The following is a 483,030-nucleotide window of genomic DNA, read 5'->3' on the forward strand; positions in this document are numbered from 1 at the left end:
GCACCTCCAGGTTCAGGAACAGCTGCTTCCCTTCCACCATCAGACTCCTCAACAACAAACTCAATCAGGGACTCCTTTAAGGACTCTTATTTTTGCACTCTACTGTTTTTTTCTCTCTCCGTATTGCAGTCAGTTTGTTTACATTTCCTTATTTGTTTAGATGTGCATGTTGAGTTTCTTTTGCACTGCTAATAAGTGGTAATTCTGCCTCACCCACAGGAAAAGGAATCTCAGGGTTGTATGTGTTGTATGTACTCTGACAATAAATCTGAAATCTAAATTAGATGCATGAATCTATGCCCTTGGAAATGACTGCATTTAATCACAAACTGTTGGGGGCTGCATCCCTTTACCAAGGCTGGTTCAAAGAAGTAGGGAAGCCAGTATAAATTGGACAGGGTGCGACCCCATATGGGATGGGTGAAGCAGGAAGAAGTGAAGTGTGACTGACAGAGGCAGGGGATTGGCAGGAGCTAGATGCCAATCAGAGAGGCAAGGTAAAAAAGGGGTCAGGTCGAGGAAGATGAGTCACACAAGGTGGAGTGGGTGATTTGAAGACAAAGACTGCAAATAGGAGAATCTGCTGCAATGAGAATGGTGGTCTAAAGATCAGAGGGAAAAGGGGATGTGGAGAGAAGGGGAAGTGGAAAAATCCAGTGGGAAGATAGGAGTGGAGTGGGATGAAATCAAGGAAGAGGGGCAAGCTGGGAGAGGAAGGGACATAAAGTGGGAAGAGAAAAAGAGGGGGACCCATTACCTGAAATTAGAAAATTCTATATCCGTAACATTGGGCTTAGACTGTCAAGGTGGAATATGGGGTGTTGTACCTCTTGTTGGGCTTCTCTCTGTCAGTGGAGACGCCCCAGGATGGACAGATTGGTGTAAGAATGGGATGGGGAGTTGAAATGGAATATAACAGGGAGGTCATGGGCATATGGGGACGCTTTGGTTAAGTGGGGGCAGAGGGGTTGATTTGCCCAAAATTTTACATGGGGCCCGCACTGCCTTACATCTCACCTCCAGGCCTGGACACAGGCCGCTGCCTCCTCTGTGAACCAGCTGCTGGTTCTGGTCACCAGGCACAGGAGGGCCATCCCCTACTGCTCTGAACTCGCTCTGTCCGAGGCTGAGACTCACATCTATCCCCAGGCCCGGGCCGCTTCCTGTTGCTGTGGGAATGACGCTGGGTGACACTAGACAGACCCTCTGATGTCATCACGCAGAGATACAAGAAGTTCATAGCAAGTTGTTCCATATGTCAGCAGCAGTCCTGCACCTGGGCTGTGGCCACCCTGTCACCTGATGGCCAGCCCCAGCGTATGCGTGCTGATGTCACGGGGCCCGAACACTGACCCAGCAATGAGCTGGTTCCCGGAGGAGGCCGCGGCCCATGTCCAGACTTGGGTTGGAGGTGAAGGTTCCCAGGGCCAGGACGTGGTGAAGCGGGGCCACCATTATTGTGGATTTGTTTATCTTTTTGCTTTCTCTGGCCGATTTATCTTTCTTCTTACTTTGACTGAATTTTCCCCACTGTTTTGACTGAATTTGAGAGGGCAGTTTCCCCCCCACCCACCACTCCCCAGGTCATATGCCTATGAGGGAGGTCAGGGTGCCTATTGTGGACAGGCCATTGATGCTCTCTGAAACAATCCCCAAGTCTACCAATGTACAGGCAGTTACACTGGGAGTACTGAATTGAGAAGATGAAGTTAAAGGAGGTGCATATGAATCTTTGCCTTACGTGAAAGAGATGTTTGGGACCCTGGATGATGATGCGGGAGCAGGTATAAGAGCAAGTGTTACACTTCCTACAGTTTCAGGAGAAAGTACTGGGGGCTCATGGAGAGGTGGGTAGGGAGGGACCATTATTTTCCTCTCTTCGATTTAAAGCACTTCATAAATGCCCAGTTAATTCTATTTAATTACTTAACATAATAAACATGCAATAAAAAATGTAAAATAGAAGCATATCCAATTATTTTATTTTAATCCTCCTTATGCAATTCTTTGATGATTTAAATCAGTGGTTCTCAATCTTTTCCTTTCTACTCATGTCCCACTTTAAGTAATCCCTATGCCATTGGTGCTCTGTGATTAGTAAGGGATTGCTTAAGGTGGTATGTGAGTAGGAAGGGAAGGTTTGAGAACCAGTGCTCTAGACCCAATTGTTAATGAAGTATTTTGCTTGAGAAAAATTGTCATTGGTCCACTTCCTTTGGAGTTATGAAACCATGCATATAAGGAGTCAATTAGGTATGATTTAAATAGTGGTTTTCAAACTTTTTCTTTTCATCTACATACCACCTTAAGCAATCCCTTACTAATCACAGAGCAACTGTGGCATAGGGAATACTTAAAGTGGTATGTGAGTGGAAAGAAAAAGGTATGAGAAAAAAAAGCAGACAGGCACTTGACTAAAAAGGTGAGGGAAGGAGGGAAGAACAGGCAGAGAGAGGAGCACAGGCCGACAGGCAAGAGGTCATAGGTAGATACAGATGGGAGGGTAGCTGAGAAGTGATTGGGGAGAGTGTTGAGGGTCACCCTCTGACAGGAAGAGAAAGGGAACAGGATGGGAAGATTGAGGAAAGGAACAGATGGAGAGGGAAAGAGAGGGACTCGGGCAAGAGGATAAATGGAAATTGGAGAAGCCGATGTTAATGCCGTCCGGTTGGAGACTGCCCGGTCAGAATGCAAGGTGCTGCACGACCTGCTGAGATTCTCCAGCACTTTTGTGAATTGCACCTCAACTGATTCACTCTTCGTAGTTGCTGCCTGTTCAGCGTTGAGTTCTTCCAACACTTTGCATTGTTGTTTCAAATTTCAGCGCCTGCAGTTTCTGATGTTCATTAAATGAACTCTGGTAGGTCCTGCGTACTTACTTTTAACTGATATCATAATCTTGTTACAAGCCCAGAGGACCCCAAAACCCAGCAGCAACAGAAATTCACCAAGACAAATGTTTACTTAAATAAAAGTTGCTTTTAATTATCTTTAAACATGAAAATAGAATCAAACTTTAACTTATCTCTATTGACTTACTTAACTTAACTGAACCCCCTTCTAATTCTAAGAACATGTGTGTGTAATGTGTGTGCAAGTTCAGAAAAGTTCTTTGGTTCACAGTCCAATCTCTCTTTTCATTCCTCAAAGTTCACTGGTTGCAGGCAAATCTTATTCTTTGCATAGAATTTAACATTTATAAAGTTCACCAGGTTTTGGTGCTCAAAAAGTAAATTGTTACCACTCAGGAAGGTTCTTGTAGGTTTTCAGGGAGAGATATGTGTTGTTCCAGGACATCCACAACTGATTTACTTCCATCAGTCACCTCAATGTCTTGCTGACAAAGCTTGGCCCTTCAGGGATCTGCAGATGATAACCTCTTTCTTTCAGGTCATCACAGAGTTCCTTTCTGTTTCCCTTATTCCAAGTGAAACATTAGACAGCCAGTCCTCTCTTCTTGCATGAACCACAAGGGCTTCGACCAGGCTGTCTTCCAAAACCTTGCCAGCTTGTCCTGTTTTAGTCCCAGCGACTTCTGCTGGCTGATATTTTCTAATGATCTCTGCTTTTCTTTCTCTCTCTCTCTCTCTCTCTCACACACACACACACACACACACACACACACACACACACACACACACACACACAGACACTGAGACTGAGAGAAAGCCTGATTGACTCTCTCTGCCTGCAAAACCACATGACCCCCTTACAACAGCAAAACTCCTGCAGACAATAGTGGCTCCAGCCTCCTCTTTCATCTGTTGTCATTGATAAACAATAATCCATTAGTGACATCTCTGGAGCACTCTTCAAAGTTCTTGCAAAAAGGTGTGAGAAGCCACTATGTCTCCAGCATTTCAAATAAGATCTGTTTTAAATGTTTCCATGTGACCTACTCGAACAAACCTTTCCCAATTTATCTCCCAAAAACATTTCTATATTCTCTTGTCACAATCTCAACACTGATGCAATTTAAGAGAAAAGAAATTGGGTCATAAATTGAATTAGTTACTGATGTTAAAATATATGTAAAATCTGTTTCTTTTTCCCTAAAGTGGGGCCTCTTTGATCTGAAAGTACTGATTTATTTTTTTGTGACCATTTCAATTGGACTGGAAGGGAATGAAATGCATCTCCCAAACAGATTATGTGCAATAGATGCTTTTATCTGTCTTCACAGCAATAGTCGTTTCGTAGCCTGTGCTATCACAACCCTCCATTATCTCCACATTCTGAATCTCCATGGTCATCTCTTCAGACATTGCGGGTTTACTTATCTTCAGCCTCCACTGGCTGCATTATGCGAAGCTCGATATTCCAAGCAGGTGCCAAAGAGGCATAGATAAGAAGGTAGAAAACTTGTGCCAGCTAAGTCTGTGGGCCGCTGGCCATTTTCATCACCAGTGCATGTTTATGAGTTCATATGTGGACATGAGCATGTGTGAATGTATGCATTTCTGCATGTGTGTTTACATATTTCATTTCAGGTTTAATAGCAAGATTAATACATTGAGAAGACAACACAACAAATTGTCGAGCAACAGCATAAGCTTGCAACTGTTGGTGAATTATTTAATAGCAACATTACATTTTCATCCCCACTATAAAACTTATGACACCACAAGCATTTATATATAATACTCCTCATGTGGCCTGGCTGTTTTCTTCCTCGTCTGCTCTCAACTGAGGGCTATATATTGTTCCATCTGTTGGCTCTTTCTTTGTCATTTTGATTGCTGGTTAGCCCATAACCGAAAAGCTTGCCAGATTTCCTCTGTGTAACTTCCAAAGCAGTAAATACTATCTGACACTAACTATTTCTCTCTCTTTTACAAGGCAGCATTAAGGATTAAGTTAGTCTTTTGAAACTGCTCAAACTGGACTCTCTGTCTTATGAACGTTGACACACCAACGCATGGTGCTGCAGTGTGCTGGACGTAATTACTGAACGAATGTAGCACTGCAACAGAAGGCGAAGCAGGAAGCACCACAAGTGAACGCAGCTCTCAAAGATCAGCCATCCTGGTGTGGCTATGTTCAGACTCAATTATCTGCTTAATGCTATTTTCAGGATCTTTGAAGAGAGATTTTTTTTTAAATTAACATTATTCTGTTTAATTCCAACAGAAAGCTTTCCGTGACACAAAAATATGGGATAGGCTGTGTGCTGTTTCACTGCTACCGACTAAACAACAGTTCCTTAATCAGAGCATTACTACAGACTTGTGCATCGTCTGATAGACCAAAATTCAGCCCTGATGCAGGGCTCAACCTGAAATGCTGACCATCTCTTTTTCCCCCCATAGATACTGCCTGAACCACCGAGATTCTCCAACAGTTTATATTTTTTCCCTCCAGATTCCAGCATCTGGAGTCTCGAGTCTCTATTTTACTGCTATTTATCATTCTACTATTAAATAATGATAAATTGTGGCCCCAGCTCCCAATGAAAATTAGTGCATGTTAGCATTTTGTGAAGTGGACACGATCGTCTGATAATAGTTGAAGATGATGAAGCTTCAGTTCTTTTGCAACATTGCAGAGAAAGGATTGCACTATTAGAGCCGAACAATGAATACAAATGAGATTCAGCTTCTGCAGATGTTACAATGTTAAAGGCAATTTTTTTCTGGTTGACTGCTACCAATTCTACCATAAACCTAATGTCTCCATGTCCCAGTTCAAATCAATTTACAACAGTCAAGGATAGCCTTATGAACCAAAAATAACAGTATGAATATTAATTGTTACAGAAATCTTCATATTATGTTACTAAATTAAACAGATATTTATTTAAATTTAGACCCATAGCACAGGAACAGGCCCTTCCACCCAAATATGCCAATCAACCTACCAACCCTGCATGTTATTGGAGGGTGGGAGGAAGCTTGAACACCCAGAAGAAACCCAGGCAGACATGAAGAAAACATACAAACTCCTTCGAGACGGAATTAAAACCTGAGTCGTGCCGCTGTAATACCACTGTGCTAAACATGCCGATTGTTTTATGCAAATAGCATAAGAAAAATTATTTAATGTTGAATACAGTAAAATCTCTATTAGTCAGTCATCAACTGGAAACTCAAACAACCAGCAAAATTTTTTTAAAAACCGAGGAAATAAATAAATTATTTAAAAAATAATATTTAAGAATATATATGGTTTTAAATAAAAGTTTAAAGTAAATGTTCTCCGAAACCACGCACAACCCTTGGTAAAAACACATTCAGTTGGTTGTGCCGCCTGCCCACAGAAGCTGTTTGAACAAAGTTGCAATGAAGTTGCGTTTGAATAAAATGGCGGTGCTCAGGATGGAGAGCTGGCCGCTCGCTGCTGGGGCAACTCTCTGAAAGTGACTCCCTATCCCTGCCTAGTAAATAGTCTTTATCTTTACTTGTATATTATTAACTACATTAATAAGGCTTTATCTGTAAATGGGAGAGAGGGGTTAATTATGACAGTAGCACAGTTAGCGTTGTGGCTAGTGCCAATGACAACGACAGGGGTTCGAATTTAAAGGAAAGGGCGCTGAAGGCCTGACCAGGGCACTGGTGTGGAGGTTAGTCACATTGTGCCAAGATCCAGACCAGGACACTAGTGAGTGTGGTATTTCTTTTATTGTAATAAAGAAACTTGGGTTCTTTTAAAACAAATATACTTTGTTAGCTAAAGAACTCACTCAGTACCATGTGGAGGCATCCATCTTGAAGCCATCTGAAGCTGCAAACTAGTCTCTGGCTCCCTCTAGTGCTCAGCAGGATCACTAGCACTCTATCATTACACCCCCTTTCCTTGAGAGGTTTAATCTAACAACATGACACACTAATGCAGTATTAATTTTGATTTAGTTCAACACAAACGTAAACACAACATCAGCAGCACAAGCTTTTTAAGTGTGCAGTTCTTTTTCTTTGAGACATTTAGACTGTCAGGTGCTTTGATAACGTGTGTGGATCATCTGAACACAGGTGCTCGTGTTGGCTCTGCTGGTTCACCACTGTCTAGCACTGGTGGTGTTTCCTCTGTTGCTGTGCAGGCTGGATCTTCTACATTTGCCTGTTCCTACAGTGACTCATGCATTTTCAGCAGGCTCTTTTGATTCCTCCTCAGTATTTGACCGTCCTCTGTTCTGACATTATAGGATCTTGGATTTACCTTCTCCAGAACAGTAGCCTTTTTGTCTCAAGTGTTGGAATCTCTGAGTTTCACTGTGTCATGTTGTGACCATGGCCCTCAGCTTCTTGCTGAGTGGTCATAGTTGGCTTTTTGTCTCCTTTGCAGATGCTTTTGCTTCCGTTTGACGTCTTCGACATCTTGTTTGGGTCTGGAGAGTAGGGAAGTGTGGTGCATAGTCTATGTCCCGTCAGAAGCTCAGTGGGTGACATGCCATGTTGAAGTGGTGAAGCTCTGTCACTCAATAGAGCAACTGCCTTGTGCTTTCTTCAGCAATTGTTTAACTATGTGAACTCCTTTATCTGCTCTACCGTTTGAATGTGGATGCAGTGGACTTGAAGTCACATATCAAAAATCATACACATTTGCAAAGTTCTGGAATTTTCTACAGCTGTTGCATGGTCCATTATCACAGTAGACGATTTGAGGAATTCCACGACTTGCAAAGATCGATTTCATATATATGAAATCAGCAGACAGGTTAGGAAGCAGCGCAATCTCCAGATAGTTCAATAGATAGTAATTATTATCATCCATGTGGAACAGATCAGTCTCAATTTTCTGCTATGATTCTGCTTATGTCAGTTATTATTATGGGTTCCTTTATCTTCTTTGCATGATGCTTCAAACAAGTTTCCTGTCTGGAAACTGTCCTGTCAATATCAGCATTTATCTCTGGCATAAAAAGCAGCAGATCTGGCCCCTCTCTTGCATTTTCCATTCCAAGGTGCCCCTCGTGCACCCTTTTCAGCATCTCATCACAGTGATTGAGGAATGATCATTCTGCTCTATCTCAGTAGAACTCCATTGACAATACTCAGCTCAGCTCTGATATTGTAGTATGGCTGACATTCACCTCTAGGCCATCCTTCATTCAGATTCCTGATGACCTTCTGTAGAACTGTGTCCTTTTCTGCTTCAGCTGTGATCTGCTTGGTTCATGTCAGATACAGAAAGTGATTCTGGAATCAGGTTTACGTGGAGATTCACATCTGTCTCTGTGGAACTCTCATTGTGTGCTTCAATGTGCATTGTTGCCCTGGATAACACATCAGCTAACACAATGTTTCCCTGGTGTGTCCACCAATTCAAAGTCATAATGTTGTAGCTTCATCATTAGTCTTTGGATTCATGGCAACATCTCACTGAGATTTTTTCTTGATTATGGCTATTAATGGCTTGTGGTCTGTCTCTGCCATGAATTTTGGTAGACCAGAAACATAACGGTGTAATTTCTTGAGTCAAGAGAAAAGACCTAGACACTCTTTCTCTATCCATGTATATCAATATTCAGATGTTGTCATCATCCTTGATACGTATGATACTGGCCTCCAATGTTCTCCCACAGCCTGAAGTAATACTATTTTGAAGCGTCCGTGGATATTTTCGTCCTTCTGGTTGCATCAAAGAACGTTAAGAGCACTAGTTCTGTAGTTAGTATGATCTTCAGTCATCCCCATTCCTCCTCGTGGTTGTCTGTCCACTTGAATTCACATTTGTCCTGTAACAACTTCCTTAGGTATATTGATTTGGAAGACAGGTTTGATGTGAATTTACCAATAAAATTGATAAATCCCAGAACTCTCAATATGCCTTTTTTGTCTGTGATTCTGGGCATCTCTAGAATTGCTTTCACCTTACCAGAAGGGTGATTTCTTTCACACCAAACTGACATTTTTCCCTGTTTAACTTTAATCCATACTTCTGGATGCATTGTAACACTTTGATGATCCTCTCGTTATGTTGTTCTTGTGTGGATCCCCAGAGGATGTACACACATACCCCATTAATGCCTTCTATGATGTGCTCCATTGTCCTGTGGAACACTTCCGGAGCTGAGGAAATACCAAAAGGCATCCTCAGACAGGAGTATTGGCCAAATAGTGTATTAAATCTATTGCATTTTGTCCTATCTTCATGCAATTTTATTTGCCAGAAGCCCTGGGATGCATCCAATTTAGTGAAAAACCTTTCACTGGCCATCTCACTTGTAATTTCATCCCTAGTTGGAATCTAATAATGTTCCCTCTTTATTTTGTCATTCATATCTTTTGAGGCCACGCACACACGTAGGTCACCGTTCTTCTTTCTGACACACACCATTGAATTCACCCATTCTGTGGACTCCTCCACTTTCTTTATGACCCCCCGCTGCCATCATTCAGTCAAGTTCCTGCTTGAGATTTTCTTTTGGTGGTGCTGGAACCCACCTCGGGACATGCACTACTGGCTGTGCGCCCTCCTTTAACTGTAAATTACAGGTGAAAGGTAGAACTCCAAACCCTTTGAAGATGTCTGGAAATTGATTCAGTATTTCCCTACACTGTTTCGTGCATTGGTGCTGTTAATGTGGCACTCCCTCTTGACTAGGCTTAAGTTTTCACTTGTTTTGACACCAAGCAGTGATATATGTCCATCTGGGACTACTGAAAACCTGAGGTGGTGCTCTTTATCTTTAACTTTCACCTTGAGTTTATATGTACCTTTTGTGTCGATGTCCATTGTCAGCTTTGAGCTGTACAGGATTTGGATGGATGGATGGCTAGTTTACAACTCCTTCTAGTGGTCAGGAGTATTACTAAAACTCTATTGTTTCAGCGTGGAGATGAGTCGGGATGTACCAAGGGCTTGACCATAGCACTGGTGTGGAGGTGAGTTGGGTCATGCTGAGGGCCTGACTGGGACACTGGCATGGAGGTGAGTTGGGTTGCACTTGGGAGTCTGACTAGGACACCTGAATGAAGTGTTGGCCAATGCCGCTCACCGCTAGGGCAACTCTCCCGAAGTGTCTCCCTATCCCTGTTCGGTAAGAGTCTGTATCTTTATTAGTATTAGGTATATTAGTAAGGCTTTATCTGTAAACTTGGGGAAGGGGGTTAATTATGATGGTGGGACAGTTAGCATGGAGGTTAGCACAATACTGTTACAGTACCAGCAACCGGGGTTCGAATTTAAATTTAAATCTTGTAAGTTATGGGAATTACTTGATTAAAGTGAACTTTATCTAATTAAAGGCTACAATATTTTTTTTCCAAATTACATTTTGCTCTGTTTTGTCGTTTAAACAGTGTATTCTTTATGCAGATGTATTGTAAGTGAGTCTCAGTCAGCCAAAAAATTCGCATAACCCACATCCTTGATCCTAGTAGGTACCAGATAATGGAGATTTTACGGTATTCTTTAACTATAAAATTTCTGGTGTGAGTTTATGTGACGCTTGGATGATTTGCCAACTATCTAGCACAGATACCACTGGCCACCGTGACAGAGGTGCACCAAAGAAGAGGTACAAGGACTGCCTAAAGAAATCTCTTGGTGCCTGCCACATTGACCACCGCCAGTGGGCTGATATCGCCTCAAACCGTGCATCTTGGCGCCTCACAGTTCGACGGGCAGCAACCTCCTTTGAAGAAGACCGCAGAGCCCACCTCACTGACAAAAGACAAAGGAGGAAAAACCCGACACCCAACCCCAACCAACCAATTTTCCCCTGCAACTGCTGCAACCGTGTCTGCCTGTCCCGCATCGGACTTGTCAGCCACATACGAGCCTGCAGCTGACGTGGACATTTACCCTTCCATAAATCTTCGTTTGCGAAGCCAAGCCAAAGAAAAAAGAAAGAAAGGAAACCAAAGTAAACAAATGCTCAATCTGATTTTAGACTTTTTCACAGTTATATTGGTGAAAGTGGTGGTGAGGGTGTGGGAATTGCTACAAGTAAGAGTTTATGTTTACAAGAGGGTGGCATGGTTGGTGTAGCAGTTAGTGCAGTGTCTTTACAGCGATTGGAACTGGGGTTCGAATCCTCTGCTGCCTGTAAGGAGCTTGAACGTTCTCCCACATCTGCATGGGTTTTCCTGGGGGGGGGGCCTCTGGTTTCCTCCCACTATTTGAAACATACTGAGGGTTTTAGGTTAATTGGGTGTAAATTGACAGCACGGACTCGTGGGCCAAAATGGCCTGTTACAGAACTGTAAGTCTAAATTCAAGTATTGGAGCAGTCATTTTCAAAGGATTGTTGAGAATTATATTTCTCCAAATCAGCTTGAGTAGAAGCCATGATATGGGATTCCATGCTCCTTTAAAATGTCCATGCTCATCCTTTAGGTCAGTGGTTTTCAAACTTTTTCTTTCTCCTCACCTACCACCTTAATAATCCCTCCACCATAGGTGCTCTGTGATTAGTAAGGGATTACTTAAGGTGGTAGGTGAGGGGAAAGATAAAGTTTGAAAACCACTGTTTTAATCGTGCCGAATTGACTCGTTATGTGCATGGTTTCATAACTCTGAAGGAAATGGGCCAATGACAATTTTTCTCAAACAAAATATTTCAATAACAATTTGGTCTAGAGCACTGGTTCTCAACCTTCCCTTTCCACCCACATACCACCTTAAGCAATCCCTTACTAATCGCAGAGCACCTATGGCATAGGGATTACTTAAAGTGGCATGTGAGTGGAAAGAAAAAGTTTGAAAACCACTGCAAGTTTAAGTTATGACTATTAGTTCTCCTGTACTGGGCATGTTTCCAAGCACTTTTAGTTCCATCGCACATGCACAGACATTGTCTAAATCACGTATTCTCTCTCACAATCAAGAGTGAGGACCCATCCAGTGGGGTGCCCCTTATTTCTCCATTCTCGTAAAAAAATTTCCATCGTCTCTGGGTTAATGGCCAATCATATAACCATGTCAAAACATTGCAGTACACAAGGTATGCTTGAGGAAAAACTGAGGGCCAAAACATGGGTTACCCTTTACAGGTGCTACTGAGTTTCTCCACCACATTTGTGTATTGCACTTGACCCTAGCGTCTGCAGTTTCCTGTTTAACTTGTGTCAAAACATTGTTCCTTTAACCAATTCAGTCAGAGAAAAGGATATAATAAGTTCCATCATCATCTGTCAAGGCCACTAACCCAATTCCCTACAAATACTCAGCACAAATGTGTTTTGGAAATTTGAATTTGATGGTTTTAGCAGTTTCAGGATTAACAATTTCACGGAATGTGGTTCAACTCCCAGCCCAGTCGGCAAACCAAGGAAATCATTAGCCCTTTTCACATTGGCCGTCCAATGAACTGGTTAAAGAAGCCATTTTTGCCGTTCACATTAGACCATTGTTAATCAGTTCTCTGCATCCTTTCACACTTACCACCAGGCAACCTCAGGGAGAGGGGTGTCTATCTTCCATCGGTGATATCTGAGTGACACATTGAGCTATGGTGGACCTGCCCTCTCAGAATTCCATGCAGCAGGGAAACCCCTCCAAGAGTGTTCCGTACATTCAGCCCTTTCTCTGCCGCATGAAATTCTGGGAGGACAAGTCTGCCATCGTGCGCTCCCTCTCTCATCCTCACTGATTTTCTCACAGACTTTATAAATTGTGTGCCTATATGTTTTATTGCCACTACCTCTTTCCCACAGTCCCTTATAAATTTATAAAGGTTTATAGAGGTCGGCACAACAACAGAGACTGAAGGGCACATATTGTGCTGTACATAATGCTTAATTATATTATAATTAGGCATGATTAATTTTGTTTAAATACAGGATCATAATTCATTGATCAGAATTTAGTAAATTTAATACAAAGTTTATACCTTTTTAATCTTTTTTTCCTTCACGTTCCTGCACTCAGGCAAAAACATCATCAACATGTCATTACTTTGTCCCTGGATAGTTCGTGTCCCTTTCACTCTGGGTAATCAGTACGCAGGCTTCAGATGACCCCAGAGATGATACACACTACCTAGGCACTCAATCCCTAGGGTGATATGACGCCTGCATGCCGATTCGCGAGGATTCACACTGGCCCTTTTAACCGGTATATTGGCCGTTAATTACTGGGATAAGGTGCCAGTGTAAAAGGGGATAGTAATACTTGGAAACCACAATGTAGGTAATTAGCTGAACATAGTGATTAATAATTCATAAGGAACATTCTTCCAAACTTTTCCACTGACGGACATCAATTATAGCTTATACTTATGGATAAGCTTCAACATGGAGTTGAAGGATGGCTCACAAAGTGTAAAATAATTGATACTGTAAGGGAGAGTGACCAATGTGCCGATCATGGAGGTGACTTAAAGAAATTTAAGAGGAAAGGTAGTTAAAAAGTATTAGATGAGGCAAAAGGGGATATTTTTCTTGAATCAGTACTCAAATGCAAACATTGGGGTAGATCACAAACCAAGTCAATATTCTGCTCAAATTGTTAGGCTGACTGGGTAGGTGATTGATGTGGTGACTTATCTGTGAGCAGAAAATTCATATTAACTTCATCCCTTCCCAGAATTCTGTGAATATTATAAATATCAGTGAGAATCACTCCGAAAATGAAATACAACAATCAAGCAACAAAAATAATAAAAACACAAAGTTGGAGAAACTCAGCTGGTCAAGCAGTGTCCTGTATATAACCATCTAAACACAACTGTTTACGGCGCAGAAACAGGCCATGTCGGCCCTTCAAGTCCACATCGGTTCACTTGAACAACTCCACTAGCACAACTCACCCGCTCTCCGCCCATAACCCTCCAACCCCCTCACCTCCTGTACACATCCAATCTTCTCTTAAATGACAGAAGGGACCCTGCCTCAACTATCTCTTCTGGAAGATCATTCCATTCTGCCACCACTTGCTGAGTGAAAAAGCATCCTCTAATATTTCTCCTAAAGTTTTGTCCCCTTACCCTTAACTCATGCCCTCTTGTTCCAACCTCCCCTACCCTCAAGGGAAAGAGTCTGATTATGTCTAGTCTATCTATTCCTTTCATAATTTTAAATACCTCTATCAAATCCCCTCTCAGTCATCTATGTTCCAATGAATAAAGTCCCAGTCTCCTTAATCTCTCCCTGTAATCTAGATGCTGTAAGACAGGCAACATCCTTGTAAACCTTTTCTGCACCCTCTCCACCTGATCTATATCCTTTTTATAATTAGGAGACCAGAACTGAGCACAGTACTCCAAACCTGGCCTCACCAATGCCTCAAACAGCCGTAGCATCACTTCCCAGCTCCTATATTCTACACTATGATTTATGAAAGCCAGCATACCTTATGCCTTCTTAACCACCCTGTTTACATAGGAATTCACCTTCAGTGAACTCTGTACCATATCCCCCAGGTCCCTCTGCTCCTCTGCGTGCCTCAATGCCCTCCCCTTAACTGCATATGTCCTATTCTGGTTATTTTTACCGAAATGCAGCACCTCTCACTTATCTACATTGAATTCCATCTGCCATCTTTCAGCCCACTCTTCCAAACAAACCAAATCCTTCTGTAATCCAAGAAAATCTACCTCACTATCCACCACTCCCCCTATTTTCATAACATCCACATATTTGCTTACCCAGTTAACCACACCCTCCTCTAAATCATTAATATAAATGATAAGCAACAAGTGACTCAGCACCGATCCCTGAGGCACCCTGCTTGTCACAGGCCTCCAACCTGACAGACAGTTGTCCACCATGACTCTCTGCTGTCTATCTTCCAGCCACCTCTGAACCCATGTCACAATCTCTCTACTAATTCCTAGTAACTGAAGCTTCTTTATTAACCTTCCATGCAGAACCTTATCAAAAGCCTTACTAAAATCCAAATAGATCGCATCCACCGCTCTACCTTCAACCACCTTTTTTGTCACTTCCCCAAAAACTCAACAAGGTTCGTCAAACATGATTTTCCTTTTACAAACCCATGCTGGGTGCCCCTAATCAATCCCTGCCTATCCAGAAATGCGTGTACACTATCTCGAAGAATACCCTCCATAACCTTCCCACCACCGAAGTCAAACTCACTGGCCGATAATTACTTGGCCAACACCTAATGCTTTTTTTAAACAATGGAACAAGATTCGCAACCCTCCAACCCCATGGTACCACCCCCTCCTCCAGTGATCTTTGAAAAATCACTGTCAGTGCCCCCACTATTAGCTCCCTGACCTCCCTTAAAGTCCTGGGAAAAATCCCATCAGGACCAGGAGACTTATCCACCTTTATTGACCCTAGAAGCTCCAGAGCCTTTGCTTTACTAATCCTCTCCATAACTAAGCCCTTTGCCTCACTTATCTCATATAAGCCCAATGTCCCTTTCCCTCGTGAATATGGACGAAAAAAAAATTGTTCAATATTTCTCCCATCTCTTTGGTTCCTTACATAGTTCACCGGTCCCATCATCCGGTGGACCTATACTATCTTAACCCTCCTTTTACTGTTTATGTATCTGTAAAAACCCTTAGGATTCACCTTCGCCTTATTAGCTATGGACACTTCATACCTTCTTTTTGCCTTTCTAATTTCCCTCTTAAGGTTCTTCCTGCAATCTAAGTATCGATCATACATCTCCTCAATCCCCTGCTTTTTTATATTTAGTATAGGCCTCCCTCTTGTCCCGAACCAACTTCTTAATTTTACCAGAAAACCACGGCTCCCTCGAACCTTTGGTCTTCCCTTTCGGCCTGACTGGAACATAAAGATCCTGAACTCTCAAAATCTCACCCCTAAATGGTATCCGAATTTCTTCTACATCCTTTCCGGCAAAAAGATCAGCCCACACAAATCTCTGCAAATCCCTTCTCATTTCTCCAAATCTGGCCTTCCACCACTCAAAGACCTTCAACCTTGGACCCAACCTATCCTTTTCCATCATTAAGTTAAGCTAAAGCTAATGGACCCGTGATCACTGGATTTCTCCAGCGCTCACCTCCATCACCTGCCCTTTCATTCCCAAACAACAGATCTAACACTGCTCCCCCTCTAGTGGGCGTCTCAACATATTGCTGCAAAAAGCAATCCTGAACACAATGCATAAATACTAAGCCATCCTACCCTCTTGCTGACTGTGTTTCCCAATCTATGTTTGGAAAATTGAAATCCCCAAGCAACACCATCCTATTTCTATTGCACATCTCATCTATTTCTTTGCACATTTGCTCTTCTAGTTCCCTTTCCCCATTTGGAGGCCTATAATATAGCCTCATAATCGTAACCTCACCCTTCTTATTTTTCAGTTCTACCCACACTGTCTCCCTCGATGAGCCCTTCAATCTATCTTGCCTCAGCACCGCTGTAATATCCTCCCTGACAAGTAATGCCACACCTCCCCCTCTTACTCCACCAACTCTGTCACATCTAAATCAGCGAAATCCTGGAATATTTAACTGCCAGTCACAAACTTCCTTCAACCACGTCTCACTAATGGCCACAACATCATAATGCCATGTGTCAATCCATACCTTTAGCTCATCCAACTTCTTTACTACACTTCTCGCATTAAAATAAATACATCTCAGGGATCACCCGCATCCTACCTTCTGCCTATTCTCCTTTCTACCATTCTCACAATTGTCACTACATCTTTTTATTACTTCCTGCTGTTCCTCCCTCAAATTATTTAAACATGCCTCTTTCCTTAGCCTACAAACCCTCTCCCTGCTATCCTGACTAACTTGAAACACTGTCCCCAACCATACTAGTTTAAACCCACCCCGTGACAGCCCTAGCAAATGCCCCTGCCAGGAGACTGGACCCCGTGGGATTAAGATGTAACCCATCATTACAGTATAGGCCCCATCTCCCCAAAATAAAGTCCCAGTGGTCCAAGAACTTGAAATCCTGGTTCTTACTCCACCCTTTTACCCATGTGTTTAACCTCCACCTGATTCTATTTCTGCCCTCACTGTCATGTGGCACAGGAAGCAATCCAGACATTACACCCTTAACAGTCCTCCTTTTAAGCTCCCTACCCAACTGCCTATACTCATTCTGCAGGACCACTTCCTCCTTCCTTCCAACATCATTGGTACCAACATGTACCATAACCTCAGGCTCCTTACTCTCCCCTTTGAGGATGTTCTGAACGCGCATAGTCATATCCCGGACCCTGGCACCAGGGAGGCAAACCACCATCCAGTTTTCCTTATCGCGTCCACAAAAACTTCTGTCTGTCCTCCTAACCATTGAATCCCCTATGACTATCACCCTTTTCTTTTTATCCCTACCTTTCTGGGCCACAGAGGTTGACACCACACCTCTGCCCACCATAGTCTGACTATTCCCCTCCTTAGTACTCAAGCTGGAGTACCGATTTCTGAGGATTTGAGACTCAGGTGCTTGCACATGAACCCGACCCCTCCCTTTCCTCCTCCTAATGGTAACCCACTCCCCCTCCACCTGTGGTCCCTGTGCGACCACCTGCCTGTAGCTCCTGCCTACAATAGCCTCATTCTCCCTAACCAGAGTGAGGTAATTGAGCTGCAGTTCAAGTTCCCTGACTCGGTCCCTTAGACGCTGCAGCTCAGCCCACTTTATGCACATGTGGACGTCCGGGAGACGTGAAGATGCCACGACTTCCCACATGTGACACTGAGCAGAAAACTGCCCTCACGCTCATTCTGCCTCTTTCTCCTCACAGCTTATTAAATTAACTGTGAATGTAGTTTTGTTGTTTAAAAAAGGCACGAGGTGTTGGCCAAATAATTATAGGCTGACAAGCTTGACTTCAGTGGTAGGGAAAGTTATGGAGGGTATTCTTAGAGATGGTGTGTATAAATATCTGGATAGGCTGGGATTGATCAGGAGCACCCAGCATGGGTTTGTGAAGGGGAAGTCATGTTTGACGAACCTTGTTGTGTTTTTCGAAGAAGTGACAAGAAAGGTGGATTAAGGTAGGGCAGTTGATGTAGTCCATCTGGATTTTAGCAAAGCTTTTGATAAGGTTCCACATGAAAGTTCAGTCACTAGGGATTAATAGAGAAATAGTAAGATGGGTTCAGAGGTGGCTGAAGGAGAGACAGCAGAGGGTCATGGTGGACAACTATCTGTCAGGATGAAAGCCTGTGACGAGCAGCGTGCCTCAAGGATCGGTGCTAGGTCCCCTGTTGTTCATAATTTATATTAATGATTTGGATGATGGGGTGGTTAACTGGGTAAGTAAATATGCAGACGTTACAAAAATTGGGGGAGTGGAAGATAGCAAGGAAGGTTTTCAGGGATTACAGAGGGATTTGGTTTGTCTGGAAAATTGGGCTGAAAGATAGCAGATGGAATTTGATATAGAGAAGTGTGAGGTGCTTCATTTCATAAAAAATAATCAAAATAGGACATATGTAGTGAAGGGGAGGACATTGGGGAATGCACAAGGACAAAGAGATCTTGGAGCTATAGTACAGCGTTCCTTGAAGGAGGATTCCCATGTTGACAGGGTGGTTAAGAAGGCATTTGGTATGTTAGCCTTCATAAATCATAGCATAGAGTATAGAAGCTGGGAAGTGAAGCTGCGACTGTTTAAGGCATTGGTGAGGCCAGGTTTGGAGTATTGTGTTCAGTTCTGGTCTCCAAATTATAGGAAGGATATAGATAAGGTTGAGAAGGTGCAGAGAAGATTTACCAGGATGTTGCCTGGCTTAAAATACCTAGAGTACAGAGAAAGATTGAAGAGGTGAGGACTTCATTCATTGGAACGTAGACAGTTGAGAGGGGATTTGATAGAGGTGTTTAAAATTATGAAGGGAATAGATAGACTAGATGCAAGTAGACTCTTTCCCCCTGAGAGCAGGGGAGATTGAAACAAGAGGACACAAGTTGAGGGTAAGAGGGCAAAATTTTAGGAGAAACATTAGAGGATGCTTCTTCACTCAAGGAGTGGTGGGTGAATGGAATCATATTCCAGAGGAAATAGTTGAGGCAGAGTCAATTCTTTCATTGAAGAGGAGGCTGAATATATACAAGGATATGAGGGGGTTGGACGGAGAATAGGCGGGGGGATCTAGCGGAGTTGTTTGAGTGAACTGGCGTGGACTTGAAGGGCCAAGATGGCCTGTTTCCATGCCATAAACTGATATATGGACCCACTTCTTCACTGTGCCACTCACTCGCTGGGCCACTCCTCGCTGGGCCACTCCTTTGCCTTACCCACCTTTTGTTGCCCCTGACCAATTAACCCCGTGGCCTCTCGTAGCTCCTCCTCTTCTCTGTCGATCGCCCAAGCACAGAATCTCCGCCTCCTTCAATTCCTCGTCTGAACCTGTAGGCTGAAAGCCCGGTAAGCAAAGTTTTTATACCTTTGCCTTCCAACGGCCTCTTGTAGCTCCTCCTCCTCTCTGTCGATCGCCCAAGCACAGAAAAGATAAAGATATAACAAAAGTAAAGATGCATAACCAACATTTCGGGCTAGAGCTCTTCATCAAGGTATGGGAAAATGTCAGCAGGCGTCTGGACAAACGAGGTGGGGGAGGTAGGTGTCACAAAGGCAGGAGGTGATAGGTGTAGACGGGAGGGAGGGGACAGCAGTGATCAAGGGGAGGAGGGATAGCTAGATGAATAGAAGGGGAAGGGAGGGAGAACTGGAAAAGGGAAGGGAAGGGGGAGGGGAGAGGGGAGCAGGTTAGCAGAAACCAGAAAAGTCTATGTTAATGCCATTTGGCTGGAGAGTGCCCAGACAGAAAATCAGGTGTTGTTCCTCCATTTTGTGGGTAGTCTTGGTGGGATAGTACACAAGGCCATGGACGGACACGCGAGTGTGGGAGTGTGACACAGAGCTGAAATGGTTGGCTACCAGGAGGTCTCTGTCAATGGTGACTCAGCGAAGTGATCTCTCAGTCTGCGCCCAGTCTCTCTGAGGTAGGGAAGGCCACAAAGGTAACACCACAAAGGGAGCACCGGCTGCAGTAGATCAGTCCTGTGAATACATAAAATGAAGCGATGCTTCACTTGAAAGGCCTGTTTGGGGGCCCCAGACCATGGAGAGGGAGGAGGTGTGGGCACAAGTGTGGCACCTCCTGCAGCCACAGGGGAAGTTGCTGGGGGGGTGCAAATGGTGGGGAGGGATGAGTGTACGAGGGAGACACAGAGGGAGTGGTCCCTAGAGAAGGCAGAAAGGGAGGCGAGGGGAAAGTGTGTCTGGTAGTGGGGTCCTGATGTAAGTGCTGGAAATTTTCTCCGAAGCAAGCTACAAATATACATTATTTTAATTTTCTTCCAATTCAGAGGCAAGCTTCTCTCCATTCAAGATTTAGGTGCTAATTTACTTTGCCCTTTGTGTCACTGTGGGTTTGTTGCTGAGGTTGCCCTCAAGTGATGGAGGTTGTGAGGTCAGTGGAAGGAAGTCTTACTGCCATTCACAGGCTGGCTCTCCAGTCCCTACTGTTGTCGCCTGTTTCATATGTCAGCAGTTACCTTCTTGCTGACAGAGGTGATTAACCCAGACTCCCACCCCTACCTCTGAGCCCAGACATTACATCTTAAGTTCCCAGGCACTCCGACGTTTTATCAAGCCCATCCCCCACCCCGCTATACCCCCCGCACCACCCCCCCACCCCACCCAAGTTCATCCAGCACAGCCCTGTGCAAGATCTGTCCTGCAAAATAATTGCCCGGTTAACTCGCAAAACAGAACACTTCACCTCAGCCAAAAAACTATTTGTCTTCATGAGATAAACAAAAATAAAACACCTCAGGTATATGAGAAAGACCTCTCTTATTTTTTTTTCCTTTTGTTCCTGAAGTGCCAGTTCATGAAGAAATCGAAGGCTGTGTCGTTAACCAGGAATCATGGCTTTTATTAGTAGAAACTCAGTCATACAATAATGAATGATACTGGGTGCGTACACATTTATACCCACAAGGGGAGTGTCTTCAGTGGTAAAGATAATACACGTCCAATATCAGTAGAGCAGACTAAGCACAGCGAAAGACTGACAGGATGACACAGATTCATCACAGTTCCACCCAAGGAGATCAGAAACCAGCCCTGCAGATATTTCAGGTTGGGATCAGAGTGTGAAGCCATTTTTTGAGCTGCCCCTGCCAATGTGCATCCATTTCAATGCCACGTTGATCATCTTCTGAATCTCTTACAGTTAATTCCAAAACCTATATTCCTCTAAAATGCAATCCTGACTCTTTTGATTGATCTTGATAACGAACACCCCTTATTCTTGGTGAATTTAGCCTTCACTACACCTTTAACTGCATCAATAACATCCAGCACGTGAGAGAACCAAAACTGAGCATGACTGCCCAGGGGAAGCATGACCAAGTGTTTTTTTCAAACAAGGGTAAAGTAGTCTGTCTGGTCTAAAAATTCAATTCTCCACTTATTTGGTCTACTTATTTTGTTCAGAACACCCAAATCTTTCATTCTTCATTTCCTCCAAGGTTCTGAAAACACGCACTTGCATTTCCAGCGAATGCCATTGACTCTAGAAAGCTTAACGCACTAGTTTAATTCGAAGTAGAGATTCATTTCTTTGGTGGGGCCCACAGGGGAAGGCAGAATGTGACCTGGTCCCCTTGGCTTCTTGGCATCCCAGCTGATGTAACTTAGGTAGATGGATAAAATTCCCTAATTAAGGGAAAAATGCCATTTGGCTAACTATTCAGAAGATAGATTTGATTTCCCAGGATTGCGAGATAATTGAAACTCACTTGCAGGGCATTATGTATAAAAGAGTCTGTTTTTGCGTGTGGATATGAAATCTGCCCAGATGGTGCAGTGACTAGAAATGTTAATGACATTAGTTTTACTCAATGTCACCAATTAATAATGAAGGTTTATTCTATTGCCGCAGCCTACTTCGGTTTCTGTGCTTTTCATTAGTTGGAACCAAGAATGTTGTTGGCAGAGAATCAATCTCATCACTTAAGCCACTTTAATGATGTGGAAACGCTCTCTCCGGAGGTTAGAATTCTAAAAGCATAGAACAATGCAGCATCAATGAGCATATGCACTCAGTTACTTGGAGGAATTAAATGATAATATTCATCCAGAAACACTCTGCCATAGATATCTCTTGTGTTGAAATGAGGGCTGAGGCTGACAGATATTTAAACAGAATAAGCTGGTTTGCCAAATGTAATTTGAACAGAATAGAAAATTACTGTTATCAATCTGGTACCAGAGGAGTGACATAAATTGAAGCCTGTACCAAAATAAGCTTGTTTGTGTTAATTTGAAAGATGCAAAAAGCAATAGATATCTGGAAAAGTTAAACTAATTTGTTATAAGACAATAAACCTCCAACTAAAGTCAACATTTCCAGTACAATGCAGTTGATGATTCTTCTCTGCAAGATTTGGCAGGAACCTACTATACATTTTCATGAATATTGACTGATTCAGGAGGAAGACGGGTCTGGATAAAGGGATAGGTGCTGGTGCCTATTCACAGCAAAAAGAAAAGTCGACGGCAAAAAGGATTACCGGTGAGTTTGGTGATGTACACAGCTTGTCAATGACAATTCCAAAGTCTTTAGAAATTAGCTATGGTATGTATCCATTTGAGACATCTCCATCAATGCTAGAACACATGGACACCAGCGTTAGAAACCAAATTCTGCTTTGTTGCAGTAAATTCTGTCTCTTTGCTTAGATTTCAGATATCACCCAAGCTATATCCAGACAACTGAATGGGCTGAATTCCCCTTCCATTGATATGAATGGTTTGTTGCAGTAAATTCTGTCTCTTTGCTTAGATTTCAGATATCACCCAAGCTATATCCAGACAACTGAATGGGCTGAATTTCCCTTCCATTGATATGAATGGTGATCACATCAGTAATCTTTTCTCTCCCTTGGCAAAAGAGTCCTTGATGCTGTGTGATAAAGTCAAAGAACCACAGAACTAAGATCACATGGTACCAATGTTGTCTTTACTCCAAAGGTAACACAGATTGTTGACAATTCGCAATGTGAGTTGGGCTTGCATGTTTGCTCCAATTTCTCTTGCCCCAGGGTCATTAGATTGCATTATCCCAGAAGAACTCACTGTCAGGCAGTCCCAGCACAATTGGGGCTTACTAGAGTTTCATCAGAATAAGGTAAACAAGAAGTCCAGCAGATGCTGGAGACTGGTCCAATACATAGAAATGCTGGTGGAAGTCAGCAGGTCACACAACATCAATGGAGATCTTTGGCAGTCAACGTTTTGGGCAAGAGCCCTTCACCAGGAATTATGTTTCCTCCAAAATAAATTCAATTTACTTCCTTGATACCAGCCCCTCCTTAACTATATGGTTCCATTCTCCTACTGACCTCCAAAGCTTCCTATTTACCCAGGTTCTGACATTCCTCACCCCATGTGCTAATGACTGAATTCCAGTCTTAAGACTCAACCCTGATCAATGAACCCTAATCCCCTCACTGCAGATCCAATCCTCTTTACTAACTAGACACAGCCTCCCGCAGTCACCTCCAAATCTTGATCATGACCATTGACTACACTCTCAGGTTCAGTCCTGTGTGCAGATAGGACTCAATCCACACCAAGTGGCTCTCACATCTACTGTGATTAAATGCTTTGAGAGGTTGGTCATGGCCAGAATTAGCTCATACCTAAGATCTAGACCCTACAGCAATTAACCTACCACCACAATTGCTGCACAACAGAAGCAATCTTACTGGCTCTCCACTCAGCCCTGGATCATCATCTAGACAACAGCAATACATACATCAGGCTGCTTTTCATCGACTACAGCTCAGTTTTCAACACTATCATATCTTGAGTGCTTGTTGACCAGCTCCAAAACCTGGGCCTCTGCACCTCCCTCTGCAATTAGATCCTTGACTCCCTCATCAGAAGACCAGTCAGTGCGAATCGGTAACAACATCTCCCCCTCACTGACAACCACCTCAAGGACACGTGCTTAGCCCACTGCTCTACTCTCTCTAACCCCGTGACTGTGTGGCCAGGCCCAAATCAAATGCCGCCTGCCAATGTGCCGACCACGGTTGTCAGTAGAATCACAGACGGCAACAAGGAAGCATACAGGAGGGAGATAACAGTTGAGTGCTGTCACAACTTAACGTTATCAAAACTAAGGAACTGATTGTGGACATCAGGAAGGAAAAACCAGAAAAACACAAACCAGTCCCCATCGAAGGGGTCAGCAGCGTAAAGGGTGAAAGCATCTCTTAAGATCTATCCTGGGGCCACCATGTTGGTGCAATCATGAAGAACTATCGTCAGTGGCTATACTTCGTGGGGAGTTTGAGGAGATTTGGTATGTCACCACAGACACTTGCAACTTCCCCCAGGCGTGCGGTGGAGAGCATTCTAACTGGTTCCATCGCTGTCTGATATGGTGCCAATTCACAGGGCAGGAAGAGGTTACAGAGAGTTGTGAACTCGGCCTGCGCTACTATGGGCATCAGCCTTCACTTCATTAAGGACATTTACAAGAAAGCAGCCTCTATCGAGGACCCTCCCACCCAGGCCATGCCCTCTTCTCACTGCTACCATCAGGAAGGAGGTACAGGAGCCTGTAGAGAGAAAAAAGCAGCTTCTTCCCCTCTGCCATCAGATTTATCAATGGACACCTCACTTATTCTCTTCTACTAATTTATTTTTAAAATGTAACTTCTATCAATTTTTGCACTAAGATGCTGCTGCAAAACAACAAATTTCATGATGTGTTTATGACGATAAATTCTGATTCTGAGGCATCCTTCCCCCAGACCAGAGTAGCAGCTAGACTCCACTCCAGGTTTAGAACCTGCCACTTTCAAGCCACTCTGTAAATGTACCTGTACCACTGTGGCATATTTCTGTTACCTGTGCAATGAGTGAATTGTCTAGATTTGGACACTAGTTGGTTCACCTTTGACCATTTTTGATTTTTCCACAGAATGGTTGAAGACTTTTGTCTTTAATCAAATCATTTTCCACTTTGCCAGATATTTCTGACCTTTAATATTTTCTCTGTAAAATGGATAAATGGATTTTGCCAAAAAATACTTAATCTCAGTGTGTAATCAGTCACCTTCCCTTGTTGCTCAAATGGTTAATGCCCTACTTACCTTGGAACCCTTCCTCTGATATTCTTTCTTTTCTGTATCAGCGAGTTTAGAGCAACCACCCCAATCCACCCCATTTCTCATTCCCCTAACCCAGTAGTTTCCAAACTACCCCTCCCCAAACCCATATTCACCCTTAAGTAAATCCCTATTCTAGAAAGGCTCTGTGATTAGTCGGGGAGTGCTTAAGGTTGTATGTGGGTGGAAAGAAAAAGGTTTAATCGTTATGTGCATGGTTTCATAATTCCAAAGGAAATGGGCCAATGACAATTTTTCTCAAGCAAAATATTGCAGTAACTTTTGGGTCTAGAGCAGTAATTCTCAACCTTCCAATCCCACTCACATCCCTTACTAATCTCAGAGCACCGATGATTACTTATCGTGGGATGTGAGTTGGGGGAGGGCATTGTGAAAACCACTGTCCTAACCCATCCTTTAGACCTCACTACACTAGTTTATTCCTGATGAACTGCAGGTACTACATCTATACAAACTCCAAACACAGGTGTTACACCATTTCCCAAAGAGCTCTCAGTAAATGTACCACCGTGGCATATTTCGGCTACCTGTGCAATGACAGCAATGATGAATTGTCTAGATTTGGAGACTATTTGGATCACCTTTGAACATTTTTGATTTTTCCACACAATGGTTGAAGACTTTTGTCATCGATAGAATCATTTTCCACTTTGCCAGATATTTCTGAACTTCAGTATTTTCTCTGTAAGATCTATCTTCCAATGAGCAGAATTTCAGATATGGAGTCAGGAGGAGAATAATGGAGAGGGACAACTGAGGAGAGAGAATCATTTCTGCAAGGAATGGACAATCCAACCACTTAATTTTATGGTTGACCATTCTGTGAATGCCCAATATTTGGAAATATTAAGGTATATTTTTACAAAAACCTCTACACTAGTTACAGTTAAAAGGAATGTTTCTTCATAAAATATATTGATGATTCTGCTGCAGGCTCTGCAAAAAAAGAATCGATCTATCTCTCTCTGATCAGTGATTCCACTGGTAGCAATGAGTTCTAATTCAAACCATTATCATTCTGACTAAGAATAATAGATTTTTTAAATCACAATAGCACGAGTCCCAGGCAACAGGAGATAAAGCAAGATCAGAGATTGTTCCTTCCAGTAATGAGCCAAAAAAGATTAATTGATTCACTTGCAAAAAGAAGTTGCTAAAATGTCTTCAAAATCTTGCGATCATTATTATTATTGATCTTCATGATGAATGGATTTCACAAAGAACTTAATCTAAATTTATAGATCATTGTCACTTTCCCTTGTTGCTTAAAGGGAAAATACATCTTCCTTCGATATTCTTTCTCTTCTGCAAAGGCATATTAAGTTCCCCTAAGCTTATGGGGGAGAGGCAAACACATCTTTCTTATAACTGCTAGCTAGAAAATGCAATTGTATCTCTGTCATTCATGCATTAGATTAAAACAAAAATTGGAAAAAAAAACATCTGAAACACCCAGCAGGTCAAGGAGCATCCAGACAAAGAAATGGGAGTTAATATTTCAAGTCAATTACTTTTCATTTAGAACGAGAGTACATTTTAGATTTTTTGGACTGGGTTTCCATTTCTACATAAATAACGAACACTAGAAATACATTTTTAGAGGCTTTCGGGCATCCACCCAGATATCAATGACTGGTATAAATTTAATAATAAGTATGTACAACTATGCTTGGTTATCTTGCCCTTCACTCACCAGTACCGTCCAACAATCAGATTTCAGGGAAGAGGTCAGACCAGAGGCAGCTCCTAGTTTGTTAAAAGAGATTACGAGCAAATTTGCTGAAATGGCATCTGTAATGGGTGGCGTGTATTAAATTACAATTTTTATTCATGATGTATTGTGCATAACAGTGCAGTGAGGTGTACTGGACTAGTGACAGATCATAATGATCTCTACTGATGCAGTGAGATCACTGAGCTGTTCCCATTTGAAACTTATCCCAGGTGCTGCACCAACAGATAAAATACAGGGGGTGCAGCAGTGACTGGTGCTTTTGCCACCTCAGTTGCTGTCTTTGTGGATCTTGTACACTCTCTCTGTGACCACGTAGCTTCTCCCCAGGTTCTCTGATTTCCTCCCATATCCAAAAGACTGGTCAGATAATTGTCCGCTCTAAACGACCGCTGTTATAGGTGAGAGTCCGTCTTGTTCTAAACTTACTAAAAATTGTGTGGCCAGTTATTTGTGATACAGTTATAGGTGAAGTTCTGCAGTAGCTAGCTGGCTGCATCCAGAGAGCCGTCACATCAGCAAGGTGGCTTCAAGCTGCTGTCGGGCCTCGCTGCAGGCAGCTGCCGAGAGTCCAGATCCAGAGATCCATTCTGCACCCTTAGAAATGTGTACGGACACTCCCTCTGATCACATATTGCACATGCAGGCCCTTCAGTGAAATTCAACAGATACCTAAGCCACGGAGTCCACATGAAACTGCAGAAAATATTAACAAATATCATAATAAATACTTTAGATAAAGATTTTATTTCCTATTTCTATGATCCTTAAATGGTCAAGAGTGGCAATGTTTTAACCCTTTGAGGGTTATTAAGGCAGAATAAACTTTCATCTGACAGCAAGTCTCAAGTTCCAACATTATAAAGAAGTAAAATTGTAAACATTATTTAGTGTTTAGATTTAATGTACATTTCAGGTAAATATCAGCTGTGTCTAAGAAAGTAGAAAATAATGGCTGTGAAAAATAGCATCATAAAAATGATTATTTTATAAAGTTAGAGTCGGTAAAACAAAAGAGAACATATTCCTTCCTGTTTATATTGTCGTTGAAGCTTTCTGATATCATAAAAAATATTATTCTCTCACTAATCATTTCATTCAATATCTCAACTTGTGATTTGCAATATGGTAAGATAGAAATGGCCTTGAGGGCAAGAAATCTATTATAAAGTTAGCATTGTCTAGAATATTTTTTAAAATGACACTACTGAAGGAAATCTATCTAGTCAACAGAGATGAGGCATTCAGAAAATCCATATTAACACATCCCAATTGCATGATCCACTTGAAGAAGCAATGGATGATAAAGCAAAGTATATTTTTAACATTATTCTCAAGATCATGGGCAAAGGTTGAGATTACTCTCTGCTTAGAAGTACCTTCAAACTGAGTGTCTTGCTGGAGCACTCCAAAGGTACTTGTCTCAATGTCAAGTCAGTGGGGCATTTGCATTAGCATCAGATTTCTTTCCCCTGAACGATACGAATTTTTTTTATGACAGTCTGCTAGCTCCACAGATTCTTATAATGATACCAGCTTTTATTCCATATTTATTTAATTAACAAAATTTTAAAGCCCCAGGTGTTAAGATGGGAGTTTATCTCACCCCTCAGGATAATTTGTCCAAACCGCAGAATGTTTGGAGTTCTAAGCCTATTTCCTCCAATTTGCACTTCCTACCAAAGATAAATTTATATCAGTTTGCTCTGTTTACAAATTTATACCAGTTTGTGCCTTTTGCTCATTTCTTATCAGGTAGATGGAAGAGTCACTTGGATTTAATTTGCCATGATAACTTCCCATATTTCAATATGATTAACATCACTCTGAAGTGTGTGCAAAACAACTGAAATTCCTCTTAAATGAAATGCATTTTCATGAAGGCAGAGTGCACCGATCTGCTTAGTCTTCGTAACTTTTAAAAAATTTGCATCCTTCAGTATTTATCTTGATGAAATGTTGAAAATGAATATAAATGCAAGACTGTAATACTATTAAGTGATTTGTCTCGTATTCCATTACTGGAAAATATCCTTTAATAATGTGATTCAGATAGACTGAGTTCCAAATACATGGAGCTCAGTGTAATGAAGTTACTTTGCAAATATCAGTCTATACCCTGGTGGCAACAGATGAGAGATACGGTGAATACAATTCTTAAGGTGACATAGGGAAACATTTTGATCATGGGTTAAAATATTATACAGGTGATATTTGTTCAGCTGGCTGGGGTTTCATTTCTATTGACTCAAGTCAAAAGACCATCCTTTACCCTGCACGCTGTTAAGTCGACTGGTCTTGTGAATATGCTAATGTCAAGCCTTCAAAAAGATAGTTAAATCCGATACAACGGCTACAGTGTTCGCTTTAGAAAGGATGAGCTGTAACAAACACATAAATCTTAGCCAGAAAAGAAGTGAACGTTCCTTGGCGCCAGAGCTTCATTTCAACATCCAGCAAAAAATCTTTGGACTCCATAAACTGCCGTTGCACGTAGACTATTCCAGTGTGACCATTCAGTTTCCGTGTGCTGAAGTAGTTTTCATTATTCCCTTTAATAATGGTCAACACAATGTTATCTCCCACATAGGCCGGTGAAGGTGCAATGCGGAAAATGGTGCTTGGAACCTGGACATTGGTTGGAAGGGTCAACTGATAATAGGTAATTCTAATTGGTATGTTCTGACAATCCATGAAATTGGGACACATTATGCGTTCACAGTACCTGAGAAGCAAAGAATGATTTATTCACCATTGGATAATAAACAAATGAAAACTTGCATCATTAAGGAAAAAGGCCACATCTTTAGGATAACATGTTAAGCCGCTGACAATGCCTTGGAAAATCAGTGGTGTTGTACAGCAACACAAAATATAACCGTATGAAATAAAGTCTGGCTTATCACAAAAATAATGATATTGATAAAAATAAATTTGAACTAAATGTAATTAATCGGTCCAATTGTTCTGTGTGAACAACTTTATTTTATCAGAATATTTGTGAATGTAGTGAGAAATGATCAGAAAATTCCTTCTGGATGTACTGATTAATAGAGCTCTGGAAGTGAGCAAGGACACCAGAGACTTTGCAAAACATGAGGATGTTCCGACCACTGGTTCCTTATACCCTACAGAACTATAAATCTTAGCTGTTAAAATTTTTATCCATTTCCATTTTGAAAGATACGATTGAATCCAATTAAACGTATTCTCAAGGCAATGCATTCCAGGTTAAAGCTACTCACTGGGTAAAAATAATTCTCCTCATCGCTGCACTAATATTTTAATCAAAATATTTTTATTGCTTGCTAACTCTCCTATTAATGGAATCAGGCCCTCCCCATCCCCTCTATCACGACCTTTCGTCATTTTGAATGCTTCTATTAAGTCTCTTGTTGACATTCTCTGCTCGAAGTTGATCTTTATCCAGAGTGACCCGCAAGTTTATTTTTGTGAACTTCACATTCTGGCTTCTCCCACCGATCAATTTGCATATTTGAAGGGTAATGGCTGTTTCAGCAGGTACATATAGCACATCAGGTCATTTGGCAGAATTTCACTGTAGTTTGATGGGACTGTTTGCATGGAATTTCCATCCTCAGACCCTTGACCTCATCCAAATGGAAACAGCCAGGGAAAGGAGAGATTGGATTGCCAGGGGCTGCACTGGGATCTATGCTTTGGATTCCAATCAGAAGACATGAGTACTTCAAATAATCACTGAGCTGATGTATTTGTAGAATAACCAAGGTTGAAGTGACCATAATTTTCATTCTCTTTGTAACAAGTTTTATTACAAAACATGAGGAGGTAACCATATTACCCAATTGCATTCTCACTTTCCACTTGTTGAATCTACTGCAACAAGAATACCATCATCAACCAAACTGTATATTTCTGCATTTTGATATCAGTTGCAACACTCAATTTTCCATTTGCACGAATTCCATGCTCCATAATTGGAAGCAATGGAGCACTTACATGTCAGATACTTTTCTGTAGTTGGGTGGACAATCCACCGATGGACATCTGAATCCGCCTTGGATGTTGAAGCAGGTTTCAGATGATGTACAATTGTGTGTCCCAATGGCACACTCATCAATGTCTGAGGAAAATTATGCACAATACTCAGGCCATTTGCCTTAAAGACCATGAGAAAACAAGCTATTTTATAACAAGAATATGCAAAGAAAAATGTTTCTCTTCAAATTGTAACTATGGGTGAACTATACTAACACAGGTTAGATAGCGACATTGATGCAGTAAATAATTAACATCACTATAATTACACCAAATTTTTGAGATGAAGTTTTAAGCATTGCTTAAAACTTGCAGTTACTCTTTTGTGGGATGTTGAGGGAGAACTCCAGTGATCCCAATTAGCCAGTTTTAACATTGGGTTCGCCAAGGACAGCTCGGTAAAGTCAACACTGAAGCACATTCACTGGAGAGAATTTTCAGGTGCATGTGTTGCAAATGTAATGGATGGTAACCTCAACCAATTTATGAGTGAATGGAAAAATCGTCTACAGTAATATTCCTCACAAGGGCATACTTTATATGACAAATCTCTTCTTGAAGGGAGAGTGTATTCCAGCTGCCTGTTTCTGTCTGGAAACAGGAAAGCAAGTCCCCTGCTCCTCCCCAAAAATCCTGTTGGTGGAAACAAGGGAGAAGAAGTGTCCACTTCAGCAATTAGCCTCTCATACATGGTGTGCATCAGCTGTGTTAAGTTTGTAAACTCCAAGGAGTATAAATTCCTCATTGGTCATTGTTGATAGTCATACTCACTTGAAACAATATGCTACATTGACGTCAAACTGTTCTAATTTCCTCCCTTTCAATATATAAATATACATTTAAGTCCTTCACACTCCTTCTCCCAGAACTTTGACTTAATCTGAGTTAACCGCTTTTACACAGAGCTTGAAAGCCGGGTTTTATCCACCTTTCGAGCGCTGTGTGAAAGAATCGCAAGGTGGATTGGGGAGGTCTAGACGTACCTGTCTTCAATCCACTGGGATAGCAGCGGAGCATATTTGACTCTTGGAGCCAGCTTTTCTCGGTTCTGTGTGAACATGCAAGCCGGTTTCCTAGGATGGGTCATGTCTACAGGAATGCCACAGCTTTGCAGTATAAAAGGGGCTTCTGATGCACTAAGCATCTCTCCCTTTTCATTTCCAGAGACACCCTGTGCCCATTCATTCTCAGTCCTAACATCTTCCTTACTACTTCCACCATGGAAACCTTGTAAAATAATCAACTTCCTTTATTGCTCATTCCACTGCTCTCCTTGCTTTCCCTGTAACTTCTCTCTCTCCTGCTATCACCATTCTGTACAGGAAACGCACTCAGATTCCAATTAACACTTAACGGAACTGAGCATCAGTGTGTGGCCAGGACAATTTTTGGGAAAGCATTGGGTTTTATTCTGGTTAAAAGAATGCACCTCAGAAAATTGCTAGACAACTCCTTTACTGCATGGAGATTTCCTTCATGGCTCCCAAAGTCTGGTGAAAGTGGGAAAGATAATTAACAAAACTGATGGCAAGCATTAGTTCAACGCAGAGCACCGTGAATCTCCACTCTTGACCACACTTGGTTCTATTCTCATTAATAACAAGATTTCAAAAAGTTACACTGCCATTGCTGTGGCTTGCAATGTTTCTGTCCTGGAAAAGAGGGCAATACATTCAAGGGTGAATCTAGCAGGTGTAATTTATCAAAATCCATAATTGTATTATTGAGAGAGTTTCTCATCACCTTTCCCTTCCATTAATTCATGCCTGTTCCCTCCAACAATCATACACGCCCCGATGCTCTATATCTCACCAGGATTGAAAATGACTTCCTTTCTCACACAGCAAGTGTTATTTTACTGACTGTGCCAGAATATTTGCCAACATACAAAAAAGAAAATTATTCATTTATTAATTAATTTTGTAAGTGGTGAGTGATTGGCTTGAGAAGATTTAACACCAAGCATTGACTGCAGAGAAGAAGAAAGACGTACTGTAATATTTCAAATATTTGAAGACTGCTCATTTATGGATCATGTTAATTATTTCCCTTGTTTTGGGGTTTCACCATTATGATTTTTCATATTGCAAGATGCAAGAGGCTGAATATCACCTCATTAGTTTTCTACGTAGGAAATTTAAAAGATACACAAGGCAAGGGACAGAGCAGAATATCTCATCAGCCATTCTATCCGCCATCTCTCCTTTCCTATTCCAATAAATGTAGGTCCTTGTGAACAGTGAGTTAGAGACAATCTGCCCTGTACAAGGTATTGCCCTTGATTTTTAGTGAACTCTAGCCCAGTAGATGTCAGACCTGCAAAAGTTTCACCTTTTTTAATGGATCCTATTACTTTCTGGAAATCTTAGCATCAAGCATGACATATTTTCTTTCCAGTCCTGGGGTCTCAAGGAAAACTGATCAGGCAAACTCTGCTACAGATTTCAAGGAGTAAATGATCCTTGCACCATTTACACCGAGCTTCCTGCATGGTGTTGGCGTTTTCAGTGCTACCCAAATCCCCTTCCTCCCCTTTGTTTAGTCATGGACCATATATTTCCAGGTGTTGGCGGGATATTCTAAGTTTTCATGAAATACTTGATACTATGCTTGAATTATTTTCTCTGTTCTTCTCAGAACCTATTCCCATGACAGATTTTAGAATAGATTCCCTCTTTCAGGAATCCGGTGTCAGACATGTGAGTGACATTGGCTGCGCAAAAGAACTGACAAAGAGTAATTATGGCCTCAGTTCCATAGGTATTGCTCTGGGAAAGAATGTAGACATCAATTCACTTAATCCTTTTCATGGGTTTGGAGGATTTTGCAAAGAGGGGTGGTTCTCTTGAGTCACCTGCTGTTTAACGTTCAGTAGCACACAGGAGGGTAGTGATCATCTTGCCTGAAAAATCATCAGTGCGAAGTTTCGGGTCTTGATTTTGACATTGCAGCAGGAAGTGTTTTATTAAAGAGGACATGGACTTTACTTCTGTGGAGCCCCATGACTTGGAGACTTCCATTTGGAATATCATTCCTTATCAATTGCCAGGCCAATTTGTCGGTCATTTATTTATGTTATCAGGCTATTATCTTATTTAAAACTTTTAAAAGCAAATCCTTAGTTATTGCCTTTCAAATTACTTGCAAGTTGTATCACTGCCACTTTAATTGATTTTGCAAGGAATTCCAGTGGTTTACATGCAGCTCAGTCTATTAGTTCCAGAACCATGATGGTTCTTCATCCTCATGTTATTCAGGGGGTTTTCTCTCTTCTAATGTGTTGTCCTGTATTATGTGTGTTATGTACAAATAAAACTCTCACTGCATCTTGCGTACATGACAATAAACTTCATTCATTCATTTGCCTCCATCATTTCAGATGATGAATTTTGGACTGATGAGTTTAAAAAATTACAGTAAGGGATTCCATCGACTGCAGAGACCTCCTGACATTTTCAGTTGAGGTTTGGCCTTTTCAAATTTTTTTGAGGCCAGCCAGGTGTGGGAACATGGTTGAGCCAAACAGGTCGCTGTCAGATGGAGTCCAGGACAGAGTGGCAGTAGAGGAGGTGTTTGAAGTGCAGGCCAGATCTGTAGGTACTAGACAAGCAGAAGGTTGCCCAACAAATGATACCAATTCAGCTCACAATTCCTTCCCAGATAAGTTGAACAATCGTAATAAATGCATATAAAAACAGTGACCAACTGAGGACTTCAAATCTAGCTGATCAAACTGGCAATCAATCATATTTTCTAGTTTTAATATTTGTTCGAGTATATACAGTGATACATAATATACAGCGACGTGGAAATTAGTTGCCAGCTTTATAGCATTTATGAATCTCAACAATTTTTCCATTCACTTTGAAATTGTTTACAAGTTTCCCATCAACAGCAAATAGAATTCTATTTTCTGAATCATTTAGCAAGAGAAGCATAAACTCGAAGTGGGATTCTGCAAGTTTTAAAACAGAAATTGGGTTTTGGATCTGAGAACTGATAACAAACACCGAGAAAAAGTGATGGTAATCCGTAAAAAGTCGATACCAACAAATTGGGATCAAAAATCAAAACCCTCCATTCAAACTTCCTTCCATTTATCACCAAATAAAAAGTTGAGCAATATCAGATTTTATTTGCTGATCATGAATACATAACACAATTACAGAGCAGAGGTAAAAGGAGTAAATTGCACAAAAGTTTAAGTTTAAGCCATAGTGCAACCATCAGCTTCCACGCATTGCTGAGCTGACACTTGTTTCACAGCAGTGGACCAGTGGACATCCAAACCTAGTGACGGGGAGATTGTTGCTTCAGGGTGGATTGGGCACTGTGATACTGCTGCAGTATATTTGGGTACAAATGCAACCTTAGTTCCAACAAGAAAATCCCACACAAGTCATGGCCAACACTTCTGGATTCCAGAACATAATCCCTTGAGACCCACAAAATTCTGAAATCCATATAACAGCTTACGGCATGGAAACAGGCCATCTCAGCCCTTCAAGTCCATGCTTGTTCACTCAAACAACTCCGCTAGATCCCCCCCCCTATTCTCCGCCCATAACCCTCCAACCCCCTCCTATCCATGTATATATTCAGCCTCCTCTTCAATGAAGAATTGACTCTGCCTCAACTATTTCCTCCGGAAGATTATTCCATTCAGCCACCACTCCTTGAGTGAAGAAGCATCCTCTAATGTTTCTCCTAAAATTTTGCCCTCTTACCCTCAACTTGTGTCCTCTTGTTTCAATCTCCCCTGCTCTCAGGGGGAAAGAGTCTACTTGCATCTAGTCTATCTATTCCCTTCATAATTTTAAACACCTCTATCAAATCCCCTCTCAACCATCTACGTTCCAATGAATAAAGTCCTCACCTCTTCAATCTTTCTCTGTACTCTAGGTATTTTAAGCCAGGCAACATCCTGGTAAATCTTCTCTGCACCTTCTCAACCTTATCTATATCCTTCCTATAATTTGGAGCCCAGATCTGAACACAATACTCCAAACCTGGCCTCACCAATGCCTTAAATAGTCGCAGCATCACTTCCCAGCTCCTATACTCCATGCTATGATTTATGAAGGCTAACATACCAAATGCCTTCTTAACCACCCTGTCAACATGGGAATCCTCCTTCAAGGAACGCTGTACCATAGCTCCAAGATCTCTTTGTCCTTGTGCATTCCCCAATGTCCTCCCCTTCACTACATATGTCCTATTTTGATTATTTTTTATGAAATGAAGCACCTCACACTTCTCTACATTAAATTCTTTCAGCCCAATTTTCCAGACAAACCGTCTGTAATCCCTGAAAACCTTCCTTGTTATCTTCCACTCCCCCAATTTTTGTATCGTCTGCGTATTTACTTACCCAGTTAACCACCCCATCATCCAAATCATTAATATAAATTATGAACAACAGGGGACCTAGCACCGATCCTTGAGGCACGCTGCTCGTCACAGACTTTCATCCTGACTGATAGTTGTCCACCATGACCCTCTGCTGTCTCTCCTCCAGCCACCTCTGAACCCATCTTACTATTTCTCTATTAATCCCTAGTGACTGAACTTTCCTTACTAACCTTTCATGTGGAATCTTATCAAAAGCTTTGCTAAAATCCAGATAGACTACATCAACTGCCCTACCTTCATCCACCTTTCTTGTCATTTCTTCGAAAAACACAACAAGGTTCGTCAAACATGACTTCCCCTTCACAAACCCATGCTGGGTGCTCCTGATCAATCCCAGTCTATCCAGATATTTATACACACCATCTCTAAGAATACCCTCCATAACTTTCCCTACCACCGAAGTCAAGCTTACCAGCCTATAGTTACTTGGCCGACACCTCGTGCCTTTTTTAAAACAATGGAACTACATTAGCAACCCACCAGTCCCGCGGCACCACACCCTCCTCCAGTGATCGTTGAAAAATCACTGTCAGTGCCTCTGCTATTTGCTCCCTGACCTCCCTTAATGTCCTGGGGAAAATCCCATCAGGACTAGGAGTCTTATCCACTTTTACTGACCCTAGAAGCTCCAAAACCCTCTCTTTACTAATCCATATCTTTTCCATAACTAAGCCATTTGCATCACTTATCTCACATAGTCCAATGTCCTTTTCCTTCGTGAACACAGATGAGAAAAAATCATTTAATATCTCTCGCATCTGATACGGTTCCTCGCACAGTTCACCACTCTCATTTTCCAGCGGTCCTATTCTATCCTTAACCCTCCTTTTAGTATTCACGTATCTATAAAAACCCTTCGGATTCACTAATTTCCTTCTTAAGGTTTTTCTGCAATCTACATAATAATCATACATCTTATCCATTTTTTGCTTCTTAAATTTAGTATATGCCCCTCTCTTATCCTAAACCAACTTCCCAATCTTTCCCGAAATCCACAGTTCCCTTGAACTTTTGGCTTTGCCTTTTGATCTGACTGGCACATAAAGATCCTGTACTCTCAATATCTCTTCTTTAAATACCTTCCAAATCTCCTCTACATCCTTTCCAGAAAAAAGATCAGCCCATACAATTTTCTGCAAATCCCTTCTCATTTCTTCAAATCTAGCCTTCCCCTACTCAAAGACCTTCAACCTCAGAACTGACCTATCCCTTTTCATATTTAAGTTGAAGCTAATGGACCCATGATCACTGGATCCAAAGTTCTCACCAACGCACACTTCTGTCACCTGCCCTATTCCATTCCCTAACAATATATCTAACACTGCCTCCCCTCTAGTAGGGACCTCAACATACTGCTGTAAAAAAGCAATCCTGAACATACTGTACAAAGTCTAAGTCATCCTGCCCCCTGACTGATTATGTTTCCCAATCAATATTAGAAAAATTGAAATCCCCAACTATCACAACCCTATTTCTACTACACATCTCAGCTATTTCCCTGCACATTTGCTCTTCCAATCTAATAAAAAGGAATTTATCTTATTCAGTCACATTGAAGTCTTCACCATCTATTATTTATCAACCCTGTGTTTGTCAGTATGCACCTTCTTTGGAGGGTACGGCAGTTTGACCACAATTTATGATTGGAACATACATTCATTGGGAAGAATCAAGCCTTGATGAGATCAGATACTAATGATACATTATAAGCAATTTTACTTGACTTTCTTAATTGAAACTAAACTATCCAATTATTGCTGTTTCCTGGATTATTCCCTGCATAGAAATCTACAGCACAGTATAGGTCCTTTGGACTGCAGTGTTGTGCCAACCTAATAATTTACCCTAATAACTGACTAGAATTTCCCTACTGCAGAACGCTCCATTTTTCTCAGTTGCATGTCCCTATCTAATGGGCTGTTAAAAACTTTTATCATTCCTGCCTCCACCATCATTGCCGGCAGCACATCCGCCACTCTCTCCCTGCGAAGAACATACATTCACCCTATACTTACCTCCAAGCACCCTACAACTAGGCTCCCTTGTGGTAACCTTTTCAGCCTTAGTAACAAGCTCTGGCCATCCACACGCTCAATGCCTCACATCATCTTGTGCACCTCTATCCCCATTCTCTGTCGCTCTGAGGAGAAATGACCAACTTCACCCAGCCTACCCTCAAAAGGCATGCTCTGCAATCGAGGCAACATCTTTGTGAATCTCATTTGCACTCTCTCATCCACATCTTTCCTGTCATGAGGTGACCAGAAATGAAAGCAACATTGCAATTGTGGTCTCGCCAAGAGCTTATATAGCTGCAACATTACCTCATGGCACTTGTAAATATCTTTTCAAACTGAAGTCACAGAGTTGTATATCATAGAAACACCCTCTTTGGCCATGATGTCTTGACCCATAATCATGTGTGTCTATACTAATCTCATTGTCTGCATTAATTCTACATACTTTAATGCCCTGCTCATTATTCCTGTGCAGGTGCCTGTTCTAGGTTGTTACTGTACGTGCCTCCACCCTTCCTCTGGTAGCACATTCCAGATACTAACTACCTCTGTGTGAAAAATGGGCCCCTCCAAATATCCTCTTTAAAACCTCCCTATCATCCTAAACCAATATCATCAGGTTTTAGGTCCTTCAAAGAACCTCCCCACCTCTGATGTAAGGCTCTGCATCTGATAGTTCCCTGGCTTATCCCTGCTGTTCTTCTTAAATAAAAGCACAACATTAGCCATTGTCCAGTGTTCCAGTGCTTCATGTGTACCTAATGAATATACACACGTCTCTGCCAATGCCCCAGCAATCATTGCCCTGGCTTCCATTGATATCCTAGGATATACCTGGTCTCACCCTGGAGTGAAACCACCTTTATGTGTTTCAATACCTCTGACTATTCACCCCCTCACCCCCGTTTTCTTCGTGACAGTGATATGCTCCCTCTCCTGAACTCATCAGCTTTCATGTCCTTCCCTGTGGTAAATACAGACGAGAAGAATTCATTTAAAATCCTGATCATTTCTTATGGCTTCACACATAGATTACCAATCTGACGCTGAAGGGGACCTACTCTCTCACTAGCCACCCTTTTCCTCTTAATGTTCTTGGAGAGTATTACCTCATCTGTCAGGCTATCTCATGCCTTCTTTTTGTCCATCTAATTTTTCTTTCTTAAATGTACTCTATATATCTTGTATTTGTCAAGGCCTGGGAGTGATGGGTAGCCTTTTTATTTTTAATTTAGACATACAGCGTGGTAACAGGCCATTTCAGCCCATGAGTATGTACCTGGGGAGTAGGTTAATTGGGCAGCACGGAGATGTGGGTTGAAATTCCGTGCTCTGTGCCTGAATTAAAAATAAAAAAGTTGCCCATCCCTGGAAGGGCCTCACTTGCTCTGAGTAGTTTATAGCTGACATAAGCCTCCCTCTTTTTTTCCTGTTGGGGCCCTGTTTCTCTGGCTGGCAATCAGTACTGAACAGAGTGCCTCTAGGATTGGTGCTGAGCCTATAATTGATTATCAAAGGCCTGGAAGCGGGGACCACACACCACGTATCAGTTTGCTGATGACGTTAAATTGAGCGGGCAAGCAAATTGTGCGGAGGATGCGGAGAATCTGCAGGTTGAGTGGGCAAGGTTTAGGCAGATGCAGTATAATTCTGGTAAATATGAGGACATCAATTTTGGAAGGAAAAATAGGCCAGATTAAATGATGAAAGACTGTGGCCTGCTGTTGTGCAAAGGAAACTGAGAGTACTTGTGTGTGAATCATAAAAGGTTGATTTGCCGGTGCAGTAGATAATTTATAAAAAACAAATGGAACTTTGCCATTCAGCTCTTGAGGGGTTGAATTTAAGAGCAAGGATGTTTGCTGCAACTGTATTGGAGTTCTACACATCTGGAATACTGCATACAATTCTGGCCTCCATACTTGCAAAAATATAGACTGGCTTTGGAGGCCATGCAGAGGAGGTTTTCCGGATTGATTCCAAAGATAAGGGCGTTAGCCAAGAAGAAGAGATGGAGCCGCTTGAGACTATGCTTGCTGGAATTGAGAAACATAAGAGGGGATCTCACAGAATCGCATAAAATTATGAAAAGGATCGATAAGATAAAGGCAGGAAAGTCATTTCCACTGAAGCAGGGAGGATGTATCCACTGGCAGGTGATACAGGAATTAAGGACAGAGTCTCACAATTCAGGGGAGTAGATTTAGGATGGAGGTAAGGAGGAAATGCTTTTCCCAGAGAGTGGATTTTTCTCGGTCCAAGGAAGCAGTGGAGGCTTCCTCCTAAAATACATTTAAGAAACATTTAGATAGATTTTTGCACTGTAGGAAGATTAAGGATGATGGAGAAAAAAGCAGGTTGATGGCACTGAGTCCACGGCCAGATCAGCGATGGTCTTACTGAACGGTAGAGTAGGCTCAGTGAGCCAGATGGCCAACTCCTGCTCCTATTTCTAGGTTCTTATGAGTGGGATAAGATCGGAAGCACAGATTCAAAATGGGGAAATGAATGGTGTGGTGGCAGGAGAAACCTTTTAAACTGCTTAGTCATGATCAAGTACACTACCTATAAAGATGATGAAAACAAAATTAAGCGAGGCTTTCCAATGCAAATTGGTTAGGCGCTCGAGGGAAAATAATTTGCAGGTCACCAAAGAGGGACATCAAGTGTTATGCGACGGAATAGTTTTGTCTACATAGAGCCTCAGTGTCACGGATGGTACGAAGGATGATTTATTGGGTGACACTGATGATGAAGCCAAAGTCGACTCAGCAGATCCAGACTGGGACCCATATGATGACAGTTTGGATGTGCTTGCCGTGTTCTTCCCCTCAGCGATTTTTAAGAACTTTTAATGTGTGCGGCATTTTAAAAATTTTTACAATTCTTTTATGAGTTTGGGTTTTTTAAAATACCTCGGAAGTTTAAAAGTTTGTTATAGGATGGGGTCCAGGTGGGTTATGGAACCAATCAAGTGGTATTTTGACTGATTTGAGTCGAGAAATTATCAGACGTCGACGTGTGTTTAATTCAGCCAAGGATGGGCTGTGGCGGAAAGGATATAAATTTGCTTTTCGATATCCTGCAGTGTTGAAGGTTTTTTATGGCAATTATCAGTCTCAATTTTTTGAGAATGATCACGATGCATTGGTTTTCGCTAATTCGTTACCGGGTTTACGTGATCAGGGAAGAATTTCACCGTCGTCACCTAAAAGAAGGGCCAATGGACATGGAAATGGACAGAATGGGAAGAATGGGAAAGATGGGAAGAAGGAGGCTTTGACACACAGTCCTAGTGATGTTGAGGATTCGAATTGATCTTTGGGACTGGGGTCCCACCAGGGCTGAATATATTAATGATGTTGAATTACATTATTATATATATTGTATTTCTGGCTGGGGGGGAGGAGGATGGCACTGATATCTTTGATAGTCATCTGCCACTGGTGGGGTGTTCCACACTCAGTTTTTTAGGGAATTACTACCTTTGGGTGTTTTTTTTTCATTTTTTGGGGGAATTAATTGTATTCTTTTTTATATTAATTTCTTTATAACATTAGGGGAGGGAGAGTAGATTTTGTTCATTAACAGGAGAGCATTTTTTTTATATTATGTGCTTATATTGATAGTTTATTAAAATGTCTGGTTTGAAATTTGTAACTTTTAATGTTCAGGTATTAAATAATCCATTAAGCGAAAGAGAGTTTTAGCTTATATTAAGAAAATGAAAATTGATATTGCTTTTTTACAAGAAACACATTTGTCTGAAAAAGAACATTTGAAATTGAAAAGAGATTGGGTTGGACATGTTTTTTTTCCTTCATTTAACTCTAAGGCAAAACGATTTTAGTTCATAAGAATTTATCTTTTGAATTACAGACAGTAGAGGGGAATCCTGGGAGGGTTTTAAAAGTGGACTGTAAAATTTTTAATGAACTTTGGACGTTACTTAATATTTATGCATCTAATGTAGATGATGAATGTTTTATTTCAGATTCTTTTTTTGTTATTAAGTCAAGCTAATTAAAATATTCTAGTTGGGGGAGATTTTAATTGTGTTTTGGATCCATTAATGGATAAATCCACAAAATGTATCAGAAAATCAAAGATGGTGATACAAATTGGGGCTTTAATGAAAGACTTAAATTTGGTAGATATTTGGAGAAGGATTAATCCTACAGAGAAAGATTTTTCTTTTTATTCTTCTAGGCATGATTCCTTTTCTAGAATAGATTTTTTTTAATATCGGCACATTTATAGGGAAAGGTATTGCAGGCAGATTATAAAAGTAGAGTAATATCTGATCATTCTTTATTATTTTTTTCTTATGAAAGTTCAGAGGTGTTACGTCCATCTTATAGATGTTGTTGAAAAAACCTGAGTTTGTTGCTTTTGTTAAGAAACAGATTATTTTTTTCTTATCGGAAAATGTTAACTCTGTTCAAAGTAGATTTGTAGTATGGGATGCATTAAAGGCTTATTTAAGAGGACAAATACATTAGTTACGCTACTAAAGTTAAGAAAGGGTATATGGGTGAAATTATTAAATTAGAAAAACAGATTGATGAATTGGAGAAGGAATTTCAGAAGGGAGTAACATAAGATCAGAAGATAGCTTTGACTAGATTGAAATTGCGATATAATATGTTACAGACTTATCAATTTGAATGTTTACTTAATCGAACCAAACAACGATATTATGAGTGGGGTGAGAAGGCGCATAAAGTACTTGCATGGCAATTAAAGAAGGAGCAGACCTCAAGGGTTATTAATGCTGTTAAAAAGAATTCAACAGTTACCTATAAAGTTCAGGAAATCAATGAACAGTTTTATTCATTTTATAAAAAAATATATACTTCTGAGGGGAAACAGGATAATGGATCTATTGATTTCTTTTTATCTACATTAAAGTTACTGGCATTAGATGAAGAAGATATTATAGAATTGGAAGCTCCGTTCACAGATCTAAAATTAAGACCGCTATGATGGAAATGCCTAATGGTAAGTCACCAGGAGATGACAGGTTTTTGGTGGAATTTTATAAAGTTTGTTATGAAGATTTATCTTCAATATTTGGGGAGGTAATACAACAAGTGACTCAACATTATGAGTTACCAGAATCTTGTTCTAGTACTTTAATTACTGTAATTCTAAAGAAAGTTAGAGATCCATTAAAGGTGTCTTCATACAGATCAATTTCTTTATTGAATGTGGACTATAAAATAATAGCTAAATTGTTAGCAAATCGGCTTGCTAAATATTTACTTAAATTAATACATGTAGATCAAACAGGTTTTATTAAAAATAGACATGCTTCGGATAATATTCTTCGACTAATTAGTTTTACCGATGCATATTGACAGCAGCCCAACCATCCAATGGTGGTTGCACTTGATGCGGAAAAAGCTTTCGATAGGGTCGAATGGAATTTTTTATTTAGTCTTGGAAAAGTTTAAATTTGGCCCATTGATTATTGGCTGAGTTAAAGCTTTATATACAAACCCGACTGCTACGGTGGTGACAAATGGACAGATTTCATTGTCATTTAAATAAACACATTCTACTCGACAGGGTTGCCCATTGTCACCAGCCCTATTTGCATTGGTCATTGAACTGTTAGCTCAATTAGAACAGCAAAATGAGCAGATACAAGGATGAGAGTTTTGGATGAAGAGTATAAGATTAATTTATTTGCAGATGACGTTTTGATATACTTAATAAATCCGGAACAATCTTTGCCGCATTTACGGGAATTTTTATTACAGTATGGATCATTATCTGGGTAATTAGGATAAAAGTTAAATGTTACTGGTAGGTGAAGGAGATTATTCAGTTTATAAAAATGTTATTAATTCAAAATGGACAGATAAAATTAAATATTTAGGAATAATTGTGAATACTGAGTATCAATCTTTATATAAATTAAATTTTGTTCCATTGTTGAAAAAGATAAAATCAGACTTAATTAAGTGGAAGGACCTTCCATTAACTTTAATTGGCCGAGTTAATTGTATTAAAATGAATATTTTTCCACGAATTCAATATTTGTTTCAATCAATACCATGTTTTCTTACAAGGAACTTTTTCCAGGATTTAATTAAGCTACTAGGGAATTTTTATGGAAAGGTAAATTACCAAGGGTAGCATTAAATAAGCTTACTTGGAAGTACACATTAGGTGGATTGCAATTACCTCATTTTCAGAATTATTATGAGGCAGCCCAACTTAAATTTATTAGTGGTTTGATGGATTTGGATCAATCCCCAAATTGGGCTAAAGTTGAGCTGGCATGTATTTCTGAAACTGCAGTACATCAATTTATATTTTGGTGTAATATAGATTTATTATAGGAGTATAATGTGCCGATATTAAAACATCTATTGATGTTATGGACAAAAAAAGAATAAGACTATAGGATCAAAAGGTAAATTATCTATGTTAATGCCATTATTTAATAATCAGCTTATTCCTTTTTCATTGTTTAATAGTCATTTAAAGAATTGGGATTTTAAGGGTATAAAAATATTACAGGATTGTTTTATAGATGGTCAATTTCTTTCTTTTACTCAATTGAAATAGCATTTTGATATTGCTGAAGCTTCTTCATTTGTTTATTATCAACTTCGGTCGCTGGTAAAAAAAATGTATAGTAGAGAGATGGTTTTACCTCTATTGTCGGAGTTTTTAGTTTTTGATTTCTTCTATGCCTAAAAAGGGTTATATTTCTGTTATGTATCAAGTATTACAAGATAATATGGATGTCAGAATGGGAGAAATCTAAGTTTAAATGGGAAAATGATTTAATTTTTGTTTTTCCTGAAGATTACTGGATGGATACATGTCACGATAGTGTTACTAGATTGACAAATGTATGATATGGAATGGTTAATTATAATGTTTTGCATCAGTTATATTTAACTCCTGAGAAATTGAAAAAATATGGCTTTAGTAATTCAGATTCTTGTTTTAGATGTGGTACGTGTGTTGGAAAATTTTTACATGCTGTTTGGTCTTTGGGAATTGTATAAGATTAAGTTACCATTAGATCCAACTATTTTTTTACTGGGTTATGTGATTCCTTTAAAGGGATTGGGGTTGGATAAATTTCAAATTGCATTTGTATATTTAGCATTGTCCGTAGCTCGAAAATGTATAGCAAGTACATGGAAGGATAAGACAGTGATTAGTATAATGCGATGGCATAATGAAATGAAAGTTTGTATTGTTATGGATAAAAGTACCTATGTTTTGCATGATAATTTTTTTTTGTTAATAAGTGGTCATTATATTTGGAATATATGCATTTAGAGGTACTTTGATATATTTTATTCTTTTATAGTTTTTTTTTCATATATATTTCTTTGGCTCTCCTTAAGAGAGCTGGCTGAAGGGGTGGGAGGGGGTCGGGTTTCTTTTTTTTCTCTTTATTTTCACATATATATAAAAATTTTGTTGTGAAGTGTATTTTGTATGTTTACCAATAATTTTTCAATAAATAAAGTTTGGAGAAAAAAAAGTGGTATTTTGAGTAGAATTTTACAGTCAGTGGTTTTGTATCTAGCGTATTGGACGTTTTTTGTGGGTGCATTTTGGGAGCTTCAAGTGTCGCTGAAATATGCCGCATCTTTAACAAAAAAAGACAGGATTTTTAAAAAGGTTGATGATTTGGACCAAAGAATGAAAGAAACATGAATGACGTTTTCAAGGAAAATGGATATCATGTAAGCAAAACACATTTAAAAAAAAACAACTAAATCTTCATGTTGAAAAACATTTTCAAAAGTATCAAGTGGGAACTTGATTTATAATCACAAATGAAAGGGACCTGCTAAAAATATATGTAACAATCAAGGTTCCAAGAATCAGTTCACGAATTTACTACCAAAACAAAACAAAAAGCTGTCTATGGCACTGACTACAGCATGCCATTATCAGAACAAGATGAATTATCCACCTGAATATTTTTTGTAAAAGCATATCACTCTGGTGTGCACAAATTAAAATATAAAAGTCCCATTAATAAAATGGAACCTTATCATATGAATTACATATAGGAAACATTTAATTCAGAGACATAGAAGATTCAAGTGAATGACAGTAAGGAAAATTCCTACCTCTACAGGTTCTTCCATTAGGTGACATCACATAACCAACCTCAGGACAGGCACAGTTATAACTGCCAGGTAGATTCAAGCAGCGGAATGTACAGACGGTGCCTCCACTTTGAGCACACTCATCAATATCTGAAATGAAAATTTGCTTCAGTAAACACAATAAAGTATTCAGGGGCATTCTACCTCTAACTGGCTACAGCATAAATTCTTGATCCACATCGAATATATCTACTGTTGTTTCATAAAATTAAATTAACGAGTATAGTTCACGGCTCCTCGTAAAAATAACACCCTAATTTCTGGAATCAACAGTGAACTTGCATAAGTGGTTTACATTTGGTCAAAATTCTGAAGGATTTCCCTTTTTTTAAATAATTTTCTTGCAATAAAATGATTTCTTGAACATTTAGAAATAATACTCCCCTGTTTGAAACATTAGTTCAAGGATAATCAAAAACTTTCAATTGTTCAGAATGTATGTAGCCTGTTTTTTAAAAAAAATCTCCATTATCAAACTAATATACCAAAGATAAAATTAATTAAATTTAGCATTTGCTTTATTAATGACATATTCATTATGGTCTTCAACAGAATAGGAACTGAACAATCAGATCAATTCCATGTATATTGATTAATCATACCAATATTTACTGCCAAACTGAAAATCAATGAGACTGATTTAATTTTCTACTGGTTTATGATTTATATTCAGTGGAAAGGCACTTATAAATACCGATTACAGATTGCTGTATGCATTTTATATCACTGAACACCTGATAAATGCTTTAATATTGTAGTACAATGATGCTGAACCAAGCCATGAAAGACCCCAACAATGAAGACGCTGTTTACATCCGGTACCGCACGGATGGCAGTCTCTTCAATCTGAGGCGCCTGCAAGCTCACACCAAGACACAAGAGAAACTTGTCCGTGAACTACTCTTTGCAGATGATGCCGCTTTAGTTGCCCATTCAGAGCCAGCTCTTCAGCGCTTGACGTCCTGCTTTGCGGAAACTGCCAAAATGTTTGGCCTGGAAGTCAGCCTGAAGAAAACTGAGGTCCTCCATCAGCCAGCTCCCCACCATGACTACCAGCCCCCCCACATCTCCATCGGGCACACAAAACTCAAAACGGTCAACCAGTTTACCTATCTCGGCTGCACCATTTCATCAGATGCAAGGATCGACAATGAGATAGACAACAGACTCGCCAAGGCAAATAGCGCCTTTGGAAGACTACACAAAAGAGTCTGGAAAAACAACCAACTGAAAAACCTCACAAAGATAAGCGTATACAGAGCCGTTGTCATACCCACACTCCTGTTCGGCTCCGAATCATGGGTCCTCTACCGGCACCACCTACGGCTCCTAGAACGCTTCCACCAGCGTTGTCTCCGCTCCATCCTCAACATCCATTGGAGCGCTCACACCCCTAACGTCGAGGTACTCGAGATGGCAGAGGTCGACAGCATCGAGTCCACGCTGCTGAAGATCCAGCTGCGCTGGATGGGTCACGTCTCCAGAATGGAGGACCATCGCCTTCCCAAGATCGTATTATATGGTGAGCTCTCCACTGGCCACCGTGACAGAGGTGCACCAAAGAAAAGGTACAAGGACTGCCTAAAGAAATCTCTTGGTGCCTGCCACATTGACCACCGCCAGTGGGCTGATAACGCCTCAAACCGTGCATCTTGGCGCCTCACAGTTTGGCGGGCAGCAGCCTCCTTTGAAGAAGACCGCAGAGCCTACCTCACTGACAAAAGGCAAAGGAGGAAAAACCCAACACCCAACCCCAACCAACCAATTTTCCCTTGCAACCGCTGCAATCGTGTCTGCCTGTCCCGCATCGGACTGGTCAGCCACAAACGAGCCTGCAGCTGACGTGGACTTTTTACCCCTCCATAAATCTTCGTCCGCGAAGCCAAGCCAAAGAAAGAAAACAATGAACTGGAGCTCACTTATACACCAGTAATAATACCAAAATTACATTTATCAAAAACATTATGAAACTGAGGCACCATTTTGATTACAATAGACTTCAAAAATTAAAGTCATACCATCTAGTTCAACTTCACTTATTTTATGAGATAATTTTAAACCAAAACCACCTATCAAATTAATCAGAAACCAATTCACTACAGTGAAACTTTTTTTAGAAGTATAACCAATTTATGTTTCTTTTTAAGGAGGTTGTTTTCCTCCATTGTGTCGCCCCTACCAGTTACTGTATATATGAAGCTGGCCCATCTAATGACTCATCCCCTAAGTCTCCTCCCCTTTTGCCCTGGCCATAAAGGTCGCATTACCTCCCCCTTTCCGGCAGTCCTGTACCTGGATCCGGGCCAGCCAAAGTCTTGCATGCATTAAAGCCTATTGTTCCTGCAGCCCATGACTCTGTGGTTATTGATAGAGCCTATCAGAGGTGAATGATGAATTTTGTGCTTCACAAGGTAATAGATATGGGAAATGATTTCCCCCTCTTTTATAACACTGACTCTGCAAAAATTTACTCTCCAAGTTGAGAGGAAGCAAAGTGAAGCTCACCGTGCTTTTCAGCAAAGTACATTCAACTAAAAGGAATAATCTGTTTGTACTCTGTTTTGCCTTAACTATTATGCATCCTCTACATTGATTGTCTACAAAGAAATATCAACCGATGAGGTCATTGCTGAGTGGACGATACCAGCAGCTTAGTGTTTATGGCAAATGGAAAGATAATCCTTTACACCAATATTAGTAGAAGAACATTAGCCTTTGAAATTTTCTCCACAATGGAAGAAGTGCTAATACTTTATGTCTGCGCCTGGAGTTTTAGTCCTTGTTGAGGAAAGGATTGCTAATTAGGTCATTTTCTGGGATTTCCTCATGAGCAAAGGTTGAACAAGTTGAGCCGAAAAACTTTGGAGTTTAGAAGAACGGAAGGCTGGCTCTTGCGATAACATTGGATTTGGTAGGTGCTGAGAGGATATTTTCTCTTGTGAGAGGCAGAGGTTCAGAATAAGGGGTCACCCTTTTGAAAGTTGGAGATACGGAGTAACCTACTCTCAGAGATTGTGAATTTGCTTCTCCAGAAGAGATAGTCATTCGAGGCCAAGTCTATTGGATGGTCAAGCATTATAAGTGGGGTTGAGACTGCTTCTCATGCTCTTAATCATCTACTACCACTGCGGTGCTTGTAGAACTTCTACTTCACAGATTGAGCACCCTGAGTTCCATCCTGATTTCTTCTACTGCCAGTGTAGAGTTTGCACATTCTCCCCTTGACAGTCTGGGTTTCCTCTGGGTGCTCTGGTTTTCTCCCACAGAAATTTCCCCTTGTGCATAGGTGTTTTGTAGAAGCTGGCAAGAGCCGATAGGAACATGGGGAGAACAAAATCAGGTTAGTGTAGGATTAGTGTAAATGATTACTTGATGGCAGAAGGACCTGTTTCCAGTTGTATGATTCTTTTACCCATTTGGAACTATCATGTCCTGAGGCTATTGGTCATCACAAAGGACAAAGTATTATTTTATGGAATTTGCAGGATCAATCCGCAGGACCATAAGAGTGGCAGAGAGGATCACTGGAGTCTCCCTTCTCCCCCATCAACGTGACCTATTGGGATCATTGTTTAGAGGATGTGCAAAATCATTGAGGACCCCTTCCACCCTGCACAGAGCTTCTTTCAGCTGTTCCCATCAGGAAAGAGATACAGAAGTATTAGAGCCAGCACCACCAGGCTGAGGAACAGCTTCTTCACACGGGCAGTGAGCATGCTGAACGACCAAAGGAACTGCTCAAACTGACCATCCCAGACTCTCATATGCACAAAACAATATTTATTTATTTGTATATATATGAATACTTGACCTGCATAAGTATTGTTTGTCTGCACGAGTGTTATGTCTTGCTGTGTGTGTGCGTGTTTTGCACCGTGGACCGGAGAACATCGTTTCATCAGGTTGTACTTGTGCAATCAGATGACAATAAACTTGATTTGATGTTGCGGGAGTAACCTTGATGTTGGGGAGATGGAAGGTAACTACTATACAGTCCTCAACCAAGTGGGTGAAGTGTTCAATGAACAATCAGATTGGATTCAAACAGAGAAAAACACAATGACTGAAAGAAGTGGAATAGGTATCGAGTAATAATCATGAACAAAGACAAGGTATTCAGGACAGGTCTTGCAGAGAGGAAAGATCATGAAAATCACAAATACTTCCACATTATTTATAGCTTGTTCACTAAATTGTTGGTGGCATGAGACTGACTGCATATGTTGAAGGTACAAAAGAATTAATTGTTTTATGCGAAGCATCTCTTCAGCCCATAGGTATTAACATTGATGGAAAATCTGCCCATGAAGCTTTCATTAACCTAAAATGAGAGATGAAAGAAAGCAATGGGTCAAATCTGTTTTCTGGCCCTGCGACATCTATATTGCCTGAGGAATATGGGGAAGTGCTTTAGCCAATAACCATTTACATGGTAATTTTGAGTTAAGCTGAAACTCATACAGATCTCCAGATAAAACTCAAATATAAAAATCTAATTAAGGTTGTCATCCAAGCAATATCTCTTGTTTGAAGCTAAATGCCTCAGTAACATAGCTAAACTTTATCTGGGCAGTTCAGTGAAGCTTTTGTCATTGTTTTCGGACATATCATTTTAATAGAATGTTTGCACCACAGGCAGGGTCACAAACTGACTTGCTTGTTCAGCGTTTTCTGATAAAACTTCAGTTTTAATCACATTGATGTGGTATTAGAGTCACATATGGACCAGAGAGGGTCAGTGTAGAAGCTTTCCTTTCCCCAGCAGAGTTGATGAATGACCATTATTTATCCTAGGTTTTTAATTCCAGATTAATTGAATTGATAAACCAAATTCGAGTTTCCCAGCTGCAATGACTTGATTTAAAGTTCCTGTCTCCTGATCATTAATTCAGGTCCTTGATCATTTGTCCATGACAATACAACTAATCCACTGTGCCCATAACACAATAAAAAATAATGTGAATTGTTCTTTAGAATATTATAGAAGAGAATGGATTTGCATCAATGACCATTGATGCAAAAGTAAATAGTTTTCTTAATCTGGTTCGCCTTACCCTCACAGGAATGGCTATCTTGTTCACTGAGTTGGTACCCTTGTCTGCAATAGCACTGGTAGGAGCCATAGATGTTGGCACATTCCTGACCACAGACGTTGCTCTCACATTCATTTATATCTACAGAGAAATAAATATCGAAAGGTAAAACAACCAAAGCCTCTTCTGTGGGCTATTATTTTTCTTACTGCTTCAACACCATTTCAAAATCTGATTCGAGTCTTCAACATCTTGTGATGGTTGTGGAATCAAATTCCTCAAAACTCTTAGATTCAGAGTAGCAGGTTTTAGAATGACTATTAACGCTTTATGAAATAAATCTAACTTTAGCATCAAAACAGTTATGTATATGTGCATGGATTCCACCTGACACCATTCGTCAAGGCTCACTACCTGAATAATTAATACATGAGCAAATCACCAAAGTGATTGGCAAGTGTGGAACTGTAACCCCAGCAAATAATCAGCGATTTTACAAGGAGAATCTTAGGAAATGAGAATGAAATAGTCTTTTATGCCTTTGGAACAAACCCCCGACTGTGAAATCCAATACAAGTAACAATTTGCATCATTAAAAATCTCCTCAGGCAGAGGAAAGTTGTTTATTTATGTCGAGATTCTGTTTTTAGGAATCTGGTCCCAGGAGGAGATTTTGGGGCTTCCACTCACCTGGCACTGGATTTGCTAATGGACCAACTATGTCAGAGGTGGAGAACCTACAGCCCAGATCCAGATCCAAATTTATGCAGCCCACAACCCAATGTTTTCATCCGATCACGCTCAGCTGCTCCAACATTCACCGTTCGTTGCGCTAAACTGTCAGCCTTCGTCATTGGTGGCCCCAGGGACTGTTACCGTGGATTAAACATCCCTCAGCAAAGGAAATACTTTGTGGCTATATAAATGCTGCTCATTCCTTCGAGGTCATGAACCGGACAGCAAAATGGCTATGTTCATGCGGAATATTCACTGAAGAATCTCCACATTGTTATAACCAGGAATTGATCATCAACTGCATCATTTTTTGCCCCTGGAAAAATAACACCCTCCCACTCTTGGGAACACACTTCACCCTCAAGATGGGCCTGAGACAAGCTGTGCATCAGTGGCTGCTGTCCCGATCTTGGTCCCAGGCCACTTGCCCACCGGTGAATGTGGAGCTGGTCAAACAACAGAGCTAACCTTTCGGAGTGACCCCTCCCCTACCCTCCCCTGAACCGCCGCTGCCACCCACACCCTCTCCCCTGAGCCATCTCCTCAGTCGCCTGAGAGCCCCCTCTCTCCACTCCCCCTGCCCCCCTGAGCTGTTGAAAAAGGCACAAAGCCAGATGCCCGTGTATGGGACGCTGCAATGTTCCTTCATCTGAATCCGGCTGCAAGCAAAACTTATTTAGCACAAAGAAAATTTCATTCACCTGGAAAAAGGATTTACCCCACTTACTCATAGTTCAAAACACACCTTTGAGTGCAGAGAAATTAAATAAAAGCAGGTGATCTGGATCAAGGGCAGAAGTTGAAAGGAATACACAATTGCTTCTGCAGAGAAAGATTCAAGATGCTGTATTCGACAAATTTATTTATGTCCACAGTTTGGCAACATAAATAATTGTGACTGATTATTTTTAAAACTCCTGAACTATTTGAAGAATTATTTAAAAGCAACCAAGTTTAAATGACAGTTTGCAGCACTCCAGACACCTATCTAAAATATTTATATCCACCAAGGGATGATTTTATCACTCCTGCTAAGTAGTTTGTTCTACCGGTGTAAGATTGATGTTTTGTTCTTGGCATCAACAACTATGTCACCCAATATCAAAATGCTTTCGAACAGCAAACAAACTCAAGTTTCCCACTGATTGAGCTGCTGTCTGTTTTAGGGTTAGTTATTTTGTTTTCATTGTGTCTCATTTTTCTCCTTTTTGACTTTTACGGTTTTTTTTAATTGTGTCATTTTAATGACTAACTCATGAATTTGGTGCATTTCCAGATTTGAAGGTGGCTTATTTGATCTGAAATGCATCATCTTAGTTTTTTGGAAGGAATACGGTTTATCTCGTGGCTCGAAATTTTTCTGTGGATTGATATTTGATAAATTATCACCAGTTATGTTTATACATTGTACATTATGTATTTAAAGCAGAGACGATCGGAAACTTAAATCACGTAATATCTGTGCTTCAGTATTTATTTCATTTAGGGTAGCATCAGTGCAGACTGCCGTTCAACCACTGACACACCATCCGGCCCGTACATGGTAAAAGGATGCCCACTCTGATCTATGTGATGGAAGCAAGGGCACAGCTTACCTACTGAGGAAATGTGAAGGTCATGAGAAACTGTAAAATGCAAGAATGTGGCCCATCTTAGACAAAGTAAAACACAAGAGACTGCAGACACCATGGTTGAAGTCAAAGCACAAAGCTGGAGAAACTCAGCAGGTCAAACAGTGTCCTTTATATAGCAAAGATAAAAAGACATTTCAGGCTTGAGTCCTTCATCAATCATAGGTGAAGATGGTTTGAATACAAGCAAGGTCCGAATACAAGCAAGGTCCCATGTTTCTTGTATTTTGTGTTCTGAAGTGAGGAGATGAAGTGAATGTTCAAGCGAATACATAAGAAGACAAGTTTGGAGTTGTTTCTGAATTAAACAGGAGTAGAAGTTAGATTTAGTCAGTGAGATGTCAAGGATGGGATTAGTGGGTGGGGCATTTTGGTCAGCATGGTAAAGTTAGGTGGTCAAGCCTGTTTCCATTACTTTAAGTAATGAGGTGGAAGTGAGACAAGGCATTGAGAGCTCAAAGTGGGAGACTTTGGAAGAAAATTCGCTTAACATTTTCTAATTTAAGGCAAGGATGTAGGGTTGAGATACATTTCAGGATCTATAAAAGGCACTGCCTTGGAAGGTTGGGATGTAATAGAAAGACCACCATATATGTTAGAGTCATCTTAAAGAGATGGGTGAAAGCAAAGTTAGAAAGGGTATTGAGGTGGCAGCATGAAGATATCACTTCATTGTCTGAATGAGACACGAGAAAATGGTCTCCAATCACTGGTTAATATCCACTTTGCCAATGGTAGTGATCAAGAAAATCTGAAATTACGTGGAAGGATAAGAACGGAAGGGTATAATTAATGTACTGATATGGAAACATTTGGTTTGGAACCACTACAAAGACAGTATGTCCTGAATATCCTCAAACACCAATGGAGAAGTGTCATATTAGAGTTTAAAATCCTCAAAATATCTATGAATTTATGTTATAGTTAGGGACTTGCTGGCTGTAACCAAGTAAAGATAGGCCTCCATAGGTAAAAGAGATGAAAATGTCCATGGCAGATTATATAATGCAATTATGCAATGAGGTATCAAAAGTGTATCAATTACACCGGGCACCAAGATTTTGCTTCCTGAACACTTCTGCATGATCATATAAATCACCTTAAAATTTTCCTACCATGTACCTTTTTTTTTAAGATATAACCTATTATTGTGATTTCCTGTCATATTTTGTCTACGTACATTGCCCAAAAAGCAAGTCGTTTTGGTCAGTGCAAGCACGCCTGGGCATGCACAGTGCAGGTGCTAAGCAAATGTTGTCTTAGGCCTGGGCTTGCTTCATCAGGATAGATGCAGACAGGCTATAAAAGCAGCTCACATATATAGATGCTGTGCATTGACTGCATTGATTATAGATTGAACGCCCGTTAATGCACACGCTCTTCATAACAAATAGTATTTATTGTCTTCATAAATATTTGATACAGCAGAAATGTCTCATCAACGTGGAAACGGCTGAGATATCTGTGACATCTGTGGCAAATATCCACTTAATGCTAAATTCGATAAAAGTTAATGTTTCTCCAACTTCCTACGTGATACAGCAAATCTGAAATGGTCTGTTTAAAGGTGTGTATTGTAATCCCCAATTTTCTTTCAGGAAGCAAACCTTTTTGAAAAATAAATGATTGCCCAGTGTTATAGGACATAATCTGATCAAGTACATTTTAAACTAGGTATTGTATTTTTCACCTTGCACATTCTCTGCCAATCCTATTTTAATACAAAATATACATGATACTCAAGCTGACTTAAATTTTTTATAGTTATTGCTATTATCAAGGACCAACATTGTGATTAAAATACCTTCACAGTTCTTGCCATCAAGCAGTAGTTTGAATCCAGTGCTGCAGGTACAGTAATACGACCCTGGAGTATTCTCACAAGTATGTGCACAGAGCCGCCCAGGGTAGCGCCAACATTCATTAATATCTGCCAGAAGCAAGATTCAATGACAGAATAAAAATTAGATATCGTAAAAGCAGAAATTAACCAATCCAGCCCAATAACGATGTCTTTCATAATCCATTTCTAGTCCTAGCATCCAGATCTCCGGGAAATGTGAATCCATCTGGATTCAGCGAAGTTGATGACATTAAGATTAAATGCCTGTACCCCTTAAGGTTCATTAAGCATTTTAGCTGTTACAAAGATGGTCACAAAATAGAAATCAGAGTGGGGGGGGAGGCAAACATTCATTTGGTAAGAACATGTTGCATTGCCATCAATAAAATATTATTTATCTTCAACTGGGTCTTGCACTGAACTTGTTTTTGTGCTGTTGCTTTCATTTACAACTTGTGAGCAAATGTCAAGTGCAAATGTTTGGAATAACTCATGTGTGGCAAAAATGTTTTAAAAAAAACTTGTTTGTTAACCTTTGTGTGGTATCAATCAACTCTTCTGCGCGAAACTGAAACTGCTTTGTTCAAAACACATTTTGCATAAATGTCACTTCGCAGAGTTTGCATTTCACTCTAAAGATAAATTATTTAATACTGTAATTCAAAAGAATAATTTTGCCTCTAATAAATTACCGTGTCTTGCACGTGGGGCACAATGTAAATGCAAAGGAAAAGTACAGTTGAATGGTTAGATGTTGAACAGGATCTAATAGTTTGAAACACAAGGAACAGAATGATAACTTATGAGGTCCATGATCTGAATAGAATATGGACAACTTTCTATTGGAATTACACTTGGTAAAAAAAAAATTGTTGGTTTATCAAGATTCAAGGAATGAAATTATATCACTACTAGAAAATAAGCTGCGGGTGGTAGAAGCTGAAACAAAAACAGAAACTGTGGCAGAACTCAGCCAGTCACACAGCATCTGTGGAAAAAGAAACTCCTTATGATTTCTGATTAATGATCCTTCCTTAGGGGAAAGGATGGAAGATGGCCAGTTTTCAAAGCAGAGTTGGGGGGGGGGGGAGTGAGGTGTAGGACAAAAAGAGGTTAAGACAGATCAGGTGATAGCAAGTATGCGCTGTGACTCTTTGTGAGTCATTCAAAAGAAAGAGAGTAAAAAGATTGAGCAGGATAATGGGAAGCAATTTACCTGAAGTTGGAAATTTCCATATCCATTCCAGAAAAGTGTGCAGAGCCAGATAAGATGTTGTTCATCTAGGACTCACCATGGCAGAAGAGGAGGCAGCAGATAGAAAAATGGGAATGGAAATGAGATTGAATTTGGGAATGATGCACCCAACCTATATTTAAAATTTTTACCTTGAAGTTGAATAAGGTTCTCCAGAACTTGTAAAATGCTGGAAAATATACAAATATGTCTCTCGAATCTAATGACCAAGGAGGAGCTTACCTATACTCTTTTGAGTTTAGAAGAATGCGAGATCACCTTATTGAAGGATATGTGACTTGACAGGTTATATGTTGGGATGTTGCTTCCTTTAGTAGGAGTGCTTCCAATCACAGACTTCTAAGCAAGGGCAGCCCTTCAAGATAGAGTTGAGAAGAAATCTCTTCACGCAGAAGGTAAAGAATCTTTAAAATTCTCCATCCAGGCAGACTATGGAGATTCCACCACTGAATATATTCAGAGTCTGCAAGATTTTTCTATGGCTTTCCATAGATGTTGCCTGACCTTCTCCAGCATTTTATGTGTTGGAATTTTTTTTGTTATTGAGTCAAGTGGCATTAAGGTACAGGGACACAATCCTTTATCCGGAAACCTTGGGAGACAGTGTGCTCCGAATTTTGGATTTTTCCAGATTTCAGAATAAAATCCAGCTGCCCCAGATTTAAGTCCACCAGAATTGTGCTGCCGCATCCACCACCTTCCAGTCGCGCTGGCGTCTCCCTCCCCCCCTGCCCACCCGAGTCATGCTGCTTTCTCTCCCCTCCCGCCTGAGTCGCGCTGCCGTCTCTCTCCCCGCCACCCCCCCCCCACCCGCCTGAGTCACGCTGCCATTCTCTCTCTCTCTCCCTCCGCTGTATCAGCACCAGGAAAAAAATTCTGATTTTTGGAGCTTTCCGGATTTTAGATGTCTGGATAAAGGATTGTGTACCTGTGAAAGATAACGCCATTTTGTTAGTGAATAGGCAAGTTGGCCCATGAGCTGAGGATCCTACTCCTTTCCTGTTTCTGAGATTCTTAATGAATTCCAAAATCTGTGATACTGAATTTTGTCATCACCCTTCCCTTTAATTACAGGTGCATGCAAATACCCTTGGTTTCCACTTGAAAACTGACTCTCTGTTTTTGTAAGGGACACACAAGAGACTGAAGAGGCTGGAATCTGGAATATTGACCATTGCTTTCCTCCCCCTGAAGCCTGCTTGTCCCATTGAGCTCCTCAGTGAGTTGTTTTGGCTCTCCATTTTTCCATCCTTTTTATTGGGGAAGAAATGTCCACTCTCAGCCTGCTTTGGATTTTCTGAATTAGAAGTTAAGCTTGCCTCCTTATTGCAACTTTAATTCATTGTCTAAGCCCATATTAAAACTTGGTGCCACCCCACTGTACAGACCCCGGTGCTCAAATGACTGTTCTTTTCTCATTAGCCGCTTTCAGGTGGGCAGAATATCCAACTCTCAAGCCGTCTATTCTACCCTAATGTGGCTGTCAGGTGGCCACCTGAAAGTGGAGAAGCCAGCCCCAAGGAGCATTTACCTAACCCTCCTCGGGTAGGTATATTCTCCAGCTCGGAGCATCCCCCGTTGCACCTGAATGCAGCATCATGAATGCAGCCCAAGACACAATCCTTCTAAGATATTTAATATAAGATTTAATATCCTATTAAATATTGTTTCTCTCGCCATTAGGTAGGTCTTCTTTGGCTTGGCTTCGCGGACGAAGATTTATGGAGGGGGTAAAAGTCCACATCAGCTGCAGGCTCGATTGTGGCTGACAAGTCCGATGCGGGACAGGCAGACACGGTTGCAGCGGTTGTAGGGGAAAATTGGTTGGTTGGGGTTGGGTGTTGGGTTTTTCCTCCTTTGTCTTTTGTCAGTGAGGTGGGCTCTGCAGTCTTCTTCAAAGGAGGTTGCTGCCCGCCGAACTGTGAGGCGCCAAGATGCACGGTTTGAACCGATATCAGCCCACTGGTGGTGGTCAATGTGGCAGGCACCAAGAGATTTCTTTAGGCAGTCCTTGTACCTCTTCTTTGGTGCACCTCTGTCACGGTGGCCAGTGGAGAGCTCGCCATATAACACGATCTTGGGAAGGCGATGTTCCTCCATTCTGGAGACGTGACCCACCCAGCGCAGCTGGATCTTCAGCAGCGTGGACTCGATGCTGTCGGCCTCTGCCATCTCGAGTACTTCGATGTTAGGGATGAAGTCGCTCCAATGAATTTTGAGGATGGAGCGGAGACAACGCTGGTGTAAGCGTTCTAGGAGCTGTAGATGATGCCGGTAGAGGACCCATGATTCGGAGCCGAACAGGAGTGTGGGTATGACAACGGCTCTGTATACGCTAATCTTTGTGAGGTTTTTCAGTTGGTTGTTTTTCCAGACTCTTTTGTGTAGTCTTCCAAAGGCGCTATTTGCCTTGGAGAGTCTGTTGTCTATCTCGTTGTCGATCCTTGCATCTGATGAAATGGTGCAGCCGAGATAGGTAAACTGGTTGACCGTTTTGAGTTTCGTGTGCCCGATGGAGATGTGGGGGGGCTGGTAGTCATGGTGGGGAGCTGGCTGATGGAGGACCTCCGTTTTCTTCAGGCTGACTTCCAGACCAAACATTTTGGCAGTTTCCGCAAAACAGGACGTCAAGCGCTGAAGAGCTGGCTCTGAATGGGCAACTAAAGCGGCATCGTCTGCAAAGAGTAGTTCACGGACAAGTTTCTCTTGTGTCTTGGTGTGAGCTTGCAGGCGCCTCAGATTGAAGAGACTGCCATCCGTGCGGTACCACACGGATTAGGGAGGTAACAATTTAACAACAGCGCCTTGCGTTTAGTTAGTGACTTTAACGTCGCAAAGCGTTTATTCAGTTTTTTTAAAAACTACTTTGGGGCATTAGATTACATAATCAAAAATTCGGTAAAAAATAGTACATTGCTTCCAAAACTCAGAATCTTTACAGCTGAAAGCAGGGCTGCCAAAGTTGGCACAATTAAATGCTGACATAAATAAGAGGTCAAAATTAAAGGTCTGAAGATATCTCAAAAGAGATACAGGGCTTGGAGAGGGGATGGGAACACAGCCACAGTCCACAGGAGCCGGCGTTCACTCGGATGCGGCTCTCCTTCAGCCGACATGTTCAGGTGACAGAAAGGCGTCTTGTCCACAGCCACCTGAACGTCCCAGCTGCGCTCCCCCAGCTGCGTCTGCCAGCGTGGTATCTGCGTCCAAGCACCTGAAAGCGGCTCTTGATATACCACAGTCAAAGGACTTTCAGCAGCTTGCATTGCAAACATTAAACAAAATATCTCTGGACCACTGACGCTAACTCATAACCAGTGGGGTCCAGCTTGCGACAGGTAATACTGATGGTGGGACTGTGCCGGGTGTGACTCAAAGCAGGAGAGCACATTTCAACATAATACACAGCAGAAGTTATTTTGACAGATGATTCTAGAGGTGCACGTACTACAGTTAATTGAATGGCATCGGCAGGTTGGAGGAAACAGACCAGACACAGAACGCTGCAAGCAATGCAAGGAGAGCTGCTTTATTAGCAGCTGGTTACAGAGCAGTTTAACTGGATAAGCAAGTTTTCTTGAGGTCTGTGGGAGCTTCAGGAATTTTCAAAAATCAGAGAAATTTGCTAGATGCCCTGAAAACATATTTTGCATTCTGCAAGGATGCTCTGATATCCATGAAGGTGTTACTTGCCATACTGTAAAAAGCTGTCTCTTTCATTTTAGCCAGGCTTCTTTTTTTTTCTGGCTCTCCATCCCATTGGATGATGATGGTTCCTTTCAGCCAGTTTGTGGGGATTGGAGTATAGGAGCAGAGATGCCCTCCTACAGTTGTACAGGGCCCTGGTGAGACCTGACCTAGAATATTGCATCCAGTTCCGGCCCCCAAATTTGAGGAAGGACATACTCGCTATAGAGGGAATGCAGCGCAGATTTATAAGGTTAGTTCCCGGGATGGCAGGATGACATACCCTAAATGGTTAGAAAGACTGGGCTTATATGCGATGGAGTTTAGAAAGATGAGGGGAGACATGATTGAGGTATATAAGATTATCAAGGGGCTAGACAGGGTGAAATTGGATTACATGCTCCCAATATTGGGAGAGACTAGGACCAGAGGGCATAGTTTAAGAATACAGGGAATGCCCTTTAGGTCAGGGATGAGGAGAATTTTTTTACCCAGAGAAATGTGGATCTGTGGAATGCTTTGCCGCAGAGGGTGGTAGGGGCAGATTCGCTGGATATGTTCAAAAGTGAGTTAGATAAGGCTCTTGTGGATAGGGGAGTTAATGGAGATAAGGCAAGGAATGGGTACTGATGATCAGCCATGATCTGAAAAATGGTGGTGCTGGCTCGATGCGCCAATTGGTCAACTCCAGCACCTACTGTCTATTGTCTATTGATACTCCACTCCTCAGAAAGGGTGCAAATGGATTTAGGTGAGTAGGGTGTTGCACAGGTCGAGGCTCACCCACTCGACATCCCCTTCTGGATCCAGCAACGTTGTGACGTCCAAGACAGCTGGGGGAAGTTCTGTTGCAGTGAATGGTCAGACCAAGCTTTGATTCAAGGGATGCCCTTTCCACGCTTCACGGCACGTGCTTGCTGGATGGCCTTTGATCCTACAAGAGGGTTCGTCCGCCCTAGCGAGACTTATTGAGTGTTAGTAAACAGATATTATATATGACGAGGATTCCAAGCTGAAATCAGCATATGGTCTTCAAAGGGAAGTGAAGTGGACACAAACAGACTCTGTACATTTTGGGGACAAATAGAATTTTTTGCACACTGCTGTTGCGTTTGGAAGAAACTTGGGATTGCTTTAGAGTAAGTAATGCAATCATTGATGTGAACAAGATGGGGTGGTAGAAAAGAAGAAGAATCCGACAGGACAAGTCATGCAGAAGATCAGATAAAGCAATCCAAAGGAGAAGCCCATCTTAGAGAATTCGCATGGACATGTTTAACAACAAGCAATCAGTTATCATCCACACCTTCTTCAAGTTATGCATGGCTGCTGGTGGTTCAAGACATAACTTCCTACAAGACCTTTTTGAAGACAAAATTATAGAGCATGAATCAAAATGATCATTCTCACCATGGCATGACCTCAGTAGGACATTCCAATATTTCTACTCATTTGCAGGTATTTAAGATCCCTCTATAATTCTTTTGAATAAAAAAGCTATAATATATTGAAATGGTTTTTTTTTTAACTGCCTGCTGAAGCACAATTGACTCGAAACCATCTATTTGTTTTCTGCCATTAAAATTCATATGATTTTGGTGTTTCAGCAATAAATACTTGGCTTCATACGAAATCTAATTTTTTTGGCATTAATCTAACTCAATTAACCAGTCAATCAATCTAACTATATAAAAGAATGTTCTAAAAGCAATTATCTGTCCCAAATCTGTATTTTAAATGGTTGTCCATGGTTTCTAACTGGATTTTGATTGGCAACATGCAGAAAAATAAGAACAGGAACATGAGAGGAAAATAACTACATTAGCAAGATGGAAACAACAGCATTTGGGATGAAACACGTCACTGCCACATCCTTATCTGAACTATATGCATTGGTCAGAAATAAAGGCAGACAATTGAGTAATGTATTACTGAAACTCAATTATACTTCCATGTCCCAGCAGGGTGTCAAGTTATTACATCACAGGGCTAAAATCCTGTATTGTAGTGTCTACACCCAAGCACAGTAAAAACCCCATCATCCGGAATTCAAGCGACCAGCAGCCAGCAAAAAAAATCGTAGAAAATAAATAGGTAAAAAAAAATGAAAGTTTATAATTGGCGTCCCAAGTGATCAGTTCATGCTACAAACAGTCTCAAGCAAATGGTAAATTCATTTATCCAGCATCTACCAATTAAGGTGGCCATTCCAAAGGAGGACATGGTCATAGGTTTACATATATATTACTATATATACACACAATGTTTAAAAAAAATGTTTTAATAGGATTTAAAAGGTATTGTAAAAACAGCAAAAGCAATCCATGTCCTCCTTTGGAACGGCCACCCTCCCAGAGGTGCCTGATACCAGGGGTTTTACTGCATGTTCTATGCCCTATTATAAATAAACATCACTATCCAGTCAATGCAAAAGCTGGTGCAGTAGCCACCCTGCTTAAGCTTTCTTTTGTTAAGGGTTCTTCCACCATGTTATACTGCAGTACTGGCATTCTCCCAAAAGAGGCAAACAGTAGAAGCCACTATTTTGTTTTATTTTCTTGTCGAAATAGTTTCTGTAATTCCAGATTCCTAATAGTAGATCACAGCTCAGGTTTATAGAAGTTCCCTCAACAATAGAAAAGTATATTATTATTTGAAATTGTTGCTATTTATGAATAGAATATCAAATTCGTGCATGGTCCTATGGAATTGAGCTACCTTTCTTAATTCTTAGTATATTTGTGGAATGTTAACATAGATGTTTTTACATACCAGTGCATGTTCTGCTGAGAGAGTTGTACTGATAGCCACTTTTACAATCACAGCGATAGCTCCCAGGTATGTTCTGACAGACCTGTCCCTCGCCACAATGATGTACTCCATTCTGACATTCATCAATGTCTGTGCAAACAAAAGATTAGCGGGTTCACTGAAGTGGAAACACTAATTGCAACCCCCACCCCCCCATCCCTCCCTCGGATCAGCATGTTCATTTTTTTAAAGCAGTTTGTCTATACATTGAAATGGAATTTTATAGTTCTAAAGTGAAAATTACATCGGCTTAGATTGACGGTTTTATGAAATGTTCTTACCAATACATTGAGTGCCATCAGTATTAGCATGAAAACCTCTTCCACAACTGATGAAATTTCTTTGGCAGGTGTAAGATCCAACAGTGTTAATGCAATTGAACCCAAGCTTGCAGGCCTGGGTTAATGTTGTACATTCATTAATGTCTGAAATATAAATTCATAAAAATAATTAATCTTTTTGTCCCGAAATACTTCCTCCTTAAATACAAAAAACAGGTCATTCACCTTTAAATTTGGTCAGTGAAAGATTGAGCAACAACTAAATAAATGCCCAGATACAAACAATATCTTTTTTAAAAGAAATTACAAGTCCTGCTTTTCTTACAAATTGCAATGTGCATGCATTTCTTTACTCCTCTATTATGATTTTTTTAAAATTAAGCATTTTATTTTAGTTTCAGCTCTTTGAGTTTCAGGTAGCTAATCAATGTGCCCAAGAGGCAACCAACATTCACAATCAGTATTATGCTCAAGGCAGGATGATGCAATACAAGAGGTCATGGCTTAAAACCCCTGGTTAGGAGAGGAAATACCTGGCAAGCCAACACTTGGGTCTTGTGCAAGGATCTGCCAGATTCTATTGTGTATAACATCCAAGCCATTGTGCTCAATAAAACAACCTTTGTCCACTCAACTCCAAGACCTTTACTCCAGCATGGGTACTCTTCTGTTCATTGCCAATATAATGTTCAACCCTGGCATAAGGTGGTGCACTTAAATGTTGTGTCGCACGATAGATCTCCTCGGCTCACTGACAATTAATTATTTTTGGAAATGTGTAATAGAATGGACCTCTTTTATGTGTTACTATTGTAATTTGAATATGGACAAAATGTGTCCATAGGGTCTGCCCGCCATTTATTGTGAGGGCATGCAGCTTCTATCAATCATGTGAATCTTTGATGATGGTTAGAACAATCGCAGCATGAATTAAATCTATTGTCACGACATAAGGTAACATCACCTGTTGGCATGCAACGAATGACAATTATTCATCTCAATCTATTTCTTTCTCCACAAATGCTGAGAGAAAGTCATTATGCAGAAAGTGCCTGGAAAAGCCATCAAAGCTCTCGGATCTCTAGTTTATTCTGCAAAGTTCGCTTAAATTGATACTTCAACTGATCAACAGTTGATTTCCATATCATGGCCTCGAGAATGGCCTGATATTAAACCAGCCAAGCAATGGAAATCAAAAGGCAGAACAGAGCTTCAAAGCTGCAGCATTCTCTAGTTCTTCAACTACCAAACCAAATCCGCGATCCTTCCCTCTCAATTAACACGTGCAAATATTATTTGCTTCCACAGAATGGGCCCACAGTTGTGAAATGAAAATAAGCTGAACAATGCTCATAAATTTACTAGACGTTGACAAACTCAGCGGAGTTCCTTTCATTTATGTCACTAATATTATTTCCCATCTGTTAAGGGAATTTGTTTTAAACATTAATATTTTTTTTTCTCTGAAATTAATTCACACACTACATGGCAAACATGAAACAAATAATGTGAATTAAAAGGAATCATCTACCCAAATGTAGCATCAAAATCATCCATCTATTGTTAAAAATCATCTATAAAAGCTTTTACTTATTCCTATAATAAGTCACAAATGTAACGGTGAAGAAGACAGTCAAGTTATCATTTCTGCAGTTTAATAGCACTGGGAGTTTGTTTCCCAACCATAATGCATGCACTTTAAGAGAAAATGATTAAAATGTGATGTCCTGGATAGTCCAATAGTTAAATCTGCACGTGAGGAGAATATCTACTTGCAACCTTTCGATCCAAAACACTGAGGTTCAACTCAGATTAGACTTAAAATGTTAAGTGTTAATATTCTGCAAAAAAGGAACTGCAAAGTGAAGCTAAAAATATGAAATGTAAATGAGTGCTATGAAATCATGGAATTGGCATCCCTCCAAAGTCCTGCTTCAGTGTTAGTTCCCAATTCAATTTTTAAGAAGGCAAAGCTTCAGAAATTGCACATGAGGGGTTAACAGAGCAGAGCTTCATCTCCGGGAATTAAGCTTACAAAGCTACAGTATTTAGATGTTCAGGCCCCAATATATTAAACAAGATTAAGTTTTTTTTAATTAATTTTGTTCCTTCGCAATATTCTTTTTAAAAGCTGATATTCAGAATGTCAATTACCCTGGCAGTTGCCTTGTGAGTTCTGCAGAAATCCCTCAGAGCAAAGCACTTTTGGAAGACAACGGAATGACCCTGGAGTGTTCTGACATTCATAATTTACTGCACAATTGTGATTGCCCTGTTCGCATTCATTGATATCTGAAAATGGGGGAAAAAAAAGAGCGCGTCAGCATCTCCTGCCCTGCACCATGCTGATCACGAAGAGCAGCGCCACATTATCTTGTTCATCAGGCGGAGGGATACAAGCTGGAGGGTTACTCCAGCCTCTCGGAGAATGTCCTTCCTCTGACACACAATCACGAAAAGTAGCACAGAAGCAAATTTTTTTTAAGCAAAAGCCATATGTTACAATGGATTTTTACAGGTGAAAGTTCTCTGAGTTCATTTCTTCTCTTGAATATTAATAATCAGTATTAGTTCATTGATATTTTCTGTGCTGTACATTTCTGCAAGGAGCATATATAGGGAACAATACAGCAAATTGGCCACTTAACTGGCAACATATTTAGTAATGGTTTATTTTGTGAGAAGACTTTCCTCGTGGTCTTTTTCTACCATGGTTATCAACTGTGAAGGGCATCCAACCACAAGGAGGAGTAAGTAACCCACTTTGAAAGTAAATGTGGCTGCAGGACACTGCTGGAGTAACCACTGAAAGTGCAATTGGGATACTGATTTAAATAAAATCATTAAATGTGTTTCAAGCTGATTATGCAGTGTGGAATGTAAGTGACCAAATTAGGGAATTTAATATACTGCAACAGCTTCATTCCTGTACAATATATTTGTGGGTTTATGGCATACAAGAAAATGTTTCTGTGTGATCTAGGTTAAAAGTATTACATATAGTTACATTTTATTTTTACTGTCAACTTCAATAATGTTAAGCTGCCCACTATTACGTCAGTCCTTGGTTGCCATAGAGACAAACCCTGGAAATTAACCAAACTTTGTTATCATGTGTGAAAAATGTTCACTTCCCCTGCGGAGCAGAAATGAAGCAGTAAGCAGTTAAAAACTAGGCAGTACCATTCCCGACAGTTCATGGTTTTATCACCACTGATAAACCCATCAGTTGACAATGCCCCACTGGAATTCTGCTTGGATCCTGCACAGGGAAGCTTCTTCTGTCAGGCTGATGCAGGCTATAAGGGCTTGACAAACACTAATATTCAAGCTAATTGTTGGCCAGAGGAGAAAGAAGACTTTCAGAGAAGCAGAGAAATTATTTCTGCAGCCTAGAGCCATGCCTCCTCTAGAAGAATTGGCCTCTTGTCATCACAAACATATTTTCCACAATTAATGGGAGGTTCTTAACCTGAAACGTTAACTGCGTTCCTCCCCTCCACAGATGCTGTATGATGTGTTGAATATCTCTAACCTTTTCCATTTTTATTTCACATTTTCATGGTGCTCCGTATGATTTCAGGACACAGAGAGTATCTTGCAAGTTGTAGCACGTCAAATGACTCAAAGACTTGTTCACTCAAACCAAGGCTTTTATTAGCAAATGACTGGAGCGTAGTACATTGAGGTCCACCAGTCCAGACTGACCTGGGTCTGGTTGGGAGCAGCCCTTTATGACCTGCCAGTAGACGTGGCTACAGCTCTCAGCCAATCACTATTACCATATGTAAATATATACATATATATACATTGGTGATAGTATCCTGTACTATCGCACAAGTATTCTTTTTGACAAGTTTTATCAAGATTCCACCACTTAACTGATTTGTTGACTATGGCAGAAATTTTAAGGGTTGAATTTCCTTTTTGTGGAGAGGATGCGCTGAGAACATTATTGGGGAAAAATATCAATATTATAAGTGAAAAAAACATCAAAACTAAACAAAATATCACCTTGATGAAGGGTCAAGCCCGAAACATTGGTTATGTGTCTTTATCTTTGCTATTTTAAGTATACTGTCTGACCTGCTGAGTTTCTCCAGCATTGTGTTTTTACTTTAATCACGGTGCCTGCAGACTTCTGTGTTTTACTAATGTTATAAGCGATCTGAGGTGGATGAGCTGGCATGGGGCAGGTTCTGAAGATGCAACTAAGTTGTTCTGACAACCAAGAGATTTGAGCTGTGCTCAGTACTTCCAGCCTTTGCTCAATGTCGTTGGGAAAGCATGGACAATTATGCTGGTGAGGGGCTTGCGGGTATCATGAGCTTGGCGCTTGGGTAGAAAAGATTTGCTTATTTTCTGCTTTGATCTGCAATTGTTGAAGTAGGGTGTTCAAGGTCTCTCCTCTTCCTGTTATGTTCCAATCACAGCTAAAATACTCGGTTGTGGAACTTTGTTTTTATCTGTTTGTTTTGGAATTGATAAGTTCCCGTCTCAGAATGGTCCTGCTGTTGAAATTGATGCAAATGGAGATTCACCAGGATGGCATCTCATTTTCAATTATGACCATTGTTGTTCCCTTTATGTTTCTCTGCATCAAAAAAACAGAAATTGGTTTGATGACAACACAGGAATAATGGGATTTTGTCAGGAGGTTACAGGTTGTGGTGAAAAGCACAGCTTTGAGCTGCTTGATTTGAAGCAGCAGGAGACTGCTCCATTAAAAGAGAGGACGTGTTCTGCTTGAGACTATAGGGGCTGCCCCAACCAGTGCTGGCACAGATGGACATTGGCGGCTGCCATCCAGCAGCTGTGGTTTTGGTCCGCTCAGTCAAGTTACTCTTGGTGATGGCTTCAGTGCTTCCTCCTAATAGAACCACGGTCAATGTGGCCATAAGATAATAATTCAGTTTTGAGTTATTGCCTAATAGGATTCACCTTGAATTTTTAAAAACTATTTATTTTAGGCCTCAGGATTAATAATTCAATCACGCAGCTAACCTGCACAGGAAATATGTACTCAGACAGAACGTGCAAAGTTACTAGATCAAGAAAATTATGTTATCAATGTACTTCAGATATATTTCAAACCTTGACAGTAATCATCCATTTTTTCAAAGCCTGGACCACAAGTAATCATCTTCTGACATACAAAGGAGCCAACTGTGTTCACGCATTTTTCTCCACGCTTGCATGCCTGGGAGATCGTTAGACACTCATTTATATCTGCAAGAAAATATTATAATAGATGAATGAAACACTGCTAAGAATAAACAGGAAATTTGCCAAACAAAAGTATCTACTGATTTATTAAAATTAGGGGTAAAATAGCAAAATACCAAATCCACTTGGGTAAAAAGGCTGCAACTTTCATGTGAATCAGAATCTAATCCAAAAGACAGCAACTCTGTTTCTCTCCTCATAGGCGCTACCAGACTTGCCGAGAATTTCCAGAATTATTAAAGAATATAAAATGGAATCACAGCGTGAGAAAACTGGGAAACAGATGGTCATTGAATTTCCTGAAATCCTCGCTAATGATATTAGCATATGTCTTATCAAACCACATCCCTGAAACTTTACTGAAATTTAATTGTGCAGCATAATAATCCTGCTGAGTGTTGAATTCTTTCAGCATTTGCAAGTTTGTTAACCACCAAAGATGACTATTACAAGCTAACCATGATCTTCTGGATGAACTCGGCAGCATCTGTGGGAGAGAAAAATGGTCACCCTTTCGAGTCAAAGCGCTTCATCAGGACCGGTTAAATGTCATAGTGAAGCTAGTGTAAAGAGAACAGGGTGGGAGGGTGACTCAGGGGCCCGACATGAGATTAAGGAGTTAGAGGTTGGATGGTGAGGGGGAGAGGAGAGAGTGGAAGAATCTAGTGGGGGTGGAAAGGGACGGAACAATACGGGGGTGGGGGGTGAGAATTCTTTTTCTCCCACTGATAAAACCTATTAGACTGAACTGGACATTTAACTGTTTTGAACCTCAGCTTTAAATAAGAAATATTCTTGAGCAATAAATTGGGGGTTAATGTGTTGCAGCTTCAGCTGACAAGCACTCGACAAACTATTTCCGAGTGCTGTGCATTATCTAATGCAGTGGTTCTCAACCTTTTTCTTTCCACTCACATCCCATTTTAAGTATTCCCTATGCCATAGGTGCTCTGTGATTAGTAAGGGATTGCTTAAGGTGGGATGTGGGTGGAAAGAAAAAGTTTGAAAGCCACTGTTTTAATCGTCCCTAATTGACTCGTTATGTTAACGGTTTCATAACTCCAAAGGAAATGGACCAATTACATTTTTTCTCAATCAAAATATTTCAGTAACAATTGGGTCTAGAGCAGTGATTCTCAACCTTCCTTTCCCACTCAGATCCTACCTTAGGCAATCCCTTAATAATCACAGAGCACTGATAGCATAGGGATTACTTAAAGTGTTACGTGAGTGGAAAGAAAAAGGTTGAGAACCACTGATTTAATGTATGAGAAGAAATAAACTCTACAGTTGGGGGGGTGGGGGGGGGGAAGAAGTCAAAATTCATTTATCTATTGACTCTGAAACATTTTCTTCACAGTGTCAAACTTTGTGCTCAGTAGTAAAGCAGTGAACTGTTGGAAAGACCTTAGCTGAACAGGCAGTATCCCCAGAGGACTGACGCATCTAACATTATTTCTACTTCTCTTTCCACAGAGGTTGCATGAGTTACTGTGTCTTTCCAATATTTCCTGAATTTTTTTTATTTCAGATTCCCAGCTTGAGCAGGTTTTTGTATTTCAGGTCCTACGTGGCAAACTCAATTTCTCCCTTTATCTAAATGATGAGCATCCTCCATTTAAACAATACCGTTCCAAATCCAAGATGCAATAGAGAAAATATATCGGGGTTGCGGTGAACAGCACTGGAAAGTGAGTTCTGAACATGCAACCAGTTGGTGCTTTAGGTCCACACAATGTGTAGTGATAGAGAGGAGCTTCAGGGAGACAGCCAACCCCAAATATCAGGAGGCAGGTTGTGGGTTACTGCTAGGAGAGGGAAGGGGAATAGGCAGACAATGCAGAGTACCCCTGTGGCTGTTCCCCTCAACAATATGTATACTGCTTTGGATACTGTTGGTGGGGTGGGGGGGGGGGAATGATCTACCAAGGTCAGATGCTGGCCCCTCTGCTCAGAAGGGAGAGCTATGGTGATTGGGCTCATTAGTTAAGCAAGTGGATAGGAGGTTCTATGAGCTTAATCAAGGCTCCATGATTGTACGTTGCCTTCCAGGTGTCAGGGTCAGGGATGTCTCTGATCAAGTTCACAGCATTCTGAAGGGGGAGAGTGAGCAGCCAGATGTCGTGGTCCATGTGGGGACCAATGACATAGATAGGTATAGTGATGAAGTCCTGAAGGGGGAGTATAGGGAGTTAGGAAAGAAGGGTGGTAATCTTGGGATTGCTTCTGGTACCAAGTGCCAGAAAGAGTAGGAGCAGGAAGTTGTAGCAAATGAATGCGTGGCTGAAGAGTTGGTGCAGGGGACAGGGATTCAGATTTTTGGATCTTTGGGATCTCTTCTGGGAAAGGTCTGGCCTGTACAAAAAGGACGGGCTGCACCTGAACTGGAAAGGAACCAATATCCTGGTGGGCAGGTTTGCTGGAGCTGTTGGGGACGGTTTAAACTATTTTGGCAGGAGGGTGGGAACCAGAATATGAATGCAGAAGGTCAAAAGCATAATGCTATCTGTTCTGAGTTTGTGAGGAAGGAATGGGCATAAATGTAGCCAGTTAGAGGGGTTGAAATGTGTCTATTTCAACAGTAGTCAATTAACAAGAGTATGGATCAGTACGTGGAACTACAATGTTGTGGTCGTTACTGAAACTTGGCTGGAGGAAGGGCAAGAGTGGTTGGTGCAGGTACCGGAGTTTAGGTGTTTTAAAATGAATAGGATGGGAGGTAAGGTGGGAACGGGCAGAGAGAAGTAGCAATAGTGGTCAGGGACAATATCACGGCCATAGAAAGGGAGAACGCTGCAGAGGGAGTGTTTACTGTGATGGTGAGGGTATAAGTCAGAAATAGGAAGGGGGCAATAACTGTACTAAGGTTCCCAAATAGCCCTCAGGACACCGAGGAGCAGATAAGATGGTGGAATGGTGCAGGAAATACACGGTTGTCGTTATGAGTGATTTCAACTTCCCTAATATTGACTGGCACCTACTGACTGCAAGAGGGATAGATGGGGCTGAATTTGTCAAGTGAGTTCAAGAAGGATTCCTGATGCAGTGTATGCACTGGTTGACGAGAGGAGAGGCCATACTGGATCTAATTCTGGGAAATGAACCTGGTCAGGTGTCGGACCTCTCAACAAGGAAGCATTTCGATGAGAGTGACCACAACTCCCTAAGCTATGGATAAAATTTTTAAAAAACATATAAAATGGAAAGTGTTTAATTGGGGATGAACTAATTATGAAGGGATGAGGCATGAACTGGCGAGAGAAAATTTGAAAAAGATGTTCTTGTGTAAAAGCACAGAAGTAATGTGGAAGGAAGTTTAGGGAGCACTTGTGCTGGGTTCAGGATTGGTTGGTCCCACTGGGACAGGGAAAAGTTGTTAGGAAAAAGGAACTGTGGTTGACGAAGCAGGTGAGGCATCTATTCAAGAGGAAGAAGGAAGTGTACATTGGATACAGGAAACAGGAAGGGCTCATGAGAAATGTATGGCAGCCATGAAGGAGCTTAAGAAAGGACTTAGGAGTGATTAAAGGGGGCATGAGAAGGCCTTGGCATATAGCATTAAGGAGAACCCCATGGTATTCTACACCTCTGTGAAGAACAGAAAGGTGATGAGAATGAAGGTGGGGCCACTAAAGAATAAAAGAAACAACTTGTGCCTGGAAACATAGAAGGTTGGGGAGATCCTAAATGAATACTTTGTTGGAAAGAACTTGAATCAGGATGAGATCAAAATAGAACAGGCTTGTGTTCTGGACAATGTGGAGATGAAGGAAGAGGAAATGTTGGATCTTCTTAAAAACCTCAAGATTGATAGATGTCCAAGAGAGGCCGTGATATACTGCAGGCTGACATTGGAAGAGAGGGAAGAGATAGCTAGAGATTGGCTATGGTCTTTGAGTCCTTCTTGGCCATAGGGAAGATGCTGGAGGATTGGAGAATGGCAAATGTAGTCCCCTTGTTTAAAATAGGTCAGAGGAATTATAGACCGTTGAGTCTTACGCCAATGGTGTGCAAACTATTGGAGAAGATTCTGAAGGATAGGATCTATGAGCATTTGCTGAAGTGAGTCAGCATGGCTTTGTGAAGGGAAGATCATGCCTCACAAGTCTAATTGAGTTTTTTGAAGAGGTAACAAAAGAAATTGATGAAGGTAGGGCAGTCCTTGTGGTCTATATGGATTTTAGTAAGGCATTTGACAAGTCGCCCGTGAGAAACTCATCCAAAAGTCATGAGGCATGGGATCCATGGGGCTCTGGTTGTGTGGATAAAAAATGGGCTTGCAGGTGGAAAGCAGAGAGTAGTAGTGGAAGGAAAGTATTCGGCCTGGAGGGCAGTGACTGGAGGAGGACCCCTGATCTTTGTGATTTTTATAAATGACCTGGATGAAGAGGTGGAAGGATGGGTAAATAAGTTTGAAGTTGATATGAAGGTTGGAGGAGTTATGAATGGAACAGAAAGTTGCCAAAAGTTACTAGAGGATGCAAAGTTGGGCAGAAAAGTGGCAGATGGAGTTCAATCCAGCTAAGTGTGAGGTGATACATTTTGGAAGGACAAAGCAGAAGGCTGAGAAAAGTGTGAATGGTCAGTTACTTAAGAGTGTGGATGAACAGAGGGACTATGGGTCGAAATCCATACATTCCTCAAAGTCGCTGCACAGGTTGATAGGATAGTTAAAAAGGCTTAATGGATGCTGGACTTCATTAATATGGGATTGAGTTCAGGAGTAGAGAAACTCTACAAATCTCTGGTGAGACCACATTCAGAGTATTGTATTCAGTTTTAGCCCCCTCATTATAGGAAGGATGTGGAAGCTATGGAGAGGGTACAGAGGAGATTTACCAGGATGTTACTTTTATGCGGCAAGATTAGCAGAGCTGAAACTTTCCTTTTTGGAACGTAGAAGGACGAGAGGAGACTTGTTAGAGGTCTACAAGATCATGAGAGGCAGAGATAGGGTGGACAACCAGTGCCTGTTTCCCATGACAGGAATAGAAAACACCAGAGGACATGTGTACAAAGTGAAGGGAGGGAAGCTTAGGGGAGACACCAGGGGTAGGTTTTTTTTAATGCAGGGTGTGTGGGTGCCTGGAATGCCTTGCCAGGGGGTGGTAGTGGAGGCTGAAACATTAGGGGCATTTAAGGGACTCTTAGACTGGATGGGTCACGTCTCCAGAATGGAGGACCATCGCCTTCCCAAGATCGTATTATATGGCGAGCTCTCCACTGGCCACCGTGACAGAGGTGCACCAAAGAAAAGGTACAAGGACTGCCTAAAGAAATCTCTTGGTGCCTGCCACATTGACCACCGCCAGTGGGCTGATAACGCCTCAAACCGTGCATCTTGGCGCCTCACAGTTTGGCGGGCAGCAGCCTCCTTTGAAGAAGACCGCAGAGCCCACCTCACTGACAAAAGGCAAAGGAGGAAAAACCCAACACCCAACCCCAACCAACCAATTTTCCCTTGCAACCGCTGCAATCGTGTCTGCCTGTCCCGCATCGGACTGGTCAGCCACAAACGAGCCTGCAGCTGACGTGGACTTTTTACCCCCTCCATAAATCTTCGTCCGCGAAGCCAAGCCAAAGAAAGAAGACAGGCACATGGATGAAAGAAAAATAGAGGGTTATGGGATAGGGACTTTTTTTAAGGAATATATGAGTTGGCACAACATCGAGGGCCAAAGGGTCTGTACTGTGCTATAATGTTCCATGATGCCCTGCTATGCCTCACAAGTGCATATATTTCTGGGTGCATGCTCATGGAAACAATGCTTCAGCAGCTCTCATAACCAACATAGTAGATTCCATCAAAGGTAAGCTGAGATAGCTGAGGAAGGAATGCAATGTTTTTAAATGCATTTATTTCTGAATCTGAAGAATGCAGCAGACAGTGTGGACTCAGTCAGTAGCCATCTGGTATGAAAATCTCTTTGGGCTGTTTTTAGAGTGACTTCAAATCATACAATGATAATGAGCTTGGGAGCAGAATGGACTGCAAATTCAGGGTCATTTTAAAAAGAGAAAAGCAGAAAATGTTCTATGTTCATGAAAACATGTTTTCAAATGAGTCAAGCATCATACACATTTAATTCTTGTCCAATAATTTGTCAAATAAAGAAATGCTGGTGCCAGTTTTCCATTTGGCTGACATCAAATGTTTGGTTCGGAGAAGAACTTTCTGTTATGCCTTGCTTGTTTTTTTTTTAATGGCCTTGTGCTGTATTATTTAATAGAACCACTATGTTAACAAAAGGGGCACAAATTCTTCATTCTCCAGCTAAAACGACTGTGAAAGTGGGATTTGCATTGGAGCTTAACTCATCCTAGGAACAAGAAAATGTTTGTAGCTTGCCATTGTTGAACTGAACTGAGACGAATTTAGAATGCAAAGGCGCATGAATCCCTTCTCAGTTCCTTTCTGTAAATGATTTTGCAAGTCTGCTGCAATGTCAAGTTGATTAAAACCAGATGGGTGGCCAGAGTATGTCATTCCCGCGCCACTGAGGTTACAGCTATTCCTCCACATGAACTAGAACTCGGATAAACTCCTCGCTCTCGCAAATTAAGTTTATGCATTTCATTGAAACTAACTCTTAACATTTTCCTATTGTGTGTAAAACCCCACAACATAACGTTTCCACCACAATATGCAAACCCAAACCTTAAAATTGTCAAAAGCCACACACAGTGTTTGAATTCCATATTCAGGTTCATATTACATTGGATTCCTGTTTAGTAATGGGTGAAATAATTATTCTTTGGTCCTGGTTCTCTGTATGCCTGACATTTCTGAACACTCATCTGGTATTAATCAACCCTGAGTTATGGCAATATTAAAAATTCATTTTTGCACATGCACTCGTGAGAAATATTAATGAACATTACCTGTGTGCTTATTTCATTGGGTTAGCTATGCTGCAATTCAAGAACTACTATAGGAATGAATCAGTGTGGGTGGAGGCCAGAAACAGCAAGGGAGCAATAATTCTATTGGAGGTCGTCTATAGGCCCTCGAATCGATGTCAGGATATTGAGGAACAGATAAGTCGGCAGATTTTGGAAAGGGGCAAAGATAACAGGGCTGTTGTTATGGGAGACTTCAACTTCCCAAATATTGGCTGGCGCCACCTTACTGGAAGAGGGATCTAGTACTGGGTAATGAATTTGGTCAGGTGACAGACCTCCCAACAGGGGAGCATTTCGGCGACAGTGACCACAACTTTCGGACGTTTAGCGTATCTATGGACAAGGATGGGAGTAGAAAAAATGATAAAGTGTTTAATTGGCGAACGGCTAATTACAAAAGGATGAGGCGGGAATTAGGGGAGAGTAAATTGGGGACAGATGTTCTCAGGGAAAAACACCGAAGTAATGTGGAAGATTACTCTCCCCAGTTTTGTGGCTTTCTCTACATCAGAGAGACTGAGGGGAGAAAGTGAGATGGCTTCAAGGAGCACCTTCGATCTGTCCACTCAGAGACAGGGATCTCGAAGTGGGCAACCATTTCCCATACTCACATGTCTGCCCATGGCATCATTTACCATCCCACCAAGACCACCCATAAAATGGAGGAACAATGTTTGATTTTCTGTCTGGCCCTCTCCAACTGGATGACATTAACATCGACTTCTTCGGTTTCTGCTCACCTACTCTCCCTTCCCCCTCCTCCCTTCACTTTCCTTGTCTTCTTTCCCTCAGCTCTCCACCCCCTTCCCTCTCCATTCACAGAGCCATCCCTCCAACCCCCCACTTGCTACTCTGTACTCCCTCCCTTATCCACCTATTACCTCCTGCCTTTGGGGCCATGCTCCTCTCCCTAACTCTCCCCCTACTTGTTTGGGCACTTGCCGACATTTTTCCAGACCTTGATGAAAGGATCAAGCCCGAAACATTGGTTATGCATTTTTATCCTTGCTGTATAAAGATTAATTCAGAGAAGAAAAATGCGTGGTCTCATAATGATTTGTCAAACCACAGTGGTCCCCCCTTATCCATGGTCTCAGTTACTTGTGGTCAGCCGTGGTCTGAAACTGATCTGACTGCCCTGTTCTCTTCCCACAGCCCCGTGTCAGTCCCCACACTGATCCCACTGCTCTTCTCTCTCCCCACAGTCCCATGTTGGTCCCCACACTGATCTCACCGTCCCGGTCTCTCCCCACAGCTGCATGTCGCACCCCACACTGATCCCACCACCCCGCTCTCTCCTCACAGCCCTGAGTCGGTCTCCACACTAATCCCACAACTCTGCACTCTCCCCCCAACCCTGTGTCAGCCCCCACATTGAATACTACTCACAATAAAAAGTTTACAGGTACACTACAGTATCCCATACAGCTTTGCGAAGTACAGTATATAATATGGTGTTCGCAAAACATGGACATCACATAAAGCCCAATTTCACAGAAGGTATTGTGGACGTTAAGCAGTTCATATCCTACATAGGGTTTGGTACTATCTGCGGTTTCAGGAATCCGCTGAGGGTCTTGGAAAATATCTCCCGAGATTAAAGGGGGAACAACTGTATTAGATTAATTTTTGTGACAAGATTGACTGACAGTGCTAAGTTACAAGTTTTTATTTCTGAGGCAATCCATATTAATTAATGGGTCAAACAATTTTCAGTTGTTTAGCCAAAGCATTCATGGGAATGATTTTTTTAGAAAGTTTAAAATGTGTATTTTAGAAAGCAAAAGTGTGTGTGTGTGTGTGTGTGTGTGTGTGTGTGTGTGTGTGTGTGTGTGTGTGTGTGTGTGTGTGTGTGTGTGTGTGTACGTGCGTGGGTGTGTGTGTGTGAACGTGCGTGGGAGTGTGTGTGTGTAGGTGCGTGGGAGTGTGAGGGAGTGCATGTGTGGGAGTGTGTGGTTGTATGTGAGTGCGTGGGAGTGTGTGTTTGTATGTGTGTGCATAGGAGTGTGTGTGTATGTATACATGCGTGGGAGTGTGTGTGTGGGTGTGTGTATTTGTGGGAGTGTGTGGTTGTATGTGTGTGTGCGTGGGAGTGTGTGTGTGTGTGTGTGTGTGTGTGAGAGTGTGTTTGTATGTGTGTACATGCGTGGGAGTGTGTGGGAGTGTGTGTGTGTGTGAGAGTGTGTGGGAGTCTGTGTGTGTGTATGTGGGAGTGTGTGGTTGTATGTGTGTGCATGGGAGTGTGTGGGGAGTGTGTGGTTGTATGTATGTGCGTGGGAGTGTGTGTGTGTGTGAGGGAGTGTGTGTGTGGGAGTGAGTGTGTGTGAGAGTGTGTTTGTATGTGTGTACATGCGTGGGAGTATGTGGGAGTGTGTGTGTGTGAGAGTGTGTGGGAGTCTGTGTGTGTGTATGTGGGAGTGTGTGGTTGTATGTGTATGCATGGGAGTGTGTGGGGAATGTGTGGTTGTATGTATGTGCGTGGGAGTGTGTGCGTGTGTGAGGGAGTGTGTGTGTGGGAGTGAGTGTGTGTGAGAGTGTGTGTGGGAATCTGTGCGTGTATGTGTGTGTACGTGAGTGGGAGTGTGTGTGTGAGTATGTGCGAGTGTGTGGTTGTATGAGTGTGCATGTGTGGGATTGTGTGTGTGTGTACGTGTGTGGGAGTGTGTGGTTGTATGTGTGTGCATGGGAGTGTGAGGGAGTGTGTGTATGTGTGTGTGTGTGGGAATGTGTGGTTGTATGTGTGTGTGTGTGGGAGTGTGTGTGTGTACATGCGTGGGAGTGTGTGTGTGTGGGAGTGTGTGGTTGTATGTGTGTGTGGGAGTGTGTGTGTGTGTGTGAGAGAGTGTGTGTGTTTGTATGTATGTGCGTGGGAGTGTGTGTGTGTGTGTGTGTGTATGTGCTAGTGTGTGGTTGTATGTGTGTGCGTGTGTGTACGTGTGTGGGAGTGTGTGGTTGTATGTGTGTGCATGGGAGTGTGAGGGAGTGTGTGTGTGTGTGTGGGAGTGTGTGCTTGTATGTGTGTGTGTGGGAGTGTGTGTGTGGGAGTGTGTGGTTGTATGTGTGTGCATGGGAGTGTGAGGGAGTGTATGTGTGTGTGTGGGAGTGTGTGGTTGTATGTGTGTGCATGGGAGTGTGAGGGAGTGTGTGTGTGTGTGTGGGAGTGTGTGCTTGTATGTGTGTGTGTGGGAGTGTGTGTGTGGGAGTGTGTGTGTGTGAGAGAGAGTGTGTTTGTATGTATATGCGTGGGAGTGTGTGTGTGTGTGTGTGTGTGTGTGTGTGTGTGTGTGTGTGTGTGTGTGTGTGTGTGGTGGGGGGGAAGTTTTGGGGGATCAAGGATTACAGACATGCAAATTTTCAGATTGACTGAGACTCACTTGACCAATGCCTGAGCCTTACTCTACCAATGGACTGAGACTCACTCTACCAATGCTCGAGACTCACTCTACCAATGCCTGAGACTTACTTGACCAATGCCTGAGACTCACCAAACCAATGCCTGAGACTCACTCTACCAATGACGGAGGCTCACTCTACCAATGCCCGAGGCTCACTCTATCAATGCCTGAGACTCACTCTACCAATGCCCGAGGCACACTCTATCAATGCCTGAGACTCACTCTACCAATGCCTGACACTCACTCAATCAATGCCCAAGGTTCACTCTACCAATGCTGAGACTCATTCTACCAATGCCCGAAACTCACTCTACCAAAGCCCGAGACTCACTAAACCAATGCCCAATACTCACTCTACCAATGCCCGAGACTCACTAAACCAATGCCCGATACTCACTCTACCAATGCCCGAGACTCACTAAACCAATGCCCAATACTCACTCTACCAAAGCCCGAGACTCACTAAACCAATGCCCAATACTCACTCTACCAATGCCCGTGACTCACTAAACCAATGCCCGATACTCACTCTACCAATGCCCGAGGCTCACTCTATCAATGCCTGAGACTCACTCGACCAATGCCTGAGGCTCACTCTACCAATGACTGAGTTTCACTCGACCAATGCCCGAGGCTCACCCTACCAATGCCTGAGAATCACTCTACCAGTGCCTGAGGCTCACTCTATCAATGCCTGACTAATACACCAGCATTAGGAAAACAGCATTTAAAAGATAACTGACAGGGCAAAATGTGAAGCAATTTGAAAATAAACAGCATTGTAGTGTTTAATTGTATTAAGTTCACATTAATCAAGTAATTCTCGTAACAGTGTTATGCTATCTGCTGCACTAATGGTATAGCCGTCATAATTAATGCCCCACTCCTCCCCCATGTTCACAGGTAAAGCCTTACTTAATACAAATAAAGACTTTGAGTCGGCAGGGATAGGGAGGCACGTTGGGAGAGCAGCCTCAGTGCACTGCTCTCATCAGAGGGGTGCGGACCACACCGGGTGACATCTTTAGAGGAGGTGACGTCAAAATGACTGCCTAGAAAATTTTGTGCTGTGTTTCAGAAGAAATGTATTATTTGTTTATAAAAATATTCCTGTAGTTAGTTATAACAACTATTTGTTTTGTTACCTGTATCAGTATATATGCTAATTTAATTTTTGAAGCTTCAATAAGAGCTCCCCCGCCCCCCGATCAGAGCCGCCGCCTCTCCACATCCCCAGTTCAGCGATGACGCCTCTCCCCCGCTCAGTGCCACTGCTGCCACCCCTCACTCTCAGCACCGCTACCCTGAACTACAAGGAACATAAACCTGTTCTTCTATGCTCGGTACTCTCGGTCCATGTGGGTGGGACACCATACCAGGGGACACCAACCCCACTGACGCCACTGCCCCGGCGGTGAAGGCATCAGCCGGCTCTTCATCCTGGGTGGCGCCATTTCACTTCAACGCAACTTTATTGAAACTTTATTCAAACAGCTGCTGTGGGCAGGGGTATGACTGGAGGGCTCTGCCAGCTCAAAGTCTCAATGCTACTGCCATCTTCCCCTCCCTCTCCAGATCTTATCTGCACCCTGCCAGCTCCAACTCAAGTGCCCCAGTCAGGCACCTTACTCACACTGACAACCCTGCTCATCTCCATACAACTGTCCTGATCAGGCCGTTGGTTCACCTTCCTTGTCCCGACAACCCGACTCATCTCCACACAACTGTCCTGGTCAGGCCCTGGGTTCACCTTCCTCACACTGACAACCCGGCTCATCTCCACACAACTGTCCTGGACAGGCCCTGGGTTCACCTTCCTCGCCCCAACAACCCAGCTCATCTCCACACAACTGTCCTGGTCAGGCCCTGGGTTCACCTTCCTCACCCCGACAACCCAGCTCATCTCCACACAACTGTCCTGGTCAGGCCGTTGGTTCACCTTCCTCGTCCCGACAACTCGGCTCATCTCCACACAACTGTCCTGGTCAGGCCCTTGGTCCACCTTCCTCACACTGACAACCCGGTATTAAGATAATGTTTAATTCCCACCAAAAAAATGCTGGCCACCACCAATCACTAACATCTTCCCACTGAGGCCACACTCGTTCCAGGACCCCAAGGGTCCCGCTCTTGACCGAGAGCTTGAGGTCCCCACTGCCACCAGGAGCCAAGGTCCACTGCTGCCGGCACTGGGAGCCTAAGGTCCTCGGTCAGTTCGGCTCAGAAAAAATTTCAGACAAATGAGAGAGAGAGAGAGAGAGAGAGAGAGAGAGAGAGAGAGAGAGAATGGATAAAGAAATCTTTTTTTTCTTTATTTTTCTCTGTGATCCACAGTTTTATATTTGTAATCAAATAATTCAAATGATTAAAGGGCACATTCCAGATTTTATTAAAGGGTATTTGTGTACATTTTCATTGGACCATGTGGAAAAACAGCACTTTTTATACATCATTTCCTCATTTAAGGGCAACATAATATTTGGGACATAGCAATGGTTTGTCTATTAGTCATGTTTAGTACTTTGTCATGTGTCCTTTGGATGTGATGACTGCTTGGAGTCTGTGATTCATCGACATCACCAGGTGCTGAGTATCATCTCTGGTGATGCTCTGGCAGGCCTCTACTGCAGCCATCTTCAACTCCTGCTTGTTTCAGGGGCTTGTTCTCTTAAATTTTCCCTTCAGCAGATGGAAGGCACGTTCAATTGGATTTAGATCAGGTAACTAATTTGGCCATTCAAGGATTTTTCAGTTTTAAGCTTTGAAAAACTCCTTTGTTGTTGTTAAAGGGTGAAGCACCATCCAATGAGTTTGAAGCCATTTGCTTGAACTTGAGCAGATAAGATGTTTCTATGCACCTCAGAATTCATTTTGTTACTCCTGCCATCAGCAGATACATCATCAATAAAGATAAGTGCACCAGTACCTGTGGCAGCCATACATGCCCAGGCTGCAACACCCCCACCACCATGTTTCATAGACAAGGTGGTATGATTTGGATCTTGGGCAATTCCTTTATGCCTCCACACTTTGCTCTTGCCATCGCTCTGATACAGGTTAGTCTTGGTCTCTGCTGTCCACAAATCACTTTTCCAGAATTCTGCAGGCTCTTTTAAATACTTCTTAGCAAACTGTAATCTGGCCATCCTGTTTCTGTGGCTAACGAGTGGTTTGCAGTGTAGCCTCTGTATTTCTGTTCATGAAGTCTCCTGTGGGCCATAGTCATCGAAACATCCAAACGTGTCTCCTGAAGAGTGTTTCTGATCTGTCAGACAGGGGTTTGGGAATTTTACTTCATTATGATGAGCATTGTTCTGTCATCAGGAGTGGAGGTCCTTCTTCCTTGCCCTTCCAGTCCCTTTGCGACTCTTGAGCTCACCAGTACATTCTTTCTTCTTATTGATGTTCCAAACTATTGATTTTGGTAATCCTAAAGTTTGTCAGAATTTATTGTCATGAACAAGTCATAAACTTTGGTGTTTTGTGGCAACATCATAGAGCAAACATTCATATTATAACCATCTTATAACATTACTATAAAACGTAAAAATAATAGTGTATGAAAAGTAAGGAAGTGTCTTTGGTTCATTAATTATTCAGGAATCTGATAGCAGTGGGGAAGAAGCTATCCTTTAGGCTCTTGTACCTTTACCCGATGGTAGCAGAGTGAAAAGGCATGTCCTGGGTGGAGGGGTCTCTTAGAGGATAGAGGCTGCTTTTTTAAGATACTGCCTCATGTAGATGTCCTGAATGGAGTGAAGTCAAGTGCCTGTGATGTCTCAGGCTGAGTTAACAACCCTCAGAAGTTGATTCTTGTTCTGAGATTTGGCACCTCCATACTAGGCAGTGATGCAAGCAGCCAGAAGGCCAGAGAGTCTTCAGAAACATATTGAATCTCCTCAGACACCTCACAAAGTATGGCCTCTGGTGAGCCTTCTTTGCGATTGCTCCAGGACAGATCCTCGGAGATGTTGACACCCAGGAATTTGAAGTTCTTGACCCTCTCCACTATGAGCTCTCGATGAGGACTGGGTTGTGTTCCGATAACTCTCTCCTGAGGTCCACAATCATCTCCTTGGTTTTGCTGATGTTGAGCGAAAGATTGTTGTTGATGCACCATTCAACGAGCTGATCTATCTCCCTCCTGTACATTTCCTCATTGACATTTGTGATTCTGTCAACAACTGTGGTGTCATCGGCAAACATGTAGACGGCATTGGAATGGTGTCTGGCCACACAGTCATGGGTGTATAATATTAGTGGGCTAATATGCATCCTTGGGGCGCGCCTGTGTTGATGATCAGTGAGGAGGAGATGTTGCTTCCAATTCATACTGACTGTGGTCTTCTGATAAGAAGGTCAAGGATCTAGTTGCAGAGGAGGGTACAGAGGCCTAGAGTTTGTAGCTTCTTGACCAGCACTGAAGGAACAATAGTTTTGAAAGCTGAGTTGTGGTCAATGAAGAACAACCGCATGTGTAATGTCTCTTACTGTTTTGTTCACATTTTTCTAGAATAAGAGATTGCTGGGGCATCAGCAATGATCTTTGTATCCTTTCTGGCCATGGGAGGTTCTGCAGGATTGGAGAATGGGAAATGTAGTCTTGTAATCTTTGTTTACATGTTTTATGCTGGGTACAGTTTATTTTTGGCATAACCAATTAGTGGTAATTCTGCCGCACCCGCAGGTAAATGGAATCTTAGGTTGTATGTGATGCCATATATATACTCTCAAAATAAATCTGATAATCTAATAGTTTCTTTGATTTCATTGGCACAACTCTGGAAAAATGGCAACTACAGATTCAAAATGTGATCACAAGATTAGAAGCAAGCCTAGCTCTCTTATACCTGCACCAATGAAGCAATTAAACCAACCTGAGTAATCACAAACACCTGTGAACCCAAATGACCCAAACATTATGGTGCCCTGAAATGGGGGAACTATGTTTAAAAAGTGCTTTAATTTCTACAAGGTCAAACCAAAATGTGCACAAATAACCTTGAATAAAATCTGGAATGTGCACTTTAATCACATGTGAATTGTTTGATCACAAATTTAAAACTGTGGAGCACAGGGGCAAATAAAGGAAGAAAATGTCTTTGTCCCCAAACATTATGGAGGGCCATGTATGTGTATCTTTGGCTTGGCTTCGCGGACGAAGATTTATGGAGGGGGTAAAAAGTCCACGTCAGCTGCAGGCTCGTTTGTGGCTGACAAGTCCGATGCGGGACAGGCAGACACGGTTGCAGCGGTTGCAGGGGAAAATTGGTTAGTTGGGGTTGGGTGTTGGGTTTTTCCTCCTTTGCCTTTTGTCAGTGAGGTGGGCTCTGCAGTCTTCTTCAAAGGAGGTTGCTGCCCGCCAAACTGTGAGGCGCCAAGATGCACGGTTTGAGGCGTTATCAGTCCACTGGCGGTGGTCAATGTGGCAGGCACCAAGAGATTTCTTTAGGCAGTCCTTGTACCTTTTCTTTGGTGCACCTCTTGTCACGGTGGCCAGTGGAGAGCTCGCCATATAACACGATCTTGGGAAGGCGATGGTCCTCCATTCTGGAGACGTGACCCATCCTGCGCAGCTGAATCTTCAGCAGCGTGGACTTGATGCTGTCGACCTCTGCCATCTCGAGTACTTCGATGTTAGGGATGAAAGCGCTCCAATGGATGTTGAGGATGGAGCGGAGACAACGCTGGTGGAAGCGTTCTAGGAGCCGTAGGTGGTGCCGGTAGAGGACCCATGATTCGGAGTCGAACAGGAGTGTGGGTATGACAACGGCTCTGTATACGCTTATCTTTGTGAGGTTTTTCAGTTGGTTGTTTTTCCAGACTCTTTTGTGTAGTCTTCCAAAGGCGCTATTTGCCTTGGCGAGTCTGTTGTCTATCTCATTGTCGATCCTTGCATCTGATGAAATGGTGCAGCCGAGATAGGTAAACTGGTTGACCGTTTTGAGTTTTGTGTGCCCGATGGAGATGTGGGGGGGCTGGTAGTCATGGTGGGGAGCTGGCTGATGGAGGGCCTCAGTTTTCTTCAGGCTGACTTCCAGGCCAAACATTTTGGCAGTTTCCGCAAAGCAGGACAATATACAATTAATATATATACATACATGTACACACATATATACACACATACATACACACACACACACACACACACACACACACACACACACACACACACCTGGGGAAGACTTGTAAAGTATTCACAGTCAATAGAAGTTGATACTTCTGAAGTAGGTCTTATATTTGGGGTGATATATGGTAATACCAGGTTTCACAGGCCAGAAATGTCTAAGAATTTGCTTGTATATGTGAAGAGTTTATCAGAGTAAAACATTCATGATACTGGAATCAAAAATGGAATCAATATAAATCCTTTAGCTGGAATGAGGAGTGGAGGTCGCCAGTAAAAATATCAAGAAGTAACTCACAAGCATCGTACTTTAGAATATTAAACTATAATTACACTGAAGAAACTGCCTGGGAAGCTCAACACAGCATTCTAAATCGGCACAAGATGAGTCCAGCGGTGGACGGTGAGACTTCAGGATCATCATTAGCCATTGAACAGAGCTGAGGATAAATTTCTTTCTGCAGGCTTGTAAATCTTTGTGATAGGGGTTGTACATTTATGGCTGAAATGGTTGGTTAGTGGAAAGTGGGGGACTCAGAGGATGAAAGGATGAGGTGGGAAAGTGGAGCAGGGACAGGATCAGCTACAATGGGGGTGACTTGGGGAGGAGTATGAGTTACTGACCTGTCCTCTTATCATCTCTCATCTGAGCTACCAGTTAAAAAGGAGCAGGGCAGCATGGTTAGCAGAGAACGACGCTGTTACAGCGCCAGCAACCCGGGTTCAAAAACGCTGTTGTCTGTAAGGAGTTTGCACGTTCTCCCCGTGGTTTTTATGGGTTTCCCCCAAGTGTTCCAGTCTCCTCCTACCCTCCAAAACATAAAGGGTTGGATGGGTGTAATTGGGCAGCCCATGTTCCAATGGCCAGAGATGTCTTCTACCGTACAGTAAATAATATTTTTCTTAAAATATGACATTTATAACATTTAAAAGGAGTGATCCAAGTACCAGAATGAGTAATTACATAACAATGTGAAGACATTTTAAATGTTTCACGTCCACAGAAGTTCTTCTCAATATGTTGCCCGTCATCATATTGTTGGGAGTCCTATCCATTAACACAATAATTTGTTGTCATTTCATGAGCAATAAAAGATTTGGACAACTCCTGCAGAAATTCCACACAGCTTGATCCGACGATACATCTGATTCAATGGGAAACAACAGCTCTCGACTTTCATCTGATAATTAAATGAGGAGCAGACAACATTTCAATGGACGAATGCACAAGAGGTTTCTGGTCTTACCGACACATTTGTTGTATGCATTCGGGACAAATCCATTCAGACAAGTTATTACAGGGTTACACTGGAATGATCCTTGTGTATTCACACATGAGTCTCCTCTTGAACAGTTGTGTGTGCCCAGGACACACTCATTCATATCTGTAGAGTAAATCATGGAGAGATGTTTATAAAAATCAATGATTACAAAGTAAACTGCATTTTCATATTGCAGTGAAGCCCTCTCGTATCCTGTTCTCATGGGCACTGGTAGATGTCTGGATAAGTGAGTGTTCCAGTTGCTTGAGGCTGCCAGTTGCGTGAATGGAGAACTAACGAGTTTTTTATCCATTTATTTTCCACGATTGTTTCGCCGGTTGCTTGAATTCCAGATAACAGGGATTTTACTGTAGTTTTTATGTATAATACATAATCTGCCTTTGGAACCTCCATGAGAAGCCCCAGCAGTTTGATATGCATCATGTGTGAACCGCATTCTACATTGCACAGTACATTCATGAACATTACTGCTTAGTGACCAAACATGAAAGGAGTTATTAAAGCAACAGCCCCTTGAATCTTGGAACAGATGACCTTTTGAGTGTCAATGGTGGGTATTTAAGCAAGCCTGAGCTGAAGCCTGTTCCATTACTTGAGTCCCTGTCATTCATAAATGACCCGCATACATGAAAAAGTTATGCAAGTGACATTAATTATTTGTTCCTCTTTGCAGTTATCTCATGGCACCATGGAAATGGAATGCAACTTACTTGATGTAAGTCACTAGGTCTTCATTAAAATAGCATCATGAAACATTGACATGCATTGCTCTCAAAGAACTTCAAGGTCAGTCGCTGTCATCAAACAAACTAAAATTATCATATTCTTTTACATTAAACAGACAGTAAACAAGCAGGTACCTTCACATGAGGTCTGATCTTCCATCAGACTATAACCAGAGAAACAGGAACAAATAATATCCCTTCCAGCTTGAGCACAAAAGTGCATGCACGGGTTTTCATCTGCAGAAAGAAGCTTCATTTTAACACAAAACCAAACACTCAAAACATCTAAAATAATCATTATTACGATTCCTCAAAGGTCAAATTTCTTCAGTTAGGATTGAACACATAAAAGTGCTGGAGAAACTCAGAGGTCCCTCAGTGTCCAGAGGAGGTAATATATATAAAACCAACTTTTTGGGCCTGAGCCTTTCATACCTTAACAAATATTTCAGGCACTTTCATGCATTTACTACAATCACAGCATCTGCAAATTTTCTTGTTTTACTCAGGAGTAATGTATTGTGACAATAATTATGTCTTACAGATGAATGACCTCGGATGAGGCACAACATGTGAGGATATAAATTAGTGTCTCAGAGCAAATCTAAGCCAAGATTTTAACTTATAGTGGGAGTTTGATGTAGGGATTCCACATTGGACATTAAAACTCATGTGAAGCTTTTGACAAGTAGCAAAGCCTTTCATAATGTCCCACGTGGGAGGTTAGTTCAGAAGGTTAAGACACTAGGTACCCATGGAGAGGTTGTAAACTGGATTGGAAATTGGCCCTGCTGGAGAAGACGGAAGGTGGCAGTGGATGGTTGCTTCTGAGACTGGAGGCCTGTGACTAGTGGTGTGCCTCAGGGATCTGTGTTGGGATCATTGTTGTTTGTTGTCTATATGAATGATCTGGGTTATAACATGATAAACTGGATCAGCAATTTTGCTGATGACACAAAGATAGGAGGTGTTGTGGACTTCAAGGAAGGTTTTCAAAGCTTGCAGCGGGATCTGGACCAACTGGGAGGCTGGGCCAAAAAATGGCAGATGGAGTTTAATGCAGAGAAGTGTGAGCTGAAGCATTTTGGAAGAGCTAACCAAGGTAGGACATACACAGTAAATGGTAGGGCACTGAGGAGTGCAGAGGAGCAGAGAGATCTGGGAATAGAGATATATTGTTCCCTGAAGGTGGTGTTGCAGGTGGACAGGGGTGTAAAGAAAGCTTTTGGCATCTTAGCCTTTATAAATTGAAGCATTGAGTACAGGAGTTGGGATTTTATGTTGAAATTGTTAAAGACATTGTGAGGTCAAATTTGCAATATTATGATTCCTAACTGATTACACGTAGTCCTCAACTTACGACTCTAATGGGGACCAAAGGATTGGTTGTAACTCAGGTTGGTCGTAAATCAGGGAATAAGGACCTTGGACTGCCAGGGGGAACAGGGACCATAGGCTCCCCTGCGGAATGGGGACCTTGGGTTGCCACTGAGTAAAGGGACCTTGGGCTGCCAGGGGGAACAGGGACCACAGGCTCCCCTGCGGAATGGGGACCTTGGGTTGCCACTGAGTAAAGGGACCTCGGGCTGCCAGGGGGAACAGGGACCATAGGCAGCTGCATGGAACGGGGACCTTGGGCTGCCGGCAGGGGGAGGGGGGGGTGGTAATGGGAACTTCGGGTTGCCATGTGGAATGGGGACCTTGGGCTGCTGGGGGGGAATGGGGTCCTTGGGTTGCAGGGGGTGGGGGGCAGTAGAGGAACGAGGACCTCGGGTTGCCGCCAAAGAACGGGGATGTCAGGCTGCCGCAGGGAGTGGAGACCACTGTATACAGCACTTTTAATACAAAATATGTAATAAAGATTTTGTTTTTAAATTTTGGTCATATGTGCAGGTGGATGTAACTCGCATAGGTTGGAAGTTGAAGACCACCTTTATATAATTCAATTCAATTCATAGTATATACATAAATACAGAATATAAACCATAATTATCAGGTAATATATCATGCTCAAAACCTCAGATTCTGGTATTAAAAAGAATATAATAAGATAAAATTAAGAATCCCATAAAGGGACGATAAATCTTCACCTTATTCTATAAGTGATCATTACCAATTTTCTACTCTAGCCTGGTTTTCTCTAGAAATAAAAAAAAATGAAAAAAAAAGAAAAAGCACCCCTCCCACTAAACAAGATGAACCTGGATATAGTGAGTGGATATGAGTCGAATCACGACTCTCGGACATCAGACAGGGAATACTCAGAGCATTCACACAACTAAATCTTCAAGTCATGATCGTCATCCATGAATGGGCCCCACATCTTGTCTAATTCAACCTTGAAATCTTTAATATCTAATTTTCTCTGAACATAAGTAAGATATAATATCATGCAACCATTGCATATGAGTAGGTAAAGAATTATCTTTCCATTTCATATCAACGAGGTAAAAGCTAGGATTCTTTTTTGGGTTGAAGACAAGGTGTAACTTCTTGAGAGAAACCAATGCAATTAAGAATCATTGATAAAGTTTGGAAAAATTCTTCCAAAAATTTCTTTAATTTGGGGCAGTCCCAAAACATGAATCAGTGAAGCTTCAAAAATTTTACATTTATTCCCTAATGGATAAAAATTAGATAATTTAACTTTAGACATGTGTATTCTATGCACCCCCTTAAATTGTAACAGACAATGTCGTGCACAAAATGAAGATTCATTATTCAAATTAAGAGTGGTAACCTAGTCCTCATCTGAAAATGATATTGTGGTGGCCCGCTGCTGCCACGGAGATTGAGCCGGTGCTCCGAGCGGTGAGCGCAACCAAAGGCCAGCAGCCCGCACAGCGGCACTGGCCCCAACAAGCAAATCGGTGGGTGAATGGCAAGGCCTGCGACACGAAAATGGCACTGGTCTTGCTGTGCAGCCAACAGACAAGGACAGCATGCAAAGAAGATGGGCATTGTTATGCAGGAAAGAACCCGCACGTGGGAAACCCCCTTTTATTATGCATATGGCGATGTCACCCAAGGGGCACACAGCGGGAACAGTGCAAGTAGAAAAGTCAGGCCTCTGCCCTAATAAAACTTAAGAGCTTAACCTGACTACACTAGGTGTGTGTGTCTTCTTTCAAGTAGCGCGCGGCTACAATTGGTGACCCCAACAGTTTACTCGGTATCTAAACCTAGCAATTGATGAACAGGCAGCTGTAAACGTGGTCGCTCTCAAGCTGCCGACCTTCTGGACGAAGCAACCATACGTGTGGTTTGACCAGGCTGAGGCACAGTTCCAGATCCAGCAGATCACAGCAGAATCCACCTGGTGCTACCACATGGTGAGCGCTCTGGACCAGGTCACAGCAGGCTGGGTGGCCAACTTCATCCAGGAGTCCCCATCGGAATGTGCGTACATCGCCTTCAAGAACTTGCTGATTGAGACCTTCGAGCTCTCACGGCATGAGAGAGGGGCACGTCTGCTCCACCTGGACAGGCTAGGGGACAGGTCCATGCCAGCCCTCATGAATGAGATGCTGGCCCCTCCTGGGCAAATTTGAGCCCTTCATCATGTTTGAGCAGGCCTTCCTAGGGCAACTGCCCGAGGACATCCAACTGCTCCTGGCTGATGCAGATTTCAACGACCACCAAAAAGTCACAGTAAGAACAGACATTCTGTGGAAACAGAAGAGAGAGTGCTCGGCGTCCAAGGGGCTCATCACTAAACCCTGCAGCCAGACCCGGGCAGAGCCACTGAGAGAACAGCAACGCCCCAGATAACCAGTGGTGTTTCTACCACCAGAGATGGGGCACCAGAGCCCACCGGTACAGACTACCATGCACATTTCAGGGAAATGCTGGGGCTAGCCGTTGCTGACAGTCACGACGGCTGGCCACCAAGAGAGCCTCCTGTACGTTTGGGACCGCCAGTCCAGACAACACTTCCTCGTGGCCACAGGAGCAGAGTTCAGCGTCCTGCCTCCGTCAGGAAAGGACACCAGGAACAGGCAGTCAGGGCCGAAAATGAGGGCTACCAACAACAGCATGATCCAGACCTACATTACCCGCAAGGCCCAACTGCAGTTGGGAGGCAGCCTTTTCTTGTGGGTGTTCACGCTGGCTGCAATGGAACAGCCATGCCTCGGGGCAGACTTCCTGCTAGTAGACCTCAAGGAAAGGAGATTGGTCCATGCCAAGACTTTTCAAACCTTCCCCCCAAAGCACTGGACTCCATTCAGAGATCGGACAAGGAGTACGCCTGGGTCCTGGCTGAGTTCCCTGCAGCGCCATCACAATTCACCACGGCGATGGCCTGACATGAAGTACAGCACCACATCCTGACCCAGGGCCTGCTGCTCCACACAAGGGCAAGACTGCTTCCTCTGGAGAAGCTCCAGCTGGCAAAGGAAGAATTCAGGAAGTTGGAGAAGCTTGGCATTATACGGCAGTTGGACAGTCCATGGGCTTCTCCCTGCATCTGGTACCCAAAGCATCTGGGGGCTGGAGACCATGCAGCGATTATCGCTGGTTCAACGAGGCCACAACACCAGATCAGTACCCCGTGCCCCATATCCATGACTTCGTGGCAAACCTGCATGGGGAAAGGATCTTCTCCTCTGTGTTTTGTTTTTGAAAATGTAATTTTTTTTCCATATGCATCAATTACAAACAAACATTTCTTCATCTGATACATAATACATGATACATATCTAACTTTATCCCCATCCCTCCCCCTCCCCCAAAAAGAAAGCACACCTGAATAGTTTCACATCATTGATCATTTATATTTTCTAAAATATTAATCCTATCTTGAACATATTAATTGGGAGGAGTGGGTGTAACGGACAATATGGATGGATATTTATCAACAAAATCCATAAATGATTTCCAAATGCTATAAATTTTTTCTGGTTGGTTCCTAAAGTTATAAGTATTTTTTTCTAATGGTATACAATTTTGTATTTCCACACGCCATCATTCAACCCTACGAAATTGTCCGACTTCCACGTTACTGCCATACACTTCTTAGCCACTGCTATTGCTACCCTCTGAAACTTTCATTGATACTGGTCCAGCTTCAATTTCGTATCTGTTTCGTATAATTCACCTAGCAAAAATATTCTAAGATCTATTGATATTTGTATCAATTCGTGTTTGTAATTCATCCCAATAATACACACAAATCTTCCCAAAACTTTCCAACTTTTGCACAAAACCAAACTGCATGTAGTAAGGTACGTATTTCCTTGTTACATCTGAAACACTTGTCGGAGCAATATGAATGAAGTCCATGTAATTTATATGGGTATAGTAGAGCTGGTGCAAAAAGTTATACAGGTACACTATCCTTTATCCATACATCTAAAATCCGGAAAGTTCCAAAATCCAGCAAGTGGGGAGAGAGACGGCAGTGCGAGTCAGGCAGGCGAGTGGGGAGAGACCGGAAGCGCGATTTGGGCAGGTGACTGAGAGAGACCGGCAGCGCGAGTCTGGTGGCTGAGGGGGAGGAGACTGGCAGCGCGAGTCGGGCGGCCAAGGGTGGGGGGGGGGGAGACCGGCAGCGTGAGTTGTGGGGGGGGAGTCAGGCGGGCAAGGTGGAGGGGGTGAAGACAGCAGCGTGACTGGAAGGGGGTGGGAGTGGATACCGCAGCACAATTCGGGTGGGCTTAAATCTGGCTTTCCGAAATCCAGAAAATTCCGAAATTCAGGACACACTGTCCCCCAAGGGTTCTGGATAAAGGATTGTGTACCTGTATTGTACCATTTGATATCTAACATTAATTATATTAGATACACTCTCTTGACATATTTTTGACAACACCTCTTCTTGAATTTGTATATTTAAATATTTTTCCCACCTTTCTTTGGACTTGTATCATTCCTTTTTTTGCATTGGGTCTTATAATTGATCTTCTCCAAGGTGGAATTTGTGTGGGGATATCATCAGATCCCGGTACACCCCGATGATATCTCCAAGACTGACATCAGCATCCCGTTCGGCCTCTTTAAATTCCTCCAAATGTCATTCGGGCTGAAGAACGCCACACAGACCTTGACTCATGGATGCAGTGAGTCAAGACCAAGAAGGCACCTTCATGTATCTGGATGACATCCTGGTGGCGAGCAGAAACCAACAGGAACATATGGTGCACCTCTGAAACCTCTACACCCGATTAAGCAAGTTCATCAGCCTGACAATCAATCCAGCCAAATGCCAGTTCGGATTGGAGGCCATCGACTTCCGGGGTCACAGGATTACCAAGGAAGGTGCCACACCGTTACCCAGTAAAGTGGAGGCAATCCGGAAGTTCCCTAGACCCAATATGACCAAGGGACTGCAGGACTTCATGGGGATGATCAATTTCAATCATAGGTTCATCCTCTCAGTTGCCCGGATCATGTAGCCCTTGTTCGCCCATATGGGAGGCAAGGCGAAGGACATCACCTGGGATGAGGAGTCAGCGGAAACCTTTGTGAAGGCCAAGGAAGCCCTGGCAGATGCCGCTCTCCTGGCACATCCTAGGTCAGATGCTTCAACAGCCCTGACAGTGGATGCCTCAGGAACGGCGATGGCGGTGTTCTGGAGCAATAGATCAAAGGAAGTTGGCGGCCACTGGCTTTCTTCAGCAAACATCCGCAGCCTGCAGAACTGAAGTACAGAGCTTTCATCAGAGAGCTACTAGCACTGTACTTGGCTATCCACCACTTCAGGTACTTTCTGAAGGGCATGGCTTTCACAGATCACAAGCCCCTGGCTTTCACCTTGGTTAAAATCCAAGACCCCCCTAGTCGGCCCAACAGCAATGACACCTGTCTTACATCTTGGAGTACACTATGTCTCAGCAAGGACAATGAGGTGGCCAATGCACTGTCAAGACAAAGAATCCACCCGCTATCAAGGGGAGTTGACTTCAAGGCACTGGTGGAGGCGCAGCAGAGCGACGAGGAGATGCCCCAAAGCAAGACTGCCATATTGGGATTGTAGCTCCGAGACATCCCAGATGACACAAGTAACACCACCCTTCTGTGCGATGTGGCCACCGGTCAAGTCAGACTCATCGTCCTGACGGCTTGGAGATGACAGGTTTTCAATTCCATCCATGGATTGGCTCACCCATCCATCAGGACCACGGTCCAGCTGGTGACCAGCAAATACATGTGACATGGATTGCGGAAACAGGTCAGCGGTTGGGCGAAGGTGTCCATGCAGTGCCAAACAACCAAGGTACAGCGGCATACCAGCATACCAAGACCTCACCTCAGCACTTCGAGCCGGCAGAACAAAGGTTCGACCATATCCACATGGGTATTATAGGACCATTACCAGTATCCCAGGTTTTCCGCTATCTGTTCACGATGATCAATCGCTTCACCAGGAGGCCAGAAGCAGTCCCACTGGCAAACACGCCCACAACCTCATGCACCAGGGCCCTTATCTCATCCTGGGTGGCATGGTTCAGGTTACCGTCCCACATCACATCCAACAGAGGGGCACAGTCTGACCTCGCCAGCCTTTGGGGTGCCCAGCTGCACCGCGCAACATCCTACCACCCAGGAAATGGGTCATGCCATGTTGAAATTACACCTGAGGCTTGATTTTAACACACAGTAGCTGCCAGTTAATAGGGGTGACAGATGAACATGACACCAAAGTGATGGAGCATCGTCTTAGATGCAAGGATAATAGTTTACCTGCCCACATTCTCATCAGATGAAAAGGTGTTAAAATAAAAGTTCTTCACTGACATGCTCCCCCTGGCAAGCATTTCAAATTTGTTTTAATTGTTTTCTTCTATTGTAAGAGCTGCATTATTAATTAACAGTTTAATAACTAACAGTGGTGTTGGGCTGCCAAGATGGTGGGGAGATGAAGTGATAGACGGCAGTCCATAAAAATTATTCTCTTATTTACATTTTTCAATATCAAATTGAAACTTCAAGCCTTTTCTACACCCACCAAAGTACACAAGACACCATCCAAATGCTCACTGTCCTGCCCATTGCTTGACTTAAGGACCCCTTCCCCGAATGGCAGAGATAATGGGTCACAAATCCTCTTAATTTTGAATCGATGATAAAAGTGAGCTTCCCAAAAGGGAAGGAAAAGAATGATCCAATTTTGTGTTCTATTCTCAATCATAACATTAAAAAACTACCTTGTTTCTTCTCTGTTAATGTTTAACAAACCCCCATTCCTCCTGCAACCCGCATGTGACTAATATCTGAAACAAAAGCCTTCTCTACTAAAGTACTCCAGAGTATTTCTTTGGCTGCAGTTTTGCATCTTAAGAGTTAATTTTCAAAGAAAAAAAAAACCATGCCTTCACAGCGATCCACTTCATCAGCGATTAGGGTCTGTGTTGCCTCAGAATTCTGGACCTCCTTGTAACTTCTCTCTTCCTCCTCGTATTCTGTTTCAAGGTACAGAGTAAAATGTCAGCTCCCATCAAGTTACTATATACACCAGGTACAAACATCTAAAGACGTTCAATTATCAGCAAAACAAAACATTCTATCAAATCTGGGATTTGAGGGTAGATTTTTAAGTGAGTGGGATATGTTTGGTGGAATTTTTTTTGGAGGCTTGGAGGAATTTTAAGCTTTAAATTTAAACATACGGCCCTTCCGACCAATGAGCCCGCTCCAGCCAAATATCCCAATTAACCTACAACCACCTTACGATTTTGAAGGGTGGGAGGAAACCAGAGCACTCGGAGGAAACCCACGCAGGCACGGGGAGAACATACAAACTCCTTAAAGGCAGCTGTGCATTTGAACCAGGTCGCTGGCGGTGTAACAGCGCTGTGCTATCCGCTTTGCTGACCGGGCCATCTGCTAGAGCTGAAAACCACTTGTTGCAATCTGTACTTATAAAGATAAATCCCAGTTAGATTGAGACGGGTGCCTTTGACATGTTTCTACAACATCAAATGACAATGGTTCAATGGCAAGATCCAGGAAGGACCCTGGTCAGTGGAATGAAAATCACCCTCAGAAGATCGCTTATATCAGATTGGCAATTAAAAAAATATTTCATATGAAAAACTGTCTTCATATTATTGTAAAGGGTACATAAATTGTCGTGCACTTTAAAAAGATTTGCTGCCCAATGTTAAAGCAAAGAACGCAAATATTCTGACTTTTTGAAAAACAGATGGAAATCACTTAGAAAATGAGTCATTGTTACAATTGTTTCAGAATCAAGAATAACATCCCTCAATGGATGATTTCTTCCAGATGAATAAGAAGGAAAATTGCAAATTAGACCAAGACTAGATATTGTAAGGACTTGTGAAAGTTCATGCACTCAGTGCTCTAATGTGGGACCCTGCGAGATGATTAGATTTCTTAATTATTAATCAAACTGGTTTCACATTTTCCCTTTTCTACCAGCACAAGGATTCTTAGTTGATCACCAGCTAATTAGGCACAAGGAAGACCTTTCACTACACCCAGACCACCCCAAACCCCTGCCACCACCTTATAGCAGCTTGCGATTGTTTCTTCAATGAGTTCATTGTTGGTAATACCACCATTCTGTCTGGGAATACATTCCAGTTATTGCTGGTCATTTTTTGAATTGAGAAGAATTTCCTAACAGTCTGAAGGTGATCTTTTGCCAGTTTGAGCCTATTCCATAAAATCATTTAAACAAAAAATTATGACACAGAGGAGACAATCAGACCATCCTGTTCACACCAATAATAGACTGTGTGGTTACTCTAAACTCCCATTTCCTGGTCTAAAACCTTGAAGTTTAAGGTCTTCAAGTTGCCATTAGGAGCTTTTTGAACATTTCTGCCCGCATCACCCTTTCAGGCAATGCTGGAAAGTTAATTAAATTTGGGAGGCTGAGCCCGAGTGAACTCTGTGCCACTTGCAGATCATCAGCGCTTGGGGGAAGAGAAGGTTTCAGTTCCTGTAAGTTCCAATGACATGAAAGTGCTCTAAAACTTGATAACCACTGCCAAGCAAGGAGAGGAATCCCAACCTACGCAGATTATGTTCAAAGCTATGACAGAGAGAGAGGTTTGACTTTATGATGCACTCTGTTGACATTCTAAAGGTATCTCTTTCTCATGTGTTCTATTGTGTTCGAGCTCTTAACTGCATCTTGAGCTCTTTCCTGCATTATCTGGCTTGACAATTTGCAGTTGGCAAAACAACCACAAACAATGGGCAGATCTTCCAAGCACTTTGGCATCATACGGGGAAGGGGTGAAACTCATATTTTCAATTGTTACCATCTGTCCGGCAACAATACAGACTTCAGTTCTCGTGGACAGCCGCTTAGTGCATAATCTAAATCTTGGGGAGGTCACGTTAATTTAACTCGTATTAACTCGCATTAAGCTTACAGCATCACCTCCAATTATGGGAAGGCAGAAAATGGGAGTTGCCAGATTTTCACCCTTTTTTTTCCCCTCCTGCAATTTTCCAACAGGATTTAAGTAAAGTATAATTAATACCACTGGTATCCATTCCCATCATTACATTTCATTAGGCATTGACAAAAATCGGGCAGTAGAAGGCGAGTGTCGGATCCGGCCTCCACATAAGGTTCTGCTTGTCACAAGGACATGCTATGAAAGTTACACTTCCTGAAGGAAGTCATATGGAATTTTGTCAGATCCTTGGATTTGATCCACGACTCACCTCTTCCATATGCTCTTTACAGCACTCCATTGACTGGAGCCTTCCCCATCATATCCAGTTTATGAATTAGCCAAGAGGATAATATTTGGCACAACTATACTTTGACATATAACATTTTTAAAAATCCAGAAGATCATGGAAGTCATGAGAGGTTTGTGGAAAAAGACACCGAGTCAATGTTTCAGATCAATGATCCTCAGAACCACTGATCCAAGGAGTCACAGAAGGCACCTACATGATAAATGACATCAACGCCATCACCTGATTATACAGTCCCACCAGAGGTATTGGAGCACACATTGGATAGGGTAGGTATGTTCAAAATGCCTGGTAAAGCCATTGAACTTTATGAGACACTGAAAATATGATGTGTTCTGATTCACTACTGCTGTTAAGTGTCCTGGTCATCTTCCCATGCTAAACACCTTGCTACTCACTATAAGATAGAGGAGTGGAATAAGGTCATTTGGCCCATTGAATACACTTCACCATTCCATCATGGCAGATTTACTATCCTTTCAAACCCCTTTCTCCTCTCCATAACCCTTGATGCCTTCCTGATCAACAACAAATCCACTTTAAATCTGTCCTCTGACTTGGCCTCCACAGTTGCCCGCTGAAACAAATTTCACAAATTCACCACCCTCTTTGTAAACAAATTCCCTCTCATTTCTGTTCTAGAGGGTCCTTTCTCTATTCCGAGGCTGTATCCTCTGGTCCCAGACTCCCCCACCATCGAAACGTACTCTCCATCCAAGCCTTTCAGTATTCAATATATTTCAATGAGATCTCCCCCCATTCTTCTAAACCCCAGCAAGTACAATCCCAGAGCTGCCAAATGCTCTTCACATGAAACCCCTTTGACTCCAGGGATCAACCTTGGAAAGTTCCTCTGGACCCTCTCCAATGCCAACACATCCTTCATTAGATATGGAGCCCAAAACTGCTCACCAAGTGTGGTCTGACCAATGCCCTATAAATCATCAACATCAAATCCTTGCTTTTATATTCTCTCCCTCTCAAAATGCCTTCCTTTCCGCTGCTTTTACATGTAAGTTGCCCTTTAGGGAGTTTTGCACAAGTCTCTCTGCACCTTTAATTTCTTAACTCCTTGTCTGTTTAGAAAATATTCTGCACCTTCATTCCTTCCACCAAAGTGCATGATTACATACTGTACTCCATCTGCCATTTCCTTGCCCCATTTCCTAATCTAAGTCCTTCTGCAGACTCGGTGCTTCCTCAACACATCATCCACAAATTTGGCCTCGAAACTATCGAATCCATCATCCAAATTATTGATACATATTGTGAAAAAGAAGTGACCCCCAGCACTGAGACTTCTGGATACCGGCCGCCAACCAGAAAAGGCCTCTTTTATCCCCACTCTTTTCCTCTGACCAATCAATCTTCCACCCATGATAGTATCTTTCCCATAACACCATGGATTCTCATCTTGCTTCGCAGTCTGATGTGCGGCACCTTGACAAGGGCCTTTAGAAAATCAAGGTGAACCATGTCTGCTGACTCTCCTTTATCTGTCCTTCCTGTCATTTTCTCAAAGAATTCCAACAGACTTGTTAGGAAAGATTTCCCTTTCAGGAAACCATGCCGACTTTGACCTATTTTACCGTGTGCCTATAAGTACAGTGAAACCTCATCTTTAATAATAGATTCTTAACGACAACTGAAGTCAGGCCAACCTACCTATAATTCCCTGATTTCTGCCTCTTTCTTTTCTTAAAGAGTTGAGAGACATTTTTACAAGTTCCCAATCCTCTGGAAATATTCCAGAATGTAGTGATTCCTGAAAGACCATGACCAATGCCTCCACAGTTTCTTCAGCTACCTCTTTCAAAACCCTGGGCTGTAGTTGATCAGGTCCAGATGATTTATCCACCTTCGGTCCCTTCAACTTTCTCCTTGGGCTTGGATCACCCCTGACCAAATTGTGCAGCCTGTCTCAGCTCAACCTTGAAACAAACCAAAGCACATCTACTGATAATAAAGGTTCTCAACAAAATGACCTGAGGTGAGGCAAGAGGATGGAATTTCAGGCAGAAAAATGTGAGATCATCCATTTTGGTTCACAAAACCAAAAGGCAACACATTATTTTTAAATGGTGAGAGACTGGGAAATGTTCATGTTCAAAGGGACATTTTTGTCCTTGTGCATATCACTGAAAGTGATATACAAAGAAGTTCAAATGGTGTGTTGGCTATTATTAAGAGCACATCTGAGTAATATCCACTTTAAATATCCCCTAAGACTTGGCCTCCACAGCTGCCCACTGCGACTAATTCACCATCCTCTTGGTAAAGTAAATTCTTCTCATCTCCGTTCTTATGGGATCTTTTTCTTTTCTGTGTCCTCTGATCCCAGGTTCCCCCACCATGGAATGTTTGAGAGAGCACATAAAAATTCATTAGTTTGATTCGGGAAGAGAGTGAATGGGTAGAGTATGTATTGTGGAGTTTAGAAGAACGAGAGATGATCTAAAGTTGAAACTTTAGAAAAACTTCAAGGCTCAATAGGATGGATGGTTCACCTGGCTTAGGAATCTAGAACCAGCCTCAATTTAAGAGCCAGGCCATTTAGGAGAGAGATGGGGAGAAATTTCTTCACATAGAGAGGGGGTAATCTTTGGAATTTCTTCCCCAAAGGACAAAGTTCATTCAAAAGCAAGAATCTGATTTCTAAATTATTAAGAGAATCAAGGGATATGGAGCAGTGCACAAAAGTACCACTGAGGTAGACGATCAGCCAGAGATCTTGATTGAAGACAAACGGGTGTGAAGAGCCAGGTGGCTTCCAACTACTGTTCTCCTATTAGAGTCCATCCCTCCAGCAAATGGTCAAGAGACTAAATCAATGTTAGGAGCTAAAGCAACCTTTGCTGATGTGGCTCTGTTAACCTGAAGTGCAGGTGTTTGAATGCAGCAGCGATACAGAGAGGCTACAACAGAGCCGTGTTGATTGTGGAACAGGTCAGCCCACCTCATTTCCAGTCCATTGAACTGCATTCTGCTGCTGAAGGGTTCACTTCAGAGCACCTATCCATTATAGGCACGTCTCGTCTTTGTGGCCTAATACTTATTCCCTTTTGAACTAGTGCAGGCCATCTGAAATTAAACACACAGCAATACTGGGGAGGAAGACCGAATGATGATGAAGGAATGGTTATGTTTTCCTCATGTATTTACCTGGTCCATTAATCCACAGCCAAATAGCTGGAGACCAACTGATCGAGCATAATAAACATGGAAGAAAGTGGCAGATGTTTGTTCAATAATTTTCACTTACACAGTACATTCTTAAAGACAGCTAAAAGCTTGGGTTTGATGGTCAAATGAGAAGATCATTTGGAGATCAGTTATTTCCTCTCACCTGATTTGCAGCTGTGCCCATCTGCTTGCAATGTATATCCAGGGAAACATGAACACTTGTAGGATTCCAAAGTTTTGATGCAGTAATGCTGGCACAACTGTCCGTGATATATTGAACATCCATTTAATTCATTGTCTGTTAGGAAATTAAAATCAGCCTCTGCTTCACTCAACGAGTGAGCTTCCTTAAGACTTTCTGTTTCTGAAACTAGAGAAAAAAGATGCATATTCAATTATTTATTCCAGAATCTTCATCCAGAAATGTGGGAGAACTTTAAACAAAATGACTGGTGAAACTAATACTGCAGCAAAAAGAAAAGCACCTGACAGCATTTCAGGAAAATTACCTTCATATATGTTTACATAAACACTGCCAACGCCCAGTTAGCAGGTAGTGAAAGGTGGAGATTATAAATTAGACCTAGTCAGCAAATGTTGAAAAGCATGATTCAGGAAGGCAACAGTGAGACAAATTAATGATTCTCATTTTTCTATTCAGCCTGCATCTTAACATTAGGCACCTCTGTTTAATCCTGAAGCAAGCACCAGTGCGACATTTTCCACTCTGTGCGCCAGTTATCCAACAGCCCGAGAATATTACTAGCAATTTAATTCTACTGACTGTGACATCCCTGTCGGTATTTTTTTTTTGCTTTGGAAAAAGGGGAGAAAGAAATTTTAACTCTCTCCAGGTGGTTGACACAAAATGAGTGTATAGTTAAAACGCAACTCTTTTATTTCCTACTGTGACCGCTGATCGTTTCATCATAGATAGATGAAGCACCCTCAGATTCAGGCATGGAATCCAAAAGCAATGCTGTGGCGATAATGGGTTGGCAATTACACTCTATGAAGGCTTCAACCATGTCAGGCTGAAGCATATTAGTAGAATATATTCTCCAGTAAACTGAAAGAATTCTCTTTATGAATCTAAGTTATTCCTCCAGTATCCCAACCCTGACATCCACAAAAAACTCGTCTGCATTGAGACAGCCTAATACACTGAGACTACTGAGATTTGTTTCAACCTTCTAGCTAAAGATGTAGGTGCCTTGTAATCCATCAGCCTATGCAGCCATACCTCAACCTATGCCCGATCGAGTAACATCTGATCGCAGATACATCTGAGGTCACCATAAGAGCTTAATAAAAAACATTTAAATTTACACCAGGACCAATGCTGGTGGGCATTAGCAGATATTACGTCATGGATCACGCATTTGACACATGGGCTCAAAAGCCAAAACAAAGTGATTGTGCTGCCAGCTGTATAATGGTATACATTATACACCTTATAGTACAGTACATGTATGTAATTGAAATCTATAATATATGTATGTTCTTACATTAATGTGTACTCTCTCTATTTACTACACAAAAAGGTAACTGTACTGTTTAACATTTTTATTGTCTCGATAGCATATCAATACCCGGCATCAAATCACATTCCGTGCAGTCTCTTGTTTCTGTGTTATCTCGTTGGCTAAATTTTATCTGAAAATGCCCCGAAAGTAAGCCTCTAGCAGAATCAAAGAAGAAAAGGCATCCCATCAGTTTGGAAGAGAAGCTAAAAGTGATAAAGCAATATGAAGAGGTAAAACTCTAAATGTTATACCACTTCACTCGGGATGGTCTCACTCAACTGTAAGAATCAAACTAAAATTACCCAGGCTGTTAAAGGAGCTGCACCCATGAAATCGACAACAATAAACCAAGCAGCTGATATGGAGAAGTTACTTGTATCGTGAATTGAAGAGCAGAATCAAAAGCGTATTCCCCTGAGCCAGATGACGACCACAGCAAAGGCCCGTGTCTTGTTTGAGATGCTGAAAGCAAAAGCAGGCCCTGTGTGTTTTAAACAGCATTATTCTTTGCATAGTGTTAAGGTCAGTGGTGAGACTGCAAATGCTGTTGTGAAGGCAGCGGAAGCTTTTGTGGAGGAATTAGACAAACTAATTGTAGAGGGAGGCTATTTACCTTAACAAATATTTAACATGGATGAGACGTCATTACTTTGGAAAAAATGCCATATAGAGGTTTCGGTGAATATGTATTTATGGGTGTCATGGTGTCTTTTGTTGTATAGTACAAAAACAAAGGCGAGAAATCAGACTGCTCAAACTACAGGGGAATCACGCTGCTCTCCATTGCAGGCAAAATCTTCGCTAGGATTCTCCTAAATAGAATAATACCTAGTGTCGCCAAGAATATTCTCCCAGAATCACAGTGCGGCTTTCGCGCAAACAGAGGAACTACTGACATGGTCTTTGCCCTCAGAGAACAAAACAAAGGACTCTACATCACCTTTGTTGACCTCACCAAAGCCTTCGACACCGTGAGCAGGAAAGGGCTTTGGCAAATACTAGAGTGCATCGGATGCCCCCGAAAGTTCCTCAACATGGTTATCCAACTGCACGTAAATCAACAAGGTCGGGTCAGATACAGCAGTGAGCTCTCTGAACCCTTCTCCATTAACAATTGCGTGAAGCAAGGCTGTGTTCTCGCACCAACCCTCTTTTCAATCTTCTTCAGCATGATGCTGAACCAAGCCATGAAAGACCTCAACAATGAAGACGCTGTTTACATCCAGTAAACATCGGCTGCACCATTTCATCAGATGCAAGGATCGACAACGAGATAGACACAGACTCGCCAAGGCAAATAGCGCCTTTGGAAGACTACACAAAAGAGTCTGGAAAAACAACCAACTGAAAAACCTCACAAAGATAAGCGTATACAGAGCCGTTGTCATACCCACACTCCTGTTCGGCTCCGAATCATGGGTCCTCTACCGGCATCACCTACGGCTCCGAGAACGCTTCCACCAGCGTTGTCTCCGCTCCATCCTCAACATTCATTGGAGCGCCTTCATCCCTAACATCGAAGTACTCGAGATGGCAGAGGCCGACAGCATCGAGTCCACGCTGCTGAAGATCCAGCTGCGCTGGGTGGGTCACGTCTCCAGAATGGAGGACCATCGCCTTCCCAAGATCGTGTTATATGGCGAGCTCTCCACTGGCCACCGTGACAGAGGTGCACCAAAGAAGAGGTACAAGGACTGCCTAAAGAAATCTCTTGGTGCCTGCCACATTGACCACCGCCAGTGGGCTGATATCGCCTCAAACCGTGCATCTTGGCGCCTCACAGTTTGGCGGGCAGCAACCTCCTTTGAAGAAGACCGCAGAGCCCACCTCACTGACAAAAGACAAAGGAGGAAAAACCCAACATCCAACCCCAACCAACCAATTTTCCCCTGCAACCGCTGCAACCGTGTCTGCCTGTCCCGCATCGGACTTGTCAGCCACAAACGAGCCTGCAGCTGACGTGGACTTTTACCCCCTCCATAAATCTTCGTCCGCGAAGCCAAGCCAAAGATATTTCATCTATCACAAAATCACAGCAGGCCATTTGGTCCATCGAGTCTGCTCCGTGAACTCCCTGAGCTAAACTGTTCTCGCATCTAGTTCCAAGCTCCTGCCTTGTTCCCATATCCCACAATACCCTGAGTAATTAGATACCTATCAATTTCCTCTTTAAATTTCTCCAATGATCCTGCCTCCACAGCTGCATGTGGCCACAAATCCACCTCATCAATGTTGTAAATTGGTACTTTTTAATTCTAAGATTGTTCCCTCTTGTTCTGGAATCATCCAACAGGGAAAATGTCTTATTTGCATCTACTCTGTCCAAACCATGCATTACTCGAAATGTTTCCATGAGATCCCCTCTCATTCTTCTATGTTCTAATGGATAGAGTGTAAGAGCCGCTAAGTGTCCCTCATGTGTTGGCCTTCTCATTCCTGGAATCATTCTGGTAGACCTTCTCTGTACCCTCTCCAACCTTTCTAAGATATGGGGCCCAAAACTCCCCACAGTACTGCAAATGAGGTCTCACCAGTGCCCCATAGAGTCTCATCAACACTTCTTTATTCTTATACACAATCCCCTTTGAAATGAATGCCAACATGGCATTCACCTTCTTAACCGCCGATCCAACCTGGCGGTCAAGTTTCAGGTTATTCTACACGAGAAGTTTTGTTTTTTGTTCAGTACGTTTTGCTTATTGTACGCTTCACGATAATAAACCAAGCAGCTGATATGGAGTTTATTTCTGAGGTTTGAATTTTTTTCCCCACCCAAATAATAATCCAACTGTTTATTTCCTCGACTAAAATGCACAATCGTACATTTTTCAACATTATATCTCATCTGCCATTTCTTTGCCCATTCTCTGAAGCTGTCCAAGTCTCTCTGCAAGTTTTCGATTTCTTCTATACTTTGTACTCTACCAACTATCTTCATGCCATCTGCAAACTTTCCACGAAACCATTTAATCCACAATCTAAATCATCAATATACATTGTTAAAAGAAGCAGCCCCAACACCGACCCTTGCGGAACACCAGTAGTAACAGGCAACCAACCAGAACAGAATCCCTTTATTTCCACTCTTTGCTTCCTGTCTATCAGCCAATGCTCTACCCAATCTATTATTTTTCCAGTAATTCCATGGGCTCTCTTCCTATTAAGCAGCCCCTTATGCGGCACCTTATCGAAGGCCTTTTGAAAATTCAAATGCACAACATCCACAGCTTCTCCCTTGTCCATCCTACTTGAGATTTCCTCAAAGAATTCCATTTGGTTGGTCAGGCAGGATCTTCCCTTCATGAACCCATGCTGGCTTGGACCTTTCATGCCGTGAACCTCGAAGTATTCCATAACCTTGTCCTTGAGGATCGATTCCAATATCTTTCTGCCTCCCTCCTTTCTTAAACAGTGGAACTACATTTGCAACCTTCCAATCCTCGGGAGACTATTGATTTCAGGAAAATCAATTCGAATACCTCTACAATCTCCAAAGCCACCTCCTTCAGAACCCGTGGGTGAACCTCATCCAGTCCCGGAGACTTACCTACTTTTAGACCATTCAGGTAACTAAGCACCATTCTTGTAATCCTGACTGTACTTAATTCTATTCCTGGAGACCTCTGAATATCAGGTATATTGCAAATGTCCTCCACGGTGAAGACCAACGCAAAATATCCATTTAGTTCCACTGTCACCCATTATAATTTCCCCAGCCTCATTTTCAGTCGGCCCTATATCTACCCTTGACTTTCTTTTACTTTTTATATATTTGAAGAAACTCTTAGTATCATTTTGTATGTTATTTGCCAATTTCCTTTCATAATTAATCTTTTCTTTCCTAATTACTTTCTTTGTCACTCTCTCTGCAAGTTTATCAAATTCCCAGTCCTCCGCTTTTCCAGTGATTTTTGACACCCTGTTGGCCCTCCCTTTTACCATTCACAATTTTCCTTTTCTTTGGACTATATCTACCCTGTGCTTTCTTCATTTCTTGTAGAAATATCAACCAATTCTGTCCTGCCTAATAATGATTGACTTACGCCCAAATCGATTTGCGTCCCCACTTCCAGATCGTAACCCAATTCATGGCTGTTCTGGATAAATTCTCGAGGGATGGAATAGTAACTGACTCACTGTATCATCCCATGTGCGAATGGTGTCATCTTGGTCACCATTGCTAAAGCTCTCATTTGCACTCTGATAGATTCAGTGGAACTGATCGTGAAAGTAAAACAATAAGCAAAACATACTGAACAAAAAACAAAACTTCTGAAGTAACTCTCTGAGCCAGGCAGCATCCGTGGAGGGAAATGGTCCATCGATATTTTGAGTCAAAACATTGCTTCAGCATTGAGAAAGGGGAGGGAAGATAGGTGGTATTAATGGAGAGGGGGCAGTCTGATGAGGGCTTGAAGGATGTCAGATCAATGGGTCCAGGAGGGGGAATGGGATATGGTGGAACTGGGAGAGAGACAGGAAATTGATCGGTGGAAGCAGGAAAAAGGAAGAAGAAAATGGCAGTTGGAGCCAGGGGTGGGGTGGGGTGGGGGGGGGGGGGGTTATGTGACTGTGGAGACAGCTTCTGAAGCAAAGGATGATAGTCATTTGGGAACACCAGGGTGAGGATATGATGGAAGGGGTGTTGGATGTTGGACGAAGAGAAGAGGGGGAAGGGATAAGGAAATGGCTAACAGGGAGCCCGGGGCCGGTGGGGGGGGGGGGGGGGGGGGTTACGTCAAAAGAGAGTGAGTGACAGGATCTGTGGATGAGAAGGAGAGAAGAAGGGATTAAAGGAAGCAGATGACTTGAAATTGGAGAAAGTGTGGTAAACACTGAGGTGGAATAAAAGATGTTGTTCTGCAAATTTGTGCTTGATTTCACTCTGGCAATGGAGAAGGTTGAGGATAGACAGGCTGCGCTTGTTCTCACTCTATCACTGGAGCCTATCTACCCTATCTAACCCCCACCCCCTCCGATCCATTGAATTATAAAATAATGAAGGACATAGATGGTCACAGATTTTTTTCCCGTTTTCTAAAATTAGTGGACATAGGTTGAAGATAATAGGAGAAATATTTAAAAGTGATGAGAGGGATCTGAGGGACACATTTTTCAAACAGAAGGTGGTGGCCTCCGGTTTCCTCCCACCCTTGAATACACTAATGGGGTTAATAGGTTAATGGGGTGTAAATTGGGTGGCACAGACTCATAGGGCCAAAATTTACCTGTTTCAGTGCTGTATGTCTAATTTTGTTTCAATTCTTAAAAAGGAACAGGCCATTTCAGCCCACGAGTCAACGCTACCCAATTGACCTTTAACTCCTGGTACATTTTGAATGGTGGGAGGAAACCAGAGCCCCCATGGAAAACCCACTCAGACACAGGAAGGACAGATTCGAACCCCAGTCCTGGTCGCTGGGGTTGTAACAGCGTTGGGCTAACCACTGTACTAATTGTGCTGCCTTTATCATCCTTTTTTAGCCAACACCACTTCTGTGTCATTGAACCTCGGCTGGTCTCCACCCGACCACGGATCTTCACCATTCCTCTCCACTTTCTCTGAAACTTAATACTTGCTTTAAAGGTTTCTAACTTTTCCCAATTCTGATGAATGGTTGTTGGCCTACTCCTCCATTTCTCTAACCAGATGCTGCTGGAGTTTTTTCCAGCAATATTTCAAACCAATGTTTATTGCCCAAAAGTGGATGCAGTTTGAAAGGAGTTTTATTCAGTTCTTTGTTACCTTAAAATGTATTTTATCAGCAATTGACATTGCTTCTCAACCTACTCCTGTGTCATTCTTTAGGTTACATTTAATATTAAGCCATAAGCAGTATTTTCAATTTCTTTTTTATTTATTGAAAAATCTTATCAACAATGGTATCTTTAGAAGCATTATATCTTCAACTTGGTTCCCGCATTAATGAAAGAAATCCTTCTCAAAATTAATGCGATTACTCAGTAAATTATTCATTTTCACAATATAGGGTGCATTTATATCTTTTTTTTTACAGACTTTGAATGTTGTCCCTTTGTTTATTGTATAGTAACTGCAGGAATTAATGTAAACTGCAGCCTACTTTCTACTGCTGAATATAATCTGATAGAAGATCCTGGCAAAATGTCAAAATTTGCACTTCTTTTCATTAGGTTCTACCTAAAATCGGAGCCAATGTATTGTTTCCAATACATATTTTCCTGGCATCCAAACAAGGGCCATCTACTTATACCACCAATTTAACAGCATAAACAGCAGAGTTAATGGCACTAATTAAAATTACAATCCCATTTTTTTTCTCCTTGTACAGATAAACTGGAAAATTCTATTTTCAGTCTTGTTTGCAGGAGGTACTTCCTTTATGAGATTCAGCAAACGTTGATTTCAGAAGCAGGGCTTATAATAAATTTAATATTTGCAAGGGAGGATAAGCTTCTTTTCCTTTCTTTTTCTGGAGTTCTCCACCTCAGATGGTTGCAGAGGCTAAATTATTGAAAGTACCTAATGAGGAGGGAGATACATTTTTAAAAGATTGTGGAACTCAGGACAATGGGGAACTGGCAGAGAAGAGGGGCTAAGGCCCGGGAACATCAGCCAAGACCATTTTGGATGGCAGGAAGAACTTGAGGGGCCCAGCGGATGAAAGCAACATGTGGAAATAATTTTCATCTTTGCTGCACTGATGGAATACCAGCTAACAACCATGGTCCCTCTGGTTTAACACCGACTCATTGAAATTGTTGCACACTTAACAGCGCAAGTTAGATCATTCTCACATTATCTGCAGATGGAAGCCAATTTTTCCACAAGTCACGTTCTATTTCAAAGAGCATTGTGCTTATTTTTTTTTGCGATAGGCACAGAAAGCTACAGCTGGGTAGAATTACCCCCTGGGTTACTCTGCTTTAAACATCAATGTACTGGAGACCAACCCTGCACACAGAATCTGCCATGCTTCCAGGAGCATTTAATGGGCATTTAAATGGCCTCTTTGTAGACTGGCAAGACTTCTCCAATGACCTTGGAGAAGTTTCTGGCACAGGAAGTCATCAAAGCAACTTTTGAGTATTCATAAATATTTGAAAAATAAGAAATTGAGCAGGGAACAAAAATGAAATTGGTTAAAGGGCCTGTATAATTTTCAAAATTAAGTACAGCTGGGTAAAATCAAGCTGTTCCCATGAACGAGACTAAATTTTTGGGATAAACCACAAATCAGATGGATTATTAAAACAACCATTCCTAAATGGATCAAAGAACACACAATGAAGGTATAATAAGGAAACAATTGCACCTTAAAGGGTGTCTCTGCATTTCTGATTATTCAGATTGTCCGTTGCAAGCTCAAAGGGTTAATTTTCTTAATTTAGAGATGGAGCAGAGTAACAAACCCCTTCCCGTCCACAAGCCTGCACGGCCCAAACAGATCCATATGACCAATTAAACTACCAACCCAGTTATGCCTTTGGAATTTGGGAGGAAACCTCACACAGACACAGTGACAAATTACAAACTCTTTACTGACTTAAAGAGATCAACCAAGCACAACATCCTTCATGTCCTATTTCATTATCTTTTCATGGTGAGATCTACACATTGAACAAAGAGTTTATCTTTGAGCTATTAATCTGGAGGTATCAGTATTGGGCATTATTTTTAAAGAGGGTAATTATATAATCCAAAGATTTTCTGGAAGATAGAAATATTGTGGTGGACTTCCAATGATGTCATGAAAGCAGCAGCTGTGTAGTCAACTTGCTCATCGAAAAACCCTCTTTAAAGCAGCGATTTTTAAAATAAAAGCCAAAACCATATAACCATATAACCACTTACAGCACAGAACAGGCCAGTTCGGCCCTACTAGTCCATGCCGTAACAAATCCCCACCCTCCTAGTCCCACTGACCAGCACCCAGTTCATACCCCTCCAGTCCTCTCCTATCCATGTAACTATCCAGTCTTTCCTTAAATGTAACCAATGATCCCGCCTCAACCACGTCTGTCGGAAGCTCATTCCACATCCCTACCACCCTTTGCGTAAAGAAATTTCCCCTCATGTTCCCCTTATAATTTTCCCCCTTCAATCTTGAACCATGCCCTCTAGTTTGAATCTCCCCCACTCTTAATTGAAAAAGCCTATCCACATTTACTCTGTCTGTCCCTTTTAAAATCTTAAACACCTCTATCAAGTCCCCTCTCAATCTTCTACGCTCCAGAGAAAAAAGCCCCAGTCTGCACAACCTTTCCCTGTAACTCAAACCTTGAAATCCTGTCAACATTCTCGTGAACCTTCTCTGTACTCTCTCTATTTTGTTTATATCTTTCCTATAATTTGGTGACCAAAACTGTACAAACATATGCTATAATTCAAGTATTACTGATTAATTGAGTGTGATGAGCCAACGTAATGTTAATGAGCATGGAGGAAAGGGAGGGAGTGACGAACGAGGACAGATGGAGGAGGCACCCCACCAACACCCACATGATGACAGTGAGTCTGATCAGGGAGAATCATTTATTCTCTCTGAGATCCACAGACTGAGAAAACAACACAAAGTGGCCTCAGAAGATACTAAACAGCGTCTAGGGAGAGCAATGGATAATATGAAAGATTCAACTGCTCAAATTGGAAAGCTGAGGGGGAAACTGAGGAAATGGAGGACAGAGGAATGCGACTTGAGAGGATTATCAAATACTGAATTTTTACACATATAAAGCGTGTGTTATATGTGCATTTTACAAACCAGGAACCCCCTCATGTTATAGGCATGTGCACGCTATATGAGAATATTTTTTACATATTGATAGGACACGCACAATTAAGAGCAGGCGTAGGAAAGTCGAATCAGCAATTTATAGTTGGTGTGGCAATATAATAGTGGCATTGAAAGAACGCACACAATTTATAACAGCCGTGGGAAAGAAGTGCCAGCAATTTATAGCGAGCGCTGGAATGTTATAGCGAGTATGACAATATAATAGAGGCAATGAAAGAACGTGTACAATTTATAGTGGCCGTGGGAATGAGCAATTTAGAGCAAGTGTGGGAATGTTATAGCAAGTATGAGAATATAATAGATGCAATGAAAGAACGCGCACAATTTATAGTGGCTGTGGGAAAGATGCAATTTATAGTGAGCATGGGAATGTTATAGTGAACATGAAAATGTAATAACGGCAAGGAAGGAATGTGCACAATTTTTAGTAGGCATGGAAAATTTTGATCTTGAGAATATCTCTTTGTACTGAACGACATGGTGTTCCTATAGACAAGACACTCTGGCTCAGCCACTGCACTTTATCAATGTTAACTGCCCAGACCCAACCCTGAGGGAGGAGATTAACATTTCACTGCCTCTAATTTGAGACAACATTTAAAATCCTTCTTAACTCTGAAGCCTGTCTTCGATCTATTTAATTGATTCCTCTCCAAAGCTTGTTAATGTGTTGGAGCAGGATATCATCGGTATAATGGGTGACTGACACCTCTGGGGGAAATTGGTTGAATGCTAATTGTGGGAGATTAACTGTGGCAGATACTGGTATGTGCTTTGTCTCATGTCCTATTTAAATGCAAATTACTTTAGCCAGTCGGAATTTAGAATACTACACCCATGCTGTACATATTATACAAAAATATTTTTACACAATTTATGATGTTCTTGCACACTATATGCGTGTATATATTATAGGCATGTGTGTGTGTGTTATATGAGTGAAAATAGAGGGGCTAAACTGGCCGAGAAATATTCAAACCAGGCGTAAAAACCTGTGGATTTACGGAGTTGCAGAGGGAAAAGAAAAAAATGACATGAGATGTTATGTGACTGAACTCTCATAGAAATTGCTAGAATTGCCAGAAGACCTAAATATCTGTATAGAAAGAGCACGTAGGTTCCTTTCAGACAAACCGTGAGTGAAGCAAGCCTCGCCATGATCTATCATAGTCAGATTTTTAGACTATTACACAAAAAATGTCATGTTGCAGCAAGCTTAGAAAAAGCAGCAGAGAACATATGAGGGGGACAGAATGTATTGTGACCAAGACTACTCTCCAGAAATTCCAAGAAAGTGCAAGGAGGTACGACAGGTGATTAAACAACTGTGGGAGAAAAACATCAAAGCCAAGTTTCCATTTCCAGAGCACGTCAGGATTTCTCTAGACTCTGAAGTTAAGACTTTCAAGACAATGACTGAACCATTGCCCATACTGGAAAAGATGGGATTCTTATCAGAACAGATCCCAGAGAGAAACTGAACAGAGAACTGCAACAGGATCACTGGTTCAGCTGTTAAGAGACAGAGAGGATCATAAATCCCATTAGAAGAAGATCTTTGCATTTTCCTTGGGTCCTTAGAAGAACTATAGACAGGTTTGAAACAAATACAGAAATGAAGGTCAAATGAAAAATGAAAACAAACAGCTATTGTCATTATTGAACAGACAAGAAAAAACATTATGTATGTTGTTTTAAAGTACGTTTACTAGGCGATGTTTAACAATATGTACTGAGACTAGTTATGTATTTTATTTCTGTATTTCACATAAATAACATCTGAGAGAGGGACTGGAGAGGGTTTTCTTTATAACTGTTAGGATTCCCAAAGAAGGGTTTTGAGAAACTTCATTTAGTTGCCACAACACAAAAAGTGGGCTCACCCAGGATAGATCTAGTCACATCTTCTCTGAACAAGAAGTTGGCACACCAGTTTGTTCTGGGTGTCCGATTGGGTGGGTTCGGTAGGAAATGCCCTTTTTTTTTCTTGTATTAGCTTATTTTGAAAATGTTTTTCTCATACCTGGAGCAGATTTACAGTAACACAGTTCTATACATTTTGTCTGCAGTATCGCAATCATATGCAGGCCAACCAAAACATGAAGCATAAAAGTTAATTTTAGAATAAATAATGTTGAAAAATGACTATTTAGGAACAGTAAGCTATAATGTTCATGGACTAAACCACCCAATAAAGAGGAGAAAATTCTTGGCCAACTTAAAAAAAAACCTTGGATGTGGAGTGGCAATGATACAGGAAACCCATATGGTGGACATTGAGCATAAAAAGCTCAGGAGAGAGTAGGTGAGTCAGGTATTTAGTGCCTCCTACAGAAAAAGAAGAGGGATGACCATCTTCTCTGCAGAAAAAGTGATCCAAGACACACTGGGGAGATATGTCATCGTAATCGGTGCAATAAGTGGGAAAGATACATTGATACTGAATATTTATGGTCCAGCAGAAAACGATTCCTCTTTCTTTGGAGACATTGTAAATATAATTGCAAATAATGCTAAAGGTATGATAACCTTTGGTGGAGACTTTAATGCTGTTCTGGATGGGAGGGCTGGATAGATCACTGATCGTACACAAGCATTCAAAAAGATCTAAACCATTGAATGATACGTTAGGAGAGCTGGGGTTAGTAGACCCATGGAGACATAGAAACCTAAAAGGGAGGGAGTTTAGTTTCTTCTCAAGCCTACATGGGAGTTATTCACGCATAGATTTTTTAATGTGTTCCTAAACAATCTAAGATTGTAAAATAGACTCAATAACAATTAGTGACCATGCACCTATAACCCTAACCCTGGATTTAGACATTGAAAAGTGTTTTAAATATTGGAGAGCAAATATTTCTCCATTGATTGACCCTTTACTGATTCAGGAAATTAAACAGTGTAGGGAGGAGTATTTTGATAATCAATGATAATGTGAGGTTACACCATCAATCTTGTGGGATGCCACTAAAGATATAATAAGGGGTAAAATGATTGAAATATCAAGTAGAATAAGAAAGAACAGGTTGAAGAAGCAATCAGCCCTGGAAAGTAAAGGAAAGGTAGCAGAGTCCGTACATAAAAATAACAATAAAAACAAAGAACTCCTAACTGAATTAAGGAAAAAAAAGACATGAATTCGAGGAGCGCTTGACATTCAAAGCTAAAGGAGCCCTGATATTTTTGAATCAAAAATATTATGAGAAGGGAAACCGAGTTGGTCACCTCTTGGCATTTCAGCTGTGTAAGGTGCAAGCTAATCGAATGGTTTCCAAAATCTTTCACTTTGCCTCAAGGAAGTTAGTTTTACAACCAAGAGAAAAAGCAGAAGCATTTTCATCCTTTTCTGAAGAACTATCTGACTGTCCTGAAATAATCATAGACTAAGAGGGGAAGACAAGAACCTTCTTTTCTAGATTAAATCTACCCTCTCTTTCCCAAGAAGAAGCGATTAAAAATGAAAGCATGTGTATAAGAACAGGAAATAAAGGAAGCCATTAATAAACCAAGGAATAATAAGTCCCTGAGGATCGATGGGATTCTGGGAGAATTCTACCAATGTTATAGGGATGAGTTCTCCACAATTCTGGCTGAGGCTGATAATTACATCCTATAGGAAGGAAATCCTCCCCTATTTTCTTCAGTGCCTTGCACGGTGCAAGGTTTAAAAGAATATGAAGAAATATCTGGTTATAAAATAAATGACTCAAAATCGGAAGCAATGATACTATGGTAAGGTATGTGGCCATCGCAATTAGATAACCATGTCAGGTTTCATTTGGTCTAAAGATACCGAGGTGTTATTATTCCCTCCATCTTAAACTGTATGAAGCCAATTATGGAAAGCTATTGAAGGAGGTGAAGGCAGATATGCTCAGATGGGAGATTCTCCCCTTATCGTTAATTGGTAGAATTGAAACTGTCCGAATGAATGTTTTTGCTCAGACTTCTTTTTTTATTCCAATCTTTGCTGATAGGACTTCCTAAGATAACATTTAAAGCTCTTGCCAAATTGATATCAAGGTTCATATGGCAAAATTTAAAAAAAACCTAGAGTTAGACTTTGGACTTTGTTATTGTCAAAACAAAAGGAGGGCTTTAATTTGCCCATCATTAAATCTTACTACTGGGCAACACAGCTGAGGGCCATGATAACATGGATAACAAATGATATGGAAACAGGCTGGGTGAGCATATAACAAATTTCATGCCCCAGTATTTCTCTGGAAAGGCAACCATTCCTAAACCAAGCAAACCAGAAGAAATTAAAGATAGATAATGAATGGTATAAATTCACAATGAAAACTTGGTTAGTTATTAGAAAACAACTCAACCTTTTTAACTCTATATCCAGAGTATTAAAAAATAGTAGCTGTCCCAGAATTCCAACCTGGAAAAGTAGTTAACGGCTTTAGAAAATGTTGGGGGGGGGGGGTGGGGGGGGAGGTGAACTACTGTGAATCAGGTTTTTTTGTGGAGAAGCTGTGAAATCATATGAACATCTTCAGAAAGAATTTGGTTTGCCAGGGATGGATTTTTTTTCAGATTCGTTCAAGTGCGGCACTACTTACAGATACATGCAGATTTGTAAAAAAATCATCTACACTAGAAAAGATTTTTATGCTGTCAATGGAGAGAGTGATAAAGTAGAACCTGATAGCTCATTTATACAGATGACTTCAAGATAACAACAGAAAATACCATGGAAATAAAAGAGAAATTGAATTAGAAATGAATATTCATATTACAGATGAAATCTGGGAAAAGATGTGCCTTGATGATCATAAGTTAAGAGGTAGCCCTACCTGGAGGGAGTTTGAATGGAAAATTAAATTGAAAGTATTTAAGACTCCTCAAGGGTTGGTGAGATACAGCAGCACCTCAGAATTATGCTGGAGAGAATGTGGGAAGATTGACAATCATACCCATACTTTTTGGGACTGTCCCAAACTATATCAATATTGCAAAGTATTCAGGTGGAAATTAAGCAAATCCTGGGGGAAGACCTACCTTTGAAGCCAGTATGGTTTATATTGGGAGAGACTTCAGAGGATATAGATTCCAAACACTAAGCATGGCTACTTGGGTTTTGCTGTGAATTGCAAAGAAGATGATAACAGTATTATGGAGAAATGCAAACCACCAACTATCCAACAGCGGAGGGAAAGATTAAGTGTATATTTGATGGAGAGTATAACAGCTAAACTTGATGATTTCAACATCAAGTGGTCACTAGTAATACTAAAGTCACCAAGATATAACCTCCCCATAACCTCAGAGGTGGGGAGGAGTTCGACTGGTGCACTCTGCATGTAATTAGAGCAATGTATACAGATGAGGTTGTGATGGTATACGAGTACATATATTGTGATGACACGGGGATAAATTCAATAAGATTTACTCTGACCCTCTCCTATTTAAGCTCGTAAGTGTCACAATGGGCATATGAAGAATTGAGTTAAATATAGAGGTGACTCCATGTTCTTTAGAATAAGGTTAATTGGTTGCACAAATCTGTGATGCTTCGAATAAGATAGATTGATGCACTGTATACATCTGCTATGTGATCTATGTATTTTATTTGTATGTTGACTATAAAAAAGAGGAAAACTGCAGTATTTAATGATAGCTATTTCATTTGCATCAGCTAACCAATATATTTAATGTGTGTACCGTCCTTGTAATTAGATATTTCTAATTAGGAGCTCCATTCAAAGGGAATGACCATTTATCATTTGCAGCCTTCTCTCCAATTTCTACTTCTTTTACATGCACCTCACTGCTGAGAGAGTGGAAAGGCTACATTTGCTCTTTTTATGTTGTGGAATTTCATTTTTTTCCAGATTCAAATTTATTTTAAAGCTTCAGTATGTTCCACATCTCAAATATTACAGCTGGCAGTGGGTTTTGTGCTAGCTCTCAATTTTCTTTCTATTTCCATTTGCTTCCAGTTCGTTATTTCAGCGTTGTATTTTCCTGTGTAACATTCACTCTCATTTTGCTGAATACATTCCTGGAATTTCCCGGACATGGTGCTATAAAAATGAGGTGGCGCCAGATTCTTGCAACTAACGGAGGCAATCCATTTCTAACCTTCGTGTTGTTTGAGATTTTGCCCACTTCCAATCTTATATCAACATTTTCACCACCAAAGAATTGCCCAAAAATAAATCTTTGCAGCATGATTCAAGGCCACCTAATTATCAACATAACTGACTTCTCTGGAATTTAAATTTTCCCCCTTTTTTTATAATGGGACCTAAAGTAGTTTGGTAGATATTTTGCTGAAAGGACCGTGGAATCCGGCTTCACGAAAGCTGCATTTACATCAGTAACATATAAAAGGTTTTTTTAAGTATTGCAACATCCAAAATCATATGTTACATCATTTTGTGACTGTGCAGAACACACAGGTGACTGCAAAAGCCCGAAAATTATATTCTTGGAACAATGTTCAAAAGATCTAAAATGTCTACACCAACGAGTGGGTGAGTAGTATTACCAAGGAAATCTTTCTGTCCTTGCAACTAGGACCCAAGCACATCCTTTTTTTTTCCAAAAATATACTTTATCCACAATAAATTAATTACTAAACAAGAAAAGACTTATTATATTTTATATTGCCAATCGTATTGATACATACTGATCATTGTACATTTTATATTCTTCTCTTAATACTGTCACCTGCACTGTGGCGCCTTGTTATTTTTACTACTGACCCCCACCCCCCGACCTATCGGTTGAGGAACTTCCACTCAGTGTCAGCTCCTCAGTGCCTGGAAATGGAAGGGCTCCAGACCATGGTCCTTCCCCACAGTGCCCTCACGTTGGCTGCATCCAGTTTCAGTGCATCCCTCAGCGCATACTCCCGTAGCCTGGAAGGTGCCAGCCGGCAGCCTTCCCACACCGACGTCTCAGTGGGCTGAAAGACCAACAGGTTTCAGGCAGACCAGAGAGTGTCTTTCACTGAGTTATGATCTTCCAGCAGTTTTGGACATTGGACTGAGAGTCTGTGTCCCCAGGAACAGTACGTAGATCAGAGAGTCTTCTGTCATCTGTCATGTAGCCTAGTGGTGATGAACTGCGACAAAGCCCCAAGTTAGATTCTCCAAGTACTCGTTGCAAATCTGCGTTGTGAACCCTAGCAATGAGGCATTCCGCCAGATGACTTGGACAGTCTGCTCAAGAAACTGTCCTATCGGATCCATTGAGTCCTCATCTCTCAGTCTCTGCAGGACGTTCCGTGGCGATGAAGGATAGGTGGCGTGGCAAAGTCCAGCTGACTGCGACTTGCCGCAGCAATGAGACCAAGCCTATCCTTTGCAACACCTGGGAGAGTTAGAACCTCGGCACACAGCAGCACTTGGTCCCTTCATATTTTAGTTCTGCACAAAGCTTGATGGAGCCACATAAGGTGGTCATCAGGATGAGCTGCACATTGGGTTCGCCCTTGCCACCGTTTTCTGGTGCTACTTCAGACCCTAGCAATTTTGGGCCCCCAAATGAATCTGAACACTGCTCTGGTAACTGCCAAGGCGGAGGTGTGGGAGATGGGCCACACCTGTGCCACGTATAGCAGCACCGAGAGCACCTCGCTCCTGATGACCAGGTTCTTTCTTGACATCAAGAGGGAGCGCCATGCCCCCAGTCTCAATGTTTGGTGAACCTTTGCAATCCACTCCAACCAATTCCTGTTGCACTCCTCAGCCCCTCCAAACCAGATCCCCAGCACCTCCAGTAGTCAGATCTGACTGTAATGGGGATGGTGGACCGACCGGTTGGACCAGTTACCGAAGACCGTTGCCTCGTTCTTCTCCTGGTTTACCCTGGTGCCTGATGCAGACTCAAATTACCTGTACATGCTGGTCAGACTTCAGACCAATCGTATGTCTGAACAGAAGATGGTGAAATCCTTCATATGCAGGGAAGCATTGACCTGGGCACCTCCACTACATGGTACATCACTCCCCTTATGCCCTCATCCTTCCTGATGGATTCAGCAAAGGGCTCTATACTGCACACAGTAAGACAGGAGAGAGCCCAGCAGTCTTGCATAACACTAGGTTTGATGGAGAAGCTCTCTGTTTCCCACCCATTGATTTGGACTGCACTAGAGATGTCCATGTAGAGCAGTTTAATCCAATTCCAGATTCTCTCCCCAAAGCCCATTTTGGAGAGCACATCTATCACAGGCCTTCTGATCTAAGCTGACCAGGCAGGTGTCTGTCGTACCCTACCCCTCCAACCCCCCACCATGTCCTCCACATAAGCAATGGTATCCCTGAGCAGCGCAAGGCTGAAAGAGATCCTCCTGCCGGAATCTTGCATGGCTGGACTGGGTGGATCACCTGCCTCAGGGCAGACTTGACTCAATTGGCGATGGCCTTGGCCAGGATTTGTAGTCCACATTTAGCAATGAAATGGGTCTCCAGTTCCTGATGTCCTCCTTCTCCCCCTTTTTTTTGAAGCTGAGGATGAAGATGACCTTCCTCATGGGGTATGACATGCTTCCTGCCACGAGCATAGCATGATATACATTGTATACTTCCAGCAGGACTGGACCCACTCAGTCCAGCAGAGCTGTGTACAACTCAGCCAGCAGGCAATCGCTTCCGGGAGTCTTACTCGACCCAAAGAATGGATGGAGTCTGTCAGCTCTCCCAGGGTAATTGGCTGATCCAGACATTCTCTCTTGCTGTCGTCCAAGACCTCTGTGTTAGAGGACAGAAAGATCAGGGAGGCCATTTGGTCTGTAGCCTTAGTGACATAAAAGCATCTGCCAATCCTCTAAATGCCCATCTGCAAGGATATGACTGAGCCATCCTCTTCCTTGAGGCTATGGATCACAAAGCTCCCTTTGTGAACCTTTTGGAAAAAGAAACATGAGCACATGAGTCCACTGTGTGGACTCTGGATCGGAGTTCCTCCCTCACGTCCACCCTTCTCGACTGCAGAAGGAAGAGTCTGCAGTTGGCTCAGTTCCTACTGTCTCTGTCTAGCTCTCTGAACACCTTGGAAGATTTAAAAAAACCTCTTGATATTCTCCTTGGTCGCTTCCCACCAGTTCACTGGGGAGTCAAACAAGGACTTCACAGTTCTCCAACCTTCTTTCGCTCCTCTATATTCTCTGGGCTCAGTGACTTCATGTTCAGGTTCCACATTCCCCTGCCTGCCTTCTGGACCTCCTGTAGGTGGCAAGAGGTGAAAAGGAGGCAATGGTCAGAAAAGATCACTGGGTAGCGTCAGTGGTTCTGACTGAGACAGCCTTCGACACAAAGACGAAGTCTATCTAGGACTGGGTTGAGCCGTCCAATTGACCAGGTGGTCTGCGGTTATATTCTGCTGAAGGTGTCACACAGCTGTGCATCCTTTCAAGTCTCCATCAGGAGTCTGAAGTAGCTATCCAGTCCGCCATTGGCACTGCTGGATTGTCTAGCCACATTCATGCAACGGTTGAAGTTACCGGCCAGACCGGCCGGCCTGGACGTCGCTAGCAATAATAGGAGCTACGACAAGACAGACAGCATCTCAATCTGCACAAGCGAGGCATACACGTTGATTAGCCAGAGCGGAGTGTCGTGGTACTTCAGGTCCACCACGAAAAGATGTCCCCAACTACCTCCTTAACCTCAGCGATTGCAAAGTTGCTTCCCTACAGCAAGATTCCCGGACCGGGTGAACGACAATCGTTTCCACCACCCCCCCCCCCCCGCCCCCCACCGACCCAGACCACACAGACAACCCATCGCAAACACCTCCAATAGTTTTGGAAATGTGCAACCCACACTCCTGTTGGAAAATAACATTAGCTTTTACTTCACCAAGTTTACCAAGGTATTATAAAGCCTTAATAAAGCATTAATACATCGTGGCGTGCATTTAACACCGCGCACGTTTAGTGTTGCAAATTTAATTTCCATTTTTTGTTCATAAGAGTCCACAGTTCATAATCCTTAAAGTCCAGTCAGTGTCCATCAGCCTGAGCCCACGTGCCCACTGCTTTGGTGAACATCAGTACTGATTGCGGCATTAGGAGCAGGATGTGATCTTCCTCTGGGAGCCGAGACTCCTCGGACAACTCTGGTGGTGTCACTGGGAAGAGATCCAGCCGCGCTCCTGCTCCTCCATCTCTTGGCTGCTTTGGATTTTGCTTCTTGTAGGTGGGGAGCCACGGTGTCTGGACGGCACCCAGCCTCCCTGAGCTGGGGGAGCGGCCTCTCAACTGCTCCCAGACTAGGGGCCACTGGCTTGCTCACGGCCTCCCAAGGCTGGGGGGTGGTGGGGGGTGGGGGGTCACTGGGTGCTGTAATTCCCACTGCCAGGCTAAATTATAATCCGTTTTCTTTCATTCTTTCCTCTCTGTCCTTGAACTTCCTCTGCCTGCGTCCGGCGTTTGTGCCAGTTTCCACCTCAGATGCTGGGAGATTGCTGGCTCCCGTTTGTGCCTTGATCCTTTTCTTCCCCACCCCCACCCAACTTGTGGTGTCCATTGCTTTCTCAGGCTTCTTGCATTTTCTTTTGTCTGCCATTTTCCCTCCATCGCCTCTGCCTCCTCAGGAGGTTGGGGTTTGAGGGTTGGATGTGCTTGGGGATCCCCTCTCTACCCCTCATCTCGGTTTCTGTCACAGTTTGTGAAATTCTGTGAGTCTCGGCCACAGCTGAGGTTGAGTGAGGGGATGTTGACCTTGCTGGGGGTGGTGTTGGCCATTCAGCCCATTGTTGCCTGTGTGTAGGTGGCTGAGTATTTAAGGCAGGCCCTATAGAAGTGACCTCCTTCCCCAAACCGGTTGCAGCCGTTGCTCTCTCCACAGTTCTTGGCCTGGTGACCTTCCTTTTTGCAGTTTTTTGCCAAAAACTGGGCTGTCATGCGTCCCAGTTTGTTGCAATTTCTGCATACTCTGGGCTGTCCCACACAGATCAGGCACCCATGGTTCCCTCAAATGGAAAATACCGAGGAGGGGCGGATGATGGCCCATTTGCTGTCCTCTCTCAGTTTCACCTTCACTTGTTGTTTGCTCGTCCAGATTCCAAATGGGTCTTGGCTTCTATGCAGGTCCCCGTCCCTTCAAAATAGCACCCAAGGAAAGTGAGCACATCGACGACTGGCATATGTGGATTAAAAATGTGTACTGTTACCATTCGTTATAAGATTGAAGAGTGGTTACCTTGAGAAGCGAGAATGGAGCCATGTTCCCCTTCTCCTGGAACTGCTGAAGCAGCCTCTGCCATCCAGTCAGGCTCTTGAATGTCAGAGCGAAGTGACTATTGTCCTTGACATCCTGGAGGCTGTAGATGTCCTTCGCCTCAAATTTGAAGCACTCCATCGGGGCCTTGCGCACGACGATATCCTGGGAAAATGGCAATCCCTCACGCAGGTCCTTCACAGCCACCCTGACAGGGTAGTGGATTCTGAGCGCTGCTGAAGAAGGGTCTCCTGTTGCAACATTTCTCACGGAGTTGGTGTATGCAGGCTTACAGCTGGAAAGGGTGTTAGATTGGCCCTCCAATCTGCATGGATCCACCCCTGTGTCAGCTCGCACCACACACTCTCCTGCTTCCAAATGTCCTCTCAGATGTTTTCTCTTCTCTCTTCTTCCATGCTGCCGTTATAGCTCCTCACTTCTCACAGATCCAGTTCATCAGTTCTTATTAAAGAACTACACTTGATCTTAGCCAACAGGCCCAAGCACATGCATTTTTCTTGAAGTAATGTGTGGCATCAATTGTCAGAGATCGAATCTGTGGCATCTTATTTCTGAAGTTCACTAAGGTTACTGCATGAACTTCCATGAAATAGAACTGAGAATCAAAAGTATCAGTTTTGTTCTGTGAGACCTCCAGCAAAGTGGGTTCAACCCTGATTTGCCCATTTGCTCTGTGACTGTGTGGGTTTCCCTTGGGTGCTCTGATTACCTCCCACATATCAAAAACATCTAATTGGTAGTTTAATTTGTAACTGGTAATTATCCCTCATGTAGTTGAGTCACAGGAGAGTGATGTTTCTTCTGCTCCTGGTATCATGTAATATTTCTTTTCTTGTAATAAAGAAACTTGGGTTCCTTTAAGACAACTATACTATATTAGCTAAAGTATACACACACACTGTGTGGAGGCATCCATCTTGAAATTAGCCCAAGCTGTAAACAAACTAATCTCTGACTCCCTCTAGAGATCAGGAGAATCTCTAGCACTCTATCATTACATCCCCTTTCCTTGAGATGTTTAATCTAACAACATGACACACTAATACAGTACTCATTTCCATTTAAAGTTCAACACAAAGGTAAACACAACATCAGCAGCACAAGCTTTTTAAGTGTGGAGTTCTTTTTCTTTTAGAGATTCAGTCAGTCAGGTGCCTTGATAATGAGTGTGGATCTTCTTAACACAGGCTCTGCTGGTCCACCACTGTCTAGCAGTGGTGGTGTTTCCTATGTTGCTGAGCAGGTTGGATCTTCTGCATTTGTCTGTTCCTGCAATATCTCTAGTGGTCAGGAGGATCTCTAGCACTCTACCATTATAAGGAGGTAACCATTTACCTTTCAAGCACCAAAGCCTAGTGAACTTCATAAATGTTAAATTCTGTGCACAGTATAAGAATTGCCTGCAACCAGTGAACTTGGAGGAATGAGAAGTGAGATTGGACTGTGAATCAAAGAACTTTTCTGAACTTACACACATATTACATACATATGTTTAAAATTAGAAGGGGGTTAAATTAGGTTAAGTTAATTCAATCGTGATAAGTTAAAGTTTGATTCTATTTTCATGTTTAAAAATAATTAAAAGCAACTTTTGTTTAAGTAACCATTTGTCTTGGTGAATATCTATTGCTGCTGGGTTTTGGGGACCTCTGAGCTCGTAACAAAAGCAACTAAAGAAATTACAGTAACTCCTCCATAGACCATTGGTTTTTATTTAGAGCGTTGGTGCCATTTTGCAGCTTTCTGATAGTGAAAACGGAGAATATTCAACCCACTGAGACTATGTCAGTAGATCAGTTACATTTTCCTCATTCTCAGAGCCATGCAAATGGTGAGCTCTCAAGTGCCTATCCAATTCAATTTCAAGGGCACTGGTTGCTTCTTTTTCCAAAATGCAAAGGCTTCTAGATCATTTCTGCATTAAAAAAAACCTTTTCCTCAGTTCCTTATTAGACTAAAAATTCACAGTATCCAGAATTCATGCACCAACAACCCAGGCAATCAGCAAAAAAAAGAGGAAATAAATTTTAAAAATTTGAAATAAAAGTGAAGGAAATGTTCTCCAAAGCAGCACACAACCCCTTGGTGAAGGTGAGAGCAAGTGTTCAGCTAGTGGAGCCCCCAACCCCCACCCCATCCCGGTCATGCCCCACCTTCAGCAACTGTTTCAATAAAGTTGTGTCTGAATAAAATGGCATTGCCCTGGATGAAGAGCTGGCTGACGCCGCTCGCTGCTGGGCCAACTCTCTGGAAGTATTTCCCTATCCTTGCCTAGTAGAGTCTTTATCTTTATTGGTATTGAATAAGGCTTTATATGTAAACTTGGGAGGAGGGGAGGTTAATTATGATGGCGGCATGGTTGTTATGGCACCAGTGACCAAGGTTCGCATTTAAATCTACTGTATATCCTGTATTTACAAGAATTCCCTGATTAAAGTGGAAGTTTACATCATTAAGGACGACAATACTGTTAATTTTCAAATTGCTTTACACAGTCCTTTGTCTTTTCCACTATTTGTTCTTAATGTAGGTGTATTAGTTAGGCATTGTATGGGTGAATCTCACAAAAAAACGGAAAATTTGCATATCTAGCTTCCGTAATACTTGTAGGTGCCAGATACTGAGGGTTTTATTCTACGTCTGTTGCCCAAAATTGTATATCTATGTGGCTAAATCTTGGCATCCCATCAAATCAGCTCTTTGCTCTAGGTGAACAATCCCAACTTTTATTGTCTAATATTACAGATGAAATCTTTCATCACTTGAACCATTCTTGTGAATTCATTCTGTGCTTTCTTTTAGACACCTGGGAAGAGAAAACTTGTCAGTTACCCTTTTCACTGGATGCTGAAATCGAGACTGTTATGGGAAGATAAACAACCTGATTTGCATGTTTCAATAGCACATTTAAAGTCCTGATACATGGTGTAAGAGTCTCAATGAATTTTCCACTACCCATTTTGATTTTTTTTCTGCCAAGAAGCAGGCAGATGTTGGCACTCAAAGGCCTCCCTCAAAGAAATTTTGATTTGGTGACTTATTCATGTTTGCGACAAGTGACACAATATTTTTCATTGACTCCTTCTAAAATGATGCAGTACCTTGTTCAGGAATGGAGGTTGTCTCCAGCGGTGGTTTCAACTTGAGCCAATGTCTCACAGGAAAATGGCCAAGATCTTCAGCGCCCTCACAACAGTTTAAAAATGCCTGGCTGCAGGGGTAGCCCAGACTTGGCTTTTTTTCACACCCTTTGTGCTGACTCCAAAATATAATTCCTAATGTACAGCAGTCGCAACATTTCTGAAAGGAGAAGCAAATTAAAACAATTTTTTTAAAAGAAGTACATGACCAATACTTGAGAGAAAATATTTCATTTGTATTCAGATGAAGCCATTCAATCTCCAATTTAATGCTGTTCATGATCGTGACTACAAGCAGAAAATTATACACACAGGGCCAAGCCATCCAGCTCCTTAACCCAAATGTGCAAAGTATGCCTTTTGATGATGGTTTCCCACTCCATTTTCTTGAACGTAGTGAGTGAGTTTGGCCTGAACGTAGTGAGTGAGTTTGGCCTGAACGTAGTGAGTGAGCTTAGCCTGAACGTACTGAGTGAGTTTGGCCTGAACGTAGTGAGTGAGTTTGGGCTGAACGTACTGAGTGAGCTTGGCCTGAACATACTGAGTGAGTTTGGTCTGAACGTAGTGAGTGAGTTTGTTCTAAAAGGACAGCTTCACTATCAAGAGTCACTTGGCTGTCAGTACCATCATCTGGTTCCTGTCAGTGTAGCTCGACATGCAGAGTTTTGTAAATTACTCAACATTTAACTGTTGTTTGTATTTATACAGAATCATTAACATCCCAGAAACCTTTAAAAATTGACATAAACCCTCAGTGGAATATGTTCAGCAACCAACTGATCGCTGACGTAGGTTTAGAGAAGCATCTTAATTGAGGAAAGACGGTGAAGTTTTATTCATTTTAGGGATCCGTGTGTCACTCACACCACCATCTTTTCTGATTGCCCTTGAGATGAGGTGGTGCTCGGCCTTCTTGAACCATTGAAATCTTTCTGGGACAGCATTCTCAGAGAGCCGTTGAGGAGGGAGCTCCAGGACCTCACCTCAGTGACAACGACGATCCATCAAGATGGTGATGATGAGCATGGGGGCGATGGCATTCCCAATGCAGCTGTTGCCCCTGTCCTCTAGGTGGTAAAAGGTGTGAGCTTTGAAGATCCTGTCAGAGTAGCCTGGGCAAGTAACTGCAGAAATCTGTGGTTGGCCATGATCTTGCCGGGACTAACTTTGCAAGATCTCCAACCACGGCGATTAGACACGCGAAGAAGAATTGTAAGTATGACAGAGGAAAGACATGCTCAGTCTCATTAGATAAGCTGAGGGTGAGTGTAAGAAGGGAACAAAACGAGAAACATGCAAAAGATGGGAGAAATTCCCACGGTTCTACCATCATGAGGTCACATGAGAAGTGTTGAAGGATAGGGTTAGGGTTACCTTTTATTATTATTATTTGGAATGCTGCCATAAAATCATCTGACCAATTATTTGAGAGTAAAAACACAATGTTGGAGAAACAGAGCATTCAAATAATGTACTTCATGGACACCTGCCCACATTTAGTCCAGACCTTGATGAAGGGCTCAAGCCCAAAACATTAGTTCTGTCTCTTTATATTTGCTCTATAAAGGACACTGTTTGACTTGCTGAGTTTCTCCAGCGTTGTGTTTTTACTTCAACCACGGGGTCTGCAGACTTTCAAATTTTACAATTATTTGAGAGCACAGGATAACCATCCCCACCCCCCCACACCTTTTAAATTTGCTGCAAACTCCTCTAAAGGTGGATGACTTTCCTAATATTTTTTAAATTCAAATAAATTGTGATGCAGCATCTTGGCTCTATGCCCGCTAGGAAGAAAGTTAATCTCCAGATTTATCTTTCCAAAATAAGGGACAAATCCCAGAAAGCAAAAAAAAAATGTTTTTTTAAACTTTATTTATTCGTTCAAAAAACAAATAATATATGACATATACAGCAATAAAACATGAACATGAACATTTTTATATATATATAAAAAGAAGAAAAAAAATCCCCCCCTTCAGCCAACTCTCCTAAGGAGAGCCATAAAAAAATAAAAAAAGAAAGGATATTAAAAAAAAGTTCAATATACATATTAAATTCTAATCAATATAAATTGAAATGTAAATATTCCGAGTATAACAGCCACTTATTCATAAAAAAATTATAATTATCATGCGAAACATATGTAATTTTTCCATTATTAAACAATATTTCATCTCATTATGCCATCTTTTAATATCAATCATATTTGTATCTTTCCACGTACTAGCAATACATTTTCTCACTACAGATAAAGCTAAATATACAAAAGCAAATTGAAACTTATCTAATCCCAAACCTTTCAAAGGTTGCAAACTACCCAATAAAAATACAGTTGGATCTAAAACTATTTTAATCTTATACAGATATTCTAAAAATGATTGAATTTTCTTCCAAAAAGATTGTATATGTTTACATGACCAAACAGCATGAGAAAAAGTTCCAACCGTATCACCACATCTAAAACACAAATCTGATTCATTAAAACCATATTTTTTTAATTTTTCAGGCAAAAATTAAACTCTTTGTACTACAAATTGAATGTGGCCTCTAAACTCTTTTTAGTTTGTTTGTTTGGATCTGTTTTGTCAACATAATCTAACTGGAGCAAATTTTATAATGTAAAGCATCACTTTAGAGGATCAGTCATGCACAATCCTTTCCAAGTTCAATCAAAGTGATTCTAGCTGCTCACCAAAGCAACTTTTCTGCTTGAACTCTGGAGTTGGGTCAATGATTTGAGCTGTGGAAGACACTCCCCCACGTCTCAACTTCACTTTACATAGCACATCGAGGTGAGATGTTCAATCCAGTATTGACTTTTGTTGCCTACTCTAGAAATAAAATTCTGTCTGCCTACTCCATATATGCCTCTCATAATTTTAAATCACTTCATTCTCCAACACTCAAGAGTAAACAATCCAAGTTTGTCCAACCACTCCATATAGTTCATACCTTCTGATCCAGGCAACATCCTGAAAAATATTTTTTTTCCTCCCACAAAAGGAAAATGGTGAGACAAGTTATTTTTCACAGTGACACAGCTATTGGGGTAGTGAGTGAAGTTGTTAAGATAGTACTATTTAAGAGGCTTAAGACAGACAGGAAGTAGAGAGTTAAGGATCAATATGCAAGCAGCAAAGTTTCAGTTCAATTTGGGCATCATGTTTGATGCAGATTTTGTAGGCCAAAGTACCTTTTTCCTGTACTCCACTGTTCCCCGGTAAAAGTCCGAAAATCCAGACTGCTCGGCGATTGGGTCGGTCTGGATTTTTAGAATATTCTCAGGTAGTACTTTTAAAATTTAAGGAGGAAAAATGAAGAGTTTATTCATTGGCTAATACAGCATTCTCCATTTATCAAAGCAAGCAGTTTTAAAGAAATATAAAGTGGTCGCCTGTCACTGCTGCATGTCTGCGGGGCACTGATGAATGCACACAAAGGTCCGCTAAATTTTAAACGTTTGAGAGTTTCTAGATTCTCAGGTGGTCCGGATTTCTGGATGTCTACCGTATGATCTATCATGTTGCAGTTGGTCTTCATGGAAGCAAACATAAATTGTTAAAATACGTAGTGAGTAAGATTTGAGTTTTTGCCCAGTACTTGCCTTGTATATATCGGCTCCGCAGACATCACTGGGGTTCGCGTAGCAGTCTTCACTTTCTTTCGCAAAGTTTATACCCACTAAACAGCTTTGCTCCTCCAGGTATGAGATGCAGCACTGTTTCTGAGCAATTCTGTTACAAAATACGGGCAGATTAAAGTCAGAGCAGTGTTTTAAGTACACAATGTTAATGAAGTTATCATACCCATCAAGTTATTGAGTAAATATTCATGACTAGAAGTTTCAAATATTTTCGACCGATTTATTCAAGTAGGATCAGATCTGCCTTCTCACTTTGTCCAATTACATCTAACCTCTGGAATTTTTCCACAGGATTAAATTATCAAAGAGGCAAAATAAAAATCTGAAAAAAAGTAAAACACCACTTTGGGCATGACCAAGAATGAAAATAGGTGGAAATTCACTTCTGGTTGAGAAAGAGTTTCATAACATTTTTCCTGAATTCTCCTTCGCATTACTGGCCTCTAAATTGGCCCTCTTACATCAAAGCCAATATAAGCTCAGGGAGCACCATATCATTTTTGGACCCTACCTCCACTTGTTTTAACCACTCCACAGAAGCGACCTAACCTATTGAGAATTTTCTGTTGATCTCTTCCATTTCAGCTGAAATACTGCCTGCCTAACAGCTGCAGGAATTGTTTTCTCTCTTGTCCTCATTCGTTTTTGTTTCCACTTACAAATCCTCTGGTCATTAATAAGACCTTCCTTCAGCCAACATATCTCCATTATGTCTTCACCTTATTCCTTCCTTCTCTCCAGCCTCCCCGCTCGCTGAAACCTGCATGATTCTGAGATCTGAGATCTTCAACGACCTCCAGAGATGCTCTGACCTTCTGAAAATTTACAGCATTTTATCTTTTGACTTTATATTTCCTCCTTCTGCACTTTAAAAAAAATCTTTTTATACCATGATGTTAAAGTAAAATCAACCAACTCACCTTGAACTTAAGCCAGAAAATGGGCAGAATAATAGAAATGCTTGTCCCCAGAAAACTACCACCAGGAGTTGGGGACCATCAATGAATCAGATCAAGAGAGCACCGGGGATTGTGATTAAGCCCTGACAGGATGATAAAGGAGCCAAGGACTGTGATTGGGCATTGTATCACCAGGGATTTGTCCCAGTCTCCTCGACAGGAGTGGCAGGCATATTTATTACCCCCAAAAAATATTCAAGTGATTTATTGGAATAAAAATGTTTTTAAAAGGGTGCACAATTCAGAAATTTTGTCAGAATGTTTCATCCAGCACATTTACAGTCTGTGCCAGCCAAGAAGCTCAAGTTTATATCAATCCCATTTTATTCTCTCCACATCCCCTCAACTCCCACAGATTAACATCATATGAGAAGCGTTTGAAGGCTCTTGATCTGTATACGTTGGAATTTAGGAGAATGAGGGTGGATCTCGTTGAAACATTTTGAAAGGCATGGAAGAGTAGATGTAGAAAGGTTGTTTCCCATGGTGGGAGACTCTTGGACAAGAGGGCGCAACTTCAGGATTGAAGGACGTCTACTTATAAGAGAGATGCTGAGGAATTTCTTTAGCCAGAGAGAGGTGGCTTTGTTGCCATCGGTAATTGTGGAGGTCAGGTCATTGGCTCTATTTATAGCAGAGATTGATAGGTTCTTGATTTGACGGGGCAACAAGGGATGTGGGGAGAAGGCTAGTCAGTGGGGCTCAGTGGGAAAATGGATCAGTTCATGATTGAATGGTGGGGCAGTAGGCCTATTTCTGCTCCTCTGTCATATGGTCACATGGTCTTATATTATACCATACACCTAGACACTACGGGCAATTTACAGTGGCCAACTATCTGACCAATCTAGGAGGTGAGAAAAACACCCAGACATCAGAATTGAATCTGGGTCATTGGAGTTTCGAGGCAGCAGTTCTGCTCTCTCTACCACTGCACCATCTTGAACACTCTACCAATGACACAGGTGAATCAAGTTGCATGGATAAATCATGGCCTTTTGATTCTCTTTAAGGTTTAAGAAGTGGTGCAAGGGACTAAATTCACAATTAAAACAGTGAAAACCCATACAATCCACTTCCCCATTATTTTGAATCTCCACGCTGCAAATACTGAAAATTGCATATTTACTACTAGTAACACTTAAATAAGGAAGACAAATTGATTTTTTCTGATCAGTTTTTGGAGTCTATACTGTCTGCAGCTCAGCATCAGTCAAAGATGGGTACCATCTTGTCAATGCAGAATTCTTGAACCACCAAAGAAAAACAAGTTATCTTTTGGACAAAGTCAAGTCCAAAGCACCATTTCTTTTCACTGTTTCCAAAACAGTGCAGCTTATTAGTCATTCAATTGTACAAAAATGAACATAGGAAGGAAAAGGATGTGAAAGTAAGTACTTATTTCCTCAGATTCATTCCATTTCCCAGCTCAAAACAATAGTATTTTTTCCCCACTGAGAAAAATGATTCAAAATTTGGAAGGTGACCATTTCTACATCATACTTTCATTGTGTTTTTCCTGTACATGGTTCTCAGGGTGTACTCATGCCCATTCCTAGTGAAAGGAATTGTGTGCGATGTAGTAGACGGGGTTTGGTGAGAAAAGTGAAGAGAGCAGCAGTCAGTGCAGGTACTTGAGGTCCCTGTGTGGGCCAAACTGGGAGCTGGAAGCCATGGGGCCCAATATGTCGGGGGTAAAACACAGGTTTCTGTGGACACCACGGTTAAGTGAAAAATCACAAATGCTGGAGAAACTCAGCAGGTCAAACAGTGCCTTTATGTAGCAAAGGTTAAGATACATCACCAACGTTTCGTGCTTGAGTATTTGTGTGTTTTCTCAGCCACAATATGTTATGCAGTGCATTTCGCGCATGCGCAGTCGTCGGGAGTGCTACTGGTACCATGTAACCCAGTACTGCCTGTAGCACGGTCAGGTGGTCGGTAACTAAACCAGTTCCCCCCACCCAGGTTTGCCTGGTGCAGAGGGTGACCAGACACACTGCAGGATGAAAAAAAAGACCTGATAAAGGGCGGACGACCCCTCTCATAGGGTCAGCAGTCATCTAGTAAACTCGTGCTATGAAGCTGGAAAAGGATCCCTCGCATCAAAGCTTGGTCTGGCCCTTCACTGCCATAGAACTTCCTCCAGTCGTCTTGAACCTCACCATGCTGCTGGATCTGGGAGGGGAGGTCGATAGGGTGGGTCTGGACCTGTGCAACCCCCAACTCACCTAAATCCATTCAGGCACACACTGTTCCTTTCTCATATCAAACCCCACAAACTGACTGAAAGGAACCATCATCATCCTGTGGGATGGATGACCAGATAGTGTAGCGCATGTTATACAGTGCATTTCATTACTTCTGGACCAAAGTACTTTTTCTGGATCGTTAACTCATTTTAAGCTATGAGTGATGGAGGTGGGCAATGAAAATCCTCTGTTTCTGAAGGTAAACTCAATGGTAAAAGGGCAATATTCAAAACAAGAGTTTTTCATGATTGAAACGTTATTGTTAAATTTCATAAAAACGTGGCTCAAAATGCAGAATCAGTGTTCTCCATTGCCATGATACACATCAAAGTTTATTATCTGGAAATTAAAAATTGATTAAATACTGTAATGCTGTTCAGAAACAGACAACACAAGCATCTGTTATCATCAAAAACCAGACAGAATTGTACTTCATTTTTAGAAGGGGGATCACTGACCCTTGGTAAGTGGGGCTTGCTCCTTGGCAGAAAAACTTCTAGAGATATGACACAAAAAAGCACCTAAGAGCTGATTCTAGGTGACTGAACTCTAGATTAGCCTTTAACGATGGCCATCCAAATTCTGTCCAATGGTTTTTTTCTTTGGCTTGGCTTCGCAGACGAAGATTTATGGAGGGGGTAAATGTCCACGTCAGCTGCAGGCTCGTTTGTGGCTGACAAGTCCGATGCGGGACAGGCAGACACGGTTGCAGCGGTTGCAGGGGAAAATTGGTTGGTTGGGGTTGGGTGTTGGGTTTTTCCTCCTTTGCCTTTTGTCAGTGAGGTCAGACACGTCTATCATGCAGAGTGGATGTGCTGTACAAGGGATTAGAAACACCAGCAGAACCTATCATCAGACGAGGAATGGAAGCTAGCTCAGCAAAGAACAAAAGGTTTCCTTTCTTAATAGGAGAGTTTAGTGAAAGAGTTGAGTTTAACTGAAGCAGATGTTTCCACTTTAATCTCACCCTGCCATCATGAGGTTTTGCGACTCATTTTCTGGGTTATCGTTTCCTATTTAACGAAAACCTCTTTAATCCGGCAATGTTGGGACTTGGCCTCTTGGTCTCTTGAATCACATCCTGACGGGCTAAAATACAGCTGAATATAAGAAATTAACAGGACTGTATCACCAATACACTTTGTTCCAGTGTACAGAGAGATTTTGGCACATCAGCTCTGCTAATGGCTCTGCCTTTGGTGGCAGATCCACAAACTAATGATAGCAGATTCAAAATGTGCCAGACCACAGGAGTTGCTGGACCACAGAGCGCTGTATTAGGGAGGAGAACCTGTATTTGGGCTTACGTTACAGGGCAGAGACTACAGAAACTATACATCTCCATCGAGAAAATCTCAGTTTCTTAAAATGGCATCAAGGAAAAGCAGTCAATTATTATTTTTTCTTGGATGGCACGGTCTTGTGGGCTGAAGTGGCCCGTTACCGTGCTGTATGTCTGAGTGATTCTGAATATGAGGCGTTTTTCAATAGATTGAAGGGATCTGCAATAAACGCTGGGAAGATCTAACGTGAGTACTTAACAACCAGGCTCGGGACAGGCATTTATCCCATTCAGCCAACTCCTTCCACCATTTCTGCAGGAATGTAAGCGAATAGAAGCAGAAATTGACCATGTGATCTCTGCTCTGCCATGGCTGATCTTAACTTTGACCTCATGTCCATTTTCATGCCCAACTTCCATTGTCCTTGATCCCCCTGTACCTCCATGCACACATCCATTGTCCAGAGTGAACAACTAATTTTGAATTTCTAGTTTAGATCAAAGTTGATTAGATTACATGAACGCAATAGACTTCCTTAAATGTCTGCATCTAATAAAGAAATATAATCTTACGAAAGCCAACCTTTCCTATTAAAGTGCTAACTGACAATATTTGCATTCAAAATATTCCTTGGTATTAATTTCATGTTGTTATTCTTGCCATCTCCAGTGAACTCTCTGGATTTTTAATTACATTGTTAACATGGTAAAAAAAACAATCTGCATTTAATTTAGTCAAATTACTCCTTTGGAGACCTATATTTAATGTAACCTACAATATGTAAAGTACTTTGAAAATTCCATTGCTGTAAAAATGTCTGAATATGCTTTGAATTAATTATGCAATTAAGATTTTCAGGTTTAAAATTATTCATTAAAAATTTTTGCCTATATATAAATTAATAAAAATGCAGCTGGTTTGATGGTATTGGCAATCTTACTCCAGGTTATTTATCCAATCTATTAATCTGTTTTAATTATTTAACTGCATAAAATGTTCTGCTGTTCTTAATACAGTGCCTTGATAAAAATATCTAATAAATTGCTCATTCATGAAAAAAAGACAATTTATCAGTGAATGTCACATCATACTGTGCAAACTTTTGTTGCTAAGAATACTTTTGCTTTCTTCTCAACTTCAAAGAAAGCAGCACAAGTCATCTGTTTAATATAATTGACACAGTCCAGGAATACACTTACCTGCAGGTGGGAGAGTCAAAACCACTGACAGAAATCTCGAAGCACTGACCGTTGTCTGCAGCCCATTGTTGTCCAGAAGTGCAACAGCTTTCAATCTCATCTGGAGAAGCTGAAGGGAGAAATGGGTTTGATTCAGAAGTTTAACCACATACATGTATATCTATCAATTCTAGGACAACAGATTTCATGATGTTTTTGGTTTGCTATCTAAGTCGTGCTGTTTCTTGATTGATATGCTATTCCTAAGACATTGCTGAAGAAATATTTCAACCGATTTTAAACAGGAGTGCAAATTAATCCATCTTCAAATCCCTTTAGCCTCCTCTCCCTCTGAGAATGCACCTGGTCTCTACTTCCTGCCTCTCCAGATGGACAACAAAGTCCTCAGTTACATACTATTGAAAAATCTCACGTTTCAGAGTAGAGGCATTGAGAAGGCGCTAGGGGGAGGGGAGTTTCCAGAGATGCAAAAGCAAGAGTTTCAATTGAATAAATGTTTCCACATACCCAGAAATAGATACAGTAGTTTGGCAACTTGTAGGAGCTTGTTCGACCATGGGAGGTCACAGCTGGGGTGGGGGGTGGGGGGTCCAATGAAAAGTGAATCACTGCTGTTAAGATTACTGTTTGCGGGAACATAAGTGTTCAGTATTGGAATTTAGAGTTACAGCATTTTAACTCTTCTCTCCGCCCCCCCCCCCGCCCCCCCACTATTCTTTAAAGGATTAGTGAGAGAAAGTGAGGAATTAAAATCAAGTCTTAGTTTCCTGAGACTCGAGTGAATCACTTGAATGATTTTTTAAACTAGTATCTTCACCATTTAAATCCAGTTGACTTGGAACTTAAAACAACAATTTACCACTCAAGTAACACTCTAGTTCAGGGCTGTACAAGAAGGCAAGATCACCAGAAGTGATGCTTACAAGTAAGCTTCAATAGCTCACTCTGCACTCCACATGTGCCCAAAAAGTAATTTCTCTGTAAGGGTTCATTTTCTGCAACCAGTTTTCACAAGATTAACCTTCAGAAGTCACATTTCTTCTTTTTGCAATTAAACAGTTTTCTATGGGGTAATAGACAAACAGTGAGGGGCCAAATTCAAGATTATTTTATTGTCATGTAATAAATAAAATGCAAAAGGTGATATTACACAAAATTCCATTTAGACAAAGATTTGTTATCTTCATGTGGGATCAGAAGCTATAAGAGTTCAACCCAAACCCCTAAATGGGAGTTGGTGCCATGTGAAAATTAAGACACACTGGCCCATTCTATTGCACTTATCACAGCCATGCAGTCTCTTAAAATTACAAGAATATCATCACAGCTCACAATACCTGGAACACTGAAAAGGTTGCAGAAAGCCCAAATAAATGTTACGGCATTGGAATAGTCCATTTCTCCTCTAAGTTAGGATTTTAAAATCCAAACATCAAGGAAAGAAAATAATGGCAATAGTCTTTTTAACGTCAGTCGCAGAATTCCTGTCCCTAGCAACTTTTGTTTTGAAAAGCTGCGTTTTCTGTCACGGACCATGCACCACTTCCACTGACTGCACTGCAGTTCTCACGGGGAAAAGTCGCAATGCACTCATGAAAATGAAAGCTGCATTAACAACTACACCACTGATGACGACTCATTAGGGCCCACCACGGGGGGGGGGGGGGGGGAACAGAAGTTCAAAAATATCTTTCATCTCATCCTGGATTCTTGCAAAAAATAAGATGCCACTCAATAATATTTTAATAAATCAGATCATTTCTGGTTACTAGTTACTAGTAAGAGAAAAGTATAAAATTCTCCACTTGGATTTACTTTATTTGTTTGAGAAAACATTCCAATAGCTGGAAGATTGCTTTTCTGCTGTGGCAATAGTTTTGGAAATAAATTGGCTTCATTTTACCGTTGGCTGAAGATCTAGGGCTCGGAATTTCTATAGCGAACCCATTCCAGAGTAAAAATCTGACAACAAATTGCACTATTACCACTGGATCAAGCGACATGCGGCCAGTTGTATCTCTTAGCTGCTGGTTGGAAAATTATGCTGAATAGAAATTATTTTAAACCTTAATTTCCAAAAAGCAATCAATTGTGGATTAATTTGTCAAGCAATTACAAAGTAAAGCCAGCACTATGGATATTCTTAAACAAAGCAGGCAAGGGCATATCTCATGGCCAATGCCTCACCACTAGAAAGGAAAAGTGTATCAGTTGTTGGCATAAACACCCATCAAGAATTAATGCCCTTGATCCGGGAGCTGCATATCTCTTCGTGGGATACCCAAATTTCTGATTTATTTTGCATGTTATTCAAAATATCCAAGACTTCCTGAACAAGGATGTTTCCTGTTCCATTAGTTAAGATCGGATCCTGTTGCCAAAAGAGGAAGAGCAAAGTGTTGAATTGCTGGATCATGTGTGCCCCCCGATGTTGTTTACTTCTGGAAGGATCCTTACAATCTCTATCATTGTCAGGTCTTACAGAAGCATATATTTAGCACGAGTTTAACCTGTTGCCTGGGGTCTAAATTTTGCAGCATTCTGAAGCTCTACGTGCTTATGAAATTCAGTGTCGGTGGCATACTATCAAACAATTTGTAATTGAACTTGGGTTTGTTTTATTGCCTTTAGAAGCTTTATATTAATACACATTTGAAACATAAAGTTTGAACCTTAATTCAAAATAAATGTAAGGCAGAATCACAAACGGAAATGAGGAAGCGAACCAGAGGGAGATAGATCTGCTCGTTGAATGGTGTAATGACAATAACCTTGCGCTCAATCTCAGCAAAACCAAGGAGATGATCGTGAGCTTCAGGAAGAAGTCAGGGTAACACAACCCAGTTCTCGTCGAGGCCTCGGGTTGTGGAGAGCGTCAATGGCTTCAAATTCCTGGATGTCAACATCTACAAGGATCCGTCCTGGAGTTTCCACGTTGATGCAATTACAACACAGCCCATCGAGGGCTCAGTAGTGGAGAGCATCAGTGGCTTCAAATTCCTGGATGTCAACATCTACGAGGATCCGTCCTGGAGTTCCCACGTTGATGCAATTACAAAGAAGGTTATACTTTGTGAGGTGTCTGAGGAGATTTGGTCTGTCATCGAAGACTCTTGTAAACTTGTAACGTGGAGAACATTCTGGCTGGATGCATCAATGCCTGGTATGGAGGCGCAAACTACAGAGGATTGTTAACTCAGCCTGTGACACCACAGACACCAGACTTCACTCCATCGAGGACATCGACATGAGGTGGTGTCTTTAAAAACCAGCCTCTATCCTTAAAGACCCCCACCACCCAGGCCATGCCCTCTTCACTCTGCTACCATCGAGAAAAAGGTACAGGAGCCTAAACATGAGCACTCAATGGCACAAGGACAGCTTCCTCCCCGCTGCCATCAGATTCCTGAATAATCAGTGAACCAAAGGCACGACTTTACTTTTGTGCATTATTTATTTTTACTTTTTTTAATGTTGTAAGATGGTTATAATATGAATATTTGCACGATGACACTGCCGCAAAACACTGAATTTCATGACTTGTTCATGACAATCTGGTTCTAATTCTGCCTGGTATGGAGGCACTAAAGCTCAGGACAAGAATAAACTCCAGAGGGTTGTTAACTCGGCCTGCGACATCACAGGCACCAGACTCCACTCCATTGAGGACATCGACAAGAGGCGGAGTCTTAAAAATGTAGCCTCTATCCTCAAAGACCCCCACCACCTCGCCCCTGCCCTCTTCACTCTGCTACCTCAGGAAAAAGGTACAAGAGCTTAAAGACGAGCACTCAGAAGCACAAGGCCAGATTCTTCCCCGCTGCCATCAGCCTAATGAACCAAAGGCACTGACTTACCTTGGCTTTTTCTTGCATTATTTTTATTTTCTTTGTAGGGTGTTTTAAATAAATGTTTGCACTGTGATGTTGCCAGAACAAATCGTGAGACATGCTCATGACAATAAATTCTGATCCTGATTCTGAAACTTCACGCAACGAGTGTTGAAGTCCAAATGAGGCCATCTAAGAGCATGCACATGTGTGTCTGGCTGATGCAGCTGTTCCTCTGATCTGGGCTGCCTTGAAGTACAGTTCTTCATTACACATGCAGGATTAATGTCTTTATTTTTGTAGCTTTATGCCTTCTGGCAATTTTAGAAATACATAATTAAACGTAAAATTTGCATAGTTGTCCTTTAGTACAGTATTTTGTTATAATTTCAAAATTTTACATACGGTACTTTAATCAGAAGAAAATATAAAACACGAAATGTTATCATTCAAAGATCTCCATCAAATACTGTTCACTGATGCAGTGCCATTTATTGACTCATTTAGTTCCATCTGAATACATTTTTAATGATGCCTAATAAGCAGGAAAAATGGAGTTGAAAAGAAGACTTGAATTAATATGATGCCTTTTGTGATCTCGAGTTGAACCAGTGCTAATGAAGTTGTTCTTGAAGTGGAACCAGTGTAATGAAGGATAATGTAGCTAATCTAATGCAGCACAGCTACCTCCAGCCAACAGAAAGCAGATAAGGATTACAAAAACTGTTTTGGTGATGCTAATTTGAGCAAATATTGGACCAGAGACATTCAAATTGAACCCTGAAGTGTAATGTAGAAAGTGTTTTGGCCAGCTTTTCATTCCCATTTCGTAATTGTATCCTGGTGTGTTGACTAGATTTCCTTGTGCCAGACCTTTCAGTTACATATTCCCAAGTGCCATGTTTTGTTCACAACCTTGGGCAGGGAAGCACCATAATTCATCCCAGCTCTGCATCATCTGATATCCAAGCACTTGCCTGTTCCAGCAGGAACTTGTGATTAGCAATCATTAGTGAGAGCCTTCCCCCCCACCCCCACCCCGCTCATTTTCCTTTCCCAAGGTCAGCTAAACCAAGGTCACATTGGTTCTGTGAATGATATAAGTGACACAGCAAAGAAAATAACTGAAACCAAGGACCTTCAAAGCATTACTTGGACACTGATGCAGCAGTCAACGCTCGCCACTGGACTCAAAGTTGCTGGGATAGATCTCCATGGCATGTGTTTTGTCTTTCACAAGATTAGGGGCGGCACAGTTGGCGTAGCGATTAGCGCAACGCTGGTGCAGTGCCAGCGACCTGGGTTCGAATCCCATGTTGTCTATATGGAGTTTGTATGTTCTTCCCATGTCTGTTTCCTCTAGGTGCTCTGGTTTCCTCCCACCGTTCAAAAGCCTACCAGGGGTTGTAGGTCAATTGGGTGTAATTGGGCAGTAACCTGCTCATGGGCCAAAAGGTGCTGTTACCTTGCAATATGTCTAAATTTTAAAAATTTAATGTATTTCCAATGTAAGGAATCTCTGCCATTTGGCAACAATGACTTTATGAAGCTAATGAACCTGAAGAATCATCAAAAACTGCAAGAGGAGGAGTCACGTGATGGAGTAGTGGCCGGACGGTGAACTCCAGCCCTCTCCAGAAAAGTCGGGAAAAACAAGAAAAAACACAAAGGCACAGAAATAAAAGTTACAGAAAAGTGAGTATAAAGGTGGAAAGAAGATGGCGACAAAAAAAGAAAAGTCGAAAGCAACGGTAAGAAGAGAGGAAGAGAAGACAAAGGAGGAAAAAGGTGAAGGCCTTACCTGTCCGAAGAGGCCCGCTGCGGAGAGAGAAACCCGCTCCCTCAGGTCGGTAAATAATGGACTACAAAAATGGCTCGCAGAGCCGAGTAAAAGTGCGCAACCGCGCATGCGCGAAATTTCGCGCATGCGCGATGCGAATGAAAAAAAACACACCGACGGGAGGGGGGACCAGCTGGGGAGTCGATCTCCACAGCCGGCAACGACAGCTGCAGAACACCTGCAGCAAGAAGAGACCACAGAAGACAACAGAAACAAGAAAGAAGAGGAGGAAAGGGCAACAAAGAAACAACAGATGGCCAACCCAGAGGAAGAAGAAGAGGAAGAGTATGGTGAAATAGAAGAAGAAAAGAGAGGCAAGGTAAAGGATATACTTGCTCTTATTAGAGGATACATGGAATCATTTAAAGAATGGCAAACACAGGAATTTAAGGATTTAAGAAAAAGAATAAACAACACAGAAGAGAAAATAAATAAAATGGAGATGACCTTAACAGAAATGGGAAAGAAAATGGACAAGATGGAAGAGCGGGCAGTAGCAGCAGAAATGGAGGTAGAAGACTTAAAAAAGAAATTGGAGGAATCTAATAAAAAAACTAAAGAGACACAAGAACTACTAGCTCAAAAAATAGATACAATGGAAAACCATAACAGAAGAAATAACATAAAGATAGTGGGCCTTAAGGAAGATGAAGAAGGCAAGAATATGAGGGAGTTTATAAAAGAGTGGATCCCTAAGACCCTAGGATGTCCAGAACTACAGCAAGAAATGGAAATAGAAAGGGCACATAGAGTATTGGCCTCTAAACCACAACCACAACAAAAACCAAGATCTATTGTAGTAAAATTCCTAAGATATACTACAAGAGAAAAGGTACTGGAGAAGACAATGGAAAAAGTAAGAGAGGGCAACAAACCACTGGAGTATAAAGGGCAAAAAATCTTCATTTATCCAGATATAAGTTTTGAACTCCTAAAGAAGAGAAAAGAGTTCAATACAGCAAAGGCGATTTTATGGAAGAAAGGGTATAAATTTATACTAAAGCATCCAGCGGTATTGAAAATATTTATTCCAGGACAACAAAACAGACTATTCTCGGATCCAGAAGAAGCACGAAAATTTGCAGAACAATTACAAAAATAGACTGAGGGAGGAAGACGGGTAATGAGAGTTAAGATGATCACAATTGATATGTATGTGGGTAAAGACAAAAATAGACTGAGGGATGAAGACAGGTAATGAGAGTAAAAATGATCACGATTGATATGTATGCGGGTAAAGAGGTATAAGAGTGAATAGAGACAAGGAGCATACGTGAATGTATCTGTACTTAGAGGAAAATATAGATAGTATAGACAAGAATTAATAAGGGAAGGTAATGGAATAGAGAGAATAAGGAGGGAATTAAAAGAGTGACCTTTGTGACATATGAAAAGTGAAATCTTTTCTGGGGGAGGCGGGGTGGGGGGAAATAGCGGTCACTGCAAAATCAGTTGACGCTTGCGAGTGGATTCGCAAATCCAAATGGAGAGGGGAAATGTGGTTGTCCGACAAGGGATAAAGGACAACTCAGGAGGTGAATGGGAGATTGGGAATAAATAAGATAGAAATAGGAGAATAAGGAAAATGTTGGATGTTGTAGGAATGTTGTCTTATAAAGAGTTGAAAATAAGAAAACAGAAATGGAAAAGGAGGAAAGGTAATGATGGAAAAACGGAAAGAGAAGATAAACAAAATATAAAAGGGCTACGCTGAACTATATGTCTTTAAATATTAATGGAATACATAACCAAATTAAAAGGAATAAACTACCAAATTTAAATGAATAAATGTATTCCATTAGAAAAAATAACATATTGGTTAAGAAATAATATTGAAATATTCGAACAAGTATAGGAGCCTTACATTAAATACAATAGCGAAAACCTACCGGGGACAAACATTACCTAAGTTGATGGAAGGAGAAGGAAAGAAAAGAATGGACTCAGTAGAATTTCTGGTGTAATTTTGTTGAATGACAACATTGTCTGACGGGATTAATGCAACCTAGATTGTATACCTAAAATGGATGAGAGGGGGGGTGGGGGGGTGGTTTGGGAGGAAAGGGGGGGGGGGAGAAAAAGTCACTGTATATGTGTGAAAAAGAAATTGTGTATATCATGGCTAATGTGATTTATGGTGTGAAAAATAAAAAAAATTAAAAAAAAAAAAAAAAAAAACTGCAAGCAATAAGTTTGAATGATTCATTGACATCACGATTAGCAATGCCTTTACAGCGCTCGCGATTGGGACCGGGATTTGAATCCCACAGTCTGTGAAGAATTTGTACATTCTCTCCATGTCTACATGGGGTTTCCCTGAGGGCTCCAGTTTCCACCCACTTTTTGAAAAATACCGGGGGTGTAGGTTAATTGGGTGTAAATTGAGCAGCATGGACTCATGGCCAAAATGGCCTGTTACCATGCTGTAGGTATGTCTAAAATTTTAAACATTTCAAGAACAGATAATAAATACTACATCATGTGTGTGTGTGTGTGTGTCTCTCTCTCTCATATATATTATATATATATATATATATATATATATAATATATATGTATATTATATATATTGTAATGGATAAATATATAAATATTGGGAGGAATTTGGTAAGATTAGTGGGTTACATATGTACACACATTTTAAAACAGATCTTATTTGAAACACTGAAGAATTAATATTCAGGAACATTGCAAAAACAATGGAGAATGCTATGCACATTTCACAAGTAGGTGCTAATTGAAATGACGTCATGAAATTAATAGACCATTGTTTGGATGAGACAAACTGGCTGTTTAAAAGTACCTACTGTGTGCTCCCAGAAAGGTCACTTTCAGGTGGTCAAAATACCGGATTGTAAAGTTGCATATTATGCCAATGTGCGGCTGTCAGGAGGCCACTTGAAAGCGCAGGAGCAGCCTGGGAGACGAACTTTGTAACCCTCCTCCAGGAGGGATAATCGCTGGACCACTGAGGTTCCTCCCCCACCCCCATCCCCCCCCACCCCCCCCCCTGCACATGAATGCAGCCACCTGAGAGTGGCTGCTAAGGGGATGACAGTCAGCTGGCGAGCACCTGACAGCTCATCTTCCAGCTGCCCCTGCACTCCCCCCCTCTGATGCGGGACGTCAGGGCAGGGGCAGCCGGCGCGGGCCGCCAGTGCGGAGATATCCCCGCACTGATACCGCTGCCCAGCTCTCCCGGCCCGCTCTCCCGGCGGCCCAACATGGGTTCCCACACTGTGGGGAGGCTGGCGCAGGCTTTCGGTGTGGGGACGTCCCCGCGGTGTGGGGGCTCAAGTCGGGCTGTTGTGGGAGCGGGTGTGGGGGCTCATGTCAGGCTGTTGGGGGAGCGGGTGTGGGGGCTCATGTTGGTCTGTTTGGAGAGTGGGGCAACGATGTCAATATGGGGATGTCCCCACGCTGATAGCCTGTGCCGGCTGTCCCAGCTCTGACTGCCAGCCATTCCATACCTGACAGCCCAAAGGGACAGGAGCCAGAGTGCACTCAGAGGAGCATCCGGTGCAGTTGTCCCTTCAGGTGGCCAGCACTGTGCTTTTAGTGCTGCCACCTGAACGGCAATTCAAAAGCCACTTCTGCTTCTACAGATGCATTCTTGCCAGAGAATGCACCTAAAGAAGCCTTTAGACAACAAATGGGAGCAGAAAGATAACTCCTGTTGTTTGATGAAGAAGGTGGGGGTTTTTGCAAGTGAGAGATTCACATGGGCTTCCTGACAGTTGGCAGTTGGAGGGAATGAGAGAGAAGACAAGTTCAACAAGCTCTCTCAGCTAGTGTGAGTGACACTGAAAGCAGCTGAACGGAACAAGCCAGGAAACTTGTTGAAACAGAAAGCTCCAGAGCAGTGGATGGCTGGAAGTGCTATCCGTCTGATATTTTTCTTGGAATAAGTGGAACAGAAAGGAACTCTGTAGTAGCCTGAAAGAAAGAGGTTACCATATGGAGAACCCTGATGGGGCAAATTTTATCAGCAAGACTTTGAGGTGACTAATGGTGATACCTCAGTTGTGGAAATCCTGGAAAACAAATCTCTCTCCGCAAACTCTACAAGAACCTTCCTGAGCGGTAAACATTTACCTTTCGAACACGAAAGTGAACTTTATACATGTTAAATTCTGTATAAGAATTGCTTGCATCCAGTGAACTTGGAAGAAGGAGAAATGAGATTGAACTGTGAACCAAAGAACTTTTCTTAAATTTACACACACATTATATACACGTGCGCTTAGAATTAGAAGGGCGTTAATTTGGGTTAGTTAAGTATAGAGCTGTTGGATTCTATTTTCATGTTGAAAATTAATTAAAAACAACTTTAGTTTAAATAACTACTTGTCTTGGTAAATGTCTATTGCTGCTGGGTTTTGGGGTCCTTTGGGCTCGTAACATTTTATATATATATTAAAATATATACGCACATAAAGCTAAAACATATATGTCTATAAAGTGTATATGTATATATATTGTACATATTGTGCATGAAATTTGGAAAAGGAATATGAAATAATGAAATATTACATTCCTAAAATGACAGTCATTATTAAAATGTGACATAATTGGCTGAAGTGTTAAAATTCAAATACTGTAAGTGAGTTATCTTGTGGCAGTGTTCAATAAGCATTCATTGAACAAGATATTGTATGAGAGGGATCACTCAGTTGCAGTTGTGACAGAGTATATAGAGGCGTTTGGGAGATAAATTGGGAAAGGTTTGTTAGAGCAGGTCACACATAAACACTTTAAAACACAGAATATTTGCAGGAGTTTTGCAGATTCCTCACAGACTCATGATGGAGTGCTGCTTGCAAAAGGCAACAATGTAGCGGCATACAGCAGCAGCTTCTCTGAAAAACAGTTTGCTATCTGATCTTTGCAAGGAGAGGCAGGACAGCTTTGCTCTCAGAGTGGAAGGGAGCGAGAGAGAGAGAGGAGAGACAGAGACTTCAGTTCCAGAGGGACGAGCTGGCAGGCTTTGGAAGACTGACTAGTCAAAGGAGAGGGCTGGCTGTCTGGTGTTTGCCTTGAAATAGGAGAAACAGAAAGGAACTCTGTGGTGACCTGAAGGAAAGAGGTCATCATCTGGAGAACCCTGAAAGGGGGCAAGTTTCGTCAGCAAGACACTGGAGTGGCTGTCCTGGAACGAGAAAACTCTCTCTCTGAAAGCAAAGCTGTTCTGCCTTTGCCTCTCTATATACTCTGTGACACAGTTAAAATCATGGATTAATGTATCATTAAAAACACCTCATGCTTTCACCTCATGGAACAAAACACAACTTCAGAGGTTTTTTTAAAAGGAACGTTGTTCATCAATATCCGACGTTCTTGTCAATTCACTTATTTATGAAGATTACACTCAACAAGCTACAAAACTGTAGAAGAAATAAGAAATCGTGACAGCGCTCATGACTTTACACATCTTTCCATGTTTTCATAGACTCGGAGGCCCAACATTCTAATGTTGGGGCTACCTTGAGATGAGATCAAGTGGTATATATGGTTGGAAAACCTAAAGGGCTGAGGAACTCTTGAACACATAGGTGCCAGCCTTTGACAAGGTATCAATACGTTCCAATCCAAGCATGGATCCAAACCTGTTGGCATTTTTTCCACTGAAATTCGATGGAGGGACTGCCTTCTCATCCACGTCATCACAAATAGCGTGAATGCAAATTTGAAAGGTTGGGGAAAATGCCCTTTCAAAATATCTTTTCAACCAGCAGAAATAACGGTGCTGGAAAGCAACCCAGGCCTAATATTCTGTCCGTGCACCTTCCAATTTCTGTTCCATGGACCAACAGCGTCATTTAAGGCTCTTCTTGAAATTGGCTGGCTTCAGAAATCCTTCTGCCTACCACTCTCTCCAAGGCTTGATGCGAATCACCATCAACTTCCTGAAGAGTCCTGATATCCATCTTGGGTATCATTGTAAATGTATCCACAGAAGCAATCTTGTTCACTCCTGAACTAGGGCTCGATGAGAACTAGAGCAACTTATTGGATGACTGGACTAAGCATAATGGATAAGGTGGACTATCTTGGACGATCATTCCTGGACCCAACACACTAATTCCTTCATGAAGGAAGTCTCTACTTCCTCAGGAGTTTGCGGAGGTTTGATATGACATCGGAAACCCTGGAAAGTTTCTACAAATCATGTGCTGAAAATAGAAATTGTGCTAACTTGCTGAATCATGGTCTGGCATGGGGACATCAATGCCCCTGAGCATAAAGCCCTGCAAAAGGTAATGGACATCACAGGCAAAACCCTCCCCACCATCATTTACAGTGAATGCTGCCTTCAGAGAGTGGCAGTAATCATCAAACGTTCACATCACCTAGTACACGCTCTGTTTTCACTGCTAGCATCAGGAATGAGGTATATATGTCACAAGACTCTCACAACCAAGTTCAGGAACAGCTGCTACCCCTCCACCTTCAGACTCCTCAACAACAAACTCAATCAGGGAATCATTTGAGGACTCTTACTTGTGCACTTTGTGGGCTTTTTCTCTCTGCATTGAACTTTTGTTTACATTTCTTTATTTGTTTACATATGCACATTTTGTACAGTTTTTTTTGCACTAACCAATAAGTGGTAATTCTGCCTCACCCATAGGAAAAAGAATCTCAGGGATGAATGTGATGTCACACCGGAACTCTGACAATAAATCTGAAACTGAGGAATTTGAGAATTTCTCAGCTCAGTTAAAGCAGAATCAACAGTTTTATAGCATTGCATAGCACAGCTTGGTGAAGGTTGTGATGTCATGAAGGAAGGAAACATGTCCAGCATGAGAATGTAGATGGGTGAAGTCACGGGCTTCATGGTACAGTATACAGTTAAGGCCAGTGAAGGCATCTTCAATGACTGTAGCCCACATCTGCCTCACCAATCTCAGACACCGCTCCACTCATTGCAACCCTGACACTCACCTCTCTCACTCAGGAGCTAAACCACACATATGCTTCCCCACCCACTCACCCACAGGCATTGCTGCACACCCCTCCAGCTGGACATCGATGACACATGATCCAGAAGCATTCAAAATTCTCTTCCATCGCATACCTTGAGGAGGGGCAACTTACCCTCACAGAAAAACAGAGCATCTGAAGGAAACCCACGCACGCTTGGGAAAATGTGAAAACTCAGATAGACGAATGAGTGTTGGGGTTTCTTTCCTGCTGCTGGTTGGGTGAGGAGGGAAAATGATTCCTTTATCTCTGCTTCTCAAGCAGTTTCTTTCCCTTTCTCCCATTGACATTCACTGGACAATGAACAGTTTGCTTCCTGAACTCTTATGGGTGCATTAGATGGATTTTGACCACAAAAAATCCCCTTAAAAAATTCCTATAACACTTTTTTTTTAAAGATACAACCTATTTTTGTGACTTCCTGGCATATTTTAAATCTTCTTCAAGCAGACAAAACCAGGAAATGCAACATCATTGAAAATTCATTTTCTGCCTTTGTACTTGGATTTCTTCCCTGCAGATCCTGGTGCAATTGATGAAAGGTTTCACGAGGACATTGCACCATGGAAAAGTGCTATCAAGGCAACTAGAATCCATCATTGCTGTCCAACTATTGTTGGACACTGACTTAAGAGGCATCAGATGCTGTGCACAAGTGAAAATCTGTGGCAAAACATTTTTAGGTCAGTTGAACTAATGTAATGTGTCAGCATCATTATGCGATAAAACATGCTAATTTCAGTAAAATTTCTCCAACTTCCTACGTAATACATCAAATCTGAAATTATCCCTTGTGTTCCCCATGTCTTCGGGAAGCAAGCCTTTTGAAAAAAAAAATTATTGTCCAGTTCAACAAATAACAATATCCATCTTGGGCATTCACCGCAGATCCAAAACTCACACTGATGGAGGTCAAGGTTTCTTTTGACCCTCCAACATCCTATCCACCCCATACTTCACCTCTGCTCAAACTTCCAAGACATCAGGAATCTAACCTTTTACCACTTAAAGACGCGAAGGAAAGCTGGCACAAAACTGAGACAGACGCTGCAGGAGTCAACGTAAAAACAGCATTACAATTTTCCCAATAAATTAAAAGCCAAACATTTCACCCACCACACATGTTGCCTCATGTTAATAGATCAAAGTTTTGTGCTACTACTGGCAATCAGAGAAAATAATTCATTATGGTGTTTCTGAACTATGCCCTGTTTGAGATTAAATATAAAAATAAAATTTACAAAACTGAGGAGACTTTCCTGAACCCAGCTCACTGGCTGAACTAACAGTCCTCAGTGCCTGTCTGCACTGTCATTCCTTAGACGTAGAAGATAAGAAGAGCTTACTCTTGACACATGAGGATGTCCAGGAAGATGGTGCAGGCCTCAGTCTTTGAAGCTGAAACTAAATGCTGGAAACAGGTCCACAGTTCTGGCTGTGCCTGTGGAAAGGGAAGCTGTACTGGTTTTGTGTCCAAGACCTTTATCAGAACTGGTTCTAAAGTCCCACACTCTAAAGCATTCACTCTTTCACCTTCCTCAAATGATATCTGACCTGCAGAGTGTTTCCAGCATTTTCTACATTGGCTTCAGGTCTTCAGCCCCTGAAGTTTGTTTGATTTTTCTAGTCTTTAGAGCTCACCAAAGTGCAAACCGCTTTCCTCGGGGACTGCAAATGTATTCAGCTGGCATCTGACCACCGGCTTACCTTGAGTGTCTGTCGTTGGCAGAAGCCTAAGTCAGGCTCAAACCAATGTGGCTGATAGTCAACAATTCCCTATGGAGCCACCAGCTTGCCCACTAGCACAATTGTATCCATTGATCAGAAATGCTTTCCACCACAGGTTCTGGAAATGCAGCACATGGTTAGAGAGCACTGAGAAAACGCCACAGGTCACAGTGCATTGGGGACAGAGAAACCGAGGTCCTTTCATCAGAGCAGCTTTGATGAAGCTCCATTAAGATCATCATCCAGAATCATGATGCTTCAGATGCTTCCTGCCTGAGGAGTAGTTCTAGCATTTTTGTCTTTCTTCTCTATTAATCAAGAAGTGTCGGCCATCAGCTCCACGAGTTTCTCACAAATCCATATACCCACAATGCTGAGATCAACATAGCTGAGAGGTAATTTCACCTAAAATCGTAATTGGAAATCCAGCACATGCATCCAACTATGGTACCATAATGGCTTTACTTATTCCAAAACCCCTGGCATATTGCATCTCAGTCAAAAGAAAGACCTCTAATTTAGTTATCAATAGACAAACCATATTTAACCTCCTGGAATTTTCATTTCAGATCTAATTTAGACATACAGCACAGTAACAGGCCATTTTAGCTCACAAGTCCGTGCCGCCCAATTTACACCCAATTAACCTGCACCCCTTCAGTATATTTTGAAGGGTGGGAGGAAACTGGAGCCCTGAGGAAAACCCATGCAGACACGGGGAGAACATACAAACTCTTTACAGACAGCGTGGTATTCGATCTGCCAGTCCCGATCACTGGCGCTGTAAAGGCGTTGCGCTAACCGCTACAGCAACCGTGCCACCCTAAAACCTGTCTTCAAGGATTTACTTTTCATTTAGACAATGAACAAGGCCATGAGCTCAGCAGGAATTCCATTCTAGTCCACATCCACATGAGGGCCAGCAACTGCTTGCAAATGTAAGATTTATTGGGATCCAGATAATTATGGAAGCATTATGTGCTTAAATGAAGATCTGAGTTCATGTCGGAATTATCCATGATCTATCATTCACAATAAATATATGGTGGTGAGACGCAAACATAAATGATCTTGCAGCAGAATGCAGCAATGTTCTTTTTAAATGTCTTTGTTAATTAAATTGATCATTCAGAACATCTCGATTTATTGTGGATTGAGTTTGTTCCACAGAGGAAGACTGGTGATGAGAGGCTAGATTTGAGGCAAGGCAACATGATACAGAAGAGACGAGAGATTTCCTCCTGATACAGTACCCAGGAATGTGAAGTAGGTTGCGTCCAAAACCCTGGCTCAGAGTGATTCCAAAAATGCTGGGGTCCGGCTAAATGGTCTAACTACTCCAATCCTGCTGATGGATTTGCTGTTGCTATATTCCTCAGAGAGACCTAATGGACTCCCTTGCAGCTTTGGTTCCTTTTCTAATTGGACAGTTCCTGACAGGCATAGATTTTCAACTGGATTTCCCAAATGTAGAAAATCTCCTCTGGTGCTTTGCTGGTGTCTGTAAAAGATTCTACCATTAAACTGTCAGAATTTATCTGGAAGCATAATGTGGCTTGGAGTGACAATGGGTGTGTTCTTCTCCCAATAAGAGACTTCAGGTAAATTCAAGAACAACAAACTCTCTTGCTTTTGTGGACTCTGACAAAGCATTTGACCCCCTGAGCAGGAGGGGTCTCTAACAAGCCGGTTGCTTCTCTGTTTCATTCATTCCTTTCAGGACAACGTGGAGCTTGACAGCTTCTGATGGTCTTGAGATGAAGGATGGGATGGAATAGAGATTGCGTATATGCTCTGAATCTGGCTTACATCTGTTTCTTTATGCTTCTCACTTACACCTTCCCAGAGGACAGAGATGGAGTGCACTCTACATAATCAGAAAGAAAGCTTTGTCAATCTGTTGAAACTGAAAACATTGGCAAAGGTACAGCAAGCCTTCTCGGAAGCAGAGCTGCCAAGCATCACGCTGAGACTTTGTTGGCTCGGATGTGCACAGATGGCCACATTTCCAGGGTCTTCTGTGTGGATGGTGGACTGAGCCAAAAGCACAGATGAGTGCCCAAAGCGTCCTTTAAGGACATGAATAATATTCTGAAAGTCTTCAGTACTGATAATAACGTGAGAAGCTGCACCAAGTGACAAGAGGCAAATAACGACATTGACTGTGTACAGCGAAGTGCCACTGAAAACATCAATGGTTTTGGTACCTCTGTCAATTCATGGAAATGTGGATGCCCCCAACAACAATAGCCAATTACCATCAGTTGTGGCACTCAGGTAGACCGTGACCATCTAGAATTGCCTTCTTTAGTCTTCAGTGGAAATGCAGTAACATCATGCCCTCACAAAGGTTTAAAGGTTGTATATCCATAGATCGAAGGATGGTCACCAGCTGTAGGGTAACTGGAAGACTAAATGAGTCAGGAAGCTTCCCCACTGCAGAACACAAGAGCTGGGAGCAAATTAACCAGAGCCCCACTTGTTTCCTCTCCTCTTTGCAATTGGATCATGGCTGATTATCATTGATCTTAACACTCTTCTGGTCCAAAGAAATACTAATGTAGGAGTAGAGTTCAATCCTATGCACCAGATAACGATCCAGAGTGCACAAACAACACGCGACGGTAAGGATTAACAATATTCAATTCTAAAGCCTTGGACCCTTCAGCTCTCCAAACATCTGCACAAACTACAAGGATGCCAGAGTCCTGAGAGTCTTGATACCCTATTGCCATTCTCGGACTCACTTTAAAAATCTTGTACAATTTTCATGGCAGACAAGAAGGAAGGGTTTCACTTTTATGTAGCACACTAAGGGAAGCAGATGGCACAGGAGCCGAGCTGATGTCAAGACAAATGATCATATTAATTCACTGTGTACAAATACATCTTTCAGCCCATCGTTTCCCTACCAATGTGAGCTACAACAAAGCCAGGATGAATTCAAGAAGGTAATGTATCAGAATATGGTTATTTCCTCACCTGTTATACAAGCAAAATACGGGAAATTGTGAGCTGTCATACCCACACTCCTGTTCGGCTCCGAATCATGGGTCCTCTACCGGCACCACCTACAGCTCCTAGAACGCTTCCACCAGCGTTGTCTCCGCTCCATCCTCAACATCCATTGGAGCGCTTACATCCCTAACGTCGAAGTACTCGAGATGGCAGAGGTCGACAGCATCGAGTCCACGCTGCTGAAGATCCAGCTGCGCTGGGTGGGTCACGTCTCCAGAATGGAGGACCATCGCCTTCCCAAGATCGTGTTATATGGCGAGCTCTCCACTGGCCACCGTGACAGAGGTGCACCAAAGAAAAGGTACAAGGACTGCCTAAAGAAATCTCTTGGTGCCTGCCACATTGACCACCGCCAGTGGGCTGATAACACCTCAAACCGTGCATCTTGGCGCCTCACAGTTTGGCGGGCAGCAACCTCCTTTGAAGAAGACCGCAGAGCCCACCTCACTGACAAAAGGCAAAGGAGGAAAAACCCAACCCCCAACCCCAACCAACCAATTTTCCCCTGCAACCGCTGCAATCGTGTCTGCCTGTCCCGCATCGGACTTGTCAGCCACAAACGAGCCTGCAGCTGACGTGGACTTTTTACCCCCTCCATCAAATGAAAAAAATGTCAATACAGATGTCTACTTAGATGGCTCAAGGATTTATGGAAGTGAAAAGCAAAATGAATACTATGTGTAAGAAATGACTTTTATGAAGCAAAATATTACTGTAGTTAAAAATGTTAGAAACAGAATTACCTTTAAAGAAATTGCTCGAGACAAAAATTGAGAACAAAGAACATTTATTACAACAACAATGCAAAGTTGGGTGCTTCCCCTTACCCTGGGAATACACACATACACTGGGGCTCACCCAACTTTTATACAGTTTATCTCAGTATAGGAATAACCCCCCCCTTACATTCTTCTGCCTCCTGCTGGAGAGGTTTGGCATTAGGCAATCCTGCCTAAGTGCTGTTTCTGTGCACTTGGAGGACCGGGGGTATCCTGTCGGTGTCTTCTCATGTCATTATCCCCATTGTCCTTATTCACAATCTTGCCCTTGTCCCCATTCACACCTTTCCAACTCTCAGAGCTACAGTCCCTTCATATGCAGAGTTCGCTAATCCTGTCTAGGGTTTACTAATTTAATATGTCTCTTTCTTTGGCTTGGCTTCGCGGACGAAGATTTATGGAGGGGGTAAAAAGTCCACGTCAGCTGCAGGCTCGTTTGTGGCTGACAAGTCCGATGCGGGACAGGCAGACACGATTGCAGCGGTTGCAGGGGAAAATTGGTTGGTTGGGGTTGGTTGTTGGGTTTTTCCTCCTTTGCCTTTTGTCAGTGAGGTGGGCTCTGCGGTCTTCTTCAAAGGAGGTTGCTGCCCGCCAAACTGTGAGGCGCCAAGATGCACGGTTTGAGGCGTTATCAGCCCACTGGCGGTGGTCAATGTGGCAGGCACCAAGAGATTTCTTTAGGCATTCCTTGTACCTTTTCTTTGGTGCACCTCTGTCACGGTGGCCAGTGGAGAGCTCGCCATATAACACGATCTTGGGAAGGCGATGGTCCTCCATTCTGGAGACGTGACCCATCCAGCGCAGCTGGATCTTCAGCAGCGTGGACTTGATGCTGTCGACCTCTGCCATCTCGAGTACTTCGACGTTAGGGATGTAAGCGCTCCAATGGATGTTGAGGATGGAGCGGAGACAACGCTGGTGGATATAACTTGATAAATCTGTGTATGGCTTACTAATTATATATGTAGAACTGGCTAATACTGTCTAAAGGTTTTCTAATTATTTATGCAAGCCTTGCTATTTCTATCTGGGGCTTGGAGACCCTTATCTCATTCAGACTAACTCTACTTCTATCATCAATTGTCTGTCTTTATCTCCTTCAGTTAGGTGAACTTGCTGATTCTCTAGGAGATTCTTATCTTACTCAGACAGTGTCAGCTTCCTGCCTTCTAATATCCATGTCTCATGTTGTTTGTACTGGCTTCAGTTCTTCATTTCTTCATATTCATATTGCAATGTCAGTTTTTCTCATCTCTCACAAAAGTAATGTTAGTAGGTGCATAAGATCAGTGGAGACCGTACAAGATAATTTTAAAAAGATTGAAGAAGCTTTTTTTTAAATGTAAGAATCAAGTGGAGTGTAATAGAGAAAAAATGGTAAAAATGGAGGACTCATTCATGGATTGGGGGATTCAAAAGAAGGAATTATTGAAGAAGATTGATTCATTAGAAAATCAAGGTTGAAGAAATAATGTAAAAATAGTAGGTCTTCCAGAAGGTTCTGATCAGGTAAAGTATTTTAAGAAATGGATTCCTGAGGTCTTGGGCAAGGAATTATTTCTGGATGGTCTGGAGTTAGATCAGGCACACAGAGCATTAAGGAAGAAACCATTTCCAGGCTAATCACCACGAGCAGTTCTGATTCGCTGTTTGAAATATCAGGATAAATAAATTATATTGCGAATGGCGGTGCAGAAGGCACGGCAAAACCAGGCTCCAATGATGGTTCAAAATAACACCCTGTTTTTTAATGCAGATTTGAGTCAAGAAATTACTAGAAGGCGCTGAGAATTTAATTCAGCTAAAGAAGTATTGTGGCGAAAGGGATATAAATTTGCCTTTCGTTATCTGGCAGTATTGAAAGTTTTTTATGGGAATTTTCAATCTCAATTTTTTGAAAATGACCATGATGCATTAATCTTTGCTAATTCATTGCCAGATTTATGAGGAAATGGGCGATTGCCAATATCGTCACCTAAGAGGAGGGTAAATGGCAATGGAAATGGGAAGAATGGAAAGAATGGGAAAAAAGTTGAATTGACACAAAATCTTCTTGATATTGAGGAACCGGAACAATCACTGGGACTGGAATCACTGGGTTGACTGTTTTTGTCTAAGTACTTTGTGAAAGTCTGACTGGGGGGGGGGGGATGGATGACACTGAGACCTTTAGTCACCTTGCCACTAGTGGGTTTTACCACACCCAGATTTTTAGGGGGCTACTACTTTTTAGTAGCTTGTTTTGGGATTTTTTTAAATCCTTTCTTTTTCTTTTGGAGTTTTTATATAGGGGGGGATTAGAATATTAAGGGAATTAGAAGGGGAGTATTATTTTATAGTAGTGGAATATATTATTAGATTAAGAAATGTCTAATTTGAATTTTGCAACTTTTAATGTCCAGGGTTTGAATTACCCAATTAAATGCAAACGAGTTTTGGCTTATAAAAGAAAAATGAAAGTTGATATTGCTTTTTTCCAAGAAACACATTTGACCGAGAAAGAGCATTTGAAATTGAAGAGAGAGTAGGTTGGCCATGTATTCTCTTCTTTTAATTCTAAGGCGAGGGGGGTTGCAATTTTAATTCATAAGAAATGACCGTTTGAATTGGAATCGTTTGAGGGAAATGCTGGGAGGGTTTTGATGGTTAACTGTAAAATTTTTGCTGAATCATGGACATTGTTAAATGTTTATGCACCTAATGTAGATGATGAACGGTTCATATTGGAGGCTTTTTTATTGTTAAATCAGGCCAATAATAATATTCTGGTTGGGGGAGATTTTAACTGTGTTTTGGATCTTTTATTGGATAGTTCTCCAAAAAGTATGATGAAATCAAAGTTGGCAATACAAATAGGAGCTCTGATGAAAGATCTGAATTTGGTTGATGTTTGGAGGAGAGTGAACCCTACAGAGAAAGGGTTTCTTTTCATTCATCTAGACATGATTCATTTTCTAGAATAAACTTTTTTCTTGGTTTTGGAGCATTTACAGGGTAGAACACTACATGCTGCATATAAAAGTCGGGTTATATCGGACCATTCCATGTTATTTTTCTCCTGTGTAAGTCCAGAAGTGGTGCAATCATCTTATAGATGGAGGTTCAATTCAATGTTATTGAAGAAACCAAAGTTTATTACTTTTGTTAAGGAACAGATTACTTTATTTCTGGCTGAGAATGTTAATTCACTACATAGTAATTTTGTACTGTGGGACGCTTTGAAAGCATATTTACGAGGGCAAATTGTTAGCTATACCACGAAAGTTAAAAAGCAATATGTGGCGGAAAGTTTAACACTGGAAAAACAAATTACTGAGTTGGAAAAGGAATTTCAGAAAGATGTTACAGAAGATAAAAAAGTTGCTTTAACAAAGTTGAAATTACATTATAATACATTAGAGACTTATCAGTATGAGCGTTTAATTTATCAATCTAAGCAACGTTATTATGAATTGGGTGAGAGAGCTCATAAGGTACTAGCATGGCAGTTAAAAACAGAACAGACATCTCGAACTATTAATGCTGTGAAAAAGAATTCAAGAGTTACCTATAAACCTCAGGAAATTAATGACCAGTTTTATTAATTTTACCAGAAATTATATACTTCTGAGGGAAAGCAGGACGCTGGTTCTATTGAATCTTATTTATCTAAATTAAATTTACCTGTTTTAGGGGAGAACTAGGTTAAAGAATTGGAAGCTCCATTCACGGATTTTGAGATTAAAGAGGCTATACAGGAGATGCAAAATGGAAAGTCGCCAGGAGATGATGGATTCTCAGTTGAATTTTATAAAGTATTTTATGAAGATTTATCTTCTGTATTTGGAGATGTATTGCAGCAAGTAACTAAGGAGCAGTTGTTACCAGAATCTTGTTCGAGTGCTATAATTACCGTGATTCCTAAGAAAGATAGGGACCCATTGAAAGTGTCTTCGTATAGGCCTATTTCCTTATTAAATGTAGATTATAAAATTATAGCGAAGGTGTTAGCGAATAGACTTGCCAAATATTTATCTCAGTTGATACATACAGATCAAAAAGATTTTATTAAAAATAGAAATGCATCTGATAATATCCTCAGATTGATAACTGCTGGATGCAGAAAAAGCCTTAGATAGGGTTGAGTGGAATGTTTCATTTAAGAGAAGTTTAATTTTGGCCCTTATTTTATTGGTTGGGTTAAGGCTTTATATACAAACCCAATTGCTAGGTTGGTGACAAATGTTCAAATTTCTTTACCATTTAAATTAATGCGATCGACTCGGCAAGGTTTTCCATTGTCACCAGCCTTATTTGCAATGGCCATCGAACTGTTAGCTCAGACAATATGACAGAATGTTAAGATTAAAGGAATGAAAATTGTGGATGATGAATATAAGATTAATTTGTTTGCAGATGATGCGTTGGTATATTTGACAGAACCGGAACAATCTTTAAAATATTTACAAGATTAAATGTTAAAATTTGGGTAGTTGTCTGGATATAAAATAAATTGGGATAAGAGTGAAATACTGCCAGTTGGGGATGGAGATTATTCAGAATATAAAAGGATTATAAAATTAAAGTGGTCAAATAGAATTAAATATTTAGGGGTGGTAGTAAATGCAGATTATCAATCTTTATATAAATTAAATTAAAGGATTAAAATGGATTTGACCAAATGGAAAGATTTGCTGTTAACATTAATTGGTCGATAAATTGCATTAAGATGAATATTTTTCCTCAAATTCAATATTTGTTTCAGTCGATACCATGTTTACTTTCAAAGGGGTTTTTTTGGGATCTGAATAGAGCAATGCGGGAGTTTTTATGGAAGGGAAAATTAACATGAGTAGCTTTGCATAAACTTACATGGAAATATGCATTAGGTGGATTGCAGTTACCTCATTTTCAAAATTATTATGAAGCAGCTCAGTGAAATGTGTTAGTAGATTGATGGATATGGACCAACCTCCGAGTTGGGCAAAGGTGGAAATGGCTTGTATATCTGAAATTGAGATACACCAGTTTTTATTTAAGTGGAATGGGAATTTATTGTGGGAATGTAATATGCCGGTACAAAAACATTTGCTAAGGATATTGGTTAAACGAAATATGGTTTTAGGATCAAAGGGTAAATTATCAATCCAAACCCCGTTATATCATAATCAGATTATTTCTTTTTCAATGTTCAATAATCATTTAAAGAGATGGAATTCTAAGGGTATTAAGATAGTTCAGGACTGTTTTGAAGAAGGCCAGTTTCTTTCCTTTAATTGACTGAGGGAGAAATACACTCTTTGTGTATTATCAACTTAGAGCTTTGATAAAAAAAAATAATTATGGTAAAGAGATCAATCTACCCATGTTGAAGAAATTTGAGTCTTTGATTTCCTCTGTACCTACGAAAGGTTATATTTCGGGTATGTACCAATTGTTACAAGATGCGATGGATAAACTGGATTGGGAGAAATTTAGATTTAAATGGGAAAGTGATTTAACATATTTTTCCCGAAGATAATTGGGAGGCTATGTGCCATGATGGTGTAACTAAAGTGACAAATGTACAATATGGAATGGTTAATTATAATTTTTTGCTTCAATTATATTTGACTCCAGAGAAATTTAAAAAATACAGGTTTAGTAATTTGGATTCTTGTTTTAGATGTGGATTATGTACTGGAACTTTTTTACATGCTGTCTGGTCTTGTGTTAAAGTACAACCATTTTGGGAAGGAATTAGATTGTTTTTGGAAAAATTATTTAACATTGAATTGCCATTTGACCCATCGATTTTTTTGTTGGGATATATGGTTGCTTTGAAAGGACTAAGGTTGGATAGATTTCAAATTGCACTTGTACATCTAGTGCTGTCTGTAGCACGAAAATGTGTAGCTAGTACTTGGAAAGATAATGTGGAGATTAATATAACATGTTGGCCTAATGAATTGAGAGCTTGTATTATTATAGAAAAAATTAATTTACATGATAATTATTCATTTTTTGTTAAAATGTGGTCTCATTTGGAGTATATGAATTTGGAAATACTTTGAAATATTCTCTATATTAACTGTATTGTTTTTATATTTGGCTCCCCTTAAGCGAGCTGGCTGAAGGGGTTGGAGGGTGGGTGGAGTTTTTTTTATATATTAAAATTTGTTCTTCACTTTTCTTTGTTATGTTTAACTGTATTTTGATTAAAGTCTTTAAATAAAGTTTTCCCAAAAAAAAGTTGAAATTATTGCAAGTTGAAATCGGGCAAAAAAAACACAAAATTTAATGAGAAAATAACATGAGATTTGCCAGAAATAAAACACAAGAACAGAACCAGCGTAACTTTGAAATATGGTATGCAAGTAGCGGTCTATCTATCTTGTCATTGGGATTTTCCAGATGTTTTCAGTATCTCACAAATGTTATAATGTAGACAGAGATTTGATGTAAATAATTGATAAATAAAATTAAGTCCTGAAATAGGATGTTGCATTCCATCTACCCACTGTTTCCTATGAAGCAATTTACTTTTATGGATTGTTCAGATGATATCTACACTCTAGGATCCCTTCGTGTTTTGGAGCTTGAATATTAAGTTGTAAACATAAGTCATTTCTGTAATTCCAATTGTTACTCACTAAAACGTTCCGATGAGGCGACACGCTTCATTAATGACTGCACATGATCTTTTAAAACCTCATTTCCTTATGCTCTGCAGACATTTCCTGCATGTTGATTGAGTCATTGGGAAAGGATTAATTTCAGGCAGTGCTCTGTACATGAGGTCAGCTCATTATTGCACACTACTTGCAAATTCCATATGAGTAGTCCAACAAAATGGCCTTTGGGGCTGAGATCAGGGTCAATTTTGTGCCCACAGCAGAAACTAGTTCTGTGGCTATTCGGCTTGATCGTGCTAATCAGCTGCTCAATGCTTTGCCTCTACTTCAGCAGCACGTAAGTTGAAGCAGAACTGAACGTCATCCACTTCACTTTGCCAGGTTTACGACCACAGACCGAAGCTGGTGACAGATGGCCAGAAAGATATCATTTTAAATCTCTCTCCAATGGACTTCCTCTCATTCATTCCCTCCCTGTTCCCCACATTCTCACTGATAAGTTCCTGTCAGGCCATGGAAAGCCAGTTGAATGTTCGCGTTCAGCGGTTTCAGGTTCTCCACACACTGCTCGATTTATGCCTGTTTCAGGGGCACAAGTATATACAGTAAAACCTGTGTTATCCCGAATTCAAGTAACCGGCAGCTTCAGGCAACTAGCAAAAAAGGAAAATAAATAGTTTTTAAAATATTTAAATAATTTTTAAAATATTTAAATAAAAATTTAAATAAAAGTTTAAAATCGTAAAAGTGGACATTCTCTGAAGTAACACATAGGCCTTTGTGGAAGATGGAAGCAAGTATTCAGCCAGAGGAGAACCTTGGTCGTGTTTTGCTCGTAGTGTGAATAAAGTTGTGTTTGAATAACATGGCGGTGCCCAGGATGAAGAGCTGGTTGATGCCGCTCGCCATGGGCTGCCTGCTTAGTAAGAGTATTTATCTTTATTAGTATATTACTAAGTATATAAGTAAGGCTTTATTTGTAAACTTGGGGGAGAGGGGTTAATTATCTATAACGTTATTGTTTGTCTTTCCAACAGCTTGTTGGAGGGGGAGGAACCTGCAGATGCAGCAACAGTTAAATGTTTTCATAAAATGTGACTAAAAGTAAAGAAAAATGTTTTAAGGTTTATATATCTATGCAAGTGAAGTTTGTTCAGTGTAAGTACAGAATAGCATTTTTGTATTTTAAACTGCACAAATAATTTTTGGTGTTCAAGTTTACTCAGGTTACCATAAGACAGGAACAGAAACAAGCTATTCAACCCCAACGAGTTTGCCCGCCATTTAATCATGAGCTGATAATTATTCCCACTCAGTCCTACTGCCCAGCCTTCTTCCCATAACCGCTGATGCCCTGGCTAGTCAACAACCTATCAATCTCTGCTTTAAATACACCCCATGACCTGGCATCCACAACTGCCTGTGGCAACAAACTCCACAGATTTACCGCCCTCTGGCTAAAGACATCTCTGTTCTAAGCGGACACGCTTTAATCATGAAGATGTGCCCTCTTGTCCTAGACTCTCCCAACATGGGAAACAATCTTTCAACATCTACTCTGTCTACATCTTTCAACATTCAAAATGTTTCAACAACATCCCCCCTCATTCTCCTAAATTCCAAGAAATACAGGTCAAGAGCTGTCAAACACTCCTCGTATGATAAGGCTGGAACCATCCTAGTGAAGCTCCTTTGAACCATCTCCATATTCAGCAGATCCTTTCCCACATCGGCTCACAGAACCCCAGAAAGGTCTCACTGGGGTTTATAGAGCTTTAACATTTACATGCCTTCTTCACCACCATCTCAACCTGCAAGTTTACCTTCAGGCTCTCCTGCACGAGGACTCCCTGGTCTCTATGCATATGCGTATTTTCCATTTCTCCCCATTTAAAAATAGTCGACTTGTTTATTTTTTTCTACCAAAGTGCAAGACTGTACACTTTCCAACATGATATTTCATTTGCCACTTCTCTGTTCATCCAAGTCCTTCTGCTGCCTCGGATTAATATGCAACAGTAAAAGAAGTGGCCCCAACACCAACCCCTGTGGATCACCACTAACATCAGAATATGATCGCTGTATTCCGACTCTCTGCTTCCTGCAAATCAGCCGATGCTCTACCCTCGTTAGTATGATTCCTGCTCGTTAAGTAGCCTCATGTGTGGCACGTTGTCAAATGCCTTCTGAAACTCCAAATGCACAACATCCACTGCATCACCCTCATCCAGCCTGCTTGTCACTTCCTCAAAGAATTCCAACAGGTTTATCAAGCAAGATTTTCCCTTAAAGAAACCACATTGGCTTTGGCCTATCCAGTCATGTGTCTCCAAACACTCCGTAACCCCATTCTTTTCAATAGACACCAATATCTTCCCAACCACTGATGTCAGGCCACCCAGTCTATAATTTATTTTCTTCTGCCACCTCCATTCTTGAACAGTGGGGTGATATTTACAATCTTCCAGTCCTCCAGGACCATGCCAGGATCTATTAATTCCTGAAATATCATTACCAATGCCTCCATGATCTCTACCGCTACTTCTTTCAGAACCCGAGGGTGCAATCCATCTGGTCTGGGAGATTTATCCAGCCTTAGACTTTCTCAGCTACTTCTCCCTTGAAATAGTAACTGCACTCACTTCACCGATACTCTACGACATCTGGTTTAGTGCTAGTGTCATCCACAGTGAAGACTCATTTATTTCCTCTGCCATTTCCTTGTCTTCCATTATTATTTCTCCAGCATCATTTTCTAGTGGTCTTTTACTCTTTGTATAATTGAAGAAGTTTTTGTATCCTCTTTGATATTATTTGCTCACCTTCTTTTATACTTCATCTTTTCCGTCCTTATGAGTTTTTTAGTTACCTTCTGTAAAACTTATCAATCCTCCATCATCCCAGTAATTTTTGCTTCCTTGTATTCCCTCTCTTTTGCTTTCATTTGATTTATTTTACTGGGTTATGGGCATGTCTTCACTGCCAGCAGGGATTACCCCCCCAGTCTTCAAGAGTGAAGCATCTTCCATGGGTGTTGCATGCACAGATAAACACTGCTGATCTCGCATCCAGATATATGGGATACATGGAAGGCCAGGACCACTTTAAAGATCGGGAATTTCATGTTCATTAACGAGCCCATGATCTCAGCTTGTGTGAAATTCTGCTATGTGGTTATATTACAGTAAGTGTAGCAGTTAGCGCTACTCGGTTACAGCGCCAGAGATCGGGACCCGGGTTTGTACATTCTCCCCATGTCCACGAGGGTTTCCTCTAGGGCTGCAGTTTCTTCCCACTCTTCAAAACATACCAGGTTTGAAGGTCAATTGGGTATATTTGGGTGGCCAAAATGGCCTGTTACTGTGCTGTACGTCTAAATTAAATAAATTGTCTTCCATTGTCCAACTGATTTAATCTTCAATCAGTTAAACCTTTCGATATATTCTTATCAGAAACATTGGGGATATATATATTGTAGAAAAAATATCTTTGGATTTCAAATGCTTCATGGTCAGAGCCACAAACATTGATTATTCCTATTATTTTCTAAATTATTTTTTTAAAAATTCATGTAGTCCTAACTTTTCGAATGCAGCGGAATTGCAGTCCAAAAAATGAGATATGTGTCAGGCAGGCATTAATATTTTCTGGAAAATATTTTATATTTGCAACAAGATTTGGAACAAATACCTCCTTTGAAGAAGACCGCAGAGCCCACCTCACTGTAAAAAGACAAAGGAGGAAAAACCCAACACCCATCCCCAACCCACCAATTTTCCCCTGCAACCGCTGCAACCGTGTCTGCCTGTCCTGCATCGGACTTGTCAGCCACAAATGAGCCTGCAGCTGACGTGGACATTTACCCCTCCATAAATCTTCGTCCGCGAAGCCAAGCCAAAGAAAAAAGAAACAACTCAACCAAATCTTCCTGACAAGATTTAAAGAACAACTCACAGAAAGGAAGTAAACATAATCCCAAATTTAAAATTGTCAAGTGAAACGTCCAATTTGTAAAACACATGGGATGCAGTGAGGTCACAAAATGCAGATGTGTACCACTGGTTTTTCTACCACAAATTCTTTTCCATATTTGGCCTAGCCTCCCACTGGAATCAGTAATATCTTAATCTTCAGGCACATCTGTCCCATGCCCTTGCCAGAGTAGAATCTTCATATTAGCAGGCTCAGAAACATTTATCAGTCCACATAATCCTCAACTACATCTACATTTGATATAGATAATGCAGAGTCTCTGACTAGTATAGACCGAGGGATTCCTGACGGACTCTATTTCTCTCCACAGGTGCTCTTGGCCTGCTGAGTAATTCTAGCATTCTCTCGTCTCATTTCAGATTTTCTGCATTCACAGTATTTCACTTTTAGATTGAACATCATCCTCAAACTAATGTTGGAGAATTTTGGGGAGTGAGTGGGGGGAAAATGGTAGTGAGCAGGGAAAACGCAGACCTTTTCATTTTAGATTGGAGCAGAAGTCTCGAACGTATTTTAATCCTGGTTTCCTCTGCCTCGAGGAGGCTGCGAGTCCGCTTCCAAGAAGGAGCAAAAATGATTTTGAGTGATGAGCTCAGGGGCCGACCTTTTCTTCTGCTCTTTCTTGAGACACAATTTCCGAGCTCATTATCAGTCCAGATGTATATAAAATGTAGGAGTCAGGTCAGTAAATTGATCTTAATTATGCAAAGAATTGATTGCCAAGAATTGATTGTACCTGAAAACTTTTGTTGTCATGGCAGTGAACCCTTAGACCGCAGTGACATTTTGAATAATTGGACATTCATTTTGCCTTCACAGGCAGATAAAGGTCATTTGGCTCATCTTAGCTAAATCTACAAAACAAAGAATTATGCATACACAAATCCTCCTGAAGTATGAGCTTGCACAGATACCCTCTGTGAGCCAACAAGCAGCTTAGTGGCTGAGGGAGCCACACAAGCTACAGGCGACTTATGGCCGGGTGGGGGAGCCGCCAGGGCTGCAGGATACTGGCTGATGGGAACCGGGGATCCGAGAGGTTGCTGAGGGAAAGAAGAACTGCCGAAGGGTATTGGGAGCTGAAGGCATCCCTGTCACGTCGGAGACTCAGATCTGGTGCTCGGGTTGCTGTTGAATCAAACAGGATTCTGTGCAGCTTCAGGGGCTGCGGGAGCCCTGGAGGTGAATCCACAGTGTCTCTGAAAGGGGCTTTCTTTCATTTCTCTTTCTCCCTTTGTAAGGGGCATCGGGCAATGCTCATGGCAACTTAAGGCAGACAAAAGTTAAAGTGTATCATTTATGTTACATTTTAAATCCATTATTACGTGACAATAAAAGGAACCTTGAATCTTCTCTCCGAGGTTTGAGATAGACCACACAGGTCCCTGTCAGTGGCAATATTTTAAAGTTGATTTTAAGCGGTAGGCTAGTTTATCCTGCTGCCATGTTCACCTGTTACAGGTTAAACTTGTACCTCAGTTAATTATTACTCCAATAAAAACAACATGATCACATTAGATAGGCCCTCCTCGGTGCAGGAACCTTGCACTTACTCAGCTTGAAGAGAATGATAATAATCAATGGCAAGCAAGAAATGATAGATCATTGAAAAGACCTGAACTACTTATGATAAACTGATGCTAATTTTCAAGAATGGTCCAAAACAAAGAACCTCATGTACACTCTCTTCTCCCTTCTCTTATCAGCAAGAAGCCTCAAGTGTGTGAAAGTGGGCACTCCTATAGATTAAAGACCCTTTCTTCCCCACACCCATTAGGCTTCTGAATGGACCCCAGGAACTATCCTTGCTGCCGTTTGTGCCAGCTGATTTTTTTTTCCATTGCAATCCTACACACTGTAATTTATAGTGGTCCACGAATGTTAGAGATAACCTGGCTGTCTGCTCACAAAAAAACCCTTCAGATGGTACTAGGTATTTTGTGATAAATAACTGTAATTTTTATTGTATTTGGATACATATGCAGTCAGCAGATGCCAAAAAGGTATAATTACACTGGACAACTATTCTTTTTTAAAAAAAAGTTTGCTTCCTGAAAGAAAATTTGGATTATGATAGACAACTTCAAGCTGAACACGAAGATCATTTCAAATCTGCTGGTATCACATAGGATGTTGGAGAAACATTAAATTAACTTTTATTGAATGTAGACGCTTAATCACATAACGACGCTGACACGTTGCATTAGTTCAAATGAACTAAAACTGTTTTGCCACTGATTTATGTTTGTACTCAGCATCTGATACCTTTCACTAATTTTACAACCTAAGTCAAGCTCATAGGCTTTCTTACTGCGTCTTTGAGCTGCGTCAAGCTGCATCTTTGAGCCTTAAGCGTATGCTCGCCCCAAATGTAACAGAATGTATTGCAGCTGTAATGACAATGATGAGACATTTCTGCAGCACTGAATCTTCTTGAAGACAATAAATACTATTGGTAAGTATACACCCTAAGCTATTGCCTGAGGAACATGTGCATCAACATGCATTTAATCTATAATCAATGTCATGCACAGCATCTGCATATGTGAGCTGCTTTTATAACTTGACTGCATCTATCCTGACTAACCATGCCCAAGCCTAAGACAACATTTGCATAGCACCTGCATTGAGTGCATGCCCAGTCAAGTTTGGACCTACCAGAGCAGCTTCCTTTGTGGGCAATATAGTAGTAGACTTAAAATATCACAAGAAATCACAAAAATGTTACATCTGAAAAAAAACAGTATGTGGTAGGAAAGTTTTCGGGTGATTTTTGCGATCAGCAGACCAAAAGCCATAAAATACTCCCAAAATGTTCAGGATGCAAAATCTTCATTGTCCAGTCTTATTTGGATCAACAAATTTATCAAAGCATTTTTTTGGCAAATAGCTGGGAAAGATATTAACGATAAAATGTACCTTGTTCACTTTTCATCAGTAAGTAACGATCAGACTACCTTGATCCAAAACAACATGGTTTTGCCATTGTTACCACCTGCACTTGTAGAGGATTGCAACACAATAGATGATGCCCCTGGAAAATGTGAGCATGGAACATTACAGAACAGAACATGTTCTGTGACCCACGATACGAGGACAGCAATATAAGGTAATCCATTTTCATAGCAAAAGTAGGAACAATGGCAAACTAGGAAATAAAAAATCAGCTAAAGTGGATGGTGAAGAATAAATGTGGACAAACAAATTAATAAAGCAACAAATGTGCTAATGAAGCATAGCTATTCATAGCTGTCTGTAGCAAGTTTAAATTTGTGCAGGACCCTTGTCAGAGTGCAGTGGAAATACTGATTCCACTTCTGGCTATGAATAGAAACTTGTCATTAACTCTGCTGAAGACAATGAAGAGGAATTTGGGAAGCCAAGTTCAAACCACAGGTGCAATTATGTGGTAGAGTTAGTGAGTCTGACCGAGAACTAACTACTGTCCTGTCAACCCACTCCACGATCTATAAAAAAGGACAAAGAAGTATTCAAGAAAAAGTTCGCTTCTCAGTTAATCCACAATAATACAGAATAACCTTTGTGAAACAGCTATTTGTATTGCTACTTGAAGGAATTACTCAGCTTCAGTGAAGGGACAGCCATGTAATTCATTCTTTCCAAGTTTACTCTCCTGAGTGCTTGAAATTTCAAAGGTTTTCATTGTTTAGCCTCTTTGATGTCCATGCCCATAACATTTTCCAGATTCTCTAATGTGCTACTCTATTCAGCATAAAACGTTCCCACCCTGCTGCCAGAGTTCCTCCCCTTCCCAAATGATGTCCTTCCTTAAAAAACTGGGCAGGCTTGCCTGGCCAATTTAATCAGCTCTTCCATTGAAATCAACGGGAATGCAGATGTCACTGGCCATCCCACTCAATCGAACACCAACAATGTTCCCCATCCTCACATCAACATGTCCTATCTCTTCAGCCACGTTGAAGTTTTTTTTTAAATAGCACCCGTATAGCAGAGGAACACACCCTTTAAGTCATGAGGTCTGCTCTGAAGATGATGCCCAAGTCAAACAAAAATTCTGCTGCATGCACGACACACATTCCTTTGATTCCCACATGAACATCTGTCTTTTGAGAAGCCGGTTAAACACTACTATCATAGATGTTCCCACCACTACCACTGGCCACCCGTTGCGGGCACCTGTATGTACAAAAAACTGCCCTGCACTTATCAAAAGTCTGCAATACCCCCCACCCCACCTTCAAGACATCCCATCTAGTATGTGACATATTTACCCTGGGAAATAGATTCTGACTGTTAATCCTATCATTGCCTCTCGTCATTTTATAAACTTCTATCAGGTCTGCCCCCAGAGTTCAACGCATCGGTGAAAACACCCCAAGCTGTTGTCCCATAGCTGAAATCCTCTATTCCATGCAATATCTTGGTAATTGTCTCCTATACCCTTTCCAAAACCTTCACATCCTTCCTATAATGGGACTAGCAGAACTGCACACAAATAACATTTATTCATCAGAACTTTGAGGTCTGTATGCTAATTTTGCAACTAATTATGCTTCTGGGAATTAAAACAATTGAAACGGCTGAATATTTTGGCAGTAAAAGCTGAATGCTGTGGATCCGATGGGCAAAGGAACTTCTACTGGGATGGGTAAGAACAATGTGAAATGAACAGAAACAACGTGATTTTGGAATGTGGTAGCTATAATCATTCATTCGTTTTCAAAAGGGCACATGTTACATTTTTCAATCAGCAACATCTTTCATTATTCAAAGCCTTTTCTACCGCTGACCTTCAGCTTAAGAATGAAGTGTGCAGTTACAAGGTAAAAGGTTTCACAGCGCAGATGGAGTCAGAGTGATTTTTACAACATGCAAACTTGCCCTTCAGCCCAACTTGCCCATGCTGGCTAATTTGTCTACCTGAGCTCGTCATATTTCCTCTAAACCTTTCCTTTCCCTGTGCCTGTCGAAATGTCTTTTAAATTGTCTTATCATTTTCTGTGGTAGCTCATCCTACATACCTACCATCCTCTGTGCAACAGAGGTATCCCTCGGGTCTCTTTAAACCCCTCTCCCCTTAAATGATGCCCTTGTGGCGGCCCACCACCACGGAGATCAAGCCAGCACATCGTGCACGGTATGAACAGCAGCATAACACACTGTAACACATCCCTTAACACAGTGAACAGGCGGGGATAAAAGCTGGAGCAGTACAAGACCAGCACCCCTAAAATGGCACTGGCCAAGCTGCCCAGCTAACAGATCCATAACAAGCTGGGGAAGAAGGGTATTCACATGCAGCTGATGTCGGCCAATCAAACAAATGGCGGGAACTCCAAATGTATAAAAGGAGCCTCTCCAGCCTCAATAAAGTGTGTGTGTGTGTGTTTCTTTGTAGCAGTCAGCTACACCCTCTTGTTTAAGATCCCCCAAACCTTCATGATTTTATTTCAATTATATAATTTGATTTTGTACCTCTATAAGGAATCCCCCACTCACACCCCCCACCACCCATCCCAGCCTCTTGTGCTCCAGGCCAAAAAGAACACACCCAGCAAGTACAATTATGATTATAAAAACACATTTGGACGGATGTATGAATAGGAATGGCTTAGAACGCACAGTGAACTGGAATTCACGGTCTATGTGTTGTTCTGATGGCTGGCTCCTCCCCTGGCTCCACCCTCACTTCTCCCAATATAAACCGTGGTTTTCCCGCCTTACTTCAGATTCACCTGAGGACTATTGTATCTAACGGCCATTGATTGTAAGCTATTAAAAGCACGTTTGTACTCCTCATTTGTCTCCAAGCACAATCAGTCACGCAACAATTTTAATAGCTTAACTTTGAAGCAGGATGGAAGCCCTGATGAAACCAGGCATGTTCCAGGTTGACCCTCCATCCCCTGAGACCCCGGAGGAATTTGCCTACTGGCTGAATGCTTCCAGACCTACCTGACGGCCATATAAGACGTCTTCAACTCAGATGGTCTCCAGAGATCAGCACTTCTCCAAAGGGTACGCTGACATCAGAGGATATGCTATGTACGAGTCGGCCACAGAAGGCTTGAAGGCCTGCTACATGAGGCCCCAGAAGGACATGCTGGTGAGGCACTGGCTGTGTTCAGGTGAGTCGCTGGACAATTATGTTCTTAACTGTGGGCTCTGAACAGAAAATACCACTACAAAGCGGCCACGGCCTGGGTGAGGTAGGAGGAACAAATCTGGGACACCCTCGTGGCAGGAGTGAGGTTGAGGTATGTGAGGCAGCGACTGCTAGATTTGGGGAAGAAAGACTTGGCCAGAACCTTGGAGCTGGCAAAAGCACTCGAGTAGGTCCAACTGGAGCTGACGACCTCACGGGCAAAAGCGGTGCCTTTTCAGAGGACCAGGCCAGTGGGGCGCCTGTGAACCCCGCAGCCCCAGCCCCGCAAAGGATTCCGTGTGCTCAGGATGTGGTAAGCGAGGGCACTGGGTGAAGGTCTGCTGAGCCAAAGGGAACCCAAAGAGGGCGACTGCATGTGTGACCCCCCCCCCGAATCATTGTTCAACCCATGCCCGAGTCCCAAAGTGTCAGTCTCAGCCTCTCTATGCTGCTCGCCACCAGCATTTTGCTCCACCTCGTGGCGGTACCTGCCACCAGAAGTGAAGCTTCGCAGGAAGCTACTGTGGCCATCTTGCCACGCCTCGTGGTCAACGCCATTTTGTCTCCCCATGGGCCAAGAGGAAAGAGTTAACATCAGCATGGGGAGCGACGGGATTTCCGGAGCACTGGCATCAGTCGTCCTTGATCAGGCAAGACCTCACCAATTGAATAACTCGACAATGGAGGTTAGGGTAAACGGACACTTGACTGATTGCATAGTAGACACTGCCTCCACAGAGAGCTTTATAAACTCTGCGATGGCTCTGTGTTACAACTTAAGCGTGTACGCCATGGACAATTGTATTTTCCTAGATTCACACTCGCACTCTGTGATGATCCAGGGGTATTGTATAGAACATCTAACTGTAAAAGGTGGGGGGGGGGGGGGGGGGGGGAAAACGGGACACTTTTGTAAGTTCCGATTGTATGTTCTGAAGGATTTGTGTGCCCATGTTGCTGGGCCTGGACTTCCTGTGTCACCTTAAAAGTGTGACCATGGATTACTCTGGCCCACTTCCTCCAATCACGGTGCAGGATAGAAAGTCCCAAAAGGCGGACGCCACATGCGATCTCTCCACCCTAAATATTGATTCCCCACCCCCCACCATTTCTGAACCTGACTCCCGATTGCAAACCAATAGCTACAAAGGGCAAGTGAGTCAATGCAGGGGATTGGGAATTTATTAGAGCCGAGACACAGCAGCTGCTCAAGGAAAAGATCATTGATCCCAGCAATAGCCCATGGAGAGCCCAGGAGGTAGTCGTGAAAGGGGAAGAGAGGTCCAGGCGAGTGATTGACGATAGCCAAACAATTAATCGTTTCACACTCCTGGACACATACCCCCTCCCTCAAATTTCGGACATGGTAAACAAAATTGTACAGTATGAGGTCTATTCGACCATTGACCTGAGAGCTGCACACCATCAGTTACCGATCCATCAAAAGGACCACCCCTACACAGCATTTGAGGCATACAGATGGCTCTATCAGTTCTGGAGGGTTCCTTTTGGTATCATCAATAGGGTCTCGGTCTTCCAGTGACAGATGGACAAAATGGTCGACGAGTACAGGTTGAAGACCACCTTCCCTTATCTCGACAACGTCACCATTTGTGGACACTATCAGAGGTTTCTCCACATGGCCAAGGCCCTGAACCTCTCGTACAGCTGCAGTAACTGCGTGTTCCGTATGAAACGTCTGGCGATTCTGGGCTATGTGGTGGAGAATGGCATAATTGGCCCTTACCCCAATTGAATGCATCCCCCTGATCTTGAGGACCATGAAGGTCTTAAGTGGATACCTGGTCTTCTTCTCCTACTATGCTGTGGGTCCATCACTATGCAGATAAGGTCCGCCCCCTCTTAAAATCCATCTCCTTCCCATTACTGGCTGAAGCCCAGGCAGCTTTCAACTAAGTTCGGAGCTGCATCGCAAAGGCTACCATGCATGCGGTGGATGAGAACGCACCCTTCCAGGTGGAAAGCGATGCCTCTGACATAGCTCTGGCTGCTACCCTTAACCAGGCGGGCAGGCTGGTTGCCTTTTTTTCCCGCACCCTACAAGGCCATGAGCTTCAGAACCCATCAGTGGAGAAAAAAGTTCAAACCATTGTAGAGGCCATAAGGCACTGGAGGCATTACCTGGCTGGCAGAAAATTTACATGGCTCACTGACCAGTGATCGGTTGCATTTATGTTTAATAATGCAAAAAGGGCAAAATAAAGAATGATTAGATTGCTAGATAGAGGATCGAACTCTCCACCTGTAATTACGACATAGCATACAGGCCAGGTACTCTCAATGAGCCTCTAGTTGCCCTTTCAAGAGGAAGCCGTGCCTCTGCACACACCAGCCAGTTGCGCTCACTACACGATGAGCTTTGCCACCCGGCCATCACTCGCTTGGCTCATTTTGTCAAGACATGCAACCTGCCCTACTCCATTAACAACATCAGGGAAATGACCAGGTCCTGCCAGGTGTGCACAGAGTGCAAGCCGCACTTCTACTGACAAAGTGCACCTAATAAAGGCATCCTGCACTTTTGACCAACTCAGTGTTGATTTCAAAGGTCCCCTCCCTTCTACCAACAGAAACATGTACTTACTCAACGTCATCGACGAGTACTCATGTTTTCCGTTCGCCATTCCCTGCCCAGACATGACCACCACCATGGTCATCAGGGCCTTGCACTCATTTTTGCCCTGTTTGGGTAGCCCAGCTATATTCATTGCAAGCAGGGTTCATCATTTATGAGCGAAGAACTACGCCAATACTTGTTTGTAAGGGGCATCACCTCAAGCAGGACAACTAGCGACAATTCCCGGGGGGACGGACAAGTTGAAAAAGAGAACGTGATCGTATGGAAGGCCATAAAATTGGATCTCAGGTCCAAAGGCCTCCCAGACTCATGCTGGCAAAAAGTCCTACCCGTGACATTCCACTCCATAAGGTCTCTCCTCTGCATGGTGACCAACGCAATTCCTCACAAGCTGATGTTTACATTCCAGAAGAAATCCACGTCTGGGACTACTCTCTCCCTGCTTTGCTAATGGCACCGGGGCCAATCCTGCTGAGAAAGCACGCGAGAAGGAGCAAGGCAGACCCCCTGATCGAGAGGGTGTACCTGCTGCATGCCAACCCAACGTATGCCTACGTGGCATACGCTGACAGCAGAGAAGACACCGTCTCGATCACTCAGGGTCCTGGAGGACACTGCTCGGGAAGTGGACCAATCCACCCCACGACCAGAGCCAGAGTCCTCGAGACCCACTGATCCTGTACTACAGGGGGCCAGGATGTTCGGTAAGCCCAAAGTCCTCCAGTACTATGGCACTCCACCAGAATTACCAGCCCCCCCGACAGACTTGTAAATATTTATAAACTATTAGTGTTTTTTTAATGAATGCTCTGTAGTGGTAGCTACAAGGGGAAGTGAAATAACAAGACTACACACTGTAAGACACTTGCACTTCCAATGGTTTATTTTCAAAAGCCTGTGCTGCTCTTTATAAGGCGGCCCATAAGTCCCGCCCACACACAGGCGGTGACGTCACAGTGCAGCCGAGCGCACGTCCGCAGCCCGTTCGATCGTGGAAGAAGACGCACCCGGAGGCGCCATCTTGACGCGGCAGCAGGCCGTAACAATGCAGAGCCAGTTCGCCTGCATCTTGATGTGTGCTGCCACACAACCACCCCCCCCACAGCATTCCATTACCCCTGAGCGCAGTGGGGCCGGACCCTTGGGAGGTCGTCCCCAGTGCTTGGGTTGCGTTGGCATGACCGGCTGGCTGAGGTCAAGGTGTACAGGCTTCAGCCAGTCGGCTGAGGACAGTTCCTCTCTACCCCCAATGTCCAGCATGAAGGTTTTGCTCGTGCTGTGGAAGACTTTGTACGGGCCCTCATAGGGCCATTGGAGGGGGATGGAATGAGGTCTGCGGCAGACAAAAACAAAGTCTGTAGTTAATACAACCTGAGGAATGGACACGGGCCGGCGTGAGGGTGGGGGGGTGGGTGGTGTGCGAAGGAGGCTAACATGTCCCATAGTTTCTGCAATGCTGCTCTCCCCTCAATGCCTGAATCTTGGTTCGGTGGGAAGAATTCACCTGGCAGGATTAATGGGGTGCCGTACACCAATTCTGCGGGAGGCCTGCAGGTCCTCTTTGGGATCAGTTTGGATGCCCAGGAGGAGCCATGGCAGCTTGTCCACCCAGCTTGGGCCAGCTAAACAGACCATGAGAGCTGACTTCAGGTGGCAGTGGAAGCGTTCGACGAGGCTGTTGGATTGTGGGTGGTAGGCAACGGTGTGGTGCAGCTTAATGTCCAGGAGGATTGCTAGCTGTGTCCACAGTGCCAATATAAACTGTGCTCCTCTGTCGGTGGTAATATGAGCTAGTGTCCCAAACCTCACAATCCCATGAGTGACCAGTGCCCTGGTGCAGGAATCATTGGAAGTGTCTTCTGGCCATCTTGTGGTGTGGTCTACTTCCGTTAGCAGATTCCAGGTGTCCCAGGAGACAGGTAGCAGGCCCTCGATCAACATGTATATGGTCAAACTGCCTTTTTTGAGGGTCAAACTGATGGATGGGAGTCTTGACATGTCGGTGGGCCTTGGAGGTCTGACACTGGGTGCAATTGCTGGCCAGTTGGGAAACCTGCTTTTTAAGACAGTGGCATGCGAACCTCTCTGCCTCCAAGCAGGCTGTGGTCTTTATGGACGGGTGGGCCACCTGGAAAACCTGGCGCCTCCATGCCTGTGGCATGTCCGGGCGCGGTGAGCCAGTGGAAACGTTGCACAGCAGTGCGTTGAAGTTCTCTGGCAGGCTGATGTCCTCAAAGTGGAAGCCGGTGATGGCTGTGCGAAAAGTCTGCGTTTCGCGTCCTCTTTTTGGGCTCGCGCCAGTTGGGAGTAATCCAGACCGGAGGGTCAAGAGAGGGTGTCGGCCACAACATTGTCCTTACTGGAGAGGTGCTGAATGGCAGTAGTAAACTCCGATATGTGTCGTTGCTGGCGCACTGACCAGGGATCCTTGACCACAGAGAAGGTGTACATGAGGTCGGTGAAGACTGTGAACGGCCTGCCCTCCAGGAAATAGTAGAAATGTCTAATGGCAAGGTAGAGAGCCAGGAGCTCCCTGTCACATACCTTGTATTTAGCTCCGGGGGTTATAGATGGCAGCTGAAAAAAAGCCAACTGCCTCCACTGACTGTTGACAGACAGTTCGAGGACACCCCCAATGGGTGATGCTGATGCCTCAATGGTGAGGGCTGTGGGCACATCTGATCTGGAGTGTACCAGCAAAGGGACATTAGCCAGGTGCTCTTAGTTGCGGTAAAAACCGCATCGGCCTCCTCTGTCCAAGCTAGGATCTTGCATTTGGCCAACATCATGGCGAACAGGGGTCACATGATGTGGGCTGCCCCTGGGATGAAGCGGTTGTAGAAATTAACCATCCCGGTGAATTCCTAGAGGCCTTGGAGGGTGTTCGGGCGGGTGAACTGGCAGATGGCTGTGACTTTTTCCGTTGACGGTGTTGCCCCGTTTGCAGTGATAGTGTGGCCCAGGAATTGTATGGCACTTTGCCAAGTTGACCGTGAGGCCGGTCGGACAGGCGTGCGTAGATCTGTGGAGATAATCTTTGTATTCTTCATGGTCCTTGCTAGCGATGAGTTTGTCATCCAGGTAGATGAACACAAAGTCCAAGTCTCTGCCCACCCACGTCCATCAAACGCTGAAAGGTTTGCACCACATTCTTGAGGCCGAACAGCATGCGAAGGAATTCAAAGAGTCCGAATGGAGTGATGATGATGGTCTTTCAAATGTTGTCCGGGTGGACGGGAACCTGGTGACAGCCACATACTGGATCATCCTTTGAGAAAACCTTCACACCATGCAGGTTGGCTGTGAGGTCTTGTATATACAGGACTGGGTAGCAGTTGCGCATGGTGGAGTCATTGAGGTGGTGGTAATTTCTGCTGGGCCACTACCCACCTGAGAACTTGGGGACCATGTGAAGTGGGGATGCCCAAGGACTGTCAGACCTGTGGACTATGCCCAACTCCTGCAACCAGGAACATTCCTCTTTGGCCAGTTGCAGTTTATCCGGGGAAAGCCTCCTGGCTTTGGCGTGAAGCAGAAGGTCTTGCGTCAGGATGTGGCATGGTGGAAGTAAACTGCAGCCTGTGGATGGATGGGAATTCATCCAGGATGCGACTGTACTCATCTTGATACAAACGGGAGTCTGCAGAAGCTGAAATCTGGAACATAAGTCAGGCTGCTGGAGGGTTGATGGCATGTCTTGATGAAGGGTTCCAACCCGAAACTCCGACCTTTCTTTTTCTTCCACTGAGTTCCCTCCAGCTGAATGATTTTTGCCCCAAATTTAACTACTTGCGTTGAGAAAGATAAATGAAACATTTATGTTTGTGTTCAAGGTAACTGTTTTTTAAAAATCCACATCTTCATACAAGAACATTAATTACCCTTTGCCGGTATCCTCTCTTCCAGAAGAGGATAATTCTGCACACACAGCTCTGGATTTTCCAAACAATAAATTTAGCTTTTAATGGCTGGAAAATTGTAGGCTGCACATATGCAATTTCTCAATGAATTCTCCCGGTGAGTGAGGCCCCGTACAGGTTGCACGTAAATGAAATGTACACATCAGATGTACAATAGTTGCATTGTACAATTTGGTTTATTGTTTCCATTGAATTCCACATCCTGTGGCAGTTCTGAATGTAAAAACAGCAAGCTTCACGGTTCAGTTCTGTGTGACTAAACAATTTAGGCCAGAGGTCCTGGGTTCAATTAACAATCTGGGCTGAGTTAGTTGATCACAGCCATAGAGGCAGCGAGGACTTATAAAATGGGGCCACGAGCAGAAGGATCAAATCAATAGACCATCACCCCAGCCCCTCCTGAAGGATGCAAATAATTGAACTTTGGAAGAGAAATGTTATCTGCCTTGATATGATTCATTCAGAATAATACAGCCTACCATTATTTGCATTCCCTTTCCTCTTAATACCTTCCAGGCAAAATTTCTTCTCGGGAGAGGTTTATAAATGCCTGTACAACAAATGCAAACTGTTTATATGCGAGTCTAGCTCCATGTTTTTATATCTTCAATAGTTAAGGCCTTCAACGGCAGGACAGTAGGCAATTTTACATCTTAAAAAAAACAAACCTTCCATTTACAATTTACAGGTATATCGTAAATATGTGCCGCAAAACACGTCAAGGGTGGAAGAATCGCAAGTTGTGTCTTTTTGCAGATCCGTTCAAAGACCGTGAATGTTTTTTTTTAAATTCCAGATCAAAAATTGCAATAAAATTCAAGAAACTAAAAGAGTTGGAGGTTTCCCAGTGGGGTGATTAATTGGGCCATGAGCTCATTATTGTTGCAAGCTCTATCGTATGTTTAAAGTGAACAGGACTCGGCATGTGTTGCGCACATGGCAGAGAATTAGAGAGAGAATAGGTCAACCCAAGTATAAACAGGAAAATGTGAAAGATGAATTGTAGATTACTTTGGGCTAGAATTTAATTATGTCAAGCAAAATCAAAATAGGAGGAAACAAATACATGTTTAGATCAAGAATATGAGGAGGTATCCAAATGGCAGTTTGTTCCAAATACATGTTTTGAGGATGGCCTTAGAAATAAACAACAAAACTCAAATATGCAACCTAGTGATGACTCACTCCCTGGTGTTGAAAGTGAAGCGTTATTGAAAACAAAGATTTGCAGGGTATTAGCAAATTTCACATACTTTTCACAAGGGTGATGAAATCGTTCCATGAACAATTTAAATAACTGCGAACTTTGCTTTGTGGCATTTTTTCATGCCGTTCCAATTTTGTAAACACCAGGCTGCCTGTTTTGCTCATTCATCCTTCTATTGGGTTCTGATTCCACCACCCCCCAACACACACACAGAATGAGGCATTGCTGGGATTATGAATAGGGATTTTTAATCCCTATTCATAATTACTCCTGGGAAGGGAAATTGGGTCAGATTCACTACATCCTCAATCTCGCACAGACAGGGAAAGGAAGTGATTTTTTCAGGCAGCCACCTCAACAAACCATGGCTTCACAACTTCAAAACTAAAGGAGAGAAATAGTCATTCTTCCCCTCATCCCACCAGATTATATAAGTTACTGAATTCCAGTCCGCAGCCGCTGTGTTGGGGTTTGAATTCCCCTTTTCAGGTGGATGCTGGATTACAGATCCAGTATCTTAAGCAATAATTATCAGATACTAGATATATCGTATAACCTTATGCTTGGGATTTATGTTATTCTCATATGCAGATACTAGCCCATTGAACTTACATTATGTTCCAATACACTATTATATGTTCAACATTTCCCCTCCTGCCATTACATGGGGCTTTAAAACCTCTAAAATTATCAGAGAGAAAAGCAGATCAACATTAGTATAGTCATGCAATCCTACTGTCTGCTAATGGTGACCACACGCCTGTCACATTTGTGGCCCGAAATGTGAAGTTAATAAAACATTAAACACGAGTTTATCAGGTAAACTTCTTAGTATCTTTTTATTCTCCGGTTTCCTTTGTTCTCCTGCTTGTGTTCTTATCCCTCTCTCATACCACATGACTTCCGGTACATCTCATACATATTCATTATTATGACATCCCTCCTTTAATCAGAAATAAACTTTACCTTCACTTACCAATATCCCTCGGAAACATACAAACATCGTAACTAATGGTAATACTATAACTCAACTACATAAAATTTACTTCCTACAGCACTCATACATGCACTTTATGATATAAGATTAAAATACTGTCCCAAAGTTCTTATTAAAATTATGGCACAAAGTCTTCATATCGTTTGGGCGCTTTCCGGTTTCGTTTCGGCCTGCCTGCGATATTGTCGTCGCTTCTCGGTTGTTCACTTTCAGCGTCGGAAATACTGCTCGCCACGGCTTCAGGTGTTTCTGGCGCTCTAGTCACTTCATCAGGAGTGCTGGTAACTGCCTCTGGAACATCATCAGGTCTCTCAGTTTCAGCATCTCGTATTGGCCTTTCAACCTCTTCGCTCGATATATCTCTGGACTGGTACCTTTTTACACTTGATACATTTCTCTTATACAGGACTCCAGTCGGAGACTTGACTGTCACCATACTGCCACTTCTGGATACGACAGTATAGGGTTGATGGTAATAAGGTGTGTCTAGCTTACCACCAGTTTCATGCCTCACTAGAACATTATCTCCTGGCATGATGTCTGAGTACTTGGCTCCACGTTTCGAATCTGTGTACAGCTTTGCTGCACCTTTCTTTTCAGCATCGTGGTCCCTCATCTCCTGGTCGTCTCAGATTTCCTTTATTTCTGGCATTTTTGTGCGGATTTTTCTACCAAAAAATGCTTCTGCAGGACTTTTTCCAGTGGTTGCATGAGGCGTTGCTCGATAGACAGCCATATAAGATAGCAATGCTTCTCGCCAATTTTGTCCTTCTGCGTGTGCAATCCTCAATCGTTTTTCAATGGACTGATTTTGTCTCTCTACTTCTCCATTGGCTTGCGGCCATTTCGGAGTTACTTTATGATGGTGGATACCTGTGGTCCTCATGTATTCCGCAAATGTCTCTGAAATGAATTGTGGACCATTGTCAGAGTATAATGTAACAGGTAATCCATATCTTGCGAATATCTCTGCTAACGCTTGTATTGTTTTTTCAGTGGTTGTGAACTTCAACACCACGTACTCATAGTATCTGCTGTAGTAATCTATCACTACCATAATTGATTCACCCGTCGGTAAGGGTCCAAGAAAATCAACAGCTACGTCGATCCATGGTCCTGTCGGAAGTTGCGTACTCCGGATCCATTCTGGCGGATTACTCCTACTTGTGATTTGACATCCGTGACAAGTTTTAACAAATTTCTCGGCGTCTTTATCACAACTTGGCCACCATACCTTGGTTCTGAGGTTTTGCTTGGTACCAACAATACCTAGGTGTCCTTCATGCGCTAAGGATACGATCTTCGGTCTCAATCTTTGTGGTATCACCAATCTGCAACCTCTTAATACACACTGTCCAATGCAACAAAGTTCGTCTCTAATATGAATGTAAGCCTTGTGAGTACACTTGTCCCATTGTCCACTCTGTATGCATTCTCTTACTTCCATGAGTTCTGGATCACGTTCGGATTCTCTCTCGACCTCCTTCGTAGTCACAGCTTTCGGTGTCGCCTGAATAGCTACGAAGCGTACAAAGCTCTCTGTTTCTGTTCCCAATTCTGACTTGGAATGTGGACCTCCATCCTTCACCAATCTGGACAGCGGATCAGCAATGTTTGCTTTCCCTGCAATGTGGATTACTTTATATTTGTAGGGTTGTAGTCTGAGTACCCAACTCTCTATTCTGGCACATGGTTTGTATCTAGGTGCATAGATCACCTCTAATGGCTTATGATCTGTGATGAGTTCAAATTCAATGCCGTATAAATATGCATGGAACCTCTCACAGGCCCATACAAGTCCGAGTGCTTCTTTCTCTGTCTGAGAGTATCTTCTTTCCACATCTGATAACGATCTGCTGGCATAGGCAATGATTCTTGGTCCTCCATCATGCATCTGGACCAACACGGCTCCTAAACCAACCGGGCTGGCATCCGCTATGACTTTGGTTGATGCCGCCGGATCGTAATATCCAAGAGTTTTTGCATCTGTCAGGCTTTGCTTCAGCGCTGTGAACGCTTTCTTCTGCTCAGATCCAAAATGAAATGGTACACCTTTCCTGGTTAGTTTCCTTAGTGGTTCTGCCACTGTAGCGAAATTAGGAATGAACTTTGCACAAAAATTGACCAATCCCAGGAAACTCCTCACCTCTGTTGCGTTCTGAGGTGCACGTGCCTCTGCAATAGCTTTCACCTTGGCCTCTGCAGGGTTTAGTCCTTTCCGTGTAAGTCTGTGTCCCATGAAGTCCATTTCTGACACACCAAACTGGCACTTGTTTCCATTCACGGTAAGGCCTGCCTCCTGTAGTCTAGATAGTACATGCCTCAACCGTTTGTCATGCTCTTCCTTCGTTGGTGCATGGACTATGATATCGTCAGAAATGTTGGCAACTCCAGGAATGCCTTGAATCACTCTATGGATTTCATACTGGTAGATCTCCGAAGCTGCATTAATTCCAAATGATAGTCTCTTGTAACGATACAATCCACAGTGAGTCACAAATGTAGTTACATCTCGGGAACCTGGATCCAGCTCTAATTGATGATAGCCCCATTTCAGATCAATTTTTGAGAATACCTTGCTGGTAGTTAGTTCTTGAAGTATTTCTTCCACTGTTGGTATAGGGTGTCGTTCTCTAATTATAGCTTCATTGGCAATTCTCATGTCAACACATAGTCTTATGTCACCCTTTGGTTTGGGCACAATCACTACGGGACTGACCCATTGTGTCGAATGTTCCACCGGTTCAATAATGTCTTGTTCGATCAATTCTTTAATTTTGGCTTCGACTTTCCCACGAAGTCCAAACGGAGTTCGGCGCATTGGTTGTGCCTTGGGTTTGACCGTTTCATCTACCGCTAGCTTCAATTGTCGACCTTTCAGCTTTCCTACTCCTTGGAAGACTGCGGGGAATTCTTGCTTCATATCCTCGTATGACTGAATTGAATTGACACAAGCTCCAATATGAAGTATTGCCAGGTCTTGCGCTGTGCTTCTACTCAGCAATGGTTCTCCCCTCTCTTCTATGACCATAAACTCTGCTTCGGTGTACTTATCTCCAGCTTCAACAGTTGCAGTAAAACATCCAATGGTCTGCAATGGCTTGGTTGCTGTGTATGGATACAGTTTCTTGGAACACTTCTTTGCGGTACAGATGATCTTTTTCCTTTTCAACTTCTCCCATAAATGTCGATCAATCACATTACTGTCACTGCCTGAGTCTACAATGACCTGAACTGTCACTCTACCAATGATCACTGGGACCTTCTCATGATGTACTTCATTCAACGTAAATTGGTAACAACTCTGTTCCTCCTGGGTATCATCATCGTCACCGTCTATCTGGCGAATGGTATCTTTCTTTCCAGGATACTTTCCTTTCCCCCAGGCTTTGCCTTTGGAAGTTGTACTCTTCCTCTTCTGGTCTGCATTGGACTTGCTTTTGCACTTCTTTGTAAAGTGGTCCTTACCTCTACACTTTCTGCAAACTTTGCCTTTGGCCGGGCAATATGGGTCTTTTCCAAAGTGACCTCGGTTTCCACATCGATAACACTCCACGTCATGTGTCGGCGTATATCTTGGCTGATTATGGCGATGTGAGAGCCTCTTAATTTGTTGGCTTGAGTTGTCTTTCAGGGTCATGGTATGAAATTGCCCTTCAACAGCCTCTAATGCAGCAGCAATGGTTAAAGCATCAGTGAGTTCCAACTCACTCCCTCTTTCCAGTAGACGTCTTCTGAGTTTATCTGATCTGCAGTGCTGTACGACTTGATCCAATAATTGGTTGTCCAAATCAGCTGCCATGTAATTGCATCCAACAGCTAGCTGGCGTAGTCTCGTCACGTACTGAGCAATTGTCTGGCCATCTTCTTGTCTCGTTCTCCGAAACAAATGGCGTTGAAATGTAGCATTCGGTGTCACTACATAGTGTGCATTTAATGCATCTACCGCTTTCTGGTACTCATCCTTTCTTCCAGTATTCAAAAGTGCTTAAATGTTTCCCGAACTGAGGGTCCTGAAGTGAAAAGAAGTAACGCCCTTCTCTGCGCTTTTTGTTCAACTGTACCGGTATCTAGAAATAGGCCACGACTGTCAGCGTAGGATTCAAATTCTTCCAGCCATGCCTTCCACTTCACACTTACAGTGCTTGCATCACCCGTTGGGTCAAAATGAGCAATTCCACTATGTGTTAGAAAGTCACTGTCTGCACCAGCCATGAGGAAATATTTCAGCCCAAAAGTACTGAGTCACAGAGAAAATTCTTATCACCTTGAAGTTGTCTGTAATCCTCTGTAATCTTATTTAGTCTTTAATTTTCTTCAAGCTTCTTTCATCCTCGTCGCCAATGTCACATTTGTGGCCCGAAATGTGAAGTTAATAAAACATTAAACACGAGTTTATCAGGTAAACTTCTTAGTGTCTTTTTATTCTCCGGTTTCCTTTGTTCTCCTGCTTGTGTTCTTATCCCTCTCTCATACCACGTGACTTCCGGTACATCTCATACATATTCATTATCATGACAACGCCAACATATGGGGTCACTATTGAAGAACACTTTAATATCAGTCCAAATTAGTACCATCTTGGTCTTTAGTTAGACAATGTTTCAGTGCTAATTGATCCCTAAAATCTCCAAGCCAGATTCTCATTTCATATTGGAAAGTCTTGTTATACCTCAACAAAATTGTTGCAAAACAAAAACTGGGTGTGGAACCAGAAAACTACACCTGCATCCAATGTGTATAAAACTTTAAGAGGATCTATTTTAGCCGTGGCTTCAATTTCATAAGTAGCAAAAACATGTGGAAAGGAATGCAACATTACAAGCAGAGAAAAAGTTGAGAACACTCTTGGAAATGATGCATTTGGCAACAAACCACTGAATAAAAGCACCTTGCATCTTTTGAATGGCTTCAATGTTTAAATAACATTTCAATATACTGTAACTAATGAGATAGTTATATTGTTTATTTTGGCACTGTACAACAGCAAGACTCATTTAAGTCCTGTATTGCAGACAAAATCAGTCAATGTCCATAATGCTCATGCAAGCTGACTCTGTGCTGCTGCGCTTTATACAGGTCAGCGTTACGAAGTCCAAAGGACCTCAAACACCAGCAGCAATAGATATGCACCACAACACAGGGTTACTTCAACAAAAGGTGTTTTTAATTATAATTGAACAACAAAACAGAATTAAATTAACTTATTACTTAACCTACCTAACCTACTTAATCCCCCCTCTAATACTAAGCGCAGGTGTGTGTAATGTATAGTTAAGATTAGAAAAATTCTTTGGATCACAGTCCAATCTCACTGGTTGCAGGCAATTCTTGTACTGTGCACAGAAGTTAGCATTAACAAAGTTCACCAGTCTTTGGTACTTAACAGGCAAATGGTTACCACTCAGGAAGGTTCTTGCTGGTTTTCAGAGAGAAATTCCTTTTCCAGGACATCTGCAACTGATTCCTTCTTAATCAGTCTTGCTGACAAAACTTGCCCCCTTCAGAGTTCTCCAGATGATCTTCTTTCTTTCAGGTAACCTTTCAGACTGCCAGTCTTCTTCCTTGAACAGGCAGCCTTCCAAAGTTTGCCAGCTTGTCCCTCTGGAACTGATTTCTGTGACTCTTTCTCTCTCACTCCCTCCCTCTCTGAGAGCAAAGCTGCTCTCTCCAGCTTGCAAAGTTCACTTGTTCCCAAGCAAACTGTATTCTACAACTTTGTTGCTCTCTTTGCAAAAAGCATTCTGCAAAAATCCTGCAAATATTATTTGTTTTAAAATGTGTGTGTGCACCCTGCTCTAACAATTCTTCCCAAACTACTTCAAAATACTCTGTCACATCAGATCCACACTTTCAAGCAACAGATGAACGAACTCGTAAGTTTGGCTCCAGCACTGCAATCTATCTGGTTGCAGTTTGCTGTTCTAAGAAGGCCATGTGGTTTTGCAAGTAGCGAGAGAGAGGGTGTATTGGAGGATTTAAACCATGTTTTTTTGCTCCTGCAAGGCTGAGAATCAGTAACCTGCTTGAGACTCAGCAGACATAAGCTAAATTCCACCATGGGGCCCAGAGGTGCAGTTATCTGACAAAAAGACATCTGTGTACCAAGAACATTTAATCTTCCTGCTTGTTTTGGTCACAATCTTTCAGGCAGAGACCTAACCTTGACACAAAATAAACCATTGCATTCAAAGCGATAAGATGAAAGTTGTGTAATTCGATGGAAGCCTAGGCATGCTAGCTTGCTCGCTTATCTTTCTTTTTGCGCTGAGTAAGCAGTTTTTGGGTAATATAAGCCATTGTCCCGCTGCTGAAGTTAGAGACTCTCCGAGAGGTGGCAACATCTCTCAGCAAGAAGAAGAACTTCTAGAGTCCTGCCAACATCCCGGTCAGGGGAGGTGGAGAAGCTGCTACCGGCGCCCCAACAACCTACTACAAGTGTGCGGTCATTGCCTCGCCTCAGCAGTTGGAACCAGTCCAGGCGTTGATAAGTATAATTGGGAAGGGCTTGCATATTGTAGTTTGATATCAGCTTTAGAATTTGTAATAAAGATTTGTATAAACTGAAGTGCTCTCGGCGTGTGTGTCTATTTTCTTTTGGTAGCTCAAACACTGTGACCAATCTAAAACGAATAAAGTGAGAGGTACAAGTTTACCCAGGACAGAGGGGCCAAACAGGCTTTCTCTAAGAGAGAGAAAGAGGGAACAAGCTGGCAGCTTGTTGAAACCCAATTTTGAAGATGGGTTGTGAGTTCTAAGTTCAGCCTGTTGAAATCCTTATGGTCCATACAAGAGGAAATGGCTGGCTAGAGTGTTTCACCTGAAATAAGGGAAACAAAAGGAACTCTATGGCGACCTGCAGAAGAAGTGGTTATCATTTAGAAAACCCTGATGGGGCAAGTTTCTTTGGCAAGACACTGAAGTGGCTGATCGGAAGGGATCAGTTTGTGTGTGTCCAATGAGCAACGAATCTCTCTCTAAAACCGAAAAGAACCTTCCTGAGCGGTAACCATTTAATTACCTGAGCTTGGTGAAAATTCATAAATGTTAAATTCTGTACTCAGTCTAAGAATTGCCTGATACCAGTGAACTTTGAGGAGTGAGAAGTGAGATTGGACTGTGAATCAAAGAACTTTTCTGAAGTTATACACATATTACATACATGTGCGCTTAGAATGGGGTTAAGTTAAGTTAATAGTAATAAGTTAAAATTTGATCCTGTTTTTACATTTAAAGAATGTAATATCTTGCAAAGGCAATATATTAAAATCACTGGTAAAGGAATTTGATGCAAACCTAAGCGAATCATGATAAAATGCCACTTCTGTTGTATATTTTTTGTAGTGTTTCTCTAGCATTGTTGGTGACAAGAAAGGAACCCATTAATACAGGAATTACTTTTCAAATAAGCAATTTCAGATGTCACATAAGAACTTGTTCTTCCCTTCAGTTAGATCTCTGCTGATCTTTTACATTAGTGCCATTCTTCTGCACTCATCCTGCTTCTTGAGTCCCTTGCTGTCTAGAAATCTACTGATCTCATTCTTGAATATACTCCATGGATTCACCTCCATTGTCATTTTGGAATAGAGACTTCCATAGATCCACTATACCCTGTGTGAAGAAAGTTCTCACCTCTGAACTGAATGGCAGATTCCTTTTTGTGATCCTAATTCCAAAACTTCATTCAGCAGAAACATTAACTCCATATCCAGAATTGGGTTGGTGAGGTCAGGGGCAGAGCTTTCCTTATGAAGATCTGACATTATTAAAACTGTGACAGAATATATCTAGGTGTTTGGGAGATAAATTGGGAAAGGTTTGTTGGCGCAGGTCACACACAAACGCTTTAAAACAAAATTTTTGCAGGAGCTTTTGCAAGGTGCTCAGACTCATGATGGATTGTTATTTGTAAAAGGCAACAAATGTAACAACAGGCAGTAGCAGCTTTGTCTGGAAAACAGAACTGACTGTCTGGAAGGTCATGTGATCTTTGCAGGCAGAGAGCAGGAGACAAAGAGGCTTTGCTCTCAGAGTTGGAGGGGGTGAGAGAGAGAGAGAGAGAGAGAGAGAGAGAAGCTGGCAAGCTTTAGAAGATGAGCTGGTCAAAGGAGACGACTGGCTGTCCGGTGTTTCCCTTGGAATAGGAGAAACAGAAAGGAACTCTGTGGTGACCTGAAACAAGAAAAACTCTTTCTCTAAAAACCAACGAGAACCCTTCTGAGTGGTAACCATTTACTTGTTAAGCACCAAAACCTGGTGAACTTTATTAATGTTAACTTCTGTGCCCAGTACAAGAATTGCCAGTAAGATTGGACTGTGAACCGAAGAACTTTGCTGAAATTACACTTACATCACACACACATGCGCTCAGCATTAGAGGGGGGGTTAAGTAAGTCAATAGAGATAAGTTAAAGTTTGATTGTATTTACATGTTCAAAGATAATTAAAAGCAACTTTTGTTTAAATAACCCTTTGTTGTGGTGCATATCTATTGCTGCTGGGTTTTGGGGTCCTCTGGACTTGTAACAAAACGAATAATAAAAAAAGTTTTTAAAAAAATAAATAGTGTTGGTAAATGTCCCTGCCCTGTTCCTTTCCTTCTAATTATTAAAAAGCATCGAGGACTTCAGCTTTTAATGAAATTCCAGTGTCTTGTAAAAATGGCATTGCCTTTCAAGGAGGCTTTAAATCCTTGGGAAAGACATGGTTATTTCACGCTTTTTTTTTGGAAAGAATTACTGTTCCACAAGTACTAACTGATTCAAAGTTATTATTCTCTCCTGGTCCAACATTAAATTTAATTTTCTTTTATCGGCTGTTTGACAGCCACCATCGTGATGAAACTATTAGCACCTTTCATGTACGTATGACAGGTCTGAGTCCTCTCAGAATGTGCTGTATGTCTGTCAACATTAGATAAATGTTGAATCAGTGGAATTGTCACAAATTACTAACCTTTTATAAAGAAATTGAGTCTTGCTCCAAGAGTGGCATGTACAGTAAAATCCTTGTAATCCTGAATTCAAGCAAACGGCAGCCCCAAGCAACCAACAACAAAAAAAATCATGGGAAATAAATGGGTTAAAAAAAAATACAGAAGTTAAAAAATGGCTTGCCTCACCTCTAGTTCACCAATCACGCAATGTGCAATCTCAAGCAACCAAAAAATTCACTTATCCGGCATCTATCAATCCTCATAAGTGCTGGATACCAGGGATTTTACTGTATCTTAAACCAAAGTGAATGAGTGACTACCATTACTAATAAATCCAAGGTGACAAATCACAGGGGAAGACAATGGCAAGCAGAGTGCTCGTATTTGGCCCTTAGTTCTCATGTAATATTTAAGAGTCATCACATGTCTGATGCCCCTTCAGTCTGGCCTGCCTGCCTTTAAAATCCATAACTTAGCTATTTGAGTTTATTATTCCACCATATTAACCTGACCAAGGGCCAAAGAAAGACCTTGTTTCACGTAATCCAAAATGATTATGACATTCAATTCCTTTCCTACCTTGTGGCACTCCATAATTCTGCTGGCTAACTCACATCAGCCTGGAGGTCTGCAGATACACAGAATCCTCCTGAATGATAAAGGATTGAAATTAAAGCCTTGAAATTGTTCTCTTAACATCTGCATCAAGATTTTTGTTGCTGCGTTTCTCCGCAGTAAGGCACTTCACGAACGATTGGTGGAAGTATCTCTGACGACTGCCAAAAATTGGGTGACGGCAAAAATTGTCAGGAGTTTCCTGAGTCTAATTTATTGAATCCACTTTTCACGCTAAGCTTGAAAATTGCAAAAGTACAATGATGGGATTATATAGGCCTTACACGAAGGGTGTGAAGAGTCTTTGAATGGTTTTCTTTTTATGAATAATTTATCGTGAAAAACAAATTCTGAATCTTGTTCATGATTTCAGTAGCTTTCATTTGTTGGCATGTACTAGGATAAACCAAAGTCAATGTTCTTGTAAAACATGTACATGTCTGCTGTAATGCTGGCAAAACTTTCTTGATGCACATTAGAACATGATGAACCTAAGATTTATGTCCTGTACATGTTAACCTCAATTAGACATCCCATATTGGACTATTGTCCAACCTCTTATTTAAGCAAGTGACCTAATTCATTATCAAGCATCCTTTCTTTTAAATGAAAGAATAAATTACTGTCCGTGTACAGTGGCACATCTGGGGTGTATCTCTGCTCTTAGGCCAAAGTTGTATCATAACTTTCCAGAAGATTAGGGACTAATTTTTTTTTAAATGTGATCAATAAAAATGAAGCCACACTTCGAAGAGTCATCAGAAGTATTATCCAGATTAAGGATGATTACAGCATTTCTTCAAGTACAATAGGTCCACATTGACTTTTTTTCTCCCCAGACCTAATTTGTTGAACTGTCACTTCAATAAACAGATGTTTGGCAGCAGTGTGAAAGAAAACTTGGCAAGTTTATAAAATAACCAGGAAGTTGAATTTGTAAACCTTGGCTTCACTGTTCAAACCTCAGAGTGCATGCTCTGGACCAGGTAACAAACATTTCCGCAGTTCTGGATCATTGAGGCGAAACACAAGAAACATGCCTGAAGTCCCAAGGGAACTGACATGTTCAAATGATTGTGAACATATAGATCACAGTATATTGGTAGGTGTTCATTCTGTTATTTAAAAGAAGAGATTATCAAGCACATTTGATAATAAATTAGGTCACTTGCTTGAATAACAGAATGGACTAGCCCCAATTTCACTTGTCAAAATTGGAATTAACATGTACAAAATGTAAATGCTGGCATCAGTCATGTTCTAAAGTCATCCAAAGCTGATGGTATTGATAAACCTCATTGTACCTTCAGGGATCTTCATTGATTAGAAACTTAATTGGATCAATCATATCAACAATGTAGCTGTAAGAGATGCCTCTAGGTAACCGTGGATCAATATTAGACTACAGATTCTGGAATCTGGAGCAAAGCTGTGGAAAATCTAAGCGTGTGAGGCCTGAGAATGTTTCGGGCCAAGTTGCTGCATTCAGGCGGAGTGTGTAATTGAGAGGTGTTTCTTCAATCTGATCTGCTTTCTTAATATTAGACTTTCAAGATGCATGTTTTAAAGATGATTTCCTTTAGAGCAAGGACCGGTGAGTGCGAGCAGCTCTAATTCCATAGGCTGTTTATTTTGAGTGCACATATACATGTAAATGTGCCTCAGATTTATTGTCAGAGTGCATACATGGCATCACATACCACCCTGAGATCCTTTTTCCTGCGGGCGAGGCAGAATTACCACTAATTGGTAGTGCAAAAAAAACTACACACAGTGTACACATGTAAAATAAAAATTTTTTAAACTGTAAACAGGTAACGAATCTGCGCCATTCAGAGAGAATAAAAAAGCATCAATAAAGTGCACAAGAATCCTTAACATGTTCCTGATCGAGTCTTGATCATTTTATACTTATCCTCCGCCTGTACATGTTATAAATCAAACAATCAGACTTTTTGTCAAAGGAGAATTGTAACCAAAACCTCAACTATGTAACACCGACCTTCCAGTTGAGAATTTTTGAATTTGAAATCCCAGTTGTGCCTGTGTTGGAAGTGTTTAAGGACAAAGGCTTATATGTAGAAACAGAGGGACATTCATCTCATAACCACCTCTCAGAGGCTTCCCTCAGCCTAATGTAAACTTAAAGTTGATCAATTCTCAAGCACATGCTCCCAGTTGAATATAAGACAAAATGTAGCATTTAAAATGGATCAACAGGACAATAATGCTCAATAATTTAATTTACATAGAAACATAGGACCAGTTAATGGCCGAACATACCCTACCTTTGTGTATGCAACTTTTCATACACATTTTCAAATGTCTACGCAAGTGTGGAGATCAACTAACGTGAATAAAAGTCAATGGTACAACCAAGCAATGCCCAGTAATATGGCATACAAAAAAACTTGCATCAATCAGTTCAATGTGATTTATAATTAAACTTACTATTCCTTTGGAACAAGCCTCATTAAAATGTGATTCAAAATGGTGGAACTACCAGGGGCCACAGATGGTCTTTCAAATAAAGTCATTTATTTTAATGAAAGAAAAAGGAAGTTACTAGCTGAGAGACAGAATGACAGATTAGGGGTTGGTGAACATTAACAAAGAACTATTCACCCTTTTCGTACACAGAACAGGGCAGCACCCATTCCTCCCCCGCATCCCATAACCCTCTCTCGCTCCCCATAACCCTCCCTCACACCCTGTATCCCCCCCATCACACCCCGTATTCCTCCCTCCCACCTTGCAACCCTCCGTTACACCCCGTATCCCTCCCTCCCACCCCGTAACCCTCTGTCACACCCAGTATCCTTCCGTCACACCCCGTATCCAACCTCGCACCCTGTATCCCTCCTCACACCCCGTATCCCTCCCTCACACCCCGTGGCCCTCCATCACAACCCATAACCCTCCGTAACACCCCGTATCCCCGTCACACCCCGTATCCCTCCCTCCCACCTCGTAACCCTCCGTTACACCCCGTATCCCTCCTTCCCACCCCATAACCTTCCGTCACACCCCTTATCCTTCCGTCACACCCCGTATCCTTCCGTCACACCCCGTATCACTCCCTCACACCCCGTATCCCACCGTCGCACCCCATATCCGACCTCGCACCCCATATCCCTCCCTCACACCCTGTAACCCTCCATCACAACCCGTATCCCTCCCTCGCTCCCCATATCTCTCCAGTTTCCTTTCATCAATATGCCTGTCTAAGAATATTTTAAATATTCCCTCATGTATCAGTCTCTGCCACCACTCCTGACAAAGAATTCCAGGCACCCTCTACTCTCTGTGATAAAAATAAACTAACTCTGACATCTCCCCTAAACATTCTCCTGCTTATAGAGTGTTGATAGACTTTCAGGAAACATTTGGACCTGTGGCAACCAGAAATAAGCCTTTTCTCATCCGCCACAGGTGAGGATAAATGGTACATTCAGGTAATAACAGTTGGCAGTATGCCTGTTAATTATAACTAGGTGACAGAATGAAAATTTATATGAAAGAATTGATTTTCAAAATTAGAAGACATTAATCAATGTCCATGCACAAATATTGCCTCAATATATGCTGCGAAACCTTGCCAGGAATTGTTCCCCAGCAATAAGAAAAATTCTCCTATTGCTTTCACAGATGCTAAGATTTTGCTTGCTAACACCCAACTTCCAAATATTTCAGAGATGTCAGAAAAAAATTTGGATTTCTTTGTGATCATTCATCTGAAATATCCAGTCACAGTATTCGCAGGATTCCTCCATGTGGCCTTAATTAACTGTGCACATGACCTTATCAACTCAAAGCTGTGGGGGCTATCTCTAAAAGGAGCTCCCAGGTTAGGATACCTGCAGGCTCAGGGACCTGAGATAACATCATATCCGAGGATCAGTGGCCTCAAGGGTGGAAACACAAGAGGCTGCAGATACTGGAATTTGGAGGAAAAGACAGACTCCCCTGACTTGCGAATCTATGTGACTTGCGTCCATCTGCACATATGACCGAAAATTTGTTTAAAAAAATAAATTAAAAATATAAATTCATGTGGCTTATGTTATATTTGACAAATGATATCAGGGACACAAGGCACGTAAGAGCCAAAGTGTGCGTACTTACCTTGTTATTCAGCGTCCTGGGTTCCTTAGGCTAGGCACAGCCATCTTGATTACTGTGAACAAACGCGAGTCTTCGGTTCGCATATTGGAGATCGGTTGGTGCAGGCACGAGGGTTAAGGGCGTGAATTCAGCTCGTTAAGAGAACTTAAGTCTCGCACCTGCACTAACTGAACTCTAAAATGCAAACCCTCCGCGCATGCACCAACCGAAGAAATCAAGATGGCCACGCCCAGCCTACGGACCCTGGGATGCTGACTAACAAATACATAGTGGATGATGAAAATTATGATTAAACTTCAGATGATTAAAATTTTGATTAAAAAGTTTCCCCTAAGACTTATTTACTCCACGCGTGAGGGCAAAATTCTAACTCGTGTCCATTTTGAGATACGACCAATCCTTTGGACTGTATTAAGTCGGGGACTACCTGTACTACCTGTACTACCTGGACTGGAAGAACTCAGCATCTGTGGAAGGAAAGAGGCAGTCGACGTTCCGGGTTGAGACCCTGCATCAAGTGCTGGTGCAAGGTCCCTGTCTAAAGCATCGACCGCACCTTTCCCTTCACCAATTTGCTCGATAGATCTCAGAGTGACCTGTCTCTGGCATCTTTCCCATTGTCGAGTCTACTGATCTACCGTTGAGTTCAAATGGGGTCAATGAAAGAAGTTTTTCCACTGGTCTAGGAAAATTGCATCACCCAGGACTATTGCTGCAGCCCAGTGCTGCAGGGCAAAGTTTCTGAGATCAGTGCCCTTACAGAAAAAGCAGTCCCAGCCTGAATGATTTCTAAGCTAGATTGTTGGAAATCATTCAGGATGGCCCTTAAACAGTGAGAACTGCTGCTCCATATGTCATCGCTGCCTTTACTTTCCTCTCCAAGCTCTTTCAAACGGCCAAAACAAGCACAATATGCTGAATCATCTCCATCTGTGCTTTGTTATTACATGATTCAAGTACTTGCAACACTAGGTTCATCGTCAAGGGCAGATATTTTTCCCACCCACCAATCCATCTTTCACCGAGTTCCTCAAACTCATGGAATCACCAACGGTTAACTATTGTCTATTCCTTAGTTATAGTTGCATCCCAACCCCGATACCTGAGCTCAAGAATTTACTTTGTAATCCGCTGGAGTGCCAGATATTCAAGGGAGATGCTGAATGGTAAGGGTAGATAAGTCTCCCAGACCAGTTGGATTGCACCCTCGGGTCCTGAAGGAGGTAGCGGGGTATAGATCAGGGAGTCATTGGCGATGATCTTTCAGGAACCAATAGATTCTGTCGTGGTCCTGTAGGACTGGAAAATTGAAAATGTCACCCCACTATTCAAGAAAGGAGGAAGGCAGCAGAAAGGAAATTAAAGGAAATCAGTGGGTGAGAAGATGTTGGGAGTTAATTGTCATGGATGAGGTGATGGAGCATTTGGAGGCCCATGACAGGATAGGCCGAAGCCAACATGGTTTCCTTAAGGGAAAATCTCGCTTGACGATTTTGTTGAAATTCTTTGAAGAAGTAACAAGCGAGCAGGGAGATGCAGTAAATTTGGATTTTCAGAAGGCATTTGACAAGGAGCCGCACATGAGGCTACTTAACAAGACAAGAGCCCATGGTAATAACAGGAAACATACTAGCAAAGGTAGAGCATTGGTTGATTGGCAGGAAGCAGAGAGTTGAAATACAAAGATCATATGCTGATTGGATACCAGTTGCTAGAGATGTTCCACAGGGGTCGGTGTTGGGGACTCTTTGTTTATGTTGTATATTAATGATTTGGATTATGGAATGAAGGGTTTCTGACCAAATATGCAGGTGAAGGAGTAGGTAGTGTAGAGGACAGACAGAGGCTACAGAAGGGCTGACAGGTTAGGAGAATGGGCAGAGAAGTGGCAAATTAAATATCATGTCGGAAAATGTTCGAACATGCACTTTGGTAGAAAAAACTAAATAGGCAGACTATTTTTCAAATGGGGAAAAAACTGAAAAAAAGCCAGATGCAAAGGGACCTGGAGTCCCTGTGTAGGATGGCCTGAAGGTAAACTTGCATGTTGAGAATGTGGCGAAGAAGGCAAATGCAATGCTGGGGTTCATTTCACGAGAAATGAAATACAAGAGCAGGGATGTGATGTTGAGGCTTTATAAGGCACCGGTGAGACCTCACTTGGAGAATTGCGAGCAGATTTGGGCTCCTCATTTGAAAAGAAAGAGGTGCTGATGTTGGAGAGGGTTCAATGGAGATTCACTGGGATGATTCTGTGAGTGAAAGCTTTAACATACGAGAAGCATGTGACAGCTCTTGTTCGTTGGAATTTAGAATGGGGGGGGGAGGTCTCATTGAAACATTTTGAATATTGAAAGGTATGGACAGAGTAGTTGTGGAAAGGTTGGTTCCCACAGTGGGAGAGTCTAGGACAAGAGGGCTCAACTTCAGGAGTGAAGTAAGTCCACTTAGAACAGAGATGTAGAGGAGTCCCTTCAGCCAAAGGGTGGTATATCTGTCGAATTTGTTGCCACAGGCAGTTGTGGATGTTGTCATTGGGTGTATTTAAGACAACGATTGATAGTTTCTTGATCAGCCATGGAATCACAGGTTATGGAGAAAAGCCCAGGCAGTGAGGCTGAGTGGGAAAACAGTGGGGTAGACTCGATGGACTGAATAGCTCATTTCTGCTCCTATGTCATGGAAATCCTGTGCTGCTGAAGATGCTACTTCCAGATTTTGAAATAGAGCTATTTGGTCTGTCAGATAGACATAAAGAATCCCATGGTTCTGTTTCGAGAATGGGCAATGAGTTATTCCTAATAGCTTTGCTAATATTTAACTTTAAAACAATATTTACTGGCCTGTATCAAAAGGCATTTGCGGAAGCTTGCTATACAATCGCAGTTCCGTAGCTGGCCACCCGATCATGTGGTTAGATGGTCCAGTCGGTTGGTATGAGATGGTGCAGGCCCCCTTCCCTTCTCAGGAGAAGGCTGTGCTTGGCGACACGCATCACTGGGGAGATGTCACCACTTCCTGGTTGCTGGGCAGGCAGTGACTCCGCCACATGCAGACCATCACTCCTTTAGACCAGTGCGCCCCAGACAGGAAGTGGGCCATCCCCTAAAAGCAGCGCAAGAGATTCAAATAAAGTCATAGTTCTCCCTCGTGTTGTCCGGATGTACTTCATTTCAGTAGCGCCTCTGTTAGAAGTCACTACAGTTCATACATTACAATCATGAAACACTTTCAAAATAATTTAATTGGCCATGAAGTGGTTGGGAGCAGCCAAAGGTCAAGACCTTGCTACATCAAGGCCACCTTTCTATTTCATTTTGCTTTATCAAGCTGAAACCAAGGTAACTCACAGCCTATTTCCTCATGATCAGGTTTCTCTGAGCCATGACTCGAGGAGGTGAGATGCCATGTCGGAGAGGCCGTAGGAGGAGCTGTAGATCCAAGAGTTGTGAATCCAGAAGCAACTGAATGATCACTGAAGTGGTTGGTCTCTTTCTCCAAAGCTTCACTTTTGTCTGTGAATATAAAAGAACAAGTTTAGTTATGCACACAGTGACTTTATAAAGCCAACCATTCTTGTTCTTGATGCATTGAATTCCTCCAACAAATTGTGTTTGGAAAGATTCTTTCCATTTGCTCTATTTCTAGGCCATCAAATAGAGGTAACATTAAATTGAGTAATAACAAGCCCACACCATTTAGTTTTTGTTTAAAAGGGGAAGCATCCAATGTAAACACTGATGAATGATATGCAATATTGTTAGGGACAAGGAAATAAGTTCATTTTATTTCCTTTGAGGCCGAATTCAAATTGTAATAGTGAAATAAGATGATTGCAAAGGACTAGACCTATTTGGAGATGTTTGTCTACACATTGGACACAGACTAATCCAAGAATTCACAAAAAGATGGTCACACAGCCCCCTCAATCACACCTGGTCCTCATCAACCAAGTTTCCCACTTAATCCAAATTTTCTTTGATTTCCTAAGTTTCCAGAGATCAAACGTTCTCAACCTTGAGTATCTGCCAAGACTGGGCCCTCTACAATGGAGAAATTCAAAACCTTCTCAGTACAGAAATATTTCCTCTTATTGGTCAAATCGCCCAATCCCTTAAAAGAAAATAATGAAACTTAAGAATTAGGCTTAAGGAAATAGATTTTCACCATTCAGCCTGGATTCATCTCAGAAACTCTCTTTCATTTAACCTTTCAAACTAAATTGAATACATGCTTATAATTCCCAATTTCTCTTCAAATGATAACCCCCCCTGGACAAGGCATCCATCTCAACAATCCATACAGGATCACCTCCAGAGAAACAATAAGCCAGATTGTCCTCTTATTTAATTCCCCAGGGGTCCAATCTTCATTGGGGTTTGGCTGCCACCTTTGTCAATAGCCTTTGAATCATTTCCAAATGTCTCTGATCTCAGTGACATTTAAAAATTATTCCAATTGAAATAAAAGTCATTTAGCAAAGATTAAATTGCTTTTCGAAAACAGTTAGTACTTAACAATAACATGAACGCCAAAAATGATTTAAAAATGTCAAGATTAAGGAAAATAAAAATCCAAAAGGCTACCGTTACATTTTCCCCTGTAATCCCATTCAAATGAATCTGATCAGAGTACATGGACCAGCACGAGTTGAGCAGCAGGGAAGGGGTTCGTTAACCAGATGGGATTTTACAACATTGACAGTAATTTCCAGCTTCATTTAAATTGCTGATTTTAAATGCTGCAGCACAATTTGAACTCGTGTCTCCCGATCAATAGTCCAGGCCTTTTGGTGCACATCCAATAATTTACCAATTGTGTTCCTATGCCTTCTTCTCACCATGCTTTCCCACTTAACTTCACGTCATGATAAACATCACACTTTTTCTGTGATCTGGAGCAAGAAAATCCGCTGGACAGACTCAGTAGATCGAGCAGCACAAGTGGGAGAAAAAAGGATGGTATCAACATTTCAAGTCAAGTTTATTGTCATCTGATTGCACAAATGCAACCTGACGAAACAGCATTCTCTGCTCCTCAGTAAAAATACACAGACATACAACCAGACATAACACGCAGACAAATACATAAGCAGGACAAGTATTCATATATAGAAATAAATAAATATTGTTTTGTGAATATGAGAGTCTGGGAGGGTCAGTGTGAGCAGTTCCTTTGGTCGTTCAGCATGCTCACTGCCCGCAGGAAGATGCTGTTCATCAGCCTGGTGGTGCTGGCTCTGATCCTCCTGTTATCTCTTTCCTGATGGGAGCAGCTGAAAGGTGGAAAGGGTCCTTAATGATTTTGTGCACCCTCTTCAGACAATTATCCCGGTAGATCACGTCAATGGAGGTGGGGGGGGGGGGAGAGGGAGACTCCAGTGATCCTATTTGCCACTCTTATAGTCTTATGGATTGACATCCGCTCCATTTCTCTGCAGCAACTGCACCACACTGTGATGCAGCCTGTCAGGACAGTCTAGATAGAGTTCCTATAGAAGGTTGACATAATGTTGGCCAGTAGAGTTGCCGCCTCAGTCTTCCCAGGAGGTGCTGTTGTGCTTTCCTGACAAGTGAGGAGAGGTTGGGTGTCCAGGATAGGTCACTAGTTCAGTGAACTTAAAGGAAATTTGTGTTCTCCATTCTCTCCACTACAGAGTTATTGATGTGTGGTAGAGGATGGTCATTTCTGTTGTGTCACCTCTAAACTTGATGACACTTATTGGAACTGGATCTGGGTTGTAGTTGTGGGTCAGTTGCGTGAAAGGGAGCAGACTGAGAATACTTTATCCAAGCACTCAGCACAGCATGTATGTACAGAAGTGTTTGCCTAAAAACTGATGGAAGTGGAGAAGATCAATGATTTTATGAGGAAATTTGGGAGAAATGGAAGGAGGTAAAAGTGGAGAGTGGCAAGGATAGTGTTGGTAGTGGAACGGACTAGATTGCTCTACAGTCCACATAATCTGCTTTTCTGTAGTAATGATAATACCTAATAGCTGACTTAGGACTGTCCCTCTGGCATATCCTGGTAACTGCCCTCCAACCTATTTATGCAAATACATCAACCACAACCTTATCAGTCCCTTTTTGTCACTTCCTTTTATGTGACATGTATTCTAAAACTACTAAATTTAGCTAGATTCCCTGAATCAAACTTGCAAGCCACATCTTCAAAAGAAAATTGGATCGGACAAACGCAACTACCCCATCAAAATTAATTTTAACTCTGCATCTACATAGATCAAGGGAGAGAATCAGATTTGGACATTGTAATTGATTCACAACGCTGGTCTGATTTGTGTGTGGATAATATGTCCACCTTAATTAAATCTAGATATAGACTGATTCATTATAATTTTCTGCACAACTGATTTCACACCTCAAAAGATACACAAGGAAAGATGTTTTAGGTGTGGCATAGATATTGATACCTCTTTACATTCCACCTGGTTATGCACGAAATTAAGACCCTTTTGGATAGAATTGGGGGGCAAGTGTTGACAAAAATTGTGGGGGCTGTACTTCCCTCTAGACCCAGAATTGTTTCTTCTGGGGAATTTAGCAGTGACAAAAGTTAACTTCTCCAGAAGTAAATCTAAATTTATTAAAATTGCACTGTCAATACCCGGGAAATGTATAGCAGTAACATGGAAATCTGATTCCCTACTTCACATTGATCAATGGAACATGGAAGTGCAAATTCCCCTTGAGAAGATTACTTATAGTCTAAGGAATAGATATAGTTTGTTCGTCGAAATTTGGCAACCTTATTTACATTACTTAAGTGTCCAGATTGTATAATTTATTTTGATATTTGTCAATTAGTATACTCCTTAATAGAAATTTAATACTTTTAAAATGATGGGGCTCTGACATGCCGAACCTTGATCCTTTTGCTTTATATTTTCTTTCTTTTTCTAACCCTCCATTCCCTGCCACATGTCCACCTTTCCTTTCGAATTTGGGGATGTGGCGCTAGGAGAAGAGGGTCACTTTTAAAAAAATTTTTGGACCTTATGACTGTTTTTCTATGGTTTTACTTTCAATGTATTATATTAATTAAGTCCTATATTCTGTATTTTCTTAAAGTGTAAATAAAATATTCAAAGCATCCTGAGACCATACTCAGGATGGTAATATCCTGACTCAGGTAATATTCTGACTGAATCTGGGATCCTGCAGCATATTGGCAAAGAGAAGAAAGTGGGATTGAGACTACAACAATTTAGAAATTTAATCACGTTTTCACAATTGCTTGTTTATGTACATTATGATGACAAAAAAAATGCATATAATTATTGCTAATACAGCAATTATACTATTGCATCACACTAAAAAGCAGCATCCAGCTGCATCAGTGTTAAAAAGTGCTCGGTATTACTGAGTTCAACAGATTGGGTGCCCAAGGTGGATGCTGAGCCCCCATTGTGGGGAGACCAACCAATGGGGTACCTCGTGTATTCTTTTTGGAAATTTGGCTGAATTCTTTCAAATTGCTCTTCTGTCTGACTGCTTTGCTTCATTGTGATTCTTGCACTCGATGTGAGTTTCAGCAAGGATACGCACTGCAGACTACAGACAGTATTTTTTGTAATCTAATACGATGAGAGACAGGAATTGCCAGGAATGTCAGCATAAGACAATTCTGAGCACTGAGACTGGGAAAAGAATGATTCCACCAATGGATAGCATTGCTTTAATATAATTAATATTAAACAGTTGTATCAAAATATTATAAACAAGGTCAGCCAAACCCTTCCTAATATCCAGGATCCAGGATGAGAGCTTGTGAAAAATAAAATCTAATCTTACATGGATCAGATTTTCTGCAATGTCGAATAGTTTGAATCGCTTTCCTGTGTAAAAGCTCCATCCAGCTCGCAAAATGGCAAACTTTGGATCGATCAGCAAAACTAAGCTTGAGGCTGCGGTTCATGGTCTGACAACCCTCTGGAGACATTGGTCAGACTTTGCCAGTGGCTCTTGGTAGAAATGCCGGTGTTTCGCTGCAGGTGTAGCAGTAAAACTCTGGCTCTCCCGTACATATGCAGAAGCCCCAAACGTACTGACCAGACTCCTGCTGATCACTTTCCAGCTATGCTCCTTCACTGGATTCACCAGGAAGCCCAGCCAGAGAGTTCACTGAAATTTCCCACTTTCACCTCTACCTGGTTAGACAAGGTGCAGTATCACAAGCCTATTCCTTTTCATGGGCATTGTAGGGCTGAACTAGAAAGGAAGAGTGCAAATTAAAAGTTTCCCATGCAATAACTGACCTAACGTCTCTTCTCTTTCCACTAGGCAGGGAGCCAAATAGTCATAGAGTCATACAGCACTAAAACAGACCCTTCAGTCCACCATTGTCCATGTCGATCATAAATTACTCAGCTATACTAATGACATTTACCAGCAATTGAGCAGTAGCCATCCATGCCCTGACAAAAAAAAAGCCATTCCAAATGAAGCAGAAATGTATCTGCGCTTCCTTCAATACAATGTGGTCTCCTGCTCATTGGAGAAACCCATACAGATTCAAAGGGTGCTTTGCCATTTTCCATCCACTGAGGTTATGTCTGGATACTTTGCAACATAAATTTTGATTTAACAGTTTCAGGTAATTACTATCTTTTATTTCTCTTCACACATATGACTGTATCTTTCTGTTTCAAAAAGTCCAGCTGCCAGTTTTTAAAAGTAATATTTATCATAGCATCTTGGGATTGCACCCTATCAGGCATTACCTCTGTTCTCTCCACCACACCAATATCACTCCAAAACTTAATTGTCTTGGTTCCTCATCTTCAGCAGTGAGGATGCGTACAGGAGGGAGAGTTGAGTGGTGTCACAACAACCACCTTGCACTCAACAAGGAGATGACTATGGACTTCAGGAGGAAATCGGGAGAACATGAACCAATTCTCGTCAAGGGGTCAGAAGAGGAGAGGGTCAAGAATTGCAAATTCCTGCGTGTCAATTTCTCAGAGGATCTGTCCTGGAGCCTCCATGTTGATGCAATCACAAGGAGTTTGAGGAGATTCAATATGTCACCAAAGACTCTCGAAAACTTCTACAGATGAGCACTCTGGCCAGTTGCTATGGAGCCAATACTCAGGACAAGAAAAAAACTCCAGAGGGTTGTTAACTCAGCCGGTGACATCACAAGCACCAGACTTCACTCCACCGAGGACATCTACAAGAGGCGGAGTCTTAAGAAAGCAGGGACCCATCACCCAGGCCACGCCCTCTTCAGACTTCTACTATTGGGGGAAAGGTACAGGAGCCTGAAGACAAGCATTCGGTGGCGCAAGGACAGCTCCTTCCCCGCTGCCATCAGATTCCTGAATGATCAATGAACCACAGACACTGCCTCACTTTGACTTTTTCCTTGAATTATTTTTTTTTTATTTTGTAAGGTGGTTTATATAAATATTCGCACTGTGACTCTTACACAAAACAAGTTTCGTGACATGTTCATGGCAATGAACTCTGATTCTGATTCTTATTGTAATCTTTCCAAATCAATTTCTCTCCCCACCATTATTGGTCCTGCTGCAGATGACCAACATTTTATGTTTTTGTTTCCAATCTCCTGCATCCAAAAAGGTATGGCTTTTAAAAATTGCATTTTAAAAAAATATATTTAAAGTCTTCCAGTTGTTTTGAAAAAAGATGAACTATTAAAAGAATTAAGTTTATTTAAATTCAGAAACATCAAAAATGCCACTCAAATTGTTTTTCGGGAAATAAACTATTATTCTTTGAACAATTGAAGGATAAATATAATATAACTCACGATACAGTGTTGGCATACTACCAACTGAAATCCTACTTGAAGGACAAATTGGGAAACAGTCTGAGGTTACCAGAAGGAAGTAATTTTGAATATGTGATTACAGACACAATGATAATCAAAAAATTTATAACAAATATGTATATTAAACTACAAGAAAAGGAGAACGAGGAAACAAATGGTAAAACCAAACAAAAATGGAAACAAGATCTAAGCATAAAGATAAAGAATGAAACATGGGAAAAGCTATGCTCCGGAACCATGAGAAATACAATAAACATGAGGTTACATATGATACAATATAACTGGATACACAGGCTATACATTACACCTCAAAAGTTAAATAAATGGGACCCAACAGTATCTGACAGATGTTTTCGCTGTAAAAAGGAAATGGGAACAACAATTCATGCAATCTGGACATGTGAGAAAGTGAAAAAATTTTGGGAAGATCTAAACCAGATATTAAATAAAATCACAAAAAGCAATATACCAAAAAACCCAGAGATCTTCCTCCTAAGTAATATAAAAAACAAAGAATTTGGACTCGATTTGGATGGAGCACAAAAAAGATTTGTTATGATAGCCCTAGCTGTAGCAAAAAAATGTATTATGTCAACCTGGAAATTAGAAGATAACTTGAGAATACAACAATGGTATATAGAAATGAATAAATGTATTCCATTAGAAAAAAAACCTATAATTTAAGAAATGACATTACAATATTTGAACAAATAAGGAAGCCATACATGAAACACAATAGAGAAAACCTACCGTGGACATCTACTACCTAAAATGACAGAAGGAGAAGAGAATGAAAAGAACTGACTCAGTGGAATTTCTTGTTTATTTTTATTGAGTGACAACATTGTTTAACGGGTTTAATGTATCTTATATTCTGAACTTTAAATAAATGGGAGGGGAGGTGAGGGAGGGAGGGAGGGGAGGAGGAAAGGGGGGGAGAAAACGACACTATATATATTTAAGAAGGAAAATGTATGTATCTTGATCAATATGGTTTATAGTGTGAAAAATTAAAAAAAATTTAAAGAAGTCTGTTACAGAGCATAGAGATATGTTTTTTGGGAGATAAATTGGGAAAGATTTTTAGAGTAGGTCACATACAAACACTTTAAAACAGATCTTATTTAAAATACTGGAGATCTACCCCATGGTAGACGTATTGGCTCCAGGGCTTTTGCAAAAGCTTTGAAGAGTGCTCAAGCGGCTTCACTAATAGATTGTTGTTTACAAAAGGCAACAGATAAAAGAGCATGTCAGAGTCACTGCTGTCTGGAAGAGAACTTACTGTTCTGAGAGGGTCATGTGGTTTTGCAAGCAGTCAAACAGGCTTTCTCTCAGAGAGAGAGACAGAGATCACTTGTACAGTGTTACATACAGCAGCTGGGACTGGAACAGGACAAGCTGGCAAGCTTATGGAAAGTTCCCTACTTGGAAGACAGCCAGGTCAAAGTCCTTGTGGTTCATGCAAGAGGAGAGAACTGGATGTCTCATGTTTCACTTGGAATAAGGGAAACAAAAAGGAACTCTGTGGTGACCTGAAAGAAAGAGATTATCATCTGGAGAACCCTGTAGGGCAAGTTTAGTTAGCAAGACACTGAAGTGACTGATGGAAGTACATCAGTTGTGGATGTCCTGGAACAACAAATCTCTCTCTGAAAACTGACAAGAACCTTCCTGAGCAGTAACCATTTACCTTTCAAGCACCAAAGCCTGGTAAACTTTATAAATGTTAAATTCTGTGCACTGTATAAGAATTGCCTGCAGCCAGTGAACTTGGAGGAATGAGAAATGAAATTGGACCGGGAACCAAAGAACTTTTCTGAACTTACACACACATTACATACACCTGCACTTAGAATTAAAGGGGGTTAAGTTAGGTTAAGTAAGTCAATAGAGATAAGTTAAAGTTTGATTCTATTTTCATGTTTAAAGATAATTAAAAGCAACTTTTATTTAAGTAACCATTTGTCTTGGTGAATATCTGGGTTTTAGGGTCCTCTGGGCTCAAAGCAAGTCCCTGCCAATGCCCAGTGCCTTAGCACTTGGGCCTTGTGAATCAGAGAGATCCGCTTCTATCTTCAACAAGGCTGTTTTGGGTCGATGAAACATTCCCATCAACAAATGCAGAGGGTAGATACCACTCAGTTAAATCTGGGCTATTGTTTGCCGAGGGAAACTGAACCTTACAGACCTTTATCCAGGAAATATTGTCAGAAACTGGCAGGGCACATGATCACACTGTCCCAACAAAATACGACTATCATTATTGTAGCTGTTGTCAGCCATGGCAGTAATGGAAAGTACTCAGCTGAACAAAATGACCAACCGGAAATGCTGTTAAATTATTGAGTGTTGCAACCCTACATTATCTTGGCTGCAGCTCAACCAAGTGGAAGCAGATGTTTGGGTTGGGAAGATGATTTATAAAGCAAACAAATGTGAATGACAGTGACTTGTGCTACATTGCTGACCTGGGGGGGTTTCTCAATGTAGCATGAAGGAAAATTAAAGGAACCCTAGAGAAAACCAAAGGTGGTTCACAAAGACCCATCATTGCTTCCGATTTAAAAGAGCACCCTGATCTTTGCCAGGATTCCAGAATGGCATACATAGGACGGCCTGCACACTTCTGTGGGTTAAGACATAGCTTTCAGATAGCAAAGGATAGCATTTGGGCTACTGTCACCATTTAATTCCTTTCCCCTTCAGTTTTATATTCCCTCCCAGGAAAAAAAAGTTCATCATTATTCCCACAAATTAACACTCATTCATGGTTGAAGTGACCTAGGACGAGAAGAGTAAGTGCATTAAGGAGGCAGAGAAATATTCAGAGATAGAGAAAGTTGAAGAACAAGAGAAACAGGGCAAACGAGACGATCAATTGCAGTCAGATTCATGCCATTGGGATCCTGACACCAAGAAACGTAAACCAAATATTTCTCTTCAGAAGCAGCTGGAAAGCAAATTACTTTCCTCTTGCTGCAACAGTAAAATGTCTTTCCTCACCTGATAGGAAGAATCCCATGCAGTAGGTGAAGAGGAGGAAACTGAAAGTGATTCATGTCTCCTCCTGTGCCTTTGTCTAACCCATTCTAATTTATCCACACTACAGTAAAACTCTAAAAACCCGGATCCCAGAAATCCGGACAGCCTGAGAATCCGGACCCCCAAACCTTTTTGATTTAGCGAGCTTTTGTGTGTGTGCTTGCATGCGTAAGCGCCACAGATGCGGCAGGTGACCACGCTTAAAGCAGCTCATCTTATCACAAAGAAATTCATTTGTATACTTCATTTTTCCTTGACAATGTTCACTTCTAAACATAATTTCAAGCGTTGCATGCTTTTCTTTGCAGTGAAAGCATTCAATTTTTCTGATGCAGTAGTTATAACTATTAGAAACCTGGGAGTTACCAGAATTGCAGGCAGTTTGCCCTTCTGGGATGCACATCCACAAAATGTTAACACACAAAGTTTTGGGTATTTCTGAGTCTAAATTCTTGAGAGTCACCATATCGGAGGATCTTTCCTGGACCCAACGCACTAATGGCATCGTGAAGAAAGCGCCTCTACTTCCCCAGGAGTTTGCGGAGATTTGGTAATGACACCAGAAACCCTGGCAAATTTCTACAGAGGTGTGGTGGAAAGTGTGCTGACCAGATGCATCACGGTCTGGTAATGGGAACACCAATACCCCTGAGTGTAAAGCCCTGAAAAAGTAGTGGACACAGGCCAAGATGAAACTTCTTAAAAAAAAATTCCTTCACAATATCAATACAGTTAGCAATGAAAATAATATTTATGCCACTGATCCTAGGAGTAAACTACACAATTTTGTTTCTGTGAATTTTTGATGTATTCAGTATTTAAAATTTGCTCTCTCTGATCAAGGTCAGAAAGCTTGGTAGTATTACTGGTAAGTAATGGTATATAAAATTGACCGTGGTACAGGAAAATAATTACAGTTGTTAAAATTTATAATGTTTAGAAAGAGGAAAAGCAAAATATGTATGTATAAGTATTGATGCTTAAAGGAATTGGATTCCTTAAATTTTACTACTAATGTTCAGAGAAATTATCTAACAACATTTCTCTCTCAAAATCAATGCCTGTTGCATAATGCTTCTATTCAGATAAATTTCATGGCAGGAAAACACCAATTATTAAGGTGATTTTGGAATACTCTTCCAGCAAGTTAGTGCGAGAGCACACTGCTTTAACTAGGTGAGTGGTGCAAGTGGAGCGGCCATTGTGGGAGCGGCCTTCATGGGAGTGGGTCAGAGATAGAGTGGGGGAGGGGGGGGTTAAGCTTTGGCTGAAGAAGCTTCGGCGAGAAGAGGTGGAGACTAAGGCAAGAGTCTGATGAGAGTTTATTATTAATTATTCTTTGACCTTGTATTAGTGGCAAGGTCGACTAGTTAGAATGACAACAAAGTTAGTGGGAGTGTTCATCGTGTGATATCACTCAGGCCATCCCCCAGCTTCCTCCCCGTAACCCTTGACGCCCTTATGAATCAAATACCAGTCAATCTCTGCCTTAAATACACCAAAAACTCACTTCTACAGCCACCTATGGCAAAACGTGCCACAGATTCACAATCCTCTGACTAAAGAAATGTTTCCTAATCTCTATTTTAAATTGAAGTTATGCCCTCTTCTCCTAGAATTCCCGACCATGGGAAACATCCTTGCCATGTCTACTATGTGCGAACCTTTCAGCATTTGAAATGCCTCTATGAGGTTCCCCCTCTTCCTCCTGTACTCCAACGAGTACAGTCCAAGAGCCGATAATCATTCCTCATATGCTACCCTTTTCATTCCTAGTATCATTCTAGTAAATCTTCCTTGAACCCTCTCCAATGTCAGCACGCCTTTTCTCAAATAAGGTGCCCAAAACTGTATGAAGTACTCCAAGTGGGGCCTCACCAGTGTTTTATAGAGTCTCATCATTACATCCCTGCTCTTGTATGCTAATCCTCAAGAAAAGAATGCCAAAATTGCATTTGTCCTCTTCACCACTGACTCCACCTGGAGGTTAAGCAGAGGAGTACGATCCAGTGATCCTTGGGGGATCAGAGGTGGAGAGGTTGAGAAAATTTAAATTCTTGAGAGTCACCATCTCGGAGGATCTTTCCTGGACCCAACGCACTAATGGCATCGTGAAGAAAGCGCCTCTACTTCCCCAGGAGTTTGCGGAGATTTGGTAATGACACCAGAAACCCTGGCAAATTTCTACAGAGGTGTGGTGGAAAGTGTGCTGACCAGATGCATCACGGTCTGGTAATGCCCCTGAGTGTAAAGCCCTGAAAAAGTAGTGGACACAGGCCAGAACATCACAATTAAAACCCTCCCCATTATCGAGAACATCTGCCGTCGGAGAGCAGCAGCAATCATCCACACCACCCAGCACACGCTCGGTTCTTGCTGCTACCATCAGGAAAGAGGTATAGGGGCCACAAGACTTCCACTACCAGGTTCAGAAACAGCTGCTACCCCTCCACCATAAACCCAACCAGGGGCTGGTTTAAGGACACTTACTTCTTTCTGTACTTTATATTCTTTTTTTACCTCTCTGTATTGCACAGTTGTTTACATTTCTTTATTTGGTTACAGGATTACATTGTGTACTTTTTTTTGTGCTACCAACTTGGTAATTCTGCCTCGTCTACAGGAAAAAGATCCTAAGAGATGTATATGATATCATGTATGCACTCTCAACAATATATCTGAATCTGATCCTTTGGGATATCCTGCATGAGGACTCCCAAGTCCCTTTGCACCTTGAAATTTTGAATTTTCTACCCATCTAAATAATACTCTGCCCATCTATTTCTTCTACTAAAGTGTACGATCATACACTTTCAAACACTGTATTTCATCTATCACCTCTTTACAAATTCCCCTAATCTATCCAAGTCTCTATGCAGCCTTTAGGTGTCCTCAGACTGCCCGTCCTACCATCACTATGATATCATCCGCAAAAGCCATCCAATCCATGATCTAAATCATTCATGTTCAACGCCAAAACAAAGTGGCCCCAACACCACTGCAGAACACCACTGGTAACAGGTAGCCAACCAGAATAGGATGGATCCCTTTATTCCCACTCTCTGTTTCCTGCCGATAAGCCAGGAAAGATACTAGCTCTACCCGTGCAATTCCATGGGCTCTCATCTTATTTAGCAGCCTTGTGTGCGGCACCTTGCCAAAGGCCTTTTGAAAATCCAAATACACAACATCCACTGCGTCTCCCCTGTCTATCCTTACTTGTGATCTCTTCAAAAAAATTCCAATTAGTTTATCAGACATGATTTTCCTTTCAGGAAACCACGCTGTCTGGGGCCTATCTTTTCACCGGAGCCAATTGATTCCTGGAAGATTATCACAATCTCTACCTCCTTCAGAACCTGAGGGTACATTCTATCCAGTGCGGGAGACTTACCTACCCTCGTACCTACTCTCGTGATCTTGACTGCATGCACTTCTCTTCTGACAGAGCCCGGTGTGCTACTAATGTACTCCACAGTGAAGATTGATCCAAAATATTCATTCAGTTCCTCTGCCATCTCCTTGTCTCCCATTACAATTTCTGCAGCATCGTTTTCTGTCAGACCTGTATGTACTTTGGTCACTCTTTACTCTTAAAATATTTTTCAAAAGCTTTTAGTGTCATCTTTGATATAATTTGCTAACCTCTTCTCATAATTCATCTTATCCTTCCTAATCACCTTCTCCAAGTTTTAAAAAGTTTCCCAGTCCTCGATCTTCCCACATTTTTGATTCCTTGCCTCTTTTGCTTTTACTTTGGCTTTAACTTCCCTCATCAGCCCCAACTGTCTCATTTTTCTCATTCACAAATTTATTTCTTTTTCGCTATGTGCCTGTCCTGCTCCTCATTTCCTTCCAGCACATGCTACTGCAGCACAATAACCTTCATCTCGTACAGGAGAGTGAGGAGTTTTGAGACAGGAGGTACAGGGAAGTTGCAGGAGACAGGAAAATGGGTGACTATCAGGACAGGGAAATGAAAGCCAAGCAACCAGGTGGTGCAGGGAATCCCTGTGGCTGTTCCCCTCAATAATAACTATATTGCTTTGGATGCTGTTGGGGGAGGAATGAACAGCCAGGGCAGAGCTGCAGTGACTGGACCTCTGGCACTGAGCCTGGCCCTGTGGCTTAGAGGGAAGGTGGCAGAAATGGAGAGCAGTAGTGATAAGGGGTTCAATAGTTAGAGAGACAAACAGGAGATTCTATGGACATGAGAGACCCAGATATTTGTTGCCTCCCAGGTGTCAGTGTCAGAGACATCTCTGATAGGGTCCATAGCATCCTGAAAAGAGAAGATGAGCAGCCAGAGGTCATGGTACATATTTGGTATCAATAACATAGGTAGGAAAAGGGATGATGTTCTGAAGAGAGAATGAAGGGAGTTCTGTGGGATTCTCTCTCGCTGCTCCTCATCCGTAATCCCTGTTGCTCTCAAGCTCTATGTATTCACCCAGACTCGCTTCCACAGGAAGAGGAAGCCACGTTGCCTTCCTCTCTCCTTGCCTCCGCTGCCATTTTTGTGCTTTGTGGCTTCCAGCTCTGGTGCCAGGCCTCCTAGTTTGGCCCACACAAGAACCTGGGGTGCCTGCACAGTGTTGACTGCTGCTTTCTTCATTTCTCTCGATGAAAAAACTCCCCATTACCTCCTGCCTGTGGAACCGTGTCCTTACCTCCACTATTTTGATGGGTACCACATTTTGCTCATACCTTGATGAAGGGATCAAGCCTGAAACATTGGTTATGTATTTTGCTATATAAAGTACACTTTTTGACTGATGGGTTTCTCCAACATTGTGTTTTTACTTTTATGTAGGGAGCGAGGTAGGAAGCTAAAAGACAGGACCTCAATGGTGGAAATCTCAGGATTGCTGCCTGTGCCACGCACCAATGAGGGTAAGAATAGGATAATGTGGCAGATGAATGCTGAAGAGTTGGTGCATGGAGCAGGGGATAAGCTTTTGGATCATTAGGATCTCTTCGGAAAAGGTATGATCCATATAAAAATAGCAGGTAACACCTAAACTAGGGAGGGAACCAATACTCTAGCAGAGAGGATTGCTAGAGCTGTTGGGGTGGGTTTAAACTAGTTTGGCAGTGGGGGGGGGGGGGGATGAAAAACAGAATGAAGGGGCAGATGGTGGAAAGGTGGATACAATGTGTCATGAAATGGTGAGGAAGGACAGGCAATGGAGGGAACACAAATGCAATCAGTTGGAGGAGTTGAAATGGGTTTATTTCAATGCTAGAGGTATTAGGAATAAGGGAGATGAACTCGGAACATGGATCAGCAGGAGGAATTACAATGTTGTGGTTGTTACAGAGACTTGGCTGGTGGAGGGACAGGATTAGCTGATGCAGGTACTTGGACTGATGTTTCAAAAGGGATATGAAGGGAGGTAAAGGAGGAGTAGCAATACTAATCAGAGCTAGGGTCACCACTGCAGAAGGAGAGGACACTGCAGAGGAGAGGGATTGTCCACTGAGTCAGTGCGGGTGGAAATCAGAAACAGGAAAGGAGTTTTCACTCTTTTACAAGGCCTCCAAATACAGTAGCCCTCGAGATATTGAGGAACAGGTTAAGAAGGCAGATAGTGGAATTGTGCAGTTGTTAGGGAAGTCTTCAGCTTCCCTATTATTGACTGGCACCACCTTACTGCAAGAGGGATAGATGGGGCAGAATTTATCTGGGGTGTCCGAAAAGGATATTTTTTCCCCCACAGAATGTGGACAAGCTGACTAGAGAGGCCATACTGGATTTAGTACTGGATAATGAACCTGGTCAGGTGACAGATCTCTTGGTGGAGAGGCATTCCAGTGACAGGGACCACAACTCCCTGATCATTAGAGCATTAGGCTACGGACAAGGACAGGAATGGACAAAATGGTAAAGAGTTTAAATGGGGAAGGGATAATTGTGATGGGATTAGACAAAAACTGAGGATAGAGTAAATTGGGGACAGACGTTCTTGGTGACAAGCAAAGAATATGGAGGATGTTTGGGGACCACTTGTGTGGGGATTGCGAGAGAGCTGTCCCATTGAGAAAGAGTAGGATAACGGAACCATGGCTGACAAAACAGGTGAGATAGCTAGTTAAGAGGAAGAAGGAAGCATACAAAAGTTTTAAGAAGGAAATGAAGAAAGAATTTACGAGAGCTAGAAGGAGGCATGAGAAGGCCTTGGTAAGTGTGGAGCAGGATTAAGGAAGACCCAAACGCATTCTATGCATACTTGAAGAACAGAAGGATGAAGAACATGAAGGTAGGGCCACTCAAGGAAAAAAGAGGCAACATGTACCTCTAGGTGGAGGAGGCTGGGGAGGTCCTAAATGAATACTTTAATTCAGCGATCACCAACCGTAGACAATGTGAAGTCAGTATACAACAAGCTTATGTGCTGGAACAAGCTGAGGTTAAGAGGGCATGCAGGATCTTCCTAAAAGCATTAGAAGTGATGTTCCCGTGACCAGACGAGATATAGCCCATGTTGCTACAGGAAGGGAGGAAAGAGATTGCTGAAGCGTTGGCGATGATCTTCGCGTCCTCCCCGACCAGAGGAACGGTGCTGGAGGATTGGAGAATGGCAACTGTGATCTTTTTTTTTAAACAGGTAACAGGGAATTATAGACCAGCGAGTCTTACACCAGTGGTGTGAAAACTATTGGAGAGAATTCTTAAGGACAGGATTTTCAAGGATTTGGAGAAGTGCAGTCCAGTCAGCAATAGTTTGCATGGCTTTGTGAAGGGAAGGTCGTGCCTCATGAGCCTTTTGAGGAAGTAACAAAAGAAATTGATACAGTAGGTGGGTAGATGTCATGTACATGGATTTTAGCAAGGCATTTGACAAAGTCCCCCAAGGTAAACTCATTCAGAAAGTCATAAGGATCCACGAAACCTTTGCTGTGTGGATTCAGAATTGGCTTGCCTGCAGGAAGCAGCGGGCAGTAGTAGATGGAATGTATTCTGCCTGGAGGTCAGGGACCTCTGCAGAGAGGTGAAGTTCTGCAGAGATCTGTTCTTAAGCCTCTGCTCTTTGTGATTTTTATAAATGAACTGATGAAGAATTAGAAGGCTGGGGCAGTAAATTTGCAGATAACATGAAGGTTGGATGTGTTATGGATAATGTAGAGGGTTGTGTTAGGTTACAAAAGGATGGAGAATTAGGTGGAGAAGTAGCAGATGGAGTTTAATCCGGATAAATGTGAAGTGATGAATTTGGAAGGTCAAACTTGAAGGCAGAGTATACGGTCAATGGCAGGATTCTTAATAGTGTGGATGAACAGAGGAAATTTGGGGTCCAAATTCACAGATCCCTCAAGGTTGCCACGCAGGCGGATATGAGAATTAAGGTTTATGGTACGTCGGCCTTCAATGGTAGGGGAATGGAGTTCAAGAGTCCTTAAAACTCTGGTTAGACCATACTTGGAATATTATCCTCATTTCTGGATCCCTAATTAGAGGAAGGATGTGGAAGCCTTGGAGAGGGTGCAGAGGAGATTTACCAGGATGTTGCCTGGATTGGAGAACGAGTCCTGTGCAAAAAGGTTAACAGAGCTAGGAATTTTTTTGGTTTGGAGAGAAGATGGAAGGTGTCTTAATAGAGGCCTACAAGATTATGAAAGGCATCGATGGGATAGATAGCCAGCACCTTTTTCCCAGAGTGACAGAGGCAAATATCAGAGAACATCTATATAAGGTGAGGGGAGGAAAGTTTAAGGGAGATGACAGGGGGTAAGTATTTTTTTACATAATAGTGAGTACCTGCCATATCATTATACCCTAACAGCCATCTCATTATGATAATCTGTTTCTAAACACAATCCTTTGTGTTTATCCTATGTATCTCCAGATAATCTGATTCAGATCTTAAAACTGAAGAATCAAACGTGTTTGTGATCAAAGACCAATTCATTAGGGGATAAAAATGTAACTTGTCTCATTTGCAAGATTAGTTAATGATTGGAGCTGCCTTGTTCCAGGGTCATGTTGTTTCTCTCCAGTTCAGATTGTAGATACCAAATGCTTGGAGATGATTCTTTGACAATGAGTTTATCATCATTCAGACTGTACAATGTACACAAAATACTTACTTGCAGCTAAGCAGGAACTTGTAAAGTATACTGTGATAAACTCATTGAACTAAATTTGGGGCAGCATGGCACAGTGTAGCTCTAGTGACCAGGGTTTGAATTTGGTGGTGTCTACAAGGAGTTTATACATTCTCCCTGAGTCTGTGTGGGTTTCCTCCAGGTGCTCTGGTTTTCACCCACCCGCCAAAAATGTCCAGGCTTGTAGATTAATTGGTGTATTCGAGTGGCATGGCCTTATGGGACGGAAGGGAATGTTACCGTGCTATATCACTAAATTAAATGTTTTTAAACGTGATAATATAAAAACTGAATACTGCATTCCCGCTGGGTAGAAGGACCATCTCTACTATTGCTAGTCACTTTTTTTGCATTAGGATTAGTGAATATTTGTCAATGAAGGGTTTCGGCCTGAAACATTGACGATCTCCTGCCTTCCATGGATACTGCCTGATGCACTGAGTTCCTCCTGCATTTTATGTGTTGCTCCTGTTTTCTACTCTCACTTGTTTACTCCATCCGCGTGGTGCAAAGATTCTCATGCACCTCCTCCCACCTCATCTACTGCATTTGGTGCTCCCGATTAAGCCTTCTCTGCGTCAGCTGATTTCCTGCTTGCCTTTCAATTCAATTACCCATTCCCACATCGGCCAATCTGTCCAGGACTTCGCCACTGCCAGAGGGAAACCCGACATAAATTAGAGGATCAGCTTCTCATATTCCACTTGCACACTGCATTTTATAATTTCAAGTAACAAGTCCCCTTCTGCTCTTCCTATTTTCCCACTTTTTGTCACCCCTCCTCCCTTTCTTTTCTCCCCTTCCCAACCACCGTCAACCATCTCCAGCATCTATTCTCAACCCCCTTTCTGCCCCGCCACCCCACTGGATTCCACTCTTTCCAATCCACCCATGACACAGGTTCCAACTGGCCTCTGTACCAACATTCTTACTTTCTCAACATCAGATTACAGTATTGCCAGCTTTGGTCTTCTCATCACCCATCCCACCCTCGATGACCCACCTCCCTTCGCCTATCCCCATTGATTTTCTCTCTCTCTCTCCCTCTCTCTGGCTTGGTTTGCTCACTTTCCACAATCTTGCTGATTCCTTTTCTCCCACCGATACTACTTGACCTGCTCATTCCCTCCAACAGCTTGTGTTTGGTTCCAGATTCCAGTATCTGCAGTCTGTTTGGCATCTGCAGATGAGATTTACCACAATTCTGCATGGATTAGGGCATAGGAGCTATGGGATTGGGAAAACTTGGGCTGTTTTCACTGGAGCATCAAAGGCTGAGGGGAGACCTGGTGGAAGCTTATCAAACTTTGAGAGGCCTAGATGAGGTAGACAGTCAGAATTATAAAGATTGCACCTGATAATGCAACATTCATGCACGGCCATACTGGGTTGTCAGCCGCCATTAACACAGACACCTTGCCTAATGACAAAATGAGCAGATCTGCATGTCAGTGATGTTGAAGAACAACAAAAAAATCCTGTAATGCATCTTCAAAACAGACGTGAATAAATGATACTTCTGGGATTAATTAATATTTGACCAACAGGCTTCCTAAACTATCACAAGGGGAACAGGAACCTAACTACTTTCTGCCCATAATTTGCAGCAAGCCCCCCACCCCGAGGCCTATTGAAAGCAGAAATATACTGTTCCAATTGCATTCCGACTTGGTAGATTAGGAAGGAAGTAATGAAGATCTCACGTTGCATCATTTTGAAGAGATGTCACGTGGAGCTGTTGGGAGAAGAGGGTGGAATAAAGTAAGGTAATCAAAGGAAAAAAGGACCAACATATAGGTGCGATGGAATGAGCTACTTATATTGCAGCAAGTATGGGAGGTGCATCCCAATTGCACAGACTTCCGTGAAGGAGAAGACTGGTCTAAAACCCTCCAGAACAGCTTTAAAGCACCAGGAGAGATGTTTCCAATTCATTACTGTGTAAAAAAAAAGTAATTGCAGTAATTTTTTTTGCTAATCTACCAAATTGGAATGCAATTGGAACAGTATATTTCTGCTTTCAATAGGCCTCGGGGTGGGGGGGGGGGGGCTTGCTGCAAATTATGGGCAGCAAGTAGTTAGGTTCCTGTTCCCCTTGTGATAGTTTAGCAAGCCTGTTGGTCAAATATTAATTAATCCCAGAAGTATCATTTATTCACGTCTGTTTTGAAGATGCATTACAGGATTTTTTTGTTGGGAATTGTTAGTTGTTCTTCAACATCACTGACATGCAGATCTGCTCATTTTGTCATTAGGCAAGGTGTCTGTATTAATGGCGACTGACAACCCAGTATGGCCGTGCATGAATGTTGCATTATCAGGTGCAATCTTTATAATTCTGACTGTCTACCTCATCTAGGCCTCTCAAAGTTTGATAAGCTTCCACCAGGTCTCCCCTCAGCCTTTGATGCTCCAGTGAAAACAGCCCAAGTTTTTCCAATCCCATAGCTCATATGCCCTAATCCATGATGTGGTGAACCTCTGTACGTATAAGTTTGTCTGTTTGGGCACACCCATTGGCCGACTGTGCCTATGGCTCCTCCCACATGCTCCAGAATGTTCCACAGCCCCCTGCCCAGTGCAGAACAGTCAAGCAGCATGGATGTGCTTTTGCTCTAAAGCTAATAAAAGCCTATCAGTTCGTTCAACTTCAGTCTTTTGATGATGCATCCAAGTGAATTCAAAATCTCCATAAATTCAGCCTGAATACATCATCTCTCTATCACAAACCTCAAGTCAGTCTTGCAGATAATGTTTCCCATGATCACCTCCATGTATTGATCTCCATGCACATGACTCTTTCTCCTTTCCACTCAACCTCTTTCGATAGTCCCTCCTGGAAGAAACTCCGTCCTAATTCATTTACAATTGAACTTTCACGCCCCCAAAATCACTTGTAGCATTTTCAAGATTCAAGAATATTGTCACGAAATAAAAACAATTACACGAAATTGACTCATTTGCTGTTAGGCAACGATTTGCCATCAGCAGAAATTGCATAGTCAGAGAAAGAGTAGCAAAAGAGTGTCCCTTCAGAGTCACTGAGTGCCCGTGACTTCGCCTCCAGCGCTCTTGCAGCCTCTGAAGCCACGCATCCTTCAGTCCAAACCATCGGCAACCCGAGATCCAAATGCAAACCTCCGGCACGATCAGGAAGCCTTCACCACCTTCGGCACCGTCTCGCGTCCCAGTTCCAATTCCTGTACCTCCTCAGCCAGACTCAAACTAGTGTCCAGCAGTCCGCAGCCTGGTGTGAGTGCTTAGCCCTCAAGTCGCCAGCAGCCAGCTGCCTATCTTCAGCCCCACAGCCCCTCACTAGTACACCACCATCCTCACCTCTGCTTCTCCTTCTCTAACAGCCGGGGTGGGGTGGGGGTCCCCCATAACTGGTGCAGTGCACCAATCCTCTGATTTCCCGGAATCTGCAAACCCTAGAGGTTGCTACTGAACACAGGCAGCATCTTGAACCGAGACCCACACGGCCACAGGATTTAAAAAAATAAAACATGGATGATTCCTCGGACGGGCCGTTTAAAGCCTGTACGGAGCCATCGGTAGTTGGACGAGGCAGTAGAACCCCATGGGGAGTGCTGTGTCTTCTCCCTCCACTCTCTGCAGGTCTGCACCAACAGCAGCGCTGCCATTACATGCTGCCATTTATTAAAATCAACTTTGCAAGTTCCAAAAGATGATCTTTGCTGTAAAAGAGCCATTTCTGTTGAGTGATAATAGCTGGTGGCAAAACATTGGTTTTCAAATTGCAGGACCCTCTGAAAATGCTCCTTAATGCAAATTTGAATCGGCCAAGAATCACGTGGTCAAATTTGTCTGAACCTGCAATATTTTCTCTCTCAAACGCTTCCTCTCCCTGAAACTCTCCTCCTCTGAATCTACTTTCACCAAGATGCTGATCATCCAGCCTCGTTCCTTGGTTGCCAGGAGGCTTGATACTGTTTACAGCGATCTCACCTCAGATATTCACTCATCGCCTCAAAAGCGCAAACTCCGACCCTTTTACCAATCCAATTCCAATCTCTCTTTGTTTTCCGAGGACCTGGAATCTGCTGTGCAAATCTGTGTCCATCATTGGTGGGGGGGGGGGGGGTAGGGGGGGTGGCTTCCCTGTTGGAATTCTGAGGTTTCCACCCCTGCTAAATGGCCAAAATTGTTTTTTTTTTAATCACTCTGATTTTTTCATACTGTGCCCTTCCTCATCTGAATCAATCTGCCTGAAACTTTTGATCATTGCTTGGTCATCCCAAGCAATAGCTGTTCTCACTCCAACACTGTTACCTCTAATGGACTCACCCTCGTTATCCTTGAGATCAGGGTCTCCAAAGTGGTCAATATCGACTCCTGGGAGTCAATGGGACTATCCAAGTGGTCGTTAAATGACAGAGGGTCAAAAATGCTTGGGAACGGTGGGGGGGTCATTGATTAAACTTTTGTGGTGGAAAGCAGGGAGGGATCAATGGAAAATAGTGCTTATGGCAGTGGTGGCCAACCTCTAGCGAGAGCAGGCCTTGGTGGCCGCCGCGTTGTATTTGGCACCTGCTTTGAATAAGTTGAGAGTGATCGGACTGAGCGTAGAAGAAAGATGTATGTGCTCTTTGTAACTTTGGTAGCGCCTCCCCTCACCCCATCCAGCACTGGGATTTCATGCCTAGGTGTAAAAGAGCAACCAAGTATTCTATCATTTTACCAAGTATTGGATGGTAAAACAGATGGGCGACAGTGTTAGCAAAGACTTTAACAGTGCCAGACACCCAGGCTCGAATCTGCCACTGTCCCTGTGTCTGGGTGAGTTTCCACCAGGTCCTCTGGTTTCCTCCCAACCTTTAAAAATGCACAGAAATTTGTAAGTTAATTAGGGTGCCATGGACGTGTGGTCTGGAAGGGGCCTGTTACCTTCCTGTAAGTCTAAACTTAAAAAGGTGAATCTATTTCTATCTGTTCGATGATGATACCCAAATATACTTTACTGCTTTCTTTGACCCTCTGTTCTCAGAGCACATGAACAAGACCCCACCACTGATTCTCAGCCTCCAATGCCATCCTTCTTTCTAGCATCTGTAAGAATGTAATCAGAGCTGGGCCTCAACACCCCACCATGTAATTGAATTGTGGATTTCATTAAGATGGGCTTTGCTTCCCATCCATGTAATCTTTCAGACCACCTTCTTCCACCTCCACGACATTGGAATGGTTTTGCCCGTCTCCGCTCGTGTGGAGTCTCACTTCATTGCTTGGTGATTCCAACTCATTCCGGTCTGACTTTCCCCCCTTGTATTTCCTGAAACCTGACATCATCTAACACACTCTCCCAGCTACTCACTTACTCATTCAAATTGCCTCTGCCCCTTTGTTTAGTTTTTTGCAACTTTGTCCAGCTCCACAATTCTCTGCGTCACTTGCTTTCCTCCAATTCTAGCCTCTGGATCACAGGCATGGGAATGCCACCACCTCCAAGCCACATTCCATTCCTACACCAGCGCTTCGTCGAAATCCCAGAACTTCCTCCTAAAAGCATTGCGATTATCCCCACGCCTTAAGTACTGCAGCAGTACAAAAAGGACAACTCACCACCTCCTCATCCTCCTCTTCAAGGCCAATTAGGGATGGCGAGTTAAAATGTTGGCTCAGTCTGCGAAACACATCCCTCAAGTGAAGTCAATGGGACAGCTGCTTATCAATTGATCCCATGGCTCCTCAGCCCTTCAACCTTTTCTGTTGATTCCACTTTGTTTGAGTATAAACAAAGGATGCTATTTTTGTTGACGGAACAGCTAAAGGCGACCAGAGATGTACTATTTCAGGTGCATGGCAGCGAGATTGCCAAAACTGACATACAGCAGATCTGAAGAGAGATGGCCGAGACCAGCAGTTCTGGGAATATCTGGCTACCAGTCCTGAATTTGTTGCAGAAAATTGACTGGATCAACAATGGGTGAGTGCAATTTTCAATTTCTCCATCCAACTGAATAATGCATCTTCCACCAGCCCAATTCCCTGCTCGACACAAGGACAGTTTTTAAACACTTCTCATTCACAAGCACACTCCTACCTCTTGCTTAAAGGCACAAGAGGCTGCACATGTTGGGATCAGGAACAATAAAACTCCTGCTGGAGGAAGTCAGAAGGTCAAGCTGCAACCGTGGAGACAAAGGGATGATAGACGTCTTGGGTCGAGACGCTGCATTGGGATTGAGGGTGCAGTGAGAAGATGTTGAAGCAAGGGGGAGGCATGTAATGGAGGTAGGTAGATGATGATGGATAGATGCAGCCAGATGAGGAAGGGGAAGGAGTGTCAAGACCAAGACTGTAAGGTGCTAAGTGGAGCCAGAGGAGGAAGGGATGCTTCTATTGAGATAAATTTTATGGCAGGGAAACACCAATTGTTAAGGTGATTTGGGAATACTTTTCCAGCAAGTTAGTGGAGTAAGTGGAGCGGCCTTCATGGGAGTGGGTCAGAGATAGAGTGGAGGAGGGGGGATTAGGCTTTGGCTGAAGAAGCTTCGGCGAGAAGAGGTGGAGACTAAGGCAAGACTCTGATGAGAGTTTATTATTAATTATTCTTTGACCTTGTATTAGTGGCAAGGTCGAGTAGTTAGAATGGCAACAGGGTTAGTGGCGTGTTCATCGTGTGATATCACAGTCCACTCCCCAGCTTCCTCCCCATAACCCCTGATGCTCTGATGAATCAAATACCAGTCAATCTCTGCCTTAAATACACCAGAAACTCGCTCCTACAGCCACCTGTGGCAAAACGTGCCACAGATTCACGACCCTCTGACTAAAGAAATGTTTAGTAATCATGTAATATCACTCAGCCCACTCCCCAGCTTTCTCCCCAAGTGTGTAATGGGGAAGAGGAAGTGTTAGCCAAGGGAGAAGGAATCCAGGTATATAGGATCTCTCTCTCTCCCCCTCATCTCAAGAGAGAGATCAACTCCGAACATCCATATCATCTACTTCCCCCCCCCCCCACCTACTGCTATCTTGACTACTCTTCTTGGAAGAGCTCGGTTCCATTCTCCTGGTCCCTCCAGCTTCTCTCGATAAGATCTCATGATGATACTATCCATAAAGAAGCTTCTGAATTGCTTCCTTTCTTTCTGAACCATGGTTTTCCCTCTGCCATTAGCAAAACCCTTGATTGCATTTCATCCACTTGCAGTACATCAGCACTTAACCCCTCTACTCTGGGACAGGACTGAAGAAGGTGTTACTCTTCCTCACCTTCCACCTGACCAGCATTGGCATTCAACAGATCACACTTCCCATCTCCTTTAAAGTGATCCCTCTCCTCCCTTGTCAACTCTTCCCAGGGACCATTCCTTTCACAAATTCCAAGCCCGCTTCCATACCTACTTCTTATGGTATGATGCCAGGCACATAGTCAATGCAATTTTGTCCTCTCAACTCTCTCCCTCCCACCACCCAAGTACCAAAACAGTCTTTCAAGGTGAAGTAGAAATTCATTCCTATCTGCTAATCTAGCAAACTGCATTCAGTCTTCACCTCATGGTCTCCTCTACTTTGGAGATACCAAGCACAGAGTGGGTAATCACTGCAGAATGCCTGGTTCAAGCTACAGTGGCAACCCAAACCCAAGCTTTCCATCGGCTGACATTTCAATTATCATCCCATTCTCCCTATCTGTCCGTGGCCTCCTGCCTCGTCAGTGAGGCTGAACACAAGCTTAAGGAACAGCATTTTCTTTTTTTTAAACTTTATTTATTCGTTCTATCTGGACACGTTGAAACACTGGACATAATGTTGAATTCTGTAACTTCAGGTAAGTTGATTTCTCGGTCTTTATCTGTCATCTATATACATTAGTGAAAGTGAATAGTGTTTCCCCACAGGAGGGAGAGTCGAAAATTAGAGGGCATGGATTTAAGGTGAGGGAGGAAAGACTGAAAAAGGAACCGAAGGGCAACCTTTTCATACAGAATCTGCTAAGAATAGGGAACAAGGTGCCAGAGGAAGTGTGGGACATTTAAAAGACATTTGGATGGGTGCATGGTAATAGGGGCATGGGTCAAGTGCAAACAACAAGACTAGTTTAGATGGTCAGCTTGATAGGCAGAGACGAGATGGGCCAAAGGGCACGTTTCCATACTGCACTATTCTAAATTGTATTGATTCATCATTGTAAATTTGCTAAAATACATTTACCACTTGTTTGACTTAATTCCCTTCAAAACCTGCATTTAAATATTTATTTTTGTATTGTAGCCCACAAGCATGTTGACACCGAATCTTGCATTGTATTCCATTTTATGCTAATTGTCCAAAATATACTTATTCATACATGTGTTCATGACACTACATTTACAACAGTGCTCTTCGTTCCTTAAACTATGCCCTCTTGGAGGCCTTTCTCAGTTGATTGCCATGTTTCTGAATTAAATCTTCTTTGGCTTGGCTTCGCGGACGAAGATTTATGGAGGGGGTAAAAAGTCCACGTCAGCTGCAGGCTCGTTTGTGGCTGACAAGTCCGATGCGGGACAGGCAGACACGATTGCAGCGGTTGCAAGGGAAAATTGGTTGGTTGGGGTTGGGTGTTGGGTTTTTCCTCCTTTGCCTTTTGTCAGTGAGGTGGGCTCTGCGGTCTTCTTCAAAGGAGGTTGCTGCCCGCCAAACTGTGAGGCGCCAAGATGCACGGTTTGAGGCGTTATCAGCCCACTGGCGGTGGTCAATGTGGCAGGCACCAAGAGATTTCTTTAGGCAGTCCTTGTACCTTTTCTTTGGTGCACCTCTGTCACGGTGGCCAGTGGAGAGCTCGCCATATAACACGATCTTGGGAAGGCGATGGTCCTCCATTCTGGAGACGTGACCCATCCAGCGCAGCTGGATCTTCAGCAGCGTGGACTCGATGCTGTCGACCTCTGCCATCTCGAGTACTTCAACGTTAGGGGTGTAAGCGCTCCAATGGATGTTGAGGATGGAGCGGAGACAACGCTGGTGGAAGCGTTCTAGGAGCCGTAGGTGGTGCCGGTAGAGGACCCATGATTCGGAGCCGAACAGGAGTGTGGGTATGACAACGGCTCTGTATACGCTTATCTTTGTGAGGTTTTTCAGTTGGTTGTTTTTCCAGACTCTTTTGTGTAGTCTTCCAAAGGCGCTATTTGCCTTGGCGAGTCTGTTGTTTTATCCACACACTCTGAAACTTCGCAACGATTTTTATTTGCCCCCTGAACTCCAATTAAACAAAAATATCACAGGGATCGTGGTGATAAAATAAATGCGTCATCTAGGAATTAAACAATTGCACATGGGCTATTAGAATGGTTGGCAGACTGTTGTGGCACATACCTGGCGCAAGTTAGATCACCTTTAAAATATCCGATGGTCATGCTTAAAATGCTGTCATCACAATAGGTTTTGCATTTAATCTAACAAGGAACTTTTCTCAGCAGCCAACACGGATTTCATTGCTGAAGTAGTCAAAAGGAGACTGTTCCTGCTTCAGAATGAATCCTGTTTAAAATTGTTCTTAATTCTACTTCAACGAATGAATTGCCTATTCACATGGTAAACCATTTCAATGGATCCCACCTGAGACATTTTATTGAAATGCTATTGCTGAACACTTTCATCATTTTAGTCATTATTGAGTGAAATTACCTCAATGATGCAGATCATGTCATAAATTTGAAACTCTCTCTAAGTTTTATACCAGGTAATTGAGTTCCATAAACTGTGAAAGACATGTCCAAAATGAATTCTGCAGGGATCGAGAAAAAACCCCCAGAGAAAGCATTCAGTTTAAATTTGGTTTTGCAGCTCCAATATATGGTTTTAATCTCAGCCTCAGTATTTAATAAGAGCCTGCATCAAACACACATCTATCCCCATGTCTCCTTTCTATGATCTATGTGAAGCAGTAATGGTCCACAGCATTTGGTTCCATCAATTGTTGCTCCTTTGGACCTGACTTCAAGAACAGCTTGTATTTCTATAGAGCACAAACATATGGTCCAGGATTTCCCAGAGACCTGTGGTTGTAATCGCCAATCCCCGATGAATCAAGACAGGAAAAGAGAATTGGTGACTTCCAGCATTATTAATGCTGTGCCTTCACTTCCAGGGAGACTTCTACCTCTTGTTGAAGCAGTGGAAAGTCCATTGAAACAGGTTTACTCCCATTAAAGGCAACTGTGACTTTGCAACTTTGATATGGAGGCACTGGTGTGGACTGTGGAGAGTGAGGAGTGGAGACACAACGCTATTCTGCAGGGTTCCACCACCCAGTCCAACTACCAACAGCCCCATACTGGCTTTATATAGCCTGTTAAAGGAGTCGACAGTGGTTTGTTTTAAAATGCTAAGACCATGGGCTCTGGGCCCAAGATGGCAGCGCCTATGTTTGGCAGCAGCCTCAAGAGGTTGCAGACTCCAGGGAAACAGAGGACTGATGCAGGGCACCAGAAAGTGGGGAGACAACTCTCCGTGTGAGGAGACGACCTATGGGACAGTGATCACGGCGGCAGGCCAATGGGGGGGCTTTGCGGCTGAAGAACACACAGGCGGCAGGCTGTGTTGACTCGAGGCAGGCTGTGAGCTGTTGGAGAATGGCTGAAGGGGTACCAGGAATCGGAACCAGGATGTGAGAGCACGCTGAAGGCTTCCTGATCATGTCGGAGGTCCGGGATCAGGAACTTGGGTTGCCAACGGTTTCGACTGGACTTTATGTGGCTGCGGAGGCCGCAGGAAGGCTGAAGGAAAATCCATGAGCACTCAGTGACTCGGGGGTGTTGGGGGGGGGGGGGGGGGGAGATTTTTTATTTGCTTCTCTCTAGGATTGCAAGTGGTGACCAGCCATTTCAGCTGATGGCAAATGCAGGCTAAAGCAAATTTTGTGTAATATTACACTTATCAATAAAGGAATCTTGAATCACTGCCATTTAAGCTTTTATGGTGGTTCACTACAAATTGTTACAGCAAAGTTCTGAAGCATTTGAACTGCCTTCCTTTATCTACTCATCAGAACTCTTCTTTGTGAATCCTTAATTTAGAAAGAGATGGCAATCAAGACAAGATGGGTAGTTTTAATCGGCTTTAAGGTACCTATCCAAATGCTTTTTGAACATGAAAAATGTCACCTCTATCATTTCCACTGGTAGAAAAATCCATTTACTCAAGACCTGCTCTGTGTGATGGTAACCCTACGGTTCCTGTTAAATCCTCCTCTGCTCGCCTGTGCCTTCTACACACGAGAACATAGGAATTCAGAACAAGAGCAGGCCATCAAGACTGCTCCTCCATTCAATAAGATCATGGCTGATTTGGACATGGGCTGAGCTTCACTTACCTCCCCATTCCCTTTTAATGCTTATAATCCCCTACTATTCAAAAAAGCTTTGAATTAGGTAGCCTCTACTCAGCATCGACGCCAAGCAGCGGGGGGGGAGGGGCATTTTCAGGGATTGTCCACTCCCCCAAATGAGGTCTTGTGAACCCCCCTCGAACCACACAAGCCAACCCTTTGAAAACTTTTTAAAATTAAATTATATTTATCATATTAAAACTTACCTTTTCATTCAATGAAATTTTTAAAAATACGGAAAAAAAATTACATATGCTCGCGATGTCAAAAAGGAAGTTACGTTTGTAATGCGTGGAACATGTGCGTGGCGTCATATCAGAAGTTGCTTCGGGATTGCAAGCAGTATGCACGCCCAATTTAAAAAGGAAGAAAGTGTGCTTTCAGTGCCGATGGATTGTTAAAGAAATACACACAGTGAAACTCCTCTAAAGCTATGTCATGCGTTTAATTCGCTTTATGATGCCAGCCTTGGCTTTCATGATTATTATGCAAAATGCTGAACGATTTTTGAGTCTGTCTGCATTTATTTGGTATGAGTGGAGTATATAGTCTGTTACAAATGATATTTTAATGATGCAGACAGCGCAGTGTGTGTGTGAAAGAGAGAGACTTTGTAGCACGTTTTTAAATTGGAACTGGGCTGGGGTGTTGGTTGTTGACGGCAGTCTTATTATCGGCAGCTTGTGTGTGGTTAGATGATGTCACAGTGGGTGCTTCTGGTAATGGTGTAAATAGAAATGAATGTAACAATGTACAGTGATGGAATTTTATGGATACAGAACTTTGAACCATTTTCCTTTTGTATACACGTGAAGCACAAAATGGTTACCATTGAAAATAGCTTTATTCCCAACCACGGACACTAGAGAGCAGGACCTGAGGTTGGAGGTCTTTAATCTGCAGGTGCAGAAACCCCAAAATATCGAAAGTAGCAGCGAGGAAAAGCAGCCTTTCTGTGTCTTTTTTTCCTCTGTGAATTGGGCAATCTTTAACTACGGATTCTCATATCATTAACATTAAAGATCCAACCAGAAACCCAGCCAATCGACAGGACCAGTAACTTAGGACTACTGATTAAAATGAATCTGCCAACAACCAAAAAAAATCCAAATTTTCTTTAACATTAATCAGTGTATTTGCTTTACACAAGGTATAATCTCCCTGGCTTTGGACAGTTTACAGTCCTAAATAATAGTCTTGAGAAGGAGTTTAAGAGAGACAATAATTTACAAGAACAAAGGCAGCCAGTTTTAAATCACTGCCAAGGGTTTAATAATCTTCTGTTTACTCTGTGATCCCAACCCTAAGTGTGCAAAACTGAAAGTTTTTTTTTAAGCCAATGGGAATGCATTTGCTGCCTTCAATTTGTAGGAACCATTCTAGATTAAACAGTACATTGGAACGTGACAACCATTTTATCCACTAACTCCATTTCAGGTCACCAGTTCCTGAGATTCATTCATTGGCTTTCAGCCCTTTCTCCAGGGCCCAAAGCGGTATGTCCAAGTGCAGAAACCCCAGCACAAGCATCACTTCAGTGACGCCATCAGAGGGGGTGTCACCAAACGGAGTCACATGGTTTGCGAAACCACGCACACTTCTCTAAAACACCAGAGGGGAGAGAAGTGTGATGGTGGCACTCATAGGCAGGTAGGCACACCCCCCCCCACCCTTGCTGAGTGAATTTTCCAGCATATGAATGTGCTCCACCACCCCCCCACCCCCGTTACCCTAATGCCTCATCCTGGCATTAACCCTGCCTCTACTGCTTCCTTGGGCAGCAAGTTCTACTGATTCACTACTGTGTTAAATCTATTGCCCTTCATCTCGTGGCTACGACCCCATGGCTGAGTATCACATGCCAGTGGAGCCAACCTTCCTACTGCTATCTTATCTATTCCTTTCATTTGTCTCTGTAAGATCTCCTCTCTTTCTTCCATCGGTATTGTCCGAAGCTGTTCAGTCTAACCCTGTGCACGAACAAACTGCAGACACCATGGCCAACCTTTGAGATTTAGGCAGGTGTACTTGAATCCCAAACTTTCATGCAGAATTGGCAACTTATTAGATAGAGTTCCAGGCCATTAAAATGATGTGGGTTTCAGAAAATGTGCAATATAATTTAAATCTACATCTTTAAATTGTCCTGCCCATAGATTATTTACTACAATTCTCCTTTGCAGATGATATGAACTATTCTGGTGTCATGAAGTGAATGATATACAAGATTGAATTGCAGAAGTGTAAATTTAACAAATGCAATGCATGTCCTTTCAAATAGCCAAGCAGCAGAAATGAAAATGCTCTCCCGTGAGAATAGATTGAAATACTATGGTACAGCAGAATCATGGTTCCTTGCAGGCACAGCTGTTGAAGTTCTATTTTTCAGACAAGCTCGAATACCTGTAGGTGCAACATTTAAACATCAGGCCACTCTGTTCATACAGATTTCTCTGAATGTACAAGTGGGAGAGCTCCTACAGAGTCTTCTTGATTTATCATCCTTCAATTGCTATCACATTGCTTTTTGCACGATGTGCATGCCTTTTCCACTTTAAGTAATAGTTATCCATTGTAAATTAATAAGAATAAATATGTATTATTTAGGCAGGCAATTTTCCTACAGTGCCTTCCATAATGTTTGGGACAAAGCCACTTTTATCTTTTATTTGCCCCTGCAATCTAGTTTTAAATTTGTAATCAACAATTCACATGTAATTTAAAGTGCACATTCCAGACCTTATTCAAGGCTATTTGTGCACATTTTGGTTTGACCACTTAGGAATTACAGATCATAGTTATAGTCTCCTCATTTCAGGACATCATAATCTTTGGGAAATTTGGCTTCACAGGTGTCTGTGACTACTCAGGTATGTTTAATTGCTTCATTGGTGCAGGTATAAGAGAGCGAGGCTTGCTTCTAAGTTTTTGATCGCCTTTGGAGTCTGTAGCTGCCATATTTCATCATGAGGACCAGAATTGTGTCAATGAAAGTGAAAGAAGCCATTATGAGGCTGAAAAACAAGAATAAAACAGTAAGGGACATTACCCAAACCTTAGGATCATCAAAATCAACAGTTTGGAACATTAATAGGAAGAAAGAGCATACTCGTAAGCCCAGTAATCGCAAAGGGACTGGTATTCCAAAGAAGATCTCCACTGCTGAGACAGACGAATTCTCATAATTAGGAAGGAAAATTCCCTGAACGACACCTGTCCGACAGATCAGAAACACTCTTCAGGAGGAAGATGTGGATGTGTCGATGACTACTGTCCACAGCAGACTTCATGAACAGAAATTCAAAGGCTAGATGTAAACCACCAGTTAACCACAGAAACAGGATAGCCAGATTACTTTGCCAATAAGTATTTAAAAGCCTGCAGAATTCTGCAAAAAGGTCTTGATAACAGATGAGACCAAGGTTAGCCTGTATCAGAGTAATGGCAAGGGCAAAGTGAGGAGATGTAAAGAAACTGCCCACGATCCAAAGCAGACCACCTTTGCCATGGTTTGCAACTTGCCTCTGTATTTCTGTTCACAAAATCTTCTACAGACAGTAGTCATCGGCACATCTACACCTGCCTCCTGAAGAGCGTTTCTGATCTGTCGGGACATACATTTGGGGATTTTTCTTCATTATGATGAGAATTCTTCTATCATCCACAGTGGAGGTCTTCCTTGGAATACTCGTCCCTTTGCGATTATTAAGCTCAGCAGTACTCTCTTTCTTCTTAATGATATGCCAAACTGTTGATTTTGGTCATCCTAAGGTTTGGGCGATGGCCCTTACTGTTTTATTCTTGTTTTTCAGCCTCATAATGGCTTCTTTGGCTGCCATTGGCACAACTCTGGTCCTCATGGCAACTACAGACTCCAAAGGTGATCAAAAGTTTAGAAGCAAGCCTCGCTCTCTTATACCTGCACCAATGAAGCAAGGAAACATACCCAAATAATCCAGTGAAGCCAAATGTCCCAAATATTAAGATACCCTGAAATGAGGAGACTATGTATAAAAAGTGCTGTAGTTTCTAGATATGGTTTGATAATAAATTTAAAACTGTGGAGCACAGGAGCAAAGGAAAAAAAGAGGCCTTCACACCCCTACCCCACCCCTAACATTATGGAGGGCCTACATCCCATGTCCTCCATGAGAAGCATCGTGATATTGTGTAACCTTTTTTCTGTATTTTTCAATTACCCCACTGATAGACTGCACTTTTACTTAATGGCAGATACACATCAATAACCACACATTCTTTCTGATATTGTAAAGATATGTCCTTGCACTCTTTGCTATGTCTCTGTGGTCATTTAACATGGATTACACAGGGATGTTCAATTTCCTTTTGAATCTGAACTTCAGTGCCTGTGCACAAACATATTCAAGCCACAAACACATCATACATCATTCATATCAAAGGAAATCTGAAACCTCCCTTGTGTGCAGTCATATAACCCAGCCACACACACAGTACTCCAACACACTGTTAATACATATCATTTACTGAGCTGCATGCCTGAGTTGTATGCAACAGCCAATCGTGATAACATTTTATAGTATAATTAAATGAAATGATTCTCTACATGTGACATGTTTGATTAGAACCAGGCTTTGAGCTTATGGGAATAGTACTGATGTGCAGTTGGACTGTATCATAAATAATACTAAATATGACTTTGAATATACAGTATTCTTTCCTGTCTAACAATCTAATATGATTTCAAATGTGAAACAGCATTCGTAATTATTTTGGTATTCCCTTGAATGCCAGCTGCAAAGACTGGAAATAATCTTCCAACTTGACATTTGCTGGAGTATTATTCAGAGACTCTCAACCAACAACAGATTTAACTTGACGAAAAATTGATAAGTTCTCTGAATGACAATACATAGCGCATGCATATGGAGCCTCATAATCAGACTCCACAACCATGAAAAAAAGTTTCTTTTTCTCTTCATTTAATGATTTGATTGCTAGAACCCATAGCACACCTATGAAGCTTTATTTCCCCATTTGAGAATGCCATTAAATCAATTTTATTAATTTACTTGTCTTGTGGTTCATACAAATAATGCAGGAAGCAGAGTATTGGTCACCCATACATCACGATCTTACGAATAATGAAAGGGAAAATCTCAGGAGTCATTACAAAACAGTTGTATGAAGGTTGTTAAACATGGGACACCTATAAAGATAGTTCATGATAATTTTACACAATTCCGCTGGCATGAAGCCATGCAGTTAGATGAATTAGCTTCAAACGGTGAACTCACAATATATAGGTTTTCTGTCAACGTGAGACAAAGCCTTTTGCTGGACCTTGAGATCAAATATTTGTAGAGGGAAATGTCCATTTTTGATGGTTCCTTAATATTAAACCATTTGCATAGACAAATTCAATTATTAACTAAATGAAATGCTTTAATGTATCAAAACACAATCTGCAAACAACTTTATCCCTATAGACTCCCCTGTTAAGTAATGAATATGGCAAAAGATGGCATAGCTTTAGTTAATCTTCAATCCAGCTTCAACAAAGCTTCAGAATTTAGAAGAATTAAATCATTTTTTGATCTGGTTGCTTTGACAAAATAATCTGAAAACTGCCAATATTTAACCGAGTCTCCTTACATTTCCTCTTCTGAGTCACCTATTCTTTATTGTGCTTCCTGGAACAAAAATACATAAAGCATTTGTATTCCAACATGGGAGAAATTATGTTCTGGAACGATGAGAAATACAATAAATACGAGGCTGCGTATGATACAATATAATTGGTTACACAGACTATACATTACACCGCAAAAGTTAAATAAATGGGACCCAACAGTATCTGATAGATGTTTTCGATGTAAAAAAGAAAGGGGAACAACAATTCATGCAATCTGGACATGTGAGAGAGTAGAAAAATTTTGGGATGATCTCAATCAGATATTAAATAAAATAACAGAAAACAATATACCAAAGAATCCAGAGATCTTTCTCCTAAGTAACATAAAAAATAAAGAATTTGGAATTGACTTGGAAGATGCACAAAAAAGATTTGTTAAGATAGCCCTAGCCGTAGCAAAAAAATGTATTATGTCAACCTGGAAAATGGAAGATAATTTGAAAATACAACAATGGTATATAGAAATGAATAAATGTATTCCATTAGAAAAAATAACATATAGTTTAAGAAATAATATTGAAATATTCGAACAAGTATGGGAGCCTTACATTAAATACAATAGCGAAAACCTACCGGGGACAAACATTACCTAAGTTGATGGAAGGAGAAGGAAAGAAAAGAATGGACTCTGTAGAATTTCTGGTGTATTTTTGTTGAATGACAACATTGTCTGACTGAATTAATGCAACCTAGATTGTATACCTAAAATGGATGAGAGGGGGGGGGTGGGGGGGGTGGCTTGGGAGGAGGGGGGGGGGAGAAAAAGTCACTGTAAATGTGTGAAAAAGAAAAAGTGTATATCATGGCTATTGTGATTTATGGTGTGAAAAATAAAAAATTTAAAAAAAAGCATTTGTATTCCAAATGGAAAAGATGTCGGGCAAGTTCCGCCTTTCTGATATTGAATGAGGTTTTGTTAAAGACATAGGGAAAGTTTACATTCAGTCTGATTTACACTGATCAACCACTTCCGCAACATAACAATCCACAGTTTTCTTTAAAAATCTCCTCATTTAGTGCTTGCCATTGGCTTCTTTCTTATTGGAGCAGTACATTTTGTTTCACTAAAAGTATTCTTCAAGAGTCACTAAGAGGGGAAAATGACAAGTCATAAAAAAATTGGCAAAATAACAGCAATAATCCAACTCACAGATCAGAAGTCATTTACCGGACCTTTTGGAGAACAATTTAGGTAATTTAGTACAACTAGTTTGATTGTCTTTGAGTCATTGTGAAAACAATGCAAATTTTTAATTCAAAGGTGCTATTTTGATCTGAATGTAAATGTTTTAAGCAATAAAGTGAAATGACACGGCAAGCTAGAGCTGGAATTTAGGCAGGAAAAAAAACAGCTACGGATTTAGCTGGGTTTTGTCAACTATTTCAAATAGAACTGCCAGCCTTTCACCCAAATAACTGCCTGCAAGCATCAGGAGTTCCATGCAAGCACAGGACTCCAGCTTGGTGGCGAAGCTCCACAGGTGATTTCCTTGTTCTGCTCCACCACTGGAGTCCACATAAAGTTCAACCGTGGAGCAAGGAGATCTGCCACTGAATCCTGCACCAGTTTTGATTAAATGGTCAACTGAACATCTGCTTGGGATAAACGAATAAAGAAACAAATTCACCTCCCTTTCTGCAAAATTTCTTGCTTTGCTTTCATTTTTTTTAAATTATTTAAAAGTATTACATTTTTGGTATAACTACAATTTTCATTTTTAAAGATATTTAATGATGTTTTCATTTCAATGGCATTCAGAATCAATGAAAAATTTTGACATGTTTGACGGGCTGCAGGTTTAGGGTTAGTGGGTAAGGAACACAAGGAGCAAATTCCAGCATCAGGGCTAACCTGGCTACATCTCCCACCCTCACTGCAAAATCACCTCAACACTGCCAAAGGGAAATTTGAATTTGCGTTTCCTACTTTCTCCGGAGCAAAATAATTAAGAGCTAAATTAGGTTGGGTAAATTTAAAGTAAGACCTGTGTGTGTGGGGCATTCAAGCAGTAGAAGAGCATCTAATGTAAACTTTTTTTCTCTTTGTTTAAAAGTGTGGCTTTCTTTACTGACAGGGCATTGACTTGAAATAATGTTTCACATTCCCAAATCCACCACGTAATTGTACTCAGGTTCTCGTTGGTCTTTCTAAAGTTTCCATCGGTCCCAGATTCAAGGTCTCCTTTCTGCTTTGATGACTAAACAGACTTTCCCATGCAAGTTTCATCAGACCGCCTCACATGGATGTGAGCCAGCTGAAAAAAAGCCCCTCATCTGAAACCACCATGATTTACAGAATCACGTCAGCTGGGAGTCACACCTCAATAATCCTGCAGCCACCTATACTGCCCACTCACTCATACCCCACATGCCTTTGGTGGGACCTCATGCTCATCATTCTGTAGTTCAGAGGCTTTAACTGTCTACATTTTCTTGATGTATGGTCCAGCAATAATATAACAAGAAATGTTGAATTCTCCAGTTCTGTTTATTTTCCCTTTTGGTCCTTAATCTGCGCAGAGTAACGCTAGAAATCCTGTAGCAATGAAATCAGGTATTAGACCCTCACTAATGGGTTTCTCCGGCTTTTCCCCACATGTAAAATCTTGGAAATCTGCATTCTTTTCTTTAAATAAACTCAGGTCTTTACTGCTTTGGTGGATGAATGAAAGATTCCAACCTTTTAAAATTCATCTTTGGTTGAAACCGCTAAAAACACACAATACAGTTAACACTTTGCACACTGCTTCCATGATTCAGCCTATTGGCTTTAATGGGATGCATTTTGGAGATAAGGTAATGCACAATATGGGATGCTTAATACAACTGCCAAGGGATGAATTCCTGGGCACACTTGCTGCTCAATGAGTGAACCATTACATGCCAAAGCTACCAACACACCCAGATCTCATCTGGTTTCGCGTTTAATTAATTCAACCCCATTCACTACTTATATCAATTGGCTTTTTTAAATTATCTTTGGAAAAATTCCAGATCTGGTCTGCCAAGAGGTTGTCTCATTCTTCAGTACTATTTCCACTTCAGGCATCGAAAGGAAACACACAGGTTTGGTTTGGCACACATACAATACAATTAAGTTAAATTTGAACAATCCCTTTGTAACTCAATGAAATAATTAACTTTAAAATCAGTTTCCACCAATCAAGTGGCTGGTCTAATATAACATTTCTGCTCAGTTGCAATCACTGACTGAGAAAAAAATAGTGTAGGGTATCTGCTGAAAATAGAACATTTATTTTGTTGTCCCCGGCAGTTCATAGATTTTCATGCTTGGTGCACTGAAGATTGCTTTAGCTCATTTATACACACATTATTTCAATTATATATTTTGTAATTTTAAGCACTGTTCACTTAAATCTGTAGGCTGAAAATACAGCTTAGTTTCATAATGAAATCCATTCCATCCTCTCCATTTCCTCATCTCCTTAATGCATACTCTGACGACGCCACCTTGCTCTCCTGATCCATCTTCCTTTTGTTCCTCACCAGATCGGATGTATCAGACCCACTATATTTTACGTTTACTTCTCAAACTGTCTCCTAGAGTCATTAGAGATTCCCTGTTCCTGACCTTTTACCCACTCCAACAACATTCCACAGGATCCGACCAGATCATATTTTATGTGGAAATCTTGAAGCAGTTGAATGCTTTATGCAGAACCAGCCATATTATTGCATGTCCACTGATTTACCCTTATCTACAATGTCTCTTACATTGTTAATTCATCAAGCACGATCCTCTTTTATAAAACCTCATTTATTGGCACCAACTCCAGCAGCATCTCCAAACGTATTCCGTCATTTTTTTCCTCCGCAATCGATGTCAGAATATTCACTCTATATTCCTTGTTACTGCCTCTTGCACCTCTTGCTTTTAACCATTCAAATTGGCAGGTCTTTTCCTGAATCAAATGAATTACCAAGTCACAGGAGGATACCAGTAGGCTGATGGATGATCAGATGCTTTATCAGATAAAATTTAATCTGGAAAAACATGTGGTATTCCATTTCACGAAGAAGAATGAGAAAAGGCAATGTAGAATAAAGGATACCATTCTAAAAGGGGTGAGGGACCAGTGAGACACATGCACAAATCATTCAAAGTGCAAGAGAAGGTTGAGAGAGCAATTGGTAAGCCATACACAATTCTGGGCTTTATCAATAGAGGTTTTAGGTATAAAGAAACCAGGTCATCCAAACCATTATAAAGCAATGGTCTGGCCTCAACTAGAACATTCTGATCATTTCTTGTCGCTGCATTATGTGAAAATGCCAGAGAGAATCCAGAAAATAATTCAGGAATAGTTCCCGGGAATAATAATTACTAGGACAAATTAGTGGTTGAGACTGCTTCTGTGGGAGGTGGAAAGAATGAGGGAAGATATAAATGAGTCCAGAGGAAGCAGACAGCAGGATGGTGTTGCAGGGGGACACAGGTAGAAAAAAAAATAAACCAGAAGAAAATTAATGAGGAAAAGCTTTCTTAAGCTGCACAGGGTTGGAATCTTACACACATGGTCTTCAAGAGAGAGTTGAACATATAGTACAAAGGAATTTCAAAAGTTGCAGAGAAAAGACCAGTGAGTGAAATGCTGTCGCGATTTCTCTGGCACAGAACCAGTGATGTGATGGGCTGAATGGCCTATACTTTAATCTTCCTAGGATTCTGGATATCACAGATTGCTCAACATTCTCAACAGTTACCTCTTCCAGTCGACTGGTTCAGAAATCAAAGGATCTTTTTTTGGTTTTTAGTCTCCTCAATAGCATAGTCTGAATACGCCTGAGATTGCCTGATCTCGGAAGCGAAGCAGGCCTGGTCGGTATTTGGAGGGGAGATTTTCTAGGAGCACCAGGTGCTGTAGGTTTCTGTGAGGGGAGCTGGACAAAGTGGCGACTCTCTGTCTGCCTTATGGTAGACAAATGTGAAAGAATTTCATGTAGGAGTCATTCAAAATGTAGCATTACATGACAATAAATGGAACCTTTGCAACACTATCTAATAATTTTCCTCCTGCTCATTAAACACTTGGTTTTCCATTATTTTAGTGGAGTTCTGCATCTTCTGGATTGAAGACAGGTTAAAAAAAACTATTTGTTTAATGCTGTATTCATTATCTTATTTCCCTTTAATTTTCTTGCCACTTATCCTGAAGGACCCTCACTATTATTTTCCCTGTTTAACGTAGAAAGGAGATGATTCTGTTTATCAAGTCTAAGCAGTCTCATACAGTAATCCTCTGCATTCCATTCCCAAATTTCCAGCTTCCCACTTACGTGAATGGTAATTTGCAATGTCTCATTTGAACCCCCAATTCAGACACCTTTGGGATGGAGAAGGAAACCGCAGGACCAAGGGGGAAAGCTCCGGAAGTCAGGATTCAACCTGAGACACGAACTCCAAGGCCGCAAAACTACCTGCTGTGCACCTCAATAATTTATTTTTGCTGCATTTGTTTACTGTAATATCTTGCACCACATTTGTACCTTCTTCATACAGCTGGCCCTAAAAGTCTCCCTCATCTTACGACCCTTCCTGGCAATATTATAGACCTCATCTTTCATTCAATTTCTATCTTCTAACCCCTATGAATGGATATTCTTTCATTTCTTAATGGAATATACATGATAGAAAAATCAGAAGTATTTTTCAAATGTTTGCCTTTGTCTACTGGCAGACCTTAATTTCCACATATTTCCTTACCAAAGTGATCTTCGTAGCAATGCATTTGACTTTATATAAAATCAAGACTAGTTTCCAAAAAGCTGTGTTGCTTTGAAGCCATGAACTATCACATTTTGATCACCTTGACATGAATGATATTTTGCTATGAAGAGATTAGCAATTATCCTTAATTTATGATACAAGCCTGGTCTATTTTAACCTCATTCTGTGACATAATGGTCCAGGAACATAGAACCGTCCTTCAGTCCATGTGTCTCAACAGTACACGATATCCAAATTAAACTAAAATTCTGCTGTTTGCCCTTAATAGATGACCCTCCATCCCTTTCATATTTATGTGCCTATCTAGAGATTGCTTAAATGCCGCTACTGTATCTGTTTCCACCACTACTCCAGGCAGCCCATCACCTTGAACTGCCTTCCCCTTAAACCCCGGTCCTCTGGTGGGTGACACTTTTTACCCTTGGGTAAAGATTCTGATTGTCCACCAAGTCAATGCCTCTCATAATTTTACTTAATGATGAGATGTATTTAATGAACACATCCTCCAATAGGCCATTTTGACCCCCTCCCCCCTCTATTTGCTACCTTTATACATTCTTATTTCTTGCTTAATACGTATAAACAGCTCCCGGTCACTTTTCTTAACCCCACTTAGCCCTCTGATCTTGACAGTTGCATAAAAATTAGTCAAGGAGGCAAAGTAAAATGGGGCTGGTGGGAATATGGTGCCCTTTTGAATCTCTGGGGAGTTCAATGGCCCTGCCCTAATGAGTATCTGTGTCAAATTATTTGGCCACATACAAAGATTTTTCATCAATTGAACTGGACAGCAAAAATTTTTTTTTAGTGAATATCATTCCATGCTTCAATAAATCTTTTAGTAGAAGTCTGATGGATAACCTCTGAGAAAAAGTTCTAAAAATATCTTGCTTTTAGCCAGTGGGAGACATCACTCAGCAGAAATTGTGAGACTCTTCTTTGGGCACATTTCCATACTGCTAAATGCACCAGTTGCAAAGGTGCTTATTTTACATCTGGTCAATGATGCAAGGATATAACATCAAAAATTATTTGAAGAAACCTATTTCAAATTAAGCTGAAAAATGAATAAACCTACAAATGCTGGAAACTGAAATTCAATCAGTGAAGCAACATCTGTGGAGGAGAAACCAGTCAAGGATTCAAGTGCGGGGACCTGTCCTCAGAAGTAGTGGCCCTGTGGAAGTGGGTTTTGATCAGGGCCTTACCAAAAGGCATAAAGGGATGCAGAATCCACTGAGCGCGAATAGTGTGAAAGAGATTGTTGGGAATCCCATCAGAGAAAAGAGAAGAGCTTCTTCAAGAAATACATACTTGGAAGTCGCAATAAAGTGGTCGCAGTTTCTGACCTGAATTGTTCACTAGTTTCTCCTTCCAAAGGTGCTGCTTCACTGGTGTAGATAATCCAGCATTTCCGTACTAGTTTCAAATGAGGCAATTAGAAATACACACTCATATTAATATCTCCAAAGTTTTATGTCTCATCCATCGTTTGACCTCAGGGTATTTTGTGTACTAATTGGCAACTGGAAACTAGGCAGAAATAAACCCAACCTCTAGGTCAGTATTTCTCAACCTTTTTCTTTCCACTCACATACCACTTTAAGTAATCTCTATGCCATCTGTGATTAGTAAGGGATTGCTTAAGGTAGTATGTGGGTGGGAAGGGAAGGATGAGAATCACTGCTCTAGATCCAATTGTTATCGAAATATTTGGCTTGAAAAAAATTGTCATTGGCCCATTATTTTTGGAGTTATGAACATAGCAAATCAATTTGGCATGATTAAAACAGTGGTTTTCAAACTTTTTTCCTTCCACCCACATCCCACCTGAAGCAATCCCTTACTAATCACAGAGTACTGATGGCATAGAGATTACTTAAAGTGGGATGTGAGTGGAAAGAAAAAGTTTGAAAACCACTACTCTAGGTAGATAATTTGTCATAATATCAGTTAACAAGTCTAGTTCCTCAACTTGGTGATGGTCAAAATATTCTAAGAGTACAAATGAAATACTAGAGCTGGCATAAGACCAAGATATTTTCCTCTAATAACTTGGAGACATGTCTCACTCCTCCTCAGTTTCTTCAATGATATATTTACATTAACAGGACAATCCTGATATTGAAATTTATATGCCCCTTGAGAAATTATTAAAACGCATACTAATTTTTCAGCCTAGCCAAAGGTACCTACAGGGACAGCAAGTAGGAAAAGAAATGCCAGTTCTGCAGGCTGAACAGATTTTAAAAAATTAAAGCCAGTGATTAACAAAGAAGTCTTCAGTGATACTGCTCCCATGTGAGTAGATTAGAACATTGACATGACTATTTGAAGAAAATATACATTCATAAATAAGAACAACATCCCCATGCAGCTGTTAGGTCAAAAGGGTGAATTTACTACTGCTAAAAGGGATTTCACAAACTAAAGATTTTTGGCAAGTGTCTGTTCTTTTAGATCTTTTATCAATCCCTGACAAACAGTACAAGAAACTAGATGGAAAAAAAAGCATACTTGGAGAAAAGTCATCTCACCCACAAAGAATTACATATGCTCAACTGTGTTAGCTTTACAAAGGCTATACCATAAAAAACAGACTCCGCTTAATTCACTCTTGAAACATTCCCACTGGCGCAACTACACGCAATCTCCGTCAACAGTGTTCAAAGAAGCCACTCTAAGCCGGTTTTATTATAGTCCCCTTTGAGCACAGATCAGAAGCAAAGAAGATATAAAGAACTTGCTTTTTTTTTTGCAATGTTCTCTCCAGATTTCAGAGCCTTCAGAGCCTTCCGAGGAATGTAACTGTGTGCAAACTGATTGTTATATTACAAGAGTGGTATTGTAATGCACAGAGAAAGCAGCACGCTTCAAAAGCATAGCCTCGGCTGCAGAGCATTCTGAGATATTCTGAGGTCATGAAAGATAATACATAAAAGCTATGGCACATTGCCAACTTGACTGAAGTTACAGTGCAAGTGAGCACTAGAGTCTTCTTGGGCGGAAGACTGATAGTGACAACAAAGTGAAGGCAATGCCTTAGGAATCTAGATCATTGTGGAGAATCTTCTTCTGAATTTGCAATGAACTCCAGCCATAATACCCTAAACTTACTTTAACCTGCATCAGAACTTAATTCTCAGTATCCTCTATAAAAGAACCATGCAATGATTTTGGTCAAAGGCTCCTTTGCAAATTATACAAAATAATTATGCCATAGAGTACAAGTGAACTTTTCATTTCTATTCTTTCATTTAAGTGACCAAAGCATTCCGAGATGTATGGAGTTAAAAAAAAGATTTTCTGTTCTGCTCTGAGAAGCGGGTGGGGAGGTGGGGGGAGGTGGAGGCAAGCAATGGAAGACTTTCATGGTCAATCCACTCCCTCACACAAGTTTGTTTATTCTTAGGTAGTACGTGGGGCAATTCTGCACATTCTAGTTGTGGCTGTGTAATAGACCTGAAGGAGACTTGGCAAGATTAAATTACATAAATCTCAGGAAATGACTGAAATAGCACAAAAAGTGAAGTGGAGTTTTTTAAAAAAATCAGGACCTGCATTGATTTCTTTGTGAGCAGTAATCGAACAAGTCTTTCAGCGGTTAAGTTACCCACATTCCATCCTGCCCTTTCAGTGCACTGTAATGTGGCACTTAAAATAATTGGTTAAATATGAAAAAACACATCCTCACACAATGTCAAAGGACACGGTTCATTTTTCCTTTAAACTTTCGACATACATTTTTTTAAAAAGAACTGCAAAAGCTAAATGGACAAACATCTCCTTTCTTTCTCTAATAGCCCCACAATCTGCGAACCCCACCACAGGCTGTCCAAGCCACATGTATTTCATTTTATTTGGCAATTTAGGTTGGCCACCTGCAGGCTGTCATAATTAATCTGAGGACTGACCTGTCGGAGGATTTACGCCTTCACTTGCTCTGGGTAGGGGAGCCTCACTGGCGAGCGATGGATCACTAGGATGCACAGTCTGTACAAGCTGGGAACTGATATTATACCTTCCATTTCCTTCTAGGTGGAAACATTTTTATTAGATTTTGAAATGAATTTTGTACACACGTGTTAAAAAAAAGTTAACCAAATCATACAGAACAAGAATGAACATATACAAAAATAAATCCTCAAATCATTACCTGCCTGCAGACAAAAGATTTTTGTACATGATGTAAAAACTTTTTGTAGCTCTTATCAGGCCTAGAAACTTTCAATTATTTATTTTATCATTTCAATACAAAGACAATGAGGTGTTCTGCTCTAATTGTTTCTTGAAATTAAACTTTATCAGATTCTGATTGATCTTCCATTTTAATTTCATATTTTAATTGCTTTGTATGTTACGTTCGTTGTTCAGCTGCCTGACATACTCGAGTGAACTAGATATATTTAACATGACTGGCGTCAGTTAAATTGGTAGCTGGGGAACTTGAATAAGCAGGACGCGATGGATCATTATCAACACACTTTGTTTTTGCTCATACCTTGACTAAGGACTCAGGCCTGCAATGTTGGTTACCCTTTATGTTCTATCGATGTTGTGTGACCTGTTGGGTTTCTCCAGCACTTTAATGTGCAGTATTACTTATCAACATACTGCTTTGTCTCTATTTACTTCAGGTTCAAAGTTAATTAAGAAAATACCACCGCTGAATAATCCCACAATGGATCAGTCTTACAGAGTAGCTCAAATCCCCAATGCCCAATTGTGAAATTCAGGTACAATGAAATACCTTGAAGATATTAGGCTTTGCTGTATATGGTGGAACTGATTTATTTTTATATAATTGGTCTGTTTTATACTTTATCTTCTAATTTAATCAGATAAATGTGTTCAATATTTATTACATTTTGGGAGGAAAATTAATATTTTAGCGAGAAATGTGATTGCAACTTCCTTGTTTGTTGCCGATGAGAATTCTTCAAAGTGGCACTCTGTTAAGGCGACTGGATTGAAATCATGGGGTTGCTAAGTGCAGGGTTCCACTGAACTAGTCCGATGGCAACCAACATTGGGAAAAGGAAATGCAATGCCACAGTGGGAAGCTTTATTTTTAAAAAACGACAGGAATGAATTCTGGTCATTGAAAAAATCAATCGAATTGCCCAGACCTTAAGTGAGAAGAATAGATTAAAACACACTATTTTTTAACCATTTTTAATATATTTAACTAGGCATAAAATACCAGGAAACATCTAATCATTTTTATGTTATAAATCTAAATATTACTCTTCCAACTCATGACCAGCTATTTAACAAATCATAATAAGGCTAAATTCACAGTCCGTGAACGAGCCATCCTTTTGACATTATATCTGTTACCTTTTGTTGGTGTTAAGGTCGTGCATTTTAATTGATCATAAAACTAAAATGCAATAGATGTTTTGTTAATAGGCATTTCATACATTCTGATCCTAATAAAAAGAAACGTGAGAAATAAAATGGCTCAGGTTCCCAGATTTATAGGAAAGGGTGAGGCTATTGTTTTGGAATATGCTTCATAAAGTGTTTACCCTGGATTGGAGCCACGCTGTGTTTTTAGCTCTGGTTTAATGGCCTATTAAATGATAGCAAATTTAATGACGGACGTCACTTTCTTGCTGTTAGCTGAAAACCCGCAGCACAAGTACCAAGGGAAGAAATTTTTGAGTCACCTTTCCCAAGGAAAGAAGGCCCGTCTGCTTCTTTTTAAATAATCAGTTGTCTTTAGACATCAGCCTACAGCCCTGCGAGAAAGGAATCTTTTTCTTCCTTCCTAGCAGTAGTCCCTCTCATGCTCCAGTGGCTACAGGGGAAATCAAATGCATGAGTGCTAATGTCAGTCAAATCCCAAATCAGCCTAGGAAGCTGGAAGACCAGTGCACTCTCTATAAGGTTACCTTACTATTTCTGTTAAATAAGACTGCAATCTTACCTTTATCCAGAACTGAGCGTAGTTTAATGCTATTCTCCTCTTCATCGAAACGAAAATGAAACAACGTCTGCGGCTGTTTGTTTGGGACAGAATTATCGTCTTCTTTGACCGCAATAGGGGGTTGTTTTGTGAGACTGAATTTAACAGTAGGAAACACAGGTTCTGTTTGTTCTATGTTCTTTTCAGTCACTTTCTTCTTTACGGTTTTCCCCCTTTGACGTTGCTCTCTTCTCCGTACATCTTTCATTTTCTTTTTGGACACAGTAGGTTGAACAGTTGTCTCTGTTGGAGCTGTCGTGGCCACACGAGATTCCTTTGTGGTGTATAATGGGTCTCGAGTCAGAATAAACGGCAGGTTGTTGTATTCTATTCCATCGTCAGCGCCTGAGCTTCTAATGTTGTACTTTTGTGGTGCTCCATTATCTGATTTGTATTCTTTGGACTGTTTCAGATCTTCCTTAGGAAACTGCTCATTGCCCAAAGGCTCCTGGTCATAGCTATACTGGTCATCATAATGTTGGGCTGATTCTTCATGCTCATTGATCACTGGGTCAACGGACTTCAATTCTTGTGTGGCATCACAATCAGGAAGAGTGTAGCACAATAAATCGCCACCAGAATTGGCACAGTGGCACACTTTACATGGTGGCATGTGGAACGTATGCCCTGCTATGTACTTCTGTCCATCATGAAGGCATCCCACCTTGGCACATTGTTGGCAGCCATCAGCTGGTTCCAGGATTTCAATGCAGTTCTGTGGAAGCTCAGGGCAAGGGATAAAATAACAACTTATCTTGCCTCCTCCACTGGGACATGCGCACTCTGTGCTTCCAAAATCAACGAAATATGAAGATCCTTCGGGCACTTTCCCATCCCGGAATCCGGCATTGATACAGTCATAATACTGGTAACCCTTGCAGGCACAACCATACTGCATGCAGGAAGAACAACAAGCGCCAGGATCCAGCACCTCCTCAATACAGAATTCAAGCAAAGGACAATTCACGCCAGTACAGTCCTTTTGGGCAAGGCAAGTGCCGTAGGAAATCAGAAGGCACAACCAAATCCTGAGATCCAACAAGATGAACATTTCCTTTCTCTGCACAGTCATGGTGACGCAGAGATCTTACAGATAATAGAAATGAGCACCAATATCCGTGGTGTACGTTTTCCAGAAAAAGATCTCCACTGATAGATTTATGGAAAATCCAAGTTCAGTCCTGATGGAAGATTAATTTTTCATCTTCTCTTCTTAAACCTCGGAATAATGAAAGAAAAGACTGAAACTTCACAGACAAACTCTCCGAGAAAAATAGGAAACGCATTAATTGGGGTTTAAGCTAACCTCGGTGTTCGCACAATTGAAACCAATGGAGTCTTTTAACAGAACTTCAGGGATCGTCTCGAAATATGTACCACTTGGCACTTCTTCAACACACATTCATCAACATTTCTTTAATACCTCACAGGATCACATCTACAGGTGGTTAACTCAACATTATTTCAGTGTCCATGCCTGGGTTCGAATCCATCGCTGTCCGTGAGGGGTTTGCACGTTCTCCCCGTGTCTGCGTGGGCTTCCTCCGGGTACTCCGGTTTCCTCCCACCCTTCAAAAATCATATGGGGGTTGTAGGTCCATTGGTATATTTGGGGGGGCCCTCGGGCTTGTGACCTGCAGCATGTCTAAACTAAAATTACCTGGTGCATGACAACAAAATTGTTCTTATTTCCACTTGTATAATTAAAGGGTTATTTCTTGTTTCAGAGCATTTGACTGAGCAATTCATTAATTAATTTCAACAATGTCAAAAAGAAACATAGACCTTATAAAATGCCCCTGTAGGTCTAAGGAAAGTAATTGTACATCTTAACATATTGAAATGGAATTCAAAATGACTATAATTTTTCTTCTAGTCACAATGCTGTTTTTAAATTATTCAACACATGTTGCTGAAGATGTTGCCTTTTTCAGGGCCTAAACATAGAGGGGAAGAAATTCTTTGGCATCAATGACTCACAGGTACATTTAAATGAATTTATTGCGCTGGTATTCTTTTAATATTTTTAATAGGCATAAAGTCACAAGCTGAAATCTCATTTACTTAAGATTTTAATATATCTCACAATCCCTGTCCCCTTAATAAAAGTCGAAAAGTTTCAGATTTCTCCACAATGGAACCATTCCATTAAGTTTTAGAGAGCTGAATAAATCTACTAGAAAAACAGAAAATGCTGAAAATATACACTGTTTTTATACACTGATAAAAATCAGTTCTTCAAAAAGTTTTTCTATTGCTGACAGGCCTGTCAGATTTTAATTCTAGACATCCATAGTGTTTCAAAGTGGTGTGATCCAAACATTGTTCCAATTTCTTTATCTTAAATGTTTATAAAGTAATGAAAAATTCCGAATTCTGAATGTGAAGTCAACAATTATTGTAAATGTTTATGGCATAATTATAACTGCTAATTACATCAACAATCATCAGAAATGTCTGTGGACTGACCGGCCAGTTTTACTATCGAGAGCGATCTGAAAATGCACATGAAACAGTATTTTGAGATATTACAAGATCAAAAAGAAAATAATTTATCCCATCAGATGTCTGTCTACTTTACAATGCTACTTTTCAGTTTGTAGTAAGTTGTTTTAAAACTACATAGGTGCTTGCCTCTTACAATTTTTGCTTTTCACGCATTTATTCCTTGGTTTATCCCTGTTGCAATGAGCGCTAAACGTGCACTGAGCACCTCTGCTGACTGTGGCCACAAAAAGCTGAAAAAGTGTCACATTAGAATCTGAATTAGAAGTGTTAAGAAGATTTGACAGTGGATATTGGAAGAGCTCTTGGTCTGCGACCAACAAATATACACACAATTTGCAGTAATGCCGAAGAACACTCAACAACAAACCTTGAACCTGTTTTTTTCAAAACCTCAGCTAATCAAGAAGTTTGAGCAGTTGGCAGTACCAGCAACACCACCCATAACTGCACCCCGACCTGAGATAACTTCTTGTAACTCTTCCTCCAACCCTCACCTTCTGATGAATGACCAAGCTGCTTCTCGGTCCTTCAGCGATGATGATCGCTACGGGATCCCAACAGCCACCCACAGCATACCAGCCACCACCACTACGACCGCCATCACTCACTGATCCACCAAAATTAATTATTTTTATTTGTTTTTATTACTCTTTATTAAATGTCTGTATCGTACACATATATTTCAATGCTTTATATTAACATTATTTAAAAGTTTGGTGATGTTTTTGTGACCAAAAATAAACCGTAGGAACTTAACTCTTGTTTTTAAATCATTGAGCCTATGGTAAAGTTGGTTTTGTTTAAACATTCTGTAGTTTCACTTAAAGTAGCACTTTCTAAGAACATATCAACCACAATTAAGTGTATTCAGATTGTCATATTTGGCTTAAAAAAATGCTTTTTAATCTTATATTGTTCAACAGTAATTAAGAAAAATCTTTTGGTTGGTATGGTATATTTAATGAACCTTTTGAATGCCTAAAAATTCTTCTGCACCAATTTAAGGGTATTAGGGCAACATGGTGTGGCAGGTTAATAGTGTTTTCCAAAATGGCCACGTGGTCACACTATTCTAGCGCCACCATCATTGGGTCTCTTTGTGAAATGCCAGCTTCCTTGTACTTGAGGAATAAGAAAGCTGTCTCTGGCAACATCCAGGTGCTGTCAAACTCCTCTGCCTGTTTTGGGAAAGTCTGCAGCATCGGCAAATCACAAATCATGCCGGCTCACTTCATCATCTGAATCATCATCTGAGAAAAATAAATGAAGGCTTTGGTCCAGGGCCTCGGAATCTATCCTTCCAAATGCAGCAACAAACAGCAGACTGTGGCAGAGATCAGCAGCACCGAAACTAGGAATGGGAAAATGATCGCAAACTCCAGTGCAACTGTAAGGCCGTGTACAGAGCTGTGTAGGTCGGAGATCTCAGTGTCGACCTTCTCAGTGAAATCTACAATGCAGAGACATCACTCCTTATAGCAGGAGGAATTAGAACAAACATCCACAATCTTTTATTGGCAATGATTTCCCCCCCACCCCCACCCTTAGGACTGCTCAAAGTTGATGGGCCCCCTTCCCTGCAAAGCAATCATTTACTTGGTTTCTTCCATACTTCTACAAAGCATAAAAAATATTTTATCATTTCAGTCAATTCCCCCCCCCCCCCCACTTAAATGGGCTGTGATCCCTGGGGACGGGAGGGACATGCAGTCCCCATTAAGAATGACACCGGCCCCTAAAAGTGCTGAGTGGATATGGCTGAATGGTGCACCAACAACAACCTCATCACTAAAACCAAGGAGCTGATTGTTGACTTCAGGAAGGGAAAACCAGAGGTGTACGATCCAGTGATCATTGGGGGATCAGAAGTGGAGAGGGTGAGCAAATTTAAATTCTTGGGAGTCACTATCCCAGAGGATCTTTCCTGAACCCAACACCCTAATAGTATCGTGAAGAAAGCACATCAGCGCCTCTACTTCCTCAGGAGTTTGCAGAGGTTTGGTATGACATCAGAAACCCTGGGAAATTTCTACTGATGTGTGGTGCCAAGTGTGCATCATGGACTGGTCTGGGGACACCAATACCCCCCTGAGCATAAAATCCTCCAAATGTTAGTGGACATTTGGAGGATTTTAGCCCAGGACATCACAGACAAAATCCTCCCCAATATCAAGAACATCTACAGGGAGCACAGCCGTTGGAGAGCAGCAGCGATCGTCAAGGGCTCACACCACTCAGCACACCCTCTTACCCAATGGCAGCAGCAAGGACAGAGGTTATAGGTGCCACAAGACTCGCACCACCAGGTTCAGGAATACCTGCTCCCCCTCTACCATCAGACTCCTCAACAACAAACTCAATCAGGGACTTAAGGACTCTTACTTGTACACTTTATTGATTTTTTAAAAAATTCTCTGTATTGCAGTTTGTTTATATTTGTTATCTGTTTACAGTTCTTTATTTGTTTCTTTCTTTCTTTGGCTTGGCTTCGCGGACGAAGATTTATGGAGGGGGTAAAAAGTCCACGTCAGCTGCAGGCTCGTTTGTGGCTGACAAGTCCGATGCGGGACAGGCAGACACGATTGCAGCGGTTGCAGGGGAAAATTGGTTGGTTGGGGTTGGGTGTTGGGTTTTTCCTCCTTTGCCTTTTGTCAGTGAGGTGGGCTCTGCGGTCTTCTTCAAAGGAGATTGCTGCCCGCCAAACTGTGAGGCGCCAAGATGCACGGTTTGAGGCGATATCAGCCCACTGGCGGTTTACATGAACAGTATATAATGTGTACAGTTTTTTTTGCACTAGGTGGTAATTCTGCCTCGCCTGAGGGTAAAAGAATCTCAAAGTTATATGTGATATCATGAATGCACTCTGACAATAAATCGGAAATCTATGCTGAAAGATGAATCTTGCTTTCCTTCATGTTGCAAGGCTTCTCCCCTCTGCCCCTGTTCCAATTCCACCAGATGAAGTGACAGGTCTGGCTAGATAAACCAGTATTGGAGGCAATTTTTGATGGAGGGAAAGCAATAAAGCTGCAATACAAGTAGGGGAAGAGCAAGCAGTGAGACTGTAACTTACTTTCACCAACCAGAGAAAGCGATCTTCTCTTAAAGTGTCAGGATGAACAATCTCCATAAAAGCTGCTGTACAGATACTACCTACCCTGATGAGCATTCCGTTTTTTTTCTGTTTTTATCTTTCATATAAACAAATTGCCAGTATCGCCATCATATTTTGGGAGAATGAGATTGAAAATCTCAAATAAACGTTGGTTGTCCAATTGAGGACATAATTGAAGTGTATTTCATGCTGGAGTCCTGAAAATTTGGTTACCAACAACTCAAAACAATTAAATCAAACTGCAACATGTTCAATAGAGTAAGCTTAGGACTGTTTATATAAACCACACCTCATTACAATGAAATCCCCAATACATTTACTGAATACATTTATTGCCCTGTATTCAAACAATGAAGTCTCAGCCACAATTTAGGATTACCTCATGGCTGTGCATTTTTGTTAGATTTTGGAAAATATCACAGAAATTGAACTTATATTCTTGTGGATTCTTGCCCTTGGCAATGATTTGGTTCATTAATGCATCAATCATAGAGTAGACTTTTATTCACAAAAATTTAATTTAAAAAAAAATTTCGATAGTAACAGGCCACGAGTCCATGCCGCCCATTTTACACCCCATTAACCTACACCCATGGCACGTTTTTTTTTGAATGGTGGGAGGAAACCAGAGCCCCCAGAGAAACCCCACGCAGGCACAGGGAGAACGCACAAACTCCTTGCAGACGGCGCGGTATTCAAACCCAGATCCAATCCCGATCACTGGCGCTGTGAAGGCGTCGCTCTCACCGCTACGCCAACCGTGACTGTTTTTCTGAAGTACTTCAGACTGCCATGATTGCTTACAGTAATATGAATGTTAAAAGAATGAGAAATACTGGAAATATTGAAATGGCAACACAGCAAATGGAATTGAATAAATTTTCAGGATCAAACTGTTGAGACGCCTTCCTAAAGAAATTAGAACCACACCTTCATTTTCTCATTTAGTTCTGTCACTATATATCATCAGACACACACACACACGGTTTGATTTTGCTTTGTGTTATGCAGTTGCTGCTATACTGATCATTCCCTGACCAAAGCAAAATGCGTCCTTTCCTTCCCAAGCTGGAGTGCCTCAGCAGCTCTGCATGTGAAGCAGAAAGTCACACTGACAGTAAACTGTGAACATGAAAAAAAGAACTCTCTTCACTGGAGGGGGCAGGGAGGAGGCAAGTGCTGTCCATTCTTATAGAAGGCAGCAGTCAAATCTACTGCAACTCATTTTTTTATCATTCCTCCAATTTTCAACAAGTCTTGCAAATTTTAAAAAAAATTTACCTCCCACATCTCTCTTCTCAAGTGGACCTTCCCAATTAAGTTCATTACACTTGTACAGCTAAGTAAATGACTCAACATTGTGTGGGGGTGGGTGGGGGGAACACTTATCAATTAGATGATTTTCCTGCAATACATTCATAGAACTGGGTTGCTTTGAGTTCAACAGTTAACACTACTTTACAATTTTTATCATTGATTTTTTTAATATACATGTAAACATGTTCATAGAAAGTAAAAGGCATCTTCTACTCCCTCAGAGACAACTCAACAGAAACTGAAGAAAATCTTAAAAGTCAGCCATAACACAGGATACAATACTGTTTTTAACAGGGCTTCATTTACATCTAAAACCAAATGATTCAAATCACCTGGCAAAGGGCATTGCATACAACCTGTCCTTTGTTGTGCCCCACAGACTTTCAGATGCTTTATCATTCCAGAACTAGAGCAATTTCTTCTTTATTCCCAATGCAGTGCAAGGATGAGGACTTTCAAATCCAGCCTTTGGAAGGGTTTAGACTCTGCTCTGAGTGGAGTGTAACCTGAGCATTCAAAAGTTCCATGACGATGGAGTTTTACTTCCTGTGATGTGTGAGGAAAGAGTTTTGAATTTCAAAGGAACGTTCGTGTTATCAGTCCAATGGGACCCTGGTTTAATCGGAAGCAGTGTTTCTGCATGGTCACTCTGTCTGCACTGTGTAGATTGAAAGCAGATACTGCCATTAAGATTACAATGACTTTCTCATTAACACACACTAGGTGGGTGTTACTTCTCCCAGAAGTGCTGTTTGAACACCAACCCTTGAGAAACAAGGCAAACAACAACCACACAAAACAAAAATCTCCCTCAAAACTGGAGACAATGCAATGTTGGCTCCAAATCAGAATAGTTTCCAAATCATTAATAAGACACAACCTTCAGTGATTTAGAAACCAGACTCGGTGACTTTAAAGGTAGCACAACGTTAAAGCTGGAACTTTTCACAGACTGGATTGCTTGGAAAATGTTACATTTTCCCAATCAAAGGTTCAATGCTTTTTCACAGCTGAAAGTTTTTTTAAAAATTAAATAGACAGATTTTACCCTTTTAAATCTCCTGCCCTAAAGAAAATTAAAGTCATGTCCTGATTCTTCCCCCCCCCCCAAAAAAAAAAGTTTCTAAAGCTTCAAATTATAATTGGAAGTTTTTTTTTAAAACTGGGATAATGCTATTCAGTTTCCCTTAATGCCATTAACTTCATTCCTCATTCCTTAAAATTTATCTGGTCAGCTCACTGAAAGTCTTTCAAAAGAAACATCTACAGAAAAGCAAGGCTTACCCGTTCCAGCAACAATATGCTGCGTACAGCCTGGAAACCTGGACGGTGTGGTTTTTTTGAAAAGCTGGGTGGGAACAAACCTTCAATCTCCACTGACCAACAGCAAGGGTTATTTGTCCCAACCTGAAACCAAAGTTTCTCATCAATCACAGTGGGTTTACCTCATGTGCTGCTCTCCTGTCAGACCCTTTCAATCTTCCTCGCCCCAACTAATTCTCTTCTTGGAGCTGCAATCCCATGGTGAACTGTTCTCTCTCACATTAAAAGGTTGCTGTTGCCAAGCAGAACCCATGGATTACATGATGTCATGGGTGTTTTTGATATTCTAATCTAGTAATATTTGCCATGACCTATATATATATATCTGTCTCTAGAAACAGAAAGTTTAAAGAAACTTTTTCACCCCCGAATCAAGATTTTTTTTTCTACTTGCATTTTGAATTCTAAATATATGAACCATAAAAATAATTCTAATAGCAATACTTGCTCTAAAAGAGGAGGCTTAAAAAAAAATGATGTGGAGAAGAAAATACAAGCCACAGGTAAAAGTAGACAAGAGAGGAAATGGTTAAGGTTCTGATTTATTGCAATGAAACAAGAAAAAAAAAACAGACAAAGGGGAAAAAAAATCATACCATAAAGCTACAAAGTTTAGTTTAATATCTTCCTTACCACTCTTTCGAATCTGGTGCTCCTTAATCCATCTGTTGGTCCAAATAAAATATTTGAAATTGTTATTCTATTCTAATTCCTGGGGACCAATTACGAGCTGAGAGTCTTTTGGAATGCAGGGTCCCTACAGGACAGTCAGCAACAATATAGCAGATGGTCGGCAAGCCAGCACTTCTCGTAGTGCCGAATTGCAGTTCAACCAGATTAGAAAGAAACTCTTAAATTAGTCTCAGATGCCCTTCAACTGCACTGCTGGAGGTTGGCATTTCTGATATATGGAAAAAAAACTCCTCAACGCCGGCATATTTTATGAAACCCGTAAAAAGAAATTACAAAATCTTTTCACAAAATTTCACTGGGTCTATAATGTTTCATGATTCAAGAACTGAGATGTGCATTAACTATGTCACCAGGTATATGAAAATAAACATTGAAAGCATAGACTGAGACCAACTTTATACTCAAATTATGCAGCTGCCAGTTTTACATGCTATGAGGCATGTTGAATACAACTGAAATCTTTAGTAAAAGTGTATATTTTGCTTATAATATATTTTAAGCATTCCAATAATTTTTTTTCTAGGATATAATCATTCATAAATGACATCTTTTATAACTGTGTAGTACTGAATCTGTGAAGCTGTAACTAACCTTACAAAATGTTTTAAAAGGGATTGAGTAACAAAGTTCGAATTCAAGTTATTAAATCTTTCTTCAGTATATTGCTTCAGTTGGATGGTGGTTGGCTGCGGACCCCACAATATGAAAAGAAAATCGAGCCTATGGTTATATATTCTGCTAAGATTTCGTCGTTGATGATCAGGGACTTCAGGAGATGATCGTGGACTTCAGGAGGACCAGGAATGACCACCCTCCACTGCGCACCAACAACTTTGTAGTAGAGAGAGTGAAGAGCGTCGAGTTCCTTGGAGTTCATTTAACTAGTGACTTATCATGGAAACTCAACATCGCCTCACTTGTCAGGAAGTTGGAACAATGGCTGCACTTACTGAGAAGACTGAATTGGGCAAGGCTACAGGCCTTCTACAGGAGCTCTAGTCGAGAATTACCTGGCTGGCTCCATCACAATAAGGTTGCTGCAGATAAATGGATCAGAGGTCTATCCACAGGACTATAAGAGTGGCACCCCCGTCCCCCATCAATGTGATCACCAGAATCGTTGTCTGAAGAGGGCGTGCAAAATCATTGAGGATCCCTTCCTCCTTGCACACAGCATCTTTCAGCTACTCCCATCGGGGAAGAATCAGAGTATCGGAGCCAGCACCACCAAGCTGAGGAATAGCTTCTTCCCACAGGCAGTGAGAATGCTGAATGACCAGAGGAACTGCTCACACTGACCATCCCAGACTCTAATTTGTACAAAACAATATTTATTTATTTGTTTGTATGTATATATATAAAATATTTGTCCTGCTTGGTTCAGCATCATGCTGAAGAAGATTGAAAAGAGGGTTGGTGCCAGAACACAGCCTTGCTTCACACCATTGTTAATGGAGAAGGGTTCAGAGAGCTCATTGCTGTATCTGACCCGACCTTGTTGGTTTTCGTGCAGTTGGATAATCATGTTGAGGAACTTTGGGGGACATCCGATGCGCTCTAGTATTTGCCAAAGCCCTTTCCTGCTCACGATGTCGAAGGCTTTGGTGAGGTCAACAAAGGTGATGTAGAGTCCTTTGTTTTGTTCTCTGCATTTTTCTTGGAGCTGTCTGAGGGCAAAGACCATGTCAGTAGTTCCTCTGTTTGCGCGAAAGCCGCACTGTGATTCTGGGAGAATATTCTCGGCGACACTAGGTATTATTCTATTTAGTAGAATCCTAGCGAAGATTTTGCCTGCAATGGAGAGCAACGTGATTCCCCTGTAGTTTGAGCAGTCTGATTTCTCGCCTTTGTTTTTGTACAGGGTGATGATGGTGGCATCACGAAGATCCTGAGGCTGGATGGGTCACGTCTCCAGAATGGAGGACCATCGCCTTCCCAAGATCGTGTTATATGGCGAGCTCTCCACTGGCCACCGTGACAGAGGTGCACCAAAGAAAAGGTACAAGGACTGCCTAAAGAAATCTCTTGGTGCCTGCCACATTGACCACCGCCAGTGGGCTGATATCGCCTCAAACCGTGCATCTTGGCGCCTCACAGTTTGGCGGGCAGCAACCTCCTTTGAAGAAGACCGCAGAGCCTACCTCACTGACAAAAGGCAAAGGAGGAAAAACCCAACACCCATCCCCAACCAACCAATTTTCCCCTGCAACCGCTGCAATCGTGTCTGCCTGTCCCGCATCGGACTTGTCAGCCACAAACGAGTCTGCAGCTGACGTGGACTTTTTACCCCCTCCATAAATCTTCGTCCGCGAAGCCAAGCCAAAGAAGAATTTGTCCTGCATATGTATTATTTGTCTGTATGTGTGTATGTCTGGTTGTGTGTCTGCATGTTTTTGCACTGAAGACCGGAGAACCCTGTTTCATCGGGTTGTACTTGTACAGTCAAATGACGATAAACAATCACATTTTAACACTATGTCTTAATGCAAAGGCCTGTCGGTCAGTGAATACATCATTGGTTTGTGAGGCCTACAGATCTTTATTAGAGAAACAAAATCTGCTGATATCTTTATTTATGCCTCTGACTATCAGTGATCTTCGGCAAGAGTAGAATATTAGCGCTGCCCAGGGTAACCAATGTATGAAGATGTTAACCTGGATGCATGCTATTTTAAAAGAAATAGTGTGATATGTGTAGTATTTAGTTCTGGCAGGATAGAAGCTGTTGCTTGCAATAAGTTTTGGCAACTATCCCAGAAAAGTGTGGCGTGGATGCCCTGATCCTGGCCAAAAGCACAAGCATCAAAAGTACAAAGCCCAGAAATTTGATCACTTGGTGCTGTTTATTTCAACCTTTGGAAGTTGAAAATGAACTTCAGCTACTGGGAAACATGGTAATGGCTGTGATCAGATCATTTTCCAACCTGGCTGAGATTTGTCTCTGTCGAGCTTTTTGCATGTGTCGTGTGGTACAATCTCCATGTTAGATGCACACTGTGAAGCCATTCTTTGCACAGTGTACCTCCACCAGCATTTCCAGGGAAATAAGGCCTTTGTCAGACACTTATGGGTCATTAAGGTCTGGCATTACCTCCCCACTTTTGGACACATTCTTCTTATGGAGCCGAATGCCAACCCAATGATCGTATTGTCCCACTTGACCAATCCTCTACTTCGCTGATGAGCCACACCTTCTTTCTCCCCCTTCCCAAATCCCCCCCAATGACTTAACAGCTACACACTAGGTGCCTTCAAATTGCAGCACTCAGGTTGCCCTCCTGGAACCCGGGTGTGATTACTGGGTCGTGGGTTCAGGATGGACCTTTCAAATAATAGCCAGAACTACCTGATAAATCGCCAACCCGGCGATTTAAGAGGGATCCCACCCTTGCGATGACATGGTGCGTCATGCAGTCAGTTTCCTCTTTGTTTTAAACTTCTCCTAAGTGCCCTCCCCCACCCCCGTCAGTTGCCACCCCCCCCATCAACGTTCTGCTGCTGCGAACAGGGGGGGGGGAAGAGGTGGGTGGTTGCTGCCACGAAGTGCCACTCCTGTTCGCGGCGACAGCTCAATGCGGGAGTGTGGGAGCAATGGCCTTCACCAGAGTAACTGGGTCAGCCATTTTGCCTTTTCAATTCACCAGAGCATGTCGCCCGGCTAAGGTTTAATGGGTCCCCTGACCATCTCTGGGACCCAGGTGGGTTTTGACTGGGTCGTCATTGGATCGACCAGGAGTCTGTGTGGCTGCAGATGTGGCTGTGGGAGTGCTGGAGATGAATCCACGGACACTTAGTGACTCTGAAGGGACTTTCTTTGCTTCTTTCTTTTGTAATGTAAGGGGTGCAGGGCAATACTACTGGTGACTCTTTGCTTTACAGCAGGCAACATTTAACGTGCATGTTACATTTTTAATGGTTTATCCATGACAATAAAAGGAACCTTGAACCTTGAATCTAGTACAACTTACAAAGCTGTTGGCTGCTGGACACTGGCTCGTAGGAACCAGATATGGGACATGGGGGCACGGTTAGCCTAGTGGTTAGTGCAATGCTGTTGCAGCGCCAGTTAATCAGGTCCAGGATTTGAAACCCATGCTGTCTTTAAGGAATTTGCACTTTCTCCATGTCTGCATGGGATCTCCCTGTGGGCTCCAGTTTCCTCCCACTGCTTGAAACATACAAGGGTTGTAGGATATTTGGGTGCAGTGGCTGGACATTTATGGAGTGAGGTGGAGTGCTCCGCTCCACCTCTGACACAAGCAGACAGAAGGATTGGTGTCGGCACCTTGGAGCCGCATACGGACCATTTACGAAGGTAAGGTTTGCGATGCAAGGTCGGAGAATCTCCCCCTTTATGTTCGGATTCTTTTGCTAGATAAAAAGGCCTTCTGGCTCTCCACTCAGCTCTGGATCACCGAGAAAACAGCAACTCATACATACAGCTGCTTTTTATCAACTACAGCTCAGGCTTTAACACCATTATACAAGAAGTTACAAACTCTAGGCCTCTGTAACCACTCCTCTGCAAGTGGATCATTGTCTTCCTCATTGGAAGACCACAGTCAGCATGAATTGAAAACCATATCTCCTCCTCACTGATGATCAACACAGAGGCATCTCAAGGATCCGTGCTTAGCCCACTGCTCTACTCACTCTACACCCATGACTGTGTGGCCAGTTCAAATGCTATCGACAAATTTACCAATGGCACCACGGTTGTTGGCAGAATCACAGACGGCAATGAGTAAGTGTACAGGAGAGAGGTAGATCAGCTTGTTGAATGGTGCCACACCAACAATCTTCCACTAAACATTAGCAAAACTAAAGAGATGATTGTGCACTTCAGGAGGAAGTCAGGAGAACATGAAGCAGTCATCATTGAGGGGTCAGCAGTGGAGAGGGTCAAGAACTTCAAACTCCTGGGCGTCAACATCTCCGAGGATCTGTCCTGGAGGTTCCATGTTGATGCAATCATGAAGAAGGCTCACCAGCTTTATGAGGAGTTTAAGAAGATTCAGTATGTCACCAAAGACTCTCGAAAACTTCTACAGGTGGAGAGTTGCATCACGGCCTGGCACAGTGGTGCCAACACTCAGTACAGGAAAAATCTCCAGAGGGTTGTTAACTTGGCCTACGACATCATGGGCACCAGTCTTCACACCATAACGGACATCTACGTGAGGCAATCTCTATCCTCAAGGATCACCACCACCCAGGCCATGCCCTCTTCACTCTGCTACCATTGGGGAAGATGAGCACTCAGCGGCACAAGGACAGCTTCTGCCCCACTGCCATCAGATTCCTGAATGATCGATAAACCACAGACATGGCCTCACCTTTGACTTTTTCTTGTACTATTTTTATTTATTGTTGTCAGGTGGTTTATATGAAGGTTTTCATTGTGACGCTGCTGCAAAACAACAAATTTCGTGACACGTTCATGAAAATAAATTCTGATTCTGATATTGAATTTAAAAAGGCTAATTTTTTTTGTTATTTATTGAAGCAGATAGATTCACTGTTAAATGTCATCACCATCAATGGCATCAAAGACTGACAATGAGCTGTCAGTGCACAACAATATTTTCATGAAAATAATAAGGAAAATGGTACTAACAAATACCAGAACTTTCCATAGCCAAAATATTTGTGTTTGGTTAAAGTATTATTTTATATACTTGTGAGTGCTCTGTCCAGGCTCAATACATATACGTATACCTGTCATTGTAACCATATAACCATATAAACACTTACAGCACAGAACAGGCCAGTTCGGCCCTACTAGTCCATGCCGTAACAAATCCCCACCCTCCTAGTCCCACTGACCAGCACCAGGTCCATACCCCTCTAGTCCCCTCCTATCAATGTAACGATCCAGTCTTTCCTTAAATGTAACCAATGATCCCGCCTCGACCACGTCTGTCGGAAGTTCATTCCACATCCCTACCACCCTTTGCGTAAAGAAATTTCCCCTCATGTTCCCCTTATAATTTTCCCCCTTCAATCTTAAACCATGCCCTCTTGTTTGAATCTCCCCCACTCTTAATTGAAAAAGCCTATCCACGTTTACTCTGTCTGTCCCTTTTAAAATCTTAAACACCTCTATCAAGTCCCCTCTCAGTCTTCTACGCTCCAGAGAAAAAAGCCCCAGTCTGCACAACCTTTCCCTGTAACTCAAACCATGAAATCCTGTCAACATTCTCGTGAATCTTCTCTGTACTCTCTCTATTTTGTTTATATCTTTCCTATAATTTGGTGACCAAAACTGTACACAGTACTCCAAATTTGGCCTCACCAATGCCTTGTACAATTTCATCATAACCTCCCTACTCTTGAATTCAATACTCCGATTTATGAAGGCCAACATTCCAAATGCCTTCTTCACCACACCATCTACCTGAGTATCAGCCTTGAGGATACTATTTACCACAACTCCTAAATCCCTTTGTTGCTCTGCACATCTCAATAGCCTACCATTTAATGCATATGACCTATTTAGATTTGCCTTTCCAAAATGTAACACCTCACACTTATCTGTATTAAATTCCATCAGCCATTTCTCAGCCCACACCTCCAGCCTTCCTAAATCACCTTTTCATTTTTTTTGGCTTGGCTTCGCGGATGAAGATTTATGGAGGGGGTAAAAGTCCACGTCAGCTGCAGGCTCGTTTGTGGCTGACAAGTCCGATGCGGGACAGGCAGACACGGTTGCAGCGGCTGCAGGGGAAAATTGGTTGGTTGGGGTTGGGTGTTGGGTTTTTCCTCCTTTGCCTTTTGTCAGTGAGGTGGGCTCTGCGGTCTTCTTCAAAGGAGGTTGCTGCCCGCCAAACTGTGAGGCGCCAAGATGCACGGTTTGAGGCGATATCAGCCCACTGGCAGTGGTCAATGTGGCAGGCACCAAGAGATTTCTTTAGGCAGTCCTTGTACCTTTTCTTTGGTGCACCTCTGTCACGGTGTCCAGTGGAGAGCTCGCCATATAACACGATCTTGGGAAGGCGATGGTCCTCCATTCTGGAGACGTGACCCACCCAGCGCAGCTGGATCTTCAGCAGCGTGGACTCGATGCTGTCGACCTCTGCCATCTCGAGTACTTCGACGTTAGGGATGAAAGCGCTCCAATGGATGTTGAGGATGGAGCGGAGACAACGCTGGTGGAAGCGTTCTAGGAGCTGTAGGTGATGCCGGTAGAGGACCCATGATTCGGAGCCGAACAGGAGTGTGGGTATGACAACGGCTCTGTATACGCTTATCTTTGTGAGGTTTTTCAGTTGGTTGTTTTTCCAGACTCTTTTGTGTAGTCTTCCAAAGGCACTATTTGCCTTGGCGAGTCTGTTGTCTATCTCATTGTCGATCCTTACATCTGATGAAATGGTGCAGCCGAGATAGGTAAACTGGTTGACCGTTTTGAGTTTTGTGTGCCCGATGGAGATGTGGGGGGGGGCTGGTAGTCATGGTGGGGAGCTGGCTGATGGAGGACCTCAGTTTTCTTCAGGCTGACTTCCAGGCCAAACATTTTGGCAGTTTCCGCAAAGCAGGACGTCAAGCGCTGAAGAGCTGGCTCTGAATGGGCAACTAAGGCGGCATCGTCTGCAAAGAGTAGTTCACGGACAAGTTTCTCTTGTGTCTTGGTGTGAGCTTGCAGGCGCCTCAGATTGAAGAGACTGCCATCCGTGCGGTACCGGATGTAAACAGCGTCTTCATTGTTGGGGTCTTTCATGGCAGGGTTCAGCATCATGCTGAAGAAGATTGAAAAGAGGGTTGGTGCGAGAACACAGCCTTGCTTCACGCCATTGTTAATGGAGAAGGGTTCAGAGAGCTCATTGCTGTATCTGACCCGACCTTGTTGGATAATCATGTTGAGGAACTTTGGGGGACATCCGATGCGCTCTAGTATTTGCTAAAGCCCTTTCCTGCTCATGGTGTCAAAGGCTTTGGTGAGGTCAACAAAGGTGATGTAGAGTCCTTTGTTTTGTTCTCTGCACTTTTCTTGGAGCTGTCTGAGGGCAAAGACCATGTCAGTAGTTCCTCTGTTTGCGCGAAAGCCGCACTGTGATTCTGGGAGAATATTCTCAGCGACACTAGGTATTATTCTATTTAGTAGAATCCTAGCGAAGATTTTGCCTGCAATGGAGAGCAGCGTGATTCCCCTGTAGTTTGAGCAGTCTGATTTCTCGCCTTTGTTTTTGTACAGGGTGATGATGGTGGCATCACGAAGATCCTGAGGCAGTTTTCCTTTGTCCCAACAAAGCTTGAAAAACTCATGCAGTTTGGCATGCAGAGTTTTGCCGCCAGCCTTCCAGACCTCTGGGGGGATTCCATCCATACCTGCTGCTTTGCCACTTTTCAGTTGTTCGATTGCCTTATATGTCTCATCCAGGGTGAGGACCTCATCCAGCTCTTGCCTTAGGGGCTGTTGAGGGAGCTGGAGCAGGGCGGAATCTTGGACTGAGCGGTTGGCACTGAAAAGAGATTGGAAGTGTTCTGACCATCGGTTGAGGATGGAGATCTTGTCGCTGAGGAGGGCTTTGCCGTCTGAGCTGCGCAGCGGGCTTTGGACTTGGGGTGAGGGGCCGTACACAGCCTTTAGAGCCTCGTAGAAACCCCTGAAGTCGCCAATGTCCGCGCTGAGCTGGGTTCGTTTGGCGAGGCTAGTCCACCACTCATTTTGGATCTCCCGGAGTTTGCACTGAAGATGGCTGCATGCGTGACGGAAGGCTTGTTTCTTCTCTGGACAGGACGGCTTTGTAAGGTGAGCCTGGTGGGCTACAGTAATCTTCCTCACTGTCCACAACACCACCAATCTTTGTATCATCCGCAAACTTGCTTATCCAATTCTCCACCCCTACTTCCAGATCGTTAATATATATAAAACAAACAATAGTGGACCCAGGACCAATCCCTGAGGAACTCCACTAGTCACCGGCCTCCAATTGGACAAACAATTTTCTACCACTACTCTCTGACACCTCCCATCCAACCATTGCTGAATCCATTTCACTACCTCCTCATTTATACCTAATGCCTCCACCTTTTTTCCTAACCTCCTGTGGGGAACTTTGTCAAAAGCTTTACTAAAGTCTAAATAGACAACATCCACAGCTTTCCCTTCATCAACCTTTTTTGTAACCCCCTCGAAAAACTCTATAAGGTTTGTTAAGCATGATCTACCCCTGACAAAACCATGCTGATTACTCCCTAGCAATCCCTGTACCTCCAAATATTTGTAAATACCATCCCTCAGAACACTTTCCATCAACTTGCCCACCACAGACATCAGACTCACGGGCCTATAATTCCCAGGTTTACATTTAGACCCTTTCTTAAACAGCGGAACCACATGCGCCACCCTCCAATCCTTTGGCACTACCCCTATGGCCAGTGACATCCTAAATATCTCTGTTAATGGCCCCACTATCTGTCCACTAGCCTCCCTGAGTGTCCTTGGGAATATTTTGTCCGGTCCCGGAGATTTATCCACCTTTATCTTTTTCAACACAGCCATCACTACCTCCTTGATTATCCTAATATGCTTCATTACCTCCCCACAATTTTTCTTTACCTCAACTGGTTCAATATTTTTTTCCCTAAAGAATACCGAGGCAAAGAAATCATTCAAAATTTCCCCCATTTCCTCTGACTTCTCACTCAGCCTACCCTCACTATCTACAAGGGGTCCAATTTTATCTCTCACTAATCTTTTACTTTTAATGTACTTATAGAAACCCTTTGGATTTATTTTTACTCTGTCTGCCAAAGCCTCTTCGTGCCTTTTTTTGGCCTTTCTAATTTCTTTCTTAAGATTCCTTCTACACTCCTTGTAGTCCTCCTTCAAATTGTCAGCTCCCTGTTCTTTATACCTCTTGTACACCTCCCTTTTTCTCCTAACCAAATTTCCAATATTCCTCGAAAACCAAGCCTCCCTATGACTTCCAGCCTTTCCTTTGATCCTCACTGGGACATAACTACTCTGTACCCTCAAAATTTCTTTTTTGAATATCCTCCATTTTTTCTTTTACACCCTCACCTGAAAATATCCTGTCCCACTCAATACTCCCCAAATCCCTTCTTATTCCTTCGAAATTTGCTCTTCTCCAATCCAGAATCTCAACTTTAGGCCCTTCCTTGCTCTTCCCTAAAACTACCTTAAAACTAACAGAATTATGATCACTAGACCCAATTGGATCTCCAACATTAATGTCTGATACCTGACCTAGCTCGTTCCCTAACAGGAGATCCTGTATTCCACTGTCCCGAGTCGGTTCTTCTACTAATTGATTCAGAAAACAATCTTGAACACATTTAACAAACTCTAGCCCATCCAGCCCTCTAACTGTATGGGTATCCCAATCAATGTGAGGGAAGTTAAAATCTCCCATGATCACTACCTTATGATTCTCACACATGTACGTTATCTCTCTACACATTTGTTCCTCTAGTTTTCTTGACACATTTGGTGGTCTGTAATACACCCCTATTAGCACCCTCATGCCTCCTTCACCCCTCAATTCCACCCTAACAGCCTCAATGGATGATCCGTCCAGACCATCTTGCCACCTCATGGCAGTAATGTCCTCCTTAACAAGCAGAGCAACTCCTCCCCCTTTTTTACCCCCTGATCTATCACATCTAAAACAAATGTATCCTGGAACATTAAGTTGCCAGTCCTGCCCCTCTTGTAGCCAGGTCTCACTAATTGCCACAATATCGTGACCCCCAAGTATCTGTCCATGCTCTAAGCTCATCTACCTTGTTCACTATGCTTCTTGAATTAAAATATATGCATTTCAGAGAATGACCCTCACAAACATTCTCTTTTCTACCTTCTACCCTTATCTCCATCCTACCTTTGTTATTGTTTTTATTCTTATCTAGGTGGCCATGCTCCCTTGACACTGCTCTCACACTCTGTTCCCCACCCCCCTGCCAAACTAGTTTAAACCTTCCCCCACAGCTCTAGCAAATCTTGCCAGCACATTGGTCCCCCTCCAGTTCAAGTGGAGTCCGTCCCTTTTGTACAGGTCCGACCTTCCCCAGAAGAGATCCCAATGATCCAAAAATCTTATCCCTTGCCCCCTGCACAATCTCTTTAGCCACGCATTCATCCTCCACATCCTCCTATTTCTACCCTCACTAGCGCGTGGCACCGGCGGCAATCCAGAGATTACTACCTTGGAGGTCCTGTTTTTTAACTTCCTTCCTAATTCCATATAATCCTGTTTCAGGACCTCATCCCAACTTCTAGCTAAGTCACTGGTCCCCACATGGACCACGACTTCTGGCTGTTCTCCTTCCCCTCGCAGAATGCTATGTACTCGATCAGAGATATCCCTGACCCTGGCACCAGGGAGGCAACATACCAACCTGGATCCCTGATCTCATCCCACAAACCTTCTATCTGTCCCTCTGACTAACGAGTCCCCAACTACAAGAATCCTGTTCTTATCCCTCCTTCCCTTCTGAACCTCAGGGGCAGCCCCCATGCCAGAGACCTGACCCCAATGACTCATCCCTGATAGGCTGTTCCCCCCAGCAGTATCCAATGCAGAATACATATTGCTTAGTGGCTCTTCCACAGGGGTACTCTGCACTGGCACTCTCCTTCCTTTCCTCACAGTCACCCAATTCCCTGACTCCTGCCTTCTAGGGGTGACTGTCTCCCTGTAACTCCTCTCTATCACTGCCTCTGCTTCCCTTATGATTGTGAGAGATGGGAAAATTGATCTAAAATTATGAACATGGAAGACACTAAAGTTCATCAGTAAAATGGCTGTAACCAGTTCAAACAGGATAAGCTTGGGGCTTAGGATGCAGGAAAGCAGAGTCAGCACGATTAACATAAGAATCTTCTAGTCTTTGTGACAAGACCATAGGACTAAGATAAGGAATGGTAAGGTACAATAGAATGTAGGAAGTTGAGGTAGTCTGGATCAGATAAGGGTCTCCTAGCCCTGGACAGAAGTACCAAGTCATACATTTCTAATTAGCTAACCATACACAGATTTATACATATGAAATTAGCCAACCCTAGATAGAATGAGTCAACTCTGCATATCAAGAGACTGTAGCCCAGAGAATCAGGAAGGTGTGAATAAGGACAATGACATGATGGGGCACCCACAGGATACCCCCTGGTCCTCCAAGTGTACTGAAACTGCACGTAGGCAGGAAGGATTGCCTATGCCAAACCCATCCAGGGGGCAGAAGAATGTAAGGGGGAGGGTATTCTGATACTGAAATTGACTGTATAAAAGTTGGGTGAGCCCCAGTATGTGTGTGTATTCCCAGGGTAAGGGGAAGCACCCAACTTTGCATTGTTGTAGTAATAAATGTTCTTTGTTCTCAATTTTTGTCTCGAGCAATTTCTTTAAAGGTACTTTAATTTCTAACATGATCCTCAGTTCATCCAACTGCAGCTCAAGCTCCTTAACACTGTAATTAAAGATATTAGGTTAACAGTCGTGATTGGTTCATATTTAGTTCAACCTTATTTGTCATCCAATTGTACCAGTGCGCCCTGACAAAATAGCGTGTTCTCCGGTCCATGGTGCAGAACAGTGAAAATTCACTTGGTCCATCTCTAGCAATGCTCTCCCTTTCCTCAGTCTCTCTCTCTCCATCTCAGGAGACAAACTCTCTACAAACATCTTCTACAAACCCACCAACTCCCACAGCTACCCTGACTTGACCTCTTTACACCCGTTCCCTGCAAGGATGCCATTCCCTTCTCTCAGTTCCGTCTCCACCACATCTGCACCCACTAGGGTGAGGACTTCCAGGTCAGCTTATCAGCCATGTCCTCCTTCTTCAAACAACTTGGATTTCCCTCTACCACCATCAACTCAGTCCTCATCCCCATATCCTCCATTACCCAGACATCAGCCCTGGTCCCCTCTGCCCTCATGTGCTACAAGGACAGAATTGCCCTTGTCCTCACCGACCACCCCACCAGCCTTTACATCCTCCTCCATCATTTCCTCCACCTACTATGTAATCCCACCACTAGACACCCATTCCTTTCTCTTCCCCTCTCCACATTCTGCAGGGACCGCTCCCTCCAGGACTCCCTTGTTCACTCCTCCCTCCCCACCAATCATCCCCTTGGGATCTACCCTGAGACCACAGGAGATGCTCCACTTGTGCCCACACCTTCTCCTTCAGCATCATTCTGGGCCCAACATTTCACTTGTGAATCTGCAGGGGGGGTCATCTACATTGAAGAGACAGGAGGCAGACTAGGAAATAGCTTTGTTGAGCACCTCAGCTCTGTCCACCTCAATAGCATGGATCTCCCAGTGACCACCCATTTCAATTCTCCATCCCATTCCCTTGCCGACATGTCTGTCCATGATCTCATGCACTGCCAGATTGAGACCACCCGTAAAACCGGAGGAACGATAGCTCATTTTCCGACTGGGCACCCTCCAACTGGATGGCATTAATAGTGACTTCCCTGGCTTTTGTGAAATACACCCCCTTGCATCCCCATCTTCTCTCCATTCCCCGTCTCCTTTCACAAAGACATGATAAATTCTACCCAGTCCCTTATCACATCCAAATAACATCTTTTGTTGGTCTGGATTCCACCCCCATTGTTTGAATTCTGAGATATTTTGATATATTCTGCTTCTGCCCTTTCTGATTTTTCCTTGAAGAAAGGACAGGCTCGAAAAGTCGGCAATATATCTTAGTCTCCTCTAGATCCTGAAAAGACCGTCCGAGTTCCTCCACCATTTCAATGTTTTTACTACAATCACAATGTTTCTCTTAGTGCAAAACATGCGTACAGACATAACACACAAGTGATCCATCTGCACACATTACATATGTACAGATCTAAAAATAAATATTCTCAATAAATAGTAGACACAGGTCTTGTTTTTAGCAGTCATTCAACAGTCTCACTGCCCTTGGGAAGAAGCTGTTCCTCAGCCTAATGAATTTTATTAAATTTTCCCAGCAACAAACTGAGATGGAAAGCCAACCGTTTTTCATTTTATGCTGAGACTGAAAGCAACATTCATCAAATTAGCCTTTTTCCTACAATCGTGAGAAGCAGAACAAAGCAGTCTGATTGTTTTTGCTTTCCACATTTAACTCTGCTGTCACTTTGGAGCCAATTCTATTTACTATTAGGCTCCTTGCTTTTTCCAGAGTGTGATTGTTTTGTTTCTCTGTTTTGATAAGAGCTCAGATATCTGGCTACTGCTTGGGAACAGTCATTTTGACTGTTACTGTGATATTCCCTGTCATTACTAATTTCACTCTGCATGAAGTGGGGAGAATGAAAGAGAGAGGTCAGCAACACCCCAGTTAACTGCTCATTGCCAAGCACAGTGGCCCAAGGATCAGATTCCACTGAGGCCAAGAGCCCTCAAAATGGGAGAAATCTGATATAAATCAGGAAACTATTGACAAGCACAGCAGATGAGCCCACTTTATTTTTCTTTTACTTGACCAGTGAAGTCGAGTTGCAAGTCTGTGATGTTGAAGGAAATGCATTTTTGATTTAAACTGAAGATGGGATCTGATTTTAACTCTCCGTATATTTCCTTAGATATAAAGAAATTGTTTATCACATTTTTTAAATTTGTTTTTATCCAACAGATGAGTAGCTCCATTCATTAAATGACTTGTCACAAATGAAATGTCCACTGGTTTTGGGCTTGGCTCATACGGCCAACCCCTATCCCCATCTGATTCCACTGTTTCCATCTATTCTTTACCTACTCCTCTAGCACTGCTACACAGAATGAAACACACCACTAACATGATAAGGGTTTTGTGTCTGAGGTGAAACTACGCCTCCGCTGGTCTGAACCAAGTGTGTGGGTGATGCATCCAAAGTTGGGGGGGAGGGTGGAATTTCAATGAGACCACATTGATTGCTGTTGCGTCCATATCGGGAGGCCAGAAAACCGTCTGGGCTCACTGGGGGTCACCAATGTAGCGGCTGCTACACAAATGAAACACACCACTAACACGATGGGGGTTTCAAACTAACTGTTTATTCAAATTTTGCGTGCGCTCTTTAAGGGCACCATGAGCTCCGCCCCTGCATTGGCAGTAACGTCATCACGCTTCACCCGAGGTGCGCGCTTTGGCCTTAGCCACGAGGCACGGAGGTCCCCCGACAGCACCATCTTCTCGAGGTTGCCCCACCAGTGCGGCGATACAAATGGGGCCAGTTCATCTCGAATGATGTGTGCCGTCACACTCCTGTATTTACTTATTTTCTCTCTCAATTTACCCCCCCCCCCCTCAATGGTTCCTCCTTCCCCTAGTCACTCCACCTCCCACACTTTCTCTCCTATACGCTATCGGCTCAGAGCATCTCCCTGAGTTTCTTTCCCTTTTTATGTATGTAATTTTGCCTATTCTACTTCAGTCTTCATCAAGACGGGCCTAATCTGCTGAGTTGCTCAAAATACATCCAATGGTTAATGTTAAAATACATATTCTTTTGGCTAATCCCAAGAAACCCACCTAGCGTTGTATATTTAGAAGACTGAAGATTCAATTTATTGTCATGTCATAAAGACAGTGCAATATTACACAAAACGTCAGTAATGTATCTTTACCTCTCATGGACGTTGCGAGCACAGCTGAGTTCCTCCAGCATTTATGTGTGTTTTTAACTACAATCACAGCATCTGCAGACATTCGCATTTCACAGCAATGAGGAAGCGTACAGGAGGGAGATAGATCAGCTCATTGACTAGCGTCACAACAGCCTTGCACTCAACATCAGTAAAATTAAGGAATTCATTGTGAACTTCAGGAAGGGGAAGCCGGGAGAACACAAACCAGTCCTCATCGAGGGGTCAGCAGTGGAGAAGGTAAGAAATTTCAAATTCCTGGGTACATCTCATAAGACATACCCTAGGGCCATCACGTCAATGCACTCATGACGAAAGCTTGCCAGTCAGCCGTTTGAAAAGATTTGGTGTGTCACCAAAGATTCTTGCAAATTTCTGCAGGTGTACCGTAGAGAGCATTCTGACTGATTGAATCACAGTCTGGTATGGAGGCGCCAATGCTAAAGACAGTTATAAACTTGGCTAGCGGCATCCTGGGCATTAGTCTTCACTCCATTAAGGTGGTGTCTCAAGAAAGCAGTTTCTATCATCTCCCTCAAGGCTAGTTGTTACGTACCAGACAGCAGCAATAGAAATTAGCCAAAACAGTGTTATATTTAAAATAATATTTTATTATTAATTACCAATACTATAACACTCTATCCAATTTATCTAACCTTATTTATCTAAAACTATCTACTTAACCCCCAACCACATTTATATACACTAAAACTTGAAGAGTGAATAAGATAGCACTACTTCATTCTAGAACAGGAGTCTTTAAATTTGCTCAATGAGTCTCTTAGGAGGATTCACATATCTTGATGATCTTCTGATTGATTGTCCTTGAATCTGAGTTGTTGCCTCAGGAGATGTCTTCTCGGATGTGTATTCAGATTGTTTAACAGTATCTGTCTTTCCATCTACTGTGGCTGGTCCCATTTGAAGGTATCGATGATTTATTCGCAGAACAGCACCTTCATCGGTCTGAATGGTGTATGATCTTGGTTGGAATTCGCTAAGGACAGTTCCCTTCTGAGTCCATAAATTTGTTTTATCTTTTAGCCTTACTTGGGCACCAGTGTAGAGTACCAGTAGGTTTTTTGTTCCTCTATCAAAGTAATATTTTTGTTTTTCTTTCTGTTGTTTTTTGAACATCCTCACTTTCTTCCCCTCATTTGTTTTTAAGAGGCTCTCCTGAATGGGTAGGTTTGATCTTAGCCTACGACCCATAAGGAGTTGTGCAGGTGACATAACACACTTAAGCAGCGTTGTATGGTATACTAGCATGCTCTGGTAGAAGTCGGTTCCATTGTCTTTTGCCTTCATCAGTCTTTTCACTGTCTGTACTGATTTTTCCACTAGACCACTGGACAGTGGAAAATGAGGACTTGACGTGGTGCGTACAAAGTCCCACTCTTTGGAAAACTCAAAACTTACAATTGCAAAACTGTGGTCCATTGTCTGAGAAGACCTCGCTTGCCATGCCATGTCTGGAGAATATGGCTTTCATACCTGTTATTACAGCATCTGCAGTAGTGGTGTTCAGTTACACACCTCTAGATACAGGGAGTAATAGTCTGTGACTACAAGATAGTCCTTCCCTTGACATTCGAATAGGTCAGCGCCTACCTTCTGGTAAGGTCTGTATGGTGTGGCTTTAGTGGTTCTGCAGGATAGCTTGCTTGATATTCCATCATATTGGACAGTTTGACATTTCATTTGTTATACCATTGTTGATTATTGGCTAGTACATCACCTCTCGTGCTCTTTTCTTACACGTTTCGATTCTGAGATGTCCTCCATGGATCCTTTTTAGCATCTCTTTTCTCATACTCTTTGGGTTAAGGATTTTACTTACTTTTTAGATGATGTCTTCAACCACTGATAATTCCTCCCTGCAGTTCCAGTTCTCTGAAACGTCAGGTGAGCAGTCCTACTTCATGTTGGGCCATCCATCCAAGATGGTTTTTCTCAGTTGTCTCAGTGTTTCATCTTTGTTTGTCTCTGACTTTATGAGCTCCATTTTTGGAGCTCCATTTTTGGAGGAAGAAATTGGTTCGGTCTAAAATTGGCCCTTTGAAAATGGGCAAGGGTGAAATTATTACCGGAAACAAGGAGATGGCAGAGGAATTTAACAAATACTTTGCAACTGTCTTCACCAAGGAGGATATAGGTTATAGTCAGTTAGGGGGTAGTGGTCATGCGGTACCAAGAGACTTGGGGAACTTTACTGGGGAGGTAGGGGATCTAATGGATATCCGGATCCAGAAGCAGGAGGTTATGAGTAAATTGTTGGGACTGAGGGCTGATAAATCCCCAGGGCCTAATGGGCTGCATCCTAGGGTGCTTAAAGAGGTGGCTATGGAAATTGTGGAGGCACTGGTCGACATTTTCCAAAGTTCCATAGATTCCGGGGAGGTCCCTGAGGATTGGAGAGTGGCTGATGTGGTGCCGCTTTTTAAGAAAGGAGGGAGGGAGAAAACGGGAAATTATAGACCGGTTAGCCTGACATCAGTGGTGGGGAAGATATTGGAGTCCATCATAAAAGGAGAAATAGCAGAACACTTAGTCAGTAATAATAGTATAAGGGCTAGTCAGCATGGATTCCTTAAGGGTAAGTCATGCTTGACTAACCTTCTGGAATTTTTTGAGGATGTGACAAAGAGGGTGGACTCGGGAGAGCCAGTGAATGTGGTGTATTTGGACTTCCAGAAGGCCTTTGATAAGGTACCACACGGGAGTCTAGTGGGCAAGATCAGGGAGCATGGTATTGGAGGTAAGGTGCTGACATGGATAGGAAATTGGTTAAGAGATAGGAAACAAAGGGTTGGAGTAAATGGGTCTTTTTCAGAATGGCAGGATGTGACGAGTGGAGTGCCTCAGGGATCGGTGTTGGGTCCTCAGTTGTTTGTAATTTATGTTAATGATTTGGATGAGGGGATTATAAATAACATTAGCAAATTTGCAGATGACACTAAACTGGGTGGCGTTGTGGGGTGTGAGGAGGATGTAAGGAAAATGCAGAGGGACTTGGACAGGCTGGAGGAGTGGGCGGCTAAATGGAAGATGAATTTCAATATGAACAAATGTGAGGTTATTCATTTTGGGGGAAGTAATAGGAAAGCTGAGTATTATTTAAATGGAGACAAGCTAGGGAGTGGGGAAGTGCAAATGGATCTGGGTGTACTTGTTCACTGGTCTCTGAAGGCTAGCATGCAGGTTCCGAAAGCTGTGAAGAAGGCAAATGGAATGTTGGCTTTCATAAAGAGGGGATTGGAGTATAGGAACAGAGACGCCCTTCTGCAGTTATACAGGGCCCTGGTGAGACCCCACCTGGAGTATTGCGTCCAGTTCTGGTCTCCAAACTTGAGGAAGGACATACAAGCTATAGAAGGTGTGCAGCGCAGATTTACAAGGTTAGTTCCAGGGATGGCAGGGTTGTCATATGCAGCAAGGCTAGAAAAACTGGACTTGTATCCATTGGAGTTTAGAAGGATGAGGGGGGACATGATTGAGGTATATAAAATCATCAGGGGGATAGACAAGGTGAAGTCTGATTACTTGTTCCCAATGATGGGGGAGATGAGGACTAGAGGGCATAGTTTAAGAATACAGGGTAGGCCCTTTAGGACAGAGATGAGAAAGCATTTTTTTACCCAGAGAAGTGTGAATCTGTGGAATGCTCTGCCACAGAGGGTGGTAGAGGCGGATTCGCTGACTATGTTCAAAAGAGAGTTAGATAAGACTCTTGTGGGTAACGGAGTTAAGGGTTATGGGGATAAGGCTGGAAAGGGGTACTGATGGTAATGATCAGCCATGATCTAAAATGGCGGTGCTGGCCCGACGGGCCAAATGGCCTACTCCAGCTCCTATTGTCTATTGTCTATTGTCTATTGTCTATCTGATATGGGCAGTGCACTTGTGATCATGAAGGCCTTCATGTCTTCATCCATTTTGGTGTTTGTGGGCTCTCTCGTGTCTGAACGTGTCTGCTGTGTACATTAACTTACCCGGAGTATACGCTACATTCAGTGTATATCGTTGCAGCCTAATGATCATTCTTTGTATTCTCAGTGGACATTCATTTAATGGCTTTTGGAACAATGCAATCAAGGGCTTCTGGTCAGTCTCTACACTGATTGCTTGTCCTGACACAAACTGATGAAATCTTTCACAGGCGCATGTGATGCTGAGCAGCTCCTTTTCAATTTGAGCGTATCATGTCTCCATGTCTGTCATTGAGTGTGATGCATACACAATGGGTTGCCAGTCATCATACTTTTGCAAAAGAACTGCCCCGAGCCCACTATGTGATGCATCTGTTGATATCTTGATGGGTCTTGCTGGGTCGTAAAACCTCAGAACTGGTTCCTCTGTGAGCAGTTTCTTTAGTTCACTCCATGACTTTTCATGCTCATGTTTCCACTCCCATTCAATGTTCTTTTCTGTTAGTCTTCTCAATGGAGCCATCTTTTCTGAGAGGCTGGATATGAATTTACCCGTATAGTTGACCATTCCATTAAACCTCTGAACGTCCTTTTTGCATTATGGTCTTGGCATGTTCCCAATGGCAGATACCTTTCTGGGATCTGGTCTGATGCCCTCATTGCCAATAATATCTCCTATAAATGTTAGTTCTGTCACCTCGAGCCGGCATTTCTCTTTATTCAGCTTCAGGTTTGCTTTCCTTGTTGCTTCCAGCACTTTCCTTAGTCTCTCATCATGCTCCATTCTCGTGGTTCCCCAGACTATGATGTCATCCACTGAGGTATCAACTCCATCCAAGTGCTCATAGACCACATGGATAGTTTTGTGATACACTTCAAGAGCTGAGGCAATTCTAAATGGTAACCTTAGGAACCTGTATCTGCCAAATGGACTATTGAACGTGCACAGTCTTGAACTTGCTTCATCCAATCTTAACTGCCAAAATCCTGATAATGCATCTAACTTGCTGAAAAACTTTGCATTTGCAAACTGTGACATGATTTCTTCATGAACGGAAGCTTAAAGTGTTCTCTCTCTATTGCTCTGTTTAGATCTCTTGGATCCAGGCAAATTCTAAGCTTTACATTCTTTTTGTTCTCAACAAGGAGTGATCTTGTCCACTCCATTGGCTCATCTATCTTCTGAATCATGTTCAGGCTTTCCATCTTGTCCGACTCTACTTTTTGTTGCTTTTGAAGGGCAAATGGAATTTTTCTATATAGATGTATTATCGGAGGCACACGTTTATCCACTCTGATCGTGTGTTGTCCTGGAAGGCACCTAGACCCTGAAATAGGTCATTGTACTCTTTCATGAGTTCATCACTGACTGTCTCTTCTTCGCTTGCCACAATGAGATCTCTTTTTACCAGGTTCAGTTTCTCACAGGCTGTTAAACCTAGTATGGCCTGTACCTTCTTTGATACCACGATGAATGTTAACATGTGCTGTTTGTCCTTGTGTTTCACTTTGACCATGCATTCTCCTTGCTCTGGTATATCAGTACCTGAATATCCTGTCAACTTCACTTTTGTTCCATTCATCTTTACTCTGGGTTTAATCTTCTTAAAATCAGTCTCTGATAATTACATTAATTTGTGCTCCTGTATCCGCTTTCACTGAAATGTATTTGTCATTCACTATTAATCTCAACATCCAGCCTCTGTTTTCTTTCTTGTTTTCAGTCACAACATCGGCATAGAATTCCTCTATCTCCCTTTCATCTACTGGTTGAACCTTGCTTTGTTGCACTTGGTTCCTATAGCAACGGGCATAGTGGTTGCTTTTGTTGCTCATGTAGCATGTTTTACCATATGCTGGACACTTTTTTGGTAGGTGTTGTGTACCGCATCAACGACATGGCTTTCGATTGTCCCTTTCATTTTTGTTCGCTGGCTACTCCTCTCTTTCCACTTTGGTGCGCTCTTTGTTAAACAGTTTATGTCCGATCTTGCTCACTGCATCCAATTTGCAGCTAGTTTCACTGAACAGATCTTTTGCCTGTATTTTTACAGTTTCTGTAGCTCTACAGAATACTATGACTTTTTCCAGGTCTAGATTTTGCTTTTTTAGCAGTCTTTCCCTTAGACTATTCTCTGGAATACCACACACAAGTCTGTCTTTTATCATTGAGTCGGTCAGTCCACCAAATTCACATTTTGCTTCTGATTCTCAGTTCAGTCACATACTGATCAATACTTTCCTCCATTTTCTGATTACATGTGAAAAATCTGTGCCTCTCAAATGTCACGTTACGTTTAGGTATGCAGTATGCCTCAAACTGTTCCATTATTTTTTCCAGTTTCATTCTATCTCCTTCAACAGCAAATGTGAAGTTATTATACACATCCAGGGCTTCATCACCCACAACATGTAAGAAAACTGATGCTTTCACTTTATCACTTTTCTCATCAACTCCAACTGCCACTAAATACAATCCAAAATGTTGACATTGCCTGTCAGCTGAAGTTTCACTGGTGGATGTAATCCTTCCATTTTTCACTGTGTTAGCTTCACTTCCTTGATCAGTTGCTGACTTTAGATTTTACTTTTTAAAGTATTTCATTCTAATTTCTTTCATCTCACTTCTGACACCATCTTTAATTATGTATTCGTATGTGTGAGTTCTTAGACAACACATGGATGAAGGAAAAGGTCCTTAACTTTAAAGTTGATATAAACTGCACCATGAGGCAGATCATGAGACTGCAAATCTCCATTACAGATATTGCATACTGTGTGTCAGCCCCCTGGTGGCAGCCAAGTCTAATCAAAGAGTAAGGCATTGCTAGTTGCCATGCAAAATGATCTCTATCATTTCATCGATATTACCCATCTTCACTCTCTGTGGCTTTCAACAAAAGATTCATTGAACATCAATGGTTCCATTTGTAACCTTGGCATAATCCAGGTACAGGCCAAACTGAATTCTATTTTCATTCCATTTCTTTTTGCTTGATTCCATGAAATGAAGGCATGAGAAGGAATTTCAAACCCCATTACCCATATTTGCTGACATCAAGAGGAATGGTGCAATCAAATAAACAATTGCTTCATATATAGAATAAATCAATGAGATTTTAGTGTATGTCCATGGTTTGATGTGGCAACTGTCCACGCTGACATGTTTGAAATTAGGAAGATGTTGTCCAGGGATCATCAGATGAAAATCCACCATCACTCTGCTTCCATGCACTGGAGCAAGGTATTAACTTGAAGTGAGCCCCCGAACAAAAACATGACTGAGTAACAGACCATCTGCCACAGTATATAATAATCATCTGAAATATTAGAATATTTTGATTTTGTCTCCTCCTGGTGCTCTTGATTTCTGCTTGTCACAAGAGACAGTTTCTGTAGACCTATGCCCTTTACGAGCACAATTTTAAGGTTATTAGTAACAGCTTGCCTGGGAACAATTATACTTGACATTAGTGAGCTATGCAACAGAAATATCATGCAATGGTCTCACATTACAACAGATGAGACATCGTTGAGTCTACCCCAGGCAAGGTTTCTTACCAGGACATTGTAAAATCTTGAAGATACACCGAACCAAATGCCTTCACAAAATTCCAGTCATTGCACATTTAACAGGGGCAACCACGCACTAGTTCATGGGTAAATGTGCGCTCAGGTTAGAAACATCGACATTGCATCTTCCATTAGAGTAGTATGAGAGCAGGGGCATGAAGATGGTGGAACCAAGGTGGAAAATAATGAGATCAAATTCATGGTATCTAGTGTCAAATGAAATGCCAAATTATGACTACTGTAATTATTAAATATTATTAGCCTTTGTTAAGTTGAGTGCTAACAGTTCATCTTTGGAAGATATTAATACGATGAGTTATGAGCTAATTTTGTCAAAATGATCTGATCCATGCAAATTATCAGGATTTATCATTGATTCTGCAAGGATGCCACAGTGCCCTCCATAATATTGGGATGCCCCCGTGATCACTATTTTCAATTTTAAATTTGCCTCTGTATTTCTGTTCACGAAGTCTCCTGAGGACAGTAGTCATTGACCTATCGACACCTGACTCCTGAAGAGAGTTTCTGATCTGTCGGACATACGTTTCTTCATTATGATGAGAATTCTTCTATCATCCACAGTGGAGGTCTTTCTTGGAATACCCGTCCCTTTGTGATTACTAAGCTCAGCAGTACTCTCTTTCTTCTTAATGATATGCCAAACTGTTTATTTTGGTCATCCTAAGGTTTGGTCAATGTCTCTTGCTGTTTTATTCTTGTTTTTCAGCCTCATAATGGCTTCTTTGACTTTCATTGACACAACTCTGGACCTCATGTTGAAAAATGGCAACTAGAGACTCCAAAGGTGATCAGTTTAGAAGCAAGCCTCACTCTCTTATACCTACACCAATAAAACAATTAAACCTACTTGAGTCAGCATCGGATAAACCAGTTGGCTTGGGGCATGGAAAGTAGGGGGGCCCAGCAAGAGCAGGGATGTCAGGCTGCCAGCGGGGGCAGGGACCTCGGGCTCCCGGCAGGAGCGGGGATGTCAGGCTCCCGGCAGGAGCAAGGACCTTGAGCTGTACAATTCTTTCGACCCTAAATGTTCAATCAACACCCCTCCCCCCACCACCCCAGCGTTTTCAACCCCCTGTCATTTTTCAACCTCTCAAATAGTCCCATCAACAATCAAGGGTTGATATCAACCACTTTCGAGACCCATAGTATGTAACTTAACAAAATTTAATATCACTTTGGTGCACTGAGGTAGCAGCGAGCAAGCACAAAACTCAAAAGACTGCACAACAGGCTTAATTCCAGTAAAAGTCTGAACACCAGCTCATGCCTTGGTGGCTCCGCGTGTGACTGGGTCAGGAGGGGCCGGCTCAGGTCTATATTCAGGTCGGCTGATTGACAGGTGGAGTCAGCCCCTTAGATGACCTTCCTGCAGGTACAGAGGTTGCCCCCTGTAGTTGGCTGATGGTCATATCAACACAATCACTTTATTCTATTCAACGAAGGGTGGGGCAGGGCATGGGATGGGGTGAGGGCAAGGTCAGGGGAAGCCTTATTAAAGTTCAGACTAGGACCCCAGGTGGTAGTTAATCTGCCACTGACCTGAGTACCCTGTAATCACAATCGCCTATGAAGCCAAATGTCCCAAATATTATGGTGCCCTGAAATGAGGGGACTATGTATAAAAAGTGCTGTAATTTAAACATGATGAAACCGAAATGCATAGAAATACCCTTGAATAAAATCTGGAATGTGCACTTTAATTACATGTGAATTATTTGTTTACAAATTTAAAGATGAGGAGCACAGGGGCAAATAAAGGGGAAAAGGATCTTTGTTCTAAACATTATGGAGAGCGATATACGTACATAGTAAAGACAAGAGTACACAGATGTTTATGTTCTGCTAGACTTATAACTGTACAGAAATATTTTTCCAGAAAAAATGGTAACATTTCATAGATATAGCTAGTTGGTTGGTCATGAGCCCTTGTCACCCAAATACACCAACGAAACTACAAACCCTGCACATTTTTGGAGGAGGGGGAGGAAACCAGAGCACTCAGGGGAAATGTACACAGATACAGAAAGAACGTACAAACTCCTCACAGACAGCTTAAGCTTCGAGCCTGAGTCTTTGGCATTGGCATAGCATTGTGTTAACCGCTACAGGATGGATAATAGTCTTCATGGATTTGTTACTATTTATTTAAATGGGTGTGGGTGTGTGTGTGTGCGTTGGTGTATGTGTGTGTGTGTGTGTGTGTGTGTGTGCGTGTGTGTGTGTGTGTGTGTGTGTATGTGTGTGGGTTTGTGGGTGTGTATGTGGGGGGTGTGTGTGGGTGGGTGGATGTGTGTGTATCTGTGTAGTGTGTGTGTGGTTGAGTGTGTGTGTTTGTGGGTGTGCGTGTGTGGATGTGGGTGGGTGGGTGTGTGGGTGTGTTTGTGTGTGTGTCTATGTGTGGGTGGGTATGTGTTTGATTGTGTGTGCATGTGTGTGGGGTGGTGTGTGGGTGGGTGGGTGTGGTGTGTGAGGGTGTGTACATGTGTGGTTTGTGTGAATGTGTGTGTGTATTTGTGAGTGTGTCTGTGTGTGTATTTGTGTGTGGGGGAGATGTCTGGGTGGGTATATGTGAGTGTGTTTGGGTGTGTGTGTGTTTGTGGGTGTGTGAGTGTTTCTGTGTGTGTGGATGAATGGGTGTGTGTGTGGGTGTTCATGGTGTGTGTGTGTGGGGTGTGTGTAGGGTGTGTGTATTTCTGTGGGGGGTATGTGTATGTGTGGGAGTGTGTGTGTGAATGGGTGTGGGAGTGTTTCTGTTTGTGTGCGTGTGTCTGGGTTTGGTGTCTGGGTGTGTGTGGTTGTGTGTGTTCGTCTGTGTGTGCTTCTGTGTGTAATTGTGTGTGGGGGGTATGTGTGTATGTGTATGTATGAGTGTGTGTATGTATGTGTGTGTGTATGTGTGTGTGGGGGGGTGTGTGCATGGTAGGTGAGAGTGTGTGAGTGTGTGTGTCTGGGTGGGTTGTGTGTGAGTGCTTTTTGTGTGGGTGTTTCTGTGTGTGTGTGCATGTGTGAGTGTGTGTGTGTATTTGTGTGGGTGTGTGTGTGTGTATGGATGTATGTGTAAGGGTGTGTGGGTGTATTTGAGTGTGTGTTTGTGTGGGTGGGTGGGTGTGTATGTGTGTCTGTGTGTGGGGGTGTATATGTGTGTGTGTGTGTCTGTGTGTGGGTGGGTGTGTGTGTGTGGGAGTGTGTGTGGGTATGAGTGTGAGTGTGTGGGGGTGTGAGTGTGTGTAAGTGCATGTGTGGGTGTGTGTGGGTGGGTGTGTGTATATGTGTGTGGTGTCTGTGTGTGGGTTTGTGAGGGTCAGTATGTGTGTGTGTGAGGTTGTGTGTGGGTTGTGTGTGCTTGTGGGAGGGAGGGTGTGTTTGTGTGTCTGTGTGTGTGGTTATATAAGTGTGTGTGTCTGTGTGTGTGGTTATGTGTGTGTGTATGTTTGTGTGTGGGTCTGTGTGGGAGTGTGCGTGGGTGTGTTTGAGTGTGTGTGGGTGGGTATGAGTGTGAGTGTGTGGGGCTGTGGGTGTGTGTATGTGCTTGTGTGGGAGTGTGTATGTGTGTGGGTGTGTGGGTGTGGTTTGAGTGTTTCGGGTGTGTGAGGTTGTGTGTGGGTTGTGTGTGCTTCTGGGAGGTGGGTGTGTTTGTGTGTCTGTGTGTGGGATTGAGTGAGTGTGTATGGGTGTCTGTGTGTGAGTGTGTGTGGTGTGTGTGAGGTGTGCATGTATGTGTGTGGATGAGTGTGGGTGTGTGTGGGTTATGGGTTTGTGTGCGTGCAGGTGTGTGTGTGGGTGTGTGTGTGTGGGGGGAAGTGTATATGGTTTGTGTGTGTGGGATGTGTGAGAGTGTGGATGTGTGTATGGGGTGTGTGTCTGTGTATGTGGGTGTGTTTGAGTGTGTATGTGTGGGTGTGTGTGTTTGTGTGTGGGGTTGTATGTGTGTGTGTGTGTATGAGGGTGAGTGTGTGTGGGTGTGGGTTTGTGTTTGTGCATGTGTGGGTGTGGGTGTGTGTGTGTCTCTGTGTGTGGGGTGTGTGTGCGGTGGCTGTATGTGTGTGTGGGTGGTTTGTCTGTGGGGGGTGTGTGGGTGTGTGTGTGTGGGTGTGTGTAGGTGGTTATGTGTATGTGTATGTTTATGTGTGTGTGAGTGTGTGTATGTCTGGGTGGGTGTGTGGGTGTATGATTGTTGTGTGTGTGTGTGTGTGTGTGTGTGTGTGTGTGTCTGGGTGTGTGTGTGGTTTGTGTGAGTGTGTGTGTATGTGTGAGTGTGTGTGTGTGTGTATATTTGGGTGTGTGTTTGTCTTTGTGTCTGTGTGAGGGTGGGTATGTGAGTGTGTGTGTGGGTGTGTGTCTGTGTGTGGGTGTGTGTGGGTGTGTGTGGTGTGTGTACAGTTTGTGTGGGGGGTGTCTGTATGGTTTATGTGTGTGGGGTGTGTAAGTGTGTGTATGTATGTGTGTGTCTGTATGTGGGTGGGTGTGTGTGGGCATGTTTGAGTGTGTGTAGGTGGGTGGGTGCATGTGTGTGGGTGTGTTTGAGTGTGTATGTGTGGGTGTGTGTGTTTGTGTGTGGGGTTGTATGTGTGTGTGTGGGTATGAGTGTGAGTGTGTGTGGGCGTGGGTTTGTGTACATGCATGTGTGGGTGTGAGTGTGTGTGTGTCTCTGTGTGTGGGGTGTGTGTGGGTGGTTTGTCTGTGGGGGGTGTTGGTGTGTGTGTCTGTGTGTGGGTGTTTGTGGGTGGCTATGTGTGTGTGTATGTTTATGTGTGTGTGAGTGTGTGTGTCTGGGTGGGTGTGTGGGTGTATGATTGTTGTGTGTTTTTGTGTGTGTTCGTATGTGTGTGGTTTGTTTGAGTGTGTGTGTATTTGTGAGTGTGTCTGTGTGTGTATATTTGAGTGTGTTTATGTCTTTGTGTCTATGTGAGGGTGGGTATGTGAGTGTGTGTGGGTGTGGTTGTGTGTGGGTGTGTGTGTGTGGTTGTGTGTGGTGTGTGCGGTTTGTGTGGGGTGTCTGTATGGTTTATGTGTGTGGGGTGTGTAAGTGTGTGTGTGTATTTGTGTGTGTGTCTGTATGTGGGTGTGTGTGTATGTGTATGTGTTTGTGGGTGTGTTTGAGTGTTTGTGTGGGTGGGTGTGTTTTTGTGTGGGGGTGTATGTGTGTGTGTGTGGGTGGGTATGTATGTGTGGGAGTGTGCATGTGTGTGGGTGTGTGAGTGTTTCTGTGTGTGTGCGTGTGTGTGTCTGGGTGTGGATGTGTGTGTGTGAGTGTGTGTGTGAGTGTGTGTCATGTGTGTGGGTGTGTGTGTATTTGTGTATGTTTATCAGTGTATGCTTGTATGTGTGTGGGTGTGTGTATTTTTGTGTGTGGGGCTTGTGTGTATGTGTATGTATGTGTACGGAATGATCCGACCTGGCTAGGGACACAGCCCTTTAAGACCCAGACAGTAGGCGTGGCTAAGCTCTCAGTCAATCGCTGTAAGCACAGTCTAGATACTGTAACTATATACACTATATACATTGGTGATAGATCTGTACTATCACAGGGGGTATGTGTATGTTTTATGTGTGTGGCTTGTGTAAGTGTGTGTGTGCATTTATGTGTAGGGTGTATGTGGATGTGTGGGTGTGTTTGAGTGTGTGTGTGGGTGGGTGGGTGTGTTTGTGTCTGGGGGTGCATGTGTGTGTGTGTGTGGGTGGGTATGTGTGTGGGGGTGTGTATGTGTGTGGATGTGGGTGTGTGGTGTGTGTGGGGGTGTGTGTGAATGTGTGGTTTGTTTGTGTGGAGTGTGAGAGTGTGTACTTGTGTGTGTGTGTGTGTGTTGGTGGGTTTGTTTGTGTGTGTGTGTGTGTGGGTATGTAAGTGTTTCTGTGTGTGTGGGTGTGGTTGTGTGTGTGTGAGAGTGTGTACGTGTGGGTGTGGTGTGTATTTTTGTTCGTGTGTGTGGTATGTGTGTATGTGTATGTATGTGTGTGTATGTATGTGTGGGGATGTGTGTGTGGGTTTGTGCATATGTGTGTGTGTGTGTCTGGCAATGTGTCTGGGTATGTGTGTGTGTGGGTGTGTTTGTGTGTGGGGGATTTGTGTGTGTGTGGTTGGGTGTGAGTGTGTATTTGTGTGTGTATGTCTGTGTGTGGGTGGGTGTGTGGGTATCTGTGGGTGTGTGTGTATGTGTGTGTGCGAGTAGATGGGTATGTGTGTGTGGGAGTGTGCATGCATGTGAGTGTGTGAGTGTTTTTGTGTGTGTATGTCTGGGTGTAGTGTGTGTGTCAATGTGTGTGTGGGTGTGTGTGTGTCTGTGTGTCATGTGTGTGTGGGTGTGTTTGTGTATTTTTGTGTGTTTGTCTGTATGTGCTTGGTTGTGTGTGGGTTTGTGTATTTTTGTGTGTGTGGGGTATGTGTGTATGTATGAGTGTGTGGGGTGTGTGCATATGATAGGTGAGAGTGTGTGTGTGAGTGTCTGGGTAGGTGGGTGTGTAAGTGGAATTTGTGTGTGTACGTGGAATTTGTGTGTGTGTGTTTATGTGTTTGAGTGTGTGTCTGTGTGGGTGGGTGTGTATGTGTGACTCTGTGTGTGGGTATGTTTGTGTATTTTCATGTTTGCTTGTGTGTGTGCGTGGGTATGGGTGTGTGTATGTGTATGGGTGGATGTGTGTGTGTGTAGGGGTGGAGTGTGAGTGAGTGTGTATATTTGTGTGTGTGTCTGTGTGTGGGTGTGTTTGAGTGTGTGTGTGTGTGTTTGCGTGTGGGGTGTATGTGAGTGTGTGTGTGGGTGGGTGGGTGGATATGTGTGTGTGGGTGGGTGGGTGGATATGTGTGTGTGGGGGGATGTGAGTGTGTTTATGTGTGTGTGTGTTTGGGTGGTGTGTCTGGGATGTGCGTGTGTGTGGTTTGTGTGTGAGTGGTGTGTGTGTATTTCTGTGTGTGTGTGTGGGTGGGTGTGTTTGAGTTTGTGTGTTGGTGTGTGTTTATATATGCGTATGTCTCTGTGTGTGGGTGTGTGTATGTGTGTGTGTAGTTGTGTGGGTGTTGTGTGCTTGTGGGATGGTGGGTGTGTTTGTGTGTCTGTGTGTGTGGGTGGGAGTGTATGTGTGTCTGTGTGTGTCTGTGTGTGGGTGTGTTTGTGTATTTTCATGTGTGTGTGGTTATGTGTATTTGTGTGTGTGGGGTATGTGTGTATGTGTGTATGTATGAGTGTGTTTGGGGGTGTGTGCATGTGGATGGTGAGAGTGTGGGTGGGTGTGGTGTGTGTGTGTGGTTTGTGAGTGAGGGGTGTGTGCGTGTATTTCTGTATGTGTGGGGGGGTGTGCGTGCATGGGTGTGTGTGTTGTGGGTGCGTTGGTCTGTTTGTTTGTTTGTGTGGGGGGTATGTGTGTATGTGTATATATGTGTGTGGGGGTGGGTGAGAATGTGGATGTGTGTGTATCTGGATGGGTGGGTGTGTGAGTGTTTATTTGTGTGTGTGTGGGTGTGTGTGGGTGGAGGTGTGTGTGTTTGTGTGTGTGGGGGGTATGTGTGTGTGGGTGTGTGTGTGAGTGTTTCTGTGTGTGTGTGTATGTGTGTGTGAGAGTGTGGTTGTATGTGGGTGTTTGGGCTGTGTGTGTTGTGAGTGTGATGGTGTGAATGGGGGTATGTGGGTATGGATGTGTGCATGTCTGTGTATGTGTATGCGTATGTTGAGTGTGTGTCTGTGTATGCATGTGTGTATGTGTGGGTGTTAGCATGAGTGTGTATGTCTGTGTGTGAGTTTTTGTGTGTCTGTGTGCATATAACCATATAACCATATAACCACTTACAGCACAGAACAGGCCAGTTCGGCCCTACTAGTCCATGCCGTAGCAAATCCCCACCCTCCTAGTCGCACTAACCAGCACCCGGTCCATACCCCTCTAGTCCCCTCCTATCCATGTAACGATCCAGTCTTTCCTTAAATGTAACCAATGATCCCGCCTCGACCACGTCTGCCGGAAGCTCATTCCACATCCCTACCACCCTCTGCGTAAAGAAATTTCCCTTCATGTTCCTTTATAATTTTCCCCCTTCAATCTTAAACCATGTCCTCTAGTTTGAATCTCCCCCTTTCTTAATTGAAAAAGCCTATCCACGTTTACTCTGTCTGTCCCTTTTAAAATCTTAAACACCTCTATCAAGTCCCCTCTCAATCTTCTACGCTCCAGAGAAAAAAGCGCCAGTCTGCACAACCTTTCCCTGTAACTCAGACCCTGAAATCCTGTCAACATTCTCGTGAACCTTCTCTGCACTCTCTCTATTTTGTTTATATCTTTCCTATAATTTGGTGACCAAAACTGTACACAGTACTCCAAATTTGGCCTCACCAATGCCTTGTACAATTTCATCATAACCTCCCTACTCTTGAATTCAATACTCCGATTTATGAAGGTCAACATTCCAAATGCCTTCTTCACCACACCATCTACCTGAGTATCAGCCTTGAGGGTACTATTTACCATAACTCCTAAATCCCTTTGTTGCTCTGCACTCCTCAATTGTCTACCATTCAATGTATATGACCTATTTAAATTTGCCTTTCCAAAATGTAGCACCTCACATTTATCTGTATTAAATTCCATCAGCCATTTCTCAGCCCACACCTCCAGCCTTCTTAAATCACCTTTTAATCTACGGTAATCTACCTCACTGTCCACAACACCACCGATCTTTGTGTCATCCGCAAACTTGCTTATCCAATTCTCTACCCCTACATCCAGATCGTTAATATATATAACAAATAATAGTGGACCCAGGACCGAACCCTGAGGAACTCCACTAGTCACCAGCCTCCAATTGGACAAACAATTTTCTACCACTACTCTCTGACACCTTCCATCCAACCACTGCTGAATCCATTTCACTACCTCCTTATTTATACCTAATGCCTCCACCTTTTTTCCTAACCTCCCTGTGGGGAACTTTGTCAAAAGCCTTACTAAAGTCCAAATAGACAACATCCACAGCTTTCCCTTCATCAACCTTTTTTGTAACCCCCTCGAAGAACTCAATCAGGTTTGTCAAGCATGATCTACCCCTGACAAAACCATGCTGATTACTCCCTATCAATCCCTGTACCTCCAAAAATTTGTAAATAGCATCCCTCAGAACACTTTCCATCAACTTGCCCACCACAGACGTCAGACTTATAGGCCTATAATTCCCAGCTTTGCATTTGGACCCTTTCTTAAACAGAGGAACCACATGCGCCACCCTCCAATCCTTTGGTACCACCCCCGTGGCCAGTGACATCCTAAATATCTCTGTTAATGGCCCCACTAACTGTCCACTAGCCTCCCTGAGTGTCCTAGGGAATATTTTGTCCGGTCCGGGAGATTTATCCACCTTTATCTTTTTCAACACAGCCATCACTACCTCCTCGATTATCCTTATATGCTTCATGACCTCCCCACTATTTTTCTTTACTTCAACTGGTTCAACATTTTTTTCCCTAGTGAATACCGAGGCAAAGAAATCATTCAAAATTTCCCCCATTTCCTCAGACCTTTCACTCAGCCTACCCTCGCTATCTACAAGGGGTCCAATTTTATCTCTCACTAATCTTTTATTTTTAATGTACTTATAGAAACCCTTTGGATTTATTTTTACTCTGTCAGCCAAAGCCTCTTCATGCCTTTTTTTGATTCCTTCTACACTCCTTGTAGTCCTCCTTCAACTTCTCAGCTCCCTGCTCTTTATATCTCTTGTACACCTCCCTTTTTCTCCTAACCAAATTTACAATATTCCTTGAAAACCAAGCCTCCCTATGACTTCCAGCCTTTCCTTTGATCCAGACTGGGACATAACTACTCTGTACCCTCAAAATTTCTTTTTTGAATATCCTCCAATTTTCATTAACATCCTTACCTGAAAATATCCTGTCCCACTCAATACTCCCCAAATCCCTTCTTATTTCTTCGAAATTTGCTCTTTTCCAATCCAGAACCTCAACTTTAGGCCTCTCCTTGCTCTTCCTTAAAACTACCCTAAAACTAACAGAATTATGATCACTAGACCCAATTGGTTCTCCAATATTAATGTCCGCTACCTGACCTAGCTCGTTCCCTAAAAGGAGATCCAGTATTACACCATCCCGAGTCGGTTCTTCTACTAACTGATTTAGAAAACAATCCTGAACACATTGCAGGTGGGTATGTGTGTGTGTGGGAGTGTAAGTGTCTGTGTGTGGGTCTGTGCATGTTTGTGTGTGTGTGTCTGTGTGTGGGTGGGTATGTGTGTGTGGGTTGGGGTATGTTTTGTGTGTGTGGGTGAGTAGGTGAGTGTGGGTGGGTGTGTGTGGGGGGTATGTGAGTATGTGTATATATTTGTGTGTGTGTGTATGGGTAGGTGAGAGTGTGGGTGTGTGTGTGTCTGGGTGGGTGGGTGTGTGAGTGTATATATGTGTGTGTGGTGGTGTATGGTTAGGTATGTGTGTGTTGTTGAGGTTGTGTGGGTTTGTGTGTGTGAGTGTGGGTGTGTGGGTGTTTGTATGTGTGTGGGTCTGATTGTCTGTTTGTTTGTGTGTATGTGGTATATGTGTTTGTGTATGTATGTGTGTGGGGGGTGTGCGTATGGGTAGGTGAGAGTGTGGGTGTGTGAGGTGTGTGGGTGTGTTTGAGTGTTTGTGGGTGTGTGTGTGTCTGGGAGGGTGTGTGTGTGAGTGTGTATTTGTGTTTGTGTGTGGGTGTGTGTTTGTGTGTGTGAGGGTGTGTCTGTGTGTGGCTGGGTAAATGTGTGTATGTGTTGGTGTGTGTGGGTGTGTGGTTGTGTGTGTGGGTGTGTGTATGGGCTATGTGTGTATGTGTGTGGGTAGGTGAGAGTGTGGGTGTGTGTGGGTGTCTGGGTGGGTGGGAGTGTGAGTGTGTGTATGTGTGTGTGTGTGTGTGTGTGTGTGTTGCTGGGTATGTGTGTTTATGTGTGTGTGGGTGTGTGGGTGTTTCTGTGTGTGTGGGTGTGGTTGTGTGTGTGTGTGTCTGGGTGTGTGGGGGTGTTGTGTGTGTTTGTGTGTAGTATGTATGTATGTGTGTGTATGTATATGTGGGGATGTGTGCATATGGGTAGGTGAGAGTGTGGGTTCATGGTTGTGTGTGTGTGGGGGTATGTGTGTGTGTGTATATGTATGGGTGTGGGGGTGGGTGAGAGTGTGGGTGTGTGTGTTTGTGTGTGTTTGTGCGTGGGGGTGTGTGTGGATGTGTGTGGGTTTGTGGGTACATGGGTGTGTGTGTTGTGGGTGTGTTGGTTTATGTGATGTGTGTGGGTATGTGTTTGTGTGTAGGGGGTATGTGTGCATGTGTATATATGTGTGTGTGGGTAGGTATGTGTGTGTGGATGTGTGAGTGTGAATGTTTCTATATGGGTGGGTGTGTGTGTGTGTGAGTTTGTGGTTGTATGTGGGTGTGTGGCTGTTTGTGTGTTCTGGGTGCATTGGTGTGTGTGGGGTTGTGTGGGTGTGGGTGTGTGTTGTGGGTGTGTTGGTTTATGTGATGTGTGTGGGTATGTGTTTGTGTGTAGGGGGTATGTGTGCATGTGTATATATGTGTGTGTGGGTAGGTATGTGTGTGTGGATGTGTGAGTGTGAATGTTTCTATATGGGTGGGTGTGTGTGTGTGAGTTTGTGGTTGTATGTGGGTGTGTGGCTGTTTGTGTGTTCTGGGTGCATTGGTGTGTGGGGTTGTGTGGGTGTGGGTGTGGGTGTGTGTGTTGTGTGGGTGTGGGTGTGTGTGTTGTGTGTGTGTGGGTGTGTGTGTGTCTGTGTGTGTTGTGTGTTGTGTGTGTGGGTGTGTGTGTGTTTGTGTGTTTGTGTGTCTGTGTATGGGTGTGTGTGTTGTGTGTTGTGTCTATGTATGCGTGTATGTATGTGTGGGTGTTAGCATGTGTGTGTTTGTCTATGTGTGAGTGTGTGTACGTCTGTGTATAGGTGGGTATGTGTGTTGTGTCTATGTATGCGTGTATGTATGTGTGGGTGTTAGCATGTGTGTGTTTGTCTATGTGTGAGTGTGTGTACGTCTGTGTATAGGTGGGTATGTGTGTAGGTGGGTGTATGTGTGTGTGGGAGTGTAAGTGTCTGTGTATGGGTGTGTGTGTGGGTCTGTGCATGTTTGTGTGTGTGTATATGTGTGTGTGTCTGTGTGTGGGTGGGTATGTGTGTGTATGGTGGTGTGTGTGTTGGTATGTGCGTGTGTGGTTCTGTGTGTGTGTGTATGTGTGGGTGGGGGTGTGTTTTTTTGTGTGTAGGTGAGTGTGGGTGTGTGTGGGGGGGGAATGTGTGTATGTGTACAAATTTGTGTGCGGGTGTGTGTGTCTGGGTGGGTGGGTTTGTGAGTGTGTATATATGTGTGTGTTGGTGTGTGGTTAGGTAAGCGTGTGTGGTTGTGGTTGTATGGGTGTGTGTGGGTGCATGGGTGTGTGTGTTTTGTGGGTTGGTTGGTGTGTGGGGGTGTGTGTGGATGTGGGTGTGTGTTTGTGTGTGGTTAGACTGTAGGTGTGTGTGTGTCTGGGTGAGTGGGTGTGAGTGGGTATTTGTGTGTGTGGGCATGTAGGTGGCTATGTGTGTGTGTGTGTTTGTGTGTGTGTGTGTGGTATGTGAGTATGTGAGTATGTGTATGTATGTGTGTGTGTGGGTGTACTTCGGATGTGGTTGCATGTGCGTGGGTTTGTGTGTGAGTGTGTGTATGTGTGTGTGTGTGTGTGAGGTTGTGTGTGCTTGTGGGAGGGTGTGAGAGTGTGTATTTGTGTGTGTGAGTACGTGGGTATGTATGCGTGTGTGGGTGCATATGTGTGTGTGTGTATGTGCGTTTGTGTGTGTGTATGTGTATTTGTGTGTGTGTGTCTGTGTGTCTGTCTGTGTGGGTCTGTGGATGTGTGTTTTTGTGTGTGTGCGTGGTTGTATGGGTGTGTGTGTGTGTGTGTGTGTGTGTGTGTGTGTGTGTGTGTGTGTGTGTGTGTGTGTGTATGTGTGCGCGTGCTTGTGTTCTTTTATGATGCATGTTTACTATGTAATATGACTTCCATTTCAGTGTTCTACCCATGATGGAACAAACATTACTTTCCATAAAGAATGTTTTTCAGCTTGTTCCAAGTTTGTTACTTGCTTTAGTACATTAAACGTATACACAAGAAAGTCTCTTGGCTCTGCAGAAGAGAGAGTGCATAGTGCTCAATGTCCAAAAAAGGCACTTAAAAAAGCTTATTTTTTAAACTTTGTCTTGACTTCAAACAAATGTTCTTATGCACTTGATGGCAATAACATATGTTATACATTAATGAAATGTCAGTGTATTTTCTGATCATCAGAGAGAAAAGCCCTCCAGTGAGAAACTTTCTGATTTGCTATATTTACCACTTCAAGTTGAAAATGTTTCAGTGGTGAACATGCAGAAAATATTTATTTGTTTCTCATTAAATGTGCTTATGTTCCAAATTAAAGCTCTGTGCTTCCAATGGCTTGAACGTTTTTTCTTACCATTCATATCAACTGCCTCAAATCTTGGCTGATTGGCACAAGTTGGTATCAACCATTCAAATTTATGTCAGGAAACAGAAAAATGCTGAGAAAGGTCATAATGTTTTTCCACCAATGACCCCGGTTCCGGAATGTACAAGTAAATGACATATATAATCTCACAGTCCGCAGAGGCAGTTATTAATTCAGGTAAATCAAGCTGGAATATGAAATGTTAAATGCATAAAACACTGGGGACACAAACTCATGTTCGACTGTTATTCCAAAAAGTTGTTAAACGATTTGATTCATTTGACAAAAAAATGGCATGATTACAGTTTGTTCCTCATCTGTATGTGAGGGAATGTGGCCCAAACGGTATTGTTGACAGGTGAAATATTGACAAGGACATATCAGAACATTTCCATCCATGTTACTGCAAAGGAAGCTGGCACTTGCCTCCACTAACCATCCTATGGTTCTGGTTACATATTCTGCCACAAAGGTTTCAGGAATACAACTATTGTTGAAATGCAGTGAATTTTGCAAGCGACGACAGTCAGTAAAGTTAAAAAGTTTGTTACTTTTGGCAGCTCTGTACAATAATGAAATTCTGTTAATTTCTTTAGTCTGGTACACTGTTACACCAGATAATCTTTAAATACTTCACTGAATTAGCATGATCAATAACAGTGACTCCTGTGCTCAACTATCAGAGATGTCACTTTAATGTAAAGGAAAGACAAATCCCACAGTAATAACTGGTCATTGTCCAAATGCTGCTTGGTGTCTGCTTCTTTCCTTCCATGTTTCCCTCAGGACTACAATTACCGTGCATAAAATAATTCTGCATGGTTGCAAAACTTTCCAGATAAACTGTCATCATGGAGATGTTTAATCTTTCTGCCCTTTGATTCTGTTAATGCATTATTATTTTCTTTACAAGTCATTTTGGTGCCCTGATTTGCCTTTGATGCAAAGACAATGATATGAAACTTCACCCACGTGATGTTAATCTGCAATCCTAATTTCATATTTAGATGTGTCACTGGCGCATAGCACGATATTGCGAACCGGCGCCGGTGCGGCTCACCCAGCAAACACATGGGGCCGCTGGCTGGGCAATGGAACTGGGCAATGGACCATGTACACATCGTACTGCGTGCTGAGTAACACCACACTGGATTGCTATGCCTCTTTCTAGAGAGCACGGGGCTCCCACCATGTTTATTTTAAACCCGCCAGCCCAGCAGATTGGCGGCAAACACATAGTGACGTCACCCCCCACCCCGACTGTCCCGGGATATAAAAGAAGCATGGCAAACTCAAATAAATAGTTTTTGGTTGACGAATCTTGTGTATACGGGTTGATTTAGTAGCTCTACCGGAGTAATCGCTACAGATGGTTTATAATATAATCAAGATTCACTGAATGTAGACTTGATCCACTTCCATTAACAATGACTTACTTTGCATCTGTTATTCAAAATGTAACAAACACTATCTATGTGGTTAAATCTTTCAAGCCTGGGATTATTTCAACAATAATTCCCAAGTCCCAGAAAGATTTTTCATGTTGAGTGAATTTAATGACACTTGCCATTGGATCTGTCTCTGCCTGACTGAATGGGTTTTTTTCTCATTTTTTGCATGGTTTTTTTAAAGTGAAAATTGCCACAAGGATGTTGGACTCTCGGGATCAGAATTAATAGGGCAACAATTCTGCACAAATCCATACATCTCTCAAGGTCGCCACACAGGTTGATAGGAAAGTTAAGAAGGCCTGTGGGATGCTGGGCTTCATTAATCGGGGGTGAGTTCAAGAGCAGAGAGGTCATGTTGCAAGTCTACAAATCTCTGGTGAGACCACACTTAGAGTATTGTGTTCAGTTCTGGTCACCTCATTATAGGAAGGATGTGGAAGCTATGGAGAGGGTGCGGAAGAGATTTACCAGGATGTTGCCTGGATTGGAAAATAAGTCTTATGAGAGTGGGACTTTTCTCTTTGGAGTGAAGAAGCATGAGAGGAGACTTGATAGAGGCCTACAAGATTCTGAGAAGCATAGATAAGGCAGGAATAGTAAACACCAGAGGACGTCTGTACAAAAATGAAAAGGGGAGACATCAGGGGTAAGTTCTTTTTTTACACAGAGAGTTGCGGGTGCCTGGAATGCCTTGCCAGGGATGGTTGTGGGGGTTGAAACATTTGAGGCATTTAAGAGACTCGTACTCAACCACATGAATGAAAGAAAAATATAGGGTTATGAGTAGGAAGGGTTTAGTATTTTTTGATAGGAATATATAGGTTGGCACAACATTGAGGGCTGAAGGGCCTGTTTTGTAACATTCTACATTCTATGTGTGTAGAAATTATTGCCAAGAAGAATTATTCCAAATAGGAATGCTAAACCTACTTTGTTCAATTAACGCAGATCTCTTCATGCTGCTGAGAGACACACTGAAGCTTGATATGACCCCTCCAAAGGCTCCACAGTCAAGAACCAGAGACCAGGATCCTGCTGCCACAGGATGCTGGGAGTCTGAGTCCTCAACAACAGCCTCTCAAGTCAAAGTTTAAAGGTTGTCATATTGGTACAATGACATGTCTTGATTGTATTTGCGTGTAGATATATTTTTGGTATAAATTAAAATTGATCCCATTGAGGCAGGACACCCTGGGCAGCTGTGTACACAGGCCTTTGTGCTTCACATGCTGTTCCTATTCATGAACACTAGACTAGCTTTGAATGCTGCTTGAAGATCATCCTAAAATCCATGGGGCAAGTATACTGTTGTAATCTTGCATGATTATAATCTCAATCTAGGCTGTCCAAATTATATCAGAAATATTGCATAGGAGAAAGAATTTCTGTGATGTCCAGTATGCTTTTTCAGGGTAGTATGTTGTGTGGGCAACTACAGGTTCCCCTACACTGGGTATTGTGTTATGAGAAACTGAGTTAATAATCTTATTATGGAGAGTCCATGTGGGAAGAGTGATCATAAGATGATAAAGTTCTTCATTAAAATGAAAGTTTTGAAAAACTGAAATTAGGGTTTCAAATCTAAACAAAGAAAACTGAGAAGATATGAGGCCTTCATTAAAATGTGTGATAGTGGATAAAAATGCAGGTGCTCAAAGATAGAATAAAAATAGAATACTGGAAATACTCTCTGGAGGGAAAAGGTTTATGTCGATGTTTCAGGTTTAGACACTGAATTAGGACTGAGAAGGAAGAGGAAAGATTGATGGTATATAGGGAGGAATGGTGGTTGAAAGGTGGAAATAAATGGAATGGGATAAGAAAATTGAGTAGACAGGTAAGTGTGTATGGGTGACCTGATACTGTAAGCAATGCAAATGGAATATGAGATATAATTCTTCCAGCATGCGTCTGGCCTCTCTCCATAGTAGTAGCAAAGACTGGTTGGTCTTGGAATGGGAAGGAGAGCTCAAATGAATTGCAACCGGAAGCAGAGTACAGGTGTTCTGCAAAACATACCCCTTGGGGGCTGCGAAAGTGGGCTATACAGGAGCAGAAAAGCTTTTAAGAACAGCAGAAGAGGTAGGTGTTCTTTTCATTCCCTCCTTTGGCTAATTAGCTGTAGCCAATAAAAAAAAGGGGAATCTCAAACATAGTGGCCAGTGTAAAGTGGCCATTGAGTTAGTGGTCCAGGGTAGGAGTTATTGAGGCTTTGGCTCATGAGGCTTCAGTGAGCAAAGGCTGAGTTCAGGTAAAATCTTGGCATAGCAATAGAGTAGGCAACAAGTCCAGTGGAATGTTCCAATTGCAGGATGTGGGAAATCATGGAGCACACAATTGTCCCCGATGACAGTGCCTTCAAGAGGTGCATCCAGCTGCAGCTCCTTACAGGCCAAATTAGCAAATTGGACCTGGAGATGGATGAATTCTGGATCATTCAGGAGGCAAAAAGGGTGAGAGTCAGAAGCAAAAGGGAGACAGTCACACCCAAAAGGCAGGAGGCAGATAACTAGGTGACTGTTAGGAGGGAGAAGGGGAAAAGGCAGTCAGTGCAGAGAACCCCTGTGACTGTTCCCCTCAACATTAAGTATACTGTTATGGAGACTGTTGGGGGTGGGGGAAACCATCTACCAGGGTTAAATCATAGTGAACAGGTCTCTAGCACAGAATCTGGCCCTTCAGCTAAGGAGCAAATGGGGGAGTAGAGAAAAGCTACAGTGATAGGGAATTCAATAGTTAGGGGAACTGATGGGAGGTTATGTGAACAAGATCGAGACACCCAGGGGCCAGGGTCAGGGACGTCTCCAATCGAGTCCACAACATTCTCAAGCAGGAGGGTGAGCAGCCAGATGTCATAGTCTGTGTTCGTAACAATTACATGAATAGGAATTGGGATAAAGTCTTGAAGAGTTAGGAAAGAAGCTAAGAAGAAAGGTTGTAATCTCAGGACTGCTGCCTGCACCACGTATCAGTGAGGGTAAGAATAGGAAGTTATGGTCAATGAATGTATGGCAGAAGATTTGATACAGGGGGCAGGGGTTCAGATTGGTGGATTATTTGGATTTCTTCTGTGGAAGGTATGGCCTGTACAAAAGAGACAGGCTGCACCTGAACTGGAGATGGACCAATACTCCAGCAGGCAGATTTGCTCGAACTGTATGGGAGAGTTTAAACTAGTTTTGCAGGGGGATGGGAACCAGAATCTGAGGGAAGAAAATAGAGCAGAAGGTAGAAAGAGTGATGCAACTTGCTGAAGGTTTGTGTGGATGGACTGACAGGAGAGGACTTAAAAATGTAGGCAGTTGGAGGATTTGGAATATGTTTATTTCAATGCAACGAGTATTAAGAATAAAGATGAACTTAGAGCATGAATCAGTATATAGAAACATAGAAACATAGAAGATAGGAGCAGGAGTAAGTCATTCGACCCTTCGAGCCTGCTCCGCCATTCAACGAGATCATGGCTGATCTTAAAGTTCAGTACCCCATCCCCGCCTTCTCTCCGTAACCTTTAATACCCTTATACTGAAGAAATATATCTAATTCCCTCTTAAATAGATTTAATGAACCTGCCTCTACTGCCCTCTGTGGCAATGAATTCCACAGAGCCACCACCCTCTGGGTAAAGAAATTCCTCCTCATCTCGGTCCTAAATGGTTTGCCTATTATCCTCAAACCATGGCCCCGGGTTCTGGATTTTCCCATCATTGGAAACATCCCATCTGCATCCATTCTGTCCAGTCCTGCCAGAATTTTATATGTCTCTGTGAGATCCCCTCTCAATCTTCTAAACCCCAGCGAGTACAATCCCAATTTGCGCAATCTTTCCTCATAAGTCATTCCTGCCATTCCAGGTATCAGCCTGGTGAATCGCCTCTGCACTCCCTCCATTGCAAGAACATCCTTCCTTAGATAAGGTGACCAAAACTGCACACAATACTCCAGGTGTGGTCTCACCAAGGCCCTGTACAGCTGCAGTAAGGTATCCTTGTTCCTATACTCAAACCCTCTTGATATGAAGGCCAACATACCATTTGCCTTTTTAACCACCTGCTGTACCTGCATGCTCACCTTCAGAGACCCTAGGTCCCCTAGGGTCCCCTAGTACCCCTAGGTCTCTCTGCACTTCCCCATTTCTTAATCTATTGCCATTCAAATAGTAATCTACCCTCCGGTTTGTATTACCAAAGTGGATAACCTCACATTTATCCACATTGTAGTGCATTTGCCATGTATCTGCCCAGTCCCTCAATTTATCCAAATCACACTGGAGCTTCCTGACCCCCTCTTCCGTGCACACAACCCCTCCTAGCTTAGTGTCATCTGCAAATTTGGAGATATTACATCCAATCCCCTCATCCAGATCATTAATGTAAATTGTGAACAGCTGGGGTCCCAGTACAGATCCCTGTGGTACCCCACTGGTCACCACCTGCCACTCAGAAAATGAGCCATTTATCCCAACTCTCTGTCTTCTACCTGCCAGCCAGTTCTCAATCCACATCAATACTTTGCCCCCAATCCTATGAGCCTTGATTTTGGAAGCCAGTCATTTATGCAGGACCTTATCGAAGGCCTTTTGGAAGTCCAGGTACACCACATCCACTGGCTCTCCCCCATCTATTTTACCTGTCACCATCTCAAAGAATTCCAATAGATTTGTCAAGCACGATTTACCTTTTGTAAATCCATGTTGACTCCGTCCGATCCCTTCTCTGCTAGTCATATGCTCCGCTATTACATCCTTAATAATGGATTCCATCATTTTGCCCACTACTGATGTAAGGCTCACCGGCCGATAATTCCCCGCTTTTTCTCTACCCCCTTTTTTAAATAGTGGGGTAACATTAGCTACCCTCCAATCCATGGGTACTGATCCTGAGTCTATCGAGTTCTGGAAAATAATTCTTAAACCATCTGCTATCTGAATGGCCACTTCCTTGAGTACCCTAGGATGTAGATTATCAGGCCCTTGAGATTTATCTGCCTTCAATCCCATCAATTTCCCCAAGACCATGTCCTTAGAGATACTGATTTATTTCAGTTCCTCCCTTGCATTAGTCTCTATGTTTCCCAACATCCTTGGGAGGTTATTTGTATCCTCTCTTGTAAAAACAGAACTAAAGTAAGAATTTAATTGGTCTGCCATTTCCTTATTCCCCATTATATATTCCCCTGATTCCGACTGCAAAGGACCTACTCTGGATTTCACCAATCTATAGAATGACAATCCTGTAACCATTACAGAGACACGGCTGACGGAAGGAGAGGATTGGCTGATGCAGGTACCGGGGTTTAGATGTTTTAAAAGGGAAAAGATGGGGGTGAGGGGTGGGAGTAGTATTACTGGTCAGGGATAATATTACAGCTGCAGAGAGGGAGGACACGGTGGAGGGAATTTCAACTGAATTGGTGTGGATGGAAGTCAGAAATAGGAAGGGAGGAGGAGACTTCAAGTTCCCAAATATTGACTGCCACCTCCTTATTCCAAGAGGGAGAGATGGGGCAGACGGCTAGAGGAGGGGCCAGACTGGACCTAGTACTGGGTAATGAAGCTGGTCAGGCGACAGACCTCTCAGTGGGGGAACATTTCGACACAACTCCCTCATCTTTAGCCTAACTCGGACAAGGATAAAAGCAGACAAAATGGTCAAATGTTTAATTGGGGAAGGGCTACTGTATCTCTCGGTGGCTGAGATAAGACCCAATTTCAGTCTGAATTTCATGGTATTAGCTCATATCAGTGTTATAAGACAAACCCACCCCCCACCCCCCCAAACATATCAGTGCCATACGTGTGTTGACTAAGCTGGTGGGTGTGGGCATTTAAAAATCATGTGCGTGAAGAATAGAATACAGGGCTGAAATTCACAAAAGGCGGGCGATACATGCTGCAACAAACCATGGAATAAAGTGAAAGTAGAGACTATAATAAGATCTTTCAAAAAGTGTGGTCTCTCCAGTGCAATGGATGGCCCAGAGGATCATTTATTGTGGGACACTGACAACAAAGCCAACTCATCAGATTCAGGCTGGGACCCATATGATGACAGTGTAAACAGTGAGACTCCGGATGTGCTTGTCGCGTTCTTCCCCTCAGGTGATGAAGCTAGCGACTTTCAAGGGTTTTAAATGTGTGTGATGTGTCTTTTTTTAATTTTACAATTGTTTTATTGGTTTTAACACCACATTGGTAATGGATTTTAGTGCAAAATTTTAAAAATCGTATATGCGACAGCAGTTTTTAAAAAAATATACCATTTGCTTAAACATTTGTTATGAGTGGGGTCTGGGAGGGTTATGGAACCAATCGAGTGGTATTTTGAGTAGAATTTTAAGGTTACTGCCTTTGTATCTGGCCTAAAGGATGACCCCTTTTTGGGGGGTGCTTTTTGGGTGCTTCAAGTGTTGTTTTATCCACAGAAATATATGGTCATTACAATGGGATGAGGCAGAAACTAGGGGGAGAATAAATTGGGGACAGATGTTCACAAGAGAAAGCACAGAGGTAATGTGTAGGGACCATATGCACCTGGTTCTTGGGAGGATTATCCCATTGAGACAGGGAAAAGAGGGGAGGAGACAGGTGACGCAGCTAGTTAAGAGGAGGAAAGGAAGCAAAAACCAGGAAGGACTCATGGGAATTATATGGTTGACAGGAAGGAACATTAGAAAGGATTTTGGAGAGCTAGAAGGGGCATGAGAAAGCCTTGGCAATTAGGATGAAGGAAGCCCCTTAAGGCATTCTATGCTTAAGTGAGGAAAAGAAGGATAACGAGATTGAAGGTAAGGCCACTTAAGGAAAAAGGAGACAATATGTGCCTCGAGGTGGACAAGGTTGGAGAGGTCCTAAATGAGAAGGATGAGAGGTGACATTATAGAGGTCTACAAGATTATGAGAGGCAAAGACAGACAGTTAGCACATTTTGTCCAGGGCGGGAGTAGCAAACTTCAGAAGACAAACTCTACAAGCAGGGGAAAGTTTAGGGGAGGCATCAAGAGTAATTTCTTTTACACGGGGAGTTGTGGGTGCCTTGCCAGGGGTGGTAGTTTTTGGCTGGAAAAATAGGGGCATTTAAGAGAATCTTAGACAAGCATGTAGATGAAAGAAAACTAGAGGATTATGAGGTAGGAAGGGTTTAGTTTTTTTTGTAGGTTAGCACAACATCATGGGTCAAAAGCCCTGTCCCATGCTGTACTCTAATGGTTTATGTTCTAAATCTGATGGATTAGATGCAAGAATTGCATCAGTTGTACATTCTCATGTTCTAAATGGAAAAACAACCGAAATGAAAAGAAGTTAAGGATGATTTCAGATACAATGAGGAATCATATAAGATTGAGAGATGAAGTAGCAATCAAAGGAAAGGAGGCAGCTTAAATTTCAGCAAAGAAGGGCAAATTGATTAAGAGACCAAAAATGGAGTATGAGAGGGAACAGGCTGGGACAAAACAGTGAACTACAAAAGCTCTACAGATACATAAAAGTCAAGTGAAGGTTCCCTATAGACTCTTATCAGATTCTTTTTTTTTTTTAATTTTTTATTTTTCACACCATAAATCACAATAGCCATGATATACACTTTTTCTTTTCCACACATTTACAGTGACTTTTTCTCCCTCCCCCCTCCCTCCTCCCAAGCCACCCCCCCATCCCCCCCCTCTCATCCATTTTAGTTATACAATCTAGGTTGCATTAATTCAGTTAGACAATGTTGTCATTCAACAAAAATACACCAGAAATTCTACTGAGTCCATTCTTTTCTTTTCTTCTCCTTCCATCAACTTAGGTAATGTTTGTTCCCGGTAGGTTTTCGCTATTGTATTTAATGTAAGGCTCCCATACTTGTTCGAATATTTCAATATTATTTCTTAAACTATATGTTATTTTTTCTAATGGAATACATTTATTCATTTCTATATACCATTGTTGTATTTTCAAATTATCTTCCAATTTCCAGGTTGACATAATACATTTTTTTGCTACGGCTAGGGCTATCTTAACAAATCTTTTTTGTGCATCCTCCAAGTCAATTCCAAATTCTTTATTTTTTATGTTACTTAGGAGAAACATCTCTGGATTCTTTGGTATATTGTTTTCTGTTATTTTATTTAATATCTGATTGAGATCATCCCAAAATTTTTCTACTCTCTCACATGTCCAGATTGCATGAATTATTGTTCCCCTTTCTTTTTTACATCGAAAACATCTATCAGATACTGTTGGGTCCCATTTATTTAACTTTTGCGGTGTAATGTATAGTCTGTGTAACCGATTATATTGTATCATACGCAGCCTCGTATTTATTGTATTTCTCATCGTTCCAGAGCATAACTTCTCCCATGTTTCCTTTTTTATCTTTATATTTAAATCTTGTTCCCATTTTTGTTTAGTTTTACCATTTGTTTCCTCATTTTCCTTTTCTTGCAGTTTAATATACATATTTTTTATAAATCTTTTGATTAACATTGTATCTGTAATCACATATTCAAGGTTACTTCCCTCTGGTAAACTCAAGTTGCTTCCTAATTTATCTTTCAAGTAGGATCTCAGTTGGTAATATGCCAGCGCTGTATCTCCCGTTATATTGTACTTATCTCTCATTTGTTCAAAGGATAAGAATCTACTTCCTGAAAAACAATTTTCTATTCTTTTAATCCCTTTTTTTTCCCATTTTCTAAAGGCAAGGTTGTCTATTGTAAAAGGGAGTAGCTTATTTTGCGTCAATATTAGTTTTGGTATTTGGTAATTTATTTTATTTCTTTCTACATGAATCTTCTTCCATATATTGAGGAGATGGTGTAATACTGGAGAAGTTCTATGTTGTACCAATTTTTCGTCCCATTTATATAATATGTGTTCAGTTATCTTTTCCCCTATTTTATCTAATTCTAGTCTCGTCCAGTCTGGTTTTTCCCTTGTTTGATAAAAATCTGATAGGTACCTTAATTGTGCGGCTCTATAATAATTTTTGAAGTTTGGCAATTGTAAGCCTCCTTGTTTATACCATTCTGTTAATTTGTCTAGTGCTATCCTCGGTTTCCCCCCTCTCCATAAAAATCTCCTTATTATTTTCTTTAACTCTTTGAAGAATTTTTCTGTCAGTTGTATTGGCAATGCCTGAAATAAGTATAGTATCCTTGGAAAAATGTTCATTTTAATACAGTTTATCCTTCCTATCAGTGTTAGTGGTAGCTCTTTCCAATGCTCTAAATCGTCCTGTAATTTTTTCATTAGTGGATTGTAATTGAGTTTATATAATTGGCCTAGATTTTTGTTTATTTGCACACCTAGGTATCTTATTGCCTGCGTTTGCCATCTGAATGGGGATTCCTCCTTAAATTTTGAGAAATCCGCGTTATTCATAGGCATTGCTTCACTTTTATTTACGTTTATCTTGTATCCCGACACTTCTCCATATTCCTTCAATTTCTTATATAGTTCTTTTATTGATAGTTCTGGTTCTGTTAAGTACACTATCACATCATCCGCAAACAGACTGATTTTATATTCCCTGTCTTTTATTTTTATTCCTTTTATATTATTATCTCTTCTTATCGATTCTGCTAGTGGTTCTATAGTTAGCGCAAACAATAATGGTGATAGTGGGCATCCCTGCCGCGTTGACCTGCTTAAGTTAAATTGCTTTGATACATGTCCATTTACTGTCACTTTCGCTAACGGTCCCTTATATAATGCTTTAATCCAATTAATATACTTCTCCGGTAAACTGAATTTTTGCAATACTTTGAACAAGTAATTCCATTCTACTCTGTCGAAGGCCTTCTCTGCGTCTAAAGCAACTGCTACTGCCGGTGCTTTATTTCCTTCTACTGCATGAATTAAGTTAATAAATTTACAAATATTGTCTGTTGTGCGTCTTTTTTTGATAAATCCAGTTTGGTCTAAATTTACCATTTTCGGTACCTGTTCTGCTAATCTGTTCGCTAATAGTTTAGCTATTATCTTATAATCTGTGTTTAGCAGAGATATTGGTCTATATGACGCTGGTGAGAGTGGATCTTTCCCTTGTTTTAGTATCACTGTAATTATTGCTGTTTTACATGAATCTGGTAAGTTTTGTGTCTCATCAATCTGGTTGATTACATCCAGGAGGGGCGGTATTATTAGGTCTTTAAATGTTTTGTAGAATTCTATTGGGAGTCCATCCTCTCTTGGTGTCTTATTATTTGGTAAATTTTTTATTATCTCTTGTATTTCTACTGTTCCAAATGGTTCTGTTAATTTATTTTGTTCCTCTATTTGTAGTTTTGGTAGTTCAATTTTAGTCAAAAATTCATCTATTTTCCCTTCTTTCCCTTCGTTTTCGGTTCGGTATAATTGTTCATAGAATTCTCTGAAGTTTTCCTTAATTTCTTTTGGATTATATGTAATTTGTTTGTCTTTTTTCCTTGTTGCCAATACCATTTTCTTAGTTTGCTCTGTCTTAAGCTGCCATGCTAGGATTTTGTGTGTTTTTTCCCCTAGTTCATAATATTTCTGTTTTGTCTTCATTATATTCTTCTCCACCTTATATGTTTGTAATGTTTCATATTTTATTTTTTTATCCGCCAATTCTCTTCTTTTGGTTGTATCTTCCTTTATTGCTAATTTTTTTTCTATGTTTATTATTTCCCTTTCCAACTGCTCTGTTTCCTGATTATAGTCCTTCTTCATCTTGGTTGCATAACTTATTATTTGCCCTCTAATGAATGCTTTCATTGCGTCCCATAGTATAAACTTATCTTCCACTGATTCTGTATTTACTTCAAAGTACATTTTTAATTGTTTTTCAATAAATTCTCTAAAATCCTGTCTTTTAAGTAGCATGGGGTTTAATCTCCATCTATACCTTCTTGGAGGGATGTCTTCTAGCTCTATTGCCAATAACAGGGGTGAGTGGTCCGATAATAGTCTAGCTTTATATTCCGTTTTCCTAACTCTCCCTTGAATGTGGGCTGATAACAGGAATAGGTCTATCCTTGAGTATGTTTTATGTCTAGTCGAGTAGTATGAGTATTCCTTTTCTTTTGGGTTTTGTTTCCTCCATATGTCCACAAGTTTCATTTCTTGCATTGATTTAATTATAAATTTGGTTACTTTGTTCTTCCTGTTAATTTTTTTCTCCGTTTTATCCATATTTGGATCCAAATTCAGATTGAAATCCCCTCCTATTAGTATGTTCCCTTGCGTATTAGCTACCTTCAAAAAGATATCTTGCATAAACTTTTGATCTTCTTCGTTAGGTGAATATATATTAAGTAGTTTCCAAAGCTCTGAATATATCTGACATTTTATCATAACATATCTCCCTGCTGGATCTATTATTTCCTCTTCTATTTTAAATGGCACATTTTTGCTAATTAATATAGCCACTCCTCTTGCTTTTGAATTATACGATGCTGCTGTTACATGTCCTACCCAATCTCTCTTTAATTTCTTGTGCTCCAATTCAGTTAAGTGTGTTTCTTGGACAAATGCTATATCTATTTTTTCCTTTTTCAGTAAATTTAGTAGTTTCTTCCTTTTAATTTGGTTATGTATTCCATTAATATTTAGAGTCATATAGTTCCGACTCTTATCAGATTCTTGAATGGACCCTTCATTGGTTTTATAAATATGCTGCTGCACTGTTTAACTGTACTTTCCCTTATACCCTGGGTTTCATCTTGTATTCATATGTGTGAGGTCTTAGACAACGCATGGATGAGGGAAAAGGTTCTTTACTTTAAAGTTGTTGTAAACAGCACCATGAGGCAGGCCATGAGGCTGCAGCCTCCATTACAGATCTGCACACTATGTGTCAGCCCCCTGCTGGCAGCCAAATCTAATCAGACAGTAAGGCATTGCTAGTTGCATTGGAACCATGATCCCTATCATTACATCTCCCTTTCTTGAAACAAATGTAACTTACTTTTAACTAACATGTTTGTTTTGTATAACTCTGCAATATTAATTTTAACACCAAAAACTTACATTTTCATTATTATCAACATTGGTAATATTTTTAAAATTTGTTTTGAGTGTTCACGTTTACATACATTAAACTTTTATGAAAATGTTATTTATTAATATCTTTCATACATTTCAAATTAACTTGCATTATCAATACATAATAAATAATAAATAATTTTCAATTTTCACCTCCCACCATCCCTAACCCCTACAGACAGAAGAAAAAGACAGAAAAAAAGAAAAGAAAGAACGCATTCATCGTAGTAATTATAACCACATTAATAATACCAGAATAAATTTCCTGATGGAAGTACCATATTTTCAGGGGGGGGGATTAGAAGGTCTGAATTAGTCTATCTCAAATGGCTCCCAAATTTGACAAAATGTATCATAATCATCTCTCATATTATAAGTATTTTTTCTAATGGGAGACAATATTTTATTTCATTAAACCATTCTTCTATTTTAACATTACTTTCCAATTTCCACATTTTAACTACACACTTTCTCGCTACTGCTGCTGCTAAACACAAAAATCTATTTTTATATTTATCTAGTTCCAACGTAATATCTTCATCATTTATGTTACCCAACAAAAAAAATCTTGGATCTAATTTAACCTTCACTTTTAATATCTTCTCTAACATAACACATACTTCTTTCCAGAAATCCTTTACCATTTCACACAACCACACTGAATGCAAGAAATTACCAACCTCTTTTTTACATCTAAAACATTGAGTAGAAAAATTTAGATTAAATTTATTCAACTTATAGGGTGTGTAATACATTTGATGTAAATAATTATATTGAACCATTTGATATTGTATAAATGGAACTATGAAATTTTTAAAGGTAGAACAGAAATATCAATTTTAAGGCATTTGTTTCGAATATGGAGCAGGATACATGTGGAAAAAGGTATAAGGAATTATCAGTTGGCTCAATTGACTTTAAAACAGAATCAACTTCTTCCGTTTACAATGAATAATTTTTTATTTGACAATTGGTATGAAAAAGATATACAGAAAATATGAGTGTTTTAGAGGTTCAATTTTTATGACATTTGATCAATTAAAGGAGAAATATGGGATATTACAAAATAATAATCCTTCCATTTTTCACTGTGTTAGCTTCTCTTTACTGATCAGTTGCTGACTTTAGATTTTACTTTTAAAGTATTTCCATTTAATTTCCTTCATCCCACTTCTGACACCATGTTTCATCTTGTATTCATATGCGTGAGTTCTTAGACAACATATGGATGAAGGAAAGCGTTCTTTACTTTAAAGTTGTTGTAAACAGCGCCATGAGGCAGGCCATAAGACTGCAAGCCTCCATTACACATCTGCATACTGTGTCTTGCTCTGTGTGTCAGTCCCCTGCTGGCAGCCAAGTTTAATCAAACGGTAAGACATTGCTAGTTGCATTGCAACCATGATCACTATCATTACACCCTGTACTTTTTAACTAACTATTACTTTTATTTGATTATTTCACTACCTACTGGATTGAAGCATGGCTTGACTTGACTGGGTAGCATGCAAAACAAATCTTTTCATTGCAAATTGCTAACACATGAAAATAAACAATACAATTCAGTATGGACAGAAATCAGAAAATTCATTACAGGCAGAAGGGAAATGCAGAACATTCAAACAAATACCGTGATTTTAAAGAGATCACATTGAATTTTAGCAAGAGGCAAATGAGAGTGAAGAACTTAAGGAAACCAGCATTAGTAAGAAAATTAATAATAACTAAAAGATTATGATTCTTCGGGGTTTGATCATTTGTAACCCATGGTACAAAAGGAAAAGGCAGTGGAGAGAAAGAATACATATACTAGTATGTTCCAGAACTTTATAAATGATGGAATAGTTCTTGTAAATTGAAGGATGGTAAACATTTTAAAAATGGCAGGAAGAAAACAGAAAACTATCTATCAGTTTGTCTAACAGGGAAAATATCAGTAGGTTTTATAAAGGAAGAGATAACCAGATGCTTAGAAAATATCAATGGGAATAGATAAAGTCAAAATGGATTTATGGAAGGGAAATTGTGTCTGACAAACACACTGGAGTTTGTCAGTTGATGGAACTGGTAGGATAAGGAGAAACCAATGGAAATCATGTCTGGATTTTCTTAAAGGCTGATGAGGCCTAACCTATAAAAGGTTAGTATGTAAAATTAAAGGACATGGTGTGTGTAATGTATTGGAATGGAATGAACATTTGTTGACAGACAGGAAGCAGAGCATTTGAAGAGACTAGTCTTTTTCAGCATGGCATGGAGTAAGTAGTGGAATTCTACAGGAATTAGGGTTTGGGACTCAGCTATTCATAACATATATCAATGATTTGGATTTGGGAATAGAATGCAAAATTTTGAAATCTGCTGATGACACCAAACTGGGTGGAATTGCAAATTGTGAGGAGGTTTTGCAGGAACTTCAACAGATTGAGTAAATGGGCCAAAGCAAATGATGCTTTATAAATGGAAATTATACACTTCTGTCACAAAATGTTAGATTGAGGAGTGCTAATGTACAAAGAGATTTGTATGTTGGAATTCACAGAAATAGGATCTGAATACAGAGGCAAGGATGTCTTGCTACAATTATACTGAGTCTTGCTGGGCACGGTATTGAATTCAATTTTTGGTTTCCTTATTAAAAATTGTCAGAGTACATACAACATCATTACATACAACCCTGAAATACTTTTTTCTGTGCGCCAGGCAGAATTTGTACTTATCAGTAATGTAAAACTGTTTTCAAGATTTAAAAAAAGATATATGTACAAAAGAGAGAAGTCAAATGGACTGTGAAATACAAAAAAAAATTAGTAATAACTAACATCCTTGCTGGTAGGTTTGCTAGTACTCCTCTAAACTAGATTGGCAGGGGGATGGGAGCCAGAGTGTTAGAGCAGATCGTGCGGTGGAGTAGGATAAAGGTCATGCGAGGACTGCATCTATAGACAGAAATCAAAGGTTTGTATGTGATAGAAATGTTCTCAGGTGTATTTATTTCAATGCAAGGAATATTGTCCGAAAGGCAGACGAGTTTAGGGTATGGATTGGCATGTGGGGTTATGGCATTATTGCTAGTGGTGAGACTTGGTTGCAGGAGGGATAGGACTGGCAGCTCAGTGCTCCGGGGTTCCGATGTTTCAGACATGATAGAGGGGGAGGGATAAAAAGGGGAGGAGTGGAATTGCTAGTCAGGAAAAATATCACCGCTCTGCTTAGACAGAAAAGCATAGAGGGCTCTTCTACAGAGGACATATGGGTGGAGTAGAGAAACTTGTGACCACACTGACAGGGTTGTATTATGGACCACCCAATAGTCAGAGAGAATTGGAGGAGCAAATCCATAGAGAGAGAGAACAGGCCGATGTAAGAAAAAGTTGTGCTAGTAGGAGATTTTAACATTCCACCTATTGACTAGGACGCCCATACTGTAAAAGAGCTGGATGGTTTGGAGTTTGTTAAGTGTGATTTGGAAAGTTTTCTCATTATGTAGAGGTGCCAATGGGAGAAAGTGCGGTACTTGGTCTCCTATTAGGAAAACAGACAGGTCAGGTGACAGAAGTATGTGTAGGTGAACATTTTGGGTCCAGTGACCATAATGCCATTAGTTTCATTAATTATGGATAAGGATATAGCTGGTCCTCGAGTTGAGATTCTAAATTGGAGAAAGGCCAATTTTGAGGAAAGGAGAAAGGATCTGGGAAAAATGGATTGGGGTAAGTTGTTTTCTGGCAACGATGTATTTAATAAGTGGAAGGCCTTCAAAGGTGAAATTTTGACAATGCATGTTCCTGTCAGGATTAAAGGCAAAGTTAACAGGCATAGGGAACCCTGGTTTTGGGGATCTGATTAAGAAGAAGAGAGAGGTGCACAGCAGGTATAGGCAACAAAAAGCAAATGAGGTAATAAAAGAGAATCGAAAATGTAAGAAAATACTTAAGAAGGAAATCAGGAAGCCAAAAGAAGATACAAAGTTGCTTTGGCACATAATGTGCCTGAAGGATTTCTACAAGTATGTTAAAAGTAAAAGTAAAAGTAAAAGGATAGTGAGGGACAAAATTGGTCCCCGAGAAGATCAGAGTGGTCCTCTATGTGTGGAGCCTACCAAGATGGGGGAGATCGTTTTTTGCATCAGTATTTACTCAGGAAACTGGCAGAGTGTACAAGGAAGGGTAACAAGCAGTAGTGTCATGGAACAGATAGAGATTAAAAAGGAGGAGGTGCTTGCTGCCACAACAAATAAAGGTCTGACATGATCCCTTGGATCTTGAGGGATATGAGTGTAGAAATTGCAGGAGCCCTGTCAGAAATATTTAAAATGTCCTTAGCCATGGGTGTGGTGCCAGAGGATTGGAGGATACCTCATGTTGTTCCGTTGTTTCAAAAAAGCTTCAAAAGTAAACCAGGAAATGACAGGCCAGTGAGCCTGATGTCAATGGTAGGTAAATTATTGGAGGATGTTCTGAGAGTTTGGATTTACAAGTATTTGGACAGCCAAAGGTTGATAAAAGATAAGGAGCTTGGCTTTGTGTGTGGTAGGTTGTGTTTAACTAATCTTATAGAGTGTTTCATGGAGGTTACCAAAAAAAAGATGAAGGAAAGGCTGTGGATGTATGTGGACTTTAGAAAGGCCTTTGACAAGGTCCCACACGGGATGCTAGTTCAGAAGGTTCAGACACTAGGAATCCATGGAGAGGTTGCGAACTGGATTCAAAATTAGCTGAATGGGAGAAGACAGAGGGTAGTAGTGGATGGTTGCTTCTCAGACTGGAGGCCTGTGATTAGTGGTGTGCCTGAGGGATCAGTACTGGGACCATTGTTGTTTGTTGTCTATATCAATGATCTGGATGATAATGTGGGAAATTGGATCAGCAAGTTTACTGATGACACTAAGATTGGAGGCGTTGTGGACAGCGAGGAAGGCTTTCAAAGCTTGCAGAGGGATCTGGAACAACTGGAAAAATTGGACAGAAAATGGCAGATGGAATTTAATGCAGATAAGTGTTGCATTTTGGAAGGGCAAACCAAGGTAGGTCATACACAGTAAATGATAGGGCACTGAGGAGTGTGGAAAAACAAAGGGATCCTGGAATACAGATACATAATTCCCTAAAAGTGGCATCACAGTAGACAGGGTTATAAAAAAAGCTTTTGGTATCTTGGCCTTCATAAATCAAAGTATTGAGTATAGGAGATGGGATGTTATAGTGAGGTTGTAAGATATTAGAGTGATGATACAACTACTACACTGGCTGTACTCCTACCAGGCTACTGCAGGGGGAAGCCACTGTACCTGCAGGTAGGCAACCTGGGAGGATGGCCCCATCTGCCAGCTGTCAATCACCGGCCCATATGAAGATTCAAGCTGGTCTCTTCGGAGAGTCAGACACGTGGAACCAGCAAAGATACTGAGACTGGTGTGTACGTTTAAGCTAATTAAAGCCCGTTGTACTTTGTGGACTTTGCATCAGAATTATTCACACAGTGGTGCTCACAATTTAATTAGCTTAAAATTAAAAGGATCATGGAGAAGTTCCTCACCATCGAGAGGGCTGGATATCGACCCTCAACACCCGGATGTTCCAGCATACTTCGAGATCTGGAAGCATGTGATTGAGGCGATCATCCACACACAGGCTGAGGTAATCAACAAATTATGCCTATGTTAGGTACCCCAGTGGACATGAGGACACCGTCTCAACTGTGGACCTGGCACCAGCAGGGGCCCAGCCCTCTCACTCTGGGCACCCCAGCCCATCCAGGATCCCTCAGGAGTCGACACCCTCTCTCTGCATCTCCAGGGGGCCCCACTCCCGTGAACCTGCCCCACGTCTTCATCCCCACTCTACCAGACAATATCTTGCCTGCACCTCCGGCCGCCCTGGCCACCCAGGACCTAGCTGACCATTGACCAGGAGCCTGTCCGGCGAAGGTCCCAGAGGCACAGATGACCGCTGGCCCACCTAAATGTGTACTACTAGGTAGCGAAAACACTGCCCTGCCCCCCACCCCCGACCCCCAGACTCATTTTAAGAATGGAGTGATTACGATGATACAGCCACTACACTGGCCTCACTCCTACTAGCCTACTTCAGGGGGAAACCTGGGAGGATGGCCCCACCTGCTGGCTGTCAATCACCGGCACGTATAAAGACTCGAGCCAGCCCCTTTGGAGAGCCAGGCATGTGGAGGCAGCAAAATACTAAGACTGGTGTGTACATTTAAGCTAATTAAAGATTGCTGTACAGTCTGTGGACTTGGCGTCAGAATTATTTGCACAGAAGTGCTCACAATTTAGGGAGGCCAAATTTGGAGTATTGTGTACAGTTCTGGTCGCAAACTACAGGAAGGATATAAGTAAGATTGAAAGAGTGTAGAGAAGATTTACTAGGATGTTGCAAGGTCTTCAGGAATTGAGTTACAGGGAAAGATTAAACAGGTTAAGACTTTATTCTTTGGAGCATAGAAGAATTAGGGGAGATTTGATAGAGATTTATAAAATTATGAGAGGAATAGACAGTAAATATGTGTAGGCTCTTTTCACAGATAAGGAGAGATAAATATGAGATGACATGGCTTTAGGGTGAAAGGTTTAGGGGGAACATTAGGGGGAACTTCTTCACTCAGAGTGCGGTGGGAGTGTGGATCGAGCTGCCATCTGACGTGGTAAATGTGGATTCACCCTTAAGTTTTAAGAACAAATTGGATAGATACACGGATGGGAGAGATCTGGAGGTTTACCGACTGGGTGCAGGTCACTGGGATGAGTGGAATAATATTTTGGCACAGACTAGAAGGGCCAAATGGCCTGTTTTCTGTGCTATAGTGTTCTATTGTTCTATGGTTCTAAATAATGTGCTAAGAGTCTTTTGTGCAGGAATCTGATGGTGGAGAGGTCTTGAGGCACCTCTACCTCTTTTCTGATGGCAGTAGCGAGAACATTGCAGGGTGGTATGGATCCTTGATGATTACTGCTGCTCTCTGATGGCAGTGTTCCCCCAAATGTTCTCGATGGTGGGGAAGGTTTTGCCTGTGACGTACTGGGCTGTGTCCTCTACCTTTCTCAGGGGCTTCCCTTTCAGAGGTATTGGTACCCCCATACCAGGCTGAGATGCAGCACAGTTTCCATTTCCCATCTGTCAAAGTTTGCCAGGGTTTCCAAGGTCATACTGAACCTCCACAAACTCCTGAGTAAGTAGAGGCGCTGACCTGCTTTCTTCACAATAACATACATGTGTTGGGTCCATGAAAGGTCCTCCAAAATGGTAACTCCCAGGCATTTGTAAATGTGCTCACTCTCTCCACTTCTAATCCCTAAAAGATCACTGGATCACACCCCTCCTGTTTTCCCTTCCTAAAGTCAATAATAAGCTCCTTGGTTTTGAGTTAGTTCACCATTCAGCTAAGTTTTCAATATTTAAGAAAGGAAGTAGTTGCCAGAGAGGAACTGTCTCATAGACTCAGAGACTCAGAGGTCCACAGAAGGGAGCAGGACCTCCAAATGAACAAGCATTAGATCAAATAGGTTTGTGTTCACTGTCATATGAATGATGGGATCTTACTGAAACTAATAAAATTCTGACAGGGTTCAACATTTTGGATGTGGGGAGTACATTGTGTAGAGCAGCCATTTGTAACAGGGCTATTAGCCTCCCTGCAAACGGTGTCGAAGGCTTTGGTGAGGTCAACAAAGGTGATGTAGAGACCTTTGTTTTGTTCTCTGCACTTTTCTTGGAGCTGTCTGAGGGCAAAGACCATGTCAGTAGTTCCTCTGTTTGCGCGAAAGCCGCACTGTGATTCTGGGAGAATATTCTCGGCGACACTAGGTATTATTCTATTTAGTAGAATCCTAGCGAAGATTTTGCCTGTAATGGAGAGCAGCGTGATTCCCCTGTAGTTTGAGCAGTCTGATTTCTCGCCTTTGTTTTTGTACAGGGTGATGATGGTAGCATCACGAAGGTCCTGAGGCAGTTTTCCTTGGTCCCTACAAAGCTTGAAAAACTCATGCAGTTTGGCATGCAGAGTTTTGCCGCCAGCCTTCCAGACCTCTGGGGGGATTCCATCCATACCTGCTGCTTTTCCACTTTTCAGTTGTTCGATTGCCTTATATGTCTCATCCTGGGTGAGGACCTCATCCAGCTCTTGCCTTAGGGGCTGTTGATGGAGCTGGAACAGGGCGGAATCTTGGACTGAGCGGTTGGCACTGAAAAGAGATTGGAAGTGTTCTGACCATCGGTTGAGGATGGAGATCTTGTCGCTGAGGAGGACTTTGCCGTCTGAGCTGCGCAGCGGGCTTTGGACTTGGGGTGAGGGGCCGTACACAGCCTTTAGAGCCTGGTAGAAACCCCTGAAGTCGCCAATGTCCGCGCTGAGCTGGGTTCGTTTAGCGAGGCTAGTCCACCACTCATTTTGGATCTCCCGGAGTTTGCGCTGAAGATGGCTGCATGCAGGAAAGGGCTTTGGTAAATACTAGAGCGCATCGGATGTCCCCCAAAGTTCCTCAACATGATTATCCAACTGCACGAAAACCAACAAGGTCGGGTCAGATACAGCAATGAGCTCTCTGAACCCTTCTCCATTAACAATGGCGTGAAGCAAGGCTGTGTTCTCGCACCAACCCTCTTTTCAATCTTCTTCAGCATGATGCTGAACCAAGCCATGAAAGACCTCAACAGTGAAGACGCTGTTTACATCCGGTACCGCACGGATGGCAGTCTCTTCAATCTGAGGCGCCTGCAAGCTCACACCAAGACACAAGAGAAACTTGTCCGTGAACTACTCTTTGCAGACGATGCCGCTTTAGTTGCCCATTCAGAGCCAGCTCTTCAGCGCTTGACGTCCTGCTTTGCAGAAACTGCCAAAATGTTTGGCTTGGAAATCAGCCTGAAGAAAACTGAGGTCCTCCATCAGCCAGCTCCCCACCATGACTACCAGCCCCCCCACATCTCCATCGGGCACACAAAACTCAAAACGGTCAACCAGTTTACCTATCTCGGCTGCACCATTTCATCAGATGCAAGGATCGACAATGAGATAGACAACAGACTCGCCAAGGCAAATAGCGCCTTTGGAAGACTACACAAGAGTCTGGAAAAACAACCAACTGAAAAACTTCACAAAGATAAGCGTATACAGAGCCGTTGTCATACCCACACTCCTGTTCGGCTCCGAATCATGGGTCCTCTACCGGCATCACCTACGGCTCCTAGAATGCTTCCACCAGCGTTGTCTCCGCTCCATCCTCAACATCCATTGGAGCGCTTTCATCCCTAACGTCGAAGTACTCTAGATGGCAGAGGTCGACAGCATCGAGTCCACGCTGCTGAAGATCCAGCTGCGCTGGGTGGGTCACGTCTCCAGAATGGAGGACCATCGCCTTCCCAAGATCGTGTTATATGGCGAGCTCTCCACTGGCCACCGTGACAGAGGTGCACCAAAGAAATGGTACAAGGACTGCCTAAAGAAATCTCTTGGTGCCTGCCACATTGACCACCGCCAGTGGGCTGATATCGCCTCAAACCGTGCATCTTGGCGCCTCACAGTTTGGCGGGCAGCAACCTCCTTTGAAGAAGACCGCAGAGCCCACCTCACTGACAAAAGGCAAAGGAGGAAAAACCCAACACCCAACCCCAACCAACCAATTTTCCCCTGCAGCCGCAGCAACCGTGTCTGCCTGTCCCGCATCGGACTTGTCAGCCACAAACGAGCCTGCAGCTGACGTGGACTTTTACCCCCTCCATAAATCTTCGTCCGTGAAGCCAAGCCAAAGAAAGATTAGCCTCCCACACCACCCCCCCCCCCCCCCCCCCACCAATCCTGGGGACCACAGACTGAAATCATAAAATATTTTTATCCTTTTTATGTAGTCGGTAAGAGAGAAGTGTGAAATAAACTAACTGAACTTGACTTCTTCACAGTAAATGGAACCTATAAACTTTGAGCAGAATCCTAAGGGGTTGAGATTTGCAGATCAAGAGAAAGGAGTCTCAAGAGATGTGGGACTGAAATGAGGAGCAATTTCTTCCCTCAAATGCTGGGGAACCTGTGGAATTTGTTACCATGGAGGGCCTTTGAGTTTAAATCACTGTATCTATTTCAGAATAAGAAAGATAGATTTCTCCACACAAAAGGCAACAGTGGGAATACGGTATTGAGATAGCTGATCAGCTATGATTGGCGCAGGGCTCAGGGGGCTGATTGGCCTCTTCCTGTTCCAATTTTTCATGTTTCAGTATTTGCACATTTTTCATACTTTAATTAATTACTTGAAGCAATACTTATAAAACATTATGTCAATGTAATTATAAAGTTTCAAAGTGAAAGGAGATAATTAGGCTTTAAATTCAAGATGGTTTATTCGCCTAAGGTTGAAGACGTCAGAAGACAGGAATGATTTACCCATCAGTAAAACTTCACCTTAAAAATCTGTGTATAAGATTTGAGAATGGAAAGATAAATTGTATTTTGATGACTCAAACTTTTAATCGCTCCCATCAAAATGATTAGCCTCAAGGTGGCAAATCTTAAATCAAATTAATTTATTGGCATTTCTTTCAGTTATAAGAGTTTAATATTTATTCAAAATTTAAGCAAACGTAAAATTATTCAATCTTTTTCTTTTAAACTTCCTTCCAAAATGAACTGCTTTTTCTTCCATTAGTTCAGGCAAGAAATAGTTAGCAAAACATATTCAACATAAACGTGTTAGATTAGTTAGATGAGTGGTGCCCACAATAACAACCTTGCATGCAATGTTAGCAAAACCAAGGAGCTGATTGTGGACTTCAGGAAGGGAAAATTCGGTGAGCAGTATCCAGTCCTCAACGAGGGGTCAGCAGTAGAAAGGGTTAACAGCTTCAAGTTCCTGGGCCTCTGAGAATCTGCAGGCACGAAGAAGACTCACCAGCGGCCATACTTTGTGCAAAGTTTGAGGAGATTTGGTTAGTCACCTGCCAATTTCCAAAGGTGTACTGCGAAGAGCATTCTGACCGGTTGCATCACCGACCGAAATGGAGAGGCCAAGGCACAGGACAAGAAAAAGCTGTGGAGAATTGTGAACTCGGCCAGTGCCATCATGGGCATCAGTCTTCACTCTGCCAAGGAGGCTGCGTCTTAAGAAAGCAGCGTCTATTCTCATGGACCCTTACCACCCAGGCCATGCCCCCTTCACCCTGCTACCATTGGAAAGGAGGAGCAGGAGCCTGAAGACCAGCTCTCAGCTGCACAAGGACAGCTTCTTCCCCTGCGCCATCAGATTTCTGAATGGACAATGAACCACAGACACTATCTCACCTTGTATCATTTTTGCACCAATTTATTTATTTTTAAATGTAATTTTATAAGCAATATTTGCACCGTGATGCTGCCACAAGAGAAAAACAAATTTTGCCACATGTTCACGACAATAAATCCTGATTCTGATTTTGACTAATTTATACCATTATTCTGTCAGTTGAACTGAAATGCATTTACCTGATAATTAAAACAAAGTGTACTGGCTATGTACAGTAAATTTAATGTCATTAATTATCACAGAATCTGATTTAAGATTTTCTCTGATTCCCATTGTGGTTTAATTTAAAGCAGTTGTTGACTCAATCGTACAGACTCCTTTGTGCTTTAACCCAGACATGAACTGATTAAAAATGTCTTAGTTGGTATCTACAGGGGGTAAAGAAAAGCACAAGCCTCCTAATTGTCATGCTCAAATTAGATTGCATAGGTAAGTAAACCTCAAGGTTTGTTCATTGTTTAATTTTGTTTCACAATTTAAGGATTTCCTCCAGTCTTTCAAAAGGCCAGTAAGTAAACTAACAATGTGGATTCAGAAATATGTTTTTGCACCATTTGAAGGAAACAGAAAGACATGTAAGAATGAGCCGCCTATCAGCACTCTTATCAGTGAATACTAAGAGCTTCCCTCAGCTAATGCTTCTTTAAAAGCTCGCATTTCAAATTAGAGTTTTGATCACTAACACTGACAGCACATACCAAGAGGTTGAGTGAAGTTTCCAAGCCTAATGAGGAAAACAACAGAAAGACTTGGGCATGCATAGAAATGGCAGAAAGGTGAAGGCCTAACCTCAGTAACACAATCATGTGCAAGTCACAAAAAGACCCTCTCTCCTCACACATCCTCTCCAAAGCTTATTCTTTCAGGCTGCAATGATGAAGACATATGTTTATTTGTCACACCATCTATTCACAATAATATTAAAGTTGAAAAAGTAAACATTTTCATATTAGAAAATTCCCTTATTTATATCTTTGAAAAAACTGTGCAATGAAAGGTACATTCTGTTGTTAAAAGATATTGCATGGATTTATAGATCGGAAAATTATGTGCTCTTGGCCGGGCACAATTTACACTCGGATAGAAAATAAGATATCTTTTCAAACATACATTGAAGCTTAAATTAAATGTTGCAATAACTTGGATATTAATAAAAGTGAAGTTGGAATTAAAGAGAGTGGATTTAAGGTTGCATTGGGTGACAGGCCAACACTCAAGATAAATCAAACAATACATGAGTCAGGATCGGAATTAGCACCTGATACTTTGACATCACAAAAATGTCAAGGTTTCTGGGTCAGTCAGCAAAAGAAATCTCATCCAAAATATACAGTAAAATCTCCAGTATCTGGAATTCAAGCAACCGGGACAGTGAACTAGGATTCACTGGTAGGGTGTTGCGCTGATGGTTGGCCCTGCCTCCCGGCTCCGCCCCCATCTGCCTACCTAAACCCAGAACCCTTCTGAAGACAACTGTTGAACTCTACCCTTAGTTATGAGCAAATAAAAGCGTTTGTTCTCCTTCCAATCTCGAGAGCTTTTATTCGCGCTACAACCGTCAACCCAACGAACCAGCAAAAAAAAACAATCAAATGTCCTGAGCCAACCACGCATGTGTCACCATGCTCCATGGCGCATGCGTACTAGCCGACACGCCGCTCCCCCCACCCCCAGCTGATGCCACTGCTGCCGGGGCCAAGCCAACCGCGCATGCACTGCCACGCTCTGACTCCATAAACAGTGCTGGCCCTTGCACATGCACCACATGAGAAGTGTCCTATGGACCCCAGTGGATACTGTCAACGCCCGCATCCACAACAGGTATGGACCAAGCCTATGGCTCTTACACCAGTCCCTAATTAGTATAATGAGATGTAATGTCTCTAATAATAATAATTATATAGCTATAATCCATTATAGATAACATTCGAAACATCACGCAGACCTTCTTTCTTCATCTTTAGCCTGCAATCTGTGAAGTGGACAAAGTACAAAATCCAACAGAATAAAGACAGTTTGTGCTTATTACAGTTCCTTCATCCACTGTAGAATCCATGATCCAAAACATCGACCAACGCACCTCAGCTTTTTCTCAGACAGAGTGGACATGGCTTTCTGCTTAAATTTAACACGAGGCACGTCTTCCGCACGTCATTTGGATTTCTTCCGTTTTCCAGCATTCCGCTTGTCATAGTATGAATTTGAACTTTTAGAAACAGATTTTGAAGATTTATCGGATTCTCTTGATTTCAATGAACGAGTCTTCTTAATCTTCCCTGCAACAGGTTTGCCCGGCTTTTTCTTTCTTTCGCGCAATCAGCCATAGATAAGGTGCAATTTGAACGACCTTAAGTTCTTCAAACTCATTAACAGTCACAGCATTTTTGTAGAATCCTTCTGTAAAGAAGTCGACTGGTTCCACTTAAGGCTCATACAGATTTCTTTGATTTCGGTTCAAACCCTCTGGCTTCTATTGCATTTTCATGCAATTCCAGATCCAATTTTACAACTTCCAATTCAGTCTCATGTTCATTTTGAAGCCTTTTGTTACACTCTCTCCACATTCGATTTTTTTTTGATAAGAGAGCAATTCTCTCGTTACCTTCCGAGAAATTACTAACTTGATCTGAAGTTAAAAGATCGTGTGATACATTGGTATATCTGCTTTCAGTCCTTGAAGTGTCTGAATTTCTTCATCTTCTTTGTTTCTTTGCTGGAATGCAATTTCTGCTTCGTTATTAGCTGGGCCTTCCAGTTATATTCTTGATTGTTTTTTATAGTAGGCTGTCCAGTGAAAATATCCAGCATTTGTGATCCTTGTAGGTGCCGGATACCAGGGATTTTTCACTATAATAACCGTTAAGTGTAACTATTCTGAAGAAATCATTAAAATGTGTTGAATCATAAAACATACAAAGAAAAGTTTCTATAAAATGTAAAGTTGTCACAAAGGATTCAAAACAACCCATAAAGGATATAAAATGGGATGAAGATAATATGCATAATATGTAGAAATTTCTTATAATAAGTCATGTTGAGATTTCTAAATAAGAAACATTGCGATCTATAAAAAAACTTTTGCAAGTTTAAAGTTTACAACCAAATGCATTCACATTTAAAATGGACTGTATAGTTATGGTGAATCTATGTTGAGCTGTCAGTCTCCCTCTCTGTACTTAGCCCTGTTTTACTAACATTGGACGTGTATTATCTCCACCACTTAGTATAACTCCTCCCCTTGAGTATAACTGTACGCACCCATTGTCTTTCATTATTGTACCACTAGTTTCTGCTAATACAAGCCATGATTACTGCTTGACTACACTGCCTTCATCTTCTTCATTAACTGGCACTTCAATAGTATAGTTCAGAATGAAATGAATAATTTTTTAATATAAAATTATTGTACCTTTAGTTATTCATTCACAGTTCATCTGGTCTTTATTTTTGTTTATTGTCCATGTGAAGCTCTCTCTTAATAATTCATCTGCGCAGACAGCAGAAGGGCCACTCAAGAGATATGGTTGCCAATCTAATATTTGTGAGGCTGTGAGAGATGAGTAAAACTAATGTGAAAATATGAGAGATGAAGAAAGCTAGTATGGATATATGTGTAATGAATAAAGCCAGTATGAATAGGATAAGGGTAGATAATAGAATGTAGGAAGTAAAGTTAGTCTGAATAAGATAAGGGTCTTCTACTTTAGAGAGAGTCAGCAAGTTCCACATATGTAATTAGTAAGCCTAAGACAGAATTAGCAAGTTCTGCATATAAGAGTTAATAAGCCCTGAGGATTGGGAAGGACAAAGGCAGGTGAATAAGGACAATGACATGATGGGACACAGACAGAATACCCCCTGGTCCTCCAAGTTCACAGAAACAGCACATAGGCAGACAGGATTTAATGCCAAACTTATCCAGGAGGCAGAAGAATGTAAGGGGGGGGGGGGGGGGGAGGGTACCTCTACACTGAAATGAACTGTATAAAAGTTGGGTGAGCCCCAGTATGTGTGTGTATTCCCAGGGTAAGGGGAAGCACCCAACTTTGCATTGTTGTGTAATAAATGTTCTTTGATCTCAATTTTTGTCTCGAGCAAATTCTGTGAAGGTGCTTCTGTTTCTCACAAGGCATTTAACTTCAGCCAAACACAAAGCAAATGGCTGAGGCTGACGTAGTGGGGCATTATGCATCTGGACAACAGTTGATGATAAACAATCATTAATTGGCTTACATTAGGCATTTTCAAGCAGGGAAAACACCAGTGTGTAAAGGCGGTTCTTCGTTAAAGATGTAAAGGCTCTGAAGTGCCGATTCCAACCCTTCTCAGGGCTGGATCATCGGCGGAGTGCTGCGCTCCGCCGGCTCACATGAATGTACAGCTGCTGCAAGTGGCTGGTTAGGGCCAGGCTGATAATGCCGTCAGCCCATGACCCATCAACCCCACTCACCCCCTCTCACTCCATTGACCCCTCAAGGCAGGGGCGGTGGGCAGAAGCTGTCAGGGCAGCAAGGATCATTGGGGAAGTGGGGGCCGCAGGGCAGTGGGAGCTGTCAGCAGGGGTCATCGGGGCAGCAGGAGCTGGAAGGGCAGCAGGATCCATCAGCGGGGGGGGTCGTTGGGGCAGTGGGAGCCACCATGGCAGCAGGGATCGTCGGGCCAGCAGGAGCCTTTGGGGCAGTGGGAGCCCTCAGGGGCAGCAAGAGCCATTGGAGCCGGCAGGAGCCATTAGGGGGAAACCGGTGCCTACTGAGCCACTTCGGCCTTCGGGGCCGCTCTCTGTGCCTCAAAACATGGCAGGGTAATGGCTGTCTTCTCTACCCATAATCCCCCATGCAGCTGGAACTGTTCTGGGAACCACAGAGCGGTTCCAGCTGTGTGGGGGATTACGAGTAGGGAAGACGGCCATTGCTCTGCAATGTATTAATGATGGGTGGTGCTACTGTACTAGTCATTCCACCTCCATTGGATCCGGAGGGTACTACGAGGCTCCTCTGGATATGAATGGGATGCTGGAGCAAACTATTAGGGCTGCTGTCTGAAAGGAAAGTTTTAAGTTTTTGATCTGCTCCTGTAGCCGGGCTCCAGCCGGAGGCTTGACATGAAATGGTCTACAAAGATAGGCAAACTTATTTTGTACCATTGCATTTGAGACAAAAGAAGCTTCCAGATCAGATTTAATTTTGTTTTTTAGCACATCAAACATGTTCAGAGGCACCTTTATTCTGTGAATCAATAATTGGGATGTTTGTGTATCCAAGGTCAGCTGTCACAACACTTGGATGTCTGAATTCCCTGTCTTCAGAAGCTTGAAGTCTGGCACCTCTAGTTTCAAGAACTGGTTTTTCCAACAGATATTGGCATTTTGAATTTTTCCTTCTACCCTAACCAGAACACTACTACGGGACCAAAGATTTGCATATTTGTACCATAACTTTTGCAACAGGGTTCTCCAGATGATATCCTCTTTCTTTCAGGTCACCACAGAGTTCCTTCTTGTTTCTCTTATTTCAAGTGAAACATTAAACAGCCAATCCTCTCCTCTTGCATGAACCACAAGGGCTTTGACCAGGCTGAAATAAGAACCCATTTCCAAATTGGGTTTTTCCACAAGCTTCTCAGCTTGTCCTGTTCCATTCCCCCTCCCACCCACCCACCCCCCTCTCTCTCTCTCTCTCTCTCTCACTCTCTCTCTCTCTCTCTCTCTCTCTCACAGAGAAAACCTGTTTGACTCTCTCTGCTTGCAAAACCACATGACCCTCTTAGAACAGCAAGTTCTCTTCCGGACAGAAGGGGTCTCCGACAAGCTCTTTCATCAGTTGCCTTTTTGTAAACAATCCATTAGTGAAGTCTCTTGGCCACTCTCCAAAGCTCTTGCAAAGGCTCTGGGGGTGATATGTCTATCATTAGTAGAGCTCCAGTATTTCAAATAAGATCTGTTTTAAAGTGTTTGTATGTGACCTACTCTAACATACCTTTCCCAGTTTATCTCCCAAAAACATATCTATATACTCTGTCACAGCATGCACACGCACACAGCTTTGAGGGAACAGTGCCACCCAATTCACCTATAGCCCTCCATTCATTCTTAGAAGGTGGGAGGAAGCCCACACAGACACAGGAAGAACGTACAAACTCCTTACACACAGCACTGGGTGGCTGGTACTGTACTGTTTTAGCGTGGTGCGCTAACCACTAACTGTGGTTACAATGGCTCATTGTAACATTGGTAAGTGGGTAGCAGGAGAATCTGACAGGAGTTGATGGGCATATGAGAGGGAAAAGATCACGTGGAGGAATGACACGGATTGGAAAATTCTGAGAACTGGCATGTATTTAATGGTCTAAATGGCCTCTTTTTATGGCAGAAGAAATCATGAGTTGGGGGGGTATCCCCGTTTCTCTCACTCTTGTGGTTAGCGTAATGCTACTACAACACCAGTGACCCAGGATCAAATCCAGCACTGTCTGTAAGGGCTTTGTATGTTTTCTTCCTATCGTGCATGGGTTTTCCCCCGGTTGCTCTCGTTTCCTCCCACGTTCCAAATACATTCAGGGTTGGTAGGTCATTGGGTGCATTTGGGAGCGAGGGCTCAAGGGCCAGAGGGGCCGGTTACCATGCTGCATCATTAAACTAAATTACCATACATGCTGGCGTGTAAGACGTCTCTGTGAATGCCCCCTGAATTTCCACCTAAAATGTAGGTTTTGAGCTATACTCGCTAAATCAGACTATCCCAAATCTAACTGCCCCAATAGTCCTTCACTAACCATCCCACTGACCAATGGAATGATGCTGTCTCAATACTTTAAAAGCAAATTACCCAGTAAAGGTTTAAATTTCATTGGCATATTTTAAAATAATCCACCGTCAGCTCCTTTCACAGGGTGTTTAAAGCCTGTTGAGAGCTAATGGCAGTCCGACTGGGCAGATGGACCCAGCAAGAGAGCGCTGAAACTTCGTTGTCAAGGTTCACATTGTATACCTGGCACAAAGGAGCGCTAAGACTTTGGGGTTAAGGTTTGGATTTTGTACTTGGCAAGGACAGCGCTGAAAATTCACGATTAATGTTCGAATTTTATACTTGGCATATAAGATGACCTCTGGTTTTGGGGTGAGATTTTAAAGATTCAAATACTCTCTTGTACGCCGATGAATACAGTAATTTTATTTTTAATAAGGAATTTGTTAAGGAAAGCACTTTGGGGAAAGTGGCTGCTGTGAGGATGTGCAGACAATTCATACTCCAATTCTATTCTAGCCAGAAAATTGATATATTTTATCAATATTTTTAAAATTTAAATTTAGACATACAGCACAGTAACAGGTCCTTTTGGCCCATGAGCCTATGCTGTGTGATTACACCCAATTCACCTACATTGTTTTGAACAGTGGGAGGAAAGTGGAGCCCCTGGGGAAAGCCAATGCAGACAAAATTTTTGCAGGACTTTTGAAGAGTGCTATTTTGCAGAAAGCAACAAAGTAGCAACATTCAGTAGCGTGCCTGGGAGAAAATGTGGTCTTTGCAGGCAGAGGAGAACAGCTTTGCTCTCAGAGAGGGAGGGAGCAGAGAGAGAAGGAGAGACAGAGAAATTGGTTCCAGAGGGATAAGCTGGCAAACTGTGGAAGAGTGCCTGGTCAAAGGAGAAGACTAGCAGTCTGAAAGGTGACCTGAAAGAAAGTGGATCATCTGGAGAACCCTGAAGGGGGCAAATTTCATCAGCAAGACCAATTGGAAAGGAATCAGGTGCGGATATCCTGGAAAAATTCTGTGTTTTAAAATGTTTGTGTGCAACCTGCTCTAAAAATTCCTCCCAAACCACCTTTAAATACTCTGTCATGGTACATGTTCCTTACAGACAGCACAGGATTCAAACCCTGGTCCCAATCGCTGGCGCTGTAAAGGCATTGCGCTAACCATGCTGCCATAATTTTTATCATTATTTTGACTGACAAATGTAATGAAATGTCAGAAAGGATCTTTTTCTTTTCTTTTCATGCTCAATGGCTACGTGACATCACGTCACGTTTAAATTTAGTGAAGATAATAGATGCTCAATTCCTGATTTGAATTCAAATTTTCAAACACTGTGGACACCCTTTTTGAATTGATTTGTTATGAAGGTGAAACTGTTAACTAATGAGGTAATTTATCTCTCTGATAAGAATTCTGTCTTCCTTTATTTTGGCCTAACTGCTTCTTTCTTGGTGGTGGGTTTAGATTTTCCTTTTTTATAATAAAATATCAATACAATATAATTTGATTAAAATGTGGGGTACCTTGGATGAAATGATATGATTTAATTGTATTGTATCTTTTTGACTTTTAACATATCTACACTGCATTTTTGATGTGAGATTTCAATGTTAATAAAAATATTGATTCATTTATACAAACTATAACAGCCAAACAAATTGTGAGTTGGTTTTTGATTTTTCAAAATACTTTGGACATGAGAAATCTGAAATAAAAATTGAGTATGCTGGATCTACTCAGGTACCATCTGATGAAAGATCATTGCCCAAAACATGAACAATGATAATTTTTTTTCTCCATAGATGCTAATTGACCTGCTGAGTATTTCAAACATTTCCAGTATTTATTTTTGATCTCCATTTGTCATTTGCTACTTGCTTTTTTGATCTACCCTCTAGGACGTGATTTGAGAAGAATGTCAAGTGGTTGAAAGAAGGTTTTTTAACCGCTCCAACAACTGGGAATTTCATGTCTCTCTCGCAAGTTTCTGTGTGAAACCCTCCCCTGCAAGAATTGGTTCAATCCCATGGATTGTTCAAGATAATTACCAAAGGATTCAGGCCAACTGCTCAATTAGAATTTTTTATGCTATTTACTTACTGACTGGAGTCAATTCTGCCTTTGGGAACTGATGCACCTTTGATTTTATGATACCAGCTGCACTGAAGTCCCATTTCCCTCCACAAGTTCTCCTTGAACAAGAAGCATATGACAATGCTTTTTTTTCCCCTCACAAAATGTAGCAAAGGCATTTCACACCCCCCCCCCCACCCCCTCACAATCTGTGAGAGCAGATGTGACTTCATCAAGGTCACATGCAACTCCAGTTTATTTATGGACCTCATATCCGTCCAGTCATCATTTGAAAGAAACCCGAATATTGAAAATCTTGAATCTAACTCAGTCAATGCAGATAATGAATTCACTGGCTAAATTTCAGTCCTTTTAGCTTTCCAAAAATACATACCTGTGTGTAAAATATGCTAATTTCATAGTTTGCACTGATTCCAGTAAGCAAATGATTTTTCTTTGATCTGTGTTTAACTAAGGACTGCAAGTCTCCTTTATAACTGAATTTGAAAATTCAATGGGTTAGCTGCCTTCTTCCATTAAGATCATGACTTTGAATGTAATACACAAGGCAGACAGAAACATAGTTCCAGCCTTTTCAGAATAGATGTAATTACAGTAATTTTTTTGAGTCTGAAAAATAGACCACTTTATACGTCAGAAATGCAATTTATAACAAAACAGTTAATTTTCTAAAGATTTTGTAAAGTATTCTATTTCTCAGCTTTGATCGGAATTTAAAAGCAGTTGTAACCACTTCGTTAAGCTTTCTTTAGGGTGAATTATGTTTTAAGTGGAAATTTTCAATATACTTATTAAATTTAGTCCAACATTAGACATCAGTGTTGTGGATTGCAATCAAAGAAAAAAAGGCCCCAAATGTTGAATAAATCAAATTTCAGCCAACTCTGATTGTCAGAAATCACGCCATGCATTACTTGATCGGTTAGCAGAGCAGTCGTGTAGAACTGTTGATTGTTACAACAAAAGCAGCGTGACCAACCAATTTCTTGACTGCTATGTTTTTCATTGTTTTCGGTATGTAATATAACCCCAGCTATTGTGGATTGGTTTTGGGTAGGATATCTAGCAAAACAGCTTTATGAATATACTTGACAAATCAGAATTTGAGTTGCATTATTTTAAACCAAAGGTCTGATGCACACTTCTGTTCAAGGAATCAGAATCAGGATTTATTGTCATGAACAAGTCATGAAATTCAGAGTTTTGCTGCAGCGTCACAGTGCAAACGTTCATATTATAACCGTCTTACTATAAATAATTTAAAAAAACAATAATAGGGATCAAAAAGTAAGGCAGGGTCTTTGGTTCATTGATTATTCAGGAATCTGATGGCAATGGAGAAGAAGCTGTTCTTGTGCCATTGAGTTCTCGTCTTTCGGCTCCAGTATCTTTTTCCCGATAGTAGCATGGTAAAGAGGGTGGTGGAGGTCTTTGAGGATAGAGGCTGCTTTTTTTAAGACACTGCCTCATGTAGATGTCCTCGATGGGGTGAGGTCTGGTGCCTGTGATGTCACAGGCCGAGTTTATCCTTGTCCTGAAAGTTGGCACCTCCATCCCAGGCAGTGATGCAACCAGCCAAATGCTCTCCATGTAGAAGTTTTTGGTGACATACTGAAGCCCCCAAGCTGCAGTTTGGATTCAGTTGCTATCATTAGCCCTGAACAGAGGTCATCTCAGCATATGGAACATTTCCATAGCCATTATCTGCAAAGAACACACTGAGTAAGTTTGTCATTGTGGTGAAAGGTATCTGCATAGATGTATGGTCTGGCCAGTCTGAACCTACCTGACCTTCCCTAACCCCTCCCTTGGCTCCTCTCTGGATTTCCCAATAAAGACTGGCGTGCCCGGACTTGTCCCCGCTTGCTCCTGTACCTGGAACCTGGCCAAGTCGTGTATCAATAATGCTCAGGTTTTTTGTAATTAAAACGATTTAAACCACTCCATCATGTTGAGATGATTATTGTGTGCTCCATAGTCATTTCTAATGATACATTAATCATGTTCTTCATTTGAGAAATGCTGCTATGTTAATGGGAATTAGACATTTTGTGGTCCCCTGAAAGTATGTGGTGCCAAGTCATTGGTGCGAGAAGTTGATTGGCAGGAAGTTACAAAACTCTGCCAGAAACCTTCTTGTGAAATCCTATTTTCCATGTAAATCCCAGTGAAGGCTGTAATAATAATAAGTTGGAGGACATTGTGGAAGCTCAGTTAAAGAACATCTTAACATTACTCCAGTGACTATCTTGAAGATATCTATTAAAGGAGAATCATAGAAAATTGAAAAGCAAAAATACCTTTTGTCTCCACACTTTTGGGAAAACCCACCCAACCAAATCACACTTTCCAACAATTTCTTTGTTACCCTGCCTGCCACAGATCACATCCACCTATTTTGTATATGTGATGAGAGTTTCAGGTTTGAGTTCCAAACACCTCCCATCAACCAGACCCCTAATAAATTCCTACACTTCCATTAGGTCCTCCACAGATTTATCTCATTAATCATGGCCCGACAAGCATTGGATATAATTTATACATAACTTCCCTGTTCTTATAACCTGTTGTTTAAAGGAAACATCTTGTATATCATTTTTATCCCTCTTACTGATGTGCCCTGCTCCCTTTAGAGGCAAAGACTCTGAAGTCTTTTGTTCTGCCACACCATTCAATACCCTCCCATTTATGTACATACCACTGCTTTTTGGCACATTCTGAAGCATGGGGTACAGTACTGGTTGGGGTGGGTCTGTCCCTGTGTAACACTGGAGTGCAATACTGGTGAGGACAGGTCTGTCACTGTGTAACACCGGGGTACAGTACTAGTGGAGGTGGGCCTGTCGCTGTGTAACACTGGGGTAGAGTACTGGTGGGGATGGGTCTATCACTGGGTAGTAGAGATGGTAGATTAAATACAATGCTGCAAAGTGTAAATCATGCACTTTGGTAGAAGAAATAGACGGGCAGACTATTATTGAGATGGGGAGAAAATTCAAAATTCTGAGGTGCAAAGGCAATCCTTGTGGAGGATATCATAAAGGTTGACCTCCAAGTGGTAGGGAAGGAAAATTAAATGTTGGCATTCATTTCTCAAGGAATAGCATATAAGAGCAGGGATATAATGTTGAGACTCTACAATGCACTGGTGAGACCCCACTTGGAGTACTGTGTACCTGTTTTTGGGCACCTAATTTGAGAAAAGACAGGCAGGTGTTGGAGAGGATTCAGAAAGATTTATAGAACGACACCAGGAATGAAAGGGTTTGCATTTGAGGACCAATGGAGCTCACAGTGGCATTTTGAATGCTGAAAGGCCTGGACAGAGTAGATGTGGAAAGATGTTTCCCATGGTAGGGGATTCTAAGACAAGAGGACACAACTTCAGGATAAAAGGGCATCAATTTAAAACAGAGATGCGAAAAAAAATGCCTTTAGTCAGAGAGCATGAGTTTGTGGAACTTGTTGCCACAAGTGGCTGTGGAACCAAAGTTATTGGGTGTATTTAAGGCAGAGGGTTGACAGGTATTTGATTAGTCAGGGGATCAGGGGTTACAGGGAGAAGACCAGGGAGTGGGGCTGGGTAGGAGGATGGATCAGCTCATGATTAGAATGGTGGAACAGACTCGATGTGCAAATGGGCTTACTTCTGCTCCGATATCTTGTGATTTTATGATAATTGTCTGCATTAAATTTAATTTTCAGTCCACTTATATCCTTCAAAAGTTGAAAGTTCTCCTCCTCATTGTTAACCGCGTGATCAAATTTAGATCTCATCTGCAATTTTCTTTCTTACTCCCCTGCATTTAAGTCTAAGTCATTGATACCTATAGGTAACTCCCAATTATCCAAGAGCAGTTCACGGATCCACCATGTTGTCAAAACATCCCCAACCCACTACCCTCAGCAAAGCTCCGGCATGACTTTTGGTCATCTTTGGAAGACACTTCCTGCTTGGAGCTCTGATGAAGGCCATAACCATCCAGGCTAATGCCTGCAATGGACCAAGCTCTGGAAGTTCTTCCCTCATCTGGAACCTCTGGTCCCATGAGCAGTTTCCTCTCCCAAGCATACTTAATCATTTGAGAAATATTATCAAGGTGCATAAAGAATAAAGAAAGGTCTGTGCAAGATGCTTGATGCCTGTATTATTTTCCCATCTTCCATATAATCCTTAGCCTTAACTGCTTTTTTTTTGTTGCACGCTCCATGAAAGTCCTCCCTCCATCACACTAGGTGATCAATACTCAACTGAACAACTAGGTTCTGAACCTAGTAACTAAAATTCTTCTGGTTCCTGCCACTGAACTAATTTTAGACCCAATTTGTCTCTCTCCCTTGGATCATCTGCCTGCACCTTTTGACAACATGCCATGCAGAATCTTGACAAAAGCCTTACTGAAATCCATATAGACTACGTCAAAAGCACTACCCTCATGAATTCTCCTTGTTAACTTCTCCTCAAAAAATTAAATCATGCACAAGCCTTTCCTTAACAAGTTCTCATTGGTTGATTTTGATTAATATATGTCTTTTGAAAAAAAAAGGTTGACAAAATCCTTCAGAATTTATATCAATGACTTGCCAAATATCAATATTAAGCTAACTAGTATGTAATTACTTGGCTAAACCATTCCTTTTTTTTTAATCAATGGTACAACATCAGCAATTCTCAATCCTCCAAACTCACTTCTGTAGCCAGAGGGGATTGCAAGGATAATTGTCACAGTCTGCAATTTTCTCCTTTGCTTCTTTTAACAGCCTGTTATATATTTCACCCAAGCCTGTTGATTTAATCACTTCCAAGGATATTTCCCCCTTTGCACTTCCTCTTTAATTATGCTTTCTCCATCCAACATTTCACATATTGCTTCCTTAAATGCATGAAAAAAATAATCTCAGTCTTTTGTAAAGCCACCTGCAGGTATTCATTAACAGCCCTGCCTTCATCTCTTGCCTCCACAAGTAGGTTCCCTCTTAATCCCTGATGGACATCACTCTTTCTCTATCATCCTTTGCTGTGTTATCTTCAGAGTTTTGTTTTAATTTTCAGCCTCTTTCTTTCCTTTCCTAATTTCCCCTTAAACTTTACCCCACAATATTATTACCATGGGATCTGCAGGAGGATGTGGATCTTATTAAACAGAGTAACAAACTCAAGAGGCCTATTCCTGGGCTTAGCTTGTACATTGTGATGTTTATTACCACAAAGTTAATGGTAACGGAGGCCTGCCAAAAGATGGTGTAAATAAGCGATATTATATTCATGCGACAGATCCAAAAGTGTCAATGCCCCTTTAAATGGAGATTTAAAGAGACACTGTCGTTGGAGTTTCTTTCAGATGCAATCACCCCAGCTGGTTGACTTCGTTGGCTGGGATGGTCATTGTAGCTGCAAATCTGGTGAGTATTATCTCTGCTACATTTCCAGTTCCTCGTTCAGCCCCCATACACCAGCTCATAAAAATTACCACTTCATGTCTTACTGCCTGAGACAAATGGGCCCTTCATGGCTCCATTTCTAATGTTTTCAAGTTGCTCCACTTTTCAAACAGGAAGTTAATGTCAAGAAGATTTCACGTTTCTGGTGAGCTATATTCTGTGTGACAGCATATTTTATTAAATTGTCATAGGCTGGGTTTAAATTTCATCCTCCAACATGTATTAGCAATCTTAAAACTTACAAAAACATTCATGGGCTTTATTACCAGAGGCAAACAGCAGCACCTCCAGCTGCACTGGAACGAAGAGACTTCACAGTTCACTGCATACTTATAGACTGAAAATATTTACTTTGCCATTGAAACATTGGTACCTAAATTGAGAATGCCAATGAGACGGATTATTATGTGATTTTTTGGGGGGATAATTAAGTCAGACAGACGAGGGGCTAGTGAAAGCTAGGATTCTGTCTTCGTGATTAAGTTGGGCATTTGGGAGACAGCTGAATAACAAAATATGTGACTTAGTCTGGATTCCCAGTAAGCCGACTTTTATATTCTGAATGCACATGTAGTTTAACCCCTGATGCATTCAAGGTAATCTTGATAGGGCATTTCACTGGAATTTCATTACCTTAAAATGTGAGACAGTTGATATCTTAAAACCTGCAATATATTGATGAGGTGGGCACAGGCATGGTTTGGAAGCAAGGATAGACCAGTGAATCAGTCCCTTTGTGCTGACAATAATATCGCCAACACATGTCTGTCATGTGTCTGTCTAAATGCCTCTCAAATGTTGCTCTTGTACCTCTTTCTACCACCTCTCTTAGCAGCATGTTCCAGACACCTGCCACTCCCTGGAGAAAAAATACACGTCTTGAAATCTCCTTTGAACTACCCTGCTCTCATCTTAAACTTAAGCCCTCTAGTATTTGACAATTCCACCCAGGGAAAAAGATTCTGACCATCTACACTATCGTCACTGCAAACGTCTATCAGGTGTCCACTCAGCCTCTGACATTTCAATGAAAACAACCATGTTCGTTCAGCCTCTTCCTGAAAGTTTATACTCTTTAACCCAGGCAGCATCCTGCTGAACCTCTTCAGCACCCTCACCCTCTCATGTATCGAGGTGACCAGAACAGAAAACAAAAATGCAGCCAAGAGCTCTGAATGAGATGGGGCAGTAGTTCCGAATCACAATCCAAAAACCAAATGGTGCAGCCATTACCACCTTGTAAAAGGCCTGCTGGTGAAGAAACCCAGGGGGAAAAAAAAAACTTAGAATCGCTTTCTGAAGCCCTGATAAATGTGAGTGTAAGCCAGGATGGGTCAGGGGGAACCAAGTGGTGAGAAACTGGCAAATGCAGTCAGGGCAGAGAGGTTAAAGAGAAATTTAAGTTAATTTCAAGTTCAAATTTATTATAATTTGTTTGCATAAGTACAACGCAATGAAACAGCGTTCTCCGGTCCTCAGTGAAAAAAAATGCAGATACACAACCAGACATAACACACATACCCACGAACAATACATAATGCAGGACAAATATATACACACACACATTCATATAAATAAATATTGATGAATAACTATGAGAGTCTGGGATGGTCAGTGTGAGCAGTTCTTTTGATCGCTCACCATTCTCACTGCCTGTGGGAAGAAACTGTTCCTCAGCCTGGTGCTGGCTTTGATCCTCCTGGTTCTCTTCCCCAACACGGGCAGCTGAAAAATGTTGTGTGCGAGTGGAAGTGGTCCTCAAAGATTTTGCGTGCCTTCTTCAGATAACGATCCCAAAAGATCACGTTGATGGGGGAAGGGTGGGGGAAGGAGAACCCCAGTGATCCTCTCTGCCACTTTTATGATCCTGTGGATTGACCTCTGATCCAATTCTCTACAAAAATCCTATTGCATTGTGATGCAGCCCGGCAGGACACTCTCAAATAGAGCTCCTGTAGAAGGTTGACAGTATAGTGGCCAGAAGCCTTCAGTCTTCTCAGGAAGTGCAATCAGTATTGCGTCTTCGTGACAAGTGAGGAGAAGTCATGAGTTCACTATAGATCACTTGTTAAGTGGACTCCAAGGAACTTGGTGCTCTCTACTCTCTCCATTACAGAGTTTACTGATGCTTCATCATTGTGTCTAGTGCAGGAGATTCTCCATCACCTACCTTAACAAATAAAGTATTAACTTGGCCTTGTCATGTTTTCTGGAAAGCACCCATGAGGTCATCATAAGAATATGATATCTGGAGAAGTTGAATTCTGCCCTAATCAGGCTCCGAAATTACAATTATAACCCATCAATGCTTACCATTATTAAAAGCACAAGCATCTGTGATTTTAATAATGGAAGAACTGTTGTTGATCGCAGTACCATCCTCTTACTACCTTGTTATGATGACCTAAGGCTGAAGCCCTGCACTGATCTACAATGTAATGGATACACCGCAGGCCTGCTGAGTTGATGGTAGCAAATACAATATGTGGTACAGGTATACCCCGCTTTAACAAGTTGAAGCATTCCTAAGAAACCGTTCATAAACCGGAAATTTGTACAGTGAAGACCCATTGGAGGCAATTTTCTTTAAAGCGAAAACCCATTATAAACCCATTATCATTTCTTTGTAAAAGGGAACACGGGTTTCTTTGTATGAGTGAATTTTCGTAATTTGAGTATTCGTAAAGTGAGGTTTACCTGTACTTCATCACAAAAATACAATAAAACATACCTTTTTTCTTTTTTAACCGAGTGCATAAATAATCAATGTGTTCCTGAAGGCATGGTTAGTGGTAAGTACAACTCTGTAACAGTGCCAGTGACCCAGGTTTGAATCTGGCGTTATCTGTAAGGGAGTTTGTACGTTTTCCCCCCCACCCTTCAAAATGTACTGGGGACTTGTAGATCAATTGAGTATAATTGGGTGGTATGAGCTTGTGGGCCAGAAGAGCCTGTTATCGTGGTGTATATCTAAATTTTTTTAAATTTAAAATTCTCAACCTCATTACTTGATGGGAAAGTGCCCAGGCTAAACACATCCTACCAAGCTGCTGGGAAAATAAAGTCTTAACAGTCAACTAAATACTCCTAGTTTAGTTGGCTGTTAAAATTATAAATGTTTCTGATCTCTGACACCTGAAACCATGAATAGAATACTTCAAAATATTACATTATTTTAATTTTCCATCTAACTCGAGCAACAGCGATAAATTGAATTTGTAAGTCCCTGTACTATATGAATGAACAGAAAGGGGATGATGTGCTATGAATACTTCAGGGAAGGTGTGTTTCAACTTTGTTTGATGTGATCCCTCCGCATGTCACCACATCTCAATGGATTTGAGGAGGAGTGAGCCATTTAGTTGGGGTTGATTTTAAAGGTCAGGGATCGTCGAGTTCAGTGTGATGTTGATTTTTGTAGAGCGACTTCCCATCAGTAGCATGAGCAGTTCTTCAAGACCCCACCCCCCCCCCCCCTACAGCAATACAGTAAAACACAACACTGGAGAAACCCAGCAGGTCAAGCAGTGTACTTTATAGAACAAAGATAAATATATATAACCAACGTCTCGGCTTGAATCCTTCATCAGTGTATGATAAAATGTAGGCAGGCACCCAAACAAAATGGTGGGGGAAGGGACAAGTGGAAGAGCCAGCAATACCTCCGGTAATGCTTGTGAATTTGTGATTTATTTTAATTCACACGTCAGTCTTTCCAACAAACTCCCAGAAAGACCAGCAAATTTCAAATATCAGTACAAGATATTCCAGCATGCAATTCTTTCTCTCCACAGATTGCTTTGTTAAATGTGATGCTTGCCAGGTAATTTGCAACATGGAATGCGGTGACCTGGTGGGTGTTCGCAGGCTTCTAAAAGCATTCAGTCTTTACAGTGGTATCTACTGCCAGAGTGTGTTTCGGGTTCCGGAAGATCAGTAGTGGGTGACTCAGTCGAGGCAAATTTCTTCATCTTTGTGGCAAACACCGCATTAAGTTTTGAACTGAGCACATTTGCTGTAAATACTAAGGATTGTACGCCCTTTATTTCATTTCAGTGGTGAATTCGTATATTGCTGGGGCCTGGATAGTAGGCCAATGGCATATGGCAGCAGCTTGAGTTTGAACCTATGCTCCCTGACTGCCTAGTAGTTAATAATTCAATTAATGTTACTTGTCTTTAGCCACAGTGGCATCCAGCCTCAACTATCTCCCTTTAGTGGCACACAACAACTATTGTGATCAAATTAGAACTGAACGTCGTGATCTTCCAGGCAACTGAGCCACAAACACTCATGAACACTTTTTTTAAAAAAAGCTTGATTCATTCAGAATGAAAATTATTGGTATTATGACAATTACAACTGCAATTTCTTTTTATCTTGCATAAATTGCTCAGATACCTTAGACTTAAATACTGTAATCCAGTAGTTTCATGCTTGCCATTAATGATATTAGCTTAACTATTCCAAATCTGTTTAATTAAACTTAAATTTCACATCGTCTATCTCAGGAAAATGTCCAGTCACTTAACCACTTTATTTTAAAAAGTCTTTCTATGTTCCATTTAAAATAAAATTGTTTTACTTTTGTGACGGAATTGTGTTATTATTTATCTTAAGGAAAATTATATCTATGTCTTAGAAAAGGGATTTGGTGGGATGGACAGGGACACACTTACAGACACATGATTACACACAGAGAGAAGCTATTTTTAGAGATGCAGCATCTAGAAAACAGAGCAATGAAAATTAGAATTGAATGGTTCCTTCAATAGCTGGAACAATAGTGTTCTCTAAGGAGAAGCACCTGTGCACATAGAGGATTTTTGATTCAGTGGCCAGTAGACAGAGAGGAGTCATTTGCTTTTGAATTATACTTCTGAAGTGGTTTGAAGATACTTAAAAGACAGCAGTGATGTCATGTGATAAAGACATGTATCACATGATAAAGACATTTCAGAAAGACATCTTTAAGAAACATCTGGTCAGAAATGCAGTAGCCTCTAGGGAGAGAGGTACTGCACTTTTAGAGTTATCTTTACCATGGGAGATACACAAAACAGTGATAAGGAAGAGCCACTTAGCTGTCTCTTTGAAAAGAGGACAGTTTCACCATGTCCATTTTTACATGGCCCTTTCACATAACCCTTGCCAGGGTTTGCAAAATCATTGTGGAAGAAAATACAAGTTCTGAAACCTCCATGCAACAAAGGGAAATCATTCGTATGAAGAAACAATTCTCTGAAAACAAACCTACAAGAATTCACGAGTTTGAGATCTTTTGAACAGCGGTAAAGACTGAGTTTCAGCACAAAAGCTTTCTGAGATTGAACTTTAAAACCATCTCTTCAGAATTATGCCCACCCCCCCACCCCCACCCCCCCCCACACACACACACACACATTTGCGCATGGAGGGGTTAAGTTAGTGTTAAGTTTAGAGTTAAGTAAGAAGTGTAATGTTGTTAATAGCTATTAACAAAAATTATTGTTTTGAAGATACCATTGTTTTGGTGAATATCTATTGTTGCTGGTCTAGGTCATTACATGGTCAAATAATTTCAAGAATGATTCCTGGATACTGTCAATCTTCTTCACTAAACTGTTCAGATATGATTGTAGATCCCTCTCTTAAAAGTAGAAATTGTAACAGCAGTCTGCTATTTTTTTTCAATAAAGAGTATGAGTAAAACTGTGTATTCTCTCTGTGCTTTTAAAATGCCAATTTGTGATTTCCTTTCTTTGGGGCTGTAAATTGTGGACTTGTAAATGAAAGCATTAAAAAAATATGCTTCACATCTGGACGCTAAGCAGATGTACAACTCCCCATTTTCCCATGAAAAACTGTCATTAGCTTAGCAGCAGTCACATAAAAGTGAAGTATAATGTCGTTATCAGTTTTAGACTTTCTTGACAAATACTCATCAAGATTAAATTAATAAATTGCAGTGTAATCCACAAGGAAAGGTTTTAAAATACTTCTTTAAAAACACAGAATAGCAAAATTGCAATTAAACTAACCAATACATCTCCCTATCTGATGTTTATTTTAAATGTTTTAATACTTTCATTTAACCAAAGGTTTTGTATGAGATAAATGTGTCAACAGAAAGATTTTTTTCCAATTATATTCATTCCATTACATCATTTTGCATCGGATTTCAAAGCAAACAATTTCTCTGGTGATTAAGCTCCAGGAGATATTCTTGATCCTTCACTGTAAGCTGGAATGACAAACTTTCATAAATTTGTGATTTTACATATTGACCCCAGATGTGAATGGCGTTCTGAAGGCACATGTTAAAATAATTCATTATTGTCATAAAGGTTTGCATTATAAATTGGACACAACTCAGCAGATGCTGGTGAAAATATTTAAATGAGAAGTACATTAAATTGTGGTGGATCCTAACTGATCATAATTCAAAAAATCTATAATAGCTATAATTATTTTGGGTGCCACCACTTCCTTGATAACTATGGGGCATTTAAGAAAAATGATAAGTTGCACATGATTAAAATGATTTTAGACATAGAGTTTAAATGAGATCTTAGAGGTTTGCAAGCATTACTTTCCCCATTAGTCTTTGTTTCTTTGAAATTATATGTAATTACGTTTGAATCTGCATCTTGCGTACACTGGCTGAAGTTGAGGTGCTGAGACTTTGTGGCAGATGTAAGGTGTGGACATATGCCATCAAGTTGAAATAAGATCAATAGCGAGACCACACCTCAGGTTTCAGCCAGAGAAGAGTAAAAGAATTTTATTGATGTGCTGTCAGGCTAGATATAGACAAACAACAGGTCACCTGGCGTCATGACATCTGGAGAGTACGTACTACCTCATGACATTCACGTTGAGTAGGCCAGGGCTTCTCAGTAGACCTAAGGGTGCTGCTGAGTCAGGATGCTGAGGTGGCTAGTTGCCAGCCTGTTGTGTCTCGCTGTCATGAGTTTGGAGCTTTTAGTGCTGGATATGCACATTCCACCCACTCCCACGCCTCCCCCACCCCACCAGCGTACTGCTACAACTTCAGGCAACAATGTTTTCCCCATGTCTGCATGGGTTTCCTCCAGGTGCTCCAGTTTCACCCCACCCTCCGAAGATATTACAGGGCATGAGGTTTGCAGGTTAATTGGTGTAGTTGGGAGGCACCGGCTCGTGGGCCAGATGGGCCTGTTACTGTGCTGTAGGTCTACATTTTAAAAATTAAAAAAATACTGTCAGCAAGTTTTTCCAATTTAATTATGGTAACTGAACAATGTATTGGTCCTTTCCATAAGCTCTACATTAAAGGAAAATTAAATAAAACTGCAGATGCCAGAAACACAGAAAATGTTGGAACCCCTCAGTAGGACAACAAAATTCATTCATAGGACAAGACCAGGGTCTCAATGGGCATACATAAAGCCCCTCATCTTTCACCTGTGGACTGTGTAGCCTTCCAGACTCAATAATGAATTCTCCAAATTTAAGTATGGTTACTTACTTTCTCTGGCCACATCGGATTTAAATAATTTGTCTGTGATATTGGTTCAGTTTACCTCTCTCCGTGAGTACTGCTTGACCCGAGGAATGTAATTATCCTCTAACAGTCCCATTCGCTTTTTTCTTAAAGAGGCAACATATCTCCGGGCCAACCCAGGTCTCGCCCTATCATAGATATTCCCTGTGTTCTATCCATCCCTCCCAAGACCTATTGCGTAAATTAAAACTATCTTTATAATCTCTCCTTCCCATTTCTGACAAAAGAACATCTCTTCCATGATCATAGGATGTACTCTGTCCCCCAAGATTGCACAGCTAAGTAGTGTTCTAATTCCATCTTAAAAATTGCCAAAACAGTGGTGAGCCAGGAATCAAATCATGGTGAGGCTGAATATAGGAGAGAAATTTAAAGTCTGGTGGCATGTTGCCCCTTTCTCAATGCCATTGAGATGCTAGAGATGAGCACCGATTGCTGGCGAGGTGGCAGGGTCCACAAACCTGTCCTCGTTAATGGTGCAATCAAAAGAGTCAATAAATATCTTTGCTGTCCTGACCTGGGACAATCCCATTGATGCAACGGTCCAGAAAGCTCATTAATGCCTCTACTTTCAAAGAAGACTAAGGAAGCTCATCAAGTCCCCTCAGTCTTTCAGGAGCTTCTACCATCAAAAGCACACTTGCTCGATCCATCACAGTGTGGTATGGGAAATGCTCTGCTCAAGATTAAAGAAGATACAGACAATGGAAACTGTAGCTCAGAACATAATGCAAACAATTCCCCTCTATGGGCTCCATCTACATCACCTGCTGCCTGGAAAGAGCAGTTGACACACTGAGAGACACTCTCACACCTTGGGAAACATGCCCTTCTCCCCCATTCTATTAGGGAGATGGATTAAGAGTATGAACCATGTACCAACAGGCTTAAAGACTGCTTTGTCCCCGAAGTCATCAGGTTCGTGAATGAACCCCATAAAAGTGCTATTATGCTCCCTTTGCTTGGTACTAATTGATCTTCCTTTTCATCATAATCCTGTAGTTTGTAAGTTGCGCTCTTCACATGGTTGTATGAATTTAAAGATAACCTTTAAGTCTGTTTGCAAAAGAACCCTTCTCATTGTACTGTTCCATCTCTAGCAACACTCTCCCTTTTCTCTGTCTCCATCTTGAGAGACAAACTCTCAAACGACGTTCCACCAACTCAGCAACTCCCAGTTACCTTGACTACACCTCTTCCCACCCTGTCCTCTGTCAGGATTCCATTCCCTTCTCTCAATTCCACCGTCTCCATCACATTTGCTCCCAGGATGAGGACTTTTGAGATGTCCTCCTTCTTCAAACAACATGGCTTTCCCTCTACCACCATCAACTTGGCTCTCACCCACTTATCCTCCATTACCCGCACATCTGCCCTGACCCTCTCCACCCCCAAGCACCACAAGGACAGAATTCCCCTTGTCTTCACCTACCCACCCCCCCACCAGTCTCCATCTCCAAAATATCCTCCTCTGCAATTTCTGACACCTGCTGCCTGATCCTGCCGCCAGACACATTCCCTTTTCCTCCCCTCTCTGCCTTCCACAGGGACTGCCCCTACTGTGACTTCCTTGTCCATTCCTTCAATCATCCCCTTGGCACCTACCCCTGTGAACACAGTTGCTTAATTTGCACACATACCTCCTCCCACACCACCATTTGGGGCCCCAAACAGTCCTTCCAAGTGAAGCAGCATTTCACTTATGAATCCGTAGGGGTCATCTACTGAATCTGGTGCTCACGTTGTGGTCTCTTCTAAATTGGAGAGACTGGGCGCAGACTGGGAGATTGCTTTGTTGAGCACCTCAGCTCTGTCCACTGCAATAGTGTGGATCTCCGTGGCCACTCATTTTAATTCTCCATCTGTCCATGGACTCGTATACTGCCGGACTGAGACAACACCTCATCTTCTGTCTGGGCATCTTCCAAGTGGATGGCATTAACATTAACTTCTCTGGTTTCCGTTAAAACACACCCTCCCCCTTCCCCCTGTCGCCTTTCCCCAGCTCACTCTTTCTTTTTCTCTCTCCCCCCCCTTTTCTCTCTTTCCCTTTTCACAGAGCCACAATCAATTCTCACCTTTCCTCTTATCATATCTGTTACGAGCCCAGAGGACCCCAAAACCCAGCAGCAATAGATATTCACCAAGACAAATGCTTACTTAAACAAAAGTTGCTTTTAATAATATTTGAACATGAAAACAGAATCACACTTTAACTTATCACTATTGACTTAAATAACCTAACTTAATCCCCCTTCTAATTCTAAGTGCACGTGTATGTAAGTTCAGAAAAGTCCTTTGATTCACAGTCCAATTTCAAAGTTCACTGGTTTCAGGCAATTCTTGTACTGTGCACAGAATTTAACAGTTCACCAGGCTTTGGTGCTTGAAAGGTAAATGGTTATCACTCAGAAAGGTTCTTGTCGGTTTTCAGAGAGATTTGTTGTATGCTGGACACCCAACTACTTCAGTGTCTTGCCGAAGAAACTTGCCCCCTCAGGGTTCTCCAGATGATAACCTGTTTCTTTCAGGTCACCACAGAGTTCCTTTTTGTTTCTTTTATTCCAATTGAAACATTAGACACTCAGTCTTCTCCTCTTGCATGAACCACAAAGGCTTTGACCAGGCTGAACTAAGAACTCACAACCAATCTTCCAAATGGGGTTTTCCACAAGCTTTCCAGCTTGTCCTGTTCCAGCCCCAGTTGCTGCTGCTGACTGTAAAGCTGCAGAACTGATCTCTCTCTCTCTCTCTCTCTCTCTCTCACACACACACACACACACACACACACGCACACACACACACACACACACACACACAGAAAACCTGTTTTGACTCTCTCTGCTTGCCAAACCACATGACCCTCTTAGAACAGCTCCAGACAATCTATAGCTCTTTCAGCTGTTGCCTTTCTGTAAACAACAATCCATTAGTGAAATTTTTTGGGCATTCTCCAAAGCTCTTGCATTAACAGAGCTCCAGTATTTCAAATAAGATCTGTTTTAAAGTGTTTGTATGTGACCTACTCTAACAAACCTTTCCCAATTTATTTCCCAAAAACATATCGATCTACTCTGTCTGGGCTCCTCCCTCTGCCATTCTTCAGTCTTTATTCTGACACTTTCCTGGTCTTTGCTTATATCTTGAAGAAGGGCTCAGGCACAAAATATCCACAATATCTCTTTGCCTCCTATGGACGTTGCTCCAGCATTTCTGTGCATATTTACTACAATCACAGCGCCTGCAGACTTTCGTGCTTGACTAAATGTTTGTGGTGACTGCAGAACATTCTGTACCCATTGCAGAATTCCTGCCATTTGCACTAAGGACAAGACAAACACAGCAGATTCTGAGAATGTGAAATTTGATGCCTTATATTGGAGAATAATTGGATCCCTTTGTAATGTATAATTTGATCCATTCACTGAAATGGAAGCTTTTGATCTTAAACAAAGTCTCAGTATTCAAACAACAATATGACAATTAAAACTGCAAAGTTTGACAAAAATGACAATTTGGTGCACAGTTTAACCTCAAACTAAATTACAAAAGTGATAATCTAGTCAGCATTGACCCTGCTTCCCTGAACTTGGCAGTATAGATTTCAGATTTATTGTCAGAGTACATACATGACATCACATACAACCCGGAGATTCCTTTTTCCTGTGAGCGCGGCAGAATTACCACTAATTGGTAGCGCAAAACAAAAACTGTACACAGCATAAACATGTAAACAAACTGCCAACAGATAACGAATGTAAGCAAACTGATTGTGCAATACAGAAATAACAAAAGAATATCAATGAAGTGCACAAGAAAGAGTCCTTAAACAAGTCCCTGATTGAGTTTGTTGTTGAGGAGTCTGATGGTGGACGGGTAGCAGCTGTTCCTGAACCTGGTGGTGTGAGTCTTGTGGCACCTAGACTTCTTTCCTGATGGCAGCAGTGAGGATAGAGCATGTGCTGGGTGGTTTGGGTCTTTATTGATTACTGCTGCCCTCTGACGGCAATGTTCCCTGTAGATGTACTCAGTAGTAGGGAGGGGGTTGACTGTGATGTTCTGGGCCATGTCCATTACCTTTTGGAGGTCTTTATGTTCAGGGGTATTGGTGTTCCCATACCAGACCATCAGCTGGTCAGCACACTTTCCACCACACCTCTGTAGAAATTTGCCAGGGTTTATGGTGTAATTCCAAACCTCCGCAAACTCCTGAAGATGTATAGGTGCTGATGTGCTTTCTTCACAATGCCATTGATGTGTTGGGTCCAGGAAAGATCCTTCAAGGTAGTGACTCCCAAGAACTTTAATTTTCTCATCTCTGATCCCCCATTGATCACTGGATTGTACACCTCTTGCTTTCCTTTCCTGAAATCAACAACTATCTCCTTAGTTTTGGTGACATTGAGTGAAAGGTTGCTGTTGGTGCACCATTCAGTCAAGTTTTCAATCTTCATCTAGTCTGCTGACTCATTCCCTTCCTTTATACAACCCATTACCATGGTACGGTCAGTAAATTTGCAGATGATGTTATTGTCGTACTGAGCTACGCAGTTGTAGGTTTGAAGTGAAGAGAGCAGGGGGCCAAGAGCACAGCCCTGTGGTGCTCTGGTACTGATAGAGATTGTGGAGGAGATGTTCTTACCAATCTTCACTGATTGTGGTCTGGAGGTGAGGAAATCCATGATCCATTTACCCAGTGGGGTGTTGAGCTCCAGGTCTTTGAGTTTGCTGATCAGGTTTGAGGGGATGATGATGTTAAGTGCCAAACTGTAATCGATAAAGAGCATCCTGATGTGTGCATCTTTGCTGTCCAGGTGTTCTAGGGCTTTGTGTAGACCTGATTCTATGATAGGTGAAGTGGATTGTATCCATGTCACTGCTCATACAGGAGCTGATATGCGTCATCACCAGCCTTTGAAAACACTTCATCACCGTTGAGTCATTAAGACAGGTTACTGCACTCTTCTTGGGCACCAGTATGTCTGATGCCTATTTGAATAGGCACTATACTTTCTCTGAAATCAGCGTGTTCCCTCCACCAGTAGCGAGACCAACATGTGCATTGACCACGTGAGTATTTGTTGAAGTTGGTTGTGCGAGTGGTATACCATCTCCACAATCAATGGTGGTAGTGCCTTGTATTATTTATTTATTCATGTGACATGAATGTTCCTCATAACGCTAGGTTGATTGTCTATTCCTAATATTGCCTGAACTGAGCAGGCAGTTAAGAGTTGGTCATTCTCGAGTTAGATGAAAGCCAGGTCAGGACAGCAGGTTTCCTTCACTGAAGGAAATCAGGAACTAAATGGGTTTTTACAAAGTCCAGTAGCTTCATGGTTACCCTTGCTATATACTCTGTAATTAGTCATGTTAGCCCCGTGCATTCTTTGAAAGTTAAGGTGGGAGAATTGTGTTCTCTGAACACAAGAGTGTGAGTGGAGCACATTTGCCATCCTTGGCAGTGAGCAAACTGTGCACCTCTGAACTTCATGATTTGAGCTCTATGCATTCCCTCATCTCAACTCTGGGCCTGAGGTTTCTGAGTTGGTCAATTCAGGTCCATTCTCTGAATTCAGTCTTGAGAGTGGTTTCAATTCCTACAATGTGACTAACAGCCCCACATGTAAAATTCTGTAAAATGCGTGCTTACCCCTTCCATAGTTTTACCTCCTATTTTTCTTTGCAGCCCTACAACCAACTCATCACAATATTCTGAAATTTTGTTCCTGGGAATCCAGTCCAGAATAAATACAGAATTCACTGTAGCTAAAGCTATACTTTGGGAATATGCTGAAGATGTTTGCCCAGGCACACAAATCACCAGTGACCAACTGCATGCAATGGGTCACAAAACAGGTGGCTATTTCCCTGTTGAAGAAACCATAGTGTGGTCAAGAGACTTGTTTAATACCTGGAGAAAGACATGTTTCTGCACATCCCTGAGGAACTCCAGTCATCTGCCAGGTTACAGAAGCAAAGAGAGATTTCCAGAAAATTCCTACCTTAGATGCTTAAGCAGTGAACGAAATATGGTTTAGTTTCATTTTCAATAAGGGAAAGAGCATGATGGAGGACCAGAATTTGATGATGATGTCTCACTTGGTGATGTCAGGATTGAGTTGATACATTCTGAGTGCATTTCCCTGAGATTTTCTTCCCACATCCCAAAGGCTGGCCAATTAACAGGCTACTTTAAATTTCACCTAGTGTGACTGAGTGGCAGGCAACTCAGGGATGAGTTAATAGTATGCAAGAGAAAATGGTTTACAGGGAAAGTTTGAGGCAAGTGAATTGATGAGAATACTGTGAAAGCCACTCGTGACTTAACAGGCCAAGTAGCCTCCATCCATGGCATCAGATGAGAAGATCGAAAAAGACAATGCCACTCTCTCAAATCTAAAACCAAGTGACCATAATTGCCCCCATAGTGTTCCCCACTGACAGATCAGCCAGTTATCCAGCCCCATTTTCCAAGAGGAGATTGAATGTTGTTTCCTCTCTGGTAGAGTCATCCACATTTTGCTTGAAAAAGCTTTTCTAGAAACTTATCCAGTTCTGCTCCATCTAATCCCATAGCACTATTAACCAAATGCAGAAAAAAAGGCCTCTCGAAACAGTGGTGAAGTTCATGTTTCCTCTATAGAATATAACATTGTCTACAATGACCTCAAGGTGTTGCTCTTGATTTTAGATGTTCTGAGGGATAAACCACACACAGTAAAGTATAAGAAAGCCCTAAACCCAACAATTTAACTTTAGAGCCCCCAAATGAATCTGCATTGTGCTGCTATTGAAAGCCTAGGCAGAGAGTATCATGACCTGAACACCACACAAAATTGGGTTCATTGCCATGGAACTTAATGCAGTCAATGCAAAACTCACTGACCATAGTGTTATTTTCCGCTTATGAAATCAAAAAAGCTGACAAAACACTCATTGTTAGTTTCTCAAAAGTTGGTCATACACTAGATAGAAAACAGCCAAGACCATCACAGATTCTGATCACCCATCCAGCGAAGCAATTTGTGTAAGGCTCTGTCTCACAAAGGAAGATGACATCATAAAGGACTTCCATAACCTTGGTAAGATCTGCGTCTCACTTGCTACTTTCAGGAAGAAGGTACAGAAGCTTGGAGCCCAGCCTCTAAGTTCAAGTATTTTTTTTCCCCCTCAATGGTTATCAGTCTCTTGAATCTCCCCTTATTACAATCATAAACTTCTCTGGCACTACATAAAGACCTGTCCAACTATTGAAATTCCACTTTTTTTTGCATTAACTATAACTGTGAATATTTATTATCTCTTAATTCTTTTATATTTATTATTATATTATTATCTATTTCCATACTAGAATAATTTATTAAAGACTATTGGATTATTTTTTTCAAAGTACTTATTTGGCTGCAGCAATAAAGAATTTCAGTGCATATATACGTTGCACTTATGTGTATGACAATAAACTCATCATTACCATCGTCAATTGGCATCAACAATTATAAAATCAATGAAATCACAGGATCCTTGCTTGTTTATTCTGAGGTCACTCCAGTTTCTTCTATTCTTTGACTCTTCACCCAAAGCTTTGCAAATATTTTCCTTTAAAATACATTCAAATTGAAATTCACAAATAAATCTGCGTCCATCACTCTTTCAGGCAGCATATTCTAGATCATAACAAAACACTGCACAAAAAAAAAATCTCCATGTTGCCAATCACTTTACATTTGTGGTTTTCAATTCTTCTGCCAGATTCTCTTTGTTTACTTTGGCCAGAACCCTTCATGATTATGAAATTTTTTTGGCAGATTTTTTTTAGTCATAGAAGAACCACAAATTCTTCTGTCTACTGATGTGCATGTCTTCCTGACTAGGTCAAACAATCAATGTATCATCCCTCGTGAGAAAGACAATCTTAACTGCACTTTTCAATGGGCATTATATCGTTTCCCCACACAAGATCCTTACTGCCATTTAAAAAATGCTTTGAAGTTGCATGGTGTTCACTGAATTCCCTGCATTGATCACCTCAAACCTCCATTTGTACGGGAGGAGTCACGTGATGCAGTAGTGGCCGGTCGGGTAAAACCAGCCCTCTCATAAAATATAACATAACAATTACAGCACGGAAATAGGCCATTAGGCCCTTCTAGTCCGCACCGAACCAAACACCCCTTTCTAGTCCCACCTCCCTGCACAATGCCCATAACCCTCCATCTTCTTCACATCCATATACCTGTCCAACCTTTTCTTAAATAATACAATTGACTCCGCCGCCACTATTTCTCCCGGAAGATCATTCCACACGGCTACCACTCTCTGAGTAAAGAAGTTCCCCCTCATGTTACCTCTAAACCTCTGCCCCTTAATTCTTAACTCATGACCTCTTGTTTTAATCTTTCCTCCTCTTAACGGAAATAGTCTATCCACATCCACTCTGTCTATCCCTTTCATAATCTTAAATACTTCTATCAAATCCCCTCTCAACCTTCTACGCTCCAAAGAATAAAGACCTAATCTGTCCAATCTCTCCCTATACTCTAGATGCTTAAACCCAGGTAACATTCTGGTAAACCTTCTCTGCACTCTCTCCACTCTGTTTATATCCTTCCTATAATTAGGCGACCAGAACTGCACACAGAACTCCAAATTAGGCTGCACCAACGTCTTATACAATCTCAACATCACCTCCCAACTCCTATATTCCATGCAATGATTGATAAAGGCCAGCATACTAAAAGCCTTCTTCACCACCCTATTCACGTGAGTTTCTACCTTCAGGGAACGATGTACCGTTACTCCTAAATCTTTCTGCTCTTCTGTATTCCTCAATGCTCTCCCATTTACCACGTATGTCCTATTCTGATTCTTCTTACCAAAATGAAGCACCTCACACTTATCAGCATTAAATTCCATCTGCCATTTTTCAGCCCACTTTTCTAAGCAGCCCAAATCCCTCTGCAATCCTTGAAAACCTTCTTCATTATCCACTATTCCACCTATCTTAGTATCATCTGCATATTTACTAATCCAATTCACCACCCCATCATCTAGATCATTAATGTATATAACGAACAACAATGGGCCCAATACAGATCCTTGAGGCACACCACTGGTTACCGGCCTCCAAACTGACAGACAATTATCCACTACCACTCTCTGGCCTCTCCCTTTCAGCCAATGTTCAATCCATTTGACTATCTTAAAATTTATACCTAAAGACTGCACCTTCCTAACTAACCTTCCATGTGGTACCTTATCGAAGGCCTTACTGAAGTCCATATAGACAACATCCACTGCGCTACCCTCATCCACATTCCTAGTCACCTCTTCAAAAAATTCAATCAGATTGGTCAAACATGACCTTCCTCCCACAAATCCATGTTGAGTGCTCCTGATCAGACCCTGTCTATCCAGATGTTTATAAGTACTATCTCTAGGAATTTTCTCCATTAATTTACCTACCACAGACGTCAAACTTACAGGCCGATAGTTGCCAGGCTTCCTCCTTGAACCCTTTTTAAATAACGGAACCACATGCGCAATGCACCAATCCTCCAGCACTATCCCCATATCTAATGACATTTGGAAAATTACCGCCAGAGCCTCTGCTATTTCCTCCCTCACTTCTCTCAATGTCCTGGAGAAGATCCCGTCTGGTCCCGGAGACTTATCCACCTTTATATTCTTCAAAAGCCTTAAAACTACACCTTTTGTAATCTCTATATTCCCCATATTTACCCAATTTGCTTTTTTTATCTCACATCTCCCAATATCCTTCTCCTTAGTGAATACCGAAGAAAAGAAACTGTTCAATATCTCCCCCATTTCTCTAGGCTCCAGACACAGTTTTCCGCTCTGATTTTCTCTCCAGAAAAAAAATTAAAAAGTCGGGAAAAGACAAAGCTCAACAAATATAAAATACAAGAAATAGAAGATAAAGTTAGAGAAGAGAAAGAAGATGGCACCCAAGAAGGAGAAAGTAAAAACAATGGGAAAAAAAGAAAAGACACCAGAGAAGAAAGAAGAAGGCCTTACCTGCATGAAGGAACACAGTGTTGTGGTGGTGAAGAGCGCCCAATCTCCGAGGTTGGTGCCTGCCCTGAGACTTCAAAAATGGCTCTCGGAGCCAAACAAAAGTGCGCAACTGCGCATGCGTGAGGAGTTGCGCATACACAGTGTGCAACCAAAGGAAAAAGAAAATACCGACGGGAGGGGGGGCTCAGCCAAGGAGCTGAGGTACGCCCAACACCAGGGATCTCAGCTGGAGGATGAGGATGGCGGCAGGGGAGGGAGCAAGGAACCAGGCGAGGGAGAAAGACAGCAGGGTGACCGACAAGAGGATCAACAGCAGGAGGCCCGACAGACAGGCAGCCCAGGAGGGGAGGACCAACAGCAAGAGACCCAACAAGAAGAGGCCCGACAAAGAGATACAAGCAATTCATCAGGAAAAACAGAAGAGACACAGATACAAAGAAGAGAAGAAGACACAAACAGTGATACAGACACAGAAGAAGAGGAAGAAGAAGACCAAGATCTTCACAGAGAAATGGGTAAAACTGATGAACAGAATATAGATAAAGTCTTTTTGAAAAGAACAGAAGATAAAATGCAAAGGTTAGAACTGGTCATGACAGAAATAGGGAAAAGAGTAGAGAATGTGGAAGAGTGGGAAATGGCTGTAGAAATGGAAGTAAATGATTTGAGAGAAAAATTGGAAGAAAGTGACAAAAAAATCAAAGAGTCACAAGAGTTGTTATCTCAGAAAATTGATATGTTGGAAAACTATAGTAGGCGAAACAACATCAAAATAGTGGGCCTGAAAGGGGATGAAGAAGGCCAAGACATGAAGAAATTTATAAAAGGATGGATCCTGAAGGTCCTGGGAATGACAGAAATGCAGGAAGAAATGGAAATAGAAAGGGCACACAGAGCATTAGCTCCAAAACCACAGGCCCATCAAAAACCAAGATCCATCTTAGTAAAATTTTTGAGATATACAACAAGAGAAAATATACTGGAGCAGGCAAGGAATAAAGTTAGAGAAGATAATAAGCCATTGGAATTCAAGGGTCAAAAAATATTTTTTTACCCAGACGTAAGTTTTGAACTCTTAAAGAAGAGGAAGGAGTTTAATACAGCGAAAACAATTTTATGGAAAAAAGGTTACAAATTCATGTTAAGACATCCGGCCGTACTTAAAATTTTTATACTCAGGGAGCAAAGCAGACTATTCTCGGATCCAGAGGAAACACAAGAATTCGCAGAACATTTGCAGGACAGGAGAAGAGATGAAGAGATGTAACAAGAATGAAGAATGGTGATAAAGTATATATAAAGATGTAAAAACAATGTATACGTAAAGAACTAAAGAGAGAAAAGAGAAGGGAAGGAAGGGAGTAAGGGCGAAAAAGAAACTAGAGAGAGCTTTGTTATACGTGTTAAAAAAAGTGTTTCCTGGGGGGGCTGGGGGGGAGGGAATAACCGTCTGTGAAATCAGTGAGCAAGATCGCAATCCAAATGGAAAGGGGAGTTGTGATTACCCGGCAAGGGATAAGGGGCAACTCAGAAGTGGGGGGGGGGACATTTGGGGTTAAAGTATTATTGGGTGTGGGATTTGTTGGAGTATTTTATGTTTTAAATATGTTGTCATACATTGTGTTTAAAAAGGGAAAACTAAGAGATGAAAATGGGAAAAAGGGGGGATGGAGGTGGCGAGGAAGTAGAAAAGAGGTGTAAACAAGATATAAGATGGCCACATTGAACTATATGACTATAAACAATAATAGAATACATAACCAAATTAAAAGGAAGAGGCTACCAAATTTACTGAAGAAAGAAAAATAGATTTAGCATTTGTGCGGGAAACGCATCTAACTGAAGTGGAACATAGCAAATTAAAGAGAGACTGGGTAGGACACGTAACGGCAGCATCATATAATTCAAAAGCTAGAGGTGTAGCCACATAAGTTAACAAAAATATACCAATCAAAATAGAGGAGGAAATAATAGATCCAGTAGGCAGGTATGTAATAATAAAGTGTCAGATATACTCAGAATTTTGGAATTTGCTCAATATATACGCACCCAACGAGGAGGACCAAAAGTTTATGCAGGAAATTTTTTTGAAGTTTCCAGGCACACAAGGAAATATATTAATAGGAGGGGATTTTAATCTTAATTTGGACCCAATGTTTGGTAAAACTGGACAAAAGACAAGTAAAAAGAATAAAGTAGACAAATTTATGGTTAAATCAATGCAGGAAATGAAACTTATGGATATACGGAGGAGGAAACACCCAAGAGAGAAGAAATATTCATATTATTCAAGTAGGCATAAAACATACTCAAGGATTGATATGTTTTTGTTGTCGGCCCATATTCAAGGGAGAGTTAGGAAAACTGAGTATAAAGCTAGATTACTATCAGATCATTCACCCCTATTATTAACAATAGAACTGGAGGACATCCCACCAAGAACATATAGATGGAGGTTAAACTCCATGCCACTTAAAAGGCAGGAATTAAGAGAATTTATTGAACACCAAATTAAAACATATTTTGAAATAAACACAGAATCAGTGAAAGACAAATTTATATTATGGGACTCAATGAATTCCTTCATTAGAGGACAGATAATAAGTTATGTAACTAAGATGAAAAAGGATTACAATCGGGAAATAGAGCAGTTGGAAAGGGAAATAGTAAGTACGGAAAAGGAACTAGTAAAAAGGGATGATATAATGAAAAAGAGAGAATTTACGGAGAAAAAAAATACGAAACATTACAAATGTACAAGGTGGAGAAGAACATAATGAAAACAAAGCAGAAGTATTACGAACTGGGAGAAAAAACACATAAAGTATTAGCCTAGCAAATTAAAACAGAACAAGCTAAAAGAACTGTATTGACGTCAAGGAAAAAGGACAAACAAATTACATATAACCCAACAAAAATTAATGAAAACTTTAAGGAATTTTATGAACAATTATACCAAATTGAAAATGAGGGGAAGTTGATAAAATAGAAGAGTGTTTAGCTAAACTTCAACTGCTGAAATTCCAAGAAGAGGAACAAAACAAACTGATAAAACCATTTGAAATAGAGGAAATACAGGATATATTAAAAAAGCTGCCAAACAATAAAACACCAGGAGAGGATGGATTTCCAATAGAATTCTATAAAACATTTAAAGAGTTATTAATTCCTCCTCTCCTGGAAGTAATGAACCAGATAGAAGAAACACAAAACTTGCAGATTCATGCAAGACAACAATAATTACAGTAATACCAAAGATGGGGAAGGATCCATTAACACCAGCAACATATAGACCAATATCTCAACTCAGACTATAAGATAATAGTGAAATTATTAGAAAACAGATTGGCCGATTGTGAACCTAAAATAGTAAAACAAGATCAAACTGGATTTATTAAGAAAAGACGAACAGAGGATAATGTCTGCAAACTTATTAATCTAATTCATGCAGTTCAAGGAAATAAGAAACCAACAGTGGCTGTTGCTTTAGACGCAGAAAAAGCCTTTGACAGAGTAGAGTGGAACTACTTATTTCAAGTATTACAGAGGTTCAATCTACCAGAAAAATATATTAATTGAATTAAAGTATTATATAATGGACCATTGGCGAAGGTAGCAGTAAATGGATAAGTATCAAACCAATTTAAATTAAGTAGGTCAACTAGACAGGGATGTCCATTATCCCCCTCATTGTTCACCTGAGCAATAGAACCATTGGCAGAACTGATAAGAATAGAAAAAAAAATAAAAGGGATAAAAATAAAGGAGTATAAAATCAGAATATTTGCAGATGACATCATAGTATATCTAACAGAACCAGAGATATCAATAAAAGAATTACATAAGAAATTGAAGGAGTATGGAGAAATATCGGAGTACAAGATCAACGCAAATAAAAGTGAAGTGATGCCAATGAGTAATGCAGATTATACAGAATTTTTAAAAGAATCACCATTTAAATGGCAAGCACAAGCAATCCGATACCTAGGGATCAGGTTAGATAATAACTTAAGCCACTAGTACAAACTAAATTATCAGCCACTAATAAAGAAATTGCAGGAAGACTTAGAACACTGGAAAGAATTCCCACTAACGTTGATAGGGAGGATAAACTGCATTAAAATGAATCTGTTCCCAAAGATACAATAGTTATTTCAAACGTTACCAATTCCCTTAACAGAGAAATTCTTTAATGAACTAAAGAGAATAATAAGGAAATTCTTGTGGAAAGGGGGGGAAACCGAGGGTAGCGTTAGATAAATTAACAGAGAGGTATAACCAAGGTGGTTTTCAGTTACCAAACTTTAGAAATTATTATAGAGCTGCACAATTAAGGTATTACCAGATTTTTACCAGACAAGGGAAAAACCAGACTGGACTAAGATAGAACTAGATAAAATAGGGAAGAAGGTACCGGAACATATACTTTATAAGTGGGATGAGAATTTGGTGCAATATAAAAGCTCACCAGTATTGCATCATTTACTTAATATATGGAAGAAGATCCACTTAGAAAGGAAAAAAAACGAATGACCAAATACCAAAATTATTATTGACGCAAAAATCCACTAATCCCTTTTACAATAGATAACCTTTCCTTTAGAGAGTGGGAGAGAAAAGGAATCAAAAGAATAGAAAATTGTTTTTTGGGAAATAATTTATTAACATTTGAACAGTTGAAGTACAAATATGGAATAATTCATGGTACAATGTTGGCATATCATCAACTGAAAGCTTATTTAAAGGATAAATTGGAAAACAGATTGAGATTACCAGAAGGAAGCAGCTCTGAATATGTGATGACAGACACAATGATAATTAAAAGATTTATAACAAATATGTACATTATGCTGCAAGAGAAAGAAAATGATGAAATAAGCTATAAACCCAAACAAAAGTGGGAAAAGGATTTAAACATACAGATAAAAAATGAAACATGGGAAAAGTTATGTTTTGGAACTATGAAGAATATAATAAACACAAGGTTACACATGATACAGTATAATTGGTTTCACAGGGTATATATCACTCATCAAAAATTAAAAGAATGGGATCCAACACACAGCAATCGTACATGGAAATGAATAAATGTAATCCAATGGAAAAAAAAATAACATTTAATTAAAAAAAATAAAGTCACATTGTTTGAACAAATTTGGGAAGCATACATGGAACATAACAGAGAGAGCTTGCCTCGGTCCTCCACCCCCTAAAATGATAAAAAGACAAAACGATTTGATTCAGTGTGTAAAAGTAGATGACACATTTTTCTTGTTTATTTTTCTTTGTGTGAAGACATTATTTTATGGTTTTATTGTATTGCATATGTTGAATATTTATTGGTTTTGGAGGGGGTGGGAAGGGGGGAGGGAGGGAAGGGGGGAAAAAGGGAGAAAATGCCACTGTGTATATTTAATGAGAAACGTTTGTACATATTTTGGTTGATATAGTTCACAGTGTGAGAAATAATTTTTTTTTAAAACCTCCACTTGTACAAGACTGTGTTCCAATTGGAGAAGAGTACAACAAATAACAAAATAGAGTTGAAACAAATTTCTGAAAATTAGTGACATGGAGAAGATTAAGCAGATTCTGCAAGCAGTTGCTAAGGCAATTGTGACGTTATAATGATTTCAGATATTTGGGGAAAGTAACAAAAAAGTATTTCTGAGTTAGATCCTGCCATCAAGACATATTAAAACCCCGTATTTTCTTTAAATCTCACATCCGGAAAGGTAGGATAAAGACCAGCAATGGCAAGCCAGGGCTAGGTTTAAAATGGTCACACGCACTGGGGATGGACCCAGACCCAGCTTAATAAAAACGCAAATTTTCTGAAATGTTAATCCTCCTCCAGCAGCACACGTCCATTAACAGACATCACCAGGAGCTTCTCATCCATGATGGGTATTCTCTCTGTTCATCCCTAGTTTTATAAAACACCTGTTGTTGTGTTTCATTCTCAGGTTGTAGGTAATATTAGCCAAGCTGCTTTTTTTTTTGCCATAGAGCTGGTAATGCTTCTGTAATAAAGTGTACAAGGATACATCTGACTGAGCAACAATGATAGAACCATGGTACATGTTGGAAAAAGAATGCTGCAGTATTTAAATGAGAAATGGAAAATTATAGCATTCTCATGATTTTTCTGCTCATGCACTCCATGGTGGTAACTTGAGGACGAGAGCTACTGCCGTAGACTGCTGGTGGAATGATTCCAATACTAGACAATGCAACCAAGAGGGCTCCTCTTTCCCAGAGGATGTTAAGCCTCTTGAGTCTCTGGATGACAATCTTCCCAGGAAGAACTAGCTTACAAAGCTTTACATTCCTGAGAAAGGTAACCTTGAGAGATCAGATGAGGCACTTATCACGAAGCATCTAGATTTTGGCTTGTATTTATAATTGCATAGAACATTACAGAAAGAAACAGGCCCTTCGGCCTTTCTAGTCTGTGCCAAACTATTTTTCTCCCTTGTCCCACTGACCTGCACCCAGTCTATAGCCCTCCATACCTCTCCTTAACATCTAGCTGTCCAAATTTGTCTTAAATGTGAACATTGAGGCCACATTCACTTCACCACTTCAGTTGGCAGCTTGTTCGACACTCCCACGATTCTCTGTGTGGTTCCCCCTAAACTTTTCCCCTTTCACCCATAACCCTTGTTCTCTGATTTGTATTTCACCTTACCTCAGGGGGAAAAAAAAGCCTACTTGCATTTACTCTGTCTATACCCCTCAGAATTCTGAAATACCTCTATCAAATCTCCCCTCATTCATCCATGCTCCAGGGAATAAAGTCCTAACCTGTTTAACCTTTCCCTGTAACTCAGTTCCTTAAGTCCTGGCAACATTCTAGTAAATCTTCTCTGCAGTCTTTCTATCTTATTAATATCTTTCCTGCAGTTTGGTGACCAAAACTGCAGGCATTCCTGTCACAATTTCCCCCTGTCTGGTTTTAAGTGCCTCCATCAAATCTCCAAACCTTCTGAATTCCAATTAGATGAAGTGAGTGGACATTTTTTTGATGTTTTTGAAATAGTGACTTTTTATCCTTTCTGTCTGCCTGTGAGGGGAGAGGTGAGCTCAGGATAAGTTTTTTCCAGGTCAGAATTCGCTGTAAATTTGTTTAGGAAACCTGGATATTTACTGACTGAGCCAAGACATTGAAAAGATGCACCTGAAGACATAGTGGGTTAGCGGCAGTTTCTCTGTCTGTTCTCATTGTTAACCTTCCAAAATAAAGTTATCAATTCTACTGGCTGAGAGAGGATTAACATGGTTAACAGCCAATACACACTTTGTTATCTTTGCCTCACGAGACATTTCAAACTATGATTTTCATTATTAATGCTTGGTCCATTTTGTGGATTAATGTAGGTAGGATATAGATCTGAAAAAAAGTACATAAAAAGGGTTGACGTCACTTACAGTATTCAGGTACCTGTACTTTTTGCCTGTAGTGGACCAAAGGAAATAGATGAGAAAATAATTCAAGTGCTTCTTAGGGAATCAGTAAGGTTTCAAAACTTTCTTCGTTATATCAGGAACACCTCTCCAAAGTAATTCACTGGTCAGAAAGCCTTTGCACATCTGAAAGGGATAGGAATGGCACCATATTATGCTGTATTTCTTTTTGTTTCACTTACTTCACATTATATATATCCTAAAACAATCACAAATCACAGAATAAATAATTATAATCTGGATTGACTCAGTGGATCAGGCAGCATCCATGGAGAGAAATGTTCTGCTAATGTTTCTTGTGAGAATCCTTTATTGACTCAAAGAATGATTCGAAGCAAAGAATGTTTGCTGCTCATTATCAAATAAATTAAAGAACAAAGTTGCATAAATGCAATATTGTAAAAACAGTGCTGGTGGATAGAACTCTTACGGCGTGAAGAAATTTTAATTTCTTGCTGTAACAACAGTTTGAAAGCATGGTGCAAATGCAACTGAATTTAATTGGATTTTATAAATTAACATTAAAACATTTTGAAAATATTGCTCAGTCTTTGAAAAACCAATGTATTACAGATTGAACCTCTATTATCCGGGGCTCTGTGCCCTGGCAACTCCCGTGGTCCAGCACATATTGAATCTGCCACCGTTAGAATAAACTCCTTACAGACAGCTCGGGACTCGAACCCCGGTCCTGATTGCTGCCATTGTTAAAGTTGAATCTGCTGCAATTGAGACCAGGGTTCAAGTCCTCCGCTGTCTGTAAGGAGTTTGTACTAACGGCAGCAGATTCAACCTTTAAAGCGATTGGGACAGGAGTTTGAGTACCGCTGTCTGTAGGAGTTTGTACTAACATCCAAATTGCTGGCATTGTAAATGCCTTGCGCTAACGCTACGCTGACCATTCTACCCTACAATATTATTTCCTGTTTTAAGCTTTGCTCTACCTCTGATATGTTTACATAAGGGGTTCCCTGTGGTCCAGCAATGGCCAGGTCTCAACGTCGCCAGATTAAAGAGGTTCAACCTGTAGCAAAGAGAGTGGGAGTCAAAAATAAGGAGAAAATTTAAATGTAAACTATCTAAGCAGAATTTAAACTATCTAAAGCCATTGGCTGGCTGATGAAAATGGAGGAATATAAAATTTGCAGATTGGTGGCTCCAGATCTTCAGCGATTTGGGAATTTCAGGGCACCAGAGGAAGTTCTGGGAAAACAAAAGATAAAATGCAGTAGAAGCATTTTTTGTGCTGGTTATTTTTTATTCAAATTAATGCACCAATCGGGGCCTAATGAAGCTAAAGGCACTGAATGAGCACATGTTAAATGGTGAACACCGCTAAATTACAACCAAGGAGAGCAGTACCTACACTTGTATCTCTGAACTCCTGCATGAACTTCAACACCTCTGGGTATACCAGACTCTGATCTATCACATGCAAGTCTTTTTAACTCAGGATGTCCTAAAATCCGGGCTGCTCGGGGATTGGGCCAGTTCAAATTTCAGGATTTTGGGCAGTGCTTTTAAAGTTCATATTTAAGGAGAACAAAGGAGAGATGAACAAGTACATTTTGATAGTTTATTAACAAAACATATTTTCATATAAAATACAAAGTACAAAAAAAGTAAATCACTGCCACCACACCGATGGAATTTAACAATGGTTTTAATTCAAATTTAGCATGCCCCTTTAAGGGCAGCATGAGCTCATTCACCTGGTGCATTGTGATGTCATAATCGCTGCCCAGGGCGTGCGCTGGAAGGGATGGTGGAGTCAAAGAGAAACCTCTGACGACGCCATTTTCCCATGGCGTCGTCGTCATGTGGAGATACAAGCGTGGCCGGTTCGCCATTAGGCTGTGTGCCACCAAACAACACCCCCGCCACCAGAACCAGCTATGCGTCCTGTTGCTTGGGCAGCTGGCCCCGCCATCTGGGCACGGCCACCTGGACCCGTTGAGATAAGTCTAGGTGGGCAGCTTTCAAGCAGTCCACGGTAAACAATTCCTCCCTGACCCAACCCCAAAGTAAAAGTTTCGCCCAACCGCCAGAGAACCTTGTACAGCCCCTTGTAAGGCCGCTGCAGCGGTGCTCTCTGTGGTCCCCTTCTGACGAATTGCATCACATTGTGTTCTTTGGGCCGATGCGACAGGGGCGGTGGGGTCAGGTTGCCCAGGCATTTACGGAGGTCAGCGAGCCGCTCACCTTCGCTCTGCGTGGCCTTCATTTGGGGGCCAAAGAATTCCCCTGGTAGGGAGAGTGGTGTGCCGTAGACCATTTTAGCTGACGAGGCTTGCAGGTCCTCCTTGGGCGTCATTCTGATTCCAAGGAGGACCCAGGGCAACTCGTCCACCCAGTCAGGGCTGTTAGCCGTGGTGTGGTGCAGTGTTACCCCTAAAAGCCTCGCCAGCTGCAACCATAGGGTGGAGGTAAATTGAGTGCCCCTGTCGCTCCTAATATGCACCGACATGCCGAACCAAGCAATCCATTGGCCAACCAGGGTTCTAGCGCACGTCTCTGCTGATGCTTCATGGACCGGGATGGCTTCCGGCAACCTGGTGACTCTGTCCACTATGGTGAATAGGTACTGCGACTCCCTGGACACCAGCAAGGGGACCACAATGTCTACGTGGATATGTTGAAACCTTCGCGGTGCCGGGTCGAAATGTTGGACAGGGACCTTCGTGTGCCTGTGGACTTTGGAGGTCTGGCATCAGACACAGTTGCGGGCTAGTGCTGCGACCTCCTTCTTGAGGCCACACCAGAAGAATCGCTAAGCCACCATACGGATGGTAGTCTTTACTGAGGGGTGGGTGAGACTGTGGATGGAACTGACGTCCCTGGCCCTCCAGTCCTGTGGAACTACCGGGCGCGATGAGCAGGTGGAGGTATTGCAGAGCAGCGCCTGGGTGGAATCGGGGAGGCGGATATCCTCATTCTGGAGCCCTGATACTGTAGTGCGGAGATCTTGGGTTTCGGCGTCGCGCTGTTGGGCCTGTGCGAGCTGTGCGTAGTCGAGACCGGGAACTAGCGCTCTGATGGCCCGGCAGGAGAGCGAGTCAGCAACTATATTGGTGTTTACCCACCCTGTGCCGGATGTCCATTGTGAATTCTGGAACGTAGGACAGGTGGCGCTGTTGCCTGGCCGACCATGGGTCCTTGGCCATCGATAGTGCTCGGGTGAGACTTGTGGTCGGTAAACACTGTAAAAGTCCTGCCCTCTAGGAAATATAAAAAATGGCGGATAGCCAGGTACAGCGCCAGGAGCTCCCGGTCAAATGCACTGTATTCTAGTTCAGGAGGCCACAACTGCTTGCTGAAAAATGCTAGTGGGTGCCACTGTCCGTCCAGCCACTGCTAGAGCACCCCTCCAACCACTGTGGCAGAAGCATCGACCGATAACACCATGTATGCACTAACAAAGTCACCTCAGCGAGGGGCCACTTCATCGCTGCAAAAGCCTCGTCTGCCTCCCCCGACCAGGCCAAGGTCTTCTCCTTCGTCGTTATCAGTGTCAACAGAGGCCACATGATGTGGGTGATGTGGGGGATGAATCGATGGTAAAAGTTCACCATCTCCACAGATTCCTGTAGCCCTTTGAGGGACGAGGGCTTGGAGAAACATTGGACGGCTGCCACCTTCTGCGGTGCTGGAGCTGCCCCAGATGCTGTGATGGTGTGCCCCAGGAACTGCAAAGTTTGTTTCCCGAACTGGCATTTGGCCTTGTTGACCATGACACCAAATTCTGCCAGCTGGGCGAACAGGGTACAGAGATGGGCCTTGTGCTCTTCAAGAGTACGGCTAGCTACCAAGATGTCATCTAGGTAGATAAAGACAAAGTCCAAATCCCTACCCACTGAATGTCTGGGCAGCATTCCTCAGGCCGAATAGCATGCAGAGAAACTCGAACAGGCCAAAGGGGGTTATAATGGCAGTCTTTCCAACGTCGTCAGGGCAGACCGGGATCTGGTGGTATCTGCACACCAGATTGACCTTTGAAAAGAACCTTGCACCGTGGTGTCATTCAGCTATCTGCAGTCTCTGCAAGGCCCCCAACCTCCCGATGACTTCGGGACCATGTGTAGCGGCGCCGACCAAGCACTGTTCGATCGCTGAATGATGCCCAACTCCTGGAGTCTGGAGAATTCCTCCTTGGCCTGCTTCAGTTTCTCCGGCAGCAGCTGTCTAGCCCTGGTGTGGATTGGGGGACCTTGTGTGGAGACATGATGGAATACTCTGTGTCGGGGGAAGGCGATGTCGAAGCGAGGGTCCAGGGTGGCAGGGAACTCACTGAGGATCTCAGCGAATTTGTCTTCAGCGGCAGCGACTGTGGTGATCTCCAACCTGGCATTGTCTGCCGTGCCCAGGCGCTCCGAGCAGAAGGTGCGGGCATTGAGCAGCCTCCTGCCCCTTATGTCCACCAGCAAGCCATGAGCCCTTAGGAAATCAGCCCCTAACAGCGCCGTACTCACCGAGGCCAGGATGATCCTCCATGAGAACTTCTCTTCCCCTATGAGTGCCAACGGTTTTGATTGTAGAGCCATTGGTAGCCCACAGGGCTGGACCAGGGGTTCGAGTCCGTGTTTCCAGCACTGTGGGGTGGAAGAATGTTCAGCTCAGCCCCTCTGTCGACTAGAAACTGGCAGCCTGTGGATCTGTCTTGGATGTAGAAGAGGCTGTTCACGTGACCAATCGTCGCAGCCATCAATGGCGGTTGGCCTGGCTGTTTCCCTGGTAGTCGCAGGGCTGGCTGGAAGTCACAGGGCTGGTGGCACTTGCGGGCTTTAGGCCCCCAGCACTGATGGTAGAAGCACCACAATGACTGGCCTTCTTCAGGCTTGCCCTTAGGGGAATCTTGCTGTGACGGGGTGCCAGCTTGGAAATCTGCCTGAGTGCTGCCTTGTTCTCCTGCTTAGCTTGCCGGAGGGCATCTGCCCGGTTGCTGCCTTGCGGGGATCGAAAAAGACCTCTTCAGACAGATGGAGCCAAATGTTCTCTGGCATCTGTTCTAGAAAGATCTATCTGAAGAGGAAGCATGGCTCATGATCCTCTCCCAGGGCCAGCATCTCGTCCATGAGGGCTGAGGGGCTGCGGTCCTCCAACACGTCTAGATGTAAGAGTCTGGACGCACGCTGCTGGGGTGAGAGGCCAAACTTCCCCAGGAGCAGATTTTTGAGGGCTGTGTACTTTTTGGTTGCTGGTGGCCGATGGATGATATCGTCCACCCTCACCACTGTGGCCTGATCGAAGGCACGCATGACATGGTAAAACTTGGTGGTATCAGCCTTGATGTTGCGGAGGTGGAATTGTGTTTCCGCTTGGCCAAACCACAACCATGGGTGATGTGGCCAGAAAGGGGGAAGTTTGAGGGCTACCGCATTAACCTCTGCTGTATCCATCATTGGTTGGGTCCAGAAGGTTGTCTGAGCCTGTCGGGGTCACCAATGTGGCGCTCTGAGGAGCTGAAGTAAATCACTGCCACCACACCGATGGATGTTAATGATTGTTTTTATTCCAATTCAGCGCACCCCTTTAAGGGCAGCATGAGCACAGTCACCTGGTGCATTGTGATGTCATAATCGCTGCCCAGGGCGTGCGCTGGAAGGGATGCTGGAGTCAAGAAGAAACACCTGACGATGCCATCTCTTAATGGCTGCCCCACTATGTGGCTATACAAGTGGGGACGGTTAGCCATTAGGTTATGCACCGCCACAACCAAATAAATATTTATTCATTCATTTTCGCAACTTCTGTGCATCTGTGGCACTTATACATATGCGCCCGCACACAAAAGCCCGCTAAATTTAAAATGGGAGTTTTCATGAAGGGCAGATTATCGGGTGGACTGGATTTCTGGCATCCAGATTTTTGGACTTTTACTGAAATTAATTTGACAACAATAAGTATTGAAATTGGTACTTGCAATTTACACGATCAATTATTTATTGATGAGACAAATTTGGAGAGATTTGTAAAGGGTAGTTTTAATTATCTAAATTACAGACTATTTTATATTGTTTGGCCATTAAAATGGTAAAACACCGAGCTCTTTAACTTCACCCTGTCTTAAATTTGTAACAAAAACAAGATGGTTGACTGTGGTAATTGCCAATAATAACATTAAACCATTACAAGGTAGAGAAAACTAAGCCAAGGACCCACTACTGCACAGGATTTGTACCATACTGGGCTGTTCCTTTACCAAGAGTAATTGGAGGTTGGTCTTTGTGCTTTAAAGAGTCACCGCCAATAACCATACTTCTGCCCACTAATCACCCACTTGGCATCCTCCCCTAAGATCGCAGGATGTGCCACACCTCCTCCCTACGACCATTAGGGGCCTCAAAGAGTCCTTCCAAGTGAAGCGACACTTCGATTGTGAATCTGAGAGGGTCATCTGGTGCTCCCATTGTGACCTTCTCTACATTGGACAGACTGAATGCAGACTGAGAGACTGATATACTGAACACCATCATTCTGTCCACATCAATGGATGGGATCTCCGAGAGACCAACCATTTCAACTCTGCACCTCACTTCCACACTGACATGTCTGAGCATGGTGTCATGCTCTGCTAAATCTCGGCCACCTGTAAATTGGAGGAACAAAACCTAATATTCCTTCTGGATACCCTCCAACCAGATGGCATTAACGGCAACTTCTCCATTTTCTGCTTGGCCACTCTCTATTCTCCCTCTCTTTCCTATCCCTCTGTCTCCTTTCCTTAGCTCTCCACCCCATTCCTTCTCCATTTGCAGAGCCATGCCCCCTCCCCCAGCGCTATTGTGACCTCCCTCCCTCATTCACCTCTTGCCTGTGGGCCTGTGCTCCCCCTGCCTGTCCCCCCCACCACCATTTGATGAAGGGCTCAAACCTGAAACATTGGTAATGCATCTTTAACTTTGCCATGGAAAGTACACTGTTTGTCCTGCTGAGTTTTTCCAGCATTGTGTTTCTACTTCAATGACAGTGACTGCTTTACTCCTCCATATGCCTGATCAATACTTAACAGCATTATGCACATATGCAGAGAATTAGCCTTGGACAACAAATTGGTGCCATACCTTACTCATAATCATTAACATTCCAAGATATGTTAATTTATCCATTTAGCATGTGGCAATATATAATTATGCATTCTTGCTGAACTCTTCAATAGTCACCTGCAGACACATCAATAAAACACCCTAAAGGTTCTCATATGGTCTTTAAATAGAGATGTAAGACATGTATCTGGAGACATGTATCCTCCAGAATGGAGGACCATCGCCTTCCCAAGATCGTGTTATATGGCGAGCTCTCCACTGGCCACCGTGACAGAGGTGCACCAAAGAAAAGGTACAAGGACTGCCTAAAGAAATCTCTTGATGCCTGCCACATTGACCACCGCCAGTGGGCTGATATCGCCTCAAACCGTGCATCTTGGCACCTCACTGTTTGGCGGGCAGCAACCTCCTTTGAAGAAGACCGCAGAGCCCACCTCACTGACAAAAGGCAAAGGAGGAAAAACCCAACACCCAACCCCAACCAACCAATTTTCCCCTGCAACCGCTGCAACCGTGTCTGCCTGTCCCGCATCGGACTTGTCAGCCACAATCGAGCCTGCAGCTGACGTGGACATTTACCCCCTCCATAAATCTTCGTCTGCGAAGCCAAGCCAAAGAAGAAGACATGTATGCTTTTCAAGATCCATCTACAGTAATGGTGCAAGTTTTAATTAAAAGACTTACACAATTACATTTCTATTTTCAGGTAATTAAAATCATTATTTTTATTCAGTCAACTTTAAAAGTTAGAATGCTGAAATATATTAAGTCCATATGCATATTCATAATTTTCTTCGCATACAGATTGAAATGCGTTCAGTCAATCCTATTATCATTATATTGCCATCCCCATAAATGGCAAGTTTCCCCTTCCCAATTATCGTACTTCTGGAAAATATTTCCATGTGGTCATTGTAAAACAGTTCTAACATTCTTGCAAAATTACCTGTATTATCTGAATAATGCACAGGAGAAAATATTGTACATAATCATTTCTACTTAGTTGTATATATTTCAAATTGGAGCTCAGTACTATTTCTATTTAACTGAAACAAAATAGAAATTCTCTGCAATTCCTAGACACACATTGCATTTTTTTTGCTAATTTTCTGATGTTTTTTTTACCAAAAGATTATTGGAGGAATTATTGGATAATGAAAATAGAGAGTAAGTATGTTAGCAAATTGCCATTCAAGATTATAAAAGTGATAACAGGTCATGGTGAAAACCAGCAGAGTGAAAACCAGCCAAGCAACAATAATAATTAAAATCAATATATTGCCCATTCATTCCCACCAAAGGCTTTTGGAGCATCAGCCACACATGACATTGTATTGAACGCAAGATTATCATCCATCTGTCTCCAGAATCCACCTGAACCAGGAAGGTGTGGTAAACGATGCAGGAGTATTTGTTAAGATTCATCCCAAACACTTGACAATCTGTCTGAGCATTTCCCAAGGACACACACTGAGATACGTACCATACCACTGCAGCTTGAGAACCATCAGTTCACTGAAAGGCACCTTCTCATCTGGTTGTAACATGCTGTTATTTTCTAAGTCTGCAAACAGGCATGCTATGTCGTTCTGGAAATGCCAAAGCATGATCAGAATCAGAATCAGGATTTATTGTCAAGTCATGAAATTCAGTGTTTTGCAGTGGCATCATAGAGTAACATTCATATTATAACCATCTTACAACAATAAATTTTTAGAAATGCACGAAAAGTAAGGCAGTGTCTTTGGTTCCTTGATTATTCAGCAATCTGATGGCAGCGGGGAAGAAGCTGTCTGTAGCGCGTTGAATGACTCAAAGACTTGTAGATTCAAACCAAGGCTTTTATTACCAAAAGACTGGAGTGTCGCCAAGGCAAGTAGCGCCTTTGGAAGACTACACAAAAGAGTCTGGAAAAACAACCAACTGAAAAACCTCACAAAGATAAGCGTATACAGAGCCGTTGTCATACCCACACTCCTGTTCGGCTCCGAATCATGGGTCCTCTACCGGCACCACCTACGGCTCCTAGAACGCTTCCACCAGCGTTGTCTCCGCTCCATCCTCAACATCCATTGGAGCGCTTACACCCCTAACGTCGAAGTACTCGAGATGGCAGAGGTCGACAGCATCGAGTCCACGCTGCTGAAGATCCAGCTGCGCTGGATGGGTCACGTCTCCAGAATGGAGGACCATCGCCTTCCCAAGATCGTGTTATATGGCGAGCTCTCCACTGGCCACCGTGACAGAGGTGCACCAAAGAAAAGGTACAAGGACTGCCTAAAGAAATCTCTTGGTGCCTGCCACATTGACCACCGCCAGTGGGCTGATAACGCCTCAAACCGTGCATCTTGGCGCCTCACAGTTTGGCGGGCAGCAACCTCCTTTGAAGAAGACCGCAGAGCCCACCTCACTGACAAAAGGCAAAGGAGGAAAAACCCAACACCCAACCCCAACCAACCAATTTTCCCTTGCAACCGCTGCAATCGTGTCTGCCTGTCCCGCATCGGACTTGTCAGCCACAAACGAGCCTGCAGCTGACGTGGACTTTTTACCCCCTCCATAAATCTTCGTCCGCGAAGCCAAGCCAAAGAGTACATCGAGGTCGACCAGGCCAGACTGACCTGGGTGTGGTTAGGAGCAGTACCTTATGACCTGGCCAGTCGGTGTGGCGACAGCTCTCAGCCAATCATTAGTACTATATACAAATATATACAGAGGTGATAGGATCCCATACTATCGCATTCATCCCTTCTTTGAGAACTGACCCTGGGGTGGCTAAAAGAAAGGAGGGGGGGTTCATTACAGAGTGGTGGTTTTTTGAGTTCTTAATAGTCTGTTGTCTGTATGCAGGGGAATAGCAATGGCACACTCTTTCTTTGGACTCCAAAACATGGGGAGGATAGCATGCAGGGGTTACAGGCTGTAACGGTTGGGTGGCCTGATTGTCCGACATGATCACCGTTGTGCCGGAATCAGAGTAGCTGGCGGGAGCGGTGCCTGATCGTCATCGGAGTCTCTGAGGGTTGCTGCGGGTACCTCTAGTCCGCAGTCATCACTATCTACGTACTGCTGCTGGTCCCGCTGTCCCGGCATGGTACCTGGGGGAGAGCTGGAGGAAGGTTGGGGAACGAATGTTACAATGTTAGATCTGGCTTGGGCCAGGTCCCTTATTGAGACCATGTCCTCCTGTCTGTTCAGGTACTCGATATAAGCATAGTGCGGGTTCGTGTGTAGCAGCGTTACCCAATCCTCTCGGGAGTCATTTTTTTTGAGTACCGGACATGATGCCTCAGCAGAACAGGCCCAGGAACCATCAGCCAAGCCGGTGTGGTCATTCCCGATTCGGACTTCTGTGAGAACAAGAACATGCGTTCGTGTGGGGTAGCGTTGGTGGCAGTGCACAACAGAGACCTGATGGAGTGTAAGCCATTTGGGAGCATGTCCTGCCATTGAGTGCTGGGGAGGCCTTTAGACCAGAGGGAAAGCGTGATTGCTTTCCAGACGGTGGCATTCTCCCTTTTGACCTGCCCGTTACTACGTGGGTTTTAGCTAGTGGTCCTGCTCAAAGCAATACCGCACTCCAGAAGATACTGCCTCATAAAGGAGGATCCCTGGTCACTGTGGATATAACTGGGGTACCCGAAAATGATGAAGATGCTGTGCAGTGTGTTTATGACTGGGGGACACATTGGACGTAATAAGAAAAAACCCAGGCAGCTTTTGAGTGTCTTCTGGGTTTGGGGCGGTGGGAGGTCCATGAGAGGTGTATGCAGTCAGGATCTGGCCTTACCACCCTGTTTTCCACCACTCAACCTAAAATTGCGAGGTGAGTGGTCTGAAAGACACACTTCTCTAAATTATAGGTTAGGTTCAGCCGTTTTGCAGTTTGGAAGAATCTCTCAAGGTTGGTTTCATGGTCTTACGGGTCATGGCCACAGATGGGGATATTATCCAGATATGGGAATGTACCTGTTAGACCGTTCTGGTCTACCATCCAGTCCATTTCCTGCTGGAAGACCGTGACTCCATTAGTTTGTTTTATAATTTTTTATTTTTCACACTATGAACCATATCAATCAAAATATGTACAAACATTTCTTATTAAATTTACACAGTCATCTTTTCTCCCCTTTTTTTCCCCTTTCCCTCCCTCCCCTCTACCCACTCCCTCCAAAACCCATAAATATTCAACATTTACAATACAATAAAACCATAAAACAGTATCTTCACACAAAGGAAAATAAACAAGAAAAATGTGTCATCTACTTATTACACACTGAATCTAGTCATTTTGTCTTCTTATCATTTTCATTTTCATTTTAGGGGATGGAGCACGTAGGCAAGCTCTCTCTGATATGTTCCATGTATGGTTCCCAAATTTGTTCAAACATTGTGACTTTATTTTTTAAATTATATGTTTTTTTTTCCAGTGGAATACATTTATTCATTTCCATGTACTATTTCTGTATACTCAGGCTCTCTTCCATTTTCCAAGTTGACATTATACATTTTTTTGCTATCGCTAAGGCTATCATAATGAATTTTTTTTGCAATTTATCCAATTTGAGGCCTAATTCTCTACTTATTTTACTTAAAATATCTCTGGTTTTTTTGGTATGTTATATTTTGTAATTTTATTTAGTATCTGATTTAATTCTTCCCAAAACGTATTTACTTTCGTACACACCCAAGTTGCATGTGGTGTTGTTCCCATTTCCTTCTTACAGTGAAAACATCTATCTGATAATGTTGAGTCCCATTTTTAAAATTTTTGAGGAGTAACATATACCCTGTGTAACCAATTATACTGTATCATGCGTAACCTTGTGTTTATTGTATTCTTCATAGTTCCAGAACATAACTTTTCCCATATTTCATTTTTAATCTTTATGTTTTGATCCTTTTCCCACTTCTGCTTAGGTTTATAGTTTATTTCATATTCCTTCTCTTGCAGCTTAATGTACATGTTGGATATAAATCTTTTAATTATCATTGTGTCTGTAATCACGTATTCAAAGCTGCTTCCTTCAGGTAATCTCAATCTGTTTCCCAATTTATCCTTTAAATAAGTTTTCAATTGATGATATGCAAACATTGTACCATGAGTTATTCCATATTTGTACTTCAATTGTTCAAATGTTAATAAATTATTTCCCAAAAAAGTTTTCTATTCTTTTGATTCCTTTTCTCTCCCATTCTCTAAAGGAAAGGTTGTCTATTGTAAAAGGGATTAGGGGATTTTGCATCAATAGTAATTTTGGTATTTGATCATTTGTTTTTTTCCTTTCTAAGTGGATCTTCTTCCATGTATTACGTAAATGATGCAGTACTGGTAAGTTTTTATATTGCACCAGCTTTTCATCCCACTTATAAAGTATATGTTCCGGTACCTTCTCCCCTATTTTATCTAGTTCTATCTTAGTCCAATCATGTTTTCTCCCTTGTCTGGTAAAAATCTGATAAATACCTTAATTGTGCAGCTCTATAATAATTTCTAAAATTTGGTAACTGCAAACCACCTTGATTATACCTCTCTGCTAATTTATCTAACGCTACCCTTGGATTCCTTCCTTTCCACAAGAATTTCCTTATTATTCTCTTTAGTTCCTTAAAGAATTTTTCTGTTAAAGGAATTGGTAATGTTTGAAATAAGTATTGTATCCTTGGGAACACGTTCATTTTAATGCAGTTTACCCTCCCCATCAACATTAGTGGTAGTTCTTTCCAATGTTCTAAGTCTTCCTGCAATTTCTTTATTAGTGGCTGATAATTTAGTTTGTACAGGTGGCTTAAGTTATTATGTAACCTTATCCCTAGGTATCAGATTGCTTGTACTTGCTTGTACTTGCTGTATAGTCTGCTTTACTCATTGGCATCACTTCACTTTTATTTGTGTTGATCTTGTACCCCGATATTTCTCCATAGTCCTTCAATTTCTTATGTAATTCTTTTACTGATACCTCTGGTTCTGTTAGGTATACTATGATGTCATCTGCAAATGAGCTGATTTTATACTCCTTCTCCTTGAATTTTATCCCTTTTATTTTATTTTCTATTCTTATCAGTTCTGCCAAAGGTTCTATTGCTAAGGCAAACAATGAGGGACATCCCTGTCTAGTTGACCTACTTAATTTAAAGTAACTCGATACACATCCATTTACTGTTACCTTCGCCAACGGTACATTATACAATGCTTTAATCCAATTTATATATTTTTTCTGGTAGATTGAACCTCTGTAATACTTTAAATAAATAATTCCATTCTACTCTGTCAAAGGCTTGTTCTGCATCTAGAGCAACAGCCACTGTTGGTTTCTTATTTCCTCGAACTGTGTGAATTAGATTAATAAGTTTGCAGACATTATCCTCTGTTCGTCTTTTCTTAATAAATCCAGTTTGATCTTGTTTTACTATTTTAGGTTCACAATCGGCCAATCTGTTTTCTAATAATTTCACTATTATCTTATAGTCTGAGTTGAGATATTGGTCTATATGTTGCTGGTGTTAATGGATCCTTCCCCATCTTTGGTATTACTGTAATTATTGTTGTCTTGCATGAATCTGCAAGTTTTGTGTTTCTTCTATCTGGTTCATTACTTCCAGGAGAGGAGGAATTAATAACTCTTTAAATGTTTTATAGAATTCTATTGGAAATCCATCCTCTCCTGGTGTTTTATTGTTTGGCAGCTTTTTTAATATATCCTGTATTTCCTCTATTTCAAATGGTTTTATTACTTTGTTTTGTTCCTCTTCTTGCAATTTCGGCAGTTGTTTCAGCTAAAAATTCCTCTGTTTTAACATCTTTCCCCTCGTTCTCAGTTTGATACAATTATTCATAAAATTCCTTAAAGTTTTCATTAATCTCTTTTGGACTATATGTAATTTGTTTGTCCTTTTTTCTTGATGCCAGTATCATTCTTTTAGCTTATTCTGTTTTAAGTTGCCAGGCTAATATTTTATGTTTTTCTCCAAGTTCGTAATACTTTTGCTTGTACATTTGTAATTTTTCGTATTTAATTTTTTTGTCCGCCAATTCTCTCCTTTTTGTAATATCATCCCTTTTTAATAATTCCTTTTCTGTATTTTGCTATCTCCCTTTCCAACTGCTCTGTTTCCCAATTGTAATCCTTTTTCATCTTAGTCACATAATTTATTATCTGCCCTATAATGAAGGCTTTCATTGCGTCCCATAATATAAATTTTTCTTTCACTGATCCTGTCTTTATTTCAAAATGTGTTTTAATTTGGCGTTCAATAAATTCCCTAAATTCCTGTCTTTTAAGTAGCATGGAGTTTAACCTCCATCTATATGTTCTTGGTGGGATGTCCTCCAATTCTATAGCTAATAACAGGGGTGAATGATCTGATAGTAATCTAGCTTTATACTCAGTTTTCCTAACTCTCCCTTGAATATGGGATGACAACAAAAACATATCAATCCTTGAGTAAGTTTTCTGCCTATTTGAATAATATGAAAATTCCTTCTCTCTTGGGTGTTGCCTCCATATATCCATAAGTTTCATTTCCTGCATTGATTTAACCATAAATTTGGCTACTTTATTCTTTTTACTTGTCTTTTGTCCAGTTTTATCCAACATTGGTCCAAATTAAGATTAAAATCCCCTCCTCTCAATGTATTTCCTTGTGTGACTGCAATCTTCAAAAAATTTCCTGCATAAACTTTTGGTCCTCCTCGTTAGGTGCGAATATATTGAGCATTTCCAAAATTCTGAGTATATCTGACACTTTATCATTGCATGCCTCCCTGCCAGATATAATATTTCCTCCTCTATTTTGATTGGTACATTTTTGTTAACTAGCATGGCTACACCTCTAGCTTTTGGATTATAGGATGCTACCGTTAAGTGTCCTACCCAGTCTTTCTTTATTTTGTTATATTCCACTTCAGTTAGATGCATTTCCTGCACAAATGCTATATCTATTTTTTCCTTCTTCAATAAATTTAGTAACCTCTTCCTTCTAATTTGGTTATGTATTCCATTAATGTTTATAGTCATATAGTTCAAAATGGCCATCTTATATCTTGCATACATCTCTTTTCCACCTCTTGGCCATCTCCAACCCGCTATTCCCCATTTTCATCTCTTAGTTTTCTTTTCTTTTTCTTTGGCTTGGCTTCGCGGACGAAGATTTATGGAGGGGGTAAAAAGTCCACGTCAGCTGCAGGCTCGTTTGTGGCTGACAAGTCCGATGCGGGACAGGCAGACACGGTTGCAGCGGCTGCAGGGGAAAATTGGTGGGTTGGGGTTGGGTGTTGGGTTTTTCCTCCTTTGCCTTTTGTCAGTGAGGTGGGCTCTGCGGTCTTCTTCAAAGGAGGTTGTTGCCCGCCAAACTGTGAGGCGCCAAGATGCACGGTTTGAGGCGTTATCAGCCCACTGGCGGTGGTCTTCTTAGTTTTCTATTACTACACTTAATGTACGACAACACATTTAAAACATAAAGAATCCCCACAGTTCCCACATCCTCTAATACCTTAACCCCAAAAGTTCCCCTCCCCTCTCTGAGTTGCCCCATATCCCTTTCTGGGCAACCACAACTCCCCTTTTCGTTTGGATTGCGATCTTGTTCACAGCGTCAACTGATTTTGCAGTGACGGTTATTCCCCCTCTACCCAGCCCTCTCCAGAAAACTTTTTTTTTAAACACATATAACAAAGCTCTCTCTCTTCCCCCCCCCTTACTCCCTTCCTTCCCTTCTCTTTTCCCTCTTTAGTTCTTTACATATACATTGTTTTTACATCTTTATATATACTTTATCGCCATTCTTCATTCTTGTTATATCTCTTCATCTCTTCTCCCGTCCTGCAAACGTTCTGCGAATTCTTGCGCTTTCTTTGGATCAAAGAACAGTCTGTTTTGCTCCCCGGTATAAATATTTTAAGCATGGCTGGATGTCTTAATATGAATTTGTAATCTTTTTTCCATAACATTGATTTAGCTGTATTAAATTCCTTCCTCCTCTTTAAGAGTTCAAAACTTACATCTGGGTCAAAAAATATTTTTGACCCTTGCATTCCAATGGTTTATTATCTTCTCTAACTTTATTCCTTGCCTGTTCCAGTATATTTTCTCTTGTCGTGTATCTCAAAAATTTTACTAAGATGAATCTTGATTTTTGATGGGCCTGTGGTTTCAGAGCTAATGCTCTGTGTACCCTTTCTATTTCCATTTCTTCCTGCATTTGTCATTCCCAGGACCTTCGGGATCCATCCTTTTATAAATTCCTTCATGTCTGTGCCTTCTTCACCCTCCTTCAGGCTCACTATTTTTATGTTGTTTCGCCTACTATAATTTTCCAACATCAATTTTCTGAGATAACAACTCTTGTGTCTCTAATTTTTTTGTCACTTTCTTCCAATTTTTCTTTTAGGTCATTCACTTCCATTTCTAAAGCCATTTCCTGCTCTTCTACAGTCTCTACTCTTTTCCCTATTTCTGCCATGACCAGTTCTAACCTTTGCATTTTATCTTCTGTTCTTTTCATTTTCCTTTTAATTGCGTTAAATTCTAATGACAACCATTCTTTTAGTGATCTCATTTGTTCTTCAAAAATGACTTTATCTATATTCTGTTCATCAGTTTTACCTTTTATTTCTCTTTGTCCATCAGTTTTACCTTCTATTTCTCTGTGAAGATCTTGGTCTTCTTATTCCTCTTCTTCTGTGTCTGTATCTGTGTTTGTGTCTTCTTCTTTTCTTTGTGTCTGTGTCTCTTCTGTTTTTCCTGATGAGCTGCTTGTATCTCTTTGTCTGGCCTCTTCTTGCTGGTTCTCCCCTCCTGGACTCCTCATCTGTTGTGCTTCCTGATGTTGATCTTCTTGTTGGTCATCCTTCCGTCTATCTCCATTAGTGACATCAAAGGAGGACCCTGAGGAATTGGTACAAGTGCCCATCCACCTCGAAGGCTGTGAAGGGGCGGTCTTCTGAATGGATCTGGAGCTGGTGGTAGGCTGATTGAATGTCGGTGGTGGAAAATATACAGTATTGAGCCATCTGATTCACCACATCTGTGATTCGCGGGAATGGGTAAGTGTCCAAGAGTGTGAAGCGGTTGACCGTTTGGCTGTAGTCAACCACCATCTGCAGCTTCTTCCCATTCTTCACAACTACTACCTGCACCTTCCAGGGACTTGCACTGGGCTCAATGATGCCTTCATCCAGCAGTCTGCGCACCTCACTTTTAATGAATTTCCTGTCCCCGAAGCTGAAATGCCGGCTTTTGGTGGGAATCGGTTTCCATCCAGGAGTGAGCTTGGTGAAGAGTGCTAGAGGATCGATTTGGAGTGTGGAGAGACTAAAAGTGGAGCGCCTGGTTCAGGGCATGGGCTGTCGCTGGCAAGAGGTATCGAGTGTGGAGTGGTGGTGGCAGACAGAGAGTGGGGAATGGGGACCCCCGTAATGCAGTGACACCAATTTAAAATGGCATTGAAATTCCAACCCCAACAATGCAGGAGCACACAGATGAGACAGGACTAGTAACTTAAAATTTGTAAATCTGATTCTCTGAACTTTCAAAGTCACCACACAACACACCTTGATGCCCGTTGAGTGAGCTCTTATGGCCAGCGAAATTTTCTGGTCAGTCGGATAGATTGCAAGTGCACATCGTTGGACCAGGTCTGGGTGAATGAAGCTCTCCGTCAAACCTGAATCAAAAAGACAGTTAGCATATTGATTGTTTACCTTGATGGTTTCCATGGCCCTAGCTAAGGGATGTGGTTGGCTTTTATTCAGTGTCACAGATGCAGCGAATGATGTAGGGAGCAGAGCTGCCTGTGTTGGTGTCTCTGGAGGCTGGCGTGATGATGTCACACTTTCCTAGGAGAGCCGTCCGCTGGAGCCTCGTGTGACTGAAACAGGGCGGAGCATCATGGTGCATTGGCCTGTTGCCCGCTGCACTTGTGCTGTGATGGCATCGGAGTGGGTAGTCTGCCAGGGTCTGCCGATGCAGAGATCTGGTTGGAGGGGGCCAACGTGGAGAGGTGTGGTGCCGGTAAGTCAGCGGCAAGCGAAGGGGCCGAAGTGGAGAGCCGTGGTGCCAGTAAGTCAGCGGCAGTGGCGGCAGCATGCATGGTGCAGGCAATCCATCGGGGCCTGTCAGCACAGAGGTCACGTTGCAGGGGGCCGGCACAGTGGTCGCGTTGGGGGGCCGATGTAGAAGCTGGTGGCAGCGGCATGCGTGGAGTGGGCGGTCCATCGGGGTGCAGCATCATGGCAGCGAGGGCAGAGTGCTGCAAGGGTGGCACCTTCCGCGCACAGTGTTTGCGTCGTGATGTCAAGTGTTGCCATGCAATTGGTTCCTCGCTCTCATTGGATGAAAGTCCTGAGGTTGAGCAGTTTGAATCTGGGGAAGGAGGTTGGGCCTCGCATGAGGTAATGTGCTTGGTGGTGGCCATCTTGGACCAGCAGACTTCTGTGAAATGTCTGTTCTTCTTGCACTTCTGACACTGGGCCTTCCTCGCAGGGCACAGGGATCGACTGTGTTTCTCCATCCTGCAGAAGTAACACTTTGGGGACGCATTGGGTAGCGTGGTGGCAGTGAGGCCATCAACGGGGTGTGGGGAGGCTGAATTAAAAGCAGGCGTTCTACTCACATCGTAACGGTGGGTCCATGGCCGGCCAGAGCCCTGCGTGTAGGCATCCATGCTTAGGGCTGCAGCCTCCATCGTTTCTGTAATCTATACAGTCTCCACGAGGCTGTCTCCCCCGTGCTCCAACAGTCATTGCCTCACTTCATTAGACCGAATACCAGCCATGTAAGCATCCCGTATGAGGTCATCAGTGATCCCGGCCACAGTTTTATCAGTGCATGCACATGCTCTGCCCAGTAACTTTGGTGCTTGCAGGTAGGCTCTGTAGGACTCACCTGGCTGCTGACTCCTGGTTGCCAGCATGTGTCTGGCATATACCTTATTCACAGGTCATTAATAGAGTCCTTTTAACACCTTCATGGCTGCTGTTTAGGAGGTCGCATCCTGGATGTTTTCATAGACCCTCGTGGACACCATAACCAACAGTTTATCAGCATTTTCCTCCATAATGGGATCTGAGCGCTGCAGGTATGCCTCAAAACACTTCACCTATTGCTTGAAATCACTCTGAGCAGTAGCTGACTGCAGGTCGATGCTGGGGCATTCTGGTCGCAGCATTCGCTCCATCCGTTGAAAGTTTTGGTAATAAAATTGTAGCATGTTGAATGACTCAAAGACTTGTAGATTCAAACCAAGGCTTTTATTACCAAAAGAATGGAGCGTAGCACATTGAGGTCGACCAGTCCAGTCTGACCTGGGTGTGGTTAGGAGCAGCACCTTCTGACCTGGCCAGTAGGTGGGGCTACGGCTCTCAGCCAATCATTAGCACTGTATACAAATATATACAGAGGTGATAGGATGGAAGTGCTTGTCTTTAGCCTCATGTACCTTTTTTCCTGATGGGAGCAGTGAGACACCGCCTTGTGGTAGATGTCCTCAATGGAGTGAAGTCTGGTGCGTGTGATGTCGCAGGTCGAGTTATTAACCCTCTGGAGTTTATTCTTGTCCTGAGAGTTGGGGCCTCTATTCCAGGAATTGATACAACCGGCCAGAACGCTCTCCACGGTACACTTGTAGAGGTTTTCAAGAGTTTTCAGTGACGTACCGAATCTCCTCAAATACCTCATAAAGTAATAGTCATTGGCGAGCCTCTATGGAGAACAGCCAAGGTTTAAGACCCTCCTGCCATTGCCTACTGGCATTCTCCAGCTGTTAAAATATTTCCCAACCACTCTACCCGTCACTTTATTACATTTCCGTTGTGTTGCTATTTCCCTTGCATATTTAAGGGTACTACAATGTTGAAATCTCCCTTCCACTGTTTCAATAAAAGGATCCTGAGGACATCTTATGGGATAAGTAATAGTCATTTAATGACACTGGTCAATCATGATTTTGCTTCATGAACACTTTTGTGAAAATTACCTTTCATTTTCAGATCATGAACCTTTCTTTAGATATAACCTATTTTGATGTTTTCCTGTCATATTTTTACTAGTATACAGCCCACAAAGCAAGCTGCTTTGGTCAGCCCAAGCATGCATGGACATGCACCCAGTGCAATGTGATGCGAATATTATCTTAGGCACGGGCATGCTTAGTCAGGATAGATGCAGACAGGCTATAAAAGCCGCTCACGTATATGTCCATTATTTCTTTCTTTGGCTTGGCTTCGCGGACGAAGATTTATGGAGGGGGTAAAAGTCCACGTCAGCTGCAGGCTCGTTTGTGGCTGACAAGTCCGATGCGGGACAGGCAGACATGGTTGCAGTGGCTGCAGGGGAAAATTGGTTGGTTGGGGTTGGGTGTTGGGTTTTTCCTCCTTTGCCTTTTGTCAGTGAGGTGGGCTCTGCGGTCTTCTTCAAAGGAGGTTGCTGCCCGCCAAACTGTGAGGCGCCAAGATGCACGGTTTGAGGCGATATCAGCCCACTGGCGGTGGTCAATGTGGCAGGCACCAAGAGATTTCTTTAGGCAGTCCTTGTACCTTTTCTTTGGTGCACCTCTGTCACGGTGGCCAGTGGAGAGCTCGCCATATAACACGATCTTGGGAAGGCAATGGTCCTCCATTCTGGAGACGTGATCCACCCAGCGCAGCTGGATCTTCAGCAGCGTGGGCTCGATGCTGTCGACCTCTGCCATCTCGAGTACTTCGACGTTAGGGATGAAAGCGCTCCAATGGATGTTGAGGATGGAGCGGAGACAACACTGGTGGAAGCGTTCTAGGAGCCGTAGGTGATGCCGGTAGAGGACCCATGATTCGGAGCTGAACAGGAGTGTGGGTATGACAACGGCTCTGTATACGCTTATCTTTGTGAGGTTTTTCAGTTGGTTGTTTTTCCAGACTCTTTTGTGTAGTCTTCCAAAGGCGCTATTTGCCTTGGCGAGTCTGTTGTCTATCTCATTGTCGATCCTTGCATCTGATGAAATGGTGCAGCCGAGATAGGTAAACTGGTTGACCGTTTTGAGTTTTGTGTGCCCGATGGAGATGTGGGGGGGCTGGTAGTCATGGTGGGGAGCTGGCTGATGGAGGACCTCAGTTTTCTTCAGGCTGACTTCCAGGCCAAACATTTTGGCAGTTTCCGCAAAGCAGGACATCAAGCGCTGAAGAGCTGGCTCTGAATGGGCAACTAAAGCGGCATCGTCTGCGAAGAGAAGTTCACGGACAGGTTTCTCTTGTGTCTTGGTGTGAGCTTGCAGGCGCCTCAGATTGAAGAGACTGCCATCCGTGCGGTACCGGATGTAAACAGCGTCTTCATTGTTGAGGTCTTTCATGGCTTGGTTCAGCATCATGCTGAAGAAGATTGAAAAGAGGGTTGGTGTGAGAACACAGCCTTGCTTCACGCCATTGTTAATGGAGAAGGGTTCAGAGAGCTCATTGCTGTATCTGACCCGACCTTGTTGGTTTTCGTGCAGTTGGATAACCATGTTGAGGAACTTTGGGGGGCATCCGATGCGCTCTAGTATTTACCAAAGCCCTTTCCTGCTCACGGTGTCGAAGGCTTTGGTGAGGTCAACAAAGGTGATGTAGAGTCCTTTGTTTTGTTCTCTGCACTTTTCTTGGAGCTGTCTGAGGGCAAAGACCATGTCAGTAGTTCCTCTGTTTGCGCGAAAGCCGCACTGTGATTCTGGGAGAATATTCTCAGCGACACTAGGTATTATTCTATTTAGTAGAATCCTAGCGAAGATTTTGCCTGCAATGGAGAGCAGCGTGATTCCCCTGTAGTTTAAGCAGTCTGATTTCTCGCCTTTGTTTTTGTACAGGGTGATGATGGTGGCATCACGAAGGTCCTGAGGCACCTCCTGGACTACATCCTGGTGCGAGAAAGTGACAAACGAGATGTGCTCCACACCAGGGTCATGCCCAGCGCGGAATGCCACACTGACCACCGGCTGGTTCGCTGCAAGCTCAACCTTCACTTCAAGCCAAAGCCCAGGAACAGTAAAGCCCCCAGAAAGAGGTTCAATGTTGGAAACCTGCAGTCAGACGAAGCGAGAGGAAACTTCCAGGCAAACCTCAAAGCAAAGCTCGACGATGCAACCCGCCTCACGGACCCATCCCCTGAAACCCTCTGGGATCAGTTGAAGACTACCATACTGCAATCCACTGAAGAGGTACTGGGCTTCTCCTCCAGGAAAAACAAGGACTGGTTCGACGAAAACAGCCAGGAAATCCAGGAGCTGCTGGCAAAGAAGCGAGCTGCCCACCAGGCTCACCTTACAAAGCCGTCCTGTCCAGAGAAGAAACAAGCCTTCCGTCGCGCATCCGGGAGATCCAAAATGAGTGGACTACCCTCGCCAAACGAACCCAGCTCAGCGCGGACATTGGCGACTTCAGGGGTTTCTACGAGGCTCTAAAGGCTGTGTACGGCCCCTCACCCCAAGTCCAAAGCCCGCTGCGCAGCTCAGACGGCAAAGTCCTCCTCAGCGACAAGATCTCCATCCTCAACCGATGGTCAGAACACTTCCAATCTCTTTTCAGAGCCAACCGCTCAGTCCAAGATTCCGCCCTGCTCCAGCTCCCTCAACAGCCCCTAAGGCTAGAGCTGGATGAGGTCCTCACCCAGGATGAGACATATAAGGCAATCGAACAACTGAAAAGTGGCAAAGCAGCAGGTATGGATGGAATCCCCCCAGAGGTCTGGAAGGCTGGCGGCAAAAGTCTGCATGCCAAACTGCATGAGTTTTTCAAGCTTTGTTGGGACCAAGGATGTCCATTATATTGATAGAGATTCAACGCATGTTGATGTAGATGTTCTTCGGTCATTAGCACAGCGAGCGTATGTAACAATAACATTTATTGTCTTCAGGAAGATTCAATACAGCAGAAATGTATTGTCAATTTTGCAACAGCTGTGATACATTCTGTTACATTTGTGGCGAGCATACACTTAAAGCTCAAAGACACAGCATGACTGCACTTATTATTACGAGTTCTACTTCAGTGTGCAACCTGAGAGTCTGTGTCACCATCATTATGCAATTAAACATGTTAAATTAAATAAAAGTTAATGTTTCTCCAACTTACTACATGATACAGGTGGGGGGTGGGAATTGTCGATGTTTTAGGTCGAGACTCTGCATCCAGTCATGATGCAGGGACTCAACCCAAAACGTTGTCAATTTCTTCATCCCCCCGCCCACCGCCTCACCTGAAGTCCTCCTGCAGTTTGTTATTTGTTCCATGTTACCACTCTCGTCATAATTGAACACAGGAGAATGAGAATTTCTAGTCAAGATGTGAATGTATTATTTTTTGAAATACTTATTTCACTAGATATACTAACAAAATCCATGTTTGTATATGATGTTGCAACAATTCCCATCAGTCTTGCCCAAGAAATAAGTTAGGTTTTCTTTTCCACTCCATTATCCACATTCAATATATCTACTTTTGCTTATATGAGCCATGCAATAGATCGTGGAACTTTACAGCTGGCAACAGAGATTTTCTTCTTGAATTATGCACAGTATTCTGCATATTCATTCATGGGGAATAGACCATATAGGTCAAGTGCAGCTGGTTTTATTTTCTGCAATCCAAGTTGCTCACGTTGGCCTAATCAATAGTTTAATGAATACTATTTACATAATTTGGAATATCTTTACCACCTCCAAAACAACAGGCTCAATTAATCAACTTCACAGCTACTGGTAATATCAGAAGCTGCAATATAAAAGCATGGTTAGCGCAAATCTGTTACATGCTGGGGATCAGGAGCAAGGTACGAATATCCGTAAGTTCGCATGTGTTCCCCCGTCTGCGTGGGGTTCCTCCAGGGGTTCCAGTTTCCCCTCAATGTTGTGTCCTCCCAGACTGCACCCATTCTGAGGAGACCACGACAGGAGGACTGGATACAGTTGACCCCTGCAGATTCACATGAAGTGCTACTTCACTTGGAAGAGTAGTTGGAGTCCTGAACGGTGGAGAGGGAGGAGGTGTGAGCGCAAGTGGAGATGACGAGAGAGTACGCACTTGGGAAGCTGAATGGTCTAAGGTAGACAGGATGGAATGCAGCCTCGGGCTCTAAAGGAGGTAGCTGTAGAGATTGTGGAGCCATTGGTAATAATTTTCTTGGTATAAATGGATTCTGGCATGGTTCTGGAGAACTGATGGATCATGAGTGTCACTCCGCTGTTTAAGAAGGGATGGAAGCAGAAGAAAGGAAATTATCGACCTATTAGCCTGACGTCAATGGTTGGGAAACTGTTGGGAGTTGATTGTCAAGAATGCCTGGAAACGCATCAAAAGATAGCCCCAACTCTGCATGGTTTCCTTAAAGTAAAATCATGCCTGGCAAATCTATTGAAATTTTTTTGAAGAGATCACAAGGATAGACAGGGGAGATGCAGTGGATGTTGTGTATTTGGACTTACAAAAGTTTCAAGGAGACAAGGCTGCTAAACAAGATGAAAGCCTATGGCATTACAGAAAGTATACTAGAACGGCGAGACCATTTACTGGTTGGCAGGCAACAGGGAGTGGGAATAAAGGGATCCTACTCTGGTTGGATACTGGTTACCAGTGGGGTTCCACGCAGGGGGGGGGGGGTCAGTGGTGGGGCTGCTTCTTTTTACATTGTATATAAATGATTTGGATTATGGAATAGGTTTTGCGCCTAAATTTACAGGTGGTAGGGGAGGTGGGATGCCGAAAGGCTGCAGAGAGACAGTTAGATTAGGGGAACGGCAAGGAGGTGGCAGATGAAATACAACATTGGAAAGTGGATGGTCGTGCACTTTGGTCGAAGAAATAGACGTACAGACCATTATTTCGATGGGGAGAAAATTCAAAATTCTGAGGTGCAAAGGGGCTTGGGAGTCCTCGTGCAGGATACCGTAAAGGTTAACCTCCAGGTTGAGTTTGTGGTGAAAAAGGCAAATGAAATGTTGGCATTGTTACGAGCCCAAAGGACCCCAAAACCCAGCAGCAAAAGATATTCACCACGACAAATGGTGACTTAAACAAAAATTGTTTTTAATTATCTTTAAACATGAAAACAGAATCAAACTTATCGCTATTTAACGTTACTAACCCAACTTAACCCCTTCCTCAGTCTAAGCACACATGTATGTAATGTGTGTGTACATTTAAGAAAAGTTCTTTGGTTCACAGTTCAATCTCATTTGTCATTCTTCCAAGTTCTCTGGTTGCAGGCAATTCTTATACTGTGCATGGAATTTAATATGTATAAAGTTCACCAGGCTTTGGTGCTCGAAAGGTCAATGTTTACTGCTCAGGAAAGTTCTTGTCGGGTTCCAAAGAGAAATGGGTTGTTCCAGGATTTACACATCTGAGGTACCACCATTAGTCACTTCAGTGTCTTGCTGATGAAACTTGGCCCATCAGGGTTCTCCAGATGATAACCACTTTCTTTTAGGCTACACAGAGTTCCTTTCTGTTCCACTTATTCCAAGAGAAACATCAGACAGAGAGCACTTCCAGCCATCCGCCACACTGGAGCTTCTGTTTCAGTTCCAACAAGCTTCTCCTGGCTGACACTGTTCAGTCTCTCCCTCTCTCTGAGATTCCAGCTGCCAGCCACATGTCCTTCTCTCTCTCACTTGCAAACCCCCCACCTTCTCCAGCAAACAATAGGAGTTAGTCTTCTGTTCCCATCTGTTGTTTTAGGTAAACAAACCTCTCAATGACTTTTGAGTGAGCACTTTGCAGAGAGGTCAAAAGCCTTGCAAAAAGGTCCAACACGGACAACCTGACTCCGGTTCCTTCCAAGACAATACCCTATTCGTTTCATGACATCATTTCAATTAGCACCTACTTGTGAAATGTACATAGCATTCTCCATAGTTTCTGTAAAGTCACTGAATATGAATACTTCAGTATTTCAAATAAGATCTGTTTTAAAGTGTGTGTACATAACCTACTCTAATTTTACCAATTTATCTCCCAAAAACATTCCCAAATATTCCATCACACCATTCATTTCTAGAGGGATAGTATACAAGAACAGGAATGTCTTGTTGAGACTATAAAACACTGGTGAGACCTCACTTGATGTACTGTCTAAAGTTTTCGGTGTCGTATATGAGAAAACGGGTTCAGAGAATGATACAGGAATGAAAGGGTTAGTATACGAAGAACAATTGCCAGCATTAGAACTGTGCTCATTGGAGTACAAAACGATGAGGGGGGACCTCAGAGGCATTTTGAATGCAGAAAGTCCTGGACAGAGTTGATGTGGCAAGGATAATTCCCATGGCAAGGGATTCTTGGACAATAGGGCATCGTCATAATCAGAACCAGAATTTATTATGAAAAAGTCACGAAATTCGGTGTTTTGCAGCAGGATCGTAGTGCAAACATTCATGTTATGAACCATCTTACAATATACATATAAATAAAAATATAGTAGTGCACAAAAAGGCAGTGTCTTTTGTTCATTGATTATTCAGGAATCTGATGGTAGCGGGGAAGAAGCTGACCTTGTGCCGCTGAGAGTTCATCTTTAGGTTCCTGTACCTTTTTTCTGATTGTAGCAGTGAAGAGGGCATGGTCTTAGTGGTGGGGGTCTTTGAGGATATAGACTGCTTTTTTAAGACACTGCCTCATGTGGAATCCTCAATGGACGCAGGCCATGTTAAAAACCATCTGGAGGTTTTCATTGTCCTGAGATTTCGCACCTTCATACCAGACAGTGATGCAACCAGCCAGAATGCTCTCCATGGTACACCAGTAGAAGTTTTCAAGAGTCTTTGATGACTTACCGAATCTCCTCAAACACCTCACAAAGTACAGCCTTTGTGATAAAAGGGTGTCAATTTAAAACTAAATTCATTTAGTCAGAGTCGTGAGTCAATGGAATTTGTTGCCAGAGGCGGCTGTGGAAGTGAGGTTGTTGGATGTATTTAAGGCAGGTATTTGATTAGCCAGGGCATCAAGGGTTAAGGGGAGTGGGGCTAAATGGGTGGATGAATCAGCTCATGATTCGAATGACAGAGCAGACTCAATGGGTCTACTTCTACTTCTATATCTTGTGATCTTATGAACTCCTGCAGTCACAGGGGTAGGTACCAAGGGGGTGATTGGTGGGAATGGAGAAGTGGACAAGGGAGGAATGGAGGGAATGTTCCCTGTGGATGACGGATGGCCAGGGAAGATGTGTCTGATGATGGAATCACATAGTAGGTGGCAGAAATAGTGGATGCAGAAGTTGGTGGAGTGATAGGTGAGGACAAGGGGAATCCTGTCCTTGTTGCATGTGGGTGCAGAGGGGGCCAGGGCAGATGTGCGGGTAATGGAGGATATGCGAGTGAAGGCCACATTGATGGTGGTAGAGGGGAAGCCACCTTGTATGAAGAAGGAGGGCATCTCTGATGATCTGCAATGGAAGACCATGTTCTGGGGAGCAGATGTGATAGAGAAATTGAGAGAAAGGAATGAAATCCTTCCAGGTGTAAAGTAATCGAGGTAGCTGTGGGAGTTGGGGGGGGGGGGGTTTGTAGATGTCTGTCAAGAGTTTGTTTCCAAGATGGCAACAGAGAAATTGAAAAAAAGAGAGTTACTAGAGATGGACCAAGTGAATTAGAGGTCAGGTGGAAGTTGGAGAAAAGTGGATAAAGTAGAAGAGCTTATCATGGGTGCACAAGGCAGCACCAAACTAGTCATCGATGTAGCAGAGGAAGAGTTGAGGGGCCTTGCCTGTGTGGGTTTGTAGCATGGATTGCTCCACATAGCCACAAAAGAACCAGGCATAGCTGGGGCCCATGCAGGTACCCATGGCTACCCCTTTGTCTTAGAGAAAGTGGAATGAGTCAGAAAAGATGTTATGAGAGTGAGAACAAGTTCTACCAGCCGGAGGAAGTGATAAAAGGCATGTGAAGTGTCCTGGATGTAAGTGGGGAGTGGGTGTGGGGGGGGGGGGGGGGGAGAAAATAGAGTCGAGGTAAGTGGATACCAATTCATTGGGGCAGGAGCTCACAGATCAATGATCAGTCAGCTGGGATAATTGGGTGTGTGGATATGGATAAGAGGTAGAATCAGACAGTGCAGGTTTGGGAAACAATAAGACAGGAGACCATGCCAGGAAGGTGTGTGGAAGTGATGAATTCAGAGATGGTGCATGATACAATGTTTGATGAGTTTTGGTGAGGGTCCTGTTGGAGGGGTAGGTAAAAGGAGGTGTCTGAGAGTCATCATCTAGCTTCAGCCAGATAGAAGTCTGTGTACCAGACCACAACAGGGGCCCTCTTATCTGCAGCTTTGATGGTGAGTTTGAGATTAGTGTGGAGAGAGTGGAGGACCAGTCATTTCAAGGTGGTGAGATTAGAATGAGTGAGGGAAGTGGTGGTGGAGATGGTTGATGTCTCAACAGCAGTTGGAAATATAAAGTACCAGAAGCAGCAGGAACAAGGGTTTCCAGGAGGAGGAAGGTGGTTGTAAGCGGGAGAGAGGATCTGTACCTGGGAGGGGGGGGGGGGGGAGGGGGGTTGTGGAGATTTCTGGTTGTAGAAGTGGGCATGGAGACAGAGTCAACAGAAGAAGAGTTTGGCATCATGGCATGCACAGAACTCGAGTTGTGGGCAAAAGGAGTCGAAAGTGAGGTCCCTACTGAGGGCAGAGCATTCTATCTCCGAGAGGGGAAATCAGAGGGAATGGTAAAGACCAGGCAGGTGTTTGGGGGACAGTTGGGGGGAGGGTAGGAAGGATCCAAAGGGAGGATTGGGGGGTCAAAAAGGGGAGGGGGTGAGAAAGAGAGAGAGAGAGAGAGAGTGTTCGCATCGGAGGTTTGGTCCTGTAGGCCACTGGGGTCAGGGTGAGATGGCGTGTCAGAAACTTGGTCCTGTAGGCCGCTGGGCCCAGGGTGGGAGTTGGTAATGGATTGTATCCCATGTGCCTTCTTCACTACTTCATCTCTCGGTCACCTCAAGAAATCAATGATTGAGGCCCCATGACTCATTGTTTACATCCAACCCTTATTAATCATCCCAAACAATTAACAGGATGAAGCTCCATCTGCCAAACCTCTCCAAATATAGACAAGCAGCACGGTAATGGGACGAACCCGTGCCTCTGAATTACACCCAATTGACTTACAACCACCAGATGTTTTGAAGGGTGGGAGGAAACCAGAACACCTGGAGGAAACCCATGCATCTCCTGACTGATAGCGCCGGATTCAAACGCCAGTCACTGGCGCTGTAACAGCATTGCACTAACTGCTATGCTATCTGTGCCACTATTATCCTACTGGCTATGATCATCTTCTTCAATCTCCTGTTATTTACTGACCAGAAACAACAACAATTCTATCATCCTCAGTTATTGAAAATTGATAATTTATAACTACCTATATCGCAGAAACAAAATCTAATATATGAAAGCCACAGTCAATCAATAATTAATAAGGACTCTTGATTATAGCTTATGGACTGTTCCACAATTCCACATGTCTCTATGACATCTGAGTGTAAGAAAATAAGGAGTTTCCTGTTTATGGTTTGGCATCGATTTTCAAGTGAGAAACATAACACATGACGTTCAATGTCCCCATGCTAACGTGCCATGAGACAAATCAACCTTGAAAGCAAATTTAGACAACCACCATCAATATTTTAGCTATGGTTTAATATTTAGCTAATAGCTTGTTATTAAGGAATTCATTTCAGCATAGATAATTGAATAAATTGCATCATACTTGAGCAACATACAAATTCTCCAATAGAACAACATTACCTGTAGATTTTAAAATCAATACTGATTACATCATTCTGTGATGTTATTGAATAGATTTTTTTTACTTGTAGCACAGCAAATAGCAGTAAGATCGACAAACAGGCTCAGTTTTAATTGAGAGAAAAATATTGATCAGTTTTTCCACACACTCTCAAATTGCAGCAGGGAATCTTAACCAGGTTTTCAAATGAGAAGTTCATACTTCTGACTGTGTAGCATTAATTTAGTGTTAAAATTAGAATGTCAATCTGGCTTGTTTGTTCATTGGAAACCTATAGAATAAGATGGTGCAAACATTGAAAAATAACTTACAGAACTGATTGATTAATAAATGATCATACTTGATTCAGTGCTAAAATGGATGGCTGGGAGATCCTCAATCATAATGTACTTTTCATTTATTGGGGTCATTAAAATAATTTAAGCCCCTCATCCTAAAAAAGTAACAAATTGAGGAGTCTCCAAAGGAAGCTTTCAACTTGACTAAATTTCCCATCAATAAAAAACATTGATTTAGTGTTTTTTTAAATCAAATAATGCCCATATTAGTTGAATCTCAAATCAAGACTTTAACAAAATACTTCCTATCCAAGTTATGTGATTCCAAGCTCTCCACAATAAAGTAATTTATGTTTTTTACATATTGCCTGACATTTCTCGATATCTCAGAGCACTTTACGGTCAAACAAGGACTTTAAATTGTATTTACTGTTTTAATGTGGCAAAATGGTAAGCAATTTGCATACAGCAAGCTTCTACAAATGAATGTGAAAATGAATAATAATCACGATGCTTGAGACATTAAATAAGGGATACATTTTGGTCAGACCCATGGTTAACGTCCCTGTTTAACAAATCAAAATCTCTAAAAGTGTCAACCTGTGGTAATATCAATGTAAGACGTGAAAGACATGACGGCAAAGAAACAAGCTTCTGCTTACATCTTTAAATTAACATAGAATTTAGCTTAATTTGGATTAAGTTTCAAATATGATGTAAAAATAATTTTTAAGTAAACATGTTATTTGTTATTTACAGAATTTAGGCATCAAATAGGCAAAATGCAAGAATGAATCTGGAATCATATTAATAATTGAGGAAGTCAAACTTTCCAATGTGCAATTCATGACTACTTTCAAGATTTAGATACTTGAGACAAGTTGCTCAAAATTTAAGTCAAATATATGGTCGGTGAGAGGATTGACGTTCAAATATAAAATTGCAATCACACGCTGCTTTAGCTCACAGATTCCGACAAAAGACACAAGTCTTCATGCACCATTCTCCAAACAGGAAGTCCATTTGATATATTGATCTACACACTGGAGTTTCCCGACAACAGTCCTAAATGTTTTCTAGCATTCATTTACAGTTTTTAGGACGCACTGAAGTATTGAAAGATGTCATAAAAAAGGTTTAACACTTGCATTCTTTATAAAAGAGCAAGAAATATCAATTGTGCCATTCAGAGTGTAAAATTTTGACAATTCCCAATTGACATGTTCCAGATTCTGAGCCCATTTTTTAAAGAACCATCTACTTCTGCTTTTCCAAATTTTACTTCCATAATGTCAGACAGTTCTCAACACCTTCTCAAAAGCATTTTGCTCTGGTGATGAAGAATGGGCAGTGATTTCAAGATGCATTTTAACGAGACCACTATGCCTTTTAAAGGCAATTTACTAAAACTTGAAAGGGCAGATTACCCTCTTTTCTCTGCTGGAGAGCAAACCACCCATGGCAAATTATGCATGTTAAAAATCTGCCTGAAAGTCTTTTCATTGTTTTGCTTAACAGCTGCTTTATACTTCAGCAGAACCAGCAGTATTTATTCCTCAGGTTTGAGATCAATTAGTGAACAAAATGCATCCTTCTGCAACTGCAGAATTCAAAATATATTTAATGCCATAAATAAATGTGGGTCAATAAAATTATAATCATGCTCCAATAATGTTTAACTTAAAGTGTGATTACTGAATTTAATTAGTTACTATCAATCCACAACACAAAATATTTCTGTAGGGCATAATGAAAAGATGCACATTAGAATTGTGATACACTATGTAAGAACACAAGATCCTTGTTACACTGATATCAGGAACAAGAAGCAGGATATCTTACATTTAAAGGCAAATCTCTTTACAAATAGTTTGCTGGGCAATAAAACAGCCTTTCAGATTTTAATAATAGTTAGATATAATTTTCTAGGATATTTCTGCATTAAACATTTCTTCCAATATATTCTTCTAGATCTGTAACAAAATTAATTGAAACTGGTTCTCATCCTCTGGTTTGTATCAAATAGCATATAGATATATATATAGTGTGTATATATATATATATATATATATATATATATTCTTTTCTTTGGTGCACCTCTGTCACGGTGGCCAGTGGAGAGCTCGCCATATAACACGATCTTGGGAAGGCGATGGTCCTCCATTCTGGAGACGTGACCCATCCAGCACAGCTGGATCTTCAGCAGCGTGGACTGCCTAAAGAAATCTCTTGGTGCCTGCCACATTGACCACTGCCAGTGGGCTGATAACGCCTCAAACCGTGCATCTTGGCGCCTCACAGTTTGGCGGGCAGCAACCTCCTTTGAAGAAGACCGCAGAGCCCACCTCACTGACAAAAGGCAAAGGAGGAAAAACCCAACACCCAACCCCAACCAACCAATTTTCCCCTGCAACCGCTGCAACCGTGTCTGCCTGTCCCGCATCGGACTTGTCAGCCACAAACGAGCCTGCAGCTGACGTGGACTTTTTACCCCCTCCATAAATCTTCGTCCGCGAAGCCAAGCCAAAGAATAAGATATATATATATAGATATATATATCTATATATATATAGATATATATATAGATATATATATCTATATATATACTGTATATATTTGTATCACACTGACAAAGAAGTGTTTCAACCTCATTAAAAAGTTTCTATCAGGATGAAACTAAAATACTCAAGAAGCCGTGCTAACTCTGTTTTAAAAGCAAACAAATTTATCTGGATCCTTCACAGAGACAAGCATATTTTAGTACTCTTTTTTACAAAAATTCCATGTCCTTATTCCACCAGAGAGGAATCTTCCTTTAAGATTTTAATGGCGCCATAAACCTATCTGTATTTTTGCGACATTTTGTAACTTCTTTTTAAGATTGATTACAGAAAATTGTAAATTTAGTATTCAAATTATGTCTTCCTTCCAAAACTATTTTTTTTTTTTGCTTTGACAGAGGTGGTTTTGCAGCTGATAAAAAGCTTCCATGTTAGAAATGCTATGTTAAGAGCCATCCAATTCACCTAAATCAGCCTCTGGTCTATGAGTTGCAAACGGTGCAGGTTGAGAATAGAATCAGCTATGATCCGAGCTGTGGACCTTTGGTAGCCTCCAGATGTCACCATCAGGATGGGTATCTTATATTTGCGTGCAGCCTCAAAAACTGCTTCGTCTCTTTTAATAATTCCCTGGACAAAGAAAACTGAAATTAGGTTTGCATCATGAGGTTTAGTTCAAAATTGTTGTCTTCCCAAAAGGCAATGCAAAAAGCAATTCCAATTTCTTATATCAATAATCAATTTAATAATACATTTCCAGCCAGGCATAATTATGAATCAGATTTTGTTTGTAAGAGTTATCATGATTCCAAACATAATGTTGAAATGGCCAAGGTTAAATTACATTATAATGAGCTCTTTAACATATACAAATTGATTCTGCAGCTCTGAAGTAGTAATTATTTTTCCAGCTAATTTAAGCAAAATTTTGCACGCTCACATATTTACAAATCATAGACAACCATAGTGATTAATAAGTTAAGAGATTTTAAGAAAGAAATGCATTTGAAGTTGTTGGAAATTAAGCATTTATTTTAAAAAAATTAATTAAGGACTATTTCACTTAATTTATTTCAGCTCAGGATAGAAAAGAAATCAAATAATAGGAGAGAATGATGCAAAAGCACCACTTGCTCAAGCTACTGTGAAACTCTTGCAGTGCAATGGAACATATGTTAAGTCTAGATTTCTATGAGACAAAAATGCTGATGAATTTTCATTTGTCCGTGTTGAATTGGATTTGACGTAATTTAGGGCTAGTTTGTTTTTGAAGTAGCTTCATTAATATGCATGCAAAATTTAAACAGCTGAATTTATCTCACAAACCTGGGGTGAGACTGCCAAACCTCCAAGTTGATCGCCATCCAAGATGTCAGTGCCTGCATTGTACACAATGATGTCTGGAGTGACTTGACGCAATGCTTTGGCCACGTGTGTTTTCACTTTCTCCAGATACTCAGAATCCTCTGTGTCCCATTCCAGCTCAATTTTCCACTTGATGGCTCCTGGAAACAATTCATGAATAAACTACTATAAGTGATCAATCATTTCGCACGGTTAACTCAATATAAAATAAATCCTTTAACACTGTGACAAACAATACACATCAGTTTATCCAACTGAAAATACCATCACTGTGATAAATTATTTTTGATTAAAAGGCAATAGACATGAAAAAAATCATGCACAGATTTCAATATTAATACTGAGGGGCATCAGAATTAGTATATCAAAATTTTTAAAGATAATTACTGCTCAATTATTTTTCCTCAAACAGTAAAATGAAGCATCTGATCAGGAATATAATGAACTCTGATATAACTAGCTTTAGAGTTATTCATTAGAAATAGGAATATTTTAAAAATTCAGTAGCAACATGATGAACATAGACCAAGATGCCCTCATTTCTGGATCAGAATTTATTGTCATGAACAAATCAAAAAATTTGGTGTTTTTGCAGCAATATGATAGTGCAAACATTCATATTATGAAACAATCTTACAACGTTATATAAAAGTATAAACAGTAGAGCACGAAAAGTAAGGCAGTGTCTTCAGTTCATTGATTATTCAGGAATCTGATGGCAGTGGGGAAGAAGCCATCCTCGTGCTGCTGAGCCTTTAGGCTCCTGTACCTTTCTCCCAATGGTAGCAGAGTGAAGAGGGCATGGCCGAGGTGGTGGGAATCTTTGAGGACAGAGGCTGCTTTTTTAAGACATCACCTCATGGAGATGTCCTCAATGGAGTGGAGTCTGGTGCCTGTCATGTCGCAGGCCGAGTTAACCACCCTCTGGAGCTTTTCCTTGTTCTGAGATTCTGCACCTCCATACCAGGGAGCAATGCAACCAGCTGGAATGCTCTCCATCTGTAGAAGTTTTCTAGAGTCTTCGGTGACAAACTGAATCTCCTCAAGCACCTCACAAACTATAGACGCTGCCGAGCTTCTTCATGCTGGCATCAACATGGAGGTTCCAGGACCGATCCTCGGAGATGTTGACACCCAGGAATTTGAAGTTCTTTATCCTCTCCACTACTGAGCCCTCGATGTGGACTGGGTCGTGTTCCCCTGATTTCCTTTTGAAGTCCACAATCATCTCCCTTGTTTTGCTGACATTGTTCTGACACCACACAAAGAGCTGCTCTATCTCCCTCCTGTTCGCTTTCTCATGGCCGTTTTGTGATTTTGCCGACAACTGTGGTGTCATCGGCAGATTTGTAGATAGCATTGGAATTGTGCCTGGCCACACAGTCGTGGGTGTATAATGAATAGAGCAGTGGACTAAGCACACATCCTTGGGGTACGCCTGTGTTGATAATCATTAAGGAGGAGATGCTGGTTCCAATTTGCTTTGGAGGCAGCAATGAAAATTAATTTTACATGGTAAAGTTGAAGGAAGTTCATGGAGTATTCACTAGGGAAAAAAATATTGAACCAGTTGAGGTAAAAAAAAATAGTGGGGAGGTAATGAAGCATATAAGGATAACCGAGGAGGTAGTGATGGCTGTGTTGAAAAAGATAAAGGTGGATAAATCTCCAGGACCGGACAAAATATTCCCAAGGACATTCAGAGAGGCTAGTGGACAGATAGGAGTTGTGATAAATAGTACCCTCAAGGCTGATACTCAGGTAGATGGTGTGGTGAAGAAGGCATTTGGAATGTTGGCCTTCATAAATCGGAGTATTGAATTCAAGAGTAGGGAGGTTATGATGAAATTGTACAAGGCATTGGTGAGGCCAGATTTGGAGTACTGTGTACAGTTTTGGTCACCAAATTATAGGAAAGATATAAACAAAATAGAGAGAGTACAGAGAAGGTTCACGAGAATGTTGACAGGATTTCAAGGTTTGAGTTACAGGGAAAGGTTGTGCAGACTGGGACTTTTTTCTCTGGAGCGTAGAAGATTGAGAGGGGATAGAAGTGTTTAAGATTTTAAAAGGGACAGACAGAGTAAACGTGGATAGGCTTTTTCAATTAAGAGTGGGGGAGATTCAAACTAGAGGGCATGGTTCAAGATTGAAGGGGGAAAATTATAAGGGGAACATGAGGGGAAATTTCTTTACGCAAAGGGTGGTAGGGATGTGGAATGAGCTTCTGACAGAAGTGGTCGAGGCGGGATCATTGGTTACATTTAAGGAAAGACTGGATAGTTACATGGACTGGAGGGGTACGGACCGGGTGCTGGTCAGTGGGACTAGGAGGGTGGGGATTTGTTACGGCATGGACTAGTAGGGCCGAACTGGCCTGTTCTGTGCTGTAAGTGGTTATGTGGTTATATTAAGTGATGGCTGGAGTGGATTGCAAAAGTGCGGAGATAAACAAGAAGACTGCAGATGTTGGAAAACTGAAGCAACACATGAAACAATAGATGGTCTACACTTCGGGCCAAAAACCCTTCATTACTCTGTGTTTCCAGGATTGTGTACCAAATTACAGCAAAATGGCTACCTCATTAAATATCTCCCTCTCTTCTGCTTTTCTGCACACCAGAATCTGTATTAATAATCTGCAAATACAATTCACTTTTATTAATATAACAATTTATGATGCGATTCCGATAGACTCTTCCAGGAAACTGGTGACTCTTCAAATAAGTAGAATAGAGAAAAATTTACCTGAAACATAACAATGATGTTTTGAGATTATTGCAGGCAAAATTACAAATGTTGCCAAATGCCAAAACATTTTGCACGCATTCAATATTTATAATTTTAACTTAGGTTTATTTACTTTCAGAATCGAAGACCCATGTGAGGTTTCAGAAAGAGGGCAGAATTAACTCATCTTTGCTCTGCCCCAAAGATGTTGCTTTCTCTTGAGCCTCAGGCATATCTTGTGCTAAACTAATGCAACTTGGCTTATGTCAATCATCCTCTCTGAATCAAAGTGACAATTTCCTAAGTATCTGTGCTGGTTCAAGAACAGAGTTGTGTCATGGATTTAAGCCAAATTGAAACTTGACTGACAGTGCCTTAAGGTCACTGCATATGTCTGTTACGGTTAAATATCTCATCATCCACGTCTATATCTGGGCCTTAGCACGAGAGTCAAAGAAGAGTATGCTCTGGTAGTACGACTAGAATATAAAAGTAAAGAGGTACATACATTAGTCTCTTGAGCTTGTGCCACCATTCAAGATTAAGGATTATCAAAATAATGGCCTCAAATAGTTCCCTAACTGACCTTGAGCCCAATAAATAAACTACAAAAACATAACTATCAGGATGAAGTCTAAAAAAAGTCATGATGGCACAGCTGGCAAAGTGCAGCTGCTTCACAGCTCCAGTTATACGCTCTCCAGGCCATCTGTGTGGAGCTTACACAGATTCTTTGTGACTATGTGGGTTTCCACCAAATACTCTCGCCTCCTCCCATATCCCAAAGATGTGCAAGTTGGTAGGTTAATGTTATGTAAATTTCACCTGTTGTGTCAGTGAGTGGCAGAACCTGAGGGGAGGGGATGGAAATTTGAGGAGAGATTTATAAAAAAATGAGACGAGAGAAAATGGTACACATATTCAGTGGTTACATGATACTATGTCTTTTGTAAGTTTGGGGGAAAAAAAATACAACATGAAAGATAGAAGGTTTGAATTTGATAAGATGTGGAGCCCATTCATGGATTACTATCACAATTTAAAGTTGTAGGTGGTGTGGATGCTACTGGGGTCTCATGTCCGGCACTTCAGGGTCACCATTTGATTCATATGCTCATTAATTAGACAGGATCACCTTGTTTAAAGGTAAGGGGTAGATTACTTAGATTATTAGTGGAGTTTTTCCCCTTTTTTTTCCTTTTGGATGATTATTTTCTATTTTTTAAAAATTAATTGAGACATCGAGATTAATGGGGATGAATATTGATGGTTTTTTTTTAATCCTTCAATTATTGCAGAGCAAGATTCCTACTTTGGTCATTTCTTTTCCTCGGTAAATATAATAACACTTTATATATGTTCTACTTAATATTAATGTTTAACTTTTTGCTTCTCTGATATTTTAAACTTATGTTGGATATGTATACATATATGATATGATTTAAGCCATGCTTTTAATTAAGATTACGTGTACTTTGGATTTTCTTCTTATTAAAAAAAAACAATAAAAATATTTTAAAAAGAAAAAGAGAGAACATGGGCATTTGATAGTTGGTACGGACTTGGTGAGCCAAGAGCTCAGATTCAGTGCTGTACAACTCCAAAACTCAACGATTACTGCCATACCGAGACATTTTGCCTCCACTCTGCTCCAGTGGCCTGACACTACCCCCTTAAGTCGAGACTCCCCACTCAAGGAAGTTCATCTTGTCGTGCTCCCTTTGGACTTTGTACATCTCATTGAGATTTCATTTTCCTGAACTTTGTTGGCCCATATACCCATCGTTTATTTACCATCTGTTAACCAATCTCCATTTATTAATATATCACCCATGAGTTCCATCTTGCATAGCACCCTTTTATGTGACAACTTGTAAGCCCCACAGGGCAAGAGCCCCCTACCAGGAACAAATATTGTGAAGCTTGGTGCACTGCTTCCAAAGCAAGTCACAGTATAATCTTTGCTCTCTGGCATCTATGGGGATTTGAAGAGGCTGGATAAGATGAATTTTCCGTTTACTTGAGATTGCGTGTTGACTGACCCTCACCACCCAGGCCATGCCCTTTTCTCACTGCTACCATCAGGAAGAAGGTACAGGAACCTGAAGACGCTCACCTAACATTACAAAAACAGCTTCAGATCCACTATCAGATTTCTGAACAGACAATGAACCTATGGACACTACCTCACTTTCTCCTTTTTTTAAAGCACATCATTTATTATTTTTAAATCTTGTATTGACGGAATTGTAATTTATAGCAATTTTGCACCTGTAATGTACAATACTGCTGCAACAAAACAACAAATTTGATGTCACATGTTCATGGCGATTCTGATTGAAATATTTCACATTACATTCCTTTGCTGTTTTCCTGTCCACCTTTCTAATCTGTCCCTATTTCTTTGAAAGTTAATTACATTCTCCTCCTAGCATTATTTACCACGCATCGTTGTATTCAAAGCAAACACGAATACTGTACTGCGCATTTTGTCCTTCCATCGAAGACATTAATACAGCTTGTAAATAAATCCCACAGGATTGACCCTTGAATGAACCTCATTAGTTATAATTTGCCACCTGAAAATGATCCATATATTCCCATTCTTCATTAGCTGTCTGTTAACTAATCCTCCATCTGTTAATGCATTAAGCTCAACTCCACATGTCCCATCTTGCATAATGCCCTTTTATATGGTAACTTTATGTCAGGCTATTATTAAAATTCAGTTATATACTGAAGCTGTCTTATAGCTGTCATAATCTCAAAGAACTCTAAATTTGCAAAATACAACTTTCTTTTCATAAAAAGATGTTGACTATGACTAAACATGTATTGCTTTATCAATTCCTTAATACAGTAAAGAATTCCAGTCCACTGGTCTCAATGGGCCCCAAATATTGCTGAATCATGGAGCAAAGATTTGCCAGAGGAACTCGGCAGCATCTATGGGGAAGAAATGGCCGGTTAGTGTTTCAGGTCTGCTCCTTTTATCAAGGCTACAATGAAGGGGCAATGCTATACTGTATATGTAAAGGGATGTTGTCCAACCTGCTGAGTTCCTCCAGCAATTCGGTAGGTTTTGTGTTTATCCGTGTAACCCGGTTGTGGACACCAGTGGCCACAAATTCAAGCAATAGTTAAGAAACTGCTGCATCATAAATTTGTTGATTTTCAAATAATAATTTTATGCTTAGGTGCGTCAAGAAATTCTTGTGCCACTATTCACATCTCCTGATTCCTTGTATGTTTCCTTAGCCTTAGTCGACAGCATCGAGTCCACATTGCTGAAGATCCAGCTGCGCTGGGTGGGTCACGTCTCCAGAATGGAGGACCATCGCCTTCCCAAGATCATGTTCTATGGCGAGCTCTCCACTGGCCACCGTGACAGAGGTGCACCAAAGAAAAGGTACAAGGACTGCCTAAAGAAATCTCTTGGTGCCTGCCACATTGACCACCGCCAGTGGGCGGATATCGCCTCAAACCGTGCATCTTGGCGCCTCACAGTTTGGCGGGCAGCAACCTCCTTTGAAGAAGACCGCAGAGCCCACCTCACTGACAAAAGGCAAAGGAGGAAAAACCCAACACCCAACCCCAACCAACCATTTTTCCCCTGCAGCCGCTGCAACCGTGTCTGCCTGTCCCGCATCGGACTTGTCAGCCACAAACGAGCCTGCAGCTGACGTGGACTTTTACCCCCTCCATAAATCTTCGTCCGCGAAGCCAAGCCAAAGATCACTAAAAGAAACTAGATGATCTGGTCATGCAACATGATCACCATTCAGAATTAAGATATCCTTTTCATGTAGGATTTTCTCCCACAATGAATGTTTTTTTTTAATTAATAAATAATTGTTTTTAAGTCAGCTATATTATGAGATGTGGAGCCGAGCGAATGGGGCTAGACTGCAGGTTGAACATTGGGTGGGGTGGGGGAGGGAAAAAAAACAAGGAAGACTGCAACAGGTTGTACAAAAACTTTCAGAAAGTACAGATAATCGGTAAGTAAATTTCAATGAGGTGAAGAGCTTTAGATTTTGGTAAGAAAAATAAGTTCCAGTTCCAATCAATTTTAAAATGAAATTTGTGTAGGGAAACAAATTCACACAAATAATGATACATGTAAATATAACCACTAAAACAGCAAAAACAATCAGGTTTATTCCCTGGACGAAGGAATTAGAATGGAGAGAGGTTTGCTAAACCTGTTTTCAACTCCATTGATCATGTTTGTGTAGCCGCTTTCAGGTGGCCAGAATACCCGACTGTAAAGCCACCTATTCTACCCCAATGCTGCTGTCGGGTGGCCACCTGAAAGTGGAGAACCCGGCCCCGAGGAGCACTTACCTAACCCTCCTTGGGTAGGTATATTCTCCAGCTTGGAGCATCCCCTGTTGCACCTGAATGCAAACACAGCAGTGACTACAGAAACCTGGGGTCTACGTACAAGGCATTTCAACGCAATTAGGAAAACAGTCAAGAAATTATTAACTCTCTACAATGTAATTTAATTTACGTACATTAGTGATGGCCATCCATTCATTACCACACTAACAGAAGTACTCTGATATACGCAATACAGATGCTCGCAATTCATTAGTAGCCATCACCATTTTCCCATCCGCACTGCCAGCCAGCACTTCAAACAAAGTTTGCATTTTCTTTTTTTTTTAAAAAAAGTCTCTTTCGCCATCCTTTGCTTTCTGCAAATGTATTCATGTATGCTTTCTTAAAGTGGTCTCCCTGTTGGGTGCACGTCAAGGTTTGAGATCAGTGAAGTGTTTCTCTCTAGGTACAGAAACGAGTTTCCTAAATATGCTCACAGGACACAGGCAGTCTGCAGGAGCCGGCGTTCGCTCGGACGCAGCTCTCCTTCAGCCGGCACGTTCAGGTGACAGAAAGGTGTCTTCTCCGCTGCCACCTGAACGTCCCAGCTGCACTCCCCCAGCCGCATCTGCCGGCGCATTATCTGCGTCGGAGCACCTGAAAGCGGCTTGTGTCACATGCAGTTTCATGGATAAATTGGACAAAATATGCTATATTATTAGTACAAATAAATTGACATTACAGGTTTGACAGGCTGAATGGAAGCACATGCTCCTTTTTCCTTCCAGCTCTCCACCCCCTTCCCTCTCTATTCACAGAGCCATTCCTCTTCTTCCTGCTATGCCCTCCCTCCCTTATCCACCTATTACCTCTTGCCTTTGAGAGTGTGCTCCTCCCCCTGCCCTCTCCTCCCCCCCCACCATTTTGTTTGGGCATCTACCTACCCACATTTTGTCCATTCTGTTGAAAAGGGCTCAAGCCCAAAATATTGCTTATGTATCTTTACGATATAAAACGCACAGTTTGACCTGCTGAGTTTCTCCAGCATTTTTTTTGGAATATTTTATTTATAATTTTTCACACAGGCTTGTAAAGTCATATACCGTGTCCTGCCAATGACGGCAGTTCACAATCTCGTATACATGTATATGTATTCCTTTTCACTATGACTGTATATACAAGCCCATGTCATTATCCACCCCTCCCCCCACCTATAAAACTAAACGATTCATTCAATAATGTCAATAAAAATAACGCACATTAACATTAAGGAAATGAATAAGAGTATAAATAATAAAAAAGAAACAGGGACTATCACGGCTCAACAGACGGCTTCTGGGTCGGTGCTCATTCTTGACTTTCCTTGATCGGGATCAGTGCGGGAGAGAGGGAGCCGCAGCAGGGAACAGTAAAGCAATCGCTTCCATGCACCTATGTAGTGAATATATAGTTGCCAAATCTTCCGAAATTGCTATACTTGTTTCTCAGATTGTAAGTTATTTTCTCCAGGGGAACGCAACTTTGCATTTCCCTGTTCCATCGCTCGTTACTAAGAATAGAGTTGGACATCCAAGTCACCGCAATGTACTTCCTGGCCACCGCCAATGCAATTAACGCAAATTGGATTTGAAATATGGACAGATTCATCGTAAGCCTTATGTCCAATATATTTCCCAACAGGTCCTGAGGGAACTGTTTACCTATAATTTTCTCCAGGACTTGGCCTAGATCTACCCAAAAGGGCCTCATCTTGGTACATGATCAGGTTGCATGCATGAACGTCCTGGTTGCAACACCACACCTAAAGCATCGATCTGGGAGTTCTGGTTTTGATCTATTGTAAACGCTTCTCATGGGCCTGAAATTATTACACTTCCTACCTACTTAGGTGTAATGTTTATCCATCTTGAGAAAGCATGTCATAGGACGCTACGTCCTTTGGAATTTTAAGGACAATAAAGGTGCTTTTTTCTTTACACACTGTTCATACACAAGTTTTAAACTGTACCCGGTTGGAAAATGTTAATGATTCTGAACCAATGTTTGAAGCAGATATCAGTACCAAAAATGTTGTATTTCAATACATTATATGGCGGTGATGTTTGACCTTTGAACTTGATCATTGCTGAGGTTTGCAGCTGCATTTGTATTCATAACAGTACATGCTTGGTTAACTCCCATTGTCTGCTGCAGAAGTCATTACTATTGGTTTAATGTTCCTTACTCCGAAAGTGAACAGGGGCCTGTCTGTGTTTCAATAATTTTCAAACCCGTCTCACACTAGATGTCACTTTGACTACTCATCTCCGGTTCAAAGAATCAGAGGTTAGTTGCGTGGGGGTGGGGGGGGTGGGGCGGTGGCAGACATCTAAATATCATTGGGGTTGTGAGTTTTGCAGAAATCAAAACTTTCCAAGTCGATTTTCAGTTGGCTATCTGGCTGTAAAGTTGACATTGCGGATCAGTTGGCAGTCAGAGAATTAGTGCTCAGTTACGGTAGACTAAGCATCTGCTGATGAGCAAATGGGCCGGCCAATTCCATGGTCATTGTGGTTGGCTTTTTTGTGCAATTTGCTTTCATTTATTTTAAATTTGGTAATATATTTTTTCCAAGAGAAAAAGTCAAAGTGGAGAAACACAATAACCATGATCAAATTCTACTGCCCCTTCTCAGTAAATTATCTACTTAACACAATTTGATAAATGGATGTTGAAAATATAATGACATTAGAAGATGCATTGTGATCATTCATTTTAATGATAAATGTAATTTGAACAGAAAAGCATAAAACATAAGAAATAGGAGTCGGGCACCTGGCCCTTCAAAGATGTTCTGCTATCCATCCAGATCATAGTATAAATTAAAAAACAAAATAATTCTTGTATATGATTTGACAGTTTTGCCATGTGCACCCTCCAAAATCCAGAGGGATAGAGAATTCCTCAGCAGCAAACAACTAAAGAAAATTTCTGAAGCATCAGGTGTCTACGAACTTTTAAACGAAGCCCTGTGCCAATCTCATTGAGTAAATAGCATTCCAACTCCCACACACATTGCAGGGTGATATTAAATTGAAGACAAGGTAAGAAATATAACAACGCTGCAATTTATCCAATACCAATCAAAAAGTTAGCCAGTTGTAAATAAAAGTGACAAAACTAGGTGCTTCTCATCCTTGCCATGCTTGTATCCAACCGAGCATATGCCTGTGAAAGGATCATTACCCAAAGCATAAGATCTACATGAAATCCATGTGAAACCTCATTTAACTCATCACTTATGAGTATGGGAACACAATCTCATTTCCAATTCAAAAGCCTTGAAATTTTCCACAGAATAGGTCCAACTCACAAATTTAGTGCGATGCAGTTGTAATTATTAGTGAAAAAGAAAATTAAAAGTCCCAATTCAAAAGAAAAAGGGTACAATTTTCAGACAATCTGGAATAAATAAAAACAAAAATTAGAAATAAATTGTTGATGAAAGACCAAATTTGTCACAATTGTAACTGAAAACAAAGACACGAAATAGATGGCAGGCATTTTTCAAAATGCGTAGGGTTTAACTCAAATTAATTTACAGTATGAGCCAGTGAATAAGATGCTTCGAGTATAGAACCCCAGATTTTCCACCTAAAATGTATGCCTTTTGTATAGAATGACCCCACCCCCCCACCAAAGTCTGGCACTTACCGCTGACCAATGAAGTGATGCTGTCGAAATATTTTAATAACAAATTATTACCCTGTAAATATTTTAATTTTACTGTCATATTTTAATAAACCACTGTCAACCATTTAACAGGCAGATGGATTGGGCAGATGGACTCCGTGGGGAAGCACTGAGACCTCCTTGGACATGCGCAGATTTGCCCTGCTGAACTGGCAATGCCCCTCAATGCGTGCACATTCTTTTCACTGTTGCCATTTTCACGAAAGTGAACTGGGTTGTCTGCACGAGGAAGATGGGAGAGTGTGCCGAGGGCCTGACCGGGATACTTGAGTTGGAGCTGGCGGGATGGGGCTAGGATATGGAGGGAGAAGATGGCAGTGGTGTTGAAATCTCTGGAATTTAGACCCAGTGTATAAGACGACCCCGATTTTGAAGCGATATTTTTAATGGATCGTCCTATACGCCGGTATATGCAGTAATTGAACATATTTGTATTAAATTGCAACAAAAACGCAACTTGCACAAATGATCAACAGCATGTTCACACAAGTCATTTTCGATTTTATTTCATCTCCCTCCCCCATCCTCTCTGTAGTTTCAAACGAACTCAAATCCATCACTCCCAGATCTGACAAAGGATCTTCAATCTGAAATATCAATTTTGTTTCTCATTCCACAGTTTCTGCTGAATCTTTCCAGCATTTTCTGTTTTGGTTTCAGATTTCCAGCAATTGCAGTTTTTTAAAAAAAAGCATATCCTTTCTATTGCTTTCTGCTTCTCAAATTAAATTAGCTTCTCTTTAAGTGCATCTTTTCCATTTGCCACAGCCACTCCATATGGTGAAAGTGTTCCTTTTTTGTTAAAAAAAAAAGAATTTCTCACTGGATATACTGGTGACCATTCGAGAATTAGAGTCAGATTTTCAGAGAAAAAAATTATCTCCTTTCTGACAGTATCAAGTTATTTCATTAAAGAGTTTTAGCTCACACTGAATGCAGTTTTCTATAAAAAGGAGCCCCAAACTGCTCAATTTCTCTATCCTGACCTGAGCATTACATTTTTTTTTCCTGCATCTCTTCCAGTATCTCTTGCGTGTATTGTGTGCCCTCTGAAAAGGATAGCCAGATCAATAACATTCTACTCAGTGAAATAATGCACATGTGGTAACCAATATTTAGTGCACACAGGATCTTGGATAGTCTTTTATTTTTTTCACTATCTGTTTTCCCCAAAGGGGAATTCTCTGAGGAAAGGTGGATGTGAACAAGGGTCACACCAGTCCAATTATTTTTTTTTCCCCAGATGGAAGAGGAGACTGGAAGGACGAGGCCAAAATAATTTCAAATTCAAACCTTCTCGGGTTTAATTCAACACAGTCATTAAAATTGAGAGTGATTGAGGGAGTGTTAAAAGGAGCTTGGTGTGGCAACCAACAGTGAAATCACAAAAAAAAACCTCACTCAAATGCACCAAACTGAGAGGGTTGCGAGAATTCAGATTGTAAAAGATTACTGTGACTAATTGCTCAGGCACATGGCTACAAAGGAGAGACCATTTAAATGTCACAAATTCTCGTTACATTTCAAAAATGCTTTCAAATTATTTTTATGTCTTGTTACATTAGTAAAAATTCACAGCATACAAATCTAGATGGAATAAAAAATTCAAATTTCAATTCAAGGCATGGTAACACACAAGCCTGCACAAAGGAATGTGTCTAATTAAACTGTGTTTTTTGGACCATGGAGGAAACCGGAGCATTCTGAGGAAACTCATGTGGTCACATAGAGAACAAACTCCTTATGTACAAATGCAGATTTGAACTTGGGTTGCTAGCCCTGTAATTGCGTTGTGGTTAGTACTATACTGTACTTCACATGCCACACCAATTGCTAATTACATTTGAAATTTAGAAATGATCACTTACGCTTGGCAAATCCATCTCCTGGGTAGATGTATCTATTAAAAACATCCATAATATAGACTCTGTTGTCATCCATAAAATCTCTCTCATGTCCATTCCCCTAAGAATGAAAAGAAATTATTATTATTATAAACAGTGGGCTTTTGTTCTACTTTATATGGCTGTGTGATCTGTTAGAACTAATATGTCAGACAGCTCACTCAAGAACCCATGGCTGTGTGAATGTTAGGGCTGACCTATTGGACTGCCCACTGAAGAACCTTTCTCAGAGTACCAGGCACAAGTGGCATATAAACTGAAACTGTCAGGTGAGTGGTAACTGAAGCCAGACACCCTTAAGGTTCAAGGTGAACACAGGAAGGGGTAACTTCCAAGTATCTTTCAAACTCAAGGAGGGGTCGAATTGGGAAATTCTGAGCAGCAGAGTCCAAAGGTTTGCTTTTAAGTCTGAAGTAATCCTGCATCTTCTGGTTCCACGAGGAAACAACTAAAAATGTTAAATAGGCCGTTTTTGCCTCCAATTCCTGCTCCCATCAACTAAATCTGGAAGGAAAGACACCAAAAATCATGTGTTAAAGTAGCAGTCAAGCCCTAATGATCTATTTTGATTTAAAGAGCAAATAAGCCAGTTTTAACAGGTATTCACAAGACCACAGAAATAGGCCCATTGTGACTGCTCCACCATTCTAATCATGAGCTGGCACATCCACCTGCTCAACTCCTCTCCCAGCTTTCTCCCTGTTCTTGATGTCCTGACTATTCAAATACGTGTCAAGCTCTGCCTTAAATACACCCAGTGACCTTGCTTCCATAGCCACCTGTGGCAATATGTTCCATGGACTCATGACCCTCTAAATAAAGAAAATTTTCCACATCCATTTTAGATTGACACCCTTTTATGCTCTCATCCTAGAATCCCCTATCATCCTTGCCACATCTACTCTGTCCAGGCATTTCAGCTTTCAAAATGCCTCTATGAAGTCCCCCCCCACCCCCCCCCCCCAATCCTTCTATAATCCAATGTGTACATTCCAAGAGCTGAGAATCTTTCTTCATACATTAACCCTTTCATTCCTGGATTCATCCCACAAAATCTTCTCTGAACCTTCCCTAACGCCAGCATGTCTTTTCTCAAATAAGGCACCAAAATCTGTTCACAGTACTTCAAGTAAGGTCTCACCAGGGCTTGAAGAGGCCTCAACATCACATCCTAACTCTTATTTGCTATCACTCTGGAAATGAATGGCAACAATGCATTTGTCTTCTTCACCAGTGACTCAACCTGGAGGTCAACCTTTAGGGTATCCTGCACGAGGACTCCCAAGTCCTTTTGCACCTCAGAATTTTGAATTTTCTCCCTTTCTAAATAATGGTCTGCCCTTCTATTTCTTCCACCAGAATGGATGACCATATTTTTTCCAACATAGTATTTCATCTGCCACCTCTTTGCCCACACTCTTAATCTATCCAAGTCTCTCTGCAGCCATATGGTATTATTAGCACCACCTCCCCTACCATCCATTTTGGTATTATCTGCAAATGTAGAGACAAAGCCTTCTATGCCATAATCCAAATCATTTATATACAATGTAAAAAGAAGTGGCCCAATACCGACCCGTGCGGAACACCACTGGTAACCAGAATAGCATCCCTTTATTTCCATTCTGTTTCCTACTAACCAGCAAGTGCTTTAGCCATGCTAGTATCCTTGCTGTAATTCCATGGGCTCTCATCTTGTTTAGCAGCTGCAAATGTGACACTTTGTTGAAGGACTTTGGAAATCCAAATGCACAACATTCACTGCATCTCCCCGGTCTATCCTACTTGTGAACTCTTCAAAGAATTGCAATGTTTTTCAGGGATGATTTTCCTTTAAGGCCTATCTTTTCAAGCACCTCCAGGCATCCCATAACCTCATCCTGTGGTGGTACACCACTGGCCTACTGCGGGAGGCAACCTCTGTGTCTGCAGAAGACCATGGGGACAAGACGACACCTGGCCGGCTATCAATCAGCAGACCTGAATAGACCAAGCCCCACCCAGTCGGGTGTCAATCACCCTCTGGGATACAAGCCTGAGCAGGCCCTTCGAAGACATTCTGACTCTGTGGAAGTTTACATCAAATAAAGCCTGTTGTACAGTCTTTTGGTTTTGCATGTTTGCTTCTGACCGACACTGCACCACACATCCTTAACAATAGACACCAACAGCTTCCCAACCACCAGTAAAGCTAATAAGTCAATAGTATCCTTTCAGCTGCCTCACTCTCCTCTTAAATAGCAGAGTGACATTTGCAATTCTAACACCTTATTTTCCGTGTAGGCACTCTCCAGTCAGATGGGACTTAACATCAACTTCTCTGCTTTCTGCTAAACTGCTCGCTCTTTATTCCCCTCCCCCTTTCTAGTTTTCCAGTTCTCCCCCTCCACCCACCCATCCATCCCTCCTCTCCCTGATCATTGCTATCCCTTCTCCACTGACCATCTCCTGCCTCCCCCTCCCTCTATCCTTTTGTACGGACACCTGCTGACATTCTTCCATAGCTTCATGAAGGGCTCAAGCCCAAAACGTCAGTTACGTATATTTACCTCTGCTACATAAAGAACACGATTTGACCTGCTGAGTTTCTCCAGCATTTTGTTTTTTTACTTCAACCATTGTGTCTATAGATTTTCATGATTTACCTTTGCGAATCTCCTGTCCACTGGAACGATGCCAGAATAAATCAATTCCTGGAAGATCATTACCAATGCATCCACAATCTCTACAGCTAACCCCTTCAGAACCCGAGAGTGCATTCCATCCGGTCTGGAAGGCATATCTACCTTTAGACCTTTTAGCTTCTCCAGTACCTTCGCTCTTGTGATCTTTGACTGCACAGCATTCACTTCTCTTCCGAGATAGCCATGAGAGTTCAATATGCTACTAATTTCCTTCACAGTAAAGACTGATATTCACTCAGTTCCTCTGTCATCTCCTTGTCTCTCATTACAATTTCTCCAGTGCCATTTTTTTTAAAATTGGTCCTTGGTGTACTTTTGTCATTCTTTTCCTCTTTATATATTTAAAAAATGCTTTTAGTATCCTCCTTGATATCACTTGCTAACCTCCTTTCATAATTTGTCTTTTCTTTCCTAATAACCTTTTTAGTTGTCTTCTCCAAGTTTTTAAAAGTTTCCCAGTCCTCTGACTTCCTGCTAATTTGTGCTTCCTTGTCTGCCCCCTCTTTTGCTTTTACTTTGGCTTCGACTTCCCTCATCAGCCCCAATTTCCTCATTTTTCCATTCACAATTTTCTTTCTTTTTGATATGTGCCCGTCCTGAACTTTCCTCATTTTGCGCATAAACTCCAGCCATTGCTGATCTGCTATCTTCCCTGTGGAAAAAAAAAACTGGTCCCGGTGACCCACGGAGTACCTGGCTGAGTATTAAAAATCTGTGCTGACCATCTTAGCAATATATTCATGGATATCTTCAATGTCTCACTCCTGCAGGGCATGGCACCCATCTGTTTCAAACAGGCGCCAAACATGGCTATCAGCATGTAGCACTTACATCAACAGTGATGAAGTGCTCTGAATGGCTGGTGATGAAGCCGATCAGCTCCTGTGTGAGAGTGACATGGATCCGTTCCAGGTTTGCCTTTTGTAGTTTGGAAGATGCCATCTCACTGGCTCCACACAAGGCCCTAGAACACCTAGACAGTAAAGATGTATTCATCAGGATGCTCTTTATCGACTACAGTTTGGGATTTAACACCATCATCCCCTCAAAACTGTTCAGCATACTCCAGACCTGGGGCTCAACACCTCACTGAGTAATTGGATCCTGGATTTCCTCACCTCCCGATCATAATCATTGAGGATTGGTAAAGCATCTCTTTCACAGGGCTCTGTTCTTAGCCCCCTGCTCTACTTATTTAAAAACCTATGACTGTCTGGCTCAGTACGACAGTAACACCATCTACAAATTTGCCAACGCTCCACAGTAGTGGGTCATATAAAAAAAGGTGATGAGTCAGCGTACAGGATGGAGATTGAAAACTTGGCTGAATGGTGCACCAACAACAACCTTGAACTCAATGTCACCAAAACTAAGGAGCTGATTGTTGACTTCAGAAAGGGAAAGTAATCCAGTGATCACTGGAGGATCAGAGGTGGAGAGGGCGAGCTAATTTAAGTGTTTGGGAATCACCATCTTGGGAGGATCTTTCCTGGACTGAACTCACCAATGGCATCGTGAAGAAAACACGTCAGCACCTCCACTTCCTCAGGAGTTTGCAGAGGTTTGGTACTGATTTCTAGCAATGAGGACACCAATAAACCCGAGCACAAAGCCCTCCAAAAGGTAGTGGACACAGCCCAGGACATCACAGGCAAAACCCTCCCCACTAATGAGAACAACTACAGGGAACGCTACTGTCAGAGAGCAACAGCCATCATCACGGACCCACACCACCCAGCACATGCTCTGTTCTCGCTGCAGCCATCAGGAAAGAGGTATCGGTGCCACGAGACTCGCACCACCAGGTTCAGGAAGAGCTGCTACCCCTCCACCATCAACTCCTCAACAACAAACTCAATCAGGGACTTACTTAAGGACTCTTACTTGTGCACTTTATTGATTTTTCTTTTTGTTCTCTGTATTGAAGAGTGTGTTTACATTCTTGATCTGTTTACATTTCTTTACTTGCTTACATATACGCTGTGTACAGATTTTTTTGCACTACCAATAAGTGCCAATTTTGCCTCGCCCACAGAAAAAAAGAATCTCAGGGTTGTATGTGATGTCATATCTGTACTTTGACAATAAATCTGAAACCTGAGTGTGTTTTTCCAATTGACTTTAGCTAGTTCACATCTAACGTGACTAATTTCCTGGGCTCCACTGAAATACTGACACATCGGATTTCATCCTCTGCTTTTCAAATTTCAAAGTGAACTCGATCAGACTGTGATCACTGGCTCCTCTAGGTTCCTTTGCCTTTAAACTTCTCATCACCTCTGGTTCATTCCACAGCACCCCACCCAGGTATTCTTGCCTCATCCTCAGTGAACAGAATGTCGGAACAAAATCTGTGCTAAATAATCTGAGGGATCTTGACCAGTTTTCATTGATCAGGTTCAAAATCCATCTATTATGCTCACTTAGTGACAAGGAGGTAGAGGAGAACTCCCCCATAATCATTATCAATGCTTTTCAACTAGATTTTATAAAGCACTATCAAAATTATAAAAATCTCAAAGCATTTCACAGAAACATGCAAAAGGTGACAGCAAGCAACCACCACATGATGCAAGGGATAAGGGAGCAGCTAATCTTCAGCTTGGTCCAAGGTTGAGCAAGAGGAGGAATCATAAAGGAAGGTGGCAATGAAGAGGAGGAAAATGTTTTGAACGAAATTTCAGAAACGAGGCCGTACCTTCCAAAAGAGGAGCAAAGGGAAGGGAATGCAGATGAACTGGGGGTGGGATAGACAGGAAAGAGGAGGGGGGGGGAAGGGATGGGTGGAATTGTACAAGTTCTTTGAACAGTAACCCTTGAAACACTCACAAGTTGAACAGTATCCACAGGGAGAGAAATAGAGTCAGTATATCGGACAAGAACCCTTCAACGGAACGTTCTGGCATTTCATTTTGGGCATTGGGTGCTTGTGATATATGGAGTTTGAGTGCAGGAAAGGATGGCAGTCGGATAAGAATCTTACAAGGCATGTAGTGTTGCTGACTGATCAGAACAAAAACATAGGTCAGCTGGATCGGAGAAAAGCTGAGCCAAACTATACTGATCAATAAATGCAAATGCTCATCAGCCATTCAGATTTGTTTTAAATGATACAGCATGATAGAAGCCCCTTCTGGCCCATTAAACCCGTGCAGCCCAATTACATTCAATTAACCTACTGACCCCATACGTTTTGGAGGGTGAGAGGAAACTGAAGTACCCAGAGGAAACCCAAGCAGGTCACGGGGAGAACTTACAAACTTCCTTCAGGCAGCGCCAGATTCAAGGGAGGTTAACGTTTATTGGACATTAAGGGTTGCTATGGGAGAGGCCACAACAGAATAGTAAAGGTAGTAGAAGATCAGCCATGATCTTACCAAACTGCCTGAGGGGCCTTCCTACTCCTGTTTTTGAACACATTGTGAGGGGCAGGAATAGCCATATGTGATATTCCAGAGGTCTTTGTGATGAGAAGGATACATCACCCAAGTTTAGTTAGATTCTCTTGTCTAGGAATTGCTCTCTCTTCCGTTTAGCAACTCGACATAAACAAAGTGATGTGTGCATAACGATTACATAAGCAAGCTATGCTATTTATGCTATAATAAACTTCTTTCATAAATTTAACCCTGCTTGTGTTTACAACACAAAGTGCTGTTGCAAAGCAGTTTAGAGTACAGTAGTCATTAATCACATCCCACTGGAACAACATCTGAAAAATGCCAGGACAACAAGGGCACCTTTAGAATTTCCTGCATTTCATAATCTTCACTCCTGAAGCTGAAGTCAGCTAGGCCCCCGTGTATTCATTTAAAACAAACTGGATAGGATTTTATTTCCTTGCAAACCTTCTGTGATCATATCACTGTGGTTCGGCAGAATTTATTTTAAAGCCTTATTCATTTTGTAACCAGAAAGCCCTTCAACTAAACATCCCTATATTGTATCCGTGAGAAAATCGACCAGCCTAAAAGCAGATATCAAATGATTGTTTTTAAATACTAGTGATTCGGTGTTTTTGTGACACTTATAACTGTAAACATAAATTTACATATGGATTTTTAAAATCTTGTATAAAAATGTTAATTGTTGTTCAGTAGATATGTATACAATATTCATTCAAATTATATTTTATCATTTTACAATGCTGAAAGAAAATTTGACCAAGAGATTCAGGCACATTTATCACCTAACATTGGGTTTTAAAAGTGTTGGGATCAAAGGAAACAATGTCACAAGCTAACTTCTAAAGATTTATTACATAGTTTATGACAAATATATGTACATTTTTAATGCATTAAAGCCCAAGAGGAAATGTGGTCAAACCATAGTTCACTGGTGAAGTCCAAGACAGAGTGAGATCAAAGGAAAAGGTTGCTAAAGGTAAAGGTAAAAGTTAAACATTCCATTATTGCCACATAAAACTATATTTTAGAATGTACCCTACATGAAATTCTTTGACTTTGGTCTACTGTAAGGCAGACAAAGAGTCGCCACTTTGTCCAGTGCCCCCCCATAGAAACCAACAGCACCTGGTGCCCCTTGGAGGTCTCCCCTCCAAGTACTGACCAGTCCTATGCCTGGTTAGCTTTTGAGATCAAACAATCCCAGTCTATTAGGTGCTGAAAAGGACAGTATGCCTGAGAATTGGAAAAGAAAATCAAAATTCATTAAATGAGAACCCAAAATTATTATTAGGTATGTTGAATCATATAAATAATAGAGAACCAGAAACAGAACAACAGACTGTGGAAGTTTCTGCAAATACAGTAAAAAAGAAAAGATTGGCAGGTGCTAATGCAGGAACTTATTGCCTGAGACAAGGGCAATTGTATTGGAGAATGAAGAAATTAAACACATATTTTGTGCCTATCCTCATGAAACAAATGAAGAAAATCACAGAACAGATCTAAAGTGAATGCAGATGTTAAAGGAACTTCCAGCATTAATAATTGCAGCAAAAAGCTGCAAATATTGAAAATTCAAAACAAAAAATATTAGAAGCACTCAGAACGTTCCATTGAAGGGTTCTTGTCCTGATATACTGACTCTATTTCACTCCCTGTGGACACTGTTCAACTTGTGAGTGTTTTAGGGATTTCTGTTTTAGTTTACCTAAAAAAAAGTATTGGAGAAATTAAAAGGAACAAAGAAATCCACAGGAGCTGATGATCTGCATCCCAATAATTTAATAGAGGTAAATATGGAAACAGTGGATGCAAAGATTATCATCTTCCTGAATTTCATCCATTCTGAAAAGTAAAGTCAAGTTTATTGTCATCTGATTGTACAAGTACAATCCGATGAAAGTGTTTTCTGGTCCTCAGTGCAAAACATGCAGACACACAACCAGACATAATATACACATACACAGACAAACAATACAAATGCAGGACAAGTATTTTATCGATATAAATAAATATCATTTTGTACAAATTAGAGTCTCAGATTGTTAGTGAGCAGTTCCTTTGGTCGCTCAGCATTCTCATTGCCCATGGGAAGAAGCTGTTCCTCAGCCTGGCGGGGCTGGCTCTGATACTCCTGTATCTCTTCCCCAATAGGAGTAGCTGTGCAGGGTGGAAGGGGTCCTCAAAGATTTTGCATGCCCTCTTCAGACAACAATCCCAGAAGATCATGTTAATAGGGTGGGGTGAGGAAGGAGACTCCAGTGATCCTCTTTACCACTCTTCTGGCCCTATGGATTGACTTCCGATCCATTTCTCTGCAGCAACTGTACCACACTGTGATACAGTGGCCAGAACACTCTCGATAAAGCTCCTATTGAAGGTTGACATAATGGCGGTCAGTAGCCTTTCATGGTTCAGACTTCTCAGGAAGTGTAGTCATTGTTGCACCTTCCTGATAAGTGAGGAGATGTTGAGTGTCCATGATAGGTCACTAGTTAAGTGAACTCCAAGGAACTTGGTGCTCTCCACTCTCTACATCAGAGTCATTGATATGTAGTGGAGGGTGGTTGTTCCTGGTCCTCCTGAAGTCCATGGCCATTTCCTTCATCTTGTCCACATTCAGACTCAGGTTATTACTGTCGCATCATTTCATGAGATTTTCCACCTCTTCTCTGCAGTCCGATGCTGATATTGCTGATGAGGCCAACTACTGTCGTGTCACCTGCAAACTTGATGCCACTTTTGGATCTGGATCTGACAATGCACTCGTGAGTGAATAATATGAATAGCAGCGGACTGAGCACACACCCTTGAGGTGTGCCGGTGCTTAACATTCTGCTACTGACCCAAACAGACTGCAGTCTTTCTGTTGGGAAGCCCAGGATCCAATTATAGAGATGGGTGTCAAGTTCCAGCAAGGACAGCTTCTCCACCCGCCTCTGGGGAATGATCACATTAAATGCCAAGCTGAAATCAATGAACAGCAGCCTGGTGTAAGAGGCATCATTCTGCAGTGGGGTCAGGATGGATTGAAGCAACAAGGCTGTAGCATTTTCTGTGGAACAGTTTCTTCTGTAGGCGAATTGAAATGGGCCCATTATCCTTGGGAAGGTGCGCATTGATACATTCCATCATCGGACACTCGAAGCATTTCATAATGGTGGAGGTCAGTGCCACAGGGCAGTAATTATTGAGGCCTGTTATTGCCTGAAAGGTTCCAACTGATTAGGAAATGTAAAACCTAACAAAATAGATAAAGGAAAACCAGGATATTCGGACATTCAAAAGGCCCTTGGTAATATGCTGCAGAAGATTTTCAACAAAATGAGGGAGAATTACACTGGCACGGATCAACATTACTGAAGATGCTGTTAGTCAGCTGCCACAAAATTCACTGCTGAGGCCTAGTTGTTCAAAATTCTATTAATTATTTGTATGAGAGATACAAGGGTAATATATCCACATTTAATGCTCTGGTTACCAATCTTGTGTGGCAGCCAGAATGTGAGGAGGATGCAGAAAGGCTTCAAGGTGTTTTGGATAGGGTTAATGAAGGGCATACTGATGAAATATAATGTGAAAAGGTGGAATATTTATGGATCCATTACACCTGTCAATCGAAAATTCCCTTCCATCACATTCCCTCTCACCTGCCTGTAACTTTCTTTTTCAAAAATAAGTTATGGACAATACAAGACTGATAGCTGTTCCACACTTTACATTCTTAGTTTCGATCCTATTGAGTAAGGTATTCACAAGCTCTTATTTCTTTTTTTGGCTTGGTTTCGCGGACGAAGATTTATGGAGGGTAAAGTCCACGTCAGCTGCAGGCTCGTTTGTGGCTGACAAGTCCGATGCGGGACAGGCAGACATGGTTGCAGCGGTTGCAAGGGAAAATTGGTTGGTTGGGGTTGGGTGTTGGGTTTTTCCTCCTTTGTCTTTTGACAGTGAGGTGGGCTCTGCGGTCTTCTTCAAAGGAGGTTGCTGCCCGCCAAACTGTGAGGCGCCAAGATGCACGGTTTGAGGCGATATCAGCCCACTGGCGGTGGTCAATGTGGCAGGCACCAAGAGCTTTCTTTAGGCAGTCCTTGTACCTCTTCTTTGGTGCACCTCTGTCTCGGTGGCCAGTGGAGAGCTTGCCATATAACACTATCTTGGGAAGGCGATGGTCCTCCATTCTGGAGATGTGACCTACTCAGCGCAGTTTGATCTTCAGCAGCGTGGATTCAATGCTGTCGGCCTCTGCCATCTCGAGTACTTCGATGTTGGAGATGAAGTTGCTCCAATGAATGTTGAGGATGGAGCGGAGACAACGCTGGTGGAAGCGTTCTAGGAGCCGTAGGTTATGCCGGTAAAGGACCCATGATTCAGAGCCGAATTCTCATATAGTGTCAGTTAACACGTAAAGGAAATTATTTACAGTATAGGAGAAGTTGTTTTTGAAGAATTTTACATTTTGTCAGTCATCTCATCAGTGTACATTCCACTTTTAACATTAATGCCTTAGTACCCAGTCACTGCTCCTGAGGCACCTTTATTTCTTCCCTTTGTTCAAGGAATTCCCGTCGGTGTCAGCCCCTCAGAGCCCTGTCATGGGGGGAGGGGCTCTAAACTATACTCCTTCCCTTCAGCACCCTCACTTGGCTGCATCAAGCCTCAGCGCGTCCCTCAGCACATAGTCCTGCAGCCTGGAATGTCCCAGTCGGCAGCATTCACGCACCAACATCTCAATGTCCTGAAACACCACCAGGTTTCGGGCTGTCAAAAGGGTGTCCTTTACTGAGTTGATGGTCTTCCAGCAGTTCTGGATGTCGGACTCAGAGTGGGCCCCCAGAAACAGTCCATAAATCAGGAAGTCCTCTGTCACGCTGTCACTGGGGATGAACCATGACAGAGCCCCCTGAATCCCTCTCCACACCCTCTTTGCAAGTGGTGGGCAATGGTCTTCACCCTGCTGCAGTCACCCCGGGGACAGGAAGGATTTCACTGGCAGGGTCCCTCTAACTGTCAGCCAGGGCAAGTCCTGGTGCTTGTTAGTGAGCCGTGTCGATGAGGCATTCTGCCAGATGACTGGTCAGTCTGCCCCGGGAACCATTCCATCGGATCCTCCTCTCTCAGTATCTGCAGGACATTCTGTGCTAATGGCCCTGTTGTCAAAGGTGTTGTCCTGGAAGAACATTTCCATGAAGGATAGGTAGAGCTGCACCATCCAACTAGTGGGGTCAGGCCTATCCTTCACAACCCCTGGGACAGGTAGAACCTCAGCACGTAGTGGCACTTGGTGCCCTCATACCTTGGTTCCATGCACAGCTTGATGCAGCAACAAAAGAATGGCACAGGTCTGATCAGGATGGATCACCTGTCTCAGAGCAGACTTGACTCGATTGGTGATGGCCTTCAACAGGACCTTGTAGTCTACATTTAGCAGTGAAATTGGTCTCCAGTTCCTGATGTCCTCCTCCTCCTCACCCTTCTTTTTGTAGATGAGGGTGATGGTGCCCCTCTTCAAGGAGTCTGGCATGCTTCCTGCCAGAAGCATAGCATTGTATACTTCCATCAGGTCTGGGCCCACCCAATCCAGCAGAGCAGTGTACAACTCAGCTGGTAAGCCATCGCTTCCAGGGGGTCTTACCGACTCAAAAGAACGGATGGAGACTGTCAGCTCCCCAGTCATTGCCTGATCCAGACATTCCTTCTTGCTGTCCTCCAAAACTTCCGTGATGCAGAACAGGAAGTCTTGGGAGGTCATTTTGTTTGTAGCCTTAGTGTCATACAGGCTGGCGTAGAAGCATCTGCTGATCCTCTGGATGTCCTCCTGTGAGGATGTGACTGAGGCGTCCTCTTCCTTAAGGCCATGGATCACAGAGCTCCCTCTGTGAACCTTTTAGAAGAAGAAACATGAGCACATCTCATCCTGCTCCACTGTGCGGACTCTGGATCTGAAGTTGATCTTGGATGACTCTGAGGTGAATAGCAAGGCTTGCTGGCTCTTCACCTCTCAGAGTTCCTCTTCACGTCCACCCCTCTCAACTGCAGAAGGAGGAGTTTTTGTAGGTCAGTCTGGAGTTGGCTCAGCTCCCTCTGTCTCTGTCTTGCCAACTGGTGTATTCCTTCTTTAGCTCCTTTATGTTCTCTGGGGTTAGCATGTTCAGCTTCCACATCTGCCTGCCTGCGTTCTGGTCCTCCTGCAGGTGACAGGAAGTGTGAAGAAGGCAGTGGCCAGAGAAGAACACCGGGGTGACGTCGGTGTTTCTCACCGTGACTGTCCATCCAGGACAGTCTTGACCAGATGGGCTGCGGCTGTTCTCCACCTGCAGGGTGGCTGAAAGAGCTGTGCGTCCTTTACTGGCTCCATCAGGTGTCTGGAGGAGCTGTCTCGACTGATGTCGCCACGGTGCGAGCTGCTGGAAGATGGCCAGCCTCACACTCTGTACGGGCGAGGTGTACCCATAGGTCAGCCAGAGTGGGGTGTTACGGTACTTAAGGTACACCACGAGAAGACGCCACCCAACCATTTCCTTCACCTCTGTGACCAAGAAGTCCCTCCCCACGTTAAAATCCCCAGCCAAGACATGCGGCAATCATCATTTCCACCCCACCCACCCTGGACCACACAGACAACCCGTGGGGGCACCATCGCGACCACCTCTGAAACCTTTGGAGCTGTGGAAACCTGCACTCTTGTAAAAACATGACATCAATTTTAATTTTACTTAAATATTACAAAGCATTTACACATCGCATTGTTCGCTTAACACTACGCACGTTAAGGGTACCAAATTTGATGTTCATTTTCATTTTGGTTCTTTGAGTCTACAGTCTGTACCCTTTTTTAAAATATCATTATTGTCCGTCAGTTTGAGCCCACATGCCCATCACTTGGGTGAACTTCAGTACCAACTGTGGGCTCAGGGACAAGGTGTGTCCCTGCTCTTCTGGGAGTCGAGTCTCCTCGGGTCCCGCTGGTGGTGTCTCCAGGGGGTGGTCTGGCTGTACTCCTGCACCTCCATTCCTTGGGTCATTGGTGCTTTCCCATGGCTGGGGGGAGGGGGGGGCTACAGCGTTTGTGTGCTCCCGATATCCCAGGCCATGGGGCCGTCAGCCTCTATTTTGCTCATGGTCTCCCGGGCCTGGGGGTCACTGCTTGGTTCTGATCTGCCCTCTTTTTTCTCCTCTCTCTTCGTCAGTTTCCTTTGTTGGCGCCCCACGCGCGTGCTGGCTTCCTCCTCTGATGCTGAGAGGCTGCTGGCTTCCGCTTGCGCCTTTGTCCGGTTCGTTGTTGCTTTTGCTAGTTTCCACCTCGACGGGTCTTGCTCCTTTTTCCCGCCACCTGCCATTCCCCCTCCACAGCTCTCTCCTCCATCATGTCTGCCTCCTCCGGAGGGGACGCCACACTGTGCCTGGGGGGGGGTCTCAGCTCCTCCTCTGCTCTCAGTCTCTGGCACCACACTCTCTGAGACTCTGTGAGCCTCATTCCCTGCTGCAGTTTCAGGGGTAATTACTTCATTGGGAGGAGTGGAATTGGCCCCTTGCTGCTTGTTCATACGCGGTGACCCATTTTGGACAGGACGTGTAGCAGTGCCCTGCCTCACCACACAGGTTGCAGCACTGGCTTTCTCCACAGTCCTTGGTCTGGTGGCCCTCTTCTTCACATTTTCTACACGTGACCACACTGCATTGAAGCCACACATGTCCTGATGCAGTTTCTGCACAGACTAGGTAGCCACGGTTCCCACCAACGGGGGGGGGGGGGTGGTGGATGATGGCCCCTTGGCCGTCATCCCTTAGCTTGACCTTTACTTGGTGCTTGCTGGTCCAAATTCCAAAGGCATCCTGGACATCCACACAGGTCCCTGTGCCCTCGATATAATGCCCAAGGTAGGTGAGGACGTCCTCTGCTGGCATGTGCAGGTTGAACGTGTGCACCGTTATCACCTACTCCTTCTGTGTCAGGAGGGTGAAGAGAGGCTGCACTCTGAACAGCGAGAGTGGGGCCACGTTCCCCTTCTCCTGGAATGCCCGAAGCAGTCTTTGCCATCTTGACGCTGCCTTGAACAGTCAAGGTGACTGTTGCCTACGATATCCTGGAAGCAGTAGATATCTTTTGCCTCGAATTTCAGGCACTCCATCAGGCCCCGTAAAAATGGCGACCCCTTTACTGTCACCCTGATGGTGTTGCGTACTCTGAGCACTGCTGATGAAGGGTTTACTGAAGCAGCCATCCTTGTCTTAACTGGAGGAGGCGGGCTTACAGCTGCAGAGGGTGTCAGATCAGCCTTCCAATCCGCACGGATTCACCCTCGCCAGCAGGCTGGTTCTCGCCACACGAAATCTTCTTCTCAGACTTCCTTCTCCATCTCTGTCATCCTTCTCGCCGCCGCCACCGTTGTTGTTGTCTTCTTCGCCACTGTTGGCATAGCTCTCACTTCTCCCAGATCAAGTTGATCTGCTTGGATAAGAACAGGTACTACACTTGATCTTAGCCAAAAGGCCTGCAACATATTCTCATACCACTCAACACTTCTGAATTATTTTTCAGTGTATCTACTTTAAGAATAGGTTAGTTACTATAGCACCACCTCCTTAAGGATGTACAAGAAAACCAGAGCACCCAGAATCATAGCGAGAACATACACACTTCACACATGCAACACACGAGTTCAGGATTGTACCAGGTTTCCGGAGCCGTATGGCATCACCACTGTACCATTCACTGAAAGTTTGTGGTAAGGTAGCCCTTATTGCAAGGGGTTATATTAGCCATTGGTGAGACCACCTCTGAAATCTCATGTCTCTACCTCATGAAGACCATCCATGTAATAGAGGGAATTAAATGAAGGTTCATCAGAATTATCTGAAATGTGGTGTTAGTTGTATTAAGAAAAATTAAGACAACAGGACCTTTACTCTTCAGAGTTCAGAAGGACAGAATAAAAACATTTACCATGGGCTAGAATCAAGAGAGCCCACTCTCTAAATAAGGGACAGCTTAATAAGGATTAAGACGAGAGAAACTTCTTTAGTAGATGGTGCAAATCTTTTGAATTCTCTATCCAATAGGTTCAGCCACTGATGCAATTTCTTCTTGTTAAGGGAAACCAGGAATATGGATATTTGTACAGGAAAGTGGGGCCATGGTAAAGTATTAGCCGCGATCTAACTGAATGACAGACTAGGTGCAAGGAGCTAAATGACAACTCCTGCTTCAATTTCTTCCATTCACTCTGATGAAGGAGTCAAAAATATTTTCTGGTGACTTATTCAACAAGTGTGTATAAAATGTGACCACAGGATGGAGCTATAACATAACAAACAAATTGGTGAATTAGACATTTAATGTGAATTGATCTATTAAATATTTTGTCACTCTCAAGGAACAAATATGTTCATTCCCAAAGTGCGACTTCAGTCACCTAACTAGGTAGATTTTAGATTGCAAGTCTTTATTACTATATGGCTATTTTAATAATTCTTTGAACATGTAATGAATATGAAATGTGTCAAATATCCCAATACCTGAACTGGTAGTCATATGCAGTGCCCTCCATAATGTTTGGGACAAAGACGCTTTTTAATTTACCTTTGTTCTCCACACTTCTAAGTTTGTTATCAAACAACGCACATGTAATTAAAGTGCACATTCCAGATTTTATTCAAGGTTATTTGTATACATTTTGGTTTGACCATGTAGAAATTACAGCACTTTTTATACATAGTCCCCTCATTTCTGGGCATCAAAATGTTTGAGACATTTGGCTTCACAGGTGTTTGTCAGTACTCAGGTATGTTTCATTGCTTCATTGGTGCAGGTATAAGAGAGCTAGGCTTGTTTCTCAGGTTTTGATCACCTTTGGAGTCTGTAGTTGCCATTTTTCGACACGAGGACCAAAGTTTTGCCAATGAAAGTCAAAGAGGCCATTATGAGACTGAAAAAACAAGAATAAGACAGTGAGAAGCATTAAGAAGAAAGAGAATTCTGGTGAGCAGAGGGACTGGTCTTCCAAGGAAGATCTCCACTGCTGATGACGGAAGAATACTCATCGTAACGAAGAAAAATCCCCAAACATATGTCTGAGACATCGGAAACACTCTTCAGAAGGCAGGTGTAGATGTATCAATGACTACTGTCTGCAGAAGACTTCATGAACAGAAATACAGTGGCTATACTACATGATGCCAACCACTAGTTAGCCACAGAAAGGATGGCCATATTACAGTATACCAAGTATTTAAAAGAGCTTGCAAAATTCTGGAAAATGGTCTTCTGGACAGGTGAGACCAAGATTAACCTGTATCAGACTGATGGTGAGAGCAAAGTGTGGAGGTGTAAAGAACTGCCCAAGATCCAAAGCATATCACCTTTGCCATGGTTTGCATTCTTTTTCCTGGAGACGAGGCTGTAAAAAAACCTATATAAAAATGTATATATTGTCTGTAAACAAATAAAGAAATGTAAACAACTGACTGTGCAATATTGAGAGAAAATAAAACAAACAATAGAGTGTATAAGAGTCCTGAATGAGTTTGTTGTTGAGGAGTCTGATAGTGGAGGGGTAGCAGCTGTTCCCGAACCTGGCGGCGTGAGTCTTGTGGCACGATACCTCTTTCCTGATGGCAGAAGCAAGAATAGAGCATGTGTTGGATGGTGTGGATCCTTGATATTGTTGCTGCTCTCTGACAGCTATGTTCCCCATAAATATTTTTGATGATGGGGAGATTTTGCCTGTGATGTCCTGGGTTGTGTCCACTACCTATCGCAGGGCTTTACGCCCAGGCGTATTGGTGTCCCCATATCAGACTGTGCATCGGTCAATACCATTTTCACTACATATCTGTAGAAATTTTCCAGGGTTTCTGATGTCAGTACAAACCTCCACGAACTCCTGAAGAAGTAGAGGCGCTGGCGTGCTTTCTTCACGATGTCATTAGTGTGTTGGGTCCAGGAAAGATCCTCCAAGACAGTAAGACCCAAGAATTTAAACTTGCTCATCCTCTCCACCTCTGATCCCACAATGATTACTGGATCATACATATCTGGTTTCCTTTCCTGAAGTCAACAGTCAGCTCCTTAATTTTAGTGACAGAGTGCGAGGTTGTTGTGGTTGCACCATTCAGCCCAGTCTTCCATCTCCCTCCTGACTGCTGATTCATCGTTCCTCTTTATACAACCGACCACTGTAGTATCATCAGGGTACTTGCAGATGGTGTTATTGTTGTAGTACCAAGCCACACAGACATAGGTGCAAAGCGAAGAATCCAGCCCTGTGGTGCTCCAGTACTGATGGAGATATAATCAATACACTACCACACAGTACTCCGTGTCTTCTTCCTCAAAAGACTATAAATTCAAAAGATCAGCATTTCAGAACTCAATGATGTGGCTTGGATAAATGGTGTTTTGAATACTCCCTTAAAATTGCAGCAGTTGTAAACAAAGGTACACTGTTATGTGCATTGATTTGATACAGCAGAAGCAAATGGGAATCAAAGCGGATGAATAGGCAACTTTCCAGAAGAATTTAATTAATCACTATTATGGAGCAAAGATATCCACAACAATTTTTTGGTCAGGCCTTAGATATAATCCCTTACTGTCACAGCTGCTCTTTCATTGCTTTTTAACCACGTTGTGTGCAATGCACGGTCAGCACCTAGATAATGCTTGAAAATAAGGATATAGTTGGTTGATAAATATCATCAAGGTTTACATCTAGGCCTTAAGAATATCATACGATGCAGAAGTGGATACAGCTGACTGAATCATACTGGGAAAATCCCAGTAAGCTTTGTCTGGAATGGGAAAATTTTGACACCTATTGTCATTCCCTACCCCTCAACCCTCCCCCCCCCCCACCCCATCCCTTTCCTGTCAATGTTATTAACAAAATATCAACTATCATGCAATAACTGCGTTTATTCTTTTAAAAACTTAAAAAGATACTTATCAAAGCAGTAATGCTTGGCTAACAAAAAAAAACATGCAACATAAATAAAACCAATTAAGCAGTTCTACATTCACTGCTCTAAATGAAGATTAAAGAAGTTATAAATTTACAGTTTTACATTACGTTTTTCATACTTTATTATACAACCAGCCTACTGCAGGGGGCAACCACTATGTCAGCAGGTAGGCAACCTGGGAGGCTGTCAATCACTGGCTCGTATAAAGACTCGAGCTGGACCCTTCAGGGACAGTCAACAGTACACTGAGACTGGTGTGTACAAGTTTAAGCTAATTTAAGCCTGTTTTACAGTCTGTGGACTTTGCATCAGAATTATTCGCAAACCAGCGCTCACAATTTAATTAGCTTAAAAATAAAAGGACCATGGAGACGTTCCTCACCATCGAGAGGCTGGCTATGGACTCTCAACACCCAGACGCTCTAGCATACTTTGAGATCTGGAAGCATGTGATTGAGGCGATCATCCACACACAGGCCGAGGTCATCAGCACTAACCAGAAGAAATTCATGGTATTACATACAAAGCTGGGCCCACACACTTTCCAGGCTATCTGAGATTCCACAGATTTCAAATCAGCGCTGGTGGTCCTAGAGGACATGTACCAGCCCCCGACAAACATTCTCTACACCCGGTACCAGCTCAGCATCAGGTTACAGCAGCCAGGTGAGACAGCAGATGCTTACCTGGGGCACTGCGAGAACTAGCACGTCCATGCATGATCGAAGCTGGGGTGACTGCTGGGAAGGTGGAGCGACACATCCGAAATGCCTGCGTGTGAGGGTTGCGGATGAAGGGAACTCGACAGAGACTGTTGGAGGAGAATAATGCTTCCCTTACTAGGATTATGGAGGTGGTCGACTCCCTAGAAGCTGCAGTTCACTATGTAGAGGCCTTCGATGCTCACCTCCCCCAACTTCCAGCCTGGTCGACACCGACGACAGCAGTCACTGAGGAGCCCCACGTGGAAAAGAATCACCGCCACCGACGCAATCCACCACTGAAAGTTCTGTTGGTTCTGGTGTGGGTCGTGGTGTGGATTGGACAGGCGCTCCTGAAAAAACTGCCCTGTGAGGAACTCTCACTGTTCCTGATGCAGCAAGAAAGACCACTTTGCTAAGGTGTACTTCTTCAAACTCACTGGGAGCGCTGCGGTCCTTCGCGACCAACCGAGAGCCCCTTCCAATGCTCTGGACACCCCACATGTGGATGCTGGGCAGCGCCATTACTCCGCCCACCAATTTCCACGCGCACCAAACACATCACTTCCAGCCTGGCCATCCAACCACACCGCCATCATGTGCTCACCATGGGCACTGCCACCTTCCATCGTCCAACTTCTGTCCACACTAGTGACACCACTTCTGCCCATACCGCCGATGTCACTTCTGAATCACTTCCAGCTGTGTCGCCCGACCAGGCCAATGCCATGTGCGTGTCCTGGGCGCTGCCATCCTGGGCCAGCCAACCTCCAAACACCCCAACTCACCAACCAGACGACCTGGTCAACACACGTGCATGCAAAACCACGCACTCACCGCACCCCACGCTCCTAAAGCACCCAGTGGCCGCTACTCGGCATAACCGTCAGGGAGCAGTGACTTGGACCCTAAGGCCCGCATCAGGCAGGACATGGCCAATGCCACGATAACTGCTGTGGATGAGACCACCCCATTCCAGGTACAGCGTGATGTCTCTGATATTGCCCTTGCTGCCATTCTCAATCAAAGGGGTCTTTTTCTCCAGGACCCTCCACGGTTCAGAGCTCGGACACTCTGTCTTCGAAAAGAAGGTCCAGGCGATCGTGTAAGCAGTCCGCCACTGGCGCCACTACCTGGCAGGCAGAAGGTTCACCCTTCTCACAGACCAGTGCATAGTGGCATTCATGTTCAGCACCATCCACAAAGGCAAAATCAAAAACAACAAGATCTGGTGCTGTTGAGCTGGCCACTTTCAGCTACGACATCCAGTATAGGCTGGAGAAACTCAAAGACTCCCCTGCGCCAGTGCGCAGTCTGGATAGCTTCACGACACCCTTTGCCACCCAAGTGTCACGCACCTGTACCATTTCATTAAGTCCCGGAACCTCCCCTTCACCGTCCAAGAGGTCTGGACCATGACTGAGTCCTGCAAGGTCTGTGCAGAGTGCAAACCACGTTTCTTCTCCCCGCCACAGGCCCATGCAGTGAAGGCCACTTGGCCCTTTGAGCGACACAGCATCAACTTCAATGGATCACTGCCTTCCACGAATAAAAATGTCTATTTCTTCTCGGTCATAGATGAATACTCCTGTTTTCCATTCACCATCCTTTGCCCTGGCACTTCCACCGCTTCCGTTATCAAGGCACTGGGGCAGATCTTCACCATGTTTGTATACCTGGCCTTCATCCACAGCAACCGGGGGTCCAGCTTCATGAGTGAGGAGCTGCATCAGTACCTGCATCGTGGCTACTCCAGAGGCAATAGGCAGGTGGAATGTGAAAATGGAGTAATCTGAAAAGCAGTTCTCCTGGCCCTGAAATCAAAAGGCTGGTCCATGCCATACGGTCGCTCTTGTGCATGGCTACCAATCAGACCCCTCGCGTATGCCTTTTCTCCTTTCCTAGGAAATCGGTGACCGGTATCTCCCTGCCAGTATGGCTGACTACTCCGGTACTCCTCTGCAAACACATGAGGACCCACAAATCTGACCCCAAGTCAAGCAGGTGCACCTCCTCTATTCAAACCCAAATTAGGCCTAGGCCAGGTACCCCATTGGACATGAGGACACCGTCTCGACCATGGACCTGGCACCAGCAGGGGCCTAACCCTGTCACCCCAGGCACCCCTGGCCGATCCAAGATCCCCTGGGAGCCAATGCCCTTTCTCCGCCTCTCCAGAGGGCCCTATTCCCCGTGAACCTGCCCTACACCTACACCCCAACTCTGCCACAAACCATCTTGCCTACACCACTAGCTGCCCTGGCCACCCCTGACCCAGCTAACCCTCATGCGGCCCTGCCCCTACTGCCCAGTGACCAGGAACTTGAACTGCAACGGTCCCAGAGGCATAGATGACCGCCAGACCAGCTGAATCTGTAGATACTACACGGTACTGAGAACACTGCCCTATCCCCTGGACTCATTTTAAGAAGGAGGTGCATGTGGTGATACAACCATTATACTGGCTGGACTCCTATCAGGCTGTCAATCACCAGCCCGTATAAAGACTTGAGACAGCCCCTTTGGGGACAGTCAGACACGTGGAGCCAGCAAAATACTAAGACTGGTGGTACAAGTTTAAGCTAATTAAAGCATGTTGTACAGTCTGTGGACTTTGCATCAGAATTATTCACACAGCAGTGCTCACAATTATATAATTGATTGTTGGCGTACTACTATCTACAGTTTCTACAGCAGCCACAGATATTACAACAGACTTCCAGTGCCCCCATTGTGCTAGACTCTCTGCGATTCCCGACTGGGACTGCAGTGTCACCTTTGTGTCCACAGATGAAGTGCACAACAATGTATTTTCTTCGAATCAAAGGACTATCATTAATAATATCTACCATGAAACCTTTGTTGCAAAAATGCCGATACACATTGAACAGGCTTATTCAAGCCTGCCACAATATTTTGTATCTGATTGCTTCATGTATCCCTCTTCATTATAATGTTAAATGATATTGCAACAATCTAAACAAACTGAAAATGCAACTATCACTCAATACACAATAAATACCAGTACATTGCCAAGAAGTAAACATAATCTAACAAAGTATAACATCTTTTCAGGTAAATTTAAAAAAACACACATGGCTGTTCAAGATAAAAAGCTATTTAATTACAAATTTTTCTTTCACTGGTTAACGATTTAACATTACGATTTCTGTGAGATGGAAATTGGAAACTTATCAAGAAGCTGTTCTTCCATTATAGTCCATAATGAATCGAGGGAAAATTGACCTCACAAGAAATTTTAATACTGTTATTGAATTACACATTGCCTTTTTAATGTTGCAATAAAATCCACACCAATTATCATTTATTATTTTACAAATCAATCCTATGATCAGCTTCTGAGTTCATCTATGAATTGCCAGCAAGATGGATTATTTCCCCAAGAACAGCTAGCCAATACCACACTTAACGTTCAGGGCAAGGCCACAACATTATGCAATTGCATTATTATCCTCCCTACTTCCCTATGCATTACTTACTTAGCAATGTAATGCAGTATTATCTTTCTTTTATAAAGTGCAGTTTAATATTGATTTGATATATGAGAATAATAAGTAAATTGAAAACATTGTTCTGGAAGGTTGAAATGTGAGTGTTAGAAAAAAAAACCCTCAGGTAATATTGGACAATGAGTTTTTCCCCCCAAAAGGCTTGCTTCCTGAAAAAAATAATGGGGGATTATGATAGACAACTTCCATCTGAACACAAAGATAATGTCAGATTTGTTGGATAACGTAGGAAGTTGGAGAAATATTACACTAACTTTTATTGAATTCAGCATGTTTAATCGCATAATGATGCTGACACATTTTGTGTGAGTTCAACTGACCTAAAAATGTTTGGCTCCTGATTTTTGTTTGTACTCTGCATCTGGTGCCTCTCGTGCAAGGATCCAACAATAGATGGCCAGCATTGATGGATTTCAATAGCCCTGATCCCACTTTTCGATGGTCGCAATGTCCAGGTGAAACCTTTCACCATGTTCAAAACTGACTGCACCAAGATCAGCAGGGAAGACATCCAAGTACAAATGCAGAAAATGCATTTTTAGCTTCATGCTACACTTCATGATTTTGCATGCTCAAAAGGCTTAAAATATGACAGAAAAATCACCAAAAAAGGTATCGGAGAGGAACTTTTAAGGTGATTTTCGTGTAAAATACACCCAGAAGTGTTCAGAAAGCAAAAATCCTCATAGTCCAGTGTATCAATGCATTTCACAAAAGTCAAGAAGTGGATTGCTCCCAGTGGCACAATGGGGCTGCTGGTGGGTCTACTGCCCCACAGCTCCAGTGACTCGGGTCCGATCAGGACTTCCTTCACCGTCTACATGCAGTTGGTCTATGCCAGCCATTCACCCCCCACACCTGGCCCACTCAGGGACACATTTCAGGGAGATAATGGACTGAAACGATAAAATAATTCTTATATAATCATTTGGAAAGAAGTACAGAAGAGACCAATTAATCTTGACTGCTTCACAGGGAAGCAGCCCCATAGCCTTTGAGCAGAGTCTGAAGAGAGACATAGCCAAAAAGGTGTTGAGAATGGCTGGTCTACATAACCCCCTGTTTCCCCCCAAGCCCTCCAGCTCACTCCCACATTTAAAGTTGTGCAGGTGGTAGAATCTGGGAGGAGCCAATGGAAAAGCAGGAGTGGCATGGCTGAATGCTGGATGTTCAGTGGAGCATAAGGCCTGATTCTGTGCTCTTTGACTTTGCGACTACACCTCCTCCAGGGAAGGACAAACAGAGCTATAAATTGCCACGCCAGGCTAAAGAAATTAGAGGAAAAGTTAAAATGGGATGATCAGCCACATTAATGGCACATCCAGGCAACATGAAAATCAAGCAATTGGGCCATGCCCGAAACTTGCAGACATTAATATGGCTGTTTAAAAATGCAGATCAAAATTCTACACAATTTGTAGGAATCTGATAGGAAAGTTTAGGTGCAAATAGCTCCAGCTTATGTTATGTACATTCAACCAATTAATTCCAGGCAATGAGTACTTGTTCTTATGTAATTAATTAGATTGTTGTAAGACAGTTGGCTCCACGCACATTACTTCCTTCCTCTTCCAACCCCACATCATTAGCACGCATAATCTCAGACCTGACTCAAAGACAGCATACATGTCTATGCATTTGGTCAATACTGAGTTTAAAGTATAGGTAATTTCCCTACACCACTTTATTATTCACTCCTTCACATTTAGAAAACAATTCTCTCAACAAGTCAGTTCTCTGCTTTACTTCATAAAGTAATTGGATGAAAACAGAACAGTCGGTTGCAAAAAAATAATTGGTGGTAAATTACCTGGTGTGCATCTAAATCAATGATCATAGCCTTGGATACTCCTTCCACTCTCTCGAACAAAAACTGAAGTAAGAAATAGTCAGAATTACTTTTCAGGAAGGCTAAAATTGTTGCATAATTTTAAAACTAGAATTACTGCACACATCACAAGCTTTCAGGAATTAGGACATTTTTAATCAATGTAGTGAAGGAGAACTTTAAACTATCGGTACAAGGCACGTGAAAAGGATCAGATATGGTTGACTATTCATTATTTATAATTGATACTGACTTTGAAAATGGCTCATCGGATTTGAATAAATTGGAAGAAATTTCAACAAGAAACCTTCTCTCCATATGTAATTTTAAACATTTAAAAATATTTGGTCACAGTGCAACCTTATGGAAAATGATATTTTAAACATCAAATAAAGTGTTCAAGAACAACAGGAACTGACACCTTACATGTTGCCCCATGGGCCGCAGAATGACAAATCTGTACACCAGTAGCAGTAAATCACGAGGTAATTGCCAGCATTCAGCTTTTGCATTCTTATCAGCATTAACCTAAAAAGGACACTCAGGTAGGATCTATTTGCATAAACAACTGCTCTACTCTGCCTAAACAATGCATGAAAATTCTAGGCCTCCAAATGCCGTTAATAATTGTTATATTTCCATTGTCTGGAATATCTGTGAAATCTGAATGAGAACTATCAATATACTTCAGAACATTTTCACAGGCTTAGGAATTTCAAAACTCAGATCTTCATACAACAAAGTAAAACAGGAACATTACTGTAACAGTGTGTGGCAAGTTCAAAACAAGCACCAAGGCTGAAAAGGACTGGTACTGAAATTTATATCTGCAGTCCAATTTTACATTCAGGGTATGATTTCAAAGTTCAGTTACTGCTGTCACAAACATCCAAGACCATAAAAAAAGGAAGATAAAAGAGACACAAGAAACTGTAGGCGTTGGAATCTAGAGCAAAGAAACAAACTAATGGAGGAACTCAGCTGGCTGGAGCAGCATCTGTGGGGCAGGGGCAAGGAAATGCTAATGTTTGGGTCGAGACCTGCATCAGGACTGAGAATCAATGGGGAAGATAAACAATGTAGGAGAGAGGAAGGGTAAAGAATGGGCCAGTAGCAACAATCCTTGCTCCACCTGTCACTTATTGATCCCTGTTGCTTCTCTCTATCTACTAGGTAGAATAATAATCTATATTCACGATAATGCAAGATAGGCTCTGCGTTGATGCAACCACCGGCCTACTGCAGAGCTAACCTTTGTACCTGCAGAAGACCACTTGGGAGGCTGACTCCACCTGGCCGGCTGTCAATCAACTGACCTGGATATAGGCCTTGAGCCGGCCCCTCCCGGGCCAGTCGCATGTGGAACCATTGAGACTGAAACTGTGGAGTACAAGATTTTAAGTGGATTAAAGTCTGTAGTACAGTCTTTCTGTTTTGTGTCTGCCTGCTGCACACCACAATTTAATCCACTTAAAAATTTAAAGACCGTAGAGAAGTTCGTCATCATCGGGATTCTGGAAATCTACCCCCAACACCCGGATGCCCCGGCGCACTTCGGGATCTGAAAGCATGAGACTGAGGTGATCATCCAGACGCAGGCTGAGGTAATTAACACGAACCAGAAATGCCTCATGGTACTCCGCACTAAATTGGGCCCCCACGCTTTCCAAGCCATCAGAGACTGCTCGAAATATGAAGCTGCGATGGCCATACTGGAAAACATGTACAAGCCCCCAACGAACGTGCTCTACGCCCGGTACCTGCTCAGCATCAAGGTGCAGCAGCCAGGTGAGATGGAAGATGTCTATCTGGGGGCTCTGTGTGAGCTACCTCACCCATGCCTGAGTGAGACTGGGGTGACTGAAGGGGAGGTGGAGCACACTGGTCCAGAACACCACCTTTTCCCTCCCCCCCGAGGCGCAAGCAGCTTTCACTCATATCAGACAGGACATCACTGATGCCACGATGCATGCCGTGGACGAGGACACCCCATTACAGGTGGAGTGAAATGCCTCTGATGTTGCCCTCGCGGCCACCCTCAACCAAGGGCGCCGACCCATGGCCTTCTTTTCCAGGACCCTCCACAGTTCCGAGCTCAGACACTCTGCCATTGAAAAGGAGGACCAGGTGATCGTGGAAGTGGTCCACTACCTGGCAGTCAGGTTTAACCTCCTCACCAACCCACACACAGTGGCTTTCATGTTCAGCCACAGCCATAAGGGCAAGATCAAGAATGATAAGATCTTGCGCTGGAGAGTTGAGCTGGCCACATTCAGATATGACATCCAGTACAAACTGGGGAAGTTCAATGACTCCCCCGATGCCCTGTCCAAGACCTGTACCAGCGTGCAGTCTGACCAACTGCAGACGCTGCACGACACCCTTTGTCACATGCCTGTATCACTTCATTAAGTCCCGGAACCTCCCTTTCACCGTGCAAGAAGTCCAGACCATGACAGAGTCATGCAGGGTCTGTGCGGAGTGTAAACCGCGCTTCTTCCACCCACCTCAGGCCCATATTGTCAAGTTCACTCAGCCCTTCGAATGACTTAGCATCGACTTCAAGGGCCCCCTGCCTTTCATGAAAGAACGTCGACTTCCTATAAGTTGTAGACGAACACTTCCATTTTCCCTCCGCCATCCCTTGTCCTGACACTTCCACAGGCACTAACGCAGATCTTCACCATGTTTGGATTCCCGCCATTGATCCACAGTGATTGGGGGTCAAGCTTCATGAGTGAGGACTGCATCAGTACCTCGTAGCGCGAGGCATTGGAATTAATTGCACAACTAGCTACAACCCCAGGGGTAATGGGCAGGTGGACTGCAAAAACAGGGTGATCTGGAAGGCAGTCCTCCTGGCCCTGAGGTCCAAAGGCTGGTCCATTGACTACTGGCAAGAGGCACTCCCCACCATTGGGTCGCTCTTGTGCACGGCCACTAATCAGATCCCTCATGAGCGCCTTTTCTCAGGAAATTTGCGACTGGTGTCTCCCTCCCAATGTGGCTAATGTCTCCGGGGCTGGTGCTCCTCCACACATACAAGTAAACTCACAAGTCTGACCCCCTGGTCGAACAGGTGCTCCTTTTCCATTCGAACCCGGATTATGCCTACATCAGGTACCCCAATGGACGCGAGGACACCATCTCGACCAGGGATCTGGCACCAGCAGGGACCCTACCCCCCCATTATCATGAGTACCTCACCTAACCTCCCCACCATGGGTACCCTTGGCCCACTCAGGATTCACCGGGAGCTGACCTCCTTCCTCCGCCTCTCCAGAGGGCCCCACTCCTCGCAGACCAGACCCAAGCAGCCACCCCTTCGCTGCCAGACACCACCCCACCCACACTGCCGCCCTCCAGGCCCAGCCAACCCTCAGGCAACACCCCCCCCCCGACCTTTGACCAGGAGCCAATCCTGCGACGGTCTCAGAGGCACAGACAGCCGCCAGACCACCTGAACTTGTAAGATACAACCCGGCACCATTCCACACCACCCCCCTACCAAGATTTATTTTAAGAAGGGGGTGAATGTGGTGGTACAATCACCAGTCTACTGCAGAATGTGACCTTTGTACCTGCAGGAAGACCATCTGGGAGGCTGCCTCCACCTGGCCAGCTGTCAATCACCGACCTGGATGTAGACTATAAGACGACTCCTCCTGGCCAGTCACATGTGGAGCCATTGCAACTGAAACTGCTGTACAAAACTTTAAGTGGATTAAAGCCTGTAGTAGTCTTTCTTTTTTGTGTCTGCCAGCTGCACCACATTGCACCACAGGGTCAAAGGACAAAAAGGTTACCAACATGGAATGTATAACTGTAACTAACTGGTTACAATTCTTCTTCTTCTTTGGCTTGGCTTCGCGGACGAAGATTTATGGAGGGGGTAAATGTCCAGGCTCGTTTGTGGCTGACAAGTCCGATGCGGGACAGGCAGACACGGTTGCAGTGGTTGCAGGGGAAAATTGGTGGGTTGGGGTTGGGTGTTGGGTTTTTCCTCCTTTGTCTTTTGTCAGTGAGGTGGGCTCTGCAGTCTTCTTCAAAGGAGGTTGCTGCCCGCCAAACTGTGAGGCGCCAAGATGCATGGTTTGAGGTGATATCAGCCCACTGGCGGAGGTCAATGTGGCAGGCACCAAGAGATTTCTTTAGGCAGTCCTTGTACCTCTTCTTTGGTGCACCTCTGTCTTGGTGGCCAGTGGAGAGCTCGCCATATAACACGATCTTGGGAAGGCGATGGTCCTCCATTCTGGAGACGTGACCCACCCAGCGAGGCTGGATCTTCAGCAGCAGGTTACAATTATTGCAGTGAAAAATCAGAAGCCTCATTCATTACCTTCATTAAATGATGTGGAAATGAAATGTTGTTTCAGAACTTCAAAATGTGAATATTTAAATGACTCCCACAATCAATGCAAAACAGCAATCTAAATATTACCAAGCTGAGCAGGTCATGAAGGTGTCATCCCCTAACGCTGCCCTGACAGTGCATTTAATGTTCTGTAAAGATCTGGTCAGTATGCCACAGGAAGATTCAAAGTTCAAGAGTTCAGTCTGATCCCAGGTGACTTTACAGTCACCTTTACAGTCTCTGGACTTTACAGGAAAGTTGTGGAAAAAAAATTGGGATGTCTCAGCTTTCAAAAAAAACACAAATTTAAAAGTTGACAGAATAAAGAGGTTAGAAAATACCTAGGATACATCTTCAAAGTGAATCATGACACAAGGGTAGCAAAAACACAATGCTTGAATCAAGTGTGTACACCATAGTTTAATCAAATATGCAGAACATTTTGAATGAAAGCATCAATGTTTTCATCATCATAAAATTGAAGCAACTCTATGAATAGATATCTGGGTAGGAAAAGTGAAAACAAAGACAAATGATAGGAGAATAAAAGCTTTTCTTTGGATAAAAGACTGGTCAAATGGCTTTCTGTATTCAATTTTATACTTGACTAAGATCAACTAATTACACACTGCAGCGAAGGTTAATTCATTACACACTTTGCAGCTAAAGCAATGAAGCTTGTATATTTTGTGGACGTTTACTCACTCCATTAAGGATATCTATAAGAGGCGGGATCTCAAAACACCAGCCTCCATCCTCAAGGACCTCCACCACCCAGGCCATGCCCTCTTCTCACTGCTACCGTCAGGAAGGAGTTACAGGAGCCTGAAGACGAACACCCAATGTGACCCAATGTTCTCCTCCACCATCAGATTTGGTTTATATCCATCTAACCCCCTCCCCTCCAAATGTCTTTTGAATGTTATAATTGTACCGGCTTCTAAAGCTTCCTCCCGCTATTCACGTTCCAAGCGAAATATCTTTGAAACATTACAATTATTCCTGCATCTACTACTACTTCTGGCAGCTCATTCCATTACTCAACATCTTCATTGTGAATTTATATGTTTACTAACGTGATTTTCATTTCACTCAAGTTACCCAAGTGTTAATATTTTTTGAAGGTTTTTAATAATTTATTTTTCAATAGCTTCAAACATTTATGCATATATCTGTTTTACCAAAATTCAGAAGGATTATTTTGATAGCTTGGTTTGATTTGCAGTCCAGTTGATTTCAACCCCAGAACCATATGATGGCTTTTACACCTGGATGCCTCTGCCCCAGTACGAGGTTGCGCTACCCAAGAAGGAACACCATAACTGCATTCTATGATCTCCACAAGTCACGTTCACTATTACTTCTACATCAGCAACAACAACAGGTAGTTCACTGGTAACTGCATATTCTAAGCAAATATAAAATTTACAGAAACAAAATTGATTCCAAAATGGATTCCAAGATTCATAAAATCAGGCCAAATACAAAAAAAAGTGTTGAAGAACTGATAGGACATTGAAATGAGCCAGAAATGAGCCAGTAGTTCACGGACTACTGCTCAGGTAGAAAGTATAGAAACCTGAAGACCTGCACCTCCAAGTTCAAGAATTTTTACCTGGACCCCAAGAAAACCTACATCAGGCTGTAGTTCACGGATTACTGCTCAGGTAGAAAGTATAGAAACCTGAAGACCTGTACCTCCAAGTTCAAGAATTTTTACCTGGACCACAAGAAAACCTACATTAGGCTGTAGTTCACAGACTACTGCTCAGGTAGAAAGTATAGAAACCTGAAGACCTGTACCTCCAAGTTCAAGAATTTTTACCTGGACCACAAGAAAACCTACATTAGGCTGTAGTTCACAGACTACTGCTCAGGTAGAAAGTATAGAAACCTGAAGACCTGTACCTCCAAGTTCAAGAATTTTTACCTGGACCACAAGTAAACCTACATCAGTTCACGGACTACTGCTCAGGTAGAAAGTATAGAAACTTGAGACCTGTACCTCCAAGTTCAAGAATTATTTTTCCCAATGGCTATCAGGCTCTTGAACCTCCCCTTTTTCTATGATTCATGGGCTGCTCTGACAGCACCAATAGATTTTCTGCTCTATTGTCATTTCAATTTTTTTTCTTGCGTTACGGTAACTGTGAATTTTTATTATCTATTAATCTTTTGTATTTTTTATATCTTATTAATGTAGTTTAATGTACAATATTGTAGTTTTTTAAAAAAAAATAAGTAGCTGTTTGGCTGCCGCAAGAATTTTGGTGCATATAGGCATTGTGCAATGTGTATATGACCACAAAATCATTAACATTATCAATTCTCATTGTGAAGGTCAACCTAAGCTGATCTCAAATTTGAAAGTAATTGGAACGTTCATTTCTTTGAGAATCTTACGTCAAAAATATTTCTATTTACATTCTATTATATTAATCACTGAATACATTTAATATTCAAAACATATTCAAATAACAAGCATTGCCTCAAAAAGATACAATTTATTTATATATTTTAAAATCTAGTTTTCAAATCTAATTTAATGAGAAAACGGCAAATTATTCTCACCTTAATTGCCAAAGTTATGTCAGCATAAATACAAAACCCTCCTCCTTGGTCACTTGAGCAATGATGGAAGCCACCACCTAATAGAAGGAAAGCGCCATTGTTAATGTATCATCTATATAAATGATCTTCATCAATGGCCAATTCGTGTCCGACACACAAATGTATAAATAACACAAGGTGACTGAATCAACTGAGAAAATGAAAAAGTAATCAATACAACGTAGGGAGGAGTGCTTACACTCAATATCTAAAACAAATCTTTTAAGTTATCAAAATGAATTAAGTGGGTAGAGCCATGAAGGATTGATGGGCTTTGAACAAGGAGTAAAACTACATAACCACATGCATGCAGTGATATGTCTTAAGCTTAATTAAACAGTCAGTCACCAAATATGGATCAGAGGCTCATTTCCAAAGCCTGATGGAGTGCTGCATTGTTACATGTGGGCTTTCAGAGAGGACATTAAACTGGAAATATCTATCCTTTTCGGTTAATGCAAGAGATTCTATGGTCCTCTTCAAAGCTGAGCAAGGGAGTTTGCTAAGGCAGCATTTATCCTTAACTAATTTTTATCATTTATTGGTCCACTATCTTCAGACCCTTATCTGAGGGATATCTCTACATTACAACAAAGACTATTCTTTGGTAGTTCATTTCTTTTGGACATGCTGAGGAAGTAAAAAAAAAAAATGCATGATAAATGCCGTTCTTCCTCTTCATTTTTTACAGAAAAGTTTAACGAATATCTTTTTCATAATTTGTGGTGAAAACATAGTTTTTAGAGAAATGTCTAAAAATGATGCGACTCAAATCATTAAGCATACTTTACTTGGAGCCTGGCTGCTTCAAATACTTAACGTAGTACAGGTATTCTGAATAAGTTTCCAAGAGAAAAAAAAATCTTCAATAATCATAGTGTGTTGCCACCACACTCCCTCTGAGATGCACCACGATGCAAATGACCTATGCATAAAATTATAGAAATCAGGTGCAGAAGTAAGCAATTCATCCTTTCGGGCTTGTTTCACTCCAGTACCCTATTCTGACTTTATTTCCTTTTGTCATTAGGGCCACAACCAACTCACTTTTGAACATATCTAATAAATAATAAAGTGGCATCAGTTTTGAATGATGCAAGGGAAATTCTTTGCTTCTTATAAACTTTAATGATAACTGAAATTGTCACATGTGCTTCTTATCCCTCAAAACACTAATGTCAATAAAATGACTTTTTTTTTAATTTACAATTGCTTGTAAAGGAAAATAGGGTCATTTTCATCACTAGTGAAATTAACAAATACAGTAAATGGTTTCAAACTTATTATCAAATAATCATGCACATTCTACCGATCTCGTTTCCACCACTCTTCATTAGAATATTTAAAGAAATTACCAGCTACTACAGGTAGTCCCTGACTTGTTGCACTTACGACCATCCACTCATACGACCGAATTTTTAAAAAAAATATTTACAGATACATAAAAAAATATTAAAATGTATGCCTTTTATGTTGTATTTGACAAACAAAAACAGGGATACAGGGGATGTAAGAGCCAAAATGAGCATCCTTACCTTGTTAGTCGGCATTCTGGGGTCCCAGGGCTGAGAGCGACCATCTTGATTCTTGCGCGCAAGCCTTTGGTAGGTGCATGCACGGTGAGTTTGCGTATTGGAGTTCAATTGGCATATGCACGAGAGTTAAGGATGTGAATTCAATATCGTCAGTGCGCTTAACTCTCTCACATGCACCAACCTAACTCCACTATGCGAACCTACCGTGCATGTGCAGTGGTGTGCGTTTTGGAGTTCGGCTGGCATATGCGCAAGAGTTAAGGATGCAACTTCAATATCATCGGGGCGCTCAACTCTCCTGCATGCACCAACTGAATTCCAGTACACAAACCCACCGAAGGCTCGCGCGTTTGCCAACTCAAGATTCGCACTTGTGCACAGGAATCAAGATGGCCCCGCTCAGCACCGGGGCGCTGACTAACAAGGTAAGCATGGACCAGAATGCAGAAAGCTTTCCCAAGGTTGATCGACAGATTCCGGAAGCTTTCAGTTGTTGTCGTCAAATGTATGATGAAAAATATATTTAATTAAAAAGTTTGCTTTAAGACTTAGGCACTTCACACGCATGGGCACAATTCCGACCTGCATCCATTCCAAGATACGACCAATTCTTCGGTCCCCATTACTGTTATAAGTTGGGGACTACCTGTATTACGAGTCTGGTAGTAACTTTAGTCATTTGCTGGGTATATTGCAAGACTAATAACCTGCGATGTCAAGGTGACAGAGGTCTGCTTTTAAAATTCATTACTCAGCATACAGAACAACAAGGACAGCAGAAAAATCTAATGCAAACTATTTGCAATAACATAAAGTTTCATGTTACCCAGACTAACATCGTATTAGAAACACTACTTTTGTAATATAATTTATCAAGGATATTTAGCTAAATGACTGGTGAACTATTCCATGTAGCACTTTAGTAGTCCTGATAGTGGGTCCATAGTAAATAAAAATGCACGCACACTTGGACTCCAAATAGTTTCATCAATTTACTGCTACCTACCAACATTGATTGCCCATCCTCGTTCAATAGCAAGTTTCCCAGCCTAAATGTTGGAAAGAAATGATGTCAGTAATTATTGCAGTGAAGTTTATATGAATTAAATGAATCAAATGTTTAACAGTAATTTACAAAGGCTACAAAAGAGTTTTAACTACAGCATGTGGTCATTATTAAGTTTAAAAATAAATCATCATCCACCATCTATTTATTAGTTCCAAAAAAATACAACAAATTTCAAATATCACACACAAGATATTAATCAGTCACATTCATTTATTCAGAATGATTAAAGCCTGCCATGTCTGAGTTGTCTCTTCAGAAGGAATCATTTATATAGCCCCCATTCCTGCAAGTTCTTTTGGAATCTTTCCACCACTTTTTTTTTCAAATTTCCACAATCCACTGTACAAAATAATATGCCATCTCATTTCTAAATCTTTTAGCAAAGATTTTCAATCCCAGATAATTGATGGATTTATTTGAGAAATAGTTTATTCTTATTGTGTCTTTGAAATTCCCTGTATTCTTGAAAAATTATTGCGTATCTCTTAACTCTCACTGTTCTAGAAATAAAAACTTTTCTCACCTTTGAAAGATGTGAGCACAAACCAAATTCAGTAAGACATTAAATCCAATAGATCCTCTCCACTCTTCCCCCGCCCGTCCACTATTCGACAACAATGAGCATAAAATGGTTCAAGAAATAAATGAAAGCATGCCCTGTGAAATCCCAAGGCTGGGAGTTTCCATCATAGTTCTAAGTTAAAACTATTTGTAATCACCATTCAAGGTTATCAATTATATTCAAGTCACTGCAAAGCTGAAATCAATGATTGCAATGCAAGTTGCAAGATTACCAACTCCGGAAAGTATAAAACAAGTTTCAGAGATGACAGTTCTTTCTGAATTGTAAATACTGCAATTAAACAGACAATACTTATTATTGGGCAATCAATATACAAAACCTTACATTTTGGTTATATTATAATAACCATGAGCATTGTCCAATATGGATCTTACTGGAATCTAATTCTGTTACAAATCTTTCTCTCATCTCTCTTCTTGGATCCTCACTTACTATTTTTTTAGATAAATTAACCAATAATCCAGTGGTTAAACATATTTTGAAGATATGGACACAATTTAGAAAACATTTTGGTTTAATGAGATTTTCTCTTTCTAGTCCTTTTTTTCCCCTAATTATTTCTTTAAACCTTCCATGATTGATGTAACAAAGGATGATATCGATTGGGCATTAAATCTTTTAAAGATTTATTTGTCAAGAGGAGTCTCGCTTCCTTTGAACAACCTTCAGTTAAATACAGTCTACCAAATATTTATTCTTTTCGTTATCTACAGATTAGAGATTTCTTATGATCTCAAATACATTCACTTCCTAAGAGAACTGATAATAATTTAATTGAAGTAATTTTTAATATACAACCTTTCTTAATGGTTCAATATCTAACATTTATGCTACATTGTTGGGAATAAGAGAGGCTCCCTTAGATAAAATTTAAAAAGCCTGGGAACAGAACCTACAGCTTTGAATTTCTGAAGAAACTTTGAATGTAATTTTCAAATTGGTTAATACCTCTTCTTTATGTGCCCACCACACTCTCCTACAATTTAAAGTGGTCCATAGGGTTCACATGTCCAAAGTCAAACTATCTTGTTTTTATGTGGATGTATCTCTTCATTGTGATAAATGCAATAATGCAGATGCTTCATGAATTCATATGTTCTCGACATGCCAGAGTCTTGAGAAATATTGAAACGAAGTATAGTAAACTTTGTTAACTTTTTAAATTTAATTTTAATCCCAATCCCCTGTTTTTATTTGGTATTGTTGGAGAGAGTAACATAACTTTAAAGGGATCTGAGCTGCATGTATTCGCTTTTAGTTCTCTTATGGCAGGGCGGGCAGTGTTGCTCAGATGGAGAGATGCTATCCCGCCTAATCCTGCTCAATGGCAGAGTGATGTCATGTCATGTTTAAATTTAGAGAAGATTAGGTGCTCAATTTCCAATTTGAATTTAAATTTTCAATCACTGTGGGGACCTGTTTTGAATTACTTTTATAATCTTTGATTTGTTATGAAGGTAAAAATGTTGACTAATGAGGTAATTTATCATTATGATAAGAATTCTGTCTTCTTTTTTCTGGTTAAACAGCTTCTTTCTTGGTAGAGGGTTAAATTTTCCTTTTTTTTTAAAATAATAAAATATCAGGATGTTGCAACAGTGCCACAGAGGGAAATGAAGGAAGAGAAAATGATCAGACGTTGTCGAGTCAAAATTCCGTAAAAGTCGTTACTCAGTCCCCTGCTGCTTTTGAAAACCGCACATTCCTAATGACGTCATCGCATTGTGAAGTCACGATGTCACTCGGTACCTCCCAAGCCGGTTCAATTCAGCCTCCGGTGAGCTGCTGCCTGACCCCCACCCACCCAGAACCAGTGATAGGAGGCAAAACCTCTGGTCCCATTACTGTCCACCACTCTTGGGTGGTCGTCCGCGCCTTCGCATTGGGGGACGTGGCAAGAGCCAAGCAAGGTCAAGATGAGGGGGCTTTTGTCGGTCAATCGTAAATGTCCCTGAATGCCCCTAGTGTCCAATACACAAGTTGTACCATGGTTTTGTAGCACTCTGAAGGGGCCCTCATACAGCCTCTTGTAAGAGTGGCCAGTGTGCTCCTCTACTCACAACACAAATTTACAGTCCTGGAATTCCTTTGGGATGAAGAGCAACACTTGCCTTGACATGGGAACTGGGGCCAATTTTTCAAGCTCCTCCTGCAGTCTGCCTAAGACTTCAGTCGCTGGCACCTCCTGTCCGTGTGCTGTGGGCATGAACTCCCTACGTACAATGAGCGGGGCACCATAAACCAACTCAGCAGATGAGGAGTTGAGATCCTCCTTGGGTGCCGTTCTTATTCCCAAGAGGATTCAGGACTGCTCGTCTGTTCAATCAGGTCCTTGGAGGTGGGCCATCAGGGAAACCTTCATGTGCCTATGGAACTGCTCCGCCAGGCCATTCGACTACGGGTGGTAGGCTGACATGTTGTAGAATTGCATTCCCAGCAGTCGCGACAAAACGTCCCATGGTGCAGAGGTAAACTGTGGGCATGTGTGGGAGGTGACATGTGTGGGTAGGCTGAACCGAGATAAACAGGCAGAAATAAAAGCTCTTGGTGCGTGAATCAGTCGAAGAGTTCGTCATAGGAACTGCCTCCAGCCACCTAATGAACCTGTCGGTGACCGTTAACAAGTTCGTGACACTGGAAGCGGGCCAACAATTTCGACGCACACATGGTCAAACCTGCGCTGCGGTGGCTGGAAAGGCTGAAGTGGCACCTTCATGTGCCTTTGCAGTTTTGCAGATTGACGGTCTGCATATCTTTGCCCTGTACATGACCTGCTTTTTGAGTCCATGCCATACAAACTTGTCAGCAATCAGGTGGACTATCGCTTGAATGGAGGGGTGGGACAGTCCGTGAATGGCATCGAAAACGTAATGTCTCCACACAGCAGAGATTATAGGGCGAGGCTGAGCTGTGGAAACGTCGCCCAGGAGAGTGGTACCTTATAGCCCAAAGACTACACACTCGAGTTGCAGGCTCATGACAGCAGTTCTATAAGCTGGGAGTTTGTCATCCTGGCACTGAGCCTTAGTATGCTGCGTGTAGTCTACACCCGTAGAGAGGGCATGAATGAACTGCTTGAACAAAGGAGCGGGACAGGGCATCAGCCACCACATTACTCTTACTGGAGAGGTGTTTAATCCTGATTGAAAACTGTAAGATAGGTGGTGTTACTGGCGGGCTGACCAGGGAACTGATGCCTTCACGAAGGTGAATGTAAGCAATTTGTGGTCAGTAAAAACCGTAAAGTCCCTGCCTTCCAAAAAAAAAAAGCAGAAGTATCTGACCACGAGGTACAGCATCAGCAGTTCCCTATTGAATGTGCTGTATTTCATTTCTGGAGGGCGGAGGTACCTACTAAAAAAACGCAAGAGGCTTCCATTGTCCATTGGTGTACTGTTCCAAGACCGCACCTATTGCCGTGTCGGACATGTCTATCGTCAAGGTGGTTGGTGCATCTATTTGTGGATGGACCAGCAAGGTTATCTTTGCTAGGGCATCTTTGGCCTGCTGGAATGCTACCATCATCTCCTTTGTCCACTCGAGTTCTTTGGCATCGCTGGATGGGAGGTCAAAGAGGGGTTTCATAATATGAGCTGCAGACGGTAAAAAGTGACAATAGAAAATGACCATCCCCACAAATTCCTTGAGTCCTTTGATGGTATCAGGCCTTGCAAATTTGAGGATGGCTTCCACCTTGCTAGGCAATGGAACAACACCCCGGCTGTTGATCTGATGTCCCAAAAACTCGACAGAGGATGGCCTGAATTTGCACTTGGCAGGGTTCACAGTTAGCAAACTCCTGTAGGCGGCGGCAGAGTTAACACAGATGCTGTAGGAGCTCTTTGTGGGAGTGGCTGGTGACAAGTATGTCATCCAAGTATACGAAAAGGAAGTCCATGCCACGTCCCACCGTGACCATCAGTCGCTGGAATGTTTGTGCAGCATTTTTGAGCCTAAAAGGCATTCTCAAAAATTCGAAGAGGCTGAACAGTGTTATGATGACGGTGTTGGGCACATCCTCTGGGTTTACAGATACTTTGGTGGTACCCATGCACCAAGTCAATTTTAGAAAGTATCCTGGTCCCATGAAGATTAGCTGTAAAGTCCAGTACATGGGGTACAGGGTAGTGATCTGCAGTGGTAGCGTCGTAATCCCCACAAGGTTTCTAGCCTCCCATGCCTTTGGGCACCATATGTAGCAGGGAAGCCCACGGGCTATCAGACCTGCATATGATTCCAAGTTCCTCCATTTTGTAGAACTTGTTTTGCAAACTGCAACTTGTTGGGAGGCAGGCATCGGGCTCGGGCGTGTAGAGGAGGTCCTTGGGTGAGGATGTGGTGTGCAGTGCCACGTTTGGGTGTGGCAGTGGAGAACTTGGGAGTGACAATGTCCTGAAACTCTACAAGAAGTTTGACAAATTCGATGTTCGAGTACTTGATGGCGTCTAGGTGCGGAGCGGGTAGTTTGGCTTTTTCAAGGCAGAAAGTCTGGAACATTGTGGTGTTCACCAACCGGCACCCTGTGAAGTCCACCATCAGTGAATGGGTTCTGAGGAAATCGGCACCCAGGTACAGCTGGGACACAGCAGCAAGAATGAACTTCCATGTGAACTTATTGCTGCCGAATTTCAGGGGTATAGTTCGTGTGCCATACGTACATATCAAACTGTTATTCACTGTAGTGAGCGCCGGACCCGCACTTCTGGTACGGGTGCCAAAGACCAAAAGAGGAAGAGCACTAACCTCCACACCTGTGTTGACTAGAAATTTGCACTGGGAGAGATCATCCCAGACATGGAGTAAGCTTTAATGGTGGCCAAACACTGTTAGCGATGACTGACCATGGTGTTTTCCCAGAAAAGTGCAAGGGGGAGGGGGTTGGCACTAGCGAGTTCCAGCACCCCAGTGTTGATGGTAAAAACACCAGGTGGTTGTCACATTCATGCTTGTCCGGGGAACATGCACCTTTGTCACCAGTACTCGTGGAGCCTTGTGCCTTGCTGTTGAACATGCCACAGAATGTCTGCATGGGCAGCCACTGTTCGAGAGTTATCAAAGTCCTTGTCAGCCAACGTGAGGCTGATGTCTTCTGGCATATGGTCTAAAAACAACTGCTCAAAGAGCAAGAAAGGCCTATAGCTGTTTGTCAGTGCCAACATGTCATTCATAAACTCTGAAGGGGCTCAGCCCCCCAGGCCATTGATATGGAGGAGTCGTGCAGCTCACTCGTGTTGTGAGAGTCCGTAAATCGGGAGAAGGAAGGGTTTTAGGGCTTCGTACTTGCTGAGAGCTGGTAGGTCCCGAAAGAAATCCACTGTGTCCTGGTCAAAGGCAGTTACCACATGATATTACTTAGTGGCGAATGTGGAACTGCACCTCAGCCTTCCCGAACCAAACTTCAGCTTGAGTGGTCCAAAAGACAGGTAGTTTGAGCGAAACTGCTGCATTGTTCATGTCGGGTCCAAAATCCGTTTGGGCCCGTCGGGGTCACCAATGTAGTAAATGTGTTGCAGTGTGAAACGAAGATCAAGAAAATGATCAGACGTAGTCGAGTCGAAACATCGTTTACTCAAACAGTCACCTGCAGCTTTTCAAACCCCGCATGTTCCAAATGACATCACTCGGAACCTGCCGAGCCGGATCGATTCAGCCTCTGGTGAGTCGTTACAAATGCAATATAATCTGTTTAATATGTGGGCCACCTTGGATGAAATGATATGATTTAAGTGTAATATATCTCTTTGAATTTTAACATATGTACTCTGTAATTTTGGATGTGAAATTTCAGTTAATAAAAATATTGAAAAAGAACTAGACAATTCCACAATTTAGCACCAAACAATGATCATTTGCTCTGGTCTAAAAAATGCAAGACAATGTTGCAAGTACATCCTTCCCCTCCCCAAAACCCTCCCCACGCCTCTCCCCTTCCCACACCCCCACTCCTCCCCTCTCCACGCCCAAGACTAGGAGGTTCATATGAGAGTCAGGTGTCAGGGATGTGATGGTTTTCTCGACAGATATTTGTTAAAATAACATTTACTCATTATACTCTTTCTTCAGCATTTTAAGCCACATAATTTCACCAGAGGGTGAGTGAAATGGTGCAATCAAGAGTGTGTCATTGCTCCAAATGTGAAATGTGACTTATCAATGAAGGGCTGTATTTAGTCTAGTTCCACAAGAGTAAACTGTAATCGTGATCACACTAATTTTCAAGACTCCTTTAAAATAATTACACAAAAACATACCTGACTTGTGAATAACTGACTGGAATTCAGACCCAAACATGTTAATGTTAACCCCACATACACAAGAGTAACCCATCTACATTTTACCGAGCTAGAAATGTGATTACTGAGCACTGTTTATTTCGATACTACATAATTGGAAATGAACTTTTCTCAAACTGAAATGCCACATTGACCATTCGAAATCATTTTTTGTCATACTGGAAATCCAATCTGAGACACACTGCCACCAAGTCAGAATTTTGCATCTGATGCGGTAGAATCAGAAGGTGTCATAGAAATTAGACTCCCAAAGGGCTTAGGTTTTGATATGCTGCTCCACTAAGGCAAGTCTTGTTCCAGTAAAACCCCTGATATCCAGCACCTAAGGGGTACGTGGGGTAGAAAATGGTGGCGCTGCTGCTGGTGCGCACCCGTGAAGAGCGGGGAGCAGAGTCACAGAGGTCCTGCAGGATCAAACCACCCAGTCCGACTGATGTTAGCTCCGTACAAGCTTTGAATGATCTGTTAATATCCTGCAACTCTGGTGTCCACAGCCAAGATGGCAGCACCCAGGATTGGAAGCAGCCACGGCGGGATTGCAGACTCCAGGGAAGAGGTAGACTGTGCAGGGCACCTGAAAACAGAGAGACTATGCCCCACCCACCACCCCCTGGTCTGAGCAGAGGAGACGACCCACAGGATGGTGACCACTGTGGCGAGCCAGAGATGGGTTCTGGGGTTTGAAGGAACTGCATAGGCAGCAGGCTGAAGATGACTCATGGCAAGGAACCCATGCACGCTGAGGACTTCTGAAGGCTGGCTCAAAACTGGCTGAAGGGGTTACATGTTATCAGAACCAGGTTGCAAAGGGTGCTGAAGGGTTACGAATTGTATTGGAGGTTCAGATTTGGAGCGCAGGTTGCTGATGGCTTAGACTGGAATTTGTGTGGCTGGAGGTGAATCCACAGACCCTAGGTGACTTTGGGCGGGGAGGGGGGGCGGGGTCTCTCTTTTGCTTCTCTTTCTCCGACTGTAAGAGGTGTTTCAGGCAATTTCTGCCGATGGCAAATCTGTTTGTTTGTTTGCCTTACAGCGGGCAAAAACAATTTTGTGTAACATGACACTTCTTATTACATGAGAAGAAATTGAATCTTGGTTGATTCCGGATACGCAAATTTTCCAGTTGATTAAGACTCACTCTTACAATACCTAATTAATATACAGCAGCACTGAGAATAAACAGTTTTAAAGACAAGTAAAAAATGTCAGTATTTTAGTCCTTAATTAAGTAAAGTTTATGCTGGGTTATGATGGGTGGGTCACGTCTCCAGAATGGAGGACCATCACCTTCCCAAGATCGTGTTCTGTGGCGAGCTCTCCACTGGCCACCGAGACAGAGGTGCTCCAAAGAAGAGGTACAAGGACTACTTAAAGAAATCTCTTGGTGCCTGCCCCATTGACCACTGCCAGTGGGCTGATCTCGCCTCCAACCGTGCATCTTGACACCTCACAGTTTGGCGGGCTGCAACGTCCTTTGAAGACCGCAGAGCCCACCTCACTGACAAAAGACAAAGGAGGAAAAACCCAACACCCAACCCCAACCAACCAATTTTCCCTTGCAACCGCTGTAACCATGCCTGCCTGTTCCGCATCGGACTTGTCAGTCACCAACGAGCCTGCAGCAGACGTGGACATACCCCTCCATAAATCTTCATCCGCGAAGCCACGCCAAAGAAGAAGACGTAAAGTTTACTTTAATCAGGCAATTCCTGTAATGTACAAATTTTAAATTCGAACCCCTGCAGCTGGTGCTGTAATGTGTTGCGCTAACCACTAGGCTTACTGTGCTGCCATCATAATTAACTCCCCCCCCCCCCCCCCAAGTTTTCAGAGAGTAAATTATTCAGTATATTAGTAAGCCTAAGAAAAATAGACTCTTACCAAGCAGGGATACGGAGACACTTTAAGAGAGTTGCCCCAATGACAAGCGGCATCAACCAGCTCTTCATCCTGGACGACACCATGTTATTCAAACACAACTTTATGCAAAAAGCTGCTGCAAGCCAACCACACCCAAGTCATTCCTCTGGCTGATTAATCTTCACCACAAGTTTATGTGTTACTTCAGAGAACATTTACTTTTACCATTTTAAACTTTTACTTAATTTTAAAAAATTTATTCTCATTCCATTTATTTATTTATTTTTCCTCGCCCTTTTTTTGCCGGTTGCTTGAATTCCGGATAACAGGGGTTTTATTGCATTTGTGTTCTCCCATATGGGGACATTCTCCCAGGAGGCCAACAACCACTGCAACCCTCCACTGATCTCATCCTCCATATCCAAAATCAGCCAAGCTCATGAAAAGTAAAGTTTCCCTATCCAAACTGCGGGTCCTTCAGTTGCCCCTGACCAGCTCAGCCTGGGCTTCAACTTGTGGCGCCAATCTCCAACACTCCTCCACAAGCACTCTCCTGACTATAACTCCCACTGATGGCCCTCCAATCCCAATCATTCTCCCTAATGTTGCACTTTCCTTGGTGCACAGCACCATAGAAAGAAAACATGTGGTAGTCATTCAGCAACATCTTAAGCTATTGAAATATCTTTCAGTTTTAAATTTCATGAAATGACATACAAAGCAAGACTAGAATTAAAAATCCTGATCTGTTCCAATGTTGATTTATTTTAACTACATGGTTCAAATAAACAATCCTTGAAGTGACTGTAAAATTCCTTCAAAGATTTATTCTCATGAAGTTTAGAATTACTCTTCATACTTTGGAAGGGGAATCCTAAACATTACACAGAACTGTTTTCAATCCCACTGGAACTTTATTTACATTACCTTGCTTTTCAATGAAGAGTTTGAGGCACGTACAGCAAGCTCTGGCCAGAACTACAGAAAGCTACGAAACCCCTTGATAAATCTCAATGAGCTGCAAGGAGCCTTATTCAAAATATTTAAAGTATGAAAAAAAGGGGAAGGTGAAGATCAATGTAGCCACATTGAAATAATGTCATACTGGAAATCCAATCTGAGACACACTGCCACCAAGTCAGACTTTCGCATCTGATGCGGTAGAATCAAGAAGGTGTCATAGAAATTAGACTCCCAAAGGGCTTAGCATCCTACTGCCCAATTACATCCAATTGACCTACACTCCCGGTACATTTTGAACAGTGGGAGGAAACCAACGCATATACAGGGAGAACATACAAACTCCTTACAGACAGTGCAGGGTTCAAACCCAGGTCTCAATTGCTGGCGCTGTAACAGTGTTGCTCGAACCACTACGCTAACCACGCTGCCCTAGGTACCAGGTAAAAACACAATGTATGTGATTCTTTCAAATAAAGCAGCAGTGTATTTGTACTTTTCCCAATTTAGTGTGTTGAATCTAATTCTAAGAATGTGGTCTCCTCAACAATGGAGAAATCAAAAGGCATACTGGATGATCACTTTGCCAAATATGACATGGTTAGAGTAGCAGTTAGCCTAACACTGTTGCATCCCCAGCGCCAAGGACCGGTGTTCTGTAAGGAATTTGTACGTTCTCCCCGTATCTGCGTGGGTTTCCTCCGGTGCTCCAGGTTTCCTCCCACCATTCAAAACATACCGGGGGTGTAGATCAATTGGGCAGCATGGGCTTATGGACCGAAACAGCCTGTTACCGTGCTGTATGTCTAAATTAAATTATAAATTAAACATTTCTATTCAGTCCGCAAGGGCGACTGTGAAGTTTCAGTTGCCTGATAATTCTCTATCCCATTCCCACTTTGATCACCGTTACACTGTTGCAATAACGCCTAACACAAGTTGGGGACCTGTACCTCACCTTCCATTAAGTTACACTGCATTTCTCAGGACTCTATCATTTAAAAGTTTTCAGATGACCAGCTTGTGTGGGAAACTGATAGTTATGATACAAGGTCACTCCAATCCAGCATTAACTTGGGGTTTTCTCTCCACAGGTGGCACTTGATCTGCTGCGCATTTCTAGTCATCTCTTTTCTTTCAAATTGTTGTGTTCTACCAATCACAGTCCCAATACTTCTTCTCCCTCGATCATCATTCAATTCCCTCTCTGTACATTTCTCCAGACAGATTCGCTGTGATGAACAAGCGTTTATCACCATCTCTTGGACAACATCAGCAGCATTTGTATCACATGGACAATAATAATCTTCATCCAATCAATCATTCCTTTTTCCTCTCCACCCCTCTCTTTCTCCCCAGCTTGAAGCCCATTTGCTGGCATCAAAGTTAACCAATTTCTCAGGTGCTGATGATATGGGCCTGAAAACACAAAATTCTGAAAATACTCAGGATGCATCGCACTGATTGATATTGGAAGGATTTACTCGGTCACAAGAGACTGTTCATCCATCTCACTGCCTGCAAGAAAAAGTTACTTCCTAGCCCGGCAGTCCTGATTTTGATGGTAGTGTGTTGGATGGAAAAGGTCTTCTATAATTCTTTGAGCCCTATTTAAGCAATGTTCCAAGGAAAGGGAAGCCACTGTGATCCTCTCGGCTGTTTTAAGGATCTTCTGCAGAGACATCCAGTCTGATGCCTTGTAGATACCATACTGCACAATGGTGAGGCCAGACAGGGCACTCTCAGTTGTGGTCCTGTAACAAGTTGTCCAGTGGAGGCCCAGTCGCCTTGTCCTTCTCATCCACCTTAGGAAGTGTAGGCACTGCTGTGCCTTCTTGACTAATGATAAGGTGATGTGGGTCCAGAATGTCATCTTTTATATGCACATCAAGAAACTTAGTGGTCTCCATGACGGAGAAAGTGGACGTCAGGAGGATGAAGGTTGATCAATCAACTCCTTTGTCTTGTCCACATTGAGGCTCAGATTGTTGTTCTCTACCACTTTATGAGCTTTCTAATTGCCTCTCCGTAAATTGACACATCAATGTTGCCAATGAGGCCAACAACTATTGTATCATCCACAAATTTGATGATTCTGTTGGAACTGAATTTGGCAGTGCAGTCATGAGTCGCAGTGTGAATAGCAGTGGGCTGTGCACACAGCCCTAGGTGCACCAGTGCTTACCAAGATAGGACTTGAGGTATTGCTGCCAACCCAGACTGATCAGTCAAGCAGTCCAGAATCCAGTTGCAGAGAGGGGTACTGAGTTCCAGCAACGACAGTTTATCCACCAGCCTCTGAGATATGATCGAGTTGAATGCCAGGCTGAAGTCAATGAGGTGGATCAGGATGGACAGTCAAGGCTGTAGCATCATACGTGGACTGATTTGGAAGGTAGGCAAACTGGAAAAGGTCCAAGGTGTGACCTGATGTGCTCCAATACCAGTCAAAGTACTTCATGATTTTAGTGGTCAGTGCCACTGGTCATTTAGCCCAGTTACCATAATTTTCTTGAGAACAGAACTGATGGTGGCTGCCTTGAATCCTGCAGGAACAGTGGACTGATGCAAAGCATGTGTAAAAATCAATCCAAATGAATCTGATTGGCTAAAATAAGAGTGGAAATAAATTTAAGTCATACCTCTCAAAAATTAGCAAAAGACTGACATGCAGTCATGGGTCAAATAATGCAATATTTTATTTTACTTGTCTCAGACCTCACCTTATCCATTTGGAGCATCCAGAATCGAAATGATTTCCAAAATGGAGGAGAAATACTATATATTAGGAGAAATAACTGTGATATCTGTCTCTAACGATGACATCAGAACATCATTCAAAAGGGTGAACCCTCGTGAGGGAGAAAAATGGTGGCAGTGGAGCAGTAGCAGATTTGAAGAGCTCACCGTAGTGAAGATTAGAAAAGATAGAAAAACAGAGAGGACTCCCGCAGAAATTGGTAGGATAGGGACGAGATAAAACTTAGAGAAAGTAAGAAAATGGTGAAAAAAAATCAGTTGTTGAAAGGAGAGATTGAGAAAAACTTACCTCGTAGAAGGGAGGGGGAGACTGATGCTGGACCTGCCTAGAGGCCGAAAACAGCAGGAGCTGTGACATTGGCTCCCAAGCGAAGAAGCCCCAGTCGGGAAGAGAGCTCACTGGAGGTGAGGGAGGGCAGCCCGGGAGGGTCTGACATGAGATGACGTTGGAAAGAGCTGCGACTGAGGTGGTAGGAGCATTGTCGGTCACTGAAGGTTTGGGTCCCAAGGTCGGGGGAGCCAGGCCAATATGGAGATGGCGGCGACATTAGTGGCAGCAGAGGGAAGGACCCTGCAGGCCGAGTGAAAAAGTAAAGCGGAAATTTACCCGGTAAGGGTGCTCCAAACGTTGGGCACAAAGAGGTCAGGTCTGAGGTATTGGAGGATATTTGAGGTGGACTCCAGGAGCCACACGGCCAGAGAGGAAATGGCAGGAAAGTCATGTGGTGGGATAGTCTGAAGTCAGAAACCAAGATGGAGGAAGATAAAGATGGGTGAGGGGGTAAAAGAAAGAAATACATGGAGGTGAAAGGCAGAAAAAGGGGGCAGAGGGTTGATGCCTTTTGCCAAAGAAATACTGGAGGCCACTGGACAGATAAAAAAAAAACTTTGAAGACACTGGTGCCAAGGGGCAATCAATGAAAGGCTGGATAACTTTGATGAAAAGGGTATCTGAATCAGAGGAGAATTGAGAGGGTGCAGGAAAGATTGAATAGGAGGGAGAACAAAATGGTTGTGTGGGAAAAGGGTAGGGTAAAGATGTGAGAGAAAATAGACACCTTAGAAAACATCAGCAGGAAGAAAACGGTTAAGATTGTGGGGGTGAAAGAGGGGAGAGGCATGGTGGAGTTCCTGAAAAAGTGGATCCTAGATATCCTGGGGAGGAAACAAATTGGAAACAACCTAGAAATAGAAAGGGCCCATCGGTCTCTTCCTCCCCCCCAACCCCCACCCCCACTCACCCAGGGCCAAGACAATGGCCAGGTTCTATCCTGGTAATACTCCTTCGCTACCAGGATAGAGAGAGAGGATTTAATAGGAGATGGGGATGGGTGCAAAGCCAAGGGGGGGTGGGGTGGGGGGTGCAGTGGTATATGAGGTGGTGAAGGTTTTATTCTACAGCGCTATTGAAACACAGGAGGGAATTTGTCCCGGTTAAAAAGAGCCTTAAACAGAAAGGAATAGAGTTACCCTCCTTCACCCAGCAACACAAAAGATAATAAGGGCGGGAGAGGAAAGAATGTTTTTTAAGGATCCAAGGGAGGCAATGGAGTTTGTACGAACCCTGCCACCACTTCATGGTTAAATGAAAATGTAAATAAGAGGGAAAGGGGGCTTCAGGGAAAGGATGGACTGTAAATATTGTAATTATGAGGACTACGGTGGGGGGGGGGGGGGGGAATGTTTTTTCCCTAGCGTTACTGTTTAAAGATGAATGTATATTAGAAGAATTAATACAGGGAGCTCAAATAAAGGGATGGAGGAATAAGTGGTAGATTTGGCACGTCAAAATGGCAGGGGGATTGGTACAAATAGCTTGGTTATTGGTGGCAGGGTGGGTAAAAGTAAACTGGGATTTGCAGGAGGGAAAATGAGGAGGGGGGGGTTTCTAGGGTGTTTATCGTTTTGTTCTGAATTGTGGTCTCTAGCTTAGTTAATTTGTTTAGGTTTTGATCAGAGTGCGGTCGCCTGTGCCAAGGATCTACGGAGGAGAATGAGGTTAGAGGATAAGTATCAGGGGATGAGGAGGAAGGGAAAGAGTATAATGGAGTGGTCCAGGGGCAATGGATAAGTCAATCAAATTCATGAGTTTTAATTTAAATGGGATAAACAGGTAAATTAAGAGAAAAGGAGTCTTGGCACATCTAAAAAAGATGCAGCCAGACATAATGTTTTTGCACCTTACAAAACAAAATCATTTAAAATTAAAGAGGGGGTGGGTGGGCCAAGTGCCGATGTCTTCCTTCAATTCCAGAGCCAGGTGAGTGGCTATCTTGATAGGGAAGAATGTTCCGAGGGTCAGGGAAGTGGTTGCTGACCCAGCAGGGAGATTCATGATGATTGGTTGCATCACTGTGTGGTATAGAAGCGCCAAATCTTAGGACAAGGAAAAACTCCGGAGGGTTGTTAACTCAGCCTGTGCCATCACAGCACCAGACTCCATTCCATCCTTCATCGAGGACATCTACATGAGGTGATGTCTTAAAAAAGCAGCCTCTATCCTCAAAGACCCCCCACCACCCTGGTCATGCCCTCTTCACTCTGCTACCATCGGGGAAAAGGTACAAGAGCCAAAAGACGAGCACTCAGCGGCACAAGGAGAGCTTCTTCCCCATTACCATCAGATTCCTGAATAATCAATGAACCAAAGACACTGCCTCACTTTCCGTGCTCAATTATTATTATTATTTTACTTCATTTTTTTATAGTAATGTCGTAAGATGGTTATAATATGAATGTTTGCTCTATGATGCTACTGCAAAACACCGAATTTCATGACTTGTTCATGATAATAAATTCTGATTCTGATTTACAAAGAGGCTCTTTATTTCCTAATGTACATCCTTGATGATTTCTAATTGCTAAAATGCTCTTGATGCTTCCTGTCATGTCTATTGCTGCACTGTAATTGGCACTCCTCATTAAGAAATGGATTCAGAATGTTTAACAGCAATGGTTGATTTTTCAGTTTTCAGACCCACTGTGATAAATGTCCTTTCAATGTGGTCTCTTATGTCTCTTCTCTTTGGCTTGGCTTCGCGGACGAAGATTTATGGAGGGGGTAAAAAGTCCACGTCAGCTACAGGCTCGTTTGTGGCTGACAAGTCCGATGCGGGACAGGCAGACATGGTTGCAGCGGTTGCAGGGGAAAATTGGTTGGTTGGGGTTGGGTGTTGGGTTTTTCCTCCTTTGCCTTTTGTCAATGAGGTGGGCTCTGCGGTCTTCTTCAAAGGAGGTTGCTGCCCGCCAAACTGTGAGGCGCCAAGATGCACGGTTTGAGGCGTTATCAGCCCACTGGCGGTGGTCAATGTGGCAGGCACCAAGAGATTTCTTTAGGCAGTCTTTGTACCTTTTCTTTGGTGCACCTCTGTCACGGTGGCCAGTGGAGTGCTCGCCATATAACACGATCTTGGGAAGGCGATGGTCCTCCATTCTGGAGACGTGACCCATCCAGCGCAGCTGGATCTTCAGCAGCGTGGACTCGATGCTGTCGACCTCTGCCATCTCGAGTACTTCGACGTTAGGGATGAAAGCGCTCCAATGGATGTTGAGGATGGAGCGGAGACAACGCTGGTGGAAGCGTTCTAGGAGCCGTAGGTGGTGCCGGTAGAGGACCCATGATTCGGAGCCGAACAGGAGTGTGGGTATGACAACGGCTCTGTATACGCTTATCTTTGTGAGGTTTTTCAGTTGGTTGTTTTTCCAGACTCTTTTGTGTAGTCTTCCAAAGGCGCTATTTGCCTTGGCGAGTCTGTTGTCTATCTCATTGTCGATCCTTGCATCTGATGAAATGGTGCAGCCGAGATAGGCAAACTGGTTGACCGTTTTGAGTTTTGTGTGCCCGATGGAGATGTGGGGGGGCTGGTAGTCATGGTGGGGAGCTGGCTGATGGAGGACCTCAGTTTTCTACAGGCTGACTTCCAGGCCAAACATTTTGGCAGTTTCTGCAAAGCAGGACGTCAAGCTTATGTAACTTTCACCAAATCTGCATGCTACATACCTTTGGTTTGTGAAATCCAGAAGCATTTCCTTCATCTACAAATTTCCAGTTGAATGATAAATATGAACATCCCTGAACATTCAGGCCACATCTACATTTTATAATTGTCTCAGTATTTAATTTTGCCATCGGGGATCATTCATTGGAAAATGTAATCTTCCTATTCCTCTTGGAACTTGATTGCAACAAGTCTCTGATTCTTAATTCCCTCATTTTATACAGTATGTTTGGTCCATCTGCAATATTGTTTTTAATCTTAAAAAACACAATGCTAATATTAAAAACACTAAATACCTGGAAAATCACGTATCAACCAATACTCTAATTTTCTTGTACAATATGCCTTCCTCCCCCTCATCCAACCCTCTGCTGCCGAGGATAATTCCACTTGATGCTTTTGCCTTGCATCTTGTCTTCATCATTCCAGGCCAGGCCCTCTTCTCTCTGCTACCATCAGGAGCCTGAAGACGAGCACTCAATGACAAATGGACAGCTTCTTCCCCGTTGCCATCAGATTCCTGAATTATCAGTGAACCAAAGACACCGGCTCACCTTGTCTTTCTTTTCCTTGCACTGTTTTATTTATTTAGAAATGTGGTTTATTATAGAAATGTTCGGTCTGTGATGCTACTGCAAAACAGCGAATTTCACGACGTGACACAAATTCTGATTCTCGATCGTTGCCACAATTTAGCCAAATCACATTCTTTCCTTCCCCCACCTCCACCATCTCAATCACATTGAGGGCTTTGGATTCAGCAGGGACATACAAGGTAAATACAAAAATAGTGGTAGGTGTGGGTGGAGCAAAATTCAGCCCCAAAACCAAGTTCAAGAAGGAGTGCAGATGGCTGGATGGTGAAGCTAAACAGAATCTGCTGGAGGGAATCAGTGAAAGAAAGAAATAGAAGAACTCTAGCCTGAAACATTCACCATTCTTTATCCTTGCACTTAGGCTGCCCAGTCTGCTGGATTCTGCCAGAAGATTGTGTTTATCAACAAGGATTGGTGAAGCTGCAGCCAAAAAAAAATACCGTTCTGAGAAATGCCTGCACTCACTCACTCAAACTGCCCACATTTACACCCACAGCTGTCCAGAAAATGAGGACACCTCTGCTGACACAGAAGGTCCTAAATTTGATGATATTGCACTTATGTCTGGATGTTCACAGTGCTCAGCAGAGCAAGAACTTGATGTAGTGATTTAGGTTTTCACCATTTTTAAATGTATTCACTATTTATAATAGCTTTGATTTTAAACATAGGAACATTTCCCACGTTCCAATGCTCAAAAGAGCAAAGCAGGGTAATGAGATGTATTCTGACCCACTCTCTTTCTCCTATTTTGTCAGGTACTGCCTACCTCTACAGTCTCACAATTTTTGAGTCAGCCCTTACATATCAGCAAGAAGGTTCTGCAAAAGCCAAATCGAAAATTACAGCACAGAAACAGGCACCTTCACCCCTTCTAGTCTGTGCTGAACCATTTTCTGCACTGACCTGCAGCCAGTCCATAACCCTCCATACACCTCCCATCATTTACCTGTCTAAATTCTTAAATGTTAAAATGGAGCCTGTATCCACCACTTTAGCTAGAACCGTGTTCCACATTCCCACTACTATGTGTGAAGACGTTCCCCCCAAAACTTTTCTCCTTTCACCCTTAACCCACATCCTCTGGTTTGTATCTCGCCTACCCTCATTGGAAAAAGCTATTTACATTTACTCTAACACCCTCAATCAAATCTCCCCTCATTCTTCTACACTTCAAGTAATAAAGTCCAAAACTGTTCCCTATAACTCAGTTCCTGAAGTCCAGGCAACATCCTCATAAATCTTCTCTGCATTCTTTCTATCATATTGATATCCTTCCTGTAATTAAGTGACCAAAACTGCACATAATACAGTGGTCTCCCTTATCCACTATTTCGCTTTCCACGGTTTCACTTACCAGTGGTCAACCATCATCCAAAACTGATTCAACTGATCTCCACAGCCCTGTATCAGTCCCCACATTGATCCCACTGCCCCGTTCTCTCCCCACAGCTCTATGTCAGTCCCCACACTGATCCACTCTCCCCACAGCCCCACTCTCTCCCCACACTGATCCCACTGCCCCGGTCTCTCCTCACAGCTCCATGTCGGTCCCCACACTGATCCCACTGCCCCGTTCTCTCTTCACAGCTCTATGCCAGTCCCCACACTGATCCACTCTCCCCACAGCCCCACTCTCTCCCCACACTGATCCCACTGCCCCGGTCTCTCCTCACAGCTCCATGTCGGTCCCCACACTAATCCCAGTGCCCTGCTCTCTCCCCACACTGATCCAACTGCCCTGCTCTCTCCTCACAGCTCCGAGTCGGTCCCCACACTGATCTCTATTTACAAATTAAAAAGTTTACAGGTACACTACAGTATACAGCTTTGCGAAGTACAGTATATAATATAGTGTTTGCACAACGCGGACATCACATAAAGCCTAATTTCACAGAAAGTATTGTGGACATTAAGCAGATCATAACCTGCATAGGATTTGATACTATCCGTGGTTTCAGGCATCTGCTGGGGGTCTTGGAACATATCCCCGTGGTTAAGGGGGGGGGAGGAACTACTGTACTGGCCTCACCAATGTCTTATACAACTTTGCCATAACATCCTAACTCCTGTACTTATGGTGGCCACTTCCAAATTACCAAAACAGAGGACATGTAAGGTCTTAGCGGTGAGACCCTTGTGCTGCAGATGAGGGCACAATAACTCATGTGGAGAGCAATGACCACAAATGCCCCCCCCCCCCCCCCCCCTTGGCGTCAGCCCTGACTGACATGGTCATGGTCAGATTACCATATATATGTGTTTCAAAAAATTTTTATATAAAATTTAAACTGTCTTGCAAAAATAACAAATGCAAACAGATGATCACCTTAGTTATTTTATTAAATACGTTCTACAATTGAACTATTTTTGCCTATATAAATCCAGCAGAAACCTAGCTATTTCAACACAGATCAACAATTATTTTTTTCTAGAGCCCTTTTTCTTATTCAATGACATATCATTCTACCTATTACCATTTTGCTCCACATTATTTTCCATTCTTCCTCAGAAATACTCCCTCCTTCCTTTTCCCACATATGAAGTCGAGTATGTTTTAAGATTTGACATACCTTTATATACACAACACATACACTTGAAATGATTTTACTACAATTATCTGCTTCTAAAAAACAGTGGTATCAAGCACGTTGCCTTGGCTACATTTTTAACTCTCCTATTAACATAATCCACATGATCTGCAAATACTGATAAAAGTCTAAATGTTTTTCTAAGCATTTTGAAATGCTTAAAGAGAAACATTTATTAGAATTTTTTTTTTGAAAAGCTGAATCAAAACTGAGTTACTCACCCTCTTTCAGAGATCACAGTCCACAAACACACTTGGCCGAAGTGATGGTGCGCAGGCTCAGCCAAAGATTTTCGTGCCACAGTACATGCCTGCGCCCTGGCCCCTGTGCTAAACATCCAACCCAAATTCCCACCCTTTATCTGCGTGCGGGCCAAACGCGCATGCACCGACCGGCACCAGTACTCAAATCCAATGCTGGCTGATGCATGTGTGCAAGAAGAAACATGGCCACGCACAACCTTCAGTCCCTGGGACGCCGCAAATTGATAGTTAAGTACTGTGGCCCTTATCTTTTTGTGGATTCTGCCTCTTAATTTGTCCTCCATTTGGGGGTGTCTGGCCTACACTCCCAAATGGAAAACAAATTAATGACCGGTTCGAGGTGGCGCCAGACGGAGGACAGAGTCCTCAAAAGCCAGACTGTCCAGCCTAAATCTGGATGTCTGGCCACCCTACTATACTCAATACTTTGATTAATGAAGCCCAAAAGAAAACTTTTCCATATGTCAGGCAGCAAAAGCATTTTGATTCTTACATTTAAAATTGCATCACATCAGTAATTTTGTGGCAAGCTGGCTGGCTAAACATGATGGACCCATTGTTTAATCCTGACTGAAAAATCTTTTATCTGTTTCATTATGTAATCAGTTCAGAGCACAGTCAGGTTAAAGAACTGCTGAAGGAACATTCTAGATGAACCATTTGTTTTTAACCTAATTCCAGCCAGGAGTTTTAAAATATGAGACAGGCAATGAGGCATGGCAGGCGCATGATTAAATGTTTATATTCCAGAATATCTTGCAATTTTGTAGCAAAAGGTACTGATCTTATCATCCATTAGGCCTCAAGCATCATAGTGAGGAAGCTTTATTCCTGAAATGATCTTGCCTGACAGGCTTCTAAAAAAAACACACACAGCTGGGTGCAATGCACTGCCTTCTGTCAAAGCTGCCATTGACATTTCACATTTTTTTAAAAAATGACATTCTGCGACATTTAAAAAATATAGAAGTTGAAATCAACTTTTTAAAATTTGTTAATCGACACACAAATACACTGTAAAATAATTTAAAACAATGAATAAAGGCAATATTCTTTTTGATTCATTTTTCAGGATCTGATTCTTGCTGTCACGGCCTATATTTAATGACCACTCCAAATTAACCTTGAGAAGGCAAGGGTAAGCCTGCCTTTTTTGATGATTGAAGCCCCCTCGTGAGGTAGCACCACTTGTGGGCTTGGGAGAGAGAAGGGTACAAAGTCGATTGGACTGGCAGCAACTCGTGTCCTAATTTGGTGCTGTGGTCAAATCCATCCAGTGACTAAACACAAACATCCTTGTCTCCTAATAAGATGGATTACAATTCTCATTGAAGTTATTGGTTCTCAGATTTTCTGACAATTTTGGGGAACAATTTCTTAGCAACATTGGACTCCCAAGTAGAATCCAGCAAAAGACTTTTGTGATAAAGTAAGCCCTAAACTTCAAACAAGTCACAGCAGACAACTTTGTCTTCGGGACCACTGCCATAGCCAGTAAGATTATGCCCAATACTTCTGTTAAATTGAATGATCATAGTATTTGCAACTCTGAGAAGACACACTAGATTTCGAGTGCATTACACCATTTTAAATAATTTCCTTTTTTGAGCCTCCGTTTTGTGTTGCTTATTAATTAATTTTACAGAACAGTTCACCTGTGATACAATTGATCACAAATTTTTAAAAAATTAAGCGACCATTTTTTTTCTTAAAATTGTAAAAAAGTTATTTAATTAAGACGTAATGTTTGAGCATATGGGTTTAACCGCTAACATACACCAAAAGTCACAACCAACAAAATAAGGATAATATGACCACTCAAAATTTTCACTGCATTTTAACATTCAATGTTAATCTTAAATTAAAATTACAGGTAGAGTAAAACCCCCGATATCTGGCATCCATGGGGATCGGTAATGCCGGATAAGTTCGTTTGCTGGTTGCTTGAGATTGTGTGTTACATGATTGGTGAATTATTAGGGGGTTCCAATTGTAAAATTTTTTCCCCCCATTTACTTTCCACAATTTTTATTGCCAGTTGCTTGAATTCCAGATAATGAGGATTTTACTCTACATTTTAATGTCATTATCACTAATGTCATTATCTTCTTGACAATAATCAAGACTTTATATCAACTACTCAATATCATCAACACTTACCGTAGATACAAATATACTGTATAATGCCCCTTACAATCACAGGAAATAACCAAGCACAACAGCTTATCACTGTTCACTCTGCCACATTGAGCAGTTCTCCAAAACTGATCAGTGCTAAACTTAATTATCTGTGCAATTTCCAGTCTATCTGTCTTTTTAATCACTGATCGGGATGTCAAAGGCTAGGTTGTCCTCAACCTGAAACAGGGGAATTATCCAAGTACCATCTTCTCTCCAGGCTGTGAACTTCCTGGCAGCTACAACCAATGGACTAACTTAAATGGAACCATTGCAACTTATCAGGTACAAATATTTATTTGAAGTAAAGCTATAATTCCTCAAACTCCTACAGTTTTCAACAGGATCATCTGCATTTGATCTGTTAGCTAAAATGTGATAGTTCCGTGGATAAAGAACAAGTTACAGAAAAAAACCTGATATCTGGAATTCAAGCAACCAGCCACCACAAGTAACAGGCAAAAAAAATTAAGGAATTTTTAAAAAAAGTTAAAATAACCAGTAACATTATGAAAATTCAAAATTGTAAAAGCAACACATAAACCTTTGGTGAAGATGGGAGTAAATATTTAGCCAGCAGAATGCCTTGGTCACATTTTGCTCGTAGCAGCTGTTTGAATAAAGTTGTGTGAAACAGCAATGGAATCGCCCAGGACCAAGAGCTGGTTGATGCCGCTCGCCCTTGGTGTGACTCTCTTAAAGTTTCTCCTTATCCCTGCTTAGTAAGTTGCCCTAGTCAGAGGCTTTATCTGTAAACTTGGGAGAAGGGGGGTTAATTATCTATAATGTTCATCTTTTGGGCGGCTCCATGGAGGGGGAGGAACCTGCAGATGCAGCAATGGTTAAATGTTTTCAAAGAATGTGACAGAAAATAAAGTATAATGCTTCAAGGTTTATATATTCAAGCAAGTAAAGTTTGTTCACTGTGAATACAGTCTAGTATTTTTGTCCTTTAAATTGTTCATTCTTAATGTAAGTGTATTAATTAGTCATTGTAAAAGTAAGCCTCAAGCAACCGGAAAATACACTTATCCAGCATCTAACAATCTCCATAGGTAACGGATACCAGGGGTTTTACTGTATATTCTTCATTCAGACTAATAGCAACATCTTAATAGCAAGATTTTCTGCTGAGTTATATGTGTGATCAGGTCATACATACTGTAATACTAACTGAACTCCCTTGGCATCATTTAATGGGAATAATTTGAACATTATGATTGAAGTATTTTGTTCTCTGAAATTCTGTTACATCATGCAATGTGGTCAAACGTGGACAGTGATTGGTGTTGCTGGCTTGCGTCCACTTTCCAGTGGTAATTTGGCAAGGGTCTTGGAGAAACAAAGCTCCATCAATAGACCAGTTATTTTAATATTTTTCCTTTTCAAGGGAGCAAGTGAACATCAGTCATTTTCATTTAATGCATGTACCATCAATGTTGAAAAGGAAGAGCAATATAGACTCCCCCCCCTCCCCCCACCACCTCTTTCCACAGCAGGAAAATCTGCTGGAGAATGATCAAGACTGATCATGCACACACATGAGCACCTTATCATACCCAGCATGGACACTGGCTTCAAGCAAAACAAATGTCTTACCATTATTGTTCCACCAGTCTGCGTCCTGAATGGTCTCAACACTTTTCGTTGGATGATAAAGTTAGGCAGAAATGCCACAGGCAATATCTCAGTAATGGTGGCAACTATAAACGACCACTGTGGGGGAAAAAATAAATAGATGATCATTATTATACTATTACTAGAGGCAGGTGCATCTTACATCATTAGGTCCAGAGTCAAAATGATCAAATGCAATTCTACATTTTAGAATTACTGACGGAAATTTGTTCAATGCAGTTATTAAATTACATTCACTTAAAATTGTGCAATTCACAAAACAGATCATGCTTCAGTGTTAAGAGTACAGGAGCATTTTGACAACTAAAATTAGAATAAATTACAAGTGAATAAAACATGTTAAAGTTTACGTTTGGGTAAAATCCCCACTATTAAAAATAATTAGTTTGGATTATATCAAGTTTTTAACTTGCTGCAAATACCATAATTTCTAATATTCTACATGTTACAGTAGAAAGAAATAAGGCAGTACACAGAGGTAACTTTTGAAGGTCACAGCATCAGTCTTTAACATGTACTTAACTCTGCGATAACATGTTCAAATTAGTACAGAAAAGGAAGAGCTCTCCAGAGCTAAATGTTCTTCTCTAAGTAGGTAAAATTAATGTGACTATCACATGTAGCATTTGTACCCAAATAAATATAAATGGATTTATCTACTGTATACACCTACATTAGCAACATTAAATCTCACTTGATCGGAATCAAAAAATGTTGTTAGTACTTTCTAAACAACATGGCAGAATACACCACACCTTTGAACAAAATTGTCTGCAAAAATAACTGTGATGGTAGATTAATGATAGATACCAATGCTAGACAGCACAATATTTTAGGTATTAGTGGTGTGGACAACAAGCCATCATTTGCACCACATAAATATTTTGGGGACTCACTGTGGTGCCCTGCACTAGTGCTTTCTGAAGCTAATCATCATTTACGTTCTCTGACTTTCTGTAAAAAAGCACTTCTGATGTCCACTTTTGTTAAATTAATGATGCTTTGGTTTCCTCTCCCATTCGGACTGAATCTATTACCACTGGTGATCATGTTGCACCATTATTTATACTGAAGAGAAGTAAACAATATAATGAGAACTTTTCATGGAGTTGAAAAGGTCACTTACTTGGTAAGTGCTTAATGACCAAACAACTCATGTTCAGTACAAAACATACAAATTGCATGTGCAAATGGCAGAGCTTGGCATACATACTGCCATTGGAGGTATACACACACACACACACACACACACACACACACACACACACACACACACACACACACACAGAAACACCCACACACACATACACACACATACCCAGCAACACACACACATACCCAGCAACACACACACATACCCAGCAACACACACACACGCACACACACACACACACATACACTTGCACATGTGAAATTGTGCACACACACTTTTCCTCTTCTGGCATTTATTCGAATCCGTACCAAAAATACTGTTTTCTTTGATGGGGAAGCACGGTCAATGCAGTGGCTAGCGCAAAGCTGTTACAGTGCCAGTAAACGCTCTCTATAAGGAGTTTATACATTCTCCTCATGCCTGCACAGGTTTTCCCCAGGGGCTCTGGTTTCCTCCCACCCTCCAAAAAAAAACATATCAGGGGTTGTAGGTTAATTGGACAGCACAGGCTTGTGAAGAGAAATGGCCCTGTTACCGTGCTAAGTTTAAATTTACTAGACAGTATCTCCATACAAGTCATTCCACAACAGCATAAACAACATCTTCATTTTAAATGAGGGATGGGAAATAAAAAGCTCCCAAAAGCAGATAATAGTACAATTTTCTTTAACAGCAATATTAATTCAAAAAACTTTGGTTTTTTTTAAAACTTTATGTTGTACCCTGCTGTAATGAATCCAACATAAATCATTTAATCAAAATACAGCAATAAATTAATATTTTCACATTATGAGATTTAGAACGTGAAAATAATATTTTCATATTCATACACGATAAAACCTGCCTTTAATGTTCATCCATACAATACATATCGAACAATAAACATTCTGTAAGCACACACAGCAAGCAAAAAAAAAGAATTGGATACAATACATAGGGCCAAATTTTCCTGCCCCTCCACACGTAGATATCATTTGTTTAGTAAAATAAACTACACATCTAGCAATTACAAAGCAATTGGCAATGTTTTTGCTGTTAGAGTACATTAAAAAAAAAGGAAATACTAGCCAGTAAATTCCCATACCCAGAATTGTGAATCAGTTCTTAACAGAGGAGGCTACTCCATCTTGCAAAAAATCTTTGTCCCTTAAATTAATCTGAGAATCAAACAATTTCACAAGTTGTTGGTTTCTTGTGGCCATTGGCACAAAAAAAAATCAATGAACAGTGTGCAAATTTTACTTCCAAATGCTGAAAAAAATCCAAAATAATTGAGGTGCTTACACTAGATTCTCAATGGCGACAAATCCCCTTGTGAAGAGCTTCAATTTAAGATACGCTTGTGTACTTTTTAAAAAAAAATTGGACCGCAAACACTGGACATCTGGATCACTCACAGCTAAGAACTTTCACTCATAAGGTAAAGCACCAATTCTGTACTTCCAGTGCAAGGGTGGAGAAGTGGGCCCGTTCTACTAAACAAAAACAGTGAACTTCATCTGCTGCATTTTCCTTTAATATTGAACCACAAAAAATTATGCAAAAGTGTATAATTTTAATCATTAATAACCACCACAGGCAAAAGAAATGTTAAACACATGGTCATAATCTTGGACTAGCTCTCAGGTTTAATTCACTTTCACAAGCATGTACACAGCAGAAGCACAAGATTGATTGGGATACCTCTTGTAAGCCTTCGAAGAAATGGTTCTTTAGGCAGCAAGAAAAGAAAATATATTCACAGAATTTAAACTGACATAACAATGAACAAATTCATTCTACGTTCCAGTGCAATAGATTAAATAAAACTACAAGAGGATGAAAAATGCGATCACCAAGCAAAGACAGCAAGGATAATACCAAATCATTCAACATACAAATAAGTGTTTCTATGCTTTCAGAAACGACAATTCAGCATAAAATGGCTTTGAAAGCATTTTTAAAAAAAGGTCTCATAATACCAAATACGCTATGTTATCATTCATCACAATTTAGTAAATTATAAGAATTTGGAACTTGTAAGAAACAATAGAGCTATAAATCCTCTAATCTTATAGAAAGAAACTGCCATAGCCAAGAAAAAAAAATTAGGCTCACAAGGAAAATGGAACTGTTTCGAATTCTACAGATAGGAGAATTGGTGTTTACCCAAAACTAATCTTAAATGTTAAGTACAAGTCCATGATCTCAAAACATTAAAAATAAAGAAAAGGATGAAGAGTTTTATATACTATAGAGATAGCTCTTTTGTATTCCACAGTGCCTATGAAACGTTTCTTTGGTAAAATAGGAGAGCAACATTCTATCGTGTATATTTTTCTCTGCAAAATGCATTCTTTTGAATGCTGTGTAACTCAAAGTTGGTGCGGAATGAAATTCAAAAGAAAGCAGGAGGCATCTCAGGTCCAAAGAAGGGAAGAGCAGTGTGCAGATAGAGCAGAGATGATGGTTTCAATGAATGATCATTTCAGGTATCACAAGTTGCCAAATGTTTTCACACTATTTTCCAGAATGCTGCACACAGTTCGTCACTGTCCATATTTGCTTCTGAATTACTGCTTCTTTTTATAAGCCAGTTCTCAACAAGATTAAATAGCAAGAATAAACAATCTCAAGCTAGTTTTTCAACAAAAATATTTCCAGCACGACAATGTGATTTAATAGGCAAGGAAAAAATACTCGAAAACTTGTGACATACATGTGACTTGAATTAAAAAGCAGGAAGGAGGGTTAGTATGCTAACAAATGATGCAAAGATTGGTGGAGTTGTGGGACAGTGTAGAGGCCAATCAAAGAATCCATGAGGATGTAGAGCAGTTACAGATATGGGTGAAGAAATAGCAGATGGAGTTTAATCCAAACTGATATAAAATGTCCCCTTTGGGAGGTCAACTGTTAGGAGAATTAAGGGCAGGGCTCTTAAAGGCATTGATAAGCAGAGGGATGGGGGGGGGGGGGGGGCGGGGGATTGTGTAGGTGCCACAAGACTCACACCACCAGGTTCAGGAACAGCTGCTACCCCTCCACCATCAGACTCAATAACAAACTCAATCAGAGGCTCATTTAAGGATTCTTACTTTGCGCATTATTTAGTACTGATTTTTTTCAGTCTGTTTATATTTCTTTTTTTTTGTCTATCTATTTCTTTGGTACAGTTTACACATACCAATAAGTAGAAATTTTGCCTGGCCTGCAGGAAAAAGTATCCCAGTGTTGTATGTGATATCATGTATGAATTCTGACAATAAATTTTAAGTTTGAACTTTGTTTTATTTGGAACAAAGGAGCTGAGGGGAGACCAGATAAAGGGTTATAAAATCATGGGAGCTATTGATCAGGTCATCAGAATCCTTCCCCCAGGGTAAGAGTGTCATATACTAAAAGGCATGCACAGAAGGTGAATGGGAGGAAATTGAAGAGAGATGGGCCGGGGAGTTTCTTTTAAACACAGAGTAGTGGTGGAAGCAGATATAATAGTAGCACTCTAGATGGACATGTGAATATGCAGACGAAGGAGGAATATCTATCTGTGAAAGGATTCAGAGTTTTACTATGATTTGGACAACACAGTACTATTCTTTGCAAAAGTACTGGCCAGGAATTGCAAATTAACTGGACTGTTTTCTGCCCTGTGTAAACAAACTTAAACAACTAAAGGAAGTGCAAGAGATTATGGAACTTCAAGTGAAAATTGCTTCTTGAGCAATCACATACTGATTTCAGCATATTTCTTGGTCTGCCCACCAAACTAAGCAAGCCCATTACAGAATTAATTAACATCATACCAATTCTCAAATAAAGACTTATTCATTGTAAACGGAAGAAGCTGATTCTGTTTTAAAGTCAATTGAACCAACTGATAATTCCTTATACCTCCTTCCATATGTATCCTGTTCCATATTCAAAACAAATGCCTTAAAATTGGTATTTCTGTTCAACCTTTAAAAATGTCATAATTCCATTGATACAATATTTGGTCTGGACTTTCTTTTCAATTTTGAAAATGTTATTTATAGATCAGGATAAAACATACAATGAAAAAATACAGCTTAAGAAAAGGTTTGGACTTTCTTCACCTATATTATTCATCTCAATATCTACCCAAGATGTTTTTTCTTCCCTTTGATACCAAGATGACAAAAATTGAGCTGCCTTATAATAACTTTTAAAATTTGGTCATCTCAAACCCTCTTGATCTTTTCTTCATGTCAACTTTTGCATACTTATCCTTGTCGATTTTCCTCTCCATAAAAACTTCCTTAACACTCTTAATCGTCTAAAAAAGCATTTCAGGTACCTGAATTGGTACTGTTTGAAATAAGTATTGAATTCTAGAAAAAAATATTCATTTTAACACAATTCACCTGTCCTATTAACATTATTGGTAATTCCTTCCATCTTTTTAAATCTTCTTCCAATCTTATTAAAAGTGATAAATAATTCAATTTATACACATTATTTAATTGCTTACTTACTATTATCCCCAAATATTTAACCTCCTCACTTTGTCATTTAAGTTTTACTAACTTTTTACATTGTGTATAATCTGCATTAACCATCAGCATCATTTCACTTTTATTACTTAGCCTTATATCCTGAAACTAGTCCATATTCTGTTAATCTTTCATTTAATCTATTCAGTGAAGTTTCAGGTTTAGTCAAGTATACTGTAACATTATCCGCAAACAGATGAGATTGTTTTAGAGGTTCATTGTTTATGACATATGATCAATGAAAGGAGAAATATGGGATATAACAAAATACAATATTTGTATATTATCAATTATGATCATATTTGAAGAAGAAAGTAGGAATGGACTTGAGACTTCCGGAGCATAGATAATTTGAAGATGTTATAACAGATACCTTTATTATTTGAAGATTTATAAGAAATAAAGGAAAAGAAAGATTTGTATAAAACTAAATTGAAGTGGAAACAGGATTTAAATATACAAATTCAAGAAGAAATACGGATGAAACTATGTAGAGATAGTGTAACTAATACGTTAGATATCAAATGGTTCAATATAATTTGTTTTTACATCAAATGTATTACACACCCTACAAGTTGAATAAATTTAACCTAAATTTTTCTACTCAATGTTTTAGATGTAAAAAAAAGAGGTTGGTAATTTCTTGCATTCAGTATGGTTGTGTAAAAAGGTAAAAGATTTCTGGAAAGAATTGTGTGTTATGTTAGAGAAGATATTAAAAGTGAAGGTTAAATTAGATCCAAAAATTTCCTTATGTTGGGTAACAAGTTGGAACTAGATAAATATAAAAAGAGATTTTTGAGACTCACAACAGCAATAGCGAGAAAGTATGTAGCTAAAACGTGAAAATTGGAAAGTAATGTTAAAATAGAAGAATGGTTTAATGAAATAAAATACTGTTTCCCATTAGAAAAAATTACTTATAACATGAGAGATGATTATGATAAATTTTGTCAAATTTGGGAGCCATTTGAGATAGACTAATTCAGACCTTCTAATCCAATCCCTCCCCCCCCGCCCCCCCCCCCCACCCACCAAAATATGGTACTTTCATCAGGAAATGTATTGTGGAATTATTAATGTGGTTATAATTACTATGATGAATGCATTTTTTCTTTTCTTTTTTTTCCTCTTTTTTTCTATCTGTAGGGGTTAAGGATGGTGGGGGGGGGGGTGAAAATGGAAAATTATTTATTATTTAATGATATTGCAAGTTAATTTGAAATGTGTGAAAGATATTAATAAATAAAATTTTCAACAGAATTAATTAACATCAGACTTTAGCCAACTCCACCTATTCAGAAGCTTCAGAATACTCTTAAAACCAAATACCTTTTTTAAATGCAATGATGCTTTTCAAAGCTTTCTTAAATTATTTTTCCAATTTTGCCAACCCTGATAGGGAAGTATTAATATGTAGCAAATAGTTCTATTTTGTTCTTAAATATAATATTCAGTTGCCTGGTTTTTTGGATAACTCTAATATTTAAACTGTTTACCAATTAACACCAATTACACATAAATACATTCTATTAATTTATTTTTAAATAATGTTCAAACACATTGACTAATTGTATTGCTTAATTTCATTTTGTTCATTTGATGATATACAAATAAAGTTCATCACACACCTTGAAAAACAAACAGAATAAATGAGACCCAAAACATATATTTCAGCTGAAGCAGAAACTTCAAACCTCTACCATTTGGTCTGATTATTTTTATTTTTCCCCCTATATAAATTTATATAGTAAAATCCCCACTATCTTGCCCTCAATCAACTGGCAAAAAAATTAAGGAAATAAATACATTTTAAAAATAAATAAAATTTTAAAATTGTAAATGTTCTCCAAACACACAACTCCTTGGGAGGAAACATTCAGCCAGCGGAGCGCCTTGATTGTGCCCCACCCAGAGCAGCTGTTTGAATAAAGCTGTCTTTGAATAAAATGGTGGCGCCCAGGATGGAGAGCCGGCCAATGCCACTCATCGCTGTGGTGACCCTCCCAAAATGTCACCCTATCTCTGCTTAGAGATATCCTATACCTTTTTGTCCTATACCTTTATTACTATGAAGTATATTAGGAAGGCTTTACCTGTAAACTTGGGGAAGGTGGTCCTAATTATGATAGCGGCATCGTTAGCGTAGCAGCCAGCGCAACGCTGTTACATCACCAGCAACCAGGGTTTGAATTTAAAATTTGTAAGTTACAAGAATCACTTGATTAAAATGAACTTTACATTAATTAAAGGCTACAATACTGATTTATTTTTTCTAATTACTTTAAATTTTGCACTGTCTTTTAAACAGTGTATTCTTAATGCAGGTGTATTAGTTAGAGATTGGAAGAGTGAATCTCAGTCAACTGGAAAATTTGTATTTTCCAGCAACCTCGATCCCCGTAGATGCCAGATAATGGAGATTTTTACATTATTTAATATTACAACTCAAATCTGATCTTTGTATAATAGTTTTCTTCCATTTGTTGTAAATAAACAATTTGCAATAAAATACATTTTTATCTCACCCACAAAGGTAAAGCAAAAATTTAACAGCATGGCACTTTATTGGAGATTCATTCAGTAAGTGCGATGTCTCATGTTTTAAAATATCACAGAGATCAATAAAACCCAAATATATTCTCCAAGTCTTTAACAGGTTTCCTGATCTTAGACACAATAACACAGAACTGCAAGTGGCTTTTGTCTCTCTGGAGAAGTAGAATATATTGACAGAACTCGCCCCAATTTGCCATCCAAGGGATCCTGCTGGAAAACATTTTCACGATAAGAGACCTTTCCAGAAACAGAGGTGAAAGAAATTCTCAGCAAATCTGCATTCAATAGTGGAAGAAATGTCAACAAGGATATTGGGTGAATCCCTGGTCTTAGGAACTTTAGCTTCCACGTGAAAAATGAAAATGAAATCCTTGCATCCAAAAGACAGAACTGTTAACAATGAAGTATAACAGAAAGGTTACAGTATGAAAGGAAGCCATTCAGTCAATTATTTCCATACTAGGACTATGCAAATACAATCCATCTAGTCCCAGTTCCCTCTTCAACCCAAAATTGTTTTCCCTTTCATATATTTATCCAGCTTCTATTTGAACACAATGATTGACTTTGCCTTTACAACCACATATTTCCATAGAAAACCAGGGTTCTTTACTCTTCTCCAGATCAGAATAATTTTTCCCTATCTGCTTGATCTACATCTTTCACAATCTTAGAAGCCTCTCAGGATCCCCTCTGAGCTGCCTCCATTCCAAGGAAAATAACCACAACTATGCTACAAAATTTTTGTCACCTGCAGATTTGTAAATTTGACCTTGTTCACCCAGTTCCAAGTAATTAATATCAGAATCAGGATTTATTGTCATGAACAAGTCATGAAATTTGGTGTTTTGTGGCAGCGTCACAGTGCAAACATTCATATTATAAAACATCTTACAATAATAAATATATATAAAAAATAGTGCACGAAGAGTAAGGCAGAATCTTTGGTTCAATGATTATTCAGGAATCTGATGGCAGCGGGGAAGAAGCTGACCTTGTGCCATTGAGTCCCCATCCTTAGGCTCCTGTACCTTTTCCCCGACAGAGGCAGAGTGAAGAGGGCATGGGCTGGGTGGTGGGGGCATTGAGGATAGAGGCAGCTTCTTTTTTAAGTGACTGCCTCATGCAGATGTCCTTGATGGAGTGAATTCTGGTGCCTGTGATGTCGCAGGCCGAGTTAACAACCCTGTGGAGTTTTTTCTTGCCCTGAGAGTTGGAACAGCAAACAGCTAGAGTGCTCTCCACAGTACACCTGTAGAAGTTTGAGGGTCTTCAGTGACATACTGAATCTCCTCAAACACCTCAGAAAGTATAGTGCTGGCGAGCCTTCTTCATGATTGCATTAACATGGAGGATCCAGGACAGATCCTCGGAGATGTTGACACCCATGAATTTGAAGTTCCTGACGCTCTCCACTTCTAAACCTTCGATGAGAACTGGGTCATGTTCCCCTCACTTCCTCCTGAAGTCCACAATCATCTCCTTGGTTTTGCACACATTGAGCACAAGGTTGTTGAAGTGGCACCACTCAAGGAGTTGATCTATCTTCCTCCTAAACGTTTCCTCATTGCTATTTATGATTCAGCCGACAACTGTGGCGTTATCAGCAAATTTGTAGATAGCATTGGAATTGTGCCTGGCCACACAGTCATGGGTGTATAATGAGTAGAGCAGTGGGCTAAGCACGCATCCTTGAGGTGTGCCTGCGTTGATAATCAGTGAGGAGGAGACGTTGTTTCCAATTTCTATATCATTTTCTCCACATGCCCAGTCCATCTCCCACTCTCTCAGCAGTCCACCTTCACCTTGGCTCTCTAAGGCAAACTGTCACTTTCCAACATAAAACCACACAACACATAGGCCAATACACAACACAAAACTCTGTAACAGGTGATCCAGAGCTGAGTGGAAAGCCAGCAATATTGCATATTGCTATATTAATATATACAGTGATCCCATTCTGAGCCCCCAGAAAGAAACCTCTCCAGTCAGAAAACAACAACTGCAGACTCCATTTTCTGTCACTTTGCCAAATTTCTATCCATATTGCAAATGTTTTTAATCTATTGTCTTCAATCTTGGTTACACATCTATTGGCCAATGTATTATAGAACCTTAGAACACTACAGCACAGAAACAGACCCCTTCGGGCCTTCTAGTCTGTGCCGAACCATTTTTCCCCCCCTCGTCCCACTGACCTGTACCCAGTCCATAGCCCTCCATACCTCTCCCATCCATGTACCTGTCCAAATTCTTCTTGAATGTTTTTCAAGCCTTGCTCTCATGATTAAGAACATTCCTATGGAATGTGAAGGTAGCCAGGGTCTCTCTGGAAATATTAACCTGGGACTGCAGTCTGGGCAGATTACAGATGCCGGACTTTAAAAAAAATACTATTGGGCAGCCCAGTCGAGGTACATCTCTTTGAGGGGGGAGAGGTACCATCCTGGGTACAAATTGGACTGCATTTGGTGGGCGAGAGGATAGCAGAGGACATTATTTATAAATTGGATGCCAAATTATTATCTAGAAAAACAGACAGCCCATTTTAAGACAAATTATTCGTAAATGGAGTGATATTAACCGATATTTAGGAATAAAATTGGGGCTATCTCCAAAAACACCCCTGACTCTGAACCATTTAATATCTTTGACAGTAGGTAACAAGATCCTAAACGCCTGGCACAGGTATAGTGTCAGGTGCATAGAGGACTGTTACGAGCAGGGACAATTAATGTCATTTGAGCAGCTTAAACAGAGGTACAATTTGTCACATAAAACATTCCACTGCTATCTTCAGATAAGATCTTTTCTCTAGGACAAACTAGGTCCAAGTATGACCCTCCCAAAGTGCAGAGACAGAGACCATGATTCGAAGTGGGGGGACACACAGAAATTTATTTCGGCAATGCATTCCCTGCTCACAGTGGAAGGACCCATATGACGTCTTCATAACGCGAGACAGAGGTGGGAGTCAGACTTAGGAACAATGATTGATGAGCGGTGCTGGTCTGACCTGAGTCAGATCAGCATGACGGTGGAAATCAATGCAACATACAGGCTATTGCACCAACTGTATCTAATGTCGCAAAGGATTAACAGGTCCAAGTCGGAACTGTAGGATCAGTGTTTCAGGTGCGACATTGAGACAGGAACCTTTCTGCACGTGACCTGAACATATACCAATGTGAGACCCTTTTGGGCAGAGCTAGGCAAAGTCCTGGGAAAAATAATAGATAAAGAATTCCCACAGGATCCTGAGCTGCTCCTGTTGGGTAACATGATGGACATAAGACCTACAATGAAGCTGTCCAAATTCCAAATTCAATTTGTAATTATCACATTGGCGGTGGCCAGGAAGTGCACAGCGGTTACCTGGAAATCCAATTCTCACTTGAGCATTGTGCTCCCTATGTTTTGTTGTTTAAACGTTCTTTATAGATATCCACTTATCTGTGTGTTGAGTGCTTGGGGCTTAGGGAATGAAGTGGGGGGAAAAGGGAGGATAAGGGGCATTAGGTTTGGACTGGTTTGTAAATTTGTAAAGATATGATATAGATAAGTGGTAATTGATGTCGACTTGTAATGATTATTGCTGCCAAGCTGTAAATTACTGTGTCTAAACCTGAAAAACTATAAATAAAATATTCAAAAAAAATGTTAAAATTGAGTCCGCATTAACCACTTCAACTGGCAGCTCATTCCACACTCCTATCAATCCCTGTGTGAAGATGTTCCCCCTCATGTTCCCCCTAAACTTTTCCCCTTTTCACTCTTAACCCATGTCCTCTGGTTTGTCTCTCACCTACCCTTAGTGGAAAAAGCTTATCTACATATACTCTATCTATCCCCCTCATAATTTTAAATACCTCAATCAAATTTCTCTTCATTCTTCTACGCTCCAGGGAATAAAGTCTTAACCTACTTAACCTTTCCCTGCAACTCAGTTCCTGAAGTCTGGCAGCATCCAGATCTGTTAATCTTTTTATCTTATTGATATCTTTCCAGTAGTTATGTGACCAAAACTCCACATAATACTCCAAATTTGGCCTCATTAATGTCTTTTAAAACTTTACCATTACATCCCAACTCCTATATGCAATACTTTGATTTATGAAGGCCAATATGCCAAAAGCTCTCTTTATAACCCTATCCACCTGTGACACCACTTTCAGGGAATTATGTACAGGCATCTGTATTCCCAGATCCCTCTGTTCCACCACACTCCTCAGTTCCCTACCATTTATCATGTACGTCCTTTGTTGGTTTGTCCTTCCAAAATGCAACACTTCACCCTTGTCAACATTAAACTGTCACTTTTCATCCCATTTTTTCAGCTGGTTCAGATCCCTCTGCAAGATTTGAAAGCCTTCATCACTGTCCACAAAACGTCTAATCTTTGTGTCATCTGCAAACTTGTTAATCCAATTTACCAAATTATCATCCATATAACTGATGCAGATGACAAACAACAATGGTCTAGTCCTGATCCCTGAGACACACCACTAGTCACAGGCTTCCAATCTGAGAAGCAATCATCCATCACTACTCTCTGGCTTCTCCCATCCAGCCATTGTCAAATCCAGTTGACTACTTCACCATGAATACCTACCGTCTGAACTCTCTTGTCTATCCTCCCATATGGGGCTCTGTCAAAGGCCTTACTAAAGTCTATGTAGACAACATCCACAGCCTGTCCTTCATCAACTTTCCTGGAAACCTCTTTGAAAATCTCTATAAGATTGGTTAAACACGATCTATCACGCACAAAACTATGTTGACTGTCCCTAATCAGTATCTAGCTAGCCAAATAATTGTATATCTGATCTCTTAGAACACCTAATAATTTACCAACTACTGATATCAAGATCACTGGTCAATAATTTCCTGGGTTACCTTTGGAGCCTTTTTTTAAATGACGGAACAACATGAGCTTCCCTCTAATCCTCTGGCACTACACCCGTGGCTGAGAACATTTTAAATACAGGTATACAATCCGACATCTGAAATCCGGAAAGCTCTTTTTTTTTCCTGGTGTTGGTACAGCGGGGAGAGAGGGACGGCAGCACGACTCGGGCAGGTGGGGGGGGGGGAAATAGACAGGAGCGCAAATTGGGTGGGTGGGAGGGGGAGAGAGATGGCAGTATGACTGGAAGGGGGTGGATACGGCAGCAAAATTTGGGTGGGTTTAAATCTGGGGCAGTTGGCTTTTGTTCTGAAATCTGGAAAAATTAGAAATTCGGAACACACTGTCCCCCGAGGGTTCTAGATAAAGGATTGTGTCCCTGTATTTCTGTCAGACCCCCTGCAATTTCTACACTACCCTGCCACAATGTTAAACAGAAGCAGAAACTTCTGGAAAAACAGCATTTCAAGCAGCATCCATTGCAACAGAACCAGAGTAAAAAAATGATTCAGGTCAAAGACCCTCATCAGAAAGGGACTTTGTTGTAAAGCATTAATCTGGTTTCTCTCTTCACAGGTGCTGCCTGCATTGCTGAGTGTTTCCAGCAATTTCAAATGTTTAATCGCATTCTCTTTTGTGTGCTTCATTTTTTTCAAAATTTCCAAAGAAATCTAGAAATCCTCGACGTTAACAAATCAAATTCACAGTAGTTCCAACCTGATTAAAATTGACCATGCATTATCAGTGTAACTGAAACTCAGATGTAGCATGAACTAAAATGACTTGGACAGCAATTTGTCATCCACGCTACAAATATCTCAAGTACCAAAAATCAAAGCCTATAAAACAGTCTGGATTTATGCAACAGGCAAGTTTAAATTACAATCGAATTACACTGCAAAAAGCCATCAGTTTCAGTTGATCAGCTTCAAGTACAGGTAAAGTCTCAGAAGTTCAGTAGAAAAACTACATGATTGAATGGAATGGTCTTGACCCAGAATATACTTCAGTTAAGCGACTGATCGGCAGTTCACTATTTCTAACATGTAATCATACCAGACTAGGAAATATACAATGTGAACCCAACATGATTATTTCTCCTTCTTTGCCATATCTTCTTTGTATTTTGTGCATGTTATTGAAAAAAAAGTGCAAATGAAATAGCATCTTCCTCCTTTTTAAAAAAAAAACTCACCTTTCTCCATTATTTTCCCTGTGGTTTCTTCTATTTCTTTCTTTTAGTATTTTGTTTTCCATTTTCTCCTACTTTTGCTTCACTTTGACTGCCATCCACTTCACACTAAAATTTGGGGCCTTATTTGATTTTCATATTTTAATCAACAGCACCAACAATTTTCTTCTTTAGGAGCTCCAACTGCTCCTTACCTCCACACACCTTTTGCGTTGTTCATGTTTTTCTTTTAAAAAATGTGGTAAGACATTCAAGTGAAAGGAGATTGTTAATATTCCTGAACCTCATTCCAGACCCATGAGGAAGTCAAGAACAGTATCAGTAGACCTAGGCAATAAGCAGTAACTAAACTCAAGAAGGTAATTCACCCAAGCAACTCATGTGGACCTGGCTTATTATTTAACTTCCATTGCTTTGGTTAGTTATTCTTCAAATATATTCATGTTATTAAATATACTCAGAGATGCACAAGTCACAAAGGATACAAAAAAAAGGGACAGTGTTACCAGGAAGAGTCCAAAATCAACATATTAACATTGTTGTATTAATGCAAGGCAATCTGTGGGATACAAGTTAAATCCCAAATACAGAACTGGCCAATTTCAATTGCATTTTTGTTGCTTGCAGCCAACTAGCTGGTTAATTATAGATACTGTACTCGATTTCATTCTTGGTACAAGAATACCCCACACGTGGGGTATTCAAATAAAATTGAATAAAAAGATATTTAATGAAAAATACAAAAAGTGCATTAATGCCTTTTTGTTGGGAAACTGCTTCTCTCATGCTTCTCCAAGATTACAAAACATAAAAACAACCCAAAACTGATTCTATTTTTAGATTAAAGACGACGTTGACCAGTAGTAAGAGATTAGCTTTCAGTACACTTTACTCTTCCGGTATCCCGTAAACATTGAGGCAGAATATTTTTTTTTAAATAGACATCTCCATAAGTACAGTATTTAACATTTCAAGTGGTGTATAGTTATATTTTTCCCAGTGGCTTTTCATATTTTGGCACATGGTAAACATGACATTGGATATTGATCATTTCAGTTTCCTTCATCATCCAAGCACAGTTAAGAAAGCAGTGAAATCAAGTTACCTTGAGTTTATTAAGGTACCGCTTTGAGTGCACAACTAACAGGTCATCTTCCTGTGCTTCTATGGCTCTTACAATGGTTTCATCCTTTATCAACATCTCTTCTAAAAAAAAGCAAGTACAAGAGAAATAAAATGGTAATGATCTGAAGGGAGATTTTTTTAAAAAATCCAAAATTGCATCAAAAATTCATTTAAGACCAACTCATCCTGATGGGACATTAATTCTGTTCTTTGTCCTCCACAGCAAAACAACTCTTTATGCTTACAAATCATCTTTCATTTTCAAACAACTTGAAAAACAAAATTCTGTTTATGAACAAAATGGTTAACTAACAACTTATTGATCACAAAATATTTCAATAATGAATCAAAAATGTAAAATTCTTCCAAAACATGACATACCTTTTAGAAAGTTGACAATTTTCCCCCATTTCCCTGAATCGAAAGGATGAAGCTTTTCTAAGCCCAAGAATGTGATATTATAGTCAGGAGAATATACAATAGGCCATAGTGTTGATGGAAGATTGACGTACAAGTTGGTTCTATGAGGCCTTTAAATGAGCAGTAAAATGTTAAAGATGAAAAAGATATACTGTACATACATCTTTTATAAATACAAAATAACAAAGGCAGCTATATTTTTTAATCAACGATCCATAGACATTTATGGGCTACTAAATATGAACACCATATTGCTAATCTGGGAATGACATCTGGAAGGATGAGGAATAAAGCACAGCATCATCTCTGATTGGGAGGCTCTATACTGGACTCAAAACTCTCAGTAAATGTAATTACCTCAATCAATATTATTGCTATTAACCCTTTGGACTCTGCCCATTTTTAAGCTTTCATAATACAGGTACACAATCCTTTATCCGGAGATCTAAAATCTGGAAAGGTCCAAAATCCGGCAAGCGGGGACCAGTGGTTGGGGGAGGCGGCCGAGCGAGGCGGACGGGGGAGGCGGCTGGGCGGTTGGGGGAGGCAGCCGGGCGGTCGCGGGAGGCAGCCGGGCGGTCGCGGGAGGCAGCCGGGCGGCCGCGGGAGGCAGCCGGGCGACTGGAAGGGAGTGGGGTTGAATAAAGCAGCACAATTTGGGTGGGCTTTCCAAAATCTGGAAAAATCCAAAATTCGGAACACACTGTCCCCTAACAGTTCCGAATAAAGGATTGTGTACCTATATATACCATACTCCAGATGGGTCCACGGGGAAACCTTTACAGTGTGAACACCAGAACGAAGCAGCTGGTGGTTGGGTATAAAACCAGTCCCGGAAAACTGGAACACAGAGAACATGCACTTGGTACTCTCTGAAAACAGGGACACAGAGTCCATAGGGTTAACTTTATATTGCCTTTGCTATGTGAATTAATGCCAAAATTAATTCATATACAATTGCAATTAATATTAAATAAACCTCATTTGAAATATTGGATAAAGCTTACAGTTTGTCTTCCTTTCTGCTTTGTTCCACTGACATCTTCTTTCTTACATATTTGTTCTTTTAATTAGTCCTGGAAAAGACATAATTATTAATTAACCTTCTGTTGAAGTCACTAAAATTTGACATCAGCAGACACAAGGAAATGTTTGTGCAACAACTGAATGCTTACGCAATAAAGTAGGTTTTCAGAAACATCTTTAGAAAAAGAGGTAGAACACAGTCAGCAAGGATTTCCAGAGTCAATGCAGAGCTTCAGCAGCTTAAAATTGGGACACCATTGGCAGAGCGTCTAAATTTTAGGATTCTCAGAAATGCCAATATCTCATAAGCACATTTCACAAAATCACAAGATAATAGGAGCAGACATAAGGCAATTGGCTCATCGAGTCTGCTCTGATATTCTTATTATGCGCTGATCCATCCACCTGCTCTGCGCTGCTCCGCGGCTTTCTCCCTGTAACCCTTGATGCCCTGACTAATCAAATACCTGTCAATCACTGCCTTAAGTACATCCAATGAACTCGCTTCTGCAGCTGCCTGGCATAAAGTTCCACAGATTCATGACCCTCTGATTAAAGAAATTTTTCCGCATCTCTGTTTTAAATTGACACCCTTTTACCCTGAAGTTATGCCATCTTGCCCTAGGATCCCCTACCAAGGGAAACATCCTTGCCACATCCACTCTGCCCAAGCCTTTCAGCATTTGAAATGCTTCTATGAAGTCCCCCATCATCCTTCTGTATCCCAACTAGAACAGTCCAAGAGCCATATATGTCCTCATATACCTACACTTTCATTCCACGTTTCATTCCAGTAAATCTTCTCTGAACCTTCTCCAAAGCCATCACATCTTTAATTAAATATAGCGCCTAAAACTGTACACAGTATACCAAGTGGGGTCTCACCAATGCTTTAAAGAGTCTCAGCATTACATCCCTGCTCTTGTATGCTATCCCTCTAGAAATGAATGCCAACATTGCATTCGTCTTCTTCACCACCGACTCAATCTGGAGGTCAACCTTTAGGGTATCCTGCATGAGGACACCCAAGTCCCTTTGCACCTCAGAATTTTGAATTTTCTCCCCATCTAAATAATAGTCTTCCCATCTAGTTCTTTTACCAAGTACATGACCCTACACATTCCAACACTGTATTTCATCTGTCACCTCTTTGCCCATTGTCCTAATCTATACAAGTCTTTCTGAGGCCTTTCTGTATTCTCAGCACCACCTCCCTACCAACTATTATGGCATCTTCTGCAAATTTAGACACAAAGCCATCTATTCCATAATCCAAATCATTTATATAGAAGAGGCCCCAACATCGGCCCCTGTGGAAAAACACAAGTAAACGGTAGCCAACCAGAATAGGATCCCTTTGTTCCTACTCTGTTTCCTGGCAAACAGCCAATGCTCCAGCCTTGCCAACATCCTTCCAGTAATTCCATGGGCTCTCATCTTGTTTAGCAGCCTTATGTGTGCCACCTTTTCGAAGGCCTTTTGAAAGTCCAAATACACAACATCCACTGCATCTCCCCTGTCCATCCTACTTGTAATCTCTTTAAAAAATTCCAATAGGTTTATCAGGCATGATTTATCTTTTCATCCACCTCCAGGTAATCCATAATCTCATACTTGAGAATCAACTCCAAGTTTCCCAAACACTGACGTCAGGCTAATTGGTCTATAATTTACTTTCTGCTACCTTGTTCGCTTCTTAAACAGCAGAGGGACATTCGTGATCCTCCAGTTCTCTAGAACCAATGCTAGAATCCATTGATTCCTTCAAGATCATTACCAATGCCTTCACAATCTCTAGCTACCCCCTTCAGAACCCGAGGGCCCATTCCATCCGGACATCTACCCTGAGACCATTAAGGCTCTAAAGTACCCTTTCCCTCATGATCTTCACAGCATTCATTCAGTTCCTCTGCCATCTCCTTGTCTCTCATTACAAATTCTCTAGCATCATTTTCTATTTGTCCTATGTCTATTTTGGTCACTCTTTTACACATTTAAAAAAGCTTTTGTCTCCTCTTTGATATTATTTGTTAACCTCCTTTCATCATTCATTTTTCCCATCCTAATCATATTCTCTGTCATCTTCTCCAAGTTTTTTAAAAGTTTCGCATTCCCTGATCTTCCCACTTATTTTTGCTTCCTTGTCTGCCCTCCTTTTTGCTTTTATTTTGGCTTTAACTTCCCTCGTCAGCCAAATTTGTCCCATTTATAAGATGGGTGTTAATGGGGGGTGAGATCAAGAGAAACCTGGAAACAGGGATGAAAGTTTTTGGCCACACAATTTGAGAAATTGTAAAATAGAACCTCCTTGTCCCTCAAATGGATGACTGGTCTCAGACATCCTCAACACTTCTCTGTGCTCTGAGCCCAATAACATTCAACTTATTGTAGAACAAAAATCTATCACTGCTCCACTGCTCTCTGAAATAAAGGAATCCAAACATTCACAAAGAATGTTTGAGAGAAGAGAAGAAATTCCTCTTCATAGCCATTTTATTCTGGTGTTATGCTCATAGTTCTATTATCCCAATGAGGGAAAAATTCCTCTAAGCACCTATCTTGTCAAGTCCCCTCAGAAATATTATGTTTCAATCAGATCACCTCCTATGGTGAACTCCAGTGCTTATGGGCCCAACCTGCTGGCTCTGCCTTTGCTCAAAACTCAACTCCTTCATCCCAGGAGGTAATGCTGAATGATCTCTGAAGAATGAATGACATTTGGTGTGAATTATAGCCAAGCAATAGAATTTTAACCAGAGACAAATCTACAAGTAACAAACTCAAGCAAGAAAATTACAAAGCGAGACAGTTACCAAAGATGAAAATAAGTAGCTTTGGCTGTGGCACTAACTTGATCATATACCCAGTGCTAAATATAATTCCAAGATAACCATAAGCCTGCTTAAATTCCAACAGCCATCTGGCAAAGAAATGGAACTGGTCATTTGGAAATGCATAAATAGCAGTTGGTCTACAAGTAGCTAGTGATAGCAGAGTGAAGACAATGTAGGTGTCAAAGAATGTAATTCAGTTCTGAGAAACAGCTTCTTCACACAGTCAGGGAGACTGCTGAATGACTGATGAACTGCTCATACAAATCCTCCTAGACTTTACTAGATGTGTATTTTTATACTGCATTGGTGTAATTTGACTGAATGCATGAATGTGTGTTGGCACATTTTTGCACTGAGGACTGGAGAACATTGTCTCATTGGGTTGTAGTTTTACACTTGGATGATAATAAACTTGAACATGAATTAAGGTCCAAGGTTCCTTAATTGTCATGCACACAAATACCCTGTAAAGACACACAAAGGGGCACCACTATTCCAGCATCACGATCAACTCAAGAAACAGAAGCAAAAGAGAATCCCTTAAGAGACACTGAGTGGCCATCTCATCCAAAGCTGCCACCTCCTGTGCTCTCACATGTTCACATGGCCTTCTGTTCATTCCAGTGGTGAATCAGAGTTGGAAGCATCCAAGTCACCCTCCATGGACCCTGGCTCTGAACCACTAATACCATTAGGAAGCGATCAGTGCTTGGTTTGAGGCCTTCGGTGCCAAGCTGTTTGCTGGTCCACTGCAGGGTTGTAACCCTGCCTTCTCCTTCTCCTTCTCAGCAGGGTGTGGGGCATTTATCTGCTCTACGGCCCTGTGCCCACCCACTGCCAAAAACTGAAGTATGGAGTGGATTCCCAATTTTAAGATTGTGACAGAGAAATTCAAAATGCCAAATAAATATCACCAGGTCAGGTAGCACAAGTGGAAATAGAAACAAGTTAACTTTTCAGGTCCTAGACCCTTCAGCGGTTAACCGTTTCTCTTTCCATTAATGTTGCCAGACCTGCTGAATGTTTCCATCATTTCCTGGTTTTATTTCACATTTTCAGCAAGAGCCTCAAGATGTACTATGAATAAGTCACATTTAGGACAGGAAATAAATGCTAGAAACCATTTGGCCCCTCTTGCCTATTCCACCATTCAACGATTGATCATTCAACTCTATTATGGCTTGATCTTGCAAACGCTTTTCATTAATTTTGACAGATATATGAAGACATTCAGCTGCAGAGCATTTTCTGCACTCCTTGGAGATTTTCAAATATTAGTTAATATTTTGTAGAAAAAAATTATTCTCATCTCTGACAGAATTTTAGAGTTTTTATTCTAAGTCCAGATTCCCTGGTTCCAGGCACCCAAGCAAGGGAAAACATCAACTCTGCATCTCATCCTTCATCATTTGCAAGATGATGCCATCACCAGCCACATCTTCCCCTCCCAATCCTTTCTCACTTTCCACAGGATGTACTCCCTCAGAGACTCTCTGATCCATTGACCCCTCCGAACCCTGGCACTTTCTCCTGCATCCACAAGAGTTCAAACCCTGTCCTTGCACCCTGTCCAGTACCACCATCCAGGGTTCTTAACAAGTCTATTGTAATCTGATTGCACAAGTACAACCCGATGTACAAAACACGTAGACGCACAAGCCTATATACATAATGCCTATATACAAGTTTAGTAGATATTAGAGTCTTGGATGGTCAGTGTGAGCAGTTCCCTTGATCATTCAGCATTCTCACCGCCCATGGGAAGAATTGTTCCTCAGCCTGGTGGTGCTGGTTCTGATACTCCTGTAACTTTTTCCCAAAGGGTGCAAGGTGTCCTCAATTATTTTGCACAACCTCTTCAGACAATGATCCTGATAGATCACGTCAATGGGGTGGGGGTGGAAAGGGAGACTCTAATGATGCTCTCTGCCACTCTTCTAGTCCTTTGGATTGATCCTCTGATCCATTTCTCTGCAGCAACCGTAACATACGGTGATGCAACCAACCTGGATGCTTCTTGGTTGGGTAAAAATACACTGCAATTCCTCCAACCTTGTCTACTGCATTCAGTGCCCCCGATTTGGCTTCATCTACATTAGTGAGAACAAGTAAGGCTAGCGATTTGTAGAGCACCTATACTCTGTCTGCACCAGCCATCCCATGCATACCATTTCAACCTCCCTTCCCGTTCCCACTGATCTGTTCATCCTCAGCCCCCATTCCATTGCTAACATGGGGGCAAATAAAAACTAGAGGAACAACACCCTCATATTCCTGCTCAAGAATCTACATTCCAATAATACGGACACAGAATTTTTCAATTTTAGGTAACCCTTAACCCCTGTGTTCATCTCCCCACCCCACTCTCATTTGTTCTGATCCACTGCCTCTTCAAAGTTATTCTGAAGGCTACCATAACTAGAACATCTTGCTCAATTAGTTTATTTCTTACATGTTACATGTACAGTATTTCATTGCAGAATCCTTAAATGGGTAACTGTTGCTACCTTGATCCCTTGTCACATTTTACCAAGGTACAAATTTGTGACAAAGTTGCCAACATGGCACACTGGTAATTAAAGGAGTTATTGCATCATAGGCCCAGATTTGATCTTAACCTCAGACACTGCCTTTGCAGTGTTTGCATGTTCTTTCTTTGAGAACGTTGGCTTCTCATGTCCCAAAAATTTGTCGTTAATAAATAAATTGACCTTTGTAAATTCCTAATGGTGTGTAGGTCAATGGTAGAATTCAATGGAAATACAGAAAGAATAAAAAGGGATTTACTGTAAATGGGTGTTTAATGGGACAATGTCAATGAGAGTTTAATTGTGGTAAACACACTACAATGTACAGGGCCAACAAAATTCTTACTTACTGCAGCCAAACAGGTTTTTCAAGGTGCGCAATCCACAATAGTAACATCACCACAACACGCAAAGACAGAAAAATAGAATAAAGGATAGATGTACAAATATTCACAGATGCAGTTAGTGCAACAAAATAGTGTGACATTTCAGTGGTAGACATCCTTTGATGGTCCCAAAGTAGTTCCTGGTTTTGGAAGAAAGGTACTACAGGGTCTGCTAGACGTTGGATAAAAACTGCCCTTGATCCTGAATGTGCTGGGCTTTAGCTTCTGCCTGAAGAGAACTACAAAAAGAGATTGAGGCTGGGGATGGTGAGGATCGTTTAAGGGTGTTGGTTGTCCATTTGAGGCAGCATCTCTTGTAGATGGTTTCATTGGGTCAGCACACATGTTGGACTTAGCATCTTCTACAGCCTTCTGGATTAACAAGTCTGCGCCGTACCCAAAAGCTGCGGCCACTTAATTTTCTAATCGAGGACACGATGCAGCCAGTCAATGCATTTTTAAAGAAGGGACATTGGTGAGCCTTCTTCATGGTTGCCATCAAGGCACATGTTCCAGGAAAGGTCCTCCAAGGAGGAAGGTACTAAGCCCTTCCCTCACTTTCCCATCAATGGAGACAGGTGCATGGTCACTCCTTCAGAAACAAGTCCTTGACCTTGCTGACATTGAGAGCAAGATTGCTGTTCTTGGAACGACACAGCCAGACTCCCAATCTCAGTCCTGTATTCTGATGCATCCCGTGGCTCACGAACAGTGTGGAAAATGGGCCAAAGGGTTGGTTTCTGCACCCGACTAGTTCAGGACTTAATATCAATACTAAATATGATGTAGGAAATTAAGTTTGTTGCATTTTGACTTGGCCAAATGCCATTATTCCTTTGGTTTATTATTTCTAACTAAAATTCAATCTCTACATTCCAATGTCCCTCTCTCATTTATTCAATCGTTGCATTTGAAAGTTGCATGTTTCAGCGACACACCTGCCAGCCGCCCAATACGAACACCCATATCCTAAACATATGGCGGATAAATGCCTGAATTATGGACGTTTCTTTCTTTCTTTTTCTTTGGCTTGGCTTCGCGGACGAAGATTTATGGAGTGGTAACGTCCACGTCAGCTGCAGGCTCGTTGGTGGCTGACAAGTCCGATGCGGGACAGGCAGTCACGGTTGCAGCGGAAAATTGGTGGGTTGGGGTTGGGTGTTGGGTTTTTCCTCCTTTGTCTTTTGTCAGTGAGGTGGGCTCTGCGGTCTTCTTCAAAGGAGGCTGCTGCCCGCTGAACTGTGAGGCGCCAAGATACACGGTTTGGAGTTTAAGGCACACAAAAAAGCCAAACACTTGCTCACTTCTTGAACTACAGCCACGATACATGGACTAGTCGGGCCAAACTGGCCTGTTCTGTGCTGCATATGGTTATACAAACGTGATGTCAAATCTCACACACAAATAAAGATACATTGGTGATTCTCGACCAGCAGGTCCTTTTCGAAGCTACAGATGGCACCAGTACAAAATGCAACAGGGACTACAAATCCCAGAATGAGCCTGCTGCAACAAGGGCACGACTTCAACGCCCTAGTTCAGGGTAGAAATAGCAATCGGGGGTAACCACACGTCTTGGCAACCCCGAAATGGAACTTCATGCCTACCTGTCGAGACTGCGCGCGGATGGACACCCGCCACAACCAGAGAAACTCCCGGGGGCCTGACGATTGACGGGACAAGGGGGTTGCCAATCCAACCCAACTTGCTCGGCACGGCTGTCTTTGCAAGCGAGGCGAAATTTACGCCTCTCACCTTTGAAGGGTCATGCCTGATGAAAGGGAGGAGGAGGAGGAGGAGGAGGAGGAGGGGGGGGGGGGGGAGGAGGGAGAGACTGCGCCGTACCCAAAAGCTGCGGCCACGCCACGCTCTCGTCACGCCCCGTCTCACGCCGATTGTGCGCAGAGGCCAACGTCACCGGAGGCAACCCCCGAGCTTGACCGACTTCTGCCTCAGTCCCCGGGCGCTCTGCTCCGACACTGCGGGCGAGCCAAGAACTGGACAGGGGGAGGCGGGGAGACCAGTGGAACCGCGAAGTGATCAGAAAGCAAGGTCGAGACCACCTCTCCTCATCTCGCCCGTCCGTGCCTGAATTCAGCCCCTTCTCGGGGTCATCAATAATTTTAAAAAACACGCACGTACAACGTGCCCGTGTATCTGGGCTGGTGGTGAAACTAATTATGCAGAAGTTACAGCTTCACCGAAACATGTTTAATCGCCAAGAATGCCTTCATTTCCAAATGTTATTTGGGGTTTTTTTTATTAAATATTATCCCTGTTCAAACTTTTAACAGGAAATTGAATTTGGGTCTTTTGAGCCTGTTCTGCCATTTATTGTGTGGTGATGTTTACTCCACTGTATATAGTTGTTGGCTATCCCTTGCAACCGTGTCTGCCTGTCCCGCATCGGACTTGTCAGCCACCAACGAGCCTGCAGCTGACGTGGACGTTACCACTCCATAAATCTTCGTCCGCGAAGCCAAGACTGTATATGGAGCTGGCCCGCCCACTGATGACTCATACCCTATGACTCCTCCCCCGTGGTCCTGGGCTATAAAGGTCGAGCCACCTCTCCCTTCCCTCTCTTCTGATACCTGGATCCGGGCTGTCAATTAAAGCCTCTCGTTCCCTTGGTGGTTACTGGTCGTCCCCTACACATTGTAAATACATACACAAAAATGCTGGAGAAACTCAGCAGGTGGCAAGGTACTAAGCCCTTCCCTCACTTTCCCATCAATGGAGACAGGTGCATGGTCACTCCTTCAGAAAGTCAGAAACAAGTCCTTGACCTTGCTGACATTGAGAGCAAGGTGAGCATAAAGAATAAAAAGAATAAAAAGGCAGGGCAAGGGGCCAGAGGTGGACGTGAAAAGGATGGCTGAGAAATGATTGGCAGGGAAGAAGGGGTAGCTCTGTGAATGCAGAGGTGGAGGAGAGGACACAGAGGGATAGGGAGAGAGAAGGGTGGAGAGCTGGAGGGAAGGAAACCGGGATGAGGCCACACAGAAACCAGAGAAGTTGATGCCCTCCAGTTGCAAGTTGCCCAGACAGAATATGAGGGGTTGTTCCTCCAATTTGCAAATGGTCTCAGTTTGACAGTGCCTGAGACCATGGACAGATACGTCAGTGTGGGAAAGGGGCAGGGAATTCAAATGGGTTCCCACTATTACAGCAGACAGACCAAAGGTGCTCAACAAGGCAATCTCCCAGTCTCTCGGATGTAGAAGAGATTCACGTGTGAAGTGCTGCTTCCGTTGGAAGGGCTGTTTGGGGCCCCAAATGGTGGAGAGGGAGGAACTGTGGGTGCAAGTGTAGCATTTCCAGTGTTTATGGGGTAGGAAACAAGGGAGAAATTGGTGGAAGGAGATGAGTGGACGAAGGACTCATGGAGAGAATAGTCCCTGCAAAAGGCAGAGAGGGGAGGAAAGGTGAAGATGCATCTTATGGTGGGATCTTGTTGTAGGTGGCAGAAATTGCAGAGGACAATGTGGAGGCTAGTGGAATAAGGAAGGACAAGGGGAATTGTGTCCTTGTGTCTGGGCAGATGTGTGGGAAACGGAGGATATGCAGGTGAGAGCCAAATCTGTGGTAGTGGAGGGGACGCCATGTTTTTGAAGAAGGACATCTCGCCTTGGACATCTTGGACGATTTTTTAAAAAAATCTATCCCCAAATCCCTTGATTCCTCTAATATTCAAAAATCCATTCATTTCGGTTTTTAATGAGATCATGGCGTGAGGGTCTTCAGGCTACAAAGGTAAAGAATTCAAAAGATTCACCATCTCTTGAAAAAATGTCTCCACATTCTCAGTCTTAAATGAAATACTCCTTATTTTGAGCTCTGTGATTAGTAAGGGATTGCTTAAGATGGTATGTGGGTGGAAAGAAAAAGTTTGAAAACCACATATCTAATTGACTTGTTATGTCCACAGTTTCATAACTCCAAAGGAAATGGGCCAATGACAGTTTTTCTCAAATCAAATATTTCAGTAACAATTGGGTCTTGGGCAGTGATTCTCATCCTTCCCTTCCCATTCACATACCACCTGAAGCAATCCCTTACTAATCACAGAGTACCGATAGCATAGGGATTACTTCAAGTGGGATGTGAATGGAAACAAAAAAGGTTCAGAACTACTGATTCAGAGTATTGTGAACATAATGAAGGGAAATGGGACTAGCCTACATAAACTTGGTCAGCATGGATAAATTGGGTCAAAGGGCCTGTTTCAACTATTAAAATATCAAAGTTTAATAATTTTTAATAAATATAAATGGCAGAAATGCACAACAGTTTTCATTTTGTTATATTTATAATAGAATGCACAACTAATATAGATGTAACATTCTGAACAGATTATATTAAAATTTATTAAGAATGGAACTGCAATACATTTTTGATGTGTGACTATAAATTATAGCCTGGAAAATAAAGGAAGTGACTCAATCATTTATCTTCATGGCATACCACTTCCTGCAATATAAAATCCACCTAGTCAAAGTTTTTTTTTCATTTCTGATTTAAAACATTTGACTCCTGAGCTCAAATACAAGCAGGATTTCTGTTGAAAGCTTTTTATAATTCACCATTTCTAC

At 42.0% G+C, this 483,030-nt stretch overlaps 2 protein-coding genes across 10 annotated transcripts; both read right to left on the bottom strand.

The window, feature by feature from the left end:
* Positions 1-27,476: 27,476 nt before the first annotated feature.
* On the bottom strand, positions 27,477-351,796 carry fbln2 (fibulin 2). Of its 6 annotated transcripts, none has more exons than XM_069939794.1 (20): positions 351,711-351,796; positions 242,094-243,351; positions 240,076-240,195; positions 195,787-195,951; positions 135,142-135,250; positions 129,410-129,539; positions 125,764-125,962; positions 101,319-101,525; positions 95,599-95,688; positions 87,422-87,523; positions 86,526-86,663; positions 68,722-68,856; positions 65,782-65,919; positions 63,628-63,771; positions 63,308-63,436; positions 55,555-55,680; positions 51,406-51,525; positions 46,313-46,441; positions 30,730-30,853; positions 27,477-29,473 (listed from the first exon to the last, which is right to left on the bottom strand). In XM_069939794.1, exons 2-20 carry the CDS (start codon positions 243,202-243,204, stop codon positions 29,116-29,118), a joined length of 3,774 nt encoding a protein of 1,257 aa, XP_069795895.1. In that variant the 5' UTR covers positions 243,205-243,351; positions 351,711-351,796; the 3' UTR covers positions 27,477-29,115. The 6 variants fall into 6 exon arrangements, with proteins under 6 accessions (XP_069795895.1, XP_069795893.1, XP_069795897.1 ...); XM_069939792.1 differs by having other exon boundaries at positions 242,094-243,344; positions 351,698-351,768; XM_069939796.1 differs by lacking the exon at positions 351,711-351,796 and adding an exon at positions 250,518-250,566.
* An 8,485-nt stretch (positions 351,797-360,281) lies between these two features.
* Positions 360,282-480,397, bottom strand: hdac11 (histone deacetylase 11). 4 transcript variants are annotated; one of them, XM_069939800.1, is made up of 12 exons: positions 480,043-480,248; positions 472,669-472,737; positions 471,623-471,771; positions 471,222-471,322; positions 455,775-455,891; positions 432,031-432,073; positions 429,451-429,527; positions 422,508-422,570; positions 398,379-398,475; positions 385,684-385,862; positions 384,823-384,987; positions 360,282-360,365 (listed from the first exon to the last, which is right to left on the bottom strand). In XM_069939800.1, exons 2-11 carry the CDS (start codon positions 472,701-472,703, stop codon positions 384,823-384,825), a joined length of 1,026 nt encoding a protein of 341 aa, XP_069795901.1. In that variant the 5' UTR covers positions 472,704-472,737; positions 480,043-480,248; the 3' UTR covers positions 360,282-360,365. The 4 variants fall into 4 exon arrangements, with proteins under 4 accessions (XP_069795901.1, XP_069795902.1, XP_069795900.1 ...); XM_069939801.1 differs by lacking the exons at positions 360,282-360,365; positions 480,043-480,248 and adding an exon at positions 480,281-480,397 and having other exon boundaries at positions 381,391-384,987; XM_069939799.1 differs by lacking the exon at positions 360,282-360,365 and having other exon boundaries at positions 381,391-384,987.
* Positions 480,398-483,030: the final 2,633 nt, after the last annotated feature.

The sequence above is a fragment of the Narcine bancroftii genome, chromosome 5 (assembly GCF_036971445.1).
Source record: "Narcine bancroftii isolate sNarBan1 chromosome 5, sNarBan1.hap1, whole genome shotgun sequence".
Lineage (NCBI taxonomy): Eukaryota > Metazoa > Chordata > Chondrichthyes > Torpediniformes > Narcinidae > Narcine > Narcine bancroftii.

Bases quoted from the DNA above. Each gene is read 5' to 3' on its own strand.
- fbln2 (XM_069939794.1), bottom strand. From the start codon at position 243,204: ATGACTGTGCAGAGAAAGGAAATGTTCATCTTGTTGGATCTCAGGATT. The intron at 63,772-65,781 runs GTAATTGACATT...TTTATATTTCAG, and splicing joins CTCACAAGGCAACTGCCAGG to ACATTAATGAATGTACAACA. The intron at 63,437-63,627 runs GTAAGAACATTT...TTGTTTGCACAG, and splicing joins TGATGGCACTCAATGTATTG to ACATTGATGAATGTCAGAAT.
- hdac11 (XM_069939800.1), bottom strand. From the start codon at position 472,703: ATGTCAGTGGAACAAAGCAGAAAGGAAGACAAACT. The intron at 471,772-472,668 runs GTAAGCTTTATC...GCTCATTTAAAG, and splicing joins AGCAGAAAGGAAGACAAACT to GCCTCATAGAACCAACTTGT. The intron at 432,074-455,774 runs GTAAGACATTTG...TCCAACATTTAG, and splicing joins AGACTGGTGGAACAATAATG to GCTGGGAAACTTGCTATTGA.